At 42.4% G+C, this 576,716-nt stretch overlaps 6 protein-coding genes, 1 long non-coding RNA gene and 1 other non-coding gene across 27 annotated transcripts; 5 read left to right on the top strand and 3 right to left on the bottom strand.

Annotated features, from left to right (window-relative positions):
* Positions 1-48,928: 48,928 nt before the first annotated feature.
* On the top strand, positions 48,929-66,974 carry PABPC4 (poly(A) binding protein cytoplasmic 4). Its single transcript, XM_043995219.1, has 15 exons — positions 48,929-49,125; positions 53,472-53,665; positions 54,437-54,552; positions 55,812-55,951; positions 56,388-56,482; positions 56,966-57,103; positions 57,943-58,038; positions 59,721-59,993; positions 60,576-60,663; positions 61,797-61,916; positions 62,799-62,926; positions 64,198-64,291; positions 64,377-64,507; positions 65,893-65,992; positions 66,607-66,974. The coding sequence occupies exons 1-14, from the start codon at positions 48,933-48,935 to the stop codon at positions 65,977-65,979; spliced, it is 1,893 nt and encodes a 630-aa protein (XP_043851154.1). The 5' UTR covers positions 48,929-48,932; the 3' UTR covers positions 65,980-65,992; positions 66,607-66,974.
* LOC122752390 lies at positions 58,827-58,961 on the top strand. The gene has a single exon (XR_006356137.1). It is a non-coding gene; the product is annotated as a small nucleolar RNA SNORA55 (small nucleolar RNA).
* Positions 66,975-74,291: 7,317 nt separating the features above from the next.
* On the top strand, positions 74,292-93,120 carry PPIE (peptidylprolyl isomerase E). Of its 2 annotated transcripts, XM_043999168.1 has the most exons (10): positions 74,292-74,409; positions 75,975-76,073; positions 78,323-78,366; positions 79,450-79,476; positions 85,654-85,738; positions 86,710-86,810; positions 88,833-88,956; positions 89,542-89,727; positions 90,488-90,630; positions 92,739-93,120. In XM_043999168.1, exons 1-10 carry the CDS (start codon positions 74,379-74,381, stop codon positions 92,805-92,807), a joined length of 909 nt encoding a protein of 302 aa, XP_043855103.1. In that variant the 5' UTR covers positions 74,292-74,378; the 3' UTR covers positions 92,808-93,120. The 2 variants fall into 2 exon arrangements, with proteins under 2 accessions (XP_043855103.1, XP_043855102.1); XM_043999167.1 differs by lacking the exons at positions 74,292-74,409; positions 78,323-78,366; positions 79,450-79,476 and having other exon boundaries at positions 85,654-85,734.
* Positions 93,121-117,830: 24,710 nt separating this feature from the next.
* Positions 117,831-167,823, bottom strand: LOC122749368 (bone morphogenetic protein 8B-like). The gene is made up of 7 exons (XM_043995714.1): positions 166,436-167,823; positions 139,480-139,672; positions 138,142-138,290; positions 128,986-129,180; positions 127,944-128,023; positions 123,493-123,603; positions 117,831-118,177 (listed from the first exon to the last, which is right to left on the bottom strand). The coding sequence occupies exons 1-7, from the start codon at positions 166,866-166,868 to the stop codon at positions 118,028-118,030; spliced, it is 1,311 nt and encodes a 436-aa protein (XP_043851649.1). The 5' UTR covers positions 166,869-167,823; the 3' UTR covers positions 117,831-118,027.
* Positions 167,824-173,668: 5,845 nt separating this feature from the next.
* On the bottom strand, positions 173,669-460,839 carry LOC122751408 (microtubule-actin cross-linking factor 1-like). 19 transcript variants are annotated; one of them, XM_043998438.1, is made up of 103 exons: positions 460,713-460,839; positions 438,652-438,713; positions 423,281-423,370; positions 418,652-418,729; positions 411,168-411,260; positions 387,390-387,556; positions 386,416-386,528; positions 386,199-386,305; positions 385,405-385,524; positions 385,177-385,272; positions 381,619-381,746; positions 381,434-381,527; positions 381,136-381,290; positions 378,886-379,162; positions 377,564-377,692; positions 377,021-377,098; positions 369,123-369,284; positions 367,669-367,773; positions 366,897-366,992; positions 366,106-366,231; positions 363,372-363,377; positions 362,308-362,460; positions 361,285-361,439; positions 351,486-351,612; positions 351,064-351,247; positions 349,926-350,095; positions 347,641-347,819; positions 344,515-344,653; positions 343,843-344,036; positions 338,831-338,993; positions 338,543-338,626; positions 336,449-336,556; positions 335,668-335,766; positions 334,976-335,128; positions 334,269-334,357; positions 332,566-332,701; positions 324,310-329,679; positions 323,171-323,320; positions 319,674-319,889; positions 319,428-319,577; positions 316,757-316,990; positions 313,673-313,825; positions 312,869-313,102; positions 311,159-311,383; positions 309,471-309,989; positions 308,129-308,305; positions 307,733-307,856; positions 306,759-306,967; positions 305,852-306,169; positions 305,474-305,640; positions 302,692-302,848; positions 294,415-294,532; positions 291,687-291,749; positions 290,592-290,833; positions 288,512-288,641; positions 288,012-288,211; positions 283,585-284,080; positions 279,919-281,390; positions 246,062-246,223; positions 245,634-245,804; positions 242,113-242,279; positions 237,363-237,522; positions 235,950-236,276; positions 235,377-235,461; positions 234,368-234,609; positions 232,763-232,969; positions 230,806-230,925; positions 226,993-227,100; positions 226,133-226,351; positions 225,281-225,484; positions 224,313-224,321; positions 223,095-223,326; positions 221,180-221,406; positions 219,356-219,478; positions 219,134-219,235; positions 218,105-218,206; positions 217,817-217,990; positions 217,577-217,732; positions 217,243-217,443; positions 214,557-214,685; positions 213,636-213,809; positions 211,903-212,058; positions 211,398-211,604; positions 211,185-211,304; positions 207,015-207,184; positions 204,762-204,921; positions 203,256-203,450; positions 202,492-202,620; positions 201,275-201,418; positions 200,228-200,416; positions 196,927-197,044; positions 195,905-196,068; positions 195,391-195,402; positions 194,365-194,527; positions 193,852-194,006; positions 191,794-191,868; positions 190,155-190,172; positions 186,547-186,664; positions 185,838-185,906; positions 179,423-179,634; positions 178,995-179,105; positions 176,694-176,817; positions 173,669-175,142 (listed from the first exon to the last, which is right to left on the bottom strand). In XM_043998438.1, exons 1-103 carry the CDS (start codon positions 460,819-460,821, stop codon positions 174,886-174,888), a joined length of 22,515 nt encoding a protein of 7,504 aa, XP_043854373.1. In that variant the 5' UTR covers positions 460,822-460,839; the 3' UTR covers positions 173,669-174,885. The 19 variants fall into 19 exon arrangements, with proteins under 19 accessions (XP_043854373.1, XP_043854385.1, XP_043854381.1 ...); XM_043998450.1 differs by lacking the exon at positions 178,995-179,105; XM_043998446.1 differs by lacking the exon at positions 185,838-185,906.
* LOC122751412 lies at positions 198,249-201,465 on the top strand. The gene is made up of 2 exons (XR_006355787.1): positions 198,249-198,403; positions 201,092-201,465. It is a non-coding gene; the product is annotated as an uncharacterized LOC122751412 (long non-coding RNA).
* A 1,920-nt stretch (positions 460,840-462,759) lies between the features above and the next one.
* Positions 462,760-463,043, bottom strand: LOC122751410 (cytochrome c oxidase subunit 7B, mitochondrial-like). Its single transcript, XM_043998458.1, has one exon. It carries the CDS (start codon positions 463,041-463,043, stop codon positions 462,801-462,803), a length of 243 nt encoding a protein of 80 aa, XP_043854393.1. The 3' UTR covers positions 462,760-462,800.
* Positions 463,044-468,578: 5,535 nt separating this feature from the next.
* Positions 468,579-469,165, top strand: LOC122751411 (peptidyl-prolyl cis-trans isomerase A-like). The gene has a single exon (XM_043998459.1). It carries the CDS (start codon positions 468,597-468,599, stop codon positions 469,119-469,121), a length of 525 nt encoding a protein of 174 aa, XP_043854394.1. The 5' UTR covers positions 468,579-468,596; the 3' UTR covers positions 469,122-469,165.
* Positions 469,166-576,716: the final 107,551 nt, after the last annotated feature.

Below are 576,716 nucleotides of genomic sequence, written 5' to 3'. Positions count from 1 at the left end.
TCAACACTATGGACCCCTTCTCAGAATCATGTTCTTAAATGCATAAAATGAAATATGGAGGATTTTAGAAGAAGCCAATTATATTGAAATACAATATCAAAAAAATATTTTTAAGTTTATAAACCTGAGTTTAAGAATGTCTGATGAGGGCAGCTAGGTAGCGCAGTAGATAAAGCACTGGTCCTGGATTCAGGAGGACCTGAGTTCAAATCCAGCCTCAGACACTTGACACTTACTAGCTGTATGAGCAAGTCACTTAACCCTCATTGCCCTGCAAAAAATAAAAAAAGAAGTAGAAGATAAATTGGGAAAAGAAATGAGAGTGATGCAAAAGAATTATGAAAAAAAGAGTTAACAGCTTGGAAAAGGAAAACAACTGCTTAAAAAGTAGAACTGGCCAAATGGAAGAGGAGATACAAAAATCTACTGAAGAAAACAAATCCTTAGAAAGTACAATTGGCCAAAAGGAAAAGGAAGTACAAAAACTAACGGAGGAAAACAACTCCTTAAAAGTTAAAAATGTGCAAGTAGAAGCTAATGACTCTTATGAGATATCAAGTCAATCAAACAAATTCAAAAGAATGAAAAAATAGGAAAAAAAAATGTAAAATAGCTCGTTGGAAAAACAACCGACCTGGAAAATAGATCCAGGAGAGACAATGTCAGAATCATCAGACTACCTGAAAGTCATAATCAAAAGGAGGACCTGGACAGATTTATCAAAGAAAACTTCCCTGATATCCTGGAACCTGAGGGCAAAATAAGCATTGAAGAATCCACCAAAACCTGGAAAGATCTACACGAACTGATGCCAAGTGAGGTGAGCAGAACCAAGAGAACATTGTACACAATAATAACAACATTGTGTAATGATTAACTGTGATAGACTTAGCTCCTCTCAGAAATACAGTGATCTAAGAGAATTGAAATCAAAGCACTCATGATGGAAAATGCTCTCCACATCCAGAAAAAGAATTATGGATTCTGAATGCAGATCGAAGCATGCTATTTCCACTTTTTTGTTGTTGGGTTTTTGTTTGTTTCTTCTTTCTTGTGGTTTTTCCCTTTTGTTCTGATTCTTCTTTCACAACATAACATTATACTATATAACCTATGTCAGATTGCTTGCTGTCTTAGGGAGGAGAGAGGGAGAAAAATTTGGAACTCAGGATCTTACAGAAATGAATGTTAGGAGGCAGCTAGGTGGCACAGTAGATAAAGCATCAGCCCTGGATTCAGGAGGACCTGAGTTCAAATCTGGCCTCAGACACATGACACTTACTAGCTGTATGACCCTGGGCAAGTCACTTAACCCTCATTGCCAGAAAGGAAGAAAGAAAGAAAGAAAGAAAGAAAGAAAGAAAGAAAGAAAGAAAGAAAGAAAGAAAGAAAGAAAGAAAGAAAGGAAGGAAGGAAGGAAGAAAGAAAGAAAGAAAGAAAGAAAGAAAGAAAGAAAGAAAGAAAGAAAGAAAGAAAGAAAGAAAGAAAGAAAGAAAGAAAGAAAGAAAGAAAGAAAGAAAGAAAGAAAGAAAGAAAGAAAGAAAGGAAGGAAGGAAGGAAGGAAGGAAGGAAGGAAGGAAGGAAGGAAGGAAGGAAGGAAGGAAGGAAGGAAGGAAGGAAGAAAGGAAGAAAGAAAGAAAGAAAGAAAGAAAGAAAGAAAGAAAGAAAGAAAGAAAGAAAGAAAGAAAGAAAGAAAGAAAGAAAGAAAGAAAGAAAAAGAATCCACTGATCACTTCAGGAAAGAGATCCCAAAATAAAAACTCCAAGGAACATTATAGCCAAATTTCAGAACTATCAGGTCAAGGGAAAAATTCTGCAAGTGGGCAGAAAGAAACAATTCAAATATCAGGGAGCCATGATCAGGATTATACAGGACTTAGCAGCTTCAACGTTAAAGGATCAATGGTGATATACCATGATATTCCAAGAAGACAAGGGAGCTAGGACTACAAGCAAGAATCACCTACATGGCAAAATTAAGCATAATACTTCAAGAGGAAAATGGTCATTCAATGAATAGATGGATTTCAAGCTTTCATAAGGAGAAGACCAGAATTGAACAATACAAGTCATTCCCTAATTTATAAATAGTCAAAGAATATAAACAGGCAGTTTTCAGACAAAGAAATCAAAGCTATCTATAGGCATATGAAGAAGTGCTCTAAATCACTTTTAATTAGAGAAATACAAATTAAAACAACTCTGAGGTACTACCTCAGACCTATCAGATTGGCTAATATGACAAAAATGGAAAATGATAAATGTTGGAGGGGATGTTGGAAAATTTAGACACTGATGCACTGTTGGTGGAATTGTGAACTGATCCAACCATTCTGGAGAGAAATTTGGAACTATGCCCAAGGGGCTATAAAACTGTGTATACTCTTTGATCCAGCAATACCACTACTAAGTCTATATCCCAAAGAAATCATAAAAAAAGGGAAAAGGACCCACATGTACAAAAATATTTGTAGCTGATCTTTTTGTGGTGGCAAAGAATTGGAAATGGAGGGGATGTCCATCAATTGGGGAATGACTGAATAAGTTGTTGTATATGAATGTAATGTAATACTATTGTGCTGTAAGAAATGATGATCAGACAGATTTCAGAAAAACCTGGAAAGAGACTTAAGTGGACTGATGCTGAGTGAAATGAGAAAAAACAGGAAAGCATTGTAAAGGACTGATGGACTCTGAATGCAGATCAAAGCATACTTCTTTCACTTACTTTATTCTTTTTCATGTTTTTTTTCCCCTTTTGATCTGTTTCTTTTTTCACAACTGTGACTAATATGGAAATATGTTTTACATGATAGTACACATATAACCTATATAAAATTGCCTACCATTTTAGGAAGAGGGGAGGGAGGGAGGAAGAAAAATTTGGAACTTAAAATCTTGTAAAAATGAATGCTAAAAATTGTTTTGACATGTAATTGGGGGAAAAATTAAATACTATTTTTAAAAAAGAATGTCTGATCTATGAAATTCTAGAGAGGTCTTACTATGCAACACAGGTCTTCTGCCCCGAAGTCTGTTGCTCTCTTCATGAGAACATGCAGCCTCTGACCTACTCATGCATTTCAAATGTCTCTCCACCTCTCCCCCAGACCTGCCCTACCACATGTTATGATTTTGTCACTCCTTTGGAAATGATCATGGAAATATTTTCATTACTCCTTAAATATCTCCAATGAATAGTTACGTTGTATTTATCAGTGAGTAGTTTATGTTGTATTGATCAGTTTTAAGGAATTTTAGGGAAAGAGATTGTGTTCACACTCAACAAATTTACCTACTATTTACTTATATCAAAAGATACTAAATGCTTGTTGGCACCTTGGCCTTTGTCCTGGTCACAGGGCGCACTGCAGTGCATGCCCACCCTAGGGACTGCTCAGTTCTTCCCAAGACTGACTTGAGTGACCTACTGCCCTCTCCCCTCCCACCATAATCAATCAAAGCTGAGAGTACCTCGTCGACCTGTAATGATGTCTACCATAAATAAGCCAAATAAGAATGCACACACAGTGGGGCAGCTAAATGGCGCAGTGGATAGAGCACCAGCCCTGGAGTCAGGAGTACCTGAGTTCAAATCCGGCCTCAGACACTTAACACTTACTAGCTGTGTGACCCTGGGCAAGTCACTTAACCCCAATTGCCTCACTAAAAAAAAAAAAAAAAGAATGCACACACAGGTTTGTCTATTTTCTTTGGTGACTTATAGCTTCACTTAAGGATTCATTCATTCATTCATTCATTCATTCATTCATTCATTCATCTATTTATTTATTTATTTGGTGAGGCAATTGGGGTTAAGTGACTTGTCCAGGGTCACACAGCTAGTAAGTGTCAAGTGTCTGAGGCCAGATTTGAACTCAGGTCCTCCTGACTGCAGGGTCTGTGCTCTATCCACTGTGCCACCTAACTGCCCCCACTTAAGGATTCAAACAGACATTTTGGTCATTTCTGTCCATGTGACACTACCTCCAAATGGTCTTAGAGAGAGGGTCAGGTCTGAATTAGCATGCCCAAGTTAATGAGAGAGCTAGGATTCAAACCCAGGGCTTCTAACACCAAGCATGCTTTTCACTATTCCCTTTCTCCCTTCACTTTGCCCCACACCAAGAATTGGCTATCGTCTGGTTCTCCTTTGATGCTTCTGCCTGGCATGGGTTGAAGATGCCCTTAATTCTCAAAGGCTATGTAGTGAAGTCCAGGCTCTGGCCAGTGCTACCAGTATGGGCCTGATGAAGGACTGAAGGCCTGCTGTGCCAGGGCCGGTCTAGTTCAGTCTAGACCAGAAAAGCTCATCAGGAAGGTGGTCAGTGGATGATAAAGGCTTTCCTCCACAGAAACTCAAGAGTCCCAGCCACAGTTTGGGGCTGCTGTTAAGAGGGGGGGCCCACATCACCACAATCATGACCCCTTGAAGCATCCATCCAAAACGTTAGACCTCTTGGTCTAACCTTCATTTAGAAGGTTCTTTCTCATTTTAACAGTTCATATGACAAAATGAAATGCACAGAGAGCTCCAACTGTGTGTGGTAGAATGGGGCTCTTATAATACCAAATTCCTTCAGAGAAGACTAGAACAAATGGAATGAGAAACTGTATAAGGGAAGGGCAAAGAGTGCTGGGCTTGTAGTCAGGAGCCCTGGGATAGAGAGAGAATATAAAGAAAAGTATAGATCACGAGGGGGAGAATAGAATGCCAAATAGCCTGGGTAGAGATGTAAATAATGAGGAAGACAGACAAGGCAAAGGAGCAGGCCTAGGAAAAGAGCCCCACAAAGAACCTTCCGTGAGATGCTGGAGAGGGGAGGACAGCAAGCAAACGTTTGGAATCACTCTTATTGAGAGAAAAAAGGGAAGAATCAAAGGAGGGGCGAAATAAATAACTGAAAGAAAAAGGAAGGGAAACAAATCATTTAAATATGTGCACACGAAAGGAAGATGAAGGAGGAGCTGGAGAAGGGGAAGGAGAAAGAGAAGGAATAAGGAGGAGAAAGAGAAAGAGGATGAGACAGAGAAGTTGAAGATGAAATAATTCTGGGATCAAGTCCAGGCTTGCGCTCGCTCGCTAGCTCTCTCTCTCTCTCTCCCTCCCTCCCTGCCGGCCCCCCCCATGTGTGTCTCTCTCACAGACAAACACACACACACACACACACACACACACACACAGCCTCTGACAAACTAATTAGCCTGAACCTTAGTTTCCTCATCTGTCAAAAGGGAACCATAATCCCAATTCCTCTCATGTGAGTTTGCTGTTATGAAAGTGCTTTGCAAACCTTAAAGAGAGATGCCAAGGGAGGCTATTATGCCAAATGAGCAGCCAAAAATGAGACCAACGAAACAGTGCTCCCAGCAGGAACAGGTAGAATCCAGTTCCCCTTGTCATTCTTGAACAACACATTCCTTTCAAGGTGGTTCTATTTTGTCATGTTTGATGGAAAAATAAAATGCGTGAGCCCTTTCATGACTTAACAACCCCACTAGAAGGGAAGAGGAAGTTTGCTAATTGAGACAACATTTCAAGGCACTATCAAAGGATTTGGCGAGGGGCAGCTAGGTGGCGCAGTGGATAAAGCACTGGCCTTGGATTCAGGAGGACCTGAGTTCAAATCCAGATTCAGACACTTGACACTGGCTGTGTGACCCTGGGCAAGTCACTTAACCCTCATTGCCCCACAAAACAAGACAAAGGATTTGGTGAGCCCCAGCTACCTTCCAAAAAGCTATACTCACTAAGTAAATAGTCCAGCTAGTTCAAGAGTCTATTTGATAAAGGAAAGGAAGGGAAGGGAAGGAGAGCGGAGGGGAGGGAAGATGATTAGTTGGCTCAATGAGTGTCTTTATACCTCCATGATATGCACTTTGATAGAGGAGGAACTAAGTAAATGAATATGTAATTATATTATATTGTGTGTGTGTGTGTGAATGTGTGTGTGTGTGTGTGTGTATATAAAAGCAAAGTAAAACTTGGTTAACAAGTAATGGGGGCAGCTAGGTGGCACAATGGATAGAACATTGCCCCTGGAGTCAGGAGAACCTGAGTTCAAATCTGGCCTCAGATACTTGACATTTACTAGCTGTGTGACCCTGGGCAAGTCACTTAACCCCAATTGCCTCACCAAAAACAAACAAACAAACAAAAAACAAGTAATGGCGGGGCAGCCAGGTGGTGCAATGGATAGAGCACCGACCCTGGAGTCAGGAGGACCTGAGTTCAAATGCAGCCTCAGACACTTGACACTTACTAGCTGTGTGACCTTGGGCAAGTCACTTAACCCCCATTGCCCCACAAAAAAACCAAACACCAAGTAGTGGTGCTTCACTAATGCATTGTTGGTGGAACTATGAACTGATCCAACCTTTCTGGAGAGCAATTTGGAACTATGCCCAAAGGGCTATGGGACTGTTCAAAGCCTTTGACCCAGTAATACCACTACTGTGTCTATATCCCAAAGAGATCATAGAAGAGGGAAAAAGACCCACATGTACAAAAATATTTATAGCAGCTCTTTTTGTGGTGGCAAAGGACTGGAAATCAAGGGAATGCCCATCAACTGGGAAATGGCTAAACAAGTTGTGGTATATGAATGTAATAGAATACTATAGTGCTGTAAGAAAGGAGGAGCAGGAAGATTTCAGAGAAACCTGGAAGGACTTACATGAACTGATGCTGCATGAAATGAGTGAACCAGGAGAACATTGCGCACAGTAACAACAACATTGTGTGATGATCAACCGTGGTAGACTTGGCTCTTCTCAGCAGTGCAATGACCCAAGATGATTCCAAAGTACTCATGATAGAAAATGTTCTCCACATCCAGAAAAAAGAACTGTGGATTCTGAATGCAGATTGAACCACAAGGTTTCTACTTTTTGGCTATTTTTTTTTTCTTTTTTGAGGTTTTTCCCTTGTGTTCTGATTCTTCTTTCACATTATGACTAAAGCAGAAATATGTTTAATGTGATTGTACATATATAACCTATATCAGATTGCTTTTTATCTTGGAGGGGGGGGAAGGGAGGGTGAGAGAAAAATTTGGAACTAAAAATCCTATGAAAACAAATGCTGAAAACTATCTTTATGTGTAACTAGAAAATAATAAAATACTTTAAAATAAAAAACAAAAAACAAGTAATGGCCCTTAAAATTGTTAAGTTCAATTGCTCCATCTTTTGAAGTACAGGACTGCATCAGGCAAAGATGTGATAGAACCTTGATTTGTCACTAAAGTCCTATTGTTGAATACCTTTATCTCATAAATACAACGCCCTTAGAGGATCATATACTGAGAGCTGAAGGAGATTCCAGAGGTAAGTGGGGCCAGATCTCTCATGTTACAAATGAGTAAACAGAAGCCCAGAGAAAAGTGACCTGCCCAAAGCCATCCAACTAGCAAGGAGCAAATGTGAGATTTGAACCCACATCTTCTGACCCTGAATCTAGCACTCTCTCCACTATACTCTCACTGCCTTCTCACTTGAAATCATTCACTTTTCAGAACCGAGTTCAATATGATGACTTTTTGTTGTTCAGTCATTTTCAGTCGTGTCCAACTCCTTGTGACCTCATTTGGCATTTTCTTGGCAGAGATACTGGAGCAGTTTGCCATTTCATTTTCCAGAAGATTAAGACAAACAGAGGTTAAGTGATTTTCCCAGGGTCATACAGCTAGTAAATATCTGAAGTCAAATTTGAATTCAGGTCTTCCTGACTCTACGCCTAGCACTCTATCTAGTGTGCCATCTAGTTTCCCCCTAAATTTGATGAATATTTCTGTTATTTAACAGTGTGTTCTTAGAACACGTTTTATAGAACATTTTAGAATTGCAAAGAATCTCATCCTTCATTACCTTATTTGATCCTTATAATAAGCCGTGCAAGGTAGGGAGGGCAGGTTAAAGCATAATAGGAATTATGATCTCCATTTTGCAAATGAGGAACTGAGACTCAGGAAGATCTTGGCATTTACTGATAACACCTTTTGATGTTGGTTAAAAGACAGTTAACCACTAGGGTAGATGGGAAATTCTTGGTGAAAGAATCAGGAGAATCCTCTGGTGGTTATATAAAGAAATCAAGATTAAAGTTTATGAGACAATTTTTCATTAGAGTCTCAGAATCACAGAATTTTCTCTAACTGAACATTACCTTAAACATACACTATTAGAGCCAGAAGAAAAGTTAATTTACTCTGGCAGAAAGAATATGATTTAGAGTTACAAGAACTGGATTCAAATCCTGTCTCTGACCTTCGGCAAATCTCTTCCTTGTTTCAGATCTCGGTTTACTTCTCTATAAGAAGGAAGGGTTTCAAGATGATGGATATGAATATAATGGAAAATCATTGAACCAAAGTACTGAGAAAAAGGACAGGGAAGATTTGTAGGAACTGATGCAGAGTGAAATGAGCAAGACACCAGGAAAATAATTTATAGAATGACAACTTTGTAAAGAAAAACAGCTTTGAAGGACTTTAGAATTCTGATACCTGCAGTGACAACCCATCATTCCAGTGATGAAGTACATTACCCACTTCCTTTCAGGGTAATGGACAGGTAATAGACTCAAGGTGCAGAAGGAGAAATAGATTTTGGGGCATAGCTGATGTGAGAATTGGGAATTTATTTTGCTTGACTATGCATATTTGGTTTTTTGTTTTGTTTTGTTTTGGGAGGCAATCAGGGTTAAATATGTATATTTGTTACAAGAGTTTTGATTTGCTTTTTTCTGTTCAGGAAAGGAAAAGCGGGGTATAGCAATAGGATAGAGGGGGAAGAAAAAACAAAGAATCATTGAAGCATTTTTAAATGTATAGAATAGAGCATAAAGAATCACAGACAGCTGGATTTCTTTGAAAGTTACATAATGAACATATGATGTACTATTATATATGTATAGTGTATAATATACTATTATATATGTATAATATACAATTTTTTTCTTGTAAAATAAAAAGAGATTTATTAGGAGAGGAATATATGGCTGGAGAACAGATCACCTTGGTGATTGTCCCTACAATTATATTTAAAGGAAACACAAGTTACATAATAGAGTTTCACAAATAAACCTCTTTTTTTGTTCTACTTTGTATATGGAAATGCTCATTTTATTTGAAGTTTGTTAAGTTCAACATTAAATATATATATATATAGTTGTTTAAAATCTAAATGTGATGTCTAAAAAAAATCTAATGTGTGGTTGCCTTAAATTAGAAGCTTTAGCACCAGTCTTTGGGCATTGAGCATTTATTAAAGCATACCAGGTATTCGTGTGGAGTTCAGAAAGTTAAGAAAAGGCCTATCTAGCCTAGAGTTCCAGTCTGGTCTGGTTCTTCCTCAAGTCCTCAACCATGAGCCTGCTTCAACCATGAAAACCTCCCTCAAACTGTGTGGAAGCTTTTTATAGGTCCGGAGCAGAGGCGGTCCTTACACACTGCTTCAAGCTGATTGGTAGGCGGCATCCAAATCCATTGGTTCACTGGACTTGAAGGTGGTCTCGAGTTGAGTTCAAAGCCCTTAGCTTCTGAGAACAATACCGTCTTAAAGGCTGGCCAGGTGTGGTTACAATCTAATTGACTTTAAGTAGGCTAATCAGCAAAGTCAATCACTCTCACTTAATTCAATCAGTTTAGATTAATCTCCAGGTGGGCCTTTGAGTATCTGCCAAATCTCATTATTTTATCACAATATGTGTGTGTGTGTGTATGTTGTGTGTGTGTATGTATGTATATGTGTGTGTATAAAGAAGTTTAGACTATATGGCCTGTGAGATTCTTTCTAGTCCTAAAATCCTATGTTAAGTCATCTAATATAACCCCTCATTTGTCACACAAGGAAACTGAGGTACAGTGAGGGGAAGCAATGAGAACCTGTGACCAAGCTGAAACAAGACCCCAGGTCTTCTGAGTCCCTCTCCAGTGGTATTTTCATTAGAAAATGCCCAAACATGATACAAAATGCCATAGTATTTTCCTGCTTTACATAATACATACAAATACAACCAAACAGTGAGAATTTCATTTCTGCTTTTATCAATAGGTCTGCCATTTTATGAAATGATTTGAAGTTTAAGAAATGAGTTATAAGCCTTTAGGACTGAAAGTGAAATGATATATGTTATGTGCTGGCCGTTACTTTGTAATGAAATTATAATAATTTATTAACTAAGTGTAACAATTGGAGTGACGCCACCTAAAGCTCCACCATGAGGAGAAAGCATCTGAGGGCAAGCCATGTGGCTTTTCCTTGTCATCAGGAAGTGATGTTTGCTCGTGGGTACTGTCTATCAAAGCTACCAGCCAATTAGCTTGGAGCTCTGTGTGTGTATGTGTGTGTGTGTGTGTGTGTGTGTGTGTGTGTGTGTGTGTGTGTGCATGCGCGCGCACGTAGATGGGATGTTTCCAGTTTCACAGGAAGCTTCTGGGAGGAAGAAGGAAACGTTGGGTCTTTTTGGTTCCTGACCTCACCATGGCAGGTCGGATGATGGGGTCTCTTAGAAATAGTTAGATTTTTACCTTTCTCTCTGATCATTAGATCCTAATGCTCTTTAATAAATACTTAAACACTTAAATACTCTTGCTAAAGCTTATAATTTATTGGCAATCACTCATTAGATATTTTAGACAATATAGCTAGGATTTTAGACCCTTACATAAGTTTTATAAATTTTTAAATGTTCAATTAAGAGATTATTGGGGGCAGCTGGGTGGCATAGTGGATAGAACACCAGCCCTGGAGTCAGGAGTACCTGAATTCAAATCTGGCCTCAGACACTTGACATTACTAGCTGTGTGACCCTGGGCAAGTCATTTAACCTTCATTGCCCTGCAAAAATAAATAAATAAATAATGTATTAAAAAAGAGATTATCAATGAACATCAATATAGTGATTATTTATGTAAAAATTATTTACTTTACTTTCAATGCATCGATTTTACAGTTCATAGGTTCCCCCTCTAAGTCCTCATCAGCTGCATCAGTGTTCATCCACTCATTCTCATTTACTCTTTCTGAACTAAGTTTTGGATTACCTGGCCTTGCATTCCATTCTTGGGGCGGGGGGAGGTGGCCATCTTAGGAAGGTCTTTGCCACACTCCCCAGCATACCTGCAGGATGTGATGGGATTGGGGACCATACCACCTGAGCATCCAATGAAGGAACCAGTCCTGTTTGGGCTGAAAAGAAGTCTGTCTGGAGTCTTCAAGTTTTTGAGGTGCTGTCATGTGGAAGATAGTTTAGATTTCCCCTCTTTGGTCCCAGAGGGCAGAATGAAGAGCAATCAGTGGAAGTCATCAAGAGATAGATTTCAGTTTGACATAAGGAAAGGTTTAAAGTGGTTCACTCAGTGTGAAGGTCACCACTGACCGACCATGAAATCCTGCCAGGAGCTCCATGATCCCTCCCAGCCCTGGTCCCTTTGGCTGTCCATAGAGCCAATATTTGACTTTCCTGAAGTTGTGAGACCAGACCAGGTGATCTTTTGAGGTATTTCCAGCTCTAATATCTATGCTTCCAGGATACTTTGTTCCTGGAAAATAAATAGTGTGGCTGAGGTCAGGAGAATAAAGAGAACAGGTCAGCTTCAAGCATTGTTGCAGAGGTACCAGAGGGGCTATAGGAAAATGGGCACATTAATGCCCTGTTGGTGCAACTGTGAACTGATCCAGCCATTCTGGAAAGCAATTTGGAAGTATGAATGAAAAGCTATTAAAATGTGCACACCCCGTGACCCAACAATACCACCACTAGGTCTATACTCCAAAGAGATCAAAGAAAGAGGAACAAGGCCCGTGTGTACAAAAAAATTTATAGCAGCTCTTTATGTAGTGACTGGCAAAGAATTAGAAACTGAAAGGGTACCCATCATTTGGGGGATGACTGAACAAGTTATGGTATATGAATGTGATAGAATACTATTGTGCTATAAGAAATGACAAAGGGAATGGTTTTAGAAAAACTTGGGAAGATTTAAATGAACTGATGTAAAGTGAGAAGAACCAGAAGAATGGTCTACACAGTAACAATAATGCAGATAATCAACTGTTAAAGACTTAGAAAATCTGATCAATAAAACCACTGACCAAAAAAATCAATCAATTAATTAATTAATTGACAAATAGATAAAAATGAACAAACAAATAGAACCACTGACCACAGTTCCAGAAGACTCACAGCGAAGCATGCTGCACACCCCATAGACAGAGAGCTGACAGACTCAGAGTGTAGACTGAAGCATTTTTTTTTTTTTTTTAGTGAGGCAATTGGGGTTAAGTGACTTGCCCAGGTCACACAGCTAGTAAGTGTCAAGTGTCTGAGGCTGCATTTGAACTCAGGTCCTCCTGAATCCAGGGCTGGTGCTCTATCCACTGCGCCACCTAGCTGCCCTATCTTGCTTTCTCAATGGGAGTGAGAGTGAGATGGGGGGTCAGAATTTAAAGCTGAAAATAAAAAAAATTGATTTTTTTTTTTGCAGGGCAGTGAGGGTTAAGTGACTTGCCCAGGGTCACACAACTAGTAAGTATCAAGTGTCTGAGTCTGTATATGAACTCAGGTCCTCCTGAATCTAGGGCTGGTGCTTTATCCACTGTGCCACCTAGCTGCCTCATAAAATTGAATTTTAAATAAGAGTTATTGTGGAGGTAAGCTTGGCAAGACTTTGGGAAATGACTGGACAAAGGGGCAGAGTGAGGGAGAGGAAAGGTCAAGAATGAATCTAAGACTGCAGAACAAGCAACTGGAAACATGGGAATAGCATCCCCAGGAAGAGTAAAGTTTGGAGGAGGGAAATAGAATGCATTTTGCTTTAGACACACTGAATTGGAGATGTCTGTAGGATGTCCAAGTAGAGTTAATCAATCAAAAAGCATTTATTACATGCCTACTACATACCAGGCACTGCCCTGCACTATAAAGGGGAAACACAAAGGCAAAAGAAACAGTCCCTGTCTTCAAGAAGCTTACATTCCAAGGTGGGAACAACATTCATATATGTGTGTATATACATGCATACATACATATGCACATACATACATGTAAAACATATACACAGTACATGCAAGGTAACCTTGGGGTGGAGGAGGCACTAACATCTGGATGTACTAGGAAAGGCCTCATGCAGAAGATGTTGGTTGAGCTCAATCTTGAAGGAAATCAGAGTCTCTAAGAGGCAGAGGTGAGGAGGGAAGTCCTTCCAGGCAAGAGAGACAACCAAAACAAAGGAGATGGAGTATATGTGTGAAGAACAGCAAAAAAAACCCAGTTTTGCTAGATTATAGAACACATGGAGGGGTATGATGTGTATTATAGTGGGAAATGTTGGATGGTCTTTTATATTTCTTAAGTAATCAAAGTGGTTTAAATCTGATCCTAGAGGCAATAGGGAGCCATTGGAGGCTATTGAGGAGTGACATGACTCCATTTCATGCTACTTTAGCAATTATGTAGAAAATGGATTGGAATGGGTAAAGATATGAGGTAGGGAGCCCAATTAGGAGACTAATGCAATAGTGCAGGTGAGAGGTGATGAAGAACTGAACTTGGATGGTGACTGTGTGAGTGGAGAGAAGGGGACAAATGTGAGGAATGTTGTAGAAGTGGAAACAAGAAGATTTGGCAAATGATTGGATATGTGAGGTGAAAGAAAGTGAAGAATTGAGGATGATGCTGAGGTTACAAACCTGAGAGACTGGAAAGATGGTGGGGTCCTTGACAGAAATAAGAGAGTTTAGAAAAGGGGTGAATTTGGGGCAAAGATAATGAGTTCTGTTTCGGACATGTCAAGTTTGAAAGGCCTATCGGACTCCCAGGTGAAAATGATGATGCAGGATTAGAACTAAGGATAAAGACTAATGCTAAAAAAGAAAAAGACGAATGCTAGATATCTATATCTATTTCTATCTCAAATTCATTATGTCCAAAACTTCTATTCACACTACTATTCCAGGAGATATATTTATATATAGTAGAGAAATATAAATATATAAATATACACACATGTATACATAAATATGTGTTTGTATGTATATAAAATACATGTATATAGAAATGTATGTGAATCATCTGATTTGATATAATAATTAAACCCATGAATTTTAATGGGCTTAATTATCCCATTAAAATTAAGGTATAATGAGACCTAATAAGATTAGAGGAGAAAAGGAGAAGAGGGCCAAGGAACAGAGACTTGGGGTATGCCCATGGTTATTAATGATGATCCAGCAAAGGAGACCAAGAAAGAGTGATTAATCAAGCAGAGAACCAAGAGAGCGAGCCATGGCATGAAAACCCCCTTGGAGGAGATAGAAGTGTGATCCATGTCTGTCCCCTAGTGGCCAAATTAAAACAGAACTTGTTAAAGAGAACCTCTAGAAACTGGGCAAGCTAAAAAAAAAAAAATTATTCTTTCTGTAAAGAGAGCAGTCCCTTGTTAACATTTTCTTTTACATATCTGTTAATTAACCTAATAACTCAAGGCCAGTCTTTCAGAAAGTGACCCAGAGAGGCCACAGACTTAAAATGTTTATTTTAAAATTAAATAATTTATTAGAAACTACAGTAGAAATCAATGCAAACAGTTCTTCTTACTTAATAACTATTTGTATTTACAGTGGTTAATTTAAGTGTAATGATATATCATAACATCTTTTCAGTTCCTCCTTCTATGTTCCCATCAGGATTCTTCACCCATTCATTTTTATTCACTTTTTCTTCCTAGGATATGATCATATTCAGAGCATACTCCATTATTGCAGTTCTATGTCTTTTTATATGCGTTATTTCTTGAAGATCCCCCCCACCAGATTTCTTTGTACTCTTCATGCTTGTCCATCTTAACTGCTTTATGGTATACCTAATAGCAGTTACAAAAATAATCCTGCTCTTTGTCCCAATAATTTCTTTGTTATGAATATGTTACATAAGTGTTATCAAATTACATACAACTCCAAAAGAGCTGTCTGTTCAGAGATTTTTGTTATAGGTACAAAAAATTTAGAAATAACCCAAATGGCCAAAAAGATCATGGTTACATTGCTGTAGTAGAACACTTCATAGATTTCTTTTTAAATTTCCTTTTGTGGGGGCAACTAGGTGGCACAGTGGATAGAGCACCAGCCCTGGAGTCAGGAGGACCTGAGTTCAAATCTGACCTCAGACACTTGACACTTACTAGCTGTGTGACCTTGGGCAAGTCACTTAACCCCAATTGCCTCACCAAAAATAAAAAATCCTTTTGTGGTTCTCTTTTCACATGGGGTTAAATATTCAAATGGCAATGGCACGACAGATGGCATGTTTAGGCTGGTCATGTGACAAGGATGAAGGGTGACAGGTGGACAGCCACTGAAGGACTCCATGGCTATTCTCCTATGTCAGAAAGAAGTTGAGAAAGGCCTCTGGCATGTCGGGTGAAGCCCTGTGGTGAACTGGTAGGCCAGGACATGCACATCTATGAGATCACCTATCCATTTTGGTAGTTGTATAATACCGTAGCTGTTTCATTAAAACAAAAAACAAAACAAAACAAAAAAACCTAACCATTATATATATATGCTAAACAGATGATTGAAGTGTCTCCAAAAAGCTTCTTTGTCAAAGCCTGGAATTAAACTGTGCTTAAGGGGCAGAATTGTGTGGTAAAGAAAGCCTCAGGGGGCAACTAGGTGGTGCAGTGGATAAAGTGCCATCCTGGATTCAGGAGGACCTGAGTTGAAATCCAGCCTCAGACACTTGATACTTACTAGCTGTGTGACCCTGGGCAAGTCACTTAACCCTCATTTCCCTGCCAAAAAGAGAGAGAGAGAGAGAGAGAGAGAGAGAGAGAGAGAGAGAGAGAGAGAGAGAGAGAGAAAGGCTTCACTGGGAGTCAGTAAACCTAAGGCTTCTAGCTCTTCCATTGATTCCCTGTCTGACCTCAGCAAGTTATTTCCCCTTTCCATGCTTAGTTTTCCTCCTATGAAAACATGAAGGTATGTGAAACACTGCTCCAAAATCATTAAAAATATACAAAATGCAAATAAAAACAACTTTGAGGTTTTATCTCACACCCAGCAAATTTGCAAAGTTGACAAAAAGAGAGGCATAGTCAACGTTTGAGGAGTTAAGGAAAGGCAGGCACAATACACATTTGTGAAAAATATATTTTCAATTTTTTTAATATCACCTACATCTACCACTATATACCTTCCCCAATCCACTAAGCTTATAAAAAAAGGAAAAAAATTTAACAATAAATTATACATATATATACATATATATATATATATATATATATATAAATTCTGACATTATATACAGTGTTGCATGGATCACCTCCTTTGCAAATATTTGGCTATATCTCTTCTTTGAGGACAAGCTTGGGCATTAAAATTTGGCAGCCTTCAATTTCAACTGTTTTGTTATTCTTGCTATAGTCATTGCCTAAGAAATTCTTATTATGTTTTGAATTTTTAATTAAATTTTTCAACCAACAAATTAAATTAAATTTCAAATAGCAAAACTACATCCTTTCTCTCAAACATCTACCCCTAAATGAAAAAGAAAGAAAAACAAAACGATTACCAACATAAATAATTAAGCAAAATTAATTTCCTTATCGGCTATGACAAAAAGAAAAAGAAAAAGGTCCTGATTACACCCTGAGTGTTTCACTCCTGTATCAGGAAGTGGGTAGCATGCCTTCTCATTAATCCTCTGCAGTCATGATCGATTGTTACACTGATCAGAGTTCCTATGTTATTCAAAGTTATTTATTCTTCTGGTTCTGTTCAATTCACTTTGCATCAGTCCATATAAGTCTTCCCAGGTTTCTTTGAAAGCATCTCTTTCATTTCTTACAATACAATTGTATTATATTACATTCATATGGCATCATGTGTTCAGTCATTCCCCCAATTTATGGGCACCCCCTTATTTTCCAATCCTTTGCCACCTCATAGTTATAAATATCTTTGCATATCCATAAAGTTTATTTTGCTCAGAACTAATCCCTCCCTTAACCTATCTTTCTTCTTCTTCTCCTCTTCCTCCTCCTCCTTCTTTTCTTTCCTTGCCCCCTTATTTCCCAGTTGAATGAAATGTATTTTCCTACTCAACTGTGTATTCTCCCTTCCTTTGAATGGTTTCAATGAGTGTGAAGTTTCACCTACCTCAGGGGTATACTGGAGCCAGCTTAATCAGCTTTTGGGAAACCATTCTTAAATTTTCCATGTGAGTATTTACACCTCAGAAATCAGCACTCTACAAATCAGGACTTGATTTATTGTTTTGTGGATTGTCTAGACTTAAAGTGCTGGAAAAAGTGTTAACAAGACTTAAAAGTGTGAGTGCATATATTAACAACCCCATCCCCAGCTCAGTTGCTAAACATTTACCAGCACAGCCCTGTACTGCTCTATAAACATGGCTTGAACTCAGCAGGAGGGCAGGAGAAAGCCTGGGGAATGAAGTCATCACTAGACTGGAGAACTGGTGACTAGGAAGCTATGAAGGAGGAGGAAGAAGAAGAGGAGAAGAAGAGGAGCAGGAGGAGAAGCACATGTATAGCTCTTCAAAATTTTCAAAATGCTTGACTCTCATTGTCTCATTTGACTCTAACAATATCCCTGCCCCATCCCTTCCTTTTCCACATAAATTCCTACTTGTGCACCCCAATTAGGCGAGATAATTTCACCAAACCACTTCCTCTCCTCCCCTGGTATAGTTATCTTCCCCTTCTTTTCCATTTTTTTCTTAAGAACATCAAGATACAACAGAACCACTCTCAGCCCTCTGTCTAATTAGACTCTCTCTGTGGCCCCTGATAATGATAAGATTCAGAGGGGATATATGGATAATCCCACCCATATTAGAATGTAAGCACTAGGGGCAACTAGGTGACACAGTGGATAAAAGCACCAGCCCTAGATTCAGGAGAACTTGAGTTCAAATCCAGCCTCTGACACTAGCTGTGTGACCCTGGGCAAGTCACTTAACCCTCATTGTCCCAGAAAAAAAAGGGAAAAAAAAAAGAATGTAAGTAGTTCATCCTTGTTTAATCCCTTATGATTCTTCATTCATGTTTATCTTTTTATATGTCTCTTAATTCCTGTGTTTGCACTTCAAAGTTTCTATGCAGCTCTGGTCTTTTCAGCAGGGAGTCCTTATTTCATTAAGAAAATCCATATTTTTTTCCCCTGTAGGATTATACTGGGTTTTCCCAGGTAAGCTACTCTTAGTCGCAAATCCATATCCTTTGACTTGGAGTATAACACATTCCAAACTCTGCTTGCCCGTGTGACTTTTGAATTACTTTTTTTTTTTTTAGTGAGGCAATTGGGGTTAAGTGACTTGCCCAGGGTCACACAGCTATTAAGTGTTAAGTGTCTGAGGCCGGATTTGAACTCAGGTCCTCCTGACTCCAGGGCCGGTGCTCTATCCACTGCGCCACCTAGCTGCCCCACCCGTGTGACTTTTAAAACTAAATGTGTGGTCACCTTAGATTAGAAGTTTTAGCACCAGTCTTTGGGCATTGAGCATTTATTAAAGCATACCAGGTATTTGTAAAAAGAAAACATAGAGTTCAGAAAGTTATGAAAAGGCCTATCTAGCCTAGAGCTCCAGCCTGGTCTGGTTCTTCCTCAAGTCTTCCACCTCCAGCCTCCTTCAGCCTGGAACTCCCACAGCAAACTGCATGTGGAAGCTTTTTATAGATCCAGGGGAGAGGCAGTCCTTACACACTGCTTCAAGTTGATTGGTTAGCGTCATCCAAATCCATTGGTTCACAGGACTTGAAGGTGGTCTTGTGTTGATGTCATAGTCCACAGCCTCTGAGAATACTCCCTCTTGGGAGTCAGGCAGGTTTGGTTTTCCTTAAAGTTTTTTGGGTTGTTTTTTTTTTTTTTTGTGAGACAATTGGGGTTACGTGACTTGCCCTGGGTCACACAGCTAGTAAGAGTTAAGTGTCTAAGGCCAGATTTGAACTCAGGTCCTCCTGAATCCAGGGCCGGTGCTCTATCCACTGCGCCACCTAGCTGCCCCTGCAGGTGTGGTTTTAATAAAGTCAACTTTAAGTGAGTTAATCAGCAGAGTCAGTCAGTCTCATTTAATTCAATCAGTCTAGACTAATCTCCTCTGGTTGAGGCCTTCGAATGTTGAAAAAAAAGCCCATTATATCTTACACCCTACTTGGGATTTTCCTGGCAAAGATACTGGAGTAGTTTGCCCTTTCCTTCTCCAACTCAGTTTATAGATGAGGAACTGAGGCAAATAGGGTTAAGTGACTTGCCCAGGGTCACACAGCTAGTGTCTGAGGCAGGATTTGAACTCAAATCTTTCTGACTCCAGGTCAGGTGCTCTATCCACTGTGCCACCTAGCTGTCTTTATAGTGGTGACTGCTAAATTGCACTCCTGATTGTGACTCCTTGGGTACCTAAATTCTTTTTTTCTGACCATTTGCATTAGTTTTGCATTGGCACATAAGCTCTAAATTTTGGCTACAATATTCCCAGGAGTTTTCTTTTCTTTTTTTTTTTTTTATTTTTTTAAGTGAGGCAATTGGGGTTAAGTGACTTGCCCAGGGTCACACAGCTAGTAAGTATTAAGTGTCTGAGGCTGGATTTGAACTCAGGTCCTCCTGACTCCAGGGCTGGTGCTCTATCTACTGCGCCACCTAGTTGCCCCCAGGAGTTTTCATTTTGAGGTTTCTTTCAAAAGTGTATTGATCATTTTTTTCTATTTCTACCTTCCCCTCTTGTTCTAAGAGATCTGGGTGGTTTTCTCTGAGGATTTCTTGAAATATGATGCCTAGGCTCTTTTCTTGATCGTAGCTTTCAGGTAGCCCAATGGTTCTTAAATTTTTTTCTCCTTGATTTCTTTTCTAGGTGTGTGTATGTATAGATATATGTGTGTGTATGTGTATGTATGTATACAGACAAGACAGAGAGATGGAGAAATATAGATATACACAATATATACATACACACATATCTATATATATACATACATATATACATGTATAAGCTATTATATATTACTATGAGGTACATTAAATTTTCTTCAACTTTTAAAAGTTTTTACCTTTAAAAATATTTTAATAACATTTTCCCCCAGCTACATGTAAAAACAATTTTTAGCATTTTTTAAAGTTTTTAATTCCAAATTCTATCCCTTCCTCCCTCCCTTCCCCCTTCCTTGAGATAGCAAGCAATCTGATAAAGGTCATATATGTGTAATCATGTAGAACATATTTCCATATTACTCATTTTGTGGAAGAAATCTCAAACTAGGAAAGAGAGGAAGGAAGGAAGGAAGGAAGGAAGGAAGGACGGAAAAAAGAAAGAAAGAAAGAAAGAAAGAAAGAAAGAAAGAAAGAAAGAAAGAAAGAAAGAAAGAAAGAAAGAAAGAAAGAAAGAAAGAAAGAAAGAAAGAAAGAAAGAAAGAAAGAAAGAAAGAGAAAGAACAGTATATTTCAGTCTGTATCAAATGCCATCAATTCCTTCTCTGGAGGTAGAAAGCATGTTTCATCATGGGTCCTTTGGGATTATCTTGAATCATTCATTGTATTGCTAAGAATAGCTAAGTCATTCAGCAGTTGTTTATTCTAGAATATTGCTGTTACTATGTACAATGTTCTCCTGGTTCTGCTCACTTCATTCTGCATCAGTTCATGTAAGTCTTTCCAGGTTTCTTTGGAATAATCCTGCTCTGGTGGAGTTCAGAGAAACCTGGAAGGACTTGCATGAACTGATGATGAGTGAGATGAGCAGAACCAGAAGAACATTATACACAGTATCATCAACATTACATGTTGATCAACTGTGATAGACTAGATTGTTCTCACCAATCCAATGGAACAAGAAAGTTCCAAAGGACTCGTGATGGAAAAGGCTCTCCAAATCCAGGAAAAAAAAAAAAGGAACTGTGGAATATGGATGCTGATCGGACCATACTATTTCTTTTGTTTTCGGTGCTGTTGGTTTTCTGATTTGAGGTTTTTCCTTTGTGCTCTGATCCTTCTCATATAACAAGACTAATGCAGAAATATGTTTAATGTTATTATGTATATATAACCTATATCAGATTGCCTGCTGTCTAGGGGAGGGAGGGAGAAAAATTTGAAATTGGAAATCTTATATAAACAAATGTTGAAAATTATTTCTACATGTAACTAGAAAATAATAAAATAATTTTATTTAAAAAAGAAAGAAAGAAAGAATCCTGCTCTTCATTTATTATGACACAATATTATTCCATGAAAATTATATACCACAATTTGTTCAGCTATTCCCCATTCTATGGGCATCCCTTCAATTTCCAATTCTTAGCCACCACAAAAAGAGATGCTATAAATACCCTTGTACAAATAGGTTCTTCCCCCTCCCCTTTTAAAAAAATCTTTTTGTAATACAGACCTAATAATGGTATTGCTGCATCAAAGGATATGCACAGTTTTATATTCCTTTGACCAAAGGTCCAAATTGTTCTCCAGAATGGTTGGATCAGTTCATAACTCTATCAACAGTGTATTAGTATCCCATTTTTCCTTCATCCCCTCCAACTTTTATCATTTTCCTTTTCTGTTATAATAGCAAATGTGACTGGTGTGAAGTGGTACCTTAAAGTTGTTTTAATTGCATTTCTCTTATCAATGATTTAGAGCATTTTCACATGATTATAGATAGCTTTGATTTCTTTGGTGAAAACTGCCTGTTCAGATCCTTTGACCATTTATAAATTGGGGAATGACATGTATTCTTATGTGGGGACCAATTTTTAATTGGGGAGTGTTAGTTAAGGGGCTCACCACAATATTGGGGCAAGGAAGGAGACTGGCAACCTCCCTCAAAACAGAGCAGGATTTATTTAACAAGAACGAACTTAAAAAAACACAAACGGGCCAGGGCAGGCAGCTAGGTGGCTCAGTGGATAGAGCACCGGCCCTGGAGTCAGGTGTACCTGAGTTCAAATCCGGCCTCAGACACTTAAAACTTACTAGCTGTGTGACCTTGGGCAAGTCACTTAACCCCAATTGCCTCACTTAAAATAAAAAACAAAACAAAACAAAAAAAAAAACACAAACAGGATCAGTAGGATTAATGGAAAGGAAATAAAATGGGGAAAGGGAAATTATATAACCTGGATAACACCACCACTCAGGAATTAGCTGAGAATACACAGCAGTGTCTTCCAGCACCTTCCAGCTTCCAGCTAGAATGCCAGAAAAAAAAACTCCCTTCTGCCCAGCACACCCCACACAGCCCCCAACCAATTGGCTGGCCACTCTGACAGTCACACAACTGCCCTTACTAGGCTTCCAATCATTATAATTTTGCCAGGCCCATGTAGGTGTCAGTGAGTGGTGATGACATGAGGTACCAGCACCAGAGCAATGGCTACAACCAGTGGGTGGAGCCTCTTTGCGGAGCCCCAGGCCAGTGAGCACCAAGGTTTTTTTTATTAAATTCTAGCCAAAAGATGGGGTCATAAAAACTTCAAATAACAATTAATTCTTTACATTTATAAATTTGATTCAGTTCTCCATATATTTGAGAAATGAGGCCTTTATCAGAGATACTTGCTATAAAATTTTTTCCCTGGTTTCCTGCTTTCCTTCTAATTTTGGTTGCATTGGTTTTGTTTGTGCAAAAGGCTTTTTAAGGGGCAGCTAGGTGGCACAGTGTAGATAGAGCACCAGCCCTGCAGTCAGGAGTACCTGAGTTCAAATCCGACCTCAGACACTTAACACTTACCAGCTGTGTGACCCTGGGCAAGTCACTTAACCCCAATTGCCTCACTAAAAAAAAAAAAACAAAAATTTTTTAAAAAGGCTTTTTAATTACATATATAAAAAATATTTCTTGTTGTCTCATGAAATCATCAGCTTCTATTTGGTCCATTCTAATTTTCATGGAGCCTGTTGCTAAGGCATGGTTTAGTGCCTCTTATGTCAAGCTATTAATTCCTTTTCTTATTCTTTCTTCTATAGTTATCAAATATTTTCCAACTTTTTCTTCTAGTATTCCTATTTCATTTATTTTTTAAAAATGTTTTTAAAAACACTTGTTTCATTTCTTCCCAAAATTCTAGTTGAATTTGTGTCCAAGTTGTGTTTTTCATTGAGGCTTTGTTCATAGATGTTTTGAAGTCATTGTCTCTTTCAAGTTTGTATCTTGAGTTTTTCTGTCACCACAATAGCTTTTGTGATGGGATTCTTTTTTGTTTGCTCATTCTTTTTTTTTAATCACAAAAGTATTTTATTATTATCTATTTACATGTAAAGGTAGTTTTCAACATTTTTAATAAGATTTTTAGTTCTAAATTTTTCTCCCTCCCTTCCTTCCCTCTCTCCTCCCTAAGACAGAAAGCAATATGATATAGGTTATATATGTACAATCACATAAAACATATTTCTGCATTAGTCATGTTGTGAAAGGAGAATCAGAACACAAGGGGAAAAACCTCAAAAAACAAAAGTAGGTCCAATCTGCATTCAGAATCCAAAGTTCTTTTTTCTGAATGTGGAGAACATTTTCCATCATGAGTTCTTTGGAATTGTCTTGGATTATTGCACTGCTGAGAAGAGCTAAATCTATCAGAGGTGATCATCACACAATGTTGCTGTTACTATGTACAATGTTCTCCTCGTTCTGCTCACTTCGCTCAGCATCAGTCCACTTAAGTCTTTCCAGGTTTTTCTGAAATCTGCCTGCTCATCATTTCTTACAGCACAATAGTATTCTATTACATTCATATACTACAATTTATTCAGCCATTCCCCGAATGATGGGCATCCCCTCGATTTCCAGTTCTTTGCCACCACAAAGAGAGCTGCTATAAATATTTTTGTACATGTGGGTCCTTTTCCCTTTTTAATGATCTCTTTGGGATACTGACCTAATAGCGATATTACTGGGTCAAAGTGTTTGAACAGTGCCATAGCCCTTTGAGCATAGTTCCAAATTGCTCTCCAGAATCGTTGGATGAGTTCACAACTCCACCAGCAATGCATTAGTGTTCCAATTTTTCCACAACGTCTCCAACATTTATTATTTTCCTTTTTTGTCATATTAGCCAATCTGATAGGTGTGAGGCAGTACTGGAGTACCTTTTATTAAATTAAACAAATGTTTATCTATTTTATTTATTTTTTCATAAAACCAGATCTTAGTTTTATTGATTAATTCTGTAGTTTTCTTACTTTCAATTTTATTAATCTCTCCTTTGATTTTCAGGATTTGTAATTTAGTATTTAATTGGGGATTTTTAATTTGTTCTTTTTCTAGCTTTATTTGTTGCATGCCCAATTCATTGATCTCTTCTTCCTCTATTTTATTCACATAAGCATTTAAAGATATAACATTTTCCCTAAAAACTGTTTTGGCTGCAACCCATAAGTTTTGGTACGTTGTCTCATTATTGTCATTCTCTTGGATGAAGTTATTGTTTCTATGATTTGATGTTTAACCCACTCATTCTTTAGGATGAGATTATTTAGTTTCCAATTAATTTTCAGTCTATCTTTCCATGGCTCTTTATTACATGTAGTTTTTATTGCATCATGATCTGAGAAGGATGCATTTACTGTTTCTGCCTTTCTACCTTTGACTGTCAGGTTTTTGTGCCCTAATACATAGTCAGTTTGAGTATGTGCCATGTACCACTGAGAAAAAGGTATATTCCTTTCTATTTCCTTTCAATTTTCTCCAGACAGCTATCATATCTAATTTTTCTAAAATTCTATTCACCTTTTTAACTTCTTTCTTATTTATTTTGTGGTTAGATTTATCTAGGGGCAGCTAGATGGTGTAGTGGATAGAGCACCAGCCCTGGATTCAGGAGTATCTGAGTTCAAATCTGGCCTCAGACACTTAATACTTACTAGCTGTGTGACCCTGGGCAAGTAGCTTAATCCCAATTGCCTCACTAAAAAAAAATAAAAAGATTTATCTAGTTCTGAGAGGGGAAGGTTAAGATCCCCCACTAGTATAGTTTTGCTGTTTATTTCCTCTTGTATTTCATTTAACTTCTCCTCTAAGAATTTGAAAGCTATACCGCTTGGTATATATATGTTTAGTATTGATATTCATTATCTATCATACATTTTAGCAAGATGTAGTTTCCTTCCCTATCTCTTTTAATTAGATCTATTCTTACTTCTGCATTGTCTAAAATAAGGATTACTACCCCTGCTTTTTAAAATTTCAGCTGAAGCATAATATATTCTTTTTTCTTTCTTTTTTTTTTTCAGGACAATGAGGGTTAAGTGACTTGCCCAAGGTCACACAGCTAGTGTCAAGTGTCTGAGGCCAGATTTGAACTCAGGTCCTTCTCAATCCAGTGCTGGTGCTTTATCCACTGCATTACCTAGCTACCCCTGAAGCATAATATATTCTGCTCCAACCTTTTACCTTTATTCTGTGTATATCTCTCTGCTTCAAATATGTTTCTTGCGAACAACATATTGTAGGATTCTGGGTTTTAATCCACTCTGCTATTAGCTTCCATTTTATGGGAAAGTTCATCCCATTCACATTCACAGTTATGATTACTATGTATTTCCCTCCATCCTCTTTTCCCCTTTGTTTGTACTCTTTTTTTTCTACTTTCACCCTATTCCTCCTCACCAGTGTTTTGTTTCTGATCACTGCCTCCTGCAATCTGCCCTTCCTTTTTGTCAGCAGCCCTCCCTTTTCTTTCCCCTTTCCTCCCCTGCTTCTAACCACCTTTCTCTTGGTACCACCCTTTTCCTGGTAAGGGAAAGAGTATGTTAAGTTTCTTTATCCAAACTGGTGTATGTTATTCCTCCTTTAAACTAAATCTGATGATATTAAGGTTGAAACAATGCTCACCCCTCCCTTCTTTCCCTTTATTGTAATAGGTTTTTTGTGCCTCTTCATATGATGTAATTAACACCATTCCACCTCCTCTTTCCTCTCCTCCCCCTATTCTCCCTTTATTCTGCCCCTTAAGTTCCTTTATATCATCACTTCAAAGTCTATTTAGTAATTAAACCCTAATAGAGATACAGATCTCGAGTTAAAAGTATTATCTTCCCTTATTGGAATATAAACAGTTTAACCTTATTGAATAACTTTTTTCACCCCTGTTTACCTTTTTATACTTCTCTTGAGTCTTGTATATTAAGATCAAATTTTCTGTTCAGTTCTGGTGTTTTCTCCAGGAAACCTTTAAAGTTCCCTATTTCATTGAATGTCCATGTGAGAAACAAATTGTGAGAAACCCCATTTAAACATTTCTGGGACTCAGTGTTGGAGAAGTATCAAAGGCCTTTATTTATACATGCAAGCACGAATGGATCTGCTCCCTAATGGAATTGGCAGCAAGCATGGGACTCGGGACCCTTTTATCTCTTAACAGGCTGGCTCCACCCTTCTTCCTCAGTCACAATCTTCCCAAGAAGACACTGGCGCCAAATGCTAGCCAATCAGAATACAATACAGTCAAAGGGGCAGCCTTCTAACCTCCACCCCTACATGATCAGCCCCTGGGACTCTCTCATCCTGTGATCCTGATTGCTGGGGAGGGAGAGGAAAGGAGACATTAGTAAACACCCTTCTCCTAGCTGAAATTCACCTTCCAGACATTCCCCAGACAACTTCAATCAGCTTTTGAGGGGGGCCCATATTTTTCTCACAGTCCATCTTTCCCCTGAAAAAAATGCTCAGTTTTGCTGAGCATAGTTGATTCTTGGTTGCAATTCAAGCTCCTTTGCCTTCTGGAATATCATATTCCAAGCCTTCTGATCCTTTAATGTTGAAGCTGCCAGGTTCTGTGTAATCCTGACTATGGGGAACAGCTAAGTGGTACAGTGGATAAAGCACCAGCCCTGGATTCAGGAGTGCCTCAGTTCAAATCCGGCCTCAGACACTTGACACTTCCTAGCTGTGTGACCCTGGTCAAGTCACTTAAACCCCATTGCCCCGCAAAAAAAAAAAAAAATTCTGACTGTGGCTCCATGATTTTTAATTGTTTCTTTCTGTCTCCTTACAGTATTTTCTCCTTCACTTGATAATTCTGGAATTTGGCTATAATATTTCTTGGAGTTTTCCTTTCGGGGTCTCTTTCAGGAGATGATCAATGGATTCTTTCAATGACTATTTTATCCTCTGATTCCACAATATCAGGGCAGTTCTCCTTGATAATTTCCTGGAATATGATATCTAGACTCTTTTTCTGATCATGGCTTTCAGGTAGTCCAATAATTCTCAAATTATCTCTCCTGGATCTATTTTTCATGTCAGTTGTCTTTCTGATGAGGTATTTCATATTTCCTTCTATTTTTTTCATTCTTTTGATTCTGTTTGATTCCTGGTGTCTCATGGAGTCATTAGCTTCTGTGATGAAATGGGTAATTATCTCCTCAGTAAAAATATAAGTCAAGGGGGGCAGCTAGGTGGCACAGTGGATAGAGCACTGGACTTGGATTCAGGAGGACCTGAGTTCAAATCCAGCCTCAGACACTAGACACTTCCTAGCTGTGTAACCCTGGGTAAGTCACTTAATCTTTATTGCCCTGCAAAAAACCCAAAACAAAACAAAAGATATAACAGTCAATCATACTCCTTCTGATCTGTTTTTAGGACAAAGGTATCAGATCCTCTTCCTCCCCCTCTGGCTAACAAAATCACATGGTTCAAGGAGTCCTGGTCTCAATAAGGTCAGCTCCTGAGTTATGCCCATATAAGGAAGAATCAATTAGGGATGGGAATACAGCATTCTGATTAGCTAGTTTTTGCCTGTGGATTGTAACCCTTGAGTAATCAGACCAATGATGAAAAAGGGGAGGGTCCATTTGTATTAGGGATTAGGGTTTAAAACAGGGCCTGAGAGTCCCCATTCTTGGCACCCACTAGCTGCACACTAGGGTGCCCCTTTCTCACGGGAAGGAAATAAACAAGCCTTTGTCACATTAATGCTGAGTTCCCGAGAATTATTGAGAAGAGGATTGTTTGCAGCTAGATGGCACAGTGGATAAAGCACTGACCCTGGATTCAGGAGGATCTGAGTTCAAATCCGGCCTCTGACACTTGACACTTACTAGCTGTGTGACCCTGGGCAAGTCACTTAACCCTCATTGCCTCGCAAAAACCCCACAAAGGGGCAGATAGGTGGCAGCTAGGTGTCGCAGTAGATAGAGTACCAGCCCAGGATTCAGGAGGACCTGAGTTCAAATCCAGCCTCAGACACTTGACACTTACTAGCTGTGTGACCCTGGGCAGGTCACTTAACCCCAATTGCCTCACCAAAAAAAACCCCCAAAACAAAAAAGAGGATTGTTTTCCTTCACAGCTTCCATCTGCCCAATTCTAATTTTTAAGGCATTGTTTTCTTTAGTAAGCTTTTGCACCTCCTTTTCATTTGACCAATTGTTTTCCCCATTTGGCCAATTGTATTTTTTAAGGAATTGTTTTCTTTAGTCAATTTTTCTGCTTTCTTTTCCAAGCTGTTGATTCTTTTTTCATAACTTTCTTCTGTAACTTTCATTTCTTTTCCCATTTTTTCTTCTACCTCTCTCATTTGATTTTCTTTTTCTTTTTTGTTTTTGTTTTTTGCAGGGCAATGAGGGTTAAGTGATTTGCCCAAGTTCACACAGCTAGTAAGTGTCAAGTGTCTGAGGTTGGACTTGAACTTAGGTCCTCTTGAATCCAGGGCCAGTGCTCTATCCACAGCACTACCTAGCTGCCCCTCATTTGATTTTTTAAATCCTTTTGTGAGCTCTTCCAAGAAGGCTTTTTGGTCTTGAGACCAGTTCATCTACCACCTTGAGACTTCACATGTATGAATTTTGAGAGTATTGTCCTCATCTGAATTTGTGTTTTGGTCTTCCTTGTTGACAGAGAAGTTCTCAATGGTAAGGGCCCTTTTCTGTTTCTTACTCATATTGTTGTTGGGTTTTTTTGTTTGTTTGTTTTACTTTTAAAGTTGAGATCTGCTCCTGGGGCACAGGGGCCACTGTTACAAGCTTCTTGTGCTGGGGTATAGGGGCCGGGTCTCTGGCTTCTGTGGCTTGTGGATTCCTCATAGCCCTAGATCTGCTTCCTGCCCTGTGATGGCTTGGCCAAGGTGCACCTGTCCTGTGGGTGGTTCTCTAGCTGGAAGTTTGCCCTCTCAGTTGGTGCTAGTGATGTATGGATGGATTTAATCGATCATGAGGCATCCCAAAGAATTAAAAGACTCAGTGACTCACTCAGTTTCTAAGTTTTATTTAAAGACTGTGATGGCCACAGGGAGAACACTAAAGAAGAAAGGTGTCTCAGTTAGGGAGATGAAAATGGTTATATTTATAGTAAAAAATGTAGGTTATTTCCTCATTATCTTAATTTCCTCCTTGTAGGAGGTTCATATCCTATTTTGGAATTCTTAGGGTGCTAAGATGTCCCCCAAGGCGGGTATCTTTCTCACTAGGGGTGTGTTTGGGGGGTTTAAACATCATAAGGTGAACTTAAGGACACATTTGCACATGTTCCTAAAACATGTTCAAATTTGTCAGACCCCAAGGGTCTCTCTGTTTAGGATATCTCTTTAAGATCTGGTTTCTAGGTACAGTTTCTGTTTCCTTTCATGCAGGCTTATTAATCCCTGGCTATTGTTTCCTTAGGCTTCTGTTGACAGTATTTGTTGATAAGGACTGGAACCCTGTGTTACTTTTGATAAGAACTCAGGTCTTAGCTTCTCTGTTAACCCTTCTGGCCTCCTCCATCACTGGCAGGTCTCATAACTGGCATGATGTGCCACCAGCCTGCTGAACCAGCTCCAAGGGGCCTTAGTTGCTGTGCTGTGATCAAGAGCCTCCTGCTGACTTGCCCCAACCCTCTCTGTGCTGTCCTGTGCTGAGCTCCCCTTTTGCCCAAGTGAAAGTGACCTTTCCTCAAGTCTAAATTATCTCAAGTTGGAAAATTGTGTCTCTCTGTCTTTTTTGTAGGTTTTGTCATTCCGGAATCCATTCAGAGGCTTAATTTAATGTTGTTTTTGAGGGAAACTCAGGAGAGCTCAGGCAACTTCCCGTCTTTTCTCCACCATCTTGGCTCCCTTGTTTTCTCATTCTTCTGGTGTGCTTTCTGACTTTGGACTTGATGTTAGGGCCAGGTTCTTTGAACATTTGGAGGGAAGGTCTGACTGCTCCTGCTGTTGCTTTCTTGGCATTCTGAGTTCTACTCAGGCTGGGATTCCTGACTAACTTCCCAGTCTAGTTTCATAGTACATACTCTTCTTTACAACTCTCTGTCCTGCTAGCTGTTCCTCTTTCACAGAATTCCACCTCCATGACCTCTATGACTTTGTATAAGTTGTCCTCCCTCTCCCCACTTCTGGAAGGCACTACTTCCTGACCCACTGCCTCTTAGAGTCCTTTCCTTTGCTTTCTTCAAAACAGAACTGAAGTTATCCTTAACCTCTTTCCTGACCTCTTGTCTCGCAGCTCCAGCTGCCTATTGAACATCCCCAAATGGATATTCTGTAGATATATTAGGCTCACCATGTCCCAAACAACTTGTTATCTTTTCCCCAAGAAATCCTCCCTTCTTCCTAGCTTCCCTATTATTCTTTTTTTTTTTTTTTTGGTGTGGCAATTGGGGTTAAGTCATTTGCCTAGGAACACACAGCTGGTAATTGTTAAGGCCAGAATTGAATTCAGGTCCTCTTGAATCCAGGGCTGGTGCTCTATCCACTGTGCCACCTAGCCGCCCTGCTTCCCTATTATTCTTTTTTTTTTTTGGCAGGGCAATGAGGGTTAAGTGACTTGCCCAGGGTCACACAGCTAGTTAAGTGTCAAATGTCTGAGGCCAGATTTGAACTCAGGTACTCCTGAATCCAGGGCCGGTGCTCTATCTACAACACCACCTAGCTGCCCCCTTCCCTATTATTCTTAAGAACACCACCATCCTCCGAGTCACCCAGGCTTGAAATCTAGGTGTCACCCTTCACACACACACACACACACACACACACACACACATCCAAGTCCCCTTGATCCTGCCTTTATCATATCTCTGTCTCTGCTCCTTTCTCTCCTCCAACTGTCACCACCCTGGTGCTTGTCACCTCATCCCCCGATGACCAGTTTCAGCAACCTTTTATAGGCTTTGGTTACAAAAGCAGAATGGGTACAATGGTATTTCACAGAGTAAATATTGTAAAGATGTTTTGCATGACTGAACATGTAGGACTTATATTGAATTGCTTGATTTCTTAGGGAGGGGTGAGGACAGAGGGACGAAGAAAATTTGGAACACAAAGTTTTTTAAAAATCAATGTAGAGAGGCAGCTAGATGGCGCAGTGGATAGAGCACCAGCCCTGGAGTCAGGAGTACCTGGGTTCAAATCTGGCCTCAGACACTTAACACTTACTAGCTGTGTGACCCTGGGCAAGTCACTTAACCCCAATTGCCTCACCAAAAAAAAAAATCAATGTGGAAAAATTTGGGGTTTTTTACATGTAACTTGGGGAAATATTCTAAATAAATTATATTAAAGAAGAGTAAATAAGTGAAGATGGTGGCTTACAGGCCAAAGAAGGGGTGACAGAAAGGGAACACCTATATCAGATAAACTACAGGAAACTACCCAATAAACACAGTTAGAGCTAATATCTCAAGCTCTTAATTTTCAGACAGAGCAAAAAACTAACCAGTTAATACAAAGCTTGTAATTGATGTCTCCAGCCTCCAGCTAGTTATATGGCCTGCACCTATTAATGAGGTTATAAAGTTGAGCCAGAAATTATCTTACCAGACTATCAACCAAATCTATTAAATACCTACTATATGATAGACATTAGAGGAGGCCCAGAGGATGCAAATAAAGAAATCCCTGCCCTCAAGGACCTTATATTCTGTTAGGGGAAATACACACAAAACTTCGGTGTCTGGGAGGGGGCCTTACATTTTGGGGAAGGGTCCAAACCAGTCATCCTTTATTTTCTGGGCTTCTGACAATGCCTGACATAGTAAGTGCTTAATAAATTCTTGTTGAGTTGATTTGATTTGAATGAAGAGATGAAGCCCAGTGGCTAATTGAGACAGAAATGCCTGGCAAAGACTACATGTCCAGGAAATATCATGAGACTGTCTGAGGCCAGTGTAATAGCTCTTAGCTACACATACTCCACTACCTAACAGCCCCTTCTGCACGATCCCTATGTATACCCACTCTACTTCCTGACAGTGTACATTATTTGTGGGAGATTATTCCCTAGGTTTATAGAGAGAATGAACTATAGAGAACAGAGATTTTATTTACTATTCTATTTCATTAAAAGCCTTTGCTTTGAACTAATTGCATCCTCTGACTGATCAGTAAATGTAAACACACTGGTATGGGCTCATAAGTTATGGCTTTGTATGGATATGGATCCACAGACTACCTTGAACCTGGGATAGCTTATCTGGAATTCCAAGTGAGGCTACTGGTGGTACAATAGATGGATAGAGAGCTAGACCTGGAATCAGGAAGATCTAAGTTAAAACCTAGCCTCAGGTACTTACTAGCTTTATGGCCCTGGTCAGGTCATTTAACTTCTATTTTCCTGTTTCTACATCAGCAAAATGAGGTTCAGAATAGTACCTACTTTGCCAGGTTGTTGTACAGATCAGATGAGATATTTGTAAAAACACGTAGCACAGTGCCTGATGTATAATAGGTGCTATGTAAATGCAAGCTATTGTTATTGTTGTGTTATGGGAGGATTATGGGCCCTGGTTACCCCAGAAGTTGTCTGGGGAGGTCAAAGAACTTTTTCCTTGAAACCCCAGAAGTTTTCCCCTGAGATCAAGGAGGCCTCTCCTTGAGCTCAATCAAGGACAGACACACCCAAAAGAGATAAGCAGGGGCAGCTAGGTGGCACAGTGGATAGAGCACCAGCCTTGGATTCAGGAGGACCTGAGTTCAAATCCGGCCTCAGACACTTGACACTTACTAGCTGTGTGACCTTGGGCAAGTCACTTAACCCCCACTGCCCCGAAAAAAAGAAAAAAAAAGAGATAAGCAGCACCTGATTGAACTGAGCAAACTCCAGGACCACTACCCTACATTCCAGTCCCCCTCACCACCTGGATGAGGTAATCCTGTTAGGTGTGGCTACACCAGGAGAGGACCCAGGAACTGCCTACCAGCAGACTGCTGGGACCCACCAGGATTGCTCACCCATCACCAGATTGCTTACAACCCATCATCAAACTACCCCAACCCACCACCAGAGGACTTCCAACCCACCACCCAATAAGGGACATTTTACCCATTTTGGCCCTATAAAAGAGGGCTCCCCAAGCTTGTCGGGGAGGAAAGCGTTTTTTAAACCTTCCTCCCAGACAGTTTCTCTTGTACCCCAATAAACCTGTTCTTTTCTTCCTCAATAGGACTTATGCAAGAGTATAATTCTTGACAGAGGAATCCTAAGGACCCACGTGCTTTCTCCCCATATCCGTTGTCATGATTGTTGTTGTTGTTGTTGTTAATTATGGAGTCTAAGAGGTGAAGGTGAGGAGAGGGAAACCGTCTGCAGGATGGTCTTCTCTAGGCTTCAGTTGCTTCTTCTGTATAGTGGGTGGGTCCAGTGTTGGCTGAGATCCTCTCTGAGGACCCTTCCAGCTCTAAGGAATCATCTCAGATAAGAGAATACATGTAAAGCACTTCTTCCTCCTCCCTTATTCCTTTCCCTTTGGGGGGAGGGGTGCCCCAGATGCTACATGAGAAATAGCTAGAACACTTGAACTCCTTATTCCACACTGTTATTGTGACACTCAAGTAAGATAACTCCTGCAAGGAGTTATTTACATTGTTTACAAATAAAGCACAAGATAAACTCTTATTATAACTCAGAAACCTTTGTGTAGACAACAGATTGCTCTATATGGTATGGCTAGATAGCATTTTTCCCTCAGAAGTTGGTCCTTCCTGACTTTATCTCTAAGTAGAGGGCTTCATCTCAGTTTAATTATCTGGGGGTGGGCTAGAGGAAAAGGAAGGAGGACTGTTTGCAGTTCTCCATCCACTCACTACAGTTTCCACGGGGCATGGTCTGAGAACATGGAGTCTCTTCCAGAGACTCTTGTGAGGGAAGTTGGCCTGGAGCCACCATTGACTTCAGGAACTAGCTTGGGCTCTGGGAAACATGGGGTTCTGAAGGGAATCAGACCCTTCTTGGGGGGCTGCTAATAAAAGGCAAATCTGGCCAGAGAATGAAGGATTTACCTTCTGCCTGGGGTTGGGGAGGAGCAAGAAACAAATGAGCCAGAATCAGTTTAAGAAAAGAATTGGAGGAGAGGAAATGGAAAAAGATGGAATATGGTTCAGGCTAGAGATTGGGGAAAGGGGGACGCAGGAACACTCTTGGAAAAGTTATCAATAAAGGCAGCTAGGTAGTGCCATAGTACACAGAGCACTGGTCCTGGAGTCAGGAAGACTCATCTTCCTGAGTTCAAATGTGACTTCAAATACTAACTAGCTGTGTGACCCTGGGCAAGTCACTTAACCCCAATTGCCTCACCAAAAAAAAAAAGTATAGCAGTACTTTCTGTGGTAGCAAAGAACAAGAAACAAAGTAAATACCCACAGGTTGGGAAATGGCTAAACAAATCCTGGTACAGGAACATAATGGAATTGTTGTTCAGTCTTTTCAGTGATGCCTGACTCTTCATGACCCCATTTGGGGTTTTCCTTGGCAAAGATGCTGGAGTGGTTTGCCATTCCCTTCTTCTGCAGCTCATGAGGAAACTGAAATAAACAGCATTAACTGACTTGCCCAGGGTAATACAAGCTAGTATGTGTCTGAGGCCAGATTCAAACTCAGGTCCTTCTAACTCCAGACTGTGCCACCTAGCTGCTCAAAATGTAATGAAATATTACTGTGCAATAAGAAATATGAAAGAGACAGCATGGGAATACTTACATGAGCTGATGCAGAGTGAATTAAGCCTAACCAAGAATATAACATATACAGTGACTACAACAACATAAATAGAAAGAATAGCCTGAGTTGGCCTCAAGGAAGAGATATGGATGGGAATGAACTACTCTCCCTTCTTTGTCTCGGTCTGAGATGATGGAAAGATGGGATGATGGGTAGGGAACATAACATATGTCTTCAGACGTAGTTGAAGTGTTGGTTAGTTTTACAGACCTACTTTTTTTTCCCCTGACTTCTTTTTTATTCTTTATTATAAGAAATGACATGTCAAAAGGGTAGGTAACTATTGGGAAGTTAAGGTGGCATAAAAACAAAACAAATAATTTTTTTTTTAAATCATTGCCAAAAAAAGAAGAGAAAATCACAGGTTACCACGATTGTTTCCCTTACTGCCCCTTTTAGTCAGTTCAGCACCTGTGATTGCCCACTAGGTTGTTTACTTCTTTCCCATCATCCCTAGCAGTCCTGCTATTTTGGCCAACCTTATTTTTAGCTGCTGCAGCCTAATCCCTCACCAGCCCCACAGTATTGTGAGCTGGTGACTCAGCTACAGGGTCCCAGATGAAAATGGTGATGATGGGACCCCAAACCAACAATCTCATATGGAAGTCTTGTTGACGAAGGGGAAAATACCGGAGGCACCACCCTGTCACAAGGACAGGGTTACCTATTTCTAGCTGATAAACTCAGCTGACTGCCTGCTGGCACGCTGCAGATGACAGCCTTGGGCTGTTACTCAGAAGACCTAGGGTGTAGTCCAGGCTTTCCACAAAGGAGTTGGGTGAATTTCGGCAGCTCTCCATGTCCCTGAGGTCTCAGTTTCCTCATCTATAAAATAGACTCAATAATCACCTCAACACTATCCTTTAGATAGTTTCTTTAAAACAGAAAGACTCCTCTAGTGTGTTGGGTGTATACTCTAAGAGGATTCAAGGAATCAATCAATAAACAAGTATTTACTTAGCATCTACTATGTGCCAAACACTGTACTAGGCACCAGGGATAAAAACAAACAAATAAAAAAGTTTTCATTCTATTAAAGGGAGACAAATTCATATGCAAGTACAAGTAGAACACAAGATAGTGGAAGGGGAGGGCACGAGAGAAGGTCAGAAGTTTGGAGGCATCATGAAATGCTTCCTATAGAAGCTTGAGCCATGTTTTGAAGGAAGAGAGTTGATTCTATAATGGGAGGCAAGGAGGGAGTGCATGCTAGGCAGGAGGGATGGTCAATGCAAAGGGATGGAGGTGGGAGATGAAAGAAACAGCATTCCAAAATGAAAAAGAAGAGTTTGAATGGACCATAACATGCAGGAGGAGGAAAAATAAATGAGCCTTGAAAGACAGGTCGGATCCAGCTTGTGAAGGGGGTTAAAAGTCAAATCGATGTGTTGATATAGGAATTTCCTCTTATAATATTTTCTTCTAGAGGCAATGGGAGTGAGGAGGAGAGTAATATGCTCAGATCTGTACTTGAGAATAGCAGTTTAGGGACAGCTAGGTGGCACAGTGGATAAAGCAATGGCCTTGGATTCAGGAAGACCTGAGTTCAAATCTGGCCTCAGACACTTGACACTTACTAGCTGTGTGACCCTGGACAAGTCACTCAACCCTCATTGTCCTGCCCCTCCCCCCCCCCCAAAAAAAAGAGAGAATAGCAGTTTCAGCAGCTGGGTGAAGGAGGGCCTGGGATGGGGAAAGTCCTGAGGCAGAAAGAACAATTAGGAGACTAGCAGAGATCATGTGGGTGAGAGGTGATGTTCCTAGCACAGTAACACTCCATCTTCTGCCTGAGTATTCTCACTGGCTGTCCTTCACTGCCCGGAACATGTTCTCTCTTCTTTTTGCACCTCCGGGCTGCCCTGGCTCCCTTCAAACCTCTGCAAGAAGCTTTCTCAATCCCCCTTGATGCTCAGGCCTTGCCTCTGTGGATTATTTCCAGTTGATCCTGTCTATACATATCTGTTTGCAGGTAGCCTCCCATATTAGCATAGACAGCAAAAGATGGATTTTTTGGTAATGTTATGGGAGGATTGTGGGCCCCGGTTACCCCAGAAGTTGTCTGGGGAGGTCAAGGAACTTTTTCCTTGAAACCCCAGGAGTTTTCACCTGAGATCAAGGAGGCCTCTCCTTGAGCTCAACCAAGGACAGACACACCCAAAAGAGATAAGCAGCACCTGATTGAACTGAGCTAGCTCCAGGACCACCACCCTACATTCCAGTCCCCTTCACCACCTGGATGAGGTAATCCTGTTAGGTGTGGCTACACCAGGAGAGGACCCAGGAACTGCCCACCAGCAGACTGCTAGGATCCACCAGGATGAAGTTAACTGACCATCACCAGATTGCTCACAACCCATTATCAAACTACCCCAACCCACAGCCCAATAAGGGACATTTTACCCCATCTTGTCCCCATAAAAGAGCCCACCCCAAGCTAGTTGGGGAGGAAAGCATTTTTTAAACCTTCTTCCTGGCCAGTTTCTCTTGTACCCCAATAAACCTGTTCTTTTCTTCCTAAATAGGACTTGCTTGAGAGTGTAATTCTTTACAGAGGAATCCTAAGGATCCACGTGCTTTCTCCCCATATCAGTTTGGGTTTTTGGGGGGGTTTTTTGCTCTTTTTTTGGATCCCCATTGGTTATCCCTGGGTCTGGCACAATTGGAACTTATTAAATGCTTGTTGACTGTCCAAATTAGCCCCAGTGTAAGTAGAGGGGGGAACAAAAGGGTGAACAGAAGGGAGAGACTAAAAACTAAATATATACAGAAAGACATGGGCCAGAATCACCCGAGAAGGTAGGGAGGCTTTGAGATAGCTGCCTGATTAAATCAGAGATCTTTTGAAAATACTTTATTCCAGGGGCTGCTAGGTGGCGCAACAGATAGAACACTGGCTTTGGATTCAGGAGGACCTGAGTTCAAATGAGGCCTCAGACACTTGACCCTGGGTAAGTCACTTAACCCTCATTGCCCCGCCCCCGACAAAAAACAAAAAACCAACAAACTTTATTCCTCTAGGACAGAGAAACAGCCAAAGTAAACTTCAGTCCTGGTCTATTTCCTTCCTCAGAAACAGGTGAAGATAGATGACTTTTTCCTTTCAAGCACATTCAATTCCACATTTGCTCAGCCTGTGCCATGTGCAAAACACTGCTCAGAACTGGGGGGGGGAGCAGTAGGGGAGGGGGGGTTGGAGGTGGAAAATATAAAGTATAGATACTTGTGAAGTTTAGTAGGGCAATACAACCTTTGCTCTTTTTTTGGGGGGGGGTGAGGCAATTGGGGTTAAGTGACTTGCCCATGGTCACATAGCTAGTAAGTGTTAAATGTCTGAGGCCGGATTTGAACTCAGGTTCTCCTGAATCCAAGGCCAGTGCTCTATCCACTGCACCACCTAGCTGCCCCTGGGGCAATACAACCTTGAGGGAATTAAGTGGCAAAGAGGATAGAGCTTGAGTCAGGAAGACCTGAATTCAAATTCAGCTTCAGACACTCACTAGCTTATGTGAGGCTGGGCAAGTCACTTAAACTCTGTTTGCCTCAGTTTACTTATCTGCAAAGTGGAAATAATAATAGTCCTTACCTTTTAGGGTTGTTATGAGGATCAAAGGAGGTATTTGTAAAGTGCTTGCTGAAAGTGCTATTTAAATGCTACCTATGAATATGTATCACACAAAGACTTGTAAAAATGAAAACCTATTCCATCATTTTTTTAAGTACCTGTTATGTGGGGGGGTGGGGGGATGGTACCAGGCTCCGGGAATACAGACATTAATGCATGAAAGTCCTTAGCTTCAAGTAGTTTCCAAGGGTGTGTGTGTGGGGGGGAGACAAATATGCATAAAAAATAAGTCAATTTAAAATATATTATGACTTTTTTTACACTTTATTTTTCTTGCTTTTCCTCCCCTCAAGGTGACTACTGTGGAAATGCTTTGCATGACTTCCTGTTGTATAATAGCAATGTATTTCTTGCTTTCTCAAAAGGGAGAGGAGGGGAGAATTTAGAATTGAAAATAAATTTTTTAAAAAAATTAAGAATGGAAAAAAGAGAAAGTGATGAGGAGGGAAAGCACTCCTGGAATGTGGTTTGACAGCTGTTGAAGAAAATGAATTAATACTAACACTGGACATGTGTTTAGGTTCAAGTCAGCCAGAGACAACTTTATTTCATTTCACTTTCATCTATAACATTAACCTAAGACATTTCTAGTCTAGACTGTCATAGTTCTCCATGCCCTCTGCTGTGAGTCTGACCCAAGAAAATTTCAGGTAACATTTCTAGGAATCATGAACCAGGAAAATCTCTCTCAAATTATAGTCTTGGTTAACATTCCCAAACCGAGCAACCAAGTGACTATCCCATTCCTTCCCGACCGATCCCCTCCCTCCCTGGAGAACTAAACAAAGAGATGTCCTCCCTTCCATTTTTATCTTAATCCTTTGCCTAGGGAGAGAGCAGGTGGGTGGGGGCTAGCTACAATCAGCAGGAGGGAGGGGCAGGGAAGGGAGAGAAGGCTGGGCTGTAAAGAAGGTAAATTTGATTTATTTTTCTGAGAAAAGTCTTTTTGAGAGATAAAAAACAAAAAGTTGAATGCGAAATTGAGGAGATGCCCATCAATTGGGAAATGGCTAAACAAATTGTGGGATGAGATTATGATGGAACACTATTGTGCTGTAAGGAATGATAAGCAGGATGCTCTCAGAAAAACCTGGACTTACATGACCTGATGCAAAGTGAAATGTACTGTATACAAAGTAACAGCAATATTGTAAGATGATCAGCTGTGAATGACTTGACTGTTTTCAGCAATGCAATGATCCAGGACAACTCTGAAGGACTTATGAAAATTCAATCCATCTCCAGTGAAAGAACTTGTTATGAATCTGGGGTACCACAGAAGTTTTCTGGGGGAAATTAAGGTACCTTCCCAGGTCCATAACAAACTGATGGTATCTGAATACAGATTGAAGCATAATTTTTTTTAGTTCCTTTTTCTTAAGGTTTTTTTTGTCTGTTTTCTTTCATAACCTGACTGATGTGGAAATGTTTTGCATGACTAAACATGTATAATTTATATTTAATTGCTTTTGATCTTAAGGGGGGGGTGGGGAGGGAGGAAGGAAGAGAATTTGGAACACAAAGTTCTAAAAATAGACATTAAAATTGTTTTCATATGTAATTTGGGAAAAAATAATATTCTAAATAAAATAATTTTTTAAAAAAGTCTTTTTGGGGGCAGCTAGGTGGAGAAGTGGATAGAGCACTGGCCCTGGATTCAGGAGGATCCGAGTTCAAATTTAGCCTCAGACATTTGACACTTACTAGCTGTGGGACCCTGGGCAAGTCACTTAACCTTCACTGTCCTGCAAAAAAAAACAAAAACAAAACCAAAAAGTCTTTTTCTTCTTTTGTCCAATTTTTTTTTTCTTTTGTGGGGCAATGAGGTGACTTGCCCAGGGTCACACAGCTGCTTCATTTTTTTTTTTTTTTGGTGAGGCAATTGGGGTTAAGTGACTTGCCGGGGTCACACAGCTAATAACTGTTAAGTATCTGAGGCTGGATTTGAACTCAGGTCCTCCTGAATCCAGGGCTGGTGCTTTATCCACTGTGCCACCTAGCTGCCCCGCTTCCTTTCTTTTTTTAAGAGACAATGGGGTTAACTGACTTGTCAGGGGTCACACTGCAAGAGCCAGAGATCACATTTGAACTCAAGTCCTCCTTACTCCAGGGCCTGTGCAGTGAGTAACTGCACCATCTAGCTGTCCCAAACATCTTACTTTCCGAGCATTGTTTCCCCAAAATTGAATTTTAGAGAAGTATTATTTCTTTATATTTCTAGATAAACTCAGAAGTCAGTTTTCATTATGCAAAGGCATAGAGGAGAGAGATGGGATGTTATGTACCCAGAACAGAAAGATCACTTTGCATGGAACAAAGTACTTGAAGTTGAGTCATGCTGGAGCCCAAATTAGGAAGCACTTAAAGTATCAGAGGAAGTTACTTTTTTATCCCAAGGGTAATAGGGGAGCCACTGATCCTTTTTGAGGAGGTGGGTGACACGATCAGATCTCTGCTTTAGGAGTGTCAGCCTGGCTAGCTGTGGAGGAATGAATTGAAGAATGGGAAAAAGTAGAGACAGGAATATGAATTAAGAGGCTATGGCCAAAGTATAGGAAAAAGGTGCCAAGGGTCTGAATTAGGAAGACAGCCATCCATATGGATGGAGAGAAGGGGATAGACACTAGAGATGTTGGAGTAGGGGTGGGGTAGAGTGAAGAGAAAGCTCTGTACTCTGTTTAAACCGGTCTATCAGAAACAATTTATCAATATCTGAGCATTTCTGCTTCGAATGTGAGATTCAGAGGGCCGGGGAGCAAAAAGGGGCAAAAGGGAAAGCGGTTGACTTCGCTATCCTTGGAGTGTTGTCTGTCTTTGCACACCCGTAGGAAGCTGGGCTGAGCTTTCATCCAGGGATGGGTAATAGAAAGCCTTGGCCTCCACTTCACAGTGTGCTTTCTATGTATTCTGTAATTGTTTCCTGTCTGCTTACTGAGTTTTGACGCAGAGCTGATGAATTCAGTTCCTACAAAAGGCACCAAATGACAAAATCTCTCTCTTCCCACAAGGCTTTCTAGTGGAGTGGAGGAAGAATATCTACAGGCCCCCAGGTAGGGAGAAAGACCTCAGGCTGGTTGCCTCCCTCCCTCTCACCTCTCCCCCCTTCCCTCTCACCTCTCCCCATTCCCCTCCCCCAACACCTGACTGTGAACACCTGGCACTGTGAACACCTGGCACCTCGGCTTCTTTTCTTTGGTTTGTATTTGTTTTGTAGATGAATAACAATTTGAGACACAACAGAACAGACCAGGTCAAAACCTTCTGACCTTCTAACAGAGAAAGGAAGTCCAGAAACCAGACTCTGTGGTGGAGGTGCAGCAACTGGAGCCCAAGGTAGGGTCCGCCAGGTGATTCAGATGGGAGAGATCCGGCTCCGAGGAGCAACAGTGGCTAGAGCCAGCGAGGGAGCGGCCAAGTCCCGCCCAGAAGGGAAACCATGGGCCAGCAGTGGCTTTGAACTTGTGGGGAGGAATGTTTGTGGCTGTCGGTCCACAGAAGAGTCCTCTGATTCTGGAAGTTTTCGTCATTTGGGACTCACTTGTTGTTTCCATGAAAACATCCCTTTGTTACAGTGAATTGATGTAAACTGGTTGGTCTAAAGTGAATTGATATTCAAGTCAAGCCCGTAAGCATTTATTAAGAGTTTAATAAATGCTAGGTTCTCTGCTAATAACTAGGAATGAAAAGAAAGTCCCTGCCCTCAAGCAGTTTACATTCTAATGTAAGAGGAGCACGCAAAAAGGTGAGAGGGATCGGGAAGGCCCTGGGTGTGGGGCATGTTTTTGAAACCCTCAGAATGAAGAATATCTTCCTCCAAATGAAGGTTTGGAAAGGAACCCACCTATGTGGGAGAAGGCCCCCCCCCCCCCAGAGTAGGGCACTAATAATAGTAATACCCATTAGCACAGTGGGAGGTTGATACTTTGATTAGATAAAGAAACTGAAGCAAAACAGGCTAAATGACTTACCCAGGGTCACACAGCTAAGTAAGTATCTGAGACTGGATTTGAATTCATCTTCCTGACTCCAGATCCCAGTACTTGATCTAATCACTGGTTAAATGATATTGAAGAGATAATTGGCCAATGGATATTGGGGAGTACTTCCTGGCTGGGAGATCAGTATCTTCAGCATTAGGATAATCACTTCCAGCCTATAGTTACCCCTTGAGGGCAAGATATAGGTGCTCTGAGGACCAATGCCAATGGAAGTATGGGGAGGGGGGGAACAGCTTCAGAGCCTAGGGTACTGCTAAAAAAAATTTTTTTTAATTCTAAAATTAACAAATGCCCAAAAACCCTATTATTTCCATATACAAAATAGAAGAGAAAGAGTTGCTATTATCATGGCTTCCTTAATCTGACCCTTCCCTTCTTATTCCCAAATATTTCACAAACTATTAACTGCTCAATATGAGCAAGGCACTATGCAAAGCACTAGGGCTACATGAGAAAATGACAAAATTCCTTCCCTTAGAGAGCTTCCATTCTATAAAGTGGAATATAATGTGGGGATAAGGAAAGACCCAGATAAAAGCCTTTAGGAAAATGTGAAGGCCAGAAAGGAACTCTTTCAGCCACAAGGAGATTTGCCCAAAGAGGGCATGCCTGGGCTGAACCTTGGAGATACAGGAGTGGTTTGCCATTTGCTTCTGATTTGGGGAGAAAGCACGTGGGTCCTTAGGATTCCTCTGTAAAGAATTACACTCTCGCACAAATCCTACTTAGGAAGAAAAGAATAGGTTTATTGGGGTACAAGAGAAACTGGCCAGGAGGAAGGTTTAAAAAAAAACTTTCCTCCCCAACAAGCTTGGGGAGTGCTCTTTCATAGGGCCAAGATGGGGTAAAATGTCCCTTATTGGGGCAGCTAGGTGGCGAAGTGGATAAAGTACTGGCCATGGAGTCAGGAGTACCTGAGTTCAAATCTGGCCTCAGACACTTAACACTTACTAGCTGTGTGACCCTGGGCAAGTCATTTAACCCCCATTGCCTCACTAAAAAAAAAAAAAAAAATGTCCCTTATTGGGTGGTGGGTTGGAAGTCCTCTGGTGGTGGGTTGGGATAGTTTGATGATGGGTTGTGAGCAATCTGGTGATGGGCATTAACTCCATCCTGGTGGGTCCCAGCAGTCTGCTGGTAGGCAGTTCCTGGGTCCTCTCCGGGTGTAGCCATGCCTAACAGGATTACCTCATCCAGGTGGCGAGGGGGACTGGAATGTAGGGTGGTGGTCCTGGAGCTTGTTCAGGTGCTGCTTATCTCTTTTAAGTGTGTCAGTCCTTGGTTGAGCTCAAGGAGAGGCCTCCTTGATCTCAGGAGAAAACTGAGAACAAAGGTCCTTGACCTCCCCAGACAACTTCTGGTGTAATTGGGGCCCACAATCCTCCCATAACACTTCTCCAGCTCATTTTACAGATAAGGAAACTGAGGCAAACAGGGTTAAGTGACTTGCCCAGGGTTGCTTGCCCAGGGCTAGTGTCTGAGGCCACATTTGAACTCAGGTCTTCCGAGCCAGGAAGAGATGGTTCCACCACCTAGATGCCAAGATGCCCTGTGCATGTATGTATATAATTTAATTTTTTCAATCAACAAGCATTTCTCTCCTCTCCTTTCCAGCTCCATCCCATCTGAGCAAAAAGAACCCTCATAGCAATTATACATAGTGAAGTAAAAGCAAATTTCCAACATTAGTCATCATGGAAATCCTATGTTTAATTCTGTGGACTGAGTCCATGACTTGTGAGGTGGTGAGGAGCATGTTTGAATTTTGGTCCTCTGGAGTGGTGATTTGTCATTGCCATGATGAATTCTCAAGCTGAGATAGAAATTTTAAAATCCTTGGGTGCAGAAGTAATTTAATACTTGGGGGAGTGTGTGAAGTCACAAGGAGAGAGAAGAGCAGACAGCTGGTCTCTTCTGTTTCTGCATTCAGTCTTATAATTGTTATGGTTGCGGTATCTGAAGAAAATCTGAGGGACAGCTAGGTGGCGCAGTGGATAGAGCACCGGCCCTGGAGTCAGGAGGACCTGGGTTCAAATGTGGCCTCAGACACTTAACACTTACTAGCTGTGTGACCCTGGGCAAGTCACTTAACCCCAATTGCCTCACTTAAAAAAAAAAATGAAACTCATTATCTTTCCCCCAAAACCTTCCCCTCTCGCCCCTCCCACCATCAAGTCAGGAAGCCAAAAAGCCCAGCGCTCTCTGCGTAGGCTCCCTTTCCTCCTTCCTGTCTCCTCCCAGACCATAGGAGGCTCCTCAAGTTGATTGGCTGGTAGCCTTGATAGACAGCAGCCACGAGCAAACGTCATTTCCTGATGCCAAGGAAAAGCCACAATGGCTCTGAGGCATTTTCTTCATGGTGGAGCTTTCCCACAGCAAGTCTCCAGTAGGTGGCTCATTCCAATCATTACAGGACACTCAAAAGCTTTTTTTCATAGCCCCAGGATATAGAGCACTTTCGTTGTTCAGATCTTAGAAGTCTCTGATATATCAATCAATCCACAAGTATTTTTTTTTTGGTGAAGCAATTGGGGTTAAGTGACTTGCCCAGGGTCACACAGCTAGTAAGTGTCAAGTGTCTAAGGTCACATTTGAACTCAGGTCCTCCTGACTCCAGGACCAGTGCTCTATCCACTTCGCCACCTAGCTGCCCCCACAAGTATTTTTTAAACAACTCCTATGTGCCAGGCCCTGTGCTGGACAGGAGATACAAGCACAAAGAATGAAACAATCCTATCTCCGCCCCTAAATGCTTACAATTAAATGGGGGCAAAAACCAAGAATGTGTAAACATATTGTTCAGCATTACCATAAAAGCCATACATACATACACATATATAGATGCAATGCGCGTGTGTATATGTGTATAAAAAGAAAAGCAAAGATGATGAGGGAGCAGTCGAAAGGGCATGTATTCCAGACATGGGGAATAGCCAAGGATTCGATGGAGCCTGCTTGTCCCGGCTCTCCAGAAGCTGATAGTTAAAATTTTCAGTATGAGCATTTACACCACGGAAATTGGCAAATACCACAAATCTGGACTTGATTTATTGTTTTATTGTTTGTTTAGGCTTAAGAAAGTGGTGGAGAAAAAGTTTACAATGTAGATTCGACTTGAAAGTTTGTGTGAATGTGTGTGTGTGTGTGGGGGTGCCGGTGCCGGTGCCGGTGCGCACACTCGCAATTCTCCCCTGCCGGGGATCCTGTTGTTGAATATCTATTACCACACCCCTGGGTACAGGTAGGCAATCAGACAGAATATCTTGGGCAAGGACCAGAAAGAAGTCTAATGTCAGAGTGAGATTTCATGCTAACCAATTCAATATCTGTAATGATTATACTATTTGGGTTTTGTTGGAGTTACCATATTTTCTAGGAGACTTTGACTCCAAAGCTGAAGTGATCAATCATTTCCCCACATGATAGCATTGCCCCCCCCCCAAGTGCCTCCATCCTGTTCCTGTTCCCCCTTCTGACGCCCCTGCTGAACAATATAAGGTTCAACAACCCTAATGACTCAGGTCATTTGCCTGTGCAAAATCCAGAAATTCCAGAGTTTGTGGTTTTCAGGCTTAAAACCCCAGTCCTTGCCTTTATGGTAATGCTGAAAAATATGTTTACACATTCTTGGTTTTTTGTGTGTGTATAGTGGTGGTGGTGAGTGGGGGGAATGAGGATTAAGTGACTTGCCCAGAAGGATGAATTTTAACTCAGGCCCTGGGCTTTATCCACTGCACCACCTAGCTGCCCGTTTTCCCGATTCACCTGTCTCTGGCCCATTCCCAGCAGCTCTGGCTATACATAGATAGGTTAGAGGCTGGCTTTGTTGACAAACCGGTCACTAGCTTGGTCTCCTTTCTTCTCCATCAAACTATAAACTCTTTGAGGGCAGGGATCAAGTTTTTGCCTCCTTTTGTGATCACAGCCCTTAATTATTGCAATAGCTGCTAGTGGGTCCTTTGGGCTTCAGGTCTTTTCCCCACTCCAATTGGTCCTCCAGTCAGCCACTAAAGCTGAAGCCTCATCATATCACCTCCCTACTCTATGACCCCCAGTGGCTCCCTATTGCCCCTGGGATCAAATGCAAAATGCGGTCTTTGGCGTTGGAAGTCTTTCTTAGCCTGGCCCCATCTTCCCTCTCCAGGGCCAGGGGCCCCTGTCTGTCGCATGGCTCAAGCCCCAGCTCTCAGCTCTTGGCAGTCAGACTGTCCCCTTGCCCAGAACCCTCCCCCTCCCCCGATCTCACTACTGACCTCGATGGCCTTAAGTGTCAACTAACTCTGCCCCCCTTCCCCCCTACTTCCCCAGCCCCCTGCATTTCAACCTTCCTTCCCTTCAGCTCCTATTGATTACATAGAGCCTGGATATTTGCAGGTGGTCTCCTCCATTATGCTGTAAGCTCCTTGACTTAGTACAGGGCCTGGCATACAGTAGGTGATTAATAAACGTTTATCCAGCACTGATTATTTGTCATGGGACTGAAGACTGGGAGCGACAGCCAGTGATACTGAAGGGTCTACACTGCATCTCTTGCAGCTGTCTTGGGGGCACTGGCAAGTTAAGTGATCTGCCCAGGCTAACATTCTTTGTGACATTCTTTGTGAGCTGAGGAACTTGAAACGGGGTCTTCCTGACGCCCAAGCCACCCTCTCAGTACAGTAAACGGCACACGATCAATGTTGACGCTATGGCTCCACCTTAGGCGAAGTGGGCAGAACAGTAGGAACTTGATAAATGAATGCTGGCGGTTTATTTTTGCGGCAGTGGGTACACAGTAGGTGCTCGATAAATGTCAGTCCCACGAGGAGCCACAACAGTAGGCACTTACTAAATGAACTTTAACGGTTGGGGAGGGCAGGAGTGTTCAGGAGAGGTTCTTAATCGCCGCCCATGCCCAGCAGGGGGGTCGAACGCTCCTGCTCCAGTCCAACTGTCGCCTTTCCAACGGTTTTCCAACTGCACCCGCGGGCGAGGGGTACGGTGGCAGTGGGGGAGGGGAGGCAGCGGCGGGCGCGCGGGTCCTCCGGGGCTGGGGGGCGCTCTGGCCCGCCGCGCGCGTCTCTCGTTGCCTCGCCGGCTCTCCCGCCCGCGCTCGCGCCCGCGCCCGCGCCCGCTCCCTCGTCCTCTCCCGCTCGCGCTCCTCCGTCGCACGCGCCGCCGGTGGGGGCTGTGTTGCGCTGCGCCGCGCCGCGCTGCGCTGGGCTGGGCCGGGGCGGGCCGGACGGCGCCGCCCGGGGCGCGCCGTGCCCTTTGACCGGCGGCGCTCCCGGGGCGGGGGTATAAATGGGGCGCGGCGGCCTCGCTGCTGTCTCTCTCTCTCTGCTCCTGCCCCTTGGCTCCGCGCTCCGCGGCCACCCGCCCCCACCCCCCCCCACCCCCCAAGAAAAAAAAAAACCCTAAAAAAAATAAGCCCTCCAAGTGAAAGCAGAAGACCGGACTCGGCCGCGCGCAGAGACCGCTACCGCCGCATCGGGGGCTTGGCGTGAGAGCTCCGGCGCCCAGAGAGGAGACCTTTGCCCCGCTCCGCCCACCCGCCCGCGTGTCCAGCCCTCGCGTGTCTGTCCGCCGTCCGTCCGCGCTCGGGTACCGCGTGTCTGACCCCGGCCCCCGCCCTCACGTGTTGCCGGTCCTCCCTCGTCCGTCCGCGCCCGACCCCCACGTGTGTGTCCCCGCGTGGTGTTCTTCCTCGTTCCGGCCAGGCCCCCCACGTGGCCGGCCCCAGCCCCCCGCTTTCTTCCAGCTCTCGCTTTCCGGCCCCGGCCCCCACGTGTCCTTGAGCCTTGTGCCGGCCCCCTCCCTCTGTTCCTTCCTTCCCCACGTCCGCGGGCCGCCGCGCTCTCCCACGTGGCTTCTCCCCCGCGTGCCGCCGCGGCTGCTGCTCCCAAGCCGGCTCCCTCCCCCACCCCCCGGCCTCCGCTCCTCTTCCCTCCCCGCGGGGAAGGCGACAGCTGCCACCGCCCGCCTGCGGGGCGTCCTCGGGCCGCGGCGTGCCGGGGGCCTCGCGTCGGAAACCCCTCGGCCGGGCTCGTCCTTGTGGAAAGGGGAGGGGGCGTCGAGCCCGAAAAGCCCTTTAATCGGGGGAGAGCTCGGGCGCCGCTCGGGGGCTCGCAGTCGGAGGCCGAAGGCGGAATCGTGGGCTCAGCCCCATCTTGTCTGCTTGTCTGGGCCGCCCGCGGCCCCGTACCATGCGGCCGTGAGCCCCGGGACGGCGTCGCCACCTTTCCTTGAGGCTCCGCGACTTCCCCGGGGAGGCTCGGACTTTGTCTTGCCCCTCGTTTCTGGCTAAATTTTGGCCTCGGCCAAAATTGTAAAAGTCTCGTCTTTTTTTCTCCTTGCCTTGGTTCCAGAAAGAGTTACTCCTGGCGGGGCTCGGGGTATTGGGGGGTGGGGAGATGAACACTGCTGCTAGCAGTTACCCCATGGCCTCCCTGTATGTGGGTGACTTGCACTCCGATGTCACCGAAGCCATGCTGTACGAGAAGTTCAGCCCCGCCGGACCCGTGCTCTCCATCCGGGTCTGCAGGGACATGATCACCAGGCGCTCCCTGGGCTATGCCTATGTCAACTTCCAGCAGCCTGCAGATGGTGAGTATGATGGGCCGGAGGAGAGCCTCACCTCCCCGGTATGTGGGTGCCCGGGGGGCCGGGGGGCGCTTCTGATGTAACGCTGGAGCCTTATTGCAAACGTGGAGTACATTCGACCTTTAAGGCTGCTGTAAGCCTGTATTGGTTGCTTTTTTAATGCTTTTTACAATTTGCAAACCATTTAAGGACTCTTCTAGGTAGGTAATGGAAGTAGTATTATCGTGTTACAGGTAAAGCTAATGAGGCTCAGATTATTCTGTCACTTGATGGTGGCCACACAGCTACTTGGTGACAGAGCTGGGACTCAAATCACAGGCTTCTGACTCCCAGCTCTTTCCACTCTGCCAGGCTGCTTCTCCACACACACAACTTAAATGATTTAACACAATTCATTCACTAACAGGTAGATCGTTTTAGTAAGAACTTGAGTCTTGAACTGTTTTTTTTTTTAAATCCCAGCCCCAACACTTAGTAACTGCCCACTTGATTGAGTCAATTTCTTCATCAGTAAAATGGGGATTATGTTTAATATGTTCTGTTTGCATCCCCGTGGGGGAAGGGGTGGGGATAAATAAGCCTTTAGCTAAATAAGCACTTTAAAAATATCATTTGATCTTCACTATAACCCTGCAAGGTATTGGTCAAGTGGTGGTTCTTGTGGGTTCCCTCTACTTTGTTCTTTTTTTTCTTTCTTTTTTTTGCAGGGCAGTGAGGGTTAAGTGACTTGCCCAGGGGCACACAGCTAGTAAGTGTCAAGTGTCAGAAGCTGGATTTGAACTCGGGTCCTCCTGAATTCAGGGCTGGTGCTTTATCCACTGTGCCACCTAGCTTTCCCCTTCCCTCTACTTTAGAGAAGTCACTTTTAGTCCTTCCAGCCTTTATGGCCCACACGGGACAAGGAAGTGAATGAAGGCTGGGAATAAGACCTGCGTTTCTGACCCATTTTGCTGTGCTCGAACAAAACTGAACTATCCCACACTGTCCTAAAGCCCAAAAGCATTTAAAGTATTAAAAAGCTACTGATTACCAGTAGTTTTGAGCTGCTGCTGCTGAGCTAACCAAAGAAATTAAAAGGTGCAGCCATTTTTTTGCTCATTAAAATTTCCATCTGCATCTTGGTTTGCACCATGTGTAGCCATTGGAACACAAATTGGCAGCGTCCACATTGTCTTGGACACATGAGCAGAGAGACTGTTTTTGATCCAGAGGGGAAAGTTGTCCAGGTGTTTTGCCCCTTTATCTCTTAGGTAAAACTGACAATCCACAGGTCAGTCAGCCTCAGAAAGTGTGCCTTGTCCACTGTCCACCTGAACCACAACACTGGTTTTGTCTGCTCAGTGGGTGTCCAGAGGGAATGGAGCAATTCGACGTTGAAGCATCCTCTAGGGAGGGGGAAAACATGATGGTAACAGCACCAGGTGCAGGTCCTACTTTAGCCACTCACTAGCTTACCTTCCATGCCTCAGTTTCTCAAACTAAACTTTGAGAATATTGTACCCTACCTTAGGGCATTTTGCCACCATAGAGAATTTTGTATAAATGCGAGCTTTGGACTAGATAACTTAGTTCTAACGTTGTAAAAGTTGTATTAGCAATAATACAAAAGCACAATTATTTGAACAACTGTTTTAAAACTTGAGGCAGGGAAAATCTAAATTCACATTGGCCCTTTTGGCAACAAGAAAGCACACTCCCAAGTTCTCAGTTACTAATTGGGAGAGCCTGAGGCCCAGAGAATGTTATTTATTCAAGGTCAGAGTAAGACAGTGGAAACAGAACCCAGGCTTTTGCCTTCTCTTTTAGGACTCTAATCAGTAGCAAGATGTAGCTTTTTTTCAAGCACCGTGTGATTTTTTTTTTTTTTAACCCTACCACTATGAACACAAAAGAAGTAGTGCTAAGAAGCTAAACATGGCCTTTTTAGGGGAAATAATGCTCTCTTTGGTCCATGAGTTAGCTCCCGGCTGCCTGTCACCTTTGAACAAAAGTACTGTTCAGTTGCAGATAACATAAGCTATTGGTTTGTGTCTTTGCCAAGGCATACTTGTGCAGGTCCTCTGCCTGCTATAAATAAATGCTGCCCACTTTGAGTTGTCTTTAGAAGTGCCTTCTTAAAAGGAGGTTTTTCAAAGTTGTTGATTCACATCATTGCAGTGAAATCCCTTGGTGCCAGTTATGTTAGTTGCCCACATTATATATACTAGGGGCTTTATTGCCAAATATGAATGGATAATAGAGCCTCAGGACTGTGTTTCTGTCCCTCCTGCACACATTATATTCCCAGGCTTTTCTCTATTTGTTCCTATTTCATTCCAGCATCAGTGGAACCTGTGGGGGTTTGCGCCCATTGGGTAGAGTGTAACTTTTCCTTAGGTGTCAGTAATTTTGGAGAAATGGAAAAATTTATAAAATGTGGACACTTATATTCAAAGCTTGACAAATGAGTTTTAAAACAAAATAAACCCTGTTCTCTTGCTTTATGCAATTGGAAATGAGTGTTGTCTATTCTGAATTTAGTAGTATTTTTAGGCCATAGTGGCATTGGAATGAATGGTGAATTCAGCACTTTTAGGGCCCCAGCACTAATTTTAAATTTGGAAGCACAGCTTCAGATTCTTTAGGGGCTGAAAGAACTGGAAATTTGCCATTTCTGCTGCCTAGTCTGGTAAAAGAAATGGAAGCAACCAAAATAATTTTGGTTTCTGATCCCTTGGGGTCTCTAATTGGAAATCTTAGCTGGAAATTTTCAAACTTTTTGAAACATGATACTCTGAAGAAGCACTGATTGAATGGGTGCAGCACAGGGCTTAACTTGAACTAGTGCTGAAAACTGGGCTGTCAGACGAGAATCAGTGATCCCACCCTTCTTTGCCCAGGAAAACCCTATTAGCCACACTCCCTAGAGAATAACCCGGAGTCATCTTGATCACGATGTCCAAGCTTGTGTTTGCTGCCTTTGACAGTGCCCTGTGCAAGTCTTTCTCCTTCTAAGAGACTCAGAAGTGACATCCCCAGTCACTGGCTAGCTGGGGGTGTGCTCTCAATGTAAGCCAAAGCAACTTTGGGGTTTGTTTTTTTCTAAAATGTGCAGAGAGTAAATAGGATGACATTTTCCTCCAGTGTTGTTACTGGCTTGGATATTCTCATTGTCCAGGACTAGATGTAGAAAATCTGGGCATTTAGGCTAGTGACTGTCCAGCCCAGCATCAGCTCCAGATGTGTGTGTGTACACATGCATGAGCTCCTGATTGCATGTTGCCCCAATCCTTTTAGAAGCAGTTTGAGGAGGTTCCCAAATTCCTTTTATGCCATTTTTAGCATGGGGACTGTGATTTCATTGGTATTAAGGAACTTCCAGAGGATGAACTACTAATGTAGGTCAGTACTTCTGTAATTTTAAAGACTTAGTCTAGAGCAAGGGGTGAAGCAGCATGGGTCATGTCTGCTGTGTGTCCCCTGGACTATGCTGCCTCAGTAATGTGCATGCCAGGGATAAACTAGAAGTTGTGTGACCCTCAGCTTTGAAAGAAAGAAAAAGAAGGGCCTTTGTGGAAAGTGGAGGGGAGCATAGGGTCTCTGAGGATCCTGGAAAGCTGAACAGGCCTGAGTTGAAAGGTTTGTCAGCTGCTTTACATAGGGATCCCGTTTGATTCTTAGGACTATTTGTGAGCTAGGTGTAGTCTAAAGATGAAAAAACAGGTTCAGGGTGGTTGTGACTGGCACAGGGAATAGGGTCACACAGCTAATGAGACAGGATTTGCACTCATAACTAGCATATTCTCAGGGAATGAACATAAGCCTGATTAAGTCCCTTAGGAATTTGAGGAGATCTTGAAGCTTGTTTCTTTATCCATGATATGGAGGTAGGAGCCTCAATAGTATCTAATACCTTTAAGGGTATTTCAGGATTCCCCAGGGGGTACCTGTCTAATCAGAAAAGCAGGCTATCCAGTGAAGTTTCTGAAGTATCTTTTTACCTTAGGTGGATGATAAGATCATTTAGGACATCTTTGATCAGGGATGGTTTGTGTACTGGGACCCTTTTGGCAGCCTGAGGGCGGGGGAACCCCTTCTTCCAAAACAGACTGGCCTAAATTAATGCCCACTTTTTTTAAGCTAGCTACCTTTACTTTCTTTTTTTGTTTTTGTTTTTTTGGTGGGGCAATGGGGGTTAAGTGACTTGCCCAGGGTCACACAGCTAGTAAATGTTAAGTGTCTGAAACCGGATTTGAACTCAGGTACTGCTGACTCCAGGGCCGGTGCTTTATCCACTGCGCCACCTAGCCGCCCCCACCTTTACTTTCACTTAGTCTTTCTTGGTCATCTTCTTTTCCTTTTCTAACTAGCTGAACGTGCCCTGGATACCATGAACTTTGATGTAATTAAAGGCAAACCCATCCGTATCATGTGGTCTCAGCGGGATCCCTCCTTGAGAAAATCAGGAGTTGGAAATGTTTTCATTAAAAACCTGGATAAATCCATAGACAACAAGGCACTTTACGACACCTTTTCCGCATTTGGGAACATCTTGTCCTGCAAGGTAAGTAGTGGTTATTCACAAGGCAAAACTGATTTTTACTTTAATTTTTATAAAAAGGAAGGGTGGTGGGGCATGTAATGGAATTAAAGAGCCACAGGTAAATGTACTTCTCAAAAGGCTAGGGAAGCACCACTCTCAAATATCCCCTGTCTTTGAGACGGTGTCCTTGTACAAAAAGGTCTGCACCTGGGCTACTGTTTCAGGTAGAATGAGGGTAGTAACTATAACTCCAAGGAGAGATGGATTAAGTACTGGATTTTGACAGTATTCTGTCTCCTTTCTCAGCTTGGGCCTTCTAACTTCTGTTCATTTTTGTTCGATTTTATTGTTTTGATTTTTGAACTTAACAAATGCCCAATAAAAGAAGCATTTCCATTTCTCTGGAATTCCTCAGGATCATGACCTCAGATCCTTCTCTCTCCCCGTGTCAGCTGCCAAGCCTTCCCTTTGGGTATTGGGCCCTCATCCACAGCTGCCACCCTTCAAATCCTGTAGACTGGCTTTTCTAACTTCTCCCTTTCCATCCAGTCCCTCACATGGCTGCTCAGATCATCTAATACAGCCCTGAGATAGTCCACTCTTAGACCCAGCCCTTCCAAGGTTCCTAATTGCCTTCACTAACAGTTAAGAAGCTTTACTACTTCCCCACGGTGCTGCTTTCATGGCACAGCTCCCTACAGACCCTTAAAGGGCCACAGGTGTCTTTAAGGACTTAACATTAGTTGGATTAAGGCAGTAAGTAACTTATCTGGTGCCTGTGGTTTTTTTTAGGTGGTGTGTGATGAGAATGGTTCTAAAGGCTACGCATTTGTGCACTTTGAGACCCAGGATGCTGCAGATAGGGCCATCGAGAAGATGAACGGCATGCTTCTCAACGACCGCAAAGTGTGAGTGTCACAGCCAGAAGCAACAACCATCGCATGAACCGTGGTGCATCTCAGTATTAACAGGGACACACAAGGCTACTGGCCTCCTACCTCTCCACTACAGGGCTGGTGAGTCTCCCTGCCCAAGTCGTGGCCTGCACAAGGCGGGCTCCCTGCCCAAGCCTTAGCCTGCTACCTCTCCCTTACAGGGATCAGTGGGCCTCTCTTCTCCCTGAGAGGATGGCTAGATGAGGGCCCTGAGCTCACTCTGAATCAGGTTTAGACCATTTGGGTCACTTTTAAGTACACACTAGTGTGTATTTAAAACAGAATCTTGTTTTTGATGAAAATGATAGCTTTTCTGTAAGCTCAGGCTGTCTCCACATCATGGCTCTTGGCCTTTTCATTGTAACAAGAGTTTTGGCCTGGTTGCAATGAATCCTTTTTAACTGAATATCACAAATTGTGTTCACCAGTCCCTGTATTGTAGGAGTTGGTCTTCTAAGCAAAGACCTCGTTTTGGAGTGGTCATTTTTAGGGCGGGAGACACTCAGATAAAGCAAAGGGATGGGGATGAAGTGTGGCAGGCACTTCACCAGTCTTTATATCAAGAGCAAGGGAGAGGTCCAAGCTGGAATAGAACATCCATATATCATCTCTGCGCACACCTGGTTGGAGGTGGGGGGCGGACTCAGTGAGGAAGATAAACTGGCATATCCCTACCCCATCATCCCCAAATGGTTGTTTCTCACTCATTTAAGGAGTATAAAAGGGAACATTTTAAGTGTCACAACACAAGTCTTGGCCCCTGGCATTGTGGTGTCTGGTAGAATGAGCTAGGAAATTTGCTTTGTCATTAATCACATCCATATTGTCAGACAAATCACTTTCTTTTGTGGACCTTTGTTTATGTTTCGTCTGTGAAAATGAGAATGATGTCTGGGGTCCCCAAAGGTTTCCATTCTGTGATTAGGCGCTATCTGGTGAGATTGGGTGTATTTATGGTGGGTGGCAGGGAGCGGGGAGGGTATGGTTAAATGGTGCTGGCCCATGGAACCAAAGTTTTTGAGGTCCAGTGACAGGCGTGTTAAGTTGTGATCTGTTGGTGACTTTTCTGAGCCTGGTTGCATACCCCTTTGCTATAAAAGTTGGTGGGATGCTGAGGCTTGCCACTGTCACTGGGTGACTTGGCTTCCAGTGCTGACCGAGACTTGACTTGGCAGTGGCCCACTGAATTGCTCTTGGCCCCTGGCAGAATGATTTCCTTTTTCACTTTCCAGGTTTGTTGGTAGATTCAAATCAAGGAAAGAACGGGAAGCAGAACTGGGTGCCAAAGCTAAGGAATTCACCAATGTTTATATCAAAAACTTTGGTGATGACATGGATGACGAAAGATTGAAAGAACTTTTCAGCAAATACGGTGAGTGTGATTGGGGAATCTATATCTGATCCCATCCAGGGTTCCATCCATCGTGCAATGAGGATTGAAAATAGGCACCAAAATCTTGTTAGAAAGAGAAGGCAGACCCAACTTAATACAAACACAAATGTTGGTTTATACTGTTATACCTGCCATGTGGAATGTATGCTTATACTATATCCCACAATAACCTTTAGCCTTGCTAACATTAAATTGTCATTTTTGGCTCTTTTTACCAATGCCATGGGTGTAAGGTGCGGGCTGTTAGATTGATTTGCATTTCTCTTAATAGAAAAAATAAAAAAATCTCTTTTTAAAGGGCTTGTATTTCCACCTTCAAAAACTCTTTAAAGGAGCCTTCTTCATGAATACTTGGTATTGAATTTGTATGCTGGTTTCACTGACTGCTTCACTAATGATTCTCTTCTTAAAATAGGTAAAACTCTTAGTGTAAAAGTGATGACTGACCCTAGTGGAAAATCCAAAGGCTTTGGTTTTGTGAGTTTTGAGAAACATGAGGATGCTAATAAGGTGAGATATCATGTACATGCAGGGGCATCATAGGGGCTAGAAATGGGAGGGGATTGTTCAGAAAGGACCTTTAAAGACAGGTTTTAGTCTGTTTAAAAAAATTACTAAATACTAAAAGCATTTTCTGATAACTGTCTAAATAGGGCAGATCCCTGCCCCCATGGAGCTCACTATGGTTTAGGAGTGAGACAGAAGCCCAGGTATTGATGTTGAGTAGTAGTGCATTCTAATAAGTGCAAGGTGCAAAACCAAAGAATTACCTGAGGTCCAGAGATCAACAGATCAGTGAAGTCTTCCTGTTGGGTCATACTTAGTTTGTATAAAGTTTCTATGGTGTTGGCTCACTGAATTTTTAAGAGGCCCTGTTTGTAGTGAGTACTTCTCAAACAGGTTGTGTGGGTTGTATCCAAAGGCAATGATCATGAAACGTAGTTGAATTTGTCTTAGGATAATTTCATTCAGAACTTAACTTTTCTTATCCAGGCAGTTGAAGAAATGAATGGAAAAGACATCAATGGGAAAATGGTATTTGTAGGCCGGGCACAGAAAAAAGTTGAACGCCAGGCTGAATTAAAACGGAAATTTGAGCAGCTAAAACAGGAGAGAATTAGCCGCTACCAGGTAAGATAGGATCAGACGGGCACATTCTGGGTAGTGGCTTTCATTTAAAAAAATAAACAACTGAAGAACCTGTACGGTTCTGTTTTTTTCACTTTGACTGGATGCCTACTTCATTATTTGTAATGAGCATGCATTGTATTTGACAGGGTGTTTTGCTTTTTGGTGTTTTCTTTTACCTGTTAAACATTAAGCAACCCACAATCGGGCACTGTGCTAAGGATACAAAAAAGGCAAAAGACGGTTCCTGCCCTTAAGGAACTTAAGTTCTGATGGGTGATACAACATGCCAGTTAACATGTCCAAACAAGCCATATATACAAGATAAACGGGGGATGAAGATGGGTTAGGGGAGGCTTTCCTGTGGAAGGTGGGACTTAGAAATCCTGGGAGGTAAGTAGTGTACTCTTGCTTTTGTTTGAACTGTCTGTTAGGATTTACAATTTCTTCAATCTTTGAGTTCTTTTTCTCATGGTTCAGTAGTGAGTTCAGTAGTGGGCTAAGTTAAAATTATACAATATTTGCAACCATTCTGCTATTGACTAAACTGTTCCCAGATTTTTACCATTACAGTTAGTGCTGTTGTGCATATGTCCATCTTTGAACGTGTTGGAAGTCTCTCCTCTGTGCTCCTGCCCTTGGAGCCTTTTGTCAATAAGAGGTTCCAAGAGTTGCCCTTTGAGGGAACGGTTAGGGTTTTACACTTTGGTTCTTCTGTATAAGACCCTAAGGACACGGAGCTTTTTCCATCACAGGACAACTGTAACTCAAAGCTTGACTCTTGCTTGATAACATCCCTTCTTGTGGTACAGATTGCAAGCTACTCATACTCTTTCCTTTAGGGGGTGAATCTCTATATTAAGAACCTGGATGACACCATCGATGATGAAAAATTAAGGAAGGAATTTTCTCCCTTTGGATCAATTACCAGCGCCAAGGTCGGTTTTTTTGTTGCTGTTTTAAATCAAGGAGGCTACATAGGTGTCTCTATAGAAATTGGGATCCTCAGGAAGGGCATCCTGTCTAGACCAACTAAAAGGGTTGAATCCTGCCCAGGGTCATGGGGCAGCCTTCTGAAAGGCGGCCCACAAGTAATTCCTCCTTTTAATGCCAGCATTAACCTCAACAGCCTGCCCTTGGGGAATTAGAATTGGGAGCATTGGGTAGAGAAATTATGGGAAGTCAGGTTTTGGCATCATGCTTAGAAGATGTAAACAAGAGAAACCTGGGTTGCTGCCTAGCAGAGATGATTCATGTTTGAGCTAGAGACATAGATGTCTCTAAGTTCCCTTCCAACTCTGAGAATCCATGTCTTACAAGCCGCTTCTTTGAATTTTAGTCAGAATTGCTTTTCAAATAACAGTAAGATTCTTAGAATTGGGATTATACCTGAGATGCTTTCAGTTTGGTTTTTGGAAATGGACCATTATCATTAGTTGACAGCAGTGGTTACCGGTATTCTGTAAACTAGGTAGAGCTAGCCTTCCCTCATCCTGCTGGATTGTTACAGATTCCCCATTTCTGCCAATCCATCCTCCTTGCCCCCCATCTCTTTGGCCAGTGGCATCTCTCAATAGGAAATTGGTGGCTTGGGGCTGAGCTGTATGTGCCCAGAAGAGGAAGGGAAATAAGCCCCGCCCCCTGGGCTGCTAGCTAGAGGGAAGGTTGGAAGTCAGCCTCCAATGGACCATAGCCAAGAAGCATCAGTGGTCCAGCATGAAGGGTTGCACCTGCATCTTTCCCATTCTTGGCTGCTTTGTGCCTGTCTGGGGACAGGTGGTGCTACAGTACAAGCAGAGGAAATCCAGACAGGTTACCTTCTGTTTACTTTGGGGCTTGTCTCTACAACTCTGCCACACATGGGCCTGAGGGATGTCAGTGTGGGCAAGAGGAAAGTGAAGCCCACCTGGCACCCTGCCCTTTCATACTCGATGGAAGAGCACACAAAGGAAAGAGGGGTCGTTATGAATTGTATTCATGTGTTAAAAGTTCTTTCAGTTCTTAAATACTGTTATCATGTTATCTCATGGTTTAGTTCCCAGAATAAACTGAAAAGGCTTTGGAGTTGGTAGATCTGGGTTCAAATTTGGGCTTTTGGGAAAGCGTCCGGTAAAAGATGTCAGGCTATGTACAGGCTGCAAAAACCAGACTTTTTGACTGAACTTAGGCAATTGGCCTTGTGGTAGAACAAATGAAGGCAGGTATTGGCATGGGGATGAGGAATCTCTGATTAGCAGGCAAGGCTTGAATTTGGAAGTACAACAGCTGAGTTCATCGGTAGCAGGCAGTATCCATTTTAGACTTGCTGAGAAGTCCAGGGGATTTGCAGAGGCAGTATGTTCTATCAACTCAAGCTGGGTCAAGCAGTAAGATACTGTGATGGTCCATGGCTATGTCCCTCAAATAGCAGGCATGTTTTTCTTAGAAAGCAAAAGTACAGGAAGGAAATGGGGGTGGGGGGCGGAATATGTAGTTGGGGAGCATTTTGTTTTCTAATATGGCATGAGTTCTAAGGGAAAGAACTTGATACTTCCAGAGTTGCTTTTGGGCCTTATTGCAAGTAAAACTTGGTCCTATGTAGGGTTTTTTTGTTCCGCTAATAATCTCCCCTTTGTTTTAGGTGATGCTCGAGGAGGGGCGAAGTAAAGGGTTTGGTTTTGTCTGCTTCTCTTCTCCTGATGAGGCTACCAAAGCAGTGACAGAAATGAATGGGCGCATTGTGGGCTCCAAGCCCTTGTATGTTGCACTTGCACAAAGGAAAGAAGAGAGAAAAGCCCACTTGACCAACCAGTATATGCAGCGTATTGCTGGAATGAGAGCCCTCCCTGCCAACACAATCATTAACCAGTTTCAGCCAACTCCTGGAGGGTACTTCATGCCAGCAGTGCCTCAGGTATTTGCAGGCCTTTTTTATAGTTTAGATATGGTTAATGTCATGAGACAATTCTACCTGAGAGGATCCAGGATACTCACTGAGATTTGGCAGATCCAGAGATATCTAGTTAGTCAGCCTTGGTTGGCCCTTCCAGACTGGACCAAGACCATTGACCACAAGCTTGCCTACCTGCCAACACTTGGTCAGGCACAAGTCCTGTGGGGTGGTATTTGGGTGGAGGGAGATAGGGAAAATCCCTGTGGATGAAATTCCCAGGTTCTTGAGGTACTACTTACTGCTGTAAGGAAAGAAGAGAGAAAAGCCCACTTGACCAACCAGTATATGCAGCGTATTGCTGTACATACAGTGTAGGTGTGGTGATATAATTCTATAGATTATAGCAATGCTGGTAAATGTTTGACCTGTGAAGTGGGACAGATGAGCATGTTAGCCTGGTACGGGAGTTCCAGAAAGCATCGCCACAGGGCATCTCTACTGTAGCCTTGGAGAAAAGGGTGTGGGACTCAAGGAGAGAAGTGTAGAAGAAAGTAGTGATTTAGGAATAAATGCATTCAGTAAAAGGCTTTTTTTTTAAATCAGGCCCAGAATAGACCTCCTTATTATGCACCTAATCAAATAGCCCAAATGAGACCTAATCCTCGATGGCAGCAAGGTGGGAGACCTCAAGGTAAGCTGAAAGGCTGGCTGGGTCAGCTGTGCTGATGTTTCTGATGTTGGGTGTTCCACTTCTGGATTAGGCCAGGCTGGGCTGGGCTGTGTGAAAGGCAGAGAGGTGCATTCTTTAGCATGTGTGTGTTCTCTTTATTCCAAATTGATAGCTCCATAGGCCAAGAATTAAGCCATTCAAATGTAAGCCCTTTTTTGGCCTAGGTTTGTTTATTGGCAATCACTTCAGTAACTTGAATCCAACAGAAGCAGCAGATAATCAGAAAATTACAAGTAAACACAGATTATACCTGCAGTTTTTCTGTTCACAAAGGTCATAAATGCAGGTATGTTCACTAGAACCATGTTTTTCTAGGTTTATGACAATTGGTTTTAAATACTGTTGTAAAACTATATCTGAAGAAAAGAGATGATCACACTTTCCAAAGATAGATGACTGGAAAATAAAATAATTACTAGAGACAACATTTGGGTAAATTGTAATTGATAAAACTGATTATAACTAGTAAGAGATTGACGACTGATGGCTCCTTAACCTCATCCAAAGAGAGGTCCATTAAACTGCAATAAAATCTAACTGATTAATATAATTGGAGGTGGGTTATTGAAATGAAGGACTAGGTATCTCTTCGATCTAAAGTATCTCTATATAAGGTCTTCAGTTCAAAGAAGGTAGACCCCACCCACTCTAATAAGAGCACAGTAGCTTCCACCTGGGTGGGGTCTTGAACAAGAGAGCCCAAATCTCCTCTGTAAAGAAGGTGAAGGGTAAAATAAAAAGGAGAGGAAGGTTTTGACTCTTCCATTGGTTGTTAATAATTTTTCACATGACAGAGGTTTTAAGTAACCAAGCAGTTAGAAGAATTCATGCTGAGATACCATATTTATATAAATTAATATGGTTCCTTGCCCTCTTCAAATTTAAAGTGAAAGAAGCCACATAATTTATCTAATACAGATTCGTGTATGAGTGGTATAGATAGCACTAAGTAAGGGAAATGACATTGCCAGCTGGGATTGGGAGAGAAACTAGAAGGATGTGGGAATAGTCTTAAATCCTTCTTTTTTGCCTTATCCTTTTCCACCAGTACCCACACAGCTTCAACACTGGAATTTTTCTTTAATGCTTGATAGGTTTCCAAGGAGTGCCAAATGCCATTCGCCAGTCTGGGCCACGCCCAACTCTTCGTCACCTAACTCCAGCCAGTAATGCCCAGGCTTCTCGAGGTCTCCCTACTACACCTCAGCGAGTGGGTAAGTAAATGTAAATTCTTCAAATGGAGAGTGCTGGATTTAGGCATCAGGTCAGAGGAAGCATCGGTGGTTCTGCCCCCATTTTTCAGAGACTAGGGAGAGTCAAGGTACAGGTGTTCTGATCTCCAAATTCTAGCTCTCTTGCCACTTAGGTCTTTTCAGAAAGGACTTGCTTTCTTTTTTATTAAAATTATTTTTACTTTGTTAACACATACACTTTTTTTTAAGTGAGGCAATTGGGGTTAAGTGACTTGCCCAGGGTCACACAGTGTCCGAGGCTGGATTTGAACTCGGGTGCTCCTGACTCCAGGGCTGATGCTTTATCCACTGCACCACCTAGCTGCCCCTCACATACAAGATTTTGAGTTCCAGCTTCTCCCTCTTCGAAAAGTCAAGCAGTTTTATTTCAATTATACATGAGGTCATGAAAAACATATTAGCTATGCTGAAAAAGAAAAAGTACAAATTGAACAGAGTAGGTTTAAATTTTTCATTGTAGGTCCTTAGTGAAAGTCTTCATCAGAGAAGCTTTCACAGGTGATGATCATAGAATATTGGTGTTGCTGTGTCAAATTATCTCATCTCGTAAATGAGAGGGCCTCCCTATAGTATAAGGGAGTGATGGTATACATCATCTTAGGTGGGGGTCCCTTTTTGCTCTATATGGTAGGTCCTGAGATGATGAAGGTTATACTTTTCTGTTACATTTCATTAAGAAAATAGCTGGTTTGTCTGGCACCTTTGTTAAAAGCACTTTGGTGTTCATAGTCTCTTGGATCTTTTAAATATGGTTTTGATATGGTAGAAAATAAATAGAATCTGAGATCACAACCATGATTCTTTGCTGAAACTGAGTCTTTTTGGGGGGTGCTTTCTTTTTAGGAGTACCCACTGCTGTGCCAAATTTATCTCCCAGACCCTCAGTAGCTACTCCTGCACCTAGAGCCGTTCCTCCATACAAATATGCTGCAAATGTCCGAAGCCCTCACCCAGCCATCCAGCCTTTGCAGGTAGTAGGGAAACCTGTACTGAAGCTACAGGGGGAGGGGGGGAGATGAGGGGGGAGCCAGCTTGAGTCCTTGCTGCCCTTTTTTATTTTCTTATTTCTTAATCTTAATAGTATTTCCAGTTACATGTAAAAATAGTTTTCAACATTTGTTTTTATAACATTTTGATTTCCAAGTTTTTCTCCCCAAGAAATCTGATACAGGTTATATATGTACAATCACACAAGGGAAAAACCCACAAAAAGTAGGAATTCTATGGTTAAATTTGCATTCAGAATCTAGGTTTTTTTCTGGATGTGGAGAACATTTTCCATCATGAGTCCTTTGGAATTGTGTTAGATCATTGTATTTATTGCTGAGAAGTCTATCACAGTTGATCATCACACACTTGTTGCTGTTACTGTGTACAATGTTCTCCTGGTTCTGCTCATTTCCTTTCAGATTTCTCTGAAATCTGCCTGCAAAAGAAATTTTTTTTTTTTAGGGCAATGGGGTTTAAGTGACTTGCCCAGGGTCACACAGCTAGTAAGTGTCTGAGGCTGGGTTTGAACTCAGGTCCACCTGAATCCAAGGCTAGTGCCTTATCCACTGCACCACCTAGCTGCCCCCTGCCTGCTTATTTCTTACAGCATAGTAGTATTCCATTACATTCATATACCACAACTTGTTCAGGCATCCCCTTGATTTCCTTCCAATTGTTCACCACCACAAAGAGGTGCTAGAAATATTTTTGTTTATGTGTCCTTTTCCCTTTTTTAAAATGATCTCTTTGGGAGACAGACCTAGTAATGGTATTACTGGGTCAAAGAATGTGCACAGCCCCATAGCTTTTTGGGTATAGCTCCCCAAATTGCTCTCTAGAATGGTTGGATCAGTTCACAATGCATTAGTTGTTCCAATTTTCCCGAATCTTCTCCGTCATTTTCCCTTTTTTTATCATCATATCAGCCAATCTGATAGGTGTGAGGTGGTACCTCAGTGGTTTTAATTTGCATTTCTCTAACCAACAGTGAGCGTTTTTTCATATGGCAGTACATAGCTTTGATTTCTTTATCTGAAAACTGCCTGTTCCTATCCTTTGACCATTTCTCAATTGGGGATTTTCTGCCCTTCTTTGAAAGGGCACCTCACTGCTCTGGTTCATGAAAAGTGACCTGGTACACACAGGAGCTTATGTGACTTGGTAGCGTCATAATTGCAACACCCCCTTGGATCATTGCATGTTTGCAGTATTCAAGTGCTCTGCTGAACCTCTTGATTCTTGTAACCCACAGGCACCTCAGCCAGCAGTCCATGTGCAAGGCCAGGAGCCCCTGACAGCATCCATGCTGGCTGCTGCTCCTCCCCAGGAACAGAAGCAGATGTTAGGTAAGTGAGGGAGACATCAGAGGGAGCCACACCCAGAGTGGGTGCTTGTCAGGGCGACTGACCTAAGTTTGTGTTTGTTTTATAGGAGAGCGTTTGTTTCCCCTGATTCAAACCATGCACAATAATTTAGCAGGGAAGATCACAGGGATGTTGTTGGAGATTGATAATTCAGAACTGCTGCACATGCTGGAGTCTCCAGAATCCCTCCGGTCAAAGGTAAATCGGCTTAGTTTCATGGTCATTTGAGGATATCTTGTTGCTCCCTGTCTGCTCTGTAAACAAAAGGTGGGCCCTAGCAAACCCTGTAGCCCCTGCTAGCATTGGGCAACCTGTATTCCTGGCCCTTTTTGTTTCTTGGATGCCTTCCCTTTGAATTTCCAGAGTCTAAAGTGATTTTAGTCTCCTCATTAAACTCTTTCAGCATCCAACTTCTCTGCCCTTTATTTCTAGCATAATATATGCTCCTTCCGTTGTGGGTTTTGACAAGTAATTTTTACATTGGCTCTTGGATCCCATCATCTTGTATTTTTCCTTGGATCACCCTCATCTTCCTTCTTGGCTACTCCTCCCAACTGAGTACAAATAAAGACAAACTTCCTGGGGGCAACTAGGTGGTGCAGTGGATAAGGCACTGGCCCTGGATTCAGGAGGACCTGAGTTCAAATTTGGCCTCAGACATTTGACACTTACTAGCTCTGTGACCCTGGACAAGTCACAACCCTCATTGTCCCGAAAAAAAAAAAAAGAGAAAACCATAAGAGATAAGCCCTTCCCAATCAGCCTCCATCTCCTCTGTCTTCATAACTTCATTTTGTTGTCACCTCTCAGCCAAATAACATCTCATCTGCCCTGCACCCATCCATGAGGAATGAATGAATGAATGAATGAATGACTCCTCCTTCCTTCAAGGCTCACATCAGGTGTTAGGCCTCCAGGAAATACTTCCCATAGTTGTGGTTCTTCCTACTTTAGTTAATTACTTAAGTGTCTTGAACTTTTTCTCCCCCAATTTGTATCTTTGAGTGCAATGTCCTCTGCATAATTGGTGCTTCTTTAAAAATATATTGAATTAGGGGCAGCTAGGTGGCGCAGTGGATAAAGCACCAGCCCTGGATTCAGGAGTACCTGAGTTCAAATCCGGCCTCAGACACTTAACACTTACTAGCTGGGTGACCTTGGGCAAGTCACTTAACCCTATATTTTGAATAGGGGCAGCTAGGTGGCAAAGTGGATAAAGCACCGGCCCTGGATTCAGAAGTACCTGAGTTCAAATCCGGTCTCAAACACTTGATACTAGGTGTGTGACCCTGGGCAAGTCACTTATCCCTCATTGCCCCACTATCTATCTATCTATCTATCTATGTATCTATATATATCTATATATATAATAGAATTTACTGAACTTAATGAAGGAGCTTTGAATGAATAATCTGGGCCTCTGCCCAGGAGCTGAAGGGTGCCCCTTGTTTAATAGGGACACTTGTGGGGATTATAACTAAATAAATGTAAAGGGTCTGCAAGGCAGGGACTGTTATTTTCCCCAGTGCCTTGAACATAGAACACTATTAACTGCACTTGTTTAATGAATAACTTTGGTCCAGGTGGAGGAAGCCGTTGCAGTATTACAAGCTCATCATGCCAAGAAGGAAGCTGCTCAGAAGGTGGCCGTGGTTGCTGCTACCTCTTAGACCAGAAAAACTGGTAAATAGATCTCTGCAATTCCTTAACAGTTGAAAAGTGTTTGAATCCTTCAGGTCCCCCATTAGGGGCCATGCAAGCCTCCTTCAGCTCTTTGCTTCTGGTTCTTGAATTTGTGAAATATGGAAGTATGGGATTTGTTGCTAGTTACTTTTGGGGCCTCCAGGGTAAGGAGAGTGGAGACAGTTGTTGCTGGAACCAGAGCTAGCTCAGCCAGCTCACTCACTGTACAAGCAAAGCAGTGCAAGGGGAACTTGCTTCTGGACCGCAATTTCCTTAATCCTATGATTTTGCTTTTTAAAGAAAATCCCTGGGGGCAGCTAGGTGGTACAGTGGATAAAGCACTGGCCTTGGATTCAGGAGGACCTGAGTTCAAATCCAGCCTCAGACACTTGACACTTACTAGCTATGTGACCCTGGGCAAGTCACTTAATCCTCATTCCCCTGCCCAAAAAAAAAGAAAAAGAAAATCCCTTATGGGATTCATTAAAACCAGATGAGCCAAATGTAGTCTCCCTTGCCTATCTCATTGGGCATGGAATCATTTCCATTCAGTGGAAAAACATTTTTTGACTGAATTGAATTATATCTGAAGGATCCTTTTTTTTTCTTTGTAGGATACTCTGAAGTTAAATAGCCCCTTCTTAGATGTTGACTCTACATGTGAAGACATCTTCGTGGTACTACAGACTGAAGAATAGATGGCAGAGCTGCTGCCATTCTGGATGTTTTTTCTTTGGGAAAAATCAATTTGAAAGGTCAATTCTTAAAACCTAAGAAGTTTTTCAGTGGTCAGAATTTGCAGGTTTCTTGTGTGTGGCCTGGACCCTGTTAACCTTTAATTTAATTTTATTTAATTTTTCTCTTTAAAAAAAGCTTTTCTGACAGTATTTTTGTTTTGGTTTTATCGGGAATTGGTTTTATTTGAAGCATCCAATTTACAGAGTCTGGAAAAGTGTTTCTCAATAAAGAAGTAAAACCTTCATAAATTGCCTCTTTATTTTATCCCCATGTATCCAAACTGCTGGAGTTTATTTTACCTCTGTCAAAAACAAGGCCAAGTTTTCACTGGAAGCAAGACTTAGAAACACGGATAAGTCAGAATGGAATTGAACGGATATTTTTATTCCTTGTTTGTTCAGGTTTTTCAAGCAGTTTGCTATTTCCTAAGTAATGAGGAGGGCTGTTTTTGGTTGTCATTAAATTGACAAGTTAAAATATGATCCTGTCACACTTTAACTGTCACATTAGAACCCGCAGCTCCTCATAATAAATAGAAACCGTTTCTGTTGGCTTCAAGTACATACAATGAATAGTTTTTTGTACCAAGTCTTTCAACCCAAGGCAGGACTCAAATGCTTGCATGGGAAACTTCAAAGGAAGTAATTTTGATTTAGGAAGTGACACTGCTTTTGAATCATTTGAAACAGTGCCCCAAGTTTATAAGATTAAAATTTCAGCAGTGACAGCTTTTTTTTTTTTTTTTTTGCTTGTAGGTTTTTGTTTGTTTTGGTGGGGCAATGAGGCTTATGTGACTTACCCAAGGTCACACAGCTAATAAGTGCCAGGGCTTTATCCACTTCACCACCCAAGTTGCCCCACCTATAGCTTCATTTAATAACTGCTTTTTATTCAGTTTAGACTCAGACCAGTAAGTTCCAATGAGCAAGACTCTTTCCTCTTGTCATTTATGTGTTAAGAATAAAAAATGTTACAATGCCTTTCATTGGTATTTTTTACATTGCATGTAATGCAAAAGAGTGACCTGGTGACCATCTGGTGGTAAAGGGTATCTAGAATCCTGTGTGACACTCAACCTGTCCCTCATTTTCCTCCTTTGTAAAATGATAGGACCTGTGGATGCAAATGCTAGTTATTCTCATAGATAGCCTGCTTGCTTCGCTGTCCTCACTTTTCATTTTCAAGGTGTGCTGCCCTTGACATGTTATGTTGGTAGCAGTAACCCATCATGTGTGTGGGGGGGTGTGCTAAGTTGTCTTTGGAAGGTTAGTCTTCATGCGATAAGAAGTAGAGATACGGAACTTCACTTTTTAGAGTTGGATATTTTTAATTGTGAAATTTTATATCGCATCCCAAAAGGCAATGTGAAGAGGTATTAGGTAAGCTCTGAAGGATAGAAGATCATGGACGTGGATTAAATAGGATGAGATGGTGTAGTTGGGTCACAATTTCCACTGGTGGGCTGACTACTCATAAAAGTAGTCAGTGCCTTAGCATGTAGGATGGCTTGCATTTATAGCTTTATTACTGTATTCCAGCTGCTTCCTAGTGCCAAATAGGGGCTTTTGAATAAAATTTTGGTTGTTGCTCTTTTGAAATTTGGGACCATTAAGCAATGAGTAGGCAAGATGATTAAAGTTTTTTAGTTTTATTTTCAGTTTCAGATTCTCTCCCATCCTCCCCAACTTTTAAGAAGACAAGAAAAACAATTTACAAATACACATAGTGATGCAAAACATTGCCAAATTGGCCAGGTCCAAAATGACAATTGCTCTTGAGTCCCATCAGCTCTGTATCAAGAGGTTTATTATATGAATTCATTTGGAGTTTGGTTAGTGTCTTAAAGGATTCCAGCACACTCCTAACTGAAGGGAATCCCCTTCAGTTTTTAATTTGCTACCACTGAAGGAGTTTTTCCTCTTTAATCTCTTTTGGGATACAGACCTAATAGTGCTATCACTGGGTCAAAGGATATGTTTTCCAGAATGTTTGAACTAATTCATAATGCCACTAATTGCATTCTTTGTACCTATTTTCCCACAACTCTTCCAGTTCTGATTCTGTTTTTGTCATCTTTGCCAATTGATATGGGTGAAAGGTTGTAGTTCAGAGTTCTCTAAATTATTTCTCAAAAAATGATTTAGAACATCTATTCACCTTCCTCTGAAAATTTCCTATTCATATCACTTGACACATTTAGCCACTGTAGATCTTTAGGGGTAAAGAAATCTGAAATTCTGAAGTGTATTCACTTATAATCAATGTCTAATGTTTGCCAAGTACACTATTACTAATGCCCCTGTAACATTCAATTATTCAATTTGTCCAGTGAAGGAATTCCCACTCAGGTGTTTACCTCAAGTGACTAAACCATTCTTTGTTTAATCAAGATATTCTACAAGGGCAGGTTGAACTGTCAACAAACCATGTTTGAAGAGACCAAATGAGTGAGGCCACAGCCTGGGAATCAACAGCCAGCAATCACTGGCCTTGCCCAAAGTCCAAAACTGAGCACGGCCCCAGAAATGGGGCAAGCTGGATTCTGGAGAAAGGATGCAGGGCTTCTTGAGGATCTAACACCACCTACCTTATAAAGATTGAATGGTAGTCATTGAACAGCTTGGACCATCCTGTACTGGTAGTTTGCCAGGCCCGTGTGGCCTGTATACTTGAAACATATAATCTTTGAGTCCCTTTTAAATAGTTTGAGAATTTGAAGATGTTTGTTCATTAAGTTGCCGAACTGAGATGAGGTCAATAGTTCAAAATGTCTCCTGGCAAGTTTTTGGAATGTGTGAGCCATCTTTGGAGTTAATGGCTCCTCCCCTGACAAGAGTTCTTGACTGGGATGTTAAAAGGGGATTCTTGGATATAAGACCCCTCAGGTACCTTCTGACTTTTGGGCTTGTGAAGCAACACCCTTTGGTCTGGTGCCACCCTTGGAGGAAGATTATTCAGTGAAACGCTGAAAATTCCTACTAGAAACCTTACTGATCTTCTTAGTGTAGTCCTCCAGCCATTCTGGTTGATTTGCCTCCTTCCCAAATCATGCCAACCAGAACTTTGCCCAGAGCATTTCAAAGGTGGTTCAGCAAGGGCAGCAGACAGGAGCTATTCTTGTAAGCTTTGCTTCTTCAAGACTGAATTTGTTTTTCTTATCCATTCATTCAGCAGGGCAATGACGGTTAAGTGACTTGCCCATGGTCACACAGCTACTAAGCATCTGGCTGGATTTGAACTCAGGTTCTCCTGAATCTGGGGCTGGTGTTTTATCCACTGAGCCACCTAGCTGCCCCCTCGGTTTTCTTTTATTTGTCATTTCATACTATCCAAAGCCCACACATTTTTTTTTTAGTGAGGCAATTGGGGTTAAGTGACTTGTCAACACAGCTAGTAAGTGTTAAGTGTCTGAGGCCAGATTTGAACTCAGGTACTCCTGACTCCAGGGCGGGTGCTCTATCCACTGCGCCACCTAGCTGCGCCCACACATCTTTTTCAGATAAACCCTTCAGAATTTTAGAATTGGAAGAGTTCTCACTGTCCATCTCTAGTATCCATAACCAACATATTTTCGCAGATGGACATCTAGCACTGCTTGTCTAACCAGGCCTGTCCTGTTGTATTTGTGACATTGATTCTTTTAACCCAAATCACATGAGACTTTACTTTGATCTGTTTTTAATTTCATCTTTAATTGATTTACACCAATGTTTTAGCTTATCAAGAACTTTTTGGGTCTAGTGACAAATAATTATAACTGATATCTTGGGAAAATTCAGAAGTCCTCCCATCTTTCTTTACTAAGAATGATGTAGGAGGCAAAAAAGGGGTTAACAGAAAAAACTAAGACCCAAGCTCTAATTTAGATATGAGTTCTAAAAGGGATTCAGACCCCAGGTAATGGATAACTTAAGACTTGGGAAACAAATCAGGGCCTAGGTTCTCTTACCATAACAAGAACATAAAGAGGCAGGTCAAAAATACCTTAACTATTGTTGGGTTTTTTGTTAAAAATACCTTAACTATAATAATGATACACAATGATACACTAAGAGGACATAGAAATTCTACTAATAAATGATATTTTGAAAACTGGACATGAGAATCAAAAAGTGACGTGCACAGAAAAGGCCAAATTTGTCCCGATTCACCTTATGATGTGTAAACCCCCAAAACACAACTCTATGGAAAAAGGTGCCTGCCTTGGGGTTTGGCTTAGGACCCAAGGAACTCCAAATTAGGATAAGCCCTCCCCTGTACCTCCCTAAGGTGGAGATTATTATAATGAGACTGATAATCAATGTATCCATACTTTAAATATAACTATCTTTCCCTATTTGAGAAATACCTTTCCACTTTTCTGGTTCTCTCCCTGTGGTCACTCACAATACTGCAATAAAACGGGAAACTGAGTCACTGAATCTTGTAATTCTTTTGGGATGACTCATGATCAATTTGACCCTAAATTCTATCCCACATCGATAAGATTTGGATTAACTTTTTTGTATCAGACGAAACTCAGGTAGCATTTTTTGAATTGATGACTTTTTATAAACGTTTACCATCCATGTGCCCCTCAGTCCTTTATTTTAATATTGCCCATTTCCCATCATGTCAACCAATTAGAGTTGATTGCTATTTGATGAACAAACTGCTGTTTGGAAGGGTATATATAAGCTATGAGTCCACCAACATTTTGGTCTTTGGTCTGAGAGACCGCCCTCTTATTAATAACCTGCTGGCCCTATTAATCAAATGATTTGATTACCTAGAAACTATTTCTCTCAAATTTTTTAATTATCACAATTCTGACGCTCAATCAATCTTAACTCACCCAGCTTTGTAGGAGTTGCAGATCTGGTTAGCATAGCTTGCTTTTTTTTTTTTTTTGTGAGGCAATTGGGGTTAAGTGACTTGCCCAGGGCCACACAGCTACTAAGTGTTAAGTGTCTGAGGCCGAATTTGAACTCGGGTCCTCCTGACTCCAGGGCCGGTGCTCTATCCACTGTGCCACCTAGCTGCCCCATAGCTTGCTTTTTAGATATTTTTATTGATAGCTTTTTTTTTTTTTTTCCAAAACATCACCTAAGTTTCCTAACCCTCTTCCTTTCAGAGTCATCGCTTAAAGCAGATGCATTTTTTCTGGGAGTTTTGAGTGATTATGTGTATCATTGTATGTGTGAAATTTCAAAATTATTAATTCCTAATGAATTCTGCTTCAGGATGGATTTAAACTAGATAGGATAAATAAGGGCTTATATGTGTATATATGTGCTCATATATCCTTATACATTCTTTAAAAACTTCACTGTACTGAAAAAAAACTAGAAAAAAAATATGCAGCTGTTCCCATCCCACTAGCTCCCTTTTCTGCAAAGGAGTGGGCATAAGAAGTCTTCTCAAAATCTATATCTTTATCAAAATCACTGACCAAACTGTTAAATAACATAAGGCCAAGTACAGATTCCTGGGGCCCTCTACTAAGAGTCCACCCAGTCAACCAGTTCCAAATTCAATAAATTAGCATTGTGTAGTCCCCCCATCATTTCCAAGAGAATAGTATTAAATAATTCTCAGATGTTTTGCTAAGATCTAGGTAAACTATATAGCATTCTCCTTATTTACCATGTTATTAACTGTCAAAAAAGATGTTAGCCTGGTCTTGATAAAGCCATATTAACTCTTTGTGGTCATCTCTAACCATCATCACTATCTCTAATACTTGCTCTAGATTTTTGACCAGAACAATGGAAATCAAACTCATTATCCTATACTTTGTCAAGTCCATTGGCTCCCCCCCCCCCTTTTTTTTTTGCAGGGCAATGAGGGTTGTGACTTGCTCAAGGTCACACAGCCAGTAAGTGTCAAGTGTCTGAGGTGGGATTTGAACTCAGGTCCTCCTAAATCTGGTGCCCTATTCCCTTTTTTTAAATGAATATGGGACATTTGCCCATCTCTAATCCTGTGGTACTTTTCCCAATATCCAAAACATAAGCCGGTTCTGGTTGTGCCCAGTGATGCTCCTCATCTGGCTGCAGTGGTCTGAATTCATCACAGGTATCTAAGTCCCATTAGCTTTTCTTTTTCTTTTTCTTTTTTTTTTTTGTGAGGCTAGTAAGTGTTAAGTGTCTGAGGCTGGATTTGAACTCAGGTCCTCCTGAATCCAGGGCCAGTGCTCTATCCACTGTGCCACCTAGCTGCCCCCATTAGCTTTTCATTCAAGCATTCAATAGATTTTTTTTGGGGGGGGGGCTGGGCAATGGGGGTTAAGTGACTTGCCCAGGGTCACACAGCTAGTATGTCAAGTGTCTGAGGCCGGATTTGAACTCAGGTACTCCTGAATCCAGGGCCGGTGCTTCATCCGCTGCACCACCTAGCTGCCCCTATTCAATAGACATTTAAGTGCCTAGCATGGGGCAGGCACTGAGTGTCAAGGGCCTATCAGGAATTTTTTGTTTTGTTGTTTTTTTTTCCTTCTGATTCTCTTTGGCAAAGAAAATCAAAGCAAAATAAAGATGTGCTTTAAGGTTCTTCACCAGCATCAGTTTTCGTTTTTTTTGTGTGTATGACTTCATCTGGGGTTTTCTCGGCAGAGATACTAGGATGGTTCACCATTTCCTTCTCCGGTTCATTTGACAGATGAAGAAACTGAGGCAGACAGGGTGAAGCGACTAGTCCGGGGTCACCCAGCTAGTCAGGATCTCTGTTTTTTTTTGTTTGTTTTGTTTGGTGTTTTGTTTTTTTTTTTTTGCGGGGCAATGGGGGCTAAGTGACTTGCCCAGGGTCACACAGCTGGTAAGAGTCTAGTGTCTGAGGCCAGATTTGAACTCAGGTACTCCTGAATCCAGGGCCAGTGCTTTATCCACTGTGCCACCTAGCCGCCCCCTCCGTCTGGTTTTGAACTCATGAAGGGGAATCTTTCTGACGGCAGGACTGGGCACCCCTTAGCTGCCCCTTCCCTCCACTATAAACGTGGTAATTCCCTCTGCCCAACACCCATTTTCACTTTGCTGGAATCACCCCAGAGTTCTAGCCCCCGAAAGTCTTTTTGGAATCTGAGGATGTTGTCTGTTCGCTTATTCAAGTCCGGGTAAAAACCTTAAACAGCATAACGCCCCGGAGCATGACCTCCTAGCCCAAACACCCTTTCCTGGCTGTTACTCCTCTATAGGTTTTGTCTCCCTTTATTAGAATCTAAGCTTCCTGAGGGCAGACATTTTTTTTTGGTGTTTAGTGAGGCAATTGGGGTTAAGTGACTTGCCCAAGGTCACACGGCTAGTAAGTGTTAAGTATCTGAGGCCGGATTTGAACTCAGGTACTCCTGATTCCAGGGCCGGTGCTCTATTCACTGCGCCACCTAGCCGCCCCGTGGGCAGACATTTTTAAAAGTTTTTTTTTAATTCTTTCAAGTGATTAGTTCAGGACCCCGGCCAACATTTAAATGCCGTCCATTCACCCCTTTCTTCTCCACTCCCGAGAAGGGCGATTGGTGACGCAACGCTTGCCCCAGGCTGCGCCGGCGCACAAAGCCTCCTCTTAGCGATACTAGCCTATGGACTTTGGGGAACACAACACTCGGCCTTCTGGGCCTGGGCGGAAATAGGGGCGGAGGGAAACATCGACTTCCGGCTTCTCAGGCCGCCACAAGATGGCCGCCACTAAGCGCGTCCTATATGTAGGTGAGTGCAATTTCACGTCTTCGAGTTAGGGCCGAGGTCGAGGTTCCAGCAAGGGTATTTTTCTCCTCGCTCTGGGAAGGCTGGGCCGCTGAGGGAAGTCTGGCTGGAGGTCCCGCACCTCAGGCCTGGTAGGACAAGGATGGGAGCGTGCAGGGCTATCGCGAGACCTGAAGGAAGAGGGGCGCGCGCGCGCGCGCGCGCGGGCCTGACTGACCACTCGGGGGCGGGGGTGGGGGCGGGGCCAGTGCGGTTTGTGCTGGGAGCGGGGTGCGCGTTCCGTGCTCAGAAGCATTCTCCTGGGTTCAGTTTACTTTTTTGCCCTCTGGTACACCTTCCCACTGACTGTAAGATCCCTGAAGGCAGGGAGTGGGTTCTGCATTTTCCCCTGCTACATTTAGCTAACTGGCGATTAATCCAGGCTGGTTCCGTTCTACCCCGTGCTGCCCTTGGCCTTGGGGATGGGGGCTGGAACTGGGATTTCAGTGGTCTGGGGAACTCCCAGGTGAGGACACGCCTTCTACCTGTATATTGGTAGGTGTTAAACTCGGGCCCAAAATGCAGCTCACACTAACGTTTATTAAGCATCTACTACTGCCAGGAACCTACTAAGTGATGGGGATACCAATAAGGGCAAAAGACAGTTGTCCAAGCTCTAGAAGAGTCTAAAGGCACACATCGTTTCGTGGTTTTTCGGTCGTGATTCTTCACTCCATTGGGAGTTTTCCTGGCAAAGATACTGGTATGGTTTGCCATTTCCTTCTTTGGCCCATTTTACAGATGAGGAAAGCAAGATTAAGGGACTTGCCCAGGGTCACACAGCTAGTGTGGGAGGTTATATTGGAACTTAAGTCTTCCCGCCTCTGGGCCTGATGCTCTATCCCCTCTGCTGTCTAGCTGACATACACACATAAGTCAGTGGTTGATTGTTGATTGACCTCCTATGGTCAGGAAAACATTGCAGAAGCCAGCTTGCTTTCCTGCTTCCCTCCCCTTTCTTGAGCTCCTTGTCATTCTTCTGCTTAAAACCCTTTGACGGACAGGCATTTTATAAAACCCCTTCTCTGGGCGAACAGACCCTGTGCAAAGGCATGGAGGTGGGAGATGAGGTCCTAGGGAATGCTGATGCTTCCAGCTACTTTCCCCACCCCAGCAAATTACTTAGGGGAGCAGGTAGCCCAGCAGGTAGGGCACTGAGCACAAAGTCAGGAAGACTTGGGTTCAAATTGGACCTCGGACACTCACTAGCTGTGCAATCCTGGATCTTGGGCAAATCGCTGTTCACCTCAGTTTCCTCCAAAAGTCCCTTCCTTCCAAGGTGGTTGTGAGGCACTTAGCACAGTGCCTGCCACAGAAGAAGAGCTATGTCAACATCATCGTCTGTTGAACTTTACCAGGGCACAGCCTGTCGCCTGTGTCTCTGTGCCCATGGCACAGGGTGGCTTTGAGCTTTGAGCTCTCTGAGACATCGTAGGCTCATCCTCTCCTAGCAGAGGCCAAGGAGGCCCACAGGAGCTTAGATGCTGGGTGGCTTCTTCCCCAACCATGAGCCTTGGGTTCATTCACAGGTGGCCTTGCAGAGGAGGTGGATGAGAAGGTCCTTCACGCTGCTTTTATTCCTTTTGGAGACATCACAGACATTCAGATACCACTGGACTATGAGACAGGTGAGCACGCTTATTAGACCTCTTCCTCTATTTTAGGGAAAAAGGTTCAGAAGCACCAAAGGAAAATTAAGTTACCCTCAGTAACAGCTGTGCCTTGAATGAAGGATCAGCCTTTTGGGTGCTGTCAGACCTGGGAAGCTGGGGAGGGAGGGGCACTGAACTGGGAGTCAGGAAAAGCAGGATTCAGAGCCCGCCTCTGATACTTAAGAGCTTTTTTTTTTTTTGGTGGGAGGCAGTTGGGGGTTAAGTGACTTGCCAAGGGTTCTACAGCTAGTAAGTGTCTGAGGTGAGATTTGACTCAGGTCCTCCTGACTCCAGGGCCAGGTGTTCTCTTCACTGCACCACCTAGCTGCCCAGCAGATACTTAAGAGCACTTTCATTCTGGCCAAATCATTTCATTTCAGTGAGCCTCAGTTTTCTCATCTGTAAAATGAAGAGAACAGTTACACCAGCCTCACCAGGTCCTTGTGAGGTTCACACAGAGTAAGGTATTTTACATAAAGTGCTTTTCTGGTCTTAAACCCCTGTATTACTTACTGGGAGCTCTTATAGTCCAGCCCAGTGGGGCTACTCACTGCTCTCCATGCTTATCACCCCCTCGCTCAACTCCATGCCTTTGTGCAGGCACCCCTTCTTGCAGGGCAGGGCCTCTTGAGTGTTTTACTTTGCATCTTGAGCAGCTAGTAAAGGAATTGAATCAAATGTAGTAAATATTTCTGTATTGCCAAAGCATTGGGTTGGGGAGAAGTCTGTCTTTGCCTTTGAGCCATTTTTATAGTGTTTGGCTATTTAAATTAAAAGCTTTGCAATAGGAGAAGATAATTTAAAGTATTTACCCATTATTTCCTTGAAATTGGAAGCTTGGTGAGCTATTCCCACTGTCCAGGGGGTCTCCCATCAGGGTGTCTGAGGCGCAGTAGAGCTGGTGGCCATTAGGGGACAGGGTCCCAATCACCAGGACTGATGGGCGGCCCCCAACCCAGCCAAGTAGATTTCCATGGTTTTCCCTTCTCCTCCAAAGGCGCGGGCTCTTACGTGTTGTAATGGTAATTTCATATTATTATATGGAATTTCTCACTCTGTATTGCTGAGAGCTTACAGGGTGCTTCCCTCACAACAGCTTTTGGAGGGTAAGAATTGTAAAGGTGATTATTCCCCTCTTCATAAAGAACTTGCAGCTCAAGAGAGTCAGAGAAATGATTTCTCCAAGCTCACGTAGCCGGTGTCAGAGCTGGAGAGCCAGGTTGAGGCCTTCTTACGCCACGCTTGCTCTTCATCATCTAAATGTGCATGTGGCTTTGTTCTCTACTTGCCACATATGTTTGGCCTCTCCGGTCCAATCAGGCCCATTTCCACATCAGGAGCGTGCTCTAGCTTGCTTCCCATTGTGCTATGTTGTACGGTAACGTGGGCACTGGAGACAGCGGAATATATTTGTTGAATGAATAATCAATAGTTGACTGAATTATGGTCTGTTGCCCTGGTGATTTGTAAGCAAAGGTTAGCAGAACTTATTCAAAGCCAATTAGGTTGAAAATTCTGATGTCATCAAACGTGTTAACACAACTTTTCAATTAACTGGAGCAGCTCTTGCCTGCAGTGTCTTCTCCCAAGGCTTTCTTCATGGGAGGGGAGGGGCAGAGAGACCACAAGTCCTGGTAGACCCTGCCCAACTGGGAAGGCCTTGAGAGTGACCTTTGTGGCCCTCTTCTTCAGACGAAGCTCATTCATAGGAGGCTGGCCACCAGGTTTATAATACTTTTTACCTGGGCAGCTCAAACAGTTGTGTACCAAGGGTTGTGGTCTGTGAAGTATACCTTGATCATGTCATGAGCTGTTGATATGTTAAAGTAAGAGAGCCACTGCATTTCAGAGATGTTGCTCATTCTTTTTTTTTTTTTGCAGGGCAATGGGGGTTAAGTGACTTGCCCAGGATCACACAGCTAGTTAAGTGCCAAGTGTCTGAGGCCAGATTTGAACTCAGGTCCTCCTGACTCCAGGGCCGGTGCTTTATCTACTGCGCCACCTAGCCGCCCCCAATGTTGCTCATTCTTGATGTGTCCATGCTGAGTCAAGAAAAGTTCCTAGATCACATTGTCACTTCCTAAATAGACTAGGTAGTAGCATCAACAAGGAATACTTTCTGATATCGATTTTATCCATTTCTCTTCTTTTTTTCTTGAATTCCATTGGTAGCCGGTGGCTGGTTGTGAAGTGATAACATCTAACTTCTCTGCATTCTCTCTTAGAGAAACATCGAGGATTTGCATTTGTGGAATTTGAGTTGGCAGAGGTGAGGAACATAATTAAAAGGGGTTTTTTTTAATGTTTTTTGGTTTTACATCATCTTCATTTCCAAATAGATCTTCCCTCATCCCCCACACATACCCACAGAGCTGTCTTTGTCAGGAAGGGAAAAAAAATAGTTCAGCAAAACCGACTGGTCTGTTGTCTGAGTCTGGTGGGGTATGTGGTACCTGTAGTCCCCCACCTCTGCAGAGAAGCAGGGAGTTGGATTTGCTTCTTTCTTTGGGGACAAGCTTGGATGTTAGAATTGTATAATATGGTTTGGGGGTTTTTTGGGGTTTTTTTGAGCGGGTGTTCTGTCCATTTATGTCTATTCTGATTTCTTTGCTTTATGAAGTTTATTGTATTTTGCCATGATTCTCTCTGGGCTTCACATCAAGTTGCGTTCCTGCATTACGCTTTGTGTAGCCGCTCCATCATTGTAAATGGTTTTGAAAGCTTGGATTTCCCTCGTTTTGTCTTCCTTGGGCCCACTCTTCGGACTGTGTTCATATAAATGAGGGGTTTTCATTGGAGATGCCAGTGGGATGTGTGCTGGCTGCCCAGGGAAGGGCCTCATCAGGGACTACTCTGTTCATTTCTGGAAGCCTTGAGTAAGCGCCTGTATTATATGCAGGGCACTACTCTGCGTGCTAGGGATACTGAGACAAAAACAAAAGATTGTCTGCCCTCAGGAAGCCTCCATTTTACTGGAGGATGTATAGACACACAAGTAAATAAAGAATAGACGCATTTTGTATGAGAGTATATATAGTAATCCACAGCAGTTTATCAGGGAGAGGAGGCTAATAGTGGGCATTGGCGGGCAAGAAGCTGGATCGGCAAAGGCCTGGTATTGGAGGCAGCTCTGGCTTGTGCTTTGAAGGGGCCTTGGGCTTCTGGGAAGGGGCAGGGAGGAGGGACTGTGTTCTAGGCAAGGGATAGTGTGTGGGGGGGAGCAGCCATCAGGCCTGTGGGACTGCATTGGAGAATAAAAGGGGCTAATGATGAATTAAGACTTGGAAGGGAGCTTGTGGAGGGTATCTGACATTATGGTAATTGAACACTTTTTTTGGTTCTCTCCCTGTAGGATGCTGCAGCAGCTATTGATAACATGGTACGCATTATATTCCTTTTTTCTTACTCCTGTTCCTCTTTAGTTTTATACATTTTAGTGACTTAACATTTGAGTTCATAGATAGGCTCTCTTCCACTAAACAAAATAGTCTGTTTATCTCTAGCATAGAGCTGCTCTCAACATTGGATGAACAAGCGCCTTATCTCACTCAAAAGCTGGTACTTAGAACCTGTTTAGTTTGAGGTTTACTCTGGTAACTTCCAAACCAGTGAACCCAAAGAGTAGATTTCTGATGCTGGCTATGGAAAGAAACTCCCCCAGCATCTTTATTTTACATGAGCACAAAGAGAGCTCTTTTTGTGATGGTCAGGATGGATGTGTGTGTGTGTGTGTGTGTGTGTGTGTGTGTGTGTGTGTAGGTGTTTTGTATGTGAATGTGTATGTGGGTGAGAGAGAGATTAATGGGAGAAGTCATAAGGACACCTTGGAGGAGCAGGTGAGTGGATCTCCAGAAGGCTGAATGAGCCCTCTGCTGTTGAAGAGAGAGAGCCAGCTTTGGAGTCAAGAATGCCCCGGGTTCCTGTCCCACTCCTGATACTTACTAGCTGTGTGATTGTTGCCACCAACTTCTCAGTGCCCCCGGCAACTGACTCTCCAAGAGAATAAGTTAGAGACCCGTTAGCAGTGACGTTGGAGGAGGGCAGTTCTCCCACTGGGAGTTCTACCAAGGAAATCACAGGACCAGAACCAGAAAAGTCCCAAGAAGTATTAAAAGCTCTATTCTGCCGGTCCATGGGCTGGAGGTCATTCTGGGTCCTTGAAGGCGCTGCCAGTGAAACGAGGTCTGGCAGGTTCTCCCTAGCCGGAGAGGTGGACTCTTCGTTTGTTGACTGAGGCCAGAGAGCTCAGCACCGTGTTGGCTGCAGAAGGACGGCATTTTTCATTCAGGCCATTCTTGCTGACCTTCTGCTAAGTAGAGGAGAGGCTGTGATCTATCTGCTTGACAGATGGAGTACTGAAAACAAGGGAAACTTCAGGTCCTTTTGTTATAATAACATATGTTTATAGCATTATCATAACCTTTACTTTACAACAAGCATCGTCTACTGGTGGGAACACAGAAAAAGCAGTGACATTCCCATTTTACAGATTAGAAAATGAATGTTTGTTGAGGACAAATGACTGACCCAAGGTCACCCGGGCTGTGAGCAAAGGGACTGCCAGATACTGCTAATCACTGGGCACAAAGGTAGATAGATATCACCACAGACCCTGCTTTCCAGGAGCTTAAAGTCTAATAGAGGGAAGAGCAAATGCAAAGGAGACTTTGGGAAGTATAAGGGAATGATGCTGGCCAGGGTCACAGGGATTTGAGGAGGGAGAGGTTACTTTTGGGTGCAGGGGAAGGATTGGGCCTGGAGGCTTTAAGGAGGCAGGTGGGGAGGGGGGCCCTTAATTGGTCCTTGAAGGCTGTTAACATGCTATGCAAATGAGAGGTATCCTCCTCGTTGCTGTTATTAAGGAGGTGAGCTAGCGGCATGAGCTCTGAGGAGAGGAAGGAGTCCTGTGTGGCAGGCATAGGAGAACCTGCAGGAGGTGTTAGGGTAGAGCCAGCTTGGGGGGGGGTGTTGGATGTGGCTGCCAGAGTTAGGAGTGACGAGGCACACACTGGACAGCCACAGAAGGGTTTTCAGTGATGTGGGCAGAGAGCTGCAGGAAGATTATCTGGAGGGGGGCAGCTAGGTGGTGCAGTAGATAAAGCACTAGCCCTGGATTCAGGAGGATGAGTTCAATTCTGGCCTCAGACACTTGACACTAGCTGTGTGACCTTGGGCAAGTCACTTAACCCTCATTGCCCTGCAAACAAACACACAAAAAAAGATTATCTGGGGGCGGGGTGAGAGGGAGGGTAGACTGGAAAGAGGACATGTGAGAGCCAGGAAGCCCGCCCGTTCAAAGCAGCACCACAGTAATGCCTGTCCTCTCTCCCTGAGTCCCTTGCCCATTTGACCTGTTATCATTTCCACTTTGTGAGATGGACCAGCCATGAGACAAGAACGCTGAGAAAATTTGGCCAGGAGAAAGGCAGACTTGGGAATTCCCCTAAAGGAGAGAGGGAAGAAAGTCACAGGGATGGATGCGGTGAAAAGGCCCAGAGATGGGGCAAGATGCCCAAGGACAGACCTCTGGGAGACACCCGCTTCTTTAAAAAGTTTTCAGTCCAGGGGCAGCTGGGTGTTGCAGTGAATAGAGTACTGGCCCTGGAGTCAGGAAGACCTGAGTTCAGATCCAGCCTCAGACACTTGATACTTATTAACTGTGTGACCCTGGGCAAGTCACTTAACCCCAATTGTCTCACCCAAAAAACAAAAAAAAAGTTTTCAGTCCATTTGATTTGATTCACAGACACTTGCCAATAGAACCTAGGAAGTACATCCCCTGAAATTGTTTGTCAAGCAAAACCTCCTAATGGTGGGATTACCACTGTTGGCAAATGTCACTTTCCACTTTTATACTTTACCAGTTTTAAACTGATGTAAAAAACATGGGTTCTTGAAAGCTTGGCACCAACACTGCCCTTTGTACTTGGCATCGTCCCAAGTCATGTTGCTGCTTAGTGTTGACTCGGCATCTTTTATATTTCTGTATTGTTCCTTTGGCTCCACGTTTTTCATTTGTGTTACTTCATTTATAGAGGTAGCTAGATGATACAACTGATAGACTGTTGAGCCTGGAGTCAAAGAACACTTGAGTTCAAATCCAGCCTCAGATGCTTACTAGATGTGTGACTAGGCAGATCACTTAACCTTGTCTGCCTTAGTTTCCCCAACTGCAGAATGAAGGTCATAAAGTACCTACCTCCCAGGGTTGTTGTGAGAATCTAGAGGTCATATTTGTAAAGTGATATGTGCCTGACACTTAATAGGTGCTCCCTTCTTCCCTCCTTCCTTCCTTTTCTCCCTTTCTCTCTCCCTCCCTTCCCTCCTCTCTCCTCCCTCCTTCCTTTTCTCCCTCCCTTCCCTTCCTCCCTCCCTCCTTTCCTCCTTTCCCCTCTCCCTTCCTCTTTTTTCCCTTGCACCTTCCTTCTCTCCCTCCCTTCCCTCCTCTCTCCCTCTCTTCCTCCCTCCTTCCTTTTCTCCTTTCTTTCTCCCTCCCTTCCCTTCCTCCTCCCTCCTTTCCTCCTTTCCCCTCTCCCTTCCTCCTTTCTCCCTTGCACCTTCCCTCTCTCTCTCCTTTCCCTCCTCTCTCCCTCTCTTCCTCCCTCCTAGTGGTTCTCTGAATTCTCATCAGCTTCATGCTCATGCAGTAGGAAGATGGCCTTGTTTAAAGGAGTGAGAAGAGGAAGATGAGGAGCTAGATTGAGGGTCAGAGGGAGTACAAGTGTGAGGTTGGAGTGTTACCTCATCTGGAGGGCACCAGAAAGGGAAGGAACGGTCGGAGTTGGTGATGAGTTTATTAGTGACCCTGGAGAGGGGAGTTGACGGAGGCACAGAAGCCGTACTGTAAAGGCAACGAGGTGGTGGGTGGTGGGGTTTGTTTTGGTTGGTTTGTTTAGGCTTTTAAGGGTTTATTAAAAGATATAGTGAAGAGAGAGAAAAATTGAGAACAGAGTCCTCATAGCATGGGGATCCTGGCCTTCCTAACCTCCCCACCACCAGGCCAGCGTGCTGTGGGTGGTGATTTTGGAAGGATAGGGAGAGCTGAAGGAGAGGAGTTTCCCTGAGTAGGCGTGGATTGAGGAGGAGGCAGGTGGGGAGGGCTAGTCTTGGCAAGGAGGACGTCTGTCCTGTCCTGTCCCTGCTGCCTCCTCTGAAGCGCATTGATAGCTTTTAGAGGAGTGGCTATAGGAACCGAGGGTGGTTTCAGTCTCTCGGTGAGGACCTGGTTGGAATGAGTGAGGAGGAGGGTGTATGGTTAGGAGTTTGAGGGAGAAGGCTCCTTCCCAGTTCTCGTGGGGATTGTGATGGAGAATCAATTAGAAGTGGATAAAAGGGGGCAGCTAGGTGGCGCGGTGGATACAGCACCGGCCCTGGAGTCAGGAGGACCTGAGTTCGAATCCGGCCTCAGACACTTAACACTTACTAGCTGTGTGACCCTGGGCAAGTCACTTACCCCAATTGCCTCACTAAAAAAAAAAAGTGGATAAAGGATTATGTCAGTGAAGGCTCAGATGAAGCTGCGCAGCATATCTTTGTGATGGGTTCAGTGATCATGGTTTCCTCACTTCCTCAGGAGTGAGAGGAGGAGTCACCCAAGTTTAAAGGTTTGCAGACAGAAATGGCAAAAGGTCAGATGGTCAAGGGACTCAGATGTGGAGAAAAGTTGTGCTGAAATTGTTAATTACAGGGTCAGGCTGGGAAGGGTGGGAAATGGGAGATAAGAAACTGGTGTATAGACAGGGCAAACAAGGAAGAGGCAAGAGATTGCCAGGCCCTCGAGGTGAGAACAGGTATGGGAGGAGTAGAGGAAGATGTGGCACAGCAAGAGACTGTGGGTCAGAGGGTGGCAGCACAGAGCTCTAAGATATAAACAACCCTGGGGGGAGCCTAGAGAGGAGATGGGTCAGAGGTCATGAGAGTTAGGAGGATAACAGATTGTTAAGAGTCAGAAGGCCCTTGGAGCTCATTGCGTCCAACCCAGAACTGAAGAGGAATCCTGACCAGATAAATGGTTGTCCAGCTTCCCCTAGAAAACCTTAAGTGAGAGGGGTGCAGAGGGACCTACTACCTGTTGAGACAGCCTATCCCACTTCTGCACACTCTGATTGTTAGCAGCTGGATAGAGTGCTGGGCCTGGAGTCAAGAGGATCTGAGTTCAAATCTGGATGTATAACTCTGGCCAAGTCACTTCACACCCTGTTTGCCTCAGTTTCCTCATCTGTAAAATGAGCTAGAGAAGGAAATGGCAAATCACTCCAGTATTTTTGCCAAGAAAACCCCAACTGGGGTCATGAAGAGTCAAACATGACTGAACAACAACAGTTTCCTTACTTCTACCCTTCTGTAAAACTTCAACTTTTTACTCTTAGTTCTGCCTTGGGAGGGTGGGACGCTACAGAATAAGTCTGATTCCTCTTCCATATGACTGCCCTTTAGCTAATTGAAGACGGCCGTGGTGACCCTTCCCCACTTAAGGGTTTCTTCTCTGGACCAGATATCCCTAGTTCTTGTAGCCTCTCCCCTGGGATGTGGTCTTCAGTCCCCTCCCTGTCCTGGATACCATCTCTTCTACCCACCCTCTCAATGCCCCCCCAAATGTAGCACCAGAATCAAACACCAGGAACTTCGAGGATAGGCTATGAGAAGGCCCACTGGCGTGGGTGACCAGATCTCCCAGGATGCCTGCAGGGAAGGGGATGGAGAGGAAACTGAGCTCCTTCATAGAGGAAGATTGGGAGAGTATGCCAGATGTCAGTAGGTGACAGTGATGGTGATCAGGAGAGCTTAGCTTAGGATGGCTAGAACTCCAGAGGATAAAAGGTTGTTGAGTGAGGATCCAGCGTGTTTATGGGGAGCAAGGAATACGTCGATTCTGTCTCCAGATCCATAAAAAAGAGGCTGCCAGAGACGTGGACTGAGGATTGAGAGTTGGAGGGACCTTAGAGGTCATCTAGGCCCCCTGCTTGAGGAAACAGCCTGTGGCACTTTAGAGGCTTGACCGGTGTCCCAGTGGTAGCGGCTAACGCCCCCTGGGTCAGAGCCACCTTCTGACTGCACCTCACTCCATGTGAGGCTGTGGAAAGAGTGTAAGAGTGTGGTCAATCTCAGATCTAAAGCGAGAAGGAACCTCAGTGCCCTCCCCTCTCTGACAGAAAGGGATGGTCGGGTTCAGGGATGTTTGGCAACCCTGCCCAAGTTTATACAGGTAGTAATCACCAGAGGTGGGATTTGAACCCGGGGCCTCTGACTTTGGAGCCAAGGCCCTTCTGGGAAATGGAATGGGAACTTTCAAGGCTTTAGTGGAGGGGCTGGGCAGGGACTTGGTGGGTAGGAGAGGGCATATGGCACAAAAGGAAGGTGTGTGTTCTTGCCTCCATGCCTCTGGCTTAGCAGCATTGGGACAGGGAGGAGTGCAGGCCAGCCCCAGAGAAAGGAGCCCATAGCAGGCAGAGGTGGCTGGGGAGCAGTGCATGAGGTGCAGGAGCCCCGGGCCTTTTAGCCCTTTTCAGAGGCCGTTGTCTGGGCAGCTTTTGAGTTTTACTCTCATCTTTTTCAGAACGAGTCTGAGCTCTTTGGAAGGACAATTCGTGTCAACTTGGCTAAACCGATGAAAATTAAAGAAGGCTCTTCCAACCAGGTGAGTGAGAGAGCAAAAGGGACTCGTCATCCATCTCCCGAAATATATTCCTTTTTTTTTTCCTTTTTTTTGCGGAGCAATGAGGGGTTAAGTGACTTGCCCAGGGTCCACAGCTAGTAAGTGTCAAGTGTCAGAGGCCAGATTTGAACTCAGGTCCTCCTGAATCCAGGGCCGGTGCTCTATCCACTGCACCACCCTCCGAAAATGTCCCTTGAACACTTAGGGTTCTTGCTTGGCTGGTGTTCTTTAACTGCACCCCTTCAAGCTATTCTGTGTAACTGGAAAAGGATAACATGAAAAAGAGAGAGGGGCTACAGTCCTTCGACCAAGGAGCGGAAACGCCTTTATAGCAAAAATAGGCAAATTGTTTATGCTCTGGAGGAAAATTTTGTTTTCTTATTGTTACTTCTGCCTGTGATTTGCGCTTTGGGGGCTAACTGGAGATGGGCAATGAATCAATTTATAGCCATGTAGGACTTTCCAGCTTCTAAAATGCATTGGTAACAGCCATCATGGGAGGCTCTAACGGTTAGGTAAACTGAGGCTCAGCAAGTTTGTCAGCTCCTTGCCTGAGGTTAACCGGGTGACTCAGAGGAGTCCTCAGACTGCCCAGGCCAGGGCTTCTGGCAGCTCCGCTCCTTTTGGGGTTGTGAGCAGACACCCGTCTTTGTCTTGCCTATCTCAGAGGATGGGGCTGGAACCAGCAGCCCCAAGACATGCCTTCCCTGTCTCCAGGTGGGCTGGGCTTTGTCCCTCCACTCATTCCTTGCTTGCCAGTGCTATAGAACTGTTTTCTATACAAATAAAAGGGGGCAAAATTGTCCATCATTAGCCTTTCTTCTGTCCGGCAGTGAGGACGAATCACCCTTCTGCTCTTGATGACTAAGCGGTGGCGAGGTGGATGTCCCCACTTAGTGGTCAGTCGCTGCTCTGGACCTCATACCATTGGTGCTGGTTTCTTTTCTTTTCACTCAGTGTGGTCAGATGATGAATGGCTGAAGAAATTTTCTGGGAAGACGCTTGAGGAGAATAAAGAGGAAGGAGCATCAGAGCCTCCCAAATCGGAAGCCCAGGAGGTAAATGACAGGGCTCAGGCCTTCCTGAGCAGACACTGAGGAAATTACAGTGCTTTTGCTATTGGTCGTGTCAGATGAGGAGGAGGGAAGGGAACAAGCTTCTTAAGTGTCAGGCACTGCACTACACGCTTTTAGTATTCTCTCATTGATCCTCACAATAACCGGGGCAAGGAGGTGCTTTTATTATCCCTGTTATTGTTATTGTTATTGTTATTATTAACATTTGAGGGAAGTGGGGCAGACAAAGGTTAAGTGACTTACCCAGGGTCATACAACTAGTACATGTCTGGGGCTAGATTTGAACTCAGTTCTTCCCCCGATTCCAGGCCCAGCAGCCTAGGATGGGAGTGGAAAGAACTTGGAGGTGGGACCCCACATTATGATTATCACATCAGGGAGCTTTTTAGTGATGCATTTTCTGGACATAAGGTTCCTGGGTGTGACTGTGGGTTTATAAAACACAGGTCTTGTTTTTTAGCTTTCTGAGACCGAGGAGTCAATCAGTGAAAGCTGTGGGGGCAGGGCACGTGTTGTAAGTATGCATCTATTGAGCACCTGTACATTGCAGGAACTTTTAAGGAACAGGCAGCGTTTTCTGTAGGAGCTATCGCCTAACAGTAGTTTCTATGGTTAATCATGTGATACTCAGCATTAGACTCTGCAGATCCCACAGTGGATCAGGAATATAGCTGTCACCTGGGGTTAGATTAACTGGAAAGCCTCTGGAAGCAAGATGCTCTTGAAAGACATGGTGTGATGGGCAGGTGGAAGGAGGCAGTTCTGTGACTTCAGGTGAGGCGGGTGGAGAATCACAGATGAGAGAGAGAACCAGATGTTGGCTGGACCAGCTGGGCTAAAGCAGCAGGTGTGCACATGCACAGGAGAAGGACCCCAGGTAGTAAAGCAATCAGGACATAGCGGGAGACCCTAGCACCTCCATGCCTCTGCTCTGCTCTGACAGGATCACCAATAGGCTGAGTCCTGTTGGGGGCCTTCACGTTCTCTTCCCAGCCCTTCTTCATCACAATCCCACCCTCATGGAAGTAAAAGAGTCTTTTTTTTTTTTTTGGTGAGGCAATTGGGGTTAAGTGACTTGCCCAGGGTCACACCGCTAGTAAGTTAAGTGTCTGAGGCTGGATTTGAACTCAGGTCCTCCTGAATCCAGGGCCGGTACTCTATCCACTGCACCATCTAGCTGCCCCAAAAGAGTCTTTTTTAAAAAATATTTTTATTTATTTTGTTAAATATTAACCCAGTTACATGTAAAAAAAATTAGCAATCACTTTTTAAAACTTTGAGTTCCAGATTCTTTCCCTCTCCCCCTCTTTTGAGAAGGCAAGCCATTTGATATCTTTTTTTTTTTTTTTGAGGCAGTTGGGGTTAAGTGATTTGTCCAGGGTCACACAGCTAGTAAATATCTGAGGCCACACTGGAAGTCAGGTCCTCCTTACTCCAAGGCCATTGCGCTATCCACTGTGGCCACCTAGCTGCCCCAAGCAATGTGATATCAATTATACATGTAAAGTCATGCAAAACATTTCCGTATTAGCCCTGTTGCAAAAGAAAACACAAAGCAAGAAAAATAGAGTTTTAAAAAGTGCACTTACTTCATTCTGCACTTGGTTTATCAGTTCTCTCTCTGGAGGAGGAGAGCATCTTTCATCATGGGTCCTCTGGAATTGTCTTGTGTCATCGTCTCGATCAGAGTAGCCAAGTCTTACAATATTGCTGCTATTGTGTACAGTATTCTTCAAGTTCCGGACACTTCACTTTGCATCAATTAATATAAGTCTTCCCAAGCAAAAATAGTGTTTCTTGACAGAATGGGCAGGGAGGGGTCCCCGGTTTATAGTGAGACAGTGGTCAAAAAGTTTATTTTTTAAACCCAAGCATCACAGGAAGTGTCATTGTGGTTATGCACCAAAGTCTGAAGATGCCATGTGTGTTCTGAAGAAAACTTACTTGCTTACAATAGGAAACCATGTTAATGTTAAACTTTTTTTTTTTTAACCTTTTCCCCAGGGAGAGCCCCCAGCCAAAAAGGCAAGAGCCAATCCTCAGGTATACATGGATATCAAGATTGGAAACAAACCGGCCGGCCGAATCCAAATGCTTTTGCGTTCCGATATTGTCCCCATGACAGTGGGTAAGAGCACGCTACCCTTAGTTCTACCCAAATCCTTGCTCTCCTCTACAGTATCCCCAGTGAAGGACTGTCCAGCATGTACTTGAAGGCCTTTGGCGACAGAAAACTCACTTCCCATTGAAGCAGCCCATTGGGGTGGCTCTGATTGTTAGGAAGGTTTTCCTTGTGCTGGTCTAAAACTTTCTGTAACTCTTTTTTTTTTTTTTGGCTGGACAGTGAGGGTTAAGTGACTTGCCCAGGGTCACACAGCTAGTAAGTGTCTAAGGCCAGATTTGAACTCAGGTTCTCCTGAATCCAGGGCCAGTGCTCTATCCACTGCACCAACTAGCTGCCCCTGTAACTCTTCATCATGGTGGCCCCTCTAGGGGCAGAGAGAACAAGTCTGACCCTTCTTCCTAGTGACCTCTTGACACCTGGGGACAATGATGGGAGTTAAGATGGGGTCAAGGAAGAGCCTAGCATCTGCTGAGGCCAGGAAGGGAGGGGACCAGAAAGTTATTAATTAATAGAGAATCGTCTCAATAAAGGTTCCTGAAGAAAATCATGTTATTCTAAACTAAACTCCTTTGATTTTCCCCAAACCAGAGAATTTCCGCTGTCTGTGTACCCACGAAAAGGGCTTTGGTTTCAAGGGAAGTAGCTTCCACCGCATCATCCCCCAGTTCATGTGTCAGGCCGGGGATTTCACGAACCACAATGGCACTGGGGGCAAGTCGATCTATGGGAAAAAGTTTGATGATGAGAACTTCATTCTGAAACACACAGGACCGGGTAGGAATCCACTCAGAACGTCCATACCGTCTCATTTTCTAGGAAGTCTAAGCCTGGGTTACAGTTTGAGATCTGTGGATGAAATCACGGATGTTGTGAAGTATTGAACACCCACATGCGGGTGCTTATGTCTGGATGCATGCTCAGAGGTTCTGTTCTCAGACCACCCGCTCTGGCAGGTCCCATGCCAGGCAGACCGTAAGCCATCAAATCCCTGGCCCAGCTCAGGGACGAAGGGCTCGTCACACAAAAGGCATGGATGGCCGACGGCCCCCATGGTGGGAGGAGGAAGTTGGCATATGTTTGTATATCTGAATACGCCCGCGGGTGGTGCTGTGGGCGCAGAGCTGAACCGTGCTGCTGGCAGTCTATACAATTAAGAGATGCCTTTCATCGAGCAGCAGTGTGGTTTTATCTGTCTTCCTTCCTTTCCCACTTCTCTTCCTCCAAAACAAAACAAAACAGCCTCTCCGGGGATGTAGTCAGCCTGGGATTTGTTTCGTGGGTTGATTGTCGAATTGTATTTTGTAAAAAGAAGATACAGATATTGTTGAAGTGGAACATTTAACAGTGTTGTGGGGACTGGGCATCAGGAATCAGGAAGCTCGGGACAGGAACTAGAAGCCAATGCCTCCTGGGTGGCCCCTGGCCCTTAATTGGTGCTTCTCCCCAGGACGGGCTGAGCTGTGTGTATACCTGGGGTCGGGGCTTGTTTCCATGGGGAAGCGACTGATGTGCTTGTTCCATCTTTCTTCCCCAGGGCTGCTCTCCATGGCCAATTCTGGCCCCAACACCAACGGCTCCCAGTTCTTCATCACTTGTGACAAGACAGACTGGCTGGACGGGAAGCACGTGGTCTTTGGTGAAGTTACCGAAGGCATGGATGTTGTACAGAAGATTGAGGTACGAGGACAGGGTTTAACTGGGCTTGCTCAGAACCAAACTCATCCCCCCCGCCCCCAGCTGTAGATAGAGCTGTAGGCTGTGATCCTGTGATCCAGAGGCCGGTCTGATAACCGTGGTCACTTTGAAGGAAGGACAGATGGAAAGGCTGCCTGTGGTGTGGGCACACTGGGGATCCCTGCTCGTTTGGCTATGGTCCGTGAGGGAGATGCTCCATTTTGGGGTAGAGGGCTGTCAAATAAAGATGTATGTTTTCCCATCCGAGTTCATGGGCATTAGTTATGAAACCCTGTGCCAAAGGATGGTTCTGATGATGTCAGTTTTCTCCTAAAAAGCTTTCAGTGGCTTCTCATTGCCCTATGACCTTCGAGGCCTTCCCTGTTCTGGGCCCAGGCTGCTTGTCAGCCTTGATCTTGGGCCCAGCCCTCCCTCTGTGCTCTGGCCCAGCCATAGTGCTTGGCCCTGAGTCCCCTCTGTTCCGTTCCCACTTGTGCTTTTGTGCCCTCCACCCAAGGTCTTTCCCTCATGACCTTCTTCAGTCTGGCCAGAAGGGAGGAGAGTTGTCTTCCTCCTCTGACTCCCATTGGCATTTGTCTCACTGATGGTGGTGTGCACATGCTCCTTTGGCTGCCTTTGTGCATGCACGGCGGGCACGGTGGCAGCTTTCTTGCCTCTTCTGGCTGTCAGCACACTCAGTGTCACAGTTAAGGCAGGGCCATTGGGATTCATCCTCCAGGGAGAATGAGGATGCTGGGAAGCTTAGAGGCCAAAATGTTTCCCTTCACAGTGGCCCCACTTACTAAGTTAAAAACACAGATGCCTTTTTTGACTGACGATAGAACTAAGGATCAGTGTTTCCCATGTGATGGGATGGAATCCTGCTGGGAGCATTTAGAGAGGATGAAGGAGGAGGTGAGAGAGTTCTCCGATGAAGAGCCTGTACAGATGATGCCCGAGTCCAGGAGTATGAGAGCACCAAACCCTCCTGGAGGCCCTGCCGAGGAAGGCAGGCACGCGGCTCGTATTGGAACAGGCATGCAGGGGTCCTCTCTTCAGGGGAAGTTGCTTGTATAACAGGCCTGCCCACAGCACTAGGCTTAGGATCCACCACACGGTGGCTAGGTGGGAAGCATGGGCTGAGTTAAAGTGAGCCCAAAGACCCTTTGAGTGGGGCTATCCTTGTAATTAATCTAGGAGCTGGTACATGATAGAGAAGAAGGCCCTGCCAGTCCTCTTGTGTGTCCTGTTCTCTTTGTACACGTGCTGGCATGGTCCCCTGCAGCAGGGGTGACGTGGCTGCTGCAGGAGCAGCCATACCTTCCCATAGCCCCTCTGAACCTTGGCTTTCTCATTGTTCAGTTGGCACGATTCTTGTATGTTCTCACACTTCTCTGGCGGTTGTAAGGAAGTGTAACAGTTACACTGAGGCGCCAAGTTTCAAGGATCTTGGCTTCCCCAGTAAGCTGAGACCCCGAATGAAGGGGATGGTTCTCTTTTACTGGTTTGGGGGAGGATGGAACAAAGGACAGAATGGGGTAGGTGACATGGAGTTGAGCCAGCATGATTGGCTACATAAGTGAGTTTGGCGATGAGAGGCTAGGATGGAGAGGCCCATGAGTAAGAAGCATTCATTGTTGGAGTCCCCTGCAAGATGGTGGCCCAGACTTTTTGGACAGCAGAGCAGACATCCCTGATAGCTTGGTAGTGTAAGGATATTAGGCCCGACTCCCTTATGGCAAAGTGCACCCCCCCAAGGTTAGCTGAATTCCTTGAGGTGAGAGTAGAACAGTGATTAGCAAGAGAACTGGATTTCTAAACTTAAGCCATTAGAGGCCGGCTGAATTCTGAGCTGAGTTCAGAGACAGATCCATGATCAAAATCAATGAACTGTAAATAGGATCAATAAGGAAATGATGCAGAATCCACCTCAGCCATTTGAGAAGGTAGATGGAAAAGAGCCCATGTAGCTGGAGCGGAGGGAGGAGGGCTTTAAGGCCTAGCCTCGGGCCCAGCACACGCAGGGAGAGGGGAGCCTGGCGAAGGGGGAGCAAGTGGGTGCCCTGGCTCGCGAGTTGTTCTCTTCACTCTGTTTTTCATTTCACCCAAAGGCTCAAGGCAGCAAAGACGGGAAGCCCAAACAGAAAGTGATTATCTCGGATTGTGGCGAGTACGTGTGAGGGTCTCTCCTCTTTCTCCTCCTGGACTCCAAGCCGAGTCACGGGAGCGAGCGAGAAGGAACTGTCCGAGATGCCCAGGCTGGAGAGGGCCCCGTCCCGGCTGGTGGAGAGGGCCCCATCCCAGCTGGCAGAGCCTTGTGAGCACTTTACCGCAGCCTGCCTGTGGAGATCAAGAGACCTTCAGGAAATAAGACTGCCAGTGGATTTTGTGACCAGCCTCGATCCGGAGCCTCCTGCTCTGGGTCTCTTCTGGTCTCACAAGTGTGGTTTTTGTGTCATTTTTATTCTGTAAAAATAAATTCTAATTTTTCTATTTGTGGTACATCCCTTGGAGGTTTTGTCAATGACAGAATTGTGATTAGCCAGGAATAAGCCTTGCTTTCTTTTCTTCTTATCCTTCTCATTATTATTATGCAGGGGTAAGCACACCAAGATGTACAAAGCTCTTTCCTCCTGACATTGCTGTGAGAGATCCTGGAGCTGCCTTGGGGCAGTGGAAGGAGCACCAGACCTAGAGCCCTGAGTGGGGGCTGCTTATTTACTTTGTGGCCCTAGGCCAGTCATTTCTTTTCTCTGGACCCCTATTTCCTTATCTGGAAAATGTAAGGTCAGCCAAGTGATGTCTTAGGACCCCCATTTTACAGATGAGAAAGTTGAGGCTCAGAAATATGATATGACTTGTCCTAGACCTGGGATTCCTGGCTCCAGGCTTCAGCATTTTCCTCTTTCGTGTGTAATTTTTTTTTTTTGGTGGGGAAATGAGGGTTAAAGTGACTTGTTCAGGGTCACACAGCTAATAAGTGTCCAGTGTCTGAGGCTGAACTTGAACTCAGGTCCTCCTGAATCCAGGGCTGGTACTTTATCCACTGTGCCACCTAGCTGCCCCCAGTTCCTTCCATAAGTCCAGGATTCCCTCAACCCTCCCCCCTGGCCCCCATCCCCATCCCTAGAAGTGAGCCAGCTACTCGAGGCCCCATTCGTGACCTCCCTCCACTCCCTACAACCCTCAGCTAGGCTTTGACTCATTGGGAAATAGGGTTTACCCTTGTTTGCTTGGGAGATAATCCCGGCTGAGTGGCACCAGGAAGAGTCCTTCGCACAGTGCTGATTTCCCAAAGCAGAGCCTGTCAGGACTGGTACCTCCCTCTTTCCCTAAGTGGATTCTTACTGAGCCTGTAAACTGACCCCAGATGCCTTCACTCTGTTGACCTGTGGATGAGGCCCTTTCCTCTATCCTCCTTCCTTGTCAGGGGCCCCTGTGCGAGCTCTTGGCATTTGGGCTCCCCTTGTTTACCCGCACACCAATCTTGGCCCTGATGGAGTTTATGTCAAACGGGATAGATATGGAGAAAGAGCCTCCACCCCCCACCCCATCTCGCCTTTCACCATCAGCTTGTGCAGCTTGGCTCTGCAGGGGGATTCTCGAGTTCAGAGGGCCCCCCCCCCCATTTGTAACCTGCCTGGAAATGGAATCGCCCACAAAGTGTGGAAGCTGGGCGTGCTGTCACACCCTAACCACCAGCTCTTGGCGGGCCCTTCTCCCTTCCTTTCCTAGCAGGCCTGGTGCTGGCAGCTGCCCCTTTGGCGTTCTCACCCTTTTCCTGTCGATACCCACTGGCTCCCTGGACATTTTCGCTTTCCCCTCAGAGGGCCTTCCCGACCAGGAATCACAACTCCCATTTCTGGAGAGGGTTTTCAAAGCCCTTTCTCCACTACTCTGGCTGTCAAGGACTGCAAGTTTTACTGTACCCATTTTTCAGATGATGTCACCGAGCCACCATCTCATCGCTAGAACATTATCATAGCCAGCTCTCCTTCCACCATAGCACACAGTGCACAGGGGTCTGGCCTTACCAAGCCCTCACACTCCTAGTCCTTTAGGCTTTGTCCTCCCCAGCATGCTATGAAAGCAATCAAAAGAAGAGGCCCCCTTTGTGACTCCCCCACCCAAGGTAGCAGGCTATTGCCCCAGAAATAGGTGTCCACTCCTCCCCTCATTACTTTCAGGAATCAGATTTGTTTCTTACAAGAAGCTTATAATGAGGGAAATACATACTTGCTGAAGTCCATTCCAGCCCCTAGAGGAAACCTAGCCCTCCAGGGGACGGAGCTGGATTTTGGGGCTCCTTGGCGCCTCAGCTTTGTCAGCAGGCTCCATGGACATGTGACAGTTCAGTTCTGATTTACACGTCTTTCTGTCAAAGCAGGGGGAAAAGGCTACTTTCTTTCCAGCTGTTAAAAAAAATACATCCCCTCACTAAACCTGTTTCTATCCATTCTGTCCTCAGCAAACTGTGGCCTCCCCCGCGTCTGGGGGAAACATTTCATATGTCAATCACGGCTGCATCCAGAGGCCACACGTGGGTGGTGCGGGGACTGCAAACAGCTGGGCATGCCAAACAGTGTTTTTCTACTACCGAGGTGAGGGGGCGGATCCACCATCTCGCCTCATGACAGCAGGATTCCAAAAACTGGAACCACCAGCCTCAAATATCAAAATCCTAACCCCTTATTCTTCGCCTGGCCGAGGGAGGAGAAACCATCTTCCATCTGTGGCAAGCCTTAAGTGCAGAAACCTTGGCACTGTTGAAACAGATCATTGAACAGGGAGACCACAACATCAGGAGAGGCAGCATGGGACTCAGGGAAAGCACCTTGTCTACAGAATCGGAGGGCCTTGCTTTAAATTCTACCTCTGATAGTTCTACTTGTATGTCCTTGGGCAAGTTACTTTGCCTCCCTGGGCCTCAGTTTCCTTATCTGTAAAATGAAGAGGCTGGGTTAGATGAGTTCTAAGGGTCTTTCCAACTCTGGCTCTCTGTAGGTAGATAGGTAGATAGAGAGAGACGGACAAATGGACAAATAAATGAGCTGTAGGAGATCTATAGATAAACTGTAGGATATCCATATGTAAATATCTATATAGATCTTGACAGATATAGATACACACACATAAACTGTAGGATACACACACACACACACACACACAGAGGATGGACCAGAAGTCACAATGTTTTGGGTTTTTTCTTTTTCTTTTACAATGTTTTAATAACATTTAAATATAACATATTTAAACATTATATTTAATATAATAACATTTATATATACTGTATATGATGCTAGGGTATTGTAAATTACAAACCAAAAATAAAGTAGTTAATTAAATATTGAAACCCCTTTAAGACTTTTAGCCCACCTGCCTAAATAAATAAGTAAAGAAGCAAACAAACAAAAAAAATAAATGTGTGTATATTCTCTCTCTACATATGTATATATAATATACAAAATTAGATTATATGTGTGTGTATATAGCCTACAGTTTTTATATATTATATACATATACATGTATATACATGTGTATATCTACACCTACATACATATATGTGTATGTGTGTATATATATGTGTATATATGTGTGTGTGTGTGTGTGTATATATATATATATATATATATATATATATATATATATGAAATAACACTTTTTCTGCCTCTCCTCACTAATCTTGACCCTGACTCCCAAGAAATGTTGAGGCCAAACTGGTAGGAGTCTACATGAAAAACAAAGCCAAAAAAACCCTAGCATGAAAGACCATACCCAAATCTGAGACTGATTCAGGCCTTTATTTTCTTATCTTTATGATGCACCTGAACATTGAGCCTCAGACCCATCCCAGTGGAATGTAATCTTCTTGAGGGCAGGGATTTTGACTTTATCTTTGGGTCTCCAGGACCTAGTCAAGTCAGCAGGCATTTATTAAGTGCTTACATTGTGCCAGGCTCTGTGCTAAGTGCTGGGAATGCAAACACAAGCAAATAGAAAGATGGTCCCTTTCCTCAAGGAGCTTACATTCTAAGGGGAGGAAGAGAGCGCATAAAAGGTAGTGGAAAGAAGACTGTACCTGGTGGAGGCATGAAGGTGAAGGCCAGTTAGCAAAGCTTGGCTGGTCTGTGCCTTTCCTTAATGTGGAGACTCCAGGAGACTCCATCGAGGGGAGAAGGGGGCTGCATCTAACCTATATCATAGAGATCACGGGTCCCAGGCCCCCATTAAAAAAAGGAAAATGCTCTTTTATAGCAAAAAAGCATAATCAAGCAAAAGAAATCTATACATTTGGCTAATCCAAGAATGTATGTCTTATTCTGCATCTCCAGTCCTTTCAAGGTACTATGCATGCTTCATCACCAGCCCCCTTTAGTCATGCACGGGGTTCGCGGAAATGATTGGAGTTCTTAAGTCTTTCAAAGTTATTTTTCTTTGCAATGTGTCTGCTTTTGTAGCAAATGTCCTCCCAATTCTACTCACTTCACTCTGCATCATTTCATACAAGCTTTCCCAAGTTGGACTAATTTTTCCATCTTATTCATATGACACAGTTTGTTCAGGTTTCCCTAATGGTTGGACAAACCATTTGCTACAACAGAAAAAGTTGCCATAAGAGTTTTTGTACATATGTACCCTCTTCCTTTTTTCTAGATCTCTTTGGGGTATGTATACACCTAGTAGTGAGAGCACTGGGTCAGAGTATGCAGTTCAGTGTCTTTGGGAGCATAGTTCCAAATTCTTTTCCAGCACCAGAGAAATATGTTTTGGTAAGTGATCAGACTTTTAGAACAGCCCATTTCTCATTTCTAATGATTTCTAATTATTTGGGGGGTGAGGCAGGGCAAAGAGGGTTAAGTGACTTGCCCAGGGTCACACAGCTACTGTCAAGTGTCTGAGGCCGGATTTAAACTCAGTTCCTCATGAATCCAGGGCTGGTGCTTTTCCCATTGCAACCACCTAGCTGCCCTATTGATTTCTTTTTCTTTTTCTTTTTTTTCTTTTTTTTTAGTGAGGCAATTGGGGTTAAGTGACTTGTCCCGAGTGACACAGCTAATAAGTGTTAAGTGTCTGAGGCTGGATTTGAACTCAGGTATTCCTGACTCCAGGGCCGGTGCTCTATCCACTGTATCATCTAGCTGCCCCCCTACTGATTTCTAATAGATTCTTCTACCTCTATTGAATTTTTTTTGTGTGTGGGGGCAATGAGGGTTAAGTGACTTGCCCAGGGTCACACAGCTAGTAAGTGTCAAGTGTCTGAAGCTGGATATGAACTCAGGTACTCCTGAATCCAAAGCCAGTGCTTTATCCACTGGGCCACCTAGCTGCCCCTCTATTGAAATATAAGATAACCAATTTCATGGTTCTAGCCCCATTATTTTTTCTTCTGAAAACAGTGATAGAAAATGAATAGTTTTTTAAAGTTCACATATGTGTTTCTTGATCTGAGCTGGTAGACCTGCCCATGACAATATGCTGAACCAATGGGTCTAGAGCTAACAAGTTGAAATTTTAAAAGTGATTAATGTAAACTCTTACACTTGGGTTCAAAAAATCAGTTGCACTGGGGGCAGCTAGGTGGCGCAGTGGATAAAGCACCGGCCCTGGATTCAGGAGGACCTGAGTTCAAATCCAGCTTCAGACACTTGACACGTACTAGCTGTGTGACCCTGGGCAAGTCATTTAACTCTCATTGCCCCCCCCCCAAAAAAAAAATCAGTTGCCCTGATACATGAAAGAGACACTAGACAGGGCTAGTTCATCATCTGTGTGAAAGGGACCTGGAAGTTTTAGTGAATTGTAAGTTCAGTATGAGTCAGCAGTGTGACTCTGCTGGTGGAGAACTCTGTGAATGAGCTACTTTTTTTCTTTGCTAAAGGGGTTGGCTCTCTGGGTATGGGAGTGGGGAGGGATATAATTGAAAATGAAGGTGATTTAAAAAAAACCCAAGTTATCAATAAAAATTTTAAAATAGTCCTGCTAGTCTTTTTTGTGGTGGCAAAGAATTGGAAATTGAGGGGATTTACTCATCAATTGGGGAATGGCTGAACAAGTTGTGGTATATGAATGAGGAGATACTGTTGTGCTAAAAGAAATGATGAGCAGGATGGTTGCAGAAAAACCTAGGAAGACTTACATGAACTGATGCAAAGTGGAGTGAGCAGAAACAGGAGAACATTGTACACTATAACAGCATCAGTGTAATATGATCAACTATGAATGACTTTGCTATTCTCACCAATGCAATGATTCCAAGAAAATTCCAAAGGATTCATGATGAAGTATACTATGCAGCTCCAGAGAAAGAACTGACAAAAGTACTTTTTCTTTATTTTTCTTGGAGTTTTGTCTATTTTCTTTCATGATATGATTAATATGGAAATATATCTTGCATGATTACACATGTATAAACTATATCAAATTGTTTACTGTCTCAGGAAGGTGAGAGGGAGAGAATTTGGAACTCAAAATAAAAAAAAATGATAATTTTTTTTTCAGGGCAATGAGGGTTAAGTGACTTGCCCAAGGTCACACAGCTAGTAAGTGTCAAGTGTCTGAGACTGGATTTGAACTCAGGTCCTCCTGAATCCAGGACTGGTGCTTTATCCACTGTGCCACCTAGCTGCCCCCAAAATTGTTTTTACATGTAATTGGGAAAAATAAAGTATTATTCAAATTTTTTTAAATAAAAGTTTAAAAATAGTCCTGCTATTCTCTACCTTAGTTAGACTACCTATACTCGTTTTTTGTGGGGGGGGGGGTTTGAGGCAATTGGGGTTAAGTGACTTGCTTAGGGTCACACAGCTAGTAAGTGTTAAGTGTCTGAGGTCAGATTTGAACTCAGGTCCTCCTGACTCCAGGGCCAGTGCTCTATCCACTGTGCCACCTAGCTGCCCTTACCTATACTCTTGTATTCAGTTCAGCATCATATTTTAGGAAAGACATTAAGAAGCTAGAGCAGGTACAGAAGACCCTTCATCTCTTTGGGGTATAGACCTAGTGGTGGTATTTCTGGGTCAAAAAAGTATGCTATGGGGGAAACTAGGTAGCGCAGTGAATAAAGCACTGGCCCTGGATTCAGGAGGACCTGAGTTCAAATCTGCCCTCAGACACTTGACACTAGCTGTGTGATCCTAGTCAAGTCATTTAATTCTCATTGCCGCCCCCCCCCAAAAAAAAAGTATGCTGAGTTTTATGGCCCTTTGGGTATAGTTCCAAATTATAACAAAGGCTTTTTTAGAAAAAAAGGAAGAAGAAAACAATTTGGCACAATAAATCAGTATACTAAGAAAAATCTGACATTTGCTGTTTCACACTCAGTGAGACACCCTCCTCCCTGCTCCCCCCCCTTATTTATGCAAAGGATTTTGGTGGGGGGAGGTGTCTTCTCTTATCTCTTCTCTGGGACTGAGCTTGTTCTTAATTTTCCAACATCCATTTTCAGCTTTGTGGATAGAATTCTTTCCAATTACATTGTGGTAGTTATTGTATATCTATTGTTTTCTTGACTGCTTACTTTACTAAATATCAGTTCACATATGTCTTTTCATGCTTCTCTGTTCTTCATATTTGCTGTTCCCTGCAGCACAATACTCTTCCATTAAGTTCACATAATGTGTTTTGTTTAGCCATTTCCCAAGTGGTGTGCATCTACTTTGTTTCCAGTTTTCTTTGCTACCATTAAAAAAACAAGGGGGCAGCTAGGTGGCGCAGTGGATAAAGCACCGAACCCAGAGTCAGGAGTACCTGACTTCAAATCCAGCCTCAGACACTTAACACTTACTAACTGTGTGACTCTGGGCAAGTCACTTAACCCCAATTGCCTCACTAAAAAAAAAGCAAAACAAACAAACAAAAAACAAAAAACCCTGCTACAAATATTTTAGTGTATATGAAGCCTTTCTTTCTGTTCATGCCCTCCTTGGGGTATGTGCCTAACAGCAGAATCTCTGGGTCAAAAAAGATGGTGGACATTTTAGTTTCCTTAGCCTGATTCCAAATTGCTTTCTAAAATGGTTGTACTAATTCACAACAGCACCAACTGCATTAATGGGTCTCTTTTCCCACAGCCCCTTTAGCATTGATCATTCCCATCTTTTGTCATCTTTCCAATTTGCTGGATGTAAGGTGAAAGTTCAGGCTTGTTTTGTTTCACATTTCTCTTATTATTAGTGATTTGGAAAATCCTTCCCTATTAATCGTTTGCCATTCCTTTGAGAACTGTTTGTTCATATCTTTTAACCACTTATCTCCTGGGGAATGACTTTTGGTTTTATATATTTCTCTTAGTTGTCTAAATATGTTGAATACCAAACCTTTATCTGAGAAATTTGATAAAAAGATTTTTTTCCCCAGCATAGTAAGCTCATAATAAATGTTTATTGAATGAGCAAACCAGAACGATTCTCATGTAAAATAACAAGCCTTAGTCTCCAGGAGAATGCACAGGAAGGGCAGGCTAGGTCTCTTGGCTCCCCTTGTCTGAGTCTTGGCCCATTCTCTGAGCTTCCTTCGCTTTTCCTCCCAGACATTGAATTCCTCTATCTAGAAAATCATTTTGGTGCTGCTTGCCGGTAAGGGATGTTGGGCTGATCTGCGTGACAGGGCTTTGGGCTCTTTGGAGGTAAAGCACAAGACTTGGAATAGGAGGCTACAATGAGAACTGATCTTTCTACTTTCTACTTCTTAGCTATGAGATCTTGGACAAATTTCTTTAAGGTCTTTGAAAAAGACACAATAATTCGTGTCTTATCTACCTTGCAGTCTTGTTGTGTTATATTAGGATGTAGACAGGATGTTAGAAGTTATATAGTCTAGCTTCCTCCCACTCCCCTTTTACAGATGGAGGCGGGGAGGTCCAGAGAGGTTATAACATTTCCAGAGTTGTGTAGCACATTTAGAATTTGAACCCACATCTTCTAGATTCAGGCCCAGATCCAGTGCTCTTTCCATTAGAGAACGGATATGAAAAAATTTTGTAACTGTAAAAAACAATATAAACACATAATTGTATAGTCAGAATGTGAAAATATGTTTAACATGATTGTAATGTTAAGTGTTAAGATTGCTTGCTGGCCTTGGGAGGAGGGAGGGAAGGAAGGGAGAGAGAAAAATTTGGAACTCAAAAAAAATAACTTTTCATGTAATTGGAAAAAAAAATTTAATTGTATAGTCAGTTAATGAACATTAAGTGCCTACTATGTGCCAGACACAACACTAAGCACTAGTAATACAAAAACAGTTTCTGTCCTCAAGGAGCTCACGATTTTTTTTTTTTTTTTTTGGTGAGGCAATTGGGGTTAAGTGACTTGCCCAGGGTCACACAGCTAGTAAGTGTTAAGTGTCTGAGGCCGGATTTGAACTCCGGTACTCCTGACTCCAGGGCTGGTGCTCTATCCACTGCGCCACCTAGCCGCCCCAAGGAGCTCACAATTTAATGGAGGAGAAGACAAGAAAATAATGGTGTGTGTGTGTGTGTGTGTGTGTGTGTGATGTATGGAAAATAATGATAAATTATTGATAAATAATTGCTAAATTGTCAAAGGATAGGAGTTTTCAGATGAAGAAATCAAAGCTACCTATAATCATATGAAAAAGTGCTCTAAATCCCTATTGATTAGAGAAATGCAAATTAAAACAACTCTGAGGTGCTACCTCACACCTATCAGATTGGCTAAGATGACAGAAAAGGAAATTCCCATAGAATGTGGGAAAATTGGGACAGTAATGCACTGTTGGTGGAGTTGTGAATTGATCCATTGTGTTTGGTTTTTTTGTTTGTTTTGTTTTTTTGCGGGGCAATGGGGGTTAGGTGACTTGCCCAGGGTCACACAGCTAGTAAGTGTCAAGTGTCTGAGGCCGGATTTGAACTCAGGTCCTCCTGAATCCAGGGCCAGTGCTTTATCCACTGCGCCACCTAGCTGCCCCGAATTGATCCATTCTGAAAAACAATGCGAAGCTATGCCCAAAATGCAATCAAATGGTGCATACCCTTTGAACCAGCAACACCACTCCTAGGTCTGTATCCTATAGAGATTTGTTTTTTTTTTTTTAAAGGAAAGGAAGTATTTGTACAAAAAATATTTATAGCAATTTTTTTTTCTGGTGGCAAAGAATTGGAAATTAAGGGGATGCTTATCATTTGGGGAATGGCTGAAAGAGCTGTGGTATATGATTGTGATGGAATACTTTTGTGCTATAAAAATTGACAAGCAGGCTGATTTCAGAAAAACCTGGAAAGACTTACATGAACTGATGCAAAGTCAAGTGAGCAGAACCAAGAGAACATTATACACAGTAACAGTAATAGTGTACAGTCATCAACTATGAATGACTTAGCTATTCTCAGCAATACAATGATCCAAGACAATTTCAAAGGACTCATGATGAAAAACATTGTCCACATCCACAGAAAGAACTGATGGAGTCTGAATGCAGATTGAAGCAGACTATTTTTCACTTTCTTTTTGTGTGTTTTTTTTCTTTTGGTCTGTTTCTTCTTTCACAACATGACTAATACGGAAATATGTGTTACATAAGTGCACTTGTATAATCTATATCAAATTGCTTACTATCTTTTTTTTTTTTTAAGTGAGGCAATTGGGGTTAAGTGACTTGCCCAGGGTCACACAGCTAGTAAGTGTCAAATGTCTGAGGCTGAATTTGAACTCAGGTCCTCCTGAATCCAGGGCTGGTGCTCCATCCACTGCTCCACCTAGCTGCCCCAAATTGCTTACTATCTCAAGGAGAAGGGAGGGTGAAGGAGGAAGGGAGAAAACTCAGAACTCAAAGAAAAATTTTTCATGAATGCTAAAAAGTATCTTTACATGTAATTGGGGAAAAATGAAATATTTTTAAAAAGAGAAAATAATGAGAGAAAAGGCATTAAGGAGGGTTAGGAAAGGTTTCCTGTAAAAGATGGGATTTTAGCTTGGACTTGGTGGAAGTCAGAGGGCAGAGATGAGGGCAAAGAACATTCCAGGCATGAAGGACAGCCAACAAAAATGCCTAGAGCTGAGAGGTGGAGTGTCTCATTGGTTGAGCCACAAGGAGGATAATGTCACTGGATCAAAGAGTACATGAGAGGGGCAGCTAGGTGGCACAGTAGATAAAACACTGGCCCTGGATTCAGGAGTACCTGAGTTCAAATCCAGCCTCAGACACTTGACACTTACTAGCTGTGTGACTCTGGGCAAAAAAAAAAAAAAGAGTACATGGGAGATATAAGGCATAAGACATAAATGGAGGAGAAGGCAGGTTATAAAGGACTTTGAACACCAAATAGAGGTCTTTATATTTGATCTTGGAGTTCCTAGGAAGCCACTGAAGTTTATTGAGTAGGGAAGTGACACGGTCAGATCTACAAGTTAGGAAGATTGCTTTGGTAGCTGAGTGGAGGATGGACTGGAATGGGGAGAATGTTGAGTTTGGGAGACCAACCAGCAGGCTATTGCAATCGTCCAGGAGTGAGGTGATGAGGGCCTGCACCAGAGTGTAGGAGAAAAGCCACCTTATTATATGAGACAGGGCTGAAAGAAGAGATGGTGGCAGAAGGCATCTGAGTGACACAAGATGAGGAGGGAAGAAGAGGGAGCTCTCAGAGAATGGCCTCATTTTTTAAAGTAAAATATGAGGCAAAGCTATCAGCTAAGAGGATGGGGGGAGAGGGAGCTATGGGAGGTTGGAGAATGGATGAAAAGGTTTGAAGGGTGTGATAGCGAATAGATAAGGGAGGTAGGATAGCATTGCCCAGAGACAGTGAAAGTCTGGTTGAAGTCATGTAACACATTCATAGTGGACCCAGTTAACACCATTTCATGATTTTCTCCAACTTTGCTTGGCAGCACACACCTAGGACCAAAGTCAGGGGATGATGGGAGTGATCCAAGACTTTGAAGGGCATGATAAAATAAATGGGCAGGAGACTCAAAAGAAGAGGACAGTGGAAGTCAGTTGTTCACCAAAGGCTCAAGATGGAGAAAGGAGGAGAGTGTAGGTAGTGGAGGGGAAATCGCCTGAGAAAGAATTTAGGGGATGGTGGATAGAGCACTGGCCCTGGATTCAGGAGGACCTGAGTTCAAACCCAGCCTCAGACACTTTACACTTACTAGCTGTGTGACCCTAGGCAAGTCACTTAACCCCAATTGCCTCACTAAAAAAAAAAAAAGAATTTAGGGGATGAGGAATTGGAAGTATAGACAAAGTATGGTATAGACAAAGAACAGAGTTTGTGGCAAGGCAGAGAGAAGAGAGGAAGGACAATAGATTATGGTGAGATAAGGGAATTACAGAGCTTTTCCTTGAACATGGAAGTGACCCATTTTAAAGTGCTGGCAAGATCCAAGGGTTAAGACCATCTTTGTGTATGACTGTAAAACGTAGGTCATGGAAATGAGTAAGTTGAGCTAGGTATTTAATGGGGGATCAAAATGTATGAGGGCAGGAGCGGGAAAGAGAGAAAGCTTACACCCAGACATTGAATAAATGAGAAAGATCATTGTGTACTACTGATCTTGGAGATCAGCTTGGCAGAATAGCTACCAGAATTCCAAGTGGATCACAGACTATGGTTAAGCAAAGATAAAAGTGGGAGAGAATGGTGATTATTTGTCGGCCTAGAGGAAGAGACCTAGAAATGGCAGTGAGGAGCAAGGGGTATTCTGCCTTCACCACCTCAATCAGTGAATCAGAGAGCAACCAGTGCCTGAGAAGGAGACCAGGGAGACAGTGGGCATCAGGAAGAAGTAGGTCTCAGGGGAAAGGGATATTAAGATGGAAGCAAGTTTGTTGCTATGAAACAGGCATCCCAGAGGGTACCTTATTGGAAATTAACTGTATATTTAGAGTTTATTAGAGTTTTTCATGCATCTTCCTTCCTTCCTTCCTTCCTTCCTTCCTTCCTTCTTCCTTCCTTCCTTCCTTCCTTCCTTCCCTTCCCTTCCTTCCTTCTCTTGCCTTCCTTCCTTCCTTCCTTCCTGCTCCTTCCGTCCTTCCTTCCTTCCTTCCTTCCTGGCAATCAGAGTTAAGTGATTTGCCCAGGGTCACACAGCTAGTGAGTATCCGAAGTCAGATTTGAAACTCAGATCCTCCTGACTCCAGGATCAGTGCTCTATCACACTGTGCCACCTAACTGCCCCTTTGTACTTTTTTTTTAAAAAGTGAGCAGTTGGGGTTAAGTGATTTACCCAGGGTATCACAAGCTAGTAAGTGTTAAGTGTCTGAGGTCAGATTTTATAAACTCAGGTACTCCTGACTCCAGGGCTGGTGTTCTATCCACTGAGCAACCTAGCTGCCCCCACCCCCCTTTGTACTTTTAATTCTGTTCTAACCCTCCCTCTCAAATTCAAAATTCAATCCAGTGTATTCCATAAAATTCAGGAAACTCAGACTGTGGTGGTGAGCACTTCAGTTCTGTTCTGTGTTTGGGTTTTTTTTGGCCTGTGTCCCCCAAAATAGGAGCTCCTGGTATGAAAAACTTCCTTCCCCTCATCTTAAGCAGCTCTTCTATAACTTACAGACATAGAGATTTACCGAGGGAAGGGCAGGTGACTGTCCAGAAGCTGGAACTTGAACCCTAGAGCTTCCTAACTCCAGGCTGGCTTTCTGTCCACTAAAAAAAACCCCCATTGCCTTTTACTTAGAATATCCCAGTGTTTATGCCATCTCATACTGATGTAGGAATGTGAAGCATGAGGGAGTGACACTGATTGTCTAAGTTTATGCTACAAATCACCGTTAATCTGACAAGTATTATTCTTATTCTACAGACAATTCAACCCCTACTTATAAATTTAGATGTGATTGGCCAGAGAGCTGGCAAATAGGTGGCAGGAATTCGAACCCAGGCTAGGATTTTGACAGGTAGGGATTGGGGGATGGGGTTCAGAGCCTGAAGGGCTGGTCAAAGGTCATCTAGTCCCAACATTACCTGAAACACAAACCCTGCTATAGAATCCTGACAGGCTGCTTGCTGCATGAACACCTCCAGCAATCTAATTCTCACTACTCCTACTGCTACTCTATTTGAAAATAGATTCTTATTGATAGCTTCTAGTTTGGACTGCCTTCACTTTCTCCCCACTACCTCCCTTAAAACCAAGGATTTTTTTTTTTTTAAGCAAAAAGGAGAAAACAATTGGCAAATCGAATAACACATAAAAAACTCTTCCTATCTACCCAGACTATGTCTTATCTACACATCCTGTGTTGTTCCACCAGTAGAGTGCAAGTGCCCTTGAGGACAGGAAGATGGAATTTTTTTGTTTGTTTGTTTGTTTGGGTTTTTTTTTGCCTTTCTTTGTATCCCCATTATTTGACACAATGCCCTGGCATAGAGAGAAGAAACCCTTAAGAAATGCTTGTTGGGAGATGATGATGACACTCATCCAGGCATGGGATGCCTCGTCCTCCCTTAGACGCAGGCTTTGGGTTCAGGAAGTGGAAATGACTGCTAGGATGCCCGTGCATTCTGGGCTCTCTGTCCAGGATCTGGCATGGTGGGTGGGGGGAGGTACACCTTCACTGGAGGAGAGCCTTTCCAGGGTGATGCATCCCCTACTCTGTCTGCCCACAGGCATAAATTATAGGCTTCACGGACCAGAAATCAAATCAGCCAGGCTCCCTTCAGCTCTGTGCTGGGGACAGCTGCTTCCGGGAACATTGGTGGCACAAGGAAGACAGCTCATGGGGCCAACGCCTTCCCCATCTCTGGTAATCACCACCCTGTCACTGCCCCGCATGCTGGGTGGGGCCTTATTCTCAAAGTAATTTACCGAGGCAACAGAAATGCTTCCAACACACTCGTGGTGCTTAAGCCCCTTGTCCTGCTGTGGCCTTAGGGGGATCAGAATCACACATCTCATGATCGTGAGACACTGGGTTAAGAGTCAGAGGCCCTGAGCTCAAAATGTTAACCTACAGCTCACATCCCTGTGTGACTCGGACAAAGAGAATCTCCCTCTTTGCACCCCAGAATCTAGGTGTTTAAAATCCTGGTCATGTTGTTTTACCAACTGTATGTGCCCTTGACACTTGACACTTCTAGGCATTGACCCTAGATGATCTTCAGGTTTCTGTCTAGCTCTCAGTCCATGATTCAATGGAGATCATGGAGAAGTTTTTTTTTGGGCCTAGGGGCCGGTGTATGGGGGACATTGCTCCTCTTCCTCATTCTGCTTTCACTCTTTTTTCTCACTTCTTCTCTGCTTGAACAATCTTTGAACTTAAAAGACCAGCGGAATATATTGGGCCCATATCAGTCAATGCAGGTAGAGAGATGATGTTTGGGATGAAGAGTAGAGAATGGTCAGTTTTAGTGACTGGCTCTGGGTTCAAGTTCTGGCTCTCAGTCAAATGAATACCTTCACCTAACCCTATAGGCAGCCCCAGTGACTATAGCATGTTGGCCGCCCTCTATTTCCTGCCCTCTATGGGGCCTTCACTGGGGCACAGGGTCCCCCATCCCACCATCCACATGTGTCTGTCAGCTGTGGTTTAAAAATATTCATCCTGTGGCTTAGGTCTGGTTTTTCTTTTTTCTTTTTAAGGACCGACACCTCCTCCTAAGTATAGACACCTCCTCCCTTCAATTTATATTTGGTTAAAATAAGTTTCCAAGGAGAGACAGAATACATGTGAGTTGAGAGCCTAACGCCAAAAGATGCCGGGCTCAACTCTAGCTTGGCAGTGTCTGGGTCCCCCCTCCCATGAGCCAGTTTGCCCTATTTTACCCAAGGCTTGGCCAAACCCAGAATGGCCAAGTGAGGCATCTCTCTCTCTCTCTTTTTTTTTTTTGGTGAGGCAATTGGGGTTAAGTGACTTGCCCAGGATCACACAGCTAGTAAGTGTGTAAAGTGTCTGAGGCCAGATTTGAACTCAGGTCCTCCTAAATCCAGGGCCAGTGCTCTATCCACTGTGCCATCTAGCTGCCCCCCAAGTGAGGCATCTCACTGGGCATGCGTATGGTGAAGAACCCTAGGCCTAGTCCATACATTAGAGCAATAGACAGAACTGGATTGGCAGAAGCACATGGCAAATGGAACAGTGGCTTTGAAGAATTTCCAGAGAGTTTTTTTTTCTTACTGAACAGTGCAATTCTTTTTTTTTCTTTTTTCTTTTTTTCTTTTCTTTTCTTTTTTTTTTTTTTTTGTGTGTGTGTGTGTTTGCGTGGGGGGGGGGGTGGCAATGAAAGTTAAGTAACTTCCCCAGGGTCACACAGCTAGTAAGTGCCCAGTGTTTGAGGTCAAATTTGAACTCAGGTCCTCCTAAATCCAGGGCCAGTGCTTTATCTACTGCACCACCTAGCTGCCCCCACAATTCTTAACTCAATTCAATTCCACTAACATTTATCAGGTGCCTGCTATATGCCAGCCCAGCAGCCATACCTATGACATTACTTCAATTTTGAAACTCACTCCTTCTGGGCACCCTCTCTTCCTGGGGCTCCTCCCTCTCTCCCTCTGATTAGAGAACTCCTCCGAGATTCTTCATTTAAGGACAGCCTTCTCATAATTTTTATTTAAAAAAATTTTTTGGAGGAAACTGGGGTTAAGTGACTTGCCCAGGATCACTGTTGTTTGTCCTTTGTTCTAGAAGAGGACCATGACATCAGGTGATGTCATGACTTGTTGTGAATTGGATTTAAGTGAGGGAGGGCTGCGCAAGGTCACCAACCTCACCTTCTCCTCCAGAGCCATCTGGGTCCAGTGACAAGATATATGTCAGGATAACTGGAGATGGCCCAGATGTTTAAGGCAATTGGGAATAAGTGACTTGCCCACGGTCACATAGCTAGTAAGTGTCTGAGGTGAGATTTGAATTCAGGTGTTCCTGACTTTAGGGCTAGTGCTCTATCTGCTGTGCCACCTAGCTGCCCCTCCTATTTGAGTTTAAGGAGTGGTCCTTAATAAGAAATGTAGCAGGTAAACTCCAAGACATCTTGTGGGGTTTCCACAAATAGGTGTATGAGGCTGTTTTTTGTTTTTTTTTTTTTTGTGGGGCAATTGGGGTTAAGTGATTTGCCCAGGGTCACAAAGCTAGTAAGTGTTAAGTGTCTGAGGCCGGATTTGAAGTCAGGTCCTCCTTAATCCAGGGCTGGTGCTCTATCTACTGTGCCACCTAGCTGCCCCTATGAGGCCGTTTTGAACTCAGGTTCTCCTGACTTCAGGGCTGGCAAGCTATCTACTGTGCCACCTAGCTGCCCCCTTTCTCATCAGGTCATGGGACTTCATCATGGCCCCACACTCAGTACCCTCCTTTCCCTCCTTTTCTTTCTTTCTTTCTTTCTTTCTTTCTTTCTTTCTTTCTTTCTTTCTTTCTTTCTTTCTTTCTTTCTTTTTTTTGTTGGGGCAATGAGGGTTAAGTGACTTGCCCAGGGTCACACAGCTAGTAAGTGTCAAATGTCTGTGGTCGATTTTGAACTCAGGTCCTCCTGAATTCAGGGCTGGTGCTCTATCCACTGCGCCACCTAGCTGCCCACCTCCTTTTCTACTACCCTGGACACAACCCCATGCTTTTTAACTTCTCTTTATGTACTGTCTTCCCCCATCGGATGGGTAACTCCTTGAGGGCAGGGACTGTCTTTTACTTTTCTTTGTATCCTCTTAGTACAGTACCTGGTACATTTGTTGTTCAGTCATGTCTGACTCTTCCTGGCCCCATTTGGAGCTTTCTTGGCAAATGTGATGAAATAATGGGATTTAGCAGATACTCAAAGACCCACCTGGAGATTAATCTATACTGATTGAATCAAGTGAGAGTGATTGACTGCTGATTAAGCCTACTTCAAGTTAACTGGATTGTAATCACACCTGGCTAGCCCTTAAGAAGGTATTGTTCTCAGAAACTAGACTGTGAACTCAACTTGAGAACACCTTCAAAGTCAATGGATTTGGAGGACAGCAACCAATCACCTCTGTTCCAAACCTATAAAAATCAGCTTGCTGGGGAGTTCCTGATTAAAGCAGGCTCGTGGAGGAGGACTTGAGGAAGAACCCAACCAGGCTGGAACTCTAGGCTAGGTAGGACTTCTTTTTCTTAACTTACTGAACTCCTTGTAAATATCTGTATGCTTTAATAAATGTTTAATGCCCAAAGACTGGTACTGAAGCTTTTTAATTTAAGGTGATCACACAATATAGATTTTAAACATCACACAAAGATACTGGAGTGGTTTTGCCATTTATGAGAAAATGATTATTAATAATTAATTTCTTGGGGGGACCCAGAGATCAGTTTCAATCCTTTCTTCCTCACCCCAGAAAGTCCAGCACCTGTCTGAGATGAGCCCAAGGGAACAAAGGAAATGGAGATTGATACTTTTGTTTAGCTCAGTGAAGAAGCACACCTAGACACTGGAATTTTCCTCTTTAGACCACCTTCATGTCAATCAGTGGAACTTAATGATGCTATAACCAATTGGCTTAGTTTAACCCTCTATCTAAGGAGGATAAAACCCTTGGCCACACCACGGTCAACCTCTTTTTTTGCCCTCTTCTGCCATCAGTTTTATTCTTTTTGTTTTGTTTTGTTTGTTTTTTCAGGGCAATGAGGGTTAAGTGACTTGCCCAGGGTCACACAGCTAGTAAGTATCTAAGAATAGATTTGAATTCAATGAACTGTACCTCCTTGATGCTCTGCATTTAGTACATAACAGGTGTTTAATAAATATTTATTGACCAACTAAGTTAGAGGTTTATTTAGTGGGCTTGGTGTATGCAGAAAACCATCTCCTTTCATTCACTTTTAAATATATATTTTTTTATTCTTTAAATATTTCCAAATTACATGTAAAAATTGTTAATGTTCATTTTTAAAAATTTTGAGTAGCAGATTCTCTCCCCCCACCCCCCACTTTCCTCATCCCTTAAGAAGGCAAGCAATATGATATCCATTAAACATGAAGTTATGCAAAAATATTTCCATATTAGTCATGTTTTAAAACAGCAACAACAATAAAAAGCAAGAAACAAAGACAGTGAAAAAAGTATACTTCATTCTATACTCAGTGTCCACCAGTTCTCTCCCTGTAGGTGGATAGCATTTTTCATCATGAACCCTTTGGAATGTCTTGGATAATTGTCTTGATCAAAGTAGAAAAGTCTTTCACAATTGATTGTCTACATTATTGTTGTTACTATGTACAATGTTCTCCTGGTTCTGCTCACTTCACTTTGCATCGGTTCATTTGAGTCTTCCCAGGTTTTTCTGAAACCATCCCCCTTGTCATTTCTTACAGCACGATAGTATTCCATCACAATCATATACCACAACTTGTTTACCTGTTCCCCAGTTGATGGGCATCCCCTCTATTTCCAATTTTTGCCACCATGAAAAGAGCTGTTATTAATATTATTGTACACTTAGGTCCTTTTCCTTTTTCTTTGATCTCTTTGGGATACAGACTTAGCAGTGGTATTGCTGTGTCAAGGGGTATGCACAGTTTTTTTTTTTTAGCCCTTTGGGCATAGTTCCAAATTGTTTTCCAGACTGGTTGGACCAGTTCAATTGTGAACATTCTTGATCTGTATTCTTTTCATAGAGGTAATAATCTAAGGTTCTTCTAAAAGGAAGTGAATCTGTTTCTGAATCAAATATCTGGTAGAATGTAATTGGGGGAAGGGTAAGGGAATAGCACACAGTGGTATAAAAAGTTCTGGGCTTTAGTCCTGGTTCCTATGAGCCCATGTGATGAGCAGTGACATGGAACCTAGTTCTAAACCTTGAGCAAACTGTCTAAAGACTGTGGGTTGAGGCCCCATACAGGGTCATGTAACTGAATGTGGGGGGGTCACAAAAATATTTGGCAACAGTAAAAGGTTATGTATACCTATTTTATATACCTATATACCTGGGGTCATGTAAAAATTTCTTGGGTGAAAAGGGGTCATGAGTGGAAAAAGTTTAAGAAGCCTTGATCTAGCTATCAGTTTGACTGAAAGGGCCCAATATAGTCTGATGTTCTACTTTCAAGTCCAAGCAGGGAAGAGATGGACATCCATGAAAACTCTGGCATTGTGGAAGGACTTATGACCACAATCCATGCCATTACTGCTCCTCTGGTAGACTGTGGCATAATGGGCTTATGTTACTCGAACATCATTCCTGCTTCCACTGGTGCCCCTAGGACTGTGGTGTTAAGGGCTAAAATTCTAGCTAAACTGTCTAAAATATCTAATGAGTGGTCGCCAATAAATTATAAGCTTTAGCAAGAGTTAGACTTTTAAGCATTTATTTATTTATTTATTTATTTTTGGTGAGGCAATTGGGGTTAAGTGACTTGCCCAGGGTCACATAGCTAGTAAGTGTTAAGTGTCTGAGGCCGGATTTGAACTCAGGTACTCCTGACTCCAGGGCTGGTGCTCTATCCACTGCGCCACCTAGCCGCCCCCTTTTAAGCATTTATTAAGGAGAATAAGAATTTGGTAAAGAGAGAGAAAGGCCTAGATTCCTATCTCTTAAAGGGAGAGCACATTTCTAGCTCCCTTCTCTGCCAGAGTCCTCAGGAAAGAGTGCGAGAAAGAGCCCTCGTCTCTTCCTTCTTCCTCCCACTAGCCCACGTCACTTCCTGAGGCCAAAGAAAAGACTCTTGGTCTTGTCCTCAAAGACCTTCACTTCATGGCGCAGCTTTTCTACAGTAAATCTCCAGCAGGTGGCATTATTCCAATCGTTACAGTGGCCAAGGTTATTCCAGAGCTTATGGGAAGGTTAGAGGTAGCCTTCTATATTCTTATTCCCGATGTATTTGTTGTTGATCTGAATTGCGTCTTGGAAAAGACCTGTCATATATGATGTTATTAAGAAAGTGGTGGAGCAGAGGGACCCTAAACAGGCATCTTGGACTATTCAGAGGACCAGGTTGGGGTGGAACAAGCCACTCTTTTCCTTTTGATGCTTGACTTGCGTTAATACTGCCCTTAATGACCACTTTATCAAGCTCATTTCCTGCTATGACTATGAGTACATTTATGGCAGCTGCTTGGTACATCTCATGGCTCCCAAGAAATAAGCTAGAAAGCCACACATCTTAGTGTCCAAAGAGGAGTTCCACCCCAGGGGAGTCCACATCTCTAATCTATTTCCCTGTACTGTGGATCACATGTCCCAAGGCATTCCTGTAATAGGAAGGAGAAGTAGCATTTCCAAAGAAAGTCAACATTGTATTCAGTGCAAATAAAATACAAAGGATTACAAAAGGAAACCAATTATATTGAAATACAGTGACAAACAGATAAAAAAAAATTTCCAGGCCCTTGTTTAAGAGCCCTGGTGTCCATCAGGGGGAGGTTGGACTATGCATCCTCCCAGTGCCCTATTAACTCTGAGATCCTATCATTTCTTTTCTTTTTTTTTCTTTTTTTTTTTTGTGGGGCAATGGGGGTTAAGTGACTTGCCCAGGGTCACACAACTAGTAAGTGTCAAGTGTCTGAGGCCAGATTTGAACTCAGGTCCTCCAGAATCCAGGGCCAGTGCTTTATTCACTGTGCCATCTAGCTGTCCCTCCCCCCCCCCAATCATTTCTGAAACTGTCAAGGCCAGAATGAGCTCAAGAGGTCCCCCGGATGGACACCAGGGCCATTCAGAGGCAAATCTAGTTTCTTGCACATCCAGCACTGAAGACAAAGTCTAGTCTTCTCACTTCAGAGAGGAGTTTGGTTGTGCAAGAAAGAAGCATAGTTCTTGTTGCAGATTACCTCCTCTCCACAGCCCTGTATTCTTTCCCAAGAGACTGAATGTCAGAGCTGGGAAGGATCTTAGAACACAGGATATCAGAGCGGGAGGGCCCTTAGAACATAGAATGTCAGAGCTGGGAGGGCCTTAGAACACATGATGTCAGAGCTGGGGGGGGGGGCTTTAGAACACAGGATGTCAGAGCTGGGGAGGACCTTGGAACATAAAATGTTAGAACACAGATTTCAGAGAAGAGAGGGGCTTTAGAACATGAAATGTCAGAGCTAAAAGGGAGCTTAGAGAAAATTAAATTCAGTCCCTTCACAGAGGAAGAAATTTGAGACTCAGGAATCAAAAGATCATTGATTTAGGCTAGAAGAGACCTTAGAGGCTGCATAGTTTAACCTACTCCTTTTACAGATAAAGAACTGAGGCCCAGAGCTTAAATGGCTTGTGCAAGGGTCACATGGGCAATAAGAGAGTCTGGTTTGGGACCTGGGTCTTGTGACTCCAAATTCAGCCCTCTTTAACAGTAGAGGCAGGACTAGAACTAAGTGGCTGATCAGGTCCCGTGTCTCCAGATTCAGTTCTCTTCCCAGGCCACCCTGCTGTACTTGGCCCCGGCCACAAGTCGTTTGGACAGGGAGTGTTCCTCAAAAAGCCAAGTTGCCAATTGCAGAGGCCCCTCGTGCCTTTCCCATGACCTTCTCCTGCTTACAAGTCCAGCTCCCAGGCTGGGGTAAGCCTCTTTCATTGAAGTCCCTTCTTGGGAACAATGCATTCAAGACTTGGCTGATCTGCCTGCATTTCTCCTACCTCAATGGCCCCCAGGGAGTGGGGCCAGGATGGGGAATGGTTCTCTAGGGCTCATTATCATTCCTCTCAACACAAGGTCCAAATTAAGCCCTACCAACTTTGTAGCCAGATGACTCAAGGTTGGTAATGGACAGAATTCAGTAAGGAAACGTCCAGTGGCCCAAACTAGTTTACACATACCAAGAAATCTGGGAGAGGGAAATAAGAACGAACAAACTAGGCACTTAAACCTCTTAACCATCCTAAATCCTTCCTACCCTCTGTTGGCACAAATGGATTCAGCAGGAATGAGCCATAGCAACATGGGCCGGGCCTTTCCATCCTTTCTAAGCCTCGAATCAAAAGCGTGAGTCAGGCTTGGTCAGCCACCAAGCCACCTGCCTCCAAGCCGCTGAGGATTACAGGGACCGGTAATTGGGTAATTGGTAGTTCAGATAAAAGAATACAGAACACAAAAAGCACTTCAGTCTTTCTAAAATCAGGCTTGTCTTTAGAAATTTCCTTTTTTTTTTTTTTTGAGTTAGGTAACATTGACGGCTTTGTTGTTTATCCACTCTGGGCCAGAGTGAGAAAATCTGTCAACAGGCTGGAGGCCCAGTAAAGTCTCCTTGGTGATTTCGGGGTTCCCGTGTGAGTTTCAGAGTGGAATGCTCTGGGGAAGACGTGGCCTACCTGGGGCCTCTGCTTAGAGCAGAAGGAGGCTTAGGTGTGCAGGCAGAAGACCTGGCTTCAAATTTTGCCATTCTGCCCGATTCTGTGCGGCTTTGGGCAAGTGTCTTCTCTCCTCTTCCGTCCAGAGGAGAAGCACTGGACTAGATGTCTCTAAAGTCCCATTCAGCTTTAAAATCCTGATACCGTGAGGGGGAAAAACATGACCCTGAGAGTTGTGGAACTGGGTTCAAGTCCTCCCTCACCTTTCTGGGTCTCAGCTTCCCCGCTTGTAAAAAAAAAAAGGGGAGAGAATTGGACTAGGCCATACCTAATATCCTTTCTAGCTCTAAAAGTCCTTATAATTCCAGTGAGTGGCTTTGGCTGCCATCTGGATGTTAGTTTGTTCACCTCGGAGGCTGCACTATCTCCTAGTCACCAAGAGAGGGCACCACATCTCTGAATTCCTCCCTAAATGGAGAAGGGTTCTCCATCCCCTTTTGTTTGAAGTTCACGAATGAACTTGTTCTTGAGATTAAAATCAGAGTCAAGAGGAAGTCCCAATGGAGACCAGTAAAGCCTCTTTCTTTCTTCCCCCCCACCCCCAACCTAGACTGGGAGCTGGGACACTCATTCATGAAGTCTTGGGACCTTAGAGGATCATTTAGTTCATCCCTCTGTAGTCAGAAAGGACAGTCATCCATGACTGGTGAATGACTAATACACACACATATATACATGCCTCTTGGCCACCCCCCACCCCCGTCTTTTATTTATATATAGCTCTAACATTAATAGGAGTGTTCAGAGATTTGTAACACAAATAGCATTTTACTATCTTGCCGGGACTTGTTCAATAATTCATCAAGGGAACAGGCTGCTCCCTTAACACCGGAAGTATCGATTACCTGCTAGGGATTCAGTATAGAGGAATGGGACTCTGTGGTTCCTTCTAACTCTAGAATTTTATAGTAATGTGCTAATCCAAATGAAAACACATACCTCTGAACAAAACTCCATTACAACAAAGACACTTGGTCAGTCTGTGTTGGTTGTAGTGATCTCTTGTGATTCACTAGCCCCAACACCTCCACAGAGCTTCCAAGGGAATGAAGACCCTTACCTCCCAGACTGCCTGAGATCATCCTGGAGATTGGGAGCCTTGAACTTGAAAGTATTTACTGGTGTCTGATCTGAGTATCCCCAGGGTTGAAAATTTGGTCATTTCATGTAATCTGAGAAACTTCCAGGGAGCCCAAACATTTCCCTACTGTGTGTTTTGTCTCTTTGTACCTCCCCTGCACTTGGCATACAGTAGGTACTCAATAAATGCTTGTTGAGTTACTTAATGTTGTGAGTTGGTTAGTGCCTATTTAGAAAGTGATGACCCAATTCACTTAGTTTTTCAGCATTAACTAGGGAAACTCTGTGGGGACAGCAGGAAGAACACAGGGCTGAGAGTGAGAAGACTTGTATTTAAGTCCTGGTTCAGTCTTACCTTGCTATGTAACTCTGGGAAATAAATCACTCTCCTTCCCTGAGCCTCTGCAAAATGGGGATACAACTGGTTCACTCCCTACAGCAGCACAGGACTTCTGCAAACTGTAAAACACTCTCTATACAGATGGGGGCCATTGTTGTTTTCAGCAAAGGCACTAATTACATAAGGTGGACATGTGTCAGGATATCTCTAACAAATCATCTGTAAGATAATGCTGGGCTAAGATGGCATCTCAACTCTTTCCAGCTGTAGCTGTCTGGTCCTATGAGAGATGATTCTCTGACAGTGAACCCTGATGTGACAAAGTGCCACCGTCCTCTTCCTGGAAGCCAGTGGGGCACGACCATTTGGGTATCTAGAGGTGGTCTCTAGCCACGCAGCGGATGGCAATCTCCAGGGTGCTAATTGCTAGCTAAGGTTACCGAATCAGTGGAGATCTGCCAACTGAGGGAGCGTCCAAACTGTCTAGGGGCTAAATACATTTGGCACAGACCACACACTCAAGAGCTTGTGAATCCAAAAAGGGCACAGCCAACAGCTCCCCACCCCCCCACCCCATGCTATTGGGTTTTCACAACTAGTGGCCTGCAGTTATCAGGAATCCTCTGGAACATTTCCAGACCCTTTAGACATCCATCCATCCATCAGGGAGCAGGGAGGTTTGTATTACTTTATTGATGGAGGTTCCCTGATCTGGGTTCTCTGGGCAGCCGGCCTGCAGATCAGTTATGGGGCTTCTCCACGAGCTGCAGGTCCCTTAGAGGGGTCTCAGTGACAACCGCAGGACTTCACCACCATATTCCGGTGTTTCTTGAGAATGACATTGTTGCTGCTATCATAATAAAGGACTGAGGTGGCACTCAGCTTAGTGGGAGCACAGCAGGCCTTGGGGACGCTGTCGGGCTTCATCAGGTGCACCTGTGGGGGCACAGGATTCAGCAGACTTGGCCTTCCTGGGAGGAGTTGATTAGATGCTCCCAACAGACCAGAGGTCATTGAATGAAGGCAGAAATAAAGGTAAGCATGACATTCCCACCCACCCCCACCCTAAGATAATTTTTTTTTTTTTAGTTTTTGTATTGCTTACATTTCCCAACATTTCTCCTCTCAGAGAGTCATCTGTTATAACAAAGAATAAAATAAAAAAGGGAAAGGGAGAGGAAGCTCAGCAAAACTATTCACATGGAAAAAGTTGTATGTGATATGCAGTATTCCACACCCATGGATCACCACTTCTGCAAAAAAGCAGGGAGAGGTGTTTTCTCCTGTCTCTTCTTTAGGATCAAGCTCAATTCCTGTAATTTCATTCCTGTAATAGTTTTCCTGGGAGCAGCTAGGCGGCACAGTGGATAGAGCACTGGCCCTGGAGTCAGGAGGACCTGAGTTCAAATATGACCTCAGACACTTGACACTTACTAGCTGTGTGACCTTTGGCAAGTCATTTAACCCCCAATTGCCTCACCAAAAAATAATCATATTCCTAGCCCATTATTTTCTTGTTCTTCTCTCCATTTTCATTGTTGTTGTCATTGTCTGTATTGAATCCCTGGTTCTGTGGCAAGCATGATGTTTTCAGTTTTTCTTAAAAAAACTCTTGGGATGGGAAGACTTATATGAACTGATGCATGGTGAAATAAGCAACACTGCAGAACAAGATAAACACTGACTGCATGTCAATGAAAAGTTCTTTAATCAGAAACTGTAAAAAAATAACCCTCTTTATATTAATAGGTTCATAAATAGTAGATTTAAGGGCAGCTAGGTGGCACAATGGATAAAGCCCAGGCCCTGGAGTCAGGCATACTCATCTCTGTGAGTTCAAATCTAGCCTCAGACACTGCTAGCTGTGTGACCCTGGACAAGTCACTTAAACCCTATTTACCATGGTTTCCTAATCTGAGAAGTTTGAGTTTGAGAAGGAAATGGCAAACCACTCCAGCACTTCTGCCAAGAAAACCCCAAATGGGGTCATGAAGAGACAGATGTAATTGAATAACAACAATAAGACAATGGATCGGGGCTGGAAGGGATTATTTTACAGATGAGGGAATGGAGAACTTGGGAAGTTAAGCATCTTGCTTGAGGTCACATAGATAAGTGTCAAAGGTGGGTCTTGAATCCACCTGCCCAGGCAGAGCCTGTGCTCTATGCAATTATAGTGGTTGCCCCCAAAGAGAGAGAAGAATATGCCTCACTCCCATCTTTGCAGAGGTTGGAACCATGGCTGTGGATTCTATGTATACAGTTAGACTTTGCTGATGTGTTAGTTAATTTTTTTTCTTGTTTGTAATTCATTTTTTTTTTTAAGTGAGGCAATCGGGGTTAAGTGACTTGCCCAGGGTCACACAGCTAGTAAGTGTTAAGTGTCTGAGGCTGGATTTGAACTCAGGTACTCCTGACTCCAGGGCCGGTGCTCTATCCACTGCACCACCTAGCTGCCCCGTTTGTAATTCTTTAATGAGTTTGTCCTATATTTGAAACATGAATCATGTATACTTTGGCTTTGACTAAGAAGATACAATTCTGACTCAGACATACTATTTCTTGATCTTCTGTATCTTTCCAGATTTTTTTTTTTTTGGTGAGGCAATTGGGGTTAAGTGACTTGCCCAGGGTCACACAGCTAGTAAGTGTTAAGTGTCTGAGGCCAGATTTGAACTCAGGTCCTCCTCAATCCAGGGCGGGTGCTCTATCCACTGCGCCACCTAGCTGCCCCAGAAATTTTTAATAGTGCTATAACTTACACATGAGTACTTCAATTTCTTGGAAAACTCTACCACAGATCAATAATAATAGCATTTATCAGTCAATGTTGTTTTTATCGTTTGAAGTCACTCCACTTTCATTTAAATCTATAGTAACTGCTACGAGTTCTATACCCCAAAGAGATCAAAGAAAAAGGATCTATATGCACAAAAATATTTATGACAGCTTTTTATAGTAGCAAAGAATTGGAGGCAGAGGGGACTTGCTGAACAAGTTATGGTATATAAATATGATGGAATGCTATTGTACTGTAAGAAATGATGAAGGGGATGGTTTCAGGAAATATTTATATGAACTGATGTGAAGTGAAATATGTAGAACCAAGAGAAAAATGTATACAGTGACAATAATATTGTAACGATAATCAACGGTGAAAAACTTAGTAACTGATTATGTGTTAGTTAATTTTGTTGAACTCTACTTAGCCCCTTTTCTTATTCATTGTCACAAAGGATGATTCTCTGAGAGGGAGAGATGAGGAATTGAGGGCGATCGAAACCAAACATGTCGATAAAACATTTTTTTTTTCAAACCTGATACTTTTTTCGTACTTAAAAAGGCCCATAAGCTTAGCAGTTTGAGGGTTCTCTCCATCGATGAAGGGCCCAGCCCAACTAGGATGGTTTCAGATGTTGCTCTGGCCAAGTTCATTCTTCTGATTGACCTCTTGGCAGCTAGCCATGTTGAATCCTAGATGACCTCACCCACCGGGCCCATTCCCAAAGCCCTTCCAGCATTGTACAGAGCCTGCCCTCCCCTGATGCAGCCTCTGAGTATGCCAGGGTTGTCTCTGTACACCACAATGAGTCAAGGGAGGAGGTGATGGGTCAGTAAGTCACTAGTACTTAGTGCTAGGCGGTGGGTGCTAAGTAACAGTGATAAGGAGAGTTAGGGGACACCAAGGGACAGGGATTTCCTCAAACTATTCAGGGCTCTTTGTGGTTAAGCAATTCTATATCCAATTATCTCACTGGATCTTTACAGAGCCTGAGGAGGAGACAAGTGAGGGGCAATTAGGTCCATTTCACGGAAGAGACAGAGGCACAAAGAGGGGGAAATGCCCTGCCCAAAGTCACGCAGGTCACGACTGGCCCGGCCCAAGCATGAACTCAGGTGTCCTGATTGTAAGTCCAGTCACTGATCTTTCCACTACACCCTAACCCAGTTCTTTCCTTAAAAAAGACTCTGGCTGAATGAGTAGATTATTTTCAACCTTCATGAAAATATTTATTCTAAACTCCTGGCAGGCTAGGCTGCAGTTTACATTGGAACCCTTCTCGTGGTGGTGGCGGCAGTGGCAGGCGGTGCCCCTCCTGTGGCCAGACGGAGGCCTCTGGGCAGCTCTCTGCCCCTCGACCATCAGCCAGGCCCCAGCCCCATCAGGAAGGGGCCAGGTGAAGAGAGGTAATGTTGCTACAGCTAGATATGAGGCCCTCTCCCAGGGCCGATGGCCCCAGAAGCTCAGCCTGGTGGCGGTGTGTGCTATTTGATTATGCGTCTCTTATCGAGGGAATGACCTTCCCTCTTCAGCCTTGAGGTGGCCTCAGCCCTGTGGATATTCCAGCAACTTCAGTGGCCTGGCAAGGTCTGCTGCTGGACAGACCAGATGGGTGACTGCTGCAAACACTGAGCTTTCTCAAGACCCATGGGGGATGAGGGGGAAATCCACTGGGTCTGAGAGGCTGGTGCCCATCCAGAGTAGGGCTGGCTCAGGGCATGGGGAGTCTGCCCTCCTTTCTAGCCTCCGACATTTCAGTTGTGTTGACTCTTTGTGACCCCATTTGGGATTTTTCTTGGCAAAGATACTGGAGTGGTTTGCCCTTTCCTTCTCCACCCCATTTTACAGATGAGAAAACTGAGGCAAACAGGGGGAAGTGACTTGGCCAGGGTCACACAACTAGTGTCTGAGGTGAGATTTGAACTTATGAGTGCAGGCACTATATCCAACTCACTGCCTAGCTGCCTTGGATAGCTAGATCTCATTAATGCTGTAACCAGGAGCTATAAGCCTGAAGGGGACACAATGTATGTGAATCTGGGAAAGTCACATCGGTCTGGGCTTTAATTTCCTTGTCTGTAAAATGAGGGGTTTGCTCTCAATGGCCTCATAGGTCCTTTCCAGCCCTAAATCAAGGTTGCCAAAATGAACTCCGGGGCTCTGTGTTCATCTCAGATTAGCTACTGCTGGGGCATCTTCTAGGACTCTGGATTAAGGCTTTCAGACTCTCCTTTCCTTTCTCTCTCTCTCTCTCTCTCTCTCTCTCTCTCTTTTTCTTTCTTTCAGCAATGAGAGCTAAGTGACTTGCCCAGGGACACACAACTAGTAAGTGTCAAGTGTCTGAGGTCAGATTTGAACTCCTGAATCCAGGGCCAGTGCTTATCCACTGCGTCACCTAGCTGCTCCCTTTCCCTCTCCTTTTCCCCACAAACATATTCTCACTACCTACTCTCTACTCCCTTTTATGTATTGTCTCCCTATTAGAATGTAAACTCCTTGAGGGCAGGACTGTCTTTTTGCTTAGATTTGTATCCAGAGTGTCTGGTATGGAATAAGAACTTAATAAATGCTTCCTTCCATCTTACATTTTCTATTTCTTTCTTCCTCTTTCCCTTTCTTCCTCCTTCCTTTCCTTCTTTCCTCCATTTTTCCTTTCTTTCCTTCACTCCTTTCTTCCTTTCTCCCTTCTCTCCTTCCTTCCTTTTCCTCCTCTTTCTTCCCCTCTTCCTTGCCTCCTTCCTTCCTTTCTCACTTCCTTCCTTTCTCCCTTCCTTTCTCCCTTCCTTTCTTCCTTCCTTCCTTCCTTCCTTCCTTCCTTCCTTCCTTCCTTCCTTCCTTCCTTCCTTCCTTCCTTCCTTCCTTCCTTCCTTCCTTCCTTCCTCCCTTCCTTCCTTCTTTCCTTCCTACTGCCTTGAAGAGGTTGCCAGAGAAGTACTTATAGGATTTAGGGAAATATGGTTGGATGTGACTTGGAGTCAGGAGTTCTAGCTCTGTCTTTTTCTAGCTGAGTGATCTTAGGAAAGTTACTTCCCCTTGGTGTGCCTCAGTTTCCTCATTTGAAAAATGGGGACAATAATACTTTCACTACCTACCTTACATGGCTAATTTTAAGGAGTGAATTAAATAATGCTTATACATGCAAGCTCCTTGTTTTTTATTATTAAAATCTATGAAATCCCAGCTAAAGTCAGCAAGTTTGGAGAGTTAAGTAGCCAGCCGGTAAGGATAATTTTAGAAACTCTCACCAAGCTAGTTAAGGAACTGCCCCAAGCTGTCCCAAGCTAAGTCCCAACCCTTGGACTAATTTTCTAATATTTCTTATAATGCTGATGTGGCTGCCCATCTCCTTCACTTTCCTCCCAGACTTGCAATGTCATTTTACCCTGAATCAGGACTTGGAGACAAATGAGTGAGAAAACCTTTGTGCAGAGCAGCCCAGTACACTGGAAGTACAAAGGCAGGTACTGACCAGGGACTGCAGGATGGCATGGTTGGTGGCATTCATGCAGGAGTCCAGTGGGAAGGCACACTCCCCCTCACAGTAATAGGCAGAATACCCTTGAGGTGCAATGACCCAGTCCTGGAGAGAGAAAAAACTTTGATTTAGCCAGTCACCCACCCATCCACCCATCTACCTACTCTGACCACATCAGAATAAGCTACCTACTTGTAACAGAACACTACTCCTTCTCTTGCCCAGCGTGAGCTGGCCGACCTGTCCTCTCTGTTCCTAATATACAATGCTCTGTCTCCTGTCTCTGTTGTGCCACATGCTGGGAATGAGCCTGGAACATGCTGTCATCCCCTCTGCCTCTTAGAACCCCTCTCTTCCTTCAAAAAATAGCCTAGGGGGGGCAGCTAGGTGGCACAGTGGATAGAACACCGGTCCTGGATTCAGGAGGACCTGAGTTCAAATCCAGCCTCAGACACTTAACACTTACTAGCTGTGTGACCCTGGGCAAGTCACTTAACCCCAATTGCCTCACCAAAAACAAACCAAAAAAACCACACACACCAAAAAAATAGCCTAGTTGTCATCTGCTTAGAGCCTTCCCTGCTCCCCTTGACTGCTAGTGTTCCCCTTCCTAAGCCACCTTGCAGTTAACTACCATATGTGTATATATGTTCTTATATCCACATATACTCATATATGTAGTTGTTGCTTCTCCCATCAGAATAGAAGCTTGCAAGTAAGAATTGTTTTACTCTATTGTCAGGTTAAGCACAGAGTCTGGTACATGGTAGGTGACCAAGACATGCTTGTTGGTTGACTGACTTCTCTGAAAGCTGAGAGCACAATCCCACATGTTGGTCCACAGTTGAGATCAGAAGACTTCCAGCAAGAGGATGTGGTGGGGAACCCCAGGGGCAGACATGGCAGACTTACGTTCTCCAAGGTTTGAAAGAAAGTTGTCTTGACTCTAAATCAAAAACAAGTGCCCTGTATCATTAAAAAAAACCAAACAAACCCAAGCCAAGCTCTCCTTGATGACAGCACTGATGCTGTTGATTTCGGTACTCTGTATATCCACATTAGGTGTTTAATAAATGCATGTTGGCATGGAATGGATTCTACTAAGAACTAAGTCTAGTCAAAGCCCAGGAATGTGACACTGTCATGGAAAGTCATTCTTCTGCTTGTGTTGGCGAGGCCTGGACGGCTGTCCCAGGGCTTACTGTTATCTTTTCTCTGACGAGGTAGAAGGACGTGTCCTCATTCACTCCCCACTGGAATAACTGGGTGTGTGCAAAGGCTCCCCATTCTCAGGAACTGGGAAGTCAGAAAGGCTTGTGTGGGTGGAAGGAAGGCATGATGTGACTGGAGAGTGAGGAAACTCTCCTCTTGGGGTTTTGCTGGCTCCTTAATTTTGCTCCCATTGTTTCCTATGCCTGGGAAGTCAAGGGGCTTTGATACTAAATTGCAATGAAGTCACATCCCATGGACCAACTCTGAGAGGGATTCAACTCAATGCAACTCAAGAAGCATTTAATAGGTGCCTACTACATGCTGAGCCCTGTACTTGGAGTGGAATGCAGTAGAAAAAGCAATGGATTTGAAGTCAGAGGACCTGGGTTCAAATCCCCACTCTGCCACTTGCTACCTGTGGACTTTGGGGCACATCAATTCACCTCTCTGGGCCTCAGTCTCCTTATGTGTAAAAGGAAGGGTTGGATTGGAAGACCTCTAGGTCCATTCCAGTTCCAAACCCATGATCCTGTGAAAAAAATAAGTCGCTTCTCTTATATCCTGCTGGGTGTGGGGAGGAATTGTATACTCTGATAAGGAAATCAATATCTCCTTGCTCTCTTTCTGTCTCTTCTCTTCTCTAGTTCTCTCTTCCTCCCTTTCTCTCTCACCTCTTCCTTCTCTGTCTTTCTCTCTCTCATTCTATCTCTCTTCTTTACTCTCTCTCCCCTTCTCTATATCTCTTTCCCCCTTATCTCTCTCATTTTCTCTCTGTGCCTTTCTCCCTTTCTCTCTTTCTCCCCTTCTCTTTCTTTCTATCTTGCTTTCTTTCTCCTCCTTTTATCTCCCCCCTTCTCTCTCTCATTCTCTGTCTCTCAGATTGACTGGAGCTCCTAACACGGAGATACCCTCCTTCTCTGAATTCTCCTACTCCATGAGTGGGAACAGTCTCTTTCTTCTGGTTACATACCCAGCACAGGCTGTGTCATTAAAACTGCCAGTCTGAGACAATCTCACCCTCTTTTCCCCTGAGGGAGATGCCTTCTCCCCTCTCTTTTACCCTTCGCATATAGTAGGTGCTTAATAAATGCTTGCTTTCTTCCTACTTCTTTTTCTTGCTAAGCTCCAGTCTTTTAATATATTTTTGTATAAAACAAGGAGTTTTGAGCAGCAAAGCTCTCTTATCTCTCTTTGTAAATGAAACATGTTCAGGAGCTGCTCAGACCATGAGGCCATAACTAGGGGCAATGCTGCTCTGCTAGACCTTAACTGGAAGCCAAATATTTAAGTTGAAATCAATAGTCTCTTGAGGGTAGAACTTGCAACAAACATATAAACTGACAGCAACTTGGAAAGGAGTGTCTATGCAACAAGACAAGCAGTCTGAGGGTTTATTGCTATGAATTCAATTCAATTCAGAATCTACAAGGCAAAGGTACAGGGCAAACAAAGGTGAAAAGTTACTGAGTCCCTGGCCTTAAGGAGATGACAAGGAACAGGAAGGCTATGGCTTATGCATCAATAAGCATGGTACAAAATAGAATCCACTAGGGACAAAGAAAAGAACCAGACAAGGTGCTTGAGGAGAATATTCAGAGGAAGAGATCACTTGTAACTGGAGCTGGGGAAGAAATCAAGAAAGGCTTCATGGAAGAGATGCCACCTGAGCTGTGTCTTGAAGAAAGAGAAGGATTTCATAAAGGCGATGAGGAGGATGTATGCTCTAGGCATACGAGCCAGGCTGCATAAATGCTTGGATATGAGAAAGGGTGGAGCTGGAGGGAAATGATTAGTCTGGTCTGGCTAGAATCTAGGATGCAAGAAGGAGAGACTGAAACAAATGAAATAAGTCTGGAGAGGCAGGATGAAACTAGCTTATGGCAGACCTTAAAATTTCTGGCTCAGATGTTTGTATTTTATCCTTGAGAAAATAGGGAGCCATAGAAAGTTTTTGAGCAGGAGAGTCAGATCCATGGATAAATAAGATTATTTTGGCAGCTGGTGAAGGGCTGGAGAGTGGGAGAGACTGGAGGCAGGGACACTATTTGGGAGGCTATTACAATGGCACAAGGACAAGGTTATCAGGGCTTGAACAAAGGTGAGGGCAATATTAATGCCTTGTTATTGAGTGAGGATAGGAGAAATAAGCATGGAAGGGCTAGGATTCCTTAGGCCATAGCCTCAAAGGCTTATGATAAGGGGTCAAGCATAAGAGTCAAGGTTGTACCTGCCATTCTGTCCCAGTCTCATAGGTCCCTGCCTAAATGGAAGTAAATCAAGGCTCCTAGGAGAGTATTCTTGGGCATTCCTGATGAAGGACCCTTATCAAAATAATTCTCACCCAAATCTACCTCCTTATTGTGGTGGCAATGCCAGGGGTGACGCACCTAGGTTAGGAGACCTAGATTCTGCTCATTCTGTCACTATTTTGTTTGGTGACCATGCGAGAACCATGCCCTCCCCCCGGGACTCAGTTTCCCTACCTGTAAAATGATGGGGTTGGACTAGATCTAGGTTTCCCAATCACTTCTCCATAGACTGGTGTTGACCCCTGATTAATCAATCAACAAGCATTTCTTAAATGTTTACTCTGTGGTAGACCAAGTTCTGGGGATATGAAGGAAACCCCAAAGAGTCCTCAAGAAGTTTACATTCTGGTGGGGGACATAACATGTAAATAAACAGGTATGTAAGAGATGTAGACATAAGAGAAGGAAGGTGACTTTAGAGGAAAGGCCTCTAAAGAGCAGGGAAATAACAGCAACATTCTCTCCAATCTTAACTTCTGCCACCAAATCTCCTTATTTCTTAAAAACCTATCCACTCATAACGCACTCCTCTTCTTGTCTCCCCCTGTCTGCCAGAGCCTGGTTCCTATCCCTCAGTCAGGGAAAGCTCCCTTGCTGAGACTTCAGAGTGTGGAGCTGTCCGTGGTAGGTCCTGAACTGCTTTGTTTGGGCTGGAGAATCACTGAGGGCCACTTCATTTCCAACTCTCAGGGAGGGTCTCAACACCTCTCTCCCAGGGCAACCCATCCTAGTCCCAGGAAGCCTTCCATCAAGTGGCACACTGGCCCCCAGAAAGCTGCTTCATTTATACACAGTCCTTCCTTTGCGCCTCACACTCATGCTGTTGGAATAGTTCAGTTAGGGCAGAGAACATTCTGACATCTTGTATTTACAGTTAAAAAAAAAAAAAGGATTTCTTATTTAAGAAATGAGATAGGAAATTACCAGCCAACCAAGGTCCTGAAAGCTAACGTAGAGCTCATGCCTCCTGCAAACTTGTCTGCCCTCAGCAGCATGGATGTCATCTGGAAAAAGAGAAGGGTAAATGTCTTTTCTAGGATACTGTTGGTCATACATAGTTCAACCATTGTGTGACCTCCCAAGTGTGTGGGGGGTATTATGTCATGGTAGAAAGAGCACTTTAATCCTGGGTTAAGTCACTTAAGTTTGTTTGGTTGGTTTTTTGTGGGGCAATGAGGGTTAAGTGACTTGCCCAGGGTCACACAGCTGTCAAGTGTCAAGTGAACTCAGGTCCTCCTGACTCCAGGGCCAGTGCCCCCTAGTTAACTTTTCTATGCTTCATTCTCACACTTGTAAAACTGGAAGGACAGGGGCAGCTAGGTGGTACAGTGGATGGAGCACTGGCCCTGGAGCCAGGAGGACCTGAGTTCAAACCTGGCCTCAGACACTTGACACTTACTAGCTGTGTGACCCTGGGCAAGTCACTTAACTCCAATTGCCTCACAAAAACCCAAAACCAACCAACCAAACAAACCCCCCCCCAAACTGGAAGGACAGTACTTCACTACCAACCTCATGAGACTGTTATGAGGAAGACACTTTATAAACCTTGAAATCTTATTGAAATGTGAATGGTTGAAATCCTTTCATGAGGTTGATGAATCAATCACTAAAAGTTATGAAATTCAAATCATTCAATGTCTCTGAGCCTCAGTTTCCTCATCTTTGAAATGGGGTAATGACACATTTGCTACTTATCTCCCAGGATGGTCCTGAGGATCAAATGAGAGACTAAATGTAAAGTCCTTTGAAAACTTTAAAGCAATGTTGAAGCACCAACACCATTTTTTTTAAACTATTGGGACTTGGTTCTGCCTGGCACATCCCTATGCTATCTTCTCTCTGAATAGTGGGGATCTGGAAACTATCCCTGCCATATTCTCGCCTGTCACACTTGATGGTCTCCAAGTAAGGATTTCCCACATCTCTCACTTGGGTTTGGAGCCATTCATCTCCCGCATCTTACCAAAGATCCCTGGGAGTTTGTTTGGGTGTGGGAGGTCGTTGCTTTTTTTCGGCTGCCTTTTCTTTAGTTGCTTGACTGCCCGAGGAGTTCGGATGGGATTTTGATTTGCCCTGAAAAAAGTGACCATAAAAGGTTGTTTGGAGCGTGGCCCCTGGCGACCCAGCAGTCCAGCTAATCCAGGATCGACGCTGCGCCCTGAGACATACAGGAAAGAAAATACATTTGTTTACTGAGGGCAGAGATTTATATCAGATGATCACAGCAGAGTCCCTAGGGATGCTATGCAGCTGATGAACCAGGGCCATACCCACTACCTGAAACCGCTCACCATGCCTTCACTGAGCCTTTCTCCAACATCTCTCTTGGATACATGCCCCCTCCTCTACTCCCATGGCCACCAGTTTTTTCTGTTACCCTCCTGGACTACCTTAACAACCTCTTAACCAGTCTCCCTATCTTCCATCTGTCCCCCTCTAATTCATCCTGCACAGACTATAAGTCATCTTTCTTTTTTTTTGTACAGTCTTAAATATTTTTTAGCTCCAAATTCTATCCCTTTCCTCCTCTCTCATACCTATTAAGAAGACAAGAAAAACAAATCTGTTACAAATATGTATATTTATACAAGACCGATTTCCATATTAGTTATGTTTAAGAAAGGAAGGAAAAAAGAAGACAAAAAGAAAAAGGAAGAAAGAGAAGAAAGAAAGAAGGAAGGAAAGGAAGGAAGGAAAAAGAAAGAGGAAAAATATGCTTCAGTTTGCACTCTGAGTCCATCAGTTTTCTATCTGAAGGTAGGTAGCATGAGTCCCTTGGCTTTGTGGTGTGTCATTGTGTTGATCAGTTACTAAGTCTTTATAATATTGCTGTTACTTTGTAGACTGTTCTCCGGGTTTTGCTCACTTCACTTTGCATCAGTTTATACCATCCCCTTCATCATTTCCAAGAGCACAATAGTGTTCCTTTACATTTATATATCATAACTTGTTCAGCCATTCTCTAATTAATGAATGTCCCCTTGATGTCCAATTCTTTGCTACCACAAAAGGAGCTGCTATAAATATTTTGTACATGTGGGTCTTTTCCCTCTTTTCTTGATCTCCTTAGTAGCAATATAGCTGGGTCAAAGGGGTGGTACAGTTTAATAGCTTTTTGTCCATAATTCCAAATTGATTTCCAGGATGGCTGGACTAGTTCACAACTCCACCAACAGTGCATTAGTGTACCAGTTTCCCCATATCCTTCTAGTATTTGTCATTTTCCTTTTTTGTCATCTTAGCCAATCTGATGGGTTTAAGGTGGTACCTCAGAGTTGTTTTCATCTGCATTTTTCTAATTATTAGTGATCTAGAGTATATGGCTTTGATTTCTTCTCTTAAAAAATACCTGTTCATATACTTTAACCAATTATCAGTTGGGGAATGACTGTTATTCTTATAGTTTTTACTTAGTTTATATATTTTAGAAATGAGATCTTTAACAGGGAAGCTTACTGCAAAGAACTTTTCCCCAGTTTCCTGCTTTTCTTTTTCTTTTAGATGCATTGGTTTTGTTTGTAGCAAACTTTTTAATTTTATGTAAACAAAATTATCTATTTTATCTCTTGTGAACCTCTCTATTGTTTGATCATAAACTCTTCCTCTATCCAAATATATGACAAGTAATTTATTCTCTGTTTCAGTAATTTGCTTATGATATTACCCATTATGTTTAAATAATGCACCAATTTGGGGCATATCTTGGTATATGTTGTGAGATGTTGGTATATGCTTAGTTTCTGTCAGACTGTTTTCCAGTTTTCCCAACAAATTATTTTTTTTTAATACTGAAATTTTGCCCCAATAGTTGAGACCTTTGCTTCTGTATATTGTGTACTTAGTCTCTTCCATTAATCAACCTCTCTTTTTCTTATCCAATACCAAATTGTTTTGATGATTACAGTTTTGCAGTATTGTCTGGGATCTGTTATTGCCAGTTCCTGTTCTCATTTTTAAAATTGATTCCCTCGATATTCTTGACCATCTGTTCTTCCAGATGAATTTTGTTATTTTTTCTAGCTCTATAAAATAACTCATAGGTAGTTTAATTGGTATGGCACTGAATAAGTAAAATAATTTAGGCTGTATTGTCATTTTCATAATATTGGTTTGGTCTACCCATGAACAATTAATTTTCTCCAATTACTTAGATCTGTGTGAAATGTATTTTGTAATTGTGTTCATATAGTTCCCATGTGTGTCTTGGCAGGTAGACTCCAACCTATTTTGTACTGTCTGCAGTTATTTTAAATGGATTTTCTCTTTCTTTCTCTTCCTGCTGGGTATTGCTGGTAATATGCAGCAATGCGGGTAATTTATGGGGATTTAATTTCTATCCTGCAACTTTGCTGAAGTTAATTGTTTTGGCTAGTTTTTAGTTGACTCTCTAGTATTCCCTAAGTTAACCATCACCGCCTCTGAAAAAAGTGAAAATTTTGTTTCCTCAATGCCCACACTTATTCCTTCAATTTCTTTTTCTTTTCTTATTGCTATAGCTAGTATTACTAGTAAAATGTTGATCTTACTAGAAAGGCTTTTACTTTATCCATATTACAGGCAATGCTTGCTCTTGATTTTAGATTGATACTGCTTATCTTTTTTTGTGTGTGTGAGGCAGTTGAGGTTAAGTGACTTGCCCAGGGTCACACAGCTACTAAGTGTCAAGTGTCTGAGGCCGGATTTGAACTCAGGTCCTCCTGAATCCAGGGCCAGTGCTCTATCTACTGTACCACCTAGCTGCCCCATTGCGCTACCTAGCTGCCCCAAGTGCTGATCATTTTAAGAAAAGTTCCATGTATACCTGTGCTTTCTAGTGTTTTTTGTTTTTTGAAACAGGAATGGGTGTTGTAGTTGGCTGAAAGCTTTTTCTGCCTCTATTGAAAAAAGCATATGAAATCATATGATTGTTGTTGTTTTTGTTTTTGGTGTAGTCAGTTATGTTTATAGTTTTCCTAATATTGAACCAGCCCCTACATTCCTGGTATAAAGCTAGCCTGGTCATAGTGTATGTGTGATCTTTGTGATATATTTTTGTAATCTCCTTGATAAATATTTTATTTAAAATTTTTGCATCAATATTCATTGAGGTCTATAGTTTTTCCCTTTGTTTTTGACTTTCCCTGGCTTGGTTAAGAAGACTATCTTTGCATCATAGAAGGAATCTAGTGAAACTCTTTACCTACTTTTTTCAAACACTTTATTGGAATTGGAATAAATCATTCTTTAAATGTTTGGTAGAACTCACTTATAAATCTATCTGGTCCTGGTTTTTCCCCCTCTTTGGGAGCTCATTTATGGCTTATTCAATTTCCTTTTCTAAGATAGGTTTATTTAAATATTCTATTTCCTGTTCTGTTAATCTGGGCAATGTACATTGTCCTAGATAGTCATCCATGTCATTTAGATCGCCAGTTTATTGGCATATAATTGGGCCAAATAGCTCCTAAAAATTGCTTTTATTTCCTCTTCATTGGTTATGAACTCAACTTTTTCAATTTTGATGCAGGTAATTTGGTTTTCTCCTTTTTTAAAAATCAAATTGGTCAATGGTTTATCTATTTTATTTTATTTTTTAAAAAACAGTTCTCAGCTTAAAAAAATTTTTCACTTTCATTGATCTCTCCTTTGACTTTAAGAATTTCTATTTGGTTGTTTAATTGGGTTTTTAAAATATGCTATTTTTCTAGTGGTTTTTAGTTTCATGGCCAATTCAATTATCTACTTTGTCCCAGTGTCCCCAGACCTCTGTGTCTCTCTTCCTAAGCTGCCCTGTATGGAAAAAATGACTCAGTGTGATTTGGATTCCCTGATCAAAATTTGGTTTGGTACATTTTCTAATTGCTGTGGAAAAAGTGCGCTGGGTGAACTGGGGAAAAATCTTCTCACTGTATCATCTTGACTCCACTCCAAGATTCATTCTTCTAATGTTTCAATTTCATTACATCACACTATGCTCTGCCAAAGTCTTTCACAATCTAACCTTATCCTTTCTATCCAATCTATACCCCAACATAGAATCATGGTGTCAGAACTGGGAGGGACCTTAGAAGACATCAAATCCAAACTATACCTAAGCAGGAAAACTTGGTCATCCAGTCTCCACTTGAAGACCTTCAGTGATGAGGAACTCACAATCATTTCTGGATGGCTCTTGATTAATCAAAAATTTTTTTCCATGTTATACTCTCTTTAACTTCTACTTATTGCTCCAAGTTCTGACCTTGGGGTCAAGATGAACAAGACTAGACTCTCTTCCATGTGACAGCCCTCCAAATACTTAAACAGCTGCCATGTTCTCCCAAGGCTATTCTATTGTAAGCTAAACATACCCAGTTTTCCAACTGGTTTCCAGTTTTCTTGTTATCCTTGTAATTTTCCTCTAAACCTGATCCATCTTGTTACTATCTCTTCTAAAATGTAGTGCCTCAAACTGGATACATTTCCACACATGGTCTTACCAAGGCAGACTGCTTGATTATCACCTCCTTTGTTCTTAACAATGAGTTTCTATGAATTCAGCTTAAGATCACATTAATGGCTCATGTTGACTTTACATCCCCCTAGGACTCAGATAATTTTTAAGTGGGTAGCTTGGTGGTAAAGTAGACAGAGTGCTGGACTTGGAACCAGGAAGACCTCAATTCAAATCCTGTCTTGGATATTTCCTAGCTGTATGACCCTGGGCAAGTCACTTACTTTCTCACTTCTCTCCTTTGTTTTCTCACCTGCAAATGGGGATAATAATAGTACCTGCTTTCCAGGGTTGTTAGGAGGATCAAGTGAGATGACACTTGTAAAAGTTATATAAAAGTCAGCTATTATTATTCATATGAATTTTCATGTAGCTATACCAAACCCAAGTGCTGACCTTTGCATCTATCCCTGGGAAATGCCAAGAATGAGCCCCATTTGCCAACAAGACTGATCTCCTTTGTGGTCTGTCATACATACCTTGTCAGTTCATGTCTCTGTAGCTTTGCTCTGTAGCTGTTCCTCCTTCAGTTGTTCCTCACCTCTTACCAGTTAAAGTCCAAACTCCTTAGCCTGGTATTCAAGGCTATTCAGAATTTGGGCCTAACCTCCTCTTCCAGTCTTATTTCCCACTCTTCTCCTATGGTTCTAGCCATACTAGATTACTGACTTTTCTCTAAACATGTCCTACATTTTCCCACCACTGTACTTGGATACACTGTCCCTTCTTACTCAAGATACCTCCACCCACATCTCTACCTAATGGTATAGTAGAAGGCACACAAGGTTTGGAGCCAGGAGTCTTGGGTTCAAATCCTAGCTCTAATGCTTAACTAGCTGTGAAGAAGTTATTCTGTAAGCTGCAGTTTCCTCATCTGTAAAATGGGGATGACATCATCTACAGTACTGACTTGACAGGATTTTGAGGAAAAGCGTCCACATGCTTTAAGTTATCACATTATTATTGTTGTTGTCACTAAACAATATCTACTATTGAAATAGCATTTTAAAGTTTATAAGTCCCACAGAAATGTAGCTCCAATGACATCTGTGTGGTCTAGCACAAGGCTGGATCCACAAAAGAAGTAAAATATATGAACCAGGGACACCAGGAGCTTGGTCCTGGCTCTGCTACTAACTCATGATGAGACTTTGGTTAAGTTTCTTTCTCTCACTGGGCCTCAATTTCCTCTTTTGTACAATGAAGGGGTAGGTCCTTTCCAGCTCCCAACATGCTATGCCATTCTAGTTACTATGAGTGAACAGAATAGTAAAGCAACAACAACAGTAGTAGTAATAAAAGTAGTAAAAGCTTCAAAGCTTGCAAATTGCTTTGTATACATTATCTCCCTTGATGGAGACTTGAGTGTTGGGGCATTCTAAAAGAGGATTTATTTTATGTGTGCTCCAAGTAGACCAAACTTATAAGAATGGAAAAATTGGGTTAATTTTCATCTCAGCTGAAAGAATAAGTACTTTAAGTCCACAAGATGTAGGTTCAAATTCTGACTTGGCCACTTATTAAATGGATGATCTCTGGGTTTCAGTTTATGAGACCACATTAATGGCTCATAGTGACCTTGCATTCCCCTAGGACTCTCACACACTATTCACCTAGATCAATGGTTCTCAAGCTTTTTGGTTTTAATTGACCTGCATGTTTATAATAGGGTTTGTTTTTCTCATGCTCTCCATTGGCAGGGGTGGTGGGGGGGATTGAAAGGGTTTCAAAAGATGCATCTTGTCTGATTAAAACAAATACAATATTTTAAAAATACTTAGGATATCCCAAAGACCTTTTGTTTATTAATATAAATATTTATCAGGGGGCAGCTAGGTGGTACAGTGGATAGAGCACTGGCCCTGGAGTCAGGAGTACCTGAGTTCAGATCCGACCTCAGACACTTAACACTTACTAGCTGTGTGATCCTGGGCAAGTCACTTAACCCCAACTGCCTCAACAAAAAAACAAAAAAACAAAAAAGGAAAAAATATAAATATTTTATCATATTAGAAAAGAAAGCATCTTAATAATATTATGATGATGAAAATAATTTTGACCTTACAAGCTCCACAATAGGCCTTATGGGTCCCCCAGTAGTCCCTGGACTATACCTGGAAAACTGCTGAGCTAGCTGATTATAGCCACCTGCTTCCACTGTGTCCCCTTCCAAACCACTCTTCACACCACTGCCCGAGTAATATTCCTAATGAACCTCTATGATCATCTCAACTCAGAAACCATCAGTGCCTCCCCACTGCTTAAGCAAAGAAATGCAAAGTTTTGATCCCAGTATTCAAGGTCTTCTACAAGCTGGCTTCTACTTACTGTTCTAGTTATATCTCATAATGTTGCTGCTACCTCTACTAATTTCTTTCTTTCTTTTTTCTTTCTTTCTTTCTTTCTTTCTTTCTTTCTTTCTTTCTTTCTTTCTTTCTTTCTTTCTTTCTTTCTTTCTTTCGTGGGGCAATGGGGGTTAAGTGACTTGCCCAGGGTCACACAGCTAGTATGTGTCAAGGGTCTCAGGATGGATTTAAACTCACGTCCTCCTGAATCCAGGGCTGGTGCTTAATACACTGTGCCACCTAGCTGCCCCCTAATAATTTATTTCTATAGAACTTTAACATCACTCTCCTTTTTTTAATTTTTATTTTTTAACAAAGCACTTTTCTGGTGACAATAGTTGGAGGTTGGCATTACAGGTATTATCTTCAGCTTAAAGATTTGGAAATTGAGACTCAAAAAGATGTCACGATTTGCCCATGGTCACACAACTAGCTGGTGTCAGAGTCAGGATTCCACCCTCCTGTCAAACTGAATCCTCCATCCCATGCTCCTGTATCCTTATCTCTGTTCACACCGGCTCCCTTCTCAGTTCTGCCTTCTGGTCTCTCTCTTCCTTCAAGGATCACAGGATCAGATTAGTCCAATCCCTTTATTTTACAGAGGAAACTGAGGCCCACAGAGGTTAAGTGACTCATCCAAGATCACACAATCAATATTCAAACCCACATCCTTTGATTTCTAAGTCACAGCGCCATGTGGACTCGGGCTCAATTGCAACCTGCCACTTCCTCCAGGAGTAGCCCTTAGAAGGACCATTTTAATCACAAATCCCCACTACAGTGTCCCCAACAAGTGGCCATTCAGCCTCTGCCTGAACATCTCAAGTGAGAGAGAAGCCACTACTTTTGGACAACTCTTATTCCCCTTGGAATAGTTATTCATGTCCCTCCCCCCATACTGACTAAGCTCCCTGAAGGCTGCCCGCCATATGCACTTTGCATTTCCAGTGCCTAGAACAGTTTTTTTCACACACTGGATGGTTAATAGAAACTTGCTGAATTGAGTTCAATTAAGGCAAAGCTGTTTCATCCCCTTGCTGGCTGGTGCTTAGTTTAAGCCAGCTCAGCATTTCCAGGGATTCAGAAGTGGCCTGGGACATCTCCCAAACCTGTCTAGGAGCAGCCAAGCTAGAGTGGACCTCAGCTGGTTGGCGAACACAGCTGGAGCAAAAAGTATCATTGGTCACTAGCTCTAAGCTTGGTTTCTGACCTTTGAGCCACCTTTTTAAAAGATCAATCATAAGAGACCAAGGCCTTCAGGCCTTTCCACACTGGCAAGGGAGGCCAATTCCAGTTACAGTCTGGGAACAAGAGCTACCTTTCTGACAGGTGCAGCAGAGACTCCACCCTGAATTCTCAGTCATCTTTCCTGGACTGGGCAGTTCAATTCACCCGAGTTTGTGGGCCTGCTTCATGGTGCACAGAACTGCTCCTAAGCACATCCCGGGCAAGCTGATGCAATGGAAAGAACCTTAGATCTGGGAGCCAGAAGGGCAGAGTTCAAGCTGTGATTCTGTCATTCTTTCTGTGTGATCTTGGGCAAATCCCTTTCCATCTCTGGGTTTCAGTTTTCTTACTTCTAAGATGAAGGCATTGGATCAGAAGGTCTCTCTACAAGGGAACTTCCCACTCTGAAATTCTGTGGTTTTATTGTGATGGTGCTAGAGTAGATAGAGAGGTGGCCTCAGAGCCAGGGAGACAGGGGTTCAGGTCTCACCTTTGGCCAATATTGGTCAACTCTTTGACTAGGTTTCAGCAGAGATGCCAATCTACATTGGTGGAAGGGGTTCCCTCACCTGGGAGTTTCCTATAAGAATGAAATCACAGACCCATTCCCCATCCCCTATGATAATTGGAAGAGTTTCTGAGGTTTGAATTACCTGACTCCCACCCCTCCCCCCATTGCTTTCACAGAGCCAGTGTACAAAGTCTCCAGGGCAGAGGGCTATTCTATATCTTTATATACTATATATATGCACACTATATTCTTTCTATCAATATATCTACCTACCATCTATCCATCCATCTATCATCAACCTATTTATCTATTATCTATCTATCTATCTATCTATCTATCTATCTATCTATCTATCTATCTATCTATCTATCTATCTATCATCTATCTTCATTCCTTTGGGATGAGCTGGGTGAGGAGCTTTCTGAAAAGTCCCAACCCAAGCTGCAAATATACTAATGTCCCTGGTCCCCCATGTAGAGGGTCCAGAGCCCAGTACATATTCTTATTCCAGGTGGCCATCTCCAAAGCAAACCGTTCAGATGGGCAGCCTGATACAAGTCTTACCGTCCTCAGCTTCCACGTAAAGACGAAGTCCAAGATGACTTTTGCGATTTAATAACCAGTGATTACTGGCAGCTGTGACATCAAAAACCAGCCAGCCCTCATCCCCAGCCTCGAGAGTCTGCAGGTCTAATAAGAATAAGTCGGATTCCCTGTGGAAATAGAAGAAAACTGGCTAGGTCAGATCAAAGGTGACCGTAGCTACCTGTCTGGGTATCAGGACCATGGAGAGTCCAAACTCTGTGCCCATTTCCCAACGCTGAAAAATGTGGAAAGATTCCCTCAAGCTGGTCTTTATTTTGTCTGGGAAATTTCTTTACTTCCGAGAGGATGACGTGCTTTCAAATACCAGAGCGCCCACTCTAGCATTTTAAAACCACCCTTCATCCATCCCTACAAGGTCTTTTTTTTTAAGTGACTATGCTGACTTTCTCCTGCAATGTCAGCATGGTGGGCCAAGGGCTGGACTTGGAGACAGGATGACCTGGCTTTACACCCTGCCCCCTGAAATACACTAGCTAGGTGACCCTGGGAAAGTCACTTCATCCCAATGGGCTTCAGTTCCTCCTCTTTAAAATGGGGATTATAAAACACCTCACAGGGTTGTAGGAGGCTCACTTGAGATAACTTATGAAAAGTATGGGATAAACCTTAAGGCACTGTATAAATCAATGCCTATTACTATAAGTATCTCAGAGGCATAGTGGATAGAATGCTGGGCTAGAGTCAGTTAGACCTGAGTTCAAATCTGGCCTCAGACACTAGCTGTGTGATCCTGAGCAAGTCAATTAATAACCTCCATGTGCCCCAGTTTCCTCACTTGTAGAATGGGGATGATAATATTACCTACTTCACGAGGTTGTTGTGAGGATCAAATGAGATAACATTTGTAAAATGCACTTAGCTAGTGCCTGGTATGTAGTAGGCACTGTTTAAATGCATATTCCCTTCTCCTCTTCCCTATTATTGTTGCTGTTGTTACCTCACTGTGTTGTGGGTGCACTGGTGGGTTCTGGGAAGCCATGCCATGCCATGCCAGCAGAATGGTATCAATGTGGCACTTGAAGGATGACAACCTGTTTTATGTACGCTCTCTGACACATTTGGCAAACAGTTGCCCTACTGCTGCTTGAAGCCCTCCAAAGTGGAGGAGGGCCGAAGGGATGGGGCCCCACAATGTTGAGGCAGCCCATCCCACCTTTCATTACTAGGACGTTTTCCCCAACATCAAGCCTCGACTGGCCTCTCTGCAGCTCCCGTTCTGCCCTCTGTGGCCAGACAAAACAAATGTCATCCCTCCTGGTGGAAATAAAAGCTCCCTTTGGTGTCCAGGGTCTGTACCTGTTCGATTGCTCAGTGACAATCTCATATATGCTGATGTGGAGGGTCTTGTTGAGGTGTCGAGTGAAACTTCTCATTTTATAGATGCGAAACTCAGCGGCTGTGACACATTCCCCGGATGGAATCTGGGTCAGGTCAAATCGAAACTCTTTCCAGTAGGGCTCCTGGTAGAATAAATCCCGGTCATGCTCAACTGGAAAAGAAAATTGCGGATGCAATGTTGATGCAAAAGACCATGCTCCAACCATGGCTCCCTACTGCCTATAGGGCCAAGGCTGAGCTCTTCTGCCAGGCATTCAAGGCTCTCAGTGATCTCAGCCAGTGCATCTTTACACCATTGCCCTTCTTCACATGAACCATGAGCCAGCTCAGCTGGAAGACTAGCCTCTGTCCCTTGCACCAACCCTCTGCCATTATGTTTTTGCTTATGCTGTGCCCTCTGCCAGAAATGCCCTCACATTACCCACTCCCCCTTCACCTGTTGAAATCCTAAGCATATTTTAAGGTTTACACAGTTCAAACCCCCGACTCCTCTAGGAAGCCTCTGTCAATCTTGACAAGTAAGGACCCTCCTTCCATCCAGACTACACTTTCGTACCTGGTTTATGCACTTATCAGGTAGCATTCCCTGTTATGGACGTTGGTGCAAGTGTCATATCCCTCACTAGATTTTTTAGAGGAGCTAGTGGAGAGAGCTCAGGGTCTGGAGTCAGGAAGACTTGAATTGAAATCCATCCTCAGACACTTACAAGCTTTGTGACCCTGGGCAAGTCACTGAAACTCTGTCTGCCTCAATTTTCTCAATTGTACAATGGGGCTAATAACAGCACCTACCTCTCAGGCTTGTTTCAAATGAAATAATATTTGCAAAGCACTTAGCATAGTGCCTGGCACATAGTAGGTCCTTAACAAATGCTTATTTCCCCCTCACCATTGTATCTCCCCAGTCTTGCATTTATAGTTGGCATTTAATAAATTTGTTACATTGAAGTTAATAATAATAGCTAGCATTTGTATTGCATTTTAAGGTTTGCAAAGCACTTCACACCTGTTATCTCATTTGATTCTCACAACAGCCCTTCGAGGTAGGTGTTATTATAACCCCAAAAATGAGAAAACTGAGTCAGAGAGATTAAATGAATCATCCATTGTCACATACCTCTTAAGTAACCCAGGTAAGATTCAAATTCTGATCTTCCTGGCTTCAAGTCCAACACTTTCTCTGCTTTAGCTAATGAAACTGGCAAAGGAGAGTTGGTGAGTATGAGTTAGGTCATTTTCTATATTCTTCCCCCTAATCTTGTATGTATCTCAAGATCCTGTCCTAGGCCAGCTCTTCTCTCTATACTGGCTCCCTTGGTGACATCTTCTGCTTCTTTGGGTTCAGTTATCACCTTTACTCAGATGACTGACCCCCAGATGCATACAGTCAGCCCTAGTCTCTCTCCTGAGTTCCAGGCCCACATCACCTGCTGCCTACTGGATATCTCCACCTAGATGTCCCATGGGCATCTGAAATTAAACGTGTCCAAAATGGAAGTTGTGATCTTCCCTCCTAAATTCACCTATTTTCTGCCAATGGTACCACCATCTTCCCAATCACCCACATTCATAACCTCAAGATCATTCTCTTCTTCATCTCCCATATCCAATCAGCTACAGAATCTTGTCTTTTTATCTCCACAACAATCTCCCTGCCTTTGTCCCTTCACTTCGTTCACATGGCTACCACTGCCAACCCCATTTACTCTAACCACAACTCACCAACCACGCCACCTTCTGATTTTCATTCTTATCACATTTTCCTTCTCTAGAAAGGGGACCTGAAACCACGATGCTGGAGGCGTCGTTTTGCCGCTGGGGCAAAGTTAATGCAATCTGAGTTGGGACTCAAACATCAGAACTCTCTCTTCTGTGACACTTCTCTTGTACTCAGCAAAGAGCCTGATAAATGCACACAAGAAGCAGATTAATTCACAGAAGACAGCTTAAAAACCTCTGGGACTGGAACTTCCATTTGAATAAATGACAAAACTCAAACCAAAATAATGAATGTCAGTGGATAAATCTGGACATCAGGAGCTCCGAGGTGGCATTTTTAAAGGAGTCCCAGAGTCCCTGACATCACAGTGCTAGGCAGCTGCCCAAACTACAAATAAATGAGATAAGAGTTGTAAAGCGCTTGGCACGATGTCTGGCACATAGTAGGAACTTAATAAATGCTCATTCTCTCCTTCCCCCTCCCCCAAATGAGCTGTCTGTTTAACCTATACATATATTGTTAGACTTCCATTCTGGAAACCAGCAGTAAACAGCCCTCTCTCCATGGGCAGATGAAAGCAGAACCTAAGATATTTATCTAAATCTGTCTGGATAAAGCAATGAGATGAGATAAGGCTGAAGCTGAATGCCGCAGGACTGTAAACTAGAAAGGCCCTTAGAGACACCCTCCCCCATTTTATTTGACACATGGGGAAATCTGAACCCAAAGAAGTTGTAACTTCTTTGGTTGGTTTGTTTTTTTTTTTCAATTAGCAAGTATCTATTTCTTACATGACTTTAAAAAAAAGAAAAAGAAACCCTTGTGACAAACATGCATAATAAAAAAATGTGAATGGCCAGCATTTACATAGTCTTTTTTTTTTTTTTTTGCGGGACAATGGGGTTAAGTGACTTGTCCAGGGTCACACAGCTAGTAAGTGGCTGAGGCTGGATTTGAACTCAGGTACTCCTGAATCCAGGGCCGGTGTTTTATCCACTGGACCACCTAGCTGCCCCTTACATAGTCTTTTTTTTTTTTTTGCTTGTTTGTTTTTTGGGGTTTTTTTAAGTGAGGCAATTGGGGTTAAGTGACTTGCCCTGGGTCACACAGCTAGTAAGTGTTAAGTGTCTGAGGCCAGATTTGAACTCAGGTCCTCCTGACTCCAGAGCCGGTGCTCTATCCATTGCGCCACCTAGCTGCCCCTTACATAGTCTTTTAAGATTTGAAAATCCCTTCTTCTTTGTTGGTCCATTGGATGGCCCAATGGCTCTCATTGCCCAAGTCCAAGAGCATCTGGCTTCTTCCAGCACCTCTCTGGCAGGAAATGGCAGGGAGAGGCTTCATCATACTGTTAGGTGACTTGTTCAAGGTCACGGAACAAGTTAATGACAGACCCAGGATTCAAACTCCCTACTATCTCTAAATCCCCCAAATCTTCTAAATCCTGGGGCTCTTTTTCCCATAATGAGAAGAAGCCTGACCCTGGCAGGACTAGTCAAACAACCCTGAGCAAGTCACTTCCCCCAGAAGCCTCCGTTTCCTCATTCTGTTCGGCTAATATTTAAGTTCCAACTACCGGACACATGCCCTTGGGAGCTTCCAGTCTCTTGAGAATCTTAGTCCCAGGAGTCCCTTCCTCCCTCCTAGTGGGAGTGAGGATAAGAAGAAATACCAAAAGACAAATTATAGGAGGATAATATAAAGGACAGGATAATAGAGTTAGAGCTGGAAGGGTCATTGAGTCTGACTCCTTTATTTACAGATAAGGAAACTGAGGCACAGAAAAGTCAAGTGACATACACAAAGTCACACTGCTAGTAAATGTCCAAGACAGGATTTGAACTAAGAAATTCCTGATTCCAAGCCTAATGCTTTCTCTATGACTATCTAAATCCACGTATGACTCTTCTAATCTGCAGTCTTGCATCTCTAACTGTCTCTTGGACATCCTAAATTCAACATGGTTATTATCTTTTCCCCTTTTCCTATCTTCTCTATTACTTTCACCATTCTCTCAGGTTCCCACAACCTAAGCATCCCCCTTGATTCCTACCTCCCTCTCATCCACATGGCCAGTCTGTGGCCAAGTCCTGTGGTTTCTACCTCAGTTGAATCTCTACATGCTCCCTTCTCTCCTTGGACACAGCTACCACTTTGATCCAGGCCTTCATCACTTCCCAGGTGGACTATACTGTGCTATGGGCTGGTGGGTCTGCCTGCCCCAAGTGTCTCCCCACTGTGCTCCATCCCCCACTCAGTCTCCAAAGTGATCTTCCCAAAGCAAAGTCTGATTGCCCCCTCCTCAATCTACTCTAGCATCTCCCCACCGTCCCAGGGATCAAATAGAAAATCTGTTTTGCTTTCAGCAGTCATTCTTTCTCTTGGCTCTGGGCATTTTCTCTGCCTGGTCCCAATGCCTGAAACTCTCCCTCCTCATCTCCACTTCCTGGCTTCTTTCCAGTCCCACCTTTCCATAAGAAGCCTTTCCTGATCCCCCTTAATGTGAGTGCCTTCCTTCAGCTAATTACCTCCAATTTATCCTGTATATTTCTTGTTTGTGGGTCATCTCTCCCATTAAACTTTGAATTTCTTTCTTTCTTTTTTTCCCCCCATTAAACTTTGAACTCCTTGAGAGTGGAGGCTATTTTTGTTCTGCTTTGTGTCACCAGTGATTAGCATAGTGCTTGGCACATGGTAGGCACAGTGATTTAGCACACAGTAGTAGCTTGTTGAATTGACTTGACAGATCATGACCATCTGAGCTCTCCCCTCCACTGGCCAGGGTGGGCTCCTCAGTTTCAGGAACTCTGGGAGCACTACAAACCAAATGCTTCCCAACAGGGTGTGATTGGGACAGTGCATCCCTGAAACCCAACACTGAGATTTAATTAGGAGCCTGTGTGTCTTTAAAAAAAAAAAAATGGCCACCGCATCCCTCTGGCCCTAGGGCTCACTCACCACAAACCCATTTTTAAAAAAGCCTCAGGTTGGCTGGCTGGGGGCGGATGCGGGGAGCACTTCCTGCCCTAGCGGTGTGGGCCTGGCACTCCAGCTGGACAGCTGGGCTGGGGGAGGATGGGACAGGATGCTGGAGGGGGAGCGTTGTGGGGGACTGATATTTTCATCTCTCCATGTGACAGAGAAAAAACAACTCACTCTAGTGACATCTGTAGCTGCAAACCCCTTAGCTGGCCTTGGCTTTTAGGGGGCCCCCTACTCACCCGGATCTCCCAGGTCAGGGAGGCAGTTACAAAGTGAGAGTAGCCAAGGCAGCCACAGAACTTCTGGCTCCCTAGCCCAGAGTGGAAAGGGACACTCACAGAAAGCCTCCTGTGGCATAAGTACCGTGGTACCAGCTGAAGGGATGGGGCCCCACAAAGCCCTTTGCTGAGTTCTGGGTATTGGGCCCAGTCTGGAGTAGACACAGTGCCCGGGTCACTGATGGAGGAGGTGAGGCTTGTGTGCTTGAGATTTCCAGGGGGAACCATTACTTTGGCCTCCTGAAGTCTTTCTTAAGGCACAGAATGTCAGAGTTCAGAGGGACCTTAGGCTATCTTTTTTTTTTTTCAGGGCAATGAGAATTAAGTGACTTGCCCAAGTTCACACAGCTATTGTCAAGTGTCTAAGGTCGGATTTGAACTCAGGTCCTCCTGAATCCAGGGCTGGTGCTTTATCCACTGTGCCACCTAGCTGTCCCCTTAGGTTATCTCTTATCATGGCCAGAAGGAGCCTCAAAGCTGGAAGAAAACTTAAAATAAAATGTCAGGGCCCAGAGAGACCTTAGAACATAGGTTGGGTGTACTCTACAATTAGGTGGTGTAGTGGCTAGGGCACCAGCCCTGGAGTCAGGAGGAGCTGAGTTCAAATCTAGGCTCAGACACTCACTAGCTGTGTGACCCTGGGCAATTCCCTTAATCCTGATTACCTCTCTGCCTCCTGCCCTCCTCCCCCCTCCCAAAAAAAAAAAAAAAAAAAAAAAAGAACACAGAATATCACAGCTGGAAGGGGCTTTGGAACTCAGAATGTCAAAGCTGGAAAGGCCTTTTAGAAGCCATTTGTTTAATCCAAACCTCCACCTCCCCCACAAGGGGAAATGACCTACCCAAGGTCACACAGTTAGTAAATAGAAGACCCTGGACTTAAACATCTGACTCTAGAACCAGTGCTCTTTCCCTGATTCCCTGGGGCCTCTTCCATGCAACTCTGTAGTCCTGATAAATTTCCTGGGGATTCCAGGACAGGAAATTTTTTTGTGCTGTTCCCAAAACTGGGACATCTGTCAGGGAAACACTCATCTGTCTCTGAAGCAAGCTTAGTGTTACAGAATCAAGCCTGGGGCGTGGGAAGTGATACTGGAGCTGGGACACAAAGGTCTGTGGCTCTTTTCATAACTTTTCCAGATTAGGAAAAATCTTTATATTAAAAAAATGACAACAACAATAAACAACAAACTTTTTCCACGGCACTATCCAGTTTATAAAAGGTCTTGCATGCATTGTCTCATTCAGTCTTGACTCATTGGTCTCGAAGGTTGTGCAAGTACAATTATTCCATTTCTAGAGTGCCCCTCCCCCATTTACAAATGAAGAAACTGAGGCAGAAGGGAATCTACTTGCCTGTGGTCACACAAAACTCAAGGGGAAACACTTTATGTTAAAATGGCATTTTCTTCTGTGTGTTAAATTGTCAGGTAGAGGTAACCAAGCTAGGGCAAGTCCACCCATTTGTGCTAAGGAGATTGATAGCTTGCTTGTTGGAAAGGCAGCATGGGAGTGGAGGGGAGACCTGGGTTCAAGTAATATGAATGATCACAAGCAAGCCTCGTAGCGTCCATTTCCTCATCAGTCTGACTGATTCCATGCCTGGGATTCTCTTCCTTCTCATCGCTGTATCTTGAAGATCCCTTCATGGCTCAGCTAAAGGGCTGCTTCCTATGGAAGACCTTCCTCATCCATCACCTTCCCACCCCGAAAAAATTACTTTGTGATTTTTGGAGTACATATTTTGTATTGATTTGTCTGCTTATATATTGCACCAATGGAATATAAGCTCCTTGTTGGCAGGGGCTAGCTCCTTTTTGAATCTGTATCCTCAAGCCTACGACAGTGGTACCTGGTATACAGTAGGAGCTTACTAAATGCTTGTTGTTTAAATGTATAGGGATATTTTGGTAAGTAAGCTACATAAACCCACAAGAAATGTCTATGGATTTTCACAGCCCCTCTGAGCATAGCAGAGAGGGACCAGGGTCCCTCAGGGGGCCTTCCCCAGGTCCCTGACAAAGCACGTGTAAAAAAATCAGCAGGTGGTGGATGAGGGTTATTGTATTCATGGGGAGTCTGGGCTAAGCCCCTCAATTCCCAGTCCCCCCTCCCCCCACCTCTTTCTGCCTTTCTTCAATGATGAGAAACTGGAGCTGTCTTTGAAGGGCTCAGATTTAAAGAATGTTAGAGCTGGAAGTGATCTTAGAGATAGACTATCTAGCTGACGGTTTAGAACCCTCTTTGTGCCAATGAGCCCTCGGGCTGACTAGTGAAGCCCACGGGACCCTTCTCCGAATCATGTTTTTAAATGCATAAAGTCAAATATTCAGAATTATAAAGGGAAACAAATGTATTGATATGCATTTATCGTGTGTGTGTGTGTGTGTGTGTGTGTGTGTGTGTGTGTGTGTGTGTGTGTGTGTGTGTGTGTGTGAAAGTAAGTTCACAGATCCCAGGTGATAAAGTTCCAGTCTGATCCAAGCCAGCTTTTTACAAAGGAGGGAACCAGCATCTCAGTTCCCTTTGGGTTTGAGTCCATATCAAATAAAGATCAATGGAAAGAACTGGGGACCCTTAGCCTCAGAAAAAAGAAGACTCATCTTTGCTGGTTTTTCATAGATGTTATATTCATTAACTGTGGGTAACCCCCAAGGCTCTCTCTGGGGCTTCCTCTCCTTTTCTTTTTAGGTTATCTCACTTAGTGATCTCATCAATTTCCATGAGTTCAATCATGTCCTTTTATTTATTTTATTTTTGCTATGTTATAGATATCTCCACTCCAAATGTTCATGTGGACATTTGCGCCCTACCTGTCATAAAGTATTCCAAGCTTGTATTGGTTTGATCAGCCATAGTTGGATACAGTATGGTGTGATTACAATATGGTGAAATCATTTTGGTCCTTTTTGAGAATGAAGAACAACAACCAACCAATTATCTCCTTTATGTAGATGATTCTCATATATATATAAATATATATGTGTGTGTGCATATATGTATATATATGAATACATATACAAACACATGTATACATACACATATATACACTACACACATATATCTATCTTTTTCACTCTCTCTATATGTTTATATCTTTCTATCCTCTCTCCCATCCATCTATTGAACCATTGATCCATCCATCCATCCATACATCCATCCATCCATCCATCCATCCATCATCATCTATCAATCTACCTACCTACTTAACTGTCTATCCATCTATCAACCCACCAACCCCATCTATCTATCTATCTACTATCTATCTATCTATCTATCTATCTATCTATCTATCTATCTATCTATCTATCTATCTATCATCTCTCTCCAGAGCTAGTCAGTTGCACAGTACTAATTGCTTTTTAGACATCTCAAACTGGAGGACCTGCAGACACCTCAAATGTAACGTGTCCAAAACAGTACTTATGTCCTCAGTTATTTAAATGTTGTCTCCTTTATCAGTATGTGAAGTTTTTAAGGGCAGAGCTCTCCCCACCCATCTTTCTTTGTATCCTCAGAGCCTAACAAAGTTCTTGGCACACAGTAGGTGCTTAATAAACATCTATTGACTGACTGACACAACAACTGTCTTCAAGTATCTGAATGGGTGTTAAGCTGCAGAAGGGTTAGACTTGTTCTACTTGGCCCTAGAAGAAAGGACTATATGTTGTTGCTATTGTTGTTTGTCCTTTGTTTTCAAAAAAGGCCAGTGACATCATGGGGTGATGTCTTGACTTGTGAGTAAATTGAACTGAAGTGAGGCAGAGCTGTGCACAGTCATCAGCCTCCTCCTCTCTTCAGGGTCATCAGAGTCTAGTGGCAGGACAAAAGTCAGGATGACTGGCCATGGCCCAGGACCCATTGGATGACCTCAGTGTCTTTGATGTCTGACCAAGCTCTAAGCATTCCACAGCGCCTTCCTTCATGGCAACTGGAACAAATTGTTCTCATCTGCCCATTCCATGGGAGAAGTCTTCACATGCTTGGGGTAGACATCCCCCTAACTCACCAATGGTTTGAAGCATGTTGGCTACCCTCAACCTGCTTTAGCCCATCTGCTGGGATATCTACTGGGCTGTGGCTGCTACACATGCTACAGCTTATTGGAACTACAGGTGAGAGCCAGGTAGACACCAAAGGTGGATGAGAAGCCCCACAAAGGACTTGGCAGCTCTCACATCAGAGGTGCTAGTCCTCCCTGAAAATTCCAGATACTCCATGTATGTAATGGGTAGAAGGTGCAGCAAGGCTACTCTGCCAAAGCTTGCTGGACTGACACAAGAGGCAGTGGGTTCCCCCTTCCCCCCACTAAAGGTCTTAAGGCAAAGGCTAGGTGACCACTCATTAGGTATGTTGTGAGAGGGATTCTTGGGTCTAGGTTAGATGAGATGACTTCTGAAGGTCCTTCCAACTCAGAGAGTCTGATGTTATCCCAAGTCCCAAAGTCTACTGGTACAGGACTCGCTCCTTATTGGTGGAGATGAATGCCCCACAATTGGGCGAGGGGTGAAGTGGAGTGAGAGCTGGAGAGGAAAGAGGCTTGATTTCTTCAAACTCTAGAATCTCTTCAGAATTCTCTTCAAGCCCTTTGGGTCCTACAGTTGCTTTTGGAGCTTCTGGCTTCCAGCGTCAAGAGTGAAGATGGAAGACACCAACCCCACTTTTTCAGATTGCAAAAGGAAAAGACTCTGGGAAGAAACTGGCTTGGGGAAAGCTGCTAATCTCTACAATCCTTGTTCTCATCTTGTTGCACTAGAGATTTTGGGGAACTTCCCCTTGAGCAAGATCTAGGTCTGTCTGTCTGTCTGTCTCTTCCTCTCTCTGCTAAATTGAGTTTATCTTGATCCAATGGGAGAGTTCCTTTATTCACTATTGTCCGGCATATATTTGCCTATGTATGTATTCTTTCTCTGATTTCTGCTTTGCTATTGTTTTGGATAAAGGGGTTTCTTCACTGCTTACTATGTGTATTCATTGTGAAAGTGGTATTTGGTGAGGAGAAAGGGGTCCAGTCTTGCATAAAGCTTGGATCCTCCTTTATCCATTAAGAAATGGTGATTAGAAATTTAGCTTGAACCTGAAGACCACATTCCCTAAACTAATAATGTTTAAGGGAGCAGATAGATAAAATTGTAGCCTGGTATCCCCTCTGTCTATGTAGAGCAGAGAGGCCAAGGTTTTGGTCCCAACCTCTTGCCTCCCCTCCTGGCAAGAATAAAACTCTCCCTTGGAGGTGGCAGGGGTAAGAGGCTAGAGATGTCTGCTCTGCCTCCCTTTGAGCTATATGCAGCGACACCCCCGTGCTACATGTGAAGGAATAACTCCTCGAGGAGGGAGATCAGAGTAAATACCAAGTAAACAGTTATAGCTGTTCTGGGCTCTCCTAGGTGGTCATCTTTAGCTGAATGCTAATGCCCCTTGGTTAGGGGTCATCCCCACAGTTTGGCGAGCCACCCAATTAACTCTCTCCATATTAAATTTGGCCCCTACACCAGGGAACTCACCACATCACAAGGCAGCCACTGAGGCAGAAAAGCATGGGATGTGTTTCCAAGACAGTGTGGTCATTCACATCAGTTCCTTTACCCAGTAATATTTGATCTATATGATATGCTTTGCAATGGAGAGTAATTATTTTGTCTAGTCCCACTCCCTCATTTTACAGGGAAGGAAACTGAGACCAAGGGAGGGGAAGTGACCTAAGGTCACACAGCTCACTAGTGTCAGAGACAGGATTAGAACCCAGGGCTCTTGCCTCCTTAGTCCAGTGTTCTTATTTATTTATAATACAACTAGATCTCCTTTCTTTAAGGTGATTTTCTGTCTTTGAATCGTTAACAGGGCCTACTGGCTTTTAATTTCCATGATTATCTTAAACTAATGAGGTATTATCTTGTCAAAACAGGGAAAACCCAGCTGGTTCATCTTAGTTGTTCTATCTCTGGGTATCATGATAACCATGAACAAATGAGAAAAATGTGATAGGGATTCCCTTGGTACACATTTTATGGTACATCCGACTACCATTCTGGTGTCCTGTTCTTTGTTTTCCCTCCTTCACATCAGCATGGCAAATTAAATAGAGGGAAGGGAAAGGATCGAGCGTTTATTAAGCACCCACTGTATACCACACACTGTGCTAAGCACCTTGCAAATATCCTATCTTATATACAGTTGTGGATTGGAAAGAGCCGGGAGTTTGGATTCAGGAAACCCAAGTTCTAGTCCTGGCTCTGACATGTTGCTAGCTGGGGGACATTGGACAAGTCCCTTGACATCTCTGAGCCTCTGTCCCCTTTAGTGTAAAATGGGGGTAATTTTCCCTGTTCTCCCTCCCAGGCCTCCTGTGCAGATTAAATGTGCTAATATATGTACCTGTGAACCATGGGAGGCTATTACTCAAAAGAGGGCCTCCCCCACCCACCAAGAAGCCAAATGTTAATCTTGATTAATGTTGGTGGCTTTCGATATCCTGACAGTAACTCTGTATTAGAAGCTGATGAAAGATTTCCTTGGAGTGGAAGAAAGGAGCAGCCCCACCATTATGGAATCACAAAAGGGCATATGCCCAAGGGAGAGGCTGTCTCTTCATTTTACAGATGAGAAAACTGAGGCTAAGAGGGGGAAGAGCTCGAGTTAGTGGAAGCAGCAGGACTAGAATTCCAATCTCGACTCCTCGACAGTCAGAGAACCTTTCCTGGGGACAGAGAGGCAAGTTAAGGACGCCTCAGGAGATAATGGGTTCTCCTTCCCTGAAGGCTTCAGGCGGAGCCAGCTGGCCAGTGGGCCAGGAATCTGGTTTGGATATGGGTCCCTCTGAGGTTCCCTCTATTCCCCAAATCCACAGGCAGATGTATAAGGTAATGTATTTATAAATATGCTTAAAGCCTCCCAGGAAGGAAGCAGCTCACATTCCTACAGATGCACAAAGTTAACACTGTCAGGCCATAGGGACCTTCTAGTGTTTACTTTTTGTATAATTTAAAAAGTACCACATCATGTTCAAAAAGGCCAAGACGGCTTCCTCCTGGGGAAATCGCTAACGAGTTTACTCTTCAGGCTGCTTTCATGTGGCCAGTGGAAAATACACAATTGCTAATCACCAACATGTGTTGCATGGAGGTCCTCTGGTCTGCATGTGAAACTCGGGCTTTCCTTTGGGCTTCGGGTAGAAAGGGACCCCTCGGTTTTATGTTCATGATCCTTGGTCTCACTGAACAGAATTCGAGGACTGTAGGGCTGGATTGGGATGCAGAATGTCAGAACCAAACATGGACTGTCAGAGCTGGGAGAGATCTTAGAAAACAGAATGTCAGGGCTGGGAGAGATCTTAGAACACAGAATGTCAGAGCTGGGAGGGCCTTTAGAACACAGAATGTCAGGGCTGGGAGAGATCTTAGAACACAGAATGTCAGAGCTGGGAGGGCCTTTAGAACACAGAATGTCAGGGCTGGGAGAGATCTTAGAACACAGAATGTCAGAGCTGGGAGAGATCTTAGAACACAGAATGTCAGAGCTGGGAGGGTCCTTAGAACACAGAATGTCAGAGCTGGGAGGCCCTTAGAACACAGACTGTCAGAGCTGGGAGAGATCTTAGAACACAGAATGTCAGAGCTGGGAGGGCCCTTAGAACACAGACTGTCAGAGCTGAGAGAAATCTTAGAACACAGGATGTCAGAGCTGGGAGGGTCCTTAGACACTGCTGAGTCTACCCCTGTTATTTTACAGACAAGGAAGTCAAGGAACAGGGTGGAAAAGGGGACTTTCCCAGTCACACAATTCTGTGATCACAGACAATTCTAACAAACTAGTGTCTAACAGAATAATAATAAATATTCGTATGAGGTTTATCGAGGACTTCGCATTCTCTAAGGTCATTTGATCTTCACCATACCTCTATGAGGTAGGGAGCACAAGTATTATGATCTCAGTTTTACAGGGCCCAGGGCTAGTGAGTTGCCCAAGGTGACACAGCTGGTCAGTGACGGGATCATGACCGAATCCAGATCTTCTGCCTTCTAGTCTAGGACTCTCTCCTGTAGGGCACCCAACCCCTCCAGTCCTCTCCCTTTAAGCTCCCCGTGGGCTCTTATTGCCTCCTCAGTCTCCTAATAAAATCACATCCTGAAGGAACCTTGGCCCCCCAGAGTGGAGCCAAGAACCGGTCAAGGAAGAAGTTTTCTGCTCTGACCCCTGTGAGAACAGCCAGTTTACAGAAGAGGAGCTGGGAGGCCCCCTCCAACCTGGCTGGGCTGGGCAGTCAGGCCCCCCTCAGGCGTCTGCAGAATGCAGGCTCCATTGATTCCCGGGGCCTCAAATAGTTTCTCCCGCCCAGAAATCTCAGCCCGGTTGAGGAAAAAAAATGCCTAAGTCTCTATTTCCAAGGTATTTTTAGTTGCTCTTTATTGTAAATGTTCTTCGTGTTTCTATAAACTCCTCTGTACTTATAATTATGAGGCCCAGCTTCTCCTGGAGAGCCGTCAGGAGGATCGCAGACATCAGATTAAAAGGAAACACCGGCCCATCCAACCACATCAAGTGCGCCAAGTCTTAAAATATAACTCGATGTGATGCAAGCAAGAAGGGCTCGGTTCCCTCGACTGAAGCTCAGGGGGGTGTGGAGGGAAGAAGGGAGAAATAAATTACAGCAGCCTCACAGGAAAAAAAAAATGAAAAGGTGTCTCCTCCTTGGGGAGGCAGGCTCGTCAGATTTAGACCTGGAAGGGGCCACAGAGGTCATCTTGTTTTCGAGGACGGAACTAGGGCTCAGAGAGGGGAAGTCTCTTGCCCAGGGTCACACAGCCAGGCTCAAATTAGAAGGGATCTTGGAGGCCGTGTCTCCAACCTCTGTACTCTATGTAGGAAGAAACTGAGGCTCTCCAGGGTTTAGCGATTTGCCCAGAGTCACAGAGGTAATAAGGGGCAGAGGTAGGATTAAAATCCAGGTCTCCAATTTTATTTTATTTGTGTGTGGGGGGGGGGGCAGTTGGGGTTAAGTGACTTGCCTAGGGTCACACAGCTAGTAAGTGTTAAGTGTCTGAGGCCAGATTTGAACTCAGGTCCTCCTGAATTTAGGGCTGGTGCTCTATCCACTACGCCACCTAGCTACCCCTCAGGTCTCCAATTTAAAATGCAACATCCTTTCCACTGCACATTACCTCCTCACCTCCCACTTGGGCTATTGCAATAACCTGCTGGTGGGTCTCTCTGCCTCTCTCCCCACTCCAATCCATCCTCCTCCACTCAGCTATCAAAGAGATTTTTCTAAAGTGTGGGTCTGACACCCTCCCCATCTTTCACTGAACTACAGTGGCTCCCTATTACCTCCAGAGTCAAATAGAAAACCCTCTGGCAACTAAAGCTTTTCATAACCTGATCCTCTCCTACCTTTGGGGTCTCCTTACATGTGACTCCCCTCCACACTCTCCCCCAACCTCCTATCTCCTATCTCTGTGTCAGGAGAGATAGCTGGGAGAGAGGAAGGGATTTGCCCAGGACCACAAGGCTGATGAGTCATAGAACATGGTCTAGAATTTGGGGATCCTGACTCACCTTTCTGAGATGTGGATCACTAACCTTCCTAGTAGCATTTCAGAAGAGGGGCACCTTTTTATTTTTATTTATTAATTTATTTTTTTTGCCTGGCAATGAGGGTTAAGTGACTTGCCCAGGGTCACACAGCTAGTAAGTATCAAATGTCTGAGGCTGGATTTGAACTCAGGTCCTCCTGAATCCAGGGCTGGTGCTTTATCCACTGCACCACCTAGCTGGAGGAGCACCTTTTTAATTTATTTGGGAGGCAGCGTGGTAAAGTGGAAGGAACACTGGCTTGAGAGTCAGAGAATTTGCGTTCAGATACTGCCTCTGACAGCTACTATGCGACCTTGGGCAAATCACTCGAAGACCTTGAGCCTCAGGTCTCCTTTGGTAAAACTTGGGGTGGGGGGGCTTGGACCAAATGACCTCTGGGGTCCCTTCTAGCTCTTTATGATCCTCTAACCTCCCAACTCAAAAAGTTATTATCACCAATGATCATATTTATTCTTCCGGACTTTGGAATCAGACTTCAATTTATTAAGCACCTACTGAATACAAGGGTAGTATTTGGTGCTATGGGGGTTGGGAGGAGGATGAAAAAAAGGCCCTCCCTTTGAGAACATTCTTGTTTAGGAAGGTGATGTTGAAACTGGTACCCATAATGAAGATGGCACCAACTAGAATGCAATTAAGTCCAAAGGAGGGGTCACACAGAGAGCTGTGTGGGGCTGGAGTGACTCAAAGATCAGGGAAGGCTTCAAAGAGGAGGTGGTACCTTATCTGGGCCTTGAGAAAAGCTAGAGGGACCTGGGGGGAGTCTATTCCAAGCTTGGGTCAGATCCCGACTCTCTCCTGGACTTAGATTGGGAAGGGATGTTTAAGGCCATCTAGTCGAACCTCCTTCATTGTACAAATGAAGACACTGAGGCCCAGAAAGGTCAAAAGAATTGGCCGAGGGTCATTTAGCTAGTAAGTAATCAGGGTAAGATTCAAACCCAGGACTCTAAGCCCAGCACTCTGCCCACGATACCTCCAGCAGCGTGACCTTGGGCAAATCATCCGAGGTGACACATTTGAACCCTATACACAATCTAATACTCTTGTATTACCTTAGGAGGCTATTGCAAGGGTCATATCAGATAATGTGTGCATCCTGCTAGTTAGGATGTCTTGTGTTTAATTTACAACAAAGTCTTGTACCCAGTGACTGCTCCCATCCCAAGAGTAGTTTAAGTTTTCCACGGCACTTCCCTCAAAGCAGTCCCCTGAGCTTGGCAGTGCATCTATTGCAGGGGGGGGGTCCCCATTTTACAGATGAGGAAAGCGAGGCTCACACAAGGGAAGCAACCTGCTCAGAGTCACTTACCCAAGGTGCTGGGTAAATATTTGTTCAACTGGATTGAAGGATGCTAAGTTAGGAAAGGAAATAAGTTGTTGGCTGGGCCAACAGCCTGTCCATCCATCCCTGGGTTCTGTTGCAACACGATTATCCCAGGCCTGCTCTAAAGAATCATTGTCCCTGACCTGGCCCTGCCCACCCTTGAAGCGGTCCAGCTGTGACAAGGAGGGGGCACATCCTTTGCCAGGGGCCTCGGTGCTTAGCTCCGGCATCATGAGTAAATCATTAATGTGGGTGGCTCCCGGAGAGGACGTGAACAGCCTAAAATAGCTACTCTCTGTACGTCTAGGTGAGTGATGGCAATTCCCATGAGCTGCCCTGGGATTCTCCCTTCTCCTGTGGGGCTCAGCTCTGCCTGCCCCTAAGGACTACAGAGCAGTGAGGCCAGATTTTCCAGCAGAACACAGCCTTGGAAGCCATTAGCCACCCACAGCCCTGTCTGCTGCATGAAAGGTGAGCCTGGCCTGCAGGCGATGGGCGTGGAGGGCTTGGGTGTGGGAGACCAGGTGTGGGTGTGCTTGTTTGGGTGTTTATGGGGAAGTCACTATTCCATTAGAGTGGCTTCTCTTGGTGGCAAATTGGCCCCATGCCACCATTCTCCCCTTGTAGGCCCCAGTTTCATAGGGGCCTTCTCAACTGACCAAGGATGGGGGAGTCTGAAATGGATGTTCCCAACCACCTAGACTAAACCAGACCCCAAAAGGAATCCTTCCTAGGATATAGACAACAAATTGTCATCGGCCTCTCTGCTTGAAAGACTTCCAGGGAAGGGTGAGGCACCTTCCCCTAATCCCATCCTCACCCCCAGCCTCTCCATTGCACAAGTCTAAATATGAAATTGGGCAAGGACAGAAGGCTGGCATCAAAACCCAGCACCAGCACCAGGTCAGGCCCTTTGCCCCAAACCATCCGTTTCAGAAGCCCAGAGAGCACATTCATTCTCTAGTTAGGGACACATTTTTTAATGGACAAAAAAATGGTTTTTATCATCAAAGATGGTGGAAGGGGGAGGAGAGGGAACAGATACTCTTTGGGGTTTCCTTCTATATGTATTTTTTTTTAAACTTCCCTTTATCTTCACATCATTCCTATAAGCCAGGCAAGCCAGGTATTATCATTCCTGTTTGACAAGTGAGAAAAACTGAGGCTTGGAGAGATTTAGCGACTTGCCAAAGTCAGTATGGAGGAGTGTCAAAGTTCAGCCCGCAGACCCTGACAGCTTCCTGACTGTCAGCCCAAGAGTCTGTACTTTCAATTGAATTTTATGGAGGAGATGCTCTTTGGTTGGACTTGGAGGGTCTTCCTCTAGAACAGGTCTTTTTACTCTTTTTGGGGGCCTGGACCCCTTTTTCAGGCTGGGGAAGCCAATGGAGGCCTTAGATGAATCAAATACAAGACTGAGGATGGCAAAGGAAACCAATTCTATTGAAATATATATATATATATATATATATATATATATATATATATATTTAGTGAGGCAATTGGGGGTTAAGTGACTTGCCCAGGGTCACACAGCTAGTAAGTGTTAAGTGTCTGAGGTCATATTTGAACTCAGGTCCTCCTGAATCCAGGGCTGGTACTCTATCCACTGCGCCACCTAGCTGCCCCTCAATTGAAATATAATGATCAAAATATATTTTTTAAAACACAAGTCCACAGAGCCCAGGTTAAGGACATCCGTGCCTACACTGGCAATGCTTCATTCTGGGGATCCTGCCACCGTGCCTCAACTGTCCTTACCCCAACCCTCCTCCTCCCACATTCTTCCTGGGGTCTCCATTTTGAGAAAGAACCCAGAGTAGCTGTCCTTCCTTCTCCAGACTGAAGGGGGCGCTTTTCCTTGGGTGGTCTTTACTTTTATCCTAGTACTTCCAGTACTCAGTCAGTACTTAATAAATGCTTGTTGATTAGACAGATGGTACCTGATGCCATTGCGGACAGACTAGCAGATGGGACCTGGGTCTGGAGCCTGCCTTTGACACTTCCAGGACCCTGGTCATTTAACCTCTGAACCTTAAGTTTGGCCATGTGGGAATTTGTTTTGCTTGACTATGCATATTTGAAACAAGAGTTCTGTTCCTTCCTTCCCTCCCTCTCTCCCCTGCCTCTTTCCCTCCCTCCCTCCTTCCTTCCTTTTCTTCCTCCCTCCCTCCCTTTCCTTTCCTTCTTTCCTCTTTCCTTCCTTCCTTTTATTCCTCTTTCCTTCCTTCCTTCCTTCCTTCCTTCCTTCCTTCCTTCCTTCCTTCCTTCCTTCCTTCCTTCCTTCCTTCCTTCCTTCCTTCCTTCCTTCCTTCCTTCCTTCCTTCCTTCCTTCCTTCCTCTCTTTCCATCCTTCCTTCTGTCCTCTCTCTCCCCACCCCCCTCCCCATGGGAGGAGGAGGTGGGAGGGAAAGTAGATTTTTCTTCATTGCAAAAATATATTACATTACAAACAAACAAAAGTCCTGAGTATTACTCTCTGATAACCAAACGCCCCCCTTTTTGGAGACCCTGAGAGAAGCTATGTAGTTCAGTAAAGAGGTTTGGGAGATGGGATCCCAGTCCCAGCTTCACCACTGACTCCCTCAGTAACCTGCGATCCCTCCCAGGCTTGTGGTAGGGCTCAAATGAAGTGACAGGAGTATTAAGCATCTTTGTGATATCATCCTAATATAACAACAACAATGATCATTTATCTGGTGCTTCAAGGTTTGCAAAGCGCTTTCCAAATCTTTATGGACACGGTGACGCATGTAAAGGACATTACAGACCTTAAAGCCCTGTAGCAACGTGAGTCATTCTCATTATTATTATCTCTTCATGAGAAATAGGAGATGGAGGTTCACTGGGAAAGATGTGCTCTGGTTGACCAAATGACTTGTTATAACATTCCCTCCCCCTTCCCCCTGCCATCTTCACCCTCTAACATTAGCAAAAGTTAAGGGAAGTTTGGAGAACAAATCAATGAGACCTGTCACCTCAAAGGTGTCCTGCTGATGCTCTGTGTTCTCCCTCCCTGAGCCCTCTCTCTTCTCTCTCTCTCCTTCCTGATAACTCAATCTCCTGTTCCCAGCTGGGTCCTCTCAGCCTCGTGAGAACATGGGACAGCTCAGAGGGGTAGACTGAAGTGGGAGGGGAGAGAAGGTAATGGAATGCATGAATTGTCTGTGAGAGGGTTGGGGGTCCATCACTGTCCCCTCCCTGAAATGTGGCTGCTGGCACCCTGGTCTGCAAAGTGGTCCTGCCATTGTAAACCTGTTAGATTCCCTGGCAGTTTCCTTCCTTTCCCTTTCCCTTTCCCTTTCCCTTTCCCTTTCCCTTTCCCTTTCCCTTTCCTTTCCTTTCCTTTCCTTTCCTTTCCTTTCCTTTCCTTTCCTTTCCTTTCCTTTCCTTTCCTTTCCTTTCCTTTCCTTTCCTTTCCTTTCCTTTCCTTTCCTTTCCTTTCCTTTCCTTTCCTTTCCTTTCCTTTCCTTTCCTTTCCTTTCCTTTCCTTTCCTTTCCTTTCCTTCCCTTTCCTTTCCTTCTCTCTCTCTCTCTTTCTTTCTTCTTTTTTTTGTGAGGCAATCGGGGCTAAGTGAATTGCCAAGGGTCACACAACTAATAAGTGTCAAGTGTCTGAGACTGGATTTGAACTCAGGTCCTCCTGACTCCAGAACCAGTACTATATCCACTGTGCCACCTACCTGCCCCATTCCCTGGCATTTCTAATCAGGTTTCTTTCTCTTTCTTTCTTTCTTTTGCGGGACACTGAGGGTTAAGTGACTTGCCCAGGGTCACACAGCTAGTAAGTGTCAAGTGTCTAATCAGGTTTCTAGAGGGATTTTAATTTCAACTTTAGAAATTGCCACTGGAACTGCTCTCTGGCTGATGCTTCTGGGGCTCCCAGTGTCCATCTAAATTCTTAGGGAGGCCCTTTCATTTATATTATCCTCCTGCTGCCTCTGGTTCTCAAGATTTCATTCTTTGATGTTAACACCCACTTCTAGAGCCCTTGAAAGCTATTCTTTTTTTCTCTCACAACTTTCTTGTAAGGTAAACAGATAGGGATTATTACATGTGAGAAAACGAAGGACCAGAGATAGGGAAATGATTTGTCTAAGGTCACAGGGCCTGGAGATAGCATAAAATGGGACGGGACATGGGTCTTTTGATTCCTAGCTCAGCACTTTTCCTCTCTTTAGTGGGACTGTCTCCTAGCTAGGGCTCTGTGATTGTTCTTGCTCAGGTGGGGGACCCCCAATCCATGCTGTTAAAGGGGCAGCCCAGTGAACTGAGACTCACTTTGGATCTGGAACCAGAGGGATCATTGGAATCATTGCTCTATCGTTTATTATCTGAGTAACTACTGACTAGTCATTTCTGCCTTCTGGGCATTGGTTTATTTACCCGTAAAATCAGGAGTCCAGACTAGATCTCCAAGTTTCCCTCCAGGTTAAACATTTTATGATCTAACATTCTATGTGCTAAATTCCTTTCTGTTTCCGTCTTTCTGGGTTCCTTCTCAGTTCTGACAGGGTCTTTTCAGCCCTGATGTTCTGTGTTCTAAAGTCCCTCACAACTCTTAAGTCCTACAGTCACTTAACTTTTGTCTGCCTCAGTTTCTTCTATTGTTTTTTTGGCGGGGCAATGAGGGTTAAGTGACTTGTCCAGGGTCACACAGCTAGTAAGTGTCAAGTGTCCGAGGTCAGATTTGAACTCAGGTCCTTCTGAACCTAGGGCCGGTGCTTTATCCAATTGGGTGCTGCGTCAGTTTCTTCTATAGTCAAGTGGGGCTAATGATTGTTCCTACCTTCCAGGGTTGTTGTAAGGATCTTTATAAAACATTTAGCATAGTGCCTGGCATATAGTAGTGCTTAATTAATACTTGTTTCCTTCCTACCTACCTTAAGGTGACCATATGAGAGTTTTCCCCTCCCCCTCCCCAATCCAATTCCAGGTATAGCCAGCTTTTTTTAACTAGGACATGGGAAGGTGGTGACTGGAACCAGCCCTCTCAGATTCCAGCCACTGTGACTGAGGATGATCTGGTATTTAGGGCTCAGTTTTGAAGACATGGTCTCATGCTATCATCCTGACACACACACCTCTCACTAAGTGGGGTGGGGGGGGTCAGCTTCCGATGCTGCCGTTCCTACTTCCTAAACACTAGGTTGGGCATGGGAACCTGGGGGAGGGGGCCCTGAAGGAGGTGACTCAGCACCCAATTGGAAGCTTCTGCCAGAGATGCCCATGGGGGTGTCTGTGTTCTCTGCCTCCCCCACTTTGCCCAGGTCAGGCCTTTTGCCTGCTGAAATCCTATCATAAAAATTCAGTAGACTCTCTCAAAGGCCTATAAATGTTTTCACACATGTTCTTCCATGTGGTACAGTGGAGGGTGAGGACACTGCACTAGCCAGCAGGAGGCCTGACGTGGAGCCTTCATTTCCTTACACGCACACACTGGGTCTTATTTCCCTACAGAATGGCAAAACTGGAAGAGAGCTTAGAGATCATATTAGACTCAATTTTCTCACCTGTAAAATGGTGGGATTGAACTAGATCATCCCTAAGGTCCTTTACAGCCCTAAATCCATGAGCCTACAGTTTCATGTCAGACCCATCCATCTTATTTGCTGTTGATCAGTCCTTGCCTGACTCTCTGTGACCCCATTTTGAGGTTTTCTTGTCGGAGATACTGGAATGCTTTGCCATTTCTTCCTCCAACTCATTTTATAGATGAGGAAACTGAGGCAAATAGGGTGAAGTAATGCTCAGGGTCACACAGCTAAAAAGTGTCTGAGGCCAGATTTGAACTCAGGGAGATGAGTTTCCCTGACTTCAGGCCCAGCACTCTATCCACTGAGTCTAAGAGAAATAAAATTATTTGCCCAGGATAACATGGAGGGTCAGAAGCAGGCTTCTGGTCAACTAACCTGTCACCTATTTCTAGTCTTGTGCTCTGTCTACCCCATCACACCCCACCTGCTTCCTATGCCTCTGTCTCCCCAAACAGCACTAAGTACAGGGCTGTGCATATAGTCAGTACTTAATAAACATTTGTTGAACAGAGGACATCCCTCTTATTACTACTGTCAGAATGGGCCTCAGTGGAGTTTTTGTTTTAAATATTATCTGGCAAGCATCCACATGACTTCAGGTCCCAGCACAGTCACCTTCTGTCACCACTGGCCCCCCCCCCCCCGCCCCCGGGAGCAATAGAGCCATTTCTGCAGGGGCCTCCGAAACATCACTGCTCATCCCTGTGACAGCAAAACCGCCCTGCGGAGCCTGGGCAGCAAAAGAATTCTCCTTGCTGACCAGTTTATCCAGTTGAGCTGCTCTGAGGATGGTAATTTATAAGATTCTGGCAGAAAGCAAAGATTCCCAAGTAGAGTGCACATTTGGAGGTGGAAGGGACCTTGGAAGTCAGCTAGGCCAAATCCTCCATTTTAGAGATGAGGAAAATGATGCCCAGACAGGTTAAGTGATTTACCCAAGGTCACACAGCTAAATTAGCAGTAGGGCTGTGACAGATAAGAAGGAAGTTCTTAACTAAAAACAGCTTTATGACTTTTCGGGGCTTCTTGTTTTGGAGATAAGTGGGGTTAAGTGACTCACCCAGGGTCACACAGCTACTAAGTGTCCGAGGCTGCATTTGAACCCGGGTCCTCCTGACTCCAGGGCCATTGCTCTATTGATCTATCCATTGCACCACCTAGCTGTCCCTCTTATGAAGTTTTAAGTTTTCGCAAAGCACTTTACAAATATTATCTCATTTGAGAGGCATATGGTATTGTTATCCCCAGCCACCTGTGGGCACCTGATAAAAGGAATATCTTTTTTTACAGAGAAGGAAACCGAGGCTGGGCAATGTTTGGGATGAGATTCAAACTCACGTCTTCCTGACTCTAAGGCCAGCACTCTATACTCTATGCCAGGGCTTCTTAAACATTTTCCACTCTTGATCCCTTTTCACCAGAGAAATTTTATTTATTTATTTGTTTGTTTGTTTGTTTTGCAGGGCAATGAGGGTTAAGTGACTTGCCCAGGGTCACACAGCTAGTAAGTGTCAAGTGTCTGAGGTTGGATTTGAACTCAGGTCCTCCTGTATCCAGGGCTGGTGCTTTATCTACTGCACCACTGAGCTGCCCTTTTTATTTTTATTTATTTATTTAGGTTTTTTGCAGGGCAATGGGGGTTAAGTGACTTGCCCAGGGTCACACAGCTAGTAAGTGTCAAGTGTCTGAGGCCGGATTTGAACTCAGGTCCTCCTGAATGCAGAGCTGGTGCTTTATCCACTGCGCCACCTAGCCGCCCCAAGAGCTGCCCTTTTTAAAAAATTTTATTTATTTATTTGCACCAGAGAAATTTTTACACAACCCCAGGTAGATAGGTATATAACAAAGCTTCTTAACATTTTTTTTTTTTTTTAGTGAGGCAATTGGGGTTAAGTGACTTGCCCAGGGTCACACAGCTAGTAAGTGTCAAGTGTCTGAGGCCGGATTTGAACTCAGGTCCTCCTGACTCCAGGGTCGGTGCTCCATCCACTGCGCCATCTAGCTGCCCTGCTTCTTAACATTTTACTGTTGCCAATTTTTTCATGACCCCCATGGTCAGTAACCCCATATGGGGTTGTATAACTGAATGTGGCAGTCACAAAAAATTTGGCAACTGTAAAAGTTTATGTATGCCTATTTTATATACCTATATACCGGGGGTTGTGTAAAAATTTCTCCAGTGAAAAGGGAAAAAGTTTAAGAAGCCCTGGGATAGACCACCTATCTGCCTAAGTAGTGAGTCTTCTAGAGACTTGAATAAACCTTCTTATCAAGGGATCACATTATCAAAGCTAGGAAGGACCTCAGATGGCATCTGGTCCAGCCTTCCCTTTCCCAGCCCCCAGTCCCAGAATCCCCACTGTAGGATCTCAGAGAAGTGCTCATGCAGTCTCTGCTAGGAGATCTCTACAGCCAGGGAACTCACTAGCTAAGGAGGCAGCTGTTCCCACTGCTCACTGTGGGCTGTGATCCCCCTCTTTCCCACTGCTGCTAGTTCTGCTCTCCGGGCTTCAACAACCCAAGTTTGATCTCTCTTCCCTGTGAAAGCCTATTTCCCAGACCCCTCCTAGTCTGGTCTGCTCAGCTTTGCCTTCTCTGAGTTGTGTTTTTAAATACTGAAAGGAAATGCTCAATTTCAGTCAGAGAATGGTGGAAATCAGGTTAATTTGCCCCCCATCGACATTCACAGACTGAAATCTATCCACAAATTCCTTGGGGGTGTGTGGACCCCTTCGCTAAGGGCTGTGGAAGTGTGGTAGAAAGAGGCCATTGACCTGAAGGAACTCTGCTTCCAGGCTGGGCTCTGTCATTCTCTTAATAACAGTGGTTAGACAAAGGGCAGCTAGGCGGCCCTACAGTGGGGTAGAGCACCGTCCTAGGAGTCAGGAGGACCTGAAGTCAAATCCAGCCTTAGTCACTTACTTAGCTGTGTGACCCTGGGCAAGTCACTTGACCCTGATTGCCTCAATAAATAAGTAGAAGTTGGTTCCACCCACAAACTCCATGTCTTCTCTGGAATTCAGTTTCCCTTTCTGTAAAATATATGTGTTGGACTCACGGATCTCTGAGGTCCTCTCTAGCCCAGATGTATTTATTTATTTATTTGCTCATTTATTTATTTATTCATTCATTCATTCATCTATCTATCTACCTATCTATTTATTTATAACAGATGTTTTATGAGAAATTAGTTCCTAATCTAATTGCTGACAGAAAATGGGAGGGCAGGAAGCATTAGGCACAATGGACAAAGTGCTGGCCCTGGAGTCAGGAAGACCTGAGTTCAAATTTGACCTGTGTTGTTGACACCAGGCCAGTCATCTAATCTCTGTTTGTTTCAGTTTCCTTATTTATAAAATAGTGTTAACAAAGCACCTCCCTTCCAGGGTTGTGGTGAGGGTAAAATGAGATAATATTTGTAAAGTTCTTTGTAAACCTTAAAGCACTGTATAAATGTTAGCTATTATTATTGTTACTCTACTTTTTTTATTTGGATGGAGTGAATGAATCAGGAATAGAGTTTTCGGGAAAAAGAGATTTGTGCTGTTAAGACGCCTTGTCAGGAAGGCCATGAAATTGTGGGCCTCACGGGCAGCTGACAGAAGGGATATTTCTAAAGCATAAGGGCTTATAAGTCTGAAAAACAAATTTCCAAAGCACTTCAAGTATTTTTCTTTCACTGTGAGTCAGGCAGTCCAAGGAAGAGTAATTCCATTTTCTAGATGAAGTAAGGAAGGAGCCCTCCCTGTGCCGAGTGGAGTGACTTGGCCAGGTCACACAGCAGGTTGGGGGCAGGGCTGGGCTCAGAACCAGCCTCACAGGCTTCCCAGAGATGAGTGGGAAAGGAAGAGCCTGCCTACCTAGGCATGAGATCTGTTCACCAAAAATCTACCGAAATAGGAGAAATTTGGTTTCCTCTGGGCCCGCAGATAACCTGGGGCTGGGAAAATAGTCCAGTGAGGAAATTTATATACATAAACCCTGATCCCAGTGAAGGCTGAAGGATAAATGTCAGAGACCACTTGGAATCGTTTTGTCTTTTTAAAATAAATAATTCCTAATGAACTTAACTTTAACAAAACCAACTATACTCTATTACAACAAATTAAATGATTTAGCAGCTCCTTTCCTGTCTCCTATAGGAGTCTCTTTCCATTCTCTCCTGTATCTGAACATATAAATATATTTGTGTGTAAGTATATTTCATTTAAGGGAGAAATATTCAGGCCAAAGGAGCAGGGCCCAGGCTGAACACAGACCAGGACAAAACCAAGCTATCAGACAAGCCCACTGATTTCTGACCTACCTTTAAGAGCCAACTCAGGTACTGTCTCCTCTAAGAAGCCTCCCCCACTCCAGCTCCCAAAGCATTCTGGGCTTCCTTCTTGTGGCACCTATCACAGGGATGCTCATTTCTCTCCAAGTCTTGTCCCCACTACAAACATCCTGAGTGTGTGTGTGGTTCAGGAATGGTATCTTTTCATCTGTTTATCTCCCCCACCCCACCACACACACACACACACACACACACACACACACACACACACACACACACACACACCCCACACACACACAGCTGGGCCACCGGGCTTTTCTTGTAAGGAGTCAGTCAATATTTGGGGAAGGGGAAGAGGAAGGGAATGGGAATAAGTATATGTGTGTGTGTGTTTATATACATGTGTATGCACACACAACTATAATACACACATGTACATACCCATACACATGTATGCGTGTATAGGTATGTATGTACACACATACATATGTAATTATCCCCATTTCACAGTTGAGAAAAATGAGGCAAACAGCAATAAAGTGACTTGTTCAGGGTCACACAGCTATACATCTGAGGCCAGACTCCAAGCCCAGCCCTCTATCCACCATGCCCCCAGATGCCTCTGTGAAAGTAACTGAACCTGAACTGTTGAAAACAAGATGATAACAACCTGAACTTGAAAGAGCACGCTGGGAATGGACCGAATCTCGCCCCATGAGGCTGGAGGATTCAGGAATCTCTGGCCTTGGGCCACTCTCTCTCTGCTAGCCTGGCCCCAGCTTCCAAGAGCTGCCTGCCCATGAGACTGGCTGAGTGTCCCTTTCCTTTATGGCTTCTCTTACCTTGGGGGGTGCTCACCTTCCTTAGTGGATTTCCTTTTTACCCTGAGGGGTTTGGACTGGACCTCAGAACAAGGCTCCTATGACACCTTGTGGAACCCCTCCCCTTGCCCTGGCAGGGTCCAAGGTTCAGAGGACCATCTAGTCGAACCCCCCTCATTTCGCAGATGGGAGAATTGAGTTCCAAATAAGGGAAAAGACTGGCCCAAGGCCACACAGACAGTAAGCCTCAAAGTTGGGATCTAAAGGTCCACTGCCTTTGCCTCTTGGTGTTGACCGGAACCCTTTCCCCTTTGGGAGGGGGTCCCTCCCCTCTTTCCCCATGCTGCTGTCCCTCCCTCTCCCCCTTGGGTCTGGCACTCACCCATATTTACGAAGCTCATGACCATGTCGGCATGGCTGATGACTCGTTCCAGAGGAGGACTCTGGGTGCTCAGACTGGTCAGCACAGGCCTGGAGACCCCACGGCCCCAGGCCACATCTGCATCATCACTTCCTTGGCCATCTTCCTCTTCACTGGCCATGGCATGGTACAGATCCAACATGAACAGCGGGGCCGAGGATGGCAGCTTGGCCCCTGGAGGGGCCCTGGGTCGGGGGCGTCCTGGCAACCCCAAGATGGACAGAATCTCCCGTTGCATTTCCCGCTTCTCCCTGCCGCTGAGCCTCCTCTGGAGGAAGCTGGAGGTGTGGAGGTAGTTCCCAAGGAAGCTGCTACTGCCCAGCTCACACAGGAGAAGTCCCAGGAGCCACAGCAGGGCCATGCCACCGAAGGGGCCCTTAGAGAAGAGCCTCATGATCCCGCCGCCAGGCGTGGCTGCTCTGCCGGGCTCCACTCTCCCCCTCCCCTGACTCCTCTCTGTTACAGTCGAGCTATGCAAGGGCAGTGTGAGGGATTTAACTGGGGGTGAAAGGGATGGATCACAAGCGGCCCATTCACGGATGGGCTTTGAAATCAAGAACTAGGAATTGAAATGTTTTGTTAAAAAATAAACTGAAGTGTGAAGACTTATGGGAAATAAAAAAGGAAACCCTGAAGCCTGTGAAATGAAATTAAAATGGAAACAGTCTCCAAGAGGTCAAGGGAGGCTGCCTGGTGGTCACACTCTGCCTCGGTCAAATAACCTGAGGGACCCAGATGCGTCTGCAGTCAGTCTACCTCCCTTAAGAGTTCTTCGGAAGGTGGGAAAAGCCGCTTTGCCACTTTCCTGGAGGCCCCGTGGGCGTCTTTTTCTAGGTGGCCAGACAAGTCACGGGGAGCAGAGCAGAGCGGGGACTGAGACTCAGCCCAGAGATTCTCCCCAACACTCCGAGGGGCACGGCCTGGGGAGGAGGGAGAAAGGAGAGAGGAAAGAGGAGAAGGGAAAAGAGGAGAGGGAGAGAGAGGAGACTGAGAGAGGAGAGGGGGAGAGGGGAGAAGGGAGGGGGAGAGTCACAAGAGGGTGGAAGAGAGGCAGGTGGGAAAGAACGGCAAGAGCCAGGCAGTAGGGAAAAGAGGGAGAGAGCGAGCGGGAGACAGGCACGGTGACCGAGGTAGGGACACAGACAGAGAAAGGAGGGGAGAGACAAGAGACAGAAGGGACAGACAGCGAGTTTAAAAAGAGAAACAGAGACCCAAGAAACTAAGAAATCAGGCAAGCCCGGCGGAGCCAGGAGAGAAATAGTAAAGACCGAGCCAGAAGCTGGCCCCCGCCGGCAGTGGCGCTGCCCAGCGCCGTCCGTCCGTCCGTCCGCCCGCAGCTGCGTCCTCGGCTGGACCCACCAGGCACTGTCTGGAGCTGCGCGGTTGCGGGGCCGGGCGTGTCCCGCGACGTTGGGGCCTCCCGCAGAGCCCCGAGGGGCAGCAGGGGCAGCGCTCGAAGTCTCTCGTCTCCTCGTCTCCTCCTTCTAAGTCTGTCTCGGGCTCCCGGGCTGGGCTCGAGGCTCGAGGGCGGAGGTGCCCGCGCGGGGTGGGGCGGCGGCGTGGCGGGAGGATGGGGGGGAGGAGTCACCGTGCTACCTGCCTCGGACCGTCAGTCTGTCGGTCTGTTTGTCCGTCGGTCCCGTCGGTGCACTCACGCCTCCTGAGTCCGGTCCCCGCCCTCCGCTCGGCTCCTCCTTTCTCCATTTCTCTCTCTCTCTCTCTCTCTCTCTCTCTCTCTCTCTCTCTCTCTCTCTCTCTCTCTCTCTCTCTCTCTCTCTCTCTCTCTCTCTCTCTCTCTCTCTCTGTCTCTCTGTCTCTCTGTCTCTGTCTCTCTGTCTCTCTCTCTGTCTCTCTCTCTCTCTCTCTCTCTCTCTCTCTCTCTCTCTCTCTCTCTCTCTGTCCAACCCCAACGTGGGGGTCTCCGGGCTCACAGCTAAGCGCAAGGGCTCTGGGCACGGTGGGGCAGGCATCTGCGAGAGCCTTCGTGGGTCCCCTGCGCTGTGCCAAGCAGTGCCCGCAGGCCGCTGCGGGCCAGACCCCGAAGCGGGCTCCCTGGCGGCGGGGCTCAGCAGCCTAGGGGCTGTGGTGCCGAATCGGACAGGCGCTCGCTCCCACAGTGAGTGGCTCGGCGCCTGTCTCCGCTTGGGACTGGGTTAAACCCAAGGCCGGGTCAGGAGGGAGGCGTCGTCCCCGCTCCCGCTCCAGCTCCCCGGCGCGCACGCTGGCCGGAGCCCGCAGGGCACCCTGACCAGCGCGCTTTGGACCGTCTGAAGCGCCTTTATTTTCTTATGCTTTCGGTGTATACAAGACACCGAAGAGCAGAATCTATGTTAAAGTGGACGCAGGCTTATTGTTAAAGGGCACGCTGACCAGCTCAAGGTCCCCAGGGACGCGCGGAGCGTGGGGCTGTGCTGGGATGCCAGCTGTTGCCAACTGTAGCCAGCTGTTCCCAGCTGTGATTGGGGGCTTCGCAGGCGCCTCTGCCCCCTCCTGGACATCCCTGGGCCGGCCGCGTCTGCCTTCTCCCTTTGCTTCTGTTCCCCGGTAGAACCGCCTCTTCTACAAGTTAAAAACTCTTCTACAAGTTAAAAAGCTTTCCTATGTACTTTGTCTCCAGGATTCCGGAAATTAACAGGCCGAGATCAATGTGCAGCCTATCCCCTGGGCTCAACAGGGATCAGGCACCGGGATCGTACGCAGACCTCAGAGCGCATTTAGGCGAATTCAATCTGCAATTTCCGCTACTTCGTCCCATTCCGTCTCCGCTCAAAGACCTCCATTGACAGGGAGCTCACTACCTTTATCATCTCTATTCTTGGATCCCTTCTTGAGGGATTTTGTGAGTGTTGAGAAGTTTTTCATCCTCCCACGTCGTTGGCTTTGTCATCTTATTGATGTGGGCGCTTTCCCCAGAGATTCAGAGGAACCGTAAGAAAAGTGCTACGTCTGGAGTCTGAGGACCTGGGTTCGAATCCTAGCTCTGTCAGTATCTGTGCAGCCCTGGCAGGTCCTTTCCTTTCTCTGGGCTTCAGTTTCTTCATCAATAACTTGAGGGGGTTGAACCAGATGAGCTTAGACTCCCTTCTAGCTCCAGTTCTGTGATCCTGTGTTTGGAGCCTGGCCCCTCTTAAACCTTCCACAGGCAGTTCGCTCAATACTCGGGGTAGGGGGCTTCCTCTAGATGTCCTGATATGGCATGGGTAAGGATGGAGAGTACAAGGCCTGCCCATGGGGTCAGTCATTGCCACAAAACCAGCTTACCCCATTTCCCCTCATGTATTTCTGATATATTTTATACTACTTTTCTTCATATGAAGACTAAATCTTTTCCTCTAAAATTAATTCTCTGGTGCTGTGTATGCAGTCTGATTCTTCCCTCTAGCAGTCTTGCACATAATTTGGAGATAAGTATCATTCCTCCTCCTCCTTTCTCTGTCTCTCTCTGTCTCTCTCTCTTTCTCTCTCTGTCTCTCTCTCTGTCTCTCTCTCTCTGTCTCTCTCTCTCTCCCTGTCTCTCTATCTATCTGCCTACCTATCTTTCCCCACCTCTTCCCTCCCAGCTGTCTCTTTTCAAAGCTACACTCCCGGTATTCTTCTAGTTTTTTTGTTTGTTTGTTTTGGTGAGGCAATTGGGGTTAAGTGACTTGCCCAGGGTCACACAGCTAGTAAGTGTCAAGTGTCTGCAGCTGGATTTGAACTCAGGTCCTCCTGAATCCAGGGCCAGTGCTTTATCCACTGCGCCACCTAGCTGCCCCCCCCTGTATTCTTCTAGAGGCACGATATCTGGTCCAATCATTGCAGTTTTGTGCTCTATTTTCTTAGATGCACCGAGAGCCTATTTAAAATTAAAACAAAAGGTTTTCAAAGTAAAGTTATTGTGGGCCTCCCTGGGTATAAGTAGCTAGAGGCTGCCCCAGAATCAGTGTCTAAACAACTTTCATCTGCAGTTGGAATTTACAGGGCAGCACTGCTCTCAGCCCATACAAAGTTTTCAAGAGAAACAGGTAACCCTGCCTCCTGGAAGGTTGCAGTCTAGAAAGACATCAGACACTCTTGATTACAAGGTTACCATGAGCACTGCACTGGAGAGGTACAAAATATTCTGTGAGGTCCCAGGGAAAGTGGTCACAGAAGAGATGGGATCATAGTGAATAGGGCAGCTTTCCTGGAGGAGGTGGTATTTGAGTTGGGCTTTAAAGAACCGGTCTAAACTCCAGGTATTGTGAATAGAGTAAGCAAAGTCAGGGAGTTGGACAGGAGCAGGGAGAAGTCCAATTTATCCTGATGCAAGGAGTAAATGGAAGGGAATAATTTGAAACAAGCCTTCTCAATGCCCTAGTTTTGCCTCTTCTCAATCCGAAGGGGCTACCAGATTCTTGTGCCCAGCACATAATAGGCACTTAATAAATGTTTACTGATTAATTGATTGATTAACCACCCAAAAAAGAGTTGATTCTGGCACTGAGAGGTCGTGACTCACCCAGGGTCACTCAGCCTGTATATTTCAGAGGCAGGACTTCAACCTAGGTCTACGTGATCTCCTATCCATTGCTTGTACTTACTGCATTTCCCATGGAACCCTGCAAGCTTTTGTTAAATGCCTACCCAGGTGCTGAGAATACAAAGACCAACCCCTCACCCCCCAAAAACAACAACAAAAACCAAACCCACACACAAAACAAAAAAACCCTAAATAACCCCCAAAACAAAAACCTCACTTTATATATGCTTTCTTCCATTTGAGTCTTAGAACGACCCTGAGTGTTAGCTACTACAAGCATTAGCCCCATTTTACAGAGGAGGAAACTGAGGCTCAGAGATGTTGAATGCCTTGCCTGTGGTCACAGAGGTGGGCTTTTAAACCCAGGTCTTTCTGCCTCTAGGTCCTGTGCTCCACCCACTGCCTTCTCACAGGACACTTTAATTATGTTTCCAAGTTGCTTCATGCAAATATCTTGTCTCCTCTACCAGATTGTCAAGAGCCCGAGGGCAGAACCCATCTCATTATTGTAAAAGGATTCATAGGGAATTGGGTGGGAGCTCAGGAGAGTTGTATTTTTCAGTGACAGGATGTGCATTTTCATAAACCAAAGCAAGGAGGACTGAGGCCCACAAATTCCCAGGACACTTTTGTGGTCTTTCTTATAGTGATTTCTAAGGGGTGTGTGTGTGTGTTGACGGTAGTATCACTAAGAGCTTCTGGGATAGATTGGCAAGTGGGTAAAAAAAAAACCATTAGAAATGTCATAGGAAATACTGAATGCCAGTGTCTTTAACCTTGGTTTCTTATAACTGTCCCTCCATCCTCCCATGATATTAGATTCCCAAAGTCAGAAGGGACTAACAGGAATTTAATATAATAGTTGGCATTGATATAGTGCTTTGGGGCAGCTCGGTGGCTCAGTGGATAGTGCACTGGGCCTAGAGTCAGGCTAGACCTGAGTTCAAATCTTACTTACAGGCACTTACTAGCTATGTGACCCTGGGCAAGTCACTCAACCCTGTTTGTCTCAGTTTCCCCATCTGTAAAATGAGCTGGAGAAGGAAATAGCAAGTATATTTGCCAAAGAAACCCCAAATGGGGTCACAAAGAGTTGGGGATGACTGAAAATAGCCCTTCAAGGTTTGCGAAGTGCTTGGCAAATTCATTTGATTCATTTCATTTGATCCTCATATACCTCATAATCTTGGAAAACAGGAGCTAGTATTTTGTTTTTGGTTTTTTGGCAGGGCAATGAGGGTTAAGTGACTTGCCCAGGGTCACACAGCTAGTAAGCGTCAAGTGTCTGAGGCCGGACTTGAACTCAGGTCCTGCTTTATCTACTGTGCCACCTAGCTGTCCCATTGCCTCAAATGGCTTTTAAAAATATATCCTTTTTCTAAGCATCTGGGCTTCAGTTCCCTGAGAGGTAAGCGAAAAGGGAGCACCTGCTGTTTTTGTTTTGTTTTTTTTGTGCGGGGCAATGGGGGTTAAGTGACTTGTCCAGGGTCACACAGCTAGTAAGTGTCTGAGGCTGGATTTGAACTCAAGGACTCCTGAATCCAGGGCCAGTGCTTTATTCACTGCACCACCTAGCCACCCCACCTGCTGTTCTTTAAATGGCATATTGAGATGTGCCTGGGCCAGTCTCCCAGATCCAGGTTCTGGAAAGGTATCTGTAGCTGGCACAGTGGTATAGTAGATAGAGCAATGTATATGGAATAGAATGGTCTCAGTTCAAATCACAGCTTTGGTACTACTTACTCCTTGTCACCAAAGTCACACTGTATCCCTAGATGTTGGCTTTCCCATCTGTAGAATTATGGGGTTGGATTAGATCAAGGGTTCTATATCTTCATTGTATCACGTTTGCAGTCAGTCTGGCGAAAGCCATGGACCCCTTCTCAGAATCATGTTATTAAATACAGAAAGTGAAATACATAGGATTATAAAGGAAATAAACGATGATAAAAGTTAGCAAAACATTATAAAAAACATGTCAGTGGAGCCCAAGTTAAGAACTCCTGGATGAGATGATCTCAGAGGTCCCATTCTACTTCTAAATGCTGTGATAGGGAAATAGTTTTATACACTATAAATTGACTTAGCCAGGATGATACCTTCCTTCCAAGGTCACTGCTGAAGAAGAGCTGACCCTTTGGTCTTGGCCTTTCTCTAACGTTCCAATTCCCAGCCATGATTTCCTGAGTGTTCTCCTTCCACAGATGTATATTACTATGGCTCCACCATGGACTTGGGGATTCCTCCCCATTCTTCCCTCCCCCATGTCAATTTATACCTTGGAGGGCAAACTTCTAGTGATGAAATCGGACTCCTGGAGACTTGGGTTAGTACTTTGGACAAGAGAGATGTGGTCCACTGACCCTTGAAATAGGTCACAGTTGCAAGTTGTCCAGGTTGTTGGGTCCCTGCTTTAGGGAACCTAAGGGCCACCTCCGCACTGTGATGACGCATCTGAGGTGGTGACACTGTCCTTGTAGGAAGGAAAATACACGGGGAAGAAAGTTGTCTTCCAGATAGTCGACCTAACACAAACATTCCAATCTTTGCTCCAAGCAATGAATCTAAATACATGTGATCCTAACTTTCAGCTAAAATGTAATACAGAAAAGTAGGGTTTGGAATGAAACAAGAAAATAAACCACCCCAAAAGATCATGACTGCGAGCAATTTTAATACAAAAATGTGTGTTGTTTTTAGACAGTTTATTGGTACAGCTTTTGTTTCTGCCTCAATTAGGACCAAGTGAGAGAATCACACAGCACCATGACTGGTCAGAGCTGCAAAGCAGCAAGGAACCCACACTAGAGCCTTGGACAGTCCCTCTTCATCCTCCTTATGGTCACTTGGGCAGTTGATATTATCATTAGAAAACAAAATAAAACAAAGAAAGCAAAGACACAAGTGAAACAGGACTTGATAGGGAGGGTGCTGGTGAGATCCCCTTAGAGGACAAATGGATTAAGTTGTCAGCTTTCCAGATAGGCTCTGGGGAAGCTGAATGACCATTTAAATAAATAGCAAAAAGGGGGGAAAAAAGGAGTTGAATAATTCTGGAAGTCAAACTTTGAGATCAGGCTGTCTGAGAGGCCAAGGACCATGGCTCTCCACCCAAACAGGACCCAAACAGGATGTTCCCAAGCAAGCTGTTGTCTTCCACTACCAAGCAGGGCTCTCCCACAACACTGCCTGCTTTTTTTGGCAGTCTCAAGATGAGCCCTGATCATTAACAATGTTCATGTGACTTTGAAACACTCAGTGACTGAGACGGTAGTTTAAAGACAGCACTTTAATGAACTTTTACTATAACATGTGCAAATCTTATTAATTCAAATGAACTCCCCCCTTTTCTTCGGCTAAAATCACAAAGTTAAAAACGATGGAAAAAAACAGCTGGAGGTGCCCTCCCTTCTCGTGCTTCTTGCTGCTTGAGGTGTCTGTGATTTACAAAAAAAAAAAAGAGTCCCTTCCACGCCGTAGGATTCTCTTTTTTTAAATATAATTTATCTTGCTGAGATAGCAAGTCAAGTTTATAAAGAAGATGCATTTAGGAATAATCCTAAAAGATAAAGCAGGTTTATAACCCTGCACCGCGCAGAAATCCTATTTATAGGTTTGTTCCCCCCTTCTTTTAATACATGTTCACATCTTGACCTTTTTTACTTTTGTTTCTCAAATCTTTCAGTTTCTGGCCCCCCCATTCAGTATTGGGGTTTCCCAGAAGGCAAAGTTTATCTACATAAATATTCACATGAAAATAGTAACTTACAAAAAGGAAAAAAAATAAGGCAGCTTCATAACACAATTATTCTTTTACACTTTTAACAATATAACTTCTCCCATTCAGAATAAATATACACCCAGCATATGGAGCAGGCTTAGAACTGGACGCAGGCTTACAGGGGAGCTGTTATCGCTTTGGGCCTGGAGTCCTGGGGGAAGCTGTGGTGGTTTTCTTGGACATGGTGGGGATTTTGGAAGGCTTTGTTAACCCTCGCCGGGCACTGCCTTGGCCCCCTGCTGTGCTGCTCTCTGATGTGTCTGAACAAGCCGACTGGGTCTCCAGGAGGTCAAAGTCAGAGGCATCACTTCCCCGGCGACTACTTGCTCGACTCCCTGTCCGGCTTCCAGCACGACTTGTAGGCCGACTGGTTGTCTTTTTTGGATCTGAAATTTAAGAATGAAAACAATCAACATTTATCAAGTACCTACTATGTGCCAAAAAGGGGCAAAAGTCAGGTTCTGCACTTAATGGGCTTATATGCTAATGGGGGAGATGACACGTAAGCAATGTATACAAATAACATATATGGGATAAACAAGAAATAAGGAAAGCACTAGCACCAGGAGGGTTGGGAAAGACTTCCTGTAGAGGGTAGGGTTTTAGCTGGCACTTGAAAGAAAGCCAGGAGAGTGACATGCTAAGATCTGGGCTTTAGGTGTGTGGTTTTGGTTTTTTTTTTTGGCCAGGCAATGAGGGTTAAGTGATTTGCCCAGGGTCACATAGCTAGTAAGTGTCAAGTGTCTGAGCCTGGATTTGAACCCAGGTCCTCCTGAATTCAGGGCTGGTGCTTTATCCACTGCACCACCTAGCTGCCCCCAGACCTGGGATTTATGAGATGACTGCAGAATCATGGACTTGGGGTTAGAAGGGACATAAAACTCCAACACTCTCATTTTTATCAATGAGACTGAGGTTGAGAGTGGAGAAGTGACTTGGCCAAGACCACACAAGTACCAAGGGTCTGAGGCCGGATCTCCCTGACTGCTGCATCTGTGATAGCCATGTGTACTCCTTCCTCACAACACAACAGTGCATCTTAGCATTCTCCTTTCACCCTAGCGGGCTCACTGGCCACTGATGGGAAGGACACAAAAGGGGATGTGCTTGGGGCCAGGATTCCTTGTTATCTCATGTGCACATCTTTCAGGGCACTGATTTGTGTCCCCGTGGATGGTACCCAGCGAAAACCTGAGCACACAGAAGTATTTACTTGTAAAAGGTGTCTTAGTTTAGGGAGGTAGAAACTGCTTTCTTTCTACCAGTCTATTGTCCTCCCCAAAGGCCAGCAACATTGAAGAGGAAAGGCTGGGTTCTCACAAGGAGGCAACTAGCCTGGCAGAGCAGGGTTTCTTAACTCTGGAATTCTCTGGCCACCTGGTGTACCTATGGACTGCCACCCTCACACCCCATCAGAATTATGCTTTCCAATGCATAAAATGAAATAAATTTTGACGGAAACCAATTATATTGAAATACAGTTATCAAAATATTAAACAAGTTCACAGATCCCAGGTTAAGAGCCTTCTGCACTAGAGGGTCGTCCACCAGGGGATCAATTTTTTTTTTTTTTGGCCACCAAGACTCATTAAGACCATCTACCAAGGCATGGCAGCGGCTGGAGGGTACACACACGAAGATGAAATTGTGACAAGTTTAAGTATCATCCTCATCGTCCCTTCTGTTATGTAGTAGGAAGAAGACTACAGCTGGTTAAGAGGGCTCCGGATATAAGAGGCTTCATGGGTTTCTTCTTGGGTATCAAAAGTCTGTTTCTCTTCAAAGCCACTGAATCACTTCCAATAGGGCAGGAATATCCAGACAAGACAATGTTCACGAGGAAAAGACGTAGCTCTCAAATCTTTTCCCACTCTTGAACGTGGGCCTCTTATGAGAAGCAGTGGCATGGATGCCTTTTTAGAGTTAAACCAACTTACCAGCCCTATTGGTTTTGGCACTAGCGGAGACTGGAGAAGAACTGGTACTGGCATCCCCAGTAAGAGAGGTTCGGCTAGAATGAAAAGCCGGACGCTTCAACTTGCTGCCTGTGGATGGCATCACCTTTGGGAGAAAAGGATATTATTACTGAGTTTACTGAGAGTGATTTGATTTAAAGAAGCCATAGGATTTTAATACAGCACTGTCCTGAAAACCAAATTAAAAGGCAAGGAAAACATTCTTTTGTTTTTGCTTCAAAAAATATGCATTTTGATAGTTTAGCAAATCAGAACTTTCTGATTTGTAATTTTAAAATATTATCTATCACTTTTATAGTTTCCATAAACATCCATGAGCAAGAGGTAGAAAGTTTTCTAAGATTTTCAAGGCCATATTAAAGAATATTGTGGTTTAACTGAGAGGAAAAGGGGTCATGGAGGGAAGGGGAAATGGGAAGGAGAATTTTCTTAAACCTCCTAAGTCAAACTTCTTTGATGAAAACCAGAAAGGTAATTTTTAGTCCAAAATGCCATAAAATGATTAGATTAGACTTGATCAAAGAAAGCAGGGGAGTAGAAACTCCAGTAGACCAGGGGTCTGGCTTTATTGCTAAGTGTCTGCTGCTCCACTCCCATGAGTCTCATTTCTTTATCTGCAAAATGGGGATAATATTTACTCCTGTCCTGTCTCCCTCATCTCTCCCAAGGAGAAGATGGACACGACTGGGCTTTGAAAGGAAGAAATTGCCAAATTTTCAAAAATTCCAGACTTAGTTTTGGGGAAGGGTGGCTATACATTTTGATCCCACATTAAAATGCCACTCTTCCTATAACATACTCTACTTTTTCTTCAAAATAAACTATTTAAATGTTTTCCAAGCCTTTTAAGATGTTCATTTGATCAGAAGAGAAAAATAACCCAGCATGACTTTTCTGCTCATGTACTTCTGGGTTATAGAGTTTTCCAACAAACCAAGACAAAGTTGAATAAAGCAGGTTATGCATTGAGCCCTTTGAGCAAAGGTCCTTGAGTCTAAGTGGAGAGAGAAGCCCCAGTTTCAGAAGCTACCCTTTTTGTTGGCATCATTTCTAAGTCATATTGTCTTAGGATGATAGCGGCTCGATGTGTTTTTAAACAGCAATTCAATTTTAGCAAAGTGAGCTGGTTACAGGGTGACTCAATTATAGAATATCTAGTAATAGCTAAGTCTTGATAAAATAAAACTTCAGCCACAAGATTAGTTTTCACCTATAGGTTTAGAATTTACACATTATTTTTTGAGTTTTAAGATTTCTCAGATTCTCGTGAAACTGGAGCCCTAAAGAAGGCAGGCAGCAGGATAAGCAGATCAACTCCCAGGATTCAGTGGCAGCAAGTGATAAAAGATAAGAGTTTGTGCTTTGGTTTAAACTGGGCAGAATTCCCAGATCAACCCCAAAGCCCACTGAATGCCCAGGCCCAGGGTTCCAAGACATTTTCACTGAAGCTCCTGACACAGGAACCTGATACTGCCTGAGCAGGATCACAAATAGGCACATTTTGTGAAGAGCAGAATTTTGAAATGAGAACCCATGAATCAGGCAAGGAATTTTACTTCTCAAGTGCTGCCATTCCCAAACTGTTGCAGTGTTTTAGTAATAGTAAATGAACAGGCTGAAACCTTGGTTTGTAAATTCAGGTCAAAATAAAGTTATGAAGAATCAAAGTCTAGGTCCCAAAGGTCCATAATAAAGTTCAATCTGGAGCCCAAAGCAATTCGTTTCCACTGGCCTTGCTGGGATGCCCCAATGCTACTGGCCTTGGGGCCAGTGAAATGCATGCCATGGGTGCCCACCCAGGGTGACATTAACTACTACATCATTAAAAGCAAGTTAAAAATCAAGTTGTACATGCGCGATTGCTGAATTTCAGGCATTAATAACTCGGCTCTTGATCAGATGAAACTTTTTTTCATGAATAAACTTCATAAAAGTGTTATCACATAAAAGTGAATCCCAACTAAATGAAGGGATCAGAAACCATAACTTTTTTTTCTGGCCATATTTTTTAGTGTTATTGTAAAAGCTGTTACTGACATGGCTTTTGGCCATAAAATCAGATCACATGAATCACATTTCTTTAAGTCCGAGTTAGAAACTCCTGAAAAACACTTCCCTGTGTGAAGTAGCCATGAGAGCAGGTGCTAGGAGAGGACAGGAGAGGAGAGGAGAGGAGAGGAGGGCGCTGGCCGGTCAGGGAGAGAAGCCACTGGCCGCCTCCCCTTGGCACATTGGTCGTCGGCCAGAGACGCCATACTCTACCTCAAAACCTGGGAGCTGGAGGTCAGGAGGACCGCTGTCCCTGAGGGGGGTGCCAGCTTTACTGTTTACCAACCAGGGTTTGTCATAACAGCGAGAGGACTGATGTGGAGTCTGTGGAATGGAAATCCAAAGGGGGGTGGAATGGCCGGATATGGAACAGAAAGGGGCCAAAATGGGACAGAGAAGCAAACAGTGGGTCCTGAGCTTTACAGAAATGGAGACAAAACCAACAGGGGTCAGTCAGTCTGGTGGGAGGGGAGGCACAGCTCTGCCCCACAGATGCCCCACATGGTCAGGAGGCAGAGAAGGCTCTGGGGGCTGGAAGTGCTTGGTGAGGCGGCTTCCAGACTGCAACCAGCACATGGAGAAGGTGCTTGGCAGCCCCAGGGCAGAAGGGAGGGCAGCCCACCATCAATCCCAGAACCTACCTTGGCCCCACTGGCAGGGGTTGCTGGAGAAGATGGCATCGAGGCGCAGCTGTGATTACTCTGGCTGGCACTTGAGCTAGACCGGGTAGGCGAGGCTGCCCGGGAAGATGGCTTGGATCTTCGACCACGGGATCGGAAAGGTGTCATTCCCTGGGATACACCCTCAGGTAAGATGAATTTCTCTCTAAGTTCTATATTAGTTCTTCCTCGTGCTAGAAAAGGGGACAAGAACACACACACACACACACACACACACACACACACACACACACACACAGAGTTAATATGGACAAACATTTTTGTGATTTCCCACAATGATGCTCAACCCCAACAATGCCAATTAAGTCTCAGGCATCGTTGATGCATGCAATATCATCAGAGGAAAGTCCCACCCTTCCTTTAATGAAACTTTTCTTATCAGCATTCTCATCCATTTGATCACAGCAGGCATTTTTGTTATTGAGTTTCCTTGGAGTACTCCATACACAAACTCTTCCTTAACTGGCTTTAAAAAGTCCAGTGGAAATGTATTGAGTACTATTATCCAGATGGGATGACAAAATGCTGGCATGTCATGGGCCCCAGGGAAAGCACACTGCACACGAGTACAGGTAAAAACACAAGCACAGCCTTCCACGATCTGGATGTCAAACTAAATGTTCCCTTCTCTTTCTCATAGCACAGGTCTCATCTACTCAAAGCTTTTGAGTCATGACATTAAAATAGAGAAAGGCAGACTTAATAGCCTTCATCTGTGGTGTCAAACTCAAATAGAAACAGATCCCTGTGTACCACACTGATTTAGAAAACCACAAATTAACATTATCTCTGTTGTACTATATTGTTGTTGTGTTAAATCAACATGTCCCAATCCGGTTCTGGCCTCCCTCAGGAGACCTGATACCTCCAGTTTTCACAGCTCTGATTCAGGGCTTAGAGAGCAGGATTTTTTTTTTTTTTTTAAAGATGAGGGATTTCAGACAGTGGGATCATCAGACAGTCACTTAGTTAAAAAACTACCAAGTATATCCATGTGGAGAAAGGGAAGCCATGCACAAAACCTGCTTGTTGGGAAATATGTGAAAGCCAAATACTTAAAAGGGTGTGTGTGGGGGGGTCCTGCGGGGGAGAGGCATGATAAAGAGCACCGGGCAGAGGAGTCTCGGATAGAAGCTGCCTCCATCCTACTGCTGTCAACAAGACCAGGACTCCAACTTAGATTCAAAAGATAATTTGGATTTAGCTGAAGCAAATCTTAAAAAAGGAAAAGTGTGGCTGGTTTTTAAGGGGAAGGAGCCCCCTGGACCTTCCCTTCATTATTTGCTTCTCCCTAAAAAGCTTGCCCATCACAAGTTCCAGAAGGGCACTGTGGGATGGAAGAAAGAATTCGGGGATGTGGAGTCCGGAGAGAGCTGGGTCCAGACGCTGCCTCAGACTCATGCTGGCCCTGTGGCCGTGGGCAAGTCACAGAAACCTTTCAGTCTCAGTTTCCACCACTAGAGATGATTCTCTTTGTATTATGGACCCCACAGGGTTGCTGCAAGGATCCATGGGATGCTGGAAGAGCCCTGGCTTTGGAATGACGTGATCTCAGGTCAAATGGGGAAGTTTTCTCACTGCCAAGAACTCTGGGGCTGTCTTGGCTGATCTCTGAGGTCTCTTTCAGCTCAGATGTTCTAAGAAACACACTCATTAGATACAAACTGATGTTTCTTTGCTTCTTTCTTGCCTATATACTTTTCATTTTCTACAATCTTTCTCTAGGATAATGCCATTCATTCTTCATGCCACTTTTCTGCCAAGACTCTCAAGCTTGGACTCACAGCACTTCAACGTGCCATTCATTTTAGTATTTGCCCCTGTGCTGCCATTTAACTATTATGACTGTGTGTTCTTAAATGGACTATGACCTTGCTCTCTTCTCTCTCTCTCTGTAAGTGTCTGAGGCTGGATTTGAACTCAGGTCCCCGACTTCAGGAGTGGTGCTCTATTCATTGCACCACCTAGCTGCCCTACAATCTCTGCAACTATAGTTTGCATCTCTCCATTGGGAGAAGTGGAAAAGACAGATGGACATGAGGAGTCAAAAGATCTGGGTTCAAATCTTGGCTCTGCCACTTACTATGTAAGGTGACAGTGACTTAACCCCTGTGGGCCTCAGTTCATTTGTAGAAAGAGGAGGCTGGATTAGATGATCTCCAAGGGCCTGTTCAAATTTAAATTTGGAATTTCCCCCTTTTTTTTGTTACAGGGCTGGACCTCCCAAAATCTATTGACTTAGTGAGCTCAGCTAAGGACTCAGACATCCTCTGGCTGCTGCAGCTCTACAAGGCCCTAAAGGTTTAACATTTAGTCAGACCTGAATTTCCAATAGGTCAATCTCTATCATATTGCAACCACAAAACGACTTAAAAACAATCAAAAGGGAAATGGAATTAGAGCCAAGAGCAGAGAAAATTTAAATCAGGAAGGGGGAGGGAGAGGAGGATGTTACACTCTGCTATGAAATGCAATAGGATGATAGAGGGCCCATAATGGGACCTCTACCTTTAGATATGGTAAGACCTCAACAGTGGACTTATGGGACAGTTTTACAGGGCCCTGTGTAGCTATGAATACAAACAAGAATGAGAAGAGCAATCAAAAAGGCGATCGGGCCAGCAGGGAAGATGCTGGGAAAGCAGTCAGAGAGGGAATTCTGAGGCTTCCTCTATCTTTGCCGTTAACAGGATTCCTCCAGGAGGGTGGTATTGTCTGGTCAAAGGGGCCTCCCTCAGTTTCCTTGGTCTTCAAGGCTGGCACAGAGCCCCGTGTGATGCTTCATTCATGCCTGCCCTGGGGTCTGGAGTGTTTCTAGTGTGCTAACCTTTTAGTCATGGGCTGGGAAAATCTAGTCCCTTGTGTTCACAAGGTGCACCAGGCACATTATGAAGAACACACCACCATGTAAAATAGCCCCTCTTCTCACTGTTGTGATGAGACTGAGCTGGCCCTGGGCCTGAGATCATGTTGCTCTGGCCAGAGCTGCTGCAGCCTGGAGAATAACCACCCCTTCTTTCTTGGTGGGATGCTATGGCCCTTCAAGGAGACTTACAGTTGAAGGGTGAGAATGGAGACGGAACAATGTCTTACATAACCCATAATCAGGGTGACAAGTCTAAAGACTAGGGTGTGCTCAGGGAAAACAGTGACCTCTGTCACGGAGGCCCCAGTAGCCTAGTCATGTAGCCCAGTCAGGCTGGTCCTCAGTGCATGGGCAGTATTTTATGCACTAAAACGAGCCAGGGGCTGCAGAACTGGAAAGCACCTTGGAGGCTATCTAGCCCACTGTCAGACAGGCAGTGGACGAACATACACAGTGGGATCTGAGACCCTGTTCCTCTGTTCCAGATGAGCTCTTTCCACTGTACTCCACATAAGATGGGGAGGCACGTCAGGTGTGCACTGACAAGAAAGTTCTCACACTCTCGAGTTCAGGGATTCATTAAAGTGCACAGAGAGAATTATAGCAATGAATTCAGCAATGGATCTTTCAAAAATAAAGTGTTAACATATTTGCAACTACCAATTGTGTGTTTCAACCCTGAATTCAAGTAGAAGACACGATGATCAGGGAAGGGAAGAGAGTGTTAGCAAAAACTATGGTGTCTGAAAATTACTGCTGGTCCATCTGGAATCCTTAATGTGAATTCTTGGAAACCCAGATACTTTTGGGCTGTACAGAAGAGAAAAGAAATATTATAGCTGCTGAATTTGAATAATGGTTCCACATTTCCATCCACTTTCTCTGGAGTAGTAGTAATTGGTTGAGGAAAAATCATAGAAAGATAGAACCTTAGACCTAGAAGGGACCTCAAAAGACACCTAATATTAGTCAGTCAACAGTCAATAAGCATTTATTAAGTGCTTACTATGTGCCCAGGACCCCTACCTAAAATAGAAATCCTTTCTACAACATATAATGTATACATATGTGTATACACACATGTATATAGGTGCATGCTCACATATGCATATACATACGTACACAGACAAACACATAGACATCATCCCTGGCACTGTCTTGCCAAAGAAACACTATATGATCTCAGCCCCAAACTTAAGTCTTTTGTCTCAGACCCAGTAAGCAGTTGACATTCCCATGGCTACGCCATGATGCCCATGCCAGGAGGCTGTCTCACTTGGAAGCTGTGCTGGCAAGGGTACCTGGTCTGATGAATTACTTAGGAGCTTTTTACTACACCCTACCCTAGTCCACAGTCACTGGTCCTTTGGATGTCCTTTCCTATCCCATATATCACTGATAAAAAGGTTGTAAAGCTGCTGGAAAGGTCCCATGGGAAACAACACAATCTGTAACATTTCATTCATTCTTTTGCTCCAGTGAGGCCAAAGTCTATCCTCATCTCAAAAGACAGGCACAGACTAGGAATATTCAGCAGAGAGAAGGTAAAGAGGGTGGTGAAATGATAAGATCCCACCATTAGCATGCAACACAAAGTGTTATCCATTACTCTGTCTTGATGGGGAGTGAGCTGAAATCTAATAGGCCTTGGAAAGGTTTTTTGGTAATGCAGCACATGGATGTCAGACCATCCTAAAAATCTCCAGGTTTCCCAAACTCTTGGTAAGATTCAGGCTTGGTCCCAGATCTGCTGACCTTTTTGTTTATGAGATCCTTGAGATGTTTAGGGAACCTGTTTAAGGTTCAAGATGGGCAGTATCTGGCCTTGATTATTAATTGTCTCCCTAAACCGGCTCATTGAACTACCTTTAGAGTTTCTGCCAATCACGCCATGATTTACTGACTCAAAATCTTCGTGTTAATTGTGAGTTTTCCTTCTTCTTTACCTCTCACAGCCAATCAGTTATCAAGGGTTAAATATTCTGCCCCTGCGATATTGCTTCCACCCAGCCTCTCCTCTCTATCTCTGCTGTAGTGTACCCATAGTGTAAGCCCTCATTTCTGCCTGATTGGATGATTAAAATAGCCTCCAAATGGCCTTCTCCACCCTTTCTTCTCCCTCCAATTCATTCTTCGGTAGCAATGCTAGATTAATTTCCTTCTTTCAATGATCTGGTCGTGCTGTTTCAATAAAAAATGTCTATTGTGTACAGTTAAAACTGCTTCACTCAGCATTCAAGATGCCCCCAAAATCTGATGCTGCCATACCTTTCTAGCCTTATCTCACACTGTTTTCCACACTAGTCAAACCAATTACTGTGTCCACTGAACAGGCCCTGACTTGACCTGCTTCCACTTTTGCTCATTCTGTTCCATATCCCTAGAACATCTCCCTCCCTTAATGACTAGCTAATTTCCCAACTTATCTTTTAAAGTTCAACTCAAACACTGCCCCCCTTATCACTAATAACCTCCTCTTCCTTCATCTGTCACAAGGGACTGCTTTGTTCACACTTTTCTGATGCTCTTATCATGTATTACTGTGTAATAAATTTGCCTTTTTTTCTTATCCCCCTTCTGAACTGTGAATTTCATGAGGGCAGGGACAGTGCCTCTCTCTCAGCTCTGAACAGTGTTCTACTGAAAAGAGATGTCCCTATTTTGATCTGGGATTGCCATAGAGGAAGCCAGCAGAGTGATCTCCTCATGGACAGTGCTCCTGCAGGAAGAGCTCACATTCACTTCTTGAGCATGCAGATATTCAACCGAGGTAACCCAAATGCCACAGACAGTAACTTTTGGGCTATTCCATTACAGACATATAGATATATATATATATATATATATATATATATATATATATATATATATATATATAGAGAGAGAGAGAGAGAGAGAGAGAGAGAGAGAGAGAGATGATGATGATGATGGAAAGATAAGCTTTAGTCAGTGGAATCATTTGGAAAGGAAGGAGTGAGGTTATACTTAGGCAAATGCAAGAAATTCAATACTGTGCCTGACTTTGCCTAAAGGACAGTTCAAGAAGCACTTGTTCCAGGAAAAAAACAAACTCAACATTGTTTGACCACAGGTATTACTGGTCCAGGATGCCAAGTGAAAACAAGAGAAAGCAAGCCATCTTGGATACATTCCAAAGCTCTCTCACCTCCTCCTCCTTCATCCTTTCTAAATATTCCCAATAGTATTCTATCCCATCACATGGGAAACACTAATCCTTAGTTCTATTATCAATCAAAAAAGGCATCAATGTTAATTTTTAACTTAGTAAGTGGAGCCACTGTGAAGGGAGATATTTTGGCCTCTAAGCTCCCCAGCATCCTCATTCTCCCTGGAGGATGAATCCCAATGGCCCTGCCTTAACTGTGACACTGAGTGTGCTGACAGCCAGAAGAGGCAAGAAAGCTGCCACCGTGCCACGCCGTGCATGCACAAAGGCAGCTGAAGGAGCAAAGCGTGGTGGATGAGTGACGACGAAACCGAAAGGCCAACCTATGGGAGACTGACTGGCCATCGAAGAGCTGGAGTCTGAACGCTTTATCTTACTTCCAGGGTGGTGCACTGGAATAAAAGACACACACGTACAAAGAAATCTCTGCAGACAGAGCTGGTCAAGAAGAGTCTTATATGCCCACATGCAGCTCTGTCCCTCCACCCCCCGGCACCATCACAGCAGCTACCAAGGAGAGAACCTACAGTGTGAGAAGCCTCTGGGCACCTGGGCCTACTGCTGCAAATGCTTATTCTCCACCTCAGGAAAACAGGCTCATCCACCCAACAGGAGCAGGAGCTCTTTGACCCACAGAAATACCAGAGTCCCACACTCGCCAAGCTTCAAGCAGACAGGAAGGTCATCAGGCCAGCAGAAAGAAATTACAGGGAAAGAGATTTTAAACACTAGGAAAAAACCTAAGTGGCTTCATCAGGCTCTCCCTAAGCATGTGTTAATTAGATAGCCTAAAATGAAATTTCCTGAATGGGAAATTCACTATCATTATTAACATGCCACAACTATTCTTTGAAAGCCTATCTCTTGCCCTTTTCTCCAGAATCACAAGTGATCACAGTGGGTAACCTGGAAAAGCTTAAAAACAAAAGAAACAAAACAAGAAAACAAACAAAAACGTGTCACAAGCAGAAAAGACCTCTGGTGTGCATGTCTGTCTAACTTACACAACCCCTTCCTAGGGTCTTTCATTACCTCGACAGGGATCATTTTTCACTAAAAATTCATCCAGAGCCATCCATCCTCCACCAACTCGGACCATGACAGTGCTGCGCAGAATACGGACCAGCCGCAGTTGCTGGGAATCTCCAAACTGTGGAAGTAACACAGAATTAATTAAATAAATGAGGAAAAAACTGAGCAACTCTTCCTTTTCCAAGTAGACTGTATCCAGGCCAGGGTCTAAAAGAGTAGTTTGGATTTAAAACTTCAAAGATGCAGCCTTATATTTCTTAAGTTTTCCAAAAAGAGATTTAAAAAAAAATCCAACCCAGAAAATTCAGTAATGTCCCAATTTCCTCTTTGTAAACTTTTCTTCCCCTAATGAATGGTGTTCTTGGGCCATTTATATTAAAGTTAAATTGTGATACAGAAAGGAATGAACTGGCAGAACTATCTCCAGTTTGATTTCTTTAAAGATTTGAACAAAACATTCTTAGACAACAGGCATTTTCCCCCATTTCCTTTTTTTTTTTTTTTTGGTGAGGCAATGGGGGTTAAGTGACTTGCCCAGGGTCACACAGCTAGTAAGTGTCAGAGGCCGGATTTGAACTCAGGTCCTCCTGAATCCAGGGCCAGTGCTCTATCCACTTGGGCAAGTCACTTAACCCCCATTGCCCCCCCCCCCCATATAGGATAGAAGTTGTGAAATGCATGATAGCTGCTGGCTCCCGGATACAGTGCACTGCACAGAGAAACACAGAAGAGTTTGGGATGGCACTTTAGGGAACCATGCCTTAGCAAGCGCCTTCATCCCTGAGCTTCCTTGGGGTCCAGAACCTCAGGGACTCCCTGAGGTGATGCCACCAGCAAGAAAGCTACACCACCAGAACCAATCACCAGAGTAAGATGTTTATAGCAAAGTTCAATTGCAGAAATCTAAGCCTTTTAATCAGCAATTCTTATTTCAAGGAACATGTTCTTTAGTCATCTGGGAACTCTGAAGTTTCACACTATTACAAAGAGTGACTTTAGTAGAAAAAGATTGAGTATTCCTTCCTCTGAGATTACAAAAGCTACTCTGGGACCCATTTTCTTCTAGGGCTTGTATCAATTTATCCAGTCCCCTTCCTAACCCATATACTTCTTGGTCCTATCTTCTATTGATGTCTCAATGCTTCCCAATCGGTTAAACGATCACCTCTAAAACAGAGAAAGACACAGGAGACATAAATAATGTTCTATCTCCTATCTCCACACCTTTGTCCAGGCTGTCCTACAGCCCTGGAGGTGCTCCCTCCCTGCTCACCTCCACCACCCAGCTTCCCTCAAAGCTCTGTAAAAGTGCCGCTTCCAATAGGAAGCCTATCCTGACACCCCTCAGTTACTAGTTCTTGCACCTCTGGAAATTTCTATCTACTTAGGAGATGTATTTTTTATTTAATTTTTTGAGCATATTTTTTCCTCAAAAGAATGTAAAGTCAAGGGAAAGGATTGTTGTTTTTTGCTTTTGCGTCCCCACTGCCTTGTACATAGTAGGTCACTAAACATTTATTAAGTGCCTACTATGTTCCAGGCAATGTGCTGAGCACTAGGGATACAAAAAGAGGCACGAGACAGTGCCTGCCCTGAAGGACTTTAGTTGGGACTTGAAGGAAGCCAGGGGAGCTATTAGGCAGAGACAAGGAGGAAAGCATCCCAGGCATGGAGGATGCCAGAAGACATGACCATAGTTGAGAGATGGAGGGTGGGTTCTGAGGAATAGCCAGAGGCCAGTGTGACAAGAGTGAAGAATAGGGGTGGGAGTGGGGGATAAGAAAACTAGAAAAGTAGGTGGGGGCTGGTTATAAAGGGCTTTCAGCATCAGAAAAAAAAGGATTTTGTATTTGGTCCTGGAGTTTATTGAGTGTGGAGGGGGGCAACATGGTTGTACTTGTGCTTTAGGAAAATCACTTCTGTGGCTGAATGGAGGATAGGCTAAAGGAGGGAGTGGTATTCAATAAATACCTGTTAGAAGGATGAGAAGGGAGAATAGGATATCAGGGTTCAAAAGGGTAATGAATACCCAGAGTATAAATTCAGGACCCTTGTTAAAGAAGTGGGATTCCTCAATTAAGAGAGGTGGAGGATTCCATCTGGAGGGGGAGGGGAGTGGAGAAAGACATAACTTGGGTTTTCAGAAGGAAGATTTATATTCTGATTGCTAATCTCACTTAAAGAGACTTAAAGATTCAAGAAAGATTTCACAAAGAAAAAGGCATTGATTGCCTTTACGAAAATCATCCCAATATATTTGTATGTCCACATGCATTCCCTGGCTCCATCTCTCAAGTCCTTCCAGCTGGACTGAACACTCTGCACTCTTAGGTCTTCCTCCACTTCTGACATTCTGTGCTTTGGTCTAAGGTTCCATCTGGCTCTGCATTTCTCTGCCTTCTATTCTAAGGTCTCTACCAGCTCTGTCATTTTATGTCTAGGGTCCCTGTTATGGAGGAGTCTGTGCACTAGCATTCTTTCTTGTTCCAATGGAGAGAGTGTCTGCATTCTATGAAGTGGTGGTGCCACCCCCTCCAATTTATTTGACATTATTATTTCCAAGAGCTGCTTTTTCACCTTTTAATTTCTTTTGCATGGGTAATAGCCTGGCTCTGCATAAACCAGGCTCTGCATAAACTTTATAAAAAATTTCCATTACTCTGTCACCTGCCAGATTATCTTTAGTTTCTCTATCCTAGGTTGTCTAAATTAAAATCAAACCAAACTGCAACCACCCCTCTGAAGATGATGATTAATGAAGGCTTCTAAGTAATTTGAAGAAAAACCTAGTTATCTTTTTTTTTTTTTGCTATTAGAAATAAAATCAATTCAGGGGAATCAAGTCGGCCTTCAATTTGGTTTTACTAATCATAGTTGGACATAATCACACATAGACATAATTTATCATGCAATGTATGTATGATATAAATGCCAGATCTCTTTGGGAAGCCATGAGAGATTTAAGTGACCCAGTAGGTAGAATTCATTTCTTCCTACAATTTAAAAAATACAATTCCATCAAGTTCTGTTTTGCAGGCCAGATTCAGAAAGGCCAGGAAGTCGCATAATTTACCTAGCACCAGTTATACTTCTATATTTCCATTTGGTATATCTAAGCAAAAGCTCCCAAAGCATTCAAATAAAGGACCCTTGTTAAAGAAGTGGGATTTGACCCCTTTAACAAGGGTCAAATAAAGAGCACAGAACACTCATTCTGGGACTTCTTTGCTCAGAATAATTTTTCCAATCATAAGACCAGAATGCCATGCCATGTCTCAATGAAAAAACGTGAGGATACTATCCCTTAAAAAAATGGAACTGGACATGGCTAATAATTGGATCATGATTAAGAGACATCTGGGTGTCTGAGTAACACAGATTCGTCTGTGGATTTCAGTGGAATTTTTAGCATCCACTTCAAAATATATACTGAATCCTTTCATTGCTGAGACTGCTCTGAAACTGTGGCCTGTATGTGAGCCTCTTGATGGAACCATATGTGACACAAGCATGCTACTGATCACTCCTCACCACAGCAAAGGACAGAAAGCATTAGCTACACAAACCACATTCACTTAGAGGGGTGGGCATCGCAAGGCACACTGTACCTGATTGCCGAGGAAGAACTATGGAAAACAAGGGGGAAGAAGGAAGGAAGAAAGAAAAATAAAACAAATAAGAACATTTAATGAAATTAATATTAAATTATGAAAAATCATTTAATCATGTTACCAGTCACTAGAAACCTGTTCACATTCAAGCCACCCGTGCCCAGGAGACACTGACACCTTAAAAGGTAAGAATCAGGCTCTCCGAGTATTCTGGGAAATGGAGCCCTTTGGGCTGGATCTAAGCTAGATTTAAGGGATCCTGAAGTCCCCTCCCTCCACTGTACCATAGCTCCACCACCACACACACACACATACACACACACACACACACACACACACACACACACACACACACACACACACACATTTTCTCTCTCTCTCTCACACCCATACACACACACCCATAGATGAGCATACAATTTGCTAAATCTTTTGATTTAACAAAAATTGTGGTGAGTTTTTTCCTATTTCTAAAGCAGAAGCATTAATCTAATCCTCTGCTATACAATCTGGCTGTGTAGTTTTACTCCCATTTGGTAAAACCTGAGCCTTTCCTTCCTGCTGCACACAGGAAACCTAAATGGGTATGGCTACTCCATTTCCACAGACTGTCATTGAGGACAGAAGAGAAACCATAACACTAGCACATTTTTACTTATGCAAATACTGAAAAGACTACGATGAGGTTTCTTACTGTAGGGAGACAAAGGTGAAGAGCAATGGCTTTGGCATCAGATGATTTGACTGTAACCTTGGATAAGAAGTCCCTGCATCTCTTGGAGCCTCTCCTGGACTAAGGACTCTAGAACTCTCTGATGCTGTCTGGAGGTTTCTGACAGGTCGCTTGTAACCAGGACAGCCTGGCTTGCATTGTTTACTTCTCCTGTTGTATTTGCAACCTCTGCTGACTCCAGTCTGAAACTGCATGGGTTGGCTAGGTAAGATAATTAATTTCTTCGGGGCAGCTAGGTGGCGCAGTGGATAAAGCACCAGTCTTGGATTCAGGAGGACCTGAGTTCAAATCCAGCCTCAGACACTTGACGCTTACTAAATGTGTGACCCTGGGCAAGTCACTTAACCCTCACTGCCCCGCCAAAAATAAAATAAAATAAAATGAGATAATTAATTTCTTCAAGACTCAGTTTCCTCCATCTACGACATGAACTTAACAGTTGACCCAAGTATGTACTTGGGCTGGTGAGAGGAACATGTTTTGTAAACTTGCTGCAAGCTCATCCTTCGTGAATAAAGGATGCCCCTCAGTGACTCAGACATCCCTGGATGGTTTCTACCTGACATATGTCCTCATGCTCGCATGAAACAGTGGGGAGGCTTCCTTCTAGTACAAACTGCCTGTCGTCCTGGTAACTACTTATTTAGCCACATTTCATGCAATGTCTTAGATGGCATCAAGAAAGGAAAAGAAAGACCTGACATCTCTCTCCTCACCGAAGTGTTTGAGGGAGCTATGGTCCAGCAAGGAGGTGGTCCAGAATGCAACTCAGACTGAATGAGCTGAGAAGCAGGGCCCATCCTGTCTAAAGATGAGCACCAGTCCTGAATCTCAAGAAAGCCCTATTGTTCTGTGAGATGAGGCCCCTGACCAAGGCCTCTCGAGTGGCATCCCCGTGCTTACCCGGTACTTGTTCTCCCCAATCTGCTCCACCTGGAATCTTTTTGCGCACTTGCACTGAGCCACCTGTCTCGTGACCTGTGAGGGGGGAACAAGAGGGAGAGCTAAGGACAGGTTGTCAACATGCCCTCTTCAGGTCAGTGGCACAGGCACCTTTGTCTGCCACCCCGAGTCTCCCGCAATAGGCTCCCTGAGGGGCAACAGGAGGGCTGCAGCTCAGCACCCCTCAGGGTCTGAATAGAGCTTGGTCGGGCAAACTGTGCAGGCTGACTGTCCAGGGCACAATAAGAGGCAGTGTGATAGAGTGGAAATAACACCAGACTTTGAATCAAGAAAGCCCCGAGTTCAAATCCTGCCTCATCTCACTTTCTAAGACCATGACAAGTCATGTAATTTCTTCTTCCTCTATGTTCTCACCAGATTATGTTGCCAGTTTTTATTATCATCTATTTGCAAATAATTCCCAGATCCGTATATCCAGCCCTAGTCTTTTGTCTGAGCTTTAGTCCCATGTAACCAACTGCCTCTTGGAATGTGCTAGAGCTACCTCAAAGGCAGAATCCACTATCTTCCATCATCTTCCCACCTTCTCCCAGTCACCAAGGTCTATAGCCCCACATGTCCAGTCAGTTGCTCAATCCTGTCATTTCCATCTCAATCACATTTGCTCACATCCTCTCTTCTCCACTCCCATGGCTAACACCTTCTTTCCAACCTTCTTTGCCTCTCATTTGAACTACTTGGATAGTTTCCTAATTAGTCTCCCTGCCCCGAGTCTCTCTTCATTCTAATCTATCCTCAGCATGGCTGCCAAAGTGATTACCCTGAAGTGCAAGTTCTGATTGCATCATCCCCCAGCTCAAACACCAGGGGCCCCTGTCATCTCTAGGATCAAATATAAGCTCTGATGTTTAAGGCCCTTCACAGCCTGGCCCCTTCCTCTCTTTTCACATTCCTCCCCTTGATTCAGCCTATAGCCCAGCCAGACTGGCGTGCTTGCTGCTTCTCCCTTGTGGCATCCCAGCTCTCATCTCTGCCCCTTAGGATCTCTAGAGGTCTTCCTTTGTGGAGCAGCTCAGACACCATCGTCTTCAGGAGGGCCTGTGTTGGTCCCCGAGTAGCTGGTGCTTTCCCCTCTTGTAGATAGATACCTTTTGGGTACAGGCTGCATCCCCCCCCCCGTAGAATCCTAGACCCCTGAGGGCAGGGATCCTGGTGACTTCTTTGCCTCCTCAGTGCTTAGCCCAGTCCCTGACACACAGTACATGCTCGATATATGCTTGCTGGTTGACTAATGGTTCTGAGCTCATTTTCTTCATTTTAAAAAAGGGGATGATAATACCTGAACCTGTAAAATCCTTGAGAAAGCTTTCATTGCTAAATATCAGTCATTATTACTTTCACTGCTATTGTTATGGGGCTTGTCTCTTACTACCCACCCTGCTACCTAGCATCCTGGACATTCATATGCTTTTAAAGCTTCACACAAAGTATAAGCACCTAAAGGGCAGGGACAAGCTTAGTTTTGTCTTTGTAGAGCCATCACCTAACAGTTCCTTGCACACAGTAGGTACTTAATAGATACCTTCTGAATTGAACCGAAGTGAATGTCACCTGAGAGGGCTGGATCGGAACTTGCCATTTTAGTTGTCTTATATGCATGACATTCTCATTCTCTCTCTCTCTCTCCATATATATATATTTATAAATCATCTGAGGCAGCAAGCTCTGTACATTCCCATCTCCATAGAGAAGTTTCCTAGAACTGGCACTAGGTCATTTTCGATGATGACCAACAGTTCAGTGACCAAAGCGGCCCACTAAAGCCCTAGATTTTTGCTCATCGAACTACAGCAAGGCTCTCCTGGGAGCATGACATACTTAGCAAAGAACTCCTTGAGACTGGGTTTCTCTCAAACAGGCCTAAACAAAGGGCTGAAAACATCATGATGCAAACCCACCTCCACCAATGAGCACCAAATTCTGTTGTTACCACAATCACCATCTGGGAGGTTTAGAAACTAGGGCTACAAATACAATGGAAGTAAAATGACTTTATACCTCATCTTCAATCTTGTCTGCATCAGTTGTTGGTCGGTAAGCATCCTTATTAGGATGGAGAGCAGCCACAAATTCATAGTAATCAATATAGCCATCACCGTCTCGGTCAAAAATATCAGCTACAGCAGCCATTTCTAACTTGGTGGTGGGGAACTCTGAATCGGAAAAGAAATCACCTTGTGAAACACCAACCAGGAAGACTCTGGGAGGGCTAAATTAGAGCAAGCTGTGTCCCTAGTATCAAATACAAGAGAAACCTTGTTTTAAAGCACATTTAACTTAGAATCCCTATTTTTGTGAAGTGAGCTTTCTTATACTACTGCACATTACTTTTGTTCTTGGTGAAATAACATTAAGTTCCTCACCTCCTGCAACATTACAAGTATTTTTGGTTGTCAAATGATTTCTTCCCTTTACCTAGAAGTTCTTTCAGTACTAAGCCAACATTTCGCTTGTTTCAAACACGTGGAAAAAACATTTATAAGTTTGTTTCAGAGTTGTGAAAAGACTCACTGGATGCTAGAATCCCATCAATGAATTCTTGCCGGGTAATTTTTCCATCTTGGTCTTTGTCAATGCGTCGGAAGAAATCCATCACCCGGGACTTTTTGTGATTCATCCAGCGCATGTACTTCTTTCTCCAGACATCAAAGTCAAAGTTTGCAAATTCCTTCAACTGGACAAACATGACTGGAGATCAATATGACTCGAGAGTTTGGGTACATGGAAAACTTGCCCCCAAGCAGACTGCAGCTTTCAGACACTCAGTGAAGCCATGCAGGCCTTTCTTGGGGCTGGGGGGGAGGGCTCCACCAAAGTTTATAGTTGGATATGACATTTTGAAAGGCATGACTTGGCTACTCTCCTAAAAGCCACAGTTACTCACACAAGCTGTGGTGTGGTAGAGCAACAGGACAGACACCATAACTAAACAACTGCCATGAAGGAAATGCAGCCTAGAGGCATCACAACAGAACAGGCAGAGGATGCTTGGCTCTTGCTCTGGGCTTTTGGTGAGCAGCACCTTCTCAGACATACAAGATTAGGTAGGTCTTATTTCAGAAAGGTTGCCCTTAATAAATCTCCAGCTATTTGGGATGGCATGGATCCTACTGAGATCCGCCCAAACAGAAGGATCTAAGCAATGCAAGCTGCATTCTCCCAATCATCCTTCTAGGATGCCTTAGGTTGTTCTCCAGGGCTGAAGCAAGAGAATCCCAACATGGTGCCCAAGCAGGTTTTGAAATGGCACCAATGGGAATAAACTGTCAATGAAACTTTGCTTTGTGGGAAATGGCAAGCCTATGCAGGATGCAGGGCAGTTCTCAGACATTTTGACTGTTTTAACTCAAAATGCCTACAGTGCTTCAACCAACAAAGAGCAGTTTTGTCCTCCACCCCTTGGTTTTCCAAACTTCCAAAAACTTCCAAAGTTGGAAAGAACAAAGGAAAACAAATTATGCTTAAAGCTCAACTGACCTAAAGGAGGGAAAAACCCCAAACAAACAAAAAACAGAAAACAAAACAAAAACCACTCACTTCTGGGCAGAGCTGCTTTGTTATGCATAAACAAACAAACAAACAAAAGATATTATCAGTTTCTTACAAAGCATGTGAAGAGTACTTACTACTGAGCTTCCGTAGAATGGGTGAGGTTACCTCAAGAAAGGTGTCTTTCTCCAGGTTTAGTGAGAATTGATCAGCCACCCATCTACAGAAGTCTGTGATTTACAACTTCCATTCGGAAGCCACCCAATCACATTGTCTTCCCCAACTTTGTTTTCCTGATTCTTAATAAGCCCTTGGTGCCAATGTGGTAAAGTTACAGGGTTCATTCTCATAGGGATCAATACACTTTGCTTCATTCCAAAACCAGAGATCAAACCTGCCTCACAAATATGTACTTTTGGGTCACAAGGGGTCTGGGCCAAAAACAGTGGAGAGGAGTCAATACAAAGTTCCTTGGACTAGTGGGAAGTCCTACCTCCTACTGACAATGGTTCAGGAGTGCCGTCCTTTTAGACAACTTCCCCCTCTACCCCAAGGACATTACCTCTTCCAGTCTGTCCAGCATGTCATTCAGTTTCCGCTGCCGATCTAGGGCCAGGAGCCAGACCTGCTGCCAGCGGGCTGATAGCTGGTGGATCCGGGGGTTTTTTGCTTCAGACTGGGAAAGGAGTGGCATAGGTGGAGGAGCAGCCTGGCTCAAAGACTTCCCTAAAAAGAAAAACAAGCACATGGGGTATTGGAAGCAAAGAAGAATTTTACGAGCCGAGGAGCAGGAATAACTTAGAAGCACATTACAAAGAAGTATGATAAATAATTGGGGGGGAGGGGGAGAGAAGGGGGAGAAGAAGTACAGGATAACAAAACCTTTAAATGCAGAGGCAATCTACTTAAACACAGGCATTCACTCTTCCTCCAAATCCCCATGCTTTCTTTTTTCCTATTTAGTCTATCAAAGTTATGACCCACTTCTTTGGCCATAAGAAATATATCAATCCAAGTACGGAAAGAATGGATTTAAACAGGTGCTGATGTGTCCTAGAAGTGAATCAATGTAAATAGAATGTAAACAGTTTAGCAGGACTTACTGAAGGACAAGACTGAAGGCTAAAGAAAGATTCGTTCATTTATTCTCCAAATTTCATTTAAACTTACAGAAGTTGGGCAGCTAGGTGGCTCAGTGGATAAAGCACCGGCCCTGGATTCAGGAGCACCTGAGTTCAAATCCGGCCTCAGACATTTGACACTTACTAGCTGTGTGACCCTGGGCAAGTCACTTAACCCTCATTGCCCAACCAAAAAAAAAAATTAAATAAATAAACTTACAGAAGTTAAATTATAACTATAATTTGCTCTTACACTGGTCAGACAGATTATGAAATAAGATCCATATTTTGGTGGGGGGAGGGAAAAAGGCTCATTAATATTTTTGAAAGTGAGGGGAGAAAAAAGAAAAAAAGAAAGAAAATAAGAAAACCAGGCTTCAACAGTCCCTGAGCAAAAGGGCATTTAAAAAAAAAAATAGGAGGAAACAGTTCTTAGGCATTTGGACAAAAGTTGGGAACATACGGTTACTGCGAGATTTTTCAATGAAAGGTGCATGAGTTGGTTCTATGGCCTTCCTCTTATACGTCTTTGTGACACGGTCTACATCAGGCTGTTTGCGAGTCATCTCTTCCATAAAGGCCTGTTAAGCACAAACAACAGGAAAACCCACTAACAATTATTTTCACAGATCTAGATGAGACCCAGCTGTTTCTTGCTTACAAACATCAAGCTGACACAGACATTAAAAGGGCTGGCTGGCTAGATTAACCATAGTGCAATTCAAAAGGGTGTAGCCTTGGTATTTTGTGTTCATCATCACCTCTCGTGCACTTAATGCTAATAAACATATCATAGATCACTAGAGGCAATGAGGTATAATCGAGTGGCTGGACTTGGAGCCAGGATGATCTGGGTTTGAATACTGAACGTGACACTTACTAGTATGTGACCACAGGCAAGTCACCTAAGATTACTCATCTGTAAAATGGGCATAATTTTGCATCACTTACCTCAAAGGGTTGTGCTTTGTACAACTAAACACACTATATAACTGTTGGCGATGATGATGATGATGACATGGTAGGAGTAAAATGAACAAAAGACATGCTTCGATCTGCAATTTTTTTTTCTTTAATGGAGACTAGTTGGTTCTGACACAACTTTCCTCTGGACCCTTTGGTTTTAATCAAATAACAAACACCAGCAGAATCCCTGCTGTGTGCAAAGCCATATTCTAGACAGTAAGGGGAATAATATTAAGATGACTAGGAAATGGCTTGTGTCCTGCAGTAGAAATTAGAATGGAAGATAAGATATGAACTCAAAATCTGTGACTGTAGTAAGAAAGTGTCTAAGAGAGGTAAAGATGCAATGCAAAGAAATCTCAGAGGATGAGAGGTCCCATATGGCTTGTGGAGAGGACCAAAAGGAAGAACAGGAAATTACATAAGTTACCTGGAGGAGGGGGCATTCGAGGTGGAACTTGAAGGGAAGGAAAGCCTTTCAAAAAGAGGAAATGGGCAAGAAGGGCATGTTAAGTCAGGTGGGGTGGACTGAGACAAAGCATGGAAATCTGGTGAATCACAAGCAGACTAGCAGTGAGCCTCTCTCTCTGGACTTAGCTAGGATGACTCTTGGGTCCATCCCTGACAGCCTGTAAAGACTTTGCATGCAACTGGCATAACCTTTCAAGGACTCAGGGTCATTTCCATGCCACAGTAAAAAGACAGAACAAGAATTTGTTGAAGGTAAAGGGCATGAGCTAAACATTGAAAGGTTAGTCAACAAACAGCTAGTCTTTAAAAGCCTTGTATACCAGGCTAAAGGCTCTGGACTTACTTTAGTAATCAATGGAAAACCTTTGGGCTTGTGAACAGGGCAGTGATAAGAACTATGCTTTAAAAGATTACTCCAGCAGTGTACAAGATGAACCAGAGAAGAAAAATCAAAAGAAGATGGGGAAGCAAGTGAGGAGAGTATCACAACCATAAAGGAAGAGGTAATGCGGTTGGTTAGCAGTGAGAATGGAGAGCTAAGGAAAGGAAACAGATGAGATTAGGTCATAGGGTTTTAGAGCTAGAGAGGCATTTAGAGATTATTTAGTGTAATCCTTTAATTTTACATATAGGAAAATTGATGCCCGAAGGCTAAAGAGACCTCCCCACTGCAACACCACCACAGGGTGGCAGAGCTGGCACTAGAACCTACATCTCCTGACATCGTGCTAAAGAGCTGACCATATACAGGCTAGGGGTCTGACTCCAAGACAGAGAAGTAGGAGGATTGGGTTTTCTGGGGAAAGAGATGAATTTACAACAGCCCATGATGAAAGGACATGGATAGATTTTCCACATTGGAAAGAACACCCATGAGAATAAGTGAGCTGTTCTACAAAGTACAAGAGAAACCATTAGAGATGTGCAACTTAGAGAAGGAGAGTCACATGAAGGATTAGATTAATGCTGCTTGACCCCAGGGGCAGAACTAAAAACCGGGGCGAAGACTGTAGAGGTAAAGGTAGGTTCGCCCCAAGGATGCCCTCTGCAACCACATTAGCTAGCCCAGAGCAGAGGGAGCTTCTTCCCCACCCACCCCTGCATATTCCTGGAACTTTTCAGGCAAAAGTCAGCTGACACTTGTTGGATACATTGTAGAGGGATTCCTAGTTAGCTACAGGTTGGGCTACATGACTTCTGTGGACCCTGCCAATCCTAAGATTCTAGATCCAACTGTGGATCTCTTTAAGTAGCCAAGTGGGAGGTGCCAGCAAGACATGCAAACATCTGGGGATATAATCGCAGCACAGAGATGACTGGTTAGGGATGGAGAGAGATTTATAAGTCATCTGCACAGTGGTGAGAGTTAATTTTAGGAAACCAATACCCAAGGAAAGTCTGCAGAGAGAAAAGAGGGATGAAGAAAATGACTCGGGAACCTAATTTTTTAGGGCAGGGAAGACGTGTGTATGTCTATACACAGAAGGAAAAGAATGGAGAGGGAGAGCTTGGAGTTGAATGAATAAATGAGAAGATTAGTACACATGCATGTGTGTGCGCGCACACAGACACAGTGGGAAGAGTATAAGGTTTGGAGTCAAAAGATAAGGGTTTAAAGCCCAGCTTTGTGACTCACTTTCTGACCTTGGGTCAGTCACTTTACTCCTCAAAGCCTTCAACTATATAATATTGGAGTGTGTGTGTGGGGGGGTGCAGTTTGCAGGGTTTATACCCCACAGTCTCTATGGTCCCTTCCTGATCTAAATCTATGGTCCTAAGAGAAGCAGCGAAAGGTCTTGGTGGAGGTGGAAGGGGTCAGGATCCAAGCCCAAGAGGAGTGTGACTTGGAGAGGAGGGGAGAGGGAAGAAAGACAGTCTTGATGAAAAAAGAAGTTTTGACACGTGTGTTGGGGAGGAATCTGAGGGGGCTCATATCACACGGTCTCAGTCACCATGAAAAACAAGGGGTGAGTCTTCTTCTGAGAGCGAAGGAAGTGTGTGTGGAGAGAGAACTGAGGAGGACAGAAGTCACTTGGAATACTGGTTATGGGAAATGTGGTAGGAAATGACAAGAAGGGCTGCTGAACAGCAATGAGGGCCCAGGGAAAGTGAAAGAGCATCGATCATTTGGCCTGGCCTTGTGTGCACACATTTCTATGGGGGTTCACTAGGCTCACTCAGTGGCATTTCCAAGACCTGTTTACCCTGCATAGGGAGATCAGTTGCCAATGTCCTTGGCTACAAGTACTGTCAATTAATAATTCTCTAATCAAGCAAGCAAGAAAAAAACACTTTAGGAAAGGAGAGTAGGTTAACAGTCCCAGTACCTGATGCTCAGCAATGAGGGATTTGACTCGGTCAATATTTTGTGGAGTGGGTTCTTGATCTCGCTGGATAAGGGTGGTCTCAGCCCACTGAATCCAAGCTAAAAGTTCTTCCAAGAGTTCAGCATTTGCGATGAGTTCTGAAAGGGCTGCTTCAAGACGCTGCTGGTGTTGTTTTGCCCATGTCAGAACCTGGAGAGAGAACAAGAGAGACAGAGGGGGAGAGAGGGAGAGAGAAATGGTGTGTGAGAAATAGAAAGGGGTGGGGGGAGAGAAAGAGAGAGTTGGGAGAGGAGAGAGAATGCGTGAGAAAAACAGACAGAGAAGGAAGGGGGGGGAGAGAGAGCAAGAGAAAACGAGAGAGAGTGAGCACGTAAGCAAGTGGGGGTGGGGGGGATGAAGATGGACAGAGAGAGAAAGAGAGAGGTGAAAGAAAGAAAAGGAGATAGCGACACAGAGACAGAAAGTGAGACAGAGAGACAGACACAGAGAGGGAGGGAGGAGGGGAGAGAGAGAAAGAAAGAACACCACAATAAGCCTCTATATTCAAGATAGATCCCTGTGTGCTATGTCCTGTATTCTGCCGTCTCACAGGCAGATTATCATCCCCACTTTACAGACAAAACAAGTGAGACCCAGAAGCCAAGTGCCGTGCTCAAGGCCACAGAAATGCAGCCTGCTGCATTCTCCTCCAGTGCTTTCTCTTCTATTCTGTGATGCTTTTGCTCAGGAAGAGGAAGAGATGCATATTATGTGCTGTTTGCTAATAGGAAAGAATAACAACATCACTTGCAGGCTTCCTCACATAGATGAGTAAGACCTGCTTAATACAAGAGCACTAATTACTTTCCTTTTTTTCCTTCATAGACTGGGGCGTATTATCATGAGAATGGGTGTGATACCTAACAGAAGAGCATTCCTTCAGTTCCTGTGCCCATGAGAATAAGAGACTGGAAGAGCGTCTTGTCCAAAGCCAAAATGACGTTGACTTTCTAGAGCTCTAGGAAGTCCCTTTGGTTTGGCATCTCATTCCGGAGAACAGGGGCTCACCTCCTCAAATCGTGCCCGGATAATGGTGATCCAGTGTTTGATGGTGGTGACGCAATCTGGGTGGCACACTGACAGGATGACTTCTCCCATCGCCACGGCTGCATTCACATCCACTCGCTTTTCCTCTACCTTCTTCATGAATTCCTAAACACAAATTTCAAAACATGAATTAGGGAAATGTCTTCTCTTGACAACTGCCGACAGACATTTGGGTCCCATTCAGAGGGGGGAAAAAGACAACAAAGAACTTGCAGTCAGTTTTCTTTCACTTTCATAGTTAAACAGAAACCTGGTGTTTTCTGCAACTGCATCCTTGTTTGCCCAGATCCACAAAGTGCAGAGATGGAGGGGACCATTGGGTTATTGAACAGAAGAGGGGCCTGTCTCTGAGGTGGGGACAAAGGTCTGGGAGTCATCATAGGGGGCACAAGGAGCCTATCTTAGTTGTGCTGATTTAACCATATACTTTTCCACCTTTTAAAAAATATTTCTAGATTTCTAAAACTTAAAACTTTTGGTAAAGAGTAGTTTCAGGCAAAAATAACATGACGATGAATACAAAATGTGGCAACCTCTAAGAAAAAAACCAAAACCGCAGGGTCCAGCCATGCTGAAAACATACATATACACAACATAAAATAGTGGGAAGATCAAAGTGGGAATGAACAGCTGGCTTTCTCCTTAGGGCAGACCAGCTTAAAATAGTTGACATCAGACAACATCCTTCAGCCTAGTAAGCAGGTCTTACAGGACCAGAAGAGGCAAATAATTTATAAAGACCAGGACCCTCATTAGGGGAAATAATTAGCCTCATTCTTTGCAAAGGGCCACAAGGGGTTATAAAAACAAAGGGATTGGGGCAGCTAGATGGCACAGTGGTTAAAGCGCTGGCCCTGGATTCAGGAGTACCTGAGTTCAAATCCAGCCTCAGACACTTAACACTTACTAGCTGTGTGGCCCTGGGCAAGTCACTTAACCCCCATTGCCCCGCAAAAAAAAAACAACAAAACAAAAACAAAGGGATTCAGGGAGGCTGAATCTTTAAGGCGATACAAAGGGTAGTCATTTCCTCCAGTCAACTCTTCTTCCCACTAGACAAGTCTGGGATGCTTCCATTTCATATGACACTTCTGAGTAAAGAGTGCTCAGGTCTTGGGGTGCAGGGTGGTCAGCCCCTCTCAGCATGTCCTCCAAAATCATTCCTTAGAGTGCCTTACCTTGTGTACATCAATGAGGGACTGTAAGGCTTCTGTGTCATCAGGAAGTGCTCCCCGAAAGCGGAGGGTCTGCTCGGCTTCAGAGAGCCACTCCAACAGCATGTGGACTGCATTTCGAAATTCTTCTGCCTACAGGGACCAAGGGTAGATGAATGAATGAGACTCTTATAGCAGCTCAGTCTGTGACCTGGGGTCTACAGCAGGAAAAGGAGCCCAGGCCTTGTACTATTTTTAAAAACTGTATCCTGGGGCAGCTAGATGGCGCAGTGGTTAAAGCACTGGCCCTGGATTCAGGAGTACCTGAGTTCAAATCTGGCCTCAGACACTTGACACTTACTAGCTGTGTGACCGTGGGCAAGTCACTTAACCCCCATTGCCTAAAAAAAAACAAAAAAAACTGTATCCTGAGCAAGTGGAAGTACTGAGAGGTGGCATGGTCCAGAGGACAGAGTGTTAGATTTGGAGTGAAAGGTCCTGGGTTCAAATTCTGACTTTGCAAACACTTACTATCTGTGTGATTGTGGACAAGTTGTTTCACCTCTGTTGATGAACCTATGAGTCACCTCTTCATTTGGGGGGCCTCTAATACTAATGACCAAACTCCAGGCCTGCAGTGTTGGTCTTTTTCTCTAATTCAAAGAAGGGGGAAGTGCCTGATGAGATCATTCAGAATAGGAATTCCTGACTTTTGTCCTGCTCTGAAGCAGAGGACGAGCCAGCCACATCCATGCCCATGCCCAGGGATACGGGCACTCTTCTCGCACCTGCTTTAGGGCATGCTCCAGCCTGGTCTGCTTGGACACAGAGAGCTTGCACACGGTATCCCAGCGGGTGCTGAGTTCCTGCAGCTGCACCCGTACCCATGTGGTGTCATCCCGGCTGTTGTCAATCAGCTCTCGCCCAGACCGCTTCAGGACCTGTACAGTGCCAGTGCGCTTTCCCAGCTCCTTCTGGAAAACCTGCAAAGGGAAAAAGGAGCCCACTAGCCTTTACATTGCTGGAAGCATGCACAGGTCATACAGATCACTGACTTGGGGGATCCCTGAAGATTCTAGTGTTTTAGAATCTAAGGTTGCCATGCAGCTTCTGACAGGTTAATTCAATTCAACTAGAGGCCGGGCACACAAAGACAAACATATCCTGCCCTCAATGAGCTTACATGTTTACTGCAGGAACACCAGGGGAGGATATACAAAGTAACTTAGAGAGAGAGAGAGAGAGAGAGAGAGAGAGAGAGAGAGGGAGGGAGAGGGAGGGAGGGAGGGAAGGGGGGAGGGAAAGAGAGAGAGGTGGGGAGGGAGGGGGAGAATAAGAATACTAACAGCTGGGAGGATCTATCAGGAAAGGATGGGAAGTGCTCTGAAGGAAGCTTGAATCCTAGAAGATTGAAGTCTGGAGGGAGTGTATTCTAGACCAAAGCTTCTTAAACTGTGGGTCACAACTCAACACGGGGTTGTGTAACTGAATGTGGGGTCACAAAATATTTGGCAATACTAAAAGGTTACGTATAACCTATTTTATATACCTATATATCTGGGGTTGCTTAAAAATTTCTCAGGCAAAAAGGGCTCATGAGTGGAAAAAGTTTAAGAAGCCCCAGGCTAGACATTGGGAATGGCCTCTGAAAGAATATGGATTATCAATGGATACATTTTAAAAACAGGCTTCTAAGACAGAAACATTGTTTCCATTACTGAGGAAAAAAATGTCCTATCCTCCTGGGAGTTCCTGGAAATGGGATGCTTTTTGAATGCCTCAATCCTCTGAGTATATGGATCCAGTATTCTGGTTCATTCTGTGACAGTCTATGAAGTCATCCAAAAGACTACAGAGGGAGGGCATAAAATGGATTCTCAAAGGGAAGTTTACACAGCAAGAACTAGTTTAGACAAATCTTGTGTGACTAGTCCAGAATGGCACCAGTGGTTCAAGCTAGTACATAAAAACAAGAACAAAGAAATAAGAAACGCTGTCGTTATCTCTTCAGCATAATCACAGCACTTAGGAAAACCTCTGCCTCACTGAAATCAAGGACAGGTGTGGCGGCACCACCACCCACGGTGTAGAGAACAGGGCCCGGGCCTCGTCAAGTGGGTGACAAATAAGAGCCCACAGATGAGAACCAGAGCATCCTCCCTACCAGGACAGGGGGAAGCTCTCCTTGTTGCAGATATTTCCTTCAAAGAAGAAAAAGAGGTAGGGCAAAGGCAGGGAAAAACCAGAGTGAAGATGGTGCGGCCTTTCCTGCAGCATGGGCTCCTGCTTCCTACCTTGTGAGCATCCATGAGGTTCATGACCAGGTCGAGGTCCCCGTGGACAGGCTGGTCTTCGGCCAGCTGTGGCTCCACCTTGTACAACCAGTCAACCAAAGCCTGCAGTGCATCCATGAATTGGCCAGAGAAGAGGAGGGCCTCTTCTAGCTTATGCTGCCTACAAAGTGAACATCAGAGCTTCAGAATGGCAGAAGTCACTTTTATTAATTAATTCTGAAAAGGTATAGTTCTTTTGTAAAATCTTATTCTTATTTTCAGTTCTCCATTTTTTCCTTCCCTCCACCCATTGAGAAGTCAAGAAATAGGATACATATAAAATCATGCAAAACTTATTTCTGCATTTGCCACGTTAAAAAATAAAGGGATGGGGCAGCTAGGTGGCGCAGTGGATAAAGCACTGGCTCTGGATTCAGGAGTACCTGAGTTCAAATCTGGCCTCGGACGCTTGACACTTACTAGCTGTGTGGCCCTGGGCGAGTCACTTAACCCTCATTGCCCCACTAAAAAAAACCCAAAAAACCAAAAACTACACAAAAAATAAAGGGGAGGGGGGCAGCTAGGTGGCGCAGTGGATAAAGCACTGGCCCTAGATTCAGGAGGACCCGAGTTCAAATCCAGCCTCAGACACATGACACTAGCTGTGTGACCCTGGGCAAGTCACTTAACCCTCATTGCCCCATGCAAAAAAATAAATAAATAAAAAATAAAGGGGAGGGGGCAGCTAGGTGGCGCAGTGGATAAAGCACTGGCCCTGGATTCAGGAGGACCTGAATTCAAGTCCGGCTTCAGACACTTGACACTAGCTGTGTGACCCTGGGCAAGTCACTGCCCCACCAAAAAAAAAAAAAGAAAGAAAGAAAGAAAGAAAAATAAAGGGGAAAAATGCTTTAATCTGCACCCTGAGATCATCAATCTTCTGTCTGGAGGTGGATAGCATCTTACATCATGTGTACTTTGGAACTGCTATAGATCACTTTATTTGTCAGAGTAACTAATTCCAGAGAGGGAATAGTTCTTAAGAAACAACCCTAGACAACCACTTATCTGGAAAGCTGAGAAATACTGGAATGTGTAAACAAGGGCGATGCATGGCTATTTTTAATAAGAGGGGCTGGGATCTCCACTAAAGTTCTCTTCCTGTGTCCTCTGGGTAGCATGGGGGTAGTGGTCCTGGGCTCTTAAAGGCTATGCCCAGAGCGCAGGATCCAACAGGTCTGACAAGCTGTCAAGGCTCTGAGCACAGGTCTGGAGATGACCCGGATAACTAACAGCTGAGAAAGCCTCGCCTTCAGAATTGCTGCCACAAGAAGATGAATTTCCTTTGCTATAACAGCTCAAAAAGCCATCTGCTAAGGTACAGAGGGGTTGCATTATACATTGGTAGAGGAAAAACACTGACAATTTCACATCTCCTGGAAATAAGATCTAAGAGTTTAATTACATCGATAGCCAAACACACCCACAAAAGCATTAAATGTGAACTAGCTACTTTTTACAACTCCTATAATAATGAGACAGGAATGAAGAGGGGAACGATTACTTCACTGGTACAGGGAATTCCCAGAAGAGGAATCTCTCTCTCTAGCCATGTAGACTGGCACCTTTTCTGCAACCTACAGGTTTAAGAGTATTGCTTAGAATACTGATATCACACTCAAACAGAAATAGGACCCACTCAACCATAAATAAGGATTCCTGTGGGCCACATGTTGACTTAGAAAACCACATATTAACATTATCTAGGTTCTATTTTTATTTGTTTTGTTAACTATTTACCAATTAAATTTTAAACGTTATTGCTGTGTGTTTGACATCTCTGGCCTAGAGCACTAAGTGACTCACCCAGGGTCACACAGAAAGTCAGTGCCAGAGGTGGGACCTGAACCCAGATCTTCTTGGCTGCTAGGTCAGTTCTCTTTCCACTCCACTATGTTGCACTGCTTTATAATAACGCCAGCAGCTAAAAGAGTGAATCCTAAGCTATGTGAAGGAGCTGGTACCTTGTACTTCCAACTTCCCTTTAGAGTGCTAAGAGGGCAGAACGTTTAACTTCAAATTAGACAGAACCAGATCTAATTGTGTTGTGACTATTTTATAATTTTATATACAAATTCAAGACAGAATTACAAGGCTAAGAAGTCAGGCTTATCCAGATCTTATTGAAGCCCAGCAACGGTAAAGCAATGTTAGGGCTACTTTCTTGGAAAGTCAACTTTCCGCACAGACCCAGAGGCCCATGTCTATGCTCACCGTTCCACGGACTTGCCGCACACAGTGTCCCATTTGTCTCTGACTTCCCCTAAGCAGTTGTCCAGTTTCTGAGCATCATCAGGAAGCGAGGTCTTTTCTTTCAGGGCTCGGCCAGTCCGGATGGTAGTATCATACACAGGCTGTTTGCCACCAAGTGTTTTCTGAAATTCCTGTGGTTCCAAACAGAAAAGGAAAAGCCTATTTTAGATGAGATACATTTCTAGCTTAGAAAAAGAGAGGCAGGGACAGTTTTCTGGCCACATAAGTGGAAGAAGCATGAAGACGACAGTGCCTTCTGCTGACTTTGTTGTATCAGAGCTCTTCCAAGCTGCTCACAGCAGGGAAGGAGTCAAGGTCCAAAGGATGCCACAGAAAAGGCACAGCAGCCAGGTCAAGGCAGACAGCATGGAAAAGCAGAATGCTCAGTGCAAGTGCTGGTCCCACAGTACTGAAATTAAAAGCGGACCTCTCCTGATTAGCTCTCAGTGAACTCCAAGACTGCAGTGGGCCATACCATTGGTCACAAGCACACTATCAGGCAATTTTGCTGAGCTACTCCTTGTGCATGAATGGGAGGAAGGGAAGTTGTCTGGGGACTGGTTAGGAAGCATCTGTTATGTCAAGACAAAATGTACCCCCCCCCAAGACTTTTCAAATTTGCTGTATATAGGCTTTTGTTGTTATTTTGAGTAGCACAAGATGTCTACCTAAGACTAACTCTTTTGTACTGACGATTTATTCCTTGAAATCATGGATTCGAGGAATCTTGGAATTAAAAGAAGCCTTGGAAGAAATTTACCTTTTTTTTTTTTGGTGAGGCAATTGGGGTTAAGTGACTTGCCCAGGGTCACACAGCTAGTAAGTGTTAAATGTCTGAGGTCAAATTTGAACTCAGATCCTCCTGACTCCAGGGCCAGTGCTCTATCTACTGCGCCACCTAGCTGCCCCAAGCCATTTACTCTTACACATAGTTAAACACATTCCTGACAAAAAATCACAGAGATCTGCTTAAAAACCTTTACTGATGTGGTATATGAATGTAATGAAATTCTATTGTGCTGTAAGAAGCAATGAGCAGGAGGAGTTTAGAGAAACCTGGAAGGACTTGCATGAACTGATGATGAGCAGATCCAGAAGAACACTGTACACAGTATCATCAACATTATGTGTTGATCAACTGTGATAGACTGGATTCTTCTCACCAATACAATGGTACAAGAAAGTTCCAAGGGACTCATGATGGAAAAGGCTCTCCAAATCCAGAAGAAAAAAAAAAGAACTGGAATATAGACGCTGATTGAACCATACTATTTCTTTTGTTTTTGGTGCTGTTGTTTTTCTATTTTGAGGTTTTTCCTTATTGCTCTGATTCTTCTCTTATAGCATGACTGATGCAGAAATATGTTTAATGTTGTTATGTATGTGTATATGTGTATATATATGTGTGTGTGTGTATATATGTGTATGTGTATGTATATATTAAAAAAACCTTATATCAGATTGCCTGCTGTCTAGGGGAGGGAGGAAGAAAAATTAGAAATTGGAAGTCTTATATAAACAAATGCTGAAAACTGCCTCTACATGTAACTGGAAAATAATAAAATACTTTTATTTAAAAAAACCCTTTACTGACAGGCTATTCATTACTTTATGAGTCAGCCGATTCTACTTTAGGGGAGTACTGAACTGAGTACTAGGCCTGGAGGCAAGAAGACTTGAGTTCAAATCCAGCCTTAGATAATGAGATATTTGTAAAATGCCTTGCAAACCTTTAAGTGGTCTATAAAAGCTAATGACCATCACACTACCATCATCATCATTCTGGACCACTCAGTGTTAGGAAGTTGTAATTCAAAGCTTGCCTCTTTGACTTCTGTTTATTTAGCCCTCCTTTTGCCGCCAGCTGCCGTCAAGTAAAACAACTCCAATCATTCCACACAATTGCCCTGGAAACATGTTCCCCTTCCTTAAATCTTCTCTTCACCAGTTCATTCTTCCTTTTTTTTTCAGATTTTTTTTTTCAGATTTTTTTTTCCATTTATTTAGAATTTTATTTTCCCCAATTACATGTAAAAACAATATTAATGTCCATTTTCTAAACTTTGTGCTCCAAATTCTCTTCCTTCCTCTCTCCCCCTCCCTTAAGAAGGCAAGCTATTCAATATAAGTTATACATGCATAGTCATGCAAAACATTTCCAAATTAATCAGGCTGTGAACGAAAAGACAAAAAATTCAAGAAAAATAAAATATATTATGCTTCAATCTGTATTAAGATATCAATTCTTTCTCTGGAGATGGATCACATTTTTCATCATAAGTCCTTCAGAGTAGTCTTGGATCCTTGTATTGCTGAGAATAGCAAAGTCATTCACAGCTGATCATCACATTGCTTTTACTTTTTATACACTCCATTTCACTTTGCATCAGCTCTTGTATGTCTTTCCATTAACCAGTTCTTTCAATCAGCCCTGGAACAGCCTGGTTTGCAGTCTCCTACCATTCTGCACACATTTCAGCTGGCCAATGTCTCTTTAGAAGACTGGTGCCCAGAACTAAGCCCAATCCTCCAGTTGTGGAGGGAGGACTCTTCTGGAGAAGTGATTTCCGTTTCTAAGGCCTCTGGCCACACGAGGTCTTTATTTTGGCTGCCACATCACAGTGCTGGCTCCTGGTGGAGCTGCACTACAGTTCACTAAGTTTGGCAGCTATTTGACATGAAAGAGTGTCTTGCCAAGCTTCCCCACTATGGGCTTTCTGAACCCGAGTGCAGCGCTTTACAATGGCACCTACTGGACTCCACTTGGCTGGATTTGGCCTACTGCTGCTTTGTTAGCTCTCCTGCCCACAAACCCCATAAGTGCATGCCATTTACATTTCCCTCTGAGTCACTAGAAAGCATGGTGGACAGAACATGGCCAAGGACAGATCTCTGGGGTTTTCCAATAGAGACCACCTTACAAACTAATGGACCCAGTAATCCTCACTTGGATTCACTCCATCAGTAAGTAAATGAAAATGTACAGCTCCACATGACTCACAGACAGCATGAGAAACTATCACCCACTTGGCTGAAACTGAGGAGCATCCCACTGATCTACCATCAAGGGGTCCTTCATCCAAGACACAACACCTAGTAGACTGAGGGATGGCAGAAGTTGTTCTTGCTGAAGTCATGCTGAATTCACACTTAGGACAGTATAAGAAGTTTAAGGGATTTCATAGAATTGTAGAATTCCCAAGATGGAAAGAGTTTGAGAAGCCGGGCAGGCCAAGCTACTCCTTTCCAGCCTTCTAAGGGTTCATGAGGGCTCCACATGTAGACCCTGAAGGAGGGAGAACCTTCTCTCCTGAGACAGTCCATGCCACAGATGGACAGTTTTCACTGGGCCTACAACACACCTTATATGTTAGGGTCTCAAGCCCTTCACTGGCCTGGTTGGCTTGCCCTGGAGGTACTTTAGTTTGTTACTGTTCTCCTTAAAATGTGGCCTCAGAACTGGAAATAGTTCTCCTGATGTGGTGTGGCTGGGATGGCATGCACAGTTGAACTAGCCCCTCACTCATTAGGGACACTGTCCTTCTCAGAATGGATTTTTGAAATCTCATGGCCTTTTTAGGGCCACTATGCCATGTTGTTGGCTTGCAGTCCACTAAACTCTAAAGATCTTTTTCATATGACAAAGTCTGAGGCTAGACAGCGATTGGTTGGAGGGCTTTAGACCAAATGAAGGTTAATTTCCAGCATTCCACACCTCTCTAGATTTGGCAAAGTAAACCAAATTTCTTTCCTTATTTCTCTTTACATATTTTAAAGTTCTATTACACCATAACATTTTCCCAAACTATCTTCCACCAACACTTGACTCTTTCCTTAACAAAGAAAAAGAGTTAGGAAAAACCAACAGACAAAACAACTGTGTCTGATGGTATAGGCACAACGGTGCACTTTTAGTGTCCTCCATCTCTGCCAAGATGAGGGATACTGAGGGACTCAGACTGGCTACTGCATTAAGTTGGACTTTGTCTCCTTTTGGTGCTGTTTTCATTCACCAGATGTTTGTTTTCCTTCAAAAAGAGTTAGAGTTAGAGTTAGAGTATTTCTTTCTAAGCCACAATCTCTGTAGGTTTTATATTAGGGATCAGCCTGTGATCAATTAACCATTCTCACCTTGTGCCTGGACAGCTGAAGCTTAATTTTGTCTGGATCATTGGATATCTCCAGCTCCGAGTCCAGGTGATTCTCTGCATCTTCTAGCCAGTCAATCAGTTTTTTCCAAGCTTCATGGAACTGGAATCATATGATAAAAACATTGAGATGCTAGAGTATGAGGTCTGATCCTAAGAGATTGGTTTATAACATCCCTCATTGAAAGTTTCTTACCTGTTTAGCTCGTTTTCTGGCATCATCCAAAGATCGACCCCTCTCAACAGACCGCTGGACCACCTTTTCCCATCGAGATTGAACACTAACCAATAAGTTCTTGATCAGGACAACATCCTGCTTTTGACTGAGAAACTTCAACTGATTTCCAGTCTGATCCAGCTCAATGATGTGGTCCCGGTGAGCATTCACTTCATTGGCAAAAACCTAAAAAAGAAATTGCTCTTGAAATCTCAAAAGACAAAGAGTGTTGGACTTGGGAGTCAAAAGACCAAGACCAAGTATCATGTACTTGCCACGTAACCTTAGGGGAGTTTCTAACTCGTTATCAAGGCCAAGACTTGAATTGTCTACCTCACTGGGTTTTTACAGACTATAAAGTACCAAATAGTTGTGAGCTGTTATTGTATTGCTCTAAAGAAAAGACAGACTAACCACTGAAATATACAGAATGAACTCATGAGCCTCTTTCATCCACACCTTTACAAAGGAAGATAACTGATACCTTGTGCTCATCAATTTGTGAGAGGATGGTATTTAGGATAAGGCTGGGCGGAGATGCAATGTTCAGACTCTGCTCTGCTAGTGTTAGCCAGTTGATAAACTCCTGAAGAGAATTCTGGAATTCTGTTGCCAGGTTGAGCACTTCTTCCAGCTTTGACTGAATTTTAATGACACAAAGAAAGAGTACCAAGTTTAGAGACTATGGATTCACAGATAAAAACTTCATTGTATACCAGATGAAATGACCTTTAAAAGGGGAACCTCATTAAGACAACCACTGAACATGACTTGCTTGTCAAGAAGGTGTATTTCAATGCTAGTGGCTGAAAGTGGAACAAAGGGACAAGAAGTGTGCATTCAATTAGCATCTAGGGAAGGAAACTGTTCAATAAATGGAAAGGAATAGATGCTCTGGAAGTAACAGCTGCAGGATCTATGAACTGGCTTGGGTAGAAACACCAATTTCCTTCCTTTATTCTTCATACTGTCAAATCCTAGAGTCCATTCACTGATCTGTTAGAATTTGTGTGAATACCCACTTTGGGAAAGTATGCTACAAAAAAAGGTCAGTGTACTCATAAGCAGTCAATGTAATAAAAGCAGCCACAAAGTTATTAGCAGTTCTAGTAAAAATCTGGTACTAACAGGCACCAGTATTCCTGTTCCTTGACATTCAAGGTCCTGTTATTGGGGGCATAAAGAAACACAAATGCAAAGGAAAACAATCCAATTAGTTCAAGGTACACTCCAAGTTCCATAGGGTTTGGCAAGGGCAGATCCCTAAATATGCCTTAAATGCCCAACTGTGGGCCTCTTCCTTCACAATCTACACCTACCTCTTCTACTTTCTGCCTACCGGCCGCACCTCATCTTCAGGCAAGATTGCAGTGACAAGTAGGTAAAAAGTACAATCGGTTTTGGTACTTATTCTGAAAAAAGGATCTGCTCTGATTATTTAAAATTGGTTGACTCCTAATCATCTCTCTCTCTCTCTCTCTCTTTTTTTTTTTCTGCTCTTCTGAAAAGAAACCCCTTGGCTTTTCTTAGTTATGTGACTGAGAACATGTCTCCTGATTTTTGAAAATGTCTCTGGAGATTGCCCATGGGTTACAATAAAACTAACCAGGGTAGCCAGGTGGCGCAGTGAATAAAGCACCGGCCCTGGATTCAGAAAGACCTGAGTTCAAATCCGGTCTCAGACACTTGACACTTACTAGTTGTGTGACCCTGGGCAAGTCACTTAACCCTCACTGCCCTGCAAAAACAAACAAAACAAAACAAAAAGAATAAAACTGATGGCATGGAATTTCAATAATCATGATTTTAAAAAGTCACCTTCAAGTGAAGAGTTAAAAGTGGGTGACTAAACGAGTCACAAAATGAATCGCCACCTTGGCTAGGGATGCCAGGAAATGAATGAATGCACCCATCTGGCCAAAAGCTCTCATTAGAGTGCCCCTCTATGCCCTGTGCTAGGACCTGCAGAATAAAGACAAAATGGAGTACATTCCCTGCCCTCAAAGGGGGCATATGGAGGAGATGACATGGAATGAGGTAAGTCTATATACAGAATTTGAGAAGGCAGAGAGCCCAAACATCTGAGGGAAGCACCACTAAATCACCAGTATAGCTGATCGAGATGTAAACAAATGTTGCAGGAGAAAAGGCTTCCTTCCTGGCTAAGATCTTTATGAGTGTATGTCTGTTCCTGGGTGATGGCATTCACTACATTACCTTTCTTTCTTCCATTTTGCTGCTGACCACGTGCCATTTTTGTTCTAAGAGTGTTACGCTCTGCTCTGTTTTTGAGCCAGATCCAGAGTCATCCCGACTTAGGAGTATCAGCCTCCCCTTGTCCAGTAGCTGGTTATACGTTTCCTCTTGGGCTTTCAGCTGGTCATAGAGCTCCTACATGCAATTTAGAGAAGGAACAAAAATATCCATAAGGCCTATTTCAATGGGATTTCAGTGCAATGCAACTCGTACATGCATGTGGACACACACTCATGCACAGGTAGTACATGCTCACACACATCATAAGAAAGAGACTGGGAAAGTATGAAAGAGTGATTCTAGGTCTAACTCCTGTATCAGGAGTACTGGACTCCTATGGAAGGCCCTATCAAGGAGCACTCTTGCTCCTCTGAACTCAGCAGTGATAAAGAAGGAAAAAAAGGTATTTTAGAACCAAATATGGGAAGTGGGAGGCGGGGGAGAGACCCTGGAGATAGTTTATCAATACATTATCTGTCCCTTCAATTTTATATTGATTGATCTGAGATCCTTTTTCTAGAAAAACTGCCATATTAAGATTTCTCAAAATTCACATTTCCCTTATGGAATATATCTTACTGTTACAGAGTCAGAGAGTATAGATCACTGTACTCTCTCATTGTTTCATCACCAATCAATAAAGATGTCTAAACCCTACTGATAAAATATAATATTAACTGATCACTGACATTTTTTACCTTCCAAACATCTCCAAGAAATACTGGGATATGACATAAACTGAAAAAAGCTCTGGATAAGTGCTCATTTGCAATTTTGTGTTAAAGTACCATAAGCAAAAATACACACCAAAAAGTAGCTCTAAAGACACATAGGTTTCTAGCTTTAGAAAGGAGTTTTGTGCTCTAATTCATGGGCTCATACCATGTGAGCATCGAGTTGTTCTCGTGCTGTCTCAGGAAGTCCTCCAGTGGGCTTGGATGAAGAAAGCTGGTTTTCCATCCTAGTCAGTCCCAAGAGAAAATCTTCAATTTCACTGTGGAAACCTTGGGCCTATTTGAGAAAAGCCAGATTGTGAATTGAGGACATTAGCAATGATTAACCTTTGGGTTCAAAATTTAATTTTCTAAATTACTGTATGTAGAATCCAACTCTAGGGAAAAGCGATTCTGACAATTATAGAGAGTCACCCCATGACTTAGCGAGGATCCAGCCAGGACCATGGATTGGCTAAGAAACGTATCTATCCTCTACAGCAAAAGGTCCTACACAAAGTAGCAATACAGGGGCCTTATAACAACATAGGTCATTATTTTACAGATTCAAATATTTCAAGGGTAAAATTAGATTTCTACCCAACTTTATAAAGGCTGATGCCATCTAGTTGGTTTATAGAGCAGCTCTGTAAATCACAAACTGCTCCTATCATGGGAAGAGAAGACTGTTTGATGCACTAGATTTCTAGTTAAAGGTGAAAGGTTCAAATCCTTGCTCTGCTTGTTCTATCTGTGTTGTGACAAAGAACAATCCTGGTGCTAACTTGTGGAAGTGAATGTCTGTGGGCTGAGTTTACTTGCTCATTTGGGAGGCAGCGTGGTGAAGTGGATAGAGATCTGTTCTCAAAGTCAGAAATCTTGGGTTCCAGTCCTGTCACACGTATATTCCTGGGAGGGGCTCTCAGCACAGTCAGTCACTAATGCACTCAGTGCCTACAGGGCAACTCTCTAAGCATGTCCAGTGCAGAGCAGGCACCCATCTGTATTGGCAGAGTGGATTTTCTTCATTGAGAGTTCCCTATAGCAATGATATTACAGATTCACAGTCTAACCAAAAAAACACAGGGATATGAATGTGTGCATGATTATGCATAACTATGACTTTAAAACACGGTTCCGCTTAACTGCTTATGGGGTTTGGGTTTTTTGGTTTATTTGGGTTGGTTTTTTTGTTGTTGTTCAATGATTGGTATTGTTTGGGTAAATTTTTTTAATGTAAAAACCAATGAATAAAAATATATGACTATATGGCTCACCTTAATAGCATAGATGTTTTCTACTATTTGGAGCTGTGCCTTAAGCTGTCAGGCCTCGGGTACCATCTATGTAAAATCTCACACTTGGGGGGGTTCCAATAACCTACTTGAGGAGTGTAAGGTGTAGTAGGTTATGGCAGGTCATAGCATCAGCAACAGCTACCATCTGAGAAAGGCCTCAGGAAAGGTTATTCATGTGATATGAAGCTGCATTAAGAGAAGCACAGTGTCCAGGGTGAGGGAGGCAAGATGCTGCTGCCACAAGTAAGTCACCTTTGGTGGACTACTGTGTTCTGTTCTAGGTGCTGCACTTTTGGGGAAAGACACTGATGAGCTGAAGAATATCTGAGGAAGAAAATTTGCATGGAAAAAGGGCCTTGAGATCATGCCACACAGGAATCAGATGGACAAACTACCGTTGCTTTTCCTCAAAGGGGAAATCATAATGATCTTCAAGTTTCTGAAGGGTTATTGCATAGAAAAAGGAGCAGGCTTAATAATAAATGTTGGAGAAGATGTGGGAAATTGGAATACTAATGAATTGTTAGTGGAGTTGCGAACTGATCCAACCATTCTGGAGAGCAATTTGGAACTATGCCCAAAGGGCTATGGGGCTGTGCAGACCCTTTGACCCAGAAACACCACTAGTAGGTCTGTATGCCAAAGAGATCATGAAAAACGGAAAAGGACCCACATGTACAAAAATATTTAAAGCAGCTTTCTTGGTGGTGGCAAAGAATTAGAAATTTAGGGAATGCCCATCAATTGGGGAATGGCTGAACAAATTGTGTAATGGAATACTATTGTGCTGTAAGAAATGATGAGCAAGCAGATTTCAGAAAAACCTGGAAAGACTTAAGTGAACTGATGCTGAGTGAAGTGAGCAGAACCAAGAGAATATTGTACACAGTAACAGCAACATTGTGTGATGATAAACTCTGATAGACTTAGCTCTTCTCAGTAATACAATGATCTAAGACAATTCCAAAGGACACATGATACTTTCCACATCCAGAAAAAAAGAACTGTGGAATCTGAATGCACATTGAACCACATAACTTCTACTTTCTTTTGTTTCTATTTTTTGAGGTTTTCCCTTTTGTTCTGATTCTTCTTTCACAACATGACTAATGCAGAAATATATTAAATTTATAATATAACCTATGTCAGGGAGGGGAAAGGGAAGGAGAAAAATTTGGAACTCAAAACAAATGTTGAAAACTACCTTTACATGTAACTGGAAAAAAAATAAAATACTATTAGGATTGAAAAAAAGGGGGGCGGGGAGGAGTAGGCTTGTTCTGCTTAAGCCTGGAATGCAGAAATAAGGAGCAACAGGTGGAGGTTTAAAGGAGCAAATTTAGACTTGATGCAAAGGAAAAGGATCACTAACAGTTAGGGCTAACCAAACAGAATGTGCCATCTTGGAAGGTGATGGGAAGCTCCTACCCAGAGGTCTTCAAACAAAGGCTGGAATCCATGGCCTCTGAGGGTCTCTCCAAGATGAGCTTTGTTGATTTTCTAAGTCTACAGATATGTACATGTGCATCGAAGTCAGCTCTAGAGAACATTGCCTACCTGTTGGAGGGTCGACTGCAGCTGCTGCTCTCGCTCCTCTGTCTTCTGCAGCACTGATTCCCAGCACTGGTTCATTGTTTCCAGTCGGTTCCTTAAGCTGCTCGCATCATCATCGCCAGCACTGGATTCAAGAAGCTCATTGCCAGCTTTATTGACTGTTTCAACTGTGGCTTGGTGAGCCAACACATCATTTTTTAGAACCTAAAGAATGTTGAACATATTGATTTCTCTTGCAGGTTTAATTAATTAAATTAATGAGAGAGAGGGGGGGGGGAGGGAGGGAGGAGTTTTTGGTTTCAAGTCAAGAGGCTTAGAGAGAAAATCAATGACTTACATGGTGTTTTGCAAGCTCAACCTCAATGACCTTGGGGTCTCCATTGATTGGCCTCTGTGCATCCAATAGTTCTTCTGTGTGAGTCAGCCAGCTCATCAGCTCCTCCAATGCATGTTGAAACTGACCAAGGGCTAAAAGGGCCCCTTCTAGCTTGTGCTAGTTGGGAAAAGGAAGGTGAATTAGCAAAGTGACAGTCCAGAGGAGGAGGGGGGTGTGTGCTTCCAGTAATGTCCAGCATACCTGCCGGTGGGCAATTTTCTCCCCCAGGTTCTCCCAGAGGTGTTTTAGTTCTGTCAGTGGTTCTCGGATAATGTCTCTGTCGGTTTCATCAGTAGCTTTTTTCAACATCAGCTCACCCTGGTGATTTAGCTTTTCCATCTCAATCTGCTGCTGGTAAACTTCCATTTTAAACTCCTACCAAACACAAAACCCTTAACATTAGTGTGGCAGGATGACTAGGCCTCTCAAAAGAGTGCCCCTGCCCCCATGCACACAATGAGCCTTCCGAGCCACGCTGAGGGAACAAACCTTCATCTCATTTAGCTGATCTTTCACAGTGTTGAGGTCAGTGCCGACAGGAGGCATGTTGCAGAGTTTAATCACAGTGTTATCTAGCCAGTCAAACATGGTCTAAAATTAAACACAATTAGAAAAATTTAAAAAGTGGGTAGCCCCAGTGCAGGTAAACAGAGGCACATCCAATCCTCTTGGGATTTTCATTCTTAGGATTAAAAAAAAGAAAGTAGCCATTATTCTAGCAATAGAGGCTTAGAAAGTGAGCTTGTTGAAGTCAACTATTTGGGTAAGGCCTAAAATTTAAAGAACTATTTCTTGGTCTGGTAAATTTCAGATAAAAATTGGGAATTATGACAAAAAGGTTACTATTGAGACTTGTCCACTTGGGAGACTAGTAGTAGGAGGTGGACAGGTGGAGGTTGGGCCAATAAAAAGTCAGGACAGGACAGTGAGCTCTTCTGACCCTATTAGTAGAGTTGCACATCAAGACAGCCCATATTTTTTTTTAAAGTGAGGCAATTGGGGTTATGTGACTTGCTCAGGGTCACACAGCTATTAAGTGTTAAGTGTCTGAGGCTGGATTTGAACTCAGGTCCTCCTGAATCCAGGGCCGGTGCTTTATCCACTGCGCCACCTAGCTGCCCCGACAGCCCATTTTTTACGGATCTCCCTGGTGCTCTGGCATAGTTCCTGGGCAAGTTCAGTTTAATAGCCACTGAAAAGAACATCCACATGAGAGCCCCTCGTCTGCTACCCCAGACAAATCTCTCTGGTACAGTCTCCTTATCTGTCCAATGAGAGGCTGGAGAAGATGACCCCAAAGGCCTACAAGTCTAAATGCAAAGATTAGCAGAGATGGTAGGAAACTTGTACTGAACCACATACACCTCATGATTTCCCCAGACGCTAATAAGCAGACCAAAGCTACACCAGTGGAAATCGTTAAGTCCTGAGAGTGACTGGACACCTGGCCATCTGATAAGGGTGACTTGCTTTCTATGTGCCCCCAACTCTTGGCTCAGTCTTCCCCTAGTCTCTCACCTGCAGAGTGTCTTGATACTGCACTGCAGCCTGCATGGCTTCCTCCAGTTTTTCTAGTCTCTCTTTCCAGGTTTTGTTTAAGTTCTCCCAGGCATTGTTCAGCTTTAAAAAAATAAAAATAAAAAATTAAGGCCCAAAGTAATGAAATCTGCCATACTTCCTTTCTAGCCCAAGGGCAGGCGCTCCATCTTCTGCAGGACTCCAGCCAATTTGTCTTCATACCTCATCGATGCTCTTCTTCACCTCTGGCTTCTCTGTTTCTCCACAGGCAAAAATCAAATCTGCTCCGAGGATCCGGATAAACTCGAGTTCTTCATGTAGTCCATCTGTCTCCTCTTTAATAGTCTGTGTACAAATGAATACAGGATGAGTCAAAACAGAAAGGATGAACCCAACTCTGAAGAAGCTCTCTAAATGCAATTCACATCCTTTAGAACAGAGAAAGCTCAGCAGAGCTGCCAGTAACATTATTTTGTTTCTTAAGGATTGAGGCTCTCCAGACCTTTTTTTTTTTTGGGGGGGGGGGGGCGGGGAGATGCACAGAGTAGACTGGGGAAGCTGCACTGGGTTTTCAGGACTTTATAAAGGCCCCTTTTCTTCCTCCAGCATTTGATGAGCACCTATGGCTTGCAAAGGCTGGTAACAAGGCATTCTAAAAGGATACACAAGTAGAAGACAGTGCCTGGCTTCAAAGGACTTATGGGTATTTTGTGGATTGTAGAAATGGCAATGGGGTCACCTGTTTGTTTGTTTGTTTTTATTTTTTTTGGCTGGGCAATGGGTTAAGTAACTTGCCCAGGGTCACACAGCTAGTAAGTGTCAAGTGTCTGAGGTCCAGATTTGAACTCAGGTCTTCCTGAATCCAGGGCCGGTGCTTTATCCACTGTGCCACCTAACCACCCTAACCTGTTTGTTTTTGAGGAACATGCTTGGAAAGTTTAATCTAGTTTGTTGGAAGCTTCCACTACTTCAGAACAAAAGCAAATTTCTTTTTTCAAAGAAGGAATGTCACTGGGCTTAGAGTTATAAGAGCCAGGTTCAAGTTCCAATTCTACCACCTAACTAAGTGATGTCAGACAAGTACTTTTTCCTATGACCTTCAGTTTATCTGCAAAATGGGGTTACTACTACCTCTTGGAGTTCCTACCACTCAGAACTATTGTTGAGAATCAAATGAGAGAATACATTGCAAAGAACTACAGACATGTGAGCTCCTATTTGAGTTCATGTCTAGTTGGAGAGATTCTTCTCCCCCACCCCCCCCCCAAAAGAAACACTAATAAGCCACAGCAAAGGCTGCCCCTACAACTGCTCAGAGGCTGGGGAGTGACCATCTGTGGAATGTGGGAGCAGATGGAGAAGCCTCCTGGAGGAGGCAGGTTATAAGAGAGGCCCTGACTGGCAGAAAGGGTGGAGGAAGGAGTTATAGGTGGGAAAAGGGGGGGGGGGAGAAAGAAAGGATCTGCTATGACACCAAAGAAAGGTTAGCCAAAACCTTGTGTGGATAGAGATGAGCTAGTGGGATAGGGAACTCTGGAGAGAACAGGTTAAATAGGTATGGAACTTGGCTAAATTTTAAATACAAAGTTTGAATGAAGCAATATCCAGAGTACAAATATCTATCAAACATTATATATTTTTTTATCTTTAGTTTAGTTTAGTTTTTAATTTTTTTGCAGGGCAATGAGGTAACGTTAAATGACTTGCCCAGCATCACACAGCTAATAAGTGTCAAGTGTCTGAGGCTGGATTTGAACTCAGGTCCTCCTGAATTCAGGGCCAGTGCTTTATCCACTGCGCCACCTAGCTGCCCCTATCAATCATTATAGAGGATTTTATCAGGAGAAAACAAAACAGAGAATGGACAGAGAGTAAGGAAGATCTGAGTTCAAGTCCCATCTCCAACACTTCCAAGCTCTGTGACCATGGGCAAATGATACAACGTATCCAATCCTTAGTTTCATCATTTGTAAAATGGGCTAACAATACCTACAGTGCTTAGCTCAAAAGGCTGTATTAGGATCCAATTCTATTTTCTGTGCTCACCTCGGCAGCCTCCACCTGCTGCTTGATGATGGAGGGGTCGATTCCTGGGCTCTCCAAATCATGAACAATATCCTGGGTATCTTTGATGGTGGTCAGGAGAGCTGCCATGTCATACCAGAACTTCTCTGCCAATTCAAGGACATCAAGGAACTTCATTTCACGCTCTTCAGCTCGGGCTTTGATATCTTCCCAGAAAAATACCATCTGATCCAGTTTGTCCTGGATTTCTGATGTAGGAAAAGATAATGAATAAAAACATTCTATGAATGTAGTTGCTTGGTCTCAGTAGGCATTCCAACCAAGTCCTCACATACCACTGAAGAGCTATACATATGGGATGATATTTCTAGAGTGTTTTGAAGATCTACAACTCATTGTGCCCATAGAAGACATTCTGCTCTGTCTCCTCTGAGCCTCTGCACTGGATGTTCCCCGTGTCTGTCACCTCCTTCTGCTTCTCAAAATCCCTACCTCCATTCAAGGTTCAGTTCAAGTACCACCTCCTATACGAGGCCCTTCCTAATCTACCCCAGTTGTTAGTATTCTCCCTTTCAGCCAAAAATGACTTTGCACTTACTCCGTATATAGTACATACTTATTTATCTGCATACATAGTTTTCTCCCGAGGAGAATGTAAGCATCTTTGGGGCAGGGACTGTTTTACTTCTTAGTACCCTCAGAGCCTAGCTTGGAGCCTGGATCATACGAGATGGTATTGACTGTGAATTTCCACACTCCTATGGAATCCAATACAGACAGTCACCAGCTAATAAGTGAACCACATTTTAAAATGAGCCTTAGTAAAGAGGGTCTAATGCCAGTGCTTCACTGGAGAGGCCACTGTTAGCAGTACTGAATGACTGACTTCTCTCCTCCCCCTTGTAGACTGAGTTTCCAGAGCTGGAGCTACATTGGTCTGGTTCCAAAGTACATCAGCAATATCGTGGGCTGAACCACATAGAGGACTTGGCCTCGGCTCATGTCCCAGTTCTACTATTTATTAGCTATGTGACCTTGGGCAAGTCAGGATTACTTTTGAGGCTGATCTGGGAACCTAACCTACTGTGCATTACACTGTTTCTAGAAACTATGTTCTGAGTTCCAGGCATGACTTCGAAACATTTCTGTGATACAGCCCATTTTAAAATTAAGACTAAGTTGGACGTTAGTCCTTTACATTCATTAAATAGGAGATAACCATTAGTTGTCTGTTCTTCATTCTGGAGGAGGACCATGTCATTGGGAAGGTGCTGCCATAACTTGCAAAAGAACTAGATTTCAGTGAGGCAGGGCTGTGCAAAGTCACCAGTCTCACTCAGACCTCTAGAACCATCTGGGTCTAGTGGCAAGATATACATCAGGACGACTGGGGGATGGTCCCACAACCATTCGTTAAGAATTAGTTAAAGGAAGGGCAGCTAGGTGGTGCAGTGGATAGAGCACCGGCCCTGGATTCAGGAGTACCTGAGTTCAAATCCAACCTCAGACACTTAACACTTACTAGCTGTGTGACCCTGGGCAAGTCACTTAACCCCAATTGCCTCACTAAAAAAAAAAAAAATTAGTTAAAGGGGGGCAGCTAGGTGGCACAGTGGATAGTGTACCGGCCCTGGAGTCAGGAGTACCTGAGTTCAAATCCGGCTTCAGACATTTAACACTTACTAGTTGTGTGACCCTGGGCAAGTCACTTAACCCCAATTGCCTCACTAAAAAAAAAAAAAAAGAATTAGTTAAAGGGGGGCAGCTAGGTGGCACAGTGGATAGAGCACTGGCCCTGGAGTCAGGAGTACCTGAGTTCAAATCCGGCTTCAGACATTTAACACTTACTAGCTGTGTGACCCTGGGCAAGTCACTGAACCCCAATTGCCTCACTAAAAATTTAAAAAAAAAAGAATTAGTTAAAGGACTCAAATACCTTTGGCCGCCAGGTCCTTGTCGGCACCCTGGGACCGGCCAATTAGCTCCTCGCCCCGGCGTTTCAAAGCCTCAAAGGATGGCTGCAGCTTCTCCAGTTCCACAGCTGAGCCCTTGTTGTCACTGAGACATTCTCGGATCTTGTCCACTTCAGCAGGAATCAGTGGCGGTGTACGAAGGCGGGACGAGAGATTTTCCAGGGCTTCCAGCATGGGCTCCATTTTATCATGGAACTAAACAAACACATATTGATTAGATGGGATGTTCTCCCAGGCACGCAGTTTTCCTATGTAATCTCAGGGAGTCATAGCAAAGTCTAAAGCCATCTGTTGCTCATGGAGCTAGAGGTAGATCCTATTCATGATTTAGGCTATCAGAAGTCCAGATCCATTTGTCCTCCAGGACACAGGATGCCGACCCCTGTCTTAAAGAAGTGCAGCTCCTCATGAACTGCTAGATGGATCTTATGCAATAGAATTCTTATGGGCAGTCCAGGGGGTGAATTAGGAGTTAGCTTCACTCATCGTTGTTCTCTATAAGCTCGGGGCACTGTCATGGTTTTCTTATACTTAATCATGCAACAAGAAAGAGATGAGACCATGAAACTGATAGGAATCAGTGGATTGCAGATGGTGGCTGCATGCATAACCTGAATGTTTACAGGTCAGAAACCCTGTGTCAGGAGTGTGTAAATCTCAACATGCTAAAAGATTTGGGGATTAAAAACGAAAACCCTTACATGCAAAGTAATAATTTTGCTTATGTTTACACAGAGGAAACAAATGGGTAACCAGGGAGGTGGAAATGATAAGCACTTTTGCAACTTTAAAGTGCTATTGTTACATGTTTAATTATTGTTACTAATGCCAAAAGTTCATTTATCTAGACCAATGAAACTAAAGATCCTCCATTAGGGACTTGGCAACCCTAAGGTTCTCAATCAATACAGCAAGTCTTACTTTATGCCTGTAGCTAGATTCTCTGGCAGGAGACTACAATAGAACTTTCTGAGAGGAAAATGGTTTCCCGCCCCTCCAAACCTCTAAATGGCTCGCCCACCCCCAAGCCTAACTTGAACAAGTCACATAGTGCTTTGTACTTCCCATTCTATGTAAAAGGGAAAAAACCCAAATTCACCCTGGATACCCCATTCTCAAGGTAATTAATTTATTTCTATTCTCTGTATGAAGTATATCACCTAAGGGAGTGGGAACCTTACCTCTGAAATCTGTAATGGAGGGCGCAGTCAACACAACAATGAAATGTGACGATGTGGGGGAGACAGGAGGCAGGCAGCAACAACACACAGTAATACATTCCACAATGTGAGTGAGAGATGGGACGGAAGGTGGGGGAAAAACTTGAGTAAGTACAAATACCAACCAAGAGAATTGACTAAACGCAGGAATAAAATGCCCAGACATGACAAAAATATCACTAACAGTCATTATATTAGTTGAAAAGTATGTAGTTACATGCTTTAAACTCAAGTCTCCATGGGGTACATGCTTTCTGATCTCTCCCACTCTGGATTCCCCTCTCCACCCTCAGACTACCATCCTATTCTTCCAGGTTCCTGCTTCTATGAGAATACAACAGGTGAGGGTAGCCTCTTGGAAAAAAGATTCCTATGCTCTCATTCTAGAACCAGACTGAACATGCCCTCTGGGAATCTGGCCTTGCCTGAAGCACTGACTTTTAGAGTTTACAGAACTGAGTCTTACACAGTCATGCCCTGCTAAAGAGGCAGAGCAGTACCCTGATGTGTAGACAGATGACTTGGGTTCAGATCTTAATACTGCTACTTATCACCTCTATGACCCTGAAAAAAAAATCTCTGAACCTTCTGGGTCTAAGTTTCCCTATTTGTACAATCGGAGTTGAATCAGACCTGACTCCAAATCCTGAGGGATGCAATCAAGAGAACCACAAAAGAGTAATTAAATACCTGTCATGAAACACTGAAACCTGCCACAAAATACTGTCCCATGAAAAGTATATTAAGACCTGTTAAACAGAAGCCAGATATTCCAAGATTTTCTGGGGTTTTTTTGAACATATGTAATCAGTGTACTGCGCTAGACATTTCTGCACCTCCCCTCCAGAGCAGAGCTCTTTCAGCCACTGCTTGCTTATTGATCCTCAAAAAAAGCCACACGGTCTCTAAGGCCCAGGAACGCCACATACCTGAGCCGACTGTGAGACAGCCTCGTCCAGGGCCAGTGCGCGCCGGCGCACCTCCTCCTTGATTCTGGCATAGGTTGCCTCTGCCGTCTGGTACTTGTCTTGTACCATCTCACCCTCATCAGGGTTCAGTTCCTTCAGCTGTGGGCCGATCTTCAGTAACTTGTCAATGTGAGGCTTGTGCTCAGCGATGGATTCCCTTAGTTGCTGTGCCAGAGAACAGAACTAGCTGATTGACATGGAAACACTCTGAGTATTTTCACTTAGTGGTGTGCTCTGACCAGAACTCTGGCTCCAGACCACCTCACATTCCAGGGCCTGTGAGAGCTGATTCAGCTCTGGTTCAATCTCACTCCTTCCTCTTTCCATTGTCCCCTGGGCTCACACTCCAAGCAAACCACACCAAAGGGGGTGCAGGCACAAAATAGGCTTGTAGTAGCCCAAGGACTCCAACTACCCTGCACAGGTCAGACCCTTCGGTCCATGGCAGAGCAGGGATGGGGGTGCTGGCCAGTCAGAGGGGAAGCCAAGTAAAAAGCATATGAGTATGAATGGGCTCACACTGTAGTCTCTTGGATGAGGTTTTCTCACTCAGCTGAGTCATTCCATCCCTTCTTTGGGTGGTTCTCATGATGCTCTAATTAAGCTCAGTTCTAACATGAAAGATGTTGCTGGCACAAAGATTGTTTCTGGCAAAGCTGTTCACATAAATCTAAACTTCCTAGGTTATTTTTATGGATGAGGCATTAAGACGACTGAGATTATCACTTCATGGTTGCTTACAAGAGACTGCTGAGTTCATTTTCAGTGACAGAAATTTAAAAACAAACTCCTCTAACTTGCCAGCCTTCTTACCCTCATTTCCTCCTGTTGCTGCTTGAGTTGTTCATGATCAATGGCAGGTGGAGGTAACTGTGCTATCAGGGCCTGTGTTTCCTCGATCCATGGGCTGAGCTCTTCATATGTCTCCCAAAACTGGTTCACCAAAACCTGGGCACGCTCCAGGCGGGCATAGCGTTCTGAGTTGAGTTGGCTAATGGCCTCATACTGCTGCACCAAAGACTCTGTTTTCTCCTACCATCAAGAAAGAGTAAGATGATATGAAGTGCTATCACAATTCTGGTCTGAAAATCTAAGATCACTATGGTACTACTAATTTCACAGGGTTGTCACAAGGCACTGTAAACTTTAATGCACTATTAAAACACACCATCATCATCATAACTGCTCTGTTAGCTCTGCTGGTTGGAAAGCAACAGAAGTAGTGGGGACAAGGCAGTGAATACCTTCCCTCTATGGGCCAGCTGGTTACATACACACAAAAGTGTACTCTATGGCCAGACTCACAACTTGGCCAGTCAATGATTCCACAAGTGTGTGCTATGGCAGATGGGAAGCAGAGGAGAGCATATATGGATAGTGTGATTGAAGCCACCATCAATCCTGGGAACATCACTCAAAGCCAATCTCCCAAAGCTGAGGGTTGAGTACAGTCACTGCTATCATAATGCAGAGAGGACAGATGCAAATTACATATTCTACACCTTGTTGTTAAAATGTGAATGCACAGTAGGGAGTGGGTTCAGTGCTGGACTAGAAGCATAAGTAGTCTTCAAAAACAAGAGTATCTTTACATGTATTGTTTCACAGCAGCTCCTTCTAACCTTCCCAAAGTCAGGCCTTCTGAACATGCTGTGTATAAGGAAATCACTCACCTGTAATATGGCTTTCTGCTCCTCTCCACATGTTCCAAAGATTTCACTACGCTGGCTAAAAAGCTCATCCATAGAATCTTTGTGCCGAATGATATCAATGGAGAAAGCCTTTGAAAAGAAAAATGCTGTTTAGCAAAGAAATAAAGGCAGACTAGCTTCCCATGATGTGATGCAATAAAGTAGAAAGAATACTGGATTTCTAGTCAGTAGATATGGGTTCAAATCTCTTTGCTACTTAATTCCTGTGCAAACTGAAAAAGTCACTCCCTCAAGCTCCAAAATCCTATGATGCTTTGATGCTTAATTCTTTTTTATAAACTGATAAAACAATTTTAATAGTATTTTACTTTTTCCAATTACATGTAAAGATGATTTTCAACATTTATTTTTAAGATTTTGAATTCCAAATTTTTCTCCCTTCTTCTCTTCCTCCCCACCTCCTGAAGCCAGCAAGCAATCTGATACAGGTTATGCATTACAATCATGTTAAGCATATTTCCACATTAGTCATGTTGTGAAAGAAGAATCAGAACAAAAGAGAAAAACCACAAGAAAGAAAGAAAGAAAGAAAGAAAGAAAGAAAGAAAGAAAGAACGAACGAACAACAAAAGTGAAAACAGTATGCTTCGATATGCATTTAGACTCCATAGTTCTTTTTCTGGATGTGGACAGCATTTTCCATCATTAGTCTTTTGGCACTGGCTTGAATCATTGTATTGCTGAGAAAAGCTAAATCTATCACAGTTGATCTGATGCTTAATTCTGAACTTGCACTGGGTGAGTATTGGTAGCTTTAGTATAGTTTAGATACCTATGATGATTAATACTGCCAAAAATCTTAAATCTTTTATCACAGGACTTAGTAGCCAACACAGCATTTATAACTCATTGGGCAAAAAGTCTGAAATCACACACTCATTTAAAGAACACCATCTGAGTCATTATGTCAAAAACCCACAATTTCCTATGTGTGGGAACTCTTTCAATGATGCAGATCTCCACCCAGCTGTCTGAAGCTCATCAAAACTGAATGATTTGCCCTTGGTCACTCAGCTAAGTAAGTGTCCACAGTCATATTTGAACCTAGATCTTCTAGCACTCTAACCATGATGCCTTTCATTTCAGGTTGGAGTTTCTAAAGTAGCAAAGTAGGTACTTTTGCTACGATGTACTGGAAGTCAGTTAGCCCTGACATAAGTGCATTCTGGGGGTACACATACAAAAACAGCAACTAGTAACAGTGGCAGAAATACTTAAAAAGCCCAATGAAAATATACTTTTTATTTCTGACTTGAACCTATGCTTTACTTTTTCCCCACATATGTAATTTTTTAAATTAATAAACATTTTTATTTAAAGTTGTGGGTTCCAAATTCTATCCTTCCTTCTTTCCCATCCCCCTTCCCTGAGGCAGTTAGCAATTAGATATAGGTTATACATGTGCAATTATATAAAACATTTCCATATTAGTCATTTTGTGTAAGACGACTCTAATTGAACTTTAATTGACACGAGGAGCTTCTAAAGAGCAAACTCCTGCTGTGCAGATAAACTGTTCAACCTGTAAAGCATGCCCCAAGGTCATACAACCATTATGTGTCTGAGGAAGGAGAGGCATCCAGGGCTTTCTGACTCCAAAGCCAGCTCTCTGTCCATTGCATCATAGCCTCCTCAATGTCATTGTCATTAGGTTAAATTTTAGGAAAAACATAAGAATGGTCATATGCTGCTTCATACATCGTGCTTACTGAATCCGACCAATAACCAGCTTTTGCTTGCCCCGTGTTTTAAATGAAAAATAAATTCCTTTCCTACTGAATTTCTGCCAAGAAACTACCAAGTACCCTCTATTCTGCACTGACTAGAAACATTTTTGACTTTTCATAAAACCAGAAATTCCTCTCCTTCCTCTAGAATCTACACCACTAATTCTTACTATTATTCCCACCTCCTAATGGCCTACTATTATGCTCATGGATCATTTTATTTGATTCAGGCTAATCCTATCTGCTGTGCTTACTGTGTTCATTTTGGAGCACTAATGTGCTCTGAAGGCCTTGATAAACTGGGGAACATATGGAGAAGGGTGACCAATATGGTGAGAGGCCTCAAGTTATTGTCATAAAAGAAAGATCTGAAGGGTACAGGGGTAAGAAAACTCAGGGAGGACATGATAGTTCTCTTTGGGTGGTCATGGAGAAGAGAGATTATATGAATTCTGGTCAGCCGTAAAAGGCACAACAAGGAACGATGGCAGGAGCTGCAGAAAGGTCTAATGTAAGGTAAAATGTGCTAACAGAGCTGTGCAAAGCAGAAGAGTCTGCCTTGGAAAGCAGTAAGTTCAAGAATAGCCCAAATGACTATATGCCCAGCATACTGTAAGGAAAGACTCTTGTTCCCATATGAGTTGAACCAGATGGCCTCTGGGGTCTCTGAGATCTTTTGAAAACCACTACTGGACATGATGTATTAATTCCTCACTCTGAGACCAACTGGATCATTAAGGCAGCTAGCATGGCACAATAGATAGAGTACTGAACTTGGAGTCCCAAGACTGGAGTTGGCCTCCAGCTTCAGATACTTTCTAGCTGCATGAACCTAGGCAAGTCATTTAACTTCTCTTGGCCTCAGTTTCTTCATATGTAAAGTAGGTATAAAAACAGCATCTACCTCACAGGGCTGTTGTAAGGCTCAAGTAAGATGCTATATGTAAAGTGCCTTGCGAACATTAGAGTGCTATATAAATACTACCAATTACTCTTTTTATCATTACTTTCATTAAGACACATCTATGTGTGACCATTATACTTTCTTTCTTTTTTTTTTTAATGTATAAGGTATTTTATTTTTTTCCATTACATGTAAAGATAGTTCTCAACTTTTGTTTATACAAGCTTTACAATTTCAGATTTTTCTCCCTCCCTCCCCTCCCTCCCCTAGACAGCAGGTAATCTGATATAGGTTATATCTATATATCTCTATACATATAGATATAGATATATACACACAATAACATTAATCCTACTTCTGCATTAATCCTGTTGCAAGAGAAAAAATCAGAGCAGTGATGCAAAACCTCAAAATAGAAAAAAATAATAACAGCACCCAAAACAAAAGAAATAATATGGTTCAATCAGCATCTATACTCCACAGTTCTTTCTTTCTTTTTTTTTCTTGGATTTGGAGATCCTCTTCTATCATGAGTTCCCTGGAACTCTTCTGTACCATTGCATTGGTGAGAAGAATATAGTCCATCACAGTAGGTCAACACTCAATGTTGATGATACTGTGTACAATGTTCTTCTGGTTCTGCTCATCTCACTCATCATCAGCTCACGTAAGACCCTCCAGGTTTCTCTGAACTCTTCCTGCTCATCATTTCTTACAGCACAATAGTATTCCATTGTATTCATATACCACAACTTGTCCAGCCATTCCCCAATTGATGGGCACCCCCCTCAACTTCCAATTCCTTGCTACCACGTAAAGAGCAGCTATAAATATTTTTGTACATGTGAGTCCCTTTCCCCCTTCCATGATTTCTTTGGGCAAAAGACCTAAAAGTAGAATTGCTGGGTCAAAGGGTATGCACAGCTTTATTGCCCTTTGGGCATAATTCCAAATTGCTCTCTAGAATGGTTGGATCAGCTCACAGCTCCACCAACAATGCATTAGTGTTCCAATTTTCCCACAGCCTCTCCAACATTTATTATCTTCCTTTTTTGTCATTTTAGCCAATCTGATAGGTGTCAGGTGGTACCTCAGAGTTGTTTTAATTTGCATCTCTCTAATCATTAGAGATTTTATACTTACTTTCTGAACTTGTAGCTGTGCAGTTGTCTGATCTTGTTCCAGGCGGATTGGACCAAGAGCCATCAACTTCCGTTTGGTTTCTGCCACCCAGGCTAATTCTGCATCAGCAGCTTGCTCATACTATCAAAAGAATGGGAAAATGAACATATTACTACAAGCTAGGATCCACTCTCTAAAGTGCTTCAAATTTACCTACTATAGAAAGGTCCAGACTTGTGCTAATAGAGCCTCCTTTCCTCTCTGTAGACTCCCTCCCCTCTTCCAAAAGGTAATTCTTCCTTTATAACACTGTTCCTTTGGTTGCTAACTGCCTCATGTAATACTGTTGAATTTAATAGTGTCGTACCATGGAAGCAATGAATGAGCTTTGCAGGAATAAACCTATACAGATACATAGAATGGAGCAAATGAATATGGACACAAAGCTGAAAACAGCATTTACTGGCAAAGAGAATTCAAACACACAAGAAGTGATTATTTCTGATAATTCCCTCACTGTACCCAGACTGTAAACCATAAGAATTTTTTTTTTTTGGCAGGGCAATGAGGGTTAAGTGACTTGCCCACTTAAGAATTTCAAACCAAGTGTTTGACAGCAATCTTAATGTGGAGATATGGCTCATGTTCATGAAAAGTGATCTGAGAACGTCTATTCATATAGGCAGCCCAAGAGAATGGTAAACTGCAGAAAAGTCGTGCTAATCACACTAACACATTGCCAAACTCTCAGGAACCAAAGCAATGATATATTAATTGCTTGAGAGTTGTTGTTTTGCAAATTTTAATGAAGGACATACAGTATATGAATTTGTACATATTAATAAAATATGTTAATATTTACAGCATGTTATTAACACTGGAATGTATAACACATGAATATATGATACATACATGTGAATATGTATAAAATATATACATATAAATATTTCCTGCATTAGGTTATTCATATTTAGGCTGGACCTATTCTTCCTCCTTATTTTCAATTTTGACAAGCTGCCCAAATATTTAAAGATAAAGTAACCTTTCACTAAGCAAGCAAGAGAGTAGTTTACTTTTCATATGTGGTTGAGAGGATGAATATCAACCTTCAGATGACATGTGAGCAAATGCAGATAATTAAAACAACTCAACCTGTGCCTGTCTTAGATGGGTTTAGGCAGACCCAAGATGGCTGGACCAAGACCAACCTAGCAAATGACTTTCAAATGAAGGAGTCTTCTTATCTATATCAAAAGCTGACAGAATACATCAGTACTGCCTACCTCACCATGTTGTTGAAGCTCAGAAGGAAATAACGCAAACTCACAACACTTTGTAAATTTTAAAGTGTTATACAGCACATGGCCACTCTGTGCCAGTGACACTTAGACAAAGGAAAAGTAAGTTACCAATTTTCTAAGAAAGCAAGAAAGAGAGGGAAGAAGCCAGAAAATGAGCCATTTTCCTTCCTAAGCCAGCTTTGCTTTGGAAAAGTGACTGACACATTGAATCAGTGGGTTGGTCTAAATCACTTTGGTTTCTTTCAAGCATCAAAGGTCTACAATCTATGATTTGGTAGAAATTACAGCTGTTTGCTTCCTTCCCTAGCCTATCCAATTCTAAGAGAGTTTATTATTTCAAACAAAAATAAGGAAGTATTTAGGCTATAACTGGGGGCTATGGGTTACCTACTATAAAGCACTGTTCACCAGCTTGGCAGTGCTATAATTAGGAAAGGGCCTCCATCCTTTCCATACACTTCTCCTTAGCTTCTTCCATTCAAAGGGCCCAATTATCGCCCAAACTTGGTACATTCTCCCGAAGCCTCACTCAATTGCTCCCCAGCACTGAGCATATGCCCATGCCATCCTGTCATTTCTCTTTTTGAAACTGTGTTTGTATCGGCCCCAGTGGCTATGCCTTCCCACATGGAGCCTCCCCCTGGAGACAGAGTCAAGCTGTAGAATACATTGAATACCTGTTGTGACCTCTGGATAGCTGCATCAATTTCATCTACTCTCTGACCAATGGTGTCACTGACCAGTTTGTACTGCTCATTGGCATCAGAGACTAATTTATCCAGCCCCTCCCGGGCTCGCCAGGGCACTAGCTCCAAGAGGGCCCGGCTCACTTCGTTCACAGTGTCCAGCACCAGTCTGTGCTCCATGACCTCTTTCTTCAGCTCCTAGGAAGGGAAGACAGGTTTTCAGGACACACAAATTTCCAGGCTAAATAAAACACAATTAACAGCTATCTTGGGTGGAAAGTGCCATCTCTCTCACATATCCCAAAAGGGTTTTGACCTCTTTCCTTCAGTTATTATTTTTTTTTCTATTGCAAAATGTTCAGTAAATTCCCAACCTGATTTTCTGCTTAGCTGCTACCTGATAAGAGCCTTTCTGAGCCAGCCTGACTTTGGGTAAAAGCTATTTGCTATATTTCCGTTCAGTTCACTTAAAAAAATAAGGAACAATATACCCTTAAAAAAATTATCCAAATCTTGTTTGGCAGAACCAAACAAAAACTACCAAACAAAGAAATGCCTTTGTGCTGTGCCCCTTCCTGGGCTAGCCTCATCTAACAGTTTTGGCCCTTCCCCCCCCCTTCTTCTTTAAAAAACAAACATCCAGCTGTAATCAGTGTACATACAGTTCTGTCTCTTCCTCATGTAGGTCTTTCAGAATTTATTTTTTGCTTCATAGTTATCATTTTAAAATTCATTCAATGCTCACTAATAAATGGCAAAAGCCTGCTTGGGAAATACTAAAGGCTCTCTTTAGTTATACTTAGCCCACAAATTTTCATGACTTTGTGAAGTACAGGCAAGGACAGACTGGTGCTCCTGGAGTCAGGAAGACCTGAGTTCAAATTCAGCCTCAGATACACTAGTTATGTGATCCTGTGCAAGTCACTTAACTGCTGCCTGTCACATTTTACTAATCTGTAAAATGGGGCTAATAACAGTGCCTACCTCTCAGGGATGTTGTGAGAATCAAATAAGGTAGTATTTGTAAAGTGCTTTGTAAATTTTAAGCACTATACAAATGTTAACTATTATTATTATGGAAGTGGCACATGGAAGTGACGACACACTGTCAGACTTCATTAATATATTTGATTTAATGATTTTCTTCTTTCTTTTCTTCCCCCCCCCCCATTCTTTGTAATAAGGGATAGCCCCAGGTAAGGTAGGGCTAAGGCATGTGTTGGGAAATGAAGGTGATGTAAAAAGAAAAGATTTCAATACATGTTTTAAATGGTTGTTGGATAAATGAATGACTTTTAAAAATAAGCAAATTCCCTAGGGATACTGAATATAATCTCTTCCCTATAAAGGCTTCTTTAGGCAGTAAGAGTTGCCTTGCCTATCATATGTCTTACAGTAAGTTCAAAGGGCTTGCTAATGAAATCTGTTTCCCATGACATGGGGAGGACATGGAAGGTCTCCATTTAGTGGAAGAAGAAACTATGGAAACATTTTTGGTTTTGATCCAAGGTCACAGAGCTTGAACCCAAGTTCTGACTTCCTGCCTAGGAGAAAGCAGGGATATTTCATTTCTCACACCATAACACGTTGGCTCACCTTCTGTCTTTGTTGAAACTGGGGAATCTGCTCCCCTGTAGGAGAGTGTCCACCACTGGCTGTCAGCTCTTCTTCTACCTTACTCAACCAGCCAGTTAACTCATCGTGAGTGGCCTGGAACTTAGTGGCAAGTTGGCGGGCCTGCTCTAGCGTTCTGAGGGCCTTGGAACTACTGACAGTAAGTTCAGCATAGCGGGTCTTGATCCCATCCAGTTTCTCCTGGATAAGGAGCACCTCCTCCCCTGTGGGGAAAAGCATAGTGTCATGAATCATTCACATCTGAGGGGGATCTTGTCTACTTTCCTTTGGTAAGTAAAGCAAAACCAGAGATTTATATTCTCTTAATAGCTACCCCCTGCTCCTCTGAAATTGGACTAAAGCTTTTTTTTTGGATTAAAGGTTTTTAATGTTGTTTCTCTGTGGTTGAAAACATGAGCCATTCCTGAGACTGCTAAAATGAGAGTAAGAAGTTGTCTTCTTGGGGCAGCTAGGTGGCGCAGTGGATAGAGCACCGGCCCTGGAGTCAGGAGGACCCGAGTTCAAATCTGCCCTCAGACACTGAACACTGACTAGCTGTGTGACCCTGGGCAAGTCACTTAACCCCAACTGCCTCACCAAGAAAACTAAAAAAAAAAAAACAAAACCAAAAACAAACAAACAAACAAACAAAACCTTAAAAAAAAAAAAGTTGTCTTCTTAAACCTTTTTGAGAATTCCACAGAATGACGACATTCTGCATCCTTTGCTTAGGAAGAAAAAAGAAACCCTACATAGCCAATCTTCATCTAGAAGCAGATGTGAGACAAAGTCTTTCAGTGTCCCCAGAGACTTAACAGGAAATAGGAACACAGGGTCAACAGCCTCCCTGGAACAGCCTGTAATATGATCAGCAGGAACTAAGCTTCTCATACACAGAAAGGGAACTGGCTCACACAGAACATCTAACTGACTGGGCATGTGAGTGACCGAGGGATCCGGCAAGTAGTTGGAGCTGCTCATTTCATGATACCTGTTGTTTGTTTCAGAAGAGCTTGTCCATTCTTAATAGCTTGATCTACATTCTTTTTCCTGTTAACAATCTCTTCATTCAAAGCCTGAAAAGAAAAAACATAGCATTTTAATATTTTTGTCAAGGGACTTCTAATGCCATGGAAAGGGATGTAAAGCACAGGTAAGACAGAGGCCAACTTCAGGAGTTAGCAGATACACTGTTAATGAAGATCAGATAGAATACAGGCACTGTTTATCTCACTTTCCTCAGCTGTTATTCCATTAATTACTGTATCCCTTCCCCAACCCCCTTGAAAAAAAGGTGTTCTGAACATATAGCTAATTCTACCATTGTATCTTTTAGTGGGTAGCTGACTTTTTTTAAAAAAGATAAGTATTTTGAAATACAAGTATTTTGAAATCTGTGCAATCCTAGGAGAGTGTTAGCCTAGTAAATTTTTTTGTAATTCCTGAGGCAAAACTACCTTTAGAGTTGACTAAAATGTAAATGACAAAAGGAAGAGGACAAACATGAGTTAGAAAGAATGAGATCATTCAGTAACATAATAAATAGGATGGAAAATATGAATACCAGGTGATCAGCATGCTGCTTCTGTAGGACATCCTGTCTGTAATCCTTTACGAAGACCGAGCTGAGCTTGTCCTCAGCCTCAGCCAACCAGTTGAGCACCTCCACCTCATCCTCCCCAAACAGCCTGGCATTAGCTATGGCCTGTTCAAGCAGGGCTGCTTTTCGACAGCACCAGTCCCGAACCTCACTGTAACGGGCCTGTAAAGCCTCTAGCCTTTCAGCCAGCACACCCTGCTCAGCTGGACAGGTCAGGGAGGAGAGAGACTGCCCAACTCTGACTGCCTGCTGCACATCAGCTGCTCGGCTCTCTATTTCTTCCTCCAGAGCCTGAAAATCCGGAGTGAAAAAAATGAACAGAAATAAAACAGGGGGAATCAAGAAATTAAAATACACACAAAACAATGAAAAATCAACGATAAAACAAATGAAAATAATAATCCACCCTCTGAAGGGCACAAATAATATGAAATACTCATGAACAACACAAAAGGTTTTTGTGATGATGGCCTGTCAAACTCCACTTCTTCTATCTAAGACCTGTTTATTCTACCTCAGTTCTATCTCTGGTAACCATCTGTCCATCCCCTTTGCTTTATTCTTATGGTCACCACTCTGGTGTATAGTCTTATTACCATCCATCTTGGTCATTTTATTGGACTTCTGATGGGTCTTCCTGCCTCTACTTGCTCCCGATTCAAAGCCATGCTTCACAATGCTATCGGATTAACTTTAGGTTGGTCAGACTGTTCTATTCAAAACCCAACAATGGCTCTCCATCACCTATGGGATAAGCTTTACACTCGAGGCATTAATATAGTACCAACATACCTCTAGCTTTATCTTATTACTTTGTTCCACACATTTGATGCTTTGGCCAAATGGGATCCATTTCCCTGAATACACCATGCACTTTCCTACCTCCATACTTCTGCCTTTCTCTAGGCTGGGAATATTGCCCTCCTCCCCACCTCCAGGATTGCTGAAACCATCTTTTGAAATCTCACCTTAAATGCTACTTCATTCTCAAGCCCTAATAATAAGCTGTTCCCATTGGATTTTATAGAACAAAAGTTCTATTTCTAAGGAACTTTTCAGTTCAACTCTGTGTTCTATTTATGTGTGTATCCTATCTCCTGACTAAACTACAAGGCTCTTACAGTCAGGGTCCACATTTTAAAAAATCTTTTCACTACTTCTCAATCCTTAAGCACAGTGCTCTACCAACAGCAGATACTTAAATGTTTGAGGAATGAATTTTTAAAATGTGAGATCTCCCCCAACACAAGGATGATTTTAAATATTCTAAATAAACCTGTAAAAAAATTAGGTCCCATGGATAGGTGCTGAAAGCTACTGGATTTGTTTCTATGATTTCCAATTCCAGCTCAGTGTTTCATTATAAACACTTCCTACCTTGTGGCGCACAATCTGCTGCTGGATTTTGGCAGTCTGGGTGCCAACCGGCTCTGAATTGGCAAGTTTCTTCTCAGTGACAGATAAGAAGTCAGAAACAGGCTCAGCTGTTTCATGGAATTGTTTTGCCAGGACCAGGATATCCCCTAGCTGTTTTTGTCTACACAAAACAGAAGAAGGCGCTAGGTCAGAGGATCAAATCAGCATGTACAACATTACTAGCTCCTTCAGTCCCCAAATGTCAAGTGCCATGCACTGTGTGAGTGAACACATGATACCGTGGGTACTGTATAGTTGTTGAAATGAACTCAAATATAGAGCAGATGTAATCTTTACCAGAAACTTTACATCTCTCTCATGGTAAAGAGAAAATAGAATTATGCCTTATGTTTATATATAGATTTAATGTTTTCAAAAGATTGTCACATCCATTATCCTGTGGTATTTCACAACATCCTTGACCGAAGGGACCAGGCCTGTGATTCCACTTTACAGATAAGGAGGGTTGAAACTCAAGAAGATGATGTGATCTTTCTGCCCAAGGGCATATACAGAGATATTGCATCCACTGGAATACTGCCATACTTATAGAACCCATGATTTTGCCACTAGGGGTACTCTGCACTGATGTAGATCACAACTTCTGTATGGCATAACAGATACTCATAAGTTTTAACGGCCAGGACAATTCATCAGCCCAAGAGCAATCTTGATGAACTTAGCTAAGCTAATCTACCTAGGACATACATAGATCATAACCAGAACTTTTTATTTTGGTAGAAAAGACAAGAGATTTTGCTTCACTGACAATGCCTTCAGAATCAAGGCTCCCTCTCATGCTTCACTGTATGTATATGAGAGCTAAAAAGTCAAGAAATGTTAGAAATCATCAGATAGGATTTCTCTCTCTTCTCTGAATGCTAGCATATAAAACTCCTTCCAAGCCCTGGAAATTATTATTTTTTTTTAAAAACCACCAAAGCATATTTGTACTGCACATGAAATACCTAATTCTGGGGCACTGAAAATACATGTCTGACAACTATCATAAATCAGTAAGTTAATTAGTAAATGGTACAATCTGTCTCTGAATCTCATTTGTTTTCTGAAATGAATTTTCTAACAATTCTTGAATTTAGAAACACAAATGTACTTCCAAAAACTCTCACTTTTCTATTATTGCTTACTTCTTTAAGTAATATGGCTTGGCTAATTCTTAACTTTCACTTGGCTCCTGTAGTTATCAGGTCTCCCAAATCTTCCCAATTCTCAGATGTGTCTAAAAGTCAACCAAAATTTGGGTGGTTTGGGTTTTAATTTTTTGTTGTTCTGTTTTTTTTGAATGGCAGACTGTTCCACAAAGGTGCCCAGGCAGAGTTCTTAATTCTCTAACTCCTTGGCTCTGATTAACAATCAGTTTTTTCCTTATCAGGACAGGGGTGGAGACAGTGAAGGAAAAGAATAAACCTGTAGGTTTGCTCAATATGGGTTTTTTCTTATCTCTTTCAAGGTGGGGTCAAGGAGGAGCTAAATGTTTGCAGAGCAGACAAATGCCAGAGGGCTGTACTAACCCCACTCTACTCCCCTCCCCACTAGGAGGCAAGTCTTCAAGCAACTTGACTCCTGAAAAAACAGTCCATACCTAGAAAACTTCTAAGCCTGAAACAGCCATTGCCAACAACCCTGAACAAACCTGAAGTTATCAGGCTTCTCCTCGAATGCTCTCTTTAGGGATTTATTGATCCTTTAATATAAGATTCTTTTTGTGTTGTTGTTTTTTTTAATTTTGGTGAGGCAATTGGAGTTAAGTGACTTGCCCAGGGTCACATAGCTAGTAAGTGTTAAGTGTCTGAGGCCGGATTTGAGCTCAGGTCCTCCTGAATCCAGGGCGGGTGCTCTATCCACTGCGCCACCTAGCTGCCTCTTAATTAATATAAGATTCTTAAAAAAGGAGGTCATGTGTTTATGGTGCTTTGCCCTGGTCAGACCACACCTATAGTACTGTATCTGGTTTTAACTGCCATTTAGATGCTAGAGTTAAGTCAGTTAGTCTTCATGACCCCATTTGGGTATTTTTGGGGCAAAGATACTGGAGTGGTTTGCCATTTTTTTCTCCAGCTCATTTTACAGATGAGGAAACTGAGGCAGACAGAGTTAAGTGGCTTGCACATAGCTAGGAAGTGTCTGAGGCTGGGTTTGAACTCAGGTCCAGAGCTGAGTCCAGAGCCAGCACTCTATCCATCCACATTGTCACCCAGCTGCCGTTTAGGCTATGGACTAATTAGAATATATGTAGACAGGCAGGACCGGGATAGTAAGGGGATTTGAAAACAGGAATCAAGTAAAAGAACTGGAAATACTTATCCTAGAAGAATAATAGCTAATGTTTATATAGCTCTTTAAAGTTTGCAAGTACTTTACAAATATTATTTCATTTTATTCTCATAAATAAGTAGGTACTATTATTAGCCCCATTTTACAGCTGAGAAAACGGAGGTAGACAGAGGTTAAGTAGCTTGCCCAGGGTCACACAGCTAGGAGGTATCTGAGGTCACATTTGAATTCAGGCCTTCCTGATTTAGGAAGAAATTTTTGTCTCTGAGCCAGAGAAAAAGAGAATTAAGAGTGACATGAGAGGCAGATAGGTGGCGAAGTGGATAGAGCACCGGCCCTGGAGTCAGGAGTACCTGGGTTCAAATCTGGCCTCAGACACTTAACACTTACTAGCTGTGTGACCCTGGGCAAGTCACTTAACCCCAATTGCCTCACTAGAAAAAACACAAAAAACAACAAAAAAAAGAGTGACATGAGAGCTTTCTTCTTCTACTTTACAGAAGAGTTAAGACTTGTTCTGCTTGGTCCTACTAAGCAGAATTAGCACCAATTAGTAGAAGTTATATGGAGGTAAATTTCCATTCAATATGGAAAACCTTATGAACAATGTTTAAAAATGGAATGGGCTGGGGGGGCAGCTAGGTGGCGCAGTGGGTAAAGCACTGGCCCTGGATTCAGGAGTACCTGAGTTCAAATCCGGCCTCAGACATTTGACACTTACTAGCTGTGTGACCCTGGGCAAGTCACTTAACCCCCATTGCCCTGCCAAAAAAAAAAAAAAAAATGGAATGGGCTGTGCTGGGATTAGTATACAGATATTCAATTTGAAATTGGTGACTACTTGTCCAGGATATTGTGGCTATCACCCAGGGGAAAGCTAGGATCCAAGGATGGAAACCATAGGAAGGTAATTCTAACTACTGCTGGGAAGTGGGGAAGAGGGCAAGTTCCTGGGAAGCTGGTCTTCTATTTCTCTTAGAACATCCACTTCATCTAGCATATGGGGCAGAAAGCAGGGCTAAAGTCAGAAGCAATCAAATACACAAGATAAGTTATCTTATAATAGCTCTAATTAGTGTCTAATTTAGGAATGGTATAAGCTTACAAGTTGTTGTTGTTGTTCAGTCATTTCAGTCATATCCACCTCTTTGTGACCCCATTTGGGGTTTTCTTGGCAAAGATACTGGAGTGGCTTACCATTTCCTTCTCCAGCTCATTTTACAGATGAGGAACTGAGGCAAACAGGGTAAAGTGACTTGTTTAGGGTCACACAGCTAGTAAGTATCTAAGGCTAGATTTGAACTCAGGTCTCCCTGCCCCTAGGCCCAGCACTCTATACACTCCACCACCTAGCTGCCCCATTACAAGTTACCCACTTCCAGTAAACACAGTGATCTCATTTCTGTGTACAGAAAGAACTGCTTCAATATACTGCCTGTCATGGGGCCATTTATTTGCTAATAAAGTTCATGTAGCTCCTCAAAGTTCCTGCCTTCTCAGGGTTGTAGATTGGCTATTCCTACTAACAGAAATAATTCTAGCCCAAACCAATAGGCATACAAGAGGAGAAAATTTTTTAGGATATTTCAGCTCCTCATTTCAAAAGAATTATTCTTTTAAAAATAAAGAGGGGCAGGGCAGCTAGGTGGCGCAGTGGATAAAGCACCAGCCCTGGAGTCAGGAGTACCTGAGTTCAAATCCGGCCTCAGACACTTAACACTTACTAGCTGTGTGACCCTGGGCAAGTCACTTAACCCCAATTGCCTCACTAAAAATAAATAAATAAATAAAGAGGGGCAGCTAGGTGGTGCAGTGGATAGAGCACCGGCCCTGGAGTCAGGAGTACCTGAGTTCAAATCTGGCCTCAGACACTTAACACTTACTAGCTGTGTGATCCTTGGCAAGTCACTTAACCCCAACTGCCTCACTAAAAAAAATTTTAAAAATTAAAAAAAAAAATAAAGAGAAAAGGCTATTTCAAAAGTTTGGTGGCCGGGAGGACAGAAAATGAGGAACATCTTGGTCAGATTCTTTTAAATATCCTCCTACCACTTGATATAGCAAATGTAACAGGACAACCCCACTAGAGCAGTGTTTCTGATTTAGAAATTAAACTACACCTAAACATCATGCAGATCAGCTGAAGCCCAATGTGTCAGTTCCTATTCATTAGAACATTTAAAACTTATGCTGCTTCTTAGTGGTAATCATTAAATTGTTCTTCTAACAGCATCCTTGACACAAATTCAGGGCCATTTATTTTAATATCATTCCAACACTGGCCATGCTATGGGAATAATATAAGCACCCTTGAAACATAAACAGACCCATATTAGGTCCAAGAAGTTTAAGTGAATAGAAAAACAAAGCACCCTGTCCTCCCCTGTTCCCATTCCTTTGTTTCCTCTGATTTTACCTGGCTGATGCCTTGTTTAATAGTTCAGTCCATCTCCTTCCCAGACTCTCCAGCTGGCTCATGATCTTCTCTCTATCAGCCAGCTCAGCAGACTGAGCAATCCTTTCCCCTTCTGCCTGTAGCATGTCCACAGTGGCTTTTCGATCATCCAGGAGCCGCTGGAGCAGCTGTTACACACAAGGAGAAAAAAGTCACAGGGAAACCGAACCTCTAAGCTCAAGTCAGATCCCAAGGGAGCAAGTAGATACTAGAAGGATCTCTTATTTTAAACTGTGCCAAAAACACAGGATGTTAGACCCAAAAAAGACAGACATCATCTAATGTAGTCCAATACAGGCATACCTTGTTTTATTGCACTTTGCATTATTAAGCTCCACAGATAATTGCATTTTTAAAGAAAAAACTTGAAGGTCTGTTGGCAACCCTGAATCAAGCAAGTCTTTGGATGCCATTTTCCTAAAAGCATGTGCTCATATCATGACTATGTGTCACATTTTGATAATTCTCTCACTGTTTCAAACCTTTTATTATTATATACGTTATGGTGATCTGTGATTCTTGATGTTACAATTGTAATTGTTTTGGGGCACCATGAGACATGCCTATGTAAGATAAATGTTGTGTCTGTTCTTACTGCACCATTAACTGACTGGCTGTTTCTCTGTCTCTCTTCCACTCCTTAGGCCTCCCTAGTCCCCAAAACACAGCAATATTGGAGAATATTAGGAAATCAAACATCATTGCATACTATAGAGAAATCTTTCATGAAAGGAAGTCAATTGATGAAGCAAACTTTATTGTTATCTTATTTTAAGAAATTGACACAGCCACTCCAACCTTTGGCCACCACCATTCTGGACTGATCAGTGGCCAACAACATGGAAGCAAGACCTTCCACCAGCAAAAATATTACCATTTGCTTAAGGCTCAGATGATGGTTAACAATAAAGTATTTTAAAATTAAGGTATGTATATCTTTTTTAGACATAATATTATACAACTAATAGACTACAATATAGTATAAACATAATTTTTATATGTACTGGAAAACCAAAAGATTTGTGTGACTTTATTTATAGCAATATTCACTTTATTATAGTGGTCTGGAACTGAACTTGCAATATCTCTGAGGTACGCCTACATTATCCAAATTATTTTAGCCACGAAACCCTTTGGGGCTTGATTCAATTAAATCCAACAAACATTTATTAAACACCTAACGTGTGCAAATGATTGTGCTAAGTGCTGTGGATTCAAGAAGAAAGGAAGGAAGGAAGGAAAGAAAGAAAAGAATGGAAAGACAAGAAAAGAAACAGAAAAAAGAAAAAGAAATCCCTGTGTTCAATGCCTTATTTTCTGGGGTGTGGGAGAAGGGGCAGGGGATAAAACATTTACACAGGTAAGTAAATATGGGACAACTGGAGGCAGGAAAGAATATGCTTTCCCTAGGAGGTGGCGCTTGAGTTGAAACTTGAAGGAAGTTAGGCCAGGGGGATAACTCTATAAAGGGTAAGAGGTAAGAAATGGAATGTTGAGATTAGGGAACTATGAACAGGCTAACTGGCTAGAAGGTAGAGTATGTGAAAGTGAGCAATGTGAAATAAATGTGGAAGGGAAGATTACAGACAGATTGTGATAAGCTTTAAATAGAAATTAAGGAGTTTATATTTTATGCCAGAGGCAATAGAAAGCCACTGAAGTTTCTTCAGCAGAGGAGTGAAACTATTGTATCAATGCTTTAGGAAGATGATTTTTGGCAGCTGTGTGGAAGATGGTTTGGAGAGGAGAAAGGATGAAGGCATGGAAACCAATTAGGAAACTACTAAAGTAGTCCAGAAGCAAGGTGATGAGGGTCTGACCTAGAGTGGTGGCCATGTGAGCAGAGAAAAGGAGTGGATGATAAGAAATACTGTGTAGAACAAACCGATAAGACTCAGTAAGAAACTGAAGATATGGGGCAAAGAGTCAAGGAAGACTCTTCTGTCTGTGAACCTGGGTAACTAGAAGGGTAGTAGGTGCCCTTAAGAGAAAGAGTTAAGTTCGGAAGAGAGATGGGGATGGGAGAAAGATGAGCTCCTGTCCATAGTGAGCTTAGGATATTGATGGGACATTCAGGTAGAAAGGTCCCACAGGTGGTTGGTAATAGAAAACTGGAGGTTAGGAGAGAGATATGGGATTGATATATAGATTAGGGTAGTTTGCAGAGACATGATAATTGAACCCATGGAAACTTATGAGATCAATAAAAGATTAGCTTTACAGAGAGGAGAGGATGGAGGACAGAACCTTATTAGACAGCCATGATTGGGGGAAGGCCATGGATAATGATTAAGCAATGGAAACTGAGAAGGATCAGTCTAACAAGTAGTAGGAGAACCATGAAAGTACAATGTCATGAAAGACAAGGGAAGAGAAAAATAGGCAGGGAGTAGAGTTGGTCAATATTGTGAAAAGCTGTAAGAGGGGTCAAGAAGGATAAAGATTGGAAAAATACCATCAGATTTAATAGTTAAAAGTTATATATACCTTGGAGACAGTATATTTAAAATATACTGAGGAAACCAACATAAATGTGGGACCAAGGGGGTTTGAGAGTATGGAATATCCCTGGGGAATATAGGAGTTAGGGAAATTTCAGAGCAAAATAATACCTAAAAATTTCATAATGGAAGAACTGTTTATTACATCACATTTAATCTTTTAGAATGAAAAAAGACTAGCACTGAAACTTCCTCATATAACAATAATTCACATTATACAGAACACCAGGATTCTGCAGAACAAGGTTTGAAAAAACCTGATCTTGTCTAATCTCCTCCTTTAAAGGTAGGTAACTTGAGGCACAGTGGGGAAGGGACTTGCCCAGGCCACATAGGTAGCCCTTGGCAGACCCAGAACTTAAAAAACTTTTTCCCAACTCCCAGGACAAGGACCTTTCCATTCTACCTAGCTGTCTATCTCCAAGCAAGGGATAATTCCAGTCTAGAATAAACTTTCTGATGATCTGTTCTACAAATATGAGTATTTAAAGGTGGAAGAACACTTTTATCATGTGAATATTTAGCTTAGTTACTAAGATAAACTCAGATACATATAAATTTAACTATGCCACAACTGAAATGAATAATTCTTCGGCAATACATATACAGATACCTTTACCCAGTAAACTGTAGCTGGCCTACCTAACATACTCAGCCACTTGTCATTGTCGTTGGCTGCTTCTTTTTTTTTTTTTTAAACATAATACCATAGATCAAACATTAAAATAGGGAGTATGACTAATAAGTAGAGGTCTCTAGTACAATACAAAAAAGGATGAAATAATTTTAGCTGCTGAATGCCAGGCACAGAGATTAAAATACACCCATGAAATCACAGCTCCTGTTCTCATTTCAGTCCTATCACAAATGAATTACGGAATTTATTCAAAACTACTGGCTGTGCTCCCAAACTACACACAATTGCGTGGCCTTCTACTCCCAAGGACTGTCATGGTTCACTGTCCCAACATTCTCACTTACCTTCTGTTCTTGGATCTGGGCTTTCACCACTTTATACTCAGCAGATGGAGGCTTCTGATTGGCTATGAGGTCCTCTGTGTCTGTCAACCAGCTGAGCAATGGCTCCAAGGCATCCTGGAACTTCCCACAATGCAACAGGGCCTCCTGTAGTTGTGCAATTCTCTGTGCTACCTGGATTGTGTGTACATAAGCCAGGTCAACAGAAAGACAAGATCTTGGTTTTAATTGTAACACACTCCTGGATCTCCTCCTCCATAAACTGTTTTTGTTATTAATAGCCTGTCTTTCAATAGTTTGATTTAGGGCTGCATCTTAAAAGGAGAAATTAAATTCAGATTATTCATTTTCCAGTCCTACTTCTTCCAGAAAGTACTCTTTGTTCACAGGCCACAGGACTGTCAGCTTCTCCTTTGTCCTCAACCACTCACCTTTTTATTCAGTGTGTTCCATCGGGCATTGATCTCTTCCATGTCATGTTCTAAGCCTTGCACATCACAGTTTTTTCCTGCACTCTGGATCAAGCCCTGACCGAGTCCATTCACCTGCTGCAGTTTCATCTGAAGGGGATCTACCTGCTCCTTTTGAAACATCTAGACAATGATAAATCAAAAAAGACAATTGGATTAGATGAAAAGAACTAAGATCTACTATAACATGCAGCTAAAATAAATCCCTAACAGGAGGTTCAGATTGTAATGATGATACAGGACAAGGTAGAAAATAAATCAGAAGGAAGACGACATGTTGTTTGCATGTGAAACTCAACAGCTAGTGGAGAAGACTCTAAGTCTTATGCTTTTTTCAAGAACTCAGACTCAAATCTTGGCTCCACCATATTATTAGTTCTGTAACCAGGGACAAACCACTTTCCTTATAAAATTAAGTATGATTTATACCAGAACTGAAAAGCTCTGAGTGTTGTTTTAGCTGACTAAACTGATCCCTACACACATAACTCTCTGATCAGTGACTTCACTGAGCCTGTTTCCCCATCTGTAAAATGGGACAATACCACAAGTTGTGAGGAAAGTGCTGTTGTAAACCGAGTATTAGAGACATGTGAGATATTATTATTCTGAGTTTATTATATAGCGTTCAACAGACATATACGCGGTAGAATCATGGAATAAATCCCCAAACTAGAAAGAACCCCAGAAACAATCTAACAAAATTTATATAGGTATAGGAATGTCCTCTACAATGTTGACAAAGTGATTTTTGTTGGTTTTTTTTTGGGGGGGGATGGGCAATGAGAGTTAAGTGACTTGCCCAGGGTCACATAGCTACTAGTAAGTGTCAAGTGTCTGAGGACGAATTTGAACTCAGGTCCTCCTGAATTCAGGGCTCGTGTTTTATCCACTGCACCACCTAGCTGCCTCCCAAAGTGATTTTACTAAAATGAAGTTCTGACCTTGCTGCTATTCTGCTCAATAAATTCCAGTGGCTCCCTGTTACCTCCTGATTCAAATACAAAATCCTGTTTGACACTCATGAGCCCTTCATCATTTAGCCCCCTTCTACTTCCCAGTCTTCTTATACCTTACTTCCTGACCAGTAGTGACACCAGTCAAAACTCCATCTCTCAGCTCTGGGCATTTTCTCTGGCTGTCCCCCAATGTTTGGAATCTCTGCCTTCTGGCTTCCCTGACTTCCTTCAAGCTACAACTAAAATCTACCTTTGCACCAGGAATCTCTCTTAATCCCTCCACATTCTAGAGCCTTCCCTCTCTGGATTACTTCCTATTCATTCATTTAATTTTTGGTGGGGTAATGAGGGTTAAGTGACTTGCCCAGGGTCACACAGCCAGTAAGTGTCAAGTGTCTGAGGCCAGATTTGAACTCAGGTCCTCCTGACTCCAGGATGGGTGCTTTATCCACTGTGCCACTTAGCTGTCCCTCCTATTTATTCTTATATAGGACATATAGCATATTCAGGATAAATAGTTTCTTTGTAAGTGATACCAATTTGCTTGCTCGTAGTCTCCCCTTGAGGGCAGGGACTGTCTTTTGCCCTCAGGCTTAGTGTCTGGCACATAGGAGGCACTTCATAAATGCTTACTGACTAATATCCAGCTGTGTTCCAGCCATGCTGGAGGAGGTCAAGCTGGACTGCAAAAGCTTAGTAATATTAACTCTACAGGCTTTAAGGGTAAAGGGGTTTGTAAACAGATGTACAAGAAAGAAATGGGTTGCTATTCATAATAATACCTTTTTGGGCTAGAGCTGGTATAGGGAGCTCTCACTGAAAAAGTCCTCCCATTGACGAAGATCAGCACCTAGTCTGCAACCTGTCGCCTTAGAGAGCTGCCTGGGGCCACTGAAAGGTGACATGTCTTGTCCAAGGTCACACAACCAGTCTATGTTGTTAATACTATTATTAACAATAAAGACAAAATAAGACTCTTTGTGCCTCAGCTTCCTCACCTTTAAAGTGAGAGGACTGGATGAGATCTTTAAGGTGCCCTCTTAGCTTTAATTCAGTGATCTTACTGATGTCATAATTATCTCTCATAGTGTCAACAATAAGACTTAATTCAGCTTCTGAATAATTCTTATAGAAAGAGTTTCCAATATATTTCAGTATTTTCTCACTCAAAGGAGTCAATGGAAAAAAGTTGTAATCACATCCCCTTTTTAAAGGCATATGACAGCATCTGGAAATGAATACTGATAATTTATTCAAAACAAATTGAGTCTAGCACATTAAAAGTGATAAAATGAATTCAGAAAACACAGTTTGCTTTTCTGCCCAAATTAATAAAAACCAGAAAAGCGGCTTAGGTAGAACAATATTTCCAAAATTCTCTGACAAGAAATATCTTGTTCAATGTCAGTAGAGTGGTACTAAGTCATATTCCAGAGGTGTTTGCCAGGGCAGCAGAACACAGTGCACTGGTCCAAACTCACTACATTGTTAGTTATACACAATAGTGACATAGGATAGAAATCTTGGGGCATTTTTTTTTTGGTCACTGCTAATATAGAAATCCTTTTGGAATCAGCAACCGAACAAATAAGCAGAAGGGCCCAGGCCAAATCCACAAAATGATACTGTGGTGACCCAACTTTTGCTCTGAAGAGACCCTTTGACACTTCTTAATTTGTTTGGGAACAGGTCCTTTTATATGTATGGTTATCTCTCCTTTTCTGTCTATTTTTTGATGAGTAGCCAGTAAGGCAAAAAAAGAAAGAGCTGAAAAAGTGAGGCTGAACCCAGGCACTGGGCATCCCCAGGGAATGTGACTAGCCAAGTCAAATCTCCTACTGACCTCTTAACTGACCTCTGGTTTTCACAAAGTTTTCTTGTACATTGCTATAGAAAAGACTTCGAGCAAGATCTAACACAATTCATCCAGCTCCCACTCTGGGTAGCATTTTCAGATTCTAATCATATACGAATAAAGGGACAATTTAGCTCAGCTGCTTCTGAGATAACCTTTTATAATGTGAGAAACAAACTTATGAAGGAGACAAATCCCGGTCAATTAAGAAAGTATGACTGGTCCTTATCTGACAAAAAAAAGAAAACAAAAACTTGGCTTCCTAAGCAGAATTCACACTATTTTATTTTACTCCTTTCAGAAGATGAATTAACTGGGTAAATGTACTTTGTTTTGTTTCAGGAAATACTTTCAACACTGTGTCCTGATTTGTTCCAGCCACAGACAGGCTGTAGCTTTTGATCTTGCTCTACCTTTTAAATCCTTTGATGAAGGACATAAATGCAAGCCCTCCAAAAGGGCCCCAACCAGACCACACTTCAAAGAGGCAAGGGCAATACTGTAGTTTCCCCATTTCTTTCTCTTTTCACTTTCCCTAAGCCCTGCCCATATCTCAGGAACCCTCTTCATAATCTCTGCATGTAGAAAGCTTTAAACACTATATAAAAAAAGCAGTTCTCATCATCATCATCATTGAAAAAGCAGTCTTCCTATTGTGTTTGATTAATAATAATAAACATTATTTAAAACCAATACCCTTTAGGAGGAAACAGGCCTAGAAGACTGACTTAATTCAAGTCAATTGACTAAAACTGTTTTTCCTTCATACAATTTCAGAACTAGACAAGAGGTTGGGAACCATTTTGTGCCAGGGCCCATTATTTTTAGAGGAAGAAATTAAGGCCCAGAGAGAGGAATAAGCTTGCCCAAAGTCACATAGCTAGTAAGGAATGACATGCTGATTCCTAGTCAAGATGATTATGGTTGAATGTCAATGATTATGGGTCACATGGGTTTACAAAACACTTGTTCTGTGAGGTGTGAAATGAGGCCGTTGCTGTCCCCTCTTTATAAATGAGGAATCAGAAGCTTAGACACGTCAAGACTTGTCCAGAGTTAGTCAGAGTTAATGTGCAGACTTTAACCCAAACTCAGTGTGCTCTCTCCATCACACCACTATGTGGCATATATCATCATCACACTCTTTGCTACCAAAGGGTCTAAGGAGAAGCAGCCTAATAACAATACTAGCGGATGTCTGTAAGGTCTTTTAAGGCTCACAAAACATTTTACATATTTCATTTGATTCTCACAGTAAACCAGTGAATAAGGTATTACGGGTATCACCCTCATTTTACATTTCAAGAAGCTCAAAGGAAGTGAGTGACTTGTCCAAAGTCACAGAGTTAGAAAGTATTGGAGGTGCTAGCTGAACCCAGGCCTTTCCTCATTCCGAGTCTCTTCTATGAAATGTTATCTACCTCCAGAGAAAGAACTGCTGGAATCTGGATGCAGATCAAAGCAAACTACTTTCACTTTCTGGGTGGTTTTTTTCCCTTTGGTTTGTTTTCCCTTTTGGTCTGTGTCTTCTTTTACAACATGACTAATATAGTAATATGCTTTACATGACTGAACATGTATAACCTATATCAAATCACTTACTGTCTCAGGGAGGGGGAAGGAAGGATATATTTTGGAGCTCAAAATTTAAAAAAAGAATGCCAAGTTTCAATTATGTCTGTGACTAAAAAGAGCCTTTCTGGTATAAATCCTTAAGCAATTAATGAAATACAGAGGTTAAAGTCACAAGGAATTTTCATACTGAAAATGTCCCTCCCCTCCTTCCCCCCTTTCTTCCAGACATTAAGTATTCAATCTCCCCAGTTGTATTCAAACTAAAACAAAGGAAACCTTCAGAGCAGCAGTAACAGTAGTAGTCATCGATGGGGTTTGCAGTGAGTGCTTAGAAACACAAACTAACCTTTGAACTCCATGTAAAGTACAAGTGAAATTATCTCCTTACTTAGTAAATTGACTCTGATTCCATTTATCTCAGATGAATTGTAATGTCTTCCTTCTAATCTGGGTCTTGTGATAGTTTACGGAGACACTACAACTACTGAGGCAAGCTTTGGGGTTTACAGCAAAGAATGGAACATCAGCATGATTTCGAGATAGTTTTGAGGGGAACAGTGGTCGGGGGTGAGACAACTGGACAGAATGCATAGTGAGACCTTCATGGGTACCAGGACCAGCAAGCACTAATACTGAGGAGTACTAGTATAGTAAAAAGAATCCAATTCTAAGAATTGGGAAATTTGGATTCTAGTTTGCTTTAGCGGAGCAAGCCCTTTCACCTTCTGTGCCTGAGTTTCTTCAGCTAATGATCAGCTAAAAGGGGCTTAGCTACACACTCCTTCCTCTCTTCCCTATCTTGACAGTGGGGTGAGCTACTTCAACTCCACCCTCTTCTTTATTTTGATTCCCTGGTTCCCTTATCTTGTGGCAGATCTTGCCCAGCTCAGCATTCAATTACTCCCACGACCTTTGCTCCTTCTCACTGAAAGAAGCTGGAAGAAAAGCACAAAACCACACTGATTGAGCACACTACAAATTGATGTTACGTAACCTCGACTGGAGCCTTAGTGAAGCAAGGCAGCCTTGACCGCCCTCACGGAGTCCGGATCCCACTCATCACAGCATTCTTCCAAATCTCTTCATCCCTCTGCCCTTCACAATCGCCTCAGCCTAGAACCTTGACTCCTATCTCACTGAGAAGATGAAGACCCTGGCCAGGGAGCTCCCTCTTCTCCCCATCTGACCCGGCTCACACAAGGAGGTAGGTGCTCCTCTCTCTGCCAAGCCAGACTGCTCTTCATGCACAACTGATCCCCTGCAGCAGACTGGCCCCTCCATCATCTCCACTCTCTTCCTCATCTTCAATCTCTTCCTGTCTACTGACTGCTTCCCGGCTACCTACAATCACACTCACCGGTCTCCTTCCTCAAAACCCCCTGACACTGGCCTTCTTCCTGTTCCTTCTCCTGACTTCAGGCATTTTCACTGGCAGTCCTGTGACTGAAATACTCTTTCTCCTGTCTCCATTTCCTGGCTTCCCTCAAGTCTCAGCTGCAAAACCTTTTTCCCCGCCTCCCTGAATGCTAGCACCTTCCCTCTCAGATTGCCTCCTCCAATTGCCCTGTGTATCTTGTTTATGTAGTAGTTTGCATATTGTCTTTCCCATTAGTTTGTGAGTTTCAGGGTCTGGTTTTGCCTATCTTTGCATCCCTAATGTTTAGCACAGTGTCTCCATCATAGTGAACACTCAATAAATGCTAGTCCAAGCCTCTCATTTTACAAATAAGGGCAGTAAGGTTCTAAAAGAGAATAGACTTCTCCAAAGTCTCAGTGAGACTGTGGCAGGTCAGATCTAGAACTCAGGCCTCCTTCAGTCTTAACCTCCTAGGAAGTTGGAGACTGAAAGGATCCCTGTAGAGATTATCTAGTTCAGTCATTCTCATTTTACACAAGAGAAAACTGAGGTTCAGAGAGACATGACTTGCTCTAAGTTTCCCTTCAGTTCTAAAATTCAGAATCTAAATTTCTTTTAGCTGACTTCCACGATCAATTTTCCTTTCCTTTTTCATGTTCCTTCCCCTTCAAATGATAACTAAGTTTCGACTCTTGCATTTATTTTAATTGGGCTGTTTTAGCAGGCACTACAAGAAAGCAGGAGGGAAACCTTCTCCTCTCAGGACCCTGACCTAACACACAGGTACAAAGGTTTTTGGCAGTTTAGGCTACATACTGGGGCAGTCGCACGGTGTGTTCCTGACTCTTTCTGCTAAATCTTCTCAAGTACAGTACATAAGCAAAGACTTAGCAGCCAGTTGAAATAGAATGTCAACCTCAATTGTGTAGACTTCGTGACCTCTTGATTAACAAAGAGTGGCAGCCAGTAAGTGCTCAAGCATGAGGAAGACTTTTAATTATTTCCCCATATGCTCTAATGTTTAGATCTAGGAAGGGACCTTATAACAGTGAACATTAGAACATGGACAGTTAGAGCTGGAAAAACCCCTGAAGATTATCTGGTTCAATCCCCACATTTTACATGTGAACAAACTAAGGAACAGAGATGTTGATAAATTTGCCCAGGGTCACACAGTAAACTAGCAGCAGCTTTAAAATACCAAAGAGCAAATGTACATCTGTCTAAGTTATGAACATTTTCTGCTTAACTGTATATTTACTTGAATTCCAAGTATCTGTGGGCTGTTTCCATCCAATCTGCTTTCCGTTCTAAATTCTCTTTAATAACTAATATTCCCATCTGAAATAATTTCACTTTTCATTTAAATCCTGGCACTCAGAATGGTTCTGTATTTAAGTCAGAATATCAAGATTCACAGGATCTTATTTAAGAGATAATACAGTCCAACCTCTTAATTTTACAGATAAGGAGACTTAGGCCTGGAAAAGGGAAGTGACATGTTTAAGTGACATATTACCCAATGAGTAAATAGGAGAGAATATTCAAACCCAGGTCCTGACTCCAAATGTATTCATATTTCTGTCCTAAGTCCTGTGTGAACCTGGGAGATTCCCTTTCTCTCCTTGGACCTCAAAGTTTCCCCATCTGGCACATGAGAGGGGTGAGGGTCAAACCAGATGATTTTGAAGGCTTAAGAAGTTTTGACAGCATTTGACTGCATTTACTTTGAAGAGAATATGCTGTATTACAGAAACAAAATCTCCCATTTCTTGGAAGAATCTTTCCCAAATTCTTAAATAACACCTAGTATTTTCTTTCAGTCTCCCCTTGGATTGAGCAAGTCTAAATGTGTGGTTATAAACGGCAAAATTTGCCATCTGTTCAAAGTATGGTGGATATGTCTTTCATCAGCTAACTGCAAACTGAAGACTACAGAGCAGGCAAGAAGACTGGGACATCAAGAAGGGCAAAAAGAGGCCTGGGCCACTTCTAACCAACCACCACCAAGACAGACACAATTCCATCAACCCTTCCCCACCTCTCCCCACCAAAAGGATATATAAGTGAGTCACACAGAGTGTGAAAAATACCTCATCATTGTAAACTAATTCGTTGGACACATGCAGGGATCCTTCTGTATAAAGTATGGTATCAGGCAACTCTATTCCAGGTGTTAGGTTGGCCAAGGCCTCCATGGGTTGCACAACAGTGGGAGTAGCCTCTTCCACAACAGGCGTTGGTAAAGTAAAGGCTGAATACTCCAGGATGGGTATCTCAGCTGGGTGATCCTCAAAGGAAGATACTACCACAGGAAAAAACCCCTCCAAAGTAGGTACTGTAGTAACAGGTACATCTTCCCCTATAGTGGGTCTTGCAGCAGCAGGGGAATCCTCCCCTGGGATGGGCATTGCAGCAGCAGGGGAATCCTCCCCTGGGATGGGCACTGCAGCAGCAGGGGAATCCTCCCCTGGGATGGGCACTGCAGCAGCAGGGGAATCCTCCCCTGGGATGGACACTGCAGCAGCAGGGGCATCCTCCCCTGGGATGGACACTGCAGCATCAGGGGCATCCTCCCCTGGGATGGGCACTGCAGCAGCAGGGGCATCCTCCCCTGGGATAGACACTGTAGCATCGAGAGCATTATCTTCTGTGGTGGGCATTGCAGCACTAGGAGCATTCTCTTCTGTGATGGACACTGGAGCACTGGAAGCATCATATTCCATGGTGGGCATTGCAGCATTAGAGGCATCCTTTCCAGTGATTAGCACTACATCATTGGGAGCTTCTGTGATGGGCACTGCAACATTGGAGGCATCTTCTCCCATGACAGGCACTGCAGCAGTGGGGGCATCCTCCCCTGTTATGGCCACTATAGCTGTGGGAGCATCTGCACCTGTGATGGGCATTGCACCAGTAGAGGAATCTTCATTGGTGACATACATAGGCACTGCTTTTGTTGGGGTATCCTCCCCTAAGATATCCACGGCAGCAGCAGGGACATCTTGTACTATGACAGTTCCTAGGGCCATCATAACTGGTTCAACACTATCTACTTTAAGAGGAGCTCTGACAATTACCCCCTCCCCACTGGGAAGAAACAATAGGCTTGAATTTCTTGTTCCTACCAGGTCTGCCTCTTCTGATGCCACACTCCACTTTTGCTTGGCATGACGAGCAGATTCCAAGCTCTCTTTTTCAAGGCTTGCTCCTTCCATTTGCATGAATGGTCCTAGGGAATCCGATTCTTTTTGTGTCTCTAAAACCTGCTCTGGAATATGCCTATGAGAGTGTGCTTGAATCTGACCATCCAAATGCCTGCTCTCACAAGCCTGCTCCTTTACTACATGGTTCTCATCCCTGACTGGTTCATTTTCCTTGGGTGGTAATTTTAAGTGGTGTACCTTTTTCAAGGGAAACTGATTAGTCCCTTCAGGGCTCTGCTCTATTTCTCCACTTTCCAAACTAACCTTATCTTTCAGTAAATATGAATTCTGCATAGATTCTTGCTCTTTGAGTCTTAAAGGATGACCTATTTGTTCACAGTTAAAAGCAGGTTTGGGAGATACTCTTTCTCCATACTCTTCAGTGTTTTCCATTTTGCTAGCATCTGTTAGGGACAAAAGACTGCCTTGTTGAGCCAATATCAAAACAGGAGCAAGTCCTTTTTCTTCACAGGAATCCTTTTGGTCAGAGTTCAGTGATCTGTTAGTGTTCAACTCCCTTAGTAACTCCATACCAGTCTGTGGTACTAACTTAGGTTCTTCTGCAGCCCTTGGGCTAAAAGGCACTTTTTCACACCCTCTTTCGCTAAGAGTTGAAGTTTCTCTCTTAGTGTCAGGCTGGGTGCCAGGTTCCATAGGAATAAACACCTGAGGACAGTTCAGGGCATCAGTAGACCCATGATTCAACACAGGAGCTACATGATGTCTGGTTCCTGAGGCAGCCCCGAGAAAATCACAGCCTAAGAGTGATTTGTCTTCATCTTGGGATGAAGTCAGCCCTTCTGAAGAGGCTGGATTTTCCAAATCAAAAGGAGGAATTTCTGCTTCTTCACATAAGCACTGTTTCTCAAGTTCAAGAAACATCTGCACTGAATCTGTGTCAGAGAACTGCTCTGGGAAAGCAGGACTGAGAAAACATTCGGAATCTGGAACGAGACTTTCTGGATGTTGAGGAGCTGTGTCTTCTACTTCACATAGAACAGCTCTGTCAGTGAGAATACAGCTGTAACCCAGGTGTAGATCTTGAGGAATAGATACCAAATGGTCTTCCCCTGGCTGTGGGTCATCACGGCAACACAGCTGACTGCTTGGAGATGGATGGTTGGCTAGCTTAGTAGCTGGGACACCAGCTGAACAGTCTATTCCACCCCTTATCATTTCTGCAGGAGATTCTTGTTCTCTTTCTTCAAAAATCTCTGCCCAACAGTTCCTTTTCTCATCTGTTAGCAGAACAATCTTTTGTCTCTCTGACAGTTTCTCTTCCTCCAACTCCTCAGTTTCCATCATGATCCATCTCTCATCTTCTTCAAATTTCAGTTCAGATTCTGTCTTTTCTCTCAGGCTAGGGGTGACGAGAATATTCAATTCTGAATCCAAAAGCTCTTCACTCATACAGGGTGAGAGTGGTGGCATCTCTACTGTGCAAGCTGCGTGGGCTGCTTCCCCTGGATGGTGCTGGTGGTCACTGAAGCTTCCCTTGCCCAAACTTTTCATGGCTCTGGGCCAAGTTGCACTTGAATATCTCTGGTCCTGTGTGACATTCCTGTCACCACTTGGGGCTGCCTCTGATTCTAGAGGTTGGAATTCTCCATGAGAGAATTCATTGTTCTGTTGAAATGTGAAGTTGTGGCAGTCTACACTGATGTTTTTCACCTCCTGAACTTCTGGAATGCCAACAGATTTGGATATATGTTCCAAAGTCAGTGACTCTGATCTAGGGTCCTTGTGGTCCAGGTGCCCAGAACTTTCAGTTAGCAGGGAGCAGGATTCCTTTTTCTCTTGCAAGGAAGGGTTTGAAGCACCAGCTTCTGAAACTTCACTGAGAGAGGCTTCCATTCTTTCTGCAAATTCTGGGAAATTGGGTGGCATAAAGGACTTCCATGACCTTCTGTTAACATTGTCTTTGCGTTCTGCATTTGGCCGCCTCCTGGGTGGTACTGGTGCTGACTTCTGCACATCACTGCTAAGCTTCAGTGCATCAAAGATGATTCTCTCATCAAGCTTTTTGCTTTCAGGTGCCCGAGATTCAAATACATTAGAAGCTGCTCCTAAAGTTCCATTGCTAGATATAGTACTTCCTTCTATCTTCTCCATGGTGCTTTTTGAAGTCTGATTAAGTTTTGACCCCTGGTCAATCTGTTCATTTATCCTCATGGTGTCATATATGGATCTCTGTGGGACATAACAGTCCTCTATATAGCCATCCTCTTCCTCTCCTTTCCCCAAACATGTGGGGTTCTGTCGCAAACAATCTGGTCTGCTAAGTGGCTTACCCATTCTTTTTCAATTCAACATGAACCATCAACCTAGTAAATGTTTTTCCCTGACTCCCCCTTGTGCATTCTGTACAAGTTTTAAAAATCCTTTCAAATATTTATTGCCCAAATGGCCAACAGTCGCATCTGTACTCCAAAAAGACCCCCGGAGGTCTGCTCAGAAAATATTTTGGGCTCCAGTAAAGTTTGAAAAAGATCAGAGGTCCAGACCTGCATCTTCATGACTGAGGCAGCTAAACAGGGTAATTCAATAAACAAATAGAATTATCACTGATTTCTTGTATGGCTTCTGGTTTTGTTTCAGGTTGGTTTTTTATTTTTAAAGCACAACTGTTCCACAAGATTTGGACTCTGTCAGCAAAAACCATCTGAGTATAACAAGTCCTATCCAATAACTACTCCCGATCATTTCCGGCAGAAGGTGCAGATGAGTTAAAAGCAGTTAATTTATACCGAGTGTGTCCTTTAATAACAAAGGCTCTGCTTCCTCAGGCTTTTCATGTATCCACAGCTCAGGCTCTCATTTTAGCCCCAGTTACAGTCCAACGGAGGCCAGCTGGTCCAAATTAACCACTCGTCCTCCCCAGCTCTGGGGTGTTTGCATTTGAACTGGGTTGGTCAGGCGGATATTCCAGCAACTTTAAACACAGGAAGTCCTTCATTGGGGGCCAGCTCGGGGCTTCCTGTCTCCAAAACATCATGGCATTGTTGTGGTTCAGGGGCGAAGCACCAGGTCGCAGCCAAGCTCCCACTTCTGCCCCACGAAACGCGCCAAGTCCGACCCTGCCGCGGGGCCCCTCCCGCAGCCAGTCTCGGCAGTGGGGCGGCCGAGCGCGCGGCTCCCGGGCGCGGTCCGGCAGGGTCGGAGGGAGGCCGCGCACTATGCAGCCGGTGGCAGGTGCCGGGCCGGTCCGGCCCCGCCGGGCGCGCTTAGGAAGTTAGTTTGGCTCTCGCGTAGCAGAGTCCCGGGCGCCTCGGGCACCGCCTCCCCCGTAGCTGCTGCCGCTGCCGCCGCCGCCGCCGCCAGTCCCCGAGCCGCCGCCGCCGCCGCGCGGCGGGCAGCATGTCCAGCGGCTACCCTCCTCTCGTCCGGCGCCCCCGCCGCCCTCCCTGCTCGCAGCTGTCACGGCCCCGGCGCGCACACAAACTTCTGGCCGGGAACAAAAGGCTCCGCTCGGGGGCCGGGCGGGGGCGACCCCTCCTCTCTCGGCCGCTCTCTAGCGCTCCCGCTCCTCCGCGGACGCCAGCGTCGGGCCGGCTGCTCCGCTCCGCTCCGGCGCTCGCCTCTCCTCTCCGGCGCTCGCGCCCTCAGGCTCCCCGCCTCCGCGCCGCCCGAGCACCGGCTGCGGCCCTGCACCCAAAGCTGGCGGCCACGGGGCGACCGAAGGAGGGCAGGGGACGAGCGCAGAAGCCTAATCGTGGAAGGCTGGGCTGGCGCGGGGCTGGGGGAGGAGCCGGGGGCAGCCGGCCTAGAGGGCGACCATTAGAGCGAGGGGAGGAGCGGCAGTCTAGGCGGAGACTGCGGTGGAGAGGGGGGCGGAAGGGAAAGGAGGTGGGAGAAAGGGGGAGAAAGGGGGAGGGAGGGAAAGGAAGGGGGAGGGAGGGAAAGGAAGGGGGAGAAAGGGGGAGGGAGGGAAAGGAAGGGGGAAGGGGGAGGGAGGGAAAGGAAGGGGGAGGGAGGAGGAGGAGGAACGAGGGAGGGGAAAAAAAAGGGAAAAGGGGAGTAAGGGGAATAAATGGAAAGGGAAAAGTAAGGAGGAGAGGCTGGGAAGGAAGAGGGAGAATGACGGGAGCGAGGGAGGAAAAGAATAAACGGAAAAGTAAGGGGAGGGGGTGTGGATATTTGGAACCCGAGCACACACGCCCCTCTCTCCAAGCGCCGCCCCCCACCCCCCCACCCCCCGCTCCCGGGGAGGAAGGGAGGAGGGAGAGAGGACAACTCCCAGACCCTCAAATCCCCTGACAAAGGAAAGCCCCGCCTGCCTAAGCTCAGCCGCCCAGGCTCTCCAGCCTCCGGGCTCCGGAGGCTCCCGGAGCCTTAACGCCGTCCTCCCAGACGGGCAGGGCACAGAGCCCAGGGGCGAATAGAGAATGCGCCCGAGCCCCCCTCCTCTTTGCATTCACCAGGCTTTCGAGTTCTGGCCATGCCCGAGGGGCCCCATCTGCTGGGCAGCAATCCCGCGGGTGGGCGCCGGCTGGGAAGCCCGCTTTACTGGCCTCTGGCTAGCCAGAAAAGCCCCACTTGGGAGTGGGGGTGGAGGCGCCAAGGCTTTAAATTCGGCTTTCCTCCGGCTGCCACTTTGGATCTTAAAGTTTGGAGCTGTCTGGAAGTAACCTTAGTCCTCATCTCACACAACGTCTTCATTTTAGTGGGAGTAATTAAAAAGCTTGAATTTTATTTACCAGATATCTACTTTGCAATATCGGAACCCCCTAGGGATTATTTAGGCCCTTGTTTTTTGTCCCCACCCTAGGTTGAAGGGGTAGGGAAAAGAATGAGAAAGGCTCGATAGGACGTAATCCAGACACCCTTGCCAGAGAGGTGTGTCTGCAGCATATTTTCCTGGAGGAGCTGCAAGCCCAGGATACTTCTGGGCACAAGAGGGCCAGGAAAGCCCCAGAGTCCTGTGAACCCTACTGAAATAACTGACTTTCATAGAGTTCTTTGAGGTTTGAAAAATGCTTTGAGTACATTTTCATATCTGATCCCCATCAACAGCCTTATAAGTTTGTCCAATTTAGGGACGAGGAAACAGGCTCAGAGATACTAAGTGACTTGCCCAGAGTCAAACAGCTAATAAAATCAGAGACAGAAATCAGGGCGAGTGTGCTAAGTCAAGCTTCAACTCATATTTATAAATTCCTTACAGCAAAACCAGGAGGCAGGTGGGGTCTGAGAAACCTTGGTAATAAAGTAAACCCCACTCTCTGGTCTTCGATAGAATTCCTTGGTTTTTTTCCAACTAGAACACCATGGCACAGTGAACAATCCTATAAAATAATCTGAAAATGTTACAGATGGGGGTACAGTCTGTGATCCCCTAGCTAGTGTCAGAGCTACCTCTCCAGTCTTACCGCTCCCTATCCTGGAGAGTGGTGCAGGGCATTTTGGGCTTTGTTTTTACAAAAAGATCTCTAACCATGAAATAAAACCTGCATAAAAGTGAAGGGGGGCGGGGAGAGCAGCTAGGTAGTTAAGTGGATAAAGCACTGGGCCCTGGATTCAGGAGGACCTGAGTTCAAATGTGACCTCAGACATTTGATATTTTACTAGCTGTGTGACCCTGGGCAAATCACTTAACCCTCATTACCCCCCCCACTCCCCCCCCCAAAAAAAGGCAGAAAAAAAAAGTGAGGGTAGAAGGCACCCTAGTGTATTCCCTTTTTGGAAAGGCAGCGATTCTGGGCGTAGAAAGTGAAAGCCGACAGGCTCTGAGGGAGGAGGGGATTGTTAACATTCTTGAAACTTTGGTGGGCCTTGTGGTGATATAAACCTTTAAAAATGTTATTTCTGTCCTTTTACAAGCAGCAAAGAAGACCAGGAGGTGGTATGGGAGTCTGTCAGGCTGACAGCAGCCTAAAAGGAGGTGAAGGAGCCAGAGAGCAGAATTGATCACCTGAAAGGCCTTCCCAACAGCAGTGTGCTCCACACACACAAAGGAGGCAGAACAACTCTGTCCACCAAAACTAAAGGACTTCAAGAGCATACTCCAACATTCCCCTTCTAAGGGGGATCTTCTTAACTCAGAGGACAGGGTTTTTTTATAGTTAAAGGAGTATAGGCCTTTATTTACATTTAATAATTTGGTGCAGCTGAAATAACACAGCACCAGTAAACCTCCTGCTTTCGCGAGGGAAACCTTGTGGCCCTTCCCCCAGTGAGATGAAATCACACTTAACAGTTCAGATTATTTTAACAGGGCTCTTCAACATACTAGGATTCCTTGGATAGGAAGAAAATGAGGAATTAAGGCTAGGGGCTGGGGATAGTGTTTATTATATTATAAAGAATTCTCTCCATGTGGACCATTGGCTTGCTAGCTTCATGGCCAGAAATTCTTTCCCTGTTTCCTCACCAAGTCAAATGCCAGTTAATTCAACTCCCTAGTCACTCTATATATACTCCTCTCCACTCCCATAATCCTAAATAAATGGGATTCCATTAGGAAAGAGATAAGATCATTTCTCTGCAGGGTTCTGCTTCTGATGATCAGGCATTTATTTAGTCATGTACATCTGATTAAGATATTAAAACAAAATACCAGGGGGCAGCTAGGTGGCGCGGTGGATAAAGCACTGGCCTTGGATTCAGGAGGACCTGGGTTCAGGTCCAGCCTCAGACACTTGACACTAGCTGTGTGACTCTGGGCAAGTCGCTTAACCCTCATCGCCCCGCAAAAAAAACAAACAAAAACAAAAAAACAAAACAAAACAAAATACCACTACCTTAAGATCTATACTCTAAACCAAAGAGTGCAGTGAGGGGGCAGCTAGGTGGCGCAGTGGATAAAGCACTGGCCCTGGATTCAGGAGGACCTGAGTTCAAAGCCAGCCTCAGACACTTGACACTTACTAGGTATGTGACCCTGGGCAAGTCACTTAACCCTCATTGCCCTGCAAAAACCCCCCAAAACAAACAAACAAACAGACAAATGTGCAGTGAGATTTTAGGGAGAATGAAGGAGGGGCAAGTATGGGGACCCACCATCTTATTTTCTGTCCTTTCATAGGTCTCTCAGTGCTGGTATGTGGAATTCTGCCAGGAACATCGGTGTTACTGAAATAAATGCCCAAAGCAGCTTCCAGGCTCTTGTTACTCTGATAAATGCCAACAACAAAAAAAAAAAACCTGTCTGGTTCACTTCACAACTAGAGATGTAAATTTCTTCTAAAGGAAAAACTAAAGAGCTTTGGAGAATCTCTTTTGCTGCCCGCCTAGCCCCACAAACCCAAATATGAATACAGAGGCCAAACATCAAATTCATTTTCACTGAGTTAATTACAGAGTTCAAAGAATACTCCATTCATTTTGAAATTCCTAGGGTGGAATTTGGTGTCATATTCCCCTTTGGTAACCTTAGGCGCAAAGAAACCTCACCAGCTCTTCCTGCTGACTCCCTAATTAAAGCCATCCAGTGAGCCAGCCAGCCTAGTAGAATCTCCTCCTCACCCCACCGAGCACACCATTCCCCATTTCAAGCCAGGGCACTGTGCCATCACCTGGTGTAGACATTCACCGCAAGCAGTCTGATGACCTATCAGCCTCTATTTAGATTCTTCTATTTCCTTTTTACCTAGAGGCCAGGCATCCTTCTCTCTGAGGGGGATAGAAGAGTGGGTGTGAAGGGCTCGTTGAGTCTTGTACCTATTTAATCTACAAAGCACCTTTCATCTGACAACCTTAGTGCTTTACAAGCCTTATTTAGTGGCAAGTACTGGCTCTCATGTCTTTGCCTGTACTTGTATAGCATCACTCACAGTGGTACTTAGCCCAACTTTGGGACATTAGTGCAATAAAATGGGGTTACCAATTTAAAGCAATACAGCATGAAGTAAGAAGCCTGTTTTCAATGGGGTGCCCTGGATTTTGATATTGCTACTCAATCTTAATGCCCCAGGAGAGCCTTCCTTCTAATCACTTGCCAGTGACTTTGGTCAGTCCTAGAGTAAGCAATTATTAGATATTCTTGTATATTGACAGCTTCTTTCTTCCTAAGCCTTTTCTGTAAAAGGTGATGGAGGACACAGCTGCCTTGCTACACAATACCAACCTAAATGCTCCAACTTGTTAGAAAATGTACATGCTATGGTCTCTCTTGCTTTCCTCAGTTTCTGATTCTACAGGGAAACCGAGTCAAACCTTTATGAAGTGCTTACTATATACCAAGCCATAGGCTATGTGCTGGGGATACAAAGACAATCTTCTTCCTCATAGAATTTACATTCTAATGGAATCAACATATCCACATATAAGCACACACATATTTACAAAATGAATACAAGATAGTTTGGGGAGAGAGTTCACTAACAGCTGGGGGTATCTGAAAAGGCTTCTTGTAGAAGGTGGTGCTTAAACTGAATTTGGGAAGAAACCAGTAATTTTAAGATGAAGTGAATGAGGAGGAATGAATCCCAGGCACGGGGTCCAGTCAGTATAAAAGTATGTAGTATATCAGTGTGAAGAAGGGCAAGTAGGCCAGTGTGGCTGAATCACAGAATGCAGGAGGAAGAATAAGCTGTAAGATAATTACAAAGATAGGAAGGGGCAAGGTTATGAAAAGCTTTAAATGGCAAACTGAGGAGTTTATATTTGATCCTAGAAGCAACAGAAAGCCACAGGAGTTTATCGGGACAGGCAAAGAGAGAAGATTCATTAAAAAAAAAGAGAGAGAGAGAGAGGAGATCCATGATCAGATTTATGCCTAAAGAAAATAATTTTGGCAGCTGTGTGAAGGATAGAACAGCCGAGAAGGCATGAGGCATATAGACCAAATAGGAGGCTACTGAAATAGCCCAAGCAATAAGGGCCTGAATTAGGGTGGTGCCTGAAGGGTAGATGAATTTGCTTGAGGAAAAATTGTTTCCCTGGTTCATTTACTGACTTGAGAGGTTAGTTCTCTGCACAGGCAGTGTGATACCTTAGAAGAATTGCTGGGCTAGGAAGCAGGAAACAAAGATTTTAGTTCTGGTTCTTTGGCGACTCACTGGCTACCACAGAGTAAGACGTGGGTCTCAGATTCTTCATCTATAAAAATGAGGAAACTGAACACTGTGTAATAATAATGAATAAGCTTGGCCCCAGACATGAGAAAGTGTACTTCCTACCACCTGCTTATTTACAAAGATGAGCTTCTGTGAATGTGGCACAAAACTTCACCAATGTATTTGCTAGTCTTGCTGAATTGCTCAAAGGAAATTAAAAAAATGAAGGGATTGGAATAACTGGTCTCTGAAGGTCTTTGTTTTCTAAATCAGTGAGCTTATTTTCTTTTTAAAATAAAAGTATTTTATTATTTTCCAGTTACATGTAGAGATAGTTTTCAACATTTGTTTATATATGATTTCCAATTTCAAATTTTTCTCCCTCCCTCCCCAGTGAGCTTATTTTCAACAAAAACACATCTAACTTTCAGGGGTTGGAGGCCTACACACTGTCAATTTAAGGTGCTTGCAGATTCAAGCTGTAAAACACAAATGTCTGTTTACTTTGATGTTTTTCTTCGCAATGCTATGCTATGGAAGAACCATTCCAACAAACATCTATTAGATACAATTTTAGTTCTGAAAATCAAATTCTTCCCATTTTAAAATGCTTCCTGAAAGCAAATGAATTATTTTATCTACATATTCTATATATTCAGCCCTGGTCTCCTCACTGAGCCTCAGTTCTGCATTATCAGTTTCCAACTACACATTTCAAACTAGATATCCCAGAAATATTTCAAATTTAACATGTCTAAAACTGAACTCATTATCTTTTCCCCAAAACCAACCTCTCTTCCAAACTTGCTTATTGCTGTCAAAGGTATCACCATTATTCCTGTCTTGAATATTCATAATCTTGGCATTATCCTGTATTCCTTACTCTCCCTCATCCTAAATATCTAATCAATAGCTAAATCTTGCCATTTCTACTTCTATAACATTTCTCTCAGGACCCCTTTGTGACTTGTTATTTAGCCCTGTCTGACTCTTTGTAACCCCATTTGGGATTTTCTTGGTAAATGGTTGCTATTTCTTTTGTCAGGTCTTTATTTTTTTTTTCCCTTGGTGTTTTGTTGGGTTTTTTTGGTGAGGCAATTGGGGTTAAGTGACTTGCCCAAGGTCACACAGCCAGTAAGTGTTAAGTGTCTGAGGCTGGATTTGAACTCAGGTACTCCTGACTCCAGGGACAGTGCTCTATCCACTGCACCATCTAGCTGCCCCTTTATTTATTTTTTTAAACAGATGAAGAACTGAGGCAAATAGGGTTATGTGGCTTGCCCGGGGTCACACAGCTAGTAAGTTTCTGAGGCCAGATTTGAACTCTTCCTGATATCCACTGTGTTACCTAGCTCCTCCCTTAGTTCAGGCCTCCTTCCTAATTTGACTTGTCTTTTCCCATTCCAAACTATCCTCCACACACCTGCCAAAGCTGCCCCAAAGTGACTTTTAATCCTCAGATCTAACCATGTCACTCCCCTACTCAAAAAACTCCAGTGTGTCCCCGTTGCTTCTAGGGTCAGATATAAACTCCTTTGTCCTTTAAAGACCTTTAAAACCTAGCCTCAAATGGTCTTTCCAGATTCTTTATAGAATCACAGCTCTTCCTCTACTCTATCTTGACACAAAGTACTCCCATCTATCATCTCTATCCTTCTGTGCTGTCTGTCTCTCATGACTAAAATGAACCTCCTTACCTCCACCTCTTCCTTCAAGACACCAAGTTTTTGCACAAAGCCTTTTTTGACCTCTTCCCCCTCCATTGCTAGTGTCCTCTTTCTCTAACTACCTTGTATGCAGGTACCTTGTTTTAAACTCTAGTAGCTAGACAAAAAACCCCAAACAAACTAAACATGAAAAAGAAAGTTTGAGGTTAAAGTCTAAGGAACCTGCCCCAAGTAGAGCTCTTGCTACAAAACTAAACAGAAATACTAAATGTTTTCATTTCATCCAATGAAAACAATCAGATGAAATATAAATTCTTAAATTTGAGTTTTAAAAAGCATCATCACAAGTAAGAGATGGGAGAGAGATGACTAGATTCTCATTTATCAAAATACTCTCTGGGAGCTTTAAATACACTGAAAGCTCAGTACGAATCAAGAGCTCTTTGGTAGCCATGAAAGCTAATAGGATCTTTGGTTGCATCAAGAGGAACAGCAGTAGGGGTTATGGAAGTGAGAGTTTTACTGTCCTTTGCCAGAACTAGATCACATCTGGACTCCTGTGTTCCATTCCAGTTGACCTTTTAGGAAGTACACACGTCAGCTGGGTGAGTATGTCCAAAGGAAGATGGCCAGTATGGTGAAGGCTCTTCGAATCACACCATTTGAAGACCAGTTATAGATGCCAAAGATACTGTGCATAGAGAAGACTTGAGGGGGCATGACAATTATCTGTATTAGAATGGCTACCGTAGGGAAGAGGAGTCTATTTGGCTCCAGAGAATAGAACTAGATATAGATGGTAGAAGTTTTAGGGAAAGAGATTTTAGGCCTGGAAAAACCTTCCAACTACTTGACCTATCCAAAAGTAGAATGTAAGGCCTCAGAATGTAATGAGTTCCTCTTCTAAAGGGGAAAAATAGCATTATTATTATTATTATTATTATTATTTAATGAGTATTACCAACCAAAGGCTACATTTAGGCTGATTATCATTCTGAGCTTTGTATTGTCCTTGGAAGAGTTAGAAATGATGTGTAGTTAAAACACTGCCTGAACTTGTTTTTAGAAGCCCAAATATCTGTTCGTTCATCAGTTTGCATTTTGGGCAATTTCCTGTTACCTTGGCCAACACATAATCTCCACTTTTCCAAAAAGATAAAGGGACAGCCAGGCTTAGAACCACCATTTATTTCAAGGCATAAAGCCTCTTCCATGACAGCCTTTTCTGGTGGAATAGAGGATTGGTGTCAAGTTCAACTAGAAATGGATCCCTGAAGGCTACATATTGACTTAGAAAACCACATATTATTTATGTTATGTTGTTGTTCAGTCTTGTCTGACTCTATGTGACCCTAATGAACCACACTGTCACAGGCCAATAATGTCCATGGAATTTTCTTGGCCAAGAAACTGGAGTGGTTTGCCATTTCCTTCTCCAGTGGAATAAGCCAAACAGAGGTAAAGTGACTTGCCCAGGGTCACACATTTGCACTCAGGTCCTCCTGACTCCAAGCCTAGGGCTCTATCCACTGCTTCACTTATCTATATTATATTGTATTTTTATTTACTTTGTTAAACATTTCCCAATTATACTTTAATTTGGTTTATTTTGTAACCTTTTCTAGAGCTCTGTGCTTGACAACTCTGCCATACAGAATTCTATAACACTAGAGTCACAGAATCATTGAATCTCTGAATCTGAAGGGTTCTGGGGTTGCAGTGGGTGGAATCTAATCTAACTCATACCTAAACAAGCCAACTCTCTGAATTATCCCTGAAAAGTAGTTATCTAGTCCCAGTTTAAAGACTTCCAATGATCTTCTGAGAAAAATTATCCCACCAAACCAAACCTATGTATTTTTTCATGCTAGAGAGTGAACAAGATAAAAATTGGGTCTCCTCAGATACAAGAAGCAGTGTGAGTTTGCTGTTTGAAGAACCTCTTGTACTTTTCCTATTGTTTCAGAGAATTTCAGTCCACATCTTTGGGCCTCAGTTTCATCTGTAAAATTCAATTTTTGATCTCCAAAGGTCCCTTTCAACTTTAAGTTTCTATGAGCCTAGAATTTTAAAGAAGATTAATCTAATGGAAATAAAAGATGAATTTGGGGTTGGGAGGGCTAGCATTAAGAGGTGATAATAATCCAAAATTAACATAACATGGGCCTGAACTAGTTCAACAACAGCTAATGAACCCAATTCCTTGGTTTCTGTGTCGATATTTTTGTAAATCAAAACTTTCACAAGGCTACAAAAAGCAAGGGCTCTCAGTAAAAATCAGAGATTCTATGGAAATCCACCTGCAAGGCCAAGGTTAGGACAAGTATAATTTATTATCCTTTTTTTCCATGGGAACTCTGTGAACCTACACTGACTGCCCAATCAGACTTTAGCTTTTTGCTCTCTTAACAAAGAGTCCTTTGTTCCACACAGTGGAACTGGCATACTAGGCTCAATCGAGACAGTCTGATAAAATCACATTGGGATCTCAGTCCTAAGGTTGTACACTATAAACAGCTCATTGCTCCCAGTTGGTGATAGGGCTGATGCCATTCCACAACACACCCTACAGGAAACAGCCGAGGAAAGACAGTTGATTGATACCCACAGCAGGAGTTGGGTATGTGCAGCAGGGCAGGGTGGGGTAGGGACTGGCCAAGCCACGGAGGGAATTCCTTCTTTTATTTACTGAAATCAAGTTTGGTCACCAAGACTTCTATTTAATTCTACTGATTTGTCCTGGGGACACCATAATTTAACCAAAACCTCTGAAGTGAGCAAAACAGCACTGGAGGTTCTTCAGAGTAAAACATTTCATTAAAGTTCTTAGTGTTTGGGGGAATCTGAAGAGGCTGTTACTTAACTATCTACCTCTGTACCTATGGGATCTTTATTCACAGAATTAGATGCAGAGCTAGAAAGGACCTTAAATGTCTTCTAACCCAATTCCCTCATTTTAGGAGTGGAGAAATAAATCCAGAAAGGTTGAGTGAGTTGTTGCTGGATACAGGGGTGTCTAACAGACACAGACTTTGAATCCAGGTCTTTCCTGATTTCAAATCCACTGGACCAAAATTTACTCTCCAGAATCAAAGATAAATGGGTTGGGGTTTAAGGTAACCCTCATCTAACAACTTTCAAGTTTACGATAAATTACCTGGAACACATTTTGAAGCAATATTATCTGGAATCAGGCCATGTTTTCCCCTGACTGCTTCTATACAATTGGGCAAAACCAGCACTCGATTATAGGGTGGCCATTGAATACTGTCACTAAATAGAAGGCAAGTGACTCTCTACAAGGCTGCTCAAGAATTAACATCTTTTTCAGACAACAGACAGATATTCCCACATTTCATTGCAGTTGTTTTTCAAAGTCAACCAGTTCCCACAAAACTTTCTAAAAACATTAAGTGATGAGTCTTAGCACTCCTTTTGTCCTGACCCTGGCTTTTCCATTTTACCTGTCATTTAAAAACCCTCAACAACCCACTCCTGAGAGTCATCATAATCAAGACTCTCCCAAAAATTGTTATCAAGTAAGCTACAACAAAACCTGCAGGTCTTCCATCGAACTTAGAATATCATTAAAAGCAGGCTTAGGCAAGAAGGGAAAAAAAAAAATCCCCTAAAGGAAGCTTTCACTGGGAGTCTCCTAAGCCCCACATAGGAATCTATTATTCACAGTTGCATTGCTCCTCACTCAAAGTTACATTTTGGGTAGTGCAACTAAAGAAAACCACCAACTTAAATCTAGGATTGGAAGAATTGAGGGGTTTTGAAAACACCCCAGGATTCTGTGTTCTGGATCAGCTAATAAACCTCCTTAGAGTTTGAGTTAATATTTGGAAAAACAACAACAACCCAACACTGGGGATGAGGAGTATCAGTAAAGGTGGGGTAGGAACTGGGAAGAGGGGACAACCTTCTTCCCATATCTGGGCTTTTCCAATCAGGACAGCTGAGATCTGGGAAAGCTTAGGCCAAGAGGCCTGAGAAAAGATTTGGTGCAGTGACCTGATATGACTCACTTTAAGACTCATTTGTTCCTGGAAAATCACCCAACTGTGAAGACAGAGGGACCTCCACGTAACTAATCACAATTCTCAGTGGCTTATGAGCCTTTTCCAGTTCATTGTTTATAGCTGATTTGCCAACAGTTTGGCTCAGATGTTATCAGGACACTGCTCTGAACTGTTCTGTCTGCTTCAGTAGATAGCATAGTGTACTTGGGAGTTAGGAAGACCTGGGTTCAAATCCTGCCTCAAACACTTACTAGCTCTGTGATCCTGGACAAGTCACTTAGCCTCCCTGGGCCTTAGGGATGGGAAATATAATTCAATTGGTCTCATTTTCCTCATTTGTAAAATCAGGGCATCAGACTATACTTCTCAAGTCCATTCCAGCTCTAGGGTGAGGCCAAAAATGAGTCATTCTCATATGCAGAGAGAACCACTCTCTCTCTCTCTCTCTAGAAGTTAAATGCAACTGTATTTTTATCTTAAACTCCCAAAATGTGGCCCACCAAACACCAGAGTAGACAGCTCACCAGGGATAAGACTAGTTCCCCGCCACCTGCTATTTCTGGGAGTTTGTACAGGTTGTCTCCCTTGACTGGAACTCCTCCTGACCTCAGTTCACTTCTTCCAATGTGAGCTTCCTTCAAAGGACAGCTCAAGTGACCCTTATTCTTCATTTCCCACAGGGGTTAGTGCTCTTGCCATCCTGAAGTTCCTTACTAGTCTGCAATACCTCCTAAAGAGTAGGGATTATTTCCTTGGTGCTGTGGTATCCCTGGAACCTAGCCTTGTGCTCTGCACAAAATACATGCTTAGTTAATGCTTGTTGAATTAAATTGAATGGCTAACCAATACCTAGAATACATTTCCATTTTCTCTATCTGCTAAAATTTCTTCTTTCCCTTAAAGCTCAACACAAATACACTCTCCTTTAAGAAGTCTTTTTGAGCACAGACTAACATCTTATACTATATACAAAAAAAGGTCAAAATGGGTACATGATTTAGACATAAAGGGTGAAACCATAGGCAAAATAGAAGGGGAAGGAACGGTTACTTGTCAGTTATATGGAGAGGGGAAGAATTTATGACCAAACAAGAGATAGAGAATATTATAAAATGCAAAATGGATCATTTAATTACATTCAATTTAAAAAGTTTTCATACAAACAAAAGCAATTCAGCCAAGAATAGAAGGAAAGCAGAAGGCTGGGAAACAATTTTTACAGTCAGTGTTTCTGGTAAAGACATAATTTCTAAAATATAAAGAGAACTTAATCAAATTTGTAAGAACACAAGTCATTCCTCAATTGAGAAATGGTCAAAGGATATGAACAGGCAGTTTTCAGAGGAAGAAATCAAAGCTATCTATTGCCATATAAAAAAATGCTCTAAAATACTTTTGATTAGACAAATGCAAATTAAAACAACCACCTCACACATATCAGGTTGGCTAATATGACAAAAAAGGAAAATAATAAATGTTGGAGATGTGGAAAAACTAGAACACTAATGCATTTTTTTGGTTGTTTGTTTTTGGTGAGGCAATTGGGGTTAAGTGACTTGTCCAGGGTCACACAGCCAGTAAGTGTCACGTGTCTGAAGCCAAATTTGAACTCAGGTCCTCCTGAATCCAGGGCCAGTGCTTTATCCACTGCACTACTTAGTTGCCCTGCACTAATGCCTTGTTGGTGAAGTTATGAACTGATCCAACCATTCTGGAGAGCAATGTGGAACTATGCCCAAAGGGCTATAAAGCTGTGCATACCCTTTGACCCAGTAATACCACTATTAGGTCTATATCCCAAAGAGATCATAAAAAAGGGAAAAGGACCCACATGTACAAAAATATTTATAGCAGCTCTCTTTGTGGTGGTAAAGACTTGGAAATCGAGGGGATGCCCATCAATTGCGGAATGGCTGAATAAGTTGTGGTATATGAATGTAATGGAATACTATTGAACCATAAGAAATGATGAGCAGGCAGATTTCAGAAAAACCTGGAAAGACTTAAGTGGACTGATGCTGAGTGAAGTGAGCAGAACCAGGAGAGCATCGTATTCAGCAACATTGTGGGATGATCAACTGTGATAGACTTAGCTCTTCTCAGCAATACAATGATCCAAGACAATTCCAAAGGACTCATGATGGAAAATTCTCTCCATATCCAGAAAAAGAACTATGGAATCTAAATGCAGATTGAACCACACCATTTCTACTTTTTTTGAGTGGTTTTTCCCTTTTGTTCTGATTCTTCTTTCATGACATGACTAATGCAGAAATATTTTTAATGTGATTTTTCATATATAACCTATATCAGATTGTTTTCTGTCTTGGGGAGAGGGGAGGGAAGGGAAGGAGAGAGAAAAATTTGGACCTCAAAATTCTATAAAAACAAATGTTGAAAACTATCTTTACATGTAACTAGAAAAAATAAAGTACTATTAATATTGGGGAAAAAAAGAAGTTGTCCTTGACCTTTCATCAATTCTCCCAAATCCTCACCCAGATGAAAGTGACTCCTCTTCTTCAAATTTCTCAAGGCATTTTGGCTACAACGTCCTACTTTATAACACTTTCCCTTGTATCCTAATTATTGATATACATGTGGATTTCCCCATGAGATTATATACATGCCTGGAGAGCAGGGACTGATTGTTCCTGTGGGTGCATCCTGAGTGCATCTGTGAGCACTTAATAAATGTTGGTTGAATTTTACTTTTTTCTTCCATATACAAAAACTGAAGATCACTGAATTTTATTTGTAACTGATGAACCTCTCTAAACTTAACCTGTTCTTAATCTTTGCTTCTTTATTCTAGCATCTGTCAAAACTTCCCCTTCTTTCATCCAGTTTCCCAGACAGTGCTATAAGAAATCCATCAGCGTTTTCTTGGCAACCTTCTCTTTCATCCTGTTTGCTTCCCTTGGGTGGGGCTTGGAAAGAAGTGATACCTTTAAGATGATGTAACAGCTGGAAGGGTAGGCATGTTGCTTGTCTTGCTGAAGTTTAAAATTCCAGCTGATGCTACTTTAATCAGGTCTGGAAAGTGTTCAATGAGGAAAAACATCATCACACCCCCTTAGACCTTCTCCCTACCCAGTTGCTCAGGCCTTGGAGGTAGGGAGGGAGGCTGTAGAGGGGCAATGAAATTCTTTGGGGGTCACACAAGGGTTAAAAATATCACCAGCTGGACTGTGAGATCAGTCTGTAGTGGAGAACAACTGACAGACTGTCCCCTCCCATTAAAGGCATAGAACAGTACTCCCTAAAGTACTTCCACAGAGGAAGTTTTGTATCTGCTTCACTAGCCAAACACTAAGTATAAGCCATCAGTGCTGGGGAGAGCTCTTTTGGACTTTCATCCCTTTTGTCCTAGTTATACCAGAAAACCAGTTGGGCTCAAGGCAAGTTCATGGGATTGTAGAAAAGGGCCTTCTAGATCACCTAGTCCTTCATATTTCAAGAGAAAAGTGAAACCCAAAGGGGGAAAGAATTTGCTCAAGGTCCCAGCACCATATGGCAGAGTAGGGTTTCAAAGCCTAGCTGAAGAAGAACTTATAATTTCTTTAAGGGGACTCATGGAAAGCAAAGAAGTGAGGTTTCCTAAAGGCCTAGGTTCCTAAGGGCCTAGACTAACCTTGCACTTAGGGACTTAGAAAGGGGTTATTGCTGATAAACAAGCTAATAATCAGATTATCAGTATTGATTTCTATGTAAATATTTAATTTAATCTTCATGAATATAATGCTAGTAGATCCTCAAGTTTCCCCAAGGTATGTGTCAAGTTTCTTTCTGGAATATTACTTTGACTATAGTTCTACTGTAGTCACATTACTCTCTCTAGAGTTCTTTGCTAGAAGGCAAATGGGCAGGTATCCTTCTGGCTATCTTGGAAAAGAAGGGCCATTCTCCTGATACCTCACCCCATAAACTTGGCAGTCAAAGGCTTTTTACACAAGCAGAATAAACTGCCCTGTCTTGGTTGCTAGAGCAGGAAATGTCTAGGCCTTTAATTGATGATCTTTACCAACTTCCCATATCGACTGTTCCCAAAGGGAAAAGAGAGCAGGCTCTTCCAATTTATAGCTCCCCAGTGGACCTTCTGGTGGACAAGCTGACAAAAATGTTAATGAATTAATAAACTCCCTGTAATTATTTGAAAGGCTGGATTAAATATCACTTTACAAACTGGGAGCATCACTTTGTCAACACCACTTTGGCCTTTTTTTCTTATAGCTATGGAGCTTGTAGGCAATACGGTGATCTCTTTGAGGTTGCTTATAATTCTAAAAAAAATTTTTTTTGGTGAGGCAATGAGGCTTAAGTGACTTGCCCAGAGTCACACAGCTAGTAAGTGTCAAGTGGCTGAGGCTGGATTTGAACTCAGGTCCTCTTGAATCCAGGGCAGGTGCTCCATTCATTGCGCCACCTAGCTGCCCCCACAATTCTGAAATTTTATGATTTTGTGTTAAGTCTTTCTGAAGCCTTGCTTTCTAGGTAGCATTAAAGGAGATGCAAGTATTTATAATCGCATTTTTGTTAAGGTTCTGGCCACAAAGAGCACTTGGGAAGGGGATTCAGGAATAGTAGTGGGAAAATAATATGCCTGGAAGTCAGGAAATCTGTCATAATGATTAGCCAGTTGTGTGATCTTGAATTGAATTCTCTCTCTTCTCTGGGCCTCAGTTTCCCTATATGTAAAATGAAACAGTTGTACTCAAGGAACTCTTTTGTGGTTCTTTGGTTCTCAGGCTTGGCTACAGGAAAGGAAAACAAAGTGTTAGTTGTAACTAGGGATTTGAGTTTTAATGTAGGGCAGCCTGAAGGTGGGGGAGAAAAGGAATGGAAGAGAACCCAAAAGATATGTGTTTAACTGCTGGTGCTGATACTGGCTTTGTACATTTGGACAAGTCCTTTATCCTTACTGGATATCTCAGTTTCCTCATCTATAAAGGAAGAGCACTAGATGATCTTGAGGTGTCGGCCAGCTCAAAATCCTTTGAACCGGACAAGAATCATTCCCAGAATTTCTGTGGGACTCTGCCAGAGGGCAGCCTGAGCCCTTTCTTCTTTTACTTTCCTTGAGACAGAAATGCCCTCCAGGGCATCTGAATGAGAGAATCAGGAGTCCTGGAGCCTGACCCCACTCACAAAATGTTTCTACTCTGGCCAGTCCACTCGGGCTCATGAGTATGGCTGACTCAAATAGTTACTGACTTGGAGGCCCTGATGGACCATGGGGTTGAAGTCTGATAGGAAGGATGACTGAAGGAGGACTGAAGCCTCAGACTGAGCAGAGTCAGCCTGGGGAAATTCCACAGTGAGGAAAGCTCCTTTATTAGTACAGTTTGGCTCAATGTCTTCCACAGATCTGGAGTCTTTTCTCCGCCCTTCTCAGGAAAAGTCACCCTGGATATAATCCTTTGACATAAGATCTTTTCTGCTTGTTATTCATTTTCCTCTGTATACCTAAAATTCCTTTCCTTTACCAAGCCCAGAGACTGGACTTTCCCCTTTTGTCTAGAAAAAACATGTCATGAATGATTATTGCTAATAGTAATAGTAATACCATTTATATATGTGCCAGGCACTATACTAAGTACTTTAAAAATATCATCTCATTGATCTTTTCAACAACTTTGGGAAGGAGATGTTATTATTATCTCCACTTTATAGTTGAGGAAACCAAGGCAGACTTGTTCAGGGTCACTCAAGTCTGAGACTGAATTTGAACTCAGGTCTTCCTGACGCTATCCATTGCATCACCTAGCTGCCTTATTATTAATAAGGATAAAATTGAGGTTCTGATCTGCCCAAGGTCACAAGAGCAGAAAAGAGCAAAGATAGGGTTCCAACTCAAGTCTCTGCCTTGATATCAAGTGATCTTTCCACTACAATACTGTTTTTTTCAATTCAACAACAGTCATTTATTAAGTCCCTACAGGAGTATACAGAAGGCCCTATGTGTGGTGTTGGGAACACAAAGATACAATTATAGATTCTGCCCTCAAGAAACTAACAGTCTGCTATGGTGGGGATATGATACATATGTAAATAAATATGATGCCAAGGTATAATATAATGGAACATAGGAGAGATCAAGAGTTCCATGAGAGATCTAGGAAGGGAGGGATTACTTCCACTGGGGGACTGAGCCCATGAAGGAGATAAGAAGGGAAGTTGGTGAAAGTTCCTTGGAAGCTGACACTTGAGGTGGATCTTGGAGGAAGATAAAAATTTCAACAGGCAAAGATGAGGTAGGACTCTGTTCTGGAGGCATGAGGATCGTGTGCATGACTAAACTGAAGCAAGAAAGGGCAAGACGAGATGACAGTACAACCAACAGTATCATTTGGCCATGTGGGGGAGGGGACTGTCAAATAAATTAATTCTGGAAAGGCAGGGTGGAGTCAGATTTACATGTTGGGCTTTATATGCTGGACTAAGGAACTTCTTTTTTTGTGTCCACACAGAGAGGAGCCACTAAAGTTATTTGAGCCAGGGAGCAACATGATCAGTCAATTTGGAAGATTATTTTGGCAGAGATACAAGATAGATAAACATTCACTACCCTCCTTTGAGGTTTACTGTAATGGTTCTTTTATTCTATTAGTAACTGGTTGGTTTAACAAATACAGGCTGTGCATAGAAGACGTGAGGGTCGTGGTCTATTCAGAGTGAAGGAAGGAAGCGGTATGGTATAGGAGAAATAGCACTAGATTTGGAATCTGAAGACCTGAGTTCTAAGCCCTATTCTGCCTACTCTGAGCCTGTATGACAAGCTGCCCACCTTTGTGGGCCTCAGTTTCATCATGTATAACATGAGGGGATAGGACTATATGACCTTTGAGGTCCCTCCAAATTCTAAAAATCCTATGCTACATCTCCCACCAAACAGCTCTTCATCTGATATCTACATCCCAGTCCTTATGCAGAAACAACATGGGAAAATGCCTTTTCCAGAGATAATGACCTTTCTGTTTTCCTCCTGTCTCTGAAAAGGAAATTGTTCTTCCCACAGAACTGCTGGCTTTTGAGGGCTATTTCATGACTTCAGGGATTTGCTAGCACTGTTCCATGGCCCCAGGTCTGTTCAGCAAGTATGTGTGGAGTGGGACCAAAGGGGAGTTCTATGTGAAGGGTGTTCTATTCCAAACTGGTTCCTTATGGCCAGTCTAGTAACCTCAGATTCAGGGATTTCTGACCCAACATGTGTAGATCTTCTCCTATTTAAGATGAATTCAGTTCTGAGGTCCTGATCCTCATTTTAAAAAAAAAAAAGGTGGTGAAACTTCAAAGCTAGTACTGTGCTTGATGTTTATCATCCAGCTCTATTCTATTCTATTAAAAAAATTCTTTAGAAACTGAAAGCAGGAATCATACTTTATGACCTTGACATGGAGGAGGAGTCAGTTGCTGTACTAAACTTCATTAACTAATGAATTAGATTCTCTTGTCATGGAAATGAATCAAAACACTGTGACTCAGTTCTCAGAATGGGCCCAAAGAGAACTTCCTTTCATTCATTCTCCAGAGGTCTGTGAGGATTGACATACATTTTCCCCCTCTCCTTTCATTGTTCTAACTTCCCATGAGCTCAGTATGAACTAGGTAGTGACTGACTGGGAGGAGATTTGAAGGCTTTATGTTCCTACTGGGCTTGAATTATTCCTGATTTGCTTAAAAAAAGAAAAAGAAAAAGAAAGTACCAGTGATTTCACCTTTATTTTCACCATCTTAGACATCCCTGCCCCTACTAAGGAGGAGAGGCTGTTCTCCCTTGCGTTTGTAAACTGGTCCTGCCCAGCAAGACTATGTCCTTTGGCAGAAGGGACACTTTAAGCCTCAAAGCCAGAACTGATCCCAACCATAACACCTACAATGGACCTTTCCTGTACCTTCACAGACAGTACTCTCTAATTCCGAAATCACTATTGGCAACTTCAACCCCCCAGAGTATAGTTATGAATCCAGAAGCAAGGAAAAAAGTCTTCTAGGCCTTGTTTGATTAACAGAGCACTTTTTTTTTTTTTTTGGCGGGGCAATGGGGGTTAAGTGATTTGCCCAGGGTCACACAGCTAGTAAGTGTTAAGTGTCTGAGGCTGGATTTGAACTCAGGTACTCCTGAATCCAGGGCCAGCGCTTTAACCACTGCGCCATCTAGCTGCCCCAACAGAGCACTTTTACATTTATAACTATATTCTTGGTTTTTTGTTTTGTTTGGGTTTTTTTGGGTGGGGTAATGAGGGTTAAGTGACTTGCCCAGGGTCACACAGCTAGTAAGTGTCAAGTGTCTGAGGCCAGATTTGAACTCAGGTCCTTCTGAATCCAGGGCTGGATAGATCCACTGCACCACCTAGCTGTCCACATTTATAACTATATTCTTCATGATAATCCTAGGAAGAAGGAAGTACAAAGAGTATCTCTGTATGTCTTAGATGAGGAAACTAAGGCTTGGTTGGGGAGGTTTAATCACTTGCCCAGGGTCACAGAGGTAAGTAAGGGTCTGAGGTCTTATCTGAAATCAGGTCTTCATGACTGCAGGACCATGTGCCACCTAGCTGCCCTACTGAGGACGAACAGAACAAACATTTGTTGGATTTCATTGCACTGAGTTGCCAGTACTGTGCCTCCCTCAGACAAGATACAAAGGTTCAACAAAATACAGTCTTGGACCTTAAGGAGTTCACAATTTAGTATAGAGAGAGGGACGGGGACACACACACACACACACAGAGCTGTCTACTACAGCAATCTGTATGATACCAAGTTGTGGCTTTCCCAAGTCCAACTACTCTGTCCTTCAGTTGGGCATGCCTCTATTTCCTTTGGGGTTTTAATAATAGGGCTAACTTGGTCAGGAAGGGGAGTTGAAGGAACTAAAACTCTCTACGTGATAGGAAAAGCATTAACTAGAGGGGTGGGAGCCACTAGCACTAGCTGGGGGACAGAAGTGAGACCCTAGTTAACAAGATCTCTTGTGTTACAATGCTCATTGGGAAGGAGATAGGGGAGACACACAATCAACACAGGCATAGACAGATGGAGGCAGAGAGATTCATTCACTGCAAAGGAGACTCCACACAGACATAATGCAGATTAACAGCTAAACCCAAAGGGAGGATATTTTCAAATCAAGGATCCTGACTTCTTGCACATTCACTGAAGGCTTAGTTGGGGACCAGTCTAATTTCTCACTGAGAATTACAGCATTTTGGGGCTGGATATCCCAATTATAGCCAAGGACCAAAATGACCAAGGAAACGATTATCTCTGTTAGGAAACCAGCTGACTTCTCATTTCAAGGTATGAGATCAAAAGGCATGTCACTGGCTTTAATAAGTAATCACTTAAATTAAGAGACATGACTGAAATCTCTCTGGGAATCCTAAATCCAGCGTTGGTTATTGAAAACTACAGAATTTCAGTCTCAGAACTGGAAAGAACCTCAAAGGCCATTCAGTCCAGTCCTTTATTGAGCAACCCCATCGTATAGCTTTTTACAATTCTCTAGTGAGACAGAACTTCCCTAATCCTGAGGCAGCCTGTTCCACTCTTAGGTAGCTATGGTAAATTTATCCCCACCTCACTACTCTTTGGCCCTCTGAGGTCAAGCAGAACAAGTCAAATTCCCATTCCATGTAACAGCGCTTAACATACTTGAGGATAACAATGATGTCTTCCTTCTTCACTAGGGTAAAGACCTTGCCAGTTACTTCAACTAACCCCGAAATGGCATGATCTTGAAAACCCTCACTGTCCTGGTCACCCTTCTCTGGCTGCTCTCCAGCACATCCATCGCCAGGCCTAAATAGAATTCTCCAGTTGTGGTCTGACAGAACAGAAGACAGTGGAACTCTCACCTCTCTTGGTCTAGGCTCTATGCTTCTCTTAACACAGACCGAAACCATATTAAGTTTTTTGGATACCACATCACGTTACTGACTCATATTGAGCTTCCAGTCTGTGAAAACTGCCAACTCCCTCATGTACCACTTAAAACTCCAGGAGGAAGTTCTGTCTTTTACACTATGGGTTGCCAGCAAGAGGCAGAGAGAAGCAGAAGGCCTTCCATAAACAATTCATTTCTCTATGCAGTCAGTTTCTAACCAGCATGAAGGATAGTATTATTCAAAGAACCAAAAGAAAAAAAAAGATTAAGAAACAAACATGTCACTTACTTTAAAATCTGCCAGTTGCTGGTTGATGGTGTCTACTTCAGTCCCTACCACCCACTGAAGGGCCTCACCCTCCTCTGCCGAGGTGGTCATGTCATTGAGCTCTTTCAGCTTGCTGTAGAAGTCTCCCACTCGGGCCAAGGTCATCTCTAGCTGCTCCTGGCGGGTTTTGCCCCTCTCTGTGAGTTTGCCACACTGTTTGCTCAGGGCTTCCAGTTCTCTCTTAAGTCCTAACAAGTCTAAACTTCCTTCTTCTTCTAGCATTTGCCGGCACTCTCTTTCAGAGGCCTCGATGTCTGATTTCAGGCTCTGAATTTTGCTGAGGAACAGACGAACATCTTCAATCTGAGACTGGAGGCTGTCGATGTCTCTGCCAATGGCACGCATGCTATCAAGTTCATCATCTAGGTCAGCTAACTGAGAGAACATCTCTCTGACTCGACAATGGAACTGGCCAATGCCCTCGAGTTTGGTTTCCATTGTCAGGCAGCTGCTGTTCACTCTTTCTTTGACTTCCATAAAGTCTTGTTCAGTGACCTGAGCTTGGTGTACAAGTTGGGAAGCATCAGACCCCTGTGGGGCATCTTCCACTAGGCCCTGAGTGAAGTTCTTTAGATAGCCAACCTGTGGCTCCAGGGCCTGCAGCACTTCCTGTTGAGTTCGAAGCTTTTCTAGGTTCTTATTGCTGCAGGCCTGGGGGCCCAGTGCATCAAAGATCTCAAGCTGGTGTTTGGCCCCATCAAGCTTTTTTTCAATGTTCTTCAAGCTGTCTTGGAACTCCTTGAGCCTCTGAGTCATTTCTTCAAGGGACCCTGTTTTGGCTTGCAGCTCTTCTGTGATGGCATCCATGTTCTGATTTATCCCTGCCTTCTCGTCTCGGATATCATCTTCATCGGTCTGAGAAGAATTGATTAGGATGTCAGCAGCGCTGTTCAACATTTCCAGCAGGGACCGGCGCTTTTCCACATCAGTCAGCATAGCCTTTGATCTCAAAAGATGAGATTCTAGCTGGACGGGATCCAGGGTCACCTGTAAGTCAGACATCTTGGCCTTGCAGTCTTCTATCCATGGCACAAGGTCTTCCACATGCCACTGGTACTTCTGAGCCTTCTGCATACAGTCCTTGAGTTTAGAGTGTCTGTCTGCAGCCTTTTTACTAAGCTCCTCCCAATGGCTTTTGAGATCAACCAGCTGACTTTGCAAAGTCCTCTTTTCTTCTCCTGGTTGCACAGAGAGAAGCAGAGATTCTCCTTCAGCTATGATCACCTCATAAGAACCACTACGCTGGTTTAGGCTCTTCTGGAATTCTTCTTGTTCCTGGAGCTGGCAGTGTAACCGGGCTAACTTCGCAGAGATTGGGTGAGTTTTCGCCTGCTGACTTTGTTTGTCATCTAGCCAGGTCCTCAACTCATCAAACATTTGCTGGAATTGCTGGGTGCTGGCAAGAGCTGTCTGGAGTCTGTTCATGCGATCAGCTGAAATGAAATTTAAATTAATCAAGACAGATGAAGGCATTTTAAATAAGTCTGCTGAGTGTAAAAGTCCTAGCCTAATGAACTAAAGTGGGAGTCACGAACTTTTCCCGAGAAGAAAGCAATGGGTTTAGAACAAAGTCCTGATTTCGGAGAAGACAAAATTATGTGTATGTGAGAAGAGAGCATGATGAACAGGCCTGTGAGCATGAGCCTCTCATCTTGACTGATAAAAGTACATTTGTGGGATCATAAAGTTTAGAAGTGAAAGAAATTTTAGGAATAAGCTAGCTAAGCAAAATTCTCTCTTTTTAAACATGGAAGAACTGAAGACAACAGAGAAGTGGTCTGTCTAAAGTCACACAGGCAGTATATGTAGCAGAGCTGGGATTCAAACTTATATCTTCTGACTTCACATCCAGTGTTCTGATGATGAGCCTAAAACACAGGAAGGACTGTTTCTCTAATAATGATGATTCCTATTTGTACATTGCTTCACAGTTGGTGAAAGTTTTTAAGGTCTATCTGCACACCATAAATAGAGTAACCATTGCAACTGCACCACACCTAGGACAGCTGGGAGAGGGTTACTAGTCAACACTACTCCAAGAGAGGGACCAGCAGAAATTCAGGAGACACCAGAATCACACAATTATATACTGAGATGGGACTGTAGGGGCCAGTTAGTACAACCATATTAGGAGAAGAGTCCCCTCTACATAGTAGCAGGGAGCAGCCTATTTATTACCTTCTGACAGAGCCCATTCCATTTCTGGATAGCTCTTATTGTTAGGGAGTTGTTCTTTATGCCCAGTCTAGATCTGACTCTATAAATTCTACTAATTGCTCCTAGTTCTTCTGAGTCCAAGAAGAATAAATCAAATCCCTTTTCCATATGACAGTCCCTGAACATTTAAAGACAGTTATCATGTCTCCTCCTGCCCCCTAAGCCTTCTCTTCTAAGTATTAAACATCCCTACTTCCTTCAATTGAGCTCCTAGAGCACTGGAATTGGAATGAGAAAGACCTGAATTCAAATTTGGCCTAAGATACTTACTAGCTGTGTGAGCCTGGGCAAGTCACTAACCTCTATTATCTGATTCAGTTCCTTCACATGTAAAATGGGGTTAGTAATGGCACCCACTTCCCAGAAGTGTTCCAAGGATAAAATGAGACAAGATTTCTAAAGTGCTTTCCAAACTTTAAGGGACTATATAAATACAATCTGTTATTGTTATACATGGCTTTAAGGCCATCCACCACCTTGGTAGCCCTCCATTGTATGCTTTTCAAATTATAATGATCATAGATAACATTTATAGCACTTATTAGGTGCCAAGCACCATGCTTAGCACCTTACAATAATTATCTCATTTGATCTACACCATAACCCTGGGAGAGAGGTGCTATTATTATTCCCATTTTTTTTCTTTTTTTTTTTTTCTTCAGGGTTATGGGGGTTAAGTGACTTGCCCAGGCTCACACAGCTAGTAAGTGTCAAGTGTCTGAGGCCGGATTTGAACTCAGGCACTCCTGAATCCAGGGCCGGTGCTTTATCCACTGCACCACCTAGCCGCCCCCATATTATTCCCATTTTTAAGATAGGAAACTGAGGCAAACAGAAGTTAAGTGATTGGGGCGGCTAGGTGGCGCAGTGGATAAAGCACTGGCCCTGGATTCAGGAGTACCTGAGTTCAAATCCGGCCTCAGACACTTGACACGTACTAGCTGTGTGACCCTGGGCAAGTCACTTAACCCTCATTGCCCCGCCAAAAAAAAAAAAAAAAAAAGAAGTTAAGTGATTTACCCAGGGGCACATAACTGGAATAAGTCTGAGGCTAGATTTGAACTTGGGTCTTCTTTGACTCAGGGCCCAGCACTCTATCCACTGAGCCACCTTGATGCCTCAATCAGAGACCCTTCTGTGATCTTATTCATGTCAATCTCTGGTTTTAGTTTTCTTATCTGTGAATGAAAAGGATGGAAGCATATGATGTCAAAGGTCTCTTCTAGCTCTAAAATCTATGATCTTGTAACTTTAAAGCCAGTATTCTGGTCATGGACAAGAATCATACAGATGGAGGGAAATTTGACTTAAGAAATAAATTCCTTCCTGCAATGAACATATCCTATATTCCTGGGACACAGAAAAAAACACCTTCTCTGACATCAGAAAGTGTTTCCCACACCATCTCACCTGCTAGGTCTTCTAAGCCCTTGAGAGGGAGGGCAACTGTCTCTAGCCGCTTCCTCAGCTCATCCTTGAGGTACTGTTCCCCTATGAGTGTGGACAGCTCATCACACAGGGTCTGGGCCTCAGTGATTTCATGGTCCAGCTGCTCTAGGTCAGACCGAATCTCACTTGTCTCTTCCAGCTGCTGTTTCACAGCAACAGGCTGGGTACTGATGGCTGACTGGCCATTCAGTCGTTGTCCAACAGCCTTTACCCTTTCAGATAAGTTCTGGAGCAGCTCCTGATACTGAGTGCTTTTGATGAGAGCCTGGTCAATCTGGCTGGACCGGGAGTTGAGCCTGTCTGTCAGCTCGACCCACTTGTGATTGATGTTTTGGAGTTCTTCCTGTACTTGGTTATTGGACGGAGAGACATCTCCAGGGCCAGTCAGAATGCCCTGAGCTGCTTGGTTCAGCTGCTCATGCTGTGGCCTGCGAGCTTCAAATTCCTTTAGCATAAACTGAAACAGAAATAACACTGAGTTGTTTAGACAGAAAAGACAGATCTAAAAACAGTGTCAAAACAAAAGTGACTTTAGATCTCTCCAAACAATCACCAATGCCTTTGGAAATAAACCAGAAAATAATAAGGCCTGGGCTACTGTGCCAGAGGGCTGTGAGGGGTGAGGTTGGGGGTGGAGGGGAGAAGCACTGCTATTTATAAAAACCTGTTTGGAAAGGATCTCTCCTTAAATCTATTTCACTTCTCTTCTTATCTGTTCTGCTCTGCTGAGCATCAGTCACTAAGGGAGACATATAGAGAGCTGAAGAAGCTTTTTCTTTTCATGAAAGTCAAAGGGATCTAAAGAATTTTGGTCTCTGGAAGACAAAGAAAAAGTACTAGAGAACTCAAATCAGAGGACCCAAGTTCAAATCCTCACTCTGTCTGGATTCTATGGTCTTGGTCAAGTCACTTACTCTGGGCCTCAGTTTCCTTATCTGTGAATGAAGAATAAAGCTCATGATCTCAAGTCTCTTCCTGCTCTGTGTCTATGAGCCTATAAACTCTAAAGTCATTATTCTGGTCATGGACAAGATCATACATAAAGAGGGAAACCTAATTTTAGAGATATGCAGGGGATTGAAAAAGCTTGCTCTCTCTGTGGATGATTTTCTCTTCAGTACTGACATCTGGTGCTGTGAAAAAACAACTCGGGGGGGCAGCTAGGTGGTGCAGTGGATAAAGCACCAGACCTGGATTCAGGAGGACCTGAGTTCAAATCCAGCCTTAGACACTTGACACTTACTAGCTGTGTGACCCTGGGCAAGTCACTTAACCCTCACTGCCCTGCAAAACTAAATAAACAAACAAATAAATAAAATTCAGTTTATCAAGATTAAAAAAAAAAGAGAGAGAAAAAACTACTCAGGATATTATATTGGGAGTCAGGAGGCCTATTTTACCTGTATTACTGGCTGGGCTCATCAGTTAACTTCTTAGTACTTCAATTTTTTTCTAATTGAAGGATGATGGAAACACCGTGGCTATTCAGGAAGTCCTGATTAAAAATCTCGCCTCTGACACTTACTAACTACTAACCAGCAATGTCCCTGAGCTTTAGTTTCCTCATCTGCAAAATGAGGATAATAATGCCTGCTGTGTTATTATCTCATCAGATTGTTGTGAGCACAAATGTAATAATGTATATATAAATTGCTTTGCAAACATTGGAGAGATAGGGGCAGGGACTGGACCTGTGATTTCAGAGGCTAAGGAACTCCCAGGTGACTTTGGTGAAGTTATCTTGACCAATTCAAGCCAATACCTTCTCTGCAACTGCAAACATGAAAGTCCCTGTAAGGTACCATATAAATGGCAGATATTATTATAGGTTCTTCTTTCTGAGCTCTTACAGCACTTATAATCAGAGCCAATTTAGCAATTAAATATATATGGGCCATCCCCAACTTACTAATGAGTTATATTTTAAAAGTAATTTTCCCATGGAAACCATGCTTTAAATCATGGTTTACTTCCCCTATGGAAATATCATAATACCAACAACACTAATGTTTCAATTATAGTTATCCACCATTTATAAAACTGCTTTTATGGAGAAATGCATTTTAAATTCCAGCTCAATATACCAGAGACACATCACCTCCTTGTTTGTGGCACAACTTATTTTTTTTTAATGTTTATTTTGAATTTAACATCCAAAATAAAATTGGTATTTTCATATAAATAATAGAAGAGAAAAAGAGGACTGTACATACAAGTGCAGATCCCCATCATATACAGTTTACTTTTCTCTTTAAGTATATAAAAAGTTCAGCCTATAGTCTGGAAAGCTCTCTTGCTTGTCTGGTCTTCCTTCTGTCCTTTTCTACGCATTGTTTGAAAAGATACTTCAGTGACCCTCTTTTATTTCTTTTCTTTTCACCTGCCTTGCCATCCTTCCCTATCCCCTTTTCTACTTTCCACCAGGGGTGGGGAGAGGAACCTGAGAAAAATGAAAATAAAGACACCATAACAACAACAAAAAAAACCCATAATGGCTATGTGCAAAAACAGGTCTTAGTTGCATGTCAGGTTCATCACTTCTCTGTCAAAAGGTGAGTTGCATGCTTCATCGCAAACCCCATTGCACCTCCCTCATGGATTCACTGTTGCACTCACCACTGCAGCTGGATTTCAAATCTTTCCATCCTACCTCAAGCTTCCCATAGCAACAACTCCCCCAACCTTCTCACTGAGTGCTTTGCCTCATATGGTATTTGACAGAAGAAAACTGGGGGTAAAAAAACCATACTTGACTGAAAAAGACACTCACAGAGAGGTCATCTCCTGCCACTGTCTTCTCCTTCATCCCTCTCACATAAGAAGGGGGCCCTTCTCTTTGCCAAGACCAATTCCCCTACCTGTGCGCTTCATCTCACTCTATCCCACCTTCTTCAGGATACTGACTTCTCTATCATCCCTCCTCTTCCACTAATCTTCAATCTGTCTCCTTATCTATCAGCTACTTTCCTGACTCTAACCCTAACCCAACTCTGGCTCTAATCCTAATTCTGACTCTATCTCTTCCTCATTCTTTAAACAGACGAACAAACAAAACCCCTCACCTGGTTTCTCCCATTTCCATTAGCTATCGTTCCACATCTCTCCTTTCTTTTATAGCTAAATGCTTTAAGAAGGCCATAGACAATTGGTGTCTCCACTTTTACTCTTCTTTCTTCTAAGCCCTCTGCTGTCTGGCCTTGCCTCAGCTTCCTGGCTTTCTTCAAGACTCAGTTTCAACCCCATCTTTATCCCCTATCCCACCTAGCGTACTGCTAGACAGACAGCAGGCATTTAATCTGTGTTCATATAGAATGGCTCCAATTGTTTCCCTAGCTTTTGGGAAAGTGTCTTTGGGCACTGGATTGTAGTATCACAGATTTAGAGGTAGAAGGAACCTTAGAGATCATAAGGTATTGTTCCCTTATTTTACAAATGACAAAACATAGGCACAGAGAGATTAAAGTGACTTGTTTAAAGTCACAATGACCTGGCAGAGTGAAATGAGCACAGGCTCTGGAACCACAGAAAGAGGTTATTATTGTTGTTACAGAGTCACTTTTCAGTAAGGTCTATCTTTTTGTGACCCCATTTGGGGTTTTCTCGGCAAAGATACTGGAGTGGTTTGCCATCTCCTCCAGCTCATTTTACAGATGAGGAAACTGAATCAAACAGGATTAAGTGACTTGCCCAGGGTCACCCAGTTAGTAAGTATCTGAGGCCACATTTGAACTCAGGTCTTCTTGACTCTAGGGTTGGCACTGTATCCACCTAACTGCTCTTACAGAATAAGGACCTGGGTTCGAATTCAGCTTCTGAGGGTTAGTAGCTGTGTGGCCTTGGACCTTAATCTCACCGGGTCTCAGTTTCCTCATATATAAAATAGTAGGAGTAACAACAACAATAATTATTAATAGCTAACATTTATGTGGTGTATTAAGTTGACAAAATGCTTTCCAATCATTTTATCCTCACAACAACCTGGGAGGTACTATTATTAGCCCTGTTTTACAGATGAGGAAACTGAAGTAGATAGAGGTGAAGTGACTTGTCCAGGGTAACATGGATAGTAAGTATCTAAGACAAGTTGAACTTGGGTCTCCTGATTCCAGGTCTGGTGTTCTACTCACTGTACCACCTAGCATGGTGAGAGGCTGGACTAAAGGATTGGGGCAGGGTTTAAGAAAAGATTAAGTATGCTAGGTAGTAACTCCCTGAGTTTCTGTGGCATTCATTGCTTTCGATGGAAATGTGAGCAGACCCCTCCAAATGAAGGTAACAGATGTCAAGCCCTGATCACCAACACTGATAAGCGTAGGACTGAATGGCCACATCATAAATGAATCCCAATGCCTCGCTCTGCTGGGCCTTCACAGTCCTGGATTCCTCACCTGGACCTGTTGCTTCTGTGCATTCAACATGTTGGGATCGATAGACAAGGGCCCCAGAACACTCATCATCAGCTCTTTCTCCAACAGCCACGGCCGCAGCTGGGCCTCAGCAGCCTGGAAGCTTGCTAGCTGGTTAGCTGACTCTTCCAGTTTCTGCTGCCGTGCTGCCGTCACCTCATTGGCCCGTTCCCACCGGGAACCTGGAAAAAGGAAGAAGGGAGAAATTGGTTCTTCACTCACCCTTAGCAACCAGGCTTCTTCTCAGAATTGCTTGTACATCCCAACATCAATCATTTTTATTTGTCCAAGCAAAATAACCTTGCATGCTATGAGAGAAGCTTTTTGTTTTGAGGGGTTTCTCTTAGACATCTGTATGAGTTAATTAAATTTTGTTCCTTTTTCTGGCATATAAGTGCTATAGAACACTCTGCCTCTGCCTTAAAGAGGGAGTCAGGAAGACCTAGAAATTAGAGCTTAACAAAATCTCTGTGATAACTTACTGAGTTCCTCTTGCATTTCCTTCCAGCGTTTTGCTTCCTGTGAGTTGGGATACCTCTTCAGCAAACCAGCCAGTGCTTCCTTTACTTTTTGGATCTTTGGAGAATTCTGTTCCAATTCTGCCAAGAAGGCCTAGAAGCAAAAATCCCATCAGTACAAGATGCTAAACAAGAAACTATGCCAGGAATGATACTAAAAAATGACAGGGAGTTAGGGGACATGAGGTCTGTCCCTGATTTTATAATTAATTTGCTAGTAGGGTCCTACAACCTCTGACACAGAGATACACTAAGGAAAAGAGAAGGGCTCAGAAGATGCTATCAAGGAGGCAGCTTTGGATAATCTGTGACAGAGATTCATCACAGAAAATTCCCTTTGATGTTCTTTGGCCTCAAGGCCTCAGCTAGCTAAGGCCAACATACCACGCATACAAGGGGAATCTCATTCATAGCTACAAAGAAAAAGATGCCCCAAGATGCCTTACCTCATGTTGCTCCTTTGAGACAAGGCCCTCTCTCCTCTGCTTCCTCTAAGCTCTAAGTAGTTTTGTACATGCAGAAGACAGGGTGCTTGTGTCCAGCTCCCAGAAGGGGAAGCCCTGCTTCTATGTGCTAGGCACTTGTTTTGTTCCTGTCTAAAGCTGCTCCCTCTCTGTCCCATCAGCTCAGCTGGACCACTTTCCTGGATGCACTAACAACTGTTAAGCTTTTATGCCTTGATTTTTACTGTCCTGGAGGGCAGGGGCTATTTTACCCCTTTCCTCCTTCTTTTGTTTTTGTATTGATACATTTCATTTTTTAAAAGCCCCAATAATCCAGAGGCTGAGTTTCTTATTTGTAAGCACAGGTGTGTGGCCTACCGCTAAACAGGAAGATCATGACTAAGCATAGTATCATTCCTGAATGTTAAGAATTATCTGGCAGGAGGAGGGCATGGGAGGGTGTATGTGGAGAGAGCATTCTAAACATCAGCATATTTTCTTCTGATATATTCTTGTCTTTGGCCCTTTAACAATGACCCTCGCTATTTTCTGGCTTCATGAATTTATTATAACTGCTGTTTACCTATACCCCAAATGGGAATTCAGAGAAGTGTTATGGTGACTTGCTGAAACTTATGCAGATTCCCTTACAAATGGGTTGATGTGTCCAATAAAGATCCAGGACAAGGAAAGTGAAAGCTCCTGTATTCCTTCCTTGTTGGATCATCTAGGAAATATTGTGTCCAGTTATAGGCAGCACATTTTGATGACTACTGGACACTGACCATGTGAAACATGTCAATAAGAGGGTGAACAGTATCATTCCATAAAGAGGTTGGTTGAAGGAACTGGTAAAAGAAGAATTATGGGAGATATGATCCCATCACTCTCTTTTGAATGGCTACAACATGAGAGAAAGATTGGACTTGTTCTTGTTGGTTCCTCAGGGAAGGACTAGGACTAATGGAATACAGCATTAATAGTGTACAGATTTCCATTCAGCACAACAAAGAATCCCACATTAGAGTTGTCCAACAGCAGAATGGGTTGCCCCATAGATCAGGGAGTTCCCCATCTCTGGAGATATTCAAGTAAAGGCTGAATGACATTTTTTGGAGTTACTGTGGAGGGAGGAGATTCATATTCAAGTTCAGGTTACCTTAACTGGCCTCTGAAGTTCCTTCCAGTGCTAAGATACTGTGATTCCCTTCCTGTGGTTGTTGTTTCTAAATTTTGTGATAGAGCTCAAATGTGAGAGCAAGTTCACCAAAGATACTACGGAAACTTTTATCTCCTCAATACCAAATAATTTGCTCACCAAAGCCTGACTAGCATCAATTCCTCACTCATGGTCTCTTTTTTTGTTGTTGTTTTACAGGGCAATGAGGGTTAAGTGACTTGCCCAGGGTCACACAGCTAATAAGTGTCAAGTGTCTGAGGCCGGATTTGAACTCAGGTACTCCTGAATCCAGGGCGGTGCTCTATCCACTGCGCCACCTAGCTGCCCACCATGGTCTCTTAACCTGTGGCAAAACTCTAGTGGAGCAAGTGAGTATCCCCTGTAGTCTAGGATACCATTTCTACTGCCATATAAACCATACCTTATTACAGTCAGCTTGGGCTCTCACTGTTTCTGTTTTGGTTGGTGATGAAGAGGCATCAAGAGCTTTCAGGGCCTGCTCTTTAGATTCGAGCCACTGTAACAGAGAGCTTGCCTCCTCCTGAACTTCCTGCATGCTGTTGAGCATGGCCAGCAGGCTGTCCCGGCGCTCCTGAAGCGCCCCACCCAGCTTCTCGTACTGCTGGCTCACATCCGACATGTGACACTGGATTTCCGTCAAATCTAGTTTCAGAGAAACAGAAGGCTGGTCAGGAATAGTTCCTTGAGCTTGCTGCCCATCCACCCCCTTCTAGGAGTACCCTGGGATAGTAATAGAGAACATAGCACTTGACTCTTCCTCCCATAAGTCTGCAATTCAGGATTAGACATCACTTATTGGTTTTTAGGACTAAAGTTCTACAGGTGTGATTTCCCCCCAGGTTACAGGAGAGAATAAGGATTTCCTGTTTACTTACACAGAACAAAACTGCTCCTATTCATCTACCTCTTGGCTCTAGACTTGGCTATTTATCCAGCTGTATGACCTCAAAGGGCCAAATGACTAAGTAAGTGGAGAGGACGAAAGCTAATGTTAACGCCTTATCAGGACAGCCAAATCGCCGTTTTTGTATCTCTGTTTAGAGGCTGCCCTGCTTGGAGGAAGAATGCTGTGGTAGATCAGCTCTAAAAATCCTCTACAGCTCATGCCTTTTGTTTGGTTTTCTCTTTAAGGCAGCCTCAGAAACCCAGGGTGGGAAGTGACCTTAGATGTCATCTAATTTGAGTAGCAGATGTAACCTCTAGGTTAGATAAGCCTAAACTTATCTCCTTGAGGACTCCTAGTGTCATAACTGGCTTACCTGCCTAGGTTAAAGTAATAACCAATTTAAATCTCTTGAGAATTTGGGAGTCCAGTTTGGCTGAGACAGGGGAGTAGGAATTACAATAACTACCATCGTTATTATTACTGTTGGCCTTCATCATACGAATCCTAGCAGCAGCTCTTCTGCCCCCATGGAAACAGATACAGATGCACACACAAACACTGCCCTAACACATCCAACACAGGAGGTGCTGTTATGATGGTATAGCTCACCTTTGCAGGTGTGGTATCCGTTTACACTGCCTACAGAGCCTCCTAGAGAGGGCGGGACAGAACCTGAGCAGAAGGACAAAGAGACAAACAAAGGGCAAGACAAACGGTTAGGAGCAATACACTGTTGCACTCATCATGAGATGAGGGGCCAACAGGTTAACATAGCACAAGACAACAGAGCTCATGGAAGGAGACAGATCATTCCAGCTGCCAGGAAACAAAGCACTGATAATCCACAGCCCTTTCTGGAGGATAGTTGAATACCTTTCTCCTTCTAGTTCCTTCTAGGTCAGATTCTTTTAAAAAAGTCATCACATCATTTCAAATGTGCCCTATTTCCTATTTTCTGCCCTATTTCTTTGAGGCAGGTAAAAGTCAAACCAATTATGTCTTTACAAGTGTGCCAGTCACATTTTGTATGCTGGGAAAATGCATTTTTTTTTAATCCATGGGAAAGAAGAGGTGGAGGTGAGAAATTTTACATGGTATTGTTTTTTCTAAACCAAACCTGTAATTTCGCTGAATCAAAGAACTCCTGGTGAGAAAATTTCCACCACTGATGCAGATTGCCAACTGTTCTGCAACTGACAATCTCAGAAAGTTTCCTGGATCCACAAGTGGCTCTCTTTCCATTATACCATGTTACCTGTCAGGGTACTGGAGTTTTTTAGAGTCCATAGAAGTTTCTTCATTAGCACCGATGACCATTAGAAAACTATTGATGAATGGGAATTGAACTTGGGGACCACAGCAAAGGGAGCACATGTTAAGCAAAGTTATGAAAGAGGGCTATTCTTAGACTGCTCCTTCAGAGCATTTGTTCCCACTACTACATTCCCTTGTCAAGTTCTTGTTTCAAGGAACTTAGCTCTAAGAGCACTCCTTGAGGGATTTGGCAGTTCTCAGAACCATAACTACATTCATTTCTATACAAGACAGGTTTTCTTTTTGTTTGTTTGCTTGGTTGGTTTTTTTGCAGGGCAGTGAAAGTTAAGTGATTTGCCCAGGGTCACATAACTAGTAAGTGTCAAGTGTCTGAGGCTGAATTTGAACTCAGGTCCTCCTGAATCCAGGGCCGATGCTTTATCCACTGCACCACCTAACTGCCCACCAAGATAGGTTTCTGAGGCTGATTAAAGCCAAATCATATTCTGCAGCAGAAAGAACACCACAGATCTGATTCAGGAGCCTTAAGTTGTATTGATAGCTCTGTTATTTACTTAACATATACTCTTAATTAAGACATTTAATTTTGAGTCACAGAATTCCCCTAACTGAAAAATGGGACTATTATTAAATTTCTTAACAGGGTTGCTGTGAAGATCAAATGAGATTATATGCAAAAGACCTTAGAAAAATATAAAAGGGGGCAGCTAGGTGGCACAGTGGATAGAGCACTGGCCTTGGAATCAGGAGTACCTGAGTTCAAATCCGGCCTCAGACACTTAACACTTACTAGCTGTGTGACCCTGGGCAAGTCACTTAGCCCCAATTGCCACACTAAAAAAAAATTATATATATATATAAAAGGTTATGTTCAGGTGTAAGGGGTTACATTAGTATATACATCAAATCTAATATTTAGAAGACCTATGTTAGAGCGTATACTGATTAAAAAAAAACAAAACACTAACCACACAGACATTTCTGTAGTACTCTAAGGTTTATCAAGCACCTTTCTCAAAATAAATGAATGACCGAGGTAGTGCAAGTATGATTGTCATCATTTTACAAATGACACAGCTGGGGATCAGAGAGGCTAAAAAACTTGTCCAAAATCACAGAGCCAGTAAATGTCAAAGGTAAGATTTGAACCCTGGTCTCCTGGGTCTCTGTTCAACATCTGGATCACCCATCCACTTGAAACACTGCTGCTATGATCTACAAGTGACAAACAGGGGGCAGCTAGGTGGTACAGTGGATAAAGCACTGGCCCTAGATTCAAGAGGACCTGAGTTCAAATCCAGCCTCAGACACTTGACACTTACTAGCTGTGTGACCCTGGGCAAGTCACCTAACCCTCATTGTCCTACAAAGAAAAAAAAAGTGACAAATAACAAGGCCAATACTCTGAGGAAGGGATGAGAGAGAATATGCCTTTAGGGATACCTCTTATAACCTCTTATGGTTATAAGAGGTGGCTCAGAAGTGGAGGACTCATTCCTTGGGCTCTATGCAGCAACTAGGAAAGATGATAACAGCTTTGTGGTGGCCTTTTGTTGGAGAGAGCTTTTTCTGGTGGCCAAAGTGTAGATGCCTCTGGGTGAAGCTGTTGTGTGTGTTGAGCCCCTGGGATGCATGGCTCTGGCCTCCCAGGAAGTCAGTGTTAGCTGTAAGCAGGCTGGATCCTGGCTTTGTCTCATCAGACATCAAGGGCTCAGCCACACTCCCTCTTGACTCAACATTTCCCAAAGTCAACTGCTCCTCAAGACAAGAAGTCCCAATGTAGTAGCTCAAGGTTATTTTCCAGACTGAAGGGTCTGTCAGCTACCTGTACTGGGTAGGTGCAAGTCTAAGTTTCCTAGGCTGTTTTCTTGTGATGAAGGTATCATCACAACCTTCCAGAATAGTGTAATTGCTACTAAGGAGCAAAAGGGGGGACAAGGAACAGGAGAAGTATCTTGGTGGACCCTTTCTTTGGGTTATCATGATACCTAAGAGAGGTCATCATCTACATGAGGTATTTTATTCACTATCATTTTCAAGTCACCACTGGGCTGTTTCTTACCTGTCTTGGATTGTGTTTCAGGTGCTGTAATCTCCACAATCAGGTTTTCTAAGGCCGTGCCTTTGCGGTTTATTTCTTCCACTTGGGGTCCTTTACTTGTCCAGTCATCCAAAAGAGCCTATTTAAAAAACAATTCAACAAATATTTTTCAAAACATTATCTATGTGCCTAGTTTGTGCTTGATACAGAAAATAGCTACAAAGATGAAGATTTGTGAAGCTCCAAGAAGCTAATGGAGGGTAAGATGTATACAAGTCAGTAATGATACAAAGAGGAAGAATGTGATATGGATAAAGGAGAGGTTCAGGCACAGCCTCTAAGGAAACTAGATAGTGGAGAGATCACTTTCAGCTATGTGGATCAAGGAAGAATTCATGGAGATGACACATGAGGTAAGCTTTAAAGGAGTAGAAAGATTTCAGCAGGTAGAAATGAAGAGAAGGCATTTTGCAGACATTGTCAGTCAGTCAATAAACATTTATTAAGTAGCTATTATGGGTCAGACACTATGCTAAACAGTGGGAACATAAAAGAAAGGAGGTGGGGGCAGCTAGGTGGCAAAGTGGATAGAGTACCAGCCCTGGATTCAGGAGGACCTGAGTTCAAATCCAACCTCAGACACTTGACAATTACTAGCTGTGTGACCTTGGGCAAGTCACTTAACCCTCACTGCTCCACCAAAAAAAAAAAGGAAAGAAAGGAAATGGTTCCTGCTCTCAAAGAGATCTCAGTTTAATGGTGATATAATATGGAGCTATGTACAAACAAGAGATATACAGGATAAATTGGAAATAATTAACAGAGAGAAAGCACTCAAATTAAGGAAAATCAGTACAGACTTTTTGTAGAAGGTGGGATTTAGGTAGGACTTTAAGGAAGCCAGAGGCAGAGATGAGGAGGGAGAGAATTCCAGGCACAGGAAGCAATAAAAAAAAAATGCCTGAAGATGGGAGTTAGAGTGTTGGTGTCCAAGGAATAGCAAGAAGGCTAGTATCACTGGACAGGAGAGTGTGTGGTAGGGGTGATGGTGTGAGAAGACAGACTACTGAATACCAGAGGATTTTATATTTGTTCTGGAAGGTGATAGGGAACACTGGAGTTTACTGAGTACATGTGATGACATGGTCTGACCTGCACTTGATAAAGATCACTTTGACGTCTGGATGGAGGATGAACTAGAGTACAGAGAACCCCACCAGCAGGCACTGCAAGAGGTCATGCATGAGGTGATGAGAGCTGGCACGAGGGTGACAGCAGTGTCAGAGGAGAATAGGGTGGCAGTATGTAAGAGATGTTATAAAGGTAAAATCAGCAGGCCCTGGTAACAACTATATGGAGATAGGAGAGAGCAGGATGAGTCTGATAGTGTCTGGGCACAAAAAAATCAGAACCATTAGAAAAAAGCATTTTGAAAAAAGAATCAATAGGGTGTAGTGACATTGAATATAGAGATAAAAGACAAAGTCTAGAGTAGGGGGTCTTAAACTTATTTGTGTCATGGACTCCTTTGGTAGTTAGGTAAAACCTATAGTGAGGCAAGAGTACCTCAGAATAATATTTTTATACCCATTAAAAATAAGATTACAAAATAAGCCAATCATACTGAAATAATTATTAAAATACTCAGAAAACAACTTTATGGGTCCCATGGTCCCAATTTAGAATCTGGCATAAAGTCTACCAAGGGGAATGAAATTAGAATTCTAACTCAGTTTTAGGGGGAAGCATGGAGAACAAAACCATTCACTTCTGCATTGTACCCTCTCTCCCATTAGGAAATTCTATTCTGGCATCACATTTTGGAAGAGATGTCCTGGGGAATCCTGGGCTTTAAAAAGATAGGATGAAACCCAAGTTCTCTTCTGAATCTCTCTCATCCTTTGGGCTCCGTGGAAGCTGCCACACCAATTTCCGTCCCTGGATCTTCATTACCAGCCACTATTTCAGTTCCTGATGCTGGTACCGAACATGCAGCTCTAGCCCACCACAAATTCATGTGGTCTGGCTTCACTTTGGCCTTTGCCTCTGTCAGACAAGCCTTTCATCTGTCTCTTGTTGATTTCCTGGCCGACTCCCCATTGCAGCTGTTCCTGGCCTTTTCTGTCCTTAAGTCCCACATTTCCTGCCTCCCTCTCAGCATATGACTTCATGTCCTCCTGTCCTGAGAAGATACAGGGACCACCTAGCTCAAATGCCCTTTCTCCTCTTTGGCTTTCCTAACAGGAATTCTAGCTAGAGGGTTTCCTCTGACCACTCTTTTGTCTCAATTATTGGTCCTCCTTCTTTCTAGCAAAAAGTAGAACCATACCTTTGTAATGATTGGAATGACGCCACCTGCTGGAGACTTACTATGGGAAAACTCCACCATGAGGAGAATGCCTCTGAGGGCAGGACCATGCATTTTTTCTTTGGCGTCAGGAAGTGACGTTTGCTTGTGGGAGGAAGAAGGGGGAGACTGGCATGCTGGCTCGCGCTCTTTGGTGTGGACTCTGTCAGAGAGCAGAGCTAGGAATGCTCTCTCCCTTTAATAGACAGATGAATTTAGGCCTTTCTCATTCTCTTTACCAAATTCTTATTCTCCTTAATAAATGCTTAAAAGTCTAACTCTTGCTAAAGCTTATAATTTATTGGAGAAAACTCATTAGATATTTTAGACAGTATAGCTAGAATTTTAGCCCTTATACCTTCTGCTTGCAATTCTATATACATCTTCCCTCAGATAATTTATTTGCTTCCTCTTTAGTCTCAAATAAACCTCTCTAGCCCTAAATGCTCATCTGATCTCCAGTTTCATATTTCAGCTGTCTAAAGGAATTGCCAGTTGGATTCCAATGAAAATGCCTCTGTGTCAACTCAGAGGGAGGTGTTACAAGTCTCAGACTTTGGGTGTGTTATAGATCAGAGAATTCTGGATCATAGATTTAGAGCTTGGAGGTCATTTTGTCCAACCTCCTCCCTTTACATTTGAGGAAACCGAGGTGCAGAGTGATGATGTAACTTGCCTGAGGCCTCACAAGCTATGTCAGAAGCCAGACCAAGCCCTGTCCTCTGACCATATCCAGAGTTCTTCCCACTGTTCTATATTGATGGGGCCTTAGAGCTCAAAACAGGTGATCAAACCAATGCTTTTATTAATGAATGGATGAAGAATGTCCCAATAGATTAGAAGAATAGTGGAAAGGACTCTTCCCTCCCACCTGTCTGACCATTTCTCAGTCTCCTTTGCTGACTCATCATTGACATCATGCCCCCTAAATAGAGGGTGTTCCCTAAGGTTCTGTCTTAGACTCTCCTCTCTCCTCCCTCTATACTACCTTGGTAAGCTTATCAGATCTTAACTATCATCTCTAGGCAGAGAAGAAATGATGACAAAACAAGGAATATAGAGGATCACAGAAAATGAAATAGAGAATTCTGATTATATAAAATTTAAAAGTTTTTGTACAAGTGGACAAAGCACTGGCCCTGGATTCAGGAGGACCTGAGTTCAAATCCGGCCTCAGACACTTGACACTAGCTGTGTGACTCTGGGCAAGTCACTTAATCCTCATTGCCCCAGGGAAAAAAAAAAAATAAAAAGTTTTTGTACAAAGAAAACTAATGCACCTAATATTAGAAAGGAAATGGGGAAAAATGGGGGAAAAATCTTTGCATTAAGTCTCTCTGATAAAGTTACATCTTCACTTGGAAGATATATAACACACTGACTCAAATTTACAAAAATAAGAATCATTCCCCAGTTGATAAATGGTCAAAGGATATGAACAGGTAGTTTTCTAAGGAAGAAATCCAAGCTATCAATAGCAATATAAAACAATGTTCCAAAACAGTAATAATTAGAGAAATGCAAATTAAAGCAATTCTGCAGTTCTATTTTATACTCATCAGATTAGCAAAGTTAATAAAAAGAAAAATAACAAATGTTAGAGGAGCTACAGAAAAACAGGCACATTAGTACACTGTTGGTAGTAATATGAATTGGAACAGCCATTCTAGAAAACAATCTAGAAACATGCCTCCAGAATCAATGGGGAAAAAAGTGAAAGAAGGTGGTCTAGCCCACAGCTTCTTTTTTTTTTTTTTTTTTTTTAGTGAGGCAATTGGGGTTAAGTGACTTGCCCAGGATCACACGGCTAGTAAGTGTTAAGTGTCTGAGGCCAGATTTGAACTCAGGTACTCCTGACTCCAGGGTCAGTGCTCTATCCACTGGGCCACCTAGCTGCCCCTAGCCCACAGCTTCTTAAACATTTTTTACTTGTGACCACTTTTTGCCTGTGAAATTTTTACACGACTCTGGGTATATAGGTATATAAAATAGGTATACTTTAACTTTTTACTGTTGCCAATTTTTGTGACCCCCCCATATTCAGTTACACAACCCCATATGGGGTCAAGACCCATAGTTTAAGAAACTTTGATCAAGCCATACCAGATCTCAAACTGTATTATAAAGCAGTAATTATCAAAACAATCTGGTGCCAGCTAAAAAATAGTGTGGTGGATCAGTAGAAAAGATTAGGTACAAATTACATTATTGTAAATGACCATAGTAATTTAGCATATGATAAACTAAAAGACCCAAGCTTTTGGAATAAAAACTCATTATTTGACAAAAGTTGCTGGGAAAACTGGAAAACAGTATGGCAGAAATTAGGCATAGACCAACATCTCAAGATAAGGTCAAAATGGGTACATGATTTACACATAAAGAGTGACCATAAGCAAATTAAGAGAGCATGGAATAGTTTATCTGCCAGATTTTGATAAGGGAAGAATTTATGACCAAAGAATATATAGAGAGCATTACAAAATGTAAAATAGATAATTTTCATTACATAAAATTAAAAAATTTTGCACAAACAAAACTAATGCAACCAAGATTATAAGGAAAGCAGAAAACTGAGGGAAATTTTTTACAAGTATCTCTGATAAAGGCCCCATTTCTTAAATATATAGAGAACTGAGTCAAATTTATAAAAGTACAAGTCATCCTCCAGTTGATAAATGGTCAAAGGATCTGAACAGGCAGTTTTCAGACAAAGAAATCAAAGCTATCCATAGTCATATTAAAAAAAAAAAAGTGCTCTGGGGGCAGCTAGGTGGCGCAGTGGATAAAGCACTAGCCCTGGATTCAGGAGTACCTGAGTTCAAATCTGGCCTCAGACACTTGACACTTACTAGCTGTGTGACCCTGGGCAAGTCACTTAACCCCCATTGTCCCGCAAAAAAAAAAACAAAACCAAAAAAACAAAAACAACAACAACAAAAATGCTCTAAATCACTATTGATTAGAGAAATGCAAATGAAGACAACTCTAAGGTACCACCTCATACCTATCAGCATATTAAATATAATAAAAAAGGAGAATATTGGATGTTGGTGGGGATGTGGGAAAACTAGGACACTAATGCACCGCTGGTAGAACTGATCTAATGATTCTGGAGAGCAATTTGGAACTATACCCAAAGGGTATAAAATTGCATACCTTTTGATCCAGGAATACCGCTGCTACATCTATATCCCAAAGACATCCCCGAAAAAGGGAAAAGGAACTATTTGTATAAAAATAGTCATAGGAACTCTTTTTGTAGTGGCTAAGAATTGGAGACTGAGGGATGCCCATCAACTGGGGAATGGCTAAACAAGCTGTGGTATATTATTGTAATGGAATACTAGTGTGCTATAAGAAATGACCTGGAAAGATTTTCATGAATTGATACATAGTGATGTGAACAGAACCAGGAGAATGTTGTACACAGTAACAGCAATATTGTCTGATGAAGAACTGTGAACAACGTAGCTATTTTCAACAATACAATGATCTCAGACAATCCCAAAGGATTCATGATGAAGTATGCCATCCACCTCCAGAGAAAGAACTGATACTGTCTGATTATAGACTGAAGTATGCTATTTTCACTCTTACTCAAGTTTTCTTGTACAAAATTACTAATATGGAAATGTTTTACATAATTACACATGTATAACCTATATCTGATTGCTTACTGTCTCAGGGAGGAAAGGGGAGGGAAAGAATTTGGAACTCAAAACTTTAAATAAAAATGTTAAAGAATTTTAAAAGATCGATAAAAAATTTAAAAAGAAAAAAAAGAAACATGCCCCGAAAGTAACTAAACTATGCACACTCTTTCACCCAGATATATCATTATTGGCCCATACCTCAAAGAAATCAAAGAAAGAGATAATGAGCTACATTTACAAACATATTTATAGCATTTCTTTTATTATAGTGGCAAAGAACTAGAAACTAAGGGATGCTTTAGAATAAGACCTGAACAAGCTATGGTATAAAAAAATAGGATGAAATACTTCTGGCATAAGAAATGATGAAGGGGATGGTTTCAAAAGAAATAGAGAAGACTTGTAAGAGCTGATACAGGAAAAAAAAATTATTGGAAGAGCTGATACAGAGAGAATTCAGTAGAACAAAGAGAATGATATACACAATAACAACACTGTAAAGACAAACAACTTTGAAAGACTGAAGAACTCCATCAGTATGATCACTGACAAGGACTTCAGAGGCCTGGTGATAAGGAATGCTACCTACCTCCTAACAGAGAGGTGAAGAACTCAAGATTCACAAGACACAGTTTTGGACATGGGCCAATGTGGGAATTTGTTTTGCTCAACTTTGCATATTTGTTACAAGGAATTTGGGTTTTCTTTATTTCTTTTTATTTAATGGTAGTGGGAAGAGGTGGGAAGGGAGAAAAAAAATAATAAATCCTTGTCAACTGAAAGTAACAACAAAGGCTATGATCCTGAAGTTAAAAACTCTGGTAGGTCTTACCAAGCTGGAAGGTGTCAAGCTTGGCACTGATCTCTGTATCTGTTTTCCAAGATCCAGACCAGCTAAATATAGAAAGCTTTATCACCAGAAAATGGCTGGCTACCAGGCGATGAAATTTTGACCATAGTAATGAATGTCTACTAAGGCATGGAAAGAATGATACCTGTTAACTGTGGAGAAAGCATTCAAACTGATGAAACCATTGTTCACTCAAAGAAGTGCCCAGGTGAAGAGATACTATGATTCTAATGAATTCTGTTCTGAACAGTATTTCTCTGGCTATCCCTCATGTCTGGAACACGTTCCCTCCTCAACTCTATCTACTGACTTCCCTGGCTTCCTCTAAGTCTCAATTAAAATCTCATCTTTTATAGGAAGCCTTTCCTAATCCCTTTTAATTCTAGGGCCTTCCCTCTATTAATTATTTCCTATTTATCCTGTATAAAGCTTGTCTGTATATATTTGTTTGCATGTTATCCCCCCAATAGATTGTGAACTCCTTGTAGGCAGGCACTGTCTTTTGCCTCTTTTTGTTTCCCCAGGGCTTAGCAGTGTTCGGCAAATAGTAGGCTCTTAAATATTTACTTATTGATTGACCAGACCACATGTAGAGTAATGAACATCACATTTCATGAAGGGCAGTGATAATCAGAGCATATGCAGCAGTCTGAACATTATGGACAAAGGCCTGTAAACCATGCTATACAAGGAATACTAAACTTTGAAAAGGTGGGGACGATTCAACCTGGAGCAGAAGAGATTAAAGGAAGATACCACGTCTGCTTCAGATATCTGAAAAGCTATTACAGCACAAAAAGAATAGATTAACATGCTTCCTGATTGCAGAACTAGAACCAAAGGGTTCAATTTAAAATGAAACAGACTGTAGATTAAAACAAAAAAATGTTCTAAGATCTAGAGCTATCTGCCAATGGAATGGGCTGTCTCAGGAGATCAAGGGTTCCTTACCACTTTAGCAATTAAAGAAAGATGAGATGATCACCAGTCAAGCACACTGTAGACAGGGTATATGCACTTGACGAGCTTTCTAAGGCTCCTTCTGGCATCTTGATTCTAATCCTTTCCTGAAGGCTCAAGTCCAGAAAACCTCCTTCCTTCTCTCATTTGTCTATTAACAGGTCCAACAATAAGCACTGGGAGTACAAGTAAGGCTTGTCAGACTTGCTGAGCACATTCACGTTCAGTGCCATGCTGCATGGCAGACTGAATTCCCTCAAGATTGTTAGATTTGACAGTATGAAACTGTATGATTTTGCAGGTGGAACTCACCTATCAAGGCCTGAAGGATTTTAGTCCTGAAGATGTTCCCAGGAGCTGGCATTAGTGAGCTGAAACCTCAGTTTACCACCTACCATCTTGGCCACAATTGAATTAAAAGGCCCCCAAACCACTGTGTAGAGCAAATGTCCTGATAGGCACAATCCAGTCATTTCTCTGCCTACCTCAAGGTGCTCGATCTGCTTCTGGAGCTCTCTGGAGCTCATGGAGGTCTCCACCGCTGGCATATTTCCTTCACTTTCCTTTAGCCATTTCTGTAGGGCCCGAACCAGCTTCCGAAATTCATCCAACTGTTCCTGGCAGGATGATGTATCCTTCTCTCTGCCAAAGAGAAATTTTTGTTATAGAAGGGACAAGGTTCTCTGCAGGGAGCATATCTTGAGTACTCACAGTAGCCCCAAGAGCACCGGACCTAAATCATGAGGCTTCTATTTAATTACTAGCCAAATAATCATAGATGAGTAACTTAACTCACTCTTTTTTTTTTTTTTTTTAGTGAGGCAATTGGGGTTAAGTGACTTGTCCAGGGTCACACAGATAATACGTGTTAAGTGTCCGAGGCCTGATTTGAACTCAGGTACTCCTGAATCCAGGGCTGGTGCTTTATCTACTGTGCCATCTAGCTGCCCTTAACTTACTCTTAAGCTGCATTTTCCTTCTTTATAAAATGGGGATGTCGGGGGCATCTGGCAGGCAATCTCTAAGGCCTCAATGAAGTAGATGAGCTATTCAAGACTACATTTGGAAGTTCTCACTAGACTGTGAGCTCCACAAAGGCAGGGCCTTTGTCTTTTCTGAACTTTGTATCTCACACATTACTAAGCACAATGTATTGCACATAGTAGGGGTTTAATAAATGTTTGCTCAAAGAAAGAAGGCTTTTGTTCACATCTTCCATTGTAAAGTTAGCATGAATTTCTTTTCTCTGAAAAATCTTGGTTTGGGGCAGCTTATCCCCTATCTCTCATTAACTACCCCCAAAGCATATTTCCTAAACCAGACCAAAATAGATGGAGCCAATGCCAGTCCACCTACCCATCACTCAGATTTATGGGATTCCCACTAGTTTTTAAATAAAATTTCAGATCCCATTTTGACCCCTCGTGTTACCTCCAAATTGTTCCAGGATATCAGAGAATTTAGAAATTGAAGGAATATTAGTAACCATCTAATAGAATTACCTCTTTTTATGGATGAGGAGACTGAGGTCTGAGATTATAAGAGAGTTGCCCAAGTTTGCACAGGTGGTAAATAACAAAGCCAGGCTTCAAGGCCAGGTCTTGTGATTGCACAGTCCTTGTTGCTTCTTTTAACAATAGTCAATAAACACTTATGAAGTGCCTACTATGTGCCAGACACTGTGCTAAGGGCTAAGGATACAAAAAGAGGAAAAAGACAGTTGCTGCCCTCAAGGAGCTGACAATCTAATGGGGGAGAAAACAAGCAAACAGCTATGTACACTCAAGCTATCTATGGGATAAATAGGAAATAAGAGAGGGAAAGGCACTAGAATAAAAAGAGATTCCTGTGGAAGATGGGATTTTTTTTTTGGAATTTAAAGGAAGCCAGGGAAGCCAAGAGGTAGAATTGAGGAGGGGGAACTTTCCAGTCATGGGGAACAGTCAAAGAAAATGCCTGGAACTGAGAGGTGGAGTGTCTTGTTAGTGCCTTTTGGGGGGGGGGCAGGGCAATGAGGGCTAAGTGACTTGCCCAGGGTCAAGTGTCTGAGGCTGGATTTGAATTCAGGTCTTCCTGAATCCAGGGCCAGTGCTTTATCCACTGCACCACCTAGCTGCCCCCAAGGTGGAGTGTTTTGTTTGTGGAACTGCAATGTTGCCTTCAGTGAAAGAACCTCCTTCCTCTTTCATCTCTATTACTGAGAGGCATCACTTTTACATTAGAAATTCTTTTACGGAAAGAAGTACAGGCTCCCAGAATGCGAAGGAAACTTCTAAGCTCCAGTGATTCAAAATCTGGCAGAGGAGAAATGAGAAGGGGGTCATGTCATTCATTCATCCAGTAAGTATTTATTAAGTGACTACTTGTGTTCAATGTCAGGAATAAAAAGACAAAGTAGAAATGGCTCCTGCCTTTGACCACATTGGTTATTGGAGAGAAAGAGTGTGCAGGTGAAGATGAAAGACTTTTATCTAGTCAAGAGGACAGAGCAATAACAAGAGAACTGCATGGCTCAGAAAAGGCATCCTTGAGAAGGTGGCCCCTGAGCCGAGCCATAAAGGAAGCAGGGAATTCTAAGACAAGGAGAAAAGGGGGTTCAGTCGGTCAGTCAGCAAACCTTTATGAACCATAACACACCAGGCACAGGGCTAGGTCCTGAACACACAAAACCAGAGTGAGAGAGTCCCTTCCCTTGAGGATCTTATAATCCATTAGGGAAAACATGGACACTCATTACATACAAGATGGTTTTGAGGTGAGGGAGAGGCGCTACCAGCTGGGCTTTCTTAAAAGGAAATGAGGGAATGTAGGAGAACAAAGTGAGGAGAGATACCATCCCAGGCACTGGGGATGGCCTGTGTGAGAAGGTATGAGATGAGAAGTGCCAGGCCATGTGAGGGACAGCTAAAAGGCCAGTTTGGCTAGACCAGAGGATGGGAAGAGAGTACTATATAATAGATTTGGACAAGAAGACTGATGCCAGATGAGGAAGAGCTTTAAGTGTGAAACAATGGAGTCTGTGTTGGATTGTAGAGGCCCACCGGGAAGCAAGCACCTGATAGTCAAACGTAGCCTTAGGACTGGGCCTCTAGCAGTGACATGGATGGTGGCTTAGTGTGCAGAGACCTTGGAGGCAAAGTGAGGAATTAAGAGGCTCCTGGAATCGTCTGGGCAGATGTCAGTGAGGGCTTCCACTGGAGTCTGGAGGGCCTCTCCCAGGGAGCGCCTCACACACAGAGGGAGAGACTTCCCAGAAATAGAACTCACCTTTCTTGAACCAACTTTTGCAGCCCCGTGAACTCCTTCTTTAGCTTCTGCACCCTCTCCTGGTGCTGGGAAGCATCCAGTGAAAAGCCACAGGTGCTCAGATCAGTGGCCAGGTGCTCAAGGGCATCCAGGTTCTCTTGTTGCTCTCCCATTTCCAAATTCAGCTCCTGACAAGGCAAACAACCATAATTTTGCAGGTTCTCCCTACTGAAGTTCCTGCCTAAAAAAGAGAAGTGCCCTAGCAAAGAGTCAAACTGGCAGGGTCAACCGCTGGATCAGTTGAGTATGCAGTCAATCCAGTGCTCTTTATCAGCTGTGTCAGGGCTCCCATCTCCCTTGCACATTCCCTCCCACCAGCCAGCACAGCGTGATGCTCACCTGAATCTGTTGGGAGAACTGAGCAATATCTCTATCAGGTTGGTTCCCTGAGGCCAGCATCCGGGCTCGGTTGTCCAAGAACTGCTGGAGCTTCTCTGAGAGGTGCTCAAACATCTCCACCTGAGGCAGGAGCTTCTTCAGGGAACTCTCTTTCTCCTGCTGCCGTTCACACAGCTGGCTGAAGCGCTCACTCACCTCTGCCAGCTTGCCCTGAAGCCCTGTGGCTGTGGCACCATCAGCGGTCTCCATGAATTGGGTCACCATTTCACGGGTAGCCTCCAGGCTGCTCTTCTGCCGGGCAATGTCCTGCTTGAGTTTCTGCCATTAAAAACATGTTGGCTCTAAAATGCACTCACCTCAGGAGATTTGACAAACTCTTCCGACCAACCTCAGCCTCACTTAATAATTTGTGGAAAATATTTCCACAGCACTTTCAAAGCTCCCCCTTCCTGCACAACCCTCCTCAGGGTCTCACATCATAATAACCACCTTGCAATCTCTTTTCCAAACCAATCTGAAAATCACTGTATGTAACTATGTATTTATTTATTTATGTATGTATGTGTGTGTGTGCATGCGTGTGTATGGAAAGTCACTTAACCTCTGTTTGCCTGTTTCCTCAACTGTAAATGGAAATCATAATAGCACCTATCTCCTGGGGTTGCTGTGAGGATCAAATGAGATCAGTGTAAGGTGCTCAGCACAGTGCCAGGCACAGAGTACGCACTCCATAAATGCAAATGACATATGTTACATATGTGAGCTATATTTCAGGCAGTTTCTTTTCATTTTATTTGAGGATTCAGGTAAGTGGATCAATTAGATCCTAACACCTCCTAGTCATGTAAACGACGCCATTATTTGTTTTGGCATTGTTCACACCTTTCCACCCACATGTCTCCCTCACCATATTGATGGCCAAGGCTTCCTGGATAGCTGCTGAGGTCAATGATGCCACCTGCTCTCCTTCTAGGCTCTTCTCTACATCACTGATGGACTGCAGCAGGTTCTCCAGGCCCTCTTGGACACTTTGTGACTGAGCAATTGCCTTTTGTAATAGATTGGCACGTTCTTCCAGCCTCCCAGAAAGGCTCTGAAAATGGCCCAAGATGGAATCTGCAAGATTCAAAGGAAATGGGGGCATAGTGGTTTTCCAACTAAATCATTGCTCACGCCCAAAAGGAATATCTAGAAAAGGGACATTTGGGGGATTTCCACTCAGAGAAGTTCCCCAAAAAGTAAATTCTATATTCTACTGTAAATTCTATAAAATCAACTTGACAAGGTGTCAAGAAAACCCAAAAGGAAGGCAAAGCCTAGAGTACTGCTGACATTTGGCCCTCAAATGGCATAAGCATAAAGAAAGTAAAAAAGCACTTATTCCCCTAAAAAAAACAGAAAAAAACATCAATGAAAGCTCCCTTAAACATCTGAGCTGCCCCTCTTCCTCTGCCAGATTTTCTCTGTAGTGTTTCTTCTGGTCTCTGAGAAAAATATCTGCATCAAGGGGCAGCATCTTTGGAGAGCGAAGCTTAACCCTCTTCTGACAAAGTGCCCCTTAGAGCAGCTGACAACTTGAACTGGGCGTCATCCCACTCCCCGGCTGTGGGTGGCACATCAGAACCAGTATTTTGATTCAGAGGCCCCAGGCTCAACTCTCAGCTCTGCTACTTGTGTAACTTTGGGAAGGTGATGGGGACCTGTTCTGTAAATGAAGGGATTAGACAAAATAATATTCAAGGTGCCTATTCCCAGCATCCCAGCTGTGGGCTCTGGACTCTGATGATAAGTGAGGTGTCCCCTTCTTCACTCCCCACCAACTACATTCTCTTTAGCCGCCTGACCCCTGGCCCCTCAGTACCATCCAGTTTGGCTCCCTACCTGTGGTTTCTTGGATGTGCCGGGGGTCAGGAGCTGGCTCACCCTCCATCTCCAGGAGGGCCCCGGCTGCTTTCTGGAGCTTTTCCACAGGTACTTGATGCTCAGCCAGATCTCCCTGTAGCTGCTGTTTGTCCGAAAGCAGAGCAAAGACCAAGAGGGTTAGTGATCCTGCTTGCTTCTAGGGCCTCTAAGTCAGTAAACTACCCCCAAATGCACTGGCTAGTGTCCAGAAGGGGGCTCCTGGCACAGTGGCCTTGTTCAAATCTCCCCCCTCCGCCCTTTCCAGGTTCCCTTCTCCAGCCATTTTTTGGTCATGAGATGTGGGGAGACTTAAAGGAGACTATCCTGATATCAAAGTTTGGGCTTAGTTGCTGACTTATTTTGTTTGTTTTTTACCTTTGTGTTTGCAAGTTGTTGCTGAAGGACTGTGGGATCAGAGGCCACAGAGTCTGAGAGAAGCTGGTTCACCTTGCTCTCACACTCCTGTATCCAGGCCTGAAGGCTGTCTGTGCTGCTCTGGAATTGCTGAGAGTGGTCTAGAAGCATGTTCAGGTGAGAACCTAGTTTGTTGCACTGTTTCAAGAAAAAGGGGGGATAAGCACAGTGAATGAGGATAGGTCTGGGCTGCCCTGCAATGCCAAGCGCTTCAGGAGTATCCATTTTCTTGAAAATTGCTTTCTCTTCCCAGATGTCCCTATCTTCTCACCTCTGATGAAAAGTGACCGATCCTTAAAGGGACCGTTCAGCCGCTTCCTCCACCATGAAGCCTTTCCTTCACCCCCCCAATCAGAAACAATCTTTCCTTGATTTGAATCACATTTTCTTTCCATCACTTGGCATAGTCTACTATTCATTGTCTTTCTCTCTACATAGTTTATCTCCCCTACCAGACCATACACTTTCTGAGGACAAATATTCTATTTTGTTGCTCTTTGTATGACCCACAGTTCTTTGTGCCTGACAAAGTAGTAAGTGATCAGGACGTGGCTGTTTAGCCAAGCATTTATTAGGGAAGAGCACACTCTGGAGTTAACGCTGAGGCTCTATGAATTCAGAGTTCAACTGAGCAGCCTCCACTCACATAGTCCTTGCCTTGTACATATTGATTGTATCTGTTCCCCAATTAAAAAATGGTTAAAGGATACAAAGAGTCAGTTTTCTAAGGAAAAACCCAAAGCTATCAACGGCCAAATGAAACTGCTACAAATCACTATTAGAAAATTCAATTTTGGGGAGTGGGGTGGGGCAATAAGGGTTAAGTGACTTGCTTGGGGTCACATAGCTAGTAAGTATCAAGTGTCTGAGATCAAATTTGAACTCAGGTCCTCCTGAATCCAGGGCTGGTGCTCTATCCACTGCACCACCTAGCTGCCCCAGAAAATTCAAATTAAAGCATATCTAAGGTGCCACCACCTCAAACCCAATGGCAAACAGATCAGCAAAATGGACAAAAAAGGAAAATGACAAATGTTTAGAGGGGCTTCCTGCAGAAAACAGGCACGTTAGTACAGTAATCATACAGTAGTGAATTGGAATGGTGGTTCTCAAAAGCAATTTAGAACTCTGACCCAAACATATCTACTCTTCCAGAGTAGAGAGGGAGAAGCCTGAGACCCTGAAAAGCCTGCTTATTAACAACATATGGATCTGTCCACATTGCTTTGTGGAAGTGATTGCCACTCTATACCATGAGCTCGATGAGATAACTAACACCTGGGGCTCAAGTCTCCCTCCATACCTTCGAGTGAAGGGCAGTATATCGTTGGGTTGCATCCTCCAGCTTAGAGGTCACTAAGTGCCTGGTTGCTGAGGGCTCTGTGCCTTCCCTGGAGCTGTTTTCTGTGTCCAGGACCTTCTGGCCAGACATCGTCACAAACCGTAAGTCTCCTTTGTGGGAAATGACATCCTCAGAGAAGCTCTTCTGTCGAAGCAGCAGGGACCGGAGGGCCTCAGGGTCGCTGCCTCCCTTGTGCACACTCTCCAGCTCCCTCTCCGCCTGATGCAGCCAGTCTTCAAACTCCTTGTGATCTCGGAGGAATTTCTGCAGCTCATCCCGCAAGGCCTGCACCTGCTTCAGTTCTGTCTCTGCCTGGGTCAGGGAGTTAGTGTACTGCTCCCTCAAGTCAGCAAGCTTCTGCTGAAGCTTCTGCCGCTCCTCTGGGGCCAGGCTGTGGCCATGCTTGTCCAGAAATGCCTGAGCTGCCTGAGTGGCCAGAATGAAGTCTTGCTGTTGGGAGAGCAGCTCCTGGTGACGGGCCTGGGAAATAAACCCCAAACCAAAAAGCCAGTTAGAAGGGGATGATAAGAACTCACATTTATAGTACACTTCATAATTCAAAAAAACACTTTCCAAACAATCTTGGTAAGGAAGTAGTTCAAATAACTATTTCTGGTTTTCAGATGACACAACCAAGGGTCAGCGAGGTAAGGTGATTACCCAAGGTCACACAGCTGGTTAAATGTCAGGCCACTGGATGCCGTGCCTGGTACTCCACTTGTATTTTTCAGTTTACAAGAATTCATGCGAGTGAGCAATCAGAGGAACCAAGTTGCCAATCTGGCTTTGTTTGGCCCACTGGTGTTATATGGACATTCTTCAATCTGTTTAGAAGCAAATTTTCCCTTTCTTTTCTAAGACATTGCAGAATTATCCCCTAAGCACCTGGGCAGAATAATATTACCTTATGTTTGAATAGCATTTTTAAGGAAAGGGCACTCTTGGATGACCTAAGTGTTATGCTGAACTTTTAAAGCTATGAGAAGATCATCACATTTATCAACTTTGTATGTGTTGAGGCAGAGACTACTGTCCATATTTCAACTGACAAAGAAACTAGGGTCCAAGTAGGTTAAGAGACATCTCCAAAGTCACAAGAATAATAAAATTGCTTAAGTGACATGTAACAGAGTCACACACACTCATTTCCTTCAAGCTCTGGCTGGCCCATGGATGGCTCCTAGCAGACATGCGACTTACTGACAATTCTGTCCCCCACAACTGATTGTTCATGCTCTCTTACTCCCCAAATCACTCTGCATTTATTTTGAGTGTATTTGTATCGCCACAGCAGGATAGAGCAGGAACTGCTTTGTGTCTTTCTAGCCCAAAGCCTACCATCATAACTTGCTGCATATAAACAAGTGCTTAATAAATCCCAGAACAATCTTGACCCTGTGCCAACACCAAACAGCTTGAGTTTGTGAGAATGTTCCATGCAGTCTCTCTTGACTTAAAAAGTGGTTCCTTCAAGGGCTTGGGAAACCAAGGCAACAACCCCATGGCCCAGACTGTCATCTCCCCAGACCTGATGGCCACTGCCCTCCCTTCTCCATCACCCAGCCAGGGAGGGAGCCAAGCCCAGGCAAGTATCCCAAACGCAGGGTCTGTTCTTGTGCAGGTCAATGAGCATGAATAAAGGCACTCACCTTTGCACCTTCATATTGCTGGTCCAGCTTCTCTGGAGCTTGGCTCATCTCAACATAACTATCGATGGTGTCCGTGACCCCATTCCCCAAACTCTCTGCCAGGGTGTGTTCCAATTTTAGAAAGCTGGCCTTGGGCAATCCACCTGTTGATTCCAGGGATGCCACCCAATCCAGAAGGGCATCAATTTTATTCCTGTTCTCCTCCAATTCCTTGGCAGCTTTAGTCTGAAAATACCAGTGGCAGATGAGAAGAGAAGGCCTGAGTCATTTAAAACAACAGCTGGATCAGGCTGGGCTTCAGCCAAGAGGTAAGGTAAGTTCAAAATCTGTATTTGCAAAGCATTAGCACAAAAACCCAAAATGTTACCACGAACCAAGTCCACTGAAAAACAATTAGGCAAGCTCCCCCTCTAGCTATATTTATCCTTCTTCTATGCTGTCCATAACTAAGCAACAACAGTGGTCTTAGAGGATACCCTAGAGTTGGAGGGGTCTGTAGGTGATCACTCAGTCACACTGGCTGGCATGCTAGACACATGCTAATCAGCTGTCATGGACAGATAAGCACACACTCTCCCCTTCCAACTGGACACCATCCTCTCTGTCATTTTGCACCCTTCTGTCTTCCAGGGTAATCAGTTCTCAAACTTTTCCCAAGTCTGACTTTTCATTTCTTTAGTTGTTTTTGTTTTGTTTTGATATTTAAAGCTAGTCAAATGTTATACACATGAGTTGTGTCATATGAACCTCAAAACAACCCTGTGAGGTAAGTGCTACAGATGGGATTTTCTTCCATTTTACAGATGAGAACACTGAGATGGGTTAAGTGACTTGAACCCACATCTTTCCACCTTCTATTTCAGCACTCTATCTATTCACTATGGCAAGGTACTGTGGTACAGCAGACTGTGTTGGACTCAAAGTCAGGAAGACCTGGGTTCAAATCGCATTCCTAACACTTAAGAGTTGTCTGACTTAGCACAAGTTATTTCAACTCTGTACCTCAGGTAATTCCCCAGGACTCATATACCATGCATCGACCACATTGTGATTTGTCTTGGTGAAGGGAGTTCCCACACTAGGAGTTCCTCATGCTGATAAAATAATCTTTCATGTAGCCATACAGTTAATTTTATTACTCCATATCTTTCTTTATATGCTGAAACCAGAGGAAGGCTATGCTAGCACTGAGTGTAATGAAGGATGATCCTCAGACTTCTATAATTTCCTGTTGCTACTTGGAACAGTATCTGTGTTCCAAATGTGCATGCAATTTTAACTGGAGTGCTACAGGGAGGAATGTGGCCAGCTTGTCATCCACTAGGCGCCAGAGAGTACCTTCTAGTTCTAACAGGATCCTGGAGTTTAGAGTTGGCCAGGAGCCCTGAAGATTCTCTAGCATAGCCTTCTCACTTTACAGTGACCCAACTGCACCTCTGGGTGCCCTGGCTTCCCAAATCAACACATGCAGCTCCTGGGTTGATTTCATTCTATTTTGTTTAGTTCTCTAATGAAGAGACTGTTACTGGTCAGGTACTGAGATTTCTTTTTGAAACCAACATCTCATGGCCTGGAATTCTTTGCTGATGATTTGGTGGGCGGCGGGGGTGGGGGGGAGGGGGGGAAATGGCCCCATGGGACCCTTCACTAATATGGCGGCCCAGGATAAGCATCCGGACTATCTTTTGTTCCCGTTAACTCCTTCACTACCTTTTCAGATTCCTGCTGCAAGGCTGCAGTGACTGCCTCCTCCAGCTCCTTCTGAGCCACTCTCGCCCGCTCCTGCAATGCTTCTGACTGTTCTTTGGCTTGGCGCAGCTTTTCCCGCAGACCACTCAGCTCGTGGGGGCTCAGTTTGGTCTGGTTCTCTTCCAGGAATCCTTCTGCATCTTTGATAACATTGGCAAAGGAGCTGGCATGGTTCTGGACATCCTTCTGCAGATCCTTATTATGTGAAAATGAGAAGAGAAGTGGTCAGTCTCAGTATCTTTAAGCAGCATAATGAGAGGAGTAGCCAGGTAAAAAGCTATCAAATTAGGGAACAGGGATGTTCTAAGAGCAGTGCTCTCCATACTTGTAACTAGGAATCCAACAAGTAGTCTGAAAATAGTAAGGGTACTCATCAATTATCAGTTACCCATGAAAACAGAAGGATCCACAGATAATCCAAAAGTGGTTCCAAGCTGACCTTAGAATTCATATAAAAGATACATATGTAGTAAATTTATTCTCCTATGTTGAAAAGAATTCTTATAATAACTTTTCATAGATACTAGGTAATAAAAGGGGAACTTTGCATAGATACTAGATAATAAAAAGGGAAGACAACCCAGGTGTATGTTGTGTGGCAGGGAACAGTCTGTGATTTCAAATTTCCTACGGGTGAGCCTCATAGTGCTGACCTATGCGAAGACAATAGAATGAATACACATGGTCCAGTGACCTGTGTCTCTAGCAGGGCTGAGTAGGGGCCTGCCTCTGTGGGACAATGTCCATCCCTCTCCCAATACTAACCTTGACAGAGTCTTGTTTCTGCTGCAAGGTGGAGAGGTCCTCAGGGCTGCCCCCTCCAATGTGGTGACCAGTCAAGGTCCGCTCAGCTTGGCCTAACCAGGAACAAAGATCATCTAGCCTCTGGTGGCATGTATTCTGCTGCTCCTGTAGTGTCTGGTTGGAAGGCAAAGGCATTAAGAGACAGTTAGTTCTTCCTCCCTTAGGTGGCTCAAATAGAAATCAACACCTTGAAAGCAAAATGGAAAGGTTACACTGCAAGGCGGGTGGGGTGAGATGGGACAAGCACAGAAACCATCCTTGGAAAGTTCTCCTGCCCTCCTAGTCTGAGCATCAGAGTCTGTGTGATGAGAACAAGAACAACATTGTCTGTTAGCACTTTTCCCCAGGCTGCTTAATATAGCCAACTCTCCATTATCCAGGGCAAATAGGAGTAAAAGCCCATAGATATTTAAAATTCACACATGATAAGGCTGAGCTAATATTTTCATTAGAGCTTTAAGCTCCTAAATGAGTTTGAGTTTTAGGCTCTTTCATTTTTCTTCCTTATCCTTTTGAATCTGAATTGAGAAAATAGACAAAAGGAAGGACGTTTTCTGGCAATAATTTTTGCCTAGTGAATCACACAGATGAGAGGGGCTTTGGGAGAGGTCCCTGACCAGGAGCATGCTTCTGTGACTGATTCCACCTCCAGGCCCCACCTTTGCTGCACGACAAAAAGCACCAGACAGAGGAGGGATTGAGCATGATGTGTGTCTCTGACCAGCTTTCTCCTTCTTTTCTTTTTTCCCCCATTAAAAACCAATCACCAGCGTCTACCTCATGATGGTGCTCTGACACCCCCACTCACAAAGAGGTGCCCAGCTTGGCTCCCTCTCTCCCCCTTGTTTTAACACAAACAATATAAGGATTCTGGAAGAGCGCTCCTAAGAGCTCTTCAGCTGCAAAGAGGGATCTTCCTGGGTTAGGATGGGTGCAGACTGAATCTGAAAAAAGCAAAGCAAACAGGTTAACACACACACAGGTAGATATAGAGGAAGGCATAGCATTTCTTAAGGGGTTCAAGATTACCATAGCTTGTGGGATTAAGTGTGTGCTCGGTGAGAATATCCACATGCAGCTATACTACCCACTGCAATTCAGTGGTATCTTCAAGCTGGGGCCCTGTCCTCAGGGACCTCACATTTCACTGCCACAGCCAACTTGACTTCATTAATTACTCACAGATGCTAAGTGCACTGTGCAGTGCTAAGCCAGGCCCTAAGTGAATTTCCAGATTTGGAAGGCTAAATGATCACACTCCCACCGCCTTGCCGAAGGCTCAATTGTACCTTCAAACACAAAAGCCTAGCTGAAGAAAGACAAACATAAAAGCGTCCTTGATCTTTTCTAGGAGTCTCTTGTTTTCCCCACAACAGTGAAGGTGGGGACTATAAATGGTTTGGGCCCCACTTTACAAACTGGACACTGAGGCCCAGAAAGATGAAGTAACTTCCAAGTGATCTGTTTGCCTAATAATAACTGACATTTCTATAGCATTTTAATGCTTGCAAAATGCTGTACATACATTATCTAATTTGATCCTTGAAACAACACTGTGAGGGGGTAAGGAAACAAGCTCAGAGAGGGTCAGGGATTGCCCAGAGCTCCTGGCAGGGTTTGAACCTGTGTGCACTTGTGACAGTTGAAGGCTCTTCCTAATGCAAGACCACCCTTCCACTTTTCTTCTCAATAGTGAGCTAACAAGTGTGAGGCAAGAAAAAAACATTCCCATCACTCTGGGATTGTGGCATTAATAACAACCATGGAGTTTATGACAAGGTGGCGGTAATAAAAAGTGAAGCTGCCTGAAGTTTTTTTGTTTAAGATATTGTGATAGAGAGGCAGGTGTGCTAGGGAAGAATGCTGCACTTGGGGGCAGAATGGCATGGAGGATAGTGTTCTGTGCTTGAGTCAGGAGCCCTGGCTTCTAGCCCCCATGCCACATACTGGCCTCTTTATCTTGGAACACTCCCTCTGGGCCTGGCCAACACACACTCTCCACACACTGCCCTCTGGCCATGCAGAGACTTGCTTGGGTTGGCTGCTCTACTGAAGGAGGCTGCCCTTCTGACTTCCACTCTTGAGTCCTCAGGCTGTCTATCTTTGAGTGTCTGTCCCTTCCTGCCCTTTTCAGCTCCCTTTTATGTGTAGTTCTCCCCAGTTAGAATATAAGCTCCCTGAGGGCAGAGATGGTCTTCCTGTTGGTATTTGTATTCCCAGGGCTGAGGGAAGTGCCTGGGTACATCACAAGCATTTAATAAATGCTTGCAAGCCTAGGAGACATAAGACAACCTCTGTGACCTGCAGCTTCATCTTGCTTTACTACTTCCCAGGGAGGCTTTGAGCATTGCATGACTTAATGGAAGTCTTGCAAACAGAAAACCTAAAAGTACTCTACAAATGTCAGCTACAGTGTGTGACTGTCAGCAAACCACTTCCCAGAAACTAGGTTTCAGACAATCCACTAGTAGTGTGGGGACAGTAATCCTCACACACCCCACCTAACAGTGCAGCTGTGAGCAGCCACAAAAGGCATTTCTAAAATGGGAGAGCTGACACCATTCCTCTGATCCGTCACCCTTATAAGATCTAGCACCCGGAGAACTATCAAAGTGACAGCGCACATCTCTAGAGCACTTTCAGGGGTTGTAAACATCTCTACAAATATTGTCTCATCGATCCTCCCAACAACCCAAGGACACAGGGGGTATTATTATCCCTATCTGACAGATGAAGAAACTGAGATGCAGAAAGGCCAAGTGACTTGCCCGCCTTCACATAGCCAGCAAGTCTCTGGGCAGGAATTAGGAGCCAACATTCCTGCCCCTAAGTCCAGTGCTCTGTTCACTAAACCATCTGGCTGCCCTATTATTGTTCTATTAAAAAAGGGACTAGAATATGTCTAGCCATATCTGGTGGAATTTTCCTAATTGCCCTTTGACAGGATGGAGATGGTCAAAAATAAATAGCAGCCAAGTCCTCCAGAGGTGGCTGGGAGTGGCAACCAGGAAGCCAAGGAGGAGAGAGCCTCTCCAAAGGCCTGACCTGGGCCTGGGCGGCCTGCATCGCTTGCTCAAGATGGCCCTGGAGCACATCCTTTTGGGCTGTAGCATGCACCGACAGCTCATGGAAGGCCTTCTGCAGCTCGTTCAGAAGCCTCAGCAGTTTCCGGCTCTGTGGAGGGGCCAAGTCCTGGGCATGCTCTGAAATGAAATACTGAATGTCCAAAGCCAGAATGTCCAGCTGAGATCTCCTCTCAGAGAATGGCTGTTTCAAGGCCTGAAAAAGTACAAGAGAAAGATGAGCAAGAATTGAATCTCCTCTCCACTGCTTCACATGAGCAGCTGTGCCACCTTCCTTCTCAGTACTGTGGAAATTTATTTTGATTTGGGGACCCTACCTTTAGGCTGAGATTAGAAAGAGACCCCTCAGGGTCTCTTCTGTGTGGGAGGTGCTGGTGCCCCTCCCCCTCAGTTTCAGCTGAGCCAAAAAGCCCTGTGGGCTGTACAAGACGCCAGGTCAGACAGCTGTGGGGAGGGAGCTAGCACTCCCTCCACCCTGAGCGGAGCTTTCCGAGAGATCCTGGGCTCATCCAGGCCGGGGCTCTGGCATAGCCTGTGCTGAGACACATGATGCTGCAGCGTCCCCCCAGCCCCAGCCAGAGCCCTGGCTGGCTGATTAGTTTGGTTGGTGTGTGGGTACAAAAAGCCCCAAGATTTGAGTGGAGAAAAGAAAGATATATATAGACCTGAGAGTTAGATTAGAGAGTGGGACAAGATTAGGAGAAATGGGGGGCTACAAGGACACAGGAGAAGGCTAAAAGACGGGGGCGGACAAGAGGACTGGAGGCCAGCTGACAAGATTAGAGGGGCGGCAAAGGCGGCAGAGGACGGAGCAGACAGACACACAGAACAGGAGGCAGTTCAGAGCACAGAAGTGGTCAGCACAGGGTACAGGTTGGAGAAAGCAAAGATTAAGGCAGGTGGAGTTAGAAGAGAAAGTGAAGCAGGGAAGCTGAAGTGAAGGAGAAAAAGAGTGAAAGTTAGAAAAGTGGAACATACCCTGAGGCAAGAGGCAGCTAAGGCCCTTATTGTATTAAAAAAACTTCCAGGGGCAACAGGTGGAAGCACCGGAACTGAACAAAGTCAGGTTGTACATTTTATTTCCCTGTATTCTTAATTTTAAATAGTATCTCATAAATAAACTCTGCTTTGATTATTTAGTTAAGAGGCTTCTTAATCTTTTGCTTATCAATTTGGGAGTGGAGCAGTGTGGTGGAACTTTACAAACGGCCCACATTAAATTAATAGCAGTCAGATAGCCAGTTAGTCAAAAGTCCCCAGATTAGTCCTCCAGTCAGCTTCAGCCCCAAATTAGGGCTAGTTAATAAAATATTCCACAGTACAGAGATGCCCCAGTTAAAGAACTGACTAGAGAGCCTTCTTGCTCTGCTACACAGAGCACTGGAGAGACAAACCAGTTCCTGAGAGTCTCTCAATTATATCTCCTCCAGGATCCTCATAGGGAACAATAAGTTGCCTCTATTGGACTTTGATTCCCAAACACATTTAATGAGCTTAGGTGCTCATTCAGCACCTAAATCCAAAACAGTCAAGACTCCAAACAGATAATTTCTCTTTGGCTTTGGAATGCACCCCCCCCCCCCCCCCCCCGTCACTGACTCTTTACTTTTAAAACTCAATCTCGTGAATGAATGAATGAGAAAGCATTTATTAAACCCTTATATGCTAGGCACTGTTCCAAAGATGGAGGGGGTGGGGGCCAAAGATTAAAAAAAGAGCCAGCATCAGCCCTCAGGGAGTTTGCTTTCTAGCAGAGGAAGACCACCCATATAGGAAAGACAGGATGAGGGAAAGGAATTTTGTTCTGGAGTGAACTGAGAGTACTCAGGCAGTGATAGGCAGATGGCTAGCTGGCTTATGTGGACCGCTGGGTGGCTTGGGAAAGGGAAGCGTGGATAATAACTAACATTCATATGGCACTTTAAGGTCCATGAAACACTTTCCACATATTACCTCACTTGAGCCTCACCACCTATGAGGTAGGTGCTATTATGATGTCCATTTTGCAGATGAGGAAACTGAGGCTGAGAGAGGTAGGGTCTGAGGCAGAATATGACCTCAAGCTTTTTGGACTCTAAGACTGACTACGCACTATAGATAAACAAGGGCTCATAAGGTTGCTAGCTGGAAGGGGCCTTAAAGGACTTCTTCTTGGAGCACCTTACTTTCCCTGAGGACTAGAGAAAGAGTGACTTCATCAAAATTATAAACAAGTTAGTGGTCGATTCAAGATTACAATACAGGTATCTGGCCCCCCAGTTCAGGACTCTTTCCACTACACCCCCACAGTCACTGCTGTAGCTGCTATACTTTGCACTGAGGGATTATACACAGACTTCCCATCTAACAGATGCCTTTCCTGCCTGAATGCAGGGAAGAGGGACCAAAGATGACAACTGCCACTTCCCAAGTCATTCACTCCAAATCTATTTAACTGAGCCCCTTCAATAAGCCCAGACCCAGTGCACAGCTTTGCAAGGCCACCAGAAATGTTAAGAAGAGAAAGGGAGAGAAATGCAGTGCTCTAGAATATCCTTTCTCCTTCCCCTATACTACACTGATCTGAACAGGAGTCCTTAAAACTCCAAGGGAAAATTCAATGCATGATGAGTAACTGAAAGTCAAGGCAATACCTCACATTCCTGAAGATGGTTATTTAAGTCAGTAGCATCTGATTCATTGACATGCTTCCTGCTGTACACAAAGTGACTGGTTTCATTAATCCAGGTCTCTAATTCTTGAAGTTTTCCCTGGAGTACGTCATGTTGGTTCAAGATTTTAGCCTAGAGAAAAAAACAGGGTCGGAGAATCATAATTATAATCCCTAAACCTGCCTAGATTTTGTGGGCCTTCCACTTGGCTATGAAGAATAATTCTACCTTTTCCACATCCACACTGTTCTGGAGGCTGAGAAGTCTGGAAGCCCATGTGTCACTCACAGAGCTGAAAGACTTCTGAAGATTTTTAGCATCTTTCTCCAAGGCCTTCAGCAACTGAGCAGGGACTTCCTGGGGCTGGTTGGCCACAATCTGATTAACGCAGTCCAACTCTTGATTCACCAGGATGGACAGCTCCTTTAGCTCTCTGTCCAGGACCTGTGAGAGAAAAAGGGAAATTAACTACATATGACCCTGAGGGAAAGAAAAAAAAAAAAAGGAAAAATATGAAGGAACTACAAAGACTAAGAAGAATAGCATCAGGAAGAAAAAGCACCAGGATTACCTTGAAGGTTGCATGAAGAGAAGGTGCCAATAACAGCAAAAAAGTGTTTTTTAAACTATGTGGGAGGTTAGAAGAGGAAAAATGACAATAGTAAGCTCTGGCGTGGATGAGATAGGCAAGCTTACCAGACAAGAGAAACAAGTGGGGCTGCTTAACTCCATCCACACTGCTCTCCATAATTTTATAGCTGTTAATGATATACCGTTTCTCTGCTACATTAGAAATTGTTCAAATTTCTAAGCTTGCAGGCATGTTTTCACTCAAAGCTGCCCAACAATGAAACAGGTTGTCTTTGGCAATGGTACTTTCAGTGGAAACATAGTGGATAGTGTGGTATAGTACAATGGATAGAGTCCTGGCCAAGAAATCTGGAAGACTGAGGTTCAAATTTTACCTCAAATGGAAGGAATGGAATAAGCATTTATTAAAGACCTACAATATGCCAGGCACTGTGCTAAGCACTTTATAAATTTTTTTTTTTAGCTCTGTTGGCCCTTGGTTAAATTCCTTGAGAACAAGTTTTCTCAGTCTCAGTTTCCCCTTCTGTAAAAGGGATGAGATAACAATACCTATCACTTCACAGTTGCTGGAAGGATTGAATGAGAACACACATAAAAACTATCACAAGTTGTAAAGTGCTTGATAAATGCCAATGAACAGCATCACCGATGCCCATGGAGGGTGGGAAGAGCCCTCCTGAGGGCTGCAACAGTGGGATCCCTGTTCAAGGACAGCCTGGACCAGACACTCTGGGAGGCTGCTTTCCTTGTCATTCCACAGGGTCCCATTCTCAGGATCATTTCTGTTTTTCATCGCCCTACTTTGTGTCTCTCCCACTTTGATAGCATCTTTATTGCAGTGGGACATGAAAGGCAAGAAGACAGATGGAATATTGTACATAGGGAACAGCTGGTAAGACAGTTCATTTGAAATGGAGAGTGCATGGAGGTAAGTGACACACAGCAAGCCTGGAAAGGCAATGATGAGGAGTTTGACGATGATAACAGTGATGATGATAGCTAACATTTGTATAGCACTCACTCTGTGCCAGGCACTGTGCTAAGTGCTTTATGATCATTATCACTTGAGCCTTATAACAATCCCGGAAGGCTGGGGCTGTTATTATCCTCATTTTACACAGGAGAGAACTGAAGCAAACTGAGTTTAAGTGACTTGCTCAGGGTCACACAGCTAGTTAGTGGTCAGGTTTGAATTCAGGTATTCCCGACTCCAGGCCTGGAGCTCTACATACTGTGCCCCTAATCAGATCCTGGAAGGGTTTGTAGTGCAAAATATGAAATGGTATCTGACCCTTGAGGGAACAGGGAACCATTGGAGCTTCTTGAGCAAGGAAGAGACATGATTAGACCTATACTTTAGGAATATCAATTGGAAAGTTATGTGAAATACGTATTTGAGGGGAGAGACTGGAAACAAGAATACAAATCAGGAAGCGATACCCACCATTCAATCAAGTGGTGATGAGAGCTTGAACTAAGATGTTAATACAAAAGGGAAGGTTGCAAACAAGGTGACTAGAAAGATGGCGGTGCTCTCAATAGAAACAAGAAAGGCAGGAGGAGGAGGAGGAGAAGGTTTGGGGAGAAAACAATGAGTTCTATTTTGTACATGCTGAATTTGAGACACCTATGGGACATCTAGTAAGAAATGTCTAGAAGGCTCTGGTGATGCAGGACTCAAGTTCAAGAGAAAGATTAGGGCCTATGGAAGAGATATGGAAGTCATCTGCATATACAGATCATAACTGAAGTAATGGGAGCTGATGTCATCACCAAAAGTATAAAGAGAAAAGAAGAGGGCCCCAGAGAGAGTACTGAAGGTCAGACACATATGGAAGGTAGGACACGGGTAAGGATCGTGTGAAAGGGACTAACAAGTAGCTAGGTGGAAAGAAGAACCAAATATTTTCTTTTTCTTTTTTTTGGGGGGGGAGGTGTGAGGCAGTTGGGGCTAAGTGACTTGCCCAGGGTCACACAGCTAGTAAGCGTCAAGTGTCTGAGGCCGGATTTGAAGTCAGGTCCCTTTGATTCTAGGGCTGGTGCTCTATCTACTGCACTACCTAGCTGTCCCTCAGATTAATCTTTTTTTTTTTTTAGAAGAACCAAATATTTTCAAAGCTACATGTCCATTGGTCAAGACAATCCAAAACTGCAATGGCTGAACAGCAACCCTAACACAACTAGTGGTTAAATACTATGGAATTTAGTCAGTCCTACTTTAGAGACTCCAAGCTACAGAGCAAGCTGCTGACTCTGAGACAGAAGCTACACAGAAACCCCATTCAGACATAGAAATCTAGAAGTAAGACTGAACCCAAATCTCATGAATCAGCTGTAACTTTTCATTGTGTTATCCTGGACCTGAACTCTAGGTACAAATCCAATATGTAAAGAATTGTTATTTGAGGTTTTTATGCTTCCCTGCGCACTGGCCTGGGGCTCCACAAACCACATGGTGCTCCACCCACTGGTTGCAGCTGTTGCTATGGTGCTGGCACCTCACGTCATCACCACTCACCTACATGGGCCTGGCAAAATTATAATGACTGGAAGCCTAGTGAGGGCAGTCATGTGACTGTCAGAGCGGCCAGACAATTGGTTGGGGGCTGTGTGAGGTTTCAGGGAATGGGGAGAAGTCGCCATTCTAGCTGGAAGGCAACAGGAGTGGGGCTGTGTGTTCTCAGCTGATTCCTGGTTGGTGGTATTTTTTCAGGTTGTATAATTTCCCTTTCCTCATTTTATTTCCTTTCCCTTGATCCTACTGATCCTCTTTGTGTTGTTTTTTTTTTTAAGTTCATTCTTGTTAAAATAAATCCTGTTCTGTTTTTTGTTTTGTTTTGTTTTGTTTTGTTTTGGCGGGGCTATGGGGGTTAAGTGACTTGCCCAGGGTCACATAGCTAGTAAGTGTCAAGTGTCTGAGGCCGGATTTGAACTCAGGTACTCCTGAATCCAGCGCCGGTGCTTTATCCACTGCGCCACCTAGCTGCCCCAATCCTGTTCTGTTTTAAGGGAGGCTGCCAGTCTCCTTCCTTGCCCTAATATTACGGAGAGCCGCTTAGCTAACACTCCCCAATTAAAAATTGGTCCCCACAAATAGGAGTCCTAGCACCAGGTGGGAAGCTCTGTGAACTTACCTTTGCCTGTCGCAATTGATCCTGCAATTCTGCTAGACTCAGCTCTGCTGGACTGATCTGCTTGGTTCTCATCTCAATATTCCGAAGGAGAGAGAGATAAGATACCAGCTGTTCATCATGTTCTAAACAGAGCTGTCGGCTATATACCGTCTGTGGAACCAAAAGAAAAACTACTTAGGCCTCAGACAAGTTCCTTCTGGTTCAGTTTTCCCCTTCTGAATAATAGAAAGGTTTTCATTTTTAAGACATTAGATCTAGACTTACATATACCTCCCTTCTATAGAGAAACATTTCAAATAATGGTGACAAAATGTGATTTCATACATTCTCAGTTATCAGGTAATCATCACTGTTAATTCAGAAGCAATGTTTTAGCAAACATTATCAATTTCCCAAAGACACCCTGCCTTTAGGAGGTGGCATGGCCACAGATTGTCATATTATTTTCAATGAAAAATCCCTATCTTGGAGATTCTGCAATGATTTGCAAAAAGGCATGCTAAACCATTGGCTTAATTCCCTAAAACAATTTCCTGTACAGGAAATGGGTCCAATTAGGAGGGAATGTGATGTGGAGTAGTAGTAGAAAGGTTGCTAGATTAGAAGATCTGAATATGAATCTCTTTTCTACCAACTACTCAATCATGTCACAAGAAAAGAGGACAATATGATATACTCAAAGGAATATTGATCTAGCAGTCAGAAGATCTAGTCTTGTAACTTTGGATAAGTGATTTCATCTCTCTCTGGGCCTGTTTTTTCAGTTGTAAGATGAGGTGATTTGACTAGATCTCTTAAGATCCTAACTTTCTATGTAAATTTATGCATATTATTTAACCTCCTTGAGGCTTGGTTTCTTTTTCTATAAAATGCACATAAGATATGCATTACAAGTACTTCACAGAGTAATGACGGTTACTAACATTACATAAGATAAAATGTGTAAAGTATTTGGTAAATAGAGAGAGTTATCTCAGGGAAGCAACTATTGAGCATACGCGCTGTGTGTGTGTATATGTGTGTGTGTGTATCTTATTTCATGCACACACACATTGATCAACATCCAGTTTTGCTGAATTAAACTACAATAATCCATTTATAGCCAAAATAAAAAACACACACCCCAAAGTCAAACTTACTTTGGCTGCTTTGAAGGGCTCTTGGCCCATGTCTTCATTCCCCTTTCCTTCTGGTGAAGTTACAACAAGAGACTGCTCACTGCTGGAATTCAGAATCATCTTCTCCTGACCTGTTTTTTCATCTGGCTTCCCTGCTTGGGCTGATGCCAGGGGTACTGGTTTTTCTCCATTATTCTTTGGACTAGACCTAGACTTAGATCTAGGAATGCCAGTGCCCTTCTGAGGTTCCCTGATAATTTCCTTGAGTGGCTTCTCTGGTGTAAGGTGCACTAAAGATCTGGGAGATTCTCCAGTCACTTCTTGGACTGGCTTTTCTTTAAGCTTGAGGGTTACAGAAGATCCCCACTTAACTTTGGTGCCCTCTTCAACTGTTTCTTCAAGTAACACTGTTTCTAGATTGGACATGATGGGGGAAGCCAGATGTGTGATTTTCTCTCCAATTATCCCCTGATCTCTTATTTGTTCAGATTTGAAAATTCTGTCAAGTTCTTCATTGTTTCTGCTGTCCTCCTGTAAAAGAATACTTTTTTCTGGGAATACCAAACCATGGGTTTCCTGTGTGCTGGCTCCTGAGGCTGTAACTTCCTCAATTTTAAATGGTATTAGTGAGTCACAGGTCATCCCTAGGTGTGACTTTTCTTTGGGAATATCAGATAAGGAGAGGCTCTCGTTTTCTTTATCTCCAAAAGAGACAGAGGGATTTTGGAGTGATTTTGCTGGTTTGAAAGTTAGGGCAACGTCTACTTCCTGGGTGCCTTCTTTAATTGCTCCTGTGGACATTATTTGGGGAGCTAAATCCTTTGATTTATCAGTTGAAGAAAATTCTTGATTGATATATGATTCTTTCTTTCTTTCTTGCACTATTCTCTCTTTAGATTGTAGGTTTTCCTGAGAATCTTGTTCATCCTTGGCAGTTATCTCTTGAGAAAACTTTACTTCTGGGACAGGTACTAGTCTGCATGCAGGGCCACTTTCTTTTGCATTCAGTTCCTTTTCCTTTTCCATTTCCATATCAGTAGTGACCGGTGGTTTCCCCATAGTAATGTTACTCAGTAACTTACCCAAAGCTCCACACTTCGGTTCTTGTGTCTCTGAAGTCAGTGCCACCTTGTCCTCTACGATTTGATTTTTCTTCATATGTTGGGTTATTTCTACTGGAGCAACTACTTCTTTTTGACCTGAATCTGTTCTCTCCTTTTCTGTGCTTCTCCTAACCACCTCTCTCATCTTTTCAGGAATATCAGGACATTTGATTTCTATTTGTTTTATACCAGAACTGTAACCTCCTGAGTGGGGCTGTTTCACAATTTGGTCTAAGAAACTACCCTCAAAATTCTGAGAAAGTGTGATTTTGGTGGAACCTATAGCATCTTGAGGGGCTATCCTCTCATTCTGATCCACTAACTTATATTCCTTTGATGAAAGCACCCTGACTTCCAGATTTTCTACAGCCTTTCCTAAGCTCTCTGCTTGAACACCTTCAAGAACATTTACTTTAGTTTTTTCTTTTGTAGTCCTATTTTCAATTGGAAACAATTTCTCTGTTTCCTCTTGATTTTCATAATAATTCACTTCAGTTGCCTGGTTATAAATAGTCATTATTTCCCTTCTTGGAAATTCATTCTTTAATTCACATGATTCAATTCCTCTTTGAATTTCAATCTGTGAGCTGTCATTTATTCTTTGAATATCTGTCTGAATAGAAGCTAAAATTTCAGGATGGATCAATCCTCTTTCAGCAGCTTCTATTAAAGTTACTCTTTGGCCACTAGATACATCAACAATTCCTCCATTCAACACCTGATGAGATACAATTACTCGTACCATTTTTTCATCCACCAAATTTTGTTCCAAAGCTGACTTTAATGATAGTCTTTTGCCTGTAGCAATATCTAAAATTCCACCAGCATCTGCCTGGGCTTCCAGTAGTCTCAACATAGGCACAAGGTCTACTTTTCCAAGTTGGGCTGCTTCAGACAGAGTGAGCTGTTTGCCAGCTCCGCCATCTCTGACATCTGAGAAGGGAATTATCTCCAGATATCTCTGCCCAGTTTCAACATCAATCTTACATTTTTTAACAAATTGTGAATAGGGTACAATTTTGCAGTTCTCAGGATCTACAATGCCATGCATCATTCCTGAAGACAACATGGCTTCACTGGATGAGAGTCCTGTTCTTACAGCCTCTGACAAACTTAACCTTTGGCCAGAAATGGGATCTACAAAGCTTCCACTCAGGGCTTGAATTTCTTGGACTTGATTTGTAAAGTCTTGGGTAACAAGACCTATCGCTATGGCCTCAGGGAGGGAAATAAGTGCCTTTGTTTCAGGATGAATGAACTGATGAAGGCATATGTTCTCAACTTGTTTGAGTACTTTGGACAAATCTCCATCAATTAAACCACATTCGGTGGCATTATCAACAGAGAGCCTCATCCCAGAAGCGTGATGAATGATTCCTCCATCAACCACCTGTTTAGTCAACAACTGAATGGCTTCTTCTCTCTCCAAAAGACCTTTGTTAATGGACTGGACAATTGTTAAAGGAGTTTTGGTTTCAGGATCTATAATTCCATTTGTTTCAATCTGTAAACTTATCAACTTCTGCTTGGTTATCTTCTCAGAGTCTTTACCTTTAGTAGCTTTCTCCAAGCAAATAAGTTCTCTCTGATCAGCACTGTCCACCAAACCAAGGTTTGAAGCCAAAGTAACTGAGACTTTTTTATCTCTCTTCAGATCAACAATTCCCCCAGTCACCACTTGCCCCTCTAAAATCCTTGTGGCTGTTTGCTTGTCCAATAATCCAACCCTGACAGCATCTCTCACAGAGCAGATAGTGTTAGTATAGGGGTCTAAGACACCGCTTATGGTCTTGTCTGACATGAAAACCTTCTGTAGAAGATTCTCATTCATTAAGCCTTCATCAATGACTTCCTCCGTTGTCAAAGATTCACATGTTTGAGAGTCAAAGAAGCCCCGAAACATTTCCAGCTTTTCCATAAGTTTCACTGCAGTGTGGCTGGGTACTATGCCACAGGCTACTGCCTCATTTAGCAGGAGCTTCTGGCCAGTCTCATCATGAAGGATGCCCCCATCTTCTAACTGTGCTGATAACATTTTTAAGGCAGCATCTTCACTTGGCTCTAAAGGATGGTCCAATAATGGTGACATTTCCATAACACCATCAACTGACATACTTTGCATATCTCTTTTTACCATCTTCATCAGACTTTCACTTGCCATCTTTCCCCTTCCTACATTCTGTTTTTGGTCATTAGTTTCTTCTCCTTTCACTAATTCACTCATTGTTTTTTCTTTTTCCAGTAAATGAAGAGCCTTAATATTTGAGGGCTTCATTTCTGACTCTGGATGCAAAGTTCTCTCTTCCTGGGATTCTGATTGTTCACTTTGAGGTTTTACAAGGTCTACTCCAATTCTACCAGGAACACGTGCTTCTTGTTTAGTTCTGGGTATGATCCCTTGTTCTTGCTGTAAAGTAGAAACAGTCTCAGTTAGAGTTCTCCTATTTTTCTTTATTGGTTCAGCAGATAAAGAGTCCTTGTCAACTAAAATTTGGATGTCCACAAATTTTTCACTGGAATAGAATTCCTTTGGCTCTTGTTCCTTAATTATAGAATTTTGCCATTGCTGTTCGGGTTCTGTGTTAAGTATGTTCTTAAGACCACCAGGATGTGGAATTCCCATTTCCTGACCCTCTGGAAATGATTTTTTCCGAGACTCTGAAGTAGAAGGGCTTACTTCTAAAATCATCTTTTTCTTTTCCATTTGACCATCTGTTGGCCATTCTTTTGGAGATCCCTCTTTCAGGACAAATTGTAATTCTTTATGTCTTGCAGTTAAGCCACCCCCTGTGTCAATTTCAGGATGTCTTACACTGGCCACGTCTTTTATTTCTCTGGGAGCCTCTGGATTTGGCTGGCTAAATTCACAAGTTTCTAGTGGATGAGCATTGGATGCTTCTCTCTGCTCTAGTCTAAGGAGTTCCACCAGCCCCTCATCTAACAGAAGCAGTCTGTGTCCATTGTGTACATCAATATAGCTGTGAGTCATCAGATGAAACAGGAGCTTTTCGTGGTCACTTCTTGGTGCGTGTGCACTTTGGTCTTTGCTGTATGGTGGGACTGGTGCCACAGTACTAACACTCAGTGTACTTCGTTCTAAAGAGTCTGCCAGTTGCATACTGGGCATCACATCAGGTATGCAAGTGGATTTTAAGTTCTTGGCAACGTCTTCGTCCAAGACACCTTTCTCAACCGCTTCCTTCCAGGACCAAATTTCTGTGGTTGCTGGTTGAAAAAGAGCCTTGATATACTGTCTATTGCTAAGGATTTCATGAGCTAGCTCAGTAGATAAGATACCTTGTTCCAGGGCATCAGCAATTGAGAGTATCTCCCCAGATTCAGGCCATAGCAGCCCCATAAAAGACCAAAGGGACTGGAGAATCACCAGGGCCATCTTCGAGGCTATTAAATCTTTCCTCACTGCTTCATCTACTGTCAGCCTAAAACCTGTGACCGTATCTATGATGCCTCCTGTCTGAAGCTGCCTGATGAGGATGGCACAGGCCATATCCTGGTCAATCAAATTATGTCTAACAGCTTCATCAACTGTTAGGCGATGTCCTGTTCTGGGGTCTACAATGCCACCTGCAAAAAGCTGAGCTTCCAATAACCGGACAGTAACCTGTCGATCAATCAGTCCCTCCTGAACAGCACGAAAAATGCTGACCTTCCTGCCTGATTTCAAGCTCACCATCCCCCCTGCCAGTTGTTTGACAGGCAGTAGTCTTAGCCCTGAATCCTGGTGAACAATACATCTCTGCATGAGATCCAGTAGACTGATTTTCTCAGCTGTATTGGGGTCAATCAAATTCTTACAAGATCTCAGGTGAGTATCTATTTTTGAATAGAGCTGTGCTGTCATGAGTCCTTGATAAGAAGCTTCTTTCAGGCTGATGTGCTTTTCAGTGGGAGAGAAAGAAAAGCTTCCAGTAGCCAAGTGAACTTCTAAGATCTTCATTCCAACTCTCTCACTGATTTTTCCCTTTTCCATTGCTTCAATAACAGGAAGATAACCTTTGCCTTCAGAAAGCAGGTTTATTGAAGATTGGGCATCCTCTAATTCCTGAAGCAGCTGGCAAGTCTGTCGATCAATGAGGTTTCTGGACAAGCCTTCCTTCAAAGAGAGTTTTTCATTGGTTTCAGGGACATCCAGTCCAGACATGATAACCTGGGCTTCCAGGAGCACCAGGCCTGTGTCTTGATCAATGAGGCCCTTCTGCATGGCCTTGAAGATGGGAAATATTTCCACTGTGCCCAGGTCAATCACCCCAGCTACTGTTGTGCTTCCCTAAAAAATAATAAAGAGGAAAATAAGAATAAAACTAAAGAAGAGGCATGACTAAAGAAGAGAGACAATTAAAGTACTTTACTGCATAAAAGTCAGAGATATCTTAGTCGAGGTTAGAGTAAATGCCACATGTGGGAGCTTGAGAGTTTATGCCAAAACAGAAATATTTCCTAACCTACATGGTGCTCTACAAGGAGGTAAACTCAGCCAGGAGACTGGGGTGGGGCTGAATAAAGACAGATCTGAGCACAGATTGGAGAACTCACTTTACAGTACTACACAGTGAAAAGCAAAAAGGGTACTCAGAGTAAATATGTCTATGGTTAGATTACCAGAGATCATCTACAAACACACACACAGAGCTTTCTTGCTCTCTCATTGACAGTTTTTAAAAGAGAATAATTCAAACCTTGACAGGAAGCATAATGTTTTTGGAAAAAATCATTAGACTAGCAGTTGGAAGATCTTGGCTTACATCTTAACTCTGCCAGTTGCTATCTGTGTGGCCAAGAAAAGTCTTTTAAACTTCCTGGGCCTCAGTTTCAGTCTCTGTAGAATGGGGTTAATAATAATAATAATAATAATAATATTTATACTGCCTTTCTCACAGGATTGTGGAGAGGATTAAATAAGAAGTATATAAAATACCTTGTAACCATAGGATACTATAGAATGTTATCATGTAACAACTTTCCACTACTTTCTATCTAGTTTCTGCCTTCCATGAATAAGGCTCTCACAGCAGCCAGCAGCTCCACAATGCCAAGTATAGGAAAGAAGGAAACAAGTTTAGGCAGCCCTGTGGCAATGAAGTAGGATGGTCTCAGTGGAATCCTGCTTCCTTCTAACACCAATACACTTAGTTGTATGGCATTGACGGACATGGATACTCTTATTTACTCATAATAACTTTTCCCTGAACCGTTCTGATCTAAACCAGCTCCAGGAATTAGAAGCCACATGAACAGGCCAAGGAAGAAGATTGGGAACATGTGTCATGGAAGTCACCAATGAGCTTCTCCTCTTGGCCATGTGATGGGTAAAATCAGAAACAAAGAAGAACATATCTGTAGAGAGTTAACTATTCAAGATGGAGCAAGAGCACTAGCTTCTGACCTTGGTCAAAAGGGTCACTGTACCTCATGCACTGAATTCCTTTTGGGAAAGCTTGTGAAAACAGGGAAAACAAAACGATTCTATTCTGGACTCTCTATTTCTCCAATAAAACGTAGGAAGTCTCATCAGCAATACCCAACCCTTGAGAAGAGAACTCTTGTGAGAGGGCCCAGAAAAGACATCCTGACTTTCTTTTCTAGCACACTCGTGCTGAGAGGGCAGGTCAGGAGCAGCAGTGAGCTGGAAGTGAACTTCTGAAAAGGTCCTACCCAACTTGCTCTTTCCAACCTAACGAAGCACAGCAAGAGGAGAGGAAAAACATAAAAGGCTTTACTTACCAGAGCTGGAGGGTACGTACGCCTGGAGCAGCTAAGAGACAGAGCCTTACGGAGCAGCTCAGCCGTATCACACACAGTGTAAGCTTGGTGTTAGCGTCCAGCATGCGACTGTTTTGCTTTTGCAAAAAATAGAACCTCAAACAGGTCGTCCTCTTTTCTCTTTGTGCATTTGTGTTTAAACTCCAAGGGGTTAGTGAAACTTGTAAGCAAGGATGTCAGTTAATCATAACAATACTTCACATGAAACACACAAACAGTACGGGGGACACATCATGCTCAATATAATGGTGCTCAGCAGCTTGTATTTTGGGAGGGAGAAGAGAAGTTTTTGTTTTTTCCATTTTATAACCTTACAAAATGAGAATCGGATGTTCTCAGCAAGCAACTGTTAAAATTGTTCACATTCTCCTTTATATGGTGAAGCAACGAAGCCATTGTCAGGAAGGATCCCTCACAGAGAGAAGAAAAACTTGCCTATGATTTTTCTATTTTGGATAAAGTTTTAGTGACATTGTCACTTTAAATCTTGCTATAAAATTTTGGCATCTAGAGATCAGAGTTGAGGTAGGCTCTCTGAACATCAAAGTGATTAAGAAGACCAATGATTCCTTCCCTCTATTCATTTAGAAGATTACCCAAGCCAAATTTCATCACACAGAAATCTTGGCCAAATCCCAAGTCCAAGGTTGTTCATTGCTTCACAACATAAGAAACAAGCAGGCAAATGCACATAAATATCCCAGAGACACATGTATATAATATGGTAAGCTTACATACACACAACGGATACCCATGAAGGACTTATGACAACCAACAAGAGCTTCAAACCCTTTCACCTGGCCTGGGAAATTAACAAGTGATAGAGATGGATAAAGACGCCATGTGATGTGATAAACATAGATAAGGGGGGGGGGGAGAGGTTGAGGTTCAGTGTCTCAGTCAGTGAAGTCAATCCAATCAGTGACCTTTCAAGTTCCAGGTTGCCCATCCAACCCATGCAGGAACTAAGAGAATACACAGATGGGACAGTCCTTCCAAGAGGAGGGTTAAGTTCTCAGGTCTATCTATATGAATGAAAATACTCCAAAAGAAGGGAGTTCTGTGTAACTTAAGACATAATGCAACCCTGGAAATTAATGATGCCCATTATCACTATCAATTACAAAATGACCTACAGGAAGGAACCTAAATGGGCCCTGTGAAATTCCCTAAACCTAGTCTGGTTCTCTTGACTGACCAACACATTACTGAACCCCACCCCACCCCTTCAAAAAAAAAATGTAAGAGAGACATTAGATTGCTAATGTGAAGTTAAAAATTAACAGCAAACTAGTCATGAAAAGCTGATGAATATGAGCTCAAACCACCAAAGTCTCTCGCCTGGTGCACGTAGATGTAACGTCCTGGTATCTGGGTAACAAAGCACAAGTACCTTTTGCTCTGTCTTTTGGGCCAGCTGCCCCTGAAGCTGCTGCAGTTGATGGGCTGAGCCATCACACAGCTCCTGGTAGGTTGTCTTCAGAGCCTCCAGTTGCTCAGAAATTCGCTCTTTTTCCTGGTCAGACAGCCTGGAAGACAGCAAGGGGAAGCTTATGACAAAATTACAGAACCCAGGTCTGCTCTTATTAACTTCAGACTCTGCTGAAAGACTATAATCTGTTGAAAAGAGCCTGAAGCTTCTGGCCACAAATCATCTCTCTGAAGGCCCAATTATGCTTCTGGATTATCAGCACACAATTCATTGCTCTCTCAGCTTTTGAAATCCAACTGTCTAAGGACCTAGAGCAAAGTGCAGTAGAGAAAACAAGTGCTGGGCTTGGAGTCAGGAAGACCTGAGTTCAAATCCAACCTCAAACACTGTGTGGACCTCTCTTTACCTCAGTTTCTTCATCTATAAATGAGGAAATAATAGTACCTACCTCATACGGTCATTGTAGGAAAGAAATGAGATAATATTTATAAAGTACCATATGCAATGCCTGGCACATAGTAAGTAGATGCTTAATAAATGCTTGTTCCCTTTCCCTTAGACAAGAGACATTAAAAGAACTTCAGAGAAAAAAGCCTCACTCCAGTAATCAGACTAAGGTAAAATCAAATTGGAAATAGAATATTTGATTAGCTAGACTGCTCTCCATCCAGAGCAGGGGTTTTTACGCTTTTTTGGTGAAGTCTACGGACCCCTTCTCAGAGTCATGCTTTCAGATAAATTAAGGAAACCCTAACTTTTAATTAGAGATTAGTGAAAATAAAGAAGGAACTTTTTTCCATCCAAGTATGTCCCATGTTCTGAAATCTACCCTTAGTTCCCTTTAAGAAAACATGATCTAGATTGTAACTTAGCAAATATTTATTTGCAGAGTACTTATTATGTGCCTAGCACAGCATGGGACAGTAGAAAGAGCATTAAACTTGGAATAAGAAGACCTAGGTTTAAGTCTGTGCTCAGAAACTTTCTGTATGACCAAGGGCAAGTCACTTAACCTCTGACTTTTAGTTTGCTCAGTTGCAAAATGGAAATAATTTTACACCTGTCACTTAAAGAGCTACTGGGAAGCTTCCCCTATAATGCTTAAAACTGATCAAATGTTAGAGAAATGTAAGGCTATATCATTAGTTTCCAGACTAACTTCTAGATGGAGATATCTTTTCCAGGTTTTACAGCTCTGTCTGCTACCCTTCAACACTTAGGCACCCACGGCAGCAAGTAACACATTTACTGGACAACCACCACAGACCAGCCCAGGCCAGAGCTCAGTGACTCAGCTCTGAACTTGTGGGGATCTCACCTCCTATATTTCCCATTCTGCCACCACCTCTTTCCACCTCTTGCTATGAGAACAATAATGAACCCAACACTATCATTGCCTCTGGAAAGAACATATCAATCACTGACCCACCATCATCCCAGTGATTTCCCAGACCCTTCCTTGGCCATCATTTCCATCCATCCGTCTGTCTGTCTGTCTGTCTGTCTGTCTGTCTGTCTGTCTATTTTCTTCCCCATTTGAGTATTGGGCCCTTGAAGGTGGGGACTGTCTCACTTTCATATTTGTATGAGGACAGTGCCTAACACATGCTTAATAGACATCGAGCATTTATACAGGCTTCATTCATTCATTCATTCATACTCACTTATGGCCATGTTTGGCTAAGAAGATCTGTGAAGTTTTGATGGCCTCAGAGACTTGTTCCTTTTTGGTTGCCAGCTCCTCATTCAGAACCTACATAAATGGAAAATTAAGTCTCCTGAAAAAGAACTGAAATGACCCTAAAATGCATAGAGACATGTAGTATCTGTACTTCATCCAGTGTGTAGATTAGCGATTGTACTATCTCTATAATTAACTCCCTTTGGGCAGCAGTAGGGGAGGATGTAGTCTATATTATTATTAAGGTCCAAAGTCACTATGAAGATGGAACATAGGTAATAAAATAGCATAATGGAAAGACTGCAAGAGTTGGAGTTTAAAAATTGGAGGTTTGAATACTGGTCTGCCACTTGCTTGACACAGGGCAAATCAAAGCTCCTCCTCACTGGGTCCCAGTTTCTTTCTTTCTTTTTTTTTTTTTGCAGGGCAATGGGGGTTAAGTGACTTGCCCAGGGCCACACAGCTAGTAACCACAGGCCTGCTTGCCTTCTGACCCAGAAGAGAATCCTGTTCCACTGTGTCTACAAGCTCTGGTGTGCCTCAAAATGAGGGAGTCTGATGAAGTGATCTATCAAATCATTTCCAACTCTAACATCCTGTGATTCTGATTCCGTAATGTGTCAATTGTTACTTATCATTAATACAAAATAATCTGTTACTTTAGAACAGGAAAATGGCAGAATCACTGACCTGTTGTTCTAAAATAGATTTTTCAATGTCCATCAATTCTTTGCCCTGGGATGAGGTGGCTTTTCCTTGTGGGCTCCTTGCTAAGGCAGACACCCAGACTAGAAGATCTTTCACCTTCTCCACATGTTCCTGCTTCTCCTCTTCAACCACTTTCTAGAATGGAAAATAGAACAACAGAGTTGACATAAATGCTGTTATCACTGTATTGATCCCAGACTTATTACAGCAAAGCTAATTCAACTAGTAAATCACTGGGCAGCTAAGAAGCCCTATGCCTCAATCAAATCAATCAATACTCAAAAAGTATTTGGTGAAAGCCTATAGTATATGCTCAGCTGTGTAAAAGGATTTGGGAATAGGAGAAGATTTAGAAGATAGGAGTTAGCAACAAACCATTTATTTGGGATACCACATTTTCCAAAACACAGTGCCTTCCACATAGTAGTATTCAATAAATTATTTATTGATTTGATAAAAGTCCCACAAAAACAACATTGTAATTATTTCAAATGTGCAAGTGGAGAAACTGAGATAAGGAGAAGTTAAAAAGAAGCATCTAGGGTGAAAGTCAGTCCCAGAAAAAAATATTGTGACTCTTGACCCACTACTTTTATAGTGATACTCACACCCTCTGCCTAAAAACACAATTTTAAATTGTTCTTTCACAGGAAATCAAGTCAGACTGTACTTACCTCTTCCTCTTCTAGTCGCCGAAGTGCATCGCTGATATATTTCACATGCTGGGTTGTTAAGGTCACCAGGGCTGTATATCGAGTCCTCAAGTCCATGAACTACATTTTAAACAATAATTTATGTAGATCTTGGGCCAGAAATTTAAAATCTGCCTATAGCAAGTAAGTGTATTCCTGCTTTTGTCCAAGAATATATCCTTTTATAAGAAAAGACTAAGCTGCTGAGTATAAGCCATGGGCTACCCAACCCCTTAAGAGAGAACAGGAAAACAGCTTTTCATTTGATATCCAGGCTCATGCCACTAGATCTGATTGATATTTGAGGGGAGGCAAACAGATATCATTCTAGTCCAATACCTCTCATGAAGACTGGAGGAGAGGCTACCCAATCTTTGTGGTTCTGGATGCTGCTTGCCCTTCTCCCAGCAAGGCTGTAGGTTTTACCAAAACAATCGTCTTCCTGTCTTTCTTAAATGTGGGTCACATCCCAGATCATATAACCCTGCCAAAGACTCAAGTCATCCTCCCCCCCGCCACCTCCTCCAAGTTAGCTCCACATACATATGTTTTACATAAGCAAATGACAAACTGGTGAAGGGTAAGTTTTCATATTCAACAGAAAAGGTTTTGGGGGTAGGTAGGTCCTACAGTGAGCAGTGGGGAAGAGATAACCCAACTCTCTCATCAGAAGGATAATTTCTTTCCCTCCTGACTCTACCCTTCAGAGTGGTGGAAGTATTTCAGAGATGAAAGGGGAAAACTCCAGCACATTGCCTCTTACCTCCTGTGTGATGGCATCAGATGAAGAAAGCATACGCCGACGCTTTCCAGGGGATTTCTGCTGAGATTCCACAAAAGCTCGGTATGTCATTAGTTGCAATTCATAGTCCTAGAAGGAGGGGTAATGAAGAAGGTACATAGATTCATTCCTTGAACCCAAGAGTTTAATAACTCCATAACAAAAAACTAACTTCCATGGAGCCTTCTAAAATTTTTCCATCATCAAAATAAGTCAAGAAAAAGTCCACTATCATAGCCTACACATATGCCAACAATATTGTACACCACAAGTCTGATAAAAACTCCAATAAAGCTAACACACTTTGAGGCTGCATGAAGAAATAGCATATCTAGTGGGAGGAGACCATCCCATTGTCCTATGACCTGGTCAGATATCATCCTGTGTTTCATACTTAGCTCAAGACCTTGAAGAATTAGAATGTATACAGAGAAGGGTGATGAGGATGGAGAGAAAATGTCATATGATATAGTTTCACAAACAGGTGAAGTAATTGAAGAAAATCTTTGTGATGAGGCATGATCACTATTTTCAAGTATGATGGGTTGTCATATGGAAGAACTATTAAGCTGTTCTTGGCTTCCGAAGGGAAGAACTAAAACCAATGGACAAAAGACCCAAAAGTGGTATTTCTGGGTCAAAGGGTATGCACAGCCTTATAGCCCTTTGGGCATAATTCCAAATTGTTTTCCAGAATGGTTGGATCAGTTCACAGCTCCACCAACAATGCATTTTAATTCCTTTTTCTTCTCTAATTGCTAAAGCTAACATTTCTAGTACAATATTAAATAATAGAGGTGATAGTGGACATCCCTGTTTCACCCCTGATCTTACTGGGAAGGCCTCTAACTTATCTCTATTACATATAATGCTTGCTGATGGTTTTAGGTAGATACTGCTTACTATTTTAAGGAAAGTTCCATCTATTCCTAAGCTCTCTAGTGCTTTTATTAGGAATGGGTGCTGTATTTTGTCAAAAGCTTTCTCTGCATCTATTGAGATAATCATATGATTTTGTTTAGTTTTCTTATTGATGCGGTTGGGTCTTTTTCCCAAAGAGATCATAAAAAAAGGAAAAGGACCCACATGTACAAAAATATTTATAGCTGCTCTTTTTGTGGTGACAAGGAATTGGAAATTGAGGGGATGCCCATCAATTGAGGAATGGCTGAACAAGTTGTGGTATATGAATGTAATGGAATTCTATTGTGCTGTAAGAAACGATGAACAGGAGGAGTTCAGAGAAACCTGGAAGGACTTGCATGAACTGATGATGAGTGAGATGAGCAGAACCAGAAGAACATTATACACAGTATCATCAACATTGAGCGTTGACCTACTGTGATGGACTATATTCTTCTCACCAATCCAACAGTACAAGAAAGTTCCAAAGGACTCATGATGGAAAAGGCTCTCCAAATCCAGAAGAAAAAAAAAAAGGAACTGTGAAATATGGATGCTGATTGGATCATACTATTTCTTTTGTTTTTGGTGCTGTTGTTTTTCTTTTTTGAGGTTTTTCCTTTTTGCTCTGATTCTTCTCCTATAACATGACTAATGTTTAATGTTATTTTATATGTATATAAAAAACCTATATCTGATTACCTGCTATCTAGGGGAGGGGGGAGGGAGGGGAGGGAGATAAATTTGAAATTGGAAATCTTATCTAAACAAATGTTGCAAACTAAAATTAATTAATTAATTAATTTTAAACCAATGGACAGAAATTAGAGGGAGGAAAATTTTGGAAGGTCACTATAAGGCAGAACTTCCCCCAAAAGAGTTGTCCAAAAATGGACTGTCTTAGTAAGTAGTGAGTCTACAATTACTGAAGAGTATTAAGCAGAAACTGTAGGACCACTTCTTTTAGATGTGGAAGAAAAATTTACCTACTTTAGATAGGGGTTAGACTAGATGACACTTGAGGTCCTTTTCAAAACAAAAATCCCATGAAATCAAAAAGAGATAGGATCTCTCTCAAGAATTCTTTTTTTTTTCATTTGTTGAAGAATGGAAGCCATGGATAACAAAGTTAGGTCTTAGACTTTCTAGTTCTTATTGGAAATGCATAGTTACCTTCACACTGGCAGAGTACTGCTGGGAAAACTTCTGACACTGGTCTAGTTTTGCTTGATTCTTCTCAATTTCTGCAACCAGAGCCTATAACAAAATTTCACAATTTAGCTGACAAAATACTACAAAGAAGCTGTTCCCAATAGCTTTCCCCATATTTCTCCTTTGTCCTGGAAAAATGCAAAAATAAAAAAACTCACCTTAACAACAAAAATTATTAAAGCAAAATCATTTTCTACCTATACCTTAAATGATCTCAATGTATTCAGAGGAGAGAAGGGCCATACTTACTGTCTGCTGGCTGAGCTGCTCTGACAGAACTCGGCTATCCTCTGCCTGACCTGGCTTCATCACCTCCTGCTGAGCAGTGGTCTCCTCAATCCACTGGATGAGTGCTCCATGGCAGGCCCGGTAATCCCCTAGAACTTCTTGGATACACTCTAGTTCAGATTGTCTGTAAGAGCAAAAAGGCATTAGTAATCATCAACTATTTGGGGGTTTATGTAATCCATCGAATGGGCTACTTCCTTCTCTGGCCCAGGCCATCTATAGGGAGGGCCACATAGATCACAGATGCAAGGGTGAGGACAATGGACTATTTCATTGATTGCAGGATGTGGAATAAGAGCTAGGAACCTTAGCAATCATATAATTCAGTGTTGATGTCCTAACTTTACTGATGAGGAAACTGACAGGCACAAAAGAGAAATGATTTGTCTAAGGTCATATAGTTAGCTCAAACATCAGAACCAAGATTTGAATACAGGTGCTCTAACTTAAAATCCAGAGGCCTGAAGGATAACCTAAATATTTTCCATTTTCCAAGGCTAAGGAAGCGAGAATGGCTAGTCCTCAATTAGCTGCTACCTCAAATGACTGCTTCCTTTGAAGTATTAAAAGCAGCAGTAGCCAGATAAGCCTCTGAAACTACATCATTGGCCTGATAGCCAACCACAAACCTGGTGAATCCTGTACCTCATGTGAGACTATTTCCCAGTGTCAGGCAGCAGCAGTTGTCCATATTTCCATTCATAAATACTGACCTATAAGTTGGGATTGGGCTCTCCACACTGCATAGAACAAAGGATCAATAGTGGTTCTCTGTGTTAGGTTAGTAAGGAGATGCTAATAGATTATACCTATTCAGTAATGACACTTCTAGAATGATGAGGGCACCAGTGCAGAGAGGCCCTACACCAGCAAGAACACTGATCTAGGTAGGTATCAAAGCAAGTACCACAGGAATTCACTCCACCTACCCTGAGCAGAAGATTCAACCCTTGTGAATGACTTCTGCTTGAGATACTGACCTATGCATACATACATCCCAGCCTCAAGAGAATGACCAATTCTTCCTATCTAAACCTGGGCCAAAGCTACCAAATCCAGTGGCCTTTTCTCAATCCTCATTCTCCCTGACTTCTCTGCAGCCTTTGACACTGTTGATCACTCTTTCTTCCTTGGTGCTCTCTTTTCTGTAGGTTTTCAGGACATAACTCTCTCCAGGCTCGCCTTCTACCTATCTGACTATTCTTTCTGTCTCCTTTGCTAGATCATGCCCTCTAACCATGGGTGTCCCTCTGGGTTCTATTCTGGGCCCTCTTCTCTTCTCCCTCTATATTACTTCATTTGATGATCTCATCAGTTCCCATGAATTTAATTACCATTTCTATGTTGATGATTATCAAATCTACCTATCCTGCTCCAATCTCTCTGCTGCATCTCCAACTACCTTTCAGACATCTCTGAGAAATGATTTTTGTGATTAATATTTTGGAGATTTAGTCCTGACTTCCCCTCCATTTTAAAGTCCTTTTTGACAAAGTCAACTCTCCTTGGCCCTGGTCATGGCTGTAAACTTTTAGGCATCTTGATAAGAATGACCCTTCTAAATTCTTATTAAGGCAATAAATTTTTGGTCTGGGATGAAGATGAATAGTTACCCCTTGGTTGGGGGGTGTTCTGCAATCAGCCCTTCATTTTAATATAGCTTACTTCCAAATTAAGTTGACCAATCAGAAGTGATTAGGCATCCCTCAGGAATACCCCCTCTTCAAAGGGCATAATCTGTGACCCCACTGCCATTAGGGGTCTTTGGTCTGAGAGAGACAGCCAAATAACCTCCTTTTGTTAATAACCTGCTGGCCATATTAATAAAATGATTAAATTACCAGAATTAAAATGGATGAGGCCACGTGTTCTAAGCCCCTCTAAATCCACACGGCAATTTCTGGTTTAGGAGTAAGGATTAATTTGATAAGAATTGTTGCCTAAATGTGATAGAATTTATTACAGCTAAAATCTGTTATATACCACCACTTTTAAAATTTTTTGTAGTAGAATAGCTGAAAAACAGGAAATATGAAATGCTTGGAATAAATAGCTCTTGTGTAAAATCTAATACTAAATAATTGAAGTTATCAATTGAGGTTCTATATGACATAATTTGGAAAATAGATTCAAGTGTAATTGAATTAATTCTGTACAAACACCTTTTGATGAGAGGGGGGATGGTAACTAGGAACTTCATGATAATACTTTTTGGATTTACTTAGGTTTAAGACATTTTATATCAACTTAATCTTGAAAAAATTCCAATTTCAAAGATTTTGTGTGTGTGTGTATGTGTGTATGTGTTTTAAGTTTGAATAAGAGATATCTGTCATTCTAGAAATTTGCTTCATGAAAGTTTGGTGGTTATTCCTTTAGCAACATGATAGATTTTAAGCTGTTTTTTAAGAAGAGGAAGTGCTTTTAGGAAGAAGTATTTACATTAAAATAACATTTTATGGGGTAGCTAGGAGGTGCAGTGGATAAAGCACCAGCCCTGGATTCAGGAGGACCCGAGTTCAAATCCAGCCTCAGACACCTGACACTTACTAGCTGTGTGACCCTGGGCAAAGTCATTTAACCCCAATTGCCTCACCAAAAAAAACAACCAAACCAACCAAAATAACAAAAAACATATTATAAAAAAAAACTTTTGTGTGTATGTTTAAGTAAAAGATCTTTTGTGTGATTTTAGAAGGCATATTAATTTAATTGTAAGCTAATTTATTGCAAACAACAATTTGATATTTATAACAATTATGCCCAAACCTACTGTGATTAGACTTTACTGTCAGAGGGGAAAGCTTTTGGTCTGAGAGAGATGGCCATAGACCTTATTTTACTGATAACTCACCAGCCTTATTAATAAAATGATTAATCTACCCAGAACCTAAGTCTCTCATATTTTTAATTGTCGCACATCTCAAACTGGATGTTCAGTAGACATCTTAAACTATACATGTCCAAAACTGAACTCATTATCTTTCCCCCTAAACCCTACTTTCCCTATTACTGTAGAGGGCAACTCTATTCTCCCAGTCCCTCTGGTTCACAACCTATGAGTCATCCTGGACTCCTGACTCTCATTCCCCCACATCTAAGCTGTTTCCAAGGCCTGTCGATTTCATCTTTGCAACATCTCTTGAATACCACCCCTTCTCTCTTCTGATACTGCCACCATTCTGGTGTAGGCCCTTATCACATCATGCCTCAATTACTACAATAACTTGCTGGTAGGTCAGCCTGCCTCAAGTCTTATCCCACTCTAATCCATCCTCCATTCAGCCACTAAAGTGATTTTCCTAAAGTGTAGGTTTGATCATGTCACCCCTCCTACTCAATAAACTCCAGTGTCTCCCTATCACTTCCAGAATCAAACACAAAACCCTCTGCTTATTGTTGAAAATCATTTAAAACTTGTTCAGGTTTTTTCAGTCGTGTCCAACCCCATTTGGGGTTTTCTCGACAAAGATGCTGGAGATAATGGTTTGCCATTTCCTTCTTCAACATATTTTGCAGATGAAGCAAACAGGGTTAAGTGACTTGCTCAGGGTCACACAACGAGTTTGAGACCACATAGCTGAACTCAGGAAAATAAGTCTTCCTGACTCAAGGTACAACACTCTATCTATTGTACCACCAAGTTGCCCCCTCAAAACTTAACCGACTCCTACCTTTCTAGTCTTATACTTGACTCCTCATCATGTACTTTTCAATCTATTGATACTGGACTCCTTGCTATTCCACGAACAAAACACTTCATCTCTTGCCTGGAGCATTTTCTCTGGCTGTCCCCCATGACTGGAATGATCTCCTTCTTCTTCTCTGCCTCCTGGTCTCTCTGGCTTCCTTTAAGTTCCAACTAAAATCCTATCTTCTACAGAAAATCTTTTCCAACCCTTCTTAATTTGGGTGGCTTTCCTCTGTTAATTATATCCAATTAATTCTGTATATAGTTTGTGTATATTTGTTGTGTCTCCCATTAGACTGTGAGCTTTTTGAGGGTAAGGACTATTGTATGCCTTTTTCTGCATGCCCAACACTTAGCACAGTGCCTAGCACATAGTATGGGTTTAATAAACATTTACTGATTATCACCCAAAATAAAGACTCAAAGTAATATGAAGAAGTGAAACTAAATATCAGGACTAGAACCTGTGATTGGCACATTCATTTTCCAAAAGAGAATAATATATACTCTACAATTTTCAAAAAATATAAATTCTGAACCTTCTATCAGTGTAAAGTCCTACACCAATAATAGCCCATTATCAAGGCACAGACATGGGCTTGGTTTCTTAGAGGCTCTGCCTGTGGGGAACATCAGCTTGGGAAGAGCCTAACAAGCCCAGGACTGGTAACAGACTGTCTGGTATCTGCTAACTTAGTTCAGAGAGGCTCATCACTAGGGAGGCTTCAGAGTGATGCATTTTTTCCCCTTACAGAATTTCCTGAAGAACATATGCTAAACTGTAGAGGGGTTGCAATCAGCTTGTGGAAAAAGTATGTGTGTGGATGAAATGCCAGATTTTATAAGTACTGAAGTAAGCAAAAACTGGGGAAAAAATTATGGTATCTTCAAGGAAAAAGAATTTTTGAAAAGAGGTTCACGTTTTTATTTTAAGGTGATACAATAATTCTAGCCCTAAGAAAATGTTATGGGTTAGAAAACTCTAGTTAGTAAATTTTAATGGGTCCTACTGAGAGCAATGCAAGCAGCAGAGAGGCAATGAAACATCTGGTCCAGACAAGGCCGCTGGCCATTGGGAAGGTCATAACTGGTACCCTCACTGTGAGATGGGTATTTTTTGTTGGTAGCGTAGTAATAGCTCATTTCCATCCTTTTTCCAAGATCTTCCTCCCCCTGATTCTCCCAGTCTCCCCTTCCAAACTGGGTCAGAACTTTTTGATAGTTTTCCCATTTGTATTTTCCAAGTTTTGGGGCAGAGGAGGTTGGAGCCCCTTCTACTCACCGGCTCTCTATCTGGGCACTAATTCTGTGCCAGCGCTCTTGCAGCTGGGCCCCCTTTTCTCGGCACCGTTCCAGGTCCAGGCTGCGCTCGGGCGTCAGGCGGCACAGCTGCTCTGCCACCATTTTGGCTTTGGCAATTTCCTCATCCAGCACCAAGAAAATTGAGTTCTTATCCTTTACATCACTGAGCCATTGCTACAAAAATACACAGATGGTCAGTTATGGCATGGCAGCCTCAACATTCTTCCCAAGAGGTGAAATACAAATTGTGTAAGGCCAGGGAAACCATGGAAAAACACAGAGTTTGGCTGACAGTTGGTGACAGATTGTCTTCACAGTTCAGAAGCTAAGCCATAAAGATGTTTCTGTAATCAGAATTAGGAGAAAAACTAGGCTGTGGCCCATGCTCTTCTGAAGGCTCACTGGGCAATAAAGCATCTATATGAATATGCCTTGTCAGAAATAATGAAAATAAACATTCCATTGACAGCCTTGGGAGTTGGGGGACATTGTAAGAAGACCATACCTTTTCAGCTACAAACACTGAAAGCTCCCTCCCTTTGGCCCTTTGGGGCCATTCATGTAAGTCCCAAGAGCTATCACTGTCCCAAGTTGAACAATGTTGATGAAGCCATGTCATGGATGTGTAATATGAGAAGTCATCATGACTAACCTCTAAAGCAGCCCTGTGGGACTGCAGAGCTGAGAGATCTGCTGGCACAGCTTCCTCCTGACTCAGCTTGATTTCATATCCTTTGACTAAGAGCTCAGCTCCTTGGATGCTCCGGACTATCACATCGACTGTCCTTAGTCTGCCAGGGACAAATGAGAAGAGAGCACCGTCAGTTCTAAAAAGCATACATATTAAGTATACAGAGAGGAATAATAACAACCACTGACATTTCTATAAAGGCAATGGGATCCTTGGAACCATGACAACCTACCTGCCTTGGACATGCACTAAACTTCTCAGTGCTCTGAGCAACTCCCTAAGACCAGAAGTGGCAGAGAAGGAAGATATGAACCTGCATCAGTAGAGGGAGTTTCCTTACTCAGGAGTTCCCTCTATCAGTGAAATTACCAAGAATAATCCCTATCCCCTGAGAACAAGGACTCTACAACTTTCCTTCATAGCCCACTGCAGTGTTTTATTGTTCCTATAGTAAAAAACAAAACAAAACCAAAACACACACACACACACACACACACACACACACACACCCCACCACCACCACCACCACCATGGGATTTTATATTTTTTAAGAGCCGGAAGGAATCTTAGAAATAATCTAGTCCAACCTCCTCTTTTTACAGATTGAGGAAATAGAGACTCTGCTAAGGAAGACAATTTGAGAGTTTCTTCATTCGCGAATTCTCTCCACCAATGAGATCACAGGCTCAGTCCCTAAGACTATCCATAGCTAGATAGTGCTTTTAAAGTATACAAAACACTTTCCCCACAACTACAACACCACTATGAGGCAAACAGTCTTGGTATTATGGGCACCTTACAGATTAGGACAACAAGGCCCAGAAAGGTCCCAGAGCCAGTATTCACTCTGAGGCTTCTGAACTCTAGGCATTCCACTACCTCACAGGGCCGAATTTGAGAGGAGCTCCTCAATATCTGAATAAGAGTCACCTTTGCTACAAAGTCTCTATAGTTTCAAAGAAATTAGATAAGCAGTGAGATATGCATACATCCAGTTTAAACACATAGGTTACAAGTGGCCCTGTGAAACACATTATCTTGGTTTGACTGATGTCTTTGATTGGTATCATACCTGAACCAAGGTAAAGGTAGCCAAATTCACCTCAAAACAAATCATATCACCTCTTTACTGAGCAAAGAATAGTTATAGCAAAGCATGCTACTTCTGTGGCACAATTGACCCTGAGCCCAAGAATCCCTGAAACTTAGGACACACAGCAACACAGATGTAACTGGAATATTAACCAAGAAGGAAATGTCCAGATGCCATCTGGCGTTGCCTACCCTGGCCAAAGAGTGAATATGGAGCAGGGTGTGAGAAAAGACCATCTTTGCCTTAATCTAAGTCACCAATAAAAACGTAGACTGGAACATAAGAGTGTTGAACTCTCAGGTCCCCATCAGTGTGCGGTTGGGGAAAGAGCCCTGCACCTGGAGTCAGAGGGCCTGGGTGCGAAATACCCGTGGGATCTTGGCCAAGTAGATTCACCTCTCTAGAATTCAGTTTCCTGATACGTAAATAGAGGGCTGGACTTGTTAGGTCCCTTCCAGCTCTAAATCCCTAATCCTATGATCTAAATTTCAATCATTACAAGGAATGGAAAAAATATGGAAAAGTCTTTAAGAAATAATTCAGAACATGGCTGATATGAAAATGTTTCACATGAATGCACTCGTATAGTCTATATTCAAATTGCTTGCCTCATCGAGGAGGAGGGATGGGAGGGAGGGAAGAAGAGAATTTGGAACTCAAAAACTTTAAAAACAAATGTTAAAAATTGTTTTTACATTTAATTAGTTAAAATTAAAATATTAAATAAAAAAGAAATAATACAGAACATGGCTAATATGGACATGTGTCTTACATGACTTCACATGTATAAACTATACAAAACTGCTTGCCTTCACAAGGAAAGGGGAGAGATAGGAGGGAGGGAAAGAATTTGGAACTCAAAATTTTTAAAATGATTGTTAAAAAAAGAAAAAATATATGAAAATGATTGTTAAAAAAAATTTTAGGGGGGCAGCTAGGTGGCGCAGTGGTTAGAGTACTGGCCCTGAATCCAGGAGGACCCGAGTTCAAATCTGGCCTCAGACACTTGACATTTACTAGCTGTGTGACCCTGGGCAAATCACTTAACCCTCATTGCCCCACCAAAAAAACAACAACAAAAAACCATACACACACACACACACACACACACACACACACACACACACACACACAGAGTTAAGCAGTCCACAGAACTAAGTCAGGAACAAAGAGAGATCAAATACTGTCAAGTGGGTAAACATTCAGGCTTAACCAGCCATAGAAAGTAAGAGTACAGAAGTCCCATGGCATATAGAGTAGGTAAGTGATCCCAAGAATATAAAGTGTGGCAAGGGACACAATAATTCTAAGCCCCAACAATAGTGGCTATTTCAAACAGATAACCCAGACCTCTATGGCCCATGATGACTAAGTCCTTAAGTGGAGACAGCAGCACACACAGACACTCAGGAGACACAAAATGATTGTAGTGGAAAGAAGCTAAAGCCAGAGTCAGAAAACTTGCCTGTAGTTTTTGTTCCTGCCACGTGCAGGCTGTAGGGCCTTGGCTAAGGATCACTTCAACTTGCTTCCCTTATCTATAAAATGGGGATACTACATACAGCTTGTGTCCTTACCTCACAGGAGAGTCATGGGGAGAGCACTTTATAGTGGAAAACCCAGCATTTATAGACTTATGGGAGAAAAGAATGTGAGTCTAGAAGCTCACTGAAAACTATAATGAGTTTATTTATTCTTCCATTCAAGGAAGTGAGGGGTCAAAAATATGGAGACAAGTTCTTGGAGCTTAGCACTATGTTTAAAACTTTGTTATCTTCTATTTTGTTGCTAACGAAAGGGAAGCTATTACTCACAATGGTTTTTACTGACTCTTTTAAAGAAACCTAAGTTAAGATCACCAAACCTCTTAACCCCCCCCCCAATCTTCCTGGATTTCTCCTAAATGATTCAAGGACAGGACATTGCATCAGGATCCTCTACTTATGATCCCACTCAAACTGCTGCCCCCAGAACCAAAGAACCAGGCCACTCACTTATCCAAGTAGACAGAGGACAGACCATACACATGGGTCATCTTTTCCACCAGCAAGTTGAGCTCTGAGCGAAGGGTTGGAACGCTGGACCCAGATGGGGATTGCTGGAGGAAGGTTTTACATCTTGTAGAAATGCTGTCAAAATGAGACCTCAGCTGCTGCAGATCTTCCTGGGTATGCTATCAGAAACCAAAGACAAAGATAGAGAAAACGACCAATGAAAGAACAAGCAGGAATGAGCAGATTTAACGTCCCCCATCCACCTTTTTAGTTCTCTCTCTCTTTTTTTTTACTTCTCTTAAGGAAAGATATAAATTAACTTTTTAATTCAGAGTTTAGATTTAGCTTGGACAATAGGACTCTTGGAAAATTATAGGCTCATCATGGTAAAATGTTTCAGATACCATTTAACCAAATTGTATGGGTTTCTCACTCTTCATCAAGAACTAATGGATAGGGTCAGCTAGGTGGCGCAGTGGATAGAGCACCGGCCCTGGACTCAAGAGTACCTGAGTTCAAATCTGGCCTCAGACACTAGCTGTGTGACCCTGGGCAAGTCACTTAACCCCAATTGCCTCACTAAAAAAAAAAAAAGAAGAAGAACTGATGGATAATGAGAGAAGAAGAGGAATAACATTCCCCTTGATCTATTACATTTTTCCCATTCATTCAGGCCCAGCTCAAATCTCTCCCTTCTTGACCAAGTCAAGAATTTATCAAGTACCTACTATGTGCCAGGCACTGTGCTAAGTGTGGGGGACAAAAAGAAAGGTAAGAGACAATCCCTACCCTCAAGGAGCTCACAATTTAATGGGGAGACAATATGCAAACAACTATATACAAAACAAGACAAGTACAGGATAAATAGGAGATCATCATGTCTCTTCCATGATTAGCTTATCACCTGAAATTTCATCATCACACAGTCAGATTCAGCTTCAATACTCATACCGCAGCACCCTCTGCCTCTTCACTCTGAATGAACGGCAGAAGGGTGGAGCAACAAATTTCTCACCAAAGTCTCTCTTTATAGAGGGCTCAGAATTTGCCAGCCAACTCTTCATTTCATGTCACTTGCTCTGCTTGGTTTAGACTCCATAAAAATCATGCCCCCTCCATAGGTACCCTCTGGCATACCACAGCCCCCTGTAACTTCCTTTTCTGTATTCTCCTCCTCCAATAGATTATAAGCTCTTTGAGGGAGGGACTCTCTTTCTTTTTCTTATTTGCATCCCTGGAGCTCAGCACAGTGCCTGACACACAGTAGTCACTTAATATATGTTTACTGATTACTGGCCACATAATAGCACAAGGCCTTGTGGGTAATTGGTGCTCAGGAAAGATATGTTGATTGATTCATATCTGGAGTCATGAGATTTTTGATACATGACTGAGTGAACATATCAAAGAAAATTGTGTTGTTTTGTGTGTCCATATGTATATAGGGAAGCTGCTATCTGGATGTGTGATTTCATTGGTGAAAGAAATTCCTTCAACAATGAAGACTGTCAGCTGTAATTTATAGTCTTAGAGAATACTCTGGGGCATTGAAAGGTTATTTTTCCAGGTTCACAAAGTCAGGATGTGTCAGAGTTGGAAGGTGACTTCAGATCTCCCTGACTCAAGGCTTCCCAAAGAACTCCCTATGCATTCTCCCATACTGTGAAAATAGCCATGGCCCTACTGAGTAGTTTTGCTAATAAGTCAGAACAATTAACTATGGCCAAGCTTAGCCCCAGGACACAACATTTTAAAACATGCACTTCTTCAGCAGTTCTATTAGTAGAATGACTAGTTAAAATAGCAAGTTACCAGATGAGTCTGCTTGGTTAAAAACATCTAGCTATGAGCCACTATAAATAGCAAACTCCTCTCCCCCAGCCTATCTCATCAGCACAAAGTTGATTTTGCCAGTCTTGTTAGTACTGCTCGCCGCCGGGGCAACCAAAATATCTAGTTATAGCTCTGCAAATAAGCAGCCAAAACGGGCCAGCCTTTAACAATTGACAGGAAATCTGTTCTTTCCTGAAGGAAGAGTGAACCACTCAGAAATAAGAGGGATGTCAACATTCTGTATTAATTCTCTCAGTAGAAGTCAACTCTTTGCCTTAAGGAAATAGGCATGTGAAAGAATAACTACAGGAGACTTCAGTTCCCTTTGGAAATGACTGCTGAAAATCTGCAGTTTATTTCCTTACACTCCATCCTCCTTCCCACAACCTGAAATTCACTCATTAACTGACTAGTCCAATATAAGCAACTCCCTGCCCACTCTCAAGACTGACCTCCTGTTCTGCGATGCGTAAAGCGTTGTCTTGCCGAGCATCCTCGTCAGTCCTAGAGCCAGCTGAGGACTGGATGCGCTTGATCAGCCTCTGCTCACACTCTTCCAGACGGAGTCGGATGTTTGTCAGCTCTGAGATGTACGTCCTAGCAACCGTCTCATCCTTATCTTCTGCAGAGATACAAACACTGAAGTTGACCAGAGGCTACTCCAAAGAACAACCAAAGCCTACATACCCCCAGCATAACACAGAGTTCTTTAAAGAGACAGAGGACAGAAGACTCAGCATTCAATCTAATATTCTTCTAAAAGAGTCCATTGTGGGACAAAGAACCCAAATTTGGTCCTAAATTCTACCTATACTGAACTCTTAAGAATTCTATGTCAACTATCTGGTTGTTGTGAAATTTTTATTATTTTTTTCCCGAACCTGTTATTTCACTGACACACAGGACACACCATGTGGGAAAACTCCTTTTATCAATGTAGATGCAAAATTCTTCTACAGAATAAAGTCTTGGAGAACTGCCTGAGGCACTTAAAAATGGAGTGACTTGTCAGGGTCATACAGCCAAGTTTGTGTCAAAGCCAGGACTTGAACCCAAGTCTTTTTGACTCCAAGGTTGGCTCTCTATACACAAGGCCTTGCTGAAAGGTGTAAACATGGTATTTCATATAAGAAAAGGGAAGAGGCTTATATAGCAAACTAGAAAGAATAGATATATTGCATGATAAAGAGGAAAGAGCAGCCTTGGAGGCAGAAGCCTTGGGGGTCTAAAGTAGCTGTATGTGACTCTGGGTGAAACTGATCAACCCTCCACCTTAGGTTCTTCATCTGTAAAATGGGAATATGATTACTTATCCTTTTGTAAACTATTAGGTGCTATATAAATGTGAACTGTTCTTCTTATTTTGCAGGTTGTGGGGAAGAAAGTGCTTCATAAACTATAGAGCACTATGTAATGGAGTGCTTCCAAAATGTGATTTACAGACTCATGTTTATATGGCCTTCCCCGACATACATACATACACACACACATGTGTTAAATGCTAAAAAGCTATAAAAAAAATTTTATAGTGAGAAAAAAGGAACTATGTTTAGAGAGTCCCTCTCTTAAGATCACCCTTCCCATTCCTACCGTTCTCCAAGGACTTGGCCAACTGCTGGTAGTGTGCTTTACAAGAATCCACCTCTTCCTCTAGGCGTAGACGATCAGCCACTGAGAAGAGTGAGGAATCCCTGCTATCTTGTAGAAAATCTTCATAGTGGGTTTGGAGGTTCTCCATGACCTGATGGCACTCACCAGGGTCCAAGGATCGAAGCTAGGAAGTGCAAGAAATCATTTCAAAGACTAGGGTCGATCCAGATTATTTTATCAACATATCTGTTTTCCCCAACCAATAAAATTGGTATTTCCATTTACTAATACTAAATTTCCACAAGAATGTCCCTAACCCCACTATCTTCCAATCAACTGGACAGACCTCCCACTGAACCAAAAGAAATTCTCCTGACAAAGCCAAATGAACAGGATGTGGATAAAGGTATCTATCAAATTACCTTCTCCAGGTTCCAGCTCTGTGCAAGATCAAGGTCCTTCCGCAGATAGTGCCAAGAAATAAGACTTTTGGTATTTACATGCAGCTGATGCCAAAGGGTCATCACCTTCTGATATGATTGCTCGACTCTGAAAACAATACAGACACATTACAATGTGGGCAAGAAAGTGCTTACAATGCATTTATAAAGGTAAATCTTAAAATGTTCATTAGGCAAGTTACCTCTTTATATACTAGGGGCTCTAACACTAACAGCTGCTCAGAGAAGCAGTCAGAGAAGGTACAAGATCTGTCTGCACTGGTAGGAGGAGTTTCTTCACCTGGAAGTTCCCAAAATCAATGAAATCAACAGTTCTGGTCCCTAGAGTGTACATTATATATGCACTGCTACCACTGAGTCCTGCTAATAGTCTTTTATTGGACTTGGATTTCACTTCAGAAACATTCTAGGATTTAGAACTCAAGGCAATTATGTGTACAGAGTGTTGCATATGCAGTCAGACATGAACAATGCGTGTGTCAGTTTTGTTTGTCTGTTTTTCTTTGTAGGCAGCTAGATTGTAGGGTGGAGGCAGGAAGAAGTGAGTTTGAATCTTGTCTCAGACACTTATTAGCTGTGTGACCCTAAGCAAAACCACTTAACCTCTCCCAGACTCAGTTGCCCTATTTGTAAAATGGGGCTAATAATACCACCTACCTCATAGAGTCATTGTGGGGATCAGAATGAGTTCATATATGTAAAGTATTTTGCAAACCTTAAGGTGTTATATAAACATAAGCTATTATTACTGTTATTATATTATTAGTTATAAGGGAGGCTTCTGGCCAAGGGTTAGGAGTATATTGGAAAATGACTGAGATGTAAAGAACAAAAGGCATCAATAAAAAAGGAAATGAATGGCTTCTTATCCTGAGTATATAATCAAGTCATAGTCTCTTGGGCTGATCAGGGAAGGTCTTACTAACAGTCAGCTGGGATCCTCAAAGAATACTCAGCACTCATTAAATTATATGAATGTATGTATATATGTATGTATGTATATATATACATATATGTATGTATGTACACATACACATATACATGTATGACACAAAGTGTAAAATCATGTAGCTGTGTATGCATATTTGTAAACATGCTCTCCATTAAAATTTTTCTTCATTGCTTCATTGTGGTATGTGGGGATACTCTATGTTCCTAGAGGCCATGCCAGTGCAATATTCCTAGCCTTCTAGAAAAATTCACAGCCTGGAACCAGCCAAGTAGGGACAGGTTCATCACTGAATAGTTGGTTACCAAATGATGAATCTGGGGGTCACAGCGACTCATGAAGACACATGCTTACATAAGAAGGATCTGTGGTCTCTGTTAGTGAAAGAAGCATTCTATCAGCTATAGAATAAAGTCAGATGACGAAATCACAGGTCTTTTGAGTAATTATATATGTACATATATATGTATGTAGATTGTAGATGGAGGTGGGATCTGTTGTTCAAATCTTTTCTCAGACCCTTAGTAGGAGTTGTGTGACTAGGGCCAAGTAATTTAACCTCTCTAAGTATCAGTTTTTTCATCTACCTGATGAAGATGATAATGACACCAAATGAGTCACTATACAAATGGCAGTCATTGTTATTATAACTGTACTGATACTAAGGATAGTTATACTTCAACTATCTAACATACTTTAAAAGTGTACAGTTTTGTCAGTGTGGCTACGTCTCCTTTACCAGTGCAGATTGCAACTCACTCCCTAACAATTTAGTACATGGCCCCTTCAGAGTTGTGGCCACACTGGGGACAAGCCCTCCAGATTTAGCTAGCTTGGTCCTCAGATAACAAACATGATAGTACTATCACCAAGCCTCTATTCAAAGCCTTTCCACATTGGTAGAAGCTGCCAAAATTTACAGTGATAGGGGGCAGCTAGATGGCGCAGTGGATAGAGCACCGGCCCTGGATTCAGGAGGACCTGAGTTCAAATCTGGCCTCAGACACTTAACACTTACTAGCTGTGTGACCCTGGGCAAGTCACTTAACCCCCAATTGCCTTACTAAAAAAAAAAAGTTATAGTGATTGCCAGCCCTGTAGAACCTGGGGTCACCTCCAATCACAATGAGGAGGAAAGAGGGCTTTGTAAATATACTTATTAAGAAACAGCATTCAACATTTGTTCTCAGTCAAATCATTCTTTACTGGCAATGGGGAAATAGGGCTGGACAATGGGAAGATAATGATTGTTTTGCACCAGGTAAGAATGAACATGGATAAAGTGTAAGAATAACCAAAGGAAGAAAGAAAACCTGGGTATGTAACAACAGCAAGGCCTAAACAGATGAGCACTGACCCAATAATGAGGAGACCTGAGCCCTTGTCTAACTGGTCACTTACTCTTTTGTGTAACCCTGGGCAAGTCACTTGCAACTTGGTGACACGAGGGGATAGGCTCTGGGCTTGGAGTCAGGAAGACTTGAGTTTCAAATCTAGCCTTGACACTTATTTAACATATGTGGCTTTGGGCAAGTCACTCACCCAAGTCACTGTTTGCCTCAGTTCCCTCAACTAAAAAATGGGGATAATAACAGCACCTACCTTGTAGGGTTGTTGTGAAGATCAAATGAGATAATATTTGTACAGTGCTTAGCACCATGACTGGCACATAGTAGGTGCTAGATAAAAGCTTATTCCCTCCTCTTCTCTTGCCCTTTCCCCAAAGGAGCAGATGTTAATTTCTAAAATTTATCTCTGAAGCAGTGAGGTGGCAAAGAGAATAGAGCACTGGGCCTGGAGTCAGGATGATCTGGCCTCAGACATATGCTAGCTGTAAGATCTTGAACAAGTCACTTAACCTGTTTGCCTCAGTTTCCTCAAGAGGTAAATGGAGATAATAATTATACCTACCTCACAGAGTTATTGTGAGGATCAATGTCTGGCATATAGTAGGTGCTATATAAATGCTGCTATTACCATTACTACTATTATTGGTATTATTCCCTAATCTGAATCTGTTTCCTTAACTATTAAAATGAGGATGGTAATACTTTTCTTAGCCACTTCAAAAGTTTGTTGTGAGAATTAAATAATGTAAAAGATGTGAAGGGCTTTGAAAAACAGTAAAGCACTCTACAAATGTTGGGAACTGCTATAATCTTTTCTTCCTGACAGAATTGAAGCACAGATAATTGCCAAAGCATAGATGATTCTGAGTCAGTTGTTTCTACTTTGCAATTGTCAGGATATTACCTTTTTTCCAATGGTCTGTCAATAAACATTTATTAAGCACCTACTATGTGTCAGGCACTGTGCTAAGCATTGGGGATATAAATATGAAAAAGAAAAGACAGTTTGCCATCCTCAAAGAGGATGTATCTAATAGGGGAAAGACAACAATAAAAGGAGGCTGAAAAGCAAAATTAATGGGGCATGGAGGGACCTATAATGGGGATATGGATGAGAAGAAGTCCAAAGGAGGACAGTGCAGTGGGGAAAGGGAAGGAAGGGGAAGGGAATAAGCATTTACACAGCACCTACCATGTGGCAGACATGCATTTAATCCTCACAATAACTCTGGGAGATAGGTGCTATTAAAATTCAAGATGGTTGGCCTGGGTACCGTTCTTAAATGGGGAGCTAATCAGAGAGACAGAGGATACTCAGAGTACTGGTGAGATGTGTGTATATTGAAGGATGATGAGGCTCTTAGGGGTATGATAAAGTCCATAGGAATTTTAAGAAGTGTGGCTGGGTGGGAAATGAAGAGATGGCTAGGAACTAGTGAACTTCGTATGTTTAAAATGTTTGCATTTTGTACATGGCAGATGCTTAATAAATCCTTGTTGAATTGAAAAGCAAAAGTCAACCCCTTAAAGAAATCTTGGCTGCAGACTGCTGCTGCCCAGTCCCATGGTGTAGACTTCACAGTGATGTCATGGAGACCAGAAAGCTTGCATTCTTTCATGTACTCAGTGCCCTTGTCAGTGAATAAAAATACAAGTCAAAGAACTGGAGGGGAGGGGATGGGGCAGGAACCATGTTCAAACTTTTAAACTCCATTTTCAAAGGAGCAGGAGAGAAGGAAAACTCTTGCTAGACTTTAAGTTCCTTATTTCTAGAAAGAATCTTCAGAAATGAGTAAGGTCCAGCTTGAAAGCAAGCAAGATGCCCACTACCCATTCAACAAGATAAGCTCTGCTTCAAAATACCCATCAGCCACCAGCAGAGAGAGAACTCTGGGAGACCTGGACCTGAAAGGAGAGTGGACCATGAGACAGCAAACAAAAAAGGGGCACATGACAATCATGAGCCATTGGGTCAGAAAGAAATCAAAACTTGGAGGCAATTTTCAAAGAGCAAGTGAATCTTGGAAACTATGATACTTAAGACTCTGAGTTACTTATACCTTCTATAATCTTTATTTAAATTCCACGTTATTGTGGATATCACTTTGCTTATTGGTTTGGTTTTTCTTTAAAGAACTATGTATTTCTAATGATGACTGTTCTAAATTAGCCATTTCTAATCGACATGTCTAAATCCCACTGGACTAGGAGTAGAAACACCCCTCCCTCCGCCCCAATCACACAACTACTTTAAATTCTGACACTAACTAGTTTGTGGCCTTATACAAGCACTGGACTTCTCTATATCTCCGTTTCCTCATCTGTAAAAACACTGAGTTGATTAAATGTTTTCAATATTCCTCTTGCTCTAAATTCTATGAGGCTATATCTCTAATTATGCCTTGAAAACCCTGGACTACAAGATCCATGAGGACAGGAAACACATCTGATCTAAATTCTATATCTTCTTCAGTGTCTAGCCCTGTGCTCTATACTCAGGAGGAAAAGCTTAATAAATGTTCTTCAAATGATCTCCTCACTTGTTCACATCTTGTGTCTCCCTGGTAGGACTAAGCTCTTTGATGGCAGGGACTATTTGTCATTCTCTTCTGTCTTTACATTTCCAACAATTAGCACAGTTCCTTGAACTTAATAAATGCTTGCTTGATTAGATTGAACAAAAAACTTTGAAGGGTGAGAAACTACTAAAGGGGAAGTGTGCCCCCTAGTGGTGCTAACTCCAAACCGGGGTAGCCTACTCAGGAAAGTTGCCCCTATCCGTAGCTTAGCCACTCAGAGAACAGGGGTTCTTAACCTGGGGTCCATGATGGTAGGAAGTGTCCATGGATAATATTTCGGGGGGGGGGGGTGGTGTGTGAACTTGGATAGGAAAAAAGGCAACTTGATTTTCAGTAACCTCTAACTGAAATTTAGCATTCCCTTCAATTATTTAGAAACATGATTCTGAGAAGGGGTCTGAGAAGGCAGTCTTTTCCAGTCTACCAAAGGGGTCCATCTGTGACCAAAAAAAGGTTAAGAATCTTTAGCTTTAGGGGAATCAGATCACTTTCCAAATCCATGGGTTTTGAGGGGGGGGGGGGGGTTCCCAAATCCATGTTTTTAAAGGTAATGTTAAAATGAACTTGTACTCCCAGGAGAGCCTCTATCTCATGTTAAAAGAAGGTATCCAGAAGCTCAATGGGAATTGGAGGGAAGTGGTCAGTAAAGGTGAAAAAGGAGCCACCTCAGGATTTTTAAAAAATCACCCTGGGGCAGCTAGGTGGCGCAGTGGATAGAGCACCAGCCCTGGATTCAAGAGGACCTGAGTTCAAATCCAGCCTCAGACACTTGACACTTACAAGCTGTGTGGCCCTAGGCAAGTCACTTGACCCCAATTGCCTCACCAAAAAAAAAAATCACCCTAACCATTCTATAAGACAGATAAACCACTTGTTGACTGCTGACTTTATATCTCTATATATGTCATGTGTGTATAAGTATTCTTAATCCTGTAAAGATTTAATTGGTATTTGAGGTTTTTATGACCCCATCTTTTGGCTAGAATTTTTAAAACCCCAGCGCGTGCACTCAGATGCAGCGCCTCTGCAAATGCCGTCGCATTGGTGCTGGCACCTCACATCGTCACCACTCACTGACGCCTACATGGGCCTGGCAAAATTATAATGACTGGAAGCCCAGTGAGGGCAGTCATATGACTGTCAGAGCAGCCAGCCAATTGACTTGGGGCTGTGTGTGGCCAGCTTGGGGTCTGCTAGGAAGAAGGGAGGTTTTTTCGCCATTCTAGCTTGAAGCTGGAAGGTGACAGGACGCTGCTGTGTGTTCTCAGCTGATTCCTGGGCAGTGGTGTGATTCAGGTTGTATTATTTCCCTTTCCCCATTTTATTTCCTTTCCCTTAATCCTACTGATCCTGTTTGTGTTTTTTTAAGTTCATTCTTGTTAAATAAATCCTGCTCTGTCTTGAGGGAGGTTGTTGGTCTTCTTCCTTGCCCCAATATTGTGGCGAGCCGCCTAGCTAGCACTCCCCAATTAAAATTGGTCCCTACAATCCTAAGAAATTGACCACCCATATCTGGTTTTCTGTCACTCTATCCTGGATCACGAAAGAAACAGAGTAAAAAATAAATGCCATTCTTCATCCTGTGTAAGTGATTATTTATAATATACAATTCACATTTCCACACTACTTTATAGGTGACAAAGGGCTTTCCTCCCAAATGTCCCATGGTCGCATAAGACTTACAGCTCTCATTTTATAATAAAAGAAATGGAGGCTCAGAGAAGGAAAACAATATGCCCCTACTGGCATAGCGTTAGTAGGTCAGTCAATGGATAAGGGTTCCAACCCAGGCTCCTGTCTCCCACCCCAGTATCTTTTCAACACCACACTGCCTTTTCTAGATCTATGCAAGCATGTATGATGGAGTAGACATGTCCTAAGGAATGAAGGGACATCCTTTTTAGAGATTCCACATATGCCAAACATTTTCCTATGACCAGTCATAGAAGGGTTAGCAGCAACATATGTCCTGAGCTACAAAGGCCCAAGGATTCTTGAAAACAGCAGATACAAAGAAATATTTGTAGACTCTGAGGAGGATGTATTTTTCCTTAAAAATAAATGTTAGGGGGGGCAGCTAGGTGGTGCAGTAGATAAAGCACCGGCCCTGGATTCAGGAGGACCTGAGTTCAAATCCGGAAATCCGGCCTCAGACATTTACACTTACTAGCTGTGTGACCCTGGGCAAGTCACTTAATCCTCATTGCAGAAGAAGAAGAAAGAAGAAAGAAGAAAGAAGAAAGAAGAAGAAGAAGAAGAAGAAGAAGAAGAAGAAGAAGAAGAAGAAGAAGAAGAAGAAGAGAAGAAGAAGAAGAAGAAGAAGAAGAAAAAGAAGAAGAGAAGAAGAAGAAGAAGAAATGTTATTTGATTGTAAGAGGTTGATGCTATTATTATTCCCCCTTTACAGATGAGGAAGGGGGCAACTAAGTGGTTCAGCAGATAGAAAGCTGGGCCTTGAGGCAGGAAGATCTTAATTCAAATAAGACCTCAAACAGTACAAGCTGTGTGGCCCTGGGTAAGTCACTTCACCCTGTTTGCCTCAGTTTCCTCATCTATAAAATGAGCTGGAAAAGGAAATGGTAAAGCACTCTAGTATCTTTGCTAAGAAAACCCCAAATGGGGTTGTAAGAGTTGGACACAAATGAAATGACTAAACAACAGTCCTCCCCAGGGTTTATCCAGCCTTTTAATAAAGACCTCCAGTGAAAGACCCCCACTAGCTCCTGAGGTAGACAACTGTCTTTGGGGATAGCTCTCATTGTAAGGAAGTCTTCCCTTCTATTAAACCTAAGTCTGCTTCTCTGAAACATCTCCCCACTGCTCTTGGTCGTGCATTCTGAGCCCTCCCTCCTTCTCCCTGTTATTATCTTGAATTGAGGGATCCTGTTTCCCTCTACACTTTCTTTTCCCCAGGATAGATATCACCAGCTCCTTCTCCTGATCCTCATGTGTCATGGCCTCTCATCTCTTCACTATGCTGAGGCATCTTCTTTAGGACATGATTCCACCTATCAATGTCCCTCCTAAATAACTAAAGGGATGCTCTATAAGTGGCCTGATCAGGGAAGGGGATAGAGCTTCTCTCCTGAACACCATGCTTCTCCTAATATGGGTAAAGATCCCTTTTAGCTCCAGAGCTCCACAGCACAACGATGATTTATTTTGAGCTTACTATTTACTAAAACCCTCAGATGCTTTTCACAGGTAAATTCAAGCTATTTTGCAAGAATCAAACTCACTCAGGTGATCAGGTTAATAATCCTGTAGGACTCAGACCAGGTCAGCAGCAAAGCATCTATAGAACTTTTTAAGCCAACTTAATTTTTTGTGTTTCCCACACTGGTGCCCATAACAAAGACTCAGCAATGTGGTGGGGTTTTTTTGTTTTTTGCTTTTTTTTTGGTGGAGCAATGAAGGTTAAGTGACTTGCCCAGAGTCACACAGCTAGTAAATGTCCAGCGCCTGAGGCCGGATTTGAACTCCAGTCCTCTTGAATCCAGGGCTGGTGCTTTGTCTACTGAGCCACCTAGCTGCCCTCAGCAATGTGGTTTTTTTGGGTTTTTTTTGCAGGGCAATGGGGGTTAAGTGACTTGCCCAGGGTCACACAGCTAGTAAGTGTCAAGTGTCTGAGGCCAGATTTGAACTCAGGTACTCCTGAATCCAAGGCCGGTGCTTTATCCACTGAGTCACGTAGCTGCCCCAGCAATGTGGTTTTAAAGATCCTGTAGAAATCAGCTACTCATCCACTAAGTCCACAAAAATAGTAACAAACATATAGCACTTTTAGAAAAGAGCAGTGAAGCAGCCTGATATAATAAGGTCGAATTTGAACTCAGGTCGTCCTGACTCCAGGGCCGGTGCTCTATCCACTGTGCCACTTAGCTGCCCCGAACTATGGAGTCTTAATGCAGATCAAAGTGTACAATTTTCATTTTATTTGTTGTTATTTTTTTCTTTCTTGTGGTTTTTCCCTTTTGTTCTGATTTCCCTTTTACAACATGACTAGTATGCAAATAATGTAAAAAATAAAATAAAAAGTGCCTTAGTAGCACAAATCTAGTAATCCTCATTTTACAGATGAGGAAACTGAAGTTAAGAAAGGTAAAGTGATAAGACTAGGGCTAGGAGGCAGTGGAGGCAGGACCAGAACCAAGATCTCTTCACGCCAAGCCCTAGGCTCCTTAAAAAGAAAAGTAAGTTGTATACAGTAGAAACTTTCAGTTTCATGTACAATTCCGTTCTACCAAGTATATGCAAATGGTCTACTTGGTGTTTGTTATGGGAAATATAAAAAAATTGTTAGAAGAAAAGCTAAACTATCCACTCCAAGTTCAGGAGGTGACTGGAAGGGCATCCAGGTTAGTAATATAAGTCTGAGGCATATAGTGTAGATTCATTATGACTTTTTATAGACTTGGGTAAAATGGGTTAAATTCTGTCCTATTTAAGAAAGGAAGAAAAAAATCTAATTTCATTTCACCTTACAACAGGTGACACCCCCCCTCCAAAACAAATGATGCTGTGATTTGAAGCATCTTGGGCTTTATCTGCAAAATTACTTAACAGCATGAAGAGGGTTGCTGCTTTTTCAAACATGTGTTAAATATAGAAAATTGTCAGTTTAGAGGGCCAGAGGCCTCTAACAAGGACATCTGCAGTTTCAACCTTCTAGAGACTTAAAACACATAAATACATAAGCTCAGCAGAGCTGAGCTCCCTTTTTGAGCTAAGAAACAATATAGTTAACAGAATGAAAAACATAGCTGTTAAAGGTCACTATCACAAAAGAAGTGCAAGACTTGGCCTGCAAGGTTAGCAGCTCTGGCAGGTGTGTGGTCAAACAGGGCAGAAGGAGGCATGAATTTGGTATGAAGAGGAAGTACCTGTTGGCCACTTCGATGGCATCTTTGTTTGGTGGAGGAATGAGGAAGCACACTGAGGGCACCATTGCCTCATTGCCTGTGGGGCTGATCACTTTCCACTTGGTCCGCTGGGAATTATCTTCCAAAACACACTCATCATTCTTGCAGATGGTGATCTATAGGGACAAGGAAGACAAGTTTGCAATTGTAGACAAAACAACAAATCCCAGATCAGTCTGAAAGCCAGGGAAGGCTTGGGGAAATGGCCTAGGAGATGGATTCAGAGTGATCTTGGCCTGAAATTTTTAACTTCAGGGTTTGTTTTTTTTTTTTTTTGCAGGGCAATAAGGGTTAAGTAACTTGCCCAGGGTCACACAGCTAGTACGAGTCAAGTGTCTGAGGCTGGATTTGAACTCAGGTCCTCCTGAATCCAGGGCTGGTGCTCTATCCACTGCGCCACCTAGCTGCCCCAACTTCAGTTTTTGGAGAAAAAAATACAATCCAGGCTGACATTCACACCTCAGGAAAAGTAGTGAATTATGTAAGACAGGTTAACATCCGTCACGTGATAAAATCCCAGTGCAGGAAAAGGGCTACCAGAGGGCACAATACCATGTTAAGCACAGACAGAAAGGGAGATACTAGCAAGCAGAAGGCTTATTTTGATAATTTCTCTTCACAACTACAACCACCAGGAGAGATGGGAATGTTACCAGAACTTTCTATTTGTAGGATATGTAACAGGGTTTTTTCCTTGAGAAAATTTATGCAGGGCTCATCTTTCCTGGGAGGAAGGCTGGGAACTGGCATTTTACACAAGAAGAAACTGAGACACACGTTAAGTCTGATGGGAGAGATTTAACATCTCTATTTCCAGAGTTCTATTCTCCAGAATATATTGACGCATTCTAAATAAAAGGACTGTTCTACCCATTTTTTCATCTGCGCTTCTCCTAGGCTTTCTCTCCATAGGCCTGCCATCACCAATTACTCAAGGTGACAAGGCCTTCCTGGTTTTTTTCTGTGTCAGCTTTGTCTGCTCACCTCAATCTGCCGGTAGTCACAGATAGCCTTGATGGAGATGGTACCCTTTAGCACATGGTCTGGATTTCGTGGCTTCAGCTGAATGATGGTTTTTGACCTCCCCACTAGACTGGCAACGGAACTCTTTGACTGAATGAGCTGCTCCTTTTCATCCTACAAAATAGGAAGGAAAAAATACAAACATAAATGGTTCTTGTTGAGTGACCAACAGTCAACTAAGATAACCTAACAACCCACCTAATCCCTGCAAGAGAATGTCATAACTTGGGCAAGGATCCTCCATGGAGCTATCAAAGAAATTGAGGACTGAAGGAACAAGGAGCAAACATTTCTGTCTTTTCACCAAGTGCTGGAGCACCTGAGTTTTACAGCTCTCTCTCTCTCCATTCCCTCCCAATGAGCACAAATTCACATGCAAAAAAAGAAAGAAAGAAAGAAAAGAAAATGGGAATATCAATAACAGTAAAACAGGCTTTCATTAACAGAAACCAGTTGTTCCCACCCTGTCTGTGAGAGGCTGGAGAGTTATACTCAGTTCTCAATCTTGTAGAAGAGAAGTCTATCCTCCAAAATATACTATAAGATTCACCATTTATTAAATTAGAAAAGCTAAGATAGAAGCTCAGAAAAGCTCAAGAATCTAACTTCTTGGACCATGACTGGTAGCAAAGGTATTATGGTTAGATAAATGATTTAATTATATCAATTAATTATAGCTTTCAAGACCTTGCAATTTTAATGATCTGGAGAAATTTGTTTACTTTAAGAAAGAGTATAGAGAACTGAAACTTTCAAGACTCTACTAACCCAATTATCCTGCAAACACATGAGCTTCTTAAAAAAGAACTGGTTAACTGTATATTGCCAATTCCATTGGAGGATAGAGCATAACTTCAATTTATTAGCCAGGATGGTTCAAGCCCATTTTGAGGAATAAAAGCCCCCAGAAGAGGACTTCCTTAAGTTAGGAATAGATGTGATGAGGGGTAGAGAGTTAATAATGCAAGGAGATGCCATTGTTGAATTAAGAATATTCAAGAAAAGAATAAGAAATACTGAACTACCTGTGCCTGTCCCAGGGAGCATGATTGAAAGAAATACAACTTTAACTCATTAGTTAAGAAAGAGGAATGGTATATCAGGGAGATAGCCATACTGTTCCATGCTTGAAGTCTGGTCTACCCATCTCAGCCTCCTGGCATTAAGCATGTCAATTTCTGTCTAAACAATAGGCTCAGGTCTCCACTTCCAGAGATCGAGTGCTTAGCAAAGAGAACTCTGAAAAGAACCAGAAGCCAAGATAGATGCTCCTGAACATGACAGCCTGAGAGTATAAGCAGAGGAGCAGACCCAGGTGACTCCGTGACCCCGATGACTCCACCAACCTGATGCCCCTGACCTGGAAAGGAGGAAACATAGCAACGACTCTCTAGAAGAGGAGAGATGGTAACAATTGCAAAGGAATTATTCTGCAGGACGAGGGTGATGATACTGGGTATCATCTGCCTCTTTCATGCTTGTGGCCTTCCAACTGAGCAATGCCTTTATAGCTAACATCTAGGAAGAGATCTCTTAATGCAGTGGCTTATCATGCCCTAACAAGTATAATTAATATTGTTCATCAGAGTAAAACACCAAACATGACTGTACTCATGTTGAACCCCTAAAGGTGTTTTTAAACAAACTAGGTTCACAGCTGCCCAGCTGTTACCCAAAGCCCATCTAGTGAATACCTTACTTTAAGTCATTTCTGTACCCTTATGCAGAGCCCTCTATTGAAATGTTCTGGCTCCACATCTTAAGAATCCACCCCCTGGGGGTGGGGCAGCTAGGTGGCTCATTGGATAAAGCACCGGCCCTGGATTCAGGAAGACCTGAGTTCAAATCCGGCCTCAGACACTTGACACTTGTGTGACCCTGGGCAAGTCACTTAACCCCCATTGCCCCGCAAAATTAAAAAAAAAAAAGAATCTAACCCCTCAGCCTTACAAACAGAAAATTACCTGTAACAGATGTTCGAGCAAGATTCAGTACATCAAGTATGGGTAAAATGTAAAGCACTACATTAATGATGGCTAGATTATATGAGTGTGAGTGAGTGCATGTGTGTGAGAGGGTATGGGGAAGAGAGGGAAGGAGAAGAAAGAAGGAGGAAAGGAGAGGGAGAGGAGAATGACAGAAGGAGAGAAAGAGAGGGAGAGAGAGAACGAGAACTCATTAAGAAAGAGGAATAGAATATATCAGGGTGACAGCAATACTGTTGCATGCTTGAAGCCTGGTCTACTTTTCTCAGGTTCTTGGCATTAAACATGTGAATTTTTGTTTAACCAACAGCCCTTGATCTATACTTTCAGAGACTCTGTGTGTGTGTGTGTGTGTGTGTGTGTGTGTGTGTGTGTGTGTGTGTGAGAGTATAAAGACCTGTCTTTGATACTTATCAGCTATGTGCCCCCAGCACTTAGCCGATTTTTATATCTGTAAAAATTAAAAGATGCTTATAGCACCTACCTCATGGAGAAGTTAAGAGGATCAAATGAGGAAATGCATATAAAAGTGCTCTGGGGCAGCTAGGTGGCACGGTGGATAGAGTACCAGCCCTGGATTCAGGAGGACCTGAGTTCAAATCCAGCCTCAGACACTTGACAGTTACTAGCTGTGTGACCCTGGGCAAGTCACTTAACCCCAATTGCCTCACCAAAAAAAAAAAAAAAAAAGGTACTTTGTAAACCTAAAGCCTGCGTCAGTGTCATCTTCTATTTTTACTCTAAATTCATATGGAATTGCAGCTTGAGCCCTGTCTATCCCTGCCAACTCTTTCCACTGTCCACTGGCATTTAATTACTGAGGAGTCCTGCTCATGATGGTTGCTCAAGATGGCCTCTTGAGGGACTAATTTTCAAGAACAAAAGAGCATAAATAGGATTTTGGATTAAGTATGGGTCTGTTTTAGGCCCTTCCAAGATATAGTGGAAATAATGTACATGCAAAGGCTTGGGAAAGTCTAAAAGTTCAATGCAAGCATATATTCACCAAGCACTATTCATGCTTTTGCTGAACTACATACAAGTTAGGTTTAAACACTGAGCATGATGAAGACCAAATTCCCTATTCCTTATAGTTCCACAGAGAAGAGGGCTGAGGAAAAAATTCAACACAAGTATAGGTTTCATCATTTACAACAGCTCACATTTTCTCTCTGCCTAGCTGAGAGAATAAAGAGAGAAATTTGATGCCATGTCCCTCTGCCATTACTCTACCTCCTATCTGCTCCAGCTATCAAATTAAAAACAAGCTGCCACAAAGAGGATACAATCAACACTGAGTAACACAGAGGAAGTGCCTTGGACCACGTGTCAATAATCTACTTGTGGAATCTCATCAACATGTAGGCAGAGGCATCCTGTGCTAGTGCCAACTGTTACACTTCCTAACTGTGTGACTGGGGACAAGGAAGATCACAACTCAGAGTCTCTGTTTCCTTATTTGAAAAATGAGGACAATGTTCCCACTACACACTTCAGAGGGCTGCTGTGAGGACAAGGGTCTGGTATAAAAATGTGACTTAGCGATAACTCTGCCAAGAAGGACAAAGAGAGGAGAACAGGAAAGGCAGGGACAGGACAGAAGGAAACTGATTTCTTAACCTGCTAACTAAATAACAGCACCCACTTTATCAAGCTGACCCCTCCTAAGGAACGTTCCCCAGCAGAAGCAGTATCCTCAGCCACATGGTTCTGCTTTTTCATTGCACTTTCTAAAGACCAAAAGCATCCCAGCTGATACTCTGGTGACACCCACCATGGAGTCCTGGAGGAGGTCTTCAAGGCGGGACAAGCTGGTGTTGTGGTCACATGAATACTTCCGTTTGATGGAGTCTTGCAGGTTCTTCAAGAATGTTTCTAGGTCTCTTGCATCACTAAAGAACTGTAGAAACACAATGAGGCAAACGGATGCTTTGTGCTCAGCACAACAGCAACCACTAGGTGCCAGGGTGAACAGTGCTCCCACTAAACAGGATAGGTTCTGCCTATTACACTGGGACAGGAACAGTTGCTCATTACTCAAAGGGCACAGAAAAATGCAAAGTGAAAGCCTTGAAATTCTGCCTCTGCCAATCAGTAGCAAAAAGCCAACACGAACTCCTATTCCTCTTCCTTCAAAGAATCCCTGTTCCTATCCTCTGGACTTCTCAGTGCCTGTGATGCAGATCTCCTCTGAAACAGGAAGGCCCACAGTGTAGGAGCCCCCCTCCAATCGCTGTGAGAGATGCAGAGAGAGCTCCAGGCTGGGTTCGGACCTTCTCTCTGGGAAAGAGAAGCAGTAGGGAATCTAACAACATTTAGTAGGCAGAGGGTGCTCTTTGAGAAAAGGTTCAACATGGTCAAGCAGGTATAAGAAAGTGTATGGGGAGGGAAAATGTTCTCCTTTCCTGCAGAACACAATTACCAATTAGCCAGGAAATGCCTCATTTTGGACAGCTGCTGGAGCCCTCCCCACCCTGACTGAAGCCTGGCACAATCAGCACTCTCCTCACATGCTATTTTCTTCCTCACTCTTCTCTCTTTTGCATTCCACCCCCAGCCCTGTACCTGAAAGTAAGCGCTATTCTCCTTCACATGTTGTTCCACACAAAGGCACAGCTGCTTCATCCACTGCCACTGGGACTGGATAGCAGCACTGTATGCCTAGAAAAGAGAAGAGAGAGGGCATAGGAGTTACAGCAAAAACACCCAAACCTGGGGCAGCTAGGTGGTGCAGTGGATGGAGCACCAGCCCTGGAGTCAGGAGTACCTGAGTTCAAATCCAGCCTCAGACACTTAACACTTACTAGCTGTGTGACCCTGGTCAAGTCATTTAACCCCAATTGTCTCACTAAAAAACAAAACAAAACACCCAAGCCTTAACACAGATGATAGGCACTGAATGATGGGGAAAAGGGACACACACCCAGAGAAAAGCTTAGTGGGCACAGACTTAAGGTTTCCCATAAGAAACAGGTTTGTCTTTGGCCAACATGGAGCCACATAGGAAAAACCTCTTCTCGCTGGAGCATCTGCTAAAAGATCTCATGTGCATAGTGTAGGCATAAGGGGGCAGCCCATTCTCTCTGCGTCATCCTAATAGAAACCACTCTTCTCCTGGACGCCGGGCTGTAGCTGACACCATTTCCCTTATAACAGTCTGGAGCCAATGCCTCTCTGGTGTTCCTTTGCTCACAGAGGCAAACAGGTCAGAGTGTGGTAGAGGAAACACACTGTTGTAGGGAGGGGATGAGAAGGAGAGCAAGCTACCTCTGGACTTCTGGTCTCTTTTCGGCCACAAGGCAGCTCTGAACTTCAAGGCCCTCCTTCAGCCACGTACCTCAACAGTCTGTTTTGCTGGGTGGTTCTCCAGTGACAGCAGCTCTGCTGTGTCTTGTAGAGACCGGAAAACATCTTGTTTCTCATTCAGTTCCATGGTTAACTCCTGAAAATGCAATTCAGTTTTATTTGATAAGTATTCAGTGAAAGCCCTGGGTAAGATGCTATAGGCAATATAAAAGATGCAAAGATATGTCTTTGCTCTCGAGTCCCATAAGGGAAATAAGAAATGACAAACATGAAACAACATCTAATCACTTGAAGCCATAAATGGCTAGGTGGTATTCCCAATAAATGAGAGGTTTTTCAAAGGAGGGAACAATTAATATGGCCCAAAGAAATCAGCAAAGTCTTTATGACAGAGGTAAAAGCTGGGCAGGACTTTGAAGGGCAGTCAGGTTTTAGGGAGGTACATGGGGATAGGTAGGGGCTGAGGGGAGGCCTATCATGAGCAAAGGCAACAAGGCTCCCTTAGGGGACAATGAGAAGAAGAGTCTGGCTAAGGCTCTGATTAGTGCTGTAGAACAAGAGAAACTAAAGAATAAAGGAATATGAAGAGCAATAAAGATAACACACAGCCTTTACAAACATTCTCTCTTACTGTTCTGAATTGTACTAACTGCTGCCTTCCCTACCATTAGGCAGCTAGCTAGGTGGTACAGTGGATAGAGTGCTGGGCCTGGAGTCAGGAAAGCCTCAGCTCAAATCTGATCTCAGACACTTTTCAGCTGTGTCATCCCAGGCAAGCCACTTAACCTCAGTTTCTCCAGTTGCAAACTGGGGATAATAATAGCTCCTACTTGGCTATTGGGAGGATCAATTGAGATAATATTTGTAAAGTGCTTAGCATAGTGCCTGGCTATATAAATGTTTATTCTCATCCCTTTCCCTTCCCTACCATTCCACTGATAATAATAAATGGATAATAGGGGTGGCTAGGTGGCGCAGTGGATAAAGCACTGGCCCTGGATTCAGGAGTACCTGAGTTCAAATCCGGCCTTAGACACTTGACACTTACTAGCTGTGTGACCCTGGGCAAGTCACTTAACTCCCATTGCCCCACAATAAAGAAAGAAAGAAAGAAAGAAAGAAAGAAACAAACAAAGAAACAAACACAGACAGGAAGGAAGGAAGAAAGAAAGAAATGGATAATAAAATGGATCTACTCTTAAGGAGTAGAAAGTAACCAGAATTCAGGGATGTAAGGCAGCCAAGCCCAAAATAATGCAGCACTTCAATCCTCAGAATGCCACTCTAGCCATCCAACCTTTCCAGATTTAGTTAAGGATCAATGGAGTAACATCCAGGATGTTTTTTTCTTTTCTCACACAAGCAGTCAATGCTCATAGTGGACTGGGTTGCCATCCCAGGCATCCTAGCTGATATCACTAAGATTCCTAACAGCCCTGCCCCTACAACACAGGCCTATAATAATGGACCCTGCATTAAACTCACAGAGAAGTAATTTTTCTTGGCTGTGATGTTAGGATTGTTGTCACTCCAATCAAATGCCAATTCCTCCTCCTCCTTTTCATTCAGCCAGATTAGCTCAGTTGTAGCTCTGGAGACAAATTTATGCAAACTCTGGAGGTGTCGGAGCCGGAAGCTGGAGGTTTCCTGTACAAAGCAAAAGATGACATGTTAAATTACCTACTTGTGTGCTTGAAAAGGAATGAATTTATTGTTTTTTTTTTTTTTGTGGGACAATGGGGGTTAAGTGACTTGCCCAGGGTCACACAGCTAGTAAGTGTCAAGTGTCCGAGGCCGGATTTGAACTCAGGTCTTCCTGAATCCAGGGCCGGTGCTTTATCCACTGTGCCACCTAGCTGCCCCCCAAAAAGGAATGAATTTATGACAGCAATAGAAAAAGTGAATGAGGGGCAGCTAGATGGCGCAGTGGATAGAGCACCGGCCCTGGAGTCAGGAGGACCTGAGTTCAAATCTGGTCTCAGACACTTGACACTTATTAGCTTTGTGACCCTGGGCAAGTCACTTAACCCCAATTGCCTCACCAAAAAAAAAAAAAAAAGTGAATGAGGAAATTAATTGGGCCTTGCTTCTCAATAATGAGACTAGAAAATGACCCCAGGAGTTCATTTGTTAGAAGGCAAATAATTGAATTCAGGGCTCAAAAAACAAGCCTCAGTGATCCCAACATGGGCCCAAACAAACCTGGCTTTGTAAGAGTTCCCTGAACCAAGAATGAAGATAAAAGTAAAAACATATGTTATCAGTTGGCAAAAATGACAAACGACATGAATAATCTATGTTGGAGACTTGTGGGAAGACAGGGACACTGGTACAGTGATAGTGTATCCAAGAATCAGTACAATCATTTTGGAAAGCATTCAGAATTATGCAAATAAAGTGACTAAAAGTGTCCATACCTTTTAACCCAGAGATACCCCAAGATTATACCCCGCCCAAGGAGGTCACTGCTAAGAATAGAGTCCCCATACATATCCAACTAAACACTTATAACAGCTTTTTTTTTTCTTTTGGTGGTGGTGGTGGTGGCAAAGAACTGGAAACAAAGTAGATGGCTAGTGATTAGGGAATGTCTAAATAAACTGCAGCATGTGAATGTAATGCAGTATTATTCTACAAGGAATGAAAAATGGAAAGATTTATATAATCTGATGCAGAGTGAAGAGTTAATACAATGAGATTCACAATGATTATAATGATGTAAATTGAAAGAACAAACACAAATCAATAAAAAATGAATGCTGAAAAATGACAAAAAACAAACATGGTCCCAAAACAGACATGAGAAGATATGCTCACTCCAATTTCTTTGCAGAGATAGACGGTCTACAAGTCATTCAATCAACAAATCAGTCAAAAATTTTTATTAAGCACCTACTATGTTGCCAGTGCTTACACTGGGGATACAAAGAATGGTAAAAGATGTTCTCAAGGAGCTCACAGTCTATTGAGAGAGATAACATACAAACATCTATGTACAAATAAGATCTACACAGATAAATTGGAGATTATCAACAGAGGGGAGATATAAGCAATAAGGAGAATTGGGAAAGGCTTCTTGAAGAAAGTTTAGCTGTGACTCGAAGAAAGTCAATGGGGGCAGCTAGGTGGCGCAGTGGATAAAGCACTGGCCCTGGATTCAAGAGTACCCGAGTTCAAATCCGGCCTCAGACACTTGACATTCACTAGCTGTGTGACCCCGGGCAAGTCACTTAACCCCCATTGCCCCACAAAAAAAAAAAAAAAAAAAAAGGAAAGTCAATGAGGCTAGAAGACAGATAAGGAAGAAGAACACAAAGCAGAGAGAGACTTGAGGCAGAGACTAACCAGAAGGCATGGCAATGTCAGAGGATGGAAGGAAGAGTCAAAGGTAAAATCAACAGGACTTGGTAACTGATTGGATTGGGAGTGTGGGATGTGAGAGAAAGTGAAGAATAAAGGACGACATTTAAGTTAAAAGCTCAGGTGCCTGAGAGGATGGTGGTAGTATAGAAGGAGAGGAAAAGAAGGGAGAGCACTGGGGGTCAGCCATGGTTAGTGAGCTTAACCTAAACGAAAATCCAACAAAGGAGACTGAGTAGGAGTCATTAGGTAGGAGGATGGAGTTGTATCATGGAAACCCACAGAGTAGAGTATCAAGGAAAAGAGCATGATTGACAGTGTCAAAGATTAAAGAGAGGACAAAAAAGATGAGGGTTGAGAGAAGGCCATCAGGTTTGGCCATTAAGAGGTCACTGGGAACTGAAAACAGCAGTTGAATAATGAGGTCAGTGATGAGACTGAAAGACAAACTTCAGAGAGTAAGAAGGAAAAGTGGAGGCATTGATTATAAAGGGCCTCTTAAAGGAGTCTATCCAAAAAAGGGATGAGAAATGCTGGACAGTAACTAATGAGGGATGGAAGAATCAAGAAAGGATTTTGTGAGGATGGGGGAGACATGGGCATGTTTTGGGGCAGTAGGGGAGCAGCCATTAGATAGAGAGAGATTGAAGATTAAGTGAGAGAGTTGGGAGGAGATGCGAAGAAATAGAACCACTTGTGCATGTAGAAGAGGGGTTAGCCTTGGCAAGGACAAGCACTACCTCTTCATGTGAGGCAAGGGTGAAGGAGGAGATACTTGCAAAAAGCATCTGAGGGGGGCAGCTAGGTGGTGCAGTGGATAGAGCACTGGCCCTGGAGTCAGGAGGACCTGAGTTCAAATCCTGCCTCAGACACTTAACACTTACTAGCTGTGTGACCCTGGGCAACTCACTTAACGCCCATTGCCCCGCCCCCCAAAAAAAAAAGCATCTGAGCAGGGGGCAGCTAGGTGATGCAGTGGATAGAGCACTGGCCCTGGAGTCAGGAGGACCTGAGTTCAAATCCAGCCTCAGACACTTAACACTTACTAACCCCCAACTGCCTCACCATAAATAAATAAACAAACAAATAAATAAATAAAAGCATCTGACCAATATGAGATCATAAGGAGGAAAAAATAGTGAGCTCTTGGTGAATTTCCTCAGTATTTTCAATGGAATTTGAAGTAGGTTTTTAGCTCAGAGAACAGAGAGAAGGTAAGCTATGGAAGATTTGAAGAGGGATGGAAAGGTTTGGGATAGTGAGTCAAGTAGGGAAATATAAAAAGATTGCCTTGCTGTAATGAGAGTTCAGTTGAGGTTATGTAACAAGTCTGTAATGGTCCAGGCAGCATGGTTTCATGATTTCTAGCTTCATTCAGCAGCACATGTTTAGGAACAAGTCAGTGCGCAGTGGGGGTAATCCAAGACTGAGGCTTGGAAGAGAAAGACTGATGAGAAAATGAGGCAAGGGATGTGGGAGAAGAGGTTGTAGTAAATTGGCTCAACAAAGGGTCAAGATGGGGAAGGGAGGAGAAAGGAACCAATGCAGTGGTGACAACCTGGGGAAAACTGCAGGAATAAGGGGTGGAGGTTGTGGTTTGGGGTTTCAAGGCAGAGGGAAAGGAGGAATGACAACAGATTTTGATAAGATAAGAGAATCTCAAAAGAGTTTATGAACATTGAAGGGGTGTATTTTGATGGCAAGATCCATCTCTGTGTGTAACTGAGGATGAGTGGAGAAGTCATAAGAAATGAGTACGTTGAGAACCAAGAGGTTAGAGTGTTTGAGAGGGTATTAATATGCATGGGGAGGAAAGACTATGCGCCAGAGATAGAACTGACTAAGGAAAGTGTGATAAAATAATGGGATTTGGCAGATGCCCAGGAGCCCCACTTGAAGACTGATTTGGAATTGATTGAATTGGGTGAGACTGAGAGACTGATAACCTACTTAAGGATGATTAAATTGAGGCCACACCTGACCGGCCCTGAGTAGGGTGTTGTTCTCAGAAGTTGAACCTAGTTAAGGTTAAGATTAAATTGAGACCACATGTGGCCAACCCTGAGTAGAGTGTATTCTCAGAGGCTGTGGACTGTGACATCAATAGGAGACCACTCTCAACCAATCAACTTAAAGCAGTGTGTAAGGACTGCCTCTGATCCAGACCTATAAAAAGCTTCCACACTCAGTTTGAGGGGAGTTTGTGGTTGAAGCAGGCTCATGGTGGGGGACTTGAGGAAGAACCAGACTAGGTTGGAACTCTAGGCTAGATAGGCCTTTTCTTAAATTTCTGAACTCCATGTGAATACCTGGTATGCTTTAAAAAATGCTTAGTGCCCAAAGACTGGTGCTAAAGCTTCTAATTTAAGGCGACCATACATTGCGATTTTAAACATCACAAAAGAAAGGGCATGTCCTGGAGGTCATTAGCAAAGAACTAGCAGAATTTGGATTGGGTAGTATATATGGACCAGGTAAACAAAAGAGAAGAGATTATTGAGTGACATTGGTAGAGAGAGCTTGGAAATGGCAATACGAAGGGATACTCCAACTTTCCTACCTTGACCAAAGGGGAAATAGGGAAAAGTGCAACCAGTGCTGGAAAGGGTAGCCAGGGAGATTGTGTTATTAGGAGGGAGCTACATCTTGGTGAAAGCCAGAAGATGGAAGGAGTGGTAAAGGAAAAGATTTAAGATGAAAGCAAATGTGTTACCCATGGAGCAGACATTCCAGAGAATAGAGTGAAAGGGGTAAATAACTTTAAAATGGACTTTGGGGGGCAGCTAGGTGGTATAGTGGATAGAGCACCGGCCCTGGAGTCAGGAGGACCTTAGTTCAAATCCGGCCTCAGACACTTAATATTTACTAGCTGTGTGACCCTGGGCAAGTCACTTAACCCCAACTGCCTCACCAAAAAAAAAAAAAAAAAGGACTTTGGAAAGGTTGAGGGGGATAGGGATAAAGAAGTAGGAAGTGGGGGATAGTTTGAATAATCACAACTAAGGGTCCAGAATTACTGAATTAGATGGATGTGGTATTTTGCATTTATTTTCAAACTTTTTTCATCTTTTTCTTTCTTTCTTTCTTTCTTTTTTTTTGGGGGGGGAGGCAGGGCTATGAGGGTTAAGTGACTTGCCCAGGGTCACACAGCTAGTAAGTGTCAAGTGTCTGAGGCCACATTTGAACTCAGATCCTCCTGAATCCAGGGCTGGTGCTTTATCCACAGCACCGCCTAGCTGTCCCCTCCGCTTCTTTAAAACAATATTATTTGTTATATGAGATGGCTATTGGAAAGGGCAAGGAGGGATACTGGGGAAAATTCTGGTGATATGAAAAACAAAAACTAAAATATATTTTTAAATAGTCTACTATCTTCCCAAGGCATATATCTGAGATATTCACGAAGAACTTCCCTAGACTTATGAAACCCAATGATTATAACCCACTTCTGATGACTCATATGGGCACAAATGATACTACTAGAAAAAACCTAGAAAATATGGCTGAGATTTATGAAGTCCTGGGCAAGAAACTGACAACCATAGGGGTAAAGGTAGTATTTTCTCCATTGCTACCCATAAAAAGTAAGGACATCTGAAGGTAAGCATATTTGGGAAATGAACAGCTAGTTAAAAAGATGGTGTATGAAAACAAGATTTGAATTCTGGAGTATAACTTAAAATACTATAATGATGAATTCTTGGCCCTGAATGGTGCAAACCTAATGAGGTAAAGTTGTGTTAGTCTGAAGACTTACAATGCTAATCAAGATTAATTTAAATAAAAAAGAAAGAGAATAGAAAAAACTTCTCATATATATCTACCAAGAGAGTGATTATGGAGAATGGCTTCATTATGGAAAGAAGCCCAGGGTCACAAAGTTAGGATATGTCAGAGAGGGGATCTGAACTTGTATTTTCCTAACTGTTCTCTATCCACTATGCTATGATGCCTCTTGCTAAAATATGAAGAGTTAACAGCTCTCCTTCATAACTTTATCCTTCAGGGGCAGCTAGGTGGCGCAGTGGGTAAAGCATGGGCCCTGGATTCAGGAGGACCTGAGTTCAAATCCAGTCTCAGGCTGGATTTTACTAGCTGTGTGACCCTGGGCAAGTCACTTAACCCCCATTGCCCTGCAAAAAATAAAATAAAATAAAATAAAATAAAATAACTTTATCCTTCAAAAAGTAGAAGCCACAATAAGAGAAAATGCTATTCTGCACCTGATTCTCACTAACAAGGAAGAATTAGTTTCTGAAGTAGAAATGATGGAGGTGTTTGGGGGAACTAACTATTCCATTAGAGAATTCATGAGAGAGTAGGAGAGGAAAGTCCAGTATCATTTGACAGGTGCTCTAGATTTTGGGAAAAGAAGATTTTTAAAGGTTGAGCAAAAGGATAGATAATATCTTATGGATTGACATCATACAGGAAAGATAGCCCAGAAAGAATGAGCTCTCAAGTATGAAATTCTGAAGACACAAAAGAAATAATTCTGATGTAGAGGAAAGGGGGAAGAACTCTCCAAAGAGCCATCTCTGGCTGTCCAAGGAATTCACCAATCAACTTAGATTTTAAAGAGACAAACATAGAAAACAAAAGCAAGGGCAGAAGAGAGACTGAAGGCAAAAGTATGGAATGATTCTGTAGTGTTACAAGCAAGTGGCTAAAACAATGATCATGAAGAAGGGAGATGAAAGAACTCAATTTTTATCATGGTTCTGCTTTCTCTGACCAGGTGAATAAATGCTGGAGTAGAGAAGATAGAGCTTAAATGCCTAAAAGGGAATAAAAAATGCAAGATAAAAAGGAAAATGAGCTCATCAAGAGCCCATGATGGCTTAACGTCACTAGGTCCAGACAAATGATGTCCCAAGGCATTGAAAGAATGAGTAGATTTGATTAGTGGGTGAATATCCTGGGAAAAGAGCAGGTATCACAAGGAAGCAGCATGGCTTCATCAGCAAGAGATCAATGCTGCACTCATCTCATTTTTCTTTTTGACCAAGACACTATCCTGATGGATCAGGAAGGCTGCAAATACAGTTTATGTTGGAAGTCTGAACCTCTTGTCCTGACTACTGTGTGCTTATTAGCCATCATGAGCTATTTGCAGGGTCAGCCTGGTATACTCTTTTAAGTAGGCATCCCTTGTGCTTCACTTTACTCCCTGGTCCCCAGTCACCTCCAGCAACCTTGCTGATACCTGCACACTCTCCCTTCTGCTCTCTTCATCCCATACCTTTTCATTCTGAAACTATGGCCAAATCAACTCTGCCACAGATCCTACAAGGATTATATCAGATGACTTCCCAGTGGTCTCATTCACCAACCCTGTATCTTTCTGGATCTACATTTCCCTCCCAGACTATCACTAAGTGTATTATATATTATATATACTAAATGTATACTAAGTGTATCATATTCCCCATTTGTCAGGGCAAAGGCTGTCTTTGTTGTTTTTTTGTTTGTTTTATTTGTATCTCTAGGACTTAGCAGAATTCTAGGCACAACATGAGTTTTCAATAAATGCTTTTTTATTAATTCAGGCAAAGAATCTGATAAAAGTCTCTCATGCCATTTTAAAGAACACGATAGAAAGACGTGTATAAGATAATATATTATGAGAATTCAGAATGGGTTGAATGACTGGACCCAAAAAATAGTCATTAATGGATCAATCTCAGTTTTGAGAAGAGGTCATTTGTGGACTGGCCCAAAGATCTTTTCTTGGCCCTGTGCTAAATTAATATTTATCCATAATCCCTAAGAGTCTAGGAATCCCAGCTCTGACATTTATTGGCTGTGTGATATTAGGCAAGTCACTTTATCATGATCTCAGTATTTGCATCTATAAAATGGCTGGATAGTCTCAAATGTCCACCCCAGCTCTAAAATCATGTATCTGTATGTGCAAGTGAACATAATGGTCCACACCTTCAGCTTTCTCAGTCAATCATAGAACCCAGATGTCAATAGAACATTCCTGTCAACAGCACAAGAAAGATCCAGTCACTACTCACCATCAACTTACAATACTGCGTCTCCAACTTCCCAAGTGTTTCAGTATAGCTGGCACGAAAATTCTGGGACATTTTCCCCTAATGAGAATGAAAAGAAACAAAAACATTTTAGAAAATGGATTTAGTTTCCTGAGATATGACGATTCTAAGATTGCTCTCTGAAATTCCCATGCAAAATCCTTAAGAATCTAAATGGTGATCAATTCATTCATTCGGGGACAAAACCAGTAAGGGCACTTAGAGTAGGTTCATTCAAAGTAGCACTGGTCAATGTGAGATGACAGGACTCAACATAATATGTAATCCATATCTACAACATGAAACCATCATTAATTAGGCAATGATTCAGTAAAGTATAAATAGATCTCCATCTCATAGAACAAAACTGGAAAGGTTTCAAGAGAACCCCATACACAGTGCTTCTCAATACCAATTGTCTTACTGCATCATCTCCTCAAAAGTCTGCATGCTGTGAACTGTCTCCCCTAGGTACAAATATCCTTTTGTCTCTCTGTCCTAGTGTATACTAAGGATGTTGCTTACCTCGTACATCCTAGCTTCTTTGACACTGGAGCCCAGTTCTTCTACACTGGTATGGATATGCTGCTGAGTCTCAAGCTGCAGCTCCACACTGGGTAGGTCATTGCCCCATTCAGCTCGCTCCAATTTCATCTGGAAAAGCAAACGAACCACCAATTGTAATTTCAAGGGACTAGGAGTATGCCTCCTTCCTCTCAGTAAAGAGGTACACGAATGGAGGAGAGGTTCAGAACAGGTATACACAGTCAAATATGGCTAATGCATAAAATGTTTTGCTTAAATGTGTACTTTTTTGTTATGAAAGAAGATTTTTTAGGGGGGAATGGGATGTGACCTTTCTAAAAAAAGAACATCAATGAAACATTTATTAAATAAGGAATTTTTGTTTTCGTTTGTTTTAAAGATAAGTCAGTTAGTAAACACAGATTGGGCACTGTGGAATAAGGATGCTGATAAATGCATGAAGGCACTGGGGGACACCTAGACCATATAGCTGAAGCCCTTACCTCTACCTAGAATGGTTCCTAATTTGGAGACCCAACTCCTACACCTGCCTATTTGGTTGTGGCAACATGAGATCAGGTTCTGAATGCACAGCCTAGGAAGTGGCTCTTGACTCAGCTTCAACTGCCTAGAATTTCATTCTGGACATTTCCTTTTATTGGGTCCTGCTCTGTGATGTACAACCCATAGTACCAGTGTAAAAATAGGAAGAGCAATAAAGAGAACATTTACAATGACCCCCACCTCCCCCAGAGCATCAAGGATCCAACAGAGAAACAATCTTGGATAGAAATGTCTTATCATTGGAGATGCTGACATATTGGCACGTGTCCTTCATTGGGGGGTGGGTGAGAGTGCTCAGTGAAGACACAGAACCAGGGTCAGGGAGGCAACTTCAAAACATTCAAATGATATGTTAAACCCAACAATGAAACTCATGAACCAGTCCTGACTCTCAATAAAAAAATCTGAAAGAAGTGAATTAGGCATCTCTTGGGGAAAAAAGAAAGAAGTGAATTGATTCAGACAATGTACCTTCCTCCAAAGATGTCCGTTTGGGGCACAGGAAACTCCCCAAACCTACACTGACCTGTACTGGGGAGCAGCTATAAGTTAATGTAAGTACGCTATTCATCAAAGATTGACTTTAAAAAGCTGGAATGGGGAAGGAAAGAAAATACTTCCCAGGCAATAACTGGCTCCCAGCAATAAAGAAGCATTTCAGAATACCCACAATAGTCACAGATCTAATGACCTCAGAGGAATTGCTGAACTTTACTAGCGACTAATCTAACTCACTGCTATGCGCTGCATACACCTACCTGCATCTCTTCTACCCAGGAGAGCAGTTCATAAACAAATCGGAGACTCCCTTCATCTTCAGAGGAAGAGATAGACACCAGTTCAGCACGAGTCATGGGTTTTCGGAACCAAGAGGTAGAAGGAAGATGTGTGCCCTTAGTCAAAGGGTCTGCCTTCAGGTGGGTAGTGGTTAAAGTAGAGGGCTGAACAAATTCAAGTGTATTAAAATGTCCTTTCCGGTAAAGATTTGTGCACTCTAGCCGTAAGGTGACCAGCTCATCCTGGAGACGCATAATCCTGGAGTGAAAGAGCATGAATAAATGAAAAAAGAGGTTAATGGTTAACTAAGTTAAAAAAGAATAAAAATGAATTTTTCAACATAACTTTGCTTTTTCCTAGTAATCTCTGCCCTATTCATCTTACTGGGATATTATAAGAATAAAAAGATCATTTGTTGTTGTCATTCTTCAATCGTATTTTTCTTTTCTTCTTCTTTTTTTTTTTTTTTTTGGCGGGGCAATGGGGGTTAAGTGACTTGCCCAGGGTCACACAGCTAGTAAGTGTCAAGTGTCTGAGGCCAGATTGGAACTCAGGTACTCCTGAATCCAGGGCCGGTGCTTTATCCACTGCGCCACCTAGCTGCCCCTCAATCGTATTTTTCTTGGTAGAAATACTGCAGTACTTTGCCATTTCCTTCTCCAGTTTATTTTATAGATGAGGAACTGGGGAAAACAGGGTGAAGTGACTTGCGCAGGGTTACACAGCTAGTAAGCATCTGAGAATGGACTGGAACTCAGGAAGATGAGTCTTTCTGACTCCAGAACCAGGACTCTAGCCACTGTGCTAACCATCAACTAAATGGTAAACTCCCTGGTGGCAGGAATTTTGCATTTCTATGGTCTGACAAAAGCCTTGTATACTACAGGCATTTAATACATTTTCATAGAATTATGGTAATTGTAAAAATGAAAGTATTTTGGAAAAGAGCTATAAAATTGTAAGGTGGTGATATCAATAATAATTTAGTTTAGAGTTGACTTGACAGCATAAACCAAAAACATGCTGAAAGGGAATCAAATCAACAAGACTATCTATGGAAATGGTGACAACAAAGTTCTAGTCCTGAACTCTACTAATAGTTCAATGGGTGATCCTGAGCAAGGCCCTTCACCTTGGGTCTTGTTTCTCCAGGAGTAAAAAAAGGAGTTTGGAATAAATGATCTCTAATATCCCTTTAAGTCCTAAATCGTGGACTATGCCAAGACAGACCCTTGATCTTATAGGATGAGCAGAGATTCCTGTTCACTGAGGTCCCCCACCTCCATGCCTATCTTGTACCTCTACTATACAAATAGATATGCATGTGCATGTATATATATTTATATATGTGCGTGTTCATATATACACACATATGTATATAGATGCACACACATACATATACACATATATCCCAAGCAACTGCTGCTGCTTAATGTTTTATTTTGGTTTTTTAGAAGAAAAAAAAAATTTCTTTACCTCACTCCAAAACTGAAAGGAGAAACCCAAAGGTTTGTCTCATTTCAGGATTCTTGGGCAAATTTCTGCTGCTCAACGTGTTTTATTTACACACACACATACTCAGGGTTCTGTCCTGGGTCCTTTTATCTCCTTTCTCAATCTTCTTTTCCTTGGGGATCTTATCAGTTTCCATGGAATCAATTATTATTTCTATGCATTCAATCCCAAGAGCCTCGTATCTAGCCTTACAAAATGATATTCTGGGAGCACGAGTCTGACCATATCAGTTCTTTGCTCCTTGCCTCAGTGAGTCACTAATGCCTCTAGGATAAATATAAACTCCTCTATTTGGTATTTAAGGCCCATGACAGTCTGTCTCCAAACTAGCTTTCCGGACTGACTCTCTGTGATTGCTATCATTTCAGTCAAACTAACCTACTGACTGTTCCCCATCCCTGGCTTTCCATCTTCCTCTCTGTGCCTTTGCCAAAGCTGTCCCCAATGTCGTGACTGCTCTCCTTCTCCACCTTTGTCTTGTGAGATTCCAGATGCCCTTTCAAGCTTGGCTCAATTGCCACTTCCCCAACTTTCCCAGTTATTAGTGCTCCTTTTCCCTGCCAATTATTCCTTATCTATGTTTTACCTCCCTTACATTTATTTATCTACACTCATGTTGATTCTCTTCAGCTTCTTAAATGGATTATTTAATTTTTGTCTTTATAATCCCAAGATCTAGCATATAGTGTTTGCCCAGTTGAATTTTCATTTCTCACCTAAAAGCCAGCTCTTCCAGCTGATAGTAGTTCTCATCTCGGAGGATCTGGAGGTCCACCTGCAGTTGCCTAATGAGTCCTTCACACTCTTGGAGGTACATGATGACGTCTGACTCATACTGCACTGGCTGCCCTGATTCCAGGTGAGCAGCATCCTAAGGCAGAAAGGAAGAAGAATCCATAACAGTCACTCTGGATCGCTAGAATGACCCATTTTTTACCTCTTAAAGCTGAAAGCAGGAGACACCAGAGAAGACAGCAGAGGGAGACAGAAGTGGGACACTGGTAAAAAACTCACTGCCTGTAGCGTGTTCTTTGCAAGTGTCAGTTTTTCTTCACAGCTCAAAGCACCATTTTGGATTTTGTTGGCAATTTGTAGCAGCAATTCCAGCCTAAAATAAGATATAAATATATTGATTTCATCTCTATGACCCAGGCTACCTAGAAGAAAAATATCAGATCACTTTTGGGTACAGAACCAACCTTTCTACAGCTGGCCGCAGTAACTTCTCTCGCTCTAGCATCTCAATGATTAGCTTTCCCCACTCTTCTTCCACATCATTGGGATGATAGCCTTGAGGCAGCTTAATTCGACCAAATTCAATCCATACCTAGAAACAAAGCCAGTGAAGAATATAAGAATAATAAGAAAAATTCACATTTATATAAATACCTTAAGGTTTGAAAATTGCTTATGTATGTTAACATATATTCCTATATGTCTTCTGTAATTTAACATCTATTATATCACAGGGAAGCTGTTATAACACAATGAGGTAGGCACAAAAGGAAAATGTTGCCCCCATTTTATAGAACAGAAAACTGAGGGTCAGAGAGATTAGTTAAGTGACTTGACCAAGACCACCAAGCTAATAAATGTACAAGACAGAATTCCAATCCTGATCCCTCTGACCCCAAGGACAGTACTTTATTCACTCGGCTTCACTGTCTTGCAGCTCCCATGTGACAGCACAGGAAGACCTCTCTTAGCTACACATGCAGTGCCCATTGCAGCATCTCCTGCTTTCAGCTTCAAGAGGTAAAAAAAAATGGGTCATTCCAGTGATTCAGGGATTTCATTTTTTCCTGCCTTAGCCCATTCATTCTACATTTCTGGCAACTCTGAACAGATGATGCTAAAACCACACATGCAGTCAAGAATTCACCTTATTTCAGTCAGCTTTAAGATGTAATATTGAAGAGTACATTTCTTCTAAAACTAGGGACGAATGTAATCTATCAGAGATAAAATTCTTTTCATATTCTTGTCTGCTTCTTCACACCTCATTTTCTAAAGGTAGCATGCTGAATAGCCTACTAGAGTGGAAAGGCCACTGAATTTGTAGTTAGAAGTCCTGGGTTCAAATACTGGTTTTGCTGATGCTGAGTGAGATGAGCAGAACCAGGAGAACATTGTACACAGTATCAACAACATTGTGTGTTGATCAACTGTGATAGACTTCACTCTTCTCAGCAATGCAATGGTCCAAAATAGTTCCATGGGACTCATGATGGAAAATGCTCTCCAAATCCAGGAAAAAAACAAAACAAAACTATGGAATCTAGATCCAGATTGAACCATACTATCCTATTTTTTTTCTTTTTTGAGGTTTTTCCTTTTTGCTCTGATTCTTCTTGCACAGCATGACTAATGCAGAAATATGTTTGGTGTGATTGTACATATATAGCCTGTAATCAGATTGCTTGCTGTCTTGGGGGGGGGGGGAGGGAGAAAAGATTGAGACTAGAAATCTTATAGAAACAATTGTTGCAGACTATTTCTACATGTAACTGGAAAATAGTAAAATACTTTTATGGAAAAAAGTAAACAAAAAAAATCAAATACTGGTTTTGCAATTTATCACTTGTGTGGACTCTGGCACTTTATAAACCTTCTCTTTATAAATCCTTCTCTATAAAAGAGAAATGGTGCAGCAGATTATCTGTAAGATTCTGTCCATGTATACATGCTTATGAATCCCTATTCCAATTTTCAAAATCTTTAGGTTCTAAAATGTCAATGAAAGCCCCTTTATTCCACATCTAGGGAAAGGATTAACTCTCTCTGAAGGGCAGAGACTCCCATATCCCTAAGCCTCAAGACTTGGAACATCTTTATTCCTGTCCCCCAAGTTCAAAAATTTTGTATAATCCTTCATTCCTCTCTACTCACCCCTCCCCCAATCCAATCAATGACCCAATATCATAATTCCTTTCTCTGCAACATCTTTCTTTTTTTTTCTGCAACGCCTTTTCTCCACTTATACTCCATTCTAACTTAGGCCTTCATCATCTCTTGCCTAGACCAATGCAATAGCCTTCCAATTGGTGTCTCTACTTAAGTCTCTACGTACTTTAATCCATCCTCCACTCACCTGCCAAAGTGGTTTTCCTAAAGCACAGATGTGACCATTTCACTTCTTTCTTTTCCCTCCCCCTCCCTCTCAATAAACTCTAGGGGATCTCTAATATCCCCATGATGAAATAAAGTCCTTTGTTTGGCATTTAAAGCTCTTCACCAGCTGGCCCCTTCCTACCTGTCTAATCTACTTACATTCCACTCCCCTCCACACACACTATGATCCAGCCACACTGACCTATTTGTTGCTTCTTGCACATGGCGCTCCATCTTGTTTCTCCGGCTCTACACAATGCCTTATTCTCCCTCTAGCCCTCTGACTCTTGGAATCCCCAGATTCCTTTAAGACTCTACTCGAGTACCACTTTATCCAGGAGGCTTTTTTGGTCCCTTCTCAGCTACCAGTGCTATCCCCTATAAAGTTACCTTCCATCCACTTAGACTGTATTCATCTTGATTATTCTGAGACATATACAGTTAGGTTCCAAGCTGAACTAACTCATAATTGTTCTGAAGACCTCTGTGAAAAAGGATGATTGAAGGGGGATTTCAGCCCTGTGGCTTTATCTCTAGTTGGACTTGCAAATAGACTTTTAATCAATCAATATTAAGTACTTACTGTATACCAGACATGTACTAAACCCTGGAAATACAATGAAAATACAAAAACAGTTCCTTTCCTCAAGAAACTTACATTCTAATGAAAGATACTATTTATATAGACCTCTATTATAGAGTATAGTATGTAGCATTTTTCACATAGATATATCTATATATCATATCCAGAGATATAGATGTTCAGTCTTTTCATTTCTGTTCAACTCTTTATGACCCCATTTGGAGTTTTCTTGGCAAAGATACAGCAGTAGTTTGCCATTTCCTCCTCCAATTCAGTTTACAGATTAGGAAACTGAGGCCAACACAGTTAAGTGACTTGCCCAGGGTCCCATAGCTAATAAATGTCTAAACCCAGTTCAGATTTGAACTTGGGTTTCCTGACTCCAGACCCAGCACTCTCTGCCACCTAGCACAGTCATCTATATAGATATAGCATTCATTCTCTCTCTCTCTCTCTCTCTCTCTCTCTCTCTCTCTCTCTCTCTCTCTCCCTCCCTCCCTCCCTCCCAGAATATATAGATATTAAAGGTATAGCTATATCTATATATCCCAAGATAGATAGCTTTTCTCATTAGAATGTAAGCTTCTTGAGGGTTGGAACTGTTTTTGTGTTTTCTTTATATCTCCAGAGTTTGGCATATGCCTAGCACACAGTAAGTACTTGATAAATTACTATTGATTTATTGATTGATTAAAAGTCCATTTGTAGGGGCAGCTAGGTGGTGCAGTGGATAAAGCACCAGCCCTGGATTCAGGAGGACCTGAGTTCAAATCTGGCTTTGACACTTGACATTTACTAGCTGTGTGAACCTGGGCAAGTCACTTAACCCTCATTGCTCCGCAAAAAACAAACAAAAAAAAGTCCATTTGTGAATCCCATCTAAAATAAAGCCACAGAGCTAAAATTGCCCCTTTTCACAGAGGTCTTGAGAACAATTCTGAGCCAGGTCTGCTCTCTGAGGGCAAATAGCATTAGATAAATAAATGCTATGTTGGAAAGGGAAGATAGAAAAACCTGGCTAGAAAAGAGGCATAGACCTCAGCAGAGGAGTAAGCTTCCTTACCTCTAATAATTTGTACAATTCCTCAATTCTTCCTTTTTCTCTCTCCTTGGCCAGAATTTCAGTTTCTTTAAAGTGTATGTACTGGTTATAAAGTGCCTGAAATAGGACACAAAATAATTTCAGACCTAATCTTTTGCTTCAGCTTACCCTGGGGTCAGCAGTTATCCCACTCAGACTTAATTCACTAAAACTGCTTTGCAAAAATGCCATCCCAGTCCCAAGTGTTACCTTTAACTCAACAGGGTTTTGGGGAAATGATTTGTCCGACATCAACATAGTGTGTTGTTTGATCCAGGGAATGAGGGAATCTACACGGTTCTGGTACTCTTGCCACCTAGAATCCACCTCCTATTGACAGGGAACAATCACCAGGTACCTTATTAATAGCAGTACTCCAAAAACTCCTGAGAAAAGTCTCTCAGTAACACCCCGCTCTCTGCCACAAGATAATGTTGTTTATTCTCTGAATTCAGTGAATCCATGGTGGCACCAACTGTTCGCTTTCAGAGGTTCACAACTGGAATCTGTAAGTGGTGGCCCAGGTACCCCTGAATGTGACTCAGCTGCCCAGGACCATAAAACAGATGATCTTCCAAATTTAGATCCCATGATCACAAAAAGCCCAAGGCATGTCTAAGCAAATAGGCACTTGAAACAGAAAAATCACAGTTCAAGCCAGAGCTAACAAATACCAGGGAAATGGGTGGGGAGAAATGTTCTAGGTTCTTAGCACTGCCCATCATGGACAGGATGCTGCAATACAAACTATGCCTCTAACAATGCCAATAGATGAGGTTGAAGATGATGGATGGTATTAATCTTTCAAATCTACAACATGAAGCCTCTCCTCATAGAACACATCCAAAGAAGAGGTTACCTCATGAGCTACTTGGCAGTCAAACTCAAGGTGCAACGTAAAAGCACCCCCCATAAAAATGTCTGCTCACAAAATGTTGCTCTATTGCTTCATTCACTCCAAGTGTCTTCTAGCTAGAAAAGGTCTCAAGCAAATTCATTCTTACCGTAGCACTAATTCCTTCACCTCCCTCCGGGACTTTGGGGAAGGCATCATAAATTGAAGACACATAAGTGATTACAGACTTCTCATCTGGGGAGGGTACATCGACATCTAAAGGAAAGGGGAAACAAGACTCTTAAGCCAGGATGGAGAATCAGTCACCTGCTAAGGAAATGCAGGCCATGTATCCTAAACTTGAACCAGATTCTGTCATCTCTCACCTTCTGCATCCAATAACCGGGTGACCCCAAGTCTTTCTGCCACTTCAAAGGCCTGTTCCAAATTCTCTCGATTGCTCTGGATCTGTACCCTCTCCATATCTACCAAGTCTGGCCTGTAAAAAGTCACCAAAGCAAACACTGGAAGATGTTCCATGCAAAGTTTCTAACCAGCAGAGGAAACTTTCTAAACACTTAAAGGGCTAAACAACTGGGGGATAAGGAGTTGGGGAGTGAAGGGAGAGGTCAAAAGGAAGAGACAGGAGTCTGGAAAGGTGCTGATCCCATTTATAATTCTACATTGGGAGAAAACATTACCATGATGCTAAAGGTGTATGATAGTAGATCTTATGGCTTTGGCCTTAAGAAAGCAGGGAAAAGCACCAGAACTAGCACAGTGTGATGATATGCACCTGTTTATGGCACCTGGGAGAATTATGTTCAATAGTTCCCCTGTTCAAGGGTATACCAGAGCCCTGTTTCCTGGTGTAGGCCAGGTGCAGCAGACAGAGTTCGGGTTAAAGGATTTAAAGATGAAAGGGACTTAAAGAGATACTCTAATCCAACTCTCTCCTTTTACAGCCAAGAACAGTTTCTCAGAAGTGAAGGGACTTGTTCAATGTTGGACAGCTTAGAAAGGAACAAAGCTGGGATTTAAACATGGTCTACCGACTCCAAATACAGTACTCTTTATCTGATGTTTCTCAGTTTACAAAGGAAGGAATCAACAATCAGAGAAGCGTCCAACAGGAGGCATGAGCTGCCTCAAAGGTGGTGTGTTACCTTGTCATGTTCAAGAAGAGACCATCAAGAATGCCACAGAATGGATCACTGCAATGGGTGTAAAATAGCACTAGACGATCTATCCCTAGATTCCCTTCTAGTTCTAAACTTACAAGTTTTATACATAAAATAACAGCAAGGAAGAGAAAGAAAGAGACCATCTGGATCCCAATATGGTATTCCTGCTCACATACCTGTATCGGTGAATAAGTGCATTGAACATCTTTCCATCACTCCAGCATGAGGAAAAGTTAGTGCATTTGATTCCTGTGTAACCAGCTGTCACCTTCTGGGTCCACAATAGCAGCTTTTCCTTTGCTGACATGTCTCCTGACTCACCACTGATGTAGATGTCAGAGATCTGCCCAAAAACAGAATACAGAATGACATTTTCCTTAAATAGGAATAAGAAGTCCTCTTAAAGGCTCTTTTAGCTATACCATGGTGGGGGGGGGGGCAGTAAGGAAGAAAGGAGGGAAGAAGGGAAAATGAAAAAGGAGGAGAGGGGAAGAAGGGGAGAGCAGAGAGGAGGAGAAAGGAAGAAGTAGATGTGGGAAGGAAATGAAGTAGAAAGAGGATGCTGAATGAGAAAAGAGAAAAAAGGGAAAGGAAAAGGGAAAAGATAATAGGCTATATAGAAAGGAGGGTTTGGGATGTGGAAGGAGGGCTATGGTGGGAAAGGAGAAGAAAGGGAATCTGTGGCTAAGAGGATTGCTAGGATTTCAGACAAAAATTCTAGCACTGCAGTCACTGTAGAAAAAGAAAAGGCTTTTTTGAATACATACAATCTCTCTCAATGATCTCTCTCCTCTGAATTCCTTCGATTGTGCCACACAATTTATCTATTAATTAGATCTTGTTTTATATCATTCACTGTCATTTCATGTTTGCTAGTTCTCTTTTCCCAACTATATTTCTAAGTCCCTAGAAGAGAGGGATCATCATAAACAGCCAGGAGTTGCCTAATAACAGAATAGGCTGCCTCGATAGTGAGCCTAACTGATGGTGGAGATCAACAAAAGACTAGACAAACTTATCAGGAAGAATGTGGAAGGCAGTCCTGCATGGGGTAGGAAGATGGACTAGAGGCCTTTATGGACCCTTCCACTTCTATGACTCTTCTGTAACTCCTACACCAGAGGTATCATGTACCCCACAATTCTGCCCCACCTCCACCCCAGTGCAGCCAGATCAGACCAAAATGTAACTGGAAAATGTTTAGTTAAAAAAAATTACAATAACATAGATAATGTTATTTACGGTTTTGTAAGTCAATATGTCCTACAGAGATCCTTTTCTATTTGAGTTTGATGTATATCACTACTCTAATTTATCTAGCATGGATTAATAAAGACTTTTGATTATTTGATTAATAATCACTTGGTTTTATGCACAATATGAAAAACTTTCATTTTTATAATGCTTGCTCGGCTTGGAGTTGGGAAGACCTGCGTTCAAATCCTGCTTCTGACACTTGATATCTAGGTAACCATGGTTAAGTCATTTAACAACCCTCTAAGACTAAGTTATAGACTAGCTACAAATCAATTGTTATTCCCAGACTTAGTTTATTGCTAGATTGGTGTTGACTGTTTACAAAGTGCTTTCCCCACAATAACTCTTGAGATATGTAGTACAATGATTATTATCTTTTTTTTAATCCAAGAATCTTTTTATTATGTTTTTTAGTCATTTATGCCATGAATTCGTAGGGGATTGGTTCCAACAGCTCAGGTTCTTTGTCATTGGTCCTCACAAAGCGTGCTTCTCTGGGTGGAGCAGGCTGATATTTCAGGAAGGGAAAGGGGAAGGGGAAGGGGAAGGGGAAGGGGAAGGGGAAGGGGAAGGGGAAGGGGAAGGGGAAGGGGAAGGGGAAGGGGAAGGGGAAGGGGAAGGGGAAGGGGAAGGGGAAGGGGAAGGGGAAGGGGAAGGGGAAGGGGAAGGGGAAGGGGAAGGGGAAGGGGAAGGGGAAGGGGAAGGGGAAGGGGAAGGGGAAGGGGAAGGGGAAGGGGAAGGGGAAGGGGAAGGGGAAGGGGAAGGGGAAGGGGAAGGGGAAGGGGAAGGGGAAGGGGAAGGGGAAGGGGAAGGGGAAGGGGAAGGGGAAGGGGAAGGGGAAGGGGAAGGGGAAGGGGAAGGGGAAGGGAAGGGAAGGGAAGGGAAGGGAAGGGAAGGGAAGGGAAGGGAAGGGAAGGGAAGGGAAGGGAAGGGAAGGGAAGGGAAGGGAAGGGAAGGGAAGGGAACTCAGGTGCCTTTTTCTTTGGCTTCCTTCTTCTTCTGGTCATTTTCTTTTACCCTCTTCAGGAAGCTATCTCTGCTCTTAGAATGCTTAATATGCTCAATACGCATGTTAATTCTCTTGGCTAGAATCTTGCCCTTAACCTGTTTGTTTACAACAATGCCTGCAGCATGTTGAGTAACATTATAGACCCATCCAGTCTTGCCATGGTAACATTTGCTGAACTGTGCCCATACCCTTGATATCTACAATATCACCTTTCTTGTATATTTGCATATACGTAGCCAAAGAGACAACACCATGTTTTCTAAAGGGCCTAGAAAACACGTAACGTGTTCCTCTCCTTTTTCCTTTTGTGTTCGTCATTTTGGCAACTCACTGGAATATGACGGAGCCGGCAGAAAGTGATTATTATCTTTATTTTATGGATGAGGAAACTGAGGCTCAGAGATGGGAGGTGAACTTGCCTAAGGTCACAGACACCAAGGAAACTGGAAGTAGTACCCAAACCCAGTTCTCTAGGCTTCACATACAATGTTCCTTTCACTCTCTGGAAAAGTCCACCCATGTCCCATTCAACAATGTATTTCACTAGGCGGCAATCCTCTCAAGCAAATAAAATTTCAACTCCTTTCTATGATAATGAATCTGGCCAACCATTTTCTTTCTAGGTATCCTATACAGGGAATGTATGGGCTCTGATATGAACAGAACATCTGTCTCTTGGATATATTTATAGCATTCCTAGCAAGAGGGCGGACAGTTTTCCTATCTCCACATTTTAGTGACTAAACATCTCCCTCTACTGACACATCCTAGAGCTTTTCAATTTTTGTCACTTAGCATAGATGTGAAGGTAGAATGTGGTTGTGTAGCTGAAAACAGGACAGAGGTGAAGAGGGGATGGGTCCTAAGGAAATAATATGGAGCTTCTGTATTTTACTGATTTCTATAACAATAACAAATTCCAGGTAGATGGATGGTTTTAAGTCTGAACAAACCAGAGCCTACCTTTCTGGTGGTATCTCCCTACTGAGAGTAAATCATAGCACTTCTACTCTTTGAATATTCCTACCCAAAGAACACCTTTGCCAGGGATGCTAAATACAACTGTTCTGCTTCCTCACAAAGAACACTCATCCTGTGCTGGGGCAGTCACTTGGATTGTCATGGGAATTAGAGAAACAGCCTTGTTGTTACAAACCTGAATAATTCCATTTGGCTCCTATCCACCTCCTCATATAATACACACACACACACACACACACACACACACACACACACAGCACAGTGTGCTACTTGGGCTGAGCAGAAGCTTCTAAATTAATCTCTAAAATCAACCAGAAATTCAGCATCAGTTCCGGAGAGTTGATTGGTTTTTAACAATGCAGCTGTTTAGATTGGGAAGAAAGCCTCTCTAAGGATTTTCCCTTTAATCGAAGGCCAAAGCGTCTCTATTTTGACCCTCTCCTGATCCACACTTTCCAAGGCTCTCTTATTATTAATTTTCAGACCCTTGATGCTTTTCTAATGGTTTATTCATTCACTAAGCAAATACCTTTTTGAGTATTTATTATATGTACAGCACTGTGCTGGGCACTAAGGCAGATACAAAAAAAAAATACACGGCACTATTCTTTTCCTCTAATATACTGAGGAGCCAAGACAAAATAGTTAAGTAGTAACACAGGACGATATCCAATTAATAGTCCAAAAGAATGATAAATACTATGTGTGCTGCAGAAATAGTTCTGATACACGCTACCTGCCTATTGGCAAGTTAAGAATCTCTCTTTGGGCCTTCCAGCTCTTACATTCCATGATCTATGCTTTAAGGCATCTTCCTTTTTTGACATTGTGTGCTCTAAGGCACCCTTCCATTTTAACATTCTAGTTTCTAAGGGTCCTTCAAGCTCTCTTTCATATTCTATGATTTTAAGAGATCAGAAAGTGACTCATGTCTGCTATAGTGGTCAGAGAAAGCTTCAGAGGAAGCAGGACTTGAGATGAATCTCAAAAAGATGGGGTTTGAATAGACAAAGGGAAAGGGCATTCCAAGCCAGGGAAAGAACCTGAAACAAAGGTTTGGAATTAGATTCTGGTTCACAGATGTGATGGAATGCTCTTGCTCAGTAAGAAATGCTAATATGGGGGCGGCTAGGTGGCGCAGTGGATAGAGTACCAGCCCTGGATTCAGGAGTTCCTGAGTTCAGGTCCGGCCTCAGACACTTGACACTTACTAGCTGTGTGACCCTGGGCAAATCACTTAACCCCATTGCCCTGTAAAAAAAATTTAAAAAATTTTTTAAAAATGCTAATATGAAGAGTACAGGGAAGTATGAGAAGACATGAACTGATGAAAATGGAAATGAAGTAATCAAAACAAATATATATATTATATATATATGTATGTATGTATACACACTGACTAAAGCAATGTAAATGGAAAGAACAAAAACAATAAAACTGGATTCTGTGTAATTATAATGACCAAATTTGACACTGGAAAAGGGATGAGAAAATGCATCTCACTTTTCTTTGCAAATGGGGGAAACTATGGGTGAGTAATATTACATGTATACTCAGATTTGCTTGATATGTTAGTTCTGCTCAAATGCTTTTTTCTCTTTTTTACTTACTGTTATATGGGATGATTCTTTTTTGGGGGGGAAGAATATATTTGGAAATGAAGATTATGTAAACAAAAGATGTCAATAAATATTGAAAAGGTTTGGAGCTGAGGATTAGTATGGTTTATGTATGGTGGAAGATGGAGAAGAGACCAGTTTCACTAGAAAGTAAAGTTTATATTGAGAATCAGTGGAACCTGAGATTAGGCAGGTTGAAAACTAGGGTGAAAAGCCTGGATTTTATTCTACAAACACTAGGAACCACTAGGGTTGGCTGGGATCCTTGCTGAGATGCACAATTACTCTTTCCCAAGCTTCTAGTTGGCCTTACTGCATCATAGGGGAAATATTAAAAGACAAAGTTTGAAAACAGTCCCCTAGAGGGGGTAAGAGAGCACTCTCCTGGTTAGGGGCATCTAGTGATGCTGAGTGTAAATAACTGTGCTCACAAGGCAAGGACTCTTGATCACCAGCAGAGTTTGGGAATAAAAGTGGCTGGTGTTCCTGGAGGAAACACACCTTACACCTTTACAGCAATCCTCTGGGTTTGACAAATATTAACTGGCAGTAAAGGCACTGAATGACAAGTTGTGCAGGGAACTCAGTTTCTATCAGTGGCATGTCAATTATACTATTAGCAACAGTCATCTACAATATAGATTAATAATAACAATAATCATAATAATAGCATTTACATTGTGCTTATGATGTGCCAGGCACTGTGGTAAGTGCTTTACAAATATTATCCTGTATCATCCTCACAAGAACTCTGGGGGGTGGGTGTTATTATCCCTATTTTATAGCTGAGGAAAATCAAGGCAAACAGGTTAAATGACTTGCCCAAGGTCATACAGCCAGTAAGTTAAGTTTCTAAGCCAGAATTGAACTTAGATCTTCCTAAGGCCTAGCATTCTATCCACAGTGCCATTTAGCTGCTTATTATTACAATGTTAGTATACTGTTTTATGACTATTAATAGTACTCATTAGGGGCAGCTAGGTGGATAGAGCACCGGCCCTGGAGTCAGGAGGACCAGAGTTCAAATCCGGCCTCAGACACTTAACACTTACTAGTTGTGTGACCCTAGGCAAGTCGTTTAACCCCCATTGCCTCACCAAAAACAAAACGAAACAAACAAAAAACACAAAAACCCACACACACAAATGGTACTCATTAAATGTATATGCTATAATAAATTGTATGCCATACTATTATATACTAACTATATTCTATAATACATTAATTACGTATTATAATCAACACCATGAATTATTTTGCTTAGACCTGTGGTTTCATTAGTATAGAGTTCCTAGGTAAGGAAATTCCCTATATCAATGAAGATCAACAACTATGGGCAAATTCAAGTCCTACCAAGTTGCCTGAGGGTACTGAGAGATTAAGTGATTTGCACTTGTCAGAGGTGGTACTAGAGCCAAAGTAATCCTGACTCAGAGGTGGGAATGGGTTGTTTATCCATTATACTACACAACCTCAATGCCAATCACCTTTAGAGGCAAATGTAACAGTATACCTTTCTTTTTTGAAACAAAGTTGTAAATCCAAATGTAAATGCTAGACTCTGGTAAGCCTCTATCCTTCAATAAGTTAATTGTGCTTTCCTTCAAATCTGTTTACTAAAAACAACCAAAACCTTTCCTGTGGTTAAAGTCAAATAAATGCCTTACTCATGAGACAGTGAGGAAGTCTGAGTTGAAGTTCCAGTTCCAGAATTTGCTTTATTCATATCCTTGTTCTGACCCTTACTTTCTCTAAATGGGGGTAACCCTTACACAGCTTCATAAGGCTATCGAAAGGAAATACTCCACAACTTCCAGAACACGCATCTCTCTCTACATGGATGCATATTCCTCCCACTCCTGCAGAGTGTGACACTTCTATAATGTCATACAGTCTTCAGACTGACTCTTGTACATTAAATATGTAGGCAGCTAGGTGGCACCAGGCCGGAAGTCAAAAAGACTCATTTTCCTGAGTTCAATTCCAGCCTCAGACACTTGCTAGCTGTGTGACCCTAGACAAGTCACTTCACCCTGTTTGCCTCAGTTTCCTCACCTATAAAATGAGCTGGAGAAGGAAATGGCAAACCACTCCAGTATCTCCACCAAGAAAACCCCAAATGAGGTCACAGAGAATCAGCAACAATTGAAATGATTGAAAAAAACCACCACGACAGAGTCTCTATGAGAGGGGTTTCTAGCTTGGTAGAATCTACCAGACTTTGCACTCCTCTGACATAGCCTCTGATAACTTAGGGTTAACTCATGCCACTATGAGGCATCAGGGTAGAACTTTAGTAGAGGAAATCACTTTCTTAGTAATAAAGTACTATAGAAATGTCAGTACTATCACTGCTGTTATTAAAGAGATGGGAAACTGAAGTTGTAGACACATAAACTGAAGTAGTAGCTGGTGCTGGAAAACATACCAACTGATCTCCCTCCAATCATTTTTAGCCACTCATGATGACAGGGAGGCAGCTCACCCTTCACTTTGGGACTGCTATAGTCAAGAATTAAGCCTAGGGCATGGGGTAGCCAGAGACACCACCACAGAACCAGTGGTTAATTCATCAGGGCCCAAAGAAGCTGACAGATGCCACATTCTCCCACTCCTGGTGCAAAGGAAAGGGGGTTTTAATCAACTTTCTTTGCTCACAATGATGGGGTTAAGGGCAAGAATATGGCAGCAGCATGGGATGGGGTATGACAGTGACAAAAGAGATGCACGACTCCAGTCAGCCCAGACAGTGGTATAGGAAGGCAGCCAGCAGGACCAGCATCAGAAGCATAATTGGTATGCAGTTGCTCACTTCCCTTTCCAAAGACTGATAGGTTTATCATTCTGAAAATCATTCTGTCAGCTACTACTATATAATCTGCATTAACTCTGTCCTGCCAGGCATGGGGCTAGGCTTGAATCAGTTAGCATGAATATAACTCTAGCATGTGATTCGCCAAGTCCTCAAAAGGGAAACGTGCCCCTAAACCCTGCATATCACATAAGTCTCCATTATTGAGCATACAGCTCCCTAGGCATGTATTCGAATAAGTTTCAATCATTCTTTAAACTAGAAGGACACAATGCCCACAGCAAATTTCCTTTCTCAGTGTTGAACTTCCAATTTCCATAGAAATGCCCTGAGAAGCACTGGGGCTTCAGTGAACTCAAGGCATTCACAGGTTAGATGCCAGTCCTGGAATTCTGTGACTGCTTTCTTGTGTAGGTTAATCTCCAGGCGTATTCAATACACGCTCCCTTGGTAAGGTTCCGGGTTTGCTCTCTGCAGACAGCAGCTCCCTGCCTGACCAATGTGTCCTTCCTTATTGTTGTCCCATTTATCAGCTGGGGATTCTGGCTCCAGTCAGCTGCTCCAGTCTTGATTCTCCACTTAAACACCACTTTGATTTTCCAGGGTCAGAACATACTGCTCTCTGACAGCCTGCACACTGACCCTGACTTCACGGCTCCACACAGCAGCCCTAGGAAGCAGCCTCCCAAGCAACAACTCTCAGAAGAAGGTTGTCTTGGAAACTGATAAAGACTCTTTGGGCCTGGGTCTCAAGGGCTTTAACTCAAGAAACTTTAACCTCTTCATTTGCCCTGTGGGGCTGATCACTTGGGGGTTCCCACAGGAGCAAACTAGAGCCAAAGAGAAAGAACTTGCTCTAAATCTCAAGCTTCTGAAATCATGGAGTCAGACAGCATTCTACACTTAATCCCTCAAGTACACACGAACACACAGACACACACACATTTTCACACCTCGGGACCTTTCTATGCCTGGATTATCCTCATTCCAAGTCCTCCCCCATCTTTAACATCCTACTCATCCCTTCAAAGCTCACTCGCATGCCATCTCCTCCTTGCAGCCTTCTCTGATTTCCCCTAGTGAAAAGTAATTTCTCCCTCATCTGACCCCATAGCATTTACACTCTTCTTAGTCACTTTTTATAGTCTAAAGTGTACTTTATTTATCTTTGGATGTGTCTGATATTGCCCCCTATTAGTAGAACTATAAGCTCAATGAAGTTAAGGACTGTGTCATGTCTCCCTCAGTGCCTAGAAGGGTTATGTGCATGGTAACTATTTAATAAAGGATTACTAAATGAATGAGTAAGTGAACTGCTGTTGAATAAATTAAAAAGGCATAGATGGGAGGTGGGTTGGTTGTCAAGCAAATGTGTCAGACAAAGTGGATTCACACACTCAAAAAACTTAAGTGATGAGCTCTTATGACCTAAAAACACTAAAACTGCCCTTGCTCAAAGTTCCTGTCTAGTCAGATGGACTCTTTTATTTCAGGGGATGAAACTTACATCAGGAGTCCTACACTGACTGTGTTCTTTAAAGTAAAAACTTTGCCAGACTGCTTTTTCTCTTCCTTTTCCAGCTCTCGTCATCTAGTACAAAGCTTGTTAAACTGTATGAGTGCATGTAACTGAATGTGGGAGTTGTGAAACATTTGACAATAGTAGAAGGTTACATATGCCTATTTTATAAACCTATATATACCCGGGGTCACATAAAAATTTCTCAGATGAAAAGAGGTAGTAAGTGCAAAAAATTTAAGAAGTGCTGATTTAGAATCCCTTCCCAAAAGCCAACAAAGTCAACCTCCAAATGTCCTGTCCTTTCATTACCTAAACACTTGAAGAATTCATTCACTGGGCTTCATCTCATCAAAGAATATTTTGTCAACATTACCTCTGCCAAAACAAAACAGATCACATCACCTGCTAAATAAAACTTCAATTATTTCACAGAGATTCCACCCCGAAATAAAAGTCCCCTCTTGGTCCTTGACTTCCAGAACACATGCACCCACCACCACTCTATCCCCCTCAACACTCCCCAACATCCAGCACATTATAAAGTAGATTAAAATCCATCAAAGAACCAATTAGCCAGTCACAGACCAGGCTTTCTCCAATATTTTTCCCCCCTCTGTTTGTTTTCAGTCTCCAACCTTTGACACTACACACCATACCAACACCAAAGAAGGCACTAGAACAGGACTCCAATTAAAGGTTCACTAGCCTCCCTCAAAAGGGCTCAAACAAGTATCTTTTTGCTTAAGAAATACATGTAGCTCCTCAAGTCCTTGCTGAGAAGCAATTCAAGACACTCTCTAAGTGGACCCTGCTTCAAAATCTTCCTAGCATCCTGCTATCAATGGCCAAGGGCCCTTCCTCTTAGCTTTGTCCCTTTTCTTTTCAAGCTCTTCAAGTATATGTGTGTGTGTATACACATATATATACATACATATATACATATACATATCTATATCTATCTATCTATATCTTTCCTTTCATGGAGGCTGACATGCACTGAATGATAATGTCAGCCACATATATCACCATAAATTCCAGAAAATACTGATCTAACCAACCAAGCCACTGTTCAGTCCCTTCCCCTTCTAGCTATTTACCGCTCTGAACCACCAAGTTGCTTCTGAGACCTCTGTGCCTACTCCCAGGGCATGAAAATATGCTGAGCTTAGAAAGATGGACCTTAACCACCAACAGGAATTGCCATTTATAATCCCCTGCAGGAAAGAGATTGCTTAAGTCCCAGTGAATACATTTCTCCAGGTAAGAATAACTATAGGGAAGAAGCTCTTTCCCTCTTGCCCCTGCTTCCTCCACAGCTTCCATTCCCTTAGACATCCTTCACCTCTGCTATGCTGATTCTAGAAACTAAAGTCAAGCCTCCCCATTGACCTTACATGCTATGACAGTTTCTGGTTGCTGGGAAACTGAGAAAGAGGCCAGCAGAGAGTAAACAGTCCCTGGCCCTGAACAGCATTAGGTACCTTCATCATTTCCAGAGTGAGTACACTTGCAACACGTAGTTACCCATAATCATGGGCTTGCCCAGGGAGACATACTTGGTTCCAAGTTCCAAGGGGGAACCCAAAATAGATTCAGCTTGTCATGTCCCAATAGGCCACTAAATTTACAGTACAGGGCACAGTTTAATATCCTATTGAAAAGAAGGGATCGGCTTCCCTACTCCTCACCCTCACCTCATAACAATGGGACCCAGAACTCGAAGAGCAGCCTAACCATCCTTTCACCATACCCACCCACCTCCTCAGGACCCCACGACAGGATGTGACCAGCTTCCAAAGACAGGGCACCATCCTCTTCAGAGAGAGAAGTGGAGCTTTTGCTGGGCTCAGCATCTTTCAGTTGGAGCATCTTCCAGTGGGGCCCATCGCTGCCATAGCCAGAAGAAGTGGGCAAAATACCACTTGTGGTAAGGACACTAACAGACAAGTCACTCTGGGAAGTGGGTAGCTTGGGGCCATGGTGGGTTTCTTGCCCCATGGGAGCAAGTTTCCTAGGAGATGATGAAGATACCCTGGGAGGCTTTCCAAACCTGTGTCTTTCTAGCTGCTCCACCAATGGTGAAGGAGTAGATGATTCTGAGGGCGTCCCAGGCTCTATAGACCAAGACCCTGTCCAGGCAGTACTTGAAATGCTCTGTGCTCGGCCCCCCAGAGTCTGATCCTCTGATGACACGCCCTTAGTCCCTGGGACTGTAGGTTGCTCTGTCCTGGGCAAAGTGTTTGTCCTGAGCCCAAGCAGAGTACTCTCTTTATCAGCTGCAGTTTCCCTTTGCAAAGGCAGAAGCACAGCCCTGCTGCTGCAGGATGCTGTCCTCTGAAATGCCACCAGCCGGCTCACTGACTTCTCACAGTTCCTCTCTGCTGGGTTGTCAAAAAGGTGAGCAATGACGGTCGTCCCTTCTTCCAGGGAATCCCTGAGCCCTCCAGCTCCTGGTGGCTCATCCTCTACCAGTAACTGAGCTGTCTGGATTTCTCCTTGGAACTTCTCTTTCACCTGTACAATCAGCCCCTGGTCTCCAGTGCCTAGGCTGGGGGCAGGGTCTGCAGGAAGAGCAACATCCTGGGGAGGACTCTCCACACTCTCCACTTCTTTCTCTTGGGAGGGACTCACACTCACTCTCAACTTCTTTGGTGGTTCATTCTCTTCAACTGCTTCAGTCGCTTCTGAGGGCTCTTCCTTGGGAGATGCCTCTGGTGTGAGGGTTTTCTTTCCTCTCCACTTCCTTTTGAAGCGAGCTCTCTTCTTAGGAGATATGGGAGCTTTCCCTGGAATAGCCACTGACTCCTTTGGTTCCTTAACACATCCCAGAGAATTGCCCATATCCTTCTTTTACCAAACCTTGTCAACAAGGCAGTTAAACTGATCCTGGGCTCCACGAAAAATCCCAACCTCAGCTTCATCAGATTAGTTGTACATTTCCAACCACGCACTATGGTGACAATCCCTCTGATTCTTCCTCCCTCCCTGCCTCTCTCCCAAGCTCTTCCAGCCGCCGCTGTTTCAGACAGCCATCTTACAGACTCAGAGCTGCAACAAGACACAAATTCAAAGCATCTCACTGCAGTTCAGAAATCACTTGACCTAAAAGCAGACAGAGACCGGATTGGCTGCAGCTTCCTCTCTCCAAATATGAGGTAATTGGAGCACTGCCCTCAGTAACACAAACAGAAAGCAAAAAAGAGATAGAAACAAGGGAAGGGGAGGGGAGAAATGGCTGTGTGTGTGTGTGTGTATGTGTGCGTGGGGGGGGGGTTGGGGGGTGTATGAATATTTGGAGGAGGGAGGAATATGGGTGAAGATAATATAAAAAGGAAAACAAGAATAGAGAAGAGCTGACACGTTCAGCATGCAAAAGAGAAGGAAAATCTAGAATTGACCTCGGCTAGGGAGCCTATAAACAATTAGGGAGCCCCCCCCCAAGTCAAAAATGAAAACAATCTTAGCTGTTATAGCAAAATATATAAAGACAATATGTAAGGTACCTTCTACCTCTAAAATTCCATGATTATAAAACATTAGACAAGATCTCCAAAAGGTAGGTTATCCCCAACCTTGTTTGATTCAAGGTGGAGACATAAGTGGGAAAAGGGAACCTATGCTTTAAGATTCATCTGATTGTAGCATTTCTTGTAGCTGTCATAAGCCATGGCAAGAGGAAAGAAAAAGGCTTGTTACTGCTTGATCCTTTCCCAATATAAACACGAGATTGCTATAAGGATAGTTTTGTTTCCCTTTACACACACACACACACACACACACACACATATATATGTATACTTATACACATACACGGCAGGATTAAACCCACACCAATCTAACAAGGGACTCAGATAACCTGATATATCCTGTTTTTTGGTGGAGGGGAAAAAAGAAAGGAAATCTTTGTTTCCCCATTCTCCAAAATGAAGAGTTGAGGTAAATGATCACCAAGACCACATAAGCTATCACAGGGAGGGCCATTTGCCCCACCCACACTAGATGATATCACACTGCAGGGCAGTGAATGCTGACTCCAGGTATAAAAATCAGAATTAAAAATCCTCATATTTCACGAACATATTTCTGACATCCCCATCCCCATGTGGAAGGGAAGCATCTTACATATATATAGATCTGCCTATTTATGACATTTGGGTGATTCTTCCATCCAATTTTTCTTGCCCAAAGGAAGGGCCTATCTGAAACTTAGGAGGAGGGCACTGCAAATAGAATTATATATACTTGTTCCCTACTATGGATGCATCCCAGAAGGTGGCCTGATTTTTCTAGACTGATTGAGTCCATGTAGTAGTCAGAGGCTGCCAACCTAGCCCTGAAGATCTCTGTGCCAGTCCAGCTACTGAATAAATTCTCTGGAGATGCACAAACTCTTCCTACTAAAGAGGAGAGAAGGCATGCCTTAAAGCAGTGGCTCCTCCTTATTCAGACCCAGCCTCTCCAGCGATGCACCCTCCATCTGTTTCACAACTGCAGTCTGCCTGCTTCCCTCAAGCATACCCTCCTCCCAAAGAGCTGTACTACCACCTAGTGGCCTTCATGAATCACAGCAAAGCAAACCAGGATGGGAAGAGATAGAGAAAAACAGGAACTCCCATAGTTATGCTGTGCAATTCATTCCACCAGTAAGGCACACCCAATAGGACTAGGTAGTGCAAAGCACAGGCTCACAAATAAGCTTCCAGAAAAGACAGCCTAAAGCTATGGGATTCTTAAGCAGAAAAAAAGGGATCCTATTTTATTCATCAAATACCAGGAAGTACCAAAGTGGGGTGGGGAAACAAAAGCCAGGGATTTAGATCACAAGGAGGGCTGCTAAGGGGACTTTTTTGAGTTGTCTAATGCAGTCAAGGCACTTTCTGCCATGGACCTCTTGCACATGACATTCAGTCAAGCCATTCCATTTCCTTCCCAACTTCTCTCTTGTCGCAAAGCTGACCCTGACCTGAGAACCAAAAAATCAAGACATCCTAGCACATTGTGCTTCCCGACCAAGCCTGAGAGGTAGGCAGATTTGTGATGATATCTAAATCCATGATGTCTATGAATGGACATTACTGGAAACTCACATTCTCTCTGGAGCTGTTAACCTCTCTGGACCTCAGTTTGCCATGTGTAGAATGAAGAGGTGGACTAAATGATCTCCAAGGTTCCTTTCAGGGGCAGCTAGGTGGCACAGTGGATAGAGCACTGGCCCTGGAGTCAGGAGGACCTGAGTTCAAATCCAGCCTCAGACAATTAACACTTACTAGCTGTATGACCCTGGGCAAGTCACTTAACCCCAAATGCCTTACCAAAAAAAAAAAAAAAAGACTCAATTCAAGGTTCTTTTCAGTTCTAAATCTATGATCTCTGTGAATGTGAGCTCCTGGAAGCTTACATTCTCTCTGGAGGAAACTTTAAAGGCCATGTAGTCCAGGTCTTCCTTTTACAGATGGTGAACCAAGGCCCAGAGAAGTTAGTAACTTGCCTAAGGTCCGTTAGTGAAGAGCAAAGCTTGGATCTGAACCCCACCTTCTCCCTTTCTTGGTTCACCCAACTGTTAGTGCCTTCTCCTCTGTTTATATCTTGTACACACAATGGCACATGTTCTCCTCTCCCTTTCCCTTAGATTGTGAGCTCTCTGAGGGCAGACCCAGCCTTTAGATGATGGTAAGCACTTCATACTCAACCCAGATCCTTTGATTCTCTTTTGTTTGTTTGTTTTTTTGTTCAGGCAATGGGGGTTAAGTGACTTGCCCAGGGTCACACAGCTAGTAAGTGTCAAGTGTCTGAGGCCAGATTTGAACTCAGGTACTCATGAATACAGGGCTGGTGCTTTAACCACTGTGCCATCTAGTTGCCCCTGATCTTTTGATTCTAAGCCTAGTGGTCTTTTCACTAAATATTAAGCTGCACCCTATTAGAATGTAGGCTCCTTGAAGGCAGGAGGTTTTTCTTTTGTTAGTTTTTGTTTGCTGAGTACCTAATACAGAGTCCAGCTTAATAAATGTTTGCTGAACTGATATAAATGGGCACCAGATTGGTCTTTCCCAGGACTGTTTCACCAAGCTTAGATGACACCAAGGTAACTTGTTCTTGGACCCCATCCCCCAATGTGGCAGCCTAACCATGCAGACCTTATGGACCTGGGCAATTCTTTACTGCCATTTCCTATGCTTTTTCCTGCAATGCTAGCAGATCACTTCATCTTTGCAAATGTCATGTGATCTTTCATTCATTCAATAACAATGTGTGGAGGCCTTACTATGCTTGATGGTAAGAGGATACAAAAAAGGCTAAGAAACCATCCTTGGGTTCTTTAAAAAAAAAAAAAGAAAGAAAGAAACCCCTGCAAACTATTAACAACCATATGATTGTTCCAAATGCTTAACAAAAAGAGAAATGCACATTTAAAAATCCTGAGGTTTCACCTTATACTCAGAAAACTGCTAAAGATGGCAGAAAAGAAGAAAAATCAATGTTGGAGGGACTGTAGAAAGACAGTATAATAATACGCTGTTGGGAGAGCTGTGATTTTGTCCAACAATTCTGGAAAGCAATTTGTAATTATGCTTTAGCTGTATATTCCCAAAGAGGTCAACTATAGGAAGAAAGGCGCAATATACCAACAGATTCATAAATCTCTTCCCACTCCATATCTACCCTCTGCATACCTGCAAAAGTGATTTTCCTTAAACATACATCTGACCATGCCACTCTACTACCAATAAACACCAGGGATTCCCATTGCCTTTAGTAGGAAATATAAACTTCTCTGACTTTTAAAGCCTTTCATAATTTAGTTCCAATCTATCTTTCCAAACTCATTAAATATTATTCTGCTTCTAACACTCTATGGTCCGATCAAAATGGACTTCTCTCTGTTCTCTCATCTCTTAATTTTGTATTCAGCATGCACATGTTTACTGTATGTATGCATGAGTATATGTTTTCTCCAGGAGAATGTAAGCAAGCTCTCAGAGGGCATAAATTGTTTTCCTTTTGTTTCTGTATTCCCAGCCCCTAGCACAGTGATGGACTTGATAAATACATGTTGATAAAGACGTGTTAATACATGTTAATAAATACAAGTTCACTTTTGAATCTTGTCCTTCTGATCTTGTCCTGATAGATAGCTAATTTTACTTCACACTGTCCTCTGCTCTCAAATCCCTTGTGCTCTTATTCTCTTGCCACTTATCCTTTACAAACCCCAAGCCCTGGATCATCCTCCTATTTTGCCTCCTCTGTGTGTAAGCACAGATTGAACTGGGCTGGAGGAAGTCACACAATCATGCTGATTGAGGCTATGATAAATTCATGTTATCTAGCTGTGCCCAATCTTGCAGTCCTCCCTAACTGATGCCCTATTTCCCTCCCCACAGAAGATGTTCAAACTCTCTTCTCTGCTCAAGATTCCTACACCTTCGCCTCTCCGTCTCTCTCAAACGAGGCCCATGATTCGGTGTCAGCTCCCTCTTCTACCCTTTTCTTCATCTCCTCCTTTCTCCTCCTGTCCCACAGTCTCTAACAGTAGGACGGCTCGGCTCCTCTCTCTTAACTGCCAGATGGTCCTGATTGCCTCTAGGATCATTTTCTGGTTAACTTTTTAAGCACTTAACAACTTGGCCTCATTCTATCTTTTCAGTCTCATTGGGTATGACTCCCTCTCTAATACGATAAATGGCTTTTTTGTGCCCCTTTCTTTTTTATGGTTTGTTTATAAGGGATTACTATTTGCATATAGAAGGGGGAAATAAAGGCGGTGTTAAAACAAAAGAAAGCTATAAGAATAAAAAATGGGGTAAAGAAGGCACTGTTGTCCCTGACAGTAGCTTACAATCATTTCAAGGAGAGAGTAATGTCTAGGTACGTGTCTCCCTGCTTATCAAATCCCAAATATCCACAGGCACAAATCCTTTACACAAAAGCTTCAAGGATGCCAAACCCGAACCTTGGATCACTCCTACCATCTTCCTCACTCATTCATATTCATGTACTGCTGAACAGAGCCGGAAAAACTTAAAAAAAACAAACTGTGCTGACTGGATCCACTAAGGAATTTATGCTACCTAATCTCAAATGGGCACTGATTAGAGCAGGGCAATGCTTTTACAGTTCTCTAATCAATTCATCATCTTATTTACCACATTGAGTATTACAAGTCTTTTTATCTGTCCTCAAGCTTCTCACATTACTCTACCCTCCAAATTCTCCTGGCTGATTCCTTGCCTCATACTTCAAAAACAAATTGAGACAAAAAAAAAATGAGGCCATTCACCAAGAGTTCCTTTTCCTTTCCTTCTCATTTCACTCAAATATCTTACCCTGCTATCTCTGCTTTAATCCCTATCTTACAGGAAAAGTTGCCCTCCTTGTCAAGACAAATCCCTCTACATGCACCCTTGTCCTCAAGCCTTCCTGATTTTTCTATCAAGTTTCCCCCATTATCATCCCTTCTCTCTCTTTAACCTTCAATTTCCCCCCTATCTACTGGTTCCTTTTCCTGCTACCAACAAACATGTCCATGTCTACCCCATCCTTAAAAAACCCTTACCTGGATAAAGCACTGGCCCTGGATTCAGGAGTACCTGAGTTCAAATCCAGCCTCAGACACTTGACACTTACTAGCTGTGTGACCCTGGGCAAGTCACTTAATCCCCATTGCCCCGCAAAACAAAACAAAACAAAACAAAACAAAAAAACAAAAAACAAAAAAACCCTTACCTACCATCCCCCCCCAAACAATCATCTCCTTAAGAAAGCCAGTTAAACTCAATGCCTCCACTATCATCTCATTCTCTTGTAAATCTTTTGTAATATTGATTCTGAACTTGTCATTCAATTCTTTTTCCAAAGTTACCACTGATCTCAGTTGACACATTTAATGGTCCCTTCCCCCTCATTTCTCATATTTCTTGACCTCTCTGCAGCATTTGACACTGTTAATCACTCTTTCTCCTGGGTAATCACCCCCTTTTTAGTCCCCAAGATGCTACTCTCACCTGGTTCTCTGACTCGTCTGACAGTTCCTCCTCAATGTCCTTTGTTGGATCTTGATCCAGGTCACATCCCTCCTCCCCGCTAAACTTAGGAACCCTCAAAAGTCTGTCCTGTGTTCTCTTCTCTTTTCCAACCAAGCTATCTCATCTGGTGATCTCATCAGCTCTCATGAGTTCAATCAACATCTCTACATACAGTATTTCCAAATTTATACATCTAGCTCTAGCCTCTTTCTTGACTGGTTTCCCATCACCAACTGGTTCTTGGATATCTCAAATTGGATGTCCTAGAGGCATCTCAAATTCATTATATCCAGAACAGAATTCACGATCTTTTCTGCAAACCCTTCTGTAATACCAGCATTCCTATTACTGTGGAGGTCACCACTATCCTCTCAATTATCCATTCTTGGACCCTCAGCATTATCCTTGACTCCTCAGTCTTACTCCACATAGCCAATCTGTTGTCAAGTCTTGTCACATTTATCTTTTTAAAAAACTTATCATATGCTTTATTTTTTATATATTTTATTTTTCCCCAATTACATGCTAAAACAATTTCCAAACTTTTGAAAAAAGTTTTGAGTTACAAATTCTATCCTTCCCTCCTTTCCCCCTCCCTGAGACAGTAAGCAATCAGATATAGTTTATATGTGTACAATCATGTACAACATTTCCATATTAGTCATTTTGTACAAGACTCAAAAAAGAGAGAGAGAGAAAGAGAGAAGGAGAAAGAGTAGCATGCTTTAGTCTGTAATCAGACAGTATAAGTTCTTTCTCTGAGGTGGATAGCATACTTCATCATGAGTGCTTTGGGACTGTCTTGGATCACTGTATTGCTGAGAATAATTAAGTCATTCACACATGATCATCACACAATATTGCTGTCACTGTGCACAATGTTCTGGTTCAGCTCACTTCACTTTACATCTGTTCATGTAAGCCTTTTCAGGTTTTCCTGAAATCATCCAGTTTGCCATTTCTTATGGAACAATAATATTTCATTACAATCATATACCACAGCTTGTTTAGCCATTTACTTATCAATGTGCATCCTCTCAATTTCCCAATTCTTAGCTACCAAAAAGAGCTGCTATAAATATTTTTGTATATTTTTTTCCTTTTCTCTTTTTTTGGATGTCCTTGGGATATATAGACCTAGGAGTGGTATTACTGGATCAAAGCGTATGCAGAGATTTTATAGCCCTTTGGGCATAGTTCCAAATTGCTTCCCAGAATGGTTGGATCAGCTCACAAATCCACCAACAATGCATTAGTGCCCCATTGTCATTTCTATCTTCACATCTTTCTATTCACAGAACTACCAACAACATAGTTCAGACCCTAGTCATCTCACACATGAACTACTGCAATACTCTTCTAACTGATGTTCCTGCCTCAAATTTCTCCTCACTCCAACATCCATCTTCTGCTCAAGTTGCCAAAGTGATCTTCCTAACATTAATGTCATTCCCCTCCTCAATAAACTCTAATGGATTTTTATTACCTCCAGGATCAGATATAAAATCCTATTGTTTTATATTTAAATCCCTTCAAATTCTGACCCACTCATTCCTACCTTTCCAGTCTTCTCACAGTTTATTCCCCTCTCCAAGAGCACTCCACTCCAAGCATTCAGTTATGGTGCTGTTCCTCAGAAAGGACACTCCATCTCCTGATTCCCTGCCTCTGGACTAGCTACTATCCTCCATGGCCTGAATGCTCTCCCTCTTACCGCCCCCTCCTAGATTCTATGGCTTCCTTAAAGGCAGTTCAAATCACAGCTTCTGCAGGCAGCCTTCCCAGTTTGTTCACATACATGTACATGTAAATGTACATAAACACTCTCACAAAGGTATCTGCACTATGTCTCCTCAATTAGAATGTGAGCTCTTTTGTCTTTCATCCTATCCCTGCACTTAGCATAGAACCAAACACATAGTAGATGTTTATTGATTAGCTAGATATCTAAGCTTCAAGTATCTGAAGAGTTTTTAGATACAAGAGGATATTAGGTACTACTCAATCCTAGAAGGCAGAAAGAGAAGCAATGGGTACAAATTGCAAAATATCTACTTTAGGGGTAGCTGGATGGCTCAGTGGATAAAGTACCGGCCCTGGATTCGGGAGGACCTGAGCTCAAATCCAGCCTCAGACACTTGACACTTCCTAGCTCTGTGACCCTTGGCAAGTCACATAACCCTCATTGCCTCTCAAAAAAAAAAAAAAACAATAAAAAAATCTACTTCAGGCTCAGTGTATAAAGGAAAAGCTTCTGAACAATGAAAAGTATCCTCAATTGGAATGGGCTGGATCCCCTCCACTTATGGTCTTCAAGTAAAGGTCAGATGACACGTGTGTGTGTGTGTGTGTGTGTGTGTGTGTGTGTGTGTGTGTGCGCGCGCGTGCATGTGCGTGCGCTCCCGCATGTGTTCTAGAGAGGATTCTTATTCAGGTACTAATCAAATTAGATACCCTTTGAGGTCTCATCCATCCAACTATTTCTGTGACTCAGATGTTCAAGAGAGAAAAAGAACAGTAAACCATTCATCTACCTATAGAAAGCAAAACATGTTCACATATAGTCCTGAGCAAGGCAGGGAGATAGAAGCCCCAAATCATCCTTTGTCATCCAGCCAAACAGCTCTGCAAGGAAACCTATTCTCACTAGGCTTCTGGCCACCTGAGCAACACAAGTGAATGCTAACTCACTGACAGCAGCAAGGGGAATGGCAGAGACAAATGTAAGGAAGGCTCTAGGAAGGGAGTCCTAGCTTAGGGGATCCCTCCATGGGAAAGACTTCAGAAGGGATTCTAGAAGGACTGTGCCAGCAGCACAGAAGAGTCACTGTATGTCCTGTAGGTAGCATGGGCTAAAGCTGCCCATATTTCATTAGGGAACTTGTACCTGGGCACAGCCGTGGCTCAGATAGGCAGAGAGTTCTGGCAACTATAGGTCTGTTATAAGCAGTAGCTTTTTTGACGAATTTTTGAAGTTTTTTCCTTCCTTAGCTGATTTTAGTCCACCCTTGCCTTCCCAAACAAAGTGTTACTTAAGCAGCTCAAGGTTCATTCTCTCACTCTCTGGCCCTGGAGTTTGCTTTCTTGGAGCCTAATGATTTAGTTGCTGTCACAGTAAGGAGGGGATGAGAGGGAGACAGTGGTTGCATTCTCTGGATCTCATGCCTACAGTGGTCACCCCCAGTGAAGGTAGAAATGTGGAGTGGAATGTCTCTTGACATCGCATCTGTTCGGTTGAGAATCCCAGTGAGGCGTTGCTAGTCCTCCAGGGAGTTTCCAACAAAGAACCTTTGTCCAGCTTCCCAGGACACACTTGAAAATCTCTGGAAAATATTTCCCCTATATCCTTGCAATTCTAAGAAAATCATCCCATTGCCACAGTGTAACAGGTATCCTTGTGCCTGTTTTCCCACTTGCTACTCCTATATAACACACCCAAGAAAAGCTGACATGGTTCCCATAATTTCAGCTTCTCTCCTCCCAGAAGGAATGCATCATTTTACCTGTCCTATTCATTTCCCAAGGTTGTTGTCAGGTAAGCACTTGTAAATCTTAAAGTGCTATTGAAATGGGAATTATGATGATGATTCACCATCATCATCAAGACAACTACTTCAAATTCTGAAGAATTATTTTTCTTTCACTAGCTCTACAGTTTATTCTTTACTCAATCAGCAGGTGGCATTATTCTCCTAGTAGTTACAGCACAGAGAAAACTCATGGATGTAGCATGTGCCAAACCTGTATGGCCTGAGAAGTGTTTTAAAATTACACTCCTTGTGCATTGCTATCCATACTGTGCATTACTATTGTTGTGATACACCTAACTTGACTCCTATACTTATAGGATCTGTGATTTCACTAAAGTATGGTTGGTCCTTCCAAGATGGCCCCTCTTCCAGACCTTAGGATCACAGGATCACAGAGTTACAACTCTATAAAACCTGAAAGGGCAACTAATTCAAACTTATTTTACAGATGTGGAAACTGAAGTTCACCAAGGTGAAGTGATTCACTCAAGACCAGAATAGTATTAAGTGACAGAGGCAGGTCGATTCTAAATCCAGCATACTTTCCACTGTGCCCCTTTTATATGGTATTCATCAGCTGGTAAAGCCCCCAGAATTTAGCTTCTAGTGGCCAAACCTCTAGTGATAAGGCTCTCCACTAAGAAGACAAACAGTAATACACATTTCTTTTCTGGCCTATAGCTGGGGCCATTCTGGCTTGAAAGGACCTACTAAGAGCTTGGGAGGGTTGTATAACTTGCTCCAGCTCCAATAGTCCAAGGGGTCTGTGATCTCATCCATGTGAGTGATCCTTCCAAAAAGGCAGAATTCTATCCATCAATTGTATTCTGTACAATTCAACAGGAGCCACCGTAAGCTTGCCCAAGGGATAAGATTAGATGTATCTGACTTAAATTGCAGGATGAGTTGCAACCCCCCCCCCAAAAAAAACCCTTTCTTGTCTTAAAATTATATATATTTATTAAAGAAACATTAAAAAGCATCCTTTGTTGTATCCCCACTACTTTTGCATCATAGGAAGGTGCCCACTTTGCTCTACTCAGAAATTCTGCCTCTGTCTATAGTGGAATCTTTCCAACAAGATGCTGAAGACTCACCCAGCCCCCTGCTGAAATCAGTCCCTGACATTTACTTAAATCCCCAGTCTGTTCAATTGTCTGCTAGCGTGAGGAAACAGCACCCACCCTGATGTTGGACAACTGGGAATTCAAAATATTTTCTGAGAATGGTTCTGGGCCAATCATGAGTTGAAAAGGCAGTCACAAACAATGCTGCACTTTACAAATAGAAATCAAAACACGAAAGGGAACCATAGGTTCCCAATAGGGTTTTTTGTTTTTGTTTTTGTTTTTATGCGGGGCAATGGGGGTTAAGTGACTTGCCCAGGGTCACACAGCTAGTAAGTGTCAAGTGTCTGAGGCCAGATATGAACTCAGGTCCTCCTGAATCCAGGGCCGGTGCTTTATCCACTGCACCACCTAGCTGCCCCTCCCAATAGGTTTTTTGAGACACAGTCAGACAAAGGCATAGTAATTAATCATCAATAGTAGTAGTTCTGTCTGAATGAGGATAGTGACATGGCAATGCTGCGACCACCTCTTACTAGGTACCACTATACTGGGGTTGTGTGTGTGGGGTGGTATTTTGAAAGATTCTGTTTAGGAGCTTATGTGTATACCAGATGCAGAGGTACTTCAGTCAATTAACTTTAAGATCATTGGAGGCAAAAAAAAATGTTATGTCAAAGTAAGATTATTATCCTTTGCTCTACCCTAACTCATCCAAAATCAACACTCTCAGAAGTCCCAAGAAGTCCAGCTGAACAAACAGAAACTTCTAATAATCTGGCTGCCAATCATAAGGCAAAGCACAAGTAACAGTGAAATCCCCAATTTCATCATGCAAATAAATAGTTGAGACATTCAGAGCTTAGTTTTCGGTGGCTTTTTTCTCCAGATTGCTACTAATCTTTCCAAATCAAAGCCTCCCCTAATTCAATACACACACACACACACACACACACACACACACACACACACACCCACCACCCAAACAACCCTCAGCCCCAATGATCCTCTCTGTTAAATACAACAAAAGAATTTCCACTCAAAACTGACCCCAGAAGGCAAAGTTATTTGCTTTCTTCCTCAGGCTGAGCACAAAATTAGACCCAGGAAGAGCTATCCCCACAGCCCTACCTGGAAATGCAAAATGATGGTCCATATCAGGCCTAGAGTCAGCTTGGGGTTCCCGTCTGTGATGTCATCATTGCGAATGTTCACCAATTTTACCTGGAAGAGAAGCACAAATGGCTATCAGAACCTTGACTTTAGTACTTTCTCACCACATGTATGGTCAGCCTGCTCCCAACTCCCTGTGTCCTTTACCTTCATCATCCTATCCTTTCTTCATCTGCCCCTAACTTCTTGGTTCTTCACTGCTTCTCATCTCAGCCTCTCTCCCTCCCAATGTCTACAAAGCATTCCCATGCCCCATTACCTCTCCCCACTTACGCACTGAAGGTCAATCCTAGTTTGGGATTAAAGACTGCTGCATCCTCCCTCTATTCTTCTTTTGCTCCTTTCTTTCTCCTTCCTTGAACTGAAACCAGGAATACTTCCTAAAGGACACCACCTGGAGGCCATGCTTGAGAGGCCTTACTCTTACCATGTCCCTCATTTCTGTCATTCAACTTAAGTGCAATGACTCTATTCTCCAGTGACATAGTCAGCCCAGGCCACCTTGACCCCTATTTCTCTGCAAGTTCACAACAGCCACACACTATCAGCACCTATAGCAATCTTAGCGTGGACCTTCTGTCTTCTCCAACCCCAAACCTGCCATTGAGTTTGAATTCCCATCTCTGCCTTAAGATTTCTGTGTCTTCCTTTCTTTCTCACCCATTCCCCACCTTCCTTTCTGAGGCTGACCCTTCTACTTATGCTTTTGATCCATTCACTCCCACCTCCTTAGAGATCCTGATTGATCATCTGGGAGCAAAAAGAACAATGAGAAGAAATCTGGTATATGAGAGGCCACATAATATAGCAGGGACAGCAACAGATTGGGTATGAGTGACTGGACTCTAGATCTGGCCCTACCATTAACTATATAGCCTAGAAGCAAGTCATTTCATAACTCTGGGCTTCAGGTTTTACATGTGGAAAATAAGAGTGCAACACTATATAATCTCTAAAGCCAAATTTTAATTTTCTGTGGTGCTAAAATTTTCATTAATGCCTCCTCACATCTTTAATATCTCTCTCCATTGGCTCCTTTGCAAAGCCTATCAACAAACATTATTGGGTCTTTTTTTTTAAAAGGTAAGAATACTTTTATTATTTATTTATTTTCCATTACATGTAAAGGTAGTTTTCAGCATTCATTTTCATAAGATTTAGAGTTCCAAATTTTTCTCCCTCCTTCCCTTTCCTCCCTGCTCCACAAGACAGCAACCAATCTGAAATAGGTTATATATGTACAATCCACAAGTACTCTTTTTTTTTTTTTTAGTCTGTGTTCAATCATTATCAGTTCTTTCTCTGGAGGTGGATAATATGCTTCATCATTAGCCCTTTGGGATTGTCTTGGATCATTGTATTGCTGAGAGTAGTTAAGTTATTCACAATTGTTCATAGAACAATACTGCTGTCACTGTGCACAATGTCCTCTTGGTTATGCTCAATTCACTATACATCAGTTCATATGAGTCTTTCCAGGTTTTTCTGAAATCATCCTGCTTATCATTTCTTATAGCACAATAATATTCCATTACAATCATATACCACAGCTTGTTCAGCCAATCCCCAATTGATGGACATTCCTTTGATTTCCAATTCTTAGTCACCACAAAGAGTTGCTATAAATATTTTCGTACAATTTTCCCCCCTTTTCTCTTTTTTCACAGTTACTATTATTAACTGTTTCCCTCCATCCTATTCCCTTCCCCATGATATTACTCTATTATCTATCTTCTTTCACCCTATCCCTCCTCAAAAGGGGTCTTTATGTCTTAAAAAAATTTCCAATACTGCTATTCTCTCAAGCTACAATCCTAATTATTTCTTTTTTCAATGGCCAATTTCCTTAAAGACTAGTCCATACACACATTTCAACATCAGGGATTAGACTTGCTCTGCTTGTCACTAGAGAGAAGAACTAGGTACAGCTGTTAGAAGTTTTAGAAAAACAGACTACATCATAGGGTAAGATGAAACTTCCTAAACAATTAGAACCATCCCAAAGTGGAATGGACTGTTTTGTGAGCTAGTGAGTTCCCATTTAATCAAGGTCTCCCAGGAAATGTCAGATGAAGATTTAAAAAAAAATTTTTTTTTTTCTGAAGATATTGTAGAAAGGATTCTCATCCAGGTGTGAACTGATCTGGAGAGCATATGAGGTCTATTTCCAATTTTGTGAATCTGGAATTTATAATTTTCAAGTTACCAGGTACTGAATATGGAGTAAAGATTCAAATTCCACCATCAACACTTTCAAGTTATGACTGTGGGCAAATCATTTAATCTTGTTAAGCCTCAGTGTTCCTTAGTAATAGAATAGGGATAATACCTGTGGTACTTACTGTGCAGGATTTCTGTGAGGATCCAACAAGATATAAAGAGCTTTGTAAACTTTAAAGCATTATATAAATGCTAGCTATCAACAAATCTAATGGCATTTTCACAGCCCTCAGCTTTATTTAATTTCACTGTAGCAGTTAATACTGTTCACTCTCTTTTCCAATGGCTTCTGGGGACAGATATGTGGCTCAGTGGATGGAGCACTACACCTCGAGTCAAGAAGACTCAAGTTCAAATCCAGCCACAGATATTTACTAGCTATATTACTCTGGGCAAGTCACTTAACCTCTGTCTTCCTCCATTTCCTAATCTGTAAAATTGGGATAATCAAATCAAGGCTGTTGAGGCCTGTTGTTTTCACCTTTGAAACACTTCTTGGATAGAAGCCCTTCTCCCCTCCGACACTGCCACCTGTAACGATTGGAATGACGCCACCTGCTGGAGACTTACTGTGGGAAAGCTCCACCATGAGGAGAAGGCCTCTGAGGGCAAGGCCATGCAGCTTTTCTTTGGCGTCAGGAAGTGACATTTGCTTGTGGGAGGAAGAGGGTGCGAGGCTGGCTCTCTTGCTCTCTTTCCTCAGGACTCGGGTGGAGAAGGGAGTGAGAAATGGGCTCTCCCTTTGATAGATAGATGAATCTAGGCCTTTCTCTCTCTCTTTACCAAATTCTTATTCTCCTTAATAAATGCTTAAAAGTCTAACTCTTGCTAAAGCTTATAATTTATTGGCGACCACTCATTGGATATTTTAGACAGACTAGCTAGAATTTTAGCCCCTTACAACACCACTATCATGCAAGGCCTTATCACCTCACACCTGGACTAATGCAATAGCCTGCTGGTGGGTCTGCCTGACTCAAAAGTTTTGTCCTAATCCAATTCATCCTCCATTCAGCAACTCAAGCGATGTTCCTGAAGTGCAAGTCCATCGTGTTATTCCCCTATCAATAAACTCCAGGGGCTCCTTATTGCTTCCAGAACCATATACAAAATGCTGTTTCCCATTCAAAGCCCTTCATCACCTAGCCCCCTCATACCTTCCCAGTCTTCCTACACCTTACTCCCCAATACATACTTTTTTGATCCAGCGACACTGGCCTCCAGGCAGTTCCACAAGCAAGTTACTCCAACTCTTGGCTCTGGGCATTCTCTCTGACTGTCCCCCATGCTTCTGCTTTGACTGACAGTCCTGGCTTCCTTTAAATCCCAGCTAAATTCCTACTTTCAACCAGAAGCCTTTCCTACCCCCTCTTAATTCCTGTATTTTCCTTTTGTTAATTATCTTCCATTTATCCTCTATATACCTTGCTATTTGTTTGCATGTTGTCTCCCCCATTAGACTGTAAGCTCCACGAGGACAGGCACTGTCCTTTGCCTTGTTTTGTATACCAGCACCTAGCAAAGTGCCTGGCACGTAGAAGACACTTAATAAATGTTTACTGATTGATCTTCATGATGATGGCAGTAGTGGTACATTATACTGTTCTTGTTCTCCTGATTGCATCCAATATCCCTACCTTCTCTTCCCCCTGTAGAAATCAGCCTTGTTCAAGAGTATAGACAGGGGCAGCTAGGTGGCACAGTGGATAAATCAGTGGCCCTGGATTCAGGAGGACCTGAGTTCAAATCCAGCCTCAGATACTTGACACTTACTAGCTGTGTGACCCTGTCACTTAACCCCAATTGCCTCACTAAAAAAAAAAAAACAGTATAGACTTTTGGGCATTTCTCTTCTTAAGCTGTAGCTTTCTATTCCCCTCCAAAAGGGTAAGCTCTTTAAAGGCAGGCCTTTTTTTTCTTTTTCTCAATGAGTTTGACACCATGTCTTGCAAGTCACGAGCAATTTTTTCCTGGAACTGAAATGAGTCTCTCTAGAAGATGTGCTTTAGCCCCTTTATGTAAGTGATTCCCAAATATTTATTTTTAGTATCAATTTCTCTTCTGAGTTTGACTTGTGAATCTCTAACCTTGTGCCTCTCTGCAACATATTTTGTTCAGCACTCAGAAAGCTCCTTATGTAAGTCATAGTCTTTATTCCCTCAATGAACTTTCTACTACAATAATGATAATGACAATAATAGCAAGCATTTATATAGTGCTCCAAGAATTATAAAGTGATTTATATATATTATCTTATTTGATTCCGACAACACCACTATTAGATAGGTACTATTAATATCCCCATTTTATAGATAAAGAAGATGGTATAGAGGGAAAAAAAAAGAGAGCCTAGGGCAGACTCTGGGGAACACTCACAAATATGGGGTATGACGAGGATGAAGAGCTAACAAAGTATACTGAAAATGAGCAGTAAGATAGGTAGAGGGAAAACTGAGAGAGACCAGTGTCCCAGAAAACCAAAGAAGAAAGAGTATCCAGGAAGATATGATTAACAGGGTCAAATAGTGCAACGGCAAGAGGATCAGGATCAGGAAAGGACCATACGATCACATTTTGTTTTACAGCAACCCTATGAAATGGATGTTACAATTATTATTATCCCTTTCTACAGATAAGAAAACTAAAGATCAGAGAAGTTAAATGATTTGCTCATAGTTACACAGCTGGTCGGCCTGACTCCAGGTCTAATAATCAGTCTAATGACTGATTACAAGGCCAGATTAGAAAGAGATATTTGTACATCATCATCCCTTTCAAATAAAATTCAAGTGAACCCATTATGTATCTTTACCCTAAAAACTCCTTCTCTACCAGAAGTCCCCACTGGATATCTCTACAATTAATAGTACTATCAGTTTCCCAATTAAGCATAAGCTGGAATTCTTGAGAGAATGAAGACATTCCAGTAACAGAAATAACTCTGACACTAAACAACCAACCCAGTTCAAGAGAAGGAGTACTGGACTTCAAGGCAGAGGACGCGGGTTCCAATTCAAGCTCACACACTAGTTGGGCAAATCATTATGTCACTCCTAGCCTGAGTTCTTTCACTGTAAAATAGTAACAATAATACTTTGATCAACCACTGCAGAAGGTTATTGTGCAATCATGTGTTATACCTTTAAGCACTACAAAAAGCTGGAATATTATATTATTATAGCTAATAATAATAATAATAGCTAATTCTCAATTTCTGCATCCAGTAGAATACCCTACATATGGGGATACATGACAGGAATGGGAAATCAATAGAACACCCATAAAAGATAGTTGTAGCCTCCTTAGTACACTTATGTTTTGAAAGCCAATCTGATAAGGGCTTTCTGTATCAGTCATCTCCATTTTCAAACATTTTTAGGAGACTTCTAGGATTTTGCATCAAGCCTACAAGATTCTACAACTGGAGTACATTTCAAGAGATCATTTGGCTTAGTCCCTTGCCACAATCTCATTGTAGGATCCAGGATTGATTTCTAAAGCAGCCAGGAATAATAAAGAGCTGGCACTGGAAAGGGGAAGACAGACCCAAGTTCAAATCTCATCTCTAATCTATACTGGCTGCGTGACCCTGAGCAAATCACTTAAACAGGCAGTGAACTTGGCACCTTTCTAAAATCCTAATTTGCAAGAGAAGGTATGAGCACATATCAGTAGATAGAGTTTCCCATATAAATGAAATAATAAATTTAGTCCCCATCTTCTATGGATCGGCTCTCTACAACTCAGTAGCTCATTGTTGTGTGGTTTGGTTTTTTTTTAACATTTTCATAGAATTCTAGATCTATTTAAGACCTAGAAGTAACCTTAGAAGTCATCTATCTAATCTAATCTCCTCATTTTAAAGATAAGGAAACCAAGATTCAGGTATTTTGCCCAAACCACCCAGTTAGTAGCAGTCAGTACTAAAACTGGGTCTCAATTTTGGAGGCTATGCTCTTTCTGCTAAGCTTTTACTATGCCATCTCTTTTCTTTAATAAATCTAACTTATTATCACTTAATCAATAAACCAAAAAAACAGATTAAAGACCTATTACAGAATAATATAGCATCTATTATCCAAAGGATGCTGTGTTATGAATCGTGGGAGGTACAAAAAGGGCAGAAAAGTAGGAAATAGTAAGGAATCTATAGGGTCTAATAAATCTATTAAACTGGCTGGAGCAGAAAGTTTGTGTTGGGGAGCAATAAGAGATAAAGCTGTAAAGGGGATAGGGGCTAAATCATGGAGAGTCTTGAATACCAGACTAAGGAGTTTAGATCCATTTCCTCTTGTTTGGTATTACATAGACATTAAGCACAACTGGTCAAGAATATACCTTCTGAAAAAAAAAAAAAAAGAATATACCTTCTGCCTTCTATCCAGATACCCACTCCGTTCCCCTCCCCCAGCCCTAAAAACCTTTCAGATCAGAGCATTGAAGATATAGCTAAAGGAAACCTAAGAAATCAATTAATCAAGCCCCCTTCATTTTACAGATGAGAAAGTTATGGCCCTGAGAGACCAAGAGTCGTCCTAGTTCTACAGACACTTGAAGACAGTCACGGAATCATCCATTGACATTCTTGTCTGTAGTCTAGTCATGCCAATCCCACAAATCTTTCCTATAAGGGCCCATTTTTGACCCCTTTAGTCCCTGTTTAATACCTTTGTCCCTCTTCTCTGGATCTGAACCTTCTCCAATTTCTCTAAATCCTTTCTAAAGGTGAATGCCCTGGAAAAATCCTAAATAAATAAATAATGTGCTGTATACAAAATAACAGCAATATTGTAAGATGATCTGCTGTGAATGACAGTTATTTTCAGCAATGCAATGATCCAAGACAATTCAGAAGGACTTAAAAATGCACTCCATTTACAGAGAAAGAACTGATGGAACCTGAATACAGATGGAAGTATATTTTGTTGTTGTTGTTGTTGTTGTTGTTAGTTCCTTTTTCTAAAGTATTTTTGTCTATGTTTTGTATGACTGCACATGTATAACTTATATTCAATAGCTTAAGTTCTTAAGGCGGGGAATAGGGAGAAAGGATGAGAATTTGGAACACAAAGTTTTAAAAATCAATGTTACAATTTGTTTTTACATGTAAAGTAGGGAAAAATTCTAAATAAATAAATGTGAATGCCCTGACACTAGACGTGATACTCAAAAAGAGACATGACTATCTTGGGATATACTAGGCAAGGAGGAAGCAATCTTACCTGCCGCTGCTTCAGGAAGTCCAGAGCAATCTGTACATTCTGCAGTCTGTGGAAACGCATCCTGCCCTTCTCTCGGGGCTGCAATCAGAAAAGAGAAGAACTTTTAATCCTGCCTGTTGTTCTAAATTAGGTCCTTTTACCCATCATTTCAAAAATTTAGAAGCTAGAATGTAAAAGAATGGCTCCTTGCTGAGCCTTTTGCTTCTGAATATAAACTCCTGGAAGAAAAGATCTAAACAGCCTGAATCCCGGCTCTATTCCCACCAAATAATGCGTAGGTTATTGCCATGCACACCACAAACACAACACACTGTCATCACTGGTGTTAATTCTGTGTATCAGCCTCTGCTAGTTGTTTTATGTGCCCGAGTTTGGCAAACTATGACTCTGGATTATCATTTTCCATCGTTTACAACAGGAAATCTCCTTAAATCAAAGATTTTTTAAAATCTATGTTAAGAGAAGGGTGGGAACATCTTGTGGCACACAACAAATTGTACTAAAATGCCTCATTTTCTAGGAAATGATAGACTCTGACAGATGGGGACTGTATACAACATACTCTAGAAGGCCAAGCAAAAGTGCTTAGGAGAAGAGGAAGAACTTAGGGAGAGTGTGATAATCAATCTTTTATAGCTACAAAAGTGGCAAAGGTAAGAAAGCCAGCTTCTTGTCACTTTGTGAAATATTTAATGGAAAAAAAAAATCTGAGGCACATTTCTGACATAACTTTCAGCTGTTATACATAATACCTAAGAATTTTAGGCCAGGACCACATACCTGGACATTGTGGAACCAAAAGGGTCATAGAGAAGAGATTGATCACCACCACAGCAGAAACTTACTTCTCTAACTATGCTAGGTGGCACAATGGATAGACCTGGACTCGGGAAGACTTGAGTTAAATTCTGACCTCAGACACTTACTAGCTGTGTGACCCTGGGCAAGTCACTTAACTTCTGTCTGCCTCAGTTTCCTCATCTGTAAAATGGGGATAATAATAGCACCTTCCTCCTAGGGTTGTTAGAATAAAATGAGATAATATTTATAAAAATGCTTTGTAAACCTTAAAGCACTATGTAAATGCTAGCTGCTATTATTATATTATCTAATCTATCCTAAGGTTCATTAATATTCAATTAAAATTGAATCAAATCTTCTTTTCTGATGAGTATGCACGGAACTGTTTCATTCTAACATTTTTTGTATTCACACTCTTTTACCCAAGTCAGGAACAAATCTCAAGCTGCTTTTATTCTACCAATACTGGCCCAATGAATCTCCTCCTGTTAAACTGTATCTAATTAGCCCATATGTGCCAGTTTGATACTAAACAATAACCTCAAGGAGACTGGGTGCATCTGCTTCAGGGCACCTGGTCAGAGAAGCCAGATCCAGTTAGGCTTAACCAATTGGAAAGGGAGATAATGTAGGAAGAATGGGGGTGGGGATAAGAGGAAACAGATAATCCTCTCCTTCTACAAGGCCCTCTGAGCAGCAGAGAGCCTGGGGCACTCTGAAAGGGTCCCAAACTTTTCCTTGTCAAAAGGGTGTCTTTTGGGTTAGGAAAAGGAATATGGGATTTTTCCAGTAGAAACTTCTCTCTTTTCACCTTAGTTGGGGAGTTTGGATATGACTCTGGTAACAACAGTCTCTGAAATAGCAATTCTGGAACACAGGAATGAATATCAAACCGTAGAAAAATTGAGTTCTGGTAGACAGAGTTCTAGTAGCCCTGGGCTACTAGAGAGATGTTGCTTGGTCCCTATTTCCAGAAGGAGGTATATTCTCAGTTGAGCAGAGTTTGAGAGGAAAGAAGGCTCCCAACAAACTCTATACTTATGCCATAAACCTCCTCCACAAATTCCTTACCCATAACCACCTTAATAACATGCAAGGTTAAGTCTTTTTTGTCTATCAGCAAGGCTACAGTCAGTATTGTCCAAAGCTAAGCAACTCCATGCAGTGAGTGGTTGGCAAACAATTGCCTTTGGCAATGACAAGAGGAGGGGTTTCTTTTCCCCTCTTGTCTATAAGAGTGAGAGTTCAGGAGGTGTTTTAGTTAGTCTTTGGGAGGGTTGGAGTTATAAGCAGTAGACTGACATGCTATGACTCAAATGTTCCACATTCTCACACTGCAGGCCACCTAGAGACCTCTTCTCCAGAAAAAACAAAACAACAACAAAAAAACAACAACCCAGGACTTCCTTGGCTATTGACTAGTTCCAAGTCTCTAGGTCCCACTAGAATCTCTTGCCTCCTCAGTTAATCCAAAATCATTTAAAAGTGTGGCAGGAGGCACGATTAATTTTAACTATTCTCTTGGAGGCAAACTCCGCCACTAGTGAGGGAGGCAATAATTAACTGAGCTTCTGGATAACCAGAGAGAGTTAGACCATCTTATGGCCCCTGCAGTGTCAGCTGGGATATTCATGACCCCAAGGGTCCAAGACCTACTACATCATCATCATCTTCCTCCTCCTGCTCTTCACTGCTTGCTCGACGCCAGGAGGGCATGCTCACCAGGCGGAGGGTCTTCAACCCTGCTGGCTCCTTTGGTCAACAGGAAGGCCACAGACACAACAGAGCAACAGGAAATCCACAACACAAAATCAAAAAGAGAATGAATGCACCATAGATGAAGAGGGGTAAAAGTTAATGTGAAAATGTCCCCCTCCCAAAGAAGACAAGAGAAAACTCATGACTAAGAGTGAAACACATCTCGTTTTGCTGGTCACTCATCCTCTTCAGCTATACAACACAAAATGAAAAAGAGAATGAATGTAATACAAATGAGAGGAAAAGAAAACAACAGGAAAATACCCTACCTCCCAATGAAAATAAGAGAACTCTCAAGACCAGAGCAAATAATTACACTAATAATGAGCCATCTCAAGTGCTGGATGACCACTCACGAATTTTAGCTAAAGAAGGAAATGGAGGGAGTAAGGTGGAGGTGGATAGGAGATGTCAACTTTCCACAAACATCGTGATGGTTCTATAAATGTCTGGGACAATATGAAGAAGCTTCTCTTATGGAGACAAACTGAAAAAAAAATGATCTCATTAGGACTTGAACTTAATGTGGTAGGAGTTCTACCATATAGGAAGTAATACAACCAGAGAGATTATTATAAATAAGATAAATTTCAACATAAAAACATACTTATCAAATACACTAACCAAGATGTCCAATCATTCTTAAGTAAGAACTGAAAAGTGAATTACAAAGTGGCAGTAAAATTGTGATAGGGCATACAACTTTATAAGACCACAAACAAGAGAACAGGAAAAACCAGAGCTTCATATGTTAGCCATGTTTATAAGATTATGGAAAGCCTTGAGAGGAGTTTAAAATCATCCCTGCTAGAAGGCACATAGGTGTGAAACCAAAAGAAGAGGAATGTCAAAGGCAACCAGTCCCAGGCAGCTGAATTTTTCTAAGAAACACAGGTCAAATTTTTCTAATGCTTTAAATCCAGATGAATTTAAAGGATATACACAAGTCAATGGAGCCAGCTGACTAAGATTTTGAGTATTTCTTGGGAACCCATGGCCAAAGAATCAGCTTCCCAGTAATGAGCCTTTTCCATACTTAATGAAATTGGAAAGCAAACAGAAGCTGTTGCCAATATCAGACTCAAAGTCTTTCAAACTTAGTAGAACTTGTGATGCACCTGAATAGTCCAGGATCCAAGAGCCCAGGATCATTTCTATGGCATGATGGGACACTGGAATAAGAATATAATGAAGACTTGGGCAAGATCTACAAAATCTTATTTTCCCCTATCTCCCTAAAGGTTAAAATATTATTTAATAAGGAATTAATATTTTGTGAATGCAATCTTAAGTTTCTCACAATGAAAAATGTGTTGCCTAAAATGCCAGGAACAAAATATGGATCTCGTGAGATCAACAACTCACAGGATAATGTGCCTATAAACTATTGGCTTACCCATTTTCAAATTGACATGGGCAAAAGCTGCAGGCTGACAGGAATGGAAGGCTCACACTGTATTGTACTACAGAAGGAAAGGGCTCTCCCACACACTAGGATGGGGGTAGCTGGCCAAAGGAAGTTGCTTTAATTGTACTGAAAGCAGGGATGGCCATCTTCCTGAAGTAACAACTCACTCGGCCACAAGAGGGTAAATGTGCGGTGGTCAGACATGGGTGGGAGTGGGTCAAGGGGCACACCAGGACTTTTAAAGGCAAACTGCAGGTCCTCAACTGATCTAAGGAAATGACTAAAGATCACGGATAGATGGATGAGTCTATTAAAAGACTGAATAACAATTTCTAAGAAGCAAAAATCATACTTGTTCAATAAAGTTATATCTCCAAATGACCCCCCCAAAATTTGAAAAACTGGACATAGACAAAATATGAATAAGAAGAGAAAAGACAACTTTTGAGAGGGGAATAAATATCCTCTTCTGGCTTCTATTGAGAAATAATGTCACTGAAGCCACAATGAAAGCATTGCCTACTTAGGTATACATTTCAGTCAAAAAAGAAGGATCACCAATGCCTTCTACTCTAATAGGAACACTGTATCTTATGAAGGAAAAGAAGGAAACCAGAAGCACAAGGACCCCACTACTTCATGACAAGAATGAAGGAGCTCACCAATTTGATCCCGGAGAGAACCTCCAAAAGAGATATCAGGTTATGGCCATCTCGAAGATCTTCGTAGAGATCATTAATGTGCTTGCGGACCTGAGGATGAGAGTAAAATAAATACTATTTAACCTGGAACAAATTTATCATCAGTCCAATTATCCCTGGTTCACAGTAAACAATATACAAAACCAATAGCCTAGGGAACTATTTAATATGATAAAAAGCTTTGAATTCAGAGTTTATACAGGCTGGGGTACATGATATTAAATTCAGTAACATTTATTAATTACCTAAAATGTGCCAGGCCCCCTGTCTGAGGCACTAGTGATAAAGATATGGAGACTAAAGCAGCCCTTACCCTAAAGAAGCTTAGAAATCTAAATAAGGAGGATATGGCATATACTCAAATTAACTATCATACCGAGAAGAATATGAACAAAGGAAAGATCCAAATAAGAGCTCTATGACAATTTGAGGAGGGAGAGGACAATTTTAGCTGAGAGAAGTAGGGAAAGCTTTTTGGAAAAGGTATCACTAAAGTTGGACCTTGAAGAATGAGATTTCATTTTAAGGGTGGGAGGATGGGGGGTGGGGGTGTGTGTGTTCCATTGAGGGGAGAGGAAAGAGCTATATCTACTACCAATCTTGTTGGGAACTACAACAGTAAGTCCAGCTGCACACCTGGAAATTCACCACAATTGGTGGTGGGTTTTTTTTTGCGGGGCCATGGGGGTTGACTTGCCCAAGGTCACACAGCTAGTAAGTGTCAAGTGTCTGAGGCCAGATTTGAACCCAGGTACTCCTGAATCCAGGGCCAGTGCTTTATCTACTGCGCCACCTAGCTGCCCCAAATATATATATATATATATATATATATATATATATATATATATATATATATATATTTTTTGCAGGGCAATTGGGGTTAAGTGACTTGCCCAAGGTCACACAGCTAGTAAGTGTCAAGTGTCTGAGGCCGGATTTGAACTCAGGAACTCCTGAATCCAGGGCCGGTGCTTTATCCACTGCGCCACCTAGCTGCCCCACACAATTGTTTTAAAACATAATGAAACCATCCTTAAGACTTACTTGGTCCAGGAGATTAAGAATTGAACTGTAACTTCCTGTTTGCCAAAAGCAGTGGTCTCCAAAGTGGAGTCCTGCATGGTACCAAGGAGTAAGTGTTTATTTAGCAGGTGGAAAGATGACTTACTTTTTACTCGCTCTTTGATAACCAATCACAAGGCTTTTCTCCAACACAACCAAACCTGTTTTTCACCTAATACTTCCCTTAATTCATCCTTTCTCTCTATAGGAAAGCTCCCTCATTCAGGGCTATTATAATCCAACTGTTACCCAGAGAAGTAGCTATGCAGATGCCATTCTTTATCCACCCTGCCCCCTGCCCAAACCCATTTCTTGTCCCCCACGTTACTTTGTGACTATAGCTTGTTGTCATTTGTCCTTCATTCCCAAAGAGGACCATGACATTGGGGTGATGTCATGACTTGCACTAAACTGGATTTAAGGGAGGGAGGGCTGTACAAGGTCATCAACCTCACTCTCTCCTCTAGAGCCAGCTGGGTCCACTGGCAAGATATAGATCAGGACAACTGGAGATGGCCCTGGATGTTTAAGGCAATTGTGGTCAAGTGACTTGCCCAAGGTTACACAGCTAGTAAGTGTCTGAAGTAAGATTTGAACTCAGGTCCTCTCGACTTCAGGACCAGTGCTCTATCCACTGTGTCACCCAGCTGCTGGGTATCCCTCAAAGGGTGGACTCTCTAAGGCAGTAAATGGTGAGAGCCTCCTCACCTCACCTTTCCTTCTGTAGCTCTACATATCTTGTCTCTGTCCCCTTTTCTCTATTCACACAGCCACCATTCTAGTTCAGGCCCTCATCACCTTTCACCTGAACTACTGCAACAGTCTCCTAATTGGTCTCCATATTTCAAGTCTTTCCCTACTCCAATTCATCAACAACATAGCAGCCAAAGTACTTTTCCTGAATTTCAAATACAAGTATGTCAGAACCTTACTCAGTAAACTCCAGAAGCTCTCTGCTGATCTAGGATTAAATATTATTTCATCTTTAGCTCATCCTTTTAAATTTCTATTTTGTGTAACTTCTATAGCATACATATGTCTGAAGTTGGATTTGAACTCATCTTCCTGACTCCAAGTCCAGCACTCTATCTATGGCACCACCAACCGCCTTTAGGAAGAGCCAGGAATCCTGCTTGCTTTCCCATTGCCCCTTCTAGATTCTCCCACCACCATTTTCAATGAACAGCTACTGCTCCTTTGAGGTCTGTACTATCCAAATTTACCAACCAATAAGTATCCTAGTGACTACTGTCTAACAAACCAAAGAACAGAATTCTCCTTCCTTCCTTAATGAGTTCAATGCCTAGCTTGCAGTCTCTCCTCCCTAATTCCTACTCTCTTACTGGAGGGGTTCAATATACATAATGATAAATACTCAACTGCCCTAAACACAAGGTTCCTTAATTTATTCAATTCCCATGACCTATTCCCCTAGGTGGTGCAGTGGATAGAGAGGTGGGCTGAGAGTCAGAAAAGTATCAGACTCATCTTCCTGAGTTCAAATCTGACCTCAGATACTACCTGTGTGATCCTGGGCAAGTCACTTAACCCTTTTTACCTCAGTTTCCTCTTCTGTAAAATGACCAGGAGAAGGAAATGGCAAATCACCCCAGTAGCTTTGCCAGGAAAACTCCAAATGGGGTCATGAAAAGTCAGAAACAACTGAACAACAGCACTGCCCTCTACCTCAGGGAAATCTAGAATAGTTTGTGAGTAATTAAAAGAGAATGCCATGATCATTAGGAGTCAGCATGGTTTCACTAAGAATACATCACTGAGGTCAAACTAGCCTCATTTCTTTTTCTGATAGATTACTACATGGGTATATCAGGGAAATGGCACTGATTTACTGTTATATTGGCTTCGCCAAGCCCTCGACAAAGTCTCTCAAGATATCCTTATGAATAAGATGGTGACTGACATATCAGCTGAACAATACTACTATCAAGTACTTAAACAAATGTATTACCAAAAAATGATAGTTAATGCTGATTAACCTAGGGGTTAATCTGCAAGGGTTGCTGCAAGGCTCCATCCTTGGCTCCATTAGCTTATCAGATGTGCAGATGACACAGAGTTGGAATGGAAGGTTTAGACCACAGACCAAGCTATAATCAGTCTCAGAATGTTAGGAGTGGCAGGGACTTGAAAGACCATCTAGTTAACTCCCTTTCATTAGAGATAAGTAAACTAAGGGCTAGATTCACTAGAAATAGTCTCCAGACAGTTCGGGGCTCTTAGAGGGAAGTAAGCAAAGCATTTTTCAGTTGGCCTATGTGAAACAGGAGAAGCCCTGGTTTAGACCATAGTGTAAGCCTTCAGGATGGGCACTGCAGGTGGTCCAAAGTATTTAGTCAAGGTAGCACCTCTGGGCCCCAAAGGAAAAGTTATCACTTTAATGTCACTTGTGATAACATAAAAATATACCTGTTCTGATCGATTTAATTCTCTTGACCAGTGACCTTCTAAAATGTAATGTATATTTACATTTCAATGTTGGTCTTTAAATTGTTTTTCTCCTGTGGAGCTCAAAATGCTTTCCAGGCTTAACTTTATGAACACACATTAACGCTGCACAGACCATGCATCCTGGTCACTGTTGCTACTCCGTTGACAATTTGGTGGCATTCCACTTTGTAAATCTGATGAATTTTTGCTCAACTAACCAAAGGACAATGAATTTTATTATTAAATAAATATTAGTTCATGGCATAGGGAAGAAACTCACAATATATGTATTCTTTATAGTGTTCTGAAAAGACTAAAGTTTCTATTTCACCTTAAACTGTCTATGACAATAAATCAGAATACAAGATCAGAACAACCACAGCAGGCTCAGACATTGGTACAAAACCAACCAGATGAAATTTAATGGGGAGACTGCAAAGTCTTACATTTAGGGTTATGATGATGATGATGACAAGTATTATATGGGAAAGACTTAAGCTTGGCAACAGTTAGTGTAAAAAAGAGCTAGGAGGGTTTTAAAAGAACCAAAGTTTATCATAGAATTGCAGAATTTAGAAGGGGTCTTATAGAGTTCATTTTGTGCAATGCCTCATTTTAGATATAAGGCGAAAAGGGAAGGGAATAAGCATTTCAATAGTGTGTACTATATGCCAGGCACTGTGCTAGGTGCTTTACAAATATTCTCTCATTTGATAATATATTCTTATGTTGTTAGACAGTCGATTTGACAATATAATAAGGAACTTAAGACTAGAGAAATTAAGTGACTTGTCCAAACAAAGATTAGAACTGAGATTAACTGTCTCCTAATGAAGTTCTCATCTCTCTACACTACTCTGTTTCATGGAAACAATAAAGGGATGTAGCTGCTGAAAAAGTGAATGAAATCTGAGGCTATCATAATAAGTATACTGTCAAATAAGTCCCATAGTACTTTAACCTAGTCAGACCACATCCAGAACATTATGTTCAATTCTGAGCATATTTTAAGTAGAAAGTAGAATGTTTTCAATATGGACCAACAGGAAGATGTGTGAGTAGACAGAAAGGGATGCATATGAGAAATGTTGTGAAGGTAGAAAAACTTGGCAAAGATTGGATATGTGGGGTGAGGAGAGTAAGAAGGGAAGGATGACAATGAGATCTGAAGTGCACACGACTGACAGTTATACATAAGGTGGAAAGAGGAGAGGACTTCAGAGAAAAGACAATGAGTTATGTTTTGGACTTGTTCAGTTTGAGTTATCCACAGGAAAGAGCTCAAACCCAGCTGAAAAGCCTAATCAGATTATAATATAACTGGGAAATGTTGAACAAAATTAATGAAAACACAACGCTAGAAAGATAATGTTAATTTGTAGTTTTCTAAGTCAATATGTGACCTGCAGACACTTCTATTTGAGTTTGACTCCACTGATCTATAGGACCTCTAGTCTGAAATATCTTAAAGGCAGCTGATGCTTGAGGCTGGAACTCAGAAGAGCATTTGGAGCTAGATAAATAGATGGGAACCCATGGAAGGTGATGAGATTACCAAACTAAGTAGTATAAATGAATATGAGAAGAGGGCCCAGGACTGACCCTTAGGGAACTCCTGCAATTAGTGGGTATGACCTGAAGGAAGTCTAACAAAGGAAAGTGAAAAGGAGCATTCAAATCAGTAGAAGGGTAAACCAGTAGAGAATAGTGTCATGAAAAGCTAGAGGAGACAGAGTATCCAAGAGAGTACTACTGACAGTATCAAGGAACTGCAGAGGTCAGGAAGAATGAGAATTGAGAAAAGGCCATCAGGTGTTACAATGAAGGGATATCTGTAACTTTGGAGAGAGTGGTTTCATTTGAATGATAAGGTTAGAAGCCAAACCGCAGAGGGTTTAGAAGAGAGTGAGGACAGGAAGTGAAGGTACCAATTGTAGATGGCTTTCTCAAGAAGGTTAGCCTTGAAGGAGAAGAGAGATAAGGATGATAGCTACTAGGGATGGTAATAACAAGTGAGGATTTCTTTTAAGGACGGAGGAAACATGGACATGTTTGTAAAAGAAACTGAAGCTCAGAGAGGGGGATGAGAGAGGTAGCATTTTGATGGAGAAGTTGGAATAGAATGGAATCACTTCTGTGCGTAGAGGTACTTTAGACTCAGCCTCTACCTTCCTTCTCTGCATCTATCTAGTAAGAAGCTATTCACTGGCTGCCTCCCCCATTACTATGTAGACTCCTTGGGGGCAGAGACTGTTTTTTATCTTTCTTTGTATCTTCAGGAATTAGCACAGTCCCAGCCACAAAATAAGTCTTTAATAAGTGTTTGTTGACTAATTTGCTACTGAGATACCTTTCCATTTCCAGAATTCTGTGATTTCAATGTAGAGAACACTTCATATGGAAATTACCTTCACTCATGAAGATGTGGGCACTCATCTGTAACTAACAGTTTTTGAGGACTTTCTTGGGGCTCTGAGAGGTTACTTGATTTGCCCGTGGTTACATAACTGCGTCAGAGACAGGATTTGAACCCAGATCTTCCTGAGTCCAAGTCAGATACTTAAACTCCTACTTATACTGCCTCCCTAATAAAACAACACATCAGAATTTATTGGGGATTAAGGAAAAGCCACATATTTGGATTCAGATATCAATGATTTAAGTATAAGAACTGGCTTAACTGTAATGTACTTAGTGGTTTTAAGTGAGCGCAAGTTTCACATGAATTAACACTGGGGTGTTGCTACTAAAGTCTGTCTAGTCTTGGACATCACACTTTAAAAAAGTCAATGACAAACTAGAAAGTGTCCAAAGGTATTAGAACCAGAATGCTGAGAAATCTGGAAATGAGGTCCTATAAGGAACAGTTAGGGGAAACTGGGAATGCTTGGCCTGAATAAGAGATTATTCAGAGAGGAAAGAATCACTCACCATCTTCTGCCTTCCTGGGAGGAGAAGGGGGAAAGATATATTTAGAAATATATAAATATATATAAATATATAAATATATATAAATAAAAGATGTTAATAAAAAAATTTAAATATATAAAAAAGAATCATTGCCTTCTTTGCCTCCTGTTTGGAAGACAGAGCAGATTTGGTCAATATAAATCAAGATGACAAGGGTTAACATGTGAGTTGGGCAATGGGGGTTAAGTGTCTTGATCAGGGTCACACAGCTAGTAAGTGTCAAGTGTCTGAGGCCGTATTTGAACTCAGGTCCTCCTGAATCCAGGGCCGGTGCTTTATCCACTGTGCCACCTATTTGCCCCAACATGTGAGTTTTAAGGAGGCAGGTTTTAACCCCAATACAAATTAAATCTCTTCTGATCCCCTACTCTGATAACTCGATGTGGCTCACAGGTGGTGCTGTCTTCTTGAAAAGGAGTAAAAGCTGTGGCAAGTTCTCTGAAGTCAGAAAAAATTAGAGTATGGGACCAATGACAAGTTACTATATCCATATCATCTGCTTTATGGAATCTACCTCCAGCCCTGATCAAGAAACATGAATTTAACTAAGTTTTAGTTTAAGCCAAGGCTGGGGTCAAACCTTCTGTCTTCCTGTGATTCAGTTTCACCACATGGGAGGTGAACCCAGGAGGATTTAAGAGATTATCTATCCCCATTTAATAGGTGAAGAAACAGGGGCAGCTAGGTGGCTCAGTGGATAAAGCACCGGCCCTGGATTCAGAAGTACCTGAGTTCAAATCCGGCCTCAGACACTAGACATGTACTAGCTGTGTGACCCTGGGCAAGTCACTTAACCCCCATAGTCCCCCCCCCCCCAAAAAAATAGGTGAAGAAACAGAAAGGTGAGGCAACTTGCCCAAGGGCTACAAAGGCTGGAATTTTAAACTAGGTTTGAAACTAGGTTTGGGTCTTATAAAGATAAATGGAAACCTTGCCATGTGGCTTTCTTAAATCTATGTAGGAGAGTTATTCTTTTCTTTGGGGGGGAATGAGGATTAAGTGACTTGCCCAGGGTCACACAGCTAGTGTCAAGTTATTCTAAAAAAGTTTCTATTAGGAACGTTAAAAAGAGAAGGTAACTCTTAAGAGGGGTCAGGGCCTCAGCTAAAATAGTTCAATCTACATAAAATTCAATTCTGGGGATTTAAGGCAAAAGGCCCCGAGGGAAAGGCAAGAAAAAGTGAATGAACATTTGGCTCCACTCAACAACAAATGTGAAGGCAGAGGGGGAATAAGAGTGTTGTTGTTATTGCCACTGTTGTTTTAAAGAGATTTTAAGATCCATTAGATACCCAAATAGTAAAAGAATTTCACCATTTGGGGGTGAAAAGCTAGTCTAATCCTCAGACTGACTATATGCTAACAAGATGACAAAATGGTACTTTAATAATAGCTCTCATTTTTATCATGCTTTCCAGTTTCCAAAGCATTTTCTTCATAAAAATATTGCAAGGTAAGTAGATAGTGTAAGTATTACTTTCCCTAGTTTACAGAAGTGGAAACTGAAACTTTGGGAGTTAAATGACTTTTTAGTGAGCATACATCTACTAAGTAGCAAAGGGTTGAATTTAGGTTTTCTCTTTTCCTAGTCCAGAACTCTTTCCACAATGCTGCACTGCTTTTTTCCCATTGAAATACTGGGATGATTATCTAAATTTCTTAATTCTTTGGCCAGTTTTTCTGCAAGGAAAAAAGAAAAAGCCAGATGCCCATGTGCTCAGATTCCAAGATTAACTTAGATGCGCTCTAAATCCCAGAAAAGAGTCTCACTGGGAAGAGTGGGGTACAAGGGAAAGTAGGAGTGTGTTTAGGGTCTGCGCAAGAAAGGATGAACTGTGGGTTAGAACTCTAAGACTTTTAGGAACTCAATACAGTGTCACCACCTAGAATGGTTCTGTGAAAATTCATTAAGACTGACAATTATAGAACTCATTAAAGATAACTCTGTCCACTGTGTGACATACAAGTTGCTGCCTCTCCTGCCACTGTGGCCACTCTAGTTCTGGCTCATCTCTGTCTATCTATTGCAATAACCAGTCTTTTAACTGGTCTTCCTAACTCTAGTCTATTCACCCCTGCACCTCGCACCTCATCTGCCACAGTACTTTCCTAAAAACCATGTTAACCCACTGCTAGAATGATGTCACTTCTCCACTCAAAATCTTTTCAATGGCTCCTCATTGCCTATGGAATAAAGTTTAAGTGCCCAACCCTGGCATTCAATGTCCCCCACAATGTAGCTCCAACCTACCTGTAAAACATGATCTTACACTCCTCTACATGTGTTTCATGTAAAGCTGGATGGCTTCCCATTTCCTGTGGTTACACCCTTTTCTTATCTCTGTGTATTTGCTCAGACCATCTTTCATACCGGCAAAAGATACCTCCACCCCATCTCTGCCTCTCAAAGTCCTTCTCTCTTCTTTCTTCCTTCCAAGGCCTCATGCTGATGCCACCTGCTATGAAGTCTTATATAACCTCCATAGATTAAGTTCTCTCTCTTTTCTCAGATTTCTCCTTTGTTCCCTTTGACCTTATTTCATTCTACCTGTATCATATTAATTATATACACTTTGAATCCAGCCTCAGGCACTTACTTACCATGTGACACTGGATAAGCCATCTAACCTCTCCAAATGTTTCCTTGTTGTTTGTCCTTAGTTTTCATAGAGGACCATGACATAGGTTTGATGTCATGACTTACACTGAACTGGATTTGAGGGAAGGCTGTGCAAGGTCAGAGCCATCTGGGTCCAGTGGCAAGATATAGATCAGGATGACTGGAGATGGCCCTCACTGTTTAAGGCAATTGGGGTTAAGTGACTTGCCCAGGGTCACACAGCTAGTAAGTGTCTGAGGTAAGATTTGAACTCAGGTTCTCTTCACTCCAGGCCCAGTGCACTGAGTCACCTAACTGCTACTTACAGGGTTTTTGTGAGGATCAAGTGAGATTATATATGTAAAGCGTTTTGTATACTTTAAAGCACTATGTAAATGCAAGCAATTACTATTTTAACAAGTCCAAAAGTGTAATTCATTATAATTCCCCTTAAATCTACTTTTTCTCCTTAGTTTCTCTAATTCTACAAAGAGTCATTCTTGACTCTTTATTCCCCTTCACATTTCATATCCAATCAAGAGGTATTGTCAATTATATTACTACACCACTGCTCACATCAATTCCTCCTCTTTGTATACACATAACCACTGCTAGAATTCAGGTCCTTGTCACGCTTCCCTTGGACTACTGCAACAGGCTCCAAGTTTGTCCCCTTGCTTTTAGTCTCTCTCCTCTTCAATCTATCCTTCCCACAGCTGGCAAACTTAGTCATAAAGTACAGGTCAAACCCTGCTCAAAAAGCTTTGCTTGTTTCTCTAAAATAAGATATTCACTTCTGTTTGATCTTTAAGCCCATCCCAATCAGAATCTAGCTTACCTTTCCAGAATCCTTCCACATGATTAACCCTTCATGCATTCTATTTTCGGGCCAAACTGGCCTACCTGCTGTTCTGCACATAGGACACGCCACATGCCACTTCTTAACATTGCCTGCCACTTGTGGTTCCTTCATGTCTGGAATGTTGTCCTTTCTCACTTCTACTTTCTAAAAACCCTCATTCTCTTCAAGGCTCAGCTCAGGCTCCACATCTCCAATCCTAGGTCTTTCCAGATTCTCCCAATCACTAATACTTTCCTTCCCCAAACTACTTTGAATATCTTTAGTTTCACTTATGTGGACATATGCTGAATCCTCTAGTAGAACATAAGCTCCTTAAGGACAGCTAGGTGGTGCCACAGTGCACAGAGCATCTTGCCTGGAAGACTCCTCTTCCTAAATTCAAAACCGGACTCTGGCACTTACTAGCTGTGTGACCCTGGACAAGTCACTTAACTCTGCCTCAGTTTCCTCATCTGTAAAATGAGCTGGAGAAGGAAATGGCAAACTCCTCCAGTATCTTTGCCTAGAAAGCTCCCAAATGGGGTCCCAGAGAACCGGAAATGACTGAACAACAATTTGGATTTTGTCATCTCCAGTGCTTATTGCAGCCAGTGCCTTGGACACAGTAATTCGGCTACTCTCTAGAAGTAACTGTTTTCCAAAATTGATGTACTACAATTCCAAGAAACTACTGCAGCAATGTACTTAGGTAGGTTTACTGAAGAATATGGGACAGTGAAGGTCTGTACATTCCAAATCCTGAATCCTAATTCTCATTAAGAAATAATAGGGGGGGGGCAGCTAGGTGGCGCAGTGGATAGAGCACCGGCCCTGAAGTCAGGAGTACCTGAGTTCAAATCCGGCCTCAGACACCTAACACTTACTAGCTGTGTGACCCTGGGCAAGTCACTTAACCCCAATTGCCTCACTAAAAAAACAAAAAAAAAAAAAAAAAAAACCAACAAAAAAAAAGAAATAATAGGGGCAGCTAGGTGGCGCAGTGGATAAAGCACCGGCCCTGGATTCAGGAGGACCTGAGTTCAAATCCGATCTCAGACATTTGACACTAGCTGTGTGTGACCCTGGGCAAGTCACTTAACCCTCATTGCCCCACCAAAAAAAAAAAAAAAAGAAATAAGACCAGGGGCAGCTAGGTGGCGCAGTGGATAAAACACTGGCGCTGAATTCAGGAGGACCTGAGTTCAAATCCAGCCTCAGACACTTGACACTTACTAGCTGTGTGACCCTGGGCAAGTCACTTAACCCCCATTGCCCCGCCCAAAAACAAAAGAAAGAAAAAAAGAAATAATAGACCAAAAAAATAAAAGAAAGAAAGAAAGAATAGACTGCTGGTGGAGTTGTGAACTGAACCAACCATTCTGGAGAGCAATTTGGAACTATGCCCAAAGTGCTATCAAACTGTGCATACTTTGATTCAGCAATACTGTTACGAGATTTATATCGCAAAGATACCCCAACAAAAGGGAAAAAGACCTATTTGTACAAAAACATTTCTAGTAGCATTTTTTGTGGTGGCTAAGAATTGGAAATCAAAGGGATGCCCATCGATTGGGGAATGGCTAAACAAGCTGTGGTATAGGATGGTGATGGAATATTATTATCCCCAAAGAAATGACAAACAGGATGCTTTTAGAAAGGCCTGGAAAGACCTAAATGTGAAGTGAAATAAGCAGAACCAGGAGAACATCGTACACAGGAACAGCAATATTGTATGATGAACAACTGTGAATGACTTAGCTATTCTCAGCAATGATCCAAGACAAAGGATTCATGATGAAAAATACTATCTACCTCCAAAGAAAGAACTGATGGAGTCTGAATACAGGCTGAAGCATCATTTTTTTTTTTAACTTTCTTTATTATTCTTGGGAGTTTTTTTTGGTCTGAGGTTTTTTTTTTTTTTTAAGTGAGGCAATTGGGGTCAAGTGACTTGCCCGGGGTCACACAGCTAGTTAGTGTTAAGTGTCTGAGGCTGGATTTGAACTCAGGTACTCCTGACTCCAGGGCTGGTGCTCTATCCACTGCGCCACCTAGCTGCCCCTGAATTTTCTTTTACAATATGGAAAATATGGAAAATGGCAAATACTTTACGTAACTGCACATGCATAACCTATATCAAATTGTCTTCTCAAGGAGTGGGGAGAGGAAGAGAAGAGGAAAATAGCAAACTCAGAAATTTTTTAAATGTTAAAAAATTTTAAATGTAATTGAAAAAGATGTTTAAATATTTTTTAAAAACTAAATAATAGATAAAATTTCTAATATGAAACAGTACCACAGGGAAGAAATAATCCCAGAGATATTTTGTTTCAGAATGAAGGTAGGTAGTACAGTAAATAAAGCACTGACCTGGAGTCAATAAGACCTGACTTCAATTCTGGCCTCAGACATTTAGTAGCTCTGTGACCCTGGGCAAGTCACTTTATCTCTGACTAATTTAGCTTCCTCATTTGTTGTTGTTAAGTCATTTTTCAATCTGACTCTTCATGACCCATTTGGGGTTTTCTTTTGTTTGGGGGGGGGGGGGAGGTTCTTGACAAAGATACTGGAGTGATTTGCCATTTCCTTCTCCAGCTAAATTTTACAGATGAGGAAACTGGGGTGAACAGGGAAGTGACTTATCCAGGGTCACACAGTTAGGAAGTGTCAGGCTGGAAGTGAACTCAAGAAGATGAGTATTTCTGACTCTAGGCAAGGCAGTCTGCAGTGTACCAACTATCTGCCTCCTTAAGTGGAGATTAATAATCCCCTACCTCTCAGCATTTTAGTGAGGGTAAAATGAGATATTTTTAAAGCACTTTGCAAACCTTAAAGCTCTATATAAATGCTAGTTATTATTATTTTTTTTTTTGCAGGGCAATGAGCATTAAGTGACTTGCCCAGGGTCACACAGCTAGTAAGTGTCAAGTGTTTGAGGCTAGATTTGAACTCAAGTCCTCCTGAATCCAGGGCCTGTGCTTTATCTACTGCACCACCTAGCTGCCCCAATGCTAGTTATTATTATTACTGTAACGATTGGAATAACGCCACCTGCTGGATACTTACTGTAGAGGAGTTTTGCCCGATCCCTTCGTGGTCGCCATCTGTTAAGGGTTAAAATTCCAGCTAAACTGTCTAAAATATCTAATGAGTGGTCGCCAATAAATTATAAGCTTTAGCAAGAGTTAGACTTTTAAGCATTTATTAAAGAGAATAAGAATTTGGTAAAGAGAGAGAGAAAGGCCTAGATTCCTATCTATTAAAGGGAGAGCACATTTCTAGCTCCGCTCTCCACCAGAGTCCAGAGGAAAAAGCGTGAGACTGAGCGCCAGTCTCTTCCTCCTCCCACTAGCCCGCGTCACTTCCTGACTCCTGGTCTTGCCCTCAAAGACCTTCCCTTCATGGGCAGAACTCCTCTACAGTAAGTATCCAGCAGGTGGCGTTATTCCAATCGTTACATTACTGAATCCCATTCTGAAAAGAAGCAGCATAGTTTAGTGGAAAGGACACTGGACATGAAGTCAGGATACATGGGTTCTTCTCCCATATCTATCACCTGTTGTGTGCAAGTCCCTTAATCCCTCTAGTCCCCAGTTTCCTCTTTTCTAAGATGAAGTTTTTGGATTAAATGATCTCTAAGGTTCCTTCTCCGGTCTCTAAATCTCTAGTCTATGAAAGATCTCCCAGTGGAAAGTGGCCACTTGAATCAGGACAGGAAGGAGGAAGAAGAGAAGAGAAATTAGTAAAGACTTAAGCAAAAGCTTGGCTGATCTCCCATTTCGAACAATGCTATGGTGTGTTCCCCTGGTGCCTCTCTCTCCTACAGACTCCTGTTACCACACAATACCAAAGCTTAGATCCACCAGGCAGCACCAGCTACAGCTTAGCAGCGGTGAGCCACAGTATTTAGATTCAACTATAAAAGACTCAGGGAGCAGACCCAAAATAAGATGGGGTATCTTAAGTTCTCCTAGAAGACCAAGACAGTACACCAAGATCATAGGACATGCCTATGGGGTTCTTCGCCGGCTGGCTCAGTATCACACTCACAACTCAGAGCCTCTGATTTAAAATCCAAGAATACATGATACTACCCTAAATAGGTCCCTTGTACCTTGATTTGCCCAGATATAAAACTTTCAATCCTATTCTTATTTCACAGATATGTCAGATTATACTAACAAAGAGAAAATTATGTTTAAAAGACTTTGTAAACTATTTTAAGATCCTTAGGGCAAAGTACTTTATAAATCTCAGGTATCACTGGCCATTTTGGAGATCTCCATCCCATCTCTAGAAAATAATATTAAGTACAATTATCAGCATGGGGAAATGGATTGAATAGAGATAGGGAAGATATCATGGATGTCTAAACTAGAAAGGATCATAGAGGTCTTCTAGTTTAACCCCCTCATTTCATAAAATAGGAAACAGAGGACCTTAGAAGGGAAGGTACTTGCCGAATTTCTGACAGCCATTTTCAAGCTCTTATCTACATTACTTTGATTCTTCTTTGACTTTGAAAAAAAATCCCAATTTTATTTTCTACCCTCACCTCTACCTTAGCCTTATAATACTATATATAGTACTATGGCAGGCTGAAGTAGAAAGAAGCACCTCAGTCAGAAGTCAAGAGAGATCTGGATCCTGAAGGTCCCAGTTCTACCATTTATTAGTCATGTGGTTTCACTTAAATTCATTGAGCCTCAGTTTCTTTATTTGTAAGATGAATATAATAATGTCCTTCCTTCCTACTTCATAGTAGTATACTGAGGATCAAACACGTATGGGTACACTGTATAAATTACGAAGCACCATACAAAAGTATGGTGTTATCATTGTTATAATTGCTGTAGGAACATAATAGTGAATTATCCAAATACTCTATTTAGTAGGGGTAAAGCAAAGATGTCCATTATCACCTCTATTACTTAATATTGTACTAGAAATGTTAGCTATAGCAATAAGAGAATAAAAAGAAATTAAAGGAATTAGAATAGGTAATGCGGAAACAAAACTATCACTCTTTGAAGATGATATGATATACTTAGAAAACCCTAGAGAATCAACTAAAAAAACTACTTGAAATTATTAACAACTTTAGGAAAGTTGCAGGATATAAAATAAATCCACATAAATCATCAGCATTTCTATATATTACCAACAAAGTCCAGCAGCAACAGAAAGAAAAATTCCATCTAAAATAACTGTGGATAATATAAAATACTACCAAGACAAACCCAGGAACTAAAGGACCAGAACTATAAAACACTTTTCACACAAATACTCTATTTGGAACACTCCATTCAGAACACCAAGGTTGAAATAAGAGAAGAGTTAAAAGGGAATATATATATATATATACCTGTCATAGAAACTATGCTCAGAGTAGCATGTATGAAAGAATCTTACCTTCATCAAATGCTTGTTGACCCATTTGGTAAATGTTTTCTTTTGTACACGGTCCCGTTCATCTGTTAAAAGAACACAAAGATGCTCTTGGTGAGTACTATCCAGCTAAAAATCTAATCACACCTGCACTGGTCCATACCCCAATTTTCTCAGAAACCTTGGTAGTGTTGGGTTCTACCAAAAATAAGGGGACATGAGCCTGGTAGTCTGAGGGTCAACCTGTTCTCTCTCTCTCTCTCTCTCTCTCTCTCTCTCTCTCTCTCTCTCTCTCTCTCTCTCTCTCTCTCTCTCTCTCTCTCTCTATTTCAGAAGTCAGCAAGAACTTGAGCTTCAAAAGCTATTTGGTAATCAGGCATCATGGAAATTTTCCTTTCCTGCTTTGGGGGATTTGTTCCACCCTGTACCTAAGGCACATCTTCAACCCTTATCACCAGAAAAGAACCTCTGCTTCTGAGATTGTTGTTCTGTTTGTCCTTCATTCTCAAAGGGGATCATGACATCAGGGTGATGTCAGGACTTGTACTGAATTGGATTTTTTAAAGTGGAGGGCTATGCAAGGTCATAAACCTCACTCTCTCCTCCAGAGCCATCTGAATCCAGTGGGAAGACGTAGATCAGGATGACTAGAGATGGCCCCAGAAGTTTAAGGCAATTTGGTTAAGTAACCTGACCAGGATCACACAGCTAGTAAATGTCTGAGGTGAGATTTGAACTCAGGTCCTCCCAACTTCAGAGCCAGTGTTCTATCCGTTGTGCCACCCAGCAGCCCCCTTCTGAGATTAGTGAAGAACGGACATATCAAATGATGGTCATCTTGCCAAATGGTACCAGAAAGTCACATCTATGGCCGATTCACAATAGCATTCAATTCAACAAATATTTATTAAATCGTCTATGTCCAAGGCACTGTTGCTAGGTATTGGGGACATACAAAGACAAAAATGAAGCAGTCCCTGCCTTCAAGAAGCTTACATATTACTGGGATTGTTGTTTAGTTGTATCTGACTCTATGTGACCCCATGGACTTTGTCAATAAGGTTTTCTTGGCAAAAATACTGGGGTTGCCAGTTCTTTCTCCAGTGTACCCCCATTTTACATATGAGGAACCGAGGCAAATAGGGGTTAACTGATTTGTCCAGGGTCTGAGACCAGATTTGAATTCAGATTTTCCTGACTTCAGTCCTGGTGCTCAATTCACTGGACCACCTAGCTTCCCCCTACTACTGGGGAAGCTATATATCTCTATATGGATGTGTATGTGTGTGTATATGTGTGTGCATTTACATACATGTATATTTATACATCTATCCACACCTAATCCCATAAATAGAAGTAATTTGAGGAGGAGCCTTAAAGACTAGAGGATCTGGGGCAGCTAGGTGGCACAGTGGATAGAGCATTGGCCCTGGATTCAGGAGGACCTGAGTTCAAATCTAGCCTCAGACACTTAACACTTACTAGCTGTATGACCCTGGGCAAGTTACTTAACCCCAATTGCCTCACTTAAAAAAAAAAAAGAGTAGAGGATCAGAGGCTACATGGAGGAGCACCCAAGTTGAGCAAGACAATTAGGACATGATCATCTAGCATCACAGTCCACTACTTCATTCAGAATGCCAGGGCTGAACCTCTACTTTCTAACTATTTACGCAGCACTCTATCTCCTCCCAACACATGTCCTCTCTTTTCTATACCACACTGTTTCCCTCATCTCAATTCTTACTTTTGAGGTAAACTTCTTCTCTTTTCCTAATTAAATTCAATTAAGCAAACATTTATTAATAACCTAACACAGCAAGGAATTATGTTAGTTGCTCCCTAGGGATACAAAAATAGTTATGGTCTGGGTTTTGCTCTCAAGAAGCTTACATTCTAAGGGCCTATACCACAAGGGCCTATACCACACTTTCATATCAACCCACCTTCACCCCCAGGAGATCTCTCCCTTCTGTTAAAATCTTGCACTATGCCTCATGGGATTTTCAATCACTTCCACTATCTACCTTATAGCCTTAGAAGTAAAAGATAACAAGTAACATCACATCATTCTCCACTGTGGAAAAGTAGCCTTCTTCCATTTTCTTTCTTTCTTTCTTTCTTTTCTTTTTTTTTTTGTGAGGCAATTGGGGTTAAGTGACTTGCCCAGGGTCACACAGCTAGTTAAGTGTCAAGTGTCTAAGGCTGAATTTGAACTCAGGTCCTCCTGACTCCAGGGCTGGTGCTCTATCCATGGTACCACCTAGCTGCCCCCTTTTAACCTATCCCTTTGTTGTTGTTGTTGTTGTTGTGAGGCAATTGGGGTTAAGTGACTTGCCTAGGGTCACACAGCTAGTAATTGTTTTTTGTTTTTGTTTTTTTTTTTAGTGAAGCAATTGGGGTTAAGTAACTTGCCCAGGGTCACACAGCTAGTAATTGTTAAGTGTCTGAGGCCGGATTTGAACTCAGGTACTCCTGACTCCAGAACTGGTGCTCTATCCACTGCGCCACCTAGCTGCCCCCTTCTTCCATTTTCTTAAACCCAATGGGTGAGAAAAAGCAAGAACTTCTTTTTCATACACCACTCATGCCATACACTTTGTTCACCTAACTTCATTTAAAGTTCTTGCCATCCACCAATCCTATCCCCTCCAAAGCATCATCACTGGTTTCCTACTACCCTTCAAGACACAAAAACTTAAGGACCTGGATCACATTTTTCTTTCCCATTTCATCCTTTGCCATAATCCTTAGCAATATGAACTAAGCTATCAATCTGACCTTATTTTGTAGTTCCTTCTCTCCCTCCACTCCACTGATCTAGTACAATGCCTGACACACAGAAAGTGCTTAATAAATGTTTAATGACTGACTAACTTATGTACCTTCATATCAACTATCTAATTTTTTTCAATTCCTCCAAGGTTTAGTCTTTTTTCTTTTCCACATATACTCTTTCCTTCAAATAAATAATCCATGTACCTAGCTGCAACAGACCTTCTAATCAGATGACTCTCAACCTCAAATCTTTCTCTCACACCCTGACTCTTTCTTTCTTTCTTTCTTTTCCTCTTTCTTTCTTTATTTCTTCCTTCCTTCTTTTTTTTTTTTTTTTTGCAGGGCAATGAGGGTTATGTGACTTGCCCAGGGTCACACAACTAGTAAGTGTCAAGTGTCTGAGGCCAGATTTGAACTCAGGTCCTCCTGAATCCAGGGCCAGTGCTTTATCCATCATTCTACCTAGCTGTCCCACCCTGACTTCTTTTTTTTTTTTTTTTTGGTGAGGCAATTGGTGTTAAGTGACTTGCCCAGGGTCACACAGCTGGTAAGTGTTAAGTATCTGAGGCTGGATTTGAACTCAGGTCCTCCTGAATCCAGGGCCAGTGCTCTATCCACTGAGCCACCTAGCTGCCCCCGAACTTGACTTCTTAAAGTCTAGTTCTCCTATTTCCATATATCTACTGGACATTTCCATTTGGACAACTTGCTATCATTTCATTCAGTACGTCCTAAACAGAATTCATCTCTTCCTTTCCCTCAAACTAGCTCCTTTTTGTGATTTCCCTCTTTTTAAAAATAATTATTCCAGACATCAAATTATTGGAGTCATCTTTGATTTAGTCCTTTCCTTAATTCCTATTCAATCAAATTCTGTCAAATCTCTTTCTATTCCTTTTCTGTTCCCACTAACACCTTCACCAAGTCCTCAAACACTTCTTTCCTAGATTATTTTAACAGCTTCCTCCTAACTGGTTGACCTGACTCTATTTTCTTACAGGCCCAACCTACCCAGCACAGGGTTTAATTCTCCTTAAAGTTTTCATGATGTTACTATCCCCATTCAAAAACTATCAGCAGCTCTTACCTGCTCACAGGATAAATTCAAATTTTTACACCTCTTCAAGGCCTTTCAATAATTGGCTACAGTATGCCTTTCAAAAGTTTTGCTCAAGGGGCAGCTAGGTGGTGTAGTGGATAGAGCACTGGCCCTGGAGTCAGGAGTACCTGAGTTCAAATCCGGCCTCAGACACTTAACACTTACTAGCTGTGTGACCCTGGGTAAGTCACTTCACCCCAATTGCCTCACTAAAAAAAAAAAAAAGTTTTGCTCACTTTTGAAAGTATTTGTTGTTGTTGTTACTTCCTAGCTTGAATCCTAGATGAAGAGAGTAAACATGAAACTCAATCCTTATTCCATCCAGGCTAGTACACTCATTATTCCCCAAATACAGCTTACTCATTCTTGCCTTTCTTGTCTCCATCCTCTTTGAAAATATCCTCCTCTTTCTTTTCCACTTATTTAAACTTCATCTGAAGCAGTGTACTATGGGGGAAATGCTGGGTTTAGAATTAGATGGACCTGGGGGGCAGCTAGGTGGCACAGTGGATAAAGCACCAGCCCTGGGTCAGGAGAACCTGAGTTCAAATCTGGTCTCAGATACTTGACATTTACTAGCTGTGTGACCCTGGGCAAGTCACTTAACCCTCATTGCCCTGCAAAAACAAACAAAATAATTAGATGGACCTGGATTTTAATCCTGCCTCAAACACTGTTATCCTGTTCAAATTGCTTAATCTCTCTTAACATGTTTCCTCAACTACTAAATAATAATAGCACCAGCTATTTTATATATATATATCCAACCCCTACATTTATAAATGAGGGAACTAAGGCCCTGAAGTGAACTCAGTTATAGAGCAAGTACTAGTAGTACAGCTAGAATTAGAAATGTGGTTTCCTGATACCACACCTTTACTGATCATTCCACTTCACAAAAATGTTTTCTTTCCATAGATTCCTATAGCACTCATTATATATAAATTATACCTTTGACAATTAACTTTTCTTTTTGCAGGGCAATGGGGATTAAGTGGCTTGCCCAGGGTCACACAGCTAGTAAGTGTCAAGTGTCTGAGACTGGATTTGAACTCAGGTCCTCCTGAATCCAGGGCCAGTGTTTTACCCACTGTGCCACCTAGCTGCCCCCATGATTAACTTTTGATATATTATCTCCTGAGATAACAGATTACTTGAGGGTAAGGACTTAATATTATACCTTTTTGAACCAGATCACTTCCAGCACAGTGCTATGCATATATGTCTGTGTGTATATATACATATGCACACACATAGACACATATACATACATCCCTTAATTGCAGAAAGCAGGGTAGAATAGTAGCCATATAAGAGAATAGAGCATGAAAGTAGAAATTCACCTATGTTTTAGTGTACTCCAAATAACTAAATTCAGGATCCCTTCATACTTGTCATTGCCCCAAGGTTACTAATCATAGGTCAAATGAAATAATGCAAACAAAAGACTTCATTATATAAACAGGGCAGCATTATTGTGCCAGAAACAACTTCTTCAAACATTTAAAAAAATTTTTTTAATCTGTTGTTCATCTTTTGTACTTGAAGAGGAACAATGACATTACAATGTTGGGGTCAGGGTACAGTGTGTTAGATTGTGGCTGATCAGTCCAATTTGAGCTTGGAAGCCTCTATCATAGGTTGGGCACAAATAGTCCGTTTGAACATTTGAGAAGGAGATATCTCTAGATTTGTACATCTAATGTTTCCTTTGTGCTATTACAATTCTGCTTTGCTCATAGAGCACAGCACCTTCTTTGATGATGTGCAGCCCTATGCCAGTGTCTCCCATGTCTCACAATCAATACTAAAATTCTTCAGAGAGACCTTGAGAGGGCCCTTGTACCACTTCTTCTGACCTCCATGTGAGTGTTTGCCTTGTTTGAATTCTCTGTAAAATAGCTTTTTAGGAAAACATGCATTTAGCATTCGATCTGCATGGCCAGCCCATTAGAGTTGCATTCTCTGCAGAAGAGTTTGAATGCTTGGCAGTTCAGCTCAAGAGAGGACCTCAGTGTCTAGTAGCTTATCTTACTGGGCAACCTTCAAAATCTTCCTAAGATAATTCAAATGGAAGCAGTTCAATTTTCTGGTAGACTATCCAGGTTTCACAGATATACAAAAACGAGGCCAGCACAAAGGTTTTGTAGACCTTCATTCTGGTAGGCAGCCTAATACCTTCTCTCCCACAATTTCTTTCAGAGCTTTGCAAATGCTGAACTAGCCCTGATAAAGCATGCATCAACCTCATCATCTACGTGTACATGCCTGGAAAGTATACTGCCAAGGTAAATGAACTTAGCCACAGCATTCAACATGTCTCTATTTGCTATCATCAATGGTTCCATGGATGGATGGGGCAGTGCAGGCTGATGAAGAACCTGTGTTTTCTTGGTGTTGATTGTTCGTGTACACGACAGAGAATCAATCCCCACTCTGTTGCATCTCAGACTCAGAGGGTGCATTGAGTTATGAACAAAAAAATCTTGCACCAACTCTCTATCCACTTTAGCCCTGACTTATAGCCTTTTCATGTTAAATAGTTTACCAACAATGCAGTAGTTGACCTGGATGCCATTTTCGTCCTTGTTGAAGGTGTCTGACATAGGAGCAAGTACACAGCTCTGCTTCACTCCATTGGTGACTGGGAAAAGCATGAGAGCATTGCCCTCTATCTAAAACCTGTGCAAGAATGACATCATGAAACTGGTGTATAATACTGATGAACTTTGCTGGGCAACCAAATTTCACCATGATCTTCCACAAGACCTCACCACTGCCAGCATCAAATGTCTCGGTCAGGTCAACTACTGTTATGTGCAGACCTCTGTTTTGTTCCTGGAATTTCTCCTGGAGTTGTCAGGCAGCAAATACCATGTCAACCATTCCTCAGCCCTTTCTAAAGCCACACTGGCTCTTGGGGTAGATAACTGTCTTGCCAGCAAGGACTAAGAGAGAGACCCCTTTGTAATTGTCACACAACAACCTGTTTTGTTTTCCTTTATAGAGATGGACAATAAAGGCATCGTTGATCTCCTGGGAGATATTCTCTTGCCTTAAAACGCAGAAGACTTCAGTCAGCTTCTGTATGAGCAGTGGACCCCCTGCCTTGTAGATCTCTGCTGGGATGGAATCTATAGGGGCCTATACAATGTTCATTAATACCACTAATTCTCTATTCCCCAGATATCTAAGGAATACAAACTGTCAGTGGTTAAACAAAGTCTTTGCCCTCTAAACACATAATTCTCCTTATTAACAAAACTAAAGGATTATTGTTTTAATTCTTTAACCAACAAATGTTTCAATATACAAAGAAAAAATAAAAATAGGATTATATGGGAAATTGTGGACCTGTACAGTTTTTTTCCCCCTCCACCACATATAGTTTGTTTTTGTCCTTTTTTTTGGGGGGGGGGTATATTCAAATTTAACATGGTAGTAACTGAAGGAAAATTTAAAGACAGAAATCCACTGCCTGATTTCCTTTAGGCTGACCACATTACTGGCACCCTCAGGTCCTCTCAATTCCATTATCTGTAAGAACCCCAGCTGTTCTTCAAGGTCCTTCTGTGAGGATAATGCACTGGGGAAATAAGATAGTCCCAACCAGTCATCCTCCAGCACAAAGAACTCCAGTTCAACTTGGGGAGAAATATTGGAGGTCTGGTCATAAATATGATTACTACTGATAACCATGATTGCTATTGATTTCACCTTCCTAAAGTCAGCCCTTTACCATAAGCCCATTGGAAGAGGATTATAAAGAACATCTATCCCCTAAGCTGGAGGATTCTATCTAGCAGTCACATTGGTTCCTTCAGGATTTAAATAGCAGAATAAAAGAATATTATAGCTTTCAGGTATAAGATATCAATAAATCAGCAAAAAAATTTAAACACCCAGTGCACAAAGCAACACTGTTTATATGGGGAGAGACTTCCTAACCAGGAAAGCTGAGACTTAACATAAGCTTTCACATACAATCCCTAAACCAGAACCAAGAAAGATTCATTATAGAAAAAAATCAAATAAACAAATGAATGCAGATGAATCAATGAAAAGGCATTTAGTAAGTATTCTGTGCCAAGTGCTGTGCTACACCCTGCGAAAGTTAAAAGGGCATTGGACTTGGAAGCAATCAGAGGATCTAGAATTAATCCTGTGTATGTAGGTATGTCACTTCACTCAGAGACCATTTCCTAATTTGTAGAATGGGGAAAATAGTAACACATTTCTATAGCATTCTATACTTTATAACACCCTTTCCTTGTAAGGTAAGCTACACAATGCAAGTAATGAAGTTTAGTGACAGGGTCCCAATTAAAACCCAAATCTCCAGGTCCAGTGTTCTTTTCTATTAAATTAGACTGTATCGCAGATCTGTTATTATTGGCATTATATTATTACAACCAAGTATAACAGCATATACCTGTAATCCCTACAGCCAGGAGGTCTGAAGCTGGTAGATCCCAGAATCCACCTGTCCATTAAAGAGACCTTAGATGTGCACATTGACACAATTCATTTTTTTCCATCACTTAATTTGAGGGTCTTTATTCATTTCCATTCATATCTCAGCTCAATCAAGGACACTACCACAAGCCCCCTACCCTCTGTCAAATACAGAATGAGAGAGGCCTTGGTCTCATTCAAAAGTATATCCTCAAATAGAAGCTTACAGACTTATCTGGTGATCCTTAATGGTTGCACAGGGAGAACATGGTTTTGTTTCCTGCCTGAACAAACACCACACTATCTTTTTTTTTTTTAATTAATTTTTTGAGGTAATTGGGGTTAAGTGACTTTCCCACGGTCACACAGCTGGTAAGTGTCAAGTGTCTGAGGTCGGATTTGAACTCAGGTACTCCTGACTCCAGGGCCGGTGCTCTATCCACTGCTCCACCTAGCTGCCCTTAAACACCACACTATCAAACCTAGTGGTCACCCTCGGGACTATACCTCCAACATAAAATCTTTAAAACAAAAAGTAGTGTAATCTCTGGAGGAAGGCTCCTGGAGTTTCATGGGAAATTCAGTAGTAACTGGAGCTAAAACTCCAGGGAGGTCTTGTTGGGTTGCTTGTTGAAGAATGCAAAAGGAAGACAGTAAGTTTAAAAGAATATGGATGGCTTAATAGGAATGTCTTTACAGACCTAGAATCCACCTAGAGAACAGCAGTAGAGCAAGAGATAAAAAAATAAAGCGGGTTACACAAAAGGTACAGGGAGAAAGATAGAAAGTTCAGGGAGACAAAAGGACAGGAAGATTAAGAGACAAATAAATAAAGAGAAGATAGGGTAGAGAGAAAGGGTATAAATTTTATACTTAGGAAAAAATTATACTTAGGAAAGTATTTGGGTTCAAAGGAGCTGGGTTTGAATTACACTAAATATACTGGCTACTTGATGACCTTGGGTAAGTCACTTAACCTCTGTGAGCTTCATTTTCCACATCTGCAAAATGACGGGATTGATTCCATCAGATAAACTATAGTTTCCTTCCAACTCTTAGTTTTAATGAGCCTATAATATTAGGGGTTCAGTAGTTTGAGGAATCTAAGATGATTTAAACTAATCTTGTCATACACTATTTCTTCAATATAACAAATATTGCTCATTAAGCACTTACTTACTTACTTAGCAAGACACTAGAGATACAATGATAAAAATGAACTCATAACTCCTCTCAAGTATGTTACCTTCTACCAGGAAGATATAGCAAGTACTGAAAGAAGTATAGTACAAGGAAATAGGGGTGAGGTAGTACTACCACTTGGGGGGGAGTGCATTCTGAGAAGTTGTGGCATTTGAGTTGATCCTTGAAAGTAGCTAAGGATTTTGAGGGCAAATGGAGTACATTCTAAGCATGGCACTGGTCTCTGTAAATGAATGGAGATGAAAGACGAAGGTCCTATATGGCTGAAAACAATATGAAATAAGTCTGGAAGAGTAGGTAGAAGCCAGATTATGGACAGCCTTAAATGTTAGGCTGTTTGTATTTTAGCCTACCAAAAATAGGGAGCTATAGAAGGCTTTTAAGCCAACATTGTGACACAATCAGTCTTATGCCTTGGGAAATTTATTTTGACACCTGTGAAGAGAATCTTTTGGAGAGGGGAAAGTTTTCAAGCAAGAGCATCTTGTAGTAGGCCACTGAAACAATCTAGAAGGGTGATGAGAGCCTAAACTAAGGTAATGCCTCTGTGAATGGAATTAAAGAAACAGATTTTTAAAAGGATGTTCTAGAGCAGAGTACAGGGATGTACAGGGAATTCTGAAATTGTCTTTAAAATTTTGTCAGTGAGTTAGTCAGTAAGCATTTAAGCACCTATTATATGCCAGTCACTATGCTAAATGTTGGAGACAGAAAGAAAGGCAAAAACCAGTTTTTATCCTTAAGGAGCTCAAAATCTAATGGTGCAGAGAACAAGCAAGTAAATATGTACAAAGTATGCAGAGGATAAATAGGAAATAATTAATGGAGAAAAGGTACTGGAATTCAGAGGGGTTGGGGAAGGCTCCATATAGAAGATAGGATTTTAGTTGGGATTTGAAGAAAACCCACATAAGGAAAGAGATAAGAAAATTATTTTGATAACTACATTTCGGGATAAGTGGTTTCCCTTATAATGCTATATACTTTATTTTATGCTTTTAAACCTTATTATGAGAAAAGGTCCATAGCCTTCATCAAACTGCCAAAGGGGGTGGATGATACAAAAAAAGGTTAAGAACACCTGTGTAGAGGTAGAATTGTCAAGATATAGTCAGCCAACCAACAAGCATTTATTAACTTCCCTCAGTGTCTACGGCCCTCTCACCCTGAACATCCTTCCACTCTGCAGGGATATACCCATTAGTAAAACCATTGGTGAGTTTCTCTAGGAAACTCCTTGAAAACAGAAAGGACATTCACTCTCTCTTAGCTTTGCTTTGGACTCTCCAAATTTTACCCCCATGTCCCTTCCTGGATACTTTCCCCCACCTGCTACTTTTCAGCTATCTTTTATGGATGATCCTCCCCCATTAGAATGTAAGTTGCTTAAGGGCAAGAATAAAAAGTGCCTGACAACTGACTGAGAGCAGGTAGTTTGATGAAGCAGAGCTACAATTCAAGAGAGAAATTCAGGTTAGATATGTAGATTTGGGAGTCATCTACTTAGACTTTGAATCCATGCAAGCAGATGAAAGAAAAGAAGAGAACCCAAGAGAGTGGTTTGGAGACACTTAGGCAAGGAGTGCAGAAGATTAAGGAGTGGCTACGGTTGAAGAAGCCAAGGAAAGAGACAGAGTGCCCAAGAGAAAGGGGTGGTCAACAATAGCAAGAGCTGTGGTGGAGTTGAGCAGGACGAGGACTAAGAAAAGACCACTGGATGTAATACTTAAGTGATTACTGGTTTCAACCATTCTAGAAAGTAATTTGGATTTATGCTTTTTAAAAGTTACGGAAACGTCCATAATCTTTGACGCAGAGACTCCACTTTTAGGTATATGCCCTAGGGAGGTTAAAGACAAAAAGAAAGTTACCATATACACCAAAATATTTATAACCAGCATTTCTCGTGGTAGCAAAGAGCTAGAAACAAAGTAGACACCCATCAATGGAGGAATGTATAAGTAAACTGTGGTACATGATTGTAATAAAATATTGCTGCACCATAAGTGGGGGAGAGGAGGAAGAGAAGGAAGGGGGAAAAACTGTGCTAAGTACTTAACAAATATTATCTCATTTGATTCTCTTTGGGGGGGGGGGGCAATGGGGGTTAAGTGAATTGCCCAGGGTCACACAGCTAGTAAGTGTCAAGTGTCTGTGGCCACATTTGAACTCAGGTACTCCTGAATCCAGGGCCAGTGCTTTATCCACCTCACCACCTAGCCGCCCCCTCATTTGATTCTCACAACAACTCTGGGAGATGGGTGCTATGATTATGATCCCCATTTTAGAGTTGAGGAAACTGCGGCAAATAAAGGTTAAATGACTTCCCCTGGGTCACAGATCAAAGTTTCTAAAGCTGCATTTGAATGCAGGTCTTCCTGCCTCCAGTCCCAGCACTCCATCCACCCAGCTGCCTCATAAGAAATGATGTATATAGAAAATGTGGAGCACAAGAAGACTTATATGGACTTCTATATAGTGAAACAGAGCTAGGAAAATAATACACATAGTGACTACAACACTGTAAATGGAAAGAACAACAACAACAAAAACGGAAGTGATTCTCACATAATTAATTATAATAACCAAGAAGCTTGGCTCTGGCAAAGTTAAGAGTTTTACTTCCTTCTTTGCAGAGCTGGAGCACTATGGGAGTGAAATACTGCATATATTATCAAATGTGGTTGATCTGTTGATAGGTCTTGCTGAAATGGGTTTTTTTTCCTCTTTTTTTTATTCTTCGTTTCAATGACTTGCTCACTGGGCAGACATTTTAAAAAACATGTAAAAACACAATATTAATTTTTAAATAGGCCATATTTATGTCTAATATAGTTTGATCATCATATGATTACACGGATTCTATAAAATAACAATGTAAACACTAAAAACATTTTTTAAAAAGATCATTACCAAATTGAGAATAGTTTCAGTTGAGTGGTGGAGTCAGAGGAGAGATTATGAGGGACTTGTGAAATGAGTAGGTGTTGAGGAAGGGAAGACATCACTATAGTAAATAATATTCTAGAAGCCAGGTGGTGAGAGGGAAAGTAGATATAAAACGATAGCTTGAGAACACTGAAGATGAAGGGGGGGGGTGTGGGATCAAGTAAAGGGCTGAAAATAAAACTGAGTATATGGGGAGAATCTAAAAATGAGGGAAAGGGAAGATATGAAACATGAGATAATCTTCTAAAGGAGGCTATGGAGAGATGACATTGAGTTCAGGTAGAGGGGTTGAAAGGAGAAAATATTGGGTGAAAATCTAGGGGAGCTTTTTGCTGTGAGATGTGGGAAATGAGGAAGCTCCAACTAGAACACCTTGATTTTTTCAGGAAAGTGGGAAGCATGGAGGGTTGCTAAGAGAAGAGAATGGAGTTTTTAAGGAGAACAGAATAGGTTTGGAAAAGCCATTAAGGGAAGTAAGATGCTCACAGTCACACAAGGAAGGATAAAAGTTTTGCAACAATGAGGGCCCAACTGAGATTAGATAACATGAATCTAGAGGCACCTCAATCAGGGGTGGGAGGAGGGTCATGTGACATCTTTCAGGAATCTAGGTCCTTTGAAAAGTTAGTTAGTTATTCACAGATCTTCCAGGACTCCCAGAGATAAGAGAAAGTCTTCCTGTGTGTGTGTGTGTGTGTGTGTGTGTGTGTGTGTGATTGTTGAGTGGGGTGGTGGGGATGAGGTGAGGTCAAGTGATAATAGAGATTCAGTTGTTGTAATTGAAAACTGAATCATCAGGTAATGCTAGTTCCCTGATTAGTTAGGCTCAGAAGACCAATTTAGAACAAGTTGGTCCCATAAGCTTAATTCTCACAGAGAACATCTCTGTTCTACATTCAGGCTGGTGTCCATGGAAATCTCCTTTCATTGAAGGCAACAGGCTTTCTGCTACCAGCCCAATCCTAGATGAAGTTCAGGCTCATGCCAAAGAAGGCAGTGGGGAGAAACCTTGAGACTCATTCCAACAATGCAAATCCCTCAAGGTGGAAGAAGCAAAGGGAAATTTGTCACTAGGCTCCAGAGAATGGGTTTGAACAAAATTTTGGACTAAGACTGTAGAGGGAAAAGGAAGGTAGGTGTTCCTGAGGCCAAATTGCCCAAAGCCTGAATGAAAGCTCTTCATGAATAAACTTTCAGTGTGAGAGGAAAGCAGGCAGCATGACCAGGGGCACCAGACCCTTGCCCTTAAGAGCTCAATAGCTATTTCACTTTCCCCACCTCTCTATGCTGTATTGGGGGGAGGGAACATATTTAAATTGATTTTCACCCTTTTAAAACTACAGATGATCCCTTCCGGAAGTTCTCAGAAAGAAGTTCTCAATGATTTGTAAGATAAAGAAGCAAGGCACCAAAGCCACAGCATTAATCCAACACTGTCTGCACTTCAAAAGCTTACAAAGATTTAATTTCTAGTGACAATTTACTTATTTGGACCACCATCTTGGTCAGATTTGGAGACTCAAAATATATATCTTGATATAAACTTTTTTTTACCTTGAAAGAGGCAACAATTAGGGAGAAAGAACACTGGACTGCAATTCTAGTTATGGTTCTGCAGCTAATATGCCATGACCTTAACCCCCCTGGGCCTCTTTCCCTATTAGTAAAAATGAAGAGGCTGAATAGGGAGGGTTTCTGCAGGCTTTAACATTATATGGTTCTTTACCATCTCAATTACAGCATTTACTTCTTCCCTTAGCCCCAATCTTTCTTTAGATCTTTGCTTCCAGATCAATTTTCCAACTTTTCCCTTCTCCAAACACAGCCATTAGGAAACTCAAATGCAATAGCATTCATTAGAGATGATTCCCAAAGAACAAACCTGGTGGTTCATTCAAAGTAAATCAGACCAGGATTCCTCCCTATTGCTTCTGTCTGCCCAAGGGTGAATTCATAAACTGTAAGGAACCTACTTCTGCTAAAAATATACCACAGGCCCTCAGAACCAAGTAACTGTAAGTTACCGTGGTTTCCTGGTACAGCCATACAAAATAATGTGAACATTCAAACTAGCCCCAAAGTCAGTCAGTCAGTCAGTCTCTGTCTCTCTGTCTCTGTCTGTCTCTCACTCACAAACACACACACACACACACACACACACACACACACACACACACACACACACGCTTCTCCATGTGCTTGGCCCAGTCACCATGTTACACTCTCAACTCCTCCCATAAGAAGTTCCCCAGGAAGTCCAAACTACTGCAATATTTTAATTAGCCTGAAGACTGCAAAGCCTAGAAAGTTTCAAAGACCATGGGATTCTATGAGTCAAAGGAAAGCCCTGGTCAAACCTGACCTTCGGGTCCACAGGAGGGGAAGGCTCCAGATACTAACCCATGCAGCACATTCGGCATACCAAGTGGGCGTTGAATTCTCTCTCCTCTTGATAATTGGGCCACATGATCCTTCGGTTGCTTCCTATCAGCACAGTTATGAAGAAAGAGGGATCCACAAGGTACTTCTACCACTTGATTTTAGCCCCCTCTGCAACTACAACAGAAAAGGGCTGGAACCCTAGGCTGAGTTGAAAGACACACAGTTCAGAGAAGCAACTCCACCCACCACTTCCTAAGGGCCTCCTCCCCTAGAGATCTGAGTGAGGAAGCACCTCCCAGGGACGGTGTTCCAAAAAAATGGGTCCGGTTCTCTTTTAGGCAATTGACTCATCCAAAAATGGCACCAACTCCGTGAAAAGAGTCCCATGCAGTTAACAATACAATGAGGGAATAGAAACTCCGTGAACAACAAAAAAACCCCACAAAAAACACAAAACACAAAGCAGGTTCCTGGGAGGTGATTAATCCAGTTCAAGTAGGAGCCAGCCCTATTGTGACCCCTGCATTGCAAAGTAGATCCTTGTAGCCAGGTGAATATCGATTAGGTAGATGTTGTTTCTGCAATTTTTCTGGAGGACTGGTCAATTTAAATGTCCCACTAACAAGTCAGGGACAATCTACACATTGCCCAACATCCTGCTCCATCGGTGGTTTCTTCTCAAGCAGGGTCCAATCTAAGGCAACCAGCCCAGAGGCCTCCTGACCAAGAAGTTAGTTAATTGAATGGTATTCAGAAGGAGAATGCAACGGCCCAAGATAACACATTGCCTGTTTCTTGCTGTCCCTAGCACTCAAAAAATCTTGATTTCCGGGTGCATGGTAATGTAAGAAGAGAAGTGTTGCCTCTGCTACCCTTATACCTTTCAAAGTAGTACAATCCCAGCCAGGAGAGGAATAGTACCAAACAGCAAAAGGGAGCTCAACTCATCAGCTCCAAACATATTTTCCTCAACTCGGCTAGAAATGGCATCTCCAAGTCCCCTTTCCACTCCCAGACCCTCCCCTTCTGTCCCTGGAGCCACTGCACTTATCTTTGCCTGTGCCAAAAATCCCTTCAGCCTGGACCAGCACAGGGGCTGTTTGTTTCTCCAATTTGTTTTCCAATTCTTGGCTAATTGTACCAGACACTGGAATTTTGAAGAGACACAATAAAGGGCTTTTCATATGGGCCCCCCAGCCTGCCTGTTGCTTCTTCACAAGCTCTGGATCCAACTTGGGGAGAGAAAAGGCTTCGGCTTCTGCTCTGCCCCAGCTAAAAGCTCCAATCCAGCTCTCACACCGATAAGAGCAGGCGTAATCACTAGCCCTCTGCTCGGACTCCCTAAATAGAAAGACTTCTGGCTAATGCTGTTTTAAAATCCGGAGACAGTAAAGGAGGGGTAGGAGAGTGGGGGAGAAACAAAACAAAGTTTCCAAACAAATCAGCCCCAACTGTTCTAAGTGTGGAAGTGGATGAAACTCCAACCTTAGAGCTTGACTTGCAAACTTTTATTAATTTAGATAGACTGGGTCCTGTCTCAAATACCCCTGGCTCCTTCCTTCATGCAGCATACAGCTCCCACCAATAAATGGCTAATAATCTCCCTCTTGCTTACTAACAATAGTAAGGAATCACGGTCAGCCTTATCCATTGGCTACTTAACTAATCTCTCAGTCACTATAATAACCTACAGCTAGTTTCCCTCAATTTGTTCATCATTTTCCACAACTAGGCAGGATGGTTGAGTGGATAGTGTGTCAGATTTGAAGTCAGAGAACTTGGGTTCAAATCCCTGTCCTGTGACCTTGGGTAAAGTACTTTAACTGCTATCAGTCTCAGTTTCTTCATCTGTAAAATGAGAAGGCTGGACTAGAATACTTATAATTCCCTTTCTAGCTCTAAACCTGTGATCCAATGATTCTTAGTAAGGTAAGGTAGGGATGAGACCCTTTAAGGGTTCACCCGAAAGGAAGAAAAGGAAGAGGACAGGGATAAAATTAGGAAGAGAGTTTGCTGAGATGAAGATGGAGCAAGGGACAAGGCAGCTGAACCCTGAGGATTCCCCTTTTACCAAAGCTAAGAAAAAAAAATACTTGTAGATTGCAGGTAGCAGCTGGAACCCCCTCATTTTATAAATAGGGAAACTGAGAACCAGAGAAATTAAATGACTTTCCCAATGCCACACAGGCATAAGCTCAAAGAACTAGGATTCAAAACCAGGTCCTCAGACTCCAAATCAAATACCTGGCGACTGTCATACAAGAGAAAGATTCTTTCACATTGGTGACCATGGGGTTATCATCTTGGAAAGCAAGCTGTAATATCTATTTCTCCCTAGGCATATAATATGACTGCTAAATCACTTCACCACCTTTAAAACATGAGAACTCAAAGAAGGACAGGAGAACATTCTGAGTCGAGGTACCAAGAGAAAAGGAAGAAGGCAATAAGCATTTATATGGCACCTACTATATGCCAGAAGGATCTGAAGCCCCTTCAGTTGGACCCTTCAGAAAGAAGGAATTGCTGGATGATTAGAGACACAAGCAAGAAGGAAAAGCTACCTTGGAGACAAATCTTAAGGACTCAACCCTGGTCCTTCTTCATCCAGGTCCCTAGAAGCTACAATGCACAAGGGCAAGACTCCTTCTTTGAAGTCAGAAAAGGACTGAATTGGACAACCAGCTCCTGATTCTCCAGAAGGCAGATTACCCAGTTTGTTATTAACGTTGCTATCTCCTATATTATTTTGGTCCAACTTCTGGTCATCCCACTGCTCACAAGGACAGCCTCTGAGCTTGTGTGGGAGGAGGGAGTATGAAGTAGAGAGGACTACCAGCACCAGGGTTTCAGTGTGTAGCCTTCAACAAGGCTGAGAGGGGGAAAGAAGTGAAGTCAAAGGCTGGGAAGGGGTTTATGACTATCCATGCATGTCTAATTTATGCCTCTTCCAATACCAAAGAAAACTGAACATGAGCTGTATTTGTTCAGTTCCTTCTTAAGATACACAAATCTTTCAATATTAAAGCAAAAAAATCCAGGTCCAGCTTAAGTCTCTTTTTCTACATAAGATGATTTTCCTTATTCCACTCTTCCTTACTGATTCCTACACTGCATTTCCCAGACCTTTACTACCAACAGCCAGTTTTCCCTTTTCAGATAGAGATCTAACCTACAAATAGAAATCCTCTCTCAGCTAACCCATATTATATATATATATATATATATATATATATATGACAATTTCTCATGCTATCCTTATGAATAAGATGGTACGGGATGGGTTGAATGACAGTGTTCTTAAATAAATTCAAAGCTAGTTGGACAATTGTGTCCAGAGAATGGTTCAATACTGATCTAGAGGTTGCTATATGTGTTGCTTTAGTCATTTTTATCTATGGGATTGCCATGAAAAGCATGCTTATCTAATTTGCAGATGCAACACATGCAGGCATGATTGCTAACATCATGGAGGAAGAATCAAAATTCCAAACAATATCAACAGGATGAATACTGTGCCAAGCATTAACATGAATAAATGTAAAATCCTATACTTCAATAGGCCCATTATCTCATCAGTGTAGGAGCAGCTCACCTCCTATCTGTGTCTTCTCATCCTCTTGCCCACATTCTTCCACAAATCATCCACAGAGGCCCTACCCAACACACTGGAGGCCTGCCTTTAGGTTTTCTACATTTAAAGAGTACTAGTGGAGCAGTAAAGTTCTATATCTAGGTTTAAAAATATACACCGGGGGCGGCTAGGTGGTACAGTGGATAAAGCACCAGCCCTGGATTCAGGAGTACCTGAGTTCAAATCTGGCCTCAGACACTTGACACTTACTAGCTGTGTGACCCTGGGCAAGTCACTTAACCCCCATTGCCCCGCCCCCCCAAAATATATATATACCAACTACACAGTTCAACTCACTACAAGTTTGTTTCATAACCTCAACTTGGCCTTCACTGCTGCTAGGCATTCCTATTATACTTCCCTCATTAACTCACTCTCCCATTGTCTTCAGCAGCTCTTCCAAACCTTTTCATTCCTTCTTTTTTTTGTTTGTTTTTTTGCGGGGCAATGGGGGTTAAGTGACTTGCCCAGGGTCACATAGCTAGTAAGTGTCAAATGTCTGAGGCCGGATTTGAACTCAGGTACTCCTGAATCCAGGGCTGGTGCTTTATCCACTGTGCTATCTAGCTGCCCCCTCATTCCTTCTTAAACTTCCCATGGCTCCCCTCAAACTTTCAGCTGAAAATTTTGCCTCATACTTTATGGGGAAAAAAAATGCTAGTGCCTTCCCTCCATTGATTATCTCCAATTTATCCTGCATATAACTTGTGTGTACATGGTTGTTTGCATTTGACTTTCATCTTCTTGAGATCAGGGACTATTTTTTGCTTTCCTTTTTATCCCCAGTGCCTGGCATATAAAAGGCACTTGATATTTGCTTGCTCACTAACTAGTCTAATAACCTTGTTTTGATAACAAAACTAGTGGGAACTGCAACAACTTAGTCTGAGAGCTCTTAAAGTGTGTGTGTTGGGGGGCAGGGGTGACACCTAAATTTTGCTTTTAGAGGCTATAATGATTGTACGGTTGCTTTCATGTTGTTTCTATTAGACTCTGAGATCCTTGAGAGCAGGGTCTTTTTTTTTTTTTTTTGCCTTTCTTTGTATCCCCACTTAGCACAGTGCATGACATATGGTAAGAACTTGATAAATTCTTGATGCCTAACAAGTCAATCACTAAATTACCATCATCAATACCAGCCAACTAATGTGGTAGAGCTAGGTTTATCAGCTGTTTAGAATAAGGAGGCATCTACTTCTTGGGAGATACCATGATGTGAGAAATGTAATGGAAAGAACCCTAGACCTGAGGTAAGAAGATACAGATTTTAGTCCTGACTGTGATGCAGATACAAGATTGACTCATATTCATTTTGTGTATTCTTTTTATCTACACATGTACCTGTTGTCTTCCCTATAAGAATGTAAGCTTCTTGAGAGCAGACTATTTTGATTTTTGGTTTTGTATTCCCAGAACCAAGCACAGTGCCTGGCACATAGTAGGGACTTAATTAATGCTTATTAATTGGTTAATTGATAGCTGCTTGACTGTGGGCAAATCATTTCATCTGAGTCTCAGTTATCTTTTCTGTTAAATGAGGACAAGACTACTTGCACTTCCTACCTTAGAGGAGTGCTATGAGAAGAGTGCTTTGTAAGCCATAAAGAGCTATATATTGTTATATTATATAAGATGTAACAAGTAAGGGAGATTACTTTGTGTCTGCTTACACAAAAACCTGTCCTTGGTTACGAAGTATACAAGGTAGAGTGTAAGGCAACCTGCTATGTTTTGTGTTTCCCTTTTACTCTTTTTTAAAAACTACTACCACCCAGACAGACATATTCCTCCTGAATGTTTTTCAGGATTCCTGAAGACAGCTGAAGGGAGTGCCTAATATTGGCAATGAATGCTTAATCAAGAAATTTCTAGGATATGATGAAGGAGGGGCCACAATCTCATTCTGAGTTGGCACTCAAGTTGTCAAACTATGATCAAGAGTAATAGACACCATCCAGCATTCATTATAACATGTAACAAACATGTGAAGAGAAAACTTATAATTGATTAAAGGCCTCAGCTTGGGGTAGAGGTCCTAGTCACACTGATAGCCTTGAAGTTTATTATCATTAACAAAAATAATGACAATTTAGATTTACATAGTGCTCTAAGATTTGCAAAGTACTTTACCTAACCACAACCCATGTGAGACTGGTAGTGTATTAATATTCCAATTCTCCAGATAAAGAAACTGAATTTTCTGACAGGTTAAGTGACTTTTCTGTTCTTATACAATGCCTGAGGTCTCCTGCCCAGTCCTCTTGACTGACTTCAGTGATCTATCAACTCCATCTCTATGCTGCCCCTCTAGTTTTGACCCATGTGTGTTCGTGCTCATGTGCCACAGGTTAAATTTGATCAGTCCTTACATGATAGCACCTAAAAACCAGCTTCCCCAGGACAGACCAGCATAGGAAGATTCGGATTCAGTTTGTTGTTTTGGCATAATACTGTGAGAAAGGGATGGCCTGGCAGAAAGTCTCCATCCCATTTATGCTATCCCCACCCCCCTGGTATCATGGTTATTTGTGTGCAAATCTTGACTTTGGCAACCCTGCCTTCACCTTTGAAGTGGCAGCAGCAGCTTTGTAGTTCTCTCTTTAGGGACCTGTATTTAGCCCTTGGTAGGCACTTAATAAATGTCTTGTTGAATGAAGTACCCTGGAGCAGGAATCTGAAGGCTCAGGTTTGCATCCTAGCTCTGCCATTAACTCTAAAGCATTAACTCAAAAACTCTATGATATATCTAATATTATGCTATAGGAAATAATGAAGAAATGAAGTATGACCCTTCCCCACTCTGTGCCTCAGTTTCCCCATCTGTAAAATGAGGAATTTGGGCTGGATCACCTCTAAAGTCCTTTCCAGTTCTAATATTCTGGAATTCTATGATAAACACATCCTACAACACCATGGGAAGAAAAAGCCTCTACTTTTTGGTTGTCAGAGCCCTGGTTCACTGCAGACTTAAACAAAGAGACTACTCCAGTCACTGAAAGATGAACTGCATGACTGACTGGCCTATGGACAAGCTCCAAAGCAAAGAGCTAAATACACAATGAGGCCCTGACATGCCCCTAGAAAAGACACCTCTCTCCACCCCGCTCCTTTTCCCTTACGCCCCGCCCCCATAGTTTGACCCTGCCCTTTCCATTCCTTCCATCAGCCAATCAATATACCAAATTCAGAATCTCTTCCCCATTCATAATCCCCTGGTCTTTCCTAGGTGGAAGGTAGAAGAGACAGGGAAAGAAACAAGCAAACAAAACCAAGAACTTTGAAGCATCCATCCAAACCACAATGAAAAAAATCTAACGGAAGAACCTCCCAGTCTGAAGACAGCCTCAAGCCTGTTTAGCTGCTAGTTTTCTGAAACTCTTTAGAGTCCGGATGTCCCCTACTTTCATAGAGACTCTCTGAGACAGGGAACAAAGTTCTTCCTTAATTGGCACAAGAGCACTTCTACCTCCTGCTTCTCACATGCGATCACCCTGACAGCGGCATTCCAGAACATGCACCAGCCCTTTAAGGTGGATAGTGAAGACTGAGACGTATGTGAAATAGAAAGAAAAACAAACCCCTTACCGTCTCTACCTTTGGCAAACCTCTTCCAGTACAAGACTCCAGCGATTCCAAGAACATGACTCAAGATAACGAGTGTTGGAGGTAAATAAGTTGAGTCTAGGAAAGGCATTTCTAGTCAAGGCCCCAGTTCCAGCCTTCCTTTCCTCCCTGTTGTCTGTCATAAGCCCTGAACTCCAGGCTTGTCTCCGAATGCCTTTCCCCTGAGGTTGCTGCCGATCCGTACTATCATCGCAGGGCCACAGAGGCGCTGTCAGAAGCTTCCTGACCACAGCCTCTTGTTCTCTATCTTTCAGCAGATACTAGGAGGCTGGGGCTAGAATTCTCTGGGGCAGACAAAGCCCGGGAAACTGAATGACCAAAGGAAGGGGGGTTGTGGGGGAAATGGGAGGGAGAAGGAGAGAGTGAAGAGGACTCTGAAAGCTAGTGTCAGGCTGACTCAAACTTCTTTCTTTGGCATTTTCTACTTAGCTTAAACAAGCAAACCCCAAGACAGCTCAGCAAGCAGGGAGGGTGTCAGAAGACGTCATACTTCTAACTTTCCATTCCTGGCCTGGCTAGAATGCCAAAAGCAGGGACGTGGTCAGAAAGAGGAAGTCACAAAAGAGAAAAGCAGAAAGACTTCTCATGGAACAGAAAGGCAGGCAATAGACACATTTACAGAAAAGGGGGACGGACCAGGTGTTATACATTATAGTCCAAGTCTTCTAGTCTTCACTCGTGAGACAAACCCCATCACCATTCTGATGGCTCTGGGCGGCTCCCAAAATCGCTCACTGTTAGCCGAGATTCTTTTAAGACAGAAAGAAAAGAGCTCTGGTTTTTCACTGGCTATCTGAGAGGTGCTGGGGAGTTCTCCAGTTCATGGTGCTGCCCAGTGGGGAACAGCCTACTGCTTTCTGCAAAACCAAAGCCTACCAAAGTCAGTTCCAAATGTTAGGATGACAGAGTGCCAAAACAGTAACTGAAACTCATTTGTGAACTGGACTAGAAGTTTCCACAAGCTAAGTTGGATGTATTCCAGTCAGGTGGGAACACCAGTCCACCCACCCCACTTCATATGGATACATCTGAGAACATGTGGATATAAAAGATAACTGAAAGAGAGATTGAACTGTTTCTGCTTAGCCCATAAGGCAAAACCAGAAGTTACAGAAAAGCAGATTTCTGTCAGAATAAAGAAAAACTTTCTAAAAATCAGAGCTGTCCAAGAAAGGAGACAAGATTGACCTTGGTGAAGAGTTAGTTTTCTGTCACTAAAAGTCTCTGAGTCTTCAGTAGGGTTGGGTAAACACTTTGGGGGGTGTTGTAGAGGGAATTATGATTTGAGAAGGGGTTGGACAAGATGACTTCTAAGTTCCTTTCTAATTCTGACACTGTATAAAACAGAAAACACACACGCACATGCACACACATGGACATATGAACATGAAATACCCACTTTAAGATAGGTGATTCTATCTTCTGTCTACCAGACTAACTTCCTCCACTAGGGATGGAGTGGGGGATGTGGGATTGTCTTTGTGCCACACTATTTATGTATTTGGCTATTTATGTATTTCTATGGTGCCTATCACCATGGCATATAAATATTTTGTGTGTGCTCACAAATTGACTTAGAAAATCCCTAACCTGGGGCGGGGGGAGGGGGGTCTGCCTATCATTTTTTTTTTTAAGATTTCAAATGTATTTTATTACATTAATAATGCCACGTTACAGTTGATTAACAGACTACCTTTTCATCATTGCTCTGATTTTTTCTCTTATAACATGACTAATGCAGAAATAGGATTAATGTTATTATGTGTGTGTGTGTGTGTGTGTGTGTGTATATATATATATATAACCTATATCAGATTACCTGCTGTCTAGGGGAGGGGGGAGGGAGGGAGAAAAATCTGAAATTGTAAAGCTTGTATAAACAAAAGTTGAGGACTATCTTTACATGTAACGGAAAAAATAAAATTCTTTATTAATTAAAAAACAAACAAAAAACAAAAAAACAAACAAAAAACAGACTACCTTTACTTCATATGTTCATTTTGGAACAATCCAGAATATACGCCAGCTTTGATGAAAGGAATATCTCCTTTACTGGCTCCTCCAATCTTTTGGGACAACTCTGCCAACAGGGGACAGGTTCCATTCAATTACAATCTGGGTGGCCGCATATGCCCAAATGGCAAGACAGAAAGTGGCTCCACTTAGCAATATTGGGGTGCCATACTTATCATGAAAATCGGGCAGCCTGTCTTGGTGGTTCTGCCTTTCAACGGTTTGCTGAAAGCTGCAAACCAAAAAGTGGCTCAAGGCCCTCCTAAACAGAAGGAACATCACCAAAAGAGTAAGAAGAAACCACAGGGGACTAAGGTTGTTGACAGCATGCCAAGCGCGTTGCTTTGTCCTTGCAAGAAAATACAGTGAGAAAAGCCTGCAGAAAGGGGTGCTTCTTGGATATCATAAAAATGTGGGAGGACATTGATATGGTACAGAACATGCCAAAAATGGGCAATCAGGATGAAGTTTATACTATATGAGGACTGATTGAAGGAAATGGGGATTTCTAGCTAAAGAAGAAAGGACCTGGAAAAACTTAACAGGGCTTTATTTTTGTTTTGTTTTTTTAATATTTGAAGAGTTGTCAAGTTGTCTCTTTGGCCTGAGAGAGCTAAACTAGGAGCAAGAGGTAAATATTGCAGAGTCTGATCAATGCCACTTCCTATCATTTTGAGCCATACAAAGTGAAATGATCTACCTTGAGAGGTAGTGGTAGCTTTACATATATTATTTCATCTGATCCTCACAACAACCCTGTAAGGAAGGTGCTATTACTGTCCTCATTTTATAGATGAGGAAACTGAAACTGAGAAAGGTCAAGTGACTTGCCTAGGATCACACAACTAATAAGTGTGTGAATCAGGTTTTGAACTCAAGTCTTTCTGGCTCGAGGCCCATCACTCTTGCCACTATACCACCTGTTGCCTATCTACTATTCTACCATCTGTCTTATGGAACTGTCATAAGGAAGGCAATTTAAAGTAAACTTTAAAGTGCTCTAAAACACACGTTGTCATTATTACGTATCTTATTTCCCAACAAGATTATAAGCTTCTAGTGGTTAGAAACTGAGTTTTTGGAGACTAATTAAAAAAATACTAATATAGGAATTCAAAAAATATTTGTTGAATGAGTAAACCAAGTCAACAGGTCAGAAGGAAAAAGAAAAACAACCTGGGCTTCACACTTCCTTCTACCTCTAAGACAAGTGATGTCCAAGAATGTTGATTTGGAACTACCAAGAAGTGTTAAATATTTTTGGCTCATAGCAAGACACTAATTATTTAATGTCAGAGTTTACTGTCTTTAAGCTTGCAGAAGATATATACATGCAGACACATAGACATATGCACATACACACACATATGTCTATGAGTGTGTATGTGATCATTCACAATTTAAGGGGAGCGTAGGCTTTAAAAACATTTACTGTTATCTTTTGTTTTTATATCATCAACATTTTACAATATATCCCATTTCTCTCCTCTCCCAGAAAGCCATCCCTTATAACAACAAATAAGAAAGAAAAAAGATTCAGAAAAACAAACCAACACAGCTGAGTCTGTAGTTGCCCTTGCCTTCCCCACCACTTTTGCAAAAAAAAAAAAAAAAAAAAAGAAAGAAAGAAAAAGAAAAAAAAAGTTGGAAAGTATGTTCTCCTATCTCTTCTTTGTGACTAAATATATCATTAAAATTCTATTGGGGGGGGGGTGCAGCTAGGTGGCACAGTGGATAAAGCACCAGCCCTGGATTCAGGAGGACCTGAGTTCAAATCCGACCTCAGACACTTGACACTTACTAGCTGTGGGACCCTGGACAAGTCATTTAACCCTCATTGCCCTGCAAATGAATGAATGAATGAATAAATGAATAAATAAATAAATAAATTCTATGTTGGGGCAGCTAGGTGGGCACAGTGGATAAAGTACCAGCCTTGGATTCAGGAGGACCTGAGTTCAAATACAGCCTCAGACACTTGACACTTACTAGCTGTGTGACCTTGGACAAGTCATTTAACCCCCCACCCCAATTCTATCTCATTTGGATTTCTTCTTTACATTTTTGTATTCATCATTCCTGTGTTTTCCTGGGTTTGCTTATTTTATTTTCATCAGTTCATATGTTTCCTTATCTGTAAAGTGGGGATAATAATATTTGTACTACCTACCCACAGTATTATTGTAAAGGAAAGGACTTTGCAAATATTACAGTCCTATTAAAATATGAGTTACTACAGATTTTCAACCTAGGGGATGAAGTAATCTCTGTGCTTGTAAGAGAGATTTTCCACCTAATAAAACTAAGAATAGGGCTGTGGGCTGAGCTGTACTTTATAGGAAGTGGTGCAAAGTTTGCAGGAAGGCAAGGCTAGTTTTCTTTTTCGATGCTGTGTCATATGTACAAAGGAGAAGATATTTCATGTCACGTTAAACACACACCCTGGAATGTCCTCCTCACTAACCAGAGGACAAAAGGCAATGCCCCCAACCACCAAATAAACCTCTTACAGAAAGGGGGGGACTACTCCAGTACTTTAACTTGTCTCCATTCTCATTCTACCCCAGAGTTGCTATACAGTCACCACCCACAACTGTTACCCACAAGAAATCTCAGAACAAAGTAACACCCAGAATAACTGTAACATCTGTGTCTATCACCAAAACATGGTCAGTGAATTGAAACTATATGTAGTACTACATAAACCAAAGAGTCCTAAGTCCCAAACACTGCCATTTACAAGGTTTATAGCCATGTACTACATAAACCAAAGAGTCCTAAGTCCCAAACACTGCCATTTACAAGGTTTATAGCCATGTAGATGGAAATGTGTATGGAAATCATGCTTAAAAGGCCAAAACCAAAAAAAAATTTTTTAAATTTTAAATTAAAAAAAAATTAATCTAGATCAAAGGTTCCTAAATTGGACTCCTTGAAGTTTTAAAATATATATTTTGATAACTATTTCAATTTAATTTTTTCCTTTATAAGTCTATATATTTTATTTTATATATATTAAAACAATATTCTAGAAGGGGTCCATAGGCTTCAGATTACCATAGGTTCAGACTGCCGTGGGTTCTGTGACATAAAAAAGTTAAAAACCTTTGGAAAAGATGATTTCTATTCTGGTTCTAAATCCTCTAGCTATGACTGGTTTGCATGTTAGACCAAGAAATCTTCCAATTTCTTGATAAGTGAATTAAATAAGCATGAATTATATCACAAATCATACCAGATCACAAAGATCCTGAACCTAAGCCACATCTGGCTATGGACAAACTGAAGAGTATTGCCACCACTCTGATAAATTATTGGTTAATAAGTGGGACTAAAGATAAGTAGCTGAACCAGAAATATAAGGACAAGGAGGAAGAACAGCAGAATGAATATGGTTGGGGCTCACAAAATTTGGACACTTCTGAAATATTTTTGTTTCTTTGGAATGTTTCATCATTTAGACCAGTGGTCTTCAAACTTTTTGGTCACACATCTCTATCAGTAGAAAACAAAAAAACTTTTGAACATGCTCCCATGACTTATTATAAATTATACAAATATATTACTACCGTACTACTAATAATTATGTAGATGATAAAGTTTACATAAAAACCAAAATTTTAAAAGGACGAGATGAAGATGAAATAATGATGATTGATCCCCGAGTCACTACAGAGTCACTCAAGTTTATTGAGTTAGGGAGCAACATGGTCAGACCTGCACTTTAGGAAATTCTATGGAAGATGATCATTAGGAGGCAACTGCAATAGTGCACAAGTAAGAGGTCATGAGGTCAGGTTCATGGCTTATGTGATTAGGAGACAGATGCAAGAAATGTTGGGAAGGTAAAAACAAAAAAGATCTGGCAATTCATTGCAGATGTGGGGTGGGGGAGAATGGGGAATCCAAGATGATATGGAGATTGCAAAAAATGATAGAAGGATATCGGTGTGCTCAATAATGGAAAAATTCAAGAGGGGATGGACTTGGGGAAGAAAATAATGTAATGTAGTAAAAAACTTCAAAACACATTGCAAGTCATCTACTCCTGTTCATCCTGTGTGACTCACTCTATCCTACCCAAAATGAAAATGGGGGAGACAGCTATTTTTTTCAACATTATATTTATTTTTTTAAATAATAATTAACATTTTAATTTCAAGTCTTTCTCTCCCTCCCCTTTCCCCTCCCTGAGGCAGTAAGCAATCAGATATAGGTTATACATGTGCAATTATGTAAAACATTTTCATATATTAGTCATTTCTTATAAGAAAACTTGATTAAAGAAAAAAAGAAAGTGAAAAATAGCATGCTTCATTCTCTGTTCAATCAAAATCAGTTCTTTCTTTGGAGGTGAATAGTATGCTTTATCATTAGTCCTTTGGGGTTCTCTTGGATCATCGTATTGCAGAGGATAGTTAAGTCATTCACAGCTCTTCACCAAACAACATTGAGGTCTCTGTGCACAACATTCTCCTGGTTCTGCTCACTTCACTATACATCAGTTCATACAAGTCTTTCCAGGCCTTTCTGAAATTGTTCTTTATCATTTCTTTTTTTTTATTGCACATTATTTATTCTTTTTTTAAAAAATTATAAACCCAGCAATACCACTTTTGGGTCTTTTTCCCAAAGAGATCATGGAAAAGGGAAAAGGACCCACATGTACAAAAATATTTATAGCTGCTCTTTATGTGGTGGCAAGGAATTGGAAGTTGAGGGGATGCCCATCAATTGGGGAATGGCTGGACAAGTTGTGGTATATGAATACAATGGAATACTATTGTGCTGTAAGAAACGATGAGCAGGAGGAGTTCAGAGAAACCTGGAGGGTCTTGTGAGCTGATGATGAGTGAGATGAGCAGAACCAGAAGAACATTGTATACAGTATCATCAACATTGAGTGTTGATCTACTGTGATGGACTATATTCTTCTCACCAATGCAATGGTACAGAGGAGTTCCAGGGGACTCATGATGGAAGAGGATCTCCAAATCCAGGAAAAAAAAAAAAAAGAACTGTGGAGTATAGATGCTGATTGAACCATACTATTTCTTTTGGTTTTGGTGCTGTTGTTTTTCTATTTTGAGGTTTTTCCTCATTGCTCTGATTTTTCTTTTATAACATGACTAATGCAGAAATATGTTTAATATTCTTATACATATATATGTATATATGTGTGTGTATATATATATACACACACACACACACACACACACACACACATATATATATATATCCTATATCAGATTACCTGCTGTCTAGGGGAGGGGGGAGAGAGAAAAATCTGAAATTGGAAAACTTTTATAAACAAAAGTTGAGAACTATCTTTACATGTAACTGGAATAAAATACTTTATTAAAAATAATAATAAACATTTTAATAGTTTTGAGTTCCAAATTTAATCCCTCCTTCCCTCCCTCCTCTCCCTGCTCCCTGAGGAAGTAAGCAATCAGATATGGGTTATACATATGCAATTATGTGAAACATCATATAAGTCATTTTGTACAAGAAAACTTGAATAAAATAAAACTTGAAAAAAAATGAAAGAAGTCAGGGCATAAACCCCATTTGGGATATCAATGACAGATCACAAAGCACCAGAAAGCAGGAACATCAAAGCACCCTCTCCTTACAGAAACAAAGTCATTATGTTCCTTTGGGGAACTGATGGGGAGAAGAAAGGGAAAGCCATGGAGGTTTTCACTCAATAAAGTGCACTGGGCTTTGCAGACGCTGCCACCGGGAGTCCTCGTCTTGGTTCCGCCTGCCGGACACCAATCCCCGCCGCCTCTGCCTCCGCCATCGCCTCCGGCCCAGGCATAGGTGGCCATGGCCAATCCCAGCGTGTACTTCAACATTGCCGTCGATAACGAGCCCCTGGGCCGGGTTACTTTCGAGCTCTTTGCAGACAAGGTTCCAAAGACAGCAGAAAACTTTCGTGCTCTGAGCACTGGAGAGAAGGGATTTGGTTACAAGGGATCCTGCTTTCATAGAATCATTCCTGGGTTCATGTGCCAGGGTGGTGACTTCACACGCCACAATGGCACTGGTGGCAAGTCCATCTCTGGGGAGAAATTTGCTGATGAGAACTTCATCCTGAAGCGTGCTGGCCCTGGCATCTTGTCCATGGCAAAAGCTGGACCCAGCACAAATGGCTCCCAGCTTTTCATCAGCACTGCTAAGACTGACTGGTTAGATGGCAGGCATGTTGTCTTCGGCCAAGTGAAAGAAGGCATGAATATTGTGGAAGCCATGGAGCGTTTCGGTTCTCGGGATGGCAAGACCAGCAAGAAGATCACCATTGCTGACTGTGGACAACTCTCATCAGTTTTTTTGTTTTGTTTTTTGTCTTAACCATCAAACCATTCCTCTGTAGCTGGAGAGAGCACCCCTGAACCCCATCTACTCTCATACCTTATAATCCTTGTGCTCTCACTTGCTGCAATTCTCTTTGGATTTCATTTCCTTTTTCCTTCCACAAGTTGGCTAAACAGAGTTAAGTTTATGATTATGAAATAAAAACTAAACTACACCTGTAGGCTCTCCTTTTTATGATGGGGGGGGCAGATTAAGTTGGAGGTGAGCAACAGGATTCATCTTAAGCTTTATTAATAAATGTTTGCCAACTTTTCTTGTTTTGTTTTTCTTAATGGGGGGGAGAGCTTAGATTTCAACTTGCAAATGTCCTAATAGGATTTTAATTAAAAAGGTAGAAGACTGACCTGAAATATGACCAGAAGGGGTTTCTTTTAAGTATGTGTATATTGGAATATATTAATCTGAAGAAAATAAAATTGTTTTAAGTAAAAAAAAATAGAAAATAAAAATAAAGTGCACTGAAGTTTTTAGGCACCAACAAAGGTAAGCCAAACTTAGCAGTGCTCTGGCATGCCAGATTGAGATCTTAAGGCAACAAGCAACCCCCAAAACACAGGTCTGAGTTCCTGCCTTTCCTTGGAAAGACTTTGTGAGGTAGGTAGAATATCAGTAAGTATTGTCACTGCAAAAAGCCCACATGTGGAAATTCATTAAGACAAACACAGGCAGCCCAAGCTACAGGGGCTTAATGTCCATGAGTGATTCGGAGGGGAGGGGAGGATGCAGAGAGGAAGAGGTTGTGTCTTGACATGAAAAGGAATCCCTTTTACATGTACATTGTACTATTTACCATGAGCTAACTGCCTCAGTTCTCTCTTTCAGTCAGAGGAGGAACAGAAAAATTCAAAATGTCTAACAGCCCAAATAAGATCAATCTTATTTCTCTGGCATTTCTTTGTGAGGGTGGGAGATAAGAATCAAGACTATGATGGAAGTTTCTTGAGGGCAGGAACTGCTTTGTTTTTATCTTTATATCACAGAAGAAGTATTTAACAAACTACACTAGCTCAAAGATTAACATGATTCCCAGTCCCCTTTCATTTCTCTCTGGGACTCTGACACTCCCATAATAGTATAAGAAAGTCCAACTGACAAGTTTTTTTAAGCTAATGCTGACAACTAATACTTCATACCAATAATGATGGAGATGATCCTGGAGAAGAAGGCCTTCTACTGAAGTTTTAAGCTCAACCAGGTAGATTTTAGAAAAACCTGGAAAGACTTAAGTGAACTGATGCAAAGTAAAGTGAGCAGAACCAGGAGAACATTGTACACAATAACAGCAAAGGTGTGCAATGATAACTGTGATAGACTTAGCTTTTCTCAACAATACAATGATCCAAGACAATTCCAAAAGACTCATGATGGAAAATGCTCTCCACCTCCAGACAAAGAATTATGGAGTCTGCAGATCAAAGCACACTATTTTCACTTTTGTTGTTGATTTTTGTTTCTTCTTTCTTGTGGTTTTTCCCTTTTGTTCTGATTCTTCTCTCCCAACATTACTAATGCAGAAATGTGTTTAACATGATTGTACTGTATAACCTATATGGGATTGCTTACTGTCTTGGGGAGGGAGGTGGGAAAGGAAAGGAGAAAAATTTGGAACTCAAAATCTTACAAAAATGAATATTGAAAATTATCATTACATGTAATTGGAAAAAACAAAATAAAATATTATTAAGAAAAGGAAAAAAGAAAAAAGACACTTCCCAGCTCCTGAACCATAGACCATTGTCTATGTAACTGTCAGTATGAGCTGACAGTGCCCGTTCTGAATGACTACACAGTGAAGGTCAGTGTAAAAACATAAAGAAAAATGCACTTTAATGTCTATCCAGTCCAAATGATTCTTTTTCAAGGGTTTGATGATGAGGTGGAATAGACCCTTGATGGAAAACCTTTTAGGGGTGTTCTAGCATTGACAAAGAATAGGTCATGAGTGATAAACTCTGGATTTCTTGCAAATTAAGGAAAACAGGTACCAGTCCTAGAAAGGTATAACTGGAAGACCATTCTTTTAAGTAGCTCAACTGACTCAAAGAGTCAGAGTTCAGGCAATCTAATAGGACTCAGAAATGCCAACTAGGAGTCACATCCTGAGCTCTGAAGTAAATTTCAGGCACTGGTGAAGATAAGAGTTAGGTAAGAAAAAGCAGACTAGACCCACTCAGCCATGGAAACCAAGTTTTGCACACAAACAGCTAATTTTAGGTTTCTTAAAGGCAGCTTTCCAGGTTCCCAAAGAAGCCTGAAGTGGAAGGAAAAAGAGAAAGAATGTGTACAGAGAATATAAGAAACACACAGACCTTGTGGATTCTATATACTCAGTGATGTTTAAATATGCTGAAGAACCCTGGGATTTTAAATATTTGGGAAAGCCCATCTCTGACTCCCCCAGCTCCTATGTTTTATCCAGTCTTATCAATTCTCTGGCTCCTAAAGATATCTTCTGACCCCCTACACTATAACATCCCTGGACTCCTCTCTATCCTCACTGGCTCACCACCCATAGGAGCTGGGCCCTCACCATCTCCCACTGGAACTGTTGTGATAGTCCCTTCTCAACTCTAGTCTCTCCTCCTCAACCTATCCTGCTGCACATGCTACCAAAGTATCCTCAAAATATCCTCAAGTAGAGGTCTAATCACATCAGGACTGGCATAGAAATCTTCACTCAATGGCTCTCACAGATTAAAAGATAAAGTCTTAGCCTAGGATTCAAGGCCCTCCACATTCCAATTCTCCCCTTCATGTGCTCTATGTCCAGTCAGTTAGTAGGGAAATATTTTTTATTAAGCACCTATGTGTCATGTGCAAAGCACTAAGTATACAAAGAAAGGCAAAAGATAGTCCCTGCCTTCAAGGAGCTCATAGTCTAATGGAGGAGGCAACATGCAAATGGCTATGTACAAACAAGATAGGGACAAGATACAGTGGAGATAATGAACAAGGGAAAGACACTAGCATTAATGGGGATCAGGGGAGGCTTCCTATGAAGGTGAGATGTTGGCTGAGACTTGAAGGAAGTCAGGCAAGCCATGAGATGGAGAAAAGGTGAGAGAGAATTCTAGGCATGGAGATAACCAGTAAAAATGCATGGAGCTGGGAGCAGCTGGGTGGCACAGTGGATAAAGCACTGGCCTCAGATTCAGGAGGACCTGAGTTCAAACCCAGCCTCAGACACTTGACACTAGCTGTGTGACCCTGGGCAAGTCATTTAACCCTCATTGTCCCACAAAACAAAAAACAAACAAAAAAATGCATGGACCTGGAAGATGGAGTGTCTTGTGTAAGGAAGAGCTGAGAGGCCAGTGTCATTGGCCTCTTCTTTTTTCTTTTTTTTTTCCGCCCAGAAATCCTGGAAGGTAGGTTAAGTATCATACCCAATTTACAGATGAGGAAACCAAGACTTGTCAAGGTTCGATGACTCAGCCACTGCCATTTAGGTAACGTCAGGGGAATAACCTAAGTCTTCTGACTCTAAGTCCAGTCTCCCTTCCCTGGCACCACTCTGATTCTCATTTCTGTGTAGAAACTATAAATTAGGTCTGCAAATATGCTAATGCCTTTTCACCTCATTTACTCGGACATTGATTTAGAAAAGCAGCTTGGACATCAATGTGCAAGAGAGACTATGAATCACAGATCTAGCTCTTCTGAAAGAGTCCTTAAACATTCATAGAAATTGCATTTGTCTCCAGAAAGGACAATGGCAGTTCCCTCCCCAGCACCTGTACTTATGGTGGGCTTTCTAGCCCTAGGCCAGAGTGACTCCCACTGGACAAAAGGAGAGATACATATGAATGGGGGATTTACAGTGAGTAAAGGAAACAATCCTGGAAGGTTCAGTTTTCAGATTCAGCCTTGTCTCCAAACACCCACAATACAGGAGGCAACTAAACTTAACTTCATTTAGTCCCCACTCACCAACCGGCACCTCAGCTTTGAGATGACTATTTAGTAAGGGAAGGGGAGGGAAGAATCCACTACCATTCAATCTCAAGGTCCCCAACCAGGAGCTTTTTATTCCCTTGTGTGACTCACTCACAGGCTGCAGGACTGTAGAGCCAGGAACTCTGTGTATGTCTGGTGAGTAATGCTACCCCCTGCATCCTGCATTCCCCAGCTGCTTCTGGCTTAACTAGCCTAGATTGCCTTTTATGACTTGCAAAATATCCTAACACATTAAAGGGGACAGGAAAAGCCATTCCTGGAAACAGTGAATGTTCCTTCTCATTTATACCCCTGCCAAGGGAGGAGGGTTTACCCGTCTTGTGTTGGGAAAGCACAGCTGCAATTTCCCAAGATGGCACCAGAGAGCAGCATAGAAACACACAAACCAGCAGGAAATCTCATTTATCTCTAGTCTGGGAAATCTTGGGACAAGAGCTCCTACTTCTGGATGGAAACAAAACCCAGCACTGACCCAGTATGGTGCCCATTTCTGGCTCATTCCTTCCCTATAAAGCAACTATTCTAACAACACTTCACAGTGAAGACAGAAGACTATAGAAATCACAGACTATTAGAGCTGGAAATGACTTTGGAGATCAACTAGTAACTGAATTACAGAATCTCAAAGTTGTCAGGAACCTCAGATACAACTGAGTTCAACCCATATATTATCAGGAATCCCCATTACAGCATCACTAAGTGAGTATTCATTCAGCCTCCACTTGAAGATTTCAAGCAACAGAGAACGCCTTACCTCCCCAAGTCATTCTATTCCACTTTTGGATAGCACTGTTACAAGGGCAGCTAGGTGGCACAGTGGATAGAGTGCTGGGCCTGGAGTCTGGAAGACTCATCTTCCTGCATTCAAATCCAAATTCAGATACTTTACTAGCTGTGTGACCCTAGGCAAGTCACTTAACCCTGTTTGCCTTGGTTTCCTCATCTGCAAAAGGAGCTGAAGAAGGAAATGGCAAACCATTTCAGTCTTCTTGCCAAGAAAATCCCAAATGTGGTCAAGAGAAGTCAGACATGAGTGAAATGACTGAACAATAAAAAAAATTGTTACAAAATTGTTTCCCCACACACACACATAAAACCAGCACTTAGCATGGTGCCATGTATAACGCAGGTAATACATGTTTGTTTGAGCTCATTTGATTGTATTGTTGTTTTGCTGAATTTTTCTTCTCATTATTCTTTTTTGGGGGGGGGGGCGATTGGGGTTAAGTGACTTGCCCAGGGTCACACAGCTAGTAAGTGTCAAGTGTCTGAGGCCAGATTTGAACTCAGGTCCTCCTGAATCCAGGGCCCGTGCTTTATCTAACTATGCCACCTAGCTGCCCCTTTCTCTTTATTCTTTGTTAGAAGGAATGGCCTATGTATAGGGACAGGGGAAGGAATATATGTGGAAATGAAGGTGATTATTAAAAAATAAAAGATACCATTATTTTTTTAAATAACCATTTAAAAAAATGTTTCTTGAATTGAAAAGCAAAGAGCTTCTGAAATACCACTCTTATCTGCTCAACCTAAAGGTTAGGGGCTCTGGAAAAGGATAACACCAGACATTTCTGCCCAGTGCCCAAAACTCTTGGTATTCCAAAAGCCTTAGCTGAAAATGGCAGATACATTCATTCAACTCTGGCCCATTTTGTTTATGGAACAAAGGAGACCTGTCATGTCAGATCCTCCAAAGAAGATTATTAACTGAGCCTCCCTCCTTCCCCCATTTCCCCCCCCAAAAAAGTCCAAAGTAGACATCTTTCATCAAAGGCACTAGTCACATTGTGTACACTATGAGCTACCTACAAATCAATGAAACCACACTTGATAAGAACCCATCTCAATTAAACATACTGTTCTCTGCACCCAGACTGAAAAGGTAGACCACATCATTTTATAAATAATGATTACTGGCATGTTGGAAATGGTATAAAGAACATTATTGAGGATGTGTGTGATCAAAATGAAAGTGGATCAATCATATACATTGGTATTTTGGGAATATTTTTTAAAAATCAGAAGAAGCTTCTGATATGTAACATACCTCTACTTTGGAAGATTTATAAAGAAAGATAGGAGCAGCTAGATGGCGCAATGGATAGAGCACTAGCCCTGGAGTCAGGAGTACCTGAGTTTAAGTCCGGCCTCATACACTTAACACTTGCTAGCTATGTGACCCTGGGCAAGTCACTTGGCCCCAATTGCCTCACTTGAAAAACAAAAAAAGAAAGAAATATAAATAAGAACTACATAAGATGAGAAGGCATGAAACAATTGTATCTACCTTAAAGACTGCCCACATTGAGATTCTAATTGAAGAAGCAAGACAAATATAAATAAATAGGCAAGTGTTTTATAAGTACCACAAATACTTCAAACTATCTTCCACTTTTCAATGTAAGGGGCAAATTACTCATTCCCCCAAACCTAACATCTAGGATTTTTTTTAAACTACCCCTCTTCCAGGGGATGCCTTGGGATCAATCCACATTCAGTATAATCTCCTATGTTTCCTCAGCTAACTATATCCACTGTCCCAAACTATAATTATCAGAAAGAGGACTCTGTCAAGAAACCAGTGCTTTTCTATGTTTTGACAGACCCCTTAGATACTCAAAATCCTGAATTCAAGAAAAAGAATTGCTATAATTAGTAAGGCAGGAAAATTGGCTGCTGTACCTTAGAATATTTCAATTTTCCTGTAGAAAATTTAAGAAAATTGGCCCTTGGCTAAATCAGATAATTTTGAGAATACCAGATGCTCATTTATATTTATTAGGTACCTAATATGTGCAAAAAATTGTGCCAGACACTTTATAGGATACAAAGAAGAATAAGATATAGTCCCTACCCTCCAGGAACTTAGATTCTGGTTGGGAAGAAAAGACATATATAAACAATTAGGCAAGTCATTTATGAAACGTACCACAAGAATGGTACAAGTAATAAATGCTATATAGTTCAGGGGCCAAAGAGATTACTTTTGGATGGGGTCATCAAGGAATAGACTTAAAAAAAGAGGCATATGGCCTTAGATTAGAAGAATAAATAGTATTTTGTCAAGGAGACAATGGTCAAGATTTTTTAGGCAGAGAAATAAGAATAAACAAAGTAAAAGGGACAGGAAAGTGAAAGATATGTTTGAAAGACTGTATGTAGAACAGTTGAAATGTAAGATTAATGCTTTAGGAAATAAAGCTAGAAAGACAGACTGGGTCTAGACTATAGGAAGATTTGAATGCTAGATAGTAGTAAGTTTAAACTTTATCTTATAGGCCAGAGAGAGCCATTGAAGGTTTTAACAGCAGAATAATTATACAAAGTGGCATTTTAATAATACAAATAACTAGTCATTGATATGACACTTGAAGGTTGCACTGCACTTCACACTTTATGTCGTTTTATTTTTAAAACAGTTATTTGGCCTCTCAAGAATAGATCTACAGAACCCATTGCGAATACAATATTTCTGCTTTTCTCATTATTTAATAATACATTGTTACTACTAATAAAGTTTTGCTCCTTAGAACCAAGTAGAACACAGATCCTTCTAGATTGCTAGCAAATATGGGAGACTGTCTTACTATAGAGGGTCAGGCTCTCTTCTCAGAGATCCATTTCAAATCCACGGAAACCCAGGGTGTGTCAAACCTGACTTAGAATCCCAGATTACCTCAGGGAGCATCCATATCAATCTCACCCTAGGAAACACTTCTCTCCGAGAAACTCTAATAACTTCAGGTATAGAGTATCTCCTTTTTTTTTTTTTTAAGTGAGGCAATTGGGGTTAAGTGACTTGCCCAGGGTCATACAGCTAGTAAGTGTTAAGTGTCTGAGGCCAGATTTGAACTCAAGTCCTCCTGAATCCAGGGCCGGTGCACTATCCACTGCGCCACCTAGCTGCCCCCCCCCACCCCGAGTATCTCTTAAGGATTGTTTGAAACTGGGGAAAACATACCTCCACTATAATAACTGAGGCCCAAGAGAGCCCAGTCCCTTCAGTTTAGCTATGGGCTACCTAACTCTGACTCTCCTGCTTCATCCAGCATCAGTTTTGGACCCAATGTAAACATCCCCTAGTGATGACTAAAGATATAATTTGTGATCAGCCAAGATGATGCAGCAGTTGGAAGCAATGCTAAGACCTTAAGTAGGATTCCCTTCCTCCCTTTCAGATATCTAGCTATTTTTTCTCTTTCCTTCTTTAGCTAAATGTTTTCCCCCTGGGTCTTGCCAAGGTCTCGTTGAAATACTCTTGTCCTCCCTTAGGTGGCACAGTGGATAGTCAGGAAGACCTGAGCTCAAATCTAACCTGAGATACTTTGAGCAAGTCACTGAACCTTTGTTTACCTCAGTTTCCTCATCTGTAAAATAGGGATAATATAATAGCACCTACTTCCCAGGGTTGCTGTGAGAATCAAATGAGATGAAATTTGTAAAGCACTTAGCACAGTACTTGATACATAGGAGGCTTGTTTCCTTCCCTCCCTCTCACAAGCCATCGGGGTTTCCTAGGAGAGTCCCAATCTCTCTCTTTTTATGAGTAAAAAGTGCCTGAATTTGGAACCCCACATACTAAATTCAAATCTCTGTCTTGCCACTCAATCTCCATGTAATCTTTTTTTTTTCTTTTCTGAATCACTGCAGTTTACTGAGGAGAAGAGTGACAAGGTCAAATCTGAGCTTTAGGAAAATCACTTTAGCAGTTATATGGAAGATGAATTAGAGTTCTCCATGTAATTTTTTTTTTGAGGCAACTGGGGTTAAGTGACTTGCCCAGGGTCACACAGCTAGTAAGTGTTAAGTGTCTGAGGTCAGATTTGAACTCAGGTACTCCTGACTCCAGGGCCGGTGCTCTATCCACTGTGCCACCTAGCTGCCCCATCTCCATGTAATCTTAAACAAGTCACTTAACCTCTCTGATCCTCAGGCTACTTGTCTTTAAAATAAGGGAGTTGAACTAAGGTCCCCTTCTAGCTCAAAAACTTATAATATGGACTTTGTTTAAATTCTTAGGATTATAGATTTAGAGCTGGAAGAGACCTTAGAAATCATCTAGTGCAAACGCTATATTTTACAAATGAGGAAAATGAAAACAAGAAAAGTAAAGTGACTTGCCTAAGGTCACACAGGTAATATGTCACAGAGCCAAAATTAAACCCAAGTCCTTTGGCTCCAAATCCAGCATTATTTCAACTGTACCATACTGCATCTGGTGAAGGTCACAAAAGGAGCAGTTAGTGTTGCCATGTTATCTCTTCTGAAAACCCTTCCTCCTCAGGAGAATCCCCCATCAAAGGTGGGAAACTTACTACTTATCTTCTTGCTATTTCTCCCTTTCTGCAAGTTGCAAGTAAACCTAGGACCATCTAAAGCTTGTAACCAAGACAAAGTGAAGACTAAGCCTGGATACAAATGGAAGCTAGAACTTTATATCTCCTGATATACACAAAAATGTATATCTCACTATGGGCATTTTTACACCACCTGCCATGCCTGGGAATTCTCTCCCTCATTTTTTTTGGAGGGGGGGGGGTTGGGGAAATGAGGGTTAAGTGACTTGCCCAGGGTCACACAGCTAGTAAGTGTCAAATGTCTGAGGCCAAATTTGAACTCAGGTCCTCCTGAATCCAGGGCCAGTGCTTTAGCCTTTGCACCACCAAGCTGCCCCCTCTCCCTCCTCATTTTATCTCCTCCCTGGCTTCCTTTAAATCCTAGTAACAATCTCACCTTCTACAAGAAGCCTCTCCTAATCCCATTTAATGCTAGTGTCTTCTACTGATTACCAATTTATCCTTTATCTACCTTATTTGTACATAGTTGTTTACATGTTGTCTCCTTTACATAATTGCAAGTTTCTGGAGAACTGGAATGGGTTTTTTGCCTTTTTCTGTATCCCCAGAACTTAGGACAGTGCTAAGGCACATAGTAGGCACTTAATACTACTAATAATGGTAATTGAATGACTGATGTAATCTAATCTATTCTTCCACCTGACTGCACAACTTCTCCCTTCTTATCCCTTCTTATCAACTACGTCCACACTCAAATTTCCCTTTCACCAAGAGCTCCAGCTCAGAACAAGAAAGGAAACTCGATCACGCTCAAAGGAAAGGCATCTAAGAGAGACAAAGTGACTTCTGGGAACAAAGTCTAGTTCCTCAGATTTGACCTTATGATGTCTAGGCATGTTCCTGTATTTGAAAATGTTAGAGGAAATGGCATGCCCTCCAAGCAGTCAGACTCCAACACAACCCTCTCCAGCCACAGAATGCACAGGCCCAACATGAAGAAACAAAGCCCGAATGTGAAGGATGAGGTAGGCTGACCCATCGAGCCATGAACCACCTGGACCAGACGCAAACATGTTACACCCAAGGCATGCACAGACCTGACAGTAAACTGGGAAGGAACATAAGTGGTGTTGGCCAGACAAGGCTGCATGGGAAAAGAACTAAGAAAACAAGTGACGTGATATTTCCTGTGATCTATGCCATTCAATCAACTTGACAGAGCCCAGCTAACCATGCCATGCAGCACCACCCTCCAGAATCTCAATTTAAGTTCCTGCCTCCACCTGTTTCTCTGACATCATCCTGTCATTATGCTTTCTTTAAAATTCCTTTGATGGAAGATGAATCACCTGGTTCCTGCTGGCACAGGCTAAAGCCCTTTCCAGTTATATCATTCTACTGTGGTGATCCTTCAGGAGCAGAGCGCCACCTAAAGGCTTCGCCAGCCATCATCTCCATGCTACCTAGGAAAAAGGGCCAGGACAGAATCACAGGCATGATGAGGGACTGGGAAAGAATTGGTAAGAAATGACACAAGTGGTATTCCTGGTAGAGCTAAGAAGCGACCTGAGCTCAGAATCCAGAAACAAATTCTTCTCAACTCAAATGCCCCAGAGAGGTTTATTGGTGGGGGAAATAAAGAAAATTGGGAGAATGAAATGAGTGTTAAGGTGGTCCCAAACAGCTTACACAATGCCTAGAAAAGTTTTAGGCTTTGAATATCCACCCTAAAAGGTCTATTTCACCATACAATGAGTGGAAAGAACATTGGTCTAAGAGCAAAAAGCAAAAATTGATTAATTAAAAAATAAAAATGGCTGAGTTTGAATCCTACCTCTGACACTTACAAGCTATATGAGCCTGGGCAAGTCTCTGCATCCAGGTCTTCTCATCTGTAAATCTGTCAGTCAATCAATAAGCATTTATTAAGTCCTTATTATGTGCCGGGCACTGTGCTAAGTGCTGAGCATCCAAAAAGCAAAATCTGTCCTTGCCCTCAAGGAGCATGACATACTAATTGGCATTCTAACTTGGACATAAGTAAGCAGTTATAAGATATAGATTTGGTATACAGAAGGCAACTGAGAGGCCTTAGCAGCAGGATGTGATTCCTGAGTTGAATCTTGAAGAAAGTCAGGGAAAACAAGAGGAAGAAGAGAGGACAAAGCATTCCAAGTGTGAGGATGGAAATGGGAGATGGAGCATGTAAGGAATAGCAAGTTGTCCTTTGTGGGTGGATCATAGGGCATGTGGAGGAAAGTAAAGAGTATGAAGACTGGAAAAGACAGGCAGAGATAGGTCAAGTGATGAAGAGCTTGAAATGTCAAACAAAAGAATTTATATTTGATCATGGAGGAAATAGGGAGACCCTGGAGCTCAAGGAGCAGTGGGGGTAGCATGTTCAGACCTTCATTTTAGAAAAATCAACTTAGTAGCTGAATGGAAGATGGACTGAAAGGGGGGAAAGACTTAAGGCAGAAAGACAAAGCTCAGCAGCAAGAGATAAAAAGAAATTCCATTTAAAATAACTGTAGACACTATAAAATATTTGGTAGCCTACCTGCCAAGACAAACCCAGGTACTAAATGAACACAATTACAAAACACTTTTTACACAAATAAAAATCAGATCTAAACAACTGAAAAAATATCAATTGCTCATGGGTAGGTTGAACTTATATAATAAAAATGAGAATTCTACCTAAATTAATTTACTTATTCAATGCCATACCAATCAAACTGTCAAAAAATTATTTTATAGAGCTAGAAAAAGCAATAACAAAATTCATCTGGAAGAACAAAAAGGTCAAGAATATTAAGGGAATTAATGAAAAAATGCAAAGGAAGGTGACCTAGCCATACCAGATCTAAAACTATATTATAAAGCAGTAACCATCAAAACTATTTGGTACTGGCTAAGAAATAGAGTGGTGGATCAGTGGAATAGGTTAGACACACAAGACATAGTAGTAAATGACTATAGCAATTTACTGTTTGATAAATCCAAACACTCCAGCTCCTGGGATAAGAACTCACTATTTGACAAAAACTGCTGGGAAAACTAGAAAATAGTATGGCAGAAACTAGTCATAGAGAAACATCTTACACCATATGACAAAATAAGGTCAAAATGGGTACATGATTTAGACATAAAGAGTGATACCATAGGCAAATTAGAAGAGGAAGAATAGTTTACCTGTCAGATCTATGTAGAGGGTGTGGTAAAAAAAAAACTTATTTGTGGTAAAGATATATAGATATATAGAGATCGGAAGTTTTAGCTGAATCATTTGAGAGTTGAGCGCATGCTACTGAATCTCACAAGGGGGAGAATTTATGACCAAAGATAAGAAAGAGAACATTTTGAAATGCAAAATGGATAATTTGATTACATTAAATTAAAAAGGTTTAGTACAAACAAGACCAATGCAACCAAAATTAGAAGGAAAGCAGAAAGCCGGGAAACAATTTTTACAGCCAATGTTTCTGATAAAGGCCTCATTTCTCAAATAGAGAACTGAGGCAAATTTATAAAAATATGTAATTCCCCAACTGATAAATGGTCAAAGGCTATGAATAGGCAGTTTTCAGGTGAAGAAATTAAGGGAATCTATAGTCATCTGAAAAAAATGTTCTTAATCACTACTGATCAGAGAAATGCAAATTAAAATTACTGTGAGGTACCACCTCACACCTCTCAGATTGGTCAATGAAAAAATAAAAGAAAATGATAACTGTTGGTGTAGATGTGGGAAAATTGGAACACTAATGCATTGTTAGTAGAAAACAATTCCCAAAGGGCTATAAAACTGTGGGTAGCATTTGATCCAGCAATACCACTACTAGGTCTATATCCCAAAGAGATCATAAAAAAGGGAAAAGGACCCACATGTACAAAAATATTTATAGTTGCTCTTTTTGTGGTAGCAAAGAATTGGAAATTGAGAGGATGGCCATCAATTGAGGAATGGCTGAACAAGTTGTGGTATATAAATATAATGGAATACTGCTGTGCTGTAAGAAATGATAAGCAATAGATTTCAAAAAAATCTGGACTTACATGAACAGATGCTGAGTGCAGTGAGCAGAACCAGAAGAACATTGTGCACAGTAACAGCAACATTGCATGATGATCAACTGTGATAGACTTAGCTCTTCCTAGCAATACAATGATCCAAGACAATTCCAAAAGACTCATGATGGAAAATGCTCTCCACATCCAGAAAAAGAACTATGGAGTCTGAATGCAGATCAAAGCATACTGTTTTCACTTTGGGTTTTTTTTTCCTTCTTTCTTGTGGTTTTCCCCTTTTGTTCTGATTCTTCTTTCACAACATGACTGATGTGGAAATATGTTTAACATGATTGTACTGTATAACCTGTATCAGACTGCTTGCTGTCTTGTGGAGGAAGGGAGAAAAATTTGGAACTCAAAATCTTACAAAAATGAATGTTGAAAACTATCTTTACATGTAATTGGAAAAAAATAAAATACTGTTAAAAAAAAAAAAGACTTAAGGCAGGAAGATTCAAAGAGTTACTGCAATAGTCCAGGCAACATCTGATGTGGGCCTGAAATGGGATGGTGGGCCATGTTGGGTGGATAAAAAGGGAACATGACGGCAGCTAGGTTACGCAGCAGATAAAGCATTGGCCCTGGATTCAAGAAGACCTGAGTTCAAATCTGGCCTCAGACATTTGACACTTACTAGCTATGTGACCCTGGGCAAGTCACTTAACCCTCATTGCCCCACAAAATAAATAAATGGATGAATGAATGAATGAGTAAACAAACAAATAAATAAAAAGGGAACATATAGGAAAGGTGTTATGAAGGTAAAAATAAGATTTGTAGCAGGTTGAATAAGTGGGGTAAAAGTGAAAAACAAAAAATGACACCAAAGTTGTGAGCCAAAATGACTGAAATAGGAAAGTTCAAAAGACAGGAGAGTTTGTGGGGAATGATAATGAATTCTGTCTGGGACATGATGAATTTGTGATGCCAATATGTAATCCAGTTTGAGATGTGCAAGTGGCAGTTGAGATGATGTAAGACTGAAGCTCAAAAAAAAAAAAAAAGACTGAAGCTCAGAAGAGAGGCTGGGACTAGAGATACACATACACATAATATATTATATATATGAACCATTTGTATAGAGATGATAACTGAACCTATGAGAGTGAATGAGATCAATGAGATCTATATACTCTAGAGTGAAAAGAAAAGAGAATTAGAGAGTGTGACGTGGATGAAGAATCAGCAAAGGAGATTGAGAAGCCGTCAGAATAATGGGAGAATGAGGAAAGAGTAGGGTTATTAAAAACCCAGAGAGGGAAAAAGTATCCAAGAGGAGAAGATAATCAACAGTATCAAGTGTTGCAGGAGTCAAATAGGATGAAAAGGTCATTAGACATGGCAATTAAGAAATCATTGGTCATTTTGGAGAGGGCCATTTCAGAAATAACCATATTTTTACTACTTACCTCGCAGGATTTTTGTGAGGAAAGCGTTTTGTAACTCTCATTGTTATTCTAAACCCAAATTTCACTATGAGGCCTCAGGATTTCAGTAAAGCAAAGAGAATTCAATATAACAGGAGATTGCTCTTCTCTACAATGAGTGGAGAGAGAAGCAGCAGCACATACTATACAATTTATCAATGTAAAAGGACTCCAAAGTTCCACCTGTGATAGGATCTTAGGAGGCTTATTAAAGAAATAAGCTGAACCTTTTCCTTCTGAGAATCAAATTAAGGGAGGGCAGTCTGGGCCTCTTTACACCAATGCAAAGGATCACATGGCAGAAATGTATAAGATCATTTAGGAGTTGATCTTTAGTAACACTCCATTTTATAGATAAGGCAACTGAGTCCAAAAGAGAGTTTATTTATGTAATATTCAATGATTCACACACTGGGGACCTTTAGCAGATGTCTATCATTAAAATAATATAGTACAATAAACTAGAAGATGTTGACTACAAAGCCAGTAGGCAGAACCACTCTCCTTGAATGGCCAAATAATTGGGGGGGGGGGGAGGAGACAAACATTTATCAAACACCTACTATGTGCCAGGCACTGTGATAAGCACTTTACAAATATCTCATTTGATCTTCACAACAACCTTGTGAAGGTAGGCGCTCACAAGAAACACATAAAAACTAAAACATAGAACACAACTACTCTGAACCTCAGTTTTTTCACCTGTAAATTGAGGAAGATAATACAGGGTGTCCCAAAAGTCTAAGTCTAAGACATTTGGGATACCCTGTACTTGCACTACCTAATGGGGCTGTTATGAGGAAAGTACTTTATAAAAACCTTAAAAGCAGGGGCAGCTAGGTGGCGCAGTGGATATAGCACAAGTCCTGGAGTCAGGAGGACCTGAGTTCAAATCCGACCTCAGATACTTAACACTTACTAGCTGTGTGACCCTGGACAAGTCACTTAACCCCAACTGCCTCACCCCCCCCCAAAAAAAAAACCCAAAAAAAAAACCCTTAAAAGCACTAAATATAAACTATTACTACTATTAGCCACCCAGGCACTCTTAAGGTTTCCAAATTCAGAAGCCTCAAAGGACTGGGTTACCAAGTATGGTCCAAAATGACTATAACAGAACAGACCACAAGATCACCCTAGATTCTGAGCATACCTCTTGGCAGAGGAATGAGAGTAACCAAAAAGCATCCCCCAATTCCTCTACCAAGGATGCTCTGTGTGTGACAAAGGAAAATTAATACATTCAGAAAGCACCATTCATCCTTTAAAAACATAGCTTAGCCAAGAATCTTGAGAAAATCTTTTCTTGCAATGACAAAGAAAACTTTGTGACAGAGATAGAGTAAGTAGCTGAAAAAGGAACCAAGTGCTCTGCAAGAACCAAATCTGTTTGCTTCAGTCTTATATGGTAGGATCAAAGCAGCTAGAGATTTTTCACCAACTCTGCCTGTCCTGCCACACAGGTGTACAGTAAATCTTCTTCTACTCTCACTGCATTGCAAAACTAGGGACAGCCTGAGCCCACAGGAAAAGGATGGCTCAGTCCTGTCCCCACTGCTTCATGAAATTGACTCTACTGGAGCTACCAAGGCAACGTGTGCAGAGGAAAGAGACATGCAGAACAGAAAAGACAGAGGGAATGGAATTTTTGGATGAGTTCACATTGAAGCTAAAAATGAAACTGAAGAAGGCCAAGTGACCCTGGCCATCAAAAGATAAGATGTCTTTCATCAAAGTTGCAAACTTTCTTTCTTGGTGATTTTCTTCTCTTACCTGTGCACAAAAGTTAAAATGTCACCTAAACACCGTTTAATCATTCTCTATAAATTCATGTAAGTTTAACTTCTTAGATAGCATCTGCACTGGCCATGCTCTAGAAAACTCTGGATTTGGGCTGAGGTGAACACTGAGGTCTCCTGGCAGGAGGAAATTTGAAATAAGCCTGAGGCCCCAAGGTAGATTTGACAAGTCGCAAGTTTTACATAAACTAAAGTCCACCTGTCCTTTCTTGTCTCCAACACCCCTGACATCCATATTGTGTGACTGATATATTTTTTAGGAAGAATACTTTTTTAAGAGAAAGATACCACACTGGAAAGCAGACTACTGACTGTTGGGATTTCAGGACAGCTGGAGCACACCCAGGAAGCATTTCCAAGGTTCCTAGGCAGCTGAGATCTCCACAAAAGCATTCAGCAAAAACAAATGCTTTTTCTCAATGTTAGGGAGGCCAGGGCTTTAAAATCTCAGCAACTCAGTTGAACTTTGTCAACATGTATTTAATACCTACTGTATACAGACCATTATGCTAAGTACTGAGGGACTTACGAAATTTAGATAAGACTTTGTCCCTGACTTTATGGGGGTCACATATTAGTAGAGGGCTAGCAGCAGCAGTGAGTGACATTTCTAGCATTTCTATAGCTTTTTAAAGTTTGCAGAGAACTTGATACATATATATATATATCGTTTCATTTAATCCTCATTAAAAAAACAACGCTGTGAGTGGGTAATGCAGGCATTATTAGACACATTTTATAAATGAAGCTCTAAGACAAGTGGCCATATAACTGAGAAGCATCAGAAACTCCTGGGTGAAGTCTTGGGAAAAAAGAGGAAGAAAACCAGGGAAGGCTTCATTGAGCAGTTGGTATTTACATTGTACTTTAAAGGCTGGGTAGAAATTTAACAGGTCACTAAGACAGAGGGAATATAGTCCAGACATAGGGAACAATGTGAAGAAATGGGGCGGGGAGAGCAGGTCATGTTCAGGAGGCAAAAGAAGAGCAGTCTGATTTGGATGAAAAGTAAATGGAAGGGGCAGCTAGGTGGCGCAGTGGATAAAGCACCAGCCCTGGATTCAGAAGGAACTGAGTTCAAATCAGACCTCCACCACTTGACACTTATTAGCTGTGTGGCCCTGGGCAAGTCACTTAACCCTCATTGCCCCACAAAAAACAATAACAACAAAAAAAAAAAGGAACGGAATAGTGGAAGATAAAGCTAGAAATGTGTTGTTCTTCCTTCATTTTGAATAGGATCAGTGACTTCATGAGGGTGATGTCTTGTACATGAATTGGATTGAAAGTGAGGCAGAGTTACACAAAGTGGTCAGCCTCACTCTCTCTTCCAGAGTCCAGTGGTAAGACAAAAATCAAGACTGGCAACAGCCCGGGGTGCAGTGGGTGACCTTGGCATCTTTGATGTCTGACAAAGCTCTAAGTGTTCCACAGAATGTGCTTCAGCCACCTTCATGGTCGCCATTGGAAAACAAAATTGTTCTCACCTGTCCATTCTGCATGGGGGTGTTCTCACATACTTGGGGTAGGCATCCCCCTAACTCACTGATGGGTCTGAGGCCTGTCAGTTACCCTCAAGCTGGTTTAGCCTGTCTGCTAGGAGAGGGTTTTATCGGGGTGTGGCCATAAACTAGAAAGGTAAGATGGTACTAGATTATAGAGTCTCAAATGCTGGGCTAACATGTCTGAACTTTATTCAATTGGCAATGGGGAGCCACTAGAGAGAAGCTTTTAAGGAGAAGCTCCATGAATAAAGCTAGGGAGAAAGCAGTTAAAGATGCATCTATCTCCCCTTCTCACTCACCCCCATTCCCCCATAGAAAAACGGCAAATCATCTGTGTATTTATAGCATCCATGGAACACAACCAGGTAATGTGAAAAAACACTTTGAAAAATTAAAAGCATTTTCACCAAGAAGTGAAGGAATTTGGTGGGTGTTATAGTCAACTCTGATTTATACTCCCCTTCTTACTTGACACAAGGACCGTCTTTTCAGAGGCAACATGATCCCTTCTACAATCTATAGTGATGGGAGCAAACTGGTTTCTTGGACTATCAATACACCACAGAAATTCCCTTCTGGGTAACCTTGTTTCCCTACCTAGCAAAGATACAACCACCCAGATTATTAGAAAGTGCTGCTTAATTCACTATGGTGAAAGCTTCATTATCAGGGTGGTATAGGGGCAGCTAGATGGTGCAGTGGATAGAGCACCGGCCCTGGAGTCAGGAGTACCTGAGTTCAAATCCGACCTCAGACACTTAACACTTACTAGCTGTGTGACCCTGGGCAAGTCACTTAACTCCAATTGCCTCACTAAAAAAAAAAAAAAAAGAAAAAGAAAAAATCAGGGTGGTATAGTTTTTGTTTGAAGCTAATGTCACGTATAGAGAGCAGTGTTGTCAAGAGACACAGGTTTAAGTTTCCACTCTGCTACCAAATACTCCATGGTCCTTTCTGGTCCAAAATTCCAGGACCTTACCATATGATTCTCCTTATTAGTCTTGTGTCCTTGATGTAAAGGTGCTTTACTTCCACCAAGTCTCAATTTCCTCCATCCGTATGATGGAGGTAACATCTCCCATACTGCCTGGATAAGAAGGTTGTTTGGAGATAATGTGCATAACGTGTCCTGAAATCATAATGCTCCAAAAATAATCAGGATATTGTTATTACCATGACAAGAAGCTATTGAATTTAACCACCATTTATACTCACCCCCATGGGGTACAACCACTAAAAAGGGTAATGAGCCTCCCCTTCTCCATCAATCCTAGTACTAGTAGTTAAAGAAACAGACTCTGGGCAACAAACTATGATATTTATAATACATTCAGCTGTGGAAGTACTTGAAGGCACAGAGCTAACTTGCAGAGCCATAGTTCTATCTACTATAATCCATCCTAGCCTTGCCCTGCCTACCTGGGGCTACAAGAATCAATCTACCCCGGTCTCTTTTCCTTGCCATCTTCCCAAAGTGTATTTTCGATATCATCAATGAGATGCCATTGTTCCGCTCAGGACTCATCTGTAATGTTTCTTTCTTGTCCAGCAAGATAAAAACTTTGTTCATCACTGATTTCCTGAGGTTTTCCATGCTGCCACAGTGGGCAATAAAAATAGCTCACATTTCTATAACCAGAACTTGATAACAGGACACTTTCTTTTTTTTTTTCTTTTTTTGTGAGGCAATGAGGGCCAAGTGACCTGCCCAGGATCACACAGCCAGTAAGTGTCAAGTGTCTAAGGCTGGACCTGAATTCAAGGCCGGCGCTTTATTCACTGTGCCACCTAACTGCCCCCTGATAACAGGACACTTTTACAACACACCTGTGTCAAAGTATTATTTCCCCTGTTTTATGGGTGGAGAACTGAGGAGCAGTAAAAGAAAGTGACATGTCCAGAATATTCCAGCAAACAAGTGGCAGGGCTAGAACTAGTCTTCTGACTCCCTGTCCAAGGCTACTTTCTAATATACAACAACTAACTTCTCCCTGAAAAGCACTCATATGAGAAGGGCTAAGATTATTCTCTCTGGTCAGCTGTCATCTCATTTATAGTCTAACATCCTGCTTTTCCAGGAACGAGGAACAACTTCTCTACCATCTTCCAGCACAGAGGGAATAAGCTGATTCTGACCCTTTCCAATCTTTCAGAATGAGTATTTTGGAGCCTTAACCTCTATTAATAAAGATTCAAAAAATCTGAGAAGCCTGACTCTGTTCACCCATAAAGGGCCAGGAAGGACAGTATTTCCATATACTAATCAGAAGCAGAGAGGAACTACCTTCTCTCTACCCCCATGTCTGAAATATACTTATCATGCAAACTTTCCAGTCTTGAGGGACAACTCATTCCACAACCAAGGCCGAAAATCATTTTTCTTATTAGTCATAATTCTTGTTGATAGTCCCTTTGCCCACAGGAAATACAGAAATAGTTTGGAAGTTTCCTGTAGTTCTTTTTTTTTTTGTTTTGTTTTGTTTTGTTTTGTTTTTTGTTTTTTTGTTTTTGCAGGGCAATGGGGTTTAAGTGACTTGCCCAGGGTCACACAGCTAGTAAGTGTCTGAGGCTGGGTTTGAACTCAGGTCCTCCTGAATCCAAGGCTAGTGCCTTATCCATTGCGCCACCTAGCTGCCCCCTTAAAGTTGGTTTTTTGTTTTTTTTTTTTTTAAGTGAGGCAATTGGGGTTAAGTGACTTGCCCAGGGTCACACAGCTAGTAAGTGTTATGTGTCTGAGGCTGGACCTGAACTCAGGTACTCCTGACTCCAGGGCCGGTGCTCTATCCACTGCGCCACCTAGCTGCCCCCTCCTGTAGTTCTTATCAACAGCTCCAATAAGGCAGATTATCTTGGGGACAGAAGTGAGAATGGGGGATGAGGGGTAAGGGGATCACAGGTGAATGCCATTTGTTTCCAGCTATCCCTGAACACTAGGTAACCATAGTGAAACAAAAGCTGAATACCTAAAGGAGCCACACCACCTCCCAGAGTAGAGGTTTCCTGGAAAAGCCTACTTGGGGATCCATTTCCTAAATCCCCTTCCCCTGTGGCAGTTCTGTCCATCTTGCTCCCATGCAGGGACAATAGAAACTATGGAAATACAGTGAGTTCTCAGCTCCTATCCACTTCAGCTGGAGAGAGAAAATGTATACATAAATAGATGTCTTTGCCTGGACAAAGTGAATTGGCACTTAAACTCAAAATGAAAAACTGTGTGACTTTGGGTAAGTCCCTTCCCCTTACTGGATCTCAGCTTCTTCATCTGTAAAATGAAGGGCTGGATAGATGGCTTCTGAGAGCCTTTCCAGATCTTAAAAAAGAAATGTTCGTGATTTTATGATTTTTGACTTTTCCTTGAGACCAATGAATGATGGTCCAAACCTCAAGAGATTAAACCCTATACGGCAGTTATACTTCTGAGACACAAGGGAAACTTGTTTCCAAGTAGTCTGACACTGTGCAGAGGGTGTATGGGTGTATGCCACAGACACATGTGGTGAGAGCTGGGAGGAAAAAAATAAGAGAAGCAGCTGACACAAAGAGAGTAAGTAGAGTAGGAAGGAAGTGCTGAATGTAGACTGAGAAAGACAGGCTGACAGAGAGGTGCCCCTGGGATGAGGGGAGTCTGAATGCAAAAAAAAAGAAAAAGAAATGCAGACAATGGAAAGAAGGAATATTAGAGCTAAAGGGGGTGGGGAAGGGGAAGAACTGCTAAAAGCTACAAATTAGGGAAAAGGGAGGCCAATAAGGAATATGGAAAGGAGAGAGGTAAGAGGGAGTGAATTAAGCAGATATGGGAAAGGAGACAAAAGAGGGATAAACAAAGGAAGTGGGGGAGAAGGGAACTCTGAAAGTGAAAGAGGACACATAAAAAGGTCTCCCAGCTATGAGAGAAAATCACAATAAAATCTGAATTTTGGTGTGCCTAGGTGTTCTACAATTCAGCTTCTCCTTTCCCTCCCTTCCCTCCCACCCCTCCTGTCCCATGTGAAAACTACTCATCAGGGGAAGGAGCTCAGAAAAGCAATGGTCAGCTAAGAAGCATAACAACATAGTGAAAATCCTTTATGGATCAGTTCCCTTAGCAAAAAGCACATCAGGACTACCTCTTCTTGAAACAACCAGAAGTCACATCCTGATACCACCACGTTGGTTGACAGTGTTCATGGCCCAGATTCAGTTTCTCCACAAGAGCATGTGTATTGGGACTGTCCCATTTTCCTAGGGAGATGCCTTCAGATTTTTCTCACCACTTTCTATTTAGGGAACCAGGTCAGGAGTGCCTCTCCCAATGCCCAGTTCGGCTGGTTCTGCCTGTTCTCATGGGGGTAAAAACAAGGGTCCTCTCCTATTTTCCATTCACCTTGTCTTCAGACCAAGGTATTGCCCCAGCCCCCCCAAACAAAATTATGACCTGTACTTAGGTCTCTTTTTACTAGAGAGATTCCCTTCCCTGTTAAAAGCACTCAGAAGACCTTGGGTTTTTGAGGTCAATAACCACATAAGGAATATCCTTTCCTTTATCCCTGACTACTACTACTGAAAAGGCACAGGTCCATCCCCCTTAAAAAGGACCATGTCTGGAGTCAGGAATTCATGGTATCTGCTTCTTTCTGACTCAGTCCTGTTGGGCTAAAAGCTCATCCTGGGACAGCTGCTCTGTACAGACTTCACAAAGAACAGGAGAAAAGAAAGAGAAGTCAAGGCAGCCCCCAAAGCAGTCTTTGCATGCAGGGGAAGCAAAGCACTAGTAAGTCTCTCCTCATTTTATCAGCTGGTCCCTCCCAGCAGTGCTCAAACTGCAACCCCTTCCCAGGTTCCCCCCAAGACTGGGTTCTGACTATAGCTTGCCTATAGCAAGGCAAGGGAGGAAAGAAGGCCTGAATCAAAACCTCTTTTCTCTTGGCAAACAAAAGGCCTTGCTGTCTACACAAAACAGAGTAGTTATTCTTAACACCAACCAAAGATTCTTTGGCAGAAAAAGAAATATGAAAATGTTAGGCTTGTGGGAATAGCCTATGCTTCAACTATCTGTGCCCCCTCAGCGAACTCAGCCCACTGAAAGACAAACAGAACAAGCCCCACAACCCAGTAAGTTTTGTTTTCTGATGGAAAGCCTGGCCTTGTCAATCCAACTGGATTGCTGGACCTGGGGAAGGAACAAAGGACAGGAACCTGAGAGGGGAATGTGGAACTACACACACACACACACACACACACACACACACACACACACGCACGCACGCACGCACGCACGCACTCGCACACGCGCACACGCACTCACTCAGGTAGATCAAGAAATCAAGTCTGGGCAATGGAAAAACCACAGTATTGACAGTAAATGAAAGATTAACCCTTTCCATGCTATTCCTGACCTAGCAATCAGACTGTTCCAAATACCTTATCCCCTCAATATAGGATTAGAGAGGCACTTAGACCCCTGAACTTTCCAAAAAGAGAGGGAAGGGTGGGTGGGGAGAAGATTGGGCTATTTTGCCAACTGACTGAGTCAAAAAAGTTTCTTAAAGAGTCTATCTGTAGGGAATCAGCTCTGGGCTGCTTTCCCAGAAAGATCAACATGTTCCAAGCTCATGTAACCCAGAAAAAGGATTATAACCCATTCCTGATTGTCCTTCTTCCATCCTGTGTTAATCAGGCAATGTTTCTGAAGGGTCACTAGATGGCATACTCTTTCACCAACATGAGTGCAATTCCTCTGCATAAGCTGCTTGAGGGATTCCTTCTTCATCCTGAGGGATGCCTAAATCCATCCTGAAAAGTTTATACCAAAGAACCGAGGGGCTAGTTCACTTCTTGAGCAATACACTTTTATCCGGTATGAGAACTCTGGCCAAGTTCAAGAAGTCATGGCAGTAAAAAAGTTCTAGATCAATGCATAATAGGATTTGAATTCACATCAGGAAGCTAGGCAGTGCAGTGCCAAACCTAGAGTCAGGAAGAACTGAGTTCAAATCTAAGCTCAAACACTTACTGGCTGTGTGACCCTGGGGATGTCATTTAACCTCTTTTTTCTTCAGTTCCTCATCTGTAAAATGAGCTGGGGAAGGATAGGGCAACCCACCATTTCAGTATCTTTGCCAAGAAAACCCCAAAAAGGGGTCACAAAGAGCCAGACACGACTGAAAACGATTGAACAAATGAAGGGATGACACAGTGTAGCTTAGACTTCTGAATCATCTCTAACCAACCCAGGGAAATCCCCATCTTGTTAACACACATTCCCAAATAGCACTTACAACCTAGTTAAGAGGAAAAGGCATGCCTAACCTGAGCTCAACCCACAGTCAAGTTTCAAAAGTTTTATCCCCAGCCTCCAGAGTCAGTTCCTGCTCCCACCCATGCCCTGAGGAGCAGAAGCAGCAAAGAATTTCAGTTAGAAAGAGAAAATCTTTAAAGCCACTCCCTCCCAACTCTGAAAATAAGGTCTACTTCAGCAAAGTTCAACTCTCTCTAATAACAATATAAATAACATTTATAAATGGCTTTTAACATTTACAAAGTGCTTTTTTTAAAAAAATATACATCTCTCACTGAAGTCTCACAACCATACTGTGAGGCTGCTGTTGTCAGTCATTTTTCAGTCATGTCTTTGGTTTGGGGTTTTCTAGGCCAAGTTACTGGAGTGGTCTGCCATTTCCTTCTCCAGATCATTTTACAGATGAGGAAAGGGAGGCAAACAGGGTTAAGTGACTTGCCCAGAGTCACACAGCTAGTAAGTGTCTGAGGCCAGATTTGAACTCAGGAAGGTAAGTCTTCCTGACTTTAGGCTGAGCACTTTATCCACTTTGCCACCTACCTGCCCAACCCTTTGAGGTAGGTACCACAATATTAGCTGCATTTGTGATTTCTTCAGCACAGGGAATTCCTGGTATGAGAACATCCTCAAGAGATGATTCTAGGGAGTTGCATGATACACAACAAGGTTAAATAACTTTCTCATGGTCACATAGCTAGTGTAAGAACTATAATTTAAACCATGGTCTTCCTGACTCCAGAAGTACACGATTCTATCCCCTATGCCATTCATAAGCCATCAGCCCAAAGACGTTTCCCTGAAGATCTAGAGAAATTATCAACATAGGACCTCAGATACCAGACTCTCCCACCATGGAGTCTGACAGGTTCATAGGGCCACTACATTTTTCCAACATCAGGGGGGATTAATACTATCCAAAAATTAAGAGCTGGAAGGGGTCTTGGCAGTTATCTAGTCCAACTTTCTTACTTCACAGATAAAGAAATGGAGGCTCAGGGAAATTAAGTGACTCATTCAAAGGCACATAAGTTATGATTAGCAGAGCTAGCATTCAAACCTAGCTTCTGACTCCAAAATTCAGTGTTCTTTCCAGAAGAGTACACTTCTTCAGAGACACTGAGCCCTGAGGGTCTTTCTTGAAAATGAAAAAGCTGAGAAGTAATAATTCTCCTAGCCAGTACAGCACAGAGAGTTGCCCCCCAAATGCAAAAGGAATGTGGCAAGTCAGCCCCCAAACCCCAGGCACAGCCTTGATCCCTAATCACAAGTGCCTATAATCAGGAAGGCAAGTCACTTAGGATCATGAGGCGCCAGAGCAGCAGGTGTGTGCACTGAAACGAGAAGGGAGTACCAGGGAGTACCGTTTCTGTTTAGTCCAGTTTTCTAATCCCAGTTAGAAAGCACACCCTTGAGTAAAGACGCCATCTGTCTCACTGACTCTACAAGACCCCACAAGCAAATTAACTCCTTCTTGGCTGGGCTGGCACATATTTCCCTTGCACACTGTTAAATGTCCTACTGATTCTATCCCATCCTTCCTTTGCTAATCATTTCATTGGTGCTTCATTCTTAGTAATCAGCCTCCAAATTCCCATTTATAAAAAAAAAAAATGACTGGAAGGGAAGGAGCATGTTAGTGAATAAAGCTGCACAGCAAGGGCACTAGGCAAAGTGGTTTGGACTTGAAGCAATAGGCTAAGGGGAACTTTTCTAGGGTCTCTAGAACAAAGCTTCTTAAACTGTAGGTCAGGAAAAATTTGACAACAGTAAAGGTTAATGTCTACCTATTTGATATAGATACCCGGGTCACGTAAAAATGTCTCAGGTGAAAAGGGGTCAAGAGTGGAAAAAATTGAAGAAGCCCTGCTCCAGATTAAGGGAGTGATAAACAAGGCAACTGCTGGGAAGAGGGGGGAAGGGTGAAGGCAGGGGAGGGAATGCATAGGCTTGGGTGGGGACAGCTGAAATGGAGAAAAGGGACAAATCAAAAATATTTTAAAGGAAAAGAGTAGGACTGGAGATCAGGGAAAGTGGGGACTAGGTTATGAAGAGTTTTGAATGCCAAACAGCATTTTGTATCTGATCCTGGAGGAGTTAAAAAGCACTGGAGTTTTTTAAAGTAGGGGGATGATATGGTTGAACCTGTCCTTTAGGAAAATCGGGAGAGACTTGAGGCAGGTAAATCTACCAGCAGGCTATTGCAATAGTCCAGACATGAAATGATAAGGTCCTGCAGCAGGGTGGTGTCGGTTAAGGGAAGAGAAGGGGGAGTATCACAAGAAACTGACAGGCCTTGACAATAGACTGGATTGGGGTGGAGGGAAGTGAGAGATTGTGAAGAGTCTTAAGATGATTTCTAGGGTTGTGAGCCTGAGGCACTGGGAAGGGAGTGTTGCCCTCTACAGTAATAGGGATGATTCCTCCTAGATTTCTTGCATGGACATCTGGAAGAAGAATAGCATCATTGACAAAATGGAGAAGAAAAGTCAATTTTGATGTAGAGATGAAGAAATTAGTTCCATTCTAGAAATGCTGATTTCGAGGTGACGTCAATTGGAAATATTCTACAGTGAAAATACAGGAACAGAGACTAGGTAAGAGATGACAAAGTTAGAGGATATATATTTAGGAATCATCTGCATACAATGATCTCCCTGTATGAAAAGAAAAACACAAGGACAAGGAAAGAACCTAAGGCAAACAATCACAAATAGAAGCAGAAGGAAGAGGGACCAGCAAAGGAGACAGGGATAGTAAGAAAGACAAGAGGAAAACCAAAAGAAGAGAGTTCAAAGAGAAGGGGGTGTGATCAATGGCAAATGTTCCCGAAGGGTTCAAAGCCACAACACCAAATGCTTAGGGCTCTCTGAAAACTGGCCCTAAAGAAAAGCACAGGATGAGCTTCTCAGAGGATTTCTCAGAAGCAGGGGCCCCACTCTAGTTTGGATGAGCTTTCTACCACCATCCAACCCTCTATACGCACATACATACACACACACTCACTTTTATCACTGGCAGACACCTTGGGCAGCTGTGTTCAGCTGTTGGATGGGCCCCATGCTAAAGTTTAGTATACGACCAGTTCCCAAGAAACAGCTACCCAGTATTGCTTAACCAACACAAAGAGCTAGGGTCAACTTGAGCAATTGGTTGGGGAACTTGGGTTTGCTTTCTAACACAATTCAGTTAGATGGCCTCCTACCCAGAGGTAGGAGATACGACCATCTCTTTTAAAGGACTTCTTGTGCCTTCTACTACATCCCCTTTTACTTCAGCCCTCTATACCACAGCAAAATCAAACCATTTAATAAGAATAAGTCTCTTGCTAATGGTTTGGCTCTATATAATGTGGGTAAGGACTTCTGCTATGAGGGCCAACGAATTCATTCTCATGGAGTGGGATAGTTTTCAGAGCCTGAGATAAAGTCATTTTCCAAAACAAAATACTTTATGCCACTTCTAGACAGAAAAATGAAATGGGTACTTCTCTTGAACAAGAGACAAAACAGATTGTGAAGTGATCAATGCCCAGTCACAGTGACTGCCCCTAACATGGAGCAGCTCTGTGACCCTTGGTTTGAGGTCTCTCAGTCTACATTCTAATCCATTCAAAAGGAAGTATGGCAGGCACCACAGCAGTAGAAAAGCCAAAGATGTGATGGCAGGAAACCTAGATCCATTCTCTAGTTTCACTGCTTACTAGCTGAGTGACCCTGAACAAGTCACTTCACCTCTAGAGCTTCAATTTCCTTTTCTGTAAATCCGGAAAACAGATATTGACCTGCCTCCCTTATAGAACTACTATGAGGGTTAAATGAAAGAATGGAGGCAAAGTACTTTATAAATGTAAAATGCTACATCAATATTAGATGAAAGCATCAGGAAACCTTAATGTTTAAAAACTTGACCTTTATCGCTGTTACTTGCTTGAGGAGCCAAGGATGAAAAAATTGAGATTTTATATGACAATATAAACTTTTAGGTGGGAAGGCATATTATACACTAAGTTCTAATGGTCAAGCTTATGCCAACAAAGGCCTTCTTTCTTGTCTGGTCTAACCTACAGCCTTTCTTCTCATTCTCTAGTCCCAGACAAACTAGGTGAAAAAAGGCAGCCTAAAGAAGGAGCAGCCAAAAACTAAAAAAGCTACTCAACTAACCAAAACAATATTTACCGAGGGCCTACTACGTGCCTGGCACCTTAAAAGGAAATGACAGGCTGAATTCCCCATTCATTCAGGCCTGTATAACGGAGAGAATCATACCATTATGGCAAGTTTGCTTAAGGGCTTTGGGAGAGAGAAAGGCAGAAAGTTCCCACTGAGGAGTTTGCCATCCTGTCTGTAACTCCAGAAAACATCCACTATCCTGTGCACTAGACTTTCCACTAACTGCTCCCCACCCCCACCCCTACCCCCACCAAAATTCCTGGCATCTGGATGTTCAGCTAACTTTCAAATAGCTTTGCCTACCAAATAGCTAGAGACCCATGAAAGGGCCTGCTCCATGCTGTATAAAACTTCCTAACAATCACAACTAATCAAAAATAAAATGAGCTGCTTCAAGAAGTTCTCCATCACTGTAGGCCTTCAAGTAGAAGCCAGATTGCACCTGTGACTTGGGGAGAAGTTGGAACAAATGGCCTCCACTATCCCTTCCTGATCTGAGATTCTGAAACATGATGATGTTCTCCGAGTTCTCAGTTCAAACCAACTGGGCAAGAGCACTTACACAACACACACAGTTCTCCTAGTTCTCCTGTAATGCTCTCTGAGGCTGTGCCAGCAAAGTTCAAATTCTAGCAGGTCCAACCTGAAAAGAACTGTTGTCTATCCTCTGAGGACTAACCTACCTAAGTTCAGAGGCGTTCATCACCAGGAAATTGATGAGAAGTGAATGAATCTTTTAAGCCATAAAAACTCATTAAGACAATTTGACAAGACAAATAGCTGCAACTAACACTGCAGGAATATATACAATGATAAAATCACATGAATACCATTTACAGGCTCCTGTAATAATCATAGCAGTTCATGTTTCCCCTTTAAGGTTCACAAAGCACTTTTCTTCATAACAACCCCATAAAGTAGAAAGTACAAGAATTTTTATATCCATTTTTCAGTTGAGGAAACTGAGACTCAGGAAGAGGAAGTGACATACATACTCAGGATCACAAAGCTAGTAAACATTAGAACAAAGATGCAAACTCAGTTCTTTTACCAGTGCTTTGTTATCATATTTACATGTTGGTCATAAAAAGTACATCCTCAGCCTGCATCACTTCCTCCAGAGGCTGATATCCCTTTGTGAGGAAGGGCCTTTCACCTTCCTGCAGGCAACGGTTCTATTTGCTACAGAGAAATTTGGCCTAACCTAAGAAGATTTCTAGTTAGTTTCAACTCCAATTCAACTTCAGCACTAGCCAGAGAAAGCAGAAAAGGAAAATAACCATTAAAGATGTGGAACCGGGGCAGCTAGATGGCACAGTGGATAGAGCACTGGCCCTGGAGTCAGGAGTACCTGAGTTCAAATCCAGTCTCAGACACTTAACACTTACTAGCTGTGTGACCCTGGGCAAGTCACTTAACCCCAATTGCCTCACTAAAAAAAAAAAAAAAAAAAAAAAAAAGATGTGGGACCAAGTTTGGATTTTGCTTTCATTTTACCATGTGGCCTTGTGTAGGTCACAACCTCTGGGAAGTTTCCCATTCTACATAAAGGGAGGATAAATTAGAACATGTTAAATCCTGGGGCTTCAGAGTAAAATGAGTCAGTGATATGATGAAGATATGTAGGAGCTGCTAAGTGAGACACCTGGCAATGCTCCCTGCAAACCAGCTTGAACACAGGGTTGTTCCTACAGGGGTAGATCCATGGTCATTTCCTGAGGAGTCTACGGTGAGGGGAAATAATAATTATTAGTTAATGACATAATATTAGACTATTACGTAATATTTGCAAACATTAAAGTACTACAGAACAGCTATTATTATTATTACTATTACTATTACTATTACTATTACTATTACTATTACTATTACTATTACTATTACTATTACTATTACTATTACTATTACTATTACTATTACTATTACTATTACATGTGAGAACCCAGATTCAAATGCACACCCTCTGGCTTCAGGAGGCATTTGCTGAGTATTTCCTCTTCCACCCTTTCCCTCTCAGAAAAAAGATTTGTATACAGATGAAACAGGTGAAAAGTAAAATCAAGAGAAAGGATTAAAAATGCAAAACAAGCAGCCAAAGGCCAAAAGCTTGAGGAAGAATGGATAAGAAGTGCAAGAGGCAGTCTTTGCTTTAGTGATAGGGTCATGAGCATGGAAAGTAAAGATCTGGATGTGGTCTATCACAACTGCAGCAATGCAGTCACTGCTCTGCACTGCTGAAATTACTTTGGGAACTGCCATCAGAGCACATTCTTTCACATCTCAACATCAGCAGTAAATTTCTGTCCTTTGAGGGCGAATTTCCATTTTGTAAATGGTCAAAAGTCATTGGAGAATAAGAGATCACACCAAGTAGTCCTAGAATTTTTAGGTACGGAAAGTCATCTTATCTATCAATCAATCAACAAGCATTTTCGAAGTACTTACTATGTACCAGGCTTTTTGCTAAACCCTGGGGATACCAAAAAAAAAAAAGGGAAAACAGCTCCTGCTCCCAAGGAGCTGCTATCTTAATGGAAGACAACTCATACACAAATAGGAATATACAGGATACTTCAAAGTAGGTACAAAGTAACCACTTAGAAGCAATGGGGTGGGGGTGGGGGGAGAGATCTCTCTTTGGAAGGTGGCTTGATCTGTCTTAAACAAAGTCAGGGATTCTAAGAGGTAAAGGTGAGAAGCAAGGCAATTACAAGCATAGAGAGACAGCCAGTGCAAATTTACCTGAGATGGGAAATATGTGGGAGTATATTGTGCAGATCAGCATGACTGGATCATAGAATGTGGGATGGGAAGCAATATGTATGTAAGAATATGGGAAAGACAGGAATAAGCCAAGTGATGAAGAGCTTTAAATGTCAAACAGGGAAGTTCATATTTCTGATGCTTTAGGAAAAATCACTGGTTTGGGGGGGGGATAATAAGGTGGTATGGAAAAATGGACTGAAGTGGGGAGAGACTTAAGGGAAGGAGATCAATTACAAGGCTTCTACAATAGATGAGAGATTGAACTAGGTTAGTGGCTATAGGTGGAGAGATGGGAGCATATTCAAGAGACTTGAGAAAGAAACAAGAACCGGGCAGCAGATTGGATATGTGTGGTGAGAATGCGGAATCAAAGATGAAAACAATACTGCAAACTTGGGTGATTAAAAGGATGGTGGTGTCTTTGATAATAGTAAGGAAGTCTGTAAAAGGAGTAAGTTTTGGGGGAAAGATAATGAATTCTGTTTTGGACCTACTAAACTTGCAGCTCCAAGAGGGCATCCAATTTAAAATGTCTAGTCAGTCAATAAGCATTTATTAAGAGCCTACTGGGGCAGCTAGGTGGCACAGTGGTTAAAGCACTGGCCCTGGATTCAGGAGGACCTGAGTTCAAATCCGACCTCAGACACTTGACACGTACTAGCTGTGTGACCCTGGGCAAGTCACTTAACCCCAATTGCCCTGCCCCCCCCAAAGAGCCTAGGTACTAAGGTATGTAGATACAAAAAGAAGCAAAAGATAGTCCTTGCTCTCAAGGGGCTCACAATCTAATGAGGGAGGAAATAAGTAAACAAATACATACAAATTAGCACTCGCTCTCTCTCTCTCTCTCTCTCTCTCTCTCTCTCTCTCTCTCTCTATATATATATATATATATATATATACACACATATATATATATATATACACACATATATATATATATATATACACACACACACACACACACACACCAAAAAAAAGATAAATAGGAAATAATTAACAGAAAGAAGGAACTAGAATTAAGAGGGGCTGGGAGGAGGCAGCTAGGTGGCTTGCCGGCTCTGGATTCAGGACGACCTGAGTTCAAATCCAGCCTCAGACACTTACTAGCTGTGCGACCCTGGGCAAGTCACTTAACCCCCATTGCCCCACAAAAAAAAACCCAACAACAAAAAGAGGGGCTGGGAAAAGCTTCCTTTAAAAGATGCCATTTTAGTTGGAACTTGAAGAAAGCTGGGAAAAGCAACAGGCAGAGATGGGGGGGGCACTATTCCAGGCTTGGGGGACAGCCAGAAAAAAATGCCAGGAGCTGAGAGATGGAATGTCTTGTTCATGGAGCAGCCAGGAGGCCAGTGTCACTAGACTGAAAAATAGTATATGGCAGAGAGTAAAGTAGAAAGAGACTAAAGACTGAAAAGATTGGGTTGGATTATGAAGGACTTTTCAAGTAAAAAAGGGGATTTGGTATTTAATCTTGAAGATGATAGGGAGCACTGGAGTTTATTGGGGATGGGGGGGTTACAGAGGCAGACTAGCACTTTGGGAAAATCACTTTGGTGGCTGAATGGGGAGAGCCTTAAGGTAGTCTGACCTTCACCAGAGCGGTGGCAGTACCAAAGGACAGGAGGGAGCATATTCCAGAAATGTTTCCAATGCAAAATTGACAGGCCTTGACAATAGATTGGATATGGAGGGTGAGTACGACTCCTAGATTGTGAGCCTTGGGGACTGAGAGGATAGTGGTGCCTTCAACAGTAATACAGATGTTTGGGAAGGAAAAGGGTTCAGGGAAAAAGACAATGAGTTCAATTTTGAACATACTGAGTTTAAACTCTACCGGACATCCACTGAAATGTCTGAAAGGCAGATGGAGATGAGAGACTGAGGGACTGCAAAGGGCAGGATAGGTAGATTTGAGAATGGCCACCATAAAGATAGTCATTAAACCCAACCTAGGGGTTTACCTCAGTAGTTAAAGCCTATAGCAAAATTCCAGAAATGGTTACTGCTACTAACTAAGCTGGAATCAACAGCATACTCTGGATATAACCTCAACCTGAGCACGATTTAGAATGAGGTAGAAACACAGGCCTGATACCTCTGATTGAATAAGAATGTTCCTGTTTTAAGAAAAACGTAGGGGCAGCTAGACGGCGCAGTGGATAGAGCACCGGCCCTGGAGTCAGGAGGACCCTAGTTCAAATCCGGCCTCAGACACCTGACACTTACTAGCTGTGTGACCCTGGGCAAGTCACTTAACCCCAATTGCCCTGCCCCCCCCCAAAAGAGCCTACTATGTGCTTGGTACTAAGGTATGTAGATACAAAAAGAAGCAAAAGACAGTCCTTGCTCTCATGGAGCTCACAATCTACTGAGAGAGGAAATAAGTAAACAAATACGTACAAATAAGCGCGCTCTCTCTCTGAGAGAGAGACAGAGAGAGAGAGAGAGAGAGAGAGAGAGAGAGAGAGAGAGAGCTCCAATTGCCTCACCAAAAAAAAAAAAAGAAAAGAAAAAGAAAAATGTGATATTATAGACATCAGTAGCCCCCCCAAAATATCCTTTAAGAACTAGCTAGGGATTACAATGGAGGATACCTAAAGGACAATAGGGCACCTTTTCCCCTAATACCAACTTCCCTAAGGTCCGAAGCCCCCATATCCTGCCTGAAGGAGTACGATGAACAAAGGGTACTCAGGTTTCAGGTGTCTGCTTTATAATTTACATGGTCCCCGAAAACAGACTACTGGAAAACAGCAGCCAAAAACAAACAAAACTCAGCTACCAAATAGTAGAAGAGCCTGTCCCATATCTAAATCGTCCTACCAGGCCAGCCAAGCCTTGGGTGTACTCGAGTCAGGCAGCAAGCCTTCCAGATGGTAAGGAGAGCCCAGTAGCAGCTGGACTAGTCTAGGGGGGAAATCCTTTGGGGTGAATATACTGCAGAAAAGGCACATGTAGCCCTCTAGCCCAGGAGAAGGAGCTCAGAGCCCAGAGAGAGCACTTTTTGTTTGTTTTTGGTTTTTGGTGAGGCAATTGGGGTTAAGTGACTTGCCCAGGGTCACACAGCTAGTAAGTGTCAAGTGTCTGAACTCAGGTCCTCCTGACTCCAGGGCCAATACTCTATCCACTGCACCACCTAGCTGCCCCTAGAGAGCACTTTTAAGAGCATGGAGCTTGAGAGGGGGACAAAAACCACCAAAAATCCTGGGTGTGCTCTTTTCTAGTTCTCATAATGCTCCTGTCACAGCTGATCCTAACTTTCAAATGTTTAAATGATCATCTCAAAAGAGAAAACACAACCTGAGAAGACAAGGAACCTGTAATCCTGAAGCTTCCTCATGCTCTCAGTCCTAGCAGATGTCCTATGGGACCATGAAACAAGACCAGGAGGTAGCAAGATAGTACAATGTACAGGATGCTGGACTTGAAGTCAGGAGGGCCTGAGTTCAAATCCTACTGCAGACACCTACTACTTGTGTAATTCCGAACAAGTCATTTAACCTCTCTTTGCTTCCTGGGGATGATAATAGCACCCATATACCAGGGCTGTTTTGAGGTTCAAATGAGATAACAACATAAAGCACTTTGCAAAGTTTAAAATGCCATATAAATAGTAACCATTATTATTATTATATCATCATCATCATCATCATCATCATTATTATTATTATTATTGGCAGATGAATGGAATTTGGGGTGTCCCACCGGAATGTGAATTCTTCTAGTTCATTCTGAAAGTAAGAAACCATACTAAGACTCGAATGGAGGATTTACTATGATCAAAGGAAATCTCTACTAGGACCTCATAGGGGAGACAAGCCCAGAACCATGTCATTAATAGCTTTTAGGGAAAGTTCTAAGATTTCCCTGGACAATCACAATCGTCTACAAACTGCATTTGGAACTAGAAGACCTAAGGCCAAAACCCAGCATGTCTGCCACATACAACTTGTGAAACGTTTGAGAAATCATGACCTTCTTGGGTCTCAGTTTCCTAAAAGGGTTGGACCAGATGACTTCTGATGTTTCTTCAACCTCTAAACATATAATACAATGCCAAAGATCCAGTGAAGGCTTGAAGCACCCCCATACAATACCTTCCGAAGTATATGTGAGAAGGCTCAGCCTACCAGTGCAAGACAAAGAGCATGTCGTCTTTGTCCCATAGTTTGGGGCCTGTCACTAGACGCTGTCACCCCGTGTTACCAGCTGTGGAAGGGTTGACAAAACACTTTAAAGTTAGACTCTATACTAGGAAAGAGCAGCAAGTTATTGCAAAACATGATCTCTGTGTAACCCATTTGGCCAGACCTAATGACCAGAAGTCCTCATCCTTTCCAGGGTTCAGTTTCAAAGCTCCAAGTCCCTAAAGTATGAAGTCAAGGGTCATTTATATCCTCTTTTTGATTCCCTGCTGCTTGACACAGTGCCTGGCACATAGTAGGTTCATAATAAATGTTTACTGACTGATTGTGCATGGTTTCATGGAAAGAAAGAGGGAGAGATTCTGGATCAAAATCACTCTATAAAGAAAGTTCAAAGACAATCCTCTCCCCATTAGACCCTAACTTCTTAAAACTATAGGTTGAGACCCCATATGGGTAACTGAATGTGGGGGTCATGAAAAACCTGGCAAAAGTAAAAGGTTATGTATACCTATTTTATATACCTATATACCCTGGGTCACGTAAAACTGTCTTAGGCAAAAAGGGTTCTTGAGTGGAAAAAGTTTAAGAAGCCCTGCTCTAGACCACACTGTCCTTCCTGAGGTAAACAGAGTGAAAGGAGGGTGAAGGTGCTGACAATTGATTCACTGCCAAATCCAATTAAGTAGAGGAGTCATGGCCACCCTAAGGTTACCCGATGGTCAAAGCCCTGACCTTGATTATATAAAGCACTAAGAAACAAGGTTGTACCCTCTCAAATTTTCAATGGACAAAAAAAGTAACTCAGCCTCTTCTGGCCAGCTCCCACCTGTTGTACATGGCACCTTGAGAAAATCCTAATGCCTTTCAGCAAAAAGGAGAAAGGCCTAGAAGAATAAGGGGAGAAAGCTTGACAAGAAGAACCCTGGGATTTCTGCTCTAGGCCTCTTCTTCCCAACAGGGGGGGCAGGCAGGTTAATTAGGCTTGGCACTGAGTAACCCCAAAGGGTAATTCTGCCACCAGGCTTATTAGCACACGGGGGAGAGGGCTCCTGCTGTTGAGTAGGCAGTGTGCCCAGCAAAACAGAAGGGCTCCTTTGTAGATAGCAAATGTAGAAAGAAAGAGAAGCCCTTGTCTGAACCATGGGTAAGTCCCAACCTTCCCCAGAAATCTACACCTATCCCCAACATGGACCAGAATCATGGATTGAGAGGTCCCCACCCCTCCACCCCTGTCCCTCAACAGCAGCCCTCAATCTCACTTCTACTCACCTGTTGTCTAAGACTAGACAGAAGAGCCTAGGCCTTATGTACCTACTTTCCCAGGTAGGTATAAGCAATAGTTGTGTCCCATTCCCTTGCTCACCTTCTTCAAAGGTTCATATCCCTTTTGTCCACCTGTCAGCATTGAGGGAGTCTCTCTCTCTCTCTCTCTCTCTCTCTCTCTCTCTCTCTCTCTCTCTCTCTCTCACACACACACACACACACACACACACACACACACACTAGCTCTTTCTATATACATGTGTATGCATGTGTGTGTATGTGTGTCTGTCTGTCTGTCTGTTTCTCATAAGGATACATTCTGGGGACAGCCCTGTGTCCAGAATCTTGATAGCAGATACAAGAGAGCTGGTTCCCCTACCATCTCTAGCAGTAGGAAACAAAACAACCAACCGAGGAGGTGAAAGAGGAGGGGGAGAAGGGGCTAAGGGGAAGTGGGAAGAAGGTTTCATTCATTTTCAGTCTGGATAAACCCCTGCCTCCCATAAAAAGCTCTGCTCGACTCACTTGAGCAGAGTACATTCTTCTCATCTATGGTCAGTGCACAGCTTGCCAAAGAAGCAAAGAAAAGATTTCTCCCCCTCAAGCTAAAAAAAAAAAATCCTTTAGAGACTGTTTTGTTCTCTCTCAAGGTGCTCTCATCACCGCCAGCCGCTCCTTCCTGGTGGGCTCCTCTCTCTAGGAGTTAGGGCTCGGAATCATTGAACCCAGACAGCCACTGAAAAGCTCCACTCTGGTGAGGGAGGCTGCAGGGCCCAGCAGGGAGCATAAGATTTTAGAGCTGGAATTCCCTTAAAGGACATGGAAATCTAAACCCCTCATTTCACACCCAGTGAAATGGAGACCCCAAGAGATAAGGAGGCTTGCCTGCCCTGAGTCCAACAGCTGCAAAGGGGCAGAATCAGAATTTAAAGTCAGTCTTCCTACTCTCTGTCTAGAACCATGAATTTGGCCGTTTCAAAGGAATAGAGCTCCTAAGAACCTGCTACCTTCCTCTAAGGCAGATTAAATCCAAGGACGGGGGAGCACTTGCTCCAATGGGACTCCATCTTCCCCTCCGCTTCTCACATCCTATCATTACCTCTATTCCTTCTATGCAATCATACGTTGTACACTCAGATTAGATACGGGGGAGGAAATTCAAGCCCCCAAACACTGTCAGAAATTGGATCTAAATTCAAGGGTTCCCCATGCCCCTGGATCTGCCATAGGAATGAGAGTAAAGGTCCTGAGACTTTCCAATACCTCTCAAATTGTTGAGACCCTCCAGGAACTTCTGGTACTTGACAGCGTTCATTCCCTGCCCGACTACCTTGGCTCAGTAGCAAAAAGTAGGCACCATGATTTAGTGACAACTGAGGCAAGAGCCAGGGAACCAGCAACAGTCCAACTCCAGATCTTCCTCTCGGCTACTCGGTAGCCCCCAGGAACTGGACTTTGAACACACTTACTAGTGACGTCACCAGGAGAGCCTCATTGCATTACAGTCCTTTGTGTGCCCTCATTTGCTGCGGTGAGCGGAAATACCTCCCTGGTTGAGGCCACCCCCCTTTGTGCAAATGAGCCACAACAGCTTCTGCCTATCATATAGCACCTTCCCTCTCCAGACCCCAGCCCAGCCTCCCTCCACCGAGGGAAGTGAATGCTGGCTTCCCTGGCCCTGCTCAGGACTGACCCACAAACACAAAGACACACGCCCAAAAAAAAAAAAAAAAAAAGCTGATAGAGCCACAGAATCAGCTAACAATCTGGGTGTTCTCGTATCTTTTCCCCCACAATTAGCAAGCATGCATTTTCTCCCCTCCCACTGACCACGATAATTGTGGGGACATTACCACAAGCCTAGAGCCTTTGCTCCACAAGCAAACAGGGGTAATGAAATTAGTTTAACAAAAAAACAAATTGCTCTTTGCCTGGGAGACAAGAAACGAATTCTAGTTCTTGATCCACTTAACCAGATCCAGTGGGTGACACTTAAAGAAATCCCCTTCCTTTCTCAGAGCTACAATTTCCCTGTCTATAAAATAAAAGGGTTGTAGGAGATCAGCTCTAAAGTCCCCTTCAGCTTTGGAGCACTGAACTTGGAGTTAGAAGGCAAGTGTTTCCAAAAGCCAAATGATTCTAGACTCCCTCTGAATCTCAGTGTCCTCCTGTGTAAATCTATCTTATGAGACTGATTTGAGGAAAGTACTTCATAAACCTTTAAAGTGTGATAGAAATGTGAATGTGAGTTATTGATATTGAACTGGACCCTTGTCACCCAGCTGAGCAGACACCATTCTATCCACCATAGCCTTGGGAAAGAGAAGATGGAGATGTGCCCATTTTACAGATGGCAAATACTCATGATGACAGAGGTCTTTCCTGATCCTCCCAATTATAATTCTCCTTTTTGAAGTTACTTTGCATTTATTTACTCATGGAGAGTGTATCCACCCAGGAGAACATAAACCCCTAGAGGCCACAGACTTTCACTTTTTGCCTTGGCACATTATTCCTAATGCCTGGAACACACCTTAAACACAGTTTAATAAATGTTTGTTGAATGCAAATGAACCCAAGCACCCACACACATAGCTTTTCCTGCCACCCCCTGGCCAGCCACCAACTCTCTGGCGCCAAGGTTCCCTCCACTGAGTTTGCTATGGAGACATTTCAGAGCTATTCTACTGCAGTGGTCTTACCAGAAGTCCAAGTACTCACAGAAAAAAGAAAAGGGAAAAAAAGAGTCGAAAACCAATAGCCTAAGGCCTTTTTAAACCCTAACATCTAGTCTCTAATAGCTCCATGGTGACAGGTTCCTGGGAGAGATAGGCTCCCAGAAATAAGGAGAAAAAACACTTGGAACTTCTAGAGCAACGTGGCTGAAGTTCAAAGCAAGCACTGCACCTGTGCTGCCACTTTCATCCTAAACTACTAAAACTAAAAACTGTGCTAAGATTTTTGGGACACTCTGTACTTGAAGGGCAAATACAACCTTCTTTTAATGGAAAAAGAGGCATAGAGAGATTAGGCTCAAAGGACTTTTCACTGGAGAGCACATTAGAAACCATAATATCTTCTTTTAATAGATAGAAAAACAAAGACCCAGTGTAGAAGGACTTGTTCCTAGTCACACATCTAGTAAGTAAATGAATAAGATTCAAACCTTAGTGTGTGTCTGTCTTTCTCTCTCTCTCCGGGGCAATGAGGGTTAAGTGATTTGCCCAGGGTCACACAGCCAGTAAGTGTCAAGTGTCTGAGGACAGATTTGAAGTCAGGTTCTCCTGAATCCAGGGCCCATGCTTTATCCACTGCACCAATTAGCTGCCCCCCCCCAAAAGTGTTTTTTTTTAATTCCTCTTCAAACCTCCCACAATATCCTCTCAGCTAGGGACTTCACTTTTTTTTTTTGGTGAGGCAATTGGGGTTAAGTGACTTGCCCAGGGTCACACAGCTAGTAAGTGTCAAGTGTCTGAGGCCATATTTGAACTCAGGTCCTCCTGAATCCAGGGTCAATGCTTTATCCACTGTGCCACCTAGCTGCCCCCTAAACCTTAGTCTCAACTCCAAATCTGACACCCTTCCCACAACACAAATTGGCATTTTCACCATCTCTAGCCTCTGTTACTATTAGTCCCCTTGAGTAAGTTCGTCCTAACTATCCTCTGGTTCCCCAAACCAGCCAGCCCTGTCTTCTCTTGCTTCTGGGACTATTTACTGTTTCCCATCTCTGGAAAGCCATCTTTTTCTTTAAAACTCCTGCCTATATTCCCTAGAGCCCAATTCAAGTGATACCTTTTTCATGAAGCCTTTCTTGATCTCCTCTATCACAGAGAACTTTATTTGCAATTTACTGCTTCATTTATAAGCTATTACTGTGTATCTGCATCTATGTTTTATTCCTATATTGGCCTGTGATACTCATGAAGGCAGGGGACCAGGTCTCATCTAAAATTTCTTCAGCACTGGTCCTATTAAGCAGCTTGTCCATTATCACACATCATCAGTAAGTGAATTTTAAAAAGAAGTCAGCAGAAGGTAGAACACGGTTTCACATACAATCCTCTTTTTGTGTTCTGCTATATATATATGGGAAATGCTCTTTTTGTGTGCATTCATTTAAAAAAAATAAGCTCCTAACTAGTCTCCCTGCACATTGCCAAATTAATCTTCCCAACATAGGCCTAATCATTTCTCTGCTCAAAAGTTTCACTGACACCTTCCCTACTTCCCTCCCCCTCTATCCCCCCAACTATTTGACAAACCCAAACTCCATAACTAGCATATGAAGTCCTCTAAAGTCTTCATCCAACTTCCCTATTCAGCCTTTTCACTTACTGCTTCCCTCTTCATATTGTCAATGTTTCGATCAAACTAGACACAATTGTAGGATTCAGATGACCAAGGGCCCTTTCAGTTCCCAAGTCTAACCCCCCAGTTATTTTTTGTTTTTTTGTTTTTTTTAGTGAGGCAATTGAGGTTAAGTGACTTGCCCAGGGTCACACAGCTAGTAAGTGTTAAGTGTCTGAGGCCACATTTGAACTCAAGTCCTCCTGAATCCAGGGCTGGTGCTCTATCCACTGCGCCATCTAGCTGCCCCATAACCCCCCAGTTTTACAGGAGAAAATGAGGTACAGAGAAGTTAAATATTTTATTCAGAATCATACATATGCCCATTCCTATCCCTACTTGCCAGAAGCAATCTTTGTGAGAAGCAGCATAGTATAATTGTTAGGGTGCTAGACATGGAATCAGAAAGGCCTGTGTTCAAATCCTACCTTTTTTGGTATTTTTTATTTTTACCTTTGACATTTATAAGGAACTAACTTAACCTGTCTGATACACCTTTCTTCATCTGAAAATGGGGGCATTATCAGCAGTACCTACCTTACAGGATGAAGTAATATACCTAAAGTGCTTTATATTATAAATATCTCTTCTCTCAAATCTCTTAACAATGCTTTGTTTCTCTCCTCAGCACAGATCAATTCTATTTTTCTGTACCTTTGTCATTTGTTGTTGTTGAGAACAAATGACATCATGGGGTAATGTCTTGACTTGAACACAAATTGGATTTAAGTGAGGCAAAGTTGCACAAAGTCATCAGCCTCACTCTCCAGAATCACAGAAGTCCAGTGGCAAAACAAAAGTCAAGGACTTCTGATGGCTTGGAGATGTAGATGACCTTGGTATTTTGCTGTCTGACCAAGCTCAAAGCACTCCACACCACCTGCTTCAGCAACCTTCATGACTGTTGGAACAAACTGTTCTCAACTGCCCATTCTACCAGTGGAAATCTTCACATGCTTGGGGTAGACATCCCCCTAACTCACCAATGGGTTTGATGCCTTTCAGTTGCCCTCAACTTGATTTGGTCCATCTGCTGAGACAGTTTTAAAGAGGTGTGTCCGCTATGCAAGCTACAGCTTCTTGGAGTCACAGGTGAGAGCTGGGTTATAATAGGTGGACACCAAATGTAGATGGGCAGCCCTGAAAAGGGCTTGGCAAGCCCTCACACCAGAAGTGCTAGTCCTCCCTGAACACCCCATTTGTCATTTCTAAACTCAAATACAAGGACAATGACTTATATATTTATGTACTCCTCTATAGAATAGACTAGCACAGGAAATTGCATATGGTAGGAATCTAAGAGTTTACTTTGTTGAACACATTAATCATCATTTCTAAAAAAGCCCAGCTGATCACCTAAACTCCCCAATTAGGCTCCCTACTGTCAAATAGCTTATGCTTTTTGAAATCAGACATGGCACACAAGTGAAAAGACTTGAGTATTTACAAAATAACATTCAATACAATTTGTATTACTATGTATTAGCATTATTACTAGGCCTATAACCCAAAGAGATCAAAGAAAGAACCCTATGTACAAAAATAATTATATGCAGCTCTTTTTAATGGCTTAATAACTGAAAACTGAAGAGGGACTATTGGGAAATGACTAAACACATTATGGTATATGAATGTAATGCAACACTACCATAAGAAATGATGAAAAAGATAGTTTTTTTGGAAAAAAATGTGAGAGGCTTGGTATGAATTGAAGCAAAATGCACAAAGCAGAACCAGTATAACAATTTATATAATAACAACAATAATATAAAGACAAACTTTAAAAGCTTTTAACAAATCTCATCAATGCAACAACCAACCATAATTCCAGAGGACTAATGATGAAGCTACCCATCTCCTAATAGAGAAGGGAGGGAATCAAGATATAGATTTATAAACATTTTTGGACATGGCCAATGTGGGAATTTATTTTGCTTGATTATGCATAATTGTTACAAAAGTTTTGTATTTTTTCCAATGGAGGAGGGGTGGGAAGGAGAGAAAATAAATGCTTGCGAGTTGAAAAATTAAATTAAATTTTAAAAATAATACACAGGGGCAGCTAGGTGGCACAGTGGATAGAGCACCGGCCCTGGAGTCAGGAGGACCTGAGTTCAAATCCGGCCTCAGACACTTAACACTTACTAGCTGTGTGACCCTGGGCAAGTCACTTAACCCCAATTGCCTCACTAATAATAATAATAATAATAATAATAATACACAAATAAGTTTAGAAGCACTGGTGCAACTGAAAGAGTTGGCCCCTAAGAGTTCTAGCCCCTAATCTACTACTTTAATCTGATCTGCCCAACCACTTGAGGGAAATAACTCCTCAATCTTGGGTGCCTCATCTGTACAAGGAGGGGGCTGACCAACGTGATTTCTATCCCTGACATCCTAGTTATCAAATTGAAGTTGACCAGTTCCTCACATTTTCCTCTCACACTCAGTTCAAGGGCCATCTTCTACACTGATTATTTCCTGAAACCCCAGTTACTAGTAAGGTTCCCTCTAACTGTATGTATCTACTCATATACAAATTATAGCCCCTCATCAGATTAAAGCTCCTCAAAGGCAGGATTTTTTTTCACTCAAGTCTTTGTCACCCTAACCCTAGCATTAGCACAGTCCTAGTACATGGTAGGCACTTAATACTTCTTGATTAAGTGTAAACTATCAAATTGGAAAAATACTACATACAAAGTGATTTAGAAATCTTAAAGCATTATATGAATGTTAACTATTATTGTTATTAAACTATTATTTTAATTGATTCTTTTTTTGGGGGGGGCAATGGAGGTTAAGTGACTTGCCCAGGGTCACACAACTAGTAAGTGTCAAGTATCTGAGGCCGGATTTGAACTCAGGTCCTCCTGAATCCAGGGCCAGTGCTTTATCCACTGTGCCACCTAGCTGCCCCCCATTTCAATTGATTCTTTAATGCCAAGCAAAGAAAGTTGATCTCAAACTCAATATGTCCAGAACACAATTCATTATCTTTTCCCCTAAAAGCCATCTTTGTTCCAAACTTCCCTACTATAGGAGTTACCCATGTTCACAAACTCAAGACTCATGCTCAACTCCTTACTCTCATTCAACCCACATATCCAATTAGTTGCCAAATCTACCCCATTCATATATGTATATATATATATATATATATATATATATATATATATATATATATATATATATATATATATATATATATATATATATATATATGTACACACACACACACACCCTTCTCTCATTCATACAGCCATGACCCTTATTCAGCCATTCATTACCTCTCAACCAGACCAATGTAATAGCATCCTTTTTGGTCTCCCACTTATTGTCTCTCCCCTGTGATGAAATAATGAGATTTAGCAGATACACAAAGACCCACCTGGAGATTAATCTAGACTGATTGAATCAAGTGAGAGTGATTAACTGCTGATTAGCCTACTTCAGGTTAACCTGGATTGTAATCACACCTTGAGAACACCTTTCAGAACCCATGGATTTGGATGACACCAACCAATCAGCTTGAAGCAGTGTGTAAGGACCGCCTCTGTTCCAGAGCTATAAAAAGCTTCCACAATCAGCTTGCTGGAGGGTTCATGATTGAAGCAGGCTTGTGGCAGAGGACTTGAGGAAGAACCAGACCAGGCTGGAACTCTAGGCTAAATAGGCTTTTTTCTTAACTTTCTGAACTCCATGGGAATATCTGTATGCTTTAATAAATGTTTAATGCCCAAGGAGTGGTGCTAAAGCTTCTAATTTAAGGCAACCACAATTTAGATTTTAAACATCACACCCCTTTCCATTTTTCCACACAGCCACGAAACTGTGTTGTGTTGGTTTTTTTGAAAGTCCAAGTCCAATCATTCCACCACTCTCCAAACTTAGCAAAATGTAATGGCTCCCTATTACTTCTAGGATCAGATATAATCAACACCTCTGTATGACATTAAAAGCTTATCACCTGGCCCCTTACTATGTTACAAATTACTCTCCTCCACCCACTCTGCCATCCAACAATCCACATGCCCAATGTTCCATTTACCGTCTCGCACCCATTACTGACTGTTCCCTAGGCTTGAAAAGCACTTACTGCCTCCTCATCTTCACTTCTTGGAATCCTTAGTTTTCTTCAAGTTTCAACTCAAGTGGCACCTCCTTCAAGATGCCTTCCCTGGGGGGGCAGCTAGGTGGCGCAGTGGATAAAGCACTGGCTCTGGAGTCAGGAGTACCTGAGTTCAAATCCGGCCTCAGATACTTGACTTACTAGCTGTGTGACCCTGGGCAAGTCACTTAACCCCCATTGCCTCACTAAAAAAAAAAAAAAGATGCCTTCCCTGATTCTTTCCAAGCCCCATTCCAGCTGCTATTCTATTTCTTCCCCAAACTACAACCTTGTATTCATTTTGTCCTCTTAGGGCAGGAGCTATTTCACTTTCACTGTGTATGTCCAGTGCTTAATCCACTGCTGGTTATATGTACTAAGTGCTAAATCAATCAACGAGCATTTATTAAGTGCCTACTATGTGCTACCCTGGAGATATACATTCAATCAATGAAATCATCTCCGCTTGCAAGAAGCTTATGGTTGATTCACTGATTGATATCTTATTTATGTTGTACTTTCCATAACTGGAATATAAGCTTCCTAAACAGGGGGCTTATCTTGTACTTCTCTTGGGTCTGTTATAGCGCATTAGGCCCAGTGCTAGGTTAAACAATGACTAATCATTGTTTAAGGGCAAATGTTTAAACCCTGACCTTACTACTACTACCTGTGTAACCTTCAACAAGTCACTTCATTATTCTAGACTTGTGTTTCCTAATTTGCAAAATGGGAAAGTTGGAACAGAGGATATTTAAGGTCCCCTTCAAGCTCTAAACGCTACGATGCCAGGGATAAAGGGAGGGGAGAACAAAGGCACTCAAGGGTCACTTAGGAGGACAGTGCCAGTAGAGTTAGATTAGACGTTAATGGCACTATAAACGGTATACAAGAGACTCCTCCTACCTTAGGGGAGGAAAGCTGCCCAGATGGCAAGAATCTAACAGCAGGAGCAACCCACTTTAAAAACAACAATTTGAACGTAGTGTGTTTAAAGGACAACATATGCTTGCTTGTCACTTCCTCTGGATTTCACCACTGCATTTGTTCAAAGTCACTTTATTAAACTGAAAAATAAATAGAAACAAAGATGTCTGTGACTGCAGGGGAGTGAATCCAGCTTGGGCTCTGACAGGAGCTTTAGAAGCCTTCTCTCAGTGGAGGGCCCTTTCCCCAAAATCACTGCTTTCCAAAGTACCATGACCTACTGTGTAAGCACCTCATAGGTACTCATCCTTCATCCTACCGACATAACCCACAATGCAGAGTAGTAAGTCATGACCTCAGAGTTTGAAGGAGCTCTGTCCTGAATTGTGAACACAAAACATGGAAGTCTCAAGGCTGGACTCCTAGGCAATACTCTCAGTCTCAGGATAACTGCTGACAAGACAAAAACTTCTGCTGTCTCTTACAGATCTTGTACAGTAAGATACATTTAAAACATAGACTGGGAACTGACTGAAAGCAGCAAACAGTTGTGATCTCAGCAACTATAGATAAAAAACTCCAGGAGAGAGAACGGAATAGAGAGAATAAGGTGTGACCATACTGCTCTTGAAGCTGCAGAAAGAGGAGTATGGATATAGAATATATAATGAAGAAGGTGGACTAAATAAATAGCTAAGGAATCATGGAATTTTTTAATAAACATTTTTATTTAAAGTTTTGAGTTCCAAATTCTATTCCTCCTTTCCTCCCTCCCTCTCTGAGGCAGTAAGCATAGATATCTTTTACACATGTACAATTATGTAAAACATTTCCATATTAGTCATTTTGTATAAGAAGACTCAAATAAAAAGAAAAAAATGAAAAAAACTGGAAAATAGCATGCTTGTTTGTGTTCAATCAATATCAGTTCTTTCTCTGGAGGTGTATAGTATGTTTCTTCCCTAGTCCTTTGGTATTATCTTGGATCATTGAATTGCTGAGAATAGCTAAGTCCTTCACAGTTTTTCATCAAACAATATTGATGTGTACAACAATCTTCTGGTTCTGTTCACTTCACTTTGTATTAGTTCATGTAAGTCTTTCCAGGTTTTTCTGAAATCACTCTGCTTGTCATTTCTTATAGCACAATATATTCCAATCATATACCACAGCATATACATATACCTGTTTAGTCATTCCCAGGAATCATAGAATTTTTATCATGGAAGTGGTATAACAATCTAGCCCACTATTGTGTTTAGCCATTTCAGTCATGTCTGACTCTGTGTGATCCTATTTGAGGTTTTCTTGGCAGAGATATTGGAGTGGCTTGCTATTTCCTTCTCCAACTCTTTTTTATAGATAAGGAAACTGAGGCAAACAGAGTTAAGTGACTTGCCCAAGGTCACACTGCTGTTAAGTGTCTAAGGTCAAATCTGAATTCAGGTCTTGCTGATTCCAGGCCAGGCACTCTGTCCACTGTGCCACCTATCTGCCCCCAGCCCAAGATATAGATAGATAGATAGATAGATATAGATAGATAGATAGATAGATAGATAGATAGATAGATAGATAGATAGATAGATAGATAGATAGATAGATAGATAGATAGATAGATATAGATATGAATAAAAATACCATTTATGACATAACCCCCAAAATGGTTATCTGACCTCTAAATGCGTTCAGTGAAAGGGACCTGATCATCTCTCATTACAGTTTTGGATAGCTTTAATTTTTTCCTTAAAATCATGTCTAAGCTTGGATTGTTTACTCACTGCTTCTAATTCTGCCTTTTGAGGCTAAGCAGGACAAACCTAATCCTTCTTCTACTTGACTGTCTTTCAAAAATTGTGTTTGAAGGCAGTTATGATGTTCCTCCTAAAACTTTTCTTCTCCAAACTATTCTCAAATTCTTTCAATTAATCTTTATATAGCATAAACCTTGGTCTCATTATTAATAGCTGCCCCAACATTTATCTTAAAATGTGGTACCCAAAACTGAACTTAACACTCCAAAAGTGATCTGCTAGCAAACGATGACACTGCTTTATTCCTAGAAGCTAAGCTTCACTTTATGCAATTTAAGATTGACTTAACTTTTGCTCTGTGGAACTTGCAGGTGCTAAAATCCCCTGATCTTTTCTGGATGAACTGTTGTCTAAAACTGCCCCTTCCCCATCTGGTACATGTGAAGGTGTTTGGTTTTTTACTCTAAATTGAGGACTTATTATTTGTCCCTATTAAATTTCATTTTATTGGATTCTTTTTTACAAGCACTAAAATCGAAGATATCAGAGAACGGTGAAGATAGCACGGTAGGAGGAAGATTTCCTGGGAAATCACCCACCTCTTTCCCACAATTATTCCAACAAAAATTATGGAAGATCACCAAACCAAATGCTGATCAGAATATTCAAGGAAAATGCACAGTAAGTCATTTTTCCAACCAAAGTCAGCATAAGATAGCAAAAGGCCTGCAGATTACGCAGAGACCAGCCCTGTTAGTCAGCATGCAGGGAAGCAATTCCTATAGCGTAGAGGCCAGAAATCCCAACCAACTGCCACCTATGAGAAAAGTGGGCTAGCCAAGATTAAGCAAACAAAGCACCCTGTGGAAGAAACAAGAGGAGGTATATGCCAGGAAAGTCAAACCAACACCAACACCTCCCTGCTTTTAGAGTACAATGGAGAGAGCCCAGGAATCTGAACTTGAGAATAGCAGTACCCTACAGCTTACCATCTTATTTCCAAACTAGGCCCACAGTCATTATTTAGGGGAGAAATCACTATGGAAAAGGGGTCTACCCTCTTCAATACCACCAACAACCAAACAGCTGCCAAAGGACTGATTTAAAAAATAACCTGGGAGTAACCACAGCTCTCAAACCACGGGTTTCCAGATCAGTCTTCATTCTGGGAAGTTAACCCCCCCCCCAATTTCCCAAGAGATGTGTCCTGGCAATTGCTTCTGTAGATAAAGCAGTCACAGCTACTAAACACATCTATGAAAAAGTTTGGGTCACCAAAATTCTTAGTATGGTCAAATGGTTCAACATGAGAAATAAATATAATTTTATCAGTAGAAATGACATCAAAGATGATGTATTACCATATACTTTGTTGCTACACCCTAAGGACCATGGAACCTTTCCGTCTGACTTGCAGCTAAAACCTTCCATATGTGTTGTCTCCCCCTTTAGAAAGTTAGCTCTTTAATATAGTAAAAATGACAATACTGCCTAAATTAATTTACTTATTCAGTGCCATACCAATCAGACTACCTAAAAATTATTTTATACAGCTAGAAAAAATAATAACAAAATTCATCTGGAAAAACAAAAAATCAAGAATATCCAGGGAAATAATGAAAAAAAATTCACAGGAAGGTGGGTTAGCGGTACCAAACCTGGAGCTTTACTATAAAGCGGCAGTCATCAAAACTATCTGGTACTGGCTAAAAAATAGAGTGGTAGATCAATGGAATAGGCTAGGCCCAGGAAATGCAGTAGTAAATGACACTAGTAATGTAGTCTTTGATAAACCCAAAGACTCCAGCTTCTGGGATAGGAACTCAGTATTTGACAAAAACTGCTGGGAAAACTGGAAGATAGTATGGCAGAAATTAGGCATAGACCAACATCTTACACCTTATACTAAAATAAGGTCAAAATGGATACATGATTTAGACATACGAGGTGATACCATAGGTAAATTAGGAGAGAAAGGAATAGTGTACCTATCAGATCTTTGGAAAGGAGAATAGTTTTTGACCAAACAAGAGATAGAGCATATTATAAAATGCAAAATGGATGATTTTGATTATATTAAATTAAAAAATTTTTGTACAAACAGAAGCAATGCATCCAAAATTGGAAGGGAGGCAGAAAACTGGGAAACAATTTTTGAGGCCAGTGCTTTTGATAAAGGCCTCATCTCTAAAATATATAGGGAATTAAATCAAATTTATAAGAATCCAAGTCATTCCCCAATTGAGAAATGGTCAAAGGATATGAACAGGCAGTTTTCTGATGAAGAAACCAAAGCTATCTATTCCCATATGAAAAAATGCTCTAAATCTCTAATGATTAGAGAGATGCAAATTAAAACAACTCTGAGGTACCACCTGACACCTATCAGATTGACTAAAATGACAAAAAAGGAAGATAATAAATGTTGGAGAGGCTGTGGGAAAATTGGAACACTAATGCATTGTTGGTGGAGCTGTGAGCTGATCCAACCATTCTGGAGAGCAATTTGGAATTATGCCCAAAGGGCGATAAAGCTGTGCATACCCTTTGACCCAGCAATTCCACTTTTAGGTCTTTTGCCCAAAGAAATCATGGAAGAGGGAAAGGGACCTACATGTACAAAAATATTTATAGCTGCTCTTTACGTGGTAGCAAGGAATTGGAAGTTGAGGGGGTGCCCATCAACTGGGGAATGGCTGGACAAGTTGTGGTCTATGAATACAATGGAATACTATTGTGCTGTAAGAAATGATGAGCAGGAAGAGTTCAGAGAAACCTGGAGGGTCTTATGTGAGCTGATGATGAGTGAGATGAGCAGAAACAGAAGAACATTGTACACAGTATCATCAACATTGAGTGTTGACCTACTGTGATGGACTATATTCTTTTCACCAATGCAATGGTACAGAAGAGTTCCAGGGAACTCATGATAGAAGAGGATCTCCAAATCCAAGAAAAAAAAAAGAAAGAAAGAACTGTGGAGTATAGATGCTGATTGAACCATATTATTTCTTTTGTTTTGGGTGCTGTTGTTATTTTTTTCTATTTTGAGGTTTTGCATCACTGCTCTGATTTTTTCTCTTGTAACAGGATTAATGCAGAAATAGGATTAATGTTATTATGTGTATATATATGTGTGTGTATATATCTATATCTATATCTATATGTATAGAGATATATAGATATAACCTATATCAGATTACCTGCTGTCTAGGGGAGGGGGGAGGGAGGGGAGGGAGGGAGAAAAATCTGAAATTGTAAAGCTTGTATAAACAAAAGTTGAGAACTATCTTTATATGTAACAGAAAAAATAAAATACCTTATACATTAAAAAAAGAAAGTTAGCTCTTTGAAAGCAAAAACTGTCTTATAGTCCTACTTTTATATGCTTAACAGAGTATTTTACATATAGAAAGCAGTTAATAAATGTTTTTTTCATTCATTTATTCATGTAAACTGGTCAAAAGAGGGCAGAACATACATACACAAAGATTGGTATAGAAATGCATTCAATGTGGGGCAACTAGGTGGCGCAGTGGATAAAGCACTGGCCCTGTATTCAGGAGGACCTGAGTTCAAGTCCAGCCTCAGACACTTGACACTTACTAACTGTGTGACCCTGGGCAAGTCACTTAACCCCCATTGCCCCAGGAAAAAAAAATATAAAAAAACCCAACAACAAGAAATGCATTCAATGCAATAGGAAAACAAAAAAGAATGCAAAGAAGGGAGAGAAGGGAATAAGGAGGAGAGATTTGAAACAAACTCTCAGGGTGGCTAGGTGGCACAGTGGATAAAGCACTGGCCCTGGATTCAGGAGGACCTGAGTTCAAATCTGGCCTCAGACACTTGACACTTACTAGCTGTGTGACCCTGGGCAAGACACTTAACCCCCACTGCCCCTCAAAAAAACCAAAACAAACCAAGACAAACCAAAAAAAAAAAAAGAAAGAAACAGACTCTCAAAGAATTAAGAGATGAGCAAAATCTGTTATGTTTCAATTGAACTCAAAAAGTAAGAATAGTAATCATGATCTCAGACAAGGTAAAAACAAAAATATATTCAGTTAAAAGAAATAAACAACAACAAAAAGAGAAATAAACAGGGGCATTATGCTTAAAGGTACCATGGACCATGGATTAATACCAATACTTAACATTCATGCAATGAATAACACTCAATCTTTGATCCTCCTAACTCCTCTGTGAGGTTGGTAAGGAAGCATAAAATATAATCTTAATTTTACATATTAGGAAGCTAAAGGTCTACCTCAATTCAGTTAGCACTTAAATACCTACTGTGACTGAACAGTCTTCTGGGTATTGGAGGAGGCAAAAAGTTTAGCTCCTAGCTTCTTAAACTATGGGTTGTGACCCCACATGGAGTCACATAACTGAATATGGGGGGTCATGAAAATTTTGGCAACAGTAAAAGGTTATGTATACCTATTCTATGTACCAGGGGTTGAGTAAAAATTTCTGGGGAGAAAAGGGGTCACCAGTGGAAAAAGTTGAAGAAGCCCTGAGCTAAGGTAACACCTGACCTCATGAAGTTTAAATAGGGAGAGAAAAAAAATAGTGGCTCAAATTTACATAAAGTATATGGAATTTTACAAAGCACTTCCCTCACAACAATCCATTGAAGGAAGTAGTACAAGTCATTGTCATCACCATATTACAAATGGAGTAACTGAAGTTCAGAAAAATAACATTTGTCTAAGGTCACACAGTTTTAAGTATCAGGTTTAACACAGGTCTTCTGATCCCCTGCCTATTGCTTTTCTCACCTTGTCATACCTGCCTCTCTAAAAGGCATCTGTGATTCAATTTCTGTTCTGCCCTTTTGTGGCCTCAGATACTAGATTTAAAACTTTGTGAGCCAGATTTGGGAGACTGCTTTTATAGTAGGAGGGCCAGCGAGGTCAAGATTGAACTTCTCTCTTCTGCACCACAGTGCTCTTACTTCTCCCTAATCACTACTGAAAACCAAGTATTGAGTGACCAAGTGAGCTACCCTTCCTGAAAAGTAACTGATATTGAGCCTTAGTTGTGACTTAGCATGGTTTAGGAATTCTAGGGAAAGAAGAAAAGTTAGGCTGAAAGGTAAAAAGGCAGTATTCTCAGATTCCGAAAAAAAGACTGATGGACTGTCAGAGTCTAAAGGAGCTATCTAAGGACACAGACTAGACGAGTCTCTATTCAAATATATAAGACAGGAGACAGAGAAACAGAAGCTTTCCTGTCACTTCTGCCTTTCACAAACTAATGTATCAGTTGTTTGTTTTCTTTTCTGAGGCATATTCACACCCATAAGATTGGCAGTTACCACTGTCATGCCAAAGCAGCTGCTGACCCAGGATAGCAGCATAAAATTTCTCTAGTCACTTTAAAAAGCCAAGCACAAAAGCAGGTGCTAAATTTTCTGACCATGACAAAGATCGCTTCCCTCATTGTCTCCTTCTGGCAGCAATGTCAGATGGAGAAAGGGCTTAAATTACATCTTGTCCCTCTGGTCTGCAAAAAAGAAAATGGGCACACAATGACAATGTGGAGAAAAAGCTCTTCCCAAGGGATGCCTCCACAGGGCTGAGGAACAGAGGACAAAGAAACTCAGACCTCAGTAGCTGGTCTGAGGAAGACAATAATGATACTAGTAAAGATTTTAAAATAAAAAGAATCAAAGAAAGGCCCCCAGAACACTGGGGTGTGTCCTGGGGTGGGAAACATGGACAAAAATCTCACAGGCTAAAGAATCCTGGCAGAGTACCCATAGTTATTAGATCATAGATATATCAAAGTATCTAGGCAGGGGCAACTAGAAGGAATAAATGATATCTGATAGCCAGGCTCATCTACCCAATTGTACTAAAAAAGGTATGCCAAAACTACCCTGGAGAAAGGAAGTATTGGCAGTGGGTAGAAAGCACACTTTGGCTAAACTCTATTTCCAATAGTTGTCCTGAACTCTATCTTGCCACTGGACCCAGATGGTTCTGGAGGAGAGTTTGCACACCCTGCCTTACTTAAATCCAATTCACTAGCAAGTCATGACATCACCTTCCCGATGTCATGGTCCTTCTTGAGAATAAAGGACAAACAACAATCCTAATACCATAATTTATTGGGTTTTTTAGTAGAATCATAGATTTTCAAATTATTGTCTGTGTTGTTTGTTGCTCAGTCATTTTCAACTCTTTTTGATCCCATTTGGGGTTTTCTTGGCAAAGATACTGGAGTGGTTTACCATTTCCTTCTCCAGCTCATTTTACAGATGAGGAAACGGAGACAGAAAGAGTTAAGTGACTTGCCTAGGGTCACACAGCGAGTAAGTCACACACTTAATTCTGTATGTACTTCATATTGTTTGATTGGTAACATGTGCAATTTGTGTTGAATTGACCCTCTTACCTGAATTCTAGGAAAGAAGGTTTAGAACTCAAATGAAATTTCTAGATCATCTAGCTTCATTTTACAGAAGGGATAATTGAGAAACAGACAGATGAAGTGAATTGTCTGAGGTAACAAAAGTGACCAGCCTCAAATCTTATTCCAATGTCTTATTCCCATTAGGGATATTTAAAACACATTGGAAAACAGGATTTGAAAAAGATCCTGACAAGCTCCAACATTGGGTTGACTCTAATGCAATGAAATTTAATAGTGGAAAATTAAACTCTTATATCTGTGTTCAAAAAAATCAACTTCGTAAGTACAAGACATGGGAGGCATGACTAGATAGCAATCGGTGTGAAAAAGATATGAGGTTGAAGAGAAGAGAAGGAAGTTCAGAAGGAAACACAGATAAGCAGGATAGCTTTAAAAGTAATAAGAGGACGGGGGTGGCTAGGTGGCGCAGTGGATAAAGCACCGGTCCTGGATTCAGGAGGACCCGAGTTCAAATCCGGTCTCAGACACTTGACACTTACTAGCTGTGTGACCCTGGGCAAGTCACTTAAACCCCATTGCCCCGCCAAAAACAAACAAACCAAAAAAAAAAAAAAAAAAAAAAACATATGTAATAAATTCCTCTTATTACTTTTTTTTTTTTTTTTGCAGGGCAATGGGGGTTAAGTGACTTGCCCAGGGTCACACAGCTAGTAAGTGTCAAGTGTCTGAGGTCAGATTTGAACTCAGGTACTCCTGAATCCAGGGCCGGTGCTTTATCCACTGTGCCACCAAGCTGCCCCCAATATTACATATGTTTTAAAAAGCAAGTTGTGTTTTCACAATCCTCTTTTTCTGCTCAACTTTGTGTACAGAATGGTTTTTTTCCCCATTTTGTATTTGTTATAATTAGAATTTCTTTTAAAAAAGAAAAAAATTGGGGGCAGCTAGGTGGCAGAGTGGATAGAGCACTGGCCCTGGATTCAGGAGGACCTGCAGCCTCAGCCACTTGACACTTAACTAGCTGTGTGACCCTGGGCAAGTCACTTAACCCTCATTGCCCTGCAAAAAAAAAGAGAAAGAAAGAAAGAAAGAAAGAAAGAAAGAAAGAAGGAAGGAAGGAAGGAAGGAAGGAAGGAAGGAAGGAAGGAAGGAAGGAAGGAAGGAAGGAAGGAAGGAAGGAAGGAAGGAAGGAAGGAAGGAAGGAAGGAAGGAAAGAAAGAAAGAAAGAAAGAAAGAAAGAAAGAAAGAAAGAAAGAAAGAAAGAAAGAAAGAAAAGAAAAGAAAAGAAAAGAAAAGAAAATTTAAAAAGAAAAAAATGTTAAGTGTTTTACTGGACTATAAGCTCAAGATGAGTCAATAATGTGGAAAAGTAGGCAAGAAAGCTAATGTGATCTTGGGTTGCAACAAGAAGGGAATATCATCCAGGACTGGGATGGGGAGGAGGTGACAGTACCACCAAATTCTGCACTGGACAGACCACATGAGGATCAATATGGTCAGTTCTGGGAAACACACCTTAGGAAGGATATTGATGAGGCTGGATAATCATCCAAGATAGGGAAGAGCCTACAGTTCATACCATATAGGAATCAGTTGAAGGAATCTGGGCTTGGAGAAGAGAAGATTTAGGGAAACAGAATAGCTGTCTTCAAGTGTCTAAAGGAGTGAAGAGTTGAAAGAAGAATTAGAATTGCCTTCCTTGGTCCCAGAAGGCAGAACTGGAACTAATGAGTGCAAGTTGCAAAGAGAAAAATTTGGGTCTCATGTAAGAAAAAGCTTCTTAACATATGCAGCTAGCACAAAATGAAATAGTCTACCTTGGGAAGTAATGGGTGCCTACTCACTTCAAATCTTCAGATAAGACAGGGATGATCATTTGTTCGATATGGTCCTGAACTAGGTGACCTCTGCAGTCCCTTCCAACTCAGATTCTCTGAAAATTGCTAGTGCTGAGCAAAGTGCTTAGTACGCAGTAGGAAATAAATACTGAATGAATCAATCAAGGTTTACAATATTCCTAGAATATCTAAGATAAGAAGCTGTGTAAATTGTTAAGAAGAATCAACACCAGGTGCCCATTTTTCAATATGTCCTTTTAGCCAGGACCCACTAAGAAATACTTCCCCTGGAGCCTTAATTCCATGAGCAGCTATGGCTCCTTGACCATCTGCAAAATCACAAAATATATGAAAGCCTAAGATGGTTCATAACTAGGATCTATGAGAGCTTAAGAGATCAGAAAGAATATTCACCCACCACTGAGAATAATTTATAAGAAAGGAGAGAGGAGAGGTAAATGAGAGAGAGGGAAAGAGAAAGAGAGAAGAGGGAGAGGGGAAGACCAGAGAAGGGAGAAAAAGGAAGAGGGAAAGGGAGTAGGAGGGGGCAACAGGGACTGGGAAAGGGACAGGAAGGAAAGAAACAAAAATGATTGGCCTTTGTCAAGTATAATGATAACAGACCAGCAACTTTCAACTTTCTACTAGGATGGCCTTTCTCATGTACCAACACCAAAACACAGTAGTCACAGCTGCAGTTTCCAAGTCTACTAAGATGCCTGAAGACTATATGTGTATACAATGGTCAAAGGATTTGAATGGGCAATTTTCAAAGGAAAAAAAATCCATGCTATCAATAACGATATGAAAAAAGCTACAGATCACTAATAATCTGTTGTTGTTCAGTCATTTTTTTAGTTGTGTCTGACTCTTCATGACCCCTTTTGGGAGCTTTTCTTTGCAAAGATACAGGGGTGGTTTGCCATTTCCTTCTCCAGTTCATTTTACAGATGAAGAAAATGAGGCAAAGAAGATTAAGTGACCTGTCCAGGGTCACACAACTAATAAGTGTCTGAGGCTAGATCTGAACTCAGGTCTTCCTGATTCCAGGCCTGCCACTCTATCCACTGCACTACCTCACTGCTTCGCTAGATAAATTATGATATATAAATATAACACAAAATTACTGTACCACAAGAGATAAAAAAATAGATCCAGAGAAAGCTGGGAATACATATATGGATTGATGTAGAGTGAAATGAGAAGAACCAGGAAGACAATTTAGACAATACAAACATAAAGAAACTCTGATCAATCAATGGAATTGAACTTCCAGAGGACCAATAACTAAGAATCATACCCATTGTGAACTGATCCAACCATTCTGGAGAGCAATTTGGAACTATGTCCATAGGGCTATAAAACTGTGAATATCCTTTGATCTGGTATTACCACTACTTGGATGTGTATTCCAAAGAGATTCTTTTAAATGGGGAAAGGACCTATTTGTACAAAAATATTTATTGCAGCCCTTTTTGTGGTAGCAAAGAATTGGAAACTGAGGAGGAAATTCATCAATTGGGGAAGAGCCAAACAAGTTGTGGTATGTGATAGTCAAGGAATACTATTGTGCTATAAGAAATTATGATCAGGATGATTTCAGAAAAAAACTGGATAGACTTAAGTGAACTGATGCAAAGTGAAGTGAGGAAATTATACATAGTTAACAGCAATATTGTGTGATGATCAGCTGTTTATGACTTAGCTATTCTCAACAATACAATGATCCAAGACAATTCCAAAGGACTCATGATGAAAAATGCTATCCACCTCCAGAGAAGGAACTAATGCAGTCTGAATGCAGACTGAAGAATAGTATTTTTCATTTTATTTTTTCTTGGTGTTTTTTTGTGGTGTTTTTTTGGTGTTTTTTGTATTTTCTTTCACAGCATGATTAATATGGAAATATGTTTTGCATGATTGCACAGGTATAACCCGTATCAAATTTCTCACTGTCTCAGGGAGGGGAAAAGGGAAGGACGCAGAGAACAGGGAACAGAAAATTTTTGAAATCTTAAAAATAAATGTTGGGGGGGGGCCAGCTAGATGGCGCAGTGGTTAAAGCACCAGCCCTGGATTCAGGAGTACCTCAGTTCAAATCTGGCCTCAGATACTTGACACTTACTAGCTGTGTGACCATGGGCAAGTCACTTAACCCTCATTGCCTAAAAAAAATAAAAAAAATTAAAATGTTGGGGCAGCTAGGTGGCACAGTGGATAGAGCACGGGCCGTGGAGTCAGGAGGACCTGAGTTCAAATCCAGCCTCAGACACTTAACACTTACTAGCTGTGTGACCCTGGGCAAGTCACTTAACCCCCATTGCCTCGCCAAAAAGAAAAAAAATTTTAAAAAAAGACCTTATAAAAGAATAAAAATAAAAATAAATGTTAAAAATTGGTTTTATGGGGCAGTTAGGTGGCACAGTGGATAGAGCACTGGCCCTGGAGTCAGGAGGACCTGAGTTCAAATCCGACTTCAGACACTGAACACTTACTAGCTGTATGACCCTGGGCAAGTCACTTAACCCCAATTGCCTCACCAAAACAAAACAAAACAAAACAAATTGTTTTTATGTGTAATTGGGGGAAAATAAAATATTGTTTTAAAAAAAGAATACTACCCATCCCATCTCCTGAAAAAGTGGCAATCAAATCAATATGCAAAATGAAACACACATTTTTTGGAAATGATCAATATGGAAAGTTGTTTTACTTGACTATGCATATTCTTCACAAAGGTTTTCTTTTTCTTTTTTTCAATGGAGGGTGAAAGTGAGAGAAAGAGAAAAATAAATGCTTATTAACTGATTTTTTTAAGTTTTAAAAGAAATTTATTTTAAACAAACAAAAGACTGCATGAACTGTCATCCAGTTCAGAGGACCTGCTCTTTACCTGTGCCCATCTACCAAGACTTCTAGCCTCTATCAACAACCCCCTGTGCCCTTCCACTTCCGATGATATTCCTTTGTTGCCTCTGAGTAGAGGAAGGAGGGAAAATAAATGCTTTCAGTAAGTCAAATCCCAGCTACTATAAATAGCACAATGGAATTTTTCTCTGAAGCTGCCTTTTGCTAACAAAGGCTACAATCCAAAAAGGGAGCCAAGTGAGAGAAGGCATAAGAATAACTTGAATAAGGAAGACTGGGAACCTGGAGAGACTTGCTCCTCATAAGTTTGGAGATTATGTTGTATGCCAGGGCATTATCATGTAAGAAGTGTGTACAAAGTGCAGAATTAAAAGCAAGTCCTATTTAAAGGAAAGCAACAAAGCACTTCTCTAAGGACCTAGAGACCTGGATCCCAAATTCAATTCTTTCCTCAGCTGTAATGTACTTGAGCATTTCGCAAAAAGTGGGTAGAACAATATGTAATCTAATGTATCGTGATTATTATTCGGTCACTAAAAATATTTGCTGAGTAGCTTTTAGAAACAATTCTATGCTCAGCATTTTAAGGAGACACAAAAATGTGTAAAACATTGTCCTACACTCACAGAATTTACAATCTGATAGGAGAAACATAAGAGGTAGGCAGTAGCATGGTATAATAGATAAAGAGCTGGGCTCAAAGTCAGGAAGATTAGGATTCAAGACTTGCTTCTGACACATACTGGTTGTGTGACCCTTTGGCAAGTCACAACCTCTCAGTGCTCTAGGTCCTAGCCTCTTAAACAATGCGTCAAGACCCCATATGTGGGGGTTGCAAAAAAATTGTTAACAATAAAAGGTTATTTATAGCTATTTTATGTTCCTACACACCCAGACTCAGGTAAAAATTTCTGGGGCAAAAAGGGGTCACAAGTGGAAAAAGTTTAAGAAACCCTGCTCTAGACACCTCTCTAAGACTGTAATTTGCAAAACAGTTGCCAACGTGCATTAAGAGTTTTTTCATCCATGAATTCCTTGTAACAATGAAATCATAGGTCCAATCCCTATTGCTCTACTTTGCCTATGATTTAATTGGTATTACAAAAAACAAGTTAGAGGAGCAGCTAAGTGGCGCAGTGGATAGAGCACCAGCCCTGGATTCAGGAGGACCTGAGTTCAAATCCAGCCTCAGACACCTGACACTTACTAGCTGTGTGACCCTGGGCAAGTCATGTAACCCCAATTGCCTCACCAAAAACTACCACCACCACCACCACCAAAAGCAAGTTAGATAAAAGTATGTTATAGGGGGTGGTTAGTTTCACAGTAATAGAGCTTTACCACCACTGGGCTCACTACCTCAACCTACACTGGCTATTACTATTCTCAGTGTTGTATGGGTGGCTATCCTAACACTAGTTTATAAGTTCCCACCAAAATACTTCCCCTAACAATTAGACTCACTCAGCTTTTTGCAAAGGCATTTACTTAAATGGCACAGCAAAACCAATAGCTATAGAGCAATTCTCCACAAAATCTGGGGTGTACTCTCTCACAAATACACTCAAGAGCATGGAGTCATGGCATTAACCATGTGACTCTGGACAATTCATCTAACTTCTAGTTGCCATAGGACTTTTCAACTATCTATCTACAGTTGTCAATCTGCCTTGGTCGAAGGAGTTTCTACACAAAGTATCTCACACTGAAAATTACAAACCATTCCCATGTTCAACGTTCCTATGTAAAAATGTGCATGTTCACATTTTTACAGTCCAATAGGCTATAAGCTCTAAAAAGGCAGAGATTGTTTTCTAAATATTTTATTCTCTCCAACACCCATAATAACAGTCTGCTCACAGTAGTTATTCAGTAAATATTTGTTGAATTTAATTTGGTTTTAGTTTACCAAAGTTCTCACTAGAACCCTCTAAGAAATTTAGTGAAAATATTATTCACTCCCATTTTACTAAGGAAAGAGGGGCTTGGAGAGCTTAAGTGACTAGTCCAAACTCACACATTTAGTTAATGCTGGAGTAGGAAACCATGTGTTCCTAATCCAGAACTGTAAGACCCTTTCAACTCTCAGTTAATGTTGGCTGTGGAAGAAACTCTGTAATGCTTTACTTAAATGTAGCATTACATGGATAGAAGGGTGGATTTGCAGTCAAAAAAATTTAAGTTTATATCCTGTCTTTCACAGCTAATAGTATCAGTTTCCTCATCTTAAAAATGAGTATCCCATACTACCTACTTCACATAGCTGTTGGAAGGCTCAAAATTAGATGAATGTACATAAGTAACTATGCAAATATTAAAACACTAAATGTTACTAAAATTACATTGTACTTTCATGTGGTTACTCACTTTTCCAACAGATAGCAAACCTTCTATAATATGGCCTCTGAGATCAACCAACAGCCAAGCAAGGTTATAATGAGGTATATGCACAGTCATCAACCAAGCAATGTCAAAACAATATTTGATGGCTTTACAGTGGGATTTTGTTAAAATACTATTGTGAAGTGACATTAATCAGGGTAGCTTTATTTTATTCAGGGCAGACCACAATCCAAAGATTAGTACATGGTAAGAATAATGATGAAACTGCTAAAGCTCAGAGGAGAGTGTCTGGCTACAGGAGTAAAGGAAGGTTTGCAGAGAAGGCAGTATTTAAACTGAGTAATACAGAGTAAGCAGTAGTAAATATAATCATGTATTAATTAGATTATAACCTTTCACACCTGGAATATAAGGTTGGACTTGGAGCTAGGACATCTCAGTTAGAATCCTGGATCTACCGTTTACTACCTCCATGTCTTCAGGTAAGTTATTTAACCTCTTTGGGCCTCAGTGCCTCATTTGCAAAATGACACAGTTAGACTAGATTACCACTAAAGTCCTTTCCGGTTCTAAATCTACAATCCTATGGTCCTATTTCAATGGGCAGATAGGAAAGGAGAAAGGCATTCCAGTAGGAGGGAATGACTTGAGCAATGGCTCAGAGGTAAGAAGGTTCAAGACGTGCTCAAGAATGCCATGTGTGTTTTTTAAAAATAATTTTTATTTATGATTCTGAGTTCCAAATTTCATCCCTCCTTCCCTTCCTCCCCTCACTCTTCCCTGAGGTGGAAAGCAATCAGATATGGGTTATACATATGCAATTATGTAAAACATTACGATATTAGTCATTTTGTGTAAGAAAACTTGAATAAAAGAAAAAAATGAAAGAAAATGAAAAATAGCATGCTTCAGTCTGTGCTCAATCAATATCAGTTCTTTCTTTGGAGATGGATAGTATGTTGCATCATCAGTCCTTTGGGATTGTTTTAGATCTCTGTATTGCTGAGAATAGTTGTCATTCACAATTCTTCATCAAATAATATTGCTGTCTCTGTGCACAACTTTCTCTTGGTTCTGCTCACTTCACTATACATCAGTTCATACAAGTCTTTTCAGGCCTTTCTGAAATCATCCTGCTTGTCATTTCTTGTAGCACAATAATATTCCATCACCATCCTATACCACAGGTTGCTTAGCCATTCTCCAATTAATGAGTATTCCTCTGATTTCCAATTCTTAGCCATCGCAAAAAGAGCTGCTAGAAATATTTTTGTACAAATAGGTCTTTTCTTCCTTTTCAGGATGTCTTTGGGATATAAACCTAGCAGTGGTACTGCTGAATCAGCTCTATAGTACTTTGGGCATAGTTTGCCACATGTTTTAAAAGAGAAATTTAAAGCAGAACTGATACAAGATGAAGTGTGCAGAGTCAGGAGAATGATTTATAAATAATGACTATAACTGTAAGGAAAACAGCTTTGATAAGACAAGAATTCTGATGAATGCAATAAATAAGCATGACCCCAGAAAACCAATGATGAATTACATTGCCCCTCTTTTGGCAGGTGATGAACTAGAGGTGCAGAATGATATACATACACATGTATATATACATATATGTAAGTACATACATATTTTTCATGTGTGGGTATGTATCAAATATGGCCAATGTATGGATGTTTTTCTTGACTATATTTGTTATAAGGGATCTTTTTCCCTTAGAGAAAAAGAGAAGTAATGATTATAATGCTAAAAAAAAGGGGGAGGGAATGAAAAACATGAATGAAATTTGGGGGGGGGGGCAGGCCAATGAAGGTTAAATGACTTGCCCAGGGCCACACAGCTAGTAAGTGTCAAATGTCTGAGCTCAGATTTGAATTCAGGTCCTTCTGAATCCAGGGTTGGTGCTTTATCCACTGCACCACCTAGCTTCCCCCTTGAAATATTTTATTTTTTTTTTTTTTTGTTTTTTTTTTTGCAGGGCAATGGGGGTTAAGTGACTTGCCCAGGGTCTCACACAGTTGGTAAATGTCAAGTGTCTGAGGCCAGATTTGAACTCAGGTACTCCAGAATCCAGGGCTGCTGCTTTATCCACTGCGCCACCTAGACGCCCCCCCTTGAAATATTTTAAAATACACAAAAGAAAATTATAAGGAAGTTCAGAAAGAGACACAAAAGCATGGGATTTTGGAATTACCATGTTAAATTTCATATATGTATTTTTTAACAATTAGTCTGTATGTTATAGAAATTCTCAGTCATAGATATATAAAATCCCCTTTTTCTGTTCTATATACATGGAAATGTATGATTTCAGAGAAACCTGAGAGGACCTATATGGATATGTACTGGCAGAGTGGGGTGAGCACAATTAGGAGAATACTGCACGCAGCAACAGCAATATTGTAACAAGGATCAACTGTGAAAGATTTGGCTACTCTGTTCAAGACAATGATCCGAAACAATTCCATAGGGCCCATGATGAAAAATGTTATCCAACTCCAGAGAGAAAATTGATGAATTTTGAATGCAAACTGAAGCATACTTTTTTCCACTTTATCTTTCTTGCTCCCCCTCTCCCTGCAACATGGCTAATATGGAAATATGGTTTGTATGATTTCACATGTATAATTGATATCATATTGCAATGGATGGGGAAAGGGAAAGAGGAAAGGAAAGAATTTGGAACTCAAAATTTTTAAAAATGAATGTTAAAAATAAATAAAAATTTTAAAATAAAATAAAATCTATTTGTAAAAAAGATAAGACTGAAAAGGCTGGGGCCAGACAATCAAATTAATCAATAAGCATTTATTAAGCACCTGCTACCATATGCCAAACACTGTGCTAGGTTTTGGGAATATAGAGACAAAAATGAAATAGTCCCTACCCTCAAGAAGTCACACATTTTTATCAGGGAACCAACATATACATACACTAGCATATATAAAATATATTCTAAGAAAATGCAAAATAATTTGAAGTGGGGTGGGAAGGAATAGCAACTGGGAGGAGGGAGAAAGGCCTCATGTAATGGTGACTGAACTGTGCTTTGAAGTAATTGGAGGTGAAGAGGGAAGGCATCTCAGGCAAAGAGGAAAGCCAGAACAAAGGCACAGAGATGGGAGACGGCGTGAGCTCAGTGGTCTAGCAAAGGCAATACAACACAATTCACAAGCAAATGGCATTACTATTTCTATTTTATAGCTAGAGAAACCAAATCAGACAGATTCCATGAGTCTAGAATTGAGACCTCCTGACACATAGGCCAAGTCTTCAGAACAGGGTTTATTACTCAATAGTGTATGGAAAAGAAGGTTAAGGCATGGAGTTAAAATGGAACAAAGTCTGAGCTATGAGGATAAGATAGACCATTCTCTATGCCTAGAGTCTCTTCTTCCCAGCCATTCAGACCTATTGACATAGAGAGAAACTATGACTCACCTTCTAGTGGTAGGAATACTTACAATATGAACTATTAGACAAATAGATAACAAAAAAGCCATTCCCTAATAGTTATGTAGTCTAAGGATATGAAAAGTCAATTTTCAAAAGAACACAGAAAACAACCATATGAAAAATTACTCCAAATTCCTAATAAGAGAAATGAAAGTTAAAGCAACTTTGAGGTTTTATCTCACAAATACACTGAAGACAAAAATGGAAAAGACTGAAGTTTCTGTGTGAAAATAAGAATATTAATGTCCTCCTGATGAAACTGTGAATTACTCTAATCATTAGGGAAAAATTTGGAGTTATACTTTAAAAATTACTAAATTTTACTTTTTTTCCCCTGAACCAGACAGCAATACAAAGCACATACCCAAAGGAGATCAAAGACAAAGAGAAAGATCAGTATGGAAGAATCCCTATGTCATTTTATATACATATATAAGTGTATGTGCATTTATGTCTATATATATGTGGGATAGGGGCAGCTAGGTGGCGCAATGGATAGAGCACCGGCCCTGGAGTCAGGAGTACCTGAGTTCAAATCCAGCCTCAGACACTTAACACTTACTAGCTGTGTGACCCTGGGCAAGTCACTTAACCCCAATTGCCTCACTTAAAAAAAAAAATCTTATATATATGTGGGATAACCGGAAGGAAAGTGACTACTCTTCAACTGGGAAATGGCTAAATAAAGTGAATTTACTGGAAAATTATTGTGCTATAAGAAAATGACAAATGTAAAGAATTTGGAAAAACTTAGGAAGGCTTCTATGAATTAATGCAGAGAAAAGCAAACAGAACCCAGAGAACACAAAAATGTCAAGAAAAATATTGCAAAACCAGCAGTGACCAATGGCAATTTCAAAGGATTCATGGTGAAGCATGTCTTCTCAGCAGAGAGGTAGGGGCCTATAGGTATCTGGTATCTAATGAGGTATAGATTTTCAGATATGGCCAATGTGTTAATTTGTTGTTACAAGAGAAAGTTCTATTGGGGGCTGGATAGAGTCATTGGAAAGTGAAGTACAAAAAAAAAAAAGCAAAAAGGATCAATAAAAAAATTTTAAGTTAAAAAAAATGTAAACTATTAAAGGAGTCAGACTAGATGATCTTAGAGTTCCTTTTTCAAATCTTAAGGATGTAAAGTCCCCTCCAAAATATTACAGGAACCCTGAGCCAGGTGGGACCATTGGCTTAATTTGCAGTCTTCTCAATGCCTAGACCCAGCTAGTATAGGAGACGGACCGTAGATGCCATTCCTAACACTTGCCCTTCTCTAGGCCTGTGGGTCTTTCCCTTCAATAGCCAAGTGACTTCAGGGACAAGCATATATGTACACACATACACAGCGACTGACTGACACAAGGTGGAACTGGGTAACCAGAAGGCAAATGATCATTTCCCTTTTTTTCATGTGCAGACAGGGAGTTTGTATCTAATCCTTACCTCAATGGGGCAAGAATATAGAAATAATCCATCTACTCCCTAAAGTTTTAATCTCCCATCCAATCCATCATCCCAGTACCACATACTAGGTATATGGAACAGCAGAGATTTGCATTCTCTCACTCAGCTCTAAAAGAACCAGAGCAGAGATCTGATACAAAGGTAGCTAGCTGGTTGCTTTAATTGACTCCCAATGTTTCAAACTCCTTCCTTTGAGTGCCCAAAGCTTCATCCATAGCAAGTATAATATATCAGGGAGTATAACAACAAGAGCACAGGCTTTAGAGTTAAAGGACCCAGGTAAAATGTCCAGCTCTGCTTCCTCTGTGAACCTGGGTGATTCACTTCTTCTTCCTTAACTTCCTTATCTATAAAATGAAATGACTGGGCTATATGACCTCTAAGGTTCCTCCAGGTTTTGAGATCATAGACTTCTGTGCTCCTAAGTTAAATTAGTAGGAACAAACAGCCTGGAGGCTGCCTGAATTTTATCAATGACAGTGGGAATCAGTTTAGGTCCATTCCATTCCCTTTTGCCCTGCTGTGTTATAATGAAAAAGTAACTCTAAATGTCATTTAATGCAACTCTAGTTCACCCTCCCCTGGTCACCCGCCTTCCTTAGCTCACAAACACTTTATTGTCCCTAAAAAGTAGGTCAGTGCCTTGTAGATCAAGCTTCTGGAGGGACTGAGCCCCAGCTCAGCAGGGCCCATTGCTCCAACAGGCTTGGGGAGGCCCAAACCGTGTCTAGGAGACCAAAACCAATCAATAGAAAATGATCCTCAGGGTAGTAACTTGGTTGATGCCATTCAAAGCAGGTGGTTCTTCAGGTTGGAGAGCAAAAGAAACTTATGGTGTGGGACCATATAGCTCACAGAATGACCCAGTACCTTAAATTGTAACTGAAATGGAAGGAAGAAAGCTAAGTCTTAACCAACTCTGATGGCTGATGGCTACCGATCTTCCTAGGAGAATGGAGCAGGAGGCTGAAAACTCAGAATACTGAACACTTCCTCACTGTCCATGTGATCCCTTCTGCAAGATACCAGGCATTGTTCAACCATAAATGGAGCTGCCTGGCCTTCTCTTTACTCTTTCCGCAGTCATTTCTCCAAGACACCCAAAATAACCACTGTTCTCTTACCAGGAGCTGGGGTTGCCTTTTCAGCAAAGTGCCCAGCCCCTCGAGTTTTTCTGGTACACAAAGAGGAATGCATTTGGTACAGAATACGTCTTGGTTCTGGAACTAAACTCCCGATCCAGCTAAGTGCCAAGGATTCCAGGGTGGGGAAAGAGTTGCACCAGCTGGCTTTGGCTGAAGACAGGATATTGCTTCAGGATCTCGAGTTTATATCAAGGAGGGGGAAACCAGGGAGGTGCAAGGAGAGAAAGTTGATGGCTTCTGGAATAGCTACTGGAAAGCCAGCTGGCCGGCTGGCTCTGGAATCTAAAGACTTCCCAATGCAGCAACTGCCTTTCTCAGCAAGAATCAAAAGCATGTGAACCAGCTGTCGAGGATGAAGCAAACCAGGCTATGGAGCTTCCGCTAGAACCTAGCAATAAACCATTCTTGGTGCCTATTGTTACCCATGTAGACTTCATGAAGCAGGGGTACTACCTGCTATGAATAGCACACTTCATACTAGACACTGTACCCTCTAGGGGTAAGGTCAAGAAGGGGAGAAATAAGAAGAAATGGAACTATTCTTTGTTATGTGGCAGACCTAGCCTAACAGTTCTGATCATGGCACAGTCTTTCTTTTTTTCTTACTGGACTTAAAGTCAGAAGACTTGGTTTAAACACAGATTCTATTCCTAACTGCCTCTGTGACTTGGAAAGTTATGTTTCCTTGTCTGTGAAATGAGAGGGGTTGATTTCTTAACATACTTTCCAGCCCTAAAATGATGATTCCTATGGAAATTCCTATCATGTCAACCTTACTGGCAATTAATTGAACAACTTTTAATGATTCATACCCTATTCTTGACCTCATGCCTTGTTTTCTATTCTCTGAATTTCTATAAGCACTTATAAGTCAAAACCACACAACAGAACACTTAATTTTATTAATAGATATCAATATCTCTATCTATCTATCTATCTATCTATCTATCTATCTATCTATCTATCTATCTATCTATCTATCTATCCTGTTCCATATAGTTGTTCTACTGAACCTAAATCTAGTCTTCCTGATAAAACAATGAGCGCCTCAAAGGGCAAGCATGATGTCTTCTATGTCTTTTGTATCCAAATTGAATCATTTGACTATTCATTAGCATTTCCACCAGAGAGATGAGCACAGAAGAAATGTTTCCTATACATACCTTTGGCTTTGGTGGAGAGGGAACCCACACTAATGAAATTCCAGAGCTGTTAAAGTCTTGGCATTGAAAGATAGGGGATTAGGAGCAGCTAGGTGACACAGTGGATAGAGCACTGGTCCTGAAGTCAGGAGGACCTGAGTTCAAATCTGGCCTCAGACACTTAACATTTACTAGCTGTGTGACCCTGGGCAAGTCACTTAACCCCAATTGCCTCACAGAAAGAAAGAAAGATAGGGGATTGAATACCATGCTATGTGAGTACTAGCTGGAAGAACAAGGGCTATTTAGCTCAAAGAAGAAAAGACTCAGGCAGGCAATGACAACTGTCTTTTTTTTTTTATAATAAACATTTTTATTTCAAGTTTTGAGTTTCAAATTTTGTCCCTCCTTCCCTTCTCCCGCCAGATGGTAAGCAATCAGATATAGCTTATACATGTGCAATTATGTAAAACATTACCATATTAGTAATTTTGTATAAGAAAACTTAAATAAAAGAAAAAATGAAAGAAAGTGAAAAATAGCATGCTTCAGTCTGTGTTCAATCAACATCAGGTCTTTCTTTGGAGGTGGATAGTATGTTTCATCATTAGTCCTTTGGGATTATCTTAGATTCCTGTATTGCTCAGAACTGTTAAGTCTTTCACAGTTCTTCATCAAATAATATTGCTGTCTCTGCGCACAATGTTCTCGTCTTTCCAGGCCTTTCTGAAATCATCCGGCTTGTCATTTAATATTCCATCACCATCCCATACCACAGTTTGTTTAGCCATTTCCCAATTGATGGGCATTCCTTTGATTTCCAATTCTTAGCCACCACAAAAAGAGCTGCTATAAATATTTTTGTACAAATAGGTCTTTTTCTCTTTTGGGGGATGTCTTTGGGATATAAACAGCAGCAGTATTTTGGGGGGGTGGTTTTTTTTCTGGGAAATGGGGGGTTAAGTGACTTGCCCAGGGTCACATAGCTAGTAGGTGTCAAGTGTCTGAGGTCGGATTTGAACTCAGGTCCTCCTGAATCCAGGGCCAGTGCTTTATCCACTGCGCCACCTAGCTGCCCCTAAATAGCAGCAGTATTGCTGGATCAAAGGGTATGCACAGTTCTATAGCTCTTTGGGCATAGTTCCAAATTGCTCTCCAAAATGGTTAGATCTTTTCACAACTCTACCAACAATGGATTAGTCTCCCAGTTTTCCCACATCTCCTCCAACATCCAATATTTGCCTTTTTTTGTTATATTTGCCACTCTGATAGGTGTGAGGTGATACCTCAGAGTTGTTTTAATTTGCATTTCTCTAATCAATAGTGATCTAGAGCATTTTTTCACATGATTATAGACAGCTATGATTTCTTTGTTTGAAAACTGCCTGTTCATACCCTTTGACCATGATAACTGTCTTTAAGTACCTGGAGGGCTATCACTAGGAAGCAGACAAATTCAATATAAAGAAAAACATTCTAACAATTAGCTGTTCAAAAGTAAAATAAATTCCCTCAAAGTAATGAATTCCCCTATCAATATATCAATATTCATCATTAAGAGGCTGTATAACCACTTTTTTGCATTGCATATATATGTAGGTATGTATGTGTATATATATACACACATACACACACACACATATCCACCCACACTAATATAGCTCACAAGACATAGAGCAGGAAAAAACTTTAAAAATCAACTAATCTATGCTCCTCATTTTAAATAAAGGAAAGTAAAACCTAGAGAAGTTTGATCCTACTTTCCCAGGTTAGAAAGCTGTAGAGACAGTATTAAATTCAGAGTCTTCTGAAGACTATCTGTCCAGTGAGATCCTTTTCAGGTACAGCTTAAATTAAAATGACTTCTTATATCCTTTCCAACCTTTCCAATTCTGGGGTTCTGTGAAACACTTCTGATGATGAGGACAAGCCCAAGAAAGGACCTTTGGCACTGTTAAAACAAATGATGTATTCCATACCCTTATTATGACCATTCTGACTGGGATACAGTAAGCACTGGGCTCAGTAGTACCCTACAATTGTCTAGAAAAGCCTGTTACATAGATGATAGGCTGGGTATGATAAGAGGGGCTAAGCTGTGGGGTGTGGACAGCAGAGAGGAAGGGAGACAGAGTGGGTGAGAGATGTTTCTAAGGCCTGCCACTGCCACAGGGTAGTGACTCTCTGGGAGTAAATACATAAGTCTTTTCCATTGGCTGATGTGTACTGGAAAGAGTTCTACTTTCATCTAGGCCATGTCCAAACCTTCAGGATATGTTAGCACAAGCTGCCATAACAGGGAGAAACTGGCAGAAGGGAGTGGAGCCAACATGGCAGAGTAGCAAGAAGCAATATAGCGAGTCCCTAACTCTACCCCCACACCTCCACCCCAAAAAAACTCCAAAGAGATCTGTTAATGTATTAGGCCAAATCCTAATGGGGAAATTCAATAAAAAGTCCATATTTTTCCAGCCAAGGTCACCACAGGGACACAGATAATGAAGTGTGTAAACACTAAGAATAGAATCTGGCTGGAAGAGGCTGTGCACTAGGGCAAGAAGTCCTAGATCCATAATGGGCACCAAACCAGGAATGGGTGCTGTCTGGCACATTTGTCATTCTCCCTACCCAGGTGGGTCCAGGTCACTGACTAAGAACAGACCTTCACCTAGGGGATAGCTTTCTGAGGTAGGGAGCTACAAAAGGTTCTAGGTCAATGCACTAAGAGAGGAAAAAGCTCAGAAATGAGTAGCAGCAGTGTGGCTCAGATTCTGGGGAGGAATCTCCATTCCAGCCTCCAGCCCAAGTTTCAGTCTACAGAGAGGGATTCCAAACCACAGGAGAACCTAGAGTTCTGTGACAGAGCTTTCCAATTGGCTGATAGGGGCTAAGTCTATCAGCATCTGCTATTGCTCAGACCCAAATCCAGGTCAGGAACTTGCAGAGCTCAGAACAGGGAGCACCAGTCAGACTTGGCTCTGGATCAGACCACTTTGGGAGCACTGAAAGCTTGCAGGTCCCCAACCTAAGCTGTCCCTGGATTCCTGGAATAACACAACACTCAATATCCCAAGGGAAAAAAAATAACCATAGTAGCCCAGATATTCCCTCCAGAATCACCCAGAGCCCATATGTAACATCAAGATTCAAGTCAGGAAGCAGGCTGGAAGAATGAGCAAGCCAAAAATGAATTCCATAAAAAGCTATTGTGATGACAGGGAAGTTCAAGACACAAACGCAGAGAATTACTCTAAAACATCTGCAAGCAAAGCCTCAAAGAAAAACACAGCTTGGGCACAAATTCAATTGGAATTTCTTGAAGAGATGAAGTAAGAATTTTAAAAATGTTTTCATCAATGAAATGAGAATGCTGGAGGAAAAAAATCAGAAAAGAAATGAAAGCTATGAAAGAGGAAATTGGAAAAGGAATGAATAGCTTGGCAGAAGAGGTACAAAACCTTGTCCAAGAAACAAACTCTGAAAATTACAGTGAACCAAATAGAAGCCAATGATTTTGTGAGATAACAAGAAATAATAAAGGAAAGTCAAAAGACTGAAAAAAAATACAAGAAAATGTAATGCATCTCAGAGAGAAACTAGCAGGGACAGACACCCTGTGGAGCTAGAGTCCATCATCTCGTAAGGCTCTTGTTACAGCAGCCAAAGTGGGTCAAATAACACAATCAGAATCTAGAGTGATGGACTTATGTCTTGGACATGGATGTAGCTGACTGACTTCCTACTTCTACTGCATCTTCTTCCTCGAGATTCCTCCTGTGGGCAAGGAATTCAAGCTGTTGCCAATACAAAATTAAAGTTAAGATAGTTTCCAACATCAGAAAATCAAGGTTAGACATAAGAGCACAAACCCAAAACAGTACTGTGGAAAGGTAACCCTTAACATTCTGGTCTCACTACTCACAGCTATGGGGTTGTATTTCTACAGGGCCACTGATGATCTCAGAGCACTTAACACATTATTATTTAGCCTGATAACACCAGGGCAAAGAAGGAAAAAGAGCCTGTGCAGTTGACAGTTACAGTAATAAAACCTAAAGGCTGCCTACACATCAGTGCTGACTCTCAAGAAGGAAACTATGGGCAGGATATAAAGGACTTCTCTTTAACACCAAGTCAGAAATCTGACAGTAAGCCCAAGAGACCAGACCCCCAGCTGAGGCAAGAGTTCTTCTAGTAGCATGGTAAGGACTACACTAGGCCTCAATTCTCAATTGAGACAGAGCAGGAACAAGCCAGACTGGATGGGCAGCTATTGACTGAGTTCTGAACACACAAACTGCGCACTGTTCCATGCTAGGGATAAAGAGCCAAATCCCCTCCTCCACAGAAAGAAATTAGTAGGATCTGCTGTTAGTGGACTAGGAGTTATAGAGGACAATTGGATTTCAGTCTTAGTTGAATACAGGTCTGTCAGGGCTCAGGGAGCCCAAGCAGGGCAAAGGCTCCACAGGAGAAACAAACCACATTCAATTTTTTTTAAAAAGGTACAGTGTTCAGAAAGTGTCCAACTTGGAGTACCAAAATTTAAGTTTGAATTCCAGCTCTGCAACTTACCATGTGACCTTGAGCAAATCATAACCTCTCTGGGCCTCAGTTTCCTCAACTGAAGAATAAAGAAAAATAAGGGATCTAGACTAACTGACCTCTAAGGCCCATCTCAGCTCTAAATCTATGATTCTATGAGCCTAATTAACAATAAATACCATTTTTTGTAGTTTCTGAAGGTTTACAAAGTGCTTTCCTCACAACAATCACAGGATGCAAGTCATTATTATCCCCATTTTATACATGAAAGTGAGGCTCAGAGTTTAAGTAGTTCTAACCCATGTCTCCTGACTACAAGTTCAGCTCTCATTTTTACTATGATACACTGCAAATGATAGCATTTGCTTCACAAAAGACTAACAATCTGCCATCTGACTTGGATAAGAGTAGTACAAAGCAGTGGCAAGAGTAGGTTCTGCTACAAACTAGTTCTATCTTGAGGGCTTCAATACACTGACCTTGAGGAAGGGACAGAAAGCATGGGGAGATTTTCCTGCCAAAAATAACCAGGCATACATAGGCTTAATAAAAACTATGCTATCCTCTACTCTTTTTGTGGTGGCAAGGAACTGGAAATTGAGGGGCTGCCCATCAATTAAGGAATGGCTGAACAAGTTGTGGTATATGAATGTAATAGAATTCTATTGTGCTGTAAGAAACAATGAGCAGGAAGAGTTCAGAGAAACCTGGAAGGACTTACATGAATTGATGATGAGCAAGATGAGCAGTATCATCAACATTATGGTTTTATTTTTTAGTGAGGCAATTGGGGTTAAGTGACTTGCCCAGGGTCACACAGCTAGTAAGTGTTAAGTGTCTAAGGCTGGATTTGAACTCAGGTACTCCTGACTCCAGGGCCGGTGCTCTATCCACTGTGCCACCTAGCTGCCCCAACATTATGTTTTGATCAACTGTAATAGATTTGATTCTTCTCAGCAATACAACGGTACAAGAAAGTTCCAAAGGACTCATGATGGAAAAGGCTCTCCAAATCCAGAAGAAAAAAAAAGAACTGTGGATGCTGATTGATACTATTTCTTTTGTTTTTGGTGCTGTTGTTTTTCTTTTTTGAGGTTTTTCCTTTTTGCTCTGATTCTTCTCTTATAACATGACTAATGCAGAAATATGTTTAATGTTATTATATATATAAAACCTATATCAGACTACCTGCTGTCTAGGGGAGGGAGGGAAAAAATTGGAAATTGGAAATCTTATAAAAACAAATGTTGAAAATTATCTCTACATGTAACTGGAAAATAATAAAATACTTTTATTTTTAAAAAAACTATGCTATCCTGTCCTCCTTATAATCAATAGACAACCTTGCTGCCTGCCCAACCACACCACTCCCAGTGGGACAAAGATGCTTGGATTTATTTGTGTGATTTGAGTTCCTCAAATGAAACCTATCCACACAGTGGACTAAATCAACACCGCCCCGTCTTCTCCACCTTTTGGGTCAGTTTATATTCCCATGCCTTTCTGCCACTGAAGAAAAATATATCAAACCGGAAATGAAAAAATCTCTTTCAACTAGGAGAATGGAGGTGGGGGAAAAAATCACATTGCTCCATAAGCTGGCCTGACAGGAAATCAGCTGATGATGATCTAAGCCAGGCCCCAGGGAAATGACAGTCTAGTTCTCAGTGCAGGGTGGTGTGCAATTGTCTCCCTGGATCCTCCCAGGTCTGGGCCCCACCCAGAGCCTCCTAGTACCTGCCTGCTCATGCTGAAGAATGCCTAAGTATTTAATAGCTACAACAGGGAAAGGAAGAGAATAGGTGCCCTAGTTCCAAACAAGAACATATTTCCATGCCCCATGCATCTGCTGTTGATAAGCACAAGACAGTGTACCTGGAATTCCCAAGAGCTATTTGCCAAGAGCCATGTGGCCATTTAATTCAGATCCTGTATCCACTCACAGGAAACTGTAGATAGGTATGAAGTTTGAGGGAAAACAGGTGCTGGGCTCTTGTTTGTTTGTTTGTTTTGCAAACACCCATCACTGCAATAACTTTCTCTCTCTAAAATGCTTGACTACTAGCTGCTCAATATTTTCTTTTCACCCTTAATCTAATTAATCTCTTGGGCTCAGCTCAATGTTTAAATCCCAGCTCTCTTATTTACTAGTTGTATGATCTTAAGCAAACAAATCACAACTTCTCTGGGGCTCAAATGTAAAGTACAGGGGTTCGGATGAGTTTATCTTCCAAATCTCTTCCAATTCTAAAACCTATGATCATCATGAAGGGAACAGATCAGGGATTTTATCCCCATTCTCCAAAGAAGAAGAACAAAGAAAAAATATTTAGGTGACTTGTCCAACAAAGCAAGTTTTTAACACACTTTTGGTGCAACTGAACTAGCATGCAGGACTTCCAGCTGCAAATCAAATGGTTTCAAAAGCATTAGGTAGTAAAAGTTCCTACCACCAGCACCACTACACCTACCAAATCTGTTTTCTTCCCCCTCCTCATCATCTCTCCACTTGCAATTGTAATAACCTTTCACCAGGACAGACAAATGTATTTAGAGTTCAGCTCTCCAGGCACAAATTGTCACAAAAAAACAACCAAAACATAACTTGAGTGTATCTTCAAGGTCACTTCCTGATAGGTATGATTTCTTAAGGCCAGTGCATATTTTCACAGCTAATCTGGAAGGCCACCCCAGTAGTGAAAGAGATTCAAGTAATTGAATAATGAGATCTTTATAGATGGAAGGGACCTCAGGGAACATCTAGTTCAACCTACTTATTTTATACAGAAGGAAACTGAGGTTCAGAGAACTGAAAAGATTTTCCCAAGGTCACACAAAGTAACAAAGAGGAGGCAGCTAGGTGGTACAGTGGATTACAGCACCAGGCCTGGATTCAGGAGGACCTGAGTTCAAATCCCACCTCAGACACTTGACACTAGCTGTGTGACCCTGGGCAAGTCACTTAACCCTCATTTCCTCACCAAAAAAACCAAAAAACAATTAGAGAAAAGGTCCAATTCTCAAGTTCTCTCTTCTACACCAGGCTATTTCTCTTTCTCAGCTATTACTGCCAAGGAGATCTGCCCTATCTAGTGAAAGGAACTCTCCAGGTTTCATATCCTTCATTCCCATCCTAAAAGCTCCAGTTAATGCCAACAAGAATTCCAGGACCATACGCATGTATGACATGTGGGAACAAGAACACCATAAAGGGAGAGAAGAATTCTGAGGTCAGCTTTTCATGATAGCTCCAGGGAAACCCCACCCAGGGAAATTCATATCCTTCTACTACAGAGAAACAATAAAATTAGTGTCCTCTCTTTTCCTACTTTTCATCCCACCAATCTTCCCCAGAGCCAAAGGCCAGGACAATGTGGGTGGATTTATTCTAGTAAGGAGAAAATGACGAAAAGCTAGCCTGCCCTGCCCAATCTATACTATTGTATCCACCTTGGGGAAACAGACAAAGATGTTTCCTTTTTGGGCCTAAGTGCTCTCTGGGCTTCAGAGCAGAAGAAAGAAATGGTGTAGGCCTGTCTGTGTATCAGTCAGTGGGGGAGACAGGGAAATCATAGTTGCCATCTCTTTAAAGCCTTACAATTTATCAAGGGCTTTCTTGACAACAAGCCCAGGAGAAAAGTAGTACAAATGTTATTATTCTCTTTCTGAGGAGGAAGAAACAACTTCAGAATAAATAAGTGGTTTGCCCATGGTCACAGCAAATGAGCGGCAGAGAAAGCAAAGGAACCCAGTTCTTTCCACTCCAACTTCACCACCCTGGAAAAAAAATCTTTTACCAAGCAAACTAGAATTTTTGTGTTGAGAATCTTTAATATTCTAGCTTCTGAGGAGTATGAAAGAAGCTATCCCCATAGAAGAATTTTAAAACTAATCTGCTCCATCCTTTTCTCTGTGCCCTCCCACTCTAGAAAAGGTACCTAGCTATTTCCCAGACCTAGGCAGTCCCAGGCATGAGTTCCTCTTATCTCCTTTGTTCTCTTGGCCTCCCTAGACCAACAACAGTTGGGAATGCTGACTTCCCAAAGAGACTGAGGGCTAAAGACAAGGGAAAGTGGAAACAAGAGGATTCCACCACTCCAGCAGCAACCCCTGCTGGTAGCTCAAAGTGAGAGCTGGAGAAGGCCCAGTCAACCTCTAAGCTCCAGTTCAGCTGGGAAATGATATATATGCACATACCCTCTTCTAGCCACAACCAAGATCCCACCACTACTCAGAATTTCCTAACTTTAACTTAGAATTTTCTCAGAAATAAGCTGCAAGAGAAAGCAAGGTGGCTGGGTGGTGTAACTTTACCACAGAGGCATAAACCACTACTAATAATTAGTTAGGACCAGAGAATCTGGTTTAACCAATTGGCCCTGTATAATGAGGCATCATCTTCCTTCCAGCACTCTGAACTAAGTGACTTTCATAAGTCTGTCCCCAAAATGTCTTAAGGGAAGCCCTCTGGCAGGAATCACAGAATTCTAGAACTAGAAGGCCATCTAGCCTAGCTGTTACCTGAAAGCAGAATCCCATATAACACACGTGCACCGCCACATAGGCCTGAAGACCTACAATGACAGGGGTAGTCCAATGCATTTGTTTGACGACTTGGTTTGAAATTATCTCCTTATATTGAGCTAAAAACTGCCTGCTTGGGGCAGCTAGGTGGCGCAGTGGATAGAGCATCGGCCCTGGAGTCAGGAGGACCTGAGTTCAAATCCGACCTCAGACACTTAACACTTACTAGCTGTGTGACCCTGGGCAGGTCACTGAACCCCAATTGCCTCACTAAAAATAGAAAAAAAACTGCCTGCTTATAACTCCCTCCCCACTCCTCCTTTTGGGGCAGGAAGTGTAATCCTATTTCCACATATGACAAACCTTCAATACTGGCTGATAACTGTTATGTCTATCCACTATACATTTCTTCTTTTCCAATCTAAATATACCAAAGTCCCTTCAAAAGATTCTTTGATGATGTGGTTTTTTCCAATATTCTCAACCCACTCTGGTAGCTCTCCTATGGACATACTCCAGTTTGCCAGTGTCCCTTCTTAAATCAGTGGTCATAATGAGGTACAGTATTTCAGATGTTTGGAATGCATTCTCTCCCCATCCCTGCTTTAGAGGATCCTGGGCTTATTTCAAAGCACAGGCCAAGTACCATCTACCATATGAGACCTTTCCTAATACCGCCAATCTCTAGTTCTCTCTTCTTTTATTTTTTTTTGGCAGGGCAATTGGGGTTAAGTGACTTGCCCAGGGTCACACAGCTAGTAAGTGTTAAGTGTCTGAGGCCGGATTTGAACTCAGGTCCTCCTGAATCCAGGGCCGGTGCTTTATCCACTGCGCCACCTAGCTGCCCCCTCTCTTCCTTTTTAAAATTATTTTGTACAAGGGGGCAGCTAGGTGGCGCAGTGGATAAAGCACCGGCCCTGGAGTCAGGAGGACCTGAGTTCAAATCCGGCCTCAGACACTTAACACTTACTAGCTGTGTGACCCTGGGCAAGTCACTTAACCCCAATTGCCTTACCCCCCCAAAAAAATTATTTTGTACTGCCTTATAAATATTTTCTTTTGGAGCAGCTAGGTAGCGCAGTGGATAGAGTACCAAACCTAGATTCAGGAGGACCTGAGCTCAAATCTGGTCTCAGACACTTGACACTTACTAGCTGTATGACTCTGGGCAAGTCACTTAATCCTCATTGCCCCACAAAAATAAATAAATGAATAAATGAATATTTTGTTTTTACTTATCTGGGTATATGTTGCAACTCCCTCAGGAGAATGCAAACTCCTGGAGGGAAACGATTGTTTTGTTTTTGTCTTTATACCACTGAACCCCATCCTGCCTACAATACCAAGCACATAGTGAGTGCTTAAGAATTGATCCTCATTACTTACAGATGTTCTATTTGTGAATTCTCCTACTTACATAAATTTATTTGTAACCTCAAAATCCATACGGCACTCAGCAAAAAATTCAAGTCTCCTGAGAAACCAATGTGCCTATTCCCAGATGAGGTCAAACAAGGCAACACTCTGCCTTCTTGTTTTCAGTTCTCACACTATAAGCAATTGTCCTTTTCAAGGACTATTTACTGCCATGTTTTTTGCATTTTTGTGCTTGTTGTTGGTGAAGTTACTATTTAAAATCGTCCCCAAGCACAGTGCTAAAGTGTTGGCTGGTGTTTCTAAGTGCAAGAGAATATAGGTCTCAAGCATGAGTTAAAATACTGTTGGCTGTTAATGTCAATGTTAATGAATCAACTATATAATACATCTAGAAAAAAGAAATTCTCTAATCTGTACCTAAAGCCACTCCACAAAGTGCTATAGTAAATGTTGTGACCAGAGTCTTATAGGAACCCAAGCCTTTATTTCCCCTAGGGCAATGGTTCAGTATTCACTAATTTAGTGTCGATGCTAACTTTATAGAACATAACTACCACAAATGATAAGAATTGGGTTTATTTGTAGAGTTGACCAAGGAAATGTACAATAAAATTATCACCACCCTCCCTCTAGATGCCTGATTTGATCTGGGCATGAGTTTGGACCAACTTCCCTGGCTTCCTTCAAGTCCCAGCTAAATTTCCACTTTTTGCAAGAAGCTTTTCCAGGTCCTCCTTAATTTTAGTGTCTTCCCCCTGAGATTATCCCAATGTATCCTGTTTGCATCTTGTTTGCCCATAGATGTTCCCACATTGTCTCCCCCATTCAAGTGTAAACTTCTCGAGGGCAGGGACTGCATTTGTCTTTCTTTGTATCCCCACCACATAGGAGACATTTATATATACACCAGTTGACTAACTGAAATACAACATAGGCTCCTATATTTCATTCTCTTTTCACTTCTTTCTTCTGAAATCCCCAGGAGAGGGGATTATCCCTTCCATCCACCACAGGAGGAAATATAACCTGTTCTACAGGAATTACATATGCTACTGTCGCTCTTCATGGCCCTCACCTCATTAAGGTAGGCAGCCAGAAATGACCTCCACCTCCTGATTTTGGCTGGATCCCCTATGAGCACCTGATTTTCAAGAAGCAGGGTGTACAGTAGGTGCATAATCACAAAATTAGAAGCACAGAATCTCAGAGGTGGGAGGGATCTGATCCAACCTGTACTTGACTGAGAAACTCCTCTTTAAGATTCCCCTCAAGTGGCATCTAGTTTCTGTTTAAAGACCTCTAATGAAGAGGAACGGCACCTTGGGACACCCCTTCCACTTTGATTGGTTCTAATAGTTAAGAATTTTCCCTTAAATCAAACCTTATAGTTTTCCCTTACACCTACCTTATTTATAGAGCAATTATTATGGGCAAGGCCCTATAGAAGACAAGTACTGAACACTGTCACTCTTCTCCAAGAATCTACAATCTAGTTGGAAAAATAAGACAAACATACGAAAAGTTAAACAAGAGTAGGAAAGCCAAATAACAAAAGATTAGATGTTAGAGGGATTCGAATCAATAGGGGTTGGGAAGGCTTCATAGAGGAGGATGAGGGATTTGAAACAGGCCTTGAAGGCAGAGTTTCATCAGCTGAAAAGGGGTGTGTGTGTGTGGGGGGGATATTTAGCATTAGAAAATAGTCTGGGGGCAGCTAGGTGGCACAGTGGATGGAGCACTGGCCCTGGATTTAGGAGGACCTGGGTTCAAATCCTGCCTCAGACACTTAACATTTACTAGCTGTGTGACCCTGGGCAGGTCACTTAACCCCAATTGCCTCACCAAAAAAAAAAAAAGAAAGAAAAGAAAGAAAATAGTCTGAGCAAAAATATATATATTGGCCAGCACAGAAGAAAAGAGAACATGATGAAAAGTTCCTCATAGGCCTGCCAAAGAAAGTGGCCAGGCCTAAAGTTAGCCTGGTTTTCTCCTGCAAACCCTATGACAAGTAACATTCTTCTTTTTGGTACACAATGACCCTGACATCACTTGATGCCAGCATAAGATAGTTAAGCCCACTGGGGAAATGTGCCTGATGAAGTCATGTACCCTTCTCTAGTCAAAAGCAATAAGGTATTCCACATCAAGCAAAGGTAAACATGGCTCACTGGTCACTTTCAGCAGTCTGAAGTATTACTAGGATTACCTGGCGAAGAGATAGAGAAAAAAAACTTTATAATGTAAGTGATACACCTCTCCCACAACCCCCAAAGCATTAAAGACCTGTGAAATCCAATCTGAGACAGTGGGAAAGAACATGTGACTGAGAATCAAAGGGAAGTCAAGTACGAGGTTTGACTCTGTCCGTGTTATCTTAGGTAATCCTTCAAAACCTCTGGGGCTCTGTTTCCTTCTCTGCAAAAGGAAAAGTTGGTGGGGGTAGCTAGGTGGTACAGTGGATAAAGCGCTGGCCCTGGATTCAGGAGAACCTGAGTTCAAATCTGGTCTCAGACACTTGACACGTACTAGCTGTGTGACCCTGGGCAAGTCACTTAATCCTCATTGCCCCGCAAAGAAAAAAACAAAAAACCAAAAAAAAAAGGAAAAGTTGGGTTGGCTGAACTCTTTGGTCCCTTCCACTTCTAAAACTCAATGACTTAATGACATAGATATTATATATTGTTTGTCCATAGATGTTTCCTGATTATTAGAGTGCAAACTTCTCAAAGTAGTGTCTTAAAAGACACTACTGTGGGAATCTCTTGGTTGGCAGCAGGGAGGGGATATTACAGAAGAACTCTAACAGAAGGATATGGGATGGCAAACAGCACTACTCAAGGAGCAAGCCCATTCCAAGAATGCTAGATAGCCCAGCCCACTGCGGAGGGGAGAGAAGAAGGCCACTCACTGAAGCAATATCCCAGAACCACTATTCTTGGCCACATGCTCTATGGTCCAGTCAAACTGTTCTTCTCCTTCTTATATACAAAATTCCATGCTTAAAATGAACCCCCTCCTCAATTTCATCTCTTAGAATCCCTTAGAAGGAAAGAAGGGAGGGAGAGAAGGAGGGAGGGAAGAAAGCATGCTTCAATCTGCACTTTGAGTCCATTTGTTCTCTATCTGGAGGTGCCTAGCATGTTTCATCATGAGTCCTTTGGAATTATGGTTGGACACTGTGTTGATCAAATTCACTAAGTCTTTCAAAATTCATTATCTTTACAGTATTGTTGTAATTGCAAAAATTATTCTCCTGGTTCTGCTCACTTCACAAAGCCCATCATTTCTCATAAAACTGTGTTCTAATAGAGACAAATGCTAATGGAAACAGTCAGATGCAGCCAGAACTGACACTTCCCCTTTCAAAAGGAGACCTGATTCCCCTACTACCCTGTGCACAAGGCTGTTCCCACCCCTATAACTTTATTCTAGCACAAAAGCTGTTAGTCATCTGGCACATGGGCTTGGACTCAATAGTCCAGAAGTGCTTCTAGGCTAATTCCCTAGAAGTGGATTTTCCTAGATGCCCAAGTGTCTTCCCCTACTCATGGCTCCAGCAGCCTGTCAGATAAAAAGGCCCTTAACTCCTTGAGGAAGAGGAAGCTCCCAAATGATCCTGTGTTTATCTGCTACTTCTGCTGCTTCTCCTCTCCAGGGCTTCAGGTTTAGATCCCTCCTTCTTAACTTAGGCTAAGCAAGCTGGCTGAGAGGTAGCTACTTCTGAGAGTCCCAAAAGGGTAGCTATATAGAGCTTATGCCTGGATGATCAGGTTATGTTGTTATAAGGAAGCAACAGATAGGTATGGTACCAACTCAAAACCCATAATCCCCACCACGACATAGCAGACATCTCTCAATGGAAAAGTGGAAGGAATATCTCTAAAGTGAAAAGTCAAATCAGTTCCTTTGCTCCTGTAGTAAAAGATAAGATCCCCCAACCATTTCTCCCAAGAGAATTGGGTGTGATCCCATAACCTGTCCCCAGCCCCACGCACTAGACATCTGGGTAACAAGGATAATTAACATTCCACCTATGAATGAAACTCCTTTGGAGTTTCAGTTGGGCTCTAAAACAATGCAAAAGAATGTGGTGGACTACCCCACACTCCTGTATTCAAGAGAAATGCTGCACACACCCCAGAAACACTCACAATAAAGACAGGTGTGATATGATTTTCTTTCTATGAGTTTCTAGGATCTCTTGGGGCAAAAGGTAACATGACGATTTGAACAAGTTCTGCTTTAAATATAAAGGTGGGGCACAAGTTTCAGGGGAATCGTTTAGGATAATAAAATAGGTATTTCTATAAAATAGGATCTAGGTCATTTAGAGTTGAGATCATTTAGTTTGAGCCTTTCTTTTTACAGGTGAGGATACTGAGATCGGAGAGGCCAAGCAAGTCACCTTAACTAGCTCAGGTAGTAAGAGAAACCCCAACACCCACCTAGCCCTGATGTTGTATGTGTGACAGAGATATTGGGAGATCCTTTGTGGGAAGCTTTTCTGGGCTTTATAACACTCCATCCTGATAGGAGGAAGAAAGGTTGGAGAAATCCCCAAACAAAAGAAAGCCTCCAATTCAATGCCAGGTTTCCGACAGTTACTTTGCTCTGTGTCCCAGAGGAAACATTAACCCTTTCTTCATAGTATTTTATCACAAACCTGAGAAGGACCTGATGATAGTCTCGGTCAGTCCCCTATTTCCAAACAAGTGAATGGATGACTAGGCCTACTCTAAGAAAGAAGGTTATCTATTTTCTTCTTGAAAATATCCAAGAGGGGGCAGCTAGGTGGCACATTGGATAAAGCACTGGTCTTGAATTCAGGAGAACCTGAGTTAAAATCTGGCCTCAGACACTTGACATTTAACTAGTTGTGTGACCCTGGGCAAGTCACTTAACCCTCACTGCCCTCCAAAAAAAAAAAGAAAGAAAGAAAAAAAGAAAAGAAAATATCCAAGAGCAAAGATTAAACCAACCTTTCTCAGGAGGAATACATTCCATTTTTTTGTTACCAACAAAATCACTCAATTTTATAAGCCCATTTTTTCTTTCTGTACAAACAGCTCCATTCCTTTGGCATTCAGCAGTCATTTATAAAAGTACCTAAAATTTAACAAACAATCTACTTCAATAAATATTAAGTACCTACTACATGCAGGAAACCATCATAGTTGCTGAGAGATACAAAGACAAGTCCCTGACCTAATGGAGTTTATACTGTGCTGGGGGCAGGGAGGGTGTACAATGTGTTCAGAAAGAAGTAAATACAAGCTAATTTAAGGGAGAGATAAAAGACTAATAAATGGGGGTGGCTAGGTGGCGCAGTGGATAAAGCACTGGCCCTGGATTCAGGAGTTCCTGAGTTCAAATCCGGCCTCAGACACTTGACACTTACTAGCTGTGTGACCTTGGGCAAGTCACTTAAGCCCCATCGCCCTGCCAAAAAAAAAAAAGACTAATAAATGGAAGAGATCAAGCATGGCCTGGTGTGGTAGTCTCCACAGTAAGCTTTAAAAGAAAAGTGGAGATTTCTGGAGGTGATAAGGAAGTACATTCCAGGAACTGAGGATAGACGATGCAAAGACACAGAGGCAGAGAGGTGGACTCTAAGAACTGAGAGACAGCCAGTAGGTCAGTTTTCCTGGAACATCGAGTGCATGGAGAAGTAAAATGAAATGTATCTGGAAAAAGAGTTGAGAGCCAGATTATGGAGGGGTTGAAATGCCCAGTGGAGTTTTATTTTATGCCAGAGGCACTGGGAAGTCAAAAGTGTGACATGGCCAGAACTATGTTTTAGGAATATTAATTTGGCAGCTTTGTAGAGGGCAGACTGGAGAGAGGAGGCCCTGGAAGCAGGTAGGCCTATCTAGAGGCTCCTGTCACAGTCTGGGCAGGAGGTGATTAGAGCTTGAAATAAAGTAGTATATATGTTACTGCAAAGAAAATAAAGATACAAGGGACTGTGGAGGTAGAAGGTAAAAAGCACCATACTAGGCACCGAAACAAATACAAGGTAATTAAAACACAGTCCCTGCCCTTGGGGTGCCTAGACTCTCCCAGGGAGGATATGACATAGTCACAAATATGCAATACCCTCTTAACATTGATATCATAACCATATCGTTGGTTATTTGAGATCAATGAAAGTACCATTTGGACTGGCTATTAAAACAACAAATATTTATTGAGCACCTACTATATGTATAGCACTATTGGGAACACAAGGTTAAAGGCACATAATGTCCCCCAATAGAATGTTAGCTCCTTGAGGGCAGGTACTGCTTCATTTTTATCTTTGTAGGCCTAAAAACTATACAGTGTCTATCACATAGTAGATGCTTAATAAATGCATGTTGATTGAGTACCCTCAAGAATCTTATATACTACCAATAAGAGAAGATATATGCACATGGCATGAAACAATACATGTGAAGTCACTACACAGCCTTTTGTGAATACACTCATATATAATTCTTTATAACTGAAGATAGTAATCAGGATTCTTGAGCTTTCTCTTCTCTTAAACCCCAATGTCCTTAACTCCCATTCGTTCACATGCCTGTTTGCAAAGGGGAGTAAGTATGCCCTATTAAATGTCAAGAGATGGAATAACTATGATCCTTTAGAAAGATAAATAAATACAAGGCTGTTGCAGTGGGGTTCAGATCTACATGCAGACACAGGTCTTAAGTGGAGTTGACTGCAGGGCATCAAGTCGATCCCAGCCAAAAAGGAAGCTGTTGACAGCAACAAATAATCTTTTCTGCTTCTATCAGCTCCTTTAACACAACATTCCTGCCCTGCCCCCACACCTGCTTGCTCTGGCTAATAGAGGAACTTGTGCTGAAGTCAGCCCAGGAATACTATCCCATACAGTGACCTTGTTCTTTGGCATGGCCACTCCAGGACCTGGCCCCCAAACACCATCTATAGGGTGAAGAAAGAGGAAGTGAGAAGAAGAGGGATGAGAACAAACTGCTGCCGCTCCCTCCCACCCCCCCACCCCTAGTTCTCAAAAGAGAGAGGATCCACAAGGCTTGGCTAGGCCTTAAAAGAAGCAAATCTGATCTGATTTCCTATCCTCTTGAGCCATTTGGCTTAAAGCAAGTAACTCTCTCTATACCTTGGTTTCCCCAGCTGTAAAATGAAGTGAGACGAAGGGACAGCTAGGTGGCGCAATGGATAGAGTACTGGCCCTGGATTCAGGAGGACCTGAGTTCAAATGCAGCCTCAGACACTTGACACTTACTAGCTGTGTGACCCTAGGCAAGTCACTTAAGCCCAAATGCCTCACCAAACAAAACAAAACAAAAAAACAAAAAAATGAAATGAGATGAGATCTCTGAATTCCCTCTAAGATTCCTATCCCTGACAGTCTCATTCTTCCTAATAAAGATGCTAATCTCTTTATTTAGTTACTGCTATTATTCACATTTAACAGTAAAAAATGATTTTCAAAAGGGCATTAACCCTCTGTGTCAGAATCTTGTATTTCATCAGAGTATCACAAAGCATTTAAATATAACCCCAAGAGCTAGTGGCTTGGTCTGTTATGGTGAATCCACAGAGCAGTGACATGAGGCCAGGACAGATCTTCCAAGTCTTGACTCCCATTCTTTGTTCAGAACAGGCCACCTCCCTTTAATCCCAACACTGACCCTATGCTCTAGCTGGCCCTGGATCCTATTCAGTTAGTGAGTGGTGTTTGTGTGCACGAGTGTTTGCAACGGATCTGGGATGAGTTTCCTCATGTTACAGAGATAATCACCCCCAGAGGACCAGAGCTTTCCAGGTGCTCTCCCTCCTGGAAACTGGAGCCTGCAGCTCAAGGCACAGGTCACTGGAGAGGGTTCTGCCAGGATCCTGGCCCAGGAGCAAGGGAAGCTACCATAGCAATGAGAAAAGATCACAGTAGGTACAAAGGATATTAGAGAGAACCATACTGTTCACAAAGTCTTGGCAGTATTTGGGTCACAGCAGAGAACAAGATCATAGATGTATAACCAGAAGTGAAGGAATGAATGTATGAATGAAAGAATGAAAAGGCATTTATTATGGGTCATGCATTGTGCTAAGCACCAGGAATACAAAAAGAAAATTCAGAGCCTGCCCCTCCCTGACCATCTCCTTTATCACAGGATTTGGAAATCATCTCCCCTTTTACCACTAAGTTACCAAGGCACAGAGATAAAATGTCTTGCACAAGAATACCCAGCTACTTAGTTGATGGGCCAGGATTTGAACCTGGGTCATATTCTGGACTGAATTTTTCTTTCGGATGTATTTCCTTCTGGGAAAATGGCATTGCCATGACAGGCTTAAAATGGGAAATCAGGCTGCTGCTTGTCCATTTCTTAAATGCTGGTTCAGTGTTCTATACAATCTATTTCATGTCCTCATTCAAGATGTCTATCTTATGCTGTAAACTCCCACAGGGAAGAAGCTATGTCCATAAACTTATTTTATACAATGCTACATTCAAAGAAGCCCTTACTAACAGCTTTTTGCTGAAGAGGAGGATAACAGTGATAGTCATGGTATCCAAGGTCCTGTCACCTGGCAATCCTCCATGCTACTGCCCAAGCAATTCTTCTAATATACCTGCCACTAGGATCATGTGACACCTCTGTTCAAAAACAGTCAATATACAAGCTTCTAACCCTGGAATTCAAGACCAACTCCTTTTCATATACTTTATGCCTTGCTCTCTATTTCCTGTTTCAGTTCTGCCCTCTCCTGTCCCCTGCCTTTGTTCACTTCATTCATCCCTGGAATGGACTGATGCACCCTTTCTCAGCTGTTGAAATTCCTTCTTCCACCTCCCCCTACCATGTCACCTTTAATGACTTTTGCTTTACCCCAAGTGAAAGTGTTCTTTCCTTCCTCTCAAATTTCTCACCATGATTGTCTGGACCACTTTCTTTACACTTAGCTCATTTTTTTCTTGAATCACAGGATTATAGTAATCATAGGTCTAAGAACTGGAAGGGCTGCCTGACTTCTCATTTTACAGTTGAAGAAACTGAAGCCTGGGAAAGTTTGGGGACTTGTGCAAGGTCACACAGATGGTGAACATCAGAACTAGGATGGGAACCCAGTTTCTCTGACTCTAAAGACTCTTTAGAATGCTCTTTCCACTGTACCATGCTGCCTCCCATGGTATAAAAATAATAACAACTAATATTTACTTGGTACTTTCAGATTTACCCAGTATCATATAGACTTGTCTCATTTGAGTTGCACAACAAACCAGGAGGGTAGGTACTACATTTTATAGATATGTAAACTGAGGCTCAGAGAGTATAAGTGACTTGGCCAGGGTTACTCTGCTAGTAATTGTAGGAATTAGGATTTGAACAGGTCTCACCTGACTGCAAGTGTGTAATGGCAGGGCTTATCCCACTGCAACAGGTGGTCTCTCCTCTCTATTAGCTTGTCATATCTCTATAATCAGAGTCCTTGTCATAGCTTCACCTCTCCAGCACCAAACATGTACCAGGTACTCAATAAACATATGTTAAATAGAATTAAATTTCTAGTGGTGACCAACCACTGCAACAGAGGCAAGATACAGAACACTCTTAGAAAGGAGAAAAGGGGGTGAAATTCCACAGGACAAGTCAATTCCAAACACCTCCATCTCTTAAATCAGAGACTGAAATAAGATCAAAGATTCTCCAAATTGGTGGTGACACACCTTCCACTCCCTGGAGTGACTCATGTCAAGTTCATCCAGTCTGGAGCCAGAACCTATAAAAAAGGGAGCAGAAGACAACCCACACTAGGAGGACAGGTCCAGAAACAGGCAAAAGCTAGGGTCAAAAGGTATCATTAGCCCCCAGCTCTCCCTCTGAATTAGGCCCAAGACTACATGCAATATCCTTCAGAGCAACAGAAAAAGAACCCAACAAACATCCAGCAATGGGAAGTGCAATAAATACTATTCCTAGATATAAAGGTCAGATAGACAAAGGACATTACCACATTCTGAAAGGTGGTGATTATATTGAATGTGGTGAGGTAAGATAAAGAGTCAGGAGAACAACTCAACTACACTCACTGTCTAATAGCCAAAACAAACAAGGAGGTGGCTGCATCTTCCACAATAGTAGTTCTGTCTAGTCTTGTCAAAAACCCAGCCCACCCCAGCCCTTCACCCAAAAGAATGGCCTCTCCTAAACCAGCAACTTTCCTAAGTGACACTTCCTATAGGCTTTCCCAAGCATGATAACAGCCAAGCCAAGTCAAGCTGGAGGATTCAAGAGTGTTCCTAGAGGCCAGAGACCTCCACCCCCGGGGATTTGACCAACAAAGATCCTTTACTTAACAAACCAAAAATGCCTACATTATCTATATGTCATGCTTGGATAGAGGCAAAAGACCACAGATAAGAAATATCACAAGAGCATCTCACTTCTAAGTCAAATCAGATTAACAAATAAATATCTGCTGGACTCACCACTTTATTAGGTGCTGTGCAGGGTACTAAAAATTAGCTTGTTATTTAAGGTTGATCAAATCACTTAACTACTTGGTGCCTCAGTTTCCCCATTAGTAAAATAAAAGGTCTAAATTAGTGATTTCTAAGGTCCCTTCAAATCTAAATATATGTTCTAAGGGCATTTTCTGATCTGTAATTCTAATCACAAAAGTTTGATACATTAAGCCAAGAAAACGAATGTGATCTTAGGCTGCAGTAAGAAAGGTACAGGTCCCAGGAATGAGAAGGCAACAATTCTATTATGCTCTGCCCTGAACAGACCACATATGGAGGATCACTAGTTCTGGGTGCCACATTTTAGGAAGGGCAATGATAAACTGGAGTGCATTATGATGAGCAATACCAGGGAGATGAAGTGCCCCAAGTTCATGCCATATGAGAAGGAAGTAAGGATAGTTAGCTTGGAGAAAAGAAAAATTGGAAGGATCATGACTGTTGGCTTCAAGGATCTGAAGGGCTGTCACATTCCAAGAAGAGAGATTCGACTTGCTCTGCTTGGCTCCAGGGGGCAGAACCAAGAACAATGGATGAAAGTTGTTAGGAGGGAGCTTAGGTTTAATTTAAGACAAAAGTTAATAATAATTTTTTTTAAGTGAGGCAATTGGGGTTAAGTGACTTGCCCAGGGTCACACAGCTAGTAAGTGTTAAGTGTCTGAGGCCGAATTTGAACTCAGGTACTCCTGACTCCAGGGACAGTGCTCTATCCACTGTGCAATCTAGGTAACAAGTTTAATTACCCCCAAAATAGAATAAACTGCCTTAAGAGATAAAGCATTTCCCCCTCACTTAAAGTCTTAAGTAAAGGCTGAATGACTATTTGTTGAGGATACTAATTAATATACAGGGTGGTCCCCCTGCAATCCCTGCTAACTCAAATTCTATAGCCCTTCCAGAACTGACATTCTATATTCCAAGGCTCCTCCACCTTTGTCACTCTGTGAAAGCTAAGGCACGATCTCTGTGCCAAAGTAACTAAAAGTTTTATTGGGAAGACAAAATATGAAACAGCTAAAAAAAAAATAACAAACTAGTATAAAATCAATAAAGTGATCATTGTGCGATACAGACCATACAAGCATCAAAGGAGGGGCAAAAAAAGGTGCCAGGTAGATCTTCACCGTAATATTCAGGCACTGATTTCAAACAAATGTAAGGCTGTTCAGAGTATGAAGTATGTGTGTGCTTTATCACAATCATGAGCTCCCTGGAACACTGCCTTAGGGTCGAGGACAAGCCTAAATATGAAGTTTAGAAATACCTAGACAGGGGCAGCTAGGTGGGGCAGTGGATAGAGCATGGGCCCTGGATTCAGGAGGACCTGAGTTGAAATCTGGCTTAAGACACTTGACACTTACTAGCTATGTGACCCTGGGCAAGTCACTTAACCCCAATTGCCTCGCCAAAAACAAAACAAAAACAAAAAAATACCTAGACAAATCTCTGCTTGACAGAAAGCCTGAGAACCAAATCCTATATACAAAAATGACTCTCAATCCAGAAAAATTCCTGATCTGAAGGGAAGACAGGCACCCTCTTGGCCAATCTTATGAGAAAGAAAGACTGAGAAGATTTAGATTCTACCTTTAGACTCTTTTACTATCAGCCAGTGATCTTGACTTCTAGTCCTAGCAAAAAGTCTAGATCCCACTATGAATGGTATGGTTTGTAAGCACACAGAAAAGAAAGTAGTAATCTCTAAAAGCCACCATAGCTTTATTTATTTGTTTGTTCATTTTGGTGAGGCAATGGGGGTTAAGTGACTTGCCCAGGGTCACACAGCTAGTAAGTGTCAAGTGTCTGAGGCTGGATTTGAACTCAGGTCCTCCTGAATCCAGGACCAGTGCTTTAGCCACTTCGTGGCACAGTGCAACCCTGGGCAAGTCACTTAACCTCCATTGCCCCACAAAAAAAAAAAAAAAAGGAGTAAATTGATAGCTGTGTGATGCTAGGCAAGTCACTTAACCCCAATTGCCTCACCAAAAAAAAAAGAGTAAATTGACATCTTTAATATAGGGGTGAGGGGTAGGAGGAATAGACTGGGGGAGGAGGGAGGGAAGAGGTGGAATGGGGAGAGGTAGCTCACATGAAGGAAACAAGAAAAAAGCCTATGGAAGGGAGGAGAAGAGGGGGAAAGAGAGGGGGAGTGAGTAAACCTCACTATCATCTGAATTGGCTCAAAGAGGGAATAACATACATACTCAAGTGGGTATAGTAATATATTTTTGCCCTGAGGGAAAGTGGGAGGAGAAGGAGATGGGGTGGTGGGGTGGGGAGAAGAGGGGAAAGAGGGAAGGGAAGTTTGGGGGAGGGAGCTGTAAAAAGCAAAACACTTTCGAGGAAGGTGAAGATGTTCTGCATAACACCACATGTATGACATATATTGAATTGCTTGGTTTCATAGGGAGAGTTGAGGAGGGCGGGAGGGAGAAAAATTTAGAAAACAGAATTAGCTCAAAGGCTCATCAGAGTGGGCTCAAGGAGGGAATAACACACACACACACACACACACACACACACACACACACACACAATTGGGAAGAGTAATCTATTTAACCCTACAGGAAAGTAGGAGGGGAAGAGGATAAGGAAGGAAGGGTGAATGAAGGGAGGTTAGAGTGGGGGAGGGGGCAGTCAGTAGCAAAACACTTTTGAGGAGGAATAGGACAAAATAAGATAGTAGGAGTAGGCCTCCACCAGTCGAGGATGACTATGGATCAGCGCCTTGAAGAGCCACAGGCCACAGTGTGGCTGTGCAGTCGGATACAGGAGCCGAAGCCTCTGCTGAGTGACTTATAACTGGTAACTGCCACATCCCGTGTTGTATCTACCCCATGAGGAGTAGCTGGAGTGTCCTCTCCAGGGCGCTGGCCTGGGCGGATCAATATGGAAAACCAGTTGTTGCCCATGCAGCAGGTTTTCCCTCTTCGTGACATTGGTGGATCCAAAGGAGAGGCAGAGCCAATACAGTTTGGCACCAGTGCTGCCGCAGGAGTTGTCAGAGGGATGTGATGTCCAACACCCAACTGCCTAAGGGACTCTGACTCCTGATTTTTCCTCGGGGTTAACTCCCAAAGCCTTTCCCATATATGGGTATAGCCACAAGGCAGTGGAGGTTTAAAATCAGGGTTTCCTAGCTGCCCCCTTTCTCCTCTGTAAAATGGGAATAATAACAATACCAACCTCCTATAATCAAATGAGAAAATAATTGTAAAACACTTAGTATAGTGCCTGGCACATCGTAACTACTATAAAAAGTTAGCTTATTTCCTTTTGACAATATTACTAAGCTGGAAGATTAGGGGAATACCACAGATATAATATGTGTGTATTTCTGTAAGATATTGTCCAAGTCCTTACATGAACTGATGCTGAGTGAGATGAGCAGAACCAGAAGAACACTGTACACAGTATCAACAACATTGTGTGTTGATCATCTGTGATAGACTTGACTCCTCTCAGCAATACAATGGTCCAAGATTGTTCCAAAGGACTCATGATGGAAAATGCTCTCCAAATCCAGAAAAAAGAACTGTGAAATCTAGATGCAAATTGAACCATACTATTTCTATTTTTTTTTTGTTTTTCTTTTTTGAGGTTTTTCCCTTTTGCTCTAATTCTTCTTTCATAGCATGACTAATGCAGAAATATGTTTAATGTGATTGTACATATATAACCCATATCAGATTGCTTGCTGTATGGGGACGGGGGCGGGAAGAGAGAAAGGGAGAAAATTTTGAAACTAGAAATCTTATAAAAACAAATGTTGAAAACTATCTCTACATGTAACTAGAAAATAATAAAATACTTTTATGATAAAAAAAATTAAAAATAAAAGGACAAAAAAAATTGTCCAAGTCTCTCACAATATCTTTTTGGACAAGATGGAAAGATATAAGCTGCATGTAGATTTAGTTGAATTCTGAAATGGTTCAATGACTGAACCTAACCGATTCTGATTAGTGAATTAATTTTGACATGGAGGAGAGTCCACAGTAGAGAACCCTAGCACTCTATCATTGAGATTGTTCAGTTCAACATTTTTAATCAGTGACATAGATAAAGGCATAGATGTAGAGGTTAAGTTATCAAATTTTCAGGTGATAGAAAACTGGACTAGATAGCTAACACACTGGATGGCAGAATCAGGACAAGTAATAAGAGAGTAGAATGGACTTAAACACTTTGAATAATGTCAAGATGTCCACTGCTGCAAAATCCCATTTTATTAATGTCAAAATTCTTCCAGTGATGCCCTGTGACTTTGAATGATGATTTCACTACCTCAAAAAAAACAAAACTGCAGACTGTCCAAAGGACAAATAAACAGACTGATGGTAGATGTAAATAGGTAGTAGCATATTGCCAATCCTGACTTGTACACAAGACATAATAAAAGAAATGGTTGAGGACAAGAATAACTGGAAAAGAAAGTGGGCTGATCATGGAGTAGGAGAAAACAGACAAGCTAATTGTATCAACAGTAGCCACAAAATATCCTAAAACTTAGGAGAAGGCCTCAAATAAATCTGGATGGCTCCTTTATGGAGGAAGAAGCACAAGACTCACAAAGGATTAGAAAACATGGATGGGTTGTGAGCTGCAGTATTAGAAGGCATACCCAAATTTATGAGATCAAATCTATTGATATATAAATGTAAAGTCTTATAAGTGGGTTAAAAAATCAACTGTAGAAGTTTAATATGGGAGAGGCATGACTAGATAATAGTTCATATAAAGGGTTTTGGAGACTAGAAGTTCAATATAAGCTTAAGAGTATAAAATGTTAGACAAAAAAAGCTAGTTCACTAGAAGAAGCAGAGTGTTTAAAGTACAGGAGGCTAAAGTCCCACAGTACCATGCTGTGATATGACTCTCTATACTGTATTGGGCTCTGAGCACCACAACGGCCACACTGACAAGTTGCAAAATATCTTAAGAGATACCAGTATAATGATGGTATTCAAACTATGCCACATAAGCATCAGTCAAAGGAACTGGAGTTATTAAGCCTGGAGGACAACTGTGGAGGAAGGGGACAATGATAGCTATCTTCAAGTATCTGAAGGGATGCCATGAAAAGGTATGGGGGCATGAATATTTATTTTGCTTAGTCCCAAAGGACAGAACTAAGAACAATAGTTAGAAGTTACAGAGGTAGGTTCTGGCTCAATGTAAGGAAAAAAATTTCCTAACAACTGCAGGTGTCCCAAAGTACTGAGCTGCCTTGAGATGTAGAGTATTTCCCATCATTTGCAGTTCTTCCAGTGGAAGCTAAATGACCACTTTGGTATTCCCGTCCAAAAGCACTGGGCTGCCTTGGGAAGGAGAGTTTCCCCTCAATGAAGACCTTCAAGTCATCTGGATGACCATTTGTTGGGGATTAGTTGGACTTAGATGACCTCTGAGGTCTCTTCCATTACTGAAATTTCATGTAGCTTTAGACCTGTCACAATGTCTTTCAGAGCTGCCTCTTCCTATCTATGGAAAAGCTACCACTTTAATTGAACTATAATAGCTTACTGGGCCTCCTTCTCTGAGATTATGCTGTGCCTCCACAGACAACAAACCACTCCAAGAGAAAGAATGTGTGAGTTTCTAGGGGCCACAGGTGGGGAATGCTGGGGAAAGAGAGCCAGAAATGAAATGGTAAGCAATCTTGGTGAAGGACTGAGATTCATGATTTATGACTCACGTAGCTTTTGCCATGCATGACTTACAGCAAGATCTACAAAAGCAATAACACAGAAATAAGAAAGCAAAAGCAGCACAAACTTGGTACTTCACAGTTTTTAACCTCAACAGAAACACAGAAAATTAAGAAGGAACAAAAAAGGATGTACAACAGCCTCCTAGTTCCCCTGCCTTCTGTCGAACATCATTCCTCTTGCCAACAATTCTCCTCTTGGTCAACCCATTTTCTGTACTTCCCCTTCAGAATTCCTTTGCTTAAATGAGGGTAATGTTACATTGTGCCCACCTACTTACAGGTGAGCAAAATATGCTTATAAGGCATGCTATTCCTCTTCTCCCTCATATACACAGTCACTTTCCTTGTTTTCATAATGCAAAGCTAAGAAATAGGAAAATCATCTAAATAAAGTTTTAATACTATTCCCCTTCTTCTTAGAGAAAGTTCCAACCAACTGACAAGTGTTTACTAATCACTACCAGGTGCAGGTTAAAAAGAACACAAATCTCTGCCCTCCAAGATTTGAAATGCTTCTTGAGAAATAAAACCAAAGGCATTTGAAATGATAAGAGAACACTATAAAATGGTACATGGTGATGTCCTGAGTTCACTCTCTAAATATTGTTGAGTCTGAAAGAAGAAAAGAACAATGTCTTTTGGGAGAGAAAGAACTCCAGTCTGGCTTCATGGAGGAACTGGAATTTGAGCTATTCTTTGAAAAATGAAGGAGGGAACAGGTTCTAGGTTCCAGCTAAGGCATAAGCACATACAGTGAAAGGACATGGAGATGAACCTGCAAGTAGCAGGGGTTAATAATGATGACTATGGAGGGAAAAGGCAGCTGGACAGATAGGGTGGGGCCTCCAAAACTGAGCAGAGGGCTAGACTTGTCAAGTAGAGAGAAATGAGGTTGGGTGTTTAGGACAGGGCTTCAAATGCTGAGTGGAGTTAAAGGAAACACAGTAAGTTTTCCAAGTAGCCCACAAGAGCAGAAGGAGACTTTTTGTTAGGAGGAAGTGATTAAAACAAACGCGAACGTCAATGGTCAATAAGCATTTATTAAGCTCCTACCACACACCAGGCCCACTGCAAAGTCCTAGGGATACAAAGAAAGGAAAAAGACGGTCCCAGATGTCAAAGATCTCGCAATATAACAGAGATGATAAGCAAACAACTATGTACAGTCAAGCTATATGCAGGATAAAGCAAAAATAATTAGCAGAGGGAAGGCACTGAAATGAAGAGGGATTGGGAAAAGCTTCCAATAGAAATTGGGATTTTGGTAGGAACTTGAAGGAAGCCAGGAGAGGGAGTAGGTGGAGCTAGAGGGAAAGCATGGAGGGACAGAGAAAATGCAAGGAGCTTCGAGATGGGGTGTCTGACTTGTGAGATAACAAGGAGGCCAGTGTCACCAGCCTGGAGAGTTGGTGAGGAGGGATAAGGTGTAAGAAGACTGGAAAGGTCTTTGAATGCCTAACAGAAAATTTTTGGTTTTTACCATAGGGGTGATAGGAGCCACTGGAATTGACTGAGCCAAGAGAAGTAACACAGTTGTACTGACTCTTTAGAAAAATCTCTATGGGGGCAGCTAGGTGGCGCAGTGGATAGAGCACTGGTCCTGGAGTCAGGAGGACCTGAGTTCAAATCCGACCTCAGACACTTAACACTTACTTACTAGCTGTGTGACCCTGGGCAAGTCACTTAACCCCAATTGCCTCACTAAAAAAAAAAAAAGAAAAGAAATGTTGCAAAGGTGGAATGGACAAGGGTTGGCAACAGATTGGCTATTGGAAGTAAGAAATAGTGAGGAGTCAAGGGTAACTTGTGAGCCTGAGAGACTGAGAAGACCGTGGTGCCCTTGACAATAATAGGGAAGAGGGGGAAGGTTTATGGGCAAAAATAATGAGTTCCATTTTGGACAGGAATTAATGTGTTAATTTACTTCAGACTACTCAAAGGGCAGTCAGGAAAGAGGAAAATATCCTGACTGACTTCCCAAGCCAAAGACCTCTTAGAGCTCCTTCAGGAAAGAAAGACTGTAAACATCACAGAGTTCTTGGACTACAGGGGATGCAACTCCCTCCCAAAGACATCCATAGAATTGAAGGAGAGCTGTCACACTATTCATATCATTCCACACACAGTACCTGAGATAATAAATACTTCAAAATACTTTATCTGTTTAACCCATGTGTATTTAACGTGGCCTCAAAGAACTGGGTTTTTAACAACATGCAGCACATCCTACAAGCTGTTTTGTGAAGTGTCATTTCATGATTTCTGACTTCAGGATGTTGCCTGTACCAGATTTACCATTATTTTTTCCCATGGAAAAATGTGTGGAACTGGAACAGGAACTGAAAAGTCTATAATAGTGTGGCCTGGGACACTGCCGATGCATTTCCTTGAACCACATTATATCATTTGTCAAACAAGCAGGAGAGGGAAGCAGGAGTTCCCATATGCAATGGCTACTACATGCACACATTTTATTATTTTAGCAACACTTAGTTATCCAAAGCTCCTGATTTCCCAGTAGCCTAACTTGATCCTCTTTCTGCATAGTTCATGAATTAATAGTGTCCATGTCCAGAAGTAGTAATTGCTCTATTGTTCTGTCTAGAAGCCATCCCTTCCAGCTCTAGGATCCATCTCATTCTTAAGAGAAGCTTCACAACTGAGGCTGCACTGAAGCCAAGAGATTACTTGGCATCCATGCTTAGGAGAAACACACCAAACTCCCAACCCCATAGTTCAAAAATTATGTTAACAGGTTGCCTCTTCTATAGTTGTTGCTTTTCAAAGATTTTAAAATTACTTTCATCCATGAATCAAACCCTTCTCACAAGCATGGGGAAGGAGTAATTAAGCCCTCTCCTATAAGAGGTGATGTGGCACAAGGCCATTTGTATTGTAGGCCAGACCCCCCATCCACTGAGTTCAAATCCGGCCTCAGACACTTGATACTTAGTAGCTGTGTGACCTTGGGCAAGTCACTTAACCCTCATTGCCCCACCGAAAAAAAAAATGTCCCCTTTTCTCTGCTCTCAGAGCCATCACTCTGGCTCAAACCCTTATCACCTCTGAATAGGACAAGAGGTCCAGTTTTTCATTTTTTGCCTTTTTATCAATCTCCCTGCCTTGAGTCTCTCCCCATTCCAATCTATCCTTCACAAAAAGTAATTTTCTTAAAGTGCTGATCTGGCCATATTACCCTCTCCCCAGCCCCTAAATAAACTTCAATGACTTCCTATTACATCTAGGATAAGATCGAAATTCCTCTTTGGGACATTTAAAGATTCACAATGTGGCCCAATTCCTACCTTTCTAACCTCATTTCTCATTACTGCCCTTTCCATACTCTGTCTGCTTAAATTGACCTTCTTGCTATTCCTCACATCCCACATGCTGTTTCTCATTTCTGTGCCTTGTGCCCTTGAGCCTAGAAAGCCCTCCTTCCCCACCTCCACCTCCTGAAATCTTTGGTTTCCTTCAAGACTCAGCTCAAGTACCACCTCCTTCACGAAGCCTTGCCTGAGGGCTTCCTCCCAGCCACCAAGGTCCTCTTGTATCTGTTTTCCATGTGCTCTGCTTATACCTATTTATATACCTCCCATCTTATAGTCAGAATGGCCATTCCTTGAGGGCAAGGGCTGATTCACTTCTGTCTTTGTAATTCCAGCATCCAGCACATGTTAGACATTTATTAAATGCTTGTTGATTAAATGTCTATGTGCCATGAAAGGCTGTCACATGGAAGAGAGATTAGACTTATTCTGTTTGATTGAAGAGGACACAATCAGGAACAGAAAATGTGCTTCACTCACATTGTCACAGTGCAGGGTGCTATAGCCGTTCATGAACAGCACAACAGAAAATGGACTGAAATTACAAAGAGGCAAATCATAGGCTTAATGTAAAATAAATAAGCAAACTTCCAAACAGCTAGTGCCATCCAAAAGGAAAATGTGTGGGGACTCAGGTCATGACAGGTTCATTTTCACTGGAGGGCTTCAGGGCAAAAGACTTCCAAAGTACTTCACAGGTATGTAACTGGACATTTCTTTCAAGTATGAGTTAAACCAGATTAACTGCTATTGTCCCTTCCAATTCTAAAATTCTGTGATTCTGGATGAGACAGGCTAAATGCTAAGGATATAAAATCAAAATTCAAACTAATTCCTGCTCTCAAGCAGTTTTAAATCTAATGGGGAAAACAACAGGTACACAGATAAGTAAATACAAAATACATACAAAGTCTTTTCAGGGGAGTACACTAATAACGAAGTGTATCAGTAAAGGCCATTGGAATATGAACCCCTTGGGGACAGAGACCATGTTTTTTGCCTCTTTGTATTCCCAGATCTCACCTGGGATGTGATAAGCGCTTAATAAACACTTGTTGATCATATCAAAAGAAGTAGCATTAAAGGTAGCCTTGATGTCCAAGAGGAAGAAGTGAGAAAGGAGAACATTCATGGGAAACATCCCATGCAAAGACACAGAAACCAGAGAAAGAATGAAACGGATGTGAAAGTGCTTTGAAAAGTGTAATGTTTTGTACACGTTTAAGCATTCACTCTTTTATATGGCAGTTTATATTTTACAAATTACTTTCCTCACAACAACCCTGTAAGGAAGGTCATGAGAAGAATGTTATTAGCATCAATATCTGCAATATAGTCCTCTGAAGAGAGGATGTACTTAGCATCTACTGGTTTTAAGTGAATCTTATTATTTCAGATGAGATAGTTCCTTCACTCCTGCCTGGCTATAGTTCTGTAAGCTACTTTTTATGGCAAACAGGGATCAGATGTAACTTTATAGTCCTCACAACACCTAACTGGCCCCAGGAAGTCCATCATCACCAGATTTCCTACTGGCAATGATGAAGATGACACAATGCTCCATTCACTCTGACTTAGTCTAGTTTTTAGTCTTCAAGACTTTATCTGTTCTGAATAGAGAAATGGTCTGCTTCAGTCTGAACCAAGCTGTATGTCTTGCTTAACCACCCACTACAGAGCAAGACTATTTGTTCTCAACCATACTTCTAAAGAGTCCCATCCAAAACTGTGTCAATGTAGGCCTGACATCAGTCTCTATGTTAGGCAAGGAGAAGGATATACTATGTTGAGACCCAATTCAAAGGGTTATTAGGGGCAAAGGCTTCTATGTGGGCCTGTTGGCTCCCAGTGAGAAAGTCTACAAGATAGGAAATTGGGCAGCAGAGCAGAAAATCTTCCATATCCATGCTGAATTATCTAACCTTGTTTTGGCCATGCTCACTACTGGCATGTAGGAAAATGGTTGCCAGGCAGAGTTCTAGCAGATCCATGCTTGACAACCATTCCCGATATGGTTAGTTGCAAGGAGCACCATTCCACCCCCAGTACAGTCTGAGCTAAAGATGATGATGAAGTAAATATATCACTTACGGGCAGCCTTCTCATCTTTGCCCCTCCTGGGGCACAACTCACGTTTATGCATATTTTACATCTATATAGAGGCAAGCTAAATGAATTTAAAGTAACAAGTCACTTTGTATTAAGCACTCTACAATTTACAAAAGACTTCTCATTCCAAGATAATTATAATACTCCTATTGATACTTTATATAGCACTTTCCTCACAACCTTATGACCAAGTAATATCCATGTTGTTATCCCTTTTTTAAAGATAGGGAAGCAGATCCAAAGAAGGATGCCCAAAGTCCCACAGCTAGTAAATGTGGTAGAGTTGGAAATCAAACCCAGATCTGACTCCAAGTGTGGAGTAGCAGAATGTCAGAGCTGGAAGGGGCCTTAGAGAGCTAGGCCAATGCCTTGATTTGACAGATAGTGAAGCTGGAACTTAAGAGCTTGGGAGCTCTAAATTCAGTAGTAGCACAGAGAGAGACAGAGAGAGAGAGAGAGAGAGAGAGAGAGAGAGAGAGAGAGAGAGAGAGAAGTATTTTGGTGACTATCTCAAGAGGGTGGAACCCCAGCTTTTTCAATATCAGTTTCCCATCTCTCTCCAAAACTAGTTCCTGACATTGTCTATACAAACCACCCTCCTCCTCCTCCTCCTGAGTCACCCAACTGCATTCAGCACACTTCTGCTCAGGCAGACAATTCACTCCTTATATACAAGGGGAATTCTCACAAGTCTGGAAAAGCAGGAATCCTACAAAACAAACTAACAAAGGTTCCTGATATTAGGCCCAGTGGACCTTCCAGCCCCAGTGGTGCAGTAGAGGAACGCCTCTGCAACTACCACAGAGCAGACTGCAGAGCAGCAGCACTCAAGTCAATTTACTTGGGCCAAAGCTTTTCAACCCTTTCCTACCCTCACGAAAACAAGAGGTCTGGGAAGGAACTCAAATTCCTTCCTATACACTTGATCAAAGTACTTCAGAAGGGAAGCCAAACTGAGTGACACAGCTCAAAGGGCAGAAAATAAGAGGGAGCTTCTGAAACAGAACCAGTCCTCCAACAAGAACTGCCCACCTTCCCCCAGCCAAATTCACCCCAGAGCCTTATTCACCAGAATTCCTGGCCTCAAAAACTGATGAGTCACTTGCTTGGGGAGGGGGCAAACTTCTGTCTATTGGAAACCTCCTCAAAAAAAGGGACCACATGAAGCCCTGAAATATTTTTCCCATTTTATGGGAGGGAATAAGGGCTTAAAGTTGTCAAAACTCAAGACTTTCCCAGAGTTTCCACCCTCTTAGTAGCAAAGTGCTAGAGGCTTAAAACAACTCATTTTCTTTGTGTTCTGTAGTGTTCCATATTTCTTAGAGGACTGACAGAAAACTTGGTGTATTCAGCAAAACATAGAGGGCTTACAGAAGCTGGCCCAGATTGGTTTGGAACTGGTATTGTGAGGATGGAGGGGTTAGGGCCCTGCCAAGCAATTCAATCAGACTCATTTCAACAAGCTCTTCATTACTCTCCTTCCTAAATACAACTGGGGGGGGGGGGGAGATAATTTAAAGCTGGTTCTACAGTGGATAAGTGTGCAAGAGCTGAGGTATCCCACCTAGAACCATGAAAGAAAAGGAAATTAGATTCAGTCATACTGGCCCAAGTTGGAATAAACACAAAAGAAAATGATGCCTTCTTGGGCTGCTTAGAATTTCCCTGTCTGTGGAGAGCAAGACACCTTCCTTAAAGTCCATTCACATCCAGGAAGGTTAAATTAGCAGCTTGCCATGCCTAGATTTCCCTAGCTGTAATCCAGAGGTCACACGTGTCCAAGAAATGAAACGCATGGTGACTTTGGCCTATAAAAACTTTCTCCTTATCCACCTTGGGCTTAGGTTAGTCGTTAACTTGCAGAACTGCTCAGCAAGGGAGCCTCTTGGGACTGAAATCTGGACTCCAATACAAATCTTTATCTCTGAAAAAGACAAGCACATGAGCACTCACACACACATCAGGCCCCCCCCCCACACACACACAGGAACTCACCACTAAAAGTGCACACTCACTGTCACCATCAGATGCCACAGACATTCCTTCTACAAACCCCCAAAGAAACCGAAGGTAGTTTTAGACTCTCCATTTCCTATTCTTTTTCTGAGCTTTTAGGGAGACAAAAGGGGAACACGGGCCCTTGAAAAAGCTTTAGCAAACAGATGTCAGTCATAGGAGTTCAAATTGTGATCAGAACTGATGACTCTTCTTATCCCCCAATTTCTCCTCCTCCTCCTCCTTCTCAGGAGCTCCTAGAAGCTCAGCTCTTTTTTTTATTCTTGGTTTCTAGCTAGGTCCAGATAACAGAGTAATGTAACCAATGATAAAGAGGAGAAAAATAGAAAAGGCTCCCATCACTGTCTACTATAATAATAGTTCTAAAACCCTATCTTAACTCAGCAAACACATTCACCCCCAGAAGAGGTAAAATGTGCCAAACCCCAGATATTGATGTAATACAGTAAGAGAGCACTACTCCCTGGGACTTGTTTATACAGCAGTGTGTTTCCATAGCAAGCAACCCAGGTTTAAATCCTTACCCTATCTCCTGAAAATGGACCATAGTAAGTGTTTCCACACACACACCTTCAGAGAATCTGTCCCATCACCTTCATATGAGTTAAAAACTATAGTAAAGGTCTTCTTTCAGAGCTCTAACCCCCTTACCTTCAGAGGGCTAGTCCACCTTAAGGAGTCCCCCCCTTCAGTGCCTTAGTCCTATCACCAGCATCAGGCCAAGGGATTTTAAGGCTCTTAACCCCCTCACCTGCATCGAGAGGGTCCGATTACCCCACGGGGCTAAGGCACTCAAGGGTCTCCCTTCAGGCCCCTAACCCCCTCACCAGCACTGAATGGGTCTCCCTTCAGCTCCTTAGCCCTATCCCCTTCAGGGAGCCAAGACACCTTAGGGTCTCCCTTCAGCCCCCTAACTCCCTCACCTGCATTGAGTGGGTCAGAGTACCCCAAGGGTCTCCCATCGGCACCTTAACCCTATCTCCTGCAGGGGGCCAGGACTCCAGAGAGTTTCCTCCCTGCTCGGCCTCCTCCCCATCCTCATCCCCGCCAGCCCACCCTCGGGATTTCTCTCTCCCCCTCCAGGCTTTAACCCCTTCATCGGCCGCCGGGAGCTGGCCAGGCCACGCGAAGGGTCTAGCCTTCAAGGCCTTAACCCCATCATGCCCCGCGGGCAGCCTCTCGGCTCCACGTCCGTCCATCCCTCCCAGGGCAGGGGGGAGGGGCTGTCCCGGGCCGAGCCGGGCCGGGCCGAGTCGGGCCAGTACCTTTATAGCGCTCCAACACATCCTCGTACGCCTGCACGAACTCCTTCTCCTGGCTCCGGTTGGCCGGCTGCTGGCCCGGCACGTAGCCGGCCATGGCTGCGCCCCGGCCCGGCCCCGCGGGGCTCGGACACTCCGACGGTGGCCCCGGGCCCGGCCGGCTCTTTGTGCCGTCTCCCTCCCCGAGGCGGCGGCAGTGGCGGCGGCGGCGGCGGCGGGGCGGGGGCCTCCTCCCGGACTGGCCTCGCGGCTCCGCGCTCACTCGTTCGCTCCGGGCTCCCGCGGGGCTGCCTCCAGCTTCCGCCTCCCTGCTCCGGCTCTGCTCCGGCTCCCGCTCCGGCTCCTCCTCCCTCAGCGCGCCCGAAGCTGGGGCAGCGGGGCTGGCTGGGCTCCGCCGAGGCACAGGCGGCGGCGGCGGCGGCGGCTCCTCCTGTCAGGAGCGGCCCAGCCCGGCCCCCGCCCCCTTCTCCGCCCTCAGCTCAGCCCGGCCCGGCCCCGGCGCGAGAGCGAGCGCGAGCCCCGCCCCCATCTCGGCCCGGACCCGCCGGCGCGCGGGCGCCCCCTGGCGGCCGCGCGAGACACCCACTCCTCCCTCCTTCCTCCCCCCTTCCCCTCCCACTGACAGGACTCCCTAGGGTACCGGTGCGCGGCCCTCAAGGGAACCCTGGGAGAGCTCGGCAAAGGACAGAGGGGACCCCAACTCCAAGCTGAGCAGAGGAGCTGGGCACCCCCTAATCCCAGGCGGAATTCACTGAGAGGGGGACACCAGCACCCTTTGTAAAGGACAGAGGGGATGGACCTCAGCCTAAACTGGAAACAGAAAGGAATCCAGCCCCAAACTGGGGTGACTCAGCGGAGAAAAGAGGGGCCCCCACTCCAAAGCAGGAGGACTCCGAGAAGAAAAGGGCCGAGGATCGGCGATGTGCTTGGGCCACAGTCATGGAGGGGAGAAGGGGAGAGACCCCAAAGAGGAACAGGATTACAAATTAGAATCTAGAACCAATAAGGGAGATGGCAGAAGCAGCCGGTCACAGGGACACCACAGGGACAAAGAAGTAAGAATTTAGGGGGAAACCCTGCCAGTCCTCTGCAACCTTGGGACAAGGGCGGAAAAGGGAAGAAAGGACCGCACAATTCAGGAAAAAGCCCAGCCCCAAGGACACTATAAGGTCAAGATAAGGTCAAGGACTTTGAGAACTAGGGTACCAGCAAAACGGAAGCCCGAATAAAGAATAAACACCGAACCAATGAAACTCAAAGAGGAAAAGACAAAGGATTTCTAGAAAGAGCAAATACTGGAGAGAGAACCCGGAGCCGGGGTTAGAAACATAGACAGCATCAAGGATGAGGAGCCAGAGCCCCAAAGAAATGGCAAGGAAAGGAAGAATAAAACCAGAACTTAGACTGGACTGGTGAGTCGGTGGACAGGGGAATAGGAAAGAGGAACACAAAGGAAGGAGGACATAAATCTGGAGGTGAAAAACCCCAACAGAGCAGTTAAAATGTGACAGCAATCTGAACAGAAGCTGAATGGGGATGGAGAAATGTGGGAACCTGAGAACTCAACTCCAATTGCATAGAACAAAGAAAGAGGCTCTGGAGACCAGCAAGGCCTGAAGGAGATTTACAAGAGAAGGAAGACATCTCATTCCTTGGTTACCAGAGGATGAAAGGTCACCAGAGGGGGAAACAAAACTAGCTGAAGGAAAGAACAAACTAACTTTTTTAAAAGGCAGAGGATTTATTTCGGGATGGGGCACTTCAGGGTGGATCCTTCCAACATAGCAGATGATTTTCCTATTCAGTTGTTTCATTTTTTTAATTACAGCTTTTTTTTTTTTTAAGCACTAAGCTAGGGCCAAGAGCTATTCATGAGAAACTCTAAGAAACAAGTAGAGACAAGGCTTTTTACCCATGGCTGCCCTGTTCTGTAGTTAATTCTTCCCCAGCCTCATGGCATGAATGCTCCTAACCTGATTTTCAGAGCAGTGGCTGTGGGTGAAGAGTGCAGAACCTGTTGGTCTCGTATTGACAGTAAGAACGGCATAAGTCATTAATGGGACACTGAGCAGCCTAATTGGGTACTGCATCTTTCTCTTCCAGTTCCCATCCCAGTAGGTTCTGCTTTACCCCTAGGGGCGGGGATCATGTTTTTGATGCAACTAATGCCAATTCCTGGGTCATTGCTCTCAACAAAATTCATAGCAAGGAATAACAACTAAAATAACGTTATAATAATACCATAATAATGAAACATAAAAGCAATAAAGATGGACTGCTAACATCCTAAAAGTGAGGGATACTCAATGTCCAGCCTGTTGGCTCCAGGGGCATCCTCACGATGTCAAGAGAGGTGAACCCCAATAAGGCAAATGTATAGGAGGAATATGAAAAAGCCATGTAGAATAAGCATAGATGGGTTGATTTCTATCAGCATCATTGGAGGGATCCCTTGCTAATGAGATCACAGATTCTCTGCAAGGATTAATAGCTGACATTTATAGAGCACTTAAAAATATGCCAAGCACTTACCCTTATATCTCATTCAATCCTCACAACAACCTTGTCAAGGTAAAATCTACAGGTAAGACTCATACTGCTGAGGAGGAACACCAGTTGAGTGAGAAGGGAAACATCTCAATGAACCATTAAGTGTTTGAGGCAAGGTTTGAACAGAAGCCTCTCCGGAGCAGTTCTAGAGTCTTTCCACTGCCCGATGTTGCCTCTCCAAAGTGCTTTGCTAAGACAGGTGCATCCTCATCAATGGGGTGGGGTAGTTACCCCCATTAAGCCTAATTAAATGCATTGGTCCTACACCTTGTTCTAGCATGTTTTTGCTGAACATGGCCAGGTTTTAAGCAACGTCAAAGAGTGGCACCACATAATGAGACATCTGAGAGAGGAAAGGGAAAATGTGATGAGTGAGAAAGAGCCTCACAAATGTGTCTCTTCTACCAACTTAAAGGGATACCTTATGGTGCCAATGGAATGAATATTGGACTAGGTTCATAGATCTAGAACTGAAAAGGACCTCAAAATCCATTCAATCTAACCTCATTTAACAGATAAGAAAATTGGGACAAAATAAAGTTCTCATCCAAAGTCATAGAGCTAATAAGTATTCAAGACAAGATCTGAACCCATGGCCTCTAACTCCATTACCCATGGTTTTTTCCACAATAAAACAATCCCTTAGGTAAATCAATTACCTGTCTTGGAGATACAGTTTTTTCATCTGAAGAATGGAGATAACAATAGTCTTCCCCATGGACCTCAGGAAATAATCCATTTGAAATCACTTTGAAAAGTAGGCAGTGTAATGCAGATGTAACATTTCGCTAACTGATGCCATAGGTATTAATGAGCTCAAATAAACTGGGTCCAGAGAACCTCATGGATATGACTAGGAATGAGAAAAGAAGCAATGGCGAGAGAACCCCAACCATTTTGGGTAGGAAATGCCAGGTGCATGGCAGCTTGAATGCTCTTCTTGTAAACAGTGATGGAAATAGGAATGATATATCTGGGAACCTTGACAATATGTACGACTGCTGAGTCATTTGTGTGCTTCCAAAGGCTTGGCATACCAGTTCAGTTGAGAAGTGGAAGACTACAGCATCTATACAATACCACCCCCACCCCCACAGACCCGAACACACTAGCTTCTCCATTTTCATAAATGCTAATCATTAGGGAAAAGAGACTCTCGACACCACCCCTCTGCACCACCA

The sequence above is a fragment of the Dromiciops gliroides genome, chromosome 3 (genome assembly GCF_019393635.1).
Source record: "Dromiciops gliroides isolate mDroGli1 chromosome 3, mDroGli1.pri, whole genome shotgun sequence".
Taxonomy (NCBI): domain Eukaryota; kingdom Metazoa; phylum Chordata; class Mammalia; order Microbiotheria; family Microbiotheriidae; genus Dromiciops; species Dromiciops gliroides.
Note: the sequence above shows the minus strand (reverse complement) of the source record. Positions and strands in the feature narration are given on the sequence as shown.

What these genes read in the sequence shown, in the direction of transcription:
- LOC122749368 (XM_043995714.1), bottom strand. Translation starts at nt 166,868, where the DNA reads ATGAGGCTCTTCTCTAAGGGCCCCTTCGGTGGCATGGCCCTGCTGTGG. An exon ending in GTCACTGAGCAATCGAACAG is followed by an intron (nt 138,291 to 139,479) that starts GTACAGACCCTG and finishes CTATTTCCACAG; the next exon opens with GGAATCCGACTTATTCTTAT. An exon ending in TTCAGGACCTTGGTTGGCTG is followed by an intron (nt 123,604 to 127,943) that starts GTAATTTCCTAT and finishes TTCTCTCTCCAG; the next exon opens with GACTGGGTCATTGCACCTCA.
- LOC122751410 (XM_043998458.1), bottom strand. Translation starts at nt 463,043, where the DNA reads ATGTTCCTTCTGTTTAGGAGGGCCTTGAGCCACTTTTTGGTTTGCAGC.
- PABPC4 (XM_043995219.1), top strand. Translation starts at nt 48,933, where the DNA reads ATGAACACTGCTGCTAGCAGTTACCCCATGGCCTCCCTGTATGTGGGT. An exon ending in AGAACTTTTCAGCAAATACG is followed by an intron (nt 55,952 to 56,387) that starts GTGAGTGTGATT and finishes TTCTTAAAATAG; the next exon opens with GTAAAACTCTTAGTGTAAAA. An exon ending in GATCAATTACCAGCGCCAAG is followed by an intron (nt 58,039 to 59,720) that starts GTCGGTTTTTTT and finishes CCTTTGTTTTAG; the next exon opens with GTGATGCTCGAGGAGGGGCG.
- LOC122751408 (XM_043998438.1), bottom strand. Translation starts at nt 460,821, where the DNA reads ATGCCTTTCCTAGACTCAACTTATTTACCTCCAACACTCGTTATCTTG. An exon ending in CCTGGGTAGAAGAGATGCAG is followed by an intron (nt 377,693 to 378,885) that starts GTAGGTGTATGC and finishes TTGCTTTTCCAG; the next exon opens with ATGAAATTGGAGCGAGCTGA. An exon ending in CCCAGATCCAAGAACAGAAG is followed by an intron (nt 242,280 to 245,633) that starts GTAAGTGAGAAT and finishes TGTGTGTAACAG; the next exon opens with CTGCTCCAGCGGCTCCTGGA.
- LOC122751411 (XM_043998459.1), top strand. Translation starts at nt 468,597, where the DNA reads ATGGCCAATCCCAGCGTGTACTTCAACATTGCCGTCGATAACGAGCCC.
- PPIE (XM_043999168.1), top strand. Translation starts at nt 74,379, where the DNA reads ATGGCCGCCACTAAGCGCGTCCTATATGTAG. An exon ending in ACCACTGGACTATGAGACAG is followed by an intron (nt 76,074 to 78,322) that starts GTGAGCACGCTT and finishes ATTCTCTCTTAG; the next exon opens with AGAAACATCGAGGATTTGCA. An exon ending in TATTGTCCCCATGACAGTGG is followed by an intron (nt 88,957 to 89,541) that starts GTAAGAGCACGC and finishes TCCCCAAACCAG; the next exon opens with AGAATTTCCGCTGTCTGTGT.